Below are 494835 nucleotides of genomic sequence, written 5' to 3'. Positions count from 1 at the left end.
ACCCTAATAAAGCTCGAAGTTCTCCGCCACAGTGGTCCGCTGGCAGGAACTAATGACGTGTCCAGCAAATCGCTTATTGCTGTGGTATGCAGTCTCGCTTGCCCCACTCTCTGCTGAAAAACCTGCTAGCTCAGCAGTGGAAAAATGACCTAATTTTATAAGCGGTAGCCAAAAATTCTTGGGAAACCTCCCACATCAAGATGAGCCAGCAACCCCAGTCTTTCACAGTGAGCTCATCCCTGTATCTGAGAGAGCAGTGGGCAGCCGCACTCTGAGAGCTAATGCAAAACACCCATTCAGACTTTGAGTGGGAACGTTCCTTACTCACTGCGCCTTTCTATTTTAGAGGCATAAAGATCTTGCGGAAAAAGGGGGTTTTGCGCAAAACGGATACATCCACGCTGCTTGTTTTTGCGCAAAAAGCATTGGAAGAGATCATGCACGTGTGTGAGAAAATGCTAACGAGCACTTCATTTGCATTGCCTTGTCTGCAAAAAAATCTAGTGTAGATATAGCCTAAGTGATTAGGTGCTGTACATCTAGATCTGCACCAGTGTTAGAGTTGAATTTGGTTTGCTGACTGTAACTCAGTTAGGTAAGTCTTCAATTAGAAACAGGTAAGCTGGTGAAAAGCAACCTGGATAAACAAAACTAGCTCACAGCCACTTCTTTACCTGCTTCAGAATATAAAACTGTACAGCAAGACTTGATAAGGCTAACTCTATACTGGATACATTCCATTTCCTTGATTTACGCATCTGAAAAATTACGTTCTCCAGACCAAATAACTGGAATCATTCCTTTGAATCTAACAGTTAAACTTCTTTTTAAAAGTATCTTGCATATAGAGCAGTGTTTCCCAATTGTATTTGGCCACGGAACCCTTTTAAACTTGGAAGAATTTCGAGGAACCCCTACAGCTGGGCCTAGGTTACCCAGGAGAAAATTTAAATTTGTCGAGCAAAAGAAAAAAGAGCCACCAGACCTGGGCCTCATGACCCCTTTCTCTTCTCCTCTCTCTCCCCCCCCCCCCCCCCCCCCACAGGAAGACCGTCTGGTCTCTGGTATATGGAGCTGAAAAAGTAGACCACAAATAAGTAAGGATGATAATAATGAACAAATGCTAAATAAGGTCATGAGATCAACATTTAGTTTAATTGCACTTATTTAAAAACAAAAATCACATTTAATGTGTACAAAAAAATAAACCTCAAACTAATATGAATTATATTGGCAGTTTTCAATGTGAAGAGTTTTTTTTTCTTCTTTTCTTGGCAAATCCTTTTTATATTTGGTTTAATACTAAAAAGCTGGATTTGCATATCTGGTGCTGTATTCAGTCGATTTCTGTATTTTGTTTTTGTTGATGCATAATTCGAGAACCCAGTTTCACACAAGTATGTGCTGGTGAAGGGTAACAACCGATGAACTGCGTGTCTTGATAAAGCTGAATATTCTTGACATAAGCTACTCCAAAATGTAATCAGAGAAACTTTTTAAAATTTTTGTATTAATTGGCCATCTGAAGTGATTTCGATTAGGTTTTCATAATCTTGCATAGAAACACTGACTGGCTTTCCTGTTATACTTAATGGATTTCAAATCCAATTATTGTTGTCATTTATGGTTGGAAAATACTTCACAATGTTTGTGTATAAATCACAAAGATGATCTGCAATGTCCTGGCCAGGAGGAAGAGTACAGGAGAAAGCTTGGGGTAGAGTGTCTGGCCAGGAGGGTCTTGGAGCAGGGTGTCTGACCAGGAGGGGACTTGGGGTAGGGTGTCAGAGCAAGCTGGGAATGCGGGCTCTGGGTGGGGAGAGTACCGGTAGAGAGAGGGATATGGGTGCGGGGTCTGGGCATGCGGGGGGGGGATGCTTGGCATCTTGTTCCATGGGTGGGGGGGGAAGCTCAGTATCTTCCCCCCTCCCCCCATATAGCAGGGAACCCAGTGCAGCTGCAGCACCAGGTCAGGCTTCCCATTGACAGGGCTGGGGGGGGGAAGGGGTAGAAACCCTGACCTTCCCTGCCAGATCAAATTCTGCCACTTCCCCAGCAGGCTGTGTTGGGGGGGGTGGGTGCAGGGGAGAGAGAGCAGCAGCACATGGGCGGCAGCACGCCAGAGCACACCCTGAGGGTGGGAAGGGGCAGCAGAGCCCGAGTGCGCAGGGGGGAATGGGTAGAGCAGAGCTGGAGCTGGGTTCCATGCAGGCAACAGTTTTAAAAACAACGAGGTCCGGGAGCGGCTTCTTGGCTCCAGCCACTCCTCTCCCTCCCAGTAGCAGGGGCCACTGTAAAAGCTGCCACCTGCACATGACGAGGAGGAGGCTACAAGGCACGGGGACAGGGCAGTCCTGCTCGTGAGGAGGGGCCGCATCGTGCGTGGAGGTGGGGCAGCCGCAGTGAGTGATGGATTTGCCAAAGCCGCATGCCCCCAGAAGGCCACCCTGCCGGCAAAGCCCCAGTGAGAGCTGCCTACAGGTTCTGCAGGGGGCGGAGGATAGAATTTTATCGCAGAACCCTGAGTTCCACTTCATGGAATCCCAGGGTTCTGCGGAGCACCATTTGGGAAACACGGATAGTCAGAGCACTAGAACTGGAAGGGACCTCAAGAGGTCAGAGTCCAGTCCCCTGTCCTTATGGCAGGACCCAGCACCATCTAGACCATCCTGATAGATGTCTATTTAACCTGCTCTTAAATATCACCAGAGATGGAGATTCCACAACCTCCGGAGGCAACTTATTCCAGTGTTTAACCACCCTGACAGTTGGGAAGTTTTTCCTAATGTCCAACCTAAACCTCCCTTGCTGCAGTTTAAGCCCATTGCTTCTTGGTCTATCCTCAGAGGCCAAGGAGAACAATTTTTCTCCCTCCTCCTTGTAACACTCTTTTAAGTCCTTGAAACAGTTTAGACATTTAGACAGTTGCTTCCCATTCTGTGTGAGAGAAACTGATTGTTCCTTCCTAAGTGGAGCACTTTGCATTTGTCCTTATTAAACGTCATCCTATTTACCTCAGACTATTTCTCCAGTTTGTCCAGATCATTTTAAATTATGACTCTATCCTCCAAAGCACTTGCAACCCCTCCCAGCTTCATTTCATCTGCAGACTTAATAAGTGTACTCCCTATGCCAGTATCGAATTGGTTGATGAAGATATTGAACAGACCTCTGTGGAACCCCACTTCTTATGCCCTTCCAGCAGGATTGTCAACCGTTAATAACTACTCTCTGAGAACCGTTATCCAGCCAGTTATGCACCTGCCTTATAGTAAGTAGCCTCATCTAAGTTGTAGTTGCGTAGTTTATTGGTAAGATCATCAGAGACCTTATTAAATGCCTTACTAAAGTCTAGGTATACCACATCCACTGCTTCTTCCTTATCCACAAGACTCGTTATCCTATCAAAGAAAACTATCAGATTGGTTTGACACGATCTGTTCTTCACGCATCTATGCTTCTGTTACCTATCTCCTTGTTATCTTCCAGGTTTTGCAGATGGATTCCTTAACTACTTGCTCCATTATCTTTCCTGCCTCAGAAGTTGAATTGAGTGGTCTGTAGTTTCCTGGTTTGTTATGATTTCCCCTTTTATAGATGGGCACTATAACATTGATCCTGTCTGTTTCAAGTTCTCTTGGCAAGCTGCATATTACAGCAGAGTCCATATAGATCTTTGTGTGTATTCGTGTGTAATGACAACTGCAGTCAGAGAAAAATTATGTCTTCCTATTACCCATTTCAAAGTAACTAATACATTAGAAGGTCATTACGGGGGAAATTGACTATTCTTGAGAGTTTTTTAAAAAAAATAATTTTATCACCATCCATTTGTGCAGTGTTCTTTAAATGTTCAAAACACCATAGAATCATAGAATAATAGGACTGGAAGGGACCTCGAGAGGTCATCGAGTCCAGCCCCCCGCCCTCAAGGCAGGATCAAGCTCCGTCTACACCATCCCTGACAGATGTCTATCTAACCTGTTCTTAAATATCTCCAGAGAGGGAGATTCCACCACCTCCCTTGGCAATTTATTCCAATATTTGACCACCCTGACAGTTAGGAATTTTTTCCTAATGTCCAATCTAAACCTCCCCTGCTGCACTTTAAGCCCATTACTCCTTGTCCTGTCCTCAGAAACCAAGAGGAACAAATTTTCGCCTTCCTCCTTGTGACACCCTTTTAGATATTTGAAAACCGCTATCATGTCCCCCCTTAATCTTCTTTTTTCCAAACTAAACAAGCCCAGTTCATGAAGCCTGGCTTCATAGGTCATGTTCTCTAAACCTTTAATCATTCTTGTCGCTCTTCTCTGTACCCTTTCCAATTTCTCCACATCTTTCTTGAAATGTGGCGCCCAGAACTGGACACAGTACTCCAGCTGAGGCCTAACTAGTGCAGAATAGAGCGGCAGAATGACTTCACGAGTTTTGCTTACAACACACCTGTTGATACAACCTAGAATCATATTTGCTTTTTTTGCAACAGCATCACACTGTTGACTCATATTCAACTTGTGGTCCACTATGACCCCTAGATCCCTTTCCGCCATGCTCCTTCCTAGACAGTCGCTTCCCATCTTGTATGTATGGAACTGATTGTTCCTTCCTAAGTGGAGCACTCTGCATTTCTCCTTATTAAACCTCATCCTGTTTACCTCTGACCATTTCTCTAACTTGCTAAGGTCATTTTGAATTATGTCCCTATCCTCCAAAGAAGTTGCAACCCCACCCAGTTTGGTAACCCCTTTGAGAGAGCCAACTATTAGTCCCACTTTGCAGATGGGAAATTGAAGCAGATCTTTGCCAGAACCAGGCTTAAAATTCAGAACTTCCTGACTCTCAAATATGTGTTCATTCATCTAGTCTTGGCCATGGAGCCTCCAAATGTACTCAGTGGATTATCTCAATATTTGACCCTTTTTTTCCCTCATACAACTTAAAGTGCACATTTGGGTAGGTGGGCCTAGGGCAATGAACTCCTGGTCTGTGAGAGGGATTAGTAGATACAGCTGCAGTTCTAATAGTTGTCTCATTGTAAGGCCAATAAGCATCAGCTCCAACATCTGCAGAGCTTATCTTGACATGTAATTAGGGCCACTTTCCACTAGGGGCCAATATATTGCTGTGTTTCAGATCCCTGACTCTAGTTTACGTTCAAAAGCTTCAGAGGGGCAGCCGAATTAGTCTGTAACTGGGAAGACTTAAAAAACAATGAATAGTCTAGAAACAACTTAAAGATGAACAAAACATGTAGATGGTATCATGAGCTTTTGTGGGCAAAACCCACTTCAGATGACTGGAGTATTAAAAGTCCAGATCCAAGAATACATAAGGGAAGGGGGGGGGAGACAGTGAATAGATTGTTCAAGTAACCAGAGGCTGATAAGAACAATTGGTACCTCGGTTGGCTGGTTGGTTAAGTCATTAGGATGTGGAAGGTAGTGTGTGAGCCAGCTGATGTGTCTGTTCATTCCATTCTGATAAGAATTGAACTTGTAAATGAAGAATTGAACTTGTAAATGAAGGTAAGTTCCCTGTGTATTTGGCTTGTGGAATTGGCCTGAAACAACACGGTGACTTGGAGATCCATTAATGAGTATCCAGGCAGGTTAAAGTGTCTCCAGCAGGTTTCTGTGTGTTGCCTTTTCGGATATCTGATTTGTGTCCATTAATTCTAGTTTATGTTGTTCTTCTACATAAAGGATACGTGTGAAACACTCTGCTTCTCTATTCTCCACTGGGCTACATATGGCATGTACATATGGCTCAATAACCGTCTTTGCTTTTGCATGCCTTGCTGAACGTATGCCTTTTGTTTGGCCGTGTTGGACTTGGTGCAGAGCTCCGGCCTGCTGTAGACTGAACTGCCAGGCAACAGGAGCCAGTCCGAACAAGCAAACTGATCAGTCAAGAAGTAGTAGTTGTGGAACATGTGTTTGCATGTGTACATACTAACGTGCGTGGCGTTGAATTTTTCTTTTAACTGTGTGACTCCCTGTTACCTGAAACTACTAACTTGTCTGGAAAATCAAATTGTGTGTGGAACTCAGAGAATAATTTGTATTGTGTCATTGCTATCAGCCAGCTTCCGGAAATATTCCTGTGTGTGTGTACATGCACCAGTTTACCAGAATGGTGTAGTAAGGAAAGATCACAGCCAGGCACATAGCCCCAGGCAGTGGATTTAAGCTTGCAATTAAAAGTGCACGGCAACATGTTCAAAACGGGTTGTGCAGTTTTTATCTACACCACGTTTTTTTCAAATCTGTTAGAGTTATGATTGGTTCCTGCTGTGAGAATCTCCGGTGCAGTGTCCTAAAAGGGAATATTTAGACATTCTTGTTCAATACTGATGTTGTAAGAAAATAACCAATGTGGTGGTGGTGGTAACACCAGTGCCTGGTCTGCAGGATAGCTTCCTCTAAGAATATTTCCCTCGCTGGCAGCAGCAGATTTTGCTAACATGTAGCACATTTGGTGCTATCCGCATGTAGGTACAGTAAACTTCCGATAATCCGGCACCTTTAGGACCCAGGGGGTGCCAGATTATCAGATATGCCGGACTATCAGAAGGGGGGGCTATGAGGGTCTGGTCCCAGACCTCTCATAGCCCCCCCTTCCGATAGTCCGGCTCTGCCCCAGGCGTCCCTGATTCAGCCGCTGCTGGTCAGCGGCTGAATCGGGGACGCCTGCAGCAGAGCAGCTGGGTCGCTGCCGGGTTCGTCTGGTAGCGCCGACCCTTGGCGCAGCGAGACCAACCCGGCAGCACCCCAGCTGTTCTGCCCCAGGTGTCCCCAAGTCAGCCGCTGCTGAAACTGATAAGCAGCTGACTCCAGGAAGCCTGAGTCAGAGCTGCTCTGCCCCAGGCTTCCTGTAGTCAGCCGCTGGTCAGTTTCAGCAGCGGCTGAATCGGGGACAGCTGGGGTGCTGCCGGGTTGGTTCCGCAGCCTCGAGGGGCAGCGCTACGGTACCTACCCGGCAGCACTCCAGCTGCTCTGCCCCCGGCAGTTTTAGCAGCGGCTGAATCCGGGAAGCTGGGGGCAGAGCAGCTCCAATGGTCTGGCTGCCCGGAGCACTTCCGGGTTCCTGATGGTGCCGGACCATCAGATGCCGGACCATTGGAGTTTTACTGTATGTGGATGTGATCAGCCAGTTTTGAAAGTAGTTTCCTTGAATATTCTTTTGGTAAAACTATTAACTTTCTCAGTCCGGGTTCACTTGGCATTAGCAGGGTCAGTGCTTCTGTTGCTGTTTGAAAGGGAAAACATCAAAGAATGTCTTCAGTAGAATTGGCTTTTATTACTCACCGTTCATACTGATCATTTGGATCCAACCTCAGTCTGCACAAAACGGTTCCTCTGCCTTTTGCTTAGGATGGCCAGTGTAAGGATCACATTAGAAATTATTGCTTTAGATGTTTTCACAGGCAGAAACAAACTGTACCATTTGGAGGAAGGACTTCCTAGTCTCCTCACGGTACCTGGACTGGGTTAGAACCACCCTCCCACAGGCTGCAGGAAGCTTTGCAAACTCAGACCCCCACAACATTCCCTATGCATCCAGCTCCCCACACTGAACTGCTTGCACCCAGATTACCCTCCACTGAATCCTCTCAGCCCACACATGGATCCTGGTGAGCTAAGCCTGCCCCCATCTGGGGCAGAGTTTTAGGGCAGCTTTTTCCAAACTATGGGCTGCGGCCTGGTATCGGGCCGCAGGGTTGGGGATAGCGGGGCTGTCCCGTGGAGATCAGGGAGGGCAGGCGGCGGAACCAGGGCTGGACAGGAGCCGGGGGAGCTGGCCCGGGGATTTCAGGAGGAGGAGAACGGGAGAACCAGCTGACGGAAGCAGGGCGGGACAGGGGCAGCAGGGCTGACCGGGGGGAGATTGGTGGGGAGCGGGGGGGGGCGGGGAGGGAACTGGCTGCCGGAAGCAGGGCTGTTTGGGGGCAGCAAGGCTGGATGGGAGATTGGGAGGAGACGGGGGAGAGAGCAGGACTGACCCGGGCACATGCAGACCCTGGCAGACGAGTGAGTCCAGCCCCAGGGATTCCATTTTACACCCTCCCACACTCACACTCACACTCACACTCTCACACACCCCTCCCTCGAGTAGTTGCGAACTGCCTGGCAGGTAGACACGCTCAAACAGTGTGAGCACATCTACCAGCCAGACAGTTCGTAGCTAAGGACTGATACACCTAATTATAATAAAACGTACCTAATTAGAAAATACCAGGCATTTTATATGTCAGGTAATTTCTCAATTTGTTTCCTGGACAAAACCCTCAAATACCAGACTGTCCAGTACAAAACCGGACACTTGGCAACCCTCCCCTTCCTTGCACCCTCACTCCTAGCCAGATACCCTACCCCCAATCTGCTCCCGCCTTCTGGAGTGCCCATGCGGCGCCGGGTCCCCCAAGCCCTGGCCCAGGCTGGGCAGAGGGTGCAGCCGGGTGAAACACTGAAAATGTATTCATTTTTCATTCTTTTTTGGATATGTGTTTATATTTTTGGGCTGCAAAAAAAGTACTGAAAAAAAATGGGTTCCAACTAAAGTAAAAAGTTTGAGAAACCCTGGTCTAGCCAGCTTTCTATCCATCTTATAGTCCATTTATCCAATCCATATTCCCTTAACTAGCTGGCAAGAATATTGTGGGTGATTGTATCAAAAGCTTTGCTAACACTGGCACTGTGGTTTGGGAGGACCAGAAACAACTCATTGGAATATTTGTCATTTGCTTAATGAATATGCAAATGAATGTTACTGGTCCTCCAAAAGCTTGTGAATGGATTTACTGGTCCCCGTGTCAAAGTTTGGGAACCTCTGCTCTAGGGTATTTCTGGGGCAGGGCTCAGTCCTTGTGCTTTGCCAGGGTCGGATGCAGCCTCCCCACTGAGTCCATGTCACGGAGGGAGAAGGGGAGCTGCACAGTGACTGGGCCTCTGCTCCCGAAGGCCGTGCAGTTACTTGTGGCGCTGTGCAGAACGTTGACACAGTGTGCCTAGAATGGCTAATGGTTTGGGCACAGAATGGCCTCAGGAGGAAGTGGGTGTCCCTGGGCAAACCCAGCCGTTCACGGAATTATCAGTGCAACAGTCCCCATGGGCCCTCCACCCCCCAGCCCTATGGACTGGGCAGAGCCACCAGCTGCTTGAGGGTGAAATGCTGCTTCTGGGGCCAGACTGTGATTGCAGGCTGGTGAGTCCAAACGTAGGCAAGTGTTCCCCAGCCCTGGGGCCTATGGCTATAGCTGCTGCAGATTTTCTGTATCTCTGTGGTGGGCTGCAGCTGACACTGCAGCATTCGCTCATGTGGGAGGGAGTTCACCGCCTCCTGGAAAAGAATGGTCGTTGCCTTGCAGAAAATGGCTACTCTGGGGGTGCCCCCACATGCCCCAAGAGTACAGTGCCTGCAGAACGGTGGGCTGGCACAGGTCACGGGGAAAGCGATTGGACATGTTGCAAAGGGGGCTTGGGAGTGAAACATTCCAATGTTGAGCTTGGATTGAACAATCCCTTTTGTGCATTGTGTTTTACAGCACAGACCTTGTGGATGCAGGGGCCTTCTCCAGCGTCAGATTGGAATGAGGCCCAAATGCAGCTGGTCTGTCAGTTTGTTTTGCACTCCCAGAGGATAGTGGGGGTGCTGAGAGCTGTTGAACCATACAGAATGGAAACCACTGCCAGCCAGGGTGTGGCGCAGTGCCCCCTTACTCACCCTCATGCCAGCACCACTGGCTCCTTTACTGTTCTCAGCACTTTTCATCCCTTTCTGGTGACGTGAAGACATCTAATGTGTCCAAGTCATTTTTCACTTGTTCTTTTCCCATTGTAGGCTCCAATCCTACCTCATTTTCACTGGCATTCACTATGGTATGCGCCCAATCACCACTAACCTGCCAGGAAATGGAAAATGGAAACACAAGTCCTTAAGTACCTCTATTTTCACACTTTCTGTTCTTGTTTTCCCTCCATTGGGTAACGTTCCTACCAGGTATTTTGTCTTCCTGTTGTTTGTAATGTATTTGTAGAATCTTCTCTTGTTACCCTTCATATCTCTAGCTAGTTTGAGCTCATTTTATGCCTTGGCCTTTTTAAATTTGTTCCTACATACTTGCGTTATTTGCTTATCTTCTTCCTTTGTAATTTGACCTAGTTTCTACTTCTTGTAGGACTCCTTTTTGATTTTTAGATTATGGAAGATCTCCTGGTTAAGCCAGGGTGATCTCTTACCATACTTCCGATCTTCCCGACACAATGGGATAGCTCACACTTGTGCCCTTAATAGCATCTCTTTGAATAACTGACAACCATCTTCAATTGTTTTTCTCTTTACTCTTTTTCCCATGGGATCTCGCCTGCCAAATGCCATTTAATCCACTTCAGAGTCACACCTTTACTTAATGCTGATTAATTTTCCTGGATGGCCATCTGTAGACAAGCCCTAAATTAACAATACACAGTACATACAGTGAAATGGATGGTGAGGAACTAGAGATGGATTGTACAAACCATTGGCCTATATCAGGGGTGAGCAATAATTTTTTGCTGGGGGCCACTTCAAATATTTCTGAAGGCCACATCAGAAGGGGTGGGGCCAGGATACTTCCCGGCTTCTCCATCCACAGACCATGATTGGTCTAGGGATGGGGGAGCACATGAAGTCTTTGCCCCCCTTCCCTCAGAGGCTCCCCCTAGGCAACCATGCCTCTGGTGGTGAGAGGAGATTTCGCATGCTCTCCCTTCTGACCCCAGGACAATCTGGGCTTGAGGGCAGGGAAGTGCGCAAAGTCTCTTCCTGCCCTGCCAGGAGTGCATGGTGCTTCAAAGTGCCGCGTGCTCCTGGCAGGGCGGAGGAAACTTTGTGCGTTGCCCCTTGCCCCCAGGCCCTAATTGGTCTAGGGGCGGGGGAGTGGCAGGGCCTCTGTGGGCCGGATCCACCCACTTGGCGGGCCAGATTTGGCCCACGAGGCCCTTTTGCCCATCCCTGGCCTATGTTATCAGCTGTTTCTATTTTAAGCCATGTCTTCCTCTTGTGGTGTTTCTGTGTGTGTCTTAACTCTGTTTTAAAAATTGTATGTATCAGTCACTTGTGTGGTGGGGGCTTTTATGCATCAGGAAGAATGAATGGCACAATACTCACTACTATCTGCAACTGTTTTATTTAAATATGTCTTTTGGTGTTCTGAGGTTTATTAATCATTTGGATGTGGTCTGGTGAGGTGTTGGGGGAGGCAGTTGCTGTTGAATTGATATTAAAGTACAGTATGAGCCATTAGGGTAAAACCACATTTTTCATGATCTACGTGGTTGAAGCATAGAGCACAGCTGAGGTATCAAGCCGAAGTGCCATATCTAACTACAAGGGCAATATCTCCTGAGTGAGAGGATGCTAGGTAAGAATTTTTAACCACAAGCTAGCTGAGTTTCTGGAGCTGCTTGGTAACCTGGATTTTTTCAATAACCACAGGAAGGAAGTACTTGCCTCTTGGAACAGTGGTTATAGGCCAGAGTAGTGACTCAGCTGCAGGCTTTATTTTGTTAACTAGCATTTGGTGCTGTTGGCCGAAAGCCATATGGAGAGACAACCTGTATGTCTGGAGGAAGAATAGCTGTGGTTTTTTGCTTGAGTCTGATTGAAAAAAGCCCATTTGTTTTTCACTTTATGGTCAAACTATAGCTAAAGAAGACCTTTTCCTTATGCGTAACTCAGAACTCAAAAGGCAGCATGTCTGTAAATAGTCTTCCCAGTGTAAGTGCACCTGTGCGTTTTTAAAAGCATAACTTGGGTGGTGATTAAGTTGATAGTCAGTGTGCATGCCTATTTACGTCAACTGGTAGGGATGTTTTGTTTAGCGTTGGTTTTTTTAGTCTCTGAAGAAAATTGAGCTGGGCCTGTTTAGCTGAGGAAGGAAATGCCACAAAATAAAACTACTTCAATGTATCAAACTTTTCATCTTCTACTGGGATTGCAAAGATGGTGGAACCTCTGTCTCCACAGTTCTCATTCCAGGCGGCAGTGCTGAAACATGTATGCTGGCTTTTTCTAAGCACCAAGAAATAATCTGTGCATATCAGGGTATTGTAAAATAGCTACTGCTCAAGTGCACAGAAACGCTGTTGGGGGGGGGGGGGGGGGAGAGGACGGGGCAGATGTGTCTTGGCCCACTCTTGAATCCAGGACAGCTCTTATAGAAGAAATCCTTTGAGCGGGTATTAGTGATGACTTTTTCCCCAGTTAATTCTGAGAAGATGAAGAGAACAGACTTGGAACACAGCTACAGAGAAGTCCTTCCTATTTGATAAACCAATCGCCTTTAAATGTAGATGAAAATCCTGTCTCCGTGGGTAAGTGGGTGACCAGCAATAAGCATTTTGCAACACCTTCCCCATCCCCAAGGCCATAGAAAGGCAAAAGAGGGAGGACCATCTCCTGAAAACCTTTGCCTGTGCTGAAGCGGAGTTATATGCAGTTAGTGGGGCCTTATGGAAATATGAAAATAAGTGTTGACAGCTACAACTCAGTCTTGTTGGGTAGGGAAAGCACTGATAGCATCTAGAGCGAGTATGTGGAAGCAGAGCTTCTTTGTGAATGAATTCTGCTTCCTGAGGAGAATCCCGACCTTTATTAGGATTAGAAGGTGCCTTGAGTGGAGCCTCTTTCCCGTGAGTGTTTTAGGTGCATCCACTACAGAGCCTGTCTATAGCAAAAACCTCAGTCTCCAGTGAAAGGGATCCCTCAGGGGTTTGAATTGAATGTGTATTTACTGTGTACCATCTCCAAGAGTCCCCTGTCGGAAGCTATTGCTTATCATTTGTAAATTGGGACAGTCTCCCTCCAAAAGAAGTAGGGATTGGCAAAGAAAAGAGAGTGGGTTGCAACACTTACACACTATGGGTATGTCTACACTGCATTCCTCTTTTGAGAGAGGAATGCTGATGCAGACGAACGAAATGGCAAATGAAGCGCGGATTTGAATTTCCTGCGCTTCATTTGCATAATTGCATCTGGCCGCTTTTTCGAAATACCCTATTTCAAACAAAGATATGCTGTCTAGACGTGGTTATTTCGAAAGAAAACCCTTTCGAAATAACCCTTATTCCTTATAAAATGAGGTTTAAGGGTTATTTCGAAAGAAGGGTTTTCTTTTGAAATAACCACGTCTAGACAGCATTTTTTTACAAAATAGGGTATTTGGAAAAAGCGACCAGACGCAATTATGCAAATGAAGCACGGGAAATTCAAATCCGCACTTCATTTGCAATTTCGTTCGTCTGCATCAGCGTTCCTCTCTCGAAAGAGGAATGCAGTGTAGACATACCCTATGTCAAATCTGAAGAGCTAGTCCAGATGAAAACCCTCTTCCACAGAAAGTGAAGAGGAATTTCTCAGATAAAACTGAAGTTCATGGAAGTGTCCTGGGGAGGGCCACTATGGCTCTTATCTACAGGGAAGTGTACTATTCCAGCCAGATGTCTGGATTTGGATTGTACAATTTTTGCTGGTGAGGATCCTGATCCTCAATTTCCCTCTTTATGGGCAAGCTCCCTTTATGCTGTGGATCCTGTTCTGATCCAGCTCTGATTTGCAGATTGCATCTCTGCTGTTTCCAATGGTAAATGTGACAGCGGAAGTCAGAGTGGTCATTCCAAGAAAGATGAGAATCTCTTAGGTAGAATAGGAATTGGAGAGCTGTGAATATCAGCCATGCATCTTTTCTTTGAATCATAGAATAATAAGACTGGAAGGGACCTCAAGAGGTCATCGAGTCCAGCCCCCCGCCCTCAAGGCAGGACCAAGCTCCACCTACACCATCCCTGACAGATGTCTATCTAACCTGTTCTTAAATATCTCCAGAGAGGGAGATTCCACCACCTCCCTTGGCAATTTATTCCAATATTTGACCACCCTGACAGTTAGGAATTTTTTCCTAATGTCCAATCTAAACCTCCCCTGCTGCACTTGTCTCAGGGAGAACTGTCCTTCAGCAGGACTGGGACTGACTCTATCCCCGTAAAAAAGCTGAAAATGAGCATTGAGAACTATGTGCATCCAAATTGCCCATCTCTAGTGTGAACGTTCAGAACCGGTGCTCAAAACAAAAGACAAAGTTGCTTTCTTTTGAATACAAACTGTCCTTCTTCCTGATCTTTACATCCTAAAGACTTGGATCTGGAGCAATCACGTGATCTAACTAAGGAACGCTTTCTGCCTCATTCGATCATCTGTTCCTTGACTGGATCGGGAACACGTGGATCCAGTGACACCCGCCATGTGGATTGGCTCTGGCTACACAGGGCAGCACAATTGAGGCAGAGGTGCTGGAACAGTTTGTGCAGTGGGGCTGCTGAAAGCCATTGAAGCAGATTGCAAACGCTGTAGGATGAATCAATTTCAAGCCGGGGGTGCGGAAGCCCGCCCTGTACTCATAACTCCAGGGCTTATGCATTGAATAGTACTGCCTCTTAGGTAGGCAGTTCGCAAATTTTAGATCCTTCTTTGGAGTCAGTTTTCTTGGCATCATGCCTTGAGTCTTTAAGAATGTTGGATCCATCTGGCTTAGCTCTCAGTACCTCTTTCAGCACTGTGGCTTGTAGCTTGATCTGCCTCTCTTTATGAGCCTATTAAGTAAAAAGTGAACATGTCAAACATCTTGATGGAGAGTTTCCTTTTCCAAAACAAGTCAAGCATCTTGTCTATGCGTTGGATGCTGGGAAAACCAAAGTGGATGAGTCATGTCTCTTAAAATTCTAGCTGCTTTTTCTTTGGATCCACCTTCCTGGGATCAAAGATGATTGTGTCTGTGTCTAAAAACCTAAGCTAAGCTAGTTACACTGAGAACAAAACCATTATCCTAACTCTGCCTGAAATCTTTCCCAGTCTGAAGGGCACTGAAGAAAGGGATCCAGCTGAAGCATAATGGAACCGCTCCCAAACAGTAAACTAGACACCCTTGGCAGGAGTGGAGGCCACTGGAGTACATCACCCTCAGAAATTGGGGAGGAATGGAGGAAGCGCGTTACTCCTCTAAGGATGGAGATTCCACCACCTCCATAGGGAACCCATTCCAGTGCTTCACCACCCTCCTAGTGAAAGAGCTTTTCCTAATATTCAACCTAGACCCCTCTCTCTGTAATTTGAGACCATTGCTCCTTGTTCTGCCACCCATCACTACTGAGAACAGCCTCACTCCAGTCTCTTTGGAACCTCCCTTCAGGAAGTTGAAGGCTGCTATCAAATCCCCCCTCGCTCTTCTCTTCTGCAGACTAAACAAACCCAAATCCCTCAGTGTCTCCTCATAGCTCATGCGCTCCAGACCCCTAATCATTTTGGTCGCCCTATGCTGGACCCTCTGCAATGCGTCCACATCCTTTCTATAGTGGGGGGCCCAGACCTGGACACACTACTCCAGATGTGGCCTCACCAGAGCCAAATAAAGGGGAATAATCACTTCTCTGGATCTGCTGGCAATGCTCCTCCTAATGCACCATAATATGCCATTAGCCTTCTTGGCTACAAGGGCACACTGTTGAGTCATATCCAGCTTCTCATTCACTGTAATCCCCAGGTCCTTTTCTGCAGAACTGCAACTTCGCCATTCAATCCCCAGCCTGTAACAATGCTTGGAATTCTTCTGTCCCAAGGGCAGGACTCTACACTTGTCCTTGTTGAACCTCATCAGATTTCTTTCGGCCCAATCCTCTAATCTGTCCAGGTCACTCTGGACCCTGTCCCTGCCCTCCAGCATATCTACCTCTCCCCCTAGCTTAGTGTCATTTGCGAACTTGCTGAGGGTGCAATCCATCCCCTCATCCAAGTAAATAAAGATGTTGAACAAAACTGGTCCTAGAACAGATCCTTGGGGCACTTCGCTTGAAACCGACAGCCAACCTGACATCGAGCCGTTGATCACGACCCTTTGGGCCCGACAGTCTAGCCAGCTTTCTATCCATCTTACCGTCCATTTACCCAATCCATATTCCCTTAACTTACTGGCAAGAATATTGTGGGAGACCATATCAAAAGCTTTGCTAAAGTCAAGGTATATCACATCCACTGACTTTCCCATATCCACAGAGCCAGTTACCTCATCATAGAAGCTAATCAGTTTGGTCAGGCACAACTTGCCCTTCGTGAATCCATGTTGGCTATTCCTGATCACTTTCCCCTCTTCCAAGTGCTTCAAAATGGATTCCTTGAGGATCCCCTCCATGATTTTTCCGGGGACTGAGGTAAGGCTGACCGGTCTGTAGTTCCCTGGATCGTCGTCCTTCCCTTTTTAAAAGATGGGCACTACATTTGCCTTTTTCCAATCAGACAGGATCTCTCCTGATCGCCACAAGTTTTCAAAGATAATGGCCAAAGGCTCCACAATGACATTTGCCAACTCCCTCAGTACTCTCAGATGCATTAAATCCGGGCCCATGGATTTGTGTACGTCTAGCTTTTCTAAATCTTTCTTAACTTATTTCCCCACCAAGGGCTGTCCACCTCCTTCCCATACTGCGTTGCCTAGTGCATTTGTCTGGGAGCTGACCTTGTCCTTGAAGACAGAGGCAAAGAAAGCATTGAGTACTTCAGCTTTTCTCCCAGCTTTTCTGTCACTAGGTTACCTCCCTCATCCAGTAAGGGCCCCACACCCTCTCTGATCACCCTCTTATTACTAACATGCCTGTAGAAACCTTTCTTGTTATCCTTCATATCCCTTGCTAGCTGTAATTCCAATTGCGCTTTCGCCTTCCTGATAATTCCCCTGCATTCTCAAGCAATATATTTATACTCCTCCCTAGTCATCTGTCCAAGTTTCCACTTCTTGTAAGCTTCCTTTTTGTGTTTAAGCTCACCAAGGACATCCAAGGTAAGCCAATCTGATCGCCTACCAAATTTGTTTTTCTTGCTGCACATTGGGATGGTTTCTTCCTGTGTCTTTAATAAGGCTTCTTTAAAATACTGCCAGCTCTCCTGGACAACTTTCCCTTCATGTAAGCATCCCAGGGAATCTTACCCATCAGTTCTCTGAGGGAATCAAAGTCTGCTCTTCTGAAGTCCAGGGTGTGTATTTTGCTACACTCCTTTCTTCCTTTGATCAGGATCCTGAAATCTACCATCTCATGATCACTGCTTCCTAGGTTGTCACCCACCTCTATTTCCCCTACTAGTTCCTCCCTGTTTGTGAGCTGCGCATGGCCCCTGGTCAGTTTCTTCAGCACTTGTACCAAGAAGTTATCCCCAACATTCTTCAAAAACTTCCGGGATTGTCTGTGTACTGCCATATTGGTCTCCCAACAGATGTCGGGGTGATTAAAATCCCCCATGAGAACCAGGGCCTGCGATCTGGAAGCTTCTCTGAGTTGTCCGAAGAAAGCCTGGGCTACCTCATCCACCTGATCCGGCGGTCTATAGCAGACAGCAAACACAACATCACCCCTGTTGCTTACACCTCTAAACTTAACCCATAGACTCTCAACAGGGTTTTCTCCCTCTAAATATTGGAGCTCCAAGCAGTCATACTGCTCTCTTATATACAATGCAACTCCTCCTCCTTTTCTCCCCTGCGTGTTCTTTCTGAACAGTTTATGCCCTTCCATGACAGTGCTCCAATCATGCAAGTCATCCCACCAAGTCTCTGTTATTTCAAACAAATCATAGTTCTTTGACTGGGTCAGGGCTTCTAACTCTTCCTGTTTGTTTCCTATGCTTCTCGCATTTGTGTACAAACACCTTAGCTAACCAGTTGACCACCCTACCTTCTCTTGTTAAACGGCTACTGTCCAAGCTGTTCCTGGTGGCTATATTCCATAAGGAGGACAAATACAGAGGCCATTCAAGGCATAGAGGTCTCAGTCAAGTGCCAGCTGTATACAGAAGTATTAATGATGAGTATCTCCTATTTTGTGCTAGATTTTCTGGGAGATGGTGTTGGTGATTTCTGCAGTTTGTGGTTTTGCATTTATTGGATCAATGACAGGGAGACAAAGAGCCGAGATGTCTATTTCGTTTTGGTACATGGTTTGCATTCAATAAATCTTACATTGCAGGGGTAGATTTTCTATTTCTGTAACTGAACTACAGTGGATCTCCTGGATCTAATGCAAGTTTATTCTCAGCATTTCCTTTGTCTTTAACCACCACTTGTTTCTCTTATTCTTCCTATTAGCTTTACTTCCTGTGTAAGGGTAGAACTGGGTGCCATCACCCCATCATTTAGAAAAATGTTATGCAGTATTTCTAGGTGGACGAAGTTATTGTTGCTGACTACTGGCTGAAGCAATAAGGCCCTGACCTCTTGTGGGGCACCAAGTGGATGGAGTGCAGAAATCAATAGGGCTCCATTACACTACCAAGTAAGGATGTTAAGGACTAGTCAACTGTCCGCTAAGCATCCAGTAAGTTGACTAGTCGCGCTCCCCTCCCCCCTTCTGCTTCTATCATAGATGCAGCAAAGAGGGGGGAGCGAACAGGGAGTACTTCACAGTGATGTATGGAGCCTGTGGCCTGCTGGGGACTCTCTGACTCCGGGCTCTGTGTGGCATTTCTGTGTAACCTGGAGTCAGCTGGGGAGTCCTCCCTTGACCCCGGCCTCTGCACGGCATTTCAAAGCGATTGCATCGCATCGAGCCTGGGGGTCAGCAGGGGACTGACCTCCGGCTCCATGTGGGTGCTTCTGCTTTAAAATGCACAAGAGCCCCCACTGGGGTTTTTGTACATTTCAGAAAAGGAATATGGAAGTGCCTAGTGACTAGTCCAGTAGTTAATGGAAATTCTATTGACTACTCAACTAGTAAATGAATTGATATTTAATATCCTTAGTACAAGGTCTCAAATGGTAATTTACACCATTTGAAACAAGCATATAAGTGTGCATGGAAAAAGCTGAATAAAACATACCCTTGAATATTATGTTTTGTTCAAAGCAAAACAGGCCCATCAGGTTTTTTTGTTTCGGGGCTGAACCTAGGCTGTAAGTGTCTTTTTGCATGGGGATGATCGGTTTCTTGCATTCTTCCGCTGTGTCCTTGTGTCCTGGATTTCCCCTTTACCTAGGTCGCATTTGATGCGTTTTGTTTTTCTATTGGGCTCCACGCCGCAGTGGCCGGGCAGGCTCAGCGCTGCTGAGAGCAGCGTTACGTGCGCCCCGCGGCACTGGACAAGCTGGTGCGTTTACCACTTCGGAAAGGTGGGTCCGCCCCAGCACGCCCCCGCCAGCTGGCCTGCGGGGAGGGCGGGGTGTGGCGGCTCCCGCACGAGGCGCGGTGCCCTTACCGCGGGGCGGGGCCGTGCTGCACAGTGATCAGTACCCCCCCCCCCCCCCGGGCTCCCTCCCGGGTCTGTCGCCGCGGACCCTGCCCCCCCCCCCCCCCCCCCCCCCCCCCCCCCGGCTCGCTCCCGGGTCTATCGCCGCGGGCCCCGCCCCTCCCGGCTCCCTCCCGGGTCTGTCGCCGCGGCCCCCCCCCCCGGCTCGCTCCCGGGTCTGTCGCCGCGGGCCCTGCCCCCCCCGGCTCGCTCCCGGGTCTATCGCCGCGGGCCCTGCCCCCACAGCTTGTGCACGAGCCAGCCAATGGAAAGCTTGTGGGCGGTGCGGCTTGGCCCCGCCCCACCCGGCCTCGGTTGCGGGCGTCGACCAATCAGCGCCGGGTCCGCCGGGGCAGGCTCGCGCAGGCCGCCGGAGGGGGCCAGAGCGGAGAGCGGGCGCGCGGGCCGGCGCGGACGGTTGGGAGCGGCGGCGCGTGAGGTAAGGCGGGGGCGGCGCGGGGGGCTCCTGCCGGCGGCCGGGGCGGGGTGACAGCCCCCGCGGAACCGGCCCGGCCCCGCTCGCCCCGCAGCCGGCGCCATTGTGCGCCCAGGGCCGGCCCCGCCCGCCCGCCCCAGCCGCAGGCTCGCGCGGGGCCGCGGCGGCGCTTTGCAGACTCGCCAGAGGCTCCGTCAGGGGCCGGGCGGCGGGAGCGAATTGTCGCCATGGCCGGTGCGGCCCGCCTGCCGCGGGGCCCTGCTCGGAGAGAGGGAGGCCGTGGGGCCGGTACTGCTTCGCCTTGCCCCCAGTGCCGGGGCCAGTCCCGCCCGCCTAGTGCCACGAGGGCGGGGCTCGTAGCGCCCCGGTGCCAGGCCCCTCTGCGAGGGAAGGGCGAGCGGGCTCCCCGGGCAGTGGCAGTAAAGCGGGCAGCGCTCCGAATTGCAGACCGCTCAGCCAGACCAGCGCTCCTCACAGACTAACTGCACTGCAGGAGCATAAGCGTGGAGGGCAAAGCCCCTCGTCAGACGCAGGTCCTTGTGTCTGTGTGCTCTTCAGCAAGGCGGCCAAATGCCAAGAAGGGATGTGTACCCTCTGCTGCCTCACTACAGTTAGGGAATCCCATCGAGGCAAAGCCATCCACTACGTCCTGCATGTTTCCCAGAGTCACTGCCCTTCCTAGCAGAAGGGTATAGGTTGCATTGCCTACTTGGATCACAGCAGCCCCCACTGTAGATTTACCTACTTCAAATTGATTCTCAACTGACTGGTAGCTGTCTGGTGTTGCAACCTTCCGCAAGGCTATTTCCACTGGCTTCTGAGCTGTCGGAGCAGATCTCATTCTGGTATTAGTGTGCTTCACAGTGGAGGAAAGCAATCTCTGCTTGTGTCTCAGCACCAGAACTGGCTTTCCACTGTGTCAAGAGGATCAAATGCTGCCCTCATCTGTCAATTGCTTCTCTCAAATGCTTCGCAGAAGTCTCTTCATGGCCTTCTGAGAGTCTTCCTCGTTCCGGCAGTTCCTGGATGGGCTCTGGACATACTGTAACATAAGGTGCAAGATGTTTGCTATGATTGCCATAGAACTTTGCTGCTGAATGGATTCTATGCTGGATTGCATGCTTATCTTGCTGTGGCATCTGCTATCCTACTATGATGTCTGCATGTATAACGAGGGGCAAAAATGTGCACAAAAAGATTGTTTGACGATGTTTTCAGTTGGAGGGGAGGGAGGAGATGAGTGCATTATGGGATGCTGACAACATGTACCCAGAACCACCTACTGCACTGTTTTGATCCCATTTGCACTGAGAGGGTAACCCAGACTGCAAAAGGATGGCAGGAACTGTGAAATGACTACCCACAGTGCATCACTGTCAAAATTGACAGTATCCACCCTACTGGGGACTCACTGCATTGAATTCTTGCACACAATGGGGACATGTATCTTTGACTTTACAAAATTGGGTGCTGAAAAATTGACCTTAATAAATTCAGCCTTATTTCTAAGGGTAGACAAGGCCTAAGGTATGTCTTTGTGACAGGACTGGCAGTCCACAGGATCTCCAGAGATGATGCCAAGTCACCTTTTCCATAAATTGCAGTGGGCATCAAATGACAGATCCTGATGACCTGAACCAGTGTGCAAACAACAAAAGATTTTTTTTTCTTTTTTGATTTGTGTCATCGGTTAATATGTAGCTTTTCTTTTTCTTGCCTTATTATCAAGCAAAATATTAGTGATTAAATTGTAACATTTTGCTTGATGACCTCAGGAGGTCTAGTCCAACCCATTGCTCAAAGCAGGACCAACCCCAATTAAATTATTGCAGCCAGGGCTTGTCAAGCTGAGCCTTAAAAACATTTAAAACAGAGAATCCACTAACTCCCTGGGTAACCCTTCCAGTGCTTCACCATCCTCCTAGTGAGAGAGTTTTGCTTCTATGCTCTCTCTCATGTTACTCGGAATGTTAAATCCCAGTTAATCAGTTAATTGGTTAAACATTAGGTTTACCTAGAGTTTAACCAGTTAATCAACTAAAGCGGGATCCTTGGCTGGGGACCGCTCCCACCCAGTGCTGGGGCTTCTGTCCCCAACCCAGGGCTGGGGCTGGAGCTGGCTCTTCCAGCGCCCAGTTCTTGCTGGAGCTGCCCCTATCTGTGGCAGCCCCCTGGGCTTCCCATGGACAGAGGCTGCTCCACTGGAGCAGCAGTCCCTGCCTACAGGGTGCCCTGGTTTACTCACAGACAGAGGCTCTGCAAGGGCCCCGCGGGGCTGGAATAGCCCTCTACCTGCGGCAGGTGGAGAGCTGCTCCAGTTCCCCGCTCCTTTCCCTGTTACTACTTAACTGGTTAGCATTTGGGGTGATACTTATTGGGTAAGCAGCCTTTCACATCTCTACTTGTTTCCTGTCCATATTTCTGATTGACTATTTGGTATGTTACTACTTGGTTTTATCATCTCTATTTTCATTGTGTTCTTCCCCAGTAATTGGCTTTTTCAACTTCATTTTGGTCAATTTTATTTTTTTTCAATATGGTAATATGATTATTTTGTTAGTTGAATAAAAAAAGTTTGTGAGGACTCATGTATAACTTTTAAAATGTCAAATTGTTTTCTGTTTGTAGAATCTTCATTTTGAAAGAAATGAAATAATTAAATGTTGTTAGATGAAAAATGTTAGTCATGATTCTCTATATTCCGTTTAGGTATTTGGACATTGTCGATGAATAATGGGGGAGATAGAAGGAACATACAGAGTACTGCAGATGCCTGGTTCTCGTTTGGGAGTCCAGAAGAATACTGGAGTGAGTACGCTGGAGCCAGACCAGAACCTTTCTACATCAATAGCAATGACACCTGCCAAAATGCATGAAAGGGATTTATCAATCAAACTAAAGCTGTTGGACAACACTGTGGAAGTACTAAATGTTGAGGTAAGAAAGTTTCAGCCTTATTTCAGATAAGTTTAGTTTAGCCGGAGAAGGGCTGGGACAGGCGCCGCCCCCCCACCCCCCCCACCCGTTGGCCTGGGCTCCACCCTCTCCCCGCCCCATTTCTTCCCCCAGCTGAGGTGGCCTGAGGGCTAGCAGGGTGCCATCTTCTCACCAGCAGTGGCAGGGGGAAGTGGAGCAAGGTGGCTCCACTGCATTGCTCCCCCTGCCAAGGTGGTGGAACCCTCCTATGCCTGTTCCCCTATCCCACGTTGATTTTTGGCCATCCCCTCCAGCCCACAGTGTCTGGGGGCATGTGCCTCCCCTCCCCCGCCCCACCTCCTGAAGTGTTGCCCTAGTGTAGCATTCATTGTATATACTGGTGTCTAAACTGACACAATTTCAAGGGAATTTCTGGGGTGGAGATTAATACAAAACTCATGGCAAGGAAAAAGAAGCCTTTGTTTTCCTTCAAATTACTCATTTGTTAATAGACCTCATTTGCACATCTAAGGCTTGCAAGTGTGGCTCTTATAAGGAACATAGGTGTTACATACATACATAATTCAGATATTAACTTCACTGAACAAATGTCACACTTGTATAATAATTGGTTAATATGCCAGCATGTATAGTAGCTAAGAACGTTTACTGTTTTTTTTGTTGGTTTTTTGCATTGCTGGAGCTTCAGGTATCTGGATGTGAGCATTTTGTTTTATACTTTCGTGTCTTGAAGAATTATTTTTCATTTCCTGGTTTAAAGACTTAGCATGCTCTTGGCTTGGTGGTAGGGGAAGCCTAAAATCTGTTTTAAATTTAATTTTTTGCATCTTTTGTAAATTAATTTGTAATGCCAAACTCTACACAGCTGAGTGATTTGGAGAGTCCTTTCCATAGTGATCCGACGATGCTGTCTGAAAAATTATCCTGGACATCTAGGTCTTTGGTGCTGGGTCATTATTATGGTTGCTGAGTAATAGCAGTCTTTAAAAATTTATACTTAAAATTGTGGGAATGCTGTAAAAACAGCTGAATAGAATCTGTTTCTTACCTTTTCATCTCCTTCTCCCCTAGGTTCTTCTGTCCTTCACCTCCTTCCCTCCCCCCCCATCCCTCTCCCAAAAGTAAAATACAAATTTTTCACAGATAATAGGGTTAGAAAACATTTTTCTATTTCAGTTAAGATATATTCAACGTTCAGGTTAGTCTACATTAGTAAAATCCAGACTTTTAGAGCAAATGTACAAAGCTTTGAATTGCTGTACAGACTTCAGCTGGTTTTACTTATCTTTCAGTTACCTGAGCATTCTTTTTTTGTTGCTTTGTGAATGCACTCTTGACATACTCCTATCCATTCAGAATGATGCTGCACAGATTGTTCTTCTTATCTAGTGCTTTGTCTCTTTGTATCTCTCCACTGACTCCTTTAGTGCATCAAAAATAAGCTACTTAGTTTCAGGGCCCTTTGCAACCTATCTGTGTGTCATCTCTTAACTACTGATACGTTGACTTCTACCTCCAGTTAGTCCATGAGGGCAACCTCCATCAACCCCACTTGTTAATATTTCAAATAAGCACCATGATCCTTTCTCCCATGCTGCCCTTGGTACTTGTGCTGAACTCCCTGTAAACATGTGCAAAACTAACCCATTATCCTCCTCAAAACTTTTCTCTGCTGTGATGCCTACAAAAACTTGACAATGTGTATATATAGGCTGCTAGTGTGTTGAGATTACTGCTTATCATGGTTCTTAATATTGTTGCACTATCCGCCTGTTGTCTCTCATACTTAGATTATAAATTCCTTGGGGTGGGCACTGTCTTTTTGTTCTGTATTTGTACAGCACCCAGCACAATGGAATCCTGGTCTGTGAGTGGGGCTCCTAGGCAGTATGGTAATAAAAATAAGTACAGTAAAACTCCAGTGGTCTGGCATCCAGTGGTCCGGCACTCCTGATGGTCCGGCACCATCTGGAACCTGGAAGTGCTCCGGGCAGCTGGACAATTGGAGCAGCTCTGCCCCCGGCTTCCCCGAGTCAGCCGCTGGTCAGTTTTGGCAGCGGCTGACTTGGGGAAGTCCAGGGCAAAGCAGCTGGGGTGCTGTTGGGTTGGTCCCACAGCACCAAGGAGCACATTTCCCCCCCCCCCTCCACCCCAGACCTCTCATAGCCCCCCCCCCCTTCTGATAGTCCGGCATATCTCATAATCCGGCACCCCCTGGGTCCTAAAGGTGCCGGATTATCGGAAGTTTACTGTAAAAGCAGAGTAGATGGTATTAATAGTATCCCAATGCAGCAGATATCCTGTTAGGTTGCTATATGAGTTTAGGGCCGAGTCCTCCTTTTTCCTTCCTTTCTTTAAAAGTTAATTTACTGAATGCCTGGGGAGAGGAGTAACAGCTGCATACTGCTGATTGTGAGAAGGTATTTCAATTTTTTTTGGAGTAGTGTAGTGTTCTGTACCAATGGCCATTAGCACCAGCCGGCAAGGAAAGCAGAAGTTTGGGGATCACGTAAAGCTGAGCGACTGCTTTTGTAAAACAGCACTCAGAGCAGGGGAAGAGCAGGCCTCTGAGCAGCTGCTCCAGAATCAGATGCTAATAGCATGTGACACTTTGTACATGTGAGGAATTTTCATAGACCTAAACAAGTGGAAATGACGAATGGTTATTGTTTTTCACTAATGGAAAATGACTATTAAAACGATGCCTGTGCCTGTAACTCCTGTACCGTGTGGATGGGAGTGGCTCTGGGTATTGTATTGTGGGGTGAAGGGTTGTAGTGCTGTGCAGATTTGGCCCAGGAGCCCCTCTGTGATGGGTGGAGAGGTAGCTGGGCCCCATTTGAGTGAGTGGCACTGCTACCCTTCAGGCCAGGTTGCAATGCCACAAGCAGCAGGGTTCAGCTCTGTGGAGCAGGAGCTGTGCTGCAGGGTGCGTGAGGGGTGGGATTGCTCTGAGGACCCCACATCCTTTGGGGGCAGGACCTGCCTCTTGGACAGGGAAGAATACAATGAAATTCCCAAAACATTAAACAAAAAATATAAAATTAAAAAAAATTCCTTGGCTCTAGAAATTACTGAGTCTGGGTGTGGAATATTGAATTTGTAGCTAACTGCTGCAGATAAAAAGGCTTCTGCATGACTCATGGCTTGTTAATCCAAAAACTGTTTATGCTATTTGAATCATCTAGGGTCAAGAGCTCTGTTATATAGGATGAAAACTTCTGAGTGGGCATGCACATGAGCTTGTTTTTAACTCCCTAACAGTGGAGAGCGAGCGGGAGAGAGTGAAGGTGAGGGTGAGTGTGTGTTGAGGGCAGTGTATGGGGAAGCTAGTCTGCTCTGATGTATTCTCAGAGGGTGTTTGATATCTGTTACTGATAGATAAACGTGTGCACAAAAAGAGGCCTTAAGTGGACTTGTTATTTGGACTTCTGAATGAAGTGGACTTTTGACTGAATTTCATTTCTTTCAGCTCTTGAAAGAAATGGACAGAGGGAATAAAAGCTTTGTGAGACTAATAAAGTTGAAAAAACTGGTTGTTGATTTTCTGCTAGTCAGTTACATATACAGGAGCTTGTGAGCCTTCTGGAGTTTGACAGAAATCAGTCCACAATTTCTAGGAAAGGCTGCTTATGAGTTTTTAAGTATATGGTTCATATATACTGGAACATACCTGTTCTGTATTAAAGAAGCAGCCATGTTTCTGCTTAAAGCTCAGTGTTTCATCTACAGTCAGGTTGTCCTGAAAGTTGCTTGGTCAAGTCATGGGCTAGGGCGGAATTTCTGGGGGAAACTTGAATTCATTTGAACATGTTTTTTGGGGTGGTGAGGATCCTAACAAATAACCCTTTAAACCTTTTTTTATTTTTTGAGCAGAAAAAGGACTTACCACAAGTTTGTGCAGAGATGGGGGGGGGGGAAGTGGTGGATGGGAGACTCTTGAAACTATTGATAGATTTTTCCTTTCTGAGAATTAGTGTCTGATACCAAAAAGAAGGCCCACAACTTAATATTTGAAGTTAAGCACTTTTGAAACTGAGTACTCTTCATCCGCTAATGGATTGCTGGCATAGTAAGACTAGCTCTTCACTTCCCTTCTCTGAACTGACCAAGTTATTTAGGGGGAAAGGAAGATAATAGCAGTTGTTCTAGATGTTTCAGGAACACAGCTAACAACTTAGCTCTTGCAGTAGGTGCTGAAAATGGTGAACTTCCAAGTTGGAATCCACTTCTTTGACCCGTTTCCCTTGCAACAATCTAGGCTCCCCCAGACTCCCTCCAAACACTTTCTTCTTAAACATCTCTCATTCCAAGACACATGTTTAGTGAACCACTGATGCTCCACTTGGCTGCAAGCTATCAATGGATATTCCACTCCCGCAGACCTTCATCTAACCTTTTCCTGTTTCCTGTTGACACATCAAGATAAAGGAGCATAGAGGAGGCTGTCAAGAGGGCTGAAGTTGAGGGAAAAATGTCATCTTCATGTTTCTTTCTTTTTTAGATTTAAAAGTATTTAAAAGTTGAGTTTTTAAATAATTTTATCTTCTCCATTCCTATCCATTGCTCCCATCCCCATTTGCCATCCAGTTACAACTTTTCCCACATTGCAGCCTGATATGGGTTTGCTGTAAACTCCCTTCCATAGCTAATCCTTCCCTGAAACTTGGTTAGACATTGAGCAGCACAGGCTGAATCGAATGAGGTGGGCAATAAAATGTTGGAGCATTGCTGCCCATTCCAAGTACACATGAATACATGTTGAAGGACTGTAGGAGAGATTAGAGCTCTCAGAACTCTACCAGGGCTTTTAGGGAAGAGGTACAGTTGCCCCAAATAGGAAAATTTCTCAGGGAAAAAATGAAGCCACTTCAGAGCTTCTGCAAAGTACTCCACTTTAGGCAGGAACAATCCGTTCCACACTTACAGAATGGGAAGCGACTGTCTAGGAAGGAGTACTGCAGAAAGGGATCTAGGGGCCATAGTGAACCACAAGCTGAATGTGAGTCAACAGTGTGGTGCTGTTGCCAAAAAAAAATCAAACATGATTCTGGGATGCATGAACAGGAGTGTTGTGAGCAAGACACTAGAAGTCATTCTTCTGCTCTACTCTGCGCTGATTAGGTCTCAGTTGGAGTATTGTGTCCAGTTCTAGGCACTACATTTCAGGAAAGATGTGGAGAAATTGGAGAACCTCCAGAGAAGAGCAACAAAAATGATGAATGGTCTAGAAAACATGAGGTATGAGGGATGACTGAAAGTCTTGGACTTGTTTAGTTGCAATCTCTGCAGTTCTTGGAAGTGGGGCCAGGAGCTGGTGTGCACCGGGGAGCTGGCTTATAAACTGGCTTCTAGTGCACACCCGCTCCCAACTGCTGGCCCTGCATCATAAAGCTTTATACTTCAGAGCACACCACATATGGAACCGCTCGGGTTTTTAGCAGTTACATGGTTACGTTTTTAAATGATTTTCTATATCCCTAGTAGATGTGTAGGCTTGAGTGCTCTTATCCTGAGTTTTACTTTATTCAGTTCTCTCACTTTTTGATTGTACCTGAATTTAAGATTTCAGTTCAGCTGAAGTTAGGCTCTTTTCATAAGCCTGCCTTTATATTCCTGAGGGGTTGCTGCAGAAACTTTCACATTTCTTGGTTTCCAAGGATTTTAATCTGCATCATAATTTGTGATCTTCAGTATGAATGAGGTGGGTAGTGAGGAAGCCATTTAAGATCCAGTAGGTAGGAGCATGTTAAATAAGAGGAAATAATGAAAGTTATTTAAGGTAGTTAAATACGCACAGCACAAAATATAATGGCTGAACTAAAAAGACAAGGCAGTATAATACACAGTAGTATAAACACTGTCTCTTAATATGTTAGTGATGTTTTATGTATTTGTTAGTGTGCTTACGTTAATTGTATGACTTTTATATTTATAAAATATACTTAATCTAAAATTGATGGTGTAGTCCTGCTAACTTAGATATATTGTACTTGATTAATTGGTACTTATTTTTTTTATGATGGTTGTCAGAAGTACATGGCATACATACAAGAATTTGATTTAATCTACCTTTGGCTATATTACAGTAGAAGGACATTTATTTTAATCTGATCCATTCCAAGATTTGTTTGTCCGGTTCAAAAATATCCGTGCTGTATTAAATTAAATGAAGTTAAGACCAGAATATATGGGCTTTCTGAAATACGTGAAGAGCTTCCCAGCTGCGACTTCAGAACTGCAGATAGAGTTGGATGAAAGTATTTTAAGGGGGGGAATGCTAAATTGGAGGCAGTTGAATATAATTGCCAGGGCTCGACATATTATGGAAAACTCTACTCGCCAGACAAAAAAAGGAACTTGCCACCCCCCCCCCCCAGTGTCTTTTAATGGCATAAATTCCTAATAAGAATAAGAGCAGTAATTCCTAATGTTATTAATAAATATCACCCAAGTTATTAATAAATATCTTATAAACTTCTACCTTTTCCCTCTGCTGCCATGTCTCCTCCCCTTGCTCCATCAGCGCCCCGGTGCCTGCTGCTCCCCAACCCCTCACCCTCCTCTGCTGTCCTGACTCCTGCCCTTCTCACTGACCTCAGCCTTCCTGAGACCTGCCCCCCTCCACCAGCCCTTCTCTCCCCCCCCGCGCCCACCCCTCCAGTAGCCCTACTTTGATCATGTGAGCTACCCCTCCTCATCCCCTCTCCTAACACCTCCCTCTACACACCTGCCCTGCCTCTCTCCTCTGGTGCTGGTCCCTCCCCTGCAGGTGTCTGCCCTTCTGCTTCACCCCCAGTATCCCCTGGCACCTGCACCCTCCTGGTGCCTCCCCCTTCTCTCACTGCCCCTGCCCACTTTGCCCTTTTTTTCCCTGATACCCACCCCCTCACCACCCTCTGCCCCGTTCCCCTCATACTCCTGTGCCATCACACATACCTTGCTCCATCCCCGCCTTCCTCATGCCAACCCCTTCTTTCAAGCCTTCTCCCAGCACCTTCTCCTCTAGCCCCCAATGCCCTTACCCTCTCCTCTCCCAGTATCACCCTGTCTCCCTCCCACTGACACCTCTCCTCCTGTCTTTTTCATCATTGTCTGCACTTGGCCCCCTGGCATTTGTCTCTCCTGCACCCCTGTCCCTTGGGGCCTTCCCCTTTCTTCTTCTCCTGACCCCCTTCCCTTCCCTTCCCTTCCCTTCCCTTCCCTTCCCTTCCCACAGCACAAGCCCCACCCCCTCTCCTACCTGGCTTCTGCCTTCCACTTTGCAGGGTTGCCGGAGCCTTTTTTAATCCGGCGGTCACCAGCTGTGACGTCAGGACGCCACGTCACGCCAGTGTCCTGGCATCTGCCGGCGTCCTGCCCTCTGGCTCATGCCTCGCCTCCTCACGCCAGAGCTGCATGCAGGCAGCCCAGCACTGAGAATTGCCACACTTCCCCCTCTCCGGCAGTGCTCCGCTCCTCCACCAGCCGGCGGATCGGATGGGGCTGCGCCGTCCGTAGTGTGGGCTTTGGCCAGCCCGTCACAACGGCCCACCGGGCCAGTCCACCCCTGCACTCGCCAGCTGGTAAAATCTACTCGCTGTGGGCGAGTGTATTTGTTGAGCCCTGATAATTGCCATATGCAGAGGGTCCACTTCAAACTTGTATTAGGGAAAGAGAAAATAATTGGGGATCTCTTACTTGCTTGATCATTGTTTCAATACAAAAAAATGCAGTACTAACTGAAGTAATTTGTACAAACTGTTTGTGTACAGGAGCATGGTTTTGTGGTTAAACCACTGGACTAGGATTTAGGAGTTCTGCCTTCGGTTCCTGGCTCTGCCACAGACTCCTTGGGTGAAGTTAGGGGAGTCACTTAAACTTCACTTCATTTTACCCATCTGAAAAAAGGACTATATTCTTTCCTCTTGTTTGTCTTACCTTTTTAGGTCATAAGCTCTTTAGCAGTGAAATTGTCTTTTATTGCATGGTTGCACAGTGCCTTAGATGTTGGGGTCTTGTCTGTTGGCACTTTAAGAGCTACAGGAGTGCAATTATTTTTAACATTGTAAAAACAGTTTTACAATTTTTTTATGTTACAGGAGCTTGAGAGATTGATTTAGGAGATTAGCATCCCAGAAAATGTAACTTAATTAGGTGAACATTGTGCATGATTTATCTTTCTGAGTAGAATATTACTTCATTTTTCTTAAGTAGCAAATTTGCATCTCTTGGTCTAGGTCTTACACGTTCGAGTTAGGAAAGAGGAAATCTCTTCTCAACTTCAAATACTGTATTCCAGTTCTGGGCTTTGTTACTCCTTCTATTGCGTGCAATGACACTTTCACTATCTGTAATCTCTCTTTATATGTAAAAAAGTTTTTCTTGCTGGACGACAGAATGTTCCTGCCAGGTGACAGAATGACGTCAACAGTGAAGTGAAAGCGGCTGAGGGTTACGCGAGTGTAGTGAGAAGGCACAGCCCCCTAGTCTTATAAAATGTTAAAGTAATGTTTGAGACGTCTTATCAACTCAATAGGAAGTTGTCTTCCATGCTTGAGACTTAATTGTAGCAAAACTTTTAAAAGTATTCAACAAATCCTAGTAGATCTACTAATTCTGTTTTAGGATCAGCCCAAAAATAGTGTGTTGTGCTAGAATCAGCTTTTTTGCTTTGTTCTCCACTCCCTTGTCATGATGCTTCGTCTTCATTAGAGGGAAAGTGTTTTTCAACTAAATAAAGGCATTTCTCTGTGCTAAGTACATATTAACTTCATTAAATTTAATTGTATTTTGAGTGTTTGTTCCATAGACTCTGCAGTTATACATTGGGAAAATCATTTTTTCTGCTTTCTTTTAATTTTTTGGCATTTCAGCCACTCACTTTTTCAAATATTTAACTTAAAGCTTTATGATCTTATGACAGACACTTTATATCTTTTCTAATTATTTTAGTAGTGTAAAGCCAGAGAATATTCACGTCTCCTAAGTTGTTTGATTTGGCTGTGTCCCTTTTGGACGTTACAGGAAAAAGCAGAAATATTACTGTTACCTATACTACAATAGACTAATGTAGCAGAGTTGGAGTCATGTTTTTTTTCATTCTCTTGTGATATATTCACATTTTTTTTATTATGTGAACTTTTTTGGGAGGTGGGGGTTAGGTTGAGTCTTAAAAGTGTATTAATACAGGACTAATACATCCCTTCCCATGTGGAGCAGGGGACAATTATTTGATACACAGTCTGGTGAATTCCTTGAAGCTCCCAGCATACATGAGGGATAACAGAGGGATATTAAAGGATTTACAGAGGGAACAGGGAGCATGATTCTCTAATCAAGGCTGTCTTATGAACCAAGGAGAATTGAAGTTTTTAGGGCAGTGGCACACGAGACAGAACAGCTTGCTCAAGCTGTTGTTGGCTTCCTGCCCACGCCTATGAACCATCTCCAAAGGTGGTAATGTAGAGTGCTAGTTAATGCTGAAAGAGAGGAGGGTGATAATCTGTGCTAAAACTTTCTATGGATTTTCCATAGGTTTGCTCAGGATAATGGCATTTTGGGGGTTGCTCTTGCCTCCAAACCCTGTCCTTAGGGCTAGTATCTCTAGTTCTAAACCCTATGGAGGTTGGGCTCTGCGGAATGAGGAGGAGGAATGATTGTTGTTGGACTCTGCTCCATCCCTTGACCTAACTAGTATATACATGCTTTGCTCCTTTAGTGCAGGGGTGGCAAGTCTGCGGCTCTATGCTTAAAGAATGTGGCTCTTGCTAATTCTGAGCTGTGCGCCCCAGCGCCTGCTGATGGCTGGCCACTCTGCACACGCGTCCCAGCGCCTGGAGGGAGAAGCGTGTGTCAGCAGTGGCAGCTCCGGGACCCAGCCATTGGATTAGAGCCAGGGGGGTTGGGGTCCCTGGCTCTGGGAGAGGGCTGGGGCATTGAATTGGAACCAGGAGGCGCTGGATGCCTGGCTCTGGGGAAGAGGAGAGAGATTGGGTTAGAATGGGAGGAAGAGGTGAGGCATTGGGTTAGAGCTGGGGGTGGTGGTGCTAAAGCACATTAAATTCAAAGTCTTCATGGATGCAGAATAAGGCAGTCAACACAGATGTCATACTTAATTCCAGGGCGCAAAAAAAAAAAAAGAATCTGCATGTACCTCGTTTACACTGTGTTTCTTTAAGGAAAATTCAAAGGCTATTGTTTGCCAGGCTGAAGCAATTATTCTGAGATATGAGTTCCTTATTGTTTTTGAACCTGTCATATTTGCAGCCTGGAACAGACCTGAATTTTTAGAACTATAACAAAGCCATAATTTTCATAATTAAAAAAACAGAAAAAAAAATGAGGATACCATACCAGAGATCAACAAGCTGGAGTGAAACAGGCGCTTCAAATTGTGCTAATTTACTTCTCAGATCAGTTTTCATTTTAAAAAACGCAACTGGACATAATAAGGCAGTAGTGTTACATTTAAAATACATGGTGGGGATGCTTTTTTTTAGTGTGCAAAATATTACTGTATTTTTCAAAGGTTTTTTTTAATAATTTTATGTTTGTTCCCTTGTCAAGTTCTCTGAAGATCTATGGATTAGCTGTGAATTTTTTAAGTGGCTAGACACTTTTTATTGTTTTTGTCCAAAATGTCCTGTACTGTAATGTTGTTTTTATCACTACATTTTGTGTATTATATCTATCTACAGATATATATTTATTTTTATATATGTAATACGTGGCTCTTCACACTTTATCCACAGCTATTTTAATTCTTCGTGTCTAACTAGTTAGCCGCCCCTGCTTTAGTATCTCTTGCAGGGATGATTTGGCATATAGTTAATTTCCATTGAATCATATTTCTTTATTATTCTTGTGTTGTAAGAAAAATTGCATAGATAAAGCTCTAACTGTGCAAGAGCTTCAAACTCCTGAATATGTCAACTGAAGTTAGGTGCAGTCCAAAAAACCATAGAGAAGATGTGAGAGAGTTTGGAAAAAGAGTGGAAATTGACATTTCTGAGACTGCCTTTAATTGTGTTAATAGTTAAGATTTAATTTCATTATCAGAACTGATACTGCATTATTTCCAAGCTTGGTTGAATTCACTGATATCTTTTATTGTTGATAGCTATTCTATTTTAGCTAGCTAGATTAACTATGCTAAGATAAAGTACTTAGTGTTGGCAATGAGAGATGCTCCATACTTGGTTTTTTTGGGGGGAGGGGGGGAGTTTTTGAAGTATTGAACAAAACAGATGGTATCTCTGATTCATATTCACGAAATTTGCTTGACTTGTTTAAAACCATGCATTTTCTCTTTTTTCTTAAAGTTAATTATTCGATAACATCTTATTTTAAATGCTTATTTTAGGCATTTTTATGGTTTTCATGCACCTTTAATTTAAAAGGCATGGCATAAAATTGTGTATACTTAGATGTTCATTATCATTTTAGTTCAGTGGTTTGCTGTCTGACCACACAGTCTTAGATCTTAAAATCAGGAACTGGCTTAGGACCTTTGGGGCTGCTTGCAGCACTGTTCAGGAAGTAATCTGAAAGCTTGTATGCCAATCATTGACTTCCTGAGTTTTTTTTAAAGAATTGTCAGCTTCTAGCCAGTATACAATATTAAAAAATCAGTAACATCATCAGTACATGCTAACAATAGTAGCTGCATCAAAGTTTAATCATCAACAAAAATTCCCATCATTGCGAAGTAAAAGATGTAAATACTAATGCATGCTTATCAAAGAATTAGGGATGCTAAATTTCAATTAATTGAATAGTCGATAGGATTTCCCTTGACTGTTCCAATAGTCGATAAGAACTTCCGCCTTTGAAATGTGCATGAGCCCTAGCAGGGGCTCTTGTGCATTTCAAAGTTGGAACCCGCAGCCAGCAGGGAGTCCTGATGACCCGGGCTCCACACGGGCACTTCCCTTTTAACCGTACAAGAGCCCCTGCTGACTCCAGGCTCCATGAGGGCGCTTCCCCTTTTTTGCTTATTGGATAGTCAATTAGTCGATTTTTTTGCTTACATCCCTACCAGGAATCAAACTTACTGCAATGGGAAATGTATAAAGAGAACCCGAATAAGCTTACTTAGGAATAACTGTTGAGGTGTTTTTAATTTCATATAATGAGTGTAATTTGGGACAATGCCTAGCAAGTCCTCAGAGTTTGAGAGGCCCCTCCTTTTGAAGGAAACTTTTGGTCTTTAGAGCTTTCTCTCTCTGCCACAAACATGAAGCTTTTGTGCTTCCCTGTTCCTCCACCCTCCTCCCCCACACCCAAACCATTCTCTTCCTTCATGTATTTAGGACTTCGTTTCACAGTGGATTTTTCTGTGTGCTCTAGAAGTATTAACAGCTTAAATATGTGGGAAAGTGGGAGGACAGACTGCTTCTGAATCTTATTAAACAATATGCTAAAAGAATCTAAATGCTATATTTGTAAGCTCAATGTTTTTGTTTTATGACCAGGAAGAAATAATCAAAATTCCTGAAAGAATTATAGCCAGATGTTTGTCATTGCTGCTTGACTACCCTAAATATGGCAAATAAGCTGCCTTAGAATTTTTTTGTCTGACCTCAGAAGAAAACGTTAGTAATTCACTATTTGAAATTTTGAAGATATTATAGGGTTTAAAAAGAAAGTAATTCAGGCTTTCCAGTAAAATATGATTCTACTATACTTTTAAAAACCTGTTATTTTGTGTTTTGTGGTTTGACTTTTTGGTTTTTCCCCTCACTGGCACTGTTCAATCTAAGATTCCCAGGACCTAAACATAACTATAGTATGTGGGCCTTTGACATAAACTTATGTGGAATGCTGTACTTCTTGAAGTAGTCAATTCTTTTGTATCAGACCACTGTCTTGAAACTGAGATTTCTTTTGCATCATGCTGAAGATAGTCTTTCTTTTATGTTAAGTTGGGGCTTGTGTGCAATAGCTCAATGTGATAGCTTCTCTTATTTAAGGAAAAATGGGGGTGGGTGGGTGGGTGGGTAGATAGGTAGAGCGAGCAAACAACCATAAACACTAGAGAACCAGACAGGGAAGACAGGATCAGAAAGCCAAGATCAGGCCGAGAAGCACTTGTAGAGTTACCATGGGGGAGAGCTTTTTAGGTTGGGTGCTGTCTGGAAAGAGGCTTAGAATATTGAGCAAGGAAGCTGTTTCCTGTTTGATTCTTTCTGTGTTCAAAGAAACAGGATGATCTGTGCATTCTTTGTATATAAACTGTATCGCATCAAAGAAACACGTGACTCTATCCTCAGTTTTTCCTTCTAATGTACTTGACCTGCAAGACCTCAAACATACAGGCTATGTCTACACTGGCGCAATCTTGCGCCAGAAGTATGCAAATGAGGCTAAGCTTGGAATATCGCCGAGCATCATTTGCATATCTAATGAGCCGCCATTTTTGTGAAAGAGGCTCGTGTGCCAGAAGGAGCTGTCTACACTGCCCCTCCTTGCGCAAGAAAAACCCACTTGCGCAATGCCAGTATTCCTGAAAATAATCAGCGTAACGGCATGGCACAAGAGAGTTTTTCTTACGCAAGAAGGGGCCGTGTAGACAGCTCTTTCTGGCACAAAAGCCTTTTCCGCAAAAAATGGCGGCTCATTAGATATGCAAATGAGGCTCAGCAATATTCCACGCTTAGCCTCATTTGCATACTTCTGGCACAAGATCGCACCAGTGTAGACATAGCCTAACTTATCTGTTGGATAAAGGGGTAATAACATAAAACCTATGTGCATGAAATGCATTATAAGTAACATCTGATTTTTTTGTAAGTTTGAAGAGAAAAATAAGACTTCTGTTTTTTCAGCTTCCGGTTGGCTTAACTGAACCTGTCATTGAACTGAACTAGCTGACTAAATAGAAATGAAGTAAATGCTTTCTCTCAATGCGCAGGATAGGCTACTGCTGTTAGAAGATGGGTTCGTACTTCAGGAAACCCTACATACTTGACCAATTACTTCTAGTTCAGGGGTTTGACTTTCTTTAAAACTTGGTGTGCTATATAATAATGTATTGTATTTAAATAATGTAATACATTTTAAATTGTAATAAATTTTAATAACTTTTGGCCTTAACTTATGTTTCCAAATTTCATTTTAAGATTTATTTAAAAATAAGCCTTCATCTCAGTTAAAAACAATTTAAATTGCAAAAATCTGATTTAAATAAAAATTTGACATTAAAATATATATTAAAAAAATCATTGAATTTTATCCACCCTGTTGGAGAATTTATCTGAAAACTAATTGACCTTATTCTAACACTAATTACAGATGCTAATGTTTGAAGCAGTAACACAGGCCCATATTTTGCATCTGTATCAAAGACAGCAGTGCAGAAGGGGCGGGCAGCTCTCTGGGAGCCAGTGTGCATTAAATCTGCTCCCTGTGCACACTGGCTCCTGCCTGCCCCGCACCCCAACTCTGATACAGAGGCAGCAGTGAGTGGGGGAGAGGGTCTATGTGTAACTGAGAGGATTAACTGATGAGCCCAGGCTCATCTGTTAACCTCAGATCCAGCAGTGAAGTGGTTTTAACACAGTAAGCCTTTAAGTCAATGGTGGGAAATCTTTTCTGCTGGTTTTCATCCATGTAGTTTTTTTTCCTTCTGCATAAGTGACACACTTAAAGCAAAGGCACATGAAGTGAAGTGTGTACTGATTGCACACAATATTGAGAGAGCCGTGCGCTCCCTCTGTATCCAGTTAAAGTGCTGCTATGGTTCAGTCAACACACCTTGCAAATTCTAGATATACAAGTGCAGTTAGCAAAACTGTTTTGGTTATGACAATCTTGTGGCCCTCGTAAATGAAGTAGGGACACTCATTCGACCCGTTCACTAGCCTAGGTTGCCCCTCACTGCTTTATGTGGTCACGTGTATGTTTCATACTAAAACCTCACTAAGATGAATGAGAGATGTAATTTGTTTGTCTGGCTACAAATTAAATAGAATAGCTGATTTGAGGAGTTCATCTTTCTTGTAAAGAAAAGTTTAGACCAGGTCTACACTTAAGAATTAAAAGGAGCTAGCTATATTGTTCTGAGTTATAAAAAATTTTCCTCCCTGAGCACTATAGTTAAGTTGACCTAATTCCTGATATAGATGCTGCTGGGTCGATGGAAGAAATCTTCTGTTGATCTATCAAACAGGCCTTGGAGAGGGGGATTAACTGTGTTAATGTAAGAAATCCCCCCATTGATGTAAGAAACATCTGCAATACCATAGTTGTAGATGTACTCTTAGAACCTCTCATTTTTAAATAAAAAAAAAAATACAGCACCATTTATAGACCTGATTAACAAATATCTGTTGTGCCATTACATGGGTCTTCTAGATTTGAAGAAACTGGAGTTAAAAAACAAACACTGAACATATTACGTTGTAATAGTGACTGTGACGGGGCATCCCTGCCCCGCACGATGCCTCCCACCGAGCAGGCGCTGCTCGTCGCCAAAGGGGGAGCAGTCCGGCGGTGTACGGCATGCTCCGGAGCCGCACCGGGGAGAGCGGAGTCGGCCAACGTGCAGGCGGCAGTCAGGGAGCGCGGGGGCAGCGCGGAAAGGTCCCACCCTCCCCCTGAACGTCCGGCGCACTGAAGGCCAGCGTAAGGACGTCGGCCCCGCCCCCTTCCGACAGGTGACGTGCAAGGGCGGCGGGACATTTTAAAACGCCGCCGCCGTAGTCGGGGGGGGGGGGGAGAGGAGAGGAGGAAGAGAGGAAAGGGGGGGAGTTCAGAGAGAGAGGAGCTCCCCGCAGAGACGGCCGAGCCGGAAGGGCCGTTGCAGGACCAGGGGTATTGCGGCGCGCTATTCTGCTGGCCGGAGGTGAGCCCGCCGGCAGTCTGGCTGCGAAAGGGAAGGTGAGCCTCCCCGTGGTGAGACACCGGGGTGGGGTAAAGGAAGCAGCCCAGGGCAGAACCCTCGCGGGTTGGTGGGCTGATGTGCTACGGCAGGAAGCCCCGTCAGCCGGGACGGGTCTGGTCCGACCCGTACCCTTAGGGCCCTGGGCTGGGGCCCGTGAGCGAGGGCGGGTCCGGACCCCCCTTTTCCCCGCCCCACCGCCTTGACGGGGGAATCCTGGTGTTAGTTGGGTAACTGGTCGTAATCGAACTTTTGCTGCGTCGGAGCGGGGGTCGATATAGCCGCTGGACCGGCATGCGGTTAGGAACTTATAGGACACGGGTGTAGGATGGTGACTTTGAGTGTAGGCGACCGCGATGATGATGGGGCTGTTGTAACCCTGAGGGGGAGACTGCACCGTGACAGAGACATACAATTAAAGACAAATTTTGTTAAAACTAAAATAGTGTAACTCCAACACACATCTGTAATGACATATTGAAAGAGTTGTTAGAATGATTTTGTGTATTAAATATTTGCTAGCTTATTACAACAGGAATTAACTTTAATGTTAACTGAGAATTTTAGAGCCAATAAATCTTTGAGTGTGAGTGTTTTGTTTTTATTTAATCAGTCCATTTTATATTGTGTAAGGAAACAAGTAGTTTTGGGTGGTGAAGTTTTGGGTATTGGCTATTCATTTAAAAAAAAGTTATATCATACTTGAAGATCTATGGATGAAAGGCACTCTAGAAATGCAGAGTTATCTTTTCCATGTGAGATTGTATTAGCTTTGTTTCACAGTTGAATAAACTGAGGCCTGTGGAAAAAAAAGATGCATCACCAAAGTCGCAAATCTGAAAATGAAAATAGAATCCTGTCTTTTAATTTTAATCTTTAATAACTAGTCTGTTTTCCCTCTCTATTTAGAGAGAGTTGAATGTGGTTATGGGAGTGTCCCGGCATACAGCGTGCATACATATTTTATTTTAGCAGGCATATAATTTTATTCTCCATATAACATATACTAATTTAAGCAATTCAGTTATAAATGTTGTTAAAAAGGAATGCTAGGAAGAGATGACTGATGGAAAAACTGATTCTCTTTGCTTTTAAAAAAATACTGAAAGAAAAATTAATCTTTTATTTAGTGCTGGTGAAAGATACCAGATTATAACCGAAGATGCTAAAGAGCACTTTACTTTAGCTATAGAATAGATATATCACTTCTGGAAATGCAGCACTGCTGTACCTCCTTTTTTAAGACTCTTCTACAGACATGTGAGTCACTTATTTAACATTCAGTCATCGGACTTTAGTTTGAAACTTTTAAGGTACTATTTGTCATGTATTTGAGAACATCCATGTACTTCAGGAAATAGACTGAGGTTACCAATTCACTTCAAACAGATCTACTTAAGAGCCATCTAATTATGCTGATTTTTAGTCACTGCTTACCTGGAAAAAACTCTCATGACTAAGATGCTAGAACAGTGGTTTTCAAACTTAGAGTCGTCACCCAGTACTGGGTTGTGGAATGTCAGGCACTGGGTCCCCTTGCTACAGGAGGATCAGGTGACCACTGAGGGTGCTAAGGCAGCAAGCTGCCTCTCCTGGCATCACAGACTGGGCTGCGCCCCAGAAGTGGCAAGCAGCAGGTGACTTAGGTGTGTGTGTGCGGGGGAGAGGGCGTACAGGGCTCTGCGCAGTACCCCTACTCCAAGCAATGACTCGGCACTCCCACTGGACCGGAACCTGCTGCAGGCTGCTTCTGGGGCACAGAATGGTCTGGAATGCCAGGAGAGACAGGAAGCCTGCCTTAGCACCCCCTGCTGCCCCACTGACTGGGAGCTGCTCAAGATAAGCCCTCCCCAGCCCTGCCCCCTCCCCCTCCGCCCAAGCTGGAGCCCCTTCCTTTACACCCTTGAGCTCTTATCCTTAGCCCAACCCTGGATTCAAATTAAATTGGGTTGCAGGCATCATTAATTTTCTTCAACTAGGTTATGAGGGGAAAAAAATGACAACTGCTGAGATAGAAGGTTCTTCAACTTTTAACAGCATCATTCATCTCTTTCCCAGTGATTCTTTTAATTCTTAGCATAACACTTAAAACAAGTCAGTGTTATCAATATAAGTGAAAGTATAGTCCTAGCCACGGTCAGATTAATTCTTCTAGATGTCCAGGACTATTTTTGAGGCTCCCTAGTCTCTGGTGAGGGGCTAAAAATTAGAGGTTTAGAGTGTGGGATGGGGCTGTGGGTTGTGGCAGTGAGTGGAGTTGTAAAAGGAGGGTTCTGGGGGTATGGGAATGAAGGATTTGGGATGCACAAGGGGGCTCCAGGCTGGGATTGAGATGTTTGGAGTGCAGAGGGTGGGCTCGGCAGGAGGTTGGGGTGGGGTCTGGCTGGGAGTTAGGGTTTGGCGGGGGCTCAGGGCTTGAGCAGGGAGTTGGGGTGCAGGGTACTTCACTGGGACAGCTCCCCTTTGGTGGCTTAGGCCCCGGCAAGAGGAGAGGGAAGGTGGCTCATGCCCTAAGGAAAGGAGGGGGCAGGTGGCTCTGCGCTCTGCCCTCTGCTTGTATGCAGGTACTGCCCCTTGTAGCTCCCATTGACCGTGGTTTCCAGCCAATGAGAGCTGCAGGAGTGGAGTTTGTGGTCGAGGGAAGTGCACAGACATAGCTTCCTGGCGCTTGCAGTTACAACTGCAGCTACAGCCGGGGCTGAGGGGTGGCAGTGCGTGGAGTCGTGACTCCAGCCATGCAGGCCCGTATTTACACAGGAGTCTCAGTGGCCCCTGGGGGAAGACTTCACACTGACCTCACCCCCAGCACAATCTCACAGCTCCTATTGGCCTGAAACTGTCCAATGGGTGCTGCCTGGGCTGTGCTTGTAGTGCAGGCAGCACGTGGAGGGCCCCCTTCCAAGAATGAACGACATGCAGAAACACACGTGGCCAGCTGCTTTGAGTGGTGTGCTGGGGCACAACAGGTAGGTAGACTGCCTGAGGGTCCTGCTGAGCTACTGGCCAGCAGCTGCCTAAGTTAAGTGCCTCTGGGCCAGAGCCTGTACCTGACACCCCACTCTCTCTCACATCCCAACTCCCTGTCCCCCGGCTCTCAAACTGTGCTTTTGCACCCCTGTCCCAGGTCACAACCCCCTCCTACACTCCTCCTCCAATTCAGAATAGTTTCCTACATCCATACTCCTTCCTGGACACTGCATCCCTTCCTGGACTCCAATCCTCTGCCCTGGGTTACAATCCCCTCCTTCACTCAGATTCTCTCCTGCACTCGACGCTTCCTCCTGCATCCCTGTCCCCTACACCAAGCTCCCTCCTGGACCCAACTTCTGTCCCAGATTGCTCACCTCTTCCATTGATATCCTAGATTGTGGCCCTTGGCCACTTAGCAAATTCCTGGAGTGGTCCTCCCATCAAAAGCTGTTGCCCATGTCAGGGCTATAGTGTATCGGGTGAGGGGGGAATTTCATTTTAACCTGTGTAACTGATCTGTATTTGTAAACAGTCGCCAAATGTCATTTTATTCAATTATATGATCATATGAGACTATTTGTAAGTAGTAAAAAGGAGTGAAGTTAAGGTTGCCATGTGACCTATAACACTAATATTCTTTAATTTATAATTTCAGCTTTACTGATGCATTAAAAAACCTCAGTACATCTAATTTTGACTCTGAATACCAATAGCTACACAGTCAACAAAAAGGATAAGTGACTGATGGAATTCCCCATAGCGCACTTCTTGTACTATTTGAGATTCTGGTTGTATTAGAGTGCAGGTGGAATAGTAGTGGTGGTGTAACCCATTGGGGTTCTGTGTGTGGCCCACAAGCTATATTGTTTATTGTTGTCTATGTGCAGGGTTGGTTGGTTTTCATCATTGTAGTTTTTTTTCTCCTGGTATTAAGAAAGTGATACATGCTTAAAGCAAGGGCACTTGAGGTGAAGTGCATGCTGATTGCACACAACATTGTGAGAGCGATGTGCTCCCTCTGCATCCAATCACAGCACTGCTACAATTCAGTTGGCACATCCCTCGAATCTAGGTTTGCAAGCAAAGTTAGCAAAAGTATGCTATCCTGGGAGACGATTTTGGTTATGACAATCTTGTGGCCAACTGAGATGGAAGGCCATTCATATGCCCCTCTCACTACTAGCCTAGCTGGCCTATAGGCTGTTCATTTCAGTGGTTGATAGAGGCTAGGGATGTTAATAGTTAACAGGTAGGGGATGGAGCAGCCCCCTGCCCGCCATGGGCAGGGAACTCTGCTCCAGCCCCACTCCAGCCTGGCTAGAGTAACCCTTTTCTGCAGCGAGCCTGCCCCCGCTCCAGCTGCCCCCCCTTAATTGGTTAACCAGTTAAATTAAACATTTAACTGGCTAACCAATTAAATGGGATTTTACATCCCTAATAGATGTATGTGACAATAGGGTCAAATTCCTTTGATCTCATACTAACAACAGATAGCTTATAGCTGGACTGTGTTTGGACCATTGTCCATGAATACAAATGGTACATTACATGTGTGAAGGTGTGTTGCTGAGTGTGATCTCTTAAAATTAATACATCACTTTTATTGTAATATTAAAAAAAAGCTTTCAGCAGTTACAAAGTGATGCATGTTATCGAGATGGTCCCACCAGTATTGGTAAGATCATATATTTAGTAAAAAAATTTGATTTTATAAGGTTTATTATCCTCATGCTGAAAAACTTGGAAGCAGAAGAAGTTAAAAATTCAAATTTAAAGTGCCAAAAAAGCCTACCAATGAATCTTTTGGGGAATATTGCAGATCTGTGAAGTTGGTGAAGTCAGAATTGTAGCAGCATTTTTATCTGGTTTCATCATTTGCAGTGGCTGCCAGTATATCTCTGGTGTCTATATATTAACGGAAGGGGTATCCTTTCCCAAATTCTTGGGCTCTCATAAAGCCTTGCAAGTTAGTTATTTGTATTCAGGTTTTGATTAAGATAGCTAGTTATAAGTGGTATTTGAGTATCAAAAATAGATTACTCATTCTGTTCTGAGGTGTGATCAGATTTACAACAGCACTTTTTAGGCGTCTAACAGACTAGCTTTAATAGAAGATTCCTCATACCATTAAAATAATTTTCTTTTAAAGGATAGCTTCTCCATCCCAGCCATTCCCACAATCCTTTCATGCTGCTGGATTAAGTTTAGAGGTAGAAGCAACAGGGGTGGTGATGTGGTTGCTATCTGCTATAGACCGCTGGATTAGGTGGATGAGGTAGACGAAGCTTTCTTTGGACAACTGAGAGAAGCTTCCAGATCGCAGGCCCTAGTTCTCATGGGCGACTTCAATGACCCTGACATCTATTGGGAGACCAGTACAGCAGCACACAGACAATCCAGGAAGTTTTTGGAGAATATTGGGGATAACTTCTTGGTACAAGTGCTGAAGGAACTGACCAGAGACCATGTGCAGCTTGACCTGCTGCTCACAAACAGGGAGGAACTAGAGGGGAAGTAGAGGTGGGTGACAACCTGGGAAGCAGTGATCGTGAGATTTCAGGATCCTGATCAAAGGAAGAAAGGAGAGTAGCAAAATACACACCCCGGACTTCAGAAGAGCAGACTTTGATGGGCAGGATTCCCTGGGATGCATACATGAAGGGAAAGGAGTCCAGGAGAACTGGCAGTATTTTAAAGAAGCCTTATTAAAGACACAGGAAGAAACCATCCCAATGTGCAAAGCAAGAAAAGCAAATATGGTAGGCGACCAGATTGGCATATGTTGGATGTCCTTGGTGAGCTTAAACACAAAAAGGAAGCTTACAAGAAGTGAAAACTTGGACAGATGACTAGGGAGGAGTATAAATATATTGCTCGAGAATGCAGAGGAGTTATCAGGAAGGCGAAAGAGCAATTGGAATTACAGCTAGCAAGGGATGTGAAGGATAACAAGAAAGGTTTCTACAGGCATGTTAGGGTGATCAGAGAGGGTGTGGGGCCCTTATTGGATGAGGGAGGTAACCTAGTGACAGAAAAGCTGGGAGAAAAGCTGAAGTACTCAATGCTTTCTTTGCCTCTGTCTTCAAGGACAAGGTCAGCTCCCAGACAAATGCACTAGGCAACGCAGTATGGGAAGGAGGTGGACAGCCCTTGGTGGGGAAAGAACAAGTTAGGAACTATTTAGAAAAGCTAAACATACACAAATCCATGAGCCCGGATTTAATGCATCCAAGAGTACTGAGGGAGTTGGCAAATGTCATTGCGGAGCCTTTGGCCATTATCTTTGAAAACTCGTGGAGATCGGGGGAGATCCTGTCTGATTGGAAAAAGGCAAATGTAGTGCCCATCTTTAAAAAAAGGGAAGAAGGATGATCCAAGGAACTACAGACCGGTCAGCCTTAACTCAGTCCCCAGAAAAATCATGGAGGGGATCCGCAAGGAATCCATTTTGAAGCACTTGGAAGAGTGGAAAGTGATCAAGAATAGTCAACATGGATTCACAAAGGACAAGTTGTGCCTGACCAATCTGATTAGCTTCTATGGTGAGGTAACTGGCTCTGTGGATATGGGAAAGTCAGTGGATGTGATATACCTTGACTTTAGCAAAACTTTTGATACGGTCTCCCACAATATTCTTGCCAGCAAGTTAAGGGAATATGGATTGGATAAATGGACGGTAAGATGGATAGAAAGCTGGCTAGACTGTCAGGCCCAACGGATAGTGATCAATGGCTCAATGTCAGGTTGGCCATCGGTTTCTAGCAGAGTGCCCCAAGGATCCGTTCTAGGACCAGTTTTGTTCAACATCTTTAATGATGACCTGGATGAGGGGATGGATTGGATCCTCAGCAAGTTCGTATCTGACACTAAGGAGAGGTAGATATGCTGGAGGGCAGGGATAGGGTCCAGAGTGACCTGGACAGATTAGAGGATTGGGCCGAAAGAAACCTGATGAGGTTCAACAAGGACAAGTGTAGAGTCCTGCACTTGGGACAGAAGAATTCCAAGCATTGTTACAGGCTGGGGATTGAATAGCTAAGTTGCAGTTCTGCAGAAAAGAACCTGGGGATTACAGTGAATGAGAAGCTGGATATGACTCAACAGTGCGCCCTTGTAGCCAAGAAGGCTAATGGCATATTAGGGTGCATTAGGAGGAGCATTACCAGCAGATCTTAGGGTACGTCTAGATTACATGGCTCCATCGACGGAGACATGTAGATTAGTTTACTCGACAAAGGGAAATGAAGCGGCAATTTAAATATCGCTGCTTCATTTAAATCAAAATGGCCACTGCACTGTGCCGATCAGCTGTTTGTCAGCACAGCGCAGCAGTCTAGATGGGGATCTGCAGACCCCAGAATCCTTTGTCAGTAGATCCTTTATGCCTCGGATACAGGATCTGTCAACAAAGGGCTCTGGGGTCCGCAGATCCCCGTCTAGACTGCCGCACTGTGCTGACAAACAGCTGATTGGCACAGTGCAGTGGCCATTTTGATTTAAATGAAGCGGCGATTTTTTAAATCGCCGCTTCATTTCTCTTTGTTGTCCTACCTCATTTGCATGGCTCCGTTGACGGAGCCATGTAGTCTAGACACACCCTAAGTGATTATTCCCCTTTATTCAGCTTGGGTGAGGCCACATCTGGAGTATTGTGTTCAGTTCTGGGCCCTCCACTATAGAAAGGATGTGGATGCATTGGAGAGGGTCCAATGGAGGGCGACCAAATGATTAGGGGGATGGAGCGCATGACCTGTGAGGAGAGACTGAGGGATTTGGGTTTGTTTAGTCTGCAGAAGAGAAGAGTGAGGGGGATTTGATAGCAGCCTTCAACTTCCTGAAGGGAGGTTCCAAAGAGGATGGAGAAGGGCTGTTCACAATAGTGACGGGTGGCAGAACAAGGAGCAGTGGTCTAATGATACAGTGGGAGAGGTCTAGGTTGGATATTAGGAGAACTGTTTCACTCGGAGGGTAGTGAAACACTGGAATGGGTTACCTCGGGAGGTGGTGGAATCTCCATCCCTAGAGGTTTTTAAGTCTCTGCTTGACAAAGCCCTGGCTCGGTTGATTTAAATGGAATTGGTCCTGCCTTGGGTAGGGGGCTGGACTTGCTGACCTCCTGAGGTCTCTTCCAGCTCTATGATTCTTTAGGCTTCTGTCAAGTTGCACAGGCAACAAGTGGTCATCACTAGTGTGATTTGTGAGATTAATCTTTTGGAGGGAGGTTTAAACGTGTTGCTTGTGCTTTGTTTAGGTTCAAAACAGGCATTTTCTTTTTGACTCATCAGGGGACCATGGCCAAAATGCAAGAGACCATGGCTGAAAGAGCGAGGGAGGAGGCTCGGTGGCATACTCGCCTGCTGCAGGACTTCCTCCCAGAGTGGAGGACAATGTGTGCCACCGTCCGGGAGTCCCTGGCTGTGCCAGGTCCTCTCCCCCTGGGGGGGACTCCTGCCCATCCAGCTCCAGCCCCTCTGACCCCCCGTTCTCCCCCTCAGCCCCCTCTGACCCCCCTTCTTCTCCCTCAGCCCCTGCCACCCCTTCCTCTCCCTCAGCCCCTGCCACCCCTCCAGCCCTGCCCCCCCCCCCCCCCCCCCCCGCTAGAGCAGAGTCATTGTCAGCCCCAACTCAAGCCCGAGGACGGCAGGGTCCACGGACAAGGGGTGGCAAAGCCTTGCGGCCCAGGCGGGGCCGCCATTACCCTTAAGTTGTCTGCCCTCCCTCCCTCCCTCCTTCACTCCATGTTGGAAATCCCCTTTCGCTCCCTCCAGGTTGAAATCCCCCCTCCTACCACAGTTATCAACACAAGTTAATAGTTTAAAAAAAAAAGTTTATTTTTCACAGTTGTTAAACAATTCTATTTTTTATAACAGATCTAAGTTTTAACGTTACTTCTTTATTAACATATTTTTCAAGTTTAACATGGTGTGTGCGCCTTAACTGTTCAGAGGCTGATGCAGGGATGGATTGTGGGAGGGAAGGTTTTGGGATGGGGGAAGGCCCACAGACCCCATCGGGGATACCTTGGGGAGTCATAGGGCTCCAGCTGAGAAGCGCTCATGCAGAGCCTCCCGGATGCAAACCCCCGCCTGATTCATTCAGCCATTGGACCCCAACCTGGGAGGAAGGCTTCCCCTTTGCTCTCCACCAGGTTGTGGAGGATGCAACATGCTGCCACCACCTCTGGGATATTGTGTTCCCCCATGTCAAGTCGAGTTAGCAGACACCTAAACCTTCCCTTCAACCAGCCAAATGCGCATTCCACCTGTAAACGGGCGTGTGTCAGGTGTGCATTAAACACTTCCTTGCTCGGGGTCAGATGCCCTGTGTATGGCTTCATAAGCCAGGGCATGAGGGGATACGCCGCATCGGCCACAATGCAGACCGGCATCTCTACGTCCCCGATAGCAGAGGTTCGCTAGGGGAAGAAGGTTCCTGTCTGCAGCCTTTCGTACAGGTGTGAATTGCGGAAGATCCGAGCATCATGTGCCCGGCCCGACCACCCCACACATAGGTCCGTAAATAGTCCACGGTGGTCAACCAGGGCCTGCAGCACAATGGAAAAGTACCCTTTTCTGTTGATATACCGGGCGGCTTGATGGGGTGGTGCACGGATGGGAATGTGTGTTCCATCGAGCGCTCCTCCGCAGTTTGGGAATCCCAGCCCTGCAAAACCAGCCATGATCATGTCTAGGTCTCCGAGGTGGACAATCCGATTCAGCAGCTGTGAGTTGATGGCCCTCACCACCTGCAAAAATAGACACAAACACACACAGATTATGAAGTCAGAGGGGTTGCCCAAGTCCTTTGGCGACCATCCGCTCCCCCAAGAACCCAGAACCCCCTCCCCAAGTGATTGCTCCCAGTAGTATCATGGTGTAAGACACAGGATCCCTCCACCACCTCCCCTCCATTGCTCCCCATCCACCCTTTTTTGGTTACAGTCCCCTTACGGACTGCCCTCCCCCCGTTTCCAAGGGACTTAACTCCATCAACACAGCACCTACAGTCGATCTCCCCACACCAAACTGCTGTCCCACTGACCGGTAGCTATCAGGAGTGGCCAGCTTCCAGAGGGCAATAGCTACCCTCTTCTCCAGCAGGACGGCAGGGCGCAGGTGGGTGTCCTGTCATTGCAGGGTGGGGGCAAGCCAGTTGCAAAGCTCCAGGAAGGTGGACTTCCGCATCCTGAAGTTTTGGAGCCAAGCCTGATCATCCCACTGCTCCATTACGAGCCGGTCCCACCAGTCCGTACTTGTTTCCATCCTCCAACATCGCCTGACCGGGAAAAAGTTTGGAGGCAGGAACAGTGCTGCTGCATCCTGAAGGAGGGGCTCCAGTATGGGCTCAGGTTCCAGACCAGGCATTAACAGCATGATAGTCTCATGCAGTTGCAGCAGCATTTGAAGCACTGTGGAGTGGGGCCAGCGCCTGGCCCAGGGGAAGTTCTCGCTCCATGGTAAACAAAGGTTACGAAAAACCTTAAAAAAAAAAACCAACCCCACACTGCTGTGCTGTGCCAGGAAGCAGGGCACTCCAAACAGGCACTGCAGAACCTTTGCTATCCCTCTAGGCAGCTGTAGCAGCAGAGCAAAGGCTAGTTGGGGGTGTGTGTGCAGGCAGCAGAACAAGGAAGTACATGCTGCCCCTGTGACCTGGCAAAGCAGTTCCGGGTACTTTCTTCTGTCAACAGAGCGCCCTGCAGTCTGGACGCTCTCTGTCGACAAAGCAAATAGTTTTGTCTATGGCTTGATGTAGTCTAGACGCGCTTTGTCGACAGAAGTTTTGTCGACAGAATCTGTCGACAAAACTTCTGTCAACAAAACCCTGTAGTCTAGATGTACCCGTAGACCACCAATTCTCAACCTTTTTTTGTTTTTGGTTTTTCCTGAGTCTTCTCCTGCCCCCTCTCCCCCAACATGCTGTAAAAATTCCATGGCTTTCCCATGCCGCAACCGTGTTTGTACATATAAAAACCAGGAGCCACATTAGGGGCTAGCAAGCAGTACCGCCTAAGTAAGTGCCTCCCAGCCACAACCTGCATCTGGGACTCTGGCCCCAACTCCCCAGCCCTCTGCTTTACTTCCTGCACCTCTGCCCCAGGCCACAACCTAAACCCATTGCATACTCGCTCCTGCACACATACCCCCTCCCAGACTCCACATGCCAATCTCCTGCTCCAGGTCACAACCCAAATCCTGCACTCCAGTCCCCTGCCCCAGGGCACAACCGTTGGTAAAATGGCTCCGTATCAGGCTCAGGGAAGCCACCCCTGTTCCCAGCCAATGTCTTCTTCCTCTCATTTGCCCAGCTTTCTAAGATTTATTATTTTTTCAAGAAAGATCATTGGGCACTGATGACTTTAAAGTCTAATGAGAATTATTTCTAGAAGTCTAACAGTTCTTCAGAAGAATAGATTTGTTAATCTCACAGAGCCACTTTGTGAAACATTGCTACAGCATCACAGCTGAAGTACATAGAGGCCCGTTTTGCCCTCAGTGGCTGTGTCTAGACTGGCCAGTTTTTCCGGAAAATCAGCCGCTTTTCTGGAAAAACTTGCCAGCTGTCTACACTGGCCACTTGAATTTCTGCAAAAGCACTGACGATCTCATGTAAGATTGTCAGTGTTCTTGCGGAAATACTGTGCTGCTCCCGTTCGCAAAACTTTTCATAGAATCATAGGACTGGAAGGGACCTCGAGAGGTCATCGAGTCCAGCCCCCCGCCCTCAAGGCAGGACCAAGCTCCGTCTACACCATCCCTGACAGATGTCTATCTAACCTGTTCTTAAATATCTCCAGAGAGGGAGATTCCACCACCTCCCTTGGCAATTTATTCCAATATTTGACCACCCTGACAGTTAGGAATTTTTTCCTAATGTCCAATCTAAACCTCCCTTGCTGCACTTTAAGCCCATTACTCCTTGTCCTGTCCTCAGAAACCAAGAGGAACAAATTTTCTCCTTCCTCCTTGTGACACCCTTTTAGATATTTGAAAACCGCTATCATGTCCCCCCTTAATCTTCTTTTTTCCAAACTAAACAAGCCCAGTTCATGAAGCCTGGCTTCATAGGTCATGTTCTCTAGACCTTTAATCATTCTTGTCGCTCTTCTCTGTACCCTTTCCAATTTCTCCACATCTTTCTTGAAATGTGGCGCCCAGAACTGGACACAGTACTCCAGCTGAGGCCTAACTAGTGCAGAGTAGAGCGGCAGAATGACTTCACGAGTTTTGCTTACAACACACCTGTTGATACAACCTAGAATCATATTTGCTTTTTTTTTTTTTTTTTTTGCAACAGCATCACACTGTTGACTCATATTCAACTTGTGGTCCACTATGACCCCTAGATCCTTTTCCGCCATGCTCCTTCCTAGACAGTCGCTTCCCATCTTGTATGTATGGAACTGATTGTTCCTTCCTAAGTGGAGCACTTTGCATTTCTCTTTATTAAACTTCATCCTGTTTACCTCTGACCATTTCTCTAACTTGCTAAGGTCATTTTGAATTATGTCCCTATCCTCCAAAGAAGTTGCAACCCCACCCAGTTTGGTATCATCTGCAAACTTAATAAGTGTACTCTCTATCCCAATATCTTCATCATTGATGAAGATATTGAACAGTACGGGTCCCAAAACGGACCCTTGCAGAACTCCACTTGTTATCCCTTTCCAGCAGGATTTAGCACCGTTAACAACAACTCTCTGACTATGGTTATCCAGCCAATTATGCACCCACCTTATCGTGGCCCTATCTAAGTTATATTTGCCTAGTTTATCAATAAGAATATCATGCGAGATCGTATCAAATGCCTTACTAAAGTCTAGGTATATGACATCCACCGCTTCTCCCTTATCTACATGGGTCGTTATCCTATCAAAGAAAGCTATCAGATTAGTTTGGCATGACTTGTTCTTCACAAACGTATGCTGGCTATTCCCTATCGCTTTATTACCTTCCAAGTGTTTGCATATGATTTCCTTAATTACCTGCTCCATTATCTTCCCTGGGACAGACGTTAAACTGACCGGTCTGTAGTTTCCTGGGTTGTTCTTATTCACCTTTTTATAGATGGGCACAATATTTGCCCTTTTCGAGTCTTCTGGAATCTCCCCTGTCTTCCATGATTTTTCAGAGATCATAGCTAAAGGCTCAGATACCTCCTCTATCAGCTCCTTGAGTATCCTGGGATGCATTTCATCAGGACCTGGTGACTTGCTGACATCTAACTCTCCTAAGTGATTTTTAACTTGTTCTTTGTATATCCTATCTTCTAAACTTACCCTCTCTCTGCTTGTATTCACTACGTTAGGCACACCTCCAGACTTCTCGGTGAAGACCAAAACAAAGAAGTCATTGAGCATCTCTGCCATTTCCAAGTTTCCTGTTACTGCTTCTCCCTCCTCACTGAGCAGTGGGCCTACCCTGTCCTTGGTCTTCCTCTTGCTTCTAATGTATTTATAAAAGGTCTTCTTGTTTCCCTTTATGCCTGTAGCTAGTTTGATCTCATTTTGTGCCTTTGCCTTTCTAATCTTGCCCCTGCATTCCCGTGTTGCTTGCCTATATTCATCCTTTGTTATTTGTCCTAGTTTCCATTTTTTATAGGACTCCTTTTTTATTTTGAGATCATGCAAGATCTCCTTGTTAAGCCAAGCTGGTCTTTTGCCATATTTATCTTTCCTACACTGTGGAATTGTTTGCTTTTGGGCCCTTAACAACGTCCCTTTGAAATACTTCCAATTCTCCTCAGTTGTTTTTCCCTTCAGTCTTGCTTCCCATGGGACCTTACCTACAAGTTCTCTGAGCTTATCAAAATCTGCCTTCCTGAAATCCATTACCTCAATTGTGCTGGTCTCCCTTCTACCTTTCCTTAAGATCATGAACTCTATTATTTCATGATCACTGTCCCCCATACTGTCTTCCACTTTCAAGTTCTCAACTAATTCCTCCCTATTTGTTAAAATCAAATCCAGAACAGCTTGTCCTCTGGTAGCTTTTTCAACCTTCTGAAACAGAAAGTTGTCTCCAATGCAGTCCAGAAACTTATTGGATAGCCTGTGCCCCGCTGTGTTAGTTTCCCAACATATGTCTGGATAGTTGAAGTCCCCCATCACCACCAAATCTTGGGCTTTGGATAGTTTTGTTAATTGTTTAAAAAAGGCCTCTTCCACCTGGCTAGGTGGCCTGTAGTAGACTCCTAGCATGACATCACCCTCATTTTTTACCCCTTTTAGCTTAACCCAGAGACTCTCTACACAGCTATCTCCTACGTTCATCTCCACTTCAGTCCAAGTGTGTACATTTTTAATATACAAGGCAACCCCTCCTCCCTTTTTTCCCCTGTCTGTCCTTCCTGAGCAAGCCGTACCCTTCCATACCAACATTCCAATCGTGCGTCCCATCCCACCAGGTTTCTGTAATACCAATGATATCATAGTTGTATTTATTTGTTAGCAATTCCAGTTCTTCCTGCTTATTACTCATACTTCTCACATTTGTATATAGGCATCTAAGATACTGATTTGATCTTGCCTCCCTGTTGTGCCCTGACCCTCCTTTTTCCTTGCCATTGTAGGCCGTAGTCCCCTCCCATTTCCAACCCATCTCCCAGTCCCGCACATTCAGCACTTACCTGTGGGCTTTGCTCACCTGTCCCCGTCGAACCTAGTTTAAAGCCCTCCTCACAAGGTTAGCCAGTCTGTGTCCAAACAAGGCCTTCCCGCTCCTGGAAAGGTGAACTCCATCTCTGCCAAGCAGTCCTTCCTGGAAGAGCACCCCGTGGTCAAGGAAGCCGAAGCCCTCCTGGAGACACCATCCTCGCAGCCAGGCATTCACCTCCAGGATGCACCTCTCTCTGCCCGGGCCCCTACCTTTGACAGGAAGGATCGAAGAGAATACCACCTGCGCCCCAAACTCCCTCACCTGTACTCCCAAAGCCCTGTAGTCACGCTTGATCCGCTCAGTGTCACACCTGGCAGTATCATTTGTGCCCACATGGATGAGTAGCATGGGGTAGTAGTCAGAGGGCCGGATAATCCTCGACAATGCTTCCATAACATCTCGGATACGGGCCCCTTGCAGACAGCATACCTCTCGATATGAACTGTCAGGGCGACAGATGGGCGCCTCCGTTCCCCTCAGAAGAGAGTCTCCAACCACCACTACCCTTTTGCGCAAAAAGGCCAGTGTAGACCGCACAGATTTGTTTTCCGCAAAAAAGCCCCGATCGCGAAAATGGCAATCAGGGTTTTTTGCGGAAAAGCGCATCTAGATTGGCACGGATGCTTTTCCGCAAAAAGTGCTTTTGCGGAAAAGTGTCAGTGCCAATCTAGACGCCCTGTTCCAAAAATGCTTTTAATGGAAAACTTTTCCGTTAAAAGCATTTCCGGAAAATCCTGCCAGTCTAGACGTAGCCAGTGTGTGCATACAATTGCCATGGTACTAGCTTAGGCTTGGCAGAATTTGGCCCATGTAATGCCAAATCCTGAAGGGCTAGGCACCTGTAACTTCCACTGAAGTCAACCCAGGTTTGGGCCTATGATGAGAAATTTGCAGGATTTGGACATTGAATGCCTCTTCCAGTTGTGCGGCAGCACAGATTCACAGGTGATGCTCAGACAGTGAGCTCCTTGCACAGAGACCTGAGCCTCTGACTGGGCGGGGCTGATTAATCACCTGTGAAGCTTTGCTGCCTTCTAAGGATGTGAAGTAGGGAGTAAATGACTAATTTGTATTGAGTACATGATTAGTTGATAAGGGGCTTGCTGTGGCTCTGCAGTTTAAATGTAGAACAAGCTGGGCATGCAGGCAGCCCATCTCCTACTACATTTAAACTGCAGAGCTGCAGTGGGGGTAGATCTGGAACCTGGCATGAGCCAGGACTGAAGCAGTCCTGGCTCACTCTGGGTTCAGACCACAGCAGCTTTACCTTTTAAATGTAGTCATTTAAAAGGCACAGCTACACTGCTGCTGCACCTCTGCCGCCTCACTCCCCCCCCGCATTGCAGAGGCCGTGCTAGGGGGAACCGGCTTTTAAGCTGGTTCCCCCAGGCATTGGCTTCTGCTTCCCCTCCTCCCCCCCACATTGCTGCTTCTGATGTAGAGGTGGCACCGGGTAGGGAAGAAGGGGGAGTAGTGGACTCAAACACCCAATAAGCCTAGGCTAATCAACTACTCTTTTACATCATCTCTTCAAACCTGAGCAAATTTTGCTCTACTTGGATTTCTTTTTGGAATATGAATTTTATTATTAAAAGTAAGTGATTGTGTCTATAGCTGAAGCACTGGTTATGTGCTTTGATCAACCTGCCACTTTATTTTTTTTACAGAGATCTTTTATTAAGTTTTATTATAATTTAGTCATACTAGTTGTAGTAGACTGTTGGCAGAGTACAGGGAATGTGACAATTTCAGAACTGGATGTGTGCAGTAATGAGGAATTCCTTTTGAAATGTTTGTGACCTTTAAAGAATCCAGTATGTATTCATATATTGTTTCCTACACTACAAAATTCTAAGCACATTCTAGAACATGTTTGAGAACTTGCCTAGTGCAGTTCTTACGTAGGCATAACTAAGAGGAAATTGAAAATACAACAATCTAATTTTGAAATTAACAAAATCAGAAAACTTAGGAATCTAATCAAACAGCAGAGTTGTATCTTGGTAGATTAATTGTAAAATGGTTAAATGCAGCAAACATGAGAAAATAAATCAAATTCTCCCATCCAAAATTTTCCCACAGGACATGAAACAAAGAATAATGAAATACTTTGTTAGGCTTTGTAATTCATTTTTAACAACACATTACTTAATACTACTCTTTGTAAATATAACATTTCTACCTGGGTTTCTACTTAGTACTGTTGCTAGTAACTCAAGGACTACTGTAATTGAAAGATGAGAAATATTATTATCCATATTTTTCATCTTTAACAGTTTGATTGTCTACTATATATTTGAGAGAGTCTGTATGTCTTTCTGTTCAAGAACTCCTCCTAAGCAGTAAAAGCTAGGGCCACTACATTTGGTATACAGCTTCCTCCTGTAACTTAAAGCAAGCTGTGAGTTTGGTTGTGCCAGGAAAATAGTCTGTGCTTGGAATGTGATTGCTTCTCATAAAACCAAACAGAAAAGAGAATCACCAGGCAGGTGAAAGGCCCTCCAGGATTACCCCAGCCCTGAGCCTCCTAACCCCAAGGTGCCCTTTAGGGAGAGTGGAAGGGGGCTGAAGCTCCCTCACCCCTCCAATTTGTAAGGGGATATTGCTGACTTTTCTTTGTCAGGGAGTGAGGGGAAAGGGCACAGTTTGCCTCATTCCTCTCACTGGCTGGGGAGTATAGGGGCAGATGAACCTGGACTTTCATGTGCTCCTCCCTGGCTGTGCCTGCTGGAGCCACAGTAGCCATGGAGAGGCACTTCTCACCTGGCCCCAAGCTGCTGTGATGAGAGAGGGCTGGCGTAAGGATGTTACCCTAGTACAGGGGTTTCCAACCTGGGGTATGTGAACCCTCAGGGGGTACGAGAAGCTTGTCAAGGGGGCACGGGGAATATTTGGTAAATAACTAGATTATCCTAACTGAAATATTCCAAAAGTAGTAGTGTTAGTGAAAAAAGTTGTGGATTCTAGAGTCTAGAATTTATTTCCTTTCATATTGAATAGGGGAGGGGGTACAGGAAGGATTACTAAAAGCCACAGAGGTACGGGGACCGAAAAAGGTTGGGAACCCCTGCCCTAGTACTTTATATAATTAGAGCCCTGCAAATCTATGGCTATCTGGGGCTCATTTTGGGGATGTGGATGTAGATATACAGTTTTTATGTCTAGAACCCTGCAGATTTGCAGATACATGCTTTATAGCCACAAGTATCTGCATCCACATTTGTGGATGTGGATATCTGTGAATGATTTTTGCAGGTGCAGATACCAATTTTGTATCCATGCAAGTGGCTTTATAATTTATAAATTGGATTTTTTTCCCCTGTACAGTCAGTTAAGTTGGTCACTTTTCCCCTGTGAATGTCTTTCACACAAGATGCAGAGAAGTATTTTGGAAGTAGAAAAAAAGAAAATAATTTATTTTTTAAAAAGACAAGAGGCCAGGGACAGATTTAGTACCTGAACATTTTCTATATTTTTGTTTGGAAATTTACTAGATTTTAGTATGATTGTGCCCTTCTAAGCTTTGAAGAGAGTCTCCTATACTGGGGCAAACTTGAAAACAAAGATATTAAAACAACATGTTTTAGCAATAATCCTCTGTATTTCTCCTTACTATAATTAGTAACTATATTTGATTTTAGCTTCTTTTAAATAGAATTTAGTTTCTTGTTAGCTATTAAACCTACTGATTAAGAGACACAAGAAACAAGATAATTTAACAATTCTTCAAAGTATGTACTTAATGTGAATTGGTTATATGCAAATGCACTGAGTAAATAAAACTGATTACCATATTAACATACCAGTAAGCACATATTTCAGAAGTTGTTTTCCATTTCAGTAAGGAGTATTAATTAAAATACTCTCTCTTCCATTATGATGGGAAAAATAAAAACATATGAGCGTCCAGGAATTTGACTCATTCAAGTATATGTGAGTTCTTTGAGTAATAGAAGTTCCTTTAGCATACTCAACTTAGACTTGATAGTGAGATTTTCCAGTAAACATACTTTATCAAGGGCATATTGGATATTCTCCTTCATAATGCCAGAATTACCTGCTGAAAGCTAGACTGAAGGAGAAGCTGATCATTATCATTGAGCCTTGAACATAAACAGAAGGGGAGAATTAGAAATGTTTTTGCTAGGAAATTCCTTTTTTATTAGATGGTGGGGGCCGTGGTTTTAGTTTCCATTTCTCTTTTAGTTTGTATTGCAGTGTTTTACAAAGTGATACGACAGCAATGTATGTTCGGAATTTGAACAAAGTGCTGCTTGTGAAATTTTGCTGCTTTCTCCCACTTAACACAAAACTTTTATCCAGGGTTGTTGCATCTCATGTGCAAAACTGGCATAAAGATTGAGTAAGGTTAGGGAGCTGATTCTTTGGGTTGTCACAAATTAACTTTTTACAGAAAGCATATGTGAGAGAGATGAACTCTTTAAACTTTCAACAGCTTTCTGACACAGATGTGGAGCCCAGGTGCCATGTACCTTAAGATCTTATCAACCATGAGTTGTTGGTCCCCCCCCCCCCCCCCCCAGCTGTCCTTGCAAAAAAAAGGCAAGAGAGATTTAAAAAATGAAAGCTGACATTCTGGCTATATTAGTGAGGGACTTCTGAGAGGGTCCTTCAGCTCATTAGTGGACCAGCAACCTGTGAATGTTGTTAAAATATGTATTAGAGGCCATATTTTTGACCTCATTAAGTCCCATTGTATTACTCTGGAAATACAAGAGGGACTTAAAACTTACTCAGATTGCCAGCTTGAGGATTCCCTTGTTAAGGATGAATTCTCATTCAGCATAGGCAACTCTGTGCTACCCCTCTCTTGCCTCCTGTAGCGTATTGGAATAGGAAGGGGCATGAAGTGTGGCAATCTGGTCACTGCGGATGGCTTAAAAGTCTGTAGAGGACTATGCAAACCCAGTAAATTAAAGCAATCCTCAGATGTTATAACTTATGTCCAGGAGCTGAACTGGTCTTCAGCTGCTCTGATTTAAAACTCTCTCTTCTTTCCTCCTTCAGGTGCACTAAATTAGAGGGCTAGAACATTCTAAGCTCTGCACCTTCATCTCCAAGTTACACAGCAAAATTTGTGCTGATTTATTGAAATACCCACTGATGATTTTAACTGAGTTACATTTGTTTATATATAGCTTAATGCTGGTTGGGTCTTTAAAATGCTGTTGTAGTATGAGTGATCAATCATACAAAACATTTTGAAATATTTCTTCTACGTCTTTTAAAAGTTAATATCTTGTTTCTACTTTGCAATAAACTAATTTGAATTAATTACTTAAAATCACTGTACTTTTTATTTTTACTCTTCCAGTCAAAGAGCTATGGCCAGACACTGCTGACAGAGATTTATAAGCATTTGAATTTGGTTGAATCTGACTACTTTGGAATTGAGTTCCAGAACATCCAGTCATACTGGGTAAGTAATGGTTCCTGATCCATATATTATAAAAAGGCTTAGATGAATGCTGCCACTTGACTTTCAGAAGAAGTTTGGAATCCCATAGAAAAGTCTTCCAGTGAATGTGTGTGTACTTGTGACTATAAAGTTGGTTCAATCAATGAATTATGTCAATGTACTGCTTCACAAAATATATAACTTAAAATGATACATAGGAAAAGAATCTGATTAATTTTGCTCCTCCTCTACTCCAAAATAATGAATTATCCACTTATTGATGTTTCTACTATAAAGGTTTTTTATCGTATTATTTAAATCCTGTGGGTTATCATCCCAGATATTGCCAGTTCTTTTTTCTGTACTTCCTTATTCTGCTTGTGTTGTTTGAACTCAGTCCTTTCCTTTCCTAAAATTTACATCGGACAAATAGGAACTGTTTGAATGGCTTCTTTACCAACTTTGGGTTTTATGAAAAGGGAGTGTGACCATACACTGACTTTTTGTTCTCTTTACACAGTATTGTAGCTTCAGTGTATATATTCTGTGAATGTTGAAGGTTTTATATTTCGTGTATGCTGTCCCCATATATTTAGAATTATTTGTTTTTGTCTGAAAATTCATACATGTGATACCCTCCCTCTGTGAAAATTAAGTAGTGCAAAATGTAGAGTTCCCACACGTTACGTAGGTGTAATTTGGTCTGGTTTGATGTCTTTCATTGCTGCTGTTGATGGTTTTTTTCAATGTTTATAATGGTGGTAGTTCTTTGAAAAATAATTCCAAAAATGTTTACAAAAAAGCCCTGTATGGCATAGTCAGTAAAACTGCTGACAGTTGGGGATCATGCTTCCTTTCGCTATAAAAAAAGGAATAATTTAGTGGAAAACTCTGGAGTCACTCTCTTTAGTCAAGCTCTGCATCACCATAGTTAAGTGAGCCAGGTGTAATATAGAAGGGAAAGGAGAGGGCTGGCGCTTAGCCTTCATCATACATGGAAAGCTAAGAATCTGAATATATGATCTGCTCAAATTCCTCACACGTTCATGTTTGTGTGCAATTATGTGGTTTCATTATGGTTCTGTTTCCCATTCCTTTCAGCACTGGTAGCACAGTTTGCTCCTTTTCTGTTGTGATTCCTTCCATAGAGTGACAAAGGAAATGTATCACTATACTTATCACAACGTTTTTGTCAATATATCTTTGTTGTTTATATATACCTGGGGGGGCTACTTTAAGTTTTGTGGCTAAGTGTGTTCGTTTAACTGGTGATAGAAAAAGTTGTTCTGCTATTGCCATGAAATAGGGAGAAAGAAATACATACTCATTTGGTAAGTTTTGCGTACAGTTAAATTTGATTTTGGTGTTTTACAACATATATGCAGCATTTGAATATGGGTATTAATATATTTTCAACTTTTGTCTCACTTCCAGATTTGGCTTGAGCCTATGAAACCTATAATTAAACAAGTACGACGTAAGTACATATTTAATTTTTAAAGAGTTTTCCTTTAATTTTCATGAATTTAATGTGGTTTCTTTTCATAGATGTTACTTGATTTCTTAGTCAGGTTTGCTGGTTTTGTGCTTGCTATTACCACGTATAGTTGGTTCAACATAGATCTACAAACTCAAACATTAAAGATGGTTTCAAGCCCTCTAATAGCATCAACATTTTCTAGAACACATGTCATAACCCTCCCATGCTTTATGAAAATTGCTTATAAATATCAGTGTGCATAACTTGAAGATGCTTTATGTAAAACAGATCATGTCACCCATCATTCAAGAGCCAGTGATCTCCTGAAAGGGTGTCCTCTATATATGTGAATATATCTTTCTTATATGTGAAGTTAGAAATATTGAGAGAACTTGTTTTATTAGCCCAGGCATTCTAGTAAAAGCCATTACTAATACTTTAGGAACTTACTGGCTCAATGGTCAAGTCAATGATCAGTGAATGGTTTTGTTTTTCCTGTAAGCCCAAACAGTGTGATGTGAGAATCAGACATGACCAGACTTTCAGACCAACAGCCTTCCAGGAATTAAAGAACAAGATCTTCTACCGTTAGAATAGACTGATTAAAATTAGGGATGTTAAAATGCATTTAAGTAAATGTATAACTGTTGAAAATTTCAGCGGTTACATGGTCCCATGTCAGGGGGGCGGGGCAGTCTATTCCCCTGCTCCCCATGCATACTGGGAGCCTGCATGTAACCGTGAAGGTTAACTGATGAGCTTCAGCTCATCAGATAACTATGTACATGGTTACATTTTCACATCCCTAATTTGTAATGCCTCCTAGTATGATGTCATTGGCAGATTTTATAAGCACACTTTTCACTCCATTACCCAAATCATTAATAAAAAAGATATTTCACATCTACTGCTTCCTCCCTATCAATAAGCCAATAAACTCGTCAGCGAAGTAAATTAGGTTGGCATGATTTTGCTCTTGTCAGATCCATGCTGGCTATTCCTTATAATCCTATTATCCTCTTAGATGCTTACAGATTGATTGTTTAATATTTTGTTCCAGTATCTTTCCAGATACTATAGTTAGGCTGACAGGTTTTTAATTATGCAGATCCTTTTTTGCCCTTCTCTTTTTTTGGGGGGGGGCCTCACCCATCGTCCCTGAGGTCTCAGCGATAATAGTTAATGGTTCTAAGTTTGCTTCAGTTATATCTGTGGTCAAAATTGTGGCTGCATGTGTATGTTCACAACATCCTCCACAGACTGAACCATAGAGCTGGAAGAGACCTCAGGAGTCATCAAGTCCAGCCCCCTGCCCTAGGCAGGACCAGTCCCAACTAAATCAACCCAGCCAGGGCTTTGCCAAACCGAGACTTAAAAATCTCTAGGGATGGAGACTCCACTACTTCCCTAGGTAACCCATTCGAGTGCTTCACCACCCTCCTAGTGAAATAGTTTTTCCTAATATCCAACCTGGACCTGTCCCACTGCAACTTGCATGAGAAAAAAAGCCTTTCTTTTGTTTGTTTTAAACCTGCTGCCTATTCATTTAATTTGATAATGCCTTGCTTTTGTGTTTTCTGAGGAATAAATAGCATTCCTTATTTACTTTTCCATAACAGTCAAGATTTTTATAGACCTCAGTCATATCTCTCTGTCTCTTTTCCAAGCTGAAAGGTCCTAGTCTTACAAATCTCTCCTCATACGGAAGCCTTTCCATGCCCCTAACAATTTTTATTTCTCTTTTCTGTACTTTTTCCTTTTTTTCAGATAGGGTGACCAGATCGGCACTCTGGATTCAAGTTGTGGGCCTACCAATGATTTATACAGAGGCAATATATTTTCTGTGTTACTATCTATCCCTTTATTAATAACTCCCATTATTCTGTTTGTTTTTTTGGCTTTTGCTGCACATTGAGTGGATGTTTTTAGATAATTATCTGCAACGACTCCAAGATCTTTGAGTAGTGCTAATTTAGACCCCATCATTTTATATGTCTAGTTGGGGTTATATTTTTCAACGTGTGTTACTTTGCATTTATTGGAAGTTATCTGCCATTTTATTGCCCTGTCACCCACTTTTGTGAGATCCCTTTATAGGTCTTCACAGTCTGCTTTGGACTTACAAATTACTCATCAACTGCAAAATTTGCAGTTATCTACAAATTTTGCCATTACTGTTTTCCCCTTTTTCCAGATTTATGCATATGTTGAATAGTACTGGTCCAAGTACAGACCCTGGAGGAACACCAGTATTTTCCACTATCTAGTCTAAAACCTGGCCATTTATTAATTTAACCAGTTACCTATCCACGAGAGAACCTTCCCTCTAGGACAGCATACTTTGCTTAAGAGTCTTTGGTGAGGAACTTCGTCAAAGGCTTTCAGAAAATCCAAGTAAACTATATCTACTAGAACAGTGGTTCCCAACCTTTTTTATACCGCGGACTGGCAAACTTTTGGCAGACCGGCAACATTTTTTGCACATTTTCATAGTCAGTATGCAAATAACAAAAAATGCAAATAAAATGTTACTGGTCTGGCAAAAGCCCTGGTTCCCAGAGCTGTGGCGAACAGCCGGCTTCAGCTCCAGCAGTCAGCATGTGGCAGGCGGCTGAAGCAGCTGAAGCAGGCTCTTGGCAGCTCTTGGGACCAGGGCTGTAGTACACTCTGGCTCTATAAGCCCCCCCAGTGCCAGCCTTACCCCCTCAAGTCCCCACCCCTCCACTATCCCCCAGTGCCAGCCACTGACCCTTGAGTCCTCTGCACTCAATCCCCCCGTGCCAGCCCCCCATCCCAAATGCCTCAGTGTGAGTCCCCCACCATCCATCCCCCTGGTACCAGCCTCCTGTGTCCAGAACCCCATAGCACCCAGCCCCCCACTAAGAGTCCCTCCTAGTGCCAGCCCCCAGTCTCCAATATTAGCCCCACCTCCAGAGTCCCCCAGCACTTGCCCTGCCCCTGGAGCCCTCAATGCCTGCCCCACCCCCTCACTTAGCCCTGCGCTGCCTCCCAGCCTTCAGCTGAGTACTGCTGCTTGGGTCGCAGCTGCTCTAAGGCTGCCACGTCACCCTCCGTGTGGCCCTCCCGCCGTGCAGTGAACCGCTCTTCCACATCGGGGGGGAAGGGGAGCTGCTGGCTGGTGTACCTCAGCTCTGGCCCCCGGAGCCTCTATAGCCTGGCACCAGTCTGCAGACCAGCAGTTGAAAACTGCTGTCCTAGAACACCCGTATCCATATGCTTGTTGAATCCCTCTAAGAGTTCTAGTAGATTGTTGAGTCCTGATTTCGCTTTACAAAATCTTCCCCAAAAAATCATGTTCATCTTTTTATATGACAATTCTGTTCTTTATTATAGTTTCAATACGTTTGCCTGGTACTGAAGTTAAGCTTACCATTAATTGCCGGCATCACCTCTGGAGCATTTTTAAAATATTGGTGTCAGTGTTAGCTGTACTCCAATCATTTGGTACAGAAGCTGGTGTGATAAGTTGAATACAATAGTTAGTAATTGTACAGTTTCACATCTGAGCTCCTGAAGAACCTCTTTTAACTGCCTTCTGTGTCCCTTTCTAGGTAAAAGTTTGTGTGCCTTAGTTTTTCTGATTTTGTCCCTGTGTGCTTGTGTTGTTCTTTTATACTCCACAATTTATATGTTTCCACTATTGTGGGATTCCTTTTTGACTCTCACAATTTCTGTTGAAGCAATATTGGCCTGTTACTGGTCGTCCTATCTTTTTTCCTTTGCATTGGAATCGGTTGTGCATTTATTATTGTTGTCTTGAGAAACTCTCCTCAATGTCTTTGTCCTTCAGATTTTCCTCAGATGAGACCTTATCTACAAGTTCTCTGAGTTTGTTCAAGTCTGGAGTTTTATTTTTAAGTCCATTGTTCTTATTTTGCTGCTCTTGCTGCATCCTTTTGCTAGGATCACTTCAGGATCCCTTTCACCCAAATTGCCTTTCACTTTTAAATTTTCTACCAGTTCCTCTTAATCAAAGTTTCTGTTCCCCTGGTGCCAAACACACAAAGTTATCCTTAGTACATTCCAAGAGCTTACTGTTTCCAGATAAGATTGGTAGCTCACCTGAGCATGCATCATTCTCAACTACTTCCTGCAGCTCAGGAACCAGGGGCTGGCGCATTCCTCCATCCATAAAACATTCTAGAAGTTTTTTCAGAATAAAAGACTAATATTGTAGCTGTTTTGCACATGAGATGTCCATACACTGTCTAAACTTACTTAATGCAAATGTCGTTATAGAGATATTTATGTTTGTATAATTAATTTTGCCATAGGACCAAAGAATACAATGCTTCGTCTAGCTGTAAAGTTTTTTCCTCCTGACCCTGGTCAGCTGCAAGAGGAATATACCAGGTAAAAATTGTTCCAAGTAATTAGTGTTCATTAGTTGTTAAAATATGTAAATAAAAGGAATATAGAAATAAGCTCACCAAAGAGGATATTTTCCCTGTTACAAAAATAAAGGTTAGCTCTTAGGGTAGGTGGGAGAGCATTTTTATTGGATGATGCTTGTAGCTAGAAAAGTAGTCAAGGTTTGCATGAATAGATAATGGTACAGGGCATTTTCTGCCTCCCAAACCTATCAGTGTGTTACCATAGAAAGAGGAAGTTGACCATTTCTTCTATAAATATTGTGAATTTATAAATGTTTCTAGAAGGATTAAGTGATCAATAAATGTTTTAGTAAATGGCTAATTGGAAAATTGTAAGAGTTCAATAGGTTAGTAGAGTTCATCTGTGACCACTTCTATTGTTATGATTATTGCCAGGGCTCAACAAATTAGTCAATCTACTTGCCCCGGGGTGAGTAGATTTTAAGCCATCATGGTGCCGCAGCGTAATCGGTGCATGTGCAGCGTGCCAAACCGCATGGCTAGCAAGCGGGGCTCGCCGCCGCTTGGCAAGCCCTGATTATTGCCATATTTCGTATTTTACTTACCCATTTTTTAAACAATTGGTAAATAATTTATATTGTAAGCATGTTGCTATCTGTAAATGTACCCTGCTGCTGTCCCATCATCATCAACAGGTAGTGTGATTTGAGATCTTCCTGCAACAGATCTTTCCTAGTATCATAGCAATCTTATACATCACTCATGGCTCTCACCACACCTTTCTTCAGCCTCCTAGCAGCTGTCTTCCTCCTCCTCCAACTGGCTCCATCTCTCCTTCCTGATTATTCCCACCTCTTTACAGATCTCACCACCTCTGCCTTCTCCTCTTCCTCTCTTCCCTTTGATTTTTTTCCCTCCTCTCCTTTTGATTTCACATAGTGGGTACTGCACTTTGGGTAGTGGTAAGCTGAGTATTAGCCGTCTGAAAATGGCAACTCCTGGTCTTAAACTGCTCACCTCAGTGGCTAACTACAGTTCTCAGTTTCATCACTTTACTTCAGGTGCAAGTTATAGTCTGATTTAGCCACAGTCATCCTTGGCATAATGGGGGAAAAAGAGAGGAAAAGTTTCTTAATCTCTAGTGGCCTCTCTGGATGTGAAGGCAACAAACTAGATTTCTTAACTCAATCTCTCCTCCTCTAGTAGCAGTGTACTTTCCTTATATTTTGGGACCCAAAGGGGCTGTTCTCCAGGCAAGGCTCTCATTGCCCTTTGGCTCCTCTTGATACTTAACAATGAATTTACTGTTCCTGCTCCCGGACGTGCATCCTCCCCCACTGCTCCTGGTGTGCCCTTTAACTGATTAACCAGTTCCAGCTGGTCCTTGATTAGCTCCAGGTGTCCCAATCAAACCTAAGGGTCTCCACTGCTTCTAGGGAGGTTCTAGATTGCCTCCTGGTGACTTAATTAAATCGCATCACCTGATTCTAACAGGTTGTCGATTGCTTCCAGGTGTCTTATTTAACCCTTGTTTGGTAGCCAAGGAAACAGGAACATTGTTAGCCTGGGGCTACTATACCTGCTTTCTGTTACTTTCTTATTGCCATCTGGCCTGAACCTGTCACATTTTCTAATAAGTATCAGAGGGGTAGCCATGTTAGTCTGAATCTGCAAAAGCGACGAGGAGTCCTGTGGCACCTTATAGACTAACTGAAGTGTAGGAGCATAAGCCTTCGTGGGCAAAGACCACATCTTTGCATCTGACAAAGTGGGTCTTTGCCCACGAAGGCTTATGCTCCTACACTTCAGTTAGTCTATAAGGTGCCACAGGACTCCTCGTCGCATTTTCTAATAAGATATTAACAGCTATGCACCTCCTCCACTGTGTGGGCTGATGAAACCCTCTGAACCATAATCAAGATCTAATCCTGAGGTTGGAAAAAAATTTCTAAAATCTGCTTTGTAGTGAGGCATGCTTTTCAAAGACCTCAGCTTTGCCTGTTCATTTGATTTCCCCATGGCAGTTGACACCATCACACTTAAATTGTATTATCTGGCCAGATTGGTTAGGGATTTGAAGTAGCTAAGTTATCTACTTCTTTTTTAATTTTATGTACCTTTTTGAAAAATATTTTTAGAAGCTGTTTATTGTGTAAGTTATGCTGAGGTGAGGAGTTGTCTGTGGCTCGTCAAACAATTTGTACTCTTCACTCTTCCTTTTTAGGTATCTGTTTGCACTACAAATCAAGAGAGACTTAGCAGAGGAACGACTAACCTGCAGTGACAACACAGCAGCTCTGATCATCTCTCATCTTCTGCAGTGTTAGTATGTTGGCTTATCTCAGCCTCAGCTGATGTCACCACTGCTAAACTTAAACTAGATTATCTGTCAGCACACACAAAGCATTTGTCTGCATGTCAATAATTTAAAAAAAAAAAACCCTAAAACAAGTATTTTTTGTTTCATAAGTAATATTTATTTAAAAAACCTAAATTGGTTAATTTTTAACCTTTGACATACTGGATAATCCCCAACTATTTAACGTCATGGGATTGGAACAGAGGCCACTTTCAAGTGTTTGTACTTAGAAGTTAGATAGTTTTGGCTGCTAGAAGGTGGGGCTGAGTCAAGACTCTGATCTGTTGCAGCTCTCACCTGGCTGTGCCTCCCCCTTCCAGTAACCTTGTTCATTTTCTGGCCTGCTCTTCTTAACTGCCTAAGTTCCTCCCAATGCCAGTTTCCAAATCAACTTAATGCTACAAGGCAGTGTACATATGGAGGGCAGGCAGGAAACGAAGGGAATTAGAGCCTGAGTCTGGCAACATGAGAGCAGACCTGTTAGAACAGCATCCTTCTGGGGAAGACTTAGATAGTAGGAACAACTGGAAAGGCAGGTGGTGGGCTCCTGTTTGGAAGTGAGTATGGAGGTTGAATGGGCTTGGTTTCTGTTCAAGACCCTTGTGATGCTTACCTTGAGGGCTGTAAGGCCAGATTTTCAAAGGCATTTGGGTGTCAAAATAGCATTAAAAATCTATCCCTAAGGATTAAAGGAGAAAAGCAATGGCATATGTATTTATACATTTTAAATATAAGAAAAAAGAGATACGGTCTTCATTTCTGTCTGCTTACCCAAACCGAAAATGCTTAAGAAATACTTCTTCTGACACAGTAATAAAATATGACTCCATTTATTGGGAGGCCAAACCTGTCTTACAAAACGTTGAGTGATTTGTGCTATGAAAACTTGCCAAGGATTTTCTAGCACTACCTTGTGTTTTTGAGAGAATTTCAAATCAACAGGGAACAGCTGAGTACGTATCAATATTTGTGGCCATGTTTCAAGACTGAATGTTAAGATGCTGATAAAGCAAAGGTGATAAAGGAATATAAATATTTGTGCCTTAATTTACAAGGTAATAATGTTTAAAACTTCTTGGTTTTATAGGTCAAATTAATTTTAAGCAAGATATTTTCATGGTATTTTTTCATAACTATTTTTTTAAAAAACTCTGTTTTTTATAAGAGTCCTTTTTGAAGCTTAAACTGAAATATGTTTATCATGATTCTACAAAACTTCTCTGAGCTTGTCTACTCAAATTGCAGTGGTTTAATTTAAATTTGTTTAAAACTAAATTAAAATGTGCAAATCCCTATCTGGATACTCATCAGATTAAACTGGTTTAAATCCCTTTAGTTTGCATCTGTAAATTACAGGTGCAAATTTAACACACCGTTGCATTTGAACTGCTCTGCAACTGTGTGTGTAGATCTTAAGTCCCCACCATGGCTTGCTAACTCACAGTATTGGAAGGAAGTGTAATATAACTTCATATGATATGACTTTCTAGAGATAAAGGTAACTCATTGATTGATAGTTTGTTCCTGTATATTACGGGAAAAACCACAGGTGAAATCTTGTATATGGACCACCAGTAAATGTTGTTATATAAAAATAAATAAGCAAGTTAAAGTACTAGGTAAATAATATTTTTATTAAAGATTAAAATTGAGAATTAACTTTATTTTCTTTGCCAAAGTACTGTTTCTTTAAATTCTGATGATCTGTTACTTTTTATTATAGCTGAAATTGGGGATTTTGATGAATCTGGAGATCGCAGTCACCTTAAAACAAATCAATACTTGCCAAACCAGGAAAGAGTACAAGGAAAGATATTGGAGTTTCACAGAAAGCACTTGTAAGTGCAGCTTCTTGGTGGGCTTTTGGAAATGTTTTAGTATTACAGCATGCTGGTAAAACAATGCAGAGAAATTAGAAAGATATACTTATGTATTTAAAATTTACATACGCTTGCTGCTTCATATAGATGGCATAAGCTAAATGCTGTTCATAGGTGGAAACAAAACCACAATGATGGCCCTTTCTACTAACATCTGCACTCTCACACTGGAATCCTGCCTGCCCCCCTGCTAACATCTGAATCCTCGTGCTGGGGTCCTCTGCTCCCGCCGGGGTAACCCAAAGCAAAACCCAGCACCCTTTCCCCACTGGCGTAGAAGTGCATCAGCTCAGGTGGCTCCCTGGCCAGCGCATCATGGCAGAGGCAATCAGCACAGCTTCCCAGACTAAGCAGTGTCCCTGTGCCCAGGACTATATGCGTGGTAGGGGTCTGGGTGCTGCAAGGAACTGTGTGCATGGATGAGTCCCTTTCTGCTGCCCATCCCTGGCAGGCAGCCGCATAGGCCTGATTAAATAACTTTTTCAAAATACTTTGTGGGCCAGATTGGGGAAGTGCTTGGGCTGCAGTTGGCCCCTGGGCCAAGAGTTTGAGGTGCCTGCTTTAAATCTTGCCAAATATTGTAGGCTATAGCAACATTGTGGTGTAATGGGTTGGACCCCTTGAAATGTTGACAGGTGTGCTGAGATACTACTGAGTCAATCTGTTCTGCCTGCGTGAGTCCCTTTTACCTAGTCTTGCTGGGCCAGGTTCACAAGCCTCTTCCAGCCAAGCACACAGGCAGGACCACACCCAGCTGCAGAACGATAGAGATACTGAGATCAGCTATGGGAAGACTCAGTTTAAGGGACTTGCCATAGCCCAAGTGTTCAATTCCCTTGGAGTGTAATCTCAAAATTATTTGAAATTTGCCTTCTCCCTCAATGTGGAGAACAAGCATGCACAAGTTTTCATACTCCCTAGTTCAAAATTACGTAAACTGTTATATTGTAAACTATAAATAAGTTTATTAATGATAAAAAGATGTATTTTAAATATTTCGAGGCAGCAAACACAACAAAGCAGATTACTTAGAAAATAATACAAAGCATGCAAACAGTGCAAGAATTACTAAAGACATTTGTTATAAATAATGCTTCCTCACCCTATATACTGTTAATGCGTCCCAGAATGAAGTTTGCTTTTTTTGCAACAGTCATATTTACTTTGTAGTCTAATGTGACCCATAAATCCCTTTCTGCAGTATAGGTTGGACCTCCCTGGTTCAGCACCCTCTGGACCTGACCAGTCCTGGATGAGGGATTTTGCTGGATCAGGGGAGGTCATGTCTGGTTTCCCTGCTACTGGTTCCCAGCAGTCCTGGACCAGCTGCTGGCTTCCTGGCCGACTCTCCCTTGCCCCCAGCCTTGCTGCCCTGCCAGCCCCTACACCACCTTCCCTGCTATGCCAGGCAGCCCAGCTCCCTCCGCGCTGTCTCCTGTGGACAGTCCTGCTACAGCACACCAAGCTCCTGACCCTGCCAGGCAGCACTGCTGAAGCCATGGTCCTGCTGGACATTGGATGTTACAGGGCCAGAGAATCTGGGATTATAGAGGTTTTGTAATTCTTCTTAGACTCCTTCCATTCTGTATTGTGAAACTCATTGTTCCTTCCTAAGCAGAGTACTTTGCATTTGTCCTTATTAAACTTCATCCTATTTACCTCAGACCATTTCTCTAGTTTGTCCAGATCATTTTGAATATTGACCCTATCCTCCAAAGCACTTGCTGCAGACCTTCCCAGCTTGGTATCATCTGCAGACTTTATAAGCATACTCTCTATGCCAATATCTAACTCATTGATGAAGATATGGAACAGAATCGGTCCCAAAACGGACACCTGCGGAACCCCACTTGTTTTGCCCTTCCAACGCAACTGTGAATTATTATTTTCTGATAGGTTCATCAAATAAACTTCACCTATTTTCTAGCATAGGAATTAATTTTATCAGAACTAATTTTAATTATGTTTTTATTGGCAATATCTAGGATCTTGAGCAAAGGTGAAAGAATTTAGCAGGACCCATATTCCTTTGGTTGTAGATATGCCTTTCATTGGATTAATGAAATTTGGGCTAACAAAATTTTGATTTGGCCAAATTGTAGGAATTTAATAAAATGTAATACGTGTATTCATGGTGGATTACAGTAAACAATAAAACATACCATTCCCTTAGTTCAGCACTTGCAGTGTACAGTACAAGTTGAAAATTTTACTAACTCAGCACTGTTTCAAGATTTCATTGCATGCATGCGAACAACAAATACATTCATAGGTTTAAGATGATGCAATATAATCTGTTAAGGAGTATGCTGAAGGAGTACTCCCTATTTACCCCCTCTGTGTGATACGGAAAGGTGACTAGAATGAGAAAATGATTTGCATTTTATTGATTGGACATACTGCACAGAGAAAAGCATTCTGCTGTACAGTAAATACATGAATATTAAAGAATGTCTTTACTCTTTTTCTTTTTTAAAATGTAATACATTTTGGTCTCGCCCCCACTTTTAAAACATAAGAAAGAAGGAAGTTACTGACAGGATGAATTGTCTCCAGGTTTCCTGGCTTTCATCTACTTCTACATATTATTTCATTGTCCAGTTTCAAGTCTCCTGCATTTGCGACTTCTGCTCTACTTTGACTGCTTGGCCCTATTCTGATTTCTCTCTTTCTGTGTGCTATATCCAATTTGCAACTTCAGTCTGGCTTTTATATAATTTAATGTACCACTGGGTTTCATTCAGTATGTGGATTGTCTGTGAAAGTCAGCCATGTGTACAGCTACTTGGATAATGCTTAATTTCTTATGGCTGATATTGTCCATTATTAGTGCTTCTAAGTATATAGTAATACAAATAATTAATAAGAACATACGAACAGCCATACTGGGTCAGACCAAAGGTCCATCCAGCCCAGTATCCTGTCTGCTGACAGTGGCCAATTCCAGATGTCCCAGAGGGAGTGAACTGAATAGGTAATGATGAAGCAATCTCTCCTGCCATCCATCTCCACCCTCTGACAGACAGAAGCTAGGGACACCGTTCCTTACCCATACTGGCTAATAGCCATTGATGGACCTCACCGCCATGAATTTATCTAGTTCTCTTTTAAACACTTGTATAGTCCTAGCCTTCACAACCTACTCAGGCAAGGAGTTCCACAGATTGACTGTGTGCTGTGTGAAGAATAACTTCCTTTTATTTGTTTTAAACCTGCTGCCCATTAGTTTCATTTGGTGGCCCCTAGTAGTTCTTATATGGGAACAAGTAAATAACTTTTCCTTATTCACTTTCTCCACACCACTCATGGTTTTATAGACCTCTATCGTATCCCCCCTCTTTTCCAAGCTTTAAAAGTCTCTTTAATCTCTCCTCATATGGGACCCGTTCCAAACCCCTAATCTTTTTAGTTGCCCTTCTCTGAACCTTTTCTAATGCCAGTTTCTTTTTTGAGGTGAGGAGACCACATCTGTACGCAGTATTCAAGATGTGGGCATACCATGGATTTATATAAGGGCAATAAGATATTCTCTGTCTTATTCTCTATCCCTTTTTTAATGATTCCTAACATCCTGTTTGCTTTTTTGACTGCCGCTGCACACTGCATAGACGTCTTCAGAGAACTCTCCACGATGACTCCAAGATCTCTTTCCTGATTAGTTATAGCTAAATTAGCCCCCATCATATTATATGTATAGTTGGGGTTATTTTTTCCAATGTGCATTACTTTACATTTATTCATATTAAATTTCATTTGCCATTTTGTTGCCTAATCACTTAGTTTTGTGAGATCTTTTTGAAGTTCTTTACAGTCTGCTTTGGTCTTAACTACCTTGAGCAGTTTAGTATCATCTGCAAACTTTGACACCTTACTATTTACCCCTTTTTCCAGATCATTTATGAATATGTTGAATAGGATTGGTCCTAGGACTGACCATTGGGGAACACCACTAGTTACCCCTCTCCATTTTGAAAATTTACCATTTATTCCTACCCTTTGTTTCCTGTCTTTTAACCAGTTCTCAGTCCAAGAAAGGATCTTCCCTCTTATCCCATGACATCTTAATTTACGTAAGAGCCTTTGGTGAGAGACCTTGTAAAAGGCTTTCTGGAAATCTAAGTACACTATATCTACTGGATCCCCCTTGTCCACATGTTTATTGACCCCTTCAAGGAACTCTAATAAATTAGTAAGACAAGATTTCCCTTTACAGAAACCATGTTGACTTTTGCCCAACAAATTGTGTTCTTCTATGAATCTGACAATTTTATTATCTACTATTGTTTCAACTAATTTGCCTGGTACTGATGTTAGACTTACCAGTCTATAATTGCCAGGATCGCTTCTAGAGCCCTTTTTAAATATTGGCGTTACATTAGCTATCTTCCAGTCATTGGGTACAGAAGCTGATTTAAAGGATAGGTTACAAACCATAGTTAATAGTTCCGCAATTTCACATTTTAATCACAGCTGATAACACCAGTAGGATAACACAATGCAACATGAAATCGATGCAGTGCGTCCAATCAATAGCTGTTCTGTATCAAAAGGAAAATAAATGTTATCACTGAAAGAGGATTTTAAAGCTGATTTTTGTACATATGACTTACTCATAGACTTTAAGGTCAGAAGGGACCATTATGATCATCTAGTCTGACCCCCTGCACAGTGCAGGCCACAGAATCTCACCCACCCCTCCCAGAATAATCCTCTCAGCTATATCTCAGCTATTGAAGCCTTCAAATACTTTGAAGACCCCAAGATGCAAAGAATCCTCTAGCTGTGATCTGTATCCCATGCTACAGAGGAAGGCGAAAAACCTCCAGGGCCTCTGCCAATCTACCCTGGAGGAAAATTCCTTCCTGACCCCAAATATGGCGATCAGCTAAACCCTGAGCATGTGGGCAAGACTCATCAGCCAGACACACCCAGAAAGTTCTCTATAGTAACTCCTATCATCCCTCCATTGACCTATTCCCACTGATAATGAATGGTCAATTAGTTACCAAGATCATGTTATCTCATCAAACCATCCTGTTCATAAACCCATCTAGTTTAATCTTGAACCCAGATAGATCTTTTGCCCCCACTACTTCCCTTGAAAGGCCGTTCCAGAACCTCACTCCTCTAATGGTTAGAAACCTTCGTCTAATCTCAAGTCTAAACTTCCTACTAGCCAGCTTATATCCATTTGTTCTTGTGTCCACATTGGTATTAAGCTTAAATAATTCCTCTCCCTCCCTGGTATTTATCCCTCTAATATATTTAAAAAGTGCAATCATGTCCCCCCTCAGCCTTCTTTTGGTTAAGGTAAACAAGCCAAGCTCCTTGAGTCTCCTTTCATAAGACAGGTTTTCCATTCCTCGGATCATCCTAGTGGCCCTTCTTTGTACCCGTTCCAGTTTGAATTCATCCTTCTTAAACATGGGAGACCAGAACTGCACACAGTATTCCAAATGGGGTCTCACCAATGCCTTGTATAATGGCACTAACACCTCCTTATCCCTACTGAAAATACCTCGCCTAATACATCCAAGATCGTATTAGCCTTTTTCACGGCCATGTCACAATGGCTGCTCATAGTCATTCTATAATCAACCAGGACTCCGAGGTCCTTCTCCTCCTCTGTTACTTCCAACTGATGTGTCCCCAGCTTATAACTAAAATTCTTGTTATTAATCCCTAAATGCATAACCTTACAATTCTCTACAGTTTTGTATCAAAAGTATGGCTATGTCTACTCTGGCGGCTCCTTGCGCAAGAACATCTTGCACAAAGTTTCTTATGCAAGAAGTCTTGCGCAAGAAAACGTCCACACTGCCACGTGCGAGCTGTGCTTTTCCGCAAGAGCGCCCATGGCAGTATGGACGCTCTCTTGTGCAAGAAAGTTCTGATGACCATTTTAGCCATAGGGCTTTCTTGCACAAGAAAACCCTGCCGAGCGTCCACACTGCCCTCTTGCGCAAGAGCCCCTGCGCAAGAGGGCTAACACCTGTTAAAAAAGAGCATAGCTCTTGCGCAAGAAGCCCTCTCTTACCACGCTGTACTGTAAATCTTCTTCCGCAAGAGAGGGTAGGCAAGAACCCGCCAGTGTAGACATAGCCTATCTGTTTACTAAGTGCCAAAATAGTCTGGTATAGCTCTGTCGTTGTGTAGCTCTGCAAGATCTGAAATTGACTACTTTATATACGAGTGTACCTAAGTACCCCAAATACGGATTCAACTTCTCTTGTACTATGCATTATAGAAACAATAAAAGGACAATTTCTTCCACAAAATGTTTACAGTCTAGGATTTAAACGATACATAGTAAGTGAATATATAATTTTTGTGGATGGAGGGTGGGAAGAGAACAACGTAACAGCAGAAGAGCCACGGTAGTCTTGGTCTTAAGTTGTCATCAGGTTAACTGATATCCTACCCCTTGTAATTCAGTTGTCTTCTGCTAAGCCAGCCTCATGGAGGTATCTTTGGATTTTTGTTGTGAATATAGATTCTTGTGCAGAAATGTAAAATTCTACTTTAATCGCCAATTCAGCCTCTAAACATGCAATGTAATTGGCTCTTCAAGACATAAAATCTAAATTAATTGTAGGTTTTCAAAACGATGTAATAACTTATCAGTATCCAGGTTTGAGTTTGATCTTTCTCATTACTTTATGGGTGTTGTGATGATAAATATTGTCTCATATGGATATAACTGTACGCAAACCTTTCACTGAGACCTTCTGTATTAAAGTCAGTTCTTGTTGGAAAATAGTTTAATTGGTAGGTTGTCATCCATTGACCTGGGAAAGCCTAAGTAGATTTATCTACTTAATGGATGAACAAAATTAGGCCAGGTTGTTTTCAGACCAGCCTGTGCAGATTAGTCTATAGCAAACAACTGAGGATAATTACTTTGAAACTGCTCCTCTTTTGCAAATGTTTTTTGTGCAGTGTGAGCTGCTTCACTTCATTCCTAATTTTCCCCACTTCAGAGAGTTCCTTCTATTGTAGATGCGGGCTGTGGTTTAAAATACTATTCTTTCTGCCAGGCATTCTGCGCTTAGCTTCATTAGATACATTTGAATAATTAAACTGTGGTTGTTTTTGTACATAATACAATAGTACTCAAGTTATTAGCCTGCGTTTATGCCTAGCAGTTTTATTGCCATATATTCCAAATCCTCCACGCACCACGTTGCAATACATGAAGCCCTAGTATTCTCCTTTCGAGATTATAGCATTACATCAGGAATGAGTTTGGCCCATTGTGTTGCATGCGGTATGCTTGAAGTTGGAAAACTAGCAAATTTATGGCCAAAATTTATTTCCAACCTCATCACTTATCTCACAGAGATGCAATTTAGGCCTTACCTCCTCATAGAAGTTATACTGCTGGAATTATACTTTGTGTATGAAGTGTACTTGGCTACAACATATCCAGATTTGATGAAAAACATAACATAAATTACATCTTTGAAGATAATGAACTTCTTTTGAACCCCTGCTGTAATTAGGGACAAAAATGTTTTCAGGCTTTGCCACAAGCTAACAGAATGAAGTAGTAGAAACTCCACTGAATGTTATAACCACATAACTCACCCAGAACCTGCGTGGTACAATGATTTTCAAGTATGTAACTACTTGTAGGAGTTGGCAAATCGTTATTTCTGTATCACGTTTTCATATGTAAAGGATTGCATTTTCAGTGGATTCTACGGTTGTATTGATATTAATTTTAAATACGAGCCACATATGCAGTTAAAAGGGCCCTATTTCCATACATTTGTACTTTAATTTTTTAATTATTTGAACATGCTTAACAGAAAAACATTACTTCATAGAAACAGAACAGAGTCTGGTTTAATGGTTACTGTAAACTGTTAGGAGTAGGCATTTTTTTAAAAAAAACGGCTAGAAGAGGAAGAGAATATTGCAGGAAAATATTCATTTTGTAATGCTTATGTTACACTTGGCACAAGGTAGAACACAAAAATAGATCCTACTATAAATAGCATATAGTCTGTTTTACAGGAATTGAATATCTGTCTATAGGGGGAAATCTGTTCCCTGGAGAAAAAAATATTTAAAGCAAGTTTTAACATGGCATATGTAAATCTAGCCTGTGTGACCTAGTCAGATGTAACAAAAAATTCTGAGTTTTTCTTTTTACAAAGCCCTCATCCTTCCTCCATCATCCAGTTTCTTTCTAGTAAACTGTTGTGTGAAAAAATTCCATTTGTTGCCCTTTTTTTTGTATTCAGTGTACTAATGTAGATAGCAAAGATGTTCTTTTTAAGTTGGATTCATGAAATATCCTTAAGTCCCATTTTCATAAGGGTTGTCACCCTCAGACTCACAAACAGCTTTGACTTACCTCAGTTTGTGTTTTCAAATGTAAGTCTCACAGTTATTAGTTTCAGCAATGGTTACTTTTGAAGATTGTGTTCTTCACTGTTTTCTGGGCAGCCCACATTTATGGGGCTCAAAATTAGTGTTGTCCAGGTGGCCCAGCTCAGTAGCTCCTCACATCAGTTAAAAACAATAAGTCCTATGGCACCTTAGAAACTAACACATTTATGAAATGGGTTTTACCCATGGCAGTTCATGACCCAATATATTTGTTAGTCTCTAAGGCTGTGTCCAGACTCCATGCCTCCGTCGACGGAGGCATGTAGATTAGCCAGCTCGGAAGAGGGAAATGAAGCCGCGATTAAAATAATCGCGGCTTCATTTAAATTTAAATGGCTGCCCCGATCTGCCGATCAGCTGTTTGTCGGCAGATCGGGAGAGTCTGGACGCGATGCCCCGACAAAGAAGCCTTTCTTCATCGACACAGGTAAACCTGGTTTCACGAGGCTTACCTGTGTCGATGAAGAAAGGCTTCTTTGTCGGGGCATCGCGTCCAGACTCTCCCGATCTGCCGACAAACAGCTGATCGGCAGATCGGGGCAGCCATTTAAATTTAAATGAAGCCGCGATTATTTTAATCGCGGCTTCATTTCCCTCTTCCGAGCTGGCTAATCTACATGCCTCCGTCGACGGAGGCATGGAGTCTGGACACAGCCTAAGGTGCCACAGGACTGCTTGTTTTTAGTTACAGACTAACATGGCTCCCATATGATCCTTATCTAGAAGTTATCGTGGAAATGAGGAGCTTGAAGCCAGCTTCAGTAGCTCATCATCTCTGCTCCCTGGGTGTTGAATATTATGTTGTTCTCCCTGGCAAGCTCTGCTGGACCGTGTACGCTTCAGGTTCCACCCACTCCAAGCTAGACTTGATTTGTTTTCCTGATGCACTGCTGCTGTGTTAGTCTAAGGGAGGGTACGCTGTAATGCAGAGGTTCTCAAACTTTTTGGGCTCCGGAACCCTTTACATGCGTGTAAATTTATGCGGAGCCCTAGCAGTCCACTGACTGTATGTGTTGTACCTATCGACGTTTCCAGTTTGTCAACCTCGTGGAGCCTCTGGAGATGGCTCTGCGGAGCACAGTTTGAGAGAAACTGCTGTAATGCAATTTACTCCCCCTGGTGGGGAAAGATGGGAAACGAGAATGTGCAGACACGTTTTGGCAATGCAGAAAGATGGGGGGGAAACGTTTGACTACAGCCAACTGAACAAATTTGATGGCAGAAAATGGTGAATTATGTGACTGAGTCGTCGTCAAGTCTGATGGCAAGTCCCGAGAGCCCTTTGGGCTAGTGACACTTGCTTCTCTGTATGTATTTCCCCTATATTTTGTTAATCATATTACAAAGGCAGCAGTTCTGTTTTCATGGAGTGAAATTGCCAATGTAAATTAGGCACAAAATTATTGCTTAGTTCTAAACATATAGATTAGTTACTTTGTACTCTGTGGAAGTATTATGAAATCATGTTGCGTTGCATTTCATACTGTGTTTTTATGCTTCTGTTCCTTACTGCAGAGGCCAAACTCCTGCTGAGTCAGATTTCCAGGTGCTTGAAATTGCTCGGAAACTGGAAATGTATGGAATTAGATTTCACCTTGCATCTGACCGTGAGGGGTCGAAAATTAACCTTGCTGTTTCACACATGGGTGTATTAGTATTTCAGGTGGGTTGCGAAAATACCAGATACGTATGTCTTCCTTTTGATTATAACTCCCTAAGTAACTGTCAGTTACTTTAATCTACAAATCTCTTCTGACTTTTTTTAATAGCTGATGTTAAATCACAGAATCATAGGGTCAGAATCATCCTATCTGATCCCCTGCCAAGATGCAGGATTTGTTGTTGCTAACCCATCCAACCACCTTGCTTTTGAAAAAGTTCAGTGAAAGAGCAATCTATTTCATTGTCCTAGTATTTTCCCTGAGCTTTAATCTAAATCCACTATGCTATAGTTTGAACCCATTGCCTCTTGTCCTGCCCTTTATGCCAATAGAGAACAACCTTTCTCCATCTTCTGTCTTTTCAAGTATTTGAGGACTGCTATCATGTTCACCCCCACCCCAATCTTCTCTCTTTACAAACTAAACATACCTAGTTCTTTCTGCATTTTGCTCATATGGCCGTATGGGTGATCCACAGTAGGTGTGTTTGCATGCCTGTGGAGATCATCAGAGAACTCTAGTACCAGTGTCTGTTGGGCCACACATGCATTGTTTTTCCTCAGGATGCACAAGGCTAGATAATGTGTGCTGGCTAAACAGAAACTCCGTGACTTTGATAGACTGCCCAAAGTCCAGTCCTTCAAATCCATCCTAGAAGAGGGCTAATTGGTAGCAAAAACATTGCTACAGTTGGCCCTTGATGCCACCGACATGGCATCTAGGTCCATCTTTGCAGTAGTGATGATGCAGCGGGTAGTATAGCTCCATTTACTGGGATTCTTGCAAGAGATGCAGTTCACAAGGGAAGATTTTCCTTTTAAGGTCATGAAACTCTTTGGCAATACGACCAAGGACTTCCACATATCCTGAAGTATTCCAAGGCTGCCCAGAGGTTTCTGGGAGTCTGTATGCTGAGGTAAAAGAGACATTGGCAGTGTTCTGCAGTACCTGGGAATGCATAACATTTGGACTGTGTTTTAGAGTACATTTGCTTTGCTTCGTAAGACTGTTTAAATGTACACCCTACTCCCCCCATAAGTAATCCCAACTATATATACAATATGATGGGGACTAATTTGGCTTCAGCTACTCGAGAGATCTTGGAGTCATTGTGGATAGTTCTCTGAAAACATCCACTCAGTGTGCTGTTGCAGCCAAAAAAACAAATAGAATGTTAGGAGTAATTAAAAAAGGGATAGAGAATAAGACAGAGAATATCTTATTGCCTCTATATAAAATCATGGTACGCCCACATCTTGAATACTGTGTACAGATGTGGTTGCTTCATCTCAAACAAGATATATTGGCTTTGGAAAAGGTTCAGAAAAGGACAACAAAAATGATGAGGGGTTTTGAACGGGTCCTATATGAAGAGAGATTAAAACAACCGGACCTTTCATCTTAGAAAGAGGACACTAAGGCTGGGTGGGGGTGGGGGTGGGGCAATATGATAGAGGTCTATGAAATCATGACTCGTGTGGAAAAAGTGAATAAGGAAAAGTTATTTACTTATTCCCACAATATAAGAAGTAGGGGTCACCAAATGAAATGAATAGGTAGCAGGTTTAAAACAAATAAAAGGACGTTTTTCGTTACTCAGCGCACAGTCAACTCCTTGCCAGAGGATGTGGAGAAGGCTAGGACTTTAAGAGGGTTCAAAAAAGAGCTAGACTGATTCATGGAGGTTAGGTCCATCAATGGCTGTTAGCCAGGGTAGGTAGGAATGGTTCCCTAGCCTCTGTTTGTCTGGAGGTGGGTGACAGGAGGGATCACGGGAGGATTCCTGGTTGTCTTCCCTCCCTCTGGGGTGTCTGGTATTGGCCACTGTCGGCAGACAGGATAATGAGCTAGATGGACCATTGGTCTGACCCAGAATGGCCGTTCTTATTTCCTAGCAGAAATAGTCCAGATTTCACATTTTGTGCATTTCCCAACACATCTCTCCAAAGACAACTCTTTCACATACTTTTTTCTATACTGTGACCCTAAGTTCTTTTTCATTAGTGATGTTGCACCCAACCACTGAAAGATTCCTTAAGGGAATAATTCGCTTCCCACCCTCTCCACTGACCCTGGCACATCCACGCTTCCCCCTCCAGTGTTTCCCACTTAGAGCTGATCCCAGTGGGCAAGAGGAAAAGGAGAAGGAGGCTCTGACCGATGGGGCTGCCCATGGGCAGGGTGTGCTGAGAGTGGTGGTGGGGAGATGTGATCAGGGCTGGAGACATAGAACTGTTGCTCTTTGGCAATGTGCATTGGTAAATTCTGGCTCCTTCTCACCTTTAGATTGGCCACCTCTGTTGTAGGGTTAACATATCTGCCTGCCAGCATCCTCTTGCAGCTATCTGGCTGACTTTGTCATGTTAATATCTAGCTTAGCAGTGTAAATATTTCTTGCTAGCCATAAATAATTTTGTTTTTCATTTAGGGTACCACAAAAATCAACACCTTCAACTGGTCTAAGGTCCGTAAATTAAGTTTCAAGAGAAAAAGGTTTCTGATCAAGCTCCACCCAGAAGTCCATGTAAGTCTAGCTACCCCTATAGTCATGGCACTGTTTAAAAAGTCTTCTAAATGTGAGTAGAAATGCTTTCATCTATAATCTCTAAAGTAAGTAGATTTTTTTAAATGCCCTAAAAGATACTTTTTGGCTTCTTCGTTCAGTTATTGTAGGAAAGGTCTCCCCTACCTCCTCAATGTTCCTATTTTGCTCTTCTTAGGCTTTCCACTCCCTGTAGCTGTCTTGGCCTTCCTTAGACATAAGCATATGTATTTTAAAATATCACATTGTAACAAGAGTTACTAGTAAATTATTCAGTATGTGTATTTTCTTATAATTGCCATGTATTTTCTTTTTATTAGGAGTGTTATTCATAGTACTTGTGCTTCAAATGTAAATTTGCCTACAGCTAAAACTAGCGTTTTAGGGCCATGTGCCCCCTTTGCTGCATGGTGAGGAGAGAAACATTCTCAAAAAGAGGTCTGTTTGGATTGGGTCTAAAGGGTTGAGTTGCCGTTAAGTAGTCCTGCCACCAACCGAAGCAGGGGCCAGTCCTGTTTAGTGATGTGTGTAATCAAATATGCAAGACTGAAAAAGGCATGACCAGCCATAAGGGATCAGAATTGCCGTGCAAACACTCTGTACATCATGAGCTCAGAACTTTTGAGCTCAGTGATGAGGCAGATTGCCACTTGGGAGCTAGTGCTGCTTGTATCAGCTTGCTGCAGTTTTCTTTCTGTGGCTTTAATAACCTCTGAGAGTTATGTAGTATACTGCTGTGGAAGCTGTGTGGGGCTATGTCTACACTATGGGGTTTTTGTATCCCAGAAAACGCCTTTTTTTGCAGAAGAGCAGACACGCTCTTTTGGAAGCCCTGTCTTCCTCCACCCATACAGAAGAAGAGCTCTTCCGAAAGAGGAGGCTTCTCTCCCCAGTGTAGATGGGCCAAATTTCGGAAAAGCCTCTTCCAAAAAAGACTATCGGAAAAAGGTATGCAAATTGCAGAGTGCCTGTTGCTGGAAATAAGGGTATGAGAGGCTCATAAAAGAGCAGGCACTCTTGCAGGACATGTGTGGAGATCTGTAGGGAATGGGGACAGAATTTAGTTCAGATTCCTGTGCTCTTTAAGATGGTTGCCAGATTAGACTGCACCTGCATGCCATTGCTAAGCACATATGCAAGGGGAGAATGTGGCATGTTTACCTCAGTTTTCAGCCCACTAATTTTTTTCAGTAAACGTTTTTCTTTTATCAGTTTTTCATGGAATGAAATGGAACAGAAATATCCAGAAAGTAAGATGGAGATATCTGTTCTAAAAGTAGTATGGCAGAATAATTTTCCAAAAAGTTATTGGAATGTATTAGGGACAACTTTGAAAGTAATTAGGGAAACAGTCATTTGAGTCTTGATTCTAAGCAACGTGGAAGAATTAGTAGTGAATCTCAAAGTGGAATATAATATGGGTGAAAATGATCATGAAATAATGGATCCCATGATCCTAAGAAAAAGAAAGAGCGAGAGCAGCAGAATAAAGACAATGGACTTCAAAAAAGCAGATTTTAACAAATTCAGGGAACTGGCAGACAAGGTTTCATGGGAAACAATCTAATGGATAAAGCAGTTCAGTATAGCTGACAGTTTCTTGAGAAGTCAATATTGAATGCACAACTGCACATTATCCTAATGCAAAGGAAAGAGAGGAAAACTAGTAAGAGGCCTACATGGTTCCATCAGGAGCTCTTTAATTACTTGATTGTTGAAAGGGCAACAGACTTCTAGACTTATAAAAAGTGGAAACATGGACAAATTGCTGAAGAGTACAATACAGTAATATAAGCATTAGGGACAAAGTCAGACTAAGGCACAAAATGACTTATTCTAGGAAGGAACATAAACGGCAACAAGAAGAGATTCTTTAATACATTAGAAGCAAGAGAGAGACTCAGGAAAGTGTAAAAGAGCTAATAACTGACAACAATAATAAGGTTGTTTAATGCCTCTTGCCTCAGTCTTCACTAAAAAGGTTAATGATGATCAGATACTCAAAACCGTACTTATGACAAGGGGGAAGAAGTGCAAGCCAAAATAAGAAAAGGTTAAAGAGCCCAATGAAATTCATCCTAGTTAAGAAACTAGTTAAAGCAGTTTTGTACTTTTAGCAATTAGAGAACTCAGGAGAAACAGGTGTGGTCCCACAGAACTGGAAATGGGTTAACATAGGGGAGCACAGACACCACAGGAAATTACAGGCAGTCCCTGAGTTACGCGGATCCGACTTATGTCGGATCCGTACTTACGAACGGGGCTTTTCTCGCCCCGGAGGACATGGGCGGCGGGAACGCCCAGACGCACCGCGGTCCCGCCGCCCGCGTCCTCTGGGGCGAGAAAAGCTGCTCCGCGTCTCCCTGGTCTGCTGGGGGGGGGGCCAGCAGACCAGGGAGACGCAGTGCACAGCCGTGGAGGACCCAGGCGGGACCGCGGCGCGTCTGGGTGGTCCCGCCGCCCGGGTCCTCCGCGGCTTTGCTCCGCGTCTCCCTGGTCTGCTGGGGGAGGGAGCAAAGCCACGGAGGACCCGGGCAACGGCACCACGGCGCGTCTCGGTCCTGCCACCCGCGTCTCCATGTTCTGCTGGGGGGGGGAGGGCGCAGCTAGTGCGCCCCCCCTCCCCCCCCAGCAGACCAGGCTTTTCTCGCGGATGCCTGTGGTAGAGCAGCTGGGGTGCTGCCGGTTGGTCCTGCAGCGCCGCTCCTCGGCGCTACTGGACCAACCTGGCAGCACCGCAGCTGCTCTGCCCCAGGCGTCCTGATTCAGCCGCAGCTGGTCAGTTTCAGCAGCGGCTGAATCAGAACGCCTGGGGCAGAGCAGCTGGGGTGCTGCTGGGTTGGTCCAGTAGCGCCTAAGAGCGGCGCTACTGGACCAACCCAGCAGCACCCCAGCTGCTCTGCCCCAGGTGTCCCCAAGTCAGCCGCTGCTGAAACTGACCAGCTGCGGCTGAATCAGGACGCCTGGGGCAGAGCAGCTGCGGTGCTGCCAGGTTGGTCCAGTAGCGCTGAGGTGCGGCGCTGCGGGGACCTACCCGGTAGCGCCCCAGCTGCTCTACCCCAGGTGTCCCCAAGTCAGCTGCGGCTGAAAGTGATCAGCGGCTGATTCCAGAAAGCCTGGGGCAGAGAAACTCTGCCTTGGGCTTCCTGTAGTCAGCTGCTGGTCAATTTCAGCAGCGGCTGAATCTGGACGCCAGTTCCGACTTAAGTACAAATTCAACTTAATTACAAACCTACAGTTCCTATCTTGTACGTAAACCCAGGGACTGCCTGTATAGATCTGTCAGCCTACTTTTGATATGCAAAAATAACAAATTACTGAACAATCAGTTTGCAATCACATAGACAATTGCAAGGTTATAGGGAATAGCCAGTATGGATTTGTGAAGAACAAATTATGCCAAGTCAACATAATTTTTTCTTTTCTGGCATAGTGGATAGGAAGGAAACAGTAAATGTGATGTATCTAGATTTTAGTAAAGGTTTAGTAGTCCCACATGAACACTCAGGAAATATGGTCTAGATAAAATTACTGTAAGGTGAGTGCACAACTGGTTGAAAGACCATGGATATCAATGGTTAGCTGTAAAAAAGAGGATTTATTTGATGGGATCCCACAGGGTTAGTTCTCGGTCTGGTATTGTTCAACACTTTCACTGATGACTTGGATAATGGAGCAGACAGTAAAATTACAAAACATACAGATGACTCTATGTTGGGAGAGGATGGGGAGACAGGATTAGAATTCAAAATGACCTTTGAAGTATTGGTTTGAATTCGACAAGGTGAAATTTAATAGGGACAAGTCAAAGAACTGTAATCATGGTATCCAGCAAGTATTTCATTTAAGAAGGAAAAATGAAATGCACAACTACAAAATGGGTACTAAGTAGCTAGGTGGCACTACCACTGAAAAGGATTTGGGGCCATATTGGATCACAGATTGAATATTAGTGAACAATGTAATGCAGTTGTGAAAAAAGCTAATGTTTAGAGTTTGTTAGAACGTACGAATGGCCATACAGGGTTAGACCAAAGGTCCGTCCAGCCCAGTACCCTGTCTGCCAACAGTGGCCAATGCCAGGTGCCCCAAAGAGAGTGAATCGAACAGATAATGATCAAGTGATCTTTCTCCTGCCATCCATCTCCACCCTCTGACAGACAGAAGCTAGGGACACCATTCTTTACCCATACTGGCTATTAGCCATTGATGGACTTGACCTTCATGAATTTATCTAGTTCTCGTTTAAACCCTGTTATAATCCTAGCCTTCACAACCTCCTCAGGCAAGGAGTTCCACAGGTTTACTGTGCACTGTGTGAAGAACTTCCGTTTATTTGTTTTAAACCTGCTGCCCATTAATTTCATTTGGTGGCCCCTAGTTCTTATATTATGGGAACAAGTAAATAACTTTTCCTTATTCACTTTCTCCCCACCACTCATGATTTTATAGACCTCTATTGTATCCCCCCTTAGTCTCCTCTTTTCCAAGCTGAAAAGTCCTAGTCTCTTTAATCTCTCCTCATATGGGACCCATTCCAAATCCCTAATCATTTTAGTTGCCCTTCTCTGGACCTTTTCTAATGCCAGTATATCCTTTTTTGAGATACACCTTCAGTCTGTTACGCCTTCAGTCTTCTGGTCTTGCTCTTCATTCACTGAAAGTCTGCCTGGTAATGACTTAAGTGTCTCATCAGCCCATTCATGGAAACGCTGATGGTTTCAAACCCCATGGCCACAAGGTTCTTGAAAAGGAGTAATTTTACCCATTGGTTAAAAAGCCAGTTCTTCTTTGAGAGCTTAATACTGTCTTAACTGCTCTTTTGGGACCTCCATTCATGTCTCTGGCAACTGTTCTCTCTTCTGTGTCAGAAAAGTGCTTTCCTTGTGGTGATAACTCACCATCCTCCTGGTGGATGTTATAGGCTTTGGTGGTGAAACTCTGTTACTTTATCTTTAGAAAATTGTATGTAACCTTGTGGCCAAATACCCTAAGGCTACATCTAGACTGGCATGATTTTCTGCAAATGCTTTTAAAGGAAAAGTTTTCCGTTAAAAGCATTTGCGGAAAAGAGCATCTAGAGTGGCACGGACGCTTTTGCGCAAAAGCACTTTTTGCGTAAAAGTGTCTGTGCCAGTCTAGACGCGGTTTTGTGCAAGAAAGTGTCCGTGCCAATCTAGATCGCCATTTTCGCCATCGGGGCTTTTTTGCGCAAAACAGTTTTTAGCTGTCTACACTGGCCCTCTTGCGCAAAAGCGTTTGCGCAAGAGGGCTTTTCCCGGAGCGGGAGCAGCATAGTATTTGTGCAAGAACACTGACAATCTTACATTAGATCGTCAGTGTTCTTGCGCAAAAAAGCAAGACAGCTGGCAAGTTTTTCCACAAAAGCAGCTGCTTTTGCGGAAAAACTTGCCAGTCTAGACGCAGCCCAAGTGTTTATCCAAACTTGTTTCCCAGTTTCACCTGAACCAAGCTGAATATTTTCCAGGTTCTTTCCTAAGCAGCATTCACTCCCAGAGGAACAACAGCCTTACATGCAGGACATCAGCCAATGTTTAGCTTTGTCTTCAACAGGAGAAAATAGGAGCAAACATTCTCATTTTTTATCTTGTTCGGTTTTTTTCGTATGCAGACCAAATTAAGGGTTTAGCAGTCTGTTCACAGATTTGCCATGACTATGCAACTTTTTGGAAGGCAATCTTGCAGTCCTTGCTTAAATACACTCCAACCTCTCCTTCTATGAGTACTACTTGTAAGTCACATAAGTAGAAAACATGGCAGAATATACTCACGAAAGAAAAATTGGTTCTTTCTTGTAACTGTTATTTGAGATGTGATGCAGACATATATTCCAAAACCCATTATTTTGTCCTGCCAAATTAGTAATTTAACAATTCACTTTTATTAGCATGATCTATAGTGAACATAATTTTAAAGGTTCTTATCAAGTTTATTTTAAAGCACTTTTGCATTTTTCTAGAGCATGAATACAATTTTTTTAAATTGTTTCAGATTTCATATTTCTAAGCTACGTTCAAAACTTTACCAAATGCCACAGTGGCTTGGTAAAGTAAACATTTTTGTGTAACATCGCTAAGACCTTGTGGAAGTAAAAATTTTGTGACCCCTTGCAGATTAGTAACTTTGCTATCTGTAATAGAGTGTACATGCTGTTTTCTTGTGTACATTCAGTGTTCTTTTATGTGCTACTTGAATGTCTGTTTTGCTCCCAGGGTCCATATCAGGATACACTGGAGTTTCTGTTGGGCAGTAGGGATGAATGTAAAAATTTCTGGAAAATCTGTGTGGAATATCACACTTTCTTCAGACTATTTGATCAGCCAAAACCAAAGGCTAAAACAGTCTTCTTCAGTAGAGGTTCTTCATTCAGATACAGGTATGATATAGCATAATTGAGCATATTTATAAAACATAACTTTTTATACCTAGGAAATGAAATAATGATAAAAACGTGTTCAACTAAACTTAAAAGTTTCAGAATCTGTTCCTGATGCATAAACATTTTCTTCCAAACCTAGATGTTTTTATCTGCTCCTTCTATGATTAATTTTATAATATTTGTACTTTGCATGGCTTCACAGTGGGCGAACACAGAAACAGCTGGTGAATTATGTTAAAGACAGTGGGATGAAGAAAACTCCCTATGAGAGGTAAAACCCATTATTTTTGCAAGGTAACATGAATTTGGGACTCTTGGAGCCCCTATGTTGATATCCTAAATCTCACTTTTAATGAAATTGTTGCTTTGAGACATTTCTTTTTTAAATTATAAAATGCTTGGGAACTGACACAGAGAGAGGCTAAGTGACTTGCCTAAAATCACACAGGAAATCTGTGGCAAAGCAGGGATTTGGCTGTGGGTCTGACAAGTTCCAAATTAGCACCTGATGCACTGCAAAAAACTTCCTCTCTGAAAATGTGATATATATTTTTTTATCTTTTTCTATCTTTCTCATTTGTGTACACACCCTTACTACCAGTAAGAAATGTTTCCAAGACCATGTGGCTTTCACAAAATGTGACTATATTTATGAGATATTAATCGGGGTGTTAATGTGGGAAATTCCATAAAAAAATGATTTTAACTACTTGTATTTCTGATTAGCTTCCTGTCTCAGGTAGGGATTTTCTCATAAAAAATGTAACATGGGGTCAAATCAACAGCGTTTATGATTTATAAAAGGACCTTTTGAATGGAAAATGGATACGGTTTCATTCCATGTATGGTATACAGTTGACTGCCAGTGTACTTAGCATAAGCATTATACATAAATTTACTTGCTCTCCATTTTTACACCATATTAATTTATGGATATTTTTGTGCTTTCATGAGAAGACGAATTAAAAAAAAAAAAAGATACCTTTATGATGCCTCATTCTTCTGTCCTCCCGTGCCTTTGCAGTTGCTTTTGAGTTCTCCTTTGAAGACATGAATGGTCTTCTTCTAGTTTGTCTGCTTTCTATAATTGTCTTGCTCCTGTATTTTGTAGTTATTCACAAATATTTCATGTCCTTGCTTGTACCTTCATTTAGTCATCTCTGAAAAGGGGATAGAGCATCTTTTTACTCGTTTGCATGCACAGGTAGAATGGGGGAAGTTGGGTGGGGAAGGAGAGAGGTTATCTGATTTCATATTTCTCACAGCATATTCTCTCTTGTAGGAGACACAGCAAAGCTAGAGTGTCTGCTCACACTTCGAATGTAGATGTGCCAAAACAGGTTAGTCTTGCATCCTGTAAATACTATGGTAAGTTAGACTGGAAGGGTAGGGAAAGTTGATTACATTGTGGTGTTGATCCAGAATAATTTTTGCTATTGAATCTTCATGCATGTGAATAAGTTTTTTCTCTGTGGTGTTAATTTTAATGTATACTGTAAGTAGGTTGAAAGTGACTCACCTGGCTCATTTTCCACAGTTGACATAGCTGGAATCAAATGTTCATACGTATTTTTTGAGACATTCAGTTCTAGTCGTATGTCTCAGAGTAAATCTCTCTCTCTTTCTCTCTCTCGTACAATCAAAAAGAACAGTGCTGGAGCAAGCCTTTCAGGACGTGACCCTAAATGTTTTGTGAATTCCCTTCAGTCCTCTTGTGGGTATTTCCTTGTTTGCTGTTAGCAGAGGGGTTTAAAATTATTGAAGTAATTTGATATCCAGTCCTCAAAAATTATAAAAGATGAATTTTTTTTATCTTTCTGAAAAATGTGGTCCTTTTTTGTGTAAGTTGTGTATTCAGAAAAGTGATCCCTTTCTGGTACACACTCCTACTGAGTCAGATATCAGTGTTTCTATTTGTGAAAAAACACTTTTTTACCTATTCTGTTTTCTTTCCACTTCAGAGTGTCTCATTTACTGAGGGCTTAGGTGTTCCTGTGTCCCATGCCTCAGTGTCTGCCTCCTTCCATTCGGTTTATGTATCATCCACTACTGACCTGTCCGTCTGTTCAGAGATGAATAATTCCTCCAGGGATCCCAGAGCACTGTATACAAGGAGCCCCACAACAGAAAAGAGTACTGCAACACCAGCTGAAGAAACTGGGAAGAAAGCAACACAGCAGCCTGGATCTCCCATACTCCAGTCATTCCAAGGTGTTGGGTTTTTTAATGTTGCAGGAAACTGCAGCTCTACTTGTCCTGGTATTGACAGTAGTTGTGATTTAGATCTAGAAATAGAGAAGGGAAGCAAGGAAAGGAGGGTTATCTGTAAAAATGACAATGATGAGGATGACTTTACCACAGGTGTTTTCATTGCTGATAAAAAGCATGCGTTTTACAGTGGGGGTGACCCTCTTTTCACATTGACAAACTCTCAGCTGCAGATTTCAGAAGAATTTATTGATGATGATCCAACAGAAATCTCCTTTTTTGCTGGGGGGTCTGAGGCATTTTCCTATGTATACAGGGGGTTAGACCTAGCAGGGTCTGATTTATCTAGGCATGCATCAGATTCAACTAAACTAACTAAAGATGTTCTTCACCAAAGTACAGTGTCTTCTCAGTCAAGCCCTGACAGATATTCCACTGAAGCAGTAGATATGAACGTGGAAGATGAGTTTGAATTTGAAGAAGGGAGTGATTTCAATGGCAATGAGAGACCATCAGATACTTCAGAATTGTTTGAGGTTAAAGCACAAGCAAGCAGAATGCAAAGCCTCTTGAGTCCTTCTGAAACCAGTTCACTCATCAACAACCGTTCTGAAAGCAGTTCCCTCAATAATTTGCCATTGAATGGTACATCCTCTTTTCACACATATAGCTCTGCAAACCATTCCGAAGCTAGTTCTATGGTGAACTTCCCAGCCTACTCAGTTCGCTCTGAATCCAGCTCAGCCTTTCAGTTCAGTGACATCACTGACCAGCTGGAGCAGCTGAGCTATCCACCTACCACTACAGAAGACTCTAGCAGTACAGATACAGATGCCTGGGATTCGGAAAGTGCAGCTGTGCTGGACGCAGACTACTTCTTCAGCAAACCATTTGCTCAAGCAACTGGTGAGAACTTCACTTTTGATTTTCAGAATAATTTAAAGAATCTTGCCCAAGAAGACCCTACAGGAAAAACACACATCAATCATTGAATAACAGTTTGATTTTTCAGGTATCCAGCTATGCTGCTCAGAATTAGATTTCATTGCAGAGATATAATGCAAATCATTTTTGAGCTGGAAAACTCTTTTATTTTGGTGGCTGGATTTTTAATTTACATAATGTAGTTGATATCTGTTTCTCTAATCATCATTATTTTATATTGAAATATCACAGCTTTGTTATTGCATTATATTGAAATATGTGTATCCAGAAAATCTACAACAGGTAAAATACTAAATTTAGCAAACTTCAGAAAATATTAGTATTGTCTGTTGGGCGAACTGGAATTAAGACAAATTACAGGCCTATTATAACTTACTTTCCAGGAAACGTGTTTGTGTGTCAGATTTAGTCTGGTGTGCACTTGCTCTGACATCCGCACAAGATGTTGCTGCTTGCAGGTCAGCTATAGCAGGCCATATCTAATACATAGGTGGTGTGGTACTGCAGTGTAGTAAGAGTCTGTGCTGTTTCTTGAGACAAAAGTGGACAATCTATGAATCAACTGTGAAGATAATTCTAAAAATGTCAAGTTTATGCAACAAAAATCTGGCATTCACCTCAAAGAATCAAACTTCCTTAGAGGGCAGTTTAGAAGAGGAGTATGTGTAGAAGAGCAGGTACACGCTGAGCATCACCTGATCTATCCCCGGAGAAGATTGTTGAACTTGAAGGCACATTGTGATCAACAGCAGTCCAGCAATGAAGAACTTCCCTGCTGTTTTACAGAAGTTTGGAGGAGGACATGTGGATTATAAATGCACTTAATTCCTTATTGAATTTTCTCATCATCGTTGTCTTAATTTAATCCATTTCACTGCAGAAAATGGCTACAACTTAATTTAATGAAGGCATATAAAACTTGTTTGCTCTGGGAGAAATGCTAAAAGATAAATCAGGCACTCGTCTTTAAACTTTACACTGTATTGAGCAGAACACTATTGAAATAAGATGGCTCCTTTCAGGATAATAAAGACTTGGTGTAAAGTTTAAAAAAGTGAATAATACAGTGGTAGATGGTATCTTCACTGCTTTCAGAGGCCTTTTATGGATAGGTGACTTGGTTACATGCTGCCAGCACAGCTGGGAATCCGGCCTCTGCCAGCCCCGCTGCTGCCGGACCATTGATGTTGCCAAACAAGAGAGTCTTGGATTTGAGAGGTTGAACCTGTACTGATTCATTAAATTAGTGTTGGTGGAGATTATCAAATTTACTTGCTCTCAGTCCACTTGATAAATATTTTTGGTAGGGGCTAGAATTTTGAGATGTGAAATTTTGAGGGCCTTGTGCAAGAAACGAGTTTAAAATAGAAAATATCCTTTTAGCAGGTTTGGAGTCAAAAGCATTGCCTCTTGAGGCAATTTGGTTTACATTCCCTGTGGTCCGGATTCTCAACCTGCTTTTCCTAAATGGGAGAACAGTGCAATATCACTTCATTGGATTCCCTCTTAAATAAGCAGGGCACACAACTAATGTATTCATATTGTGTGCTCTCCATTAATGTTCACATGAGGTTTCCTGTGTAAGGGACTGATGTATTGAAAAGGAACCTTCATACTTGGTAAGCCATTTAAATATCTCTTAAGGAATCCTGATTAAATGTTACAAGGAAAGTCCTTTCAATGTGCAATACAACTTAATGGGGTGATTGTCCCTCATTCACTTATTTCCCCTTGTTTGCAGTCTGTTTTAACTATTCTTTCTACCGGCATGATCATTCCTGAAAGCTTTCAGTATGTGCACTCATTTCACTCGTGCTTGAGTGAAGTACCTATTGTTGCACTAGGAAGTGTCAGGAATTTGCATTTGCTGATTGACATTAGAAAATCAAAGCATACCTATAATACCATATGGTAAAGTATTACCTGTGCCAATTTTCAGGTGTTTGTAACTGTTCTGTTTCTTTAAATGGCAGTTGTCTCTCTCTGGGTACATTTACACTGCACAGTTATTTTAGGATACCAGAGGTATCCCGAAATAACTACCCTGCATCTTAACAAGCCTATTATTTTGAAATATTTTTTTTTAAATAACGGGCATGCTATTTTGGCATCCCTGTAATGATGGGCGTTAAGGGATATCTCAAAATAGTGCATTATTTCAAAATGAATCAAAATAAGATATGCAATTGCATAGTGCAAACTGTGTATCTTATTTCAAGTTTCGGGTGCTGTGTAGATGCGCCCTCTCTGTCTCTGTTTGTCTCTCACTTTCTCGTATCTGAAAATTGTTTTGCCTCCTGTTAACTTGTTTTCTGTTTGTGGAAATGGAGGAATAGAATATGGCATCAATAAATAGGAAACTGAAAGAGACAATGTTTTTGTTCTTTGGCTGTCTCACTAAGCAGGTGTTAGTCATCCAGTGTCTATTGTGTAACTTGGAAACTCTGTTTTAGGGGACGGTGTGTGGGAAGCACGTCTTTAGATGGTAACATGGACAAGGACAATTTCTGATGCTTTTAAAAAGCTTCAAGATTTTAAAGGTTAAAAAGTGCCTTCTGCCTATATGTAGGACTTTGTGTCACAAGGGCTTTCCTAAGGATTGACAGTGTCTTGTGTTTAAAAAAAATTCCCACAGAGTTCTACACCAGATTCTTGGAAGAGCTTTGAAAAAGCTCTTTATAACCCTGTATGAAAGCTTACTGATGGTTTTTCCTTGAAATGTAGTTATTTGTCTAATCTCTGGTTCTTTCCCCTTTTCAGACTATACAAACTGGGTTTGGGGAGGGTTGTGTGTCTATTTAATTTTTGTTAATTGTGGGAGGTTTTATATTTTGTTTGGGGGGAGGGCAGGTGGAAGAGAGATGTTAGTGTTGTGGCATCTTGTGATGACAGACTTTGTTGGAGAAAGTTTTGTAGCATTTTCTATAGATGGTTGGACTTCGGATTCTCCTGATCTTGCTGATCTAGTCCTAGTGAGAGAGAGACCCTGGGAAACATTCTCCTGGGTGGTGCTTAGAGAGATGATTGGCTTCAGTGCCTTTCAGCAGTCTGGGTGTCAGTTCTAGCACAAGCCACTGTTGCTAGCTTGCTCTTTTTCCTGGCAGCAGTCACAGCATTCTGCCACATGTACTGTTCTCCCCATAGAGGGTCTCTGGTTGGACCAACCCAAGAAGAAGGTGAGAAGGCATGCTCTTGATTCTGCACTGAGGGTACGTCTAGACTGCAAGCTTCTTTCTCACTTCAAAACCAGATCTGCTTTTTCGAAAGAGAGCGTCCAAACTGCATGGCACCTTGTGCTTTTTTCGATTGCCTCTTCTTCTGAAAAATGTCCGTGTTCTGTATCCACACATGCCTTTTTTTGAAGTTTGAGGTTTACCAATGTCGAAAAAACCCCTGCGTTCTTTTGATTTAATTTCGAAAGAAAACAGTTGCAGGAGGTGAAGTTTTTCGAAAAAACAATGTAATCTAGACATACCCTGAGGCTGTTTTACCTCCTTAGTATAGTTTGTGATGTGGTACAATATGAACGTTAATACCTAAGCATAACATCCTGAACTGCAAATATGCTAGCACATTTCAGGTTTTTTTCAGGTTTTCGCATCCTCACTATTATTGCATAATAGTTGTTGAGGAATATTTTTAGTCTGAGCATAAAAGTTATTTGTTAATACTGTACCAGTATTAACAAACCGACTTTTAAAAGAAGGTGCTGAATACTAACATAGAGAACTGCAGCTTTTGAAGTGGAAGGAGAACCTGAGTTTGAAAAGTAAGTTATGAGTACCCTTTCACACCTGGATGCTGGGGATTTACAGAGGAAACTTACAAGGGAAACTTTAGAAGATGGTTCTTGTGGCATCTCTTATGCAAGTTCCCCTGAAGAGGGAGAATTTTGAAGAATAATGGTGGGAGGCCTGGACACAAGACTCATTGGCTCCCGTTTGGGCAGTGGCAAGCCAAAAGCTAGCAGCCTTTCCATGTTATTTCCTAGCAACATCACTTCTGAGGATGCTTTCTGACTTCATGAAGGGAAGGCATGGAAAGGACTTAATGCTGGTCTACCATCATTAACTGCTGTGTAGGTTTTGCCTCAAGTAGGCCAATGGCCAAGAAGAACATAGCACCCAAACTAGCTTTTCACCTGCACATGCTTCCATATACTATTCTGTCCTACATCCCTTAGCCTCATTAAGTGAAGGAGGAGCATGCTGCTCTCCTTCCTGAGAAATTTGGGGCGTCTCAACCTTCCTGCCTCTGAACTCAAATATTTAATCAGGTATTTTTGTCTTTGTCTTGTGTCTGTGTCTAATATATTGCATTATAGACTAGATAATAAACAGTACTGGTTTAGGTCTATCATGTAGCAATAAGGCATTTGACTACACTTCACAGTGCAATGGAAAGCCATTTAAAAATGCTTTGCAAGTCTTGGAGCTCTGTAGAGTAATCTGTACCTGTGTTTCTCTGAATGTATATTTATACCCACTCACCACTTAAGAATATATTTTTCACCAAATGCAGGCACTTTCACTGGTCATAGACTTTTCTGTGATCAAGCAGCCATCCAGTTAAGCCTCGGTAAAGTTTACTGCATTCGTATTAGTGTGTTGTGGTGTATACTTCGTAATTTTATCAGTCATTAAAATAATATTTTGTCTATTTTCCATACATTATTCATATTTTATTCATGTGTTATAGGAAATGTATTGATTTTCTATCAAGTTTCACTTTAAAGCTCAGTAAGCTCAGAGTTACTGCATACAGGAAGTGTTGAGCTCCTTTACCCAGTGGTAGTAGGTGATGGTGGGTTTTTTGTTTAATTTTTTTTTATTGAAAATCTTGGTAAGATTGTGGGGAAACCGTAAAAAAAAAAATCCAGTTAATTATTTGAATGTTGTTTTGGTGCAAACCTGTCGGTAAGTCATTCCAATTATTGTCATTTTGCAAAGAATGCTTAACCTTAATTATTAGATATTAATGGACTGAAATGGTATGTAGCTCAATTCGAAGTGCAGCCTCATAGTCATTGCTTGCACTGTAGCCATTTTAATATTGAACTCATTATAAATGCTGTGTGTATATGTAGGAGTACACATATATACTAAACACACGACTGTTGTGAAGTTTTTACAGCTCCAAATGTATATCATAAAGTGCATTTAATTCACTTACCTGACTGTGGGTTGTTGTTAGATTAATTCACTGAGTAAAGATTAGCTTAGTGGGTTTTGAATCTGGCGTGCTTCTCAAATAATTTAAACTAAGACGTGTAGCCTATGGAAAAACATTGCTGTAAATTCTATGAAATCACAATCTTCCACTATCGCTTCAATGTCATGCCTCTGATTTCATGCAGTAATACTTTTTGTGGCAGAGTTCTAAACATTGGTAAGAAAGCATAAAGAGCTGTCCCCAGAATGTGCAGGTGTACTGTGAAGTTCAGCTCACAAAACCACTTGTGCCTAAGCCTGAAGTGATCTCCCCCTGTTCAATAGGTACTAATCTTTGCAGAAAAACGTTACATCAGCAGTACAAAGGGGGATGGAATTTCTTATTAACATTAAACTTTTGGAACTTGATTTTTTTTACATACATTAAATGTTTTTGTTGAATTATTTGTTTGGGATGTTTTACATCTTTGTTTTCTGTTGAAATTGCTGATTATAAACCTACAGATTTGTACTTATTCAGATTTTTTAATTGTTTATACAATAAAATGAGAAAATCTGTGATATGAAAGACAAAATGGGCTTTTTAGCTTTTATTTTTTCTTTAAACTTGTTTCAAATAGATTAAAAGGTGGTTCTCCTAGGGTGAGACTCCCAGGAGTTTCATCATCAAACTTTGCAGCTTAGTTTTCTTCATGTGGACATTTTAGAAGGTAGCAATATTAGGCAATATTGCTCAAGTTATTGTTTGGTGTGAACCCCTTTATTTTGGAATACGGCTAAGAAGAAAAGTTCAGATTTTATCCAAAAGCACCATTTATGTCAAACATTTTCCTGTCAATTCTGGTTCAGTCTCTCTCAGGCAGTCTGCTGCATAGGAACTCCTTCTAACCAGTTATGAATGATTGTAAGCAAAAAGCATGGCGACAGGTGAGCCATATACTCACATTTTCTGTGGTACACGTTTTCCAGAACTCCATGCTTAATATATAGCTCAGTCTTGCTTTCCTTCCTTTGGCAAGGTGTAGTCCTTTGAAATCAGTGCATCTAGTTACATAAATAAGTTGATCTGGATTTGGCGCTTTTTTTTAAATGATTGGGTTTTAGAACTTTCTGAAAAATAAAATTGCTTTGTATACTTGAGTTGCTTAGGCATGAAGAAACCTGTTGCATTGTTTTCTTTGTAGACATGGAAAATTCAGACTGATTTCATACCAGAAATGTGTGATCTAACATAAAAAAGGTATTCGTACCGTAGTTCTATTAAGTTCTTACAATATCTGAATTTGAACTGCTGTTTTCATTGAAACGTAGCCATTGTGGAGGTACATAAGTTAGACCCCAATCCTGCAGTTCACTGGGTGCAAACACAGTATTCATTCATAACGGAATTGCATGATGATGGCCTCACCATAAACTAACTCACGTCATGCTGAAGTAAATATATAATAATATTAATATAGTAAAATCGTTTTGTAAAAGTTTTTAATGTAGGCTATTGCTGATACTAAGATATTATGACAGATGCAATATAATCTTTGAAGATGCCTTGGTTATTCAAGTATATTTGAGAAACGTGAAAATCAGAAAGTTCACATTCTGATCATAAACTGTAAAATTAAGACTGAGAATTTTTAAAACAAATTGGGCTCCTCTAGTAAAGTTCTTAAGCATGTGCAAAACTTTTGCATAGTAGTAGTTCCATTAAGTCATAACTGTTTTTAAAGTGCTTTAGTGGGTCACAGCCAGTGTATACAAGCACGAAAAATCTGTGAATTAAAAATTGTAAAGACAAAAGAAATTGCTCAATTATTATGCCCAAATATGTGTTGTTTATTTTAAAGAACAATTTTGCAGAGAATAAATTTAAAATGTGATTTGTTTGTTCATTTTAATTAAAAGCAGTATTTTTAAATAGCCAGGGCAAGGAACACTTTATGCAGTGATATTGTGTAGCATGTATAAAAATGTGCTTTTAGCACAGTGATGCCACTGCTCAAATAATATTTTACTATTTAGGCATTTAGTGATTGATCCACAGCTGTCTGAAGTCAGCGGAAGTCTTTCAGTGTTTCTCAACGACTGGTCCATGGACCAGCATCTGTCCCTGAGATCTCCCTGGCATAGTTTAGGAAGCCATTTCCTGGTAGCAAAAAGGTTGACACACACTGTTTTAGACACAGTGAGGCACTGCCTTTTAATAAAGAACTGAAAGAGTTATTGACTTCCAGAACGTTTCCTCTGCAGCATCTGGTGACCTCATTCACACCCCGGCAATTAAAGAACCTGCATTCACTGCTTTCCCTACATTACTTGAGGTGCTAAGTCATGTCTTTAAGTGTGGAATGGTTTTCAGAATGCAATATACATGTCCCGAATCTACAGATCCCAAATTATTTCTTATATCACGGTGGGCAAAATTTGGCCCACCAAGCCACCAGATCCAGCCCATGACCTAGTGGTTACTTCAGCCAGGTGCCCTGCCCTGCCCTGACACACTGCTCAGTGCAGCCAGCTTACAGGGCCCATGTGCATTTGTGAAGGGTGGGTAGGGAGAGACTTTGTGCACTGCCCCCACCTCAGCACAATCTCACAGCTCCCATTGGCCAATTTCTGGCCCATGGAAGCTGCCTGTTCAAAGAACAGGGAATGCACAAAGTTGTACCCCTCTCTCCCTCCCCTCTGGCTTGTGAAGTTCAGAGCAGCATACCGGCTCTGAGGGGCCTACAGGAGCATGGAAAGCAGGGAGTCTGGCTGAGGAACTGTCTGTGCTATTGGTCAGGAGTTGCCTAGGTAAGTGTCTCCTGGCCACAGCCTGCCTCTGGCACTTAACCCCATCCTTCCCCCAACACTCTGCCCCCCCACATAACCTAGACCCTCTGCACTCATACTCCCTCCCAAACCCTGCACCTCAGTTCTCTGCCCCAGGTCACAACCCAAACTTCTGCACCCTAGTCCTCCGTCACAACTCCTTCTTTTACCCAAACTCCTTCCCAGATCCTGTACCCCAATCCCTTATCCCAAGCTCCATTCCAGACCCTGCACCTCCTCCATTAATATGGAAGAGTGTGGTTCTTGGAGTGGCCTCTCATCACCATTATTGCCGACCCCTGTATTATATCCATGGCAAGTAACGCATTCAAAAATATGGTTTTAAAATGTATGGTTTTGTGATTTTTTTTTAAATGGGATCTTTGAGTGGAGCTACTCTGAATAACAACTAAAATGGCATCATATGTTCTAGCTCCATCGTGTCTCAGTGACTCCAGATCAAATGAGCTCTGCTTGCATGCCCAAAGACTTTTAACAGACCTAGCCTGTCTTTACAGATCTGGCAGCCAAGCTGTGTTCTGTTTGGTTTGTGCATCATTGGTAGGCCAGGTTCTACCTTAAGACCTGGACAACCTCATTCTTTTCAGTGGGGTACTCCTTTGTAACTGAGGCCAGAACTTAATAGAATCGTAGATATTAGGGTTATAATAGGATCCCAGGGTTGGAAGAGACTTCAGGAATCTGTCTAGTCCAACCCCTGCTCAAAGCAGGACCAACCCTAATTCAATCATCCCAGCCAGGGCTTTGTCAAGTCTGGCTATAAAAACCTCTAGGGATGGAGATTTCACCACTTCCCTATGTAACTCTTCCAGTCCTTTACCATCCTCTCAGTAAAATAGATTTCTTAATATCCAACCTAGACCTCCTGCACTGCAACTTGAGCTCATTGCTCCTCATTCTGTCCTCTGCCACCATGGAAAACAGCCTGTCCATCCTCTTTGGAACCCCCTTCAGGTAGTTGTAGGCTGCTATCAAATCCCCCTTCTCACACTCTCTTCTCTCCTGTAGACTAAATAAGCCCAGTTCCTTCATCCTCTCCTCATAAGTCATGTGCTCCAGCCCTCTCATATTTTTCATTGCTCTCCACTGGACTCTCCCCATTGTGTCCATGTCCTTTCTGTAGTGGGGGCCCAAACTTGGACCCACTACTCCTGATGTGGCTTCACCTGTACACCAATAATTTGGCTCTGGTAACTAGAACTCTCTCAGCTCTATTTGGGGGTGGGGGATAAGAACTGAAATTGCCCCCTTAAAGTTGTAGAAGCTCTACAGTGCTTAACAGATGGGGGAAGTATATTTTTATTTATCACTAATGTCAGTAGACATGGCTCTGAATGCACAGTCACTTAAGAACCACACCTTAAACAGCCTTTTGTTTGTTGATTGTGTTTTCGAGTACTTTCTGTTCATTCTTTTTTTCCCCACGCTATTATGTAGGCATCAAAATATATACATAATGTTTTCTTTCCTAACTACTATGAATTTAATTTATTTTGTTTGTCATGGTTGCAACATTCATTTTATATGGCTTAATATGTCTATGAATGCCTGTCAGTTTATTACATCTAAATAAACACAATCCTTGGCTCTAAATTGGGAGGACTTTAAGAGGTTTTTCTAGTTCAAACTATGGCATATGGATAGTAGAGTACAAATAAAACCAGCAATCTAGTTGGTAGCACTGGAGGAAGACAAACTGAAGATTTATAGAAAGCGGATGTCTTGGTACATCATTGTCAGTTTCAAGTTGGCCAGTACGGTAGTGACTTCTTCCTGATATGTCTCTTGCTAGTGTTGCTGAGCCAGAAGCAGTTTTCTGCTGATATAAAAAATATGTGCCTCAGACTTTAAACCATGCCCCTCTATGCATGCCTTCTGTCCCCTTCACTCTTGGCACTGCTGGCTGAATGAACACTGAGTTCTTCATATCATAGAGCAACTTTCCAGATCTTTGCCACCCTTGCTTCTTCCTGCCTCACTCCCAAGTTTCCTAGTAGTTCAGAGAAGTAAAAACTTCTGGTACTCTGAGTACACTAGTTAGTCAAATTGACAAGGACCTCTGTGACAAGGACCTCCACAAACTGGTGTGGAGATTTTAAAGAACAGAGAAGTACTTTAAACACGTTTAAGTGAGGAAAATTTTTTTAAGATAACTACGTTCACCTTTAATTTAGAGGGATATGAAGAAAGTGTCCTCAAACAAAACATTAAAGGTAGATTATAGAAGTTCCAGCAACACACAGTCCTATACTAACCCTTTTGGACAATTTGTACGCATCTTTGTTTGAAACATGTATTACAGGTTTAAGTAGTGGTATGTTTAAAGTTACCAAGTTCTTCATTTAAAGCATAAAGCTAATTGAATCCAATTCTGCCAAGTTTTGATTTCAGATTAATTAAGTTTAGAGTAAGAACAAAATGAGTTTTTTCCATGCTAGTATGTGCAGTCCAGTTTCATAATGCATCGTCCATTCCTGCGTTATATCAAAAGAAAAACTGCAGTAAGTAGTTGTTCAATAGTCTTGTGTTTTCTGGCTTGGTTTAGAAGATTAAAGAAGTTCTGTCAACTAGATTCTAAAGTTTGCCTTTCTTCAAGAAAGTAATTCTCTTGCAATACCCATGGAATACTGATGCCTGCCTTTTAGGGTGAGACTACTTCAGTGGGGCATAGTCTGCCTAGAAGAGAAACCAGACAAACACTTGGATTTTATTGCCACCTACTTATAACTATTTAGCAGGTTGCTACTTTAAACTGCATCTGAAAATGATGGGTGCTTCCTGAACTACTGCTTGGGTCCTTCCATTACCATCTCCCCATCAGAAGGGGCTACAGAGCCACTCCATGACTTGGCAGAGGATTTCCCCATTGCTGCTCTAGCAGAAGTACACAATACGTTTGTAACAGGTTTCTGAGAGAACTGACATTTAAAGCTGCATTTGTAATGTATTTAAGCCCTTTTTGCTGACTGTAACAAGTGTATGTGCATTTGTATTAAACTTTTAAAGTCAGGTTTCAAATAAAAAGGTTCATTAAAAAATTGAAGTGCTGTGTGAGATTTTGCCATCCTTTCTTGAAAAGAGGATTGGGGTCCTAAACAGGTTGATACTGTCCCTTTTAAGAATTTACCAGTAGTCTAATCCTACATATTACAAAACTGCAATTGTTGTAATATCTTCCATGAATAAATCATTACTTGTATCCCAGTCACACAAACATATGATAGCCACTCTTGCCTCACATCCCAGCAGTGCACAAGGACAGAGAGAATGATCCCTGCCTAGAAGAGCTTACAGCCTAAACATAATTGCATTTAGACCTAGTTTATTCCTTTTCTAAAAATGCAACTTGAAACAACACCAAGTGCCTACATTTTTCAACGAATATATTTTCAGACATAATTAGTTGAATGTGCCCCAGATTTTCATAATCTTACATTCATGTCCAGAAAAATATTTGAAATCAGATAAAGAACAACAAATGTCGTCTTAGATGAATTTTCCCAATTTCTGAGCTGATAACATGAGTCAATACTGGAACAACTCATTTGAAACAGGCTGCAGGAAATTATACCCTGTTCTCTTGTCTCTGAATATTATTGCTTCCATCACTTAAGTAGTTGAGGCCTCATTTGCAATAGTTGCAGCTCCTTGGTGCTAATACATAGGGGGTCTGTATCATTCCTATGGTACTTTTACTGCACCTTTTTCATGTTAAAAGTAATTATTTTCCATATCATGTTAACTTCCTTCATTGACATATAACAGCAAATTTCCAGCAAACTTATTTTCCCTGCAGTATTTGCATATGTAAAAAAAATAATGAAACAAATAGGCTTTAAGGTACCACCGGTCTCCTTGTTAGCTATTGGGACTTTCCTGTGTTGTGGATTTGGTAGACTAAAAGCAATCAAAATTAGAAAAAACATAGGCAGAGACAATATGCATTTGATAATGATTTTGCTGAAGAGTGTTAATAGTTAACCTTACAGCCCTGATAATCTTAATCTCCTCCAGGTGATTGAGTGCAATGGTGTTTAGCTTCCTGCATTTGTCAATGTGAAAATACACATTTGCTTCCTCATCATTGTCATGCCGCAGCCACACAATTAAGTGTTTTTGCTTCCTGAGCCAAACACACAGCAACCATTTCTTGCCATAAGTTCATCCAGATGCTTAATACTGCTTCTCCTCTCATCAGTTAATCCTTGCTTCTTTTTATTTTGTGTTCAAAGATATTGGGTGCCTCATTCATAGTTCTTTCTGTTCCTGTCGACTGATGTATTTGATATTTTTTAACTCGTGTTGGGTTTTGTAATGAGTTTAGTAATCTGCTCAAAAGCTAGTGCTGGCTGCAACAGAGGTGACAGTCTGTGCTGAGATTATACAAAGTGGATTTGGGAGTGGGAGTGGCCTTGCGGAGAGGAGCATTAACTGGTGTTAGCCTGGAATCTGTTTTATACTGTCCTGTAACTCTGAAAATACACATTGAAACTTGGGAAGACAGATACTCGATTATCATATAGAGAACATTCTGTAAGTTCAAGTTTCAGAAGAGCAATTAAGCTGTGTCTTGGGTGAACCGGGCACTTGCTGTGTACAGCCCATTTTTCCAGTGGCGTTGTCTAATGGACTGAACACAAGCCTTGGAGAAAGGAACGCCTGAGTTCTGATATTTGTCTCTGATTCATTATGTGGCCTTGGGCAAATTACTTAGCCCCATTTCCTTCTGTAAAACAAATCATCCCTACCTGCCACGATAGGGTGTTGTAGCCTAGGCTAATGTGTATAGAACAGTTTTAAGGTGGAAATGCTGCACGTATGCTTGATTCTGGATGAAATGTCTAGTCCTACAGAGTTTGACGACTTATCAGAGGGAGGGTTTAGAAAACCTAAATGTTTTACCCTGTCTGAAAAATTATGGTCATGATAATTTGAATAACAGGTGTCCCTATTCCCTCCTCCCTCTTACAAAATTTACTAGTGCTGCAAAGTTTTTCTCTAATTACTTGCTCCCTGTACCATCTGTGCCCTTTGAATTACAGAAGAATACTAGAAATTTACTAAGCTAAAAATTCTGTCTGTTGCAGTGTTACGAGATCGGTTTCATTTGGTGAAGCCAGTAAAATATTTTGGCTCAAATATTTAACAAATGTTGTAGGTTTATAGAGCCAAAGAGGGAGTATAGCATGTGGTCCCTGTATATCTAGCAATATATTCCCCACCCCCCACAAACACAGATTCTAAGATGAGATTCCACAAATTCTGAATGTGTGAGAAAATGTCCATTCGTTCCTTCCCTCCCTGCTTTCTATACATGTGAATGTTTTCTGAAGGAATATTACTGCAGTAGCATGTTGTAGCTTCTCTCTGAGGCCAAAGAGAATTCTAATTTTAGAAAAGCAAAATGTAAAACAACCCTTCTATAAAAGTAATCTGTAGTGAGCACTATTTAACACAAATAAGGGGGAACTAAGCCATTTTATTAGTCTCTCTCCAGTTTCTGTTCAGTAGCTCAAACTATATTTAATTCCAGCTAATAGCTCAAATGTATAGATGGATCACTCAGTTATTCCAAGAGATTTCACTCTGCTTTAAAACATTTGTGTGCCGTTTTCTCTTTTGAAGTAATGTAAGACTACAGTTATTGAGCAATAATGTTTACACTGTAGACAAGTGGGCTTTTTTAGATAAACCTTTCTCATAACATATATTTTCTCATTTTCCAATCCATTATCCCTTCCTGCTCCAATTCTAGGCCTCTCAATGATCCACCCTCAGCTTTCTTCCTTCACCCTGAAGAATCCACAGAGCTTGAACCCCACATTTCAGGTAAACTTGAACCCAGCTGACCAGGGTTCATCTCCTCTTCTGAGTCCTGTCCTGAGTGATGCTGGCAGTTCCCGGGTGGAAGAGGAAGAGGAAGTAAAACGCAAGGTAAGGCAATAGCTGTACAGTGAGTGTAGCATGTGTATTGATTTAGTGTGGATTTGGATGCAATTTGCTGTGTATTCTTCATGCTAATACAAACGTAATGTTTGCAGCTCTGTAGCCTACGAGGGCTCTGAGTCGGGTTCCTTCCCCTCTGGGTCAGTGAGCGGCCACTCTGCCCTACTACGAGTTCCTACAATGCAAATTGAGTGGAAGTATGTTGAGCCTTGGGTTCTGGAGTCTCTTACATTAGAACCTCGTGCTAGGATACTGTGGTTATGGGAGTCGTGTGTGTGCGCGTTATTTAACGTGTTAAACACAACATAGTCCTTGTCATGCCAAGTTGTATTTAATATTGTCAACTGATTGGCTAATCCTTGTCTACACTGAGTGCTTACCGTCATGTTAGTTAAAATGTTGTTCTAACCTGATTTAATATCCCAAGGTGGACAGGGCCACAGAGCTACCTGTCAACTTACAGGGCAGGTAGCAAAATCTACTTAGGCGTTATCAGCTGGTGAAGGTAGAGTGGGGAGCTTTCTGTTGTTTTTGAGAGATGGTGAATGGGATGGTTTTTGTACTGTTTTAGATAACAATTACTTTGTTTTATGTCTTTATAAATATTGAGCTGCACTCAAGTTTTGTCAGGCACATCATATATAAAAGGAAAAACATAAAACACAACAAATAGTCTACTAGTCTTAAACACTAACAAAACATGTAGATGGTATCATGAGCTTTCATGGGCACAGTCCGCTGCTTCAGATGACAGGAGTGTTAGATGTCTTCTATAACACTCCTGTTATCTGAAGAAGTGGGCTGTGCCCATGAAAGCTCGTCATACCATCTACGTGTTTTGTTAGTTTTTAAGGTGCTACTAGACTATTTGTTGTGGGGTTTTCTAAGTTTTTCCTGTTACAGACTAACTCAGCTACCCCTCTGAAGCATATATAAAAGAAAACAATGAAAAATTGGGGGGTGGAGGGTGTATGTGTATGCATAATGTAGTGGCATTAGGTCTTTTTCATTTGTGTCACACACACCTCATTTTTCAAAGTACTATCTCAGCAATTTGCATTCCATTTAGTTTGAGACTCATAAAAGGTTTTAAGCCCTGGGGTGAATTTTTGTTACAAATTGATTTTAAGTGTGGTCAACTTCTCAGCTTTCTAAAGCTTTAGTTTCCTCAGCTGGGTCACCAATTAATCATAAGCGGTTAGCATCACCCAGTAAGGGTGATGCTTCCCAATTAACCATTCACATTCCTACTTTGGAGCCAGAAATTAAGCATGCCAGTGGGGGCAGAGTTACCTTTCAAACAAGCACTGGTTTTGCAGGATTGGGATCCAGATAAAAAACTCAGCTAGAAAGTTAGAGAGAGTCTGTCAGTGCTTACGGTATGCAGCACCTGGCATGACCTTAAGCCATCTCATGGCTCCCTTGTTCCTGGCTCACTTGCCTCACTTTGCATAGGGACCTGCTTTTATGGTGTCAGTAAGCACTACTACATCAGTGGTGGTTTGGGGGTATTGAGGTGCTAGGTTGAGTGCATCAGACGCTGGAGCATTCAGTAATGCATGAAATGGTGTATTACTTGCCTTGGTGTCTCCTGGGTTAGATGCTGGGATGTTTCCTTTGGACTGAGACTGCAAAATTTTTTTCCTCAGGGAGACTTTGCATTTTTTTTCTAGGATTAATTGATATTTTGCTATCGCAGAGTCTGAGCAGTGGCAAAGGTGTTTGACAGTTAAACTTCTACACTTTACTTCCCGTATCTCTTTCCAGTGCTTCTGAAGAAGTGATATTTTCTATCAGAAGACGTGTATAGCTGCGTATTATGCTGTCCAACAGGAGCAGTGAGCAATAAGCAGAAAATTGTAAATGCATTGTGCAAGGATTTTCATTTCCTAACTAGAAACAAGCTTCTAAATAAAATTTTTCATGCAAAGTACTGGTAAACCACATACATGGTCAGGACCTCTGAGAAGCTGCTGTTGTCTTTAGATAATCCAGAGAAAAATCAGCTGGGAGAAGGCCTACTAGTGCTCTCAAAGTAACTTGGAAAAGCGTTTTCTGGCTAGCAGAATGGGTCAACTACTGAGACTAATGTGAGACCAAAAAAAGAAAAATTAAGGGCCCTGAATTTCAGCAGGGAATCATTTGGAAGGTCACGGAAATTGTAAGGTGAAAATGAAAGAGATGGTACCATGGAAAGAGAGCGAGAGAGAGAGAGAACACTTGGGAAATGCAAAAGATTTAAAGGTAAATAACTGTTATAGAACTGGAAGAGACCTTGAGAGGTCAGCAAGTCCAGTCCCTTACCCTCACGGCAAGACCAAGAAAAATCTAGATCATCCCTGACAGGTGTGTGTCTCACCTGCTCTTAAATATCTCCAATTGTGGAGATTCCATAACCTCCCTGGGCAGTTTATTCCAGTGTTTAACCACCCTGACTGGTAGGAAGTTTTTCCTAATGTCCAACCTAAACCTCCCTTGCTGCAGTTTAAGCCCATTGCTTCTTGTCCTGTCACTAGAGGCCAAGGAGAACAGTTTTTCTCCCTCCTCCTTGTGATACCCTTTTAGATACTTGAAAACTGCTGTCATGTTCCCTCAGTCTTTTGTTTTCCAAACTAAACAAACCCAGTTCAAGTGCTTGTTCATGTCCATTCCAGTCAGGTGTGTGCATGCGCCAGATTTTCCCCTAGCAGCTAACTGTAATGCTAAGGCAAAGCGGTGCCCTCATGACACTGTATATAAGACCCTGCCAACCCACTCCCTCTTCAAGTCCTTCTTATTGCCAATGACAGTAGCTGGAAATTTCTGTGCTCATCTCTTGCCTTGCATAAGCATATATCTTCAACCCTTGCATATAGCGAGCTGTGTTCGTACTTGGTAATTAGTTACCTGTTAGTTTGGCGCTAGGTAGTTTTACATTCATTAGAGAGGTTCCTCCCTTCCGGTTCTGTTCAGATTGTTCCCCAGGTCGTGACTCGTTGCCCGGGCTTCAAGACCTGCCAGTGGTGCACCAAGTGCATGCCAAAGAGTGCTCCTCTTGTCTCCTGCCTCAAGTGCCTGGGCGAGGGTCATCAAAGGGCTGCTGCAAGATCTATCAGGAATTGTGACCAAGAGCAATCAGAGCGCAGCAGCAGCTTAAAATCCTACTTATGGAGGTAGGCCTTTGGCCGCAATCTGACCCCAGCACCAGAGATGCAGTGCCTACTGCTTCCTCATTGATTAGGAGTGCCCCAGCACTGATATCGAGAGACGGCACTGAAGAGAGACCCGGGCATGGACCGTCTTGGTCTCACTACTTGGTGCAGTTATGCCAGCCCTTGGCACCAATCCCAGTCACCAGCTCAGAGAAGGAAAAGAGATAGGGAAGAATCCCCTCTGGCGAAGTTGGGAGAACAGCTGGTAATGGCACCGCATTTGGGCCACAACACTGGAGCTTGCCCCAAATCTGCATCAACTCCTGCTTAAATGAGTTGAGTTCAAGCCAACCACAATTGCTGGGGTCCTCTGGGCCACTGTCCATGGTGGGGGCTTTCCATATGGTGCAGCACTTGAGGCACCTCACAATACCATTCTTGTCTCCCAACTAGGATGCTACAAACAGCATCACTTGCCCCATAATCTCAGCCGTGCGGAATGCAATGCCATCCACAGCCTCAGAAACAACTTGGACATCATAATCAAAGAGGCTGACAAAGGAGGTGCTGTTATCGTGAAAGTCAGACTTCCAAAAGGAGGCTGCCAGACAACTCTCCAATACCACATTCTACAGGTCACTTTCCTCAGATCCCACTGCGGAATACCCTACGAAACTGCACCGTCTGCTCAAGACACTCCCTACACAAGCACAGGAACAATTCTTCAGACACACCACTAGAGCCCTGACCAGGGTTATTTTATCTACTACCCAAGATCCATAAACCTGGAAATCCTGGACACCCCATCATCTCAGGCATTGGCACTCTCACTGCAGGACTGTCTGGATATGTGGACTCTCTACTCAGACCCTATGCCACCAGCACCCCTAGCTATCTCTGAGACACCACGGACTTCCTGAGAAAACTACAATGCATTGGTGATCTTCCAGAAAACACCATCCTAGCCACCAACATCCCACACAGGTGGAATACAAGCTGTCAGGAACAGTATCCCTGACGATGCCACAGCACAACTGGTGGCTGAGCTCTATGACTTTATCCCCACACAACTATTTCAGATTTGGGGACAATTTATACCTCCAGCCCAGTGGCATCACTATGGACACCCGGCTGGCCCCACAATATGCCAACATAGTTATGGCTGACCTGGAACAGCACTTCCTCAGCTCTCATCCACTAACGCCCCTCTATGTACGCTACATTGATGACACCTTCATCTGGACCCACGGGAAGGAGGCGGCTCTGGAAGAATTTCACCGTGATTTCAACAATTTCCACCCCATCATCAACCTTAGCCTGGACCAGTCTACACAAGAGATCCACTTCCTGGACACTACAGTGCAAATAACTCTAACTCTGGAACAAATCCCTGCAACAAACCTCGGTGCCAACTCTACCCACATATCTACACCATCACAGGACCTAACCAGATCAGCTATACCATCATGGGCTTATTCACCTGCACATCTACCAATGTAATATATGCACCCGTGCCAGCAGTGCCCCTCTGCCATATACATCAGCCAAACTGGCCAGTCCCTATGTAAAAGAATAAATGGACACAAATCAGATCTCAGGAATGGCAATACACAAAAACCTGTAGGGGACACTTCAATCTCCCTGGACACACAGTAGCAGATTTAAAAGTAGCCATCCTGCAACAACAAAAATTCAAGACCAGACTTCAAAGAAAAACTGTAGAGCTACAATTCATCTGCAAGTTTGATATTATCATTTTAGGATTAAACCAAGACTGTGAATGGCTAGCCAACTACAAAAGCAGTTTCTCCTCTCTTGGGGTATGTCTAGACTACATGGCTTCATTGACGGAGCCATGTAAACTAGTTTACCTGGCATAGGCAAAGAAGCTGGGATTTAAATAATCCCCACTTCATTAAAATAAACATGGCCGCCGCGCTGTGCTGACGATGAGCTGATCTGGCACAGCGTGGCAGTCTAGATGCGGATCTGTCGGCTGGGAAAGCCTTTGCCGACCGATCCCTTATGCCTCGTGAAGCTAGATAGCTTCCCCAATTATCACCCCTAATGTCATTACCTCACAGACACTAACCTTCCCCCTGCTCACCCCCACTCTGTTCTAAAATTTGATTTGTCAATTTTATGTGTTCACTTTTTTTTATTGTATCCCTTTGGTATATATGGTCGTGCCAATTTTCTTCCACAAATTGATCTGAAGAAGTGGGTCTGGCCCACGAAAGTTCATCACGTAATAAACCATCTTGTTAGTCTTTAAAGTGCTACATAGTCCTGTCTTTTGTTTTAGCTAGACCAGACTAACACGGCTGCATCTGTATCACTAGTTACTAGAAGACACAACTTAATTTACAGTGCAGACAAAGGAGTACAGCTTAATTTGTAATGCTAATAGGAAGCAAGGCCTTACAGTAACATTATAATAACCCTCCCTCTCCCTCACCCAATCTTCTGTACTAAATCTGATTTGTCAGTTTAATAGTGTGTTCACTTTTTTCATTGTATTCCTTTGGTATATATGGTCATGCCAATTCTCTTCCAGAAAATGATCTGAGGAAGTGGGTCTGGCCCACTAAGCTCATCACCTATTAAACCATCTTGTTAGTCTTTAAAGTGCTACATAGTCTGATCTTGCTAAAACAAAAGGAAAAACGAACATGGCTACTTCTCTGTTGCTATTATCTGATTGTGAGAGACAGAGTGCAATAGAAGCAGACAGAACTTATACGCAAGTCATTATACATCAGATCATTATGCATCGTACTTACAGTCTTATACCCAAAACTAAAATATACAGTTTTACTACAACAGAAGCCACGGGTCCTGCTCTAAGGCACCATCTGTGGTTTTGGTGACCTTCGTTCCTCTGTGCAGAGTCAAGCAGTGTTTCCAGTTGCTAACGTCGGCAACAATGGTGGCACTGGCCCCAACCTCATTGGCGCCAGAGTCATTCGTGGCCAGAGGTATGCCTTCTGCATTGAACAAACCACCGGCTCCAATGTGGGAATAGTGCCACTTCCAGTCCCAGCCCGATCTGTATCTCCTGGCTGGGCTCATGCAGTCCCTCGGGGCAGTAGAGTTGCACAGCTGGGAGGAGCTGCCAGTAGGGAGCGCTGGTTCCTGAGAGTGGCGCACCACACTCCTCTCCTCTGGCCACAGCATCTCCTGGGAGTAGAGCCCTGCGGATACTAGTTTCTGTCTGTGGTAGATATTTGTATCCACGCAGGGCTCTAACGGCAGGAGACAAGACCTCCGAGTCTGTGGTGCACTTGTCATTGCCATATGGTTGGAAGGGCTGTAGCTGTAGCCAGTTAAGTGTTTACTTCTGTTGCACCCACATGGTCTTTTCTGTGCTCCTTGTGCTTGCCTGCAGTACAGCAGGAGAGTAGTGAGGCTACGTGATGTACAGTACAGGGTGGAATTTGTAGGCTTTTCTGGTGCCATGATTTTAGTAACCAAGATTCCCTGAAGATTTAGTGCCCCTTGATACTTTATACCTGTAGCATTAGTTGAAGTGGGGTTGCCTGAAATAATGCAGGTGTTTGTTTTTAAGTAAAAGGAACCTTTCTTCTTTTAGTTGGTACATATGTAAAAAAAGGAGGGGGAGAGGGACTAATTTGTAAAGCTCTAGTACCGTGAAGAGGAACCAAAAGATAAATAGATTCTCAGATGACATAAAGTAGCGTAGTTCCATTCATTTCACTGGAACTGTACTCGTTTACATAGACTGAGGCTCTTGGGCGCACAGGCAGGGTGAGTTAAGGACAAAGTGGTTTCTTAAATTGAAATGTGATCAGACCCCTCAATATTATTTAAGAATTTTTAAATAATATATGTGTTTAAGCCAACTTGTGATTTGTTGCAACCACAGAAATCCATTTTCATCATTTTCTTCCTTCTGCTCTGATGTACATTCCCCTCTCTCTCTTCAAAATAGAGTTTGGGGTTTGGGAGAAGCTGACTCCAAATATAGTGGAAGAAAGGGATTGTTTCAGGGGGGTTTTACACTGGATAAATGGTCCTGATAAAACTGAAGTAAACTCTGCGTAAGTAAGAATTCACTGCCTTTTCCAACTGGTATTACATAGGGCCCAGTTTCCCTTATAAACTCTTGCAACCCCCCCCCCCCCCTCAGCTGTCCCTTGGCACCTCATCTGCTCAGCCTGGGGATACAGTGCATTTTCTTTCCTGATGGTTGGCTTTTTAATTTTAATAACATTTGTTCCAAGAAAGGCTTGGGATCTAGCATCTGCTTCTTAACCCTGTGTCTGCATGTTGATGGAGCGCTGTACTGCCATAGTCAACCCATGGCAACCACAGACAGCTTGCTTGTTGTGAAGAAGTGGGCTGTGCCCACGAAAGCTCTTGATCCCGTCTACATGTTTTGTTAGTCTATAAAGTGCTACCAGGCCATTGGTTGGTTTTTAAGGTTAGATAATTAGTGTTACCTTTGAGTAGATGAAAGCAGAGTGATTCTGAAAGTGCCAAAACACTGATGCTGCTGTATTAGAAATAAGGAAACCATTTTTTGGGGCATATTTTTAGTAAAAGTCAGGGACAGGTCATGGGCAATAAATACAAATTCACCGAAACTGTGACCTGACCTTAATGTTTACTGAACACATCTCTGACAAAGTGGGAGGGGAGGAGAGTGGAGCACCCTGCTCTCTGACCCCCAGCACCTGAGAGCTGTAGGGACCCCATTGCTCAGTGGCTGAGAGTGGCCACCATGCAGGGCTGGAGGTAATGGGGTTGGGGGGGGCCTTTGCCAGCAGCAGAGGCTGGGGTGCTGTCAGGGTCCCTTTGCCACTGCTGGCTGGGATCTGCAAGGGGTCCCACTTCCAGGGGGACTCCTGCCAGCAGTGGCAGCTAGCCTGCTCAGAGGTTGCTGGTGGCCAGTCAATTGAAGGGGTTCACGACACCCGCAGCTACTTGGCAGCTGTAGGAGTGTTCCCTGCCATTCACGGAGGCTGGGCTGCTGTGGGGTGCCCCGCAATCGGCAGCTGCTGGTCAGCAGTGGGGTCCCCAGTGTCACGGAGGTCACTGGAAGTTGCAGGGTCTGTGACCTCTGTGGCCTCCATGACGACATCTTAGCCTTAATTGGAAACACAGGTCCTGCTTAAATTTGTTTCAGAATCCTTTACAGATTGTCAGAGCTGGGATAGTAACTTACCCACTTCTGTGAACTGCTCTGAGATTGTAGAATGAAAAGTGCCATGTAAATAAATGTACGGCAGTTTTGTTACCTAATTTAGTTTAGAGGTTTCTTTTAGACTCAAAATAATTTACAACAAATCCAATGTTTGTGTTTTGCAGCAGGAGGCAACAGTTTAGCCAGAGTAACACTGCTTGAACTCCCCCCATAGTGATACAGGAGCTAGTTGAAAGCGAGTTCGTCATGCAGTGTTTAATTCTAAATGGCAGTTTTCTTTTCTTTCAGCGATATCCAGCAGACAAGGCGTATTTTGTAGCAAAGGAGATTCTTGCTACTGAACGGACGTACGTGAAAGACCTAGAAGTCATTACAGTAGTAAGAGAATTAAACTTTCTTCAATATTCTTCTTCCTTGGACTAGGTTTTTAACCATTAACTTGGGGAAAAGTAGAAATACTTCTTCGAGCTGTGTGTCCTTGTAGTGCTCCATGTCCAGTGTCTGACATCCTGGTGCCATCCATTGGAGAGGTTTGGGAGCAGTGTCTGCCCAGGTCACGTGTGCAGTTGGCATTTCACAGTGCCGTTGGTGCACATAACCTGAAACCTCCAGTTCCTTCTCAGCCGTCCTCCACTGAGCTCAGGGGCAGTGTGTGTCACTCGCCAGACCTTTAAAAATAGCAGTGTGCATAGCTAGTCTTTCTAATAGCTCAATGGGGAATAGTGTTAGTAAAACTAACAGACAGAAATCTCACAGACATCTAACTTTCCCCACCTCTAATATCATCAATTCACAGACACTTACCTTCCTTCCTCCCCCCCCCCCCCCGCATCCCCCTCCTGTTCTGAAATGTGATTTGTCCTTTTCATATGTGTTCATTTTTTTAATTGTATCCTTTGGTATATATGGTTGTGACTATTTTCTTCCATTATTTGATCTGAGGAAGTGGGTCTGGTTTACGTAGCACAAAACAAGTTTAACTACGTGAGAGATTTTAAGTGATAGCAAACCCATCAAAGCAGATTATGTACAAGTAACAAATTTCATCCTAAAGTTAGTATTCTGAGCAGATGTTAAACAAGTGATACAAGCAGGCTGCAGATTCTGTGCTTGCTTTACAGCTTGGAATCCCCTGGTATTTTATGCACAGGCTCGAAATCTCCTTAGTCCAGGTCAAACACTTCCCCCAGTTCATTCTTTGTTCCTCAGGTGTTTCCTCGGGAGTGAGGAATCGTGGATTGCATCAATCCCTGTCTTATAGAGCTTTTGCATAGAGTAGGAACCCTTTGTTTCAAAGCGTGATTCCCACCATATGCAAAAGCGCAGTGGAAAAACACTGACATCCCAAGATGCACATCGGCATTATGGGGCCCGACTGATTGTATGTCTTTATAAAGTCATAGCAGCCCTTACTTAAAAGCAGGGCGTGAGGCCTGGGCAACTCCCCAGTACCCTGCCCCCACTCTACCCCTTCCCTCAAACACTGCCCCAGCTCTGCTTCTGCCCTGTCGTAGCATCCTAGAAGTGGAAGGGACCTTGGTAGATCAAGTCCAGACCTCCGCCCCATCTAAACCATCCCTAACAGGTGTCTGTCTAACCTGCTCTTAAATATCTCAGGTGATGGAGATTCTCTCCCCAGGCTATTGATTCCAGTGTTTGACCACCCTGACAGGCAGGAAGTGTTTCCTAATGTCCAATCTAAACGTCTCTGGCTGCAGTTTAAGCCCATTGCTTCTCGTTCTGTCCTCAGAGGCCAAGGAGAACCATTTTTCTTCTTTGAGTGATTGCTCATGGACATTCCATGTAGATGTGCACACAGCGTACATGCGTCGTCAGAGATTTTTCCCTCAGCAGTACCGGTCGGGCCAGCAGGGAGCCCCCTGGAGTGGCGCTGGCATATTGACCAATATATACCCCTGCTGGCCCCTTCCCCCACTCAGTTCCTTCTTACCGCCGTGATGGTCGTTGGAGCAACCTTCAGCTCTCACTAAGCGATCATTGCCTTTGTTTCCAGTTAATCGCTGGCTAAGAAGCTGCAATTGAAGTTTGACTCTTTTGTTGCTTTTTGTTTGTTCCCTGCTGCGGAGCACCATGTGCACCACAAGCGTTCAAGCCCTGCAAGAAGTGTCACAGGCCCATGCCCTGTGGCGATCTGCAATTGGCTTGCCTAAAGTGCTTGGGGGAGGCTCATCTTGCAGAAGCCTGCAAAATCTGCAAAACTTTCAAAAGCCGCACCAAGCGCGTACCAAGGTCATCCTGATAGAGGTGGCCCTCGGGCCAGCACTGGCGTCGGATGCGGCACCGGCCTCCCAGAGCACACTGGTGTCGGTGCGGGACACGTCAGTGCAGCGCGTCTCCCGGGCACCGCGTAGGCCCTGGCAGCGGTCCCAGTCCCCGGCACCTCAGAAGAGACGGCCTGTCAGGGGCAGGTCCCCACCGAAGCGTGCACCCTCCAGCGCGGCACGTGGCGCCCACGAGTCCGGAGCCTGGGCCATCTCGATCGGGCAGACATTCATCCCAGCACAGGGAACCCAGCCTTCTGGGGGACTTTCCCAAGCCCTCCACCCCGGAGGCCCTTGAGGCAGCGAGGGTCCTCATAGACTCGTCTCCCTCTCCTCCTCCTTCTTCTCCCACTCCAATCCCCTCCAGACGTCATGGGGCGGGTCGGCACCGGCCTCCTTCGAGGACTTGGCACCAGAGGCCAGGGATCACCGCTCGACTCACCCTGCTCCACCGGAACTGTTCGCGGCGCCAGTAACTGTCGCCCCGGCACTGGCGACCTCCAGGGATGCAGCAACAGGCTTGGTGGGGTACCAACGCTCGACTCTGCCCTCGGCTCCAGCCCTGGCGGTACCTACTTCTGCACAGGGCTCCTGCACCGCCATGCCGCCGCCTCCTCCCCGGCACCGTGGTAAACTCGAGTCCATGGCCAGGCACGCAGCAGTATCTTTGGCGCCTGTGTCAGGCCCACCCTGGTCCGCCTCTGAGTACTTGTCTGACTCCGAGGTGGAGTCCGCTTGGTCGTTTAGGGGCTCAAGGTCCCAGCGCCACAGCCGGTCCTGGTGCCAATGTTGCAACAGATTGGACCAGTGGCCATTCTGGACACCCTGGGCATATCACCAGAGCTTGGGTGCAGACCCATCCAGTCTGACCTCGGTCATTTTGGGCCCCAGGTCCCCTCCATCAGCAACCCCCGTGACCCGGTCTCCAAACTTAGGCCAGTCGCCACCACCTGGTCAAACCTCCCCAGGCCCTTTGGGAAGCGTGGCACTTGTGAGCCAGCCTCCCTTGTCCTCAACATCGGGGCCCTTGCAAGACCCAGTGTGGTCAGAGGCCCCTGTAGGGGAGACCCAGAAAGGGTTATCGAGACTCTGCCTTCCATGCTCTCCATGGACGCTAGGGTACACCAGGATCTTCTCCCCCAACTGGCCCAAAGTTTGGGGGTCCAGGCAGAGATGGTGTCTGAAGATTCAGACCCCACGGTAGACATTCTTCAGTCCGACACCCCCCTCCAGAGTGGCCTTACCGGTTAACAAGATGGTGGCAAATTTTTCCAAAGGCTTGTGGCAAACCCCTGCCTCCATTCCTCCCACGAATAAGCGGGATGAGAGGAGGTACTTTGTTCTCCAGGAGGGCAATGAACACCTGTTCTCCCACCCACCTCCAGGCTCTCTGGTGGTACAAGCGATGAACCAGAGGGAGAGGCAATCTGCCGCTACCCCCAAGAATAGGGAGGCTAAGAAGACTGACTTGTTGGGCAGGAAAGGCCGGTGGCATTCAGTACCGGATCGCCAATCAGCAGGTCCTCTTGTCGCGTTACGTTTTCAACACTTGGACCCATGGAAAAGTTCACCGACCTGCTCCCTGCGGACTCTCATTCGGAGTTCAAAGCCCTTCACGAGGAGGACACGGCAATTCTGAGGGCAGCCCTCCAGGCGGCTCTCAACGTGGCCGATGCCGCTGCCCATGTGATGACCACAGGTGTGTTCCTATGCCACAACTCCTGGCTCCAGGGCTCTGGGGTTCCCCTGGAGCTCAAAAATACTTTACAGGACCTCCCTTTCGAGGGTCCCTCTCTTTTTTTGGAGCAAATGGACCAACAGCTCCGCAGTCTCAAGGACACACGTGCCACCCTGAAATCCTTGGGCATGCACACCCCTGTCACCCAGAGGCGCTCGTTTGCAAATAGGAATGTTCCTAGATTGCCCCCGCAAGCTCCATGCCACGATTTCTCTCGCCGTAGAAGCAGGAGCAGTAACAGCAGGAATAATAGGCGCTGGCCCCACCCTGCTCCGGATCAGAACCAGGGGCCTTCCAACAAGCCCTTGGGCCCCCATCAGGGGTTTTGATGGGACGCTTGAGGGTGTCCTACCAGTCTCCCCACTTATCTTCTGGGACCATTTATCCCGCTTCCTTCAAGCCTGGCAGTTTATTACGTCAGACCAATGGGTACTGGAGATAGTGGAAAGAGGTTATGTAATCCCTTTCCACTTGCCCCCACCTCCCAACCTCCTACTCCGTCCCTTTTCAGAGATCCCTCTCATGAGCCTCTACTACAACAAGATGTCTACCACCTCCTTACGCTGGGGGCAGTGGAGCGGGTTCCTTCCGACTTCCTGGGCAGGAGGTTCTATTCCTGCTATTTCCTGGTCCCAAAGGGGGGGTCTGTCCCATCTTGGACCTCAGAGCTCTCAACTCCTTCATTTCGAAAACAAAATTCAAAATGGTAACATTGGCCTCTGTAATTCCTTCGTTAGCCCCCAGAGACTGGTACGCTGCCCTTGATTTAAAAGATGCTGACTTCCACATTTCCATCGCCTCCCACCATCGGAGGTTCCTCCGCTTCACGGTAGGCTCAGACCACTACCAATTCACGACCCTTCCCTTTGGCATTTCAACGTCCCCTCGGGTCTTCACCAAATGCATGGTGGCCGTGGCCGCCACTCTGAGGAAAAGGGGCATTCAAGTGTTTCCCTACCTGGACTGGCTCCTGAGGGGAAACTCCGAGTCAGGTGAGAGCCCACATGGTCTTAGTCTGGAGCTTCTTCGAGGATCTCGGGCTCCTACTGAACTTGGACAAGTCAGCCCTTACCCCAACCCCAATAATATAATTTGTGGGTGCCTCCCTGGACTCTGTCGCCAAGGGCCTTACTGCCCAGGTCCTGGTTCCTCGTAATAGAGGCTGCTGTCAGGGGTCTACAGAACTTTTCAGTGACTACCACCAGGACATGTATGCGGCTCTTGGGCCTCATGGCCGCTTGCACCTATGTCATGCAACATGCCAGACTGCACATGCGCCTACTACAAATGTGGCTAGCAAGAGTCCACAATCCGACTGTCCACTCATGGGACAGGGTGGTGACAATTCCCCAACCCCGTCCTCTTCTCGCTGGACTGGTGGACCTATCAGGCGGAGGTTTGCGCAAGGGTCCCCTTTTCCATACCAGTGCGGTCCACCTGTCTTGTCACGGACGCATTGGACAGCGGCTGGGGAGCCCACCTTGGGGACCTGCACACAGAAGGTATGTGGTCCGCAAACGAACTCTCCCGGCATATCAATATCAGGCAGTCCGACTGACTTGTGTGGTTTTCCTTCCCTTCCTCAGGGCAAGTCCACCCTTATCCTATCAGACAAAATGACAGCGGTGGCGTATATAAATAAGCAGGGCGGGGCACAGTCTCCTCTCCTGTGTCAGGAGGCGATTCACCTCTGGGATCTTTGCATCGGGGCGGATATCCACCCGATGGCCTCGGACCTCCCGGGCTCCCAAAACATCCTAGCGGACAGGCTGAGCGGGACCTTTGCGAAGCATGAATGGTCCCTAAGGCAGGACGTGGCCTGCTCTATTTTCCATGCGTGGGGCTCTCCCCATCTAGACCTGTTCGCCACGGGGCAGAACAAAAAGTGCCCGAGGTTCTGTTCCCTCGGGGGGTAGGGACGGGGTTCTCTGGGAGACGCTCTCCTCCTCCCTGGCCGGAGGGCGTGCTGTACGCCTTCCTGCCATTCCCACTGGTTCACAGGTTCTCCTAAGGGTTCGGGAGTTCAAGGCGTCCCTGCGTGGCCCAGGCAGCACTGGTTCTCAACGCTCCTCAGCCTGTGATGCGAGAGACCTGTGGTCGTCCCACTGTTCCTGGACCTGATTTCTCAGGACTCGGGCAGACTCCACCACCCGGGTGGACGCTCCATGGCTGACGGCAGCAGAGCTTCAGTGCTTGGCCCGAGTTCAGAAAGTCCTATTGGGCAGTAGAAAACCCTCCGCTAGAGCCATGTACCTTGCCAAGTGGAAGTGGTTCTACATCTGGGTCTCCCAAGGGGGGTGTCGCCGAGGGAGGTGCCAGTCCCCCTGATCTTGGACTACTTTGGACCTCAGGCTGCAGGAACTTTATTCGTCTTCCATTAAGGTCCATTTAGCGGCTATTTCAGCCTTCCACCCCAGGGACAGGGGAAGTCCCTGTTTGCAAACCCAATGGTTAATAGGTTCCTAACGGGAATGGACAGGCTTTACTCACATGTCCGCCAGCCTGTTCCCCAGTGGCATCTCAAGCTGGTCCTCTCTAAACTCACGGGGGCCCCGTTTGAGCCACTGGGGACGTGTTCCCACCTGTACCTCTCCTACAAGGTATCCCTTCTGGTAGTGCTCACGTCTGCCAGGCAGGTGTCTGAACTCAGGGCGCTCACCACGGATCCCCCCATACAGTGTTCTTCAAGCATAAGGTCAGGCTCCGTCCCCACCCTGCTTTTTTTACCCAAGGTGGTGTCGTCCTTCCACGCCTCCCAGGACATTTTCTTACCAGTGTTTTACCCCAAGCCTCTCACGTCAGGGAAAGAACAGGCTTTACACACTTTAGATGTTAGAAGGGCCCTGGCTTTTTATTTAGGTAGGACAAAACCATTCCGGAAATCGCCACAACTCTTTGTGGCGCATAAGGGGTCAACCTGTTTCCACACAGAGGATTTCCTCCTGGATTACCACCTTCATTAAGGAGGGCTATGCCCTGGCGGGAGTTCCGGCTCCACCCCTCAGGGCGCACTCCCCGAGGGCTGTGGCTGCCTCCACAGCCTTTGTGGTACAGGTCCCGATCCTGCTCATCTGCAGGGCTGCCACGTGGTCCTCGGTCCATGCTACCACTAATCATTATGCGCTGACGCAACAGGCCAGAGAGGATGCCCCCCTGGGCAGGGCGGTTCTTCATTCCGTGGTAACTTCTGCCTCCGACCCTCCTCCTCAGGTTCTGCTTTGGAGTCACCTACATGGAATGCACATGAGCAATCACTGGAAGAAGAAAGAACGGTTACTCACCTCGTAACTGTTGTTCTTCGAGACGTGTTGCTCACGCCCATTCCAAATCCCCGCCCACCGCCCTTTCTCTGGAGTGTTCCAGTAAGAAGGAGCTGAGGGGCGGAGGGCCAGCAGGGTACTTATTGGTTGATATGCCGGCGCCACTCCAGGGGGCTCCCTGCTAGCCTGACAAGTACTGCCGAGGGAAAAATCTCCGATGCATGTACACTGCGCACGCACATCTACATGGAATGTACATGAGCAACACATCGAAGTATCACGGTTACAAGGTAAGTAACCATTCTTTCTTCCTCCTACTTGTGACACCCTTTTAGATACTTGAAAACTGCTATCCTGTCCTCTCTGTCTTCTCTTTTCCAAACTAAACAAGCCCAATTCCGTCAGTCTTCCCTCCTAGCTCATGTTCTCTAGACCTTTCATCATTTTTGTTGCTCTTCTCTGGACCTTCTCCAATTTCTCCACATCTTTCTTGAAATGCGGTGCCCAGAACTGGACACAGTACTCCAACTGAGGCCTGACCAGCGCAGAGTAGAGCGGAAGAATGACTTCTCGTGTCTTGCTCACAACACACATGTTAATTCATACAGAGCTAATATTCAGAACTTCAGATACAAAAATGATCCTTGCTTATAAATATAATTATATTCAGCAAATCATAACTTTTCCAGTGAGACTTCACATGACTCATCTTGCATCAATATATTGTACGTATGCTGTCGTCATATCCGAATAATATCTCTGGGAAGGCTATGGGGTGCAGCGGGTCAACATCCTCGGCAGATGCAGCTCTGGTCTCAGCTTCCAGTGCAGGGTATTGTTCAGGAGTCACCCACAGGGACATTACCCTTTGTGTAAAGAAGTAATTACTCAAGCTGTGCAGTAGAGATGGTTCTTTGGGGAGGGGGGTCTGCATGGGTGCTCAACAGCCCATGCTCCTCCCCGCTACTTTGGAGTTAAGTGGGGAAGGAACTGAAGGAAGTGCCCATGCATACTAGCTAACCTTGTGATAGGTGAGGCAACAAGTGTGCGCAGAGGAGATGCCTGCTTCTAAAATACTCTGATCAGTGGAGCACCCATAGGGTCACATGACAAAACTGTCATTCCTACACAAGGTGAGTAACTGCCTCTTCTTTCACCTGAGAAATTGTATAAAAAATGACTGAAATACTTGTCACCTCAAAGACATAAGGTGCATTCCTTGCCTCCCTGTGAAAAGTGGGAACTAATGATAATTAAGAAAAATATATAGTACAAAACAACTGTCTCCAACTGCTGAATAACCCAATTTATTGTTACAAGCGTTGCCAAAGATCCATTTCATTGGCGTTGAAATAAAAGCAGTTCTGCAACACTGGTTGTGAGAGTTTCAGAATCACATAATTTGCTGTGGTTAGAGAGCGATCTATGTGCATCTTGCCATGGGAACATGGAATAGCTTATGGCTTGAGCCAAATGACTCGCTTCACATTTTTTAAGCTTGGTGAAGAGAGAAATTGCAACTTTCTTTGCATTGTGCCTCCTAGATGAGCTCTTTCCTAGATATGTCCCTTCCCTCCTGCGTTCTCTCCCCATATCCTCAGGAGTTAAAATTTAGATGGTCTGTTAATAAAACTTGACAAATTAGCATTATTTATACTTTCTCCTGCAGTGGTTCCGCAGTGCAGTCATTAAGGAGAATGCCATGCCTGAAGGCCTGATGACTCTGCTCTTCTCTAACATCGACCCAATCTATGAGTTTCACCGAAGTTTTCTGAAAGAGATGGAGCAGAGGCTAGCACTCTGGTAAGAATAATGAGTTTTGTGCTTGAGCTCTTGGGGATTGTCTGCTCTATTCTCAGGCGAAGACTGAAGATCCCTGCATTTCTGAAAGTGTGGAGAAGGAATAAATGAAGAGGTGTTGACAAATATGGAAGGAGAAAAACTACAGCTGTAACACTCTGAAAACACAACAATTTCATGCGTTATTGTACCCACTGTCCCACAGATTTGTACATGTAAATTATATAATAGTGTACCTCATTACTCTTGTTGTGTATAGTTACAAACTCAGCTTGCACAAATATGAGTTTTTGCATCAGAACCTATTGCTGCCTTTTGCAGAATTTTCCCCCCATTTCCTGGCCCTAGGAAAGAGAAGAAACACAAGGACAAAAGGATAATCGTGTTCTTTTGGGTATTTTATTTTGTCAGATTAAAGTATCTCCAAGTGGAAAACAGATGTTTCTTTAAATAAAGCATGCATAAGCAAAGCTATGAATTTCTCATGGGATAGCTTGTATGATTTCACAGATGGGATTACAGAACCACTGACCTTTGTGATATTTTCTTGTAGCCTGAGCCATAACATCCTGGAATCCAGCTAGCCTACAGAGGTCCATTGTGCTATGTTCTGTTTGTGGGATTTAATTGATTGTGATATTTTTACTAACTCTTTATAGTAGCAAACTACTTTTTCTCTGTGTAGACCCTGGATTTCATGACTTGGCTGTTGTGCCTCCACTTGTGAAGCATTCTGTCATAAGCCAAATAATTGCATAAAATTATGGTAACTGAGTCCTGACAGAGGAAGTGAACAAATACAGTCCACAGCAACTGACAAACGTAACTTAAACTTGCCTGATATCCTGTCACGGATTTTACAGACCAACCTCATGAAGTGAATTTCTGTTCTTTTCCTAATGTAGTTTGGTGGGTGCGCTTGTGTGTGTTCGTTCTTTTTTGTGGTCGCTGTTTCCCGTACCCCAAGATTTCAGCTGAACTAGGAAGCATATGGAGATGGATGGAGAAGCAGAACTGTAGTCTTATCTCCTTTTGTTATCCTGAATCATCTTTAGTACATTCCAAAAAGCATGTATCCATGCAAGGGCCCTCATCTGTGTGTGGTTTCTCATTCCGTTGTTCGTGATTATTTCAGGGAAGGACGATCCAATGCTCATGTGAAAGGAGATTATCAACGGATTGGAGACATCATGCTGAGGAACATGTGTATGCTCAAGGTAGAAGTTCTGCATTACCTAGTTCCAGTTTTAGCAATTTCAGACAGCTCAGAGATGTGTAAATTAATTGACTATAATTTGTAACTCACTTAAAAGCAAAATGTAACAGACTATTTGCAGCAATTAACACTACTGCTATTGTATTTTATGCCATCTACATCAAACACCAGATAGAGCTGGCTTCTTAGAAAAATAAGTGGTTGTGTACATGAGGAAATTAAACAGCTGGCCCCAGGTTCTAGGGAAATGCTGCTCAGAACCCACGGTCAGCTGGGGAATCTCCTGCTGACCCGAGGTTCCACTAAAATGCCACTGCTCCAGCTGACTTGGCTCCGCGTGGCATTTCAAAGCTGGGGACTCTTGTACATTTCAAAGCTGGCACGCCCATGTGCAGCCCAGAGTCAGTGGGACTTCCCGATGGCCCCGGGCTGCACGCGGAGTTCTGCATTTCTCCTTTGAAATGTACAAGCGCCCCAGCGGGGCCCAACAGGGGCTCTTGTACATTTCAGAGGAGGAATGCGGAAGTGCCTATCGACTACTCGACTTGCAAATTAACCACAATTTAACATCCTTAGCCTCTACCATGGTAACTAATTTCTACAGAATTTTTTATTCTTTGTCTCAATGGATATCTGGCTTTTTTTTAATTTTCATGGGGGACAGCTGTCTGTCCTGCTGTCTTTAAATTACCTTAATTTTGGGTTCCAGTCCAGGTTCTGGAAGGGAGTGGACTGTAGTGGGCACAAGTCCTTTTGTCAGCCACTTCCCTACCAGTGGCTCCTTGACCCTATCTCCAGCTCTCTAAGTTCTAAGTCCTTCTTTTGTGGGCTGCAGTCTGTCCCAAAACCACCCAGCTTGAACTGGTTTTCCATTTGCTTGCAAATTGTGCACATATCCACACTGCCAGGACTAGCCTCCCTTCTCTTGGATTCTTAAATGATTTGTGCACTCCTCATAGATCTTAAACTGTCATTAGTACCCAGCAGCTGCAGTGTGACTTTTTTCTTTTTTTCTTTCCAGATACTCAAAAGTTATGAAATGCCTGAATTAAGGCTGTCTCTACAGCCCTAGCATGCACGTTCTCGCTCTCTCATTAATTATCTGGTCGGGTACTGGGTTCCAGCTCAGAGCACAGGATGGACTTGGCTCTCATACTGAACAGTTGTTCAGTACTGTCTTTCAACCTGGTTGTTTAAAATGTGTCCCCACGCCTTATCTTACCTGCTATGCAAGTCTTGCTCTACAAACAGAATTATTAATTTCATAAATTAAATTAAATTTTAAATTAATGGAGATTGCCTATCTCCTAGAACTGGAAGGGACCTTGAAGGTCATCGAGTCCAGCCCCCTGCCTTCACAGCAGGACCAAGTACCATCTCTGACAAACTTTTGCCCCAAATCCCTAAATGGCCCCTCAAGGATTGAACTCACAACCTTGGGTTTAGCAGACCAATGCTCAAACCACTGAGCTATCCCTCCCATCTTTGGGTTTTCTCTAGCACTCATCACTGCAGAGTCTGATTGCTCCCAAACAAATGATTTTTTACAGCACCCTGTGAGATGGAGTGTCATCTGTATTTTAGAAATTGAAAACTGAGGCACAGAGAAGTTAATATGAAATATGTCTCTTAATTTTGGAATGTCCCATTTGAAATATTTTGGACCTGATTTGTCAGCATTATTCGCATCAGATATCACTTTATATGTTCAGAGCACTGCTCCCATGGACTTCAGCTGCTGCTGCTGCTTAACACTTCTCCAGCCAGATCCCAGGGTCTCAAGTCAGGTACCCAGAAAATGCAGAACACACCATTAGTGTTTCACCTGTGAATGGTTTGGTTGAAGAGACTTGCCCAGCATCACATAGGAATTCAGTGTCAGAGTCAGGGATAGAATCCAGTTCTCCCAGGAAGCATTCAGATGTGTTAACCACGAGACCCTCCTTTTTCCTCCTGCAATTCCCTCCTTGTCACTGTTTACCGTGTACATTGTGCAACATATGAGGCTGGAGTCCTGCAAATGACAGCCTCCTTGGCTGTACAGTGCCGATGCATCCCCTGATGCACCAAATGAGGCAGGGCTCCTATGGAAACATGCTAGGTGATGAGATACTTATGGTCTTATCCTAATGTCTACACACAAGTCTGTGCAGTTTGCTGCCCCAAGACTCAGAATCTGGGGTTCTGTTTCAGACTTGGGTGGGGCGTGTTCTCCGTCCCTCCCGGTCTCCCTCGAGCTTGACCCCTTCTGCCCCAACCCCTCCAACCTGGCTCCTCACGTCTGGCTGCTCATCATCGTCCCGGTTGTCTTCCCCACCACGTCTCGCTGTCAGAGTCCCAATCTCACTCCCACCCCAGCTTCTCATCTGCTCTCTTTCCACTCTTCCCCACTCAGCCCCTTCTTTCAGGCATGTCTATGAGCTCCCCTGTTGTCTTGTACCAATCCACTCCTTTCCTTCCCTCTAGTCCAGCTCTTGTCCTCTTTGCATTTGAGGCAGGTGGCTTCCTCCTCCACTCTGCCTGGACGTCAGAAATAGCTACACTAGTTTCACCAACATTTTCCAGGGGAAAAAATTGAGTCTAAGGAAGACACCCCCACGGGAAAAATTTCAGCCCGAACAGTTTTAAAGTTTCGCAAAGTTATAAACAGTTGAAAACAGTGTCTTGTAGTGGGACGTGTCGGGCAACCTTAATAGGCAATACTGCCAGCCCCACCTGTAAAAGCTAAATAATGGCACTGTCCAAAGAGCAAAAGCCCACCAGCCATGTGTGACTAGATAGATATTCAAGGGTTTTAATAGCGCGGTTAGATCTAGGGTATTTCATATGTTTATTTTTACCAACAGTCAGTGCATGTGCAGTTTTTGTTTGTATCATTCATGTTTCAAGTTTGTAAGTAAAACTGAAGATGAGGGACACCAGGATGCTGGTGTTTCTTAATGCCCATTTGTCAAACATAGACTGTGTTCAGAATTTTTCCCATTTCTAGTCATTCCCATCATTCCCATGTCTCGTGATCCAACAGGAGTTTACCGGCTACTTGCAGAAACATGATGAGGTCCTGACAGAACTGGAGAAAGCAACTAAGCGCCTAAAGAAACTGGAAATGGTTTACAGGGAGTTTGAACTGCAGAAGGTTTGCTATCTGCCACTCAACACTTTCCTGCTTAAGCCCATCCAGAGGCTGATGCACTACAAGCTGATCCTGGGGAGACTTTGCAAGCACTACCCAGTAGAACACCGGGACTACTCCGACTGCAGGAGTGAGTGAGCAAGCAGCTGTGGAGATGCTAGTCTGAATTCAGTTCTTTGTCAGTTGGTATCTCTTAGTGAAGCCAGAAATATCGCAGCTCAGAACTAAATGCAAAATTCCTTTCTTTGACTTTGTTGCCACAGCCCGAGCCCCCCGCACAACCCACCCTCTCTTCCTCTGTGTCATGTGGGTGCACAAGCAAGCTTGCCACCTAGAAGCAGTGCTGTTTCTCCTGCAGGCTGAGACGCAGGAGAGTGGTGGTTCTAGTTTTAGGGATGTGATGGTTGCCCACCTAGGCATGGAGATGAGGACTGTATAGGTGCCTAGCTCTCTGAGCTGAGACATGCAAAGTAGTCTGCAGTTTAGACACATCTTCCATTACATTTAATCGCCAAGGTATCTCTGGAAATCTCAGCCCAAAGACGTGTTTTTCTTATGAAGATATGTCTTGTAATCGTTCTGTCTGGGTTTTGCCCTTCAGCTCAGGAGACATTCTTCAGAGCAGTCAGTAGCAAGCAATCCGGCCCATCCTCCCTTGGCAATTGGTCTGCTCTCACTGAAGAGCCCTAGGTCACCCGTCCAGTGTGTGAGTGGGACCAGCACCACCTGGACAGGTTCCTAGCAGTGAGCTCCCTTTGCAGAGACTACCATGAGTTCAGGTGTGTTGGCTGCTTTTGCGCGTTTATTTAGTTTGCCTCTGTGTCAGGGCTGCCATCTCTCTGCATGCTACAGACATGCCACATGGGCACCTTGCGAGCAGCGAGTGGCTCCGTCCAGGGCCGGCTCTAGGCACCAGCAAATCAAGCACGTGGTTGGGGCCACATTTCCAGGTCAGCAGCCGCCCTGACAATGCCCGGCCCCGCCCCACTGATTTTAAAGGGCTGCGGGAGCTCGGCTCTGGCTGCGTGTCCCTGGGAGCTGGCTGCGAAGTGCGGTGTGGCCAGGCTGCGCCCCACCCCACCGGCTTCAGTCCTGCCATGGCCCCAGCCCTCTTTGCCTGCAAGAGACTGCTCCCTGCCAGCCGCCTGGCTTGCTGCATCCACCCCGCCCTGCCTGCTTCAGTCCTGCCGCGGCCCCAGCCCCCTTCACCTGCGAGAGACTGCTCCCTGCCGGCCGCCTGGCTCGCTGCATCCACCCCGCCCTGCCTGCTTCAGTCCTGCCGCGGCCCCAGCCCCCTTCACCGGCAAGAGACTGCTCCCTGCCAGCCGCCTGGCTTGCTGCATCCACCCCGCCCTGCCGGCTCCAGTCCTGCTGCTGCGGCCCCAGCCCCCTTCGCCGGCAAGAGACTGCTCCCTACTGGCCGCCCGACTCGCTGCTCCTGCCCCCGCCCCTTTGGCTCCGTGCTGCCCCGCACCCTGCTCCCCTGCACTCCAGTCCACCTGTTCTCCCTGTTCCCTGCGCCCCTCTGGCTCTGCGCTGCCCGTTCCCTGTGCCCCTCTGACTCTGCGCCCCCTCTGCACTCCACAGCCCCTTTTCCCTGTGCCCCCCATTCCCACACTGCCCTTGGCCTCCGATCCCTCTGCCCCTCCCATTCCCTGCACCCCACACCCTGCTCCCCCTGTGGGTTGGGTGTGAGGGGGGCTTGTCCATAGGGAAGTGCTGGACAGGGCAGGGATAAGGCTGTTGTGAGCCAGCAGCGAGTGAAAGGGGAGGGGGAGTTTACTTGAAGTGCCTTTGCCTTTATGGAAAAAAAAATTAAAATATTTGCTATTTCTAGGGCTAAAATGGCAGGACAAAAGCGAAAACAAACCACCAAAAATACCATTGCAAAGTGCAAATGTGTAAAAGCCAACAAAAAAGGGGGGTGGCCAACAAATTTTTTGCTTGGGGCAGCAAAAACCCTAGAGCCGTCCCTGGCTCTGTCTGCATCAGCTCCTGCTGGTGGAGCTTCGCCTGGAGCCCTGCTAGCATGGCACCCTTCAGAGCGGTTCATTCTTTGACCACCCGCTGCTGGTGTGATTGGAAGCAACCTCCTCCCAGGCCACTGAGGTCATGTTTCCAGGCAGGGCTCCGCTTTTGGCCACTCTCTCGGAGAAGCTCACTGTCCAGCTGGGGGAACCTTTCCAGAGCCCACAGGAAAGTCAGTCGGGGGCCACATACAAGTGAGAAGGAGAAAGACACTCCCCATGTTCCCCTCGCACAGCAGTACCTACGGGGCCGAGGCTAGGAGATGTTGTGTGCTCCAGCCCTGCAGGTGAGTGGCTGGTGCACCAATGCAGGCTCCCCAGTGCTGAGCCTTGGGGGGTCAGATCCAAGCAAGCCAGGGGCTGCATCCAGCCCTCGGGCCCCCACCCCTGCCCTACTTTGCAGCACCATCTTTGTAGTACCTCTGAGTTGCCCATCAGAAGCAGCTGACTGTTGTGTGGCAGCTTAGCAAAAGGGAGCACAAGCAGGGAAAAAAAACTGGTACAAAGAGCATACAACTCCCCCCTCCCTGTGGCCCACTGTTCATCTCCCTACCCAAGTCAATGGTACCAGGGAGAGCAGACCGCTGAATCCTCCCGGCAGCAGCCCTAGGATATAGTTGAGCAGCTACCAGAATTGTAAGAGGATTCACCACCTTTTCTGCATGTGGATTGTCTTCAGTCCTGCCCCCAAATTCCTGAAGGAAAGGAAGCCATCGATCATCTTGTGAAGCTTGTAGACTTTGATTCTGGTTGACGTGATCATCTGAGACCCAGACCTAATACCACTTTGCTGTAGCTTCTTGTCTCAAAGATCAATGCTTCACCACAGGGCAAAGTTTGGGCCTTTATCCGTTTCCTGTCATACTGCAGTACAATCGTCCCTTTGGTAAAGCAATATCATCTTCAAAAGTACCACTCCAGAATAGGAAATTATATTAACACCTGTTAGTAGCCAAAAGAAAAAGATACGTTTTAATTAATACTGTTCAATTTGGATAGAAAAGTCTTTTATTTTCTGCTGTTTCCCAAAGCTTTTTTTTCTTTTCACTTTAGACAGACTTTATTTATTTTTAACCCTAGTTAGAAGCTGAGCCCTTGCTTCCTACTGTGGTAGAAAAGATGTAATACTCATTCAGAGACTCTTGCTAGTTTACATGTATAAATGTAGCAAAAGAGTAGAAGCCATAGAGTGTCATATTTCCTAACTTTCAAACTATAGTATTGGTTATACAGTAATTACTTTTGGATTTACAGATTATAATTAGCTGGTAATCTCCAGAAACATGCAGTTACTATGAAGTTGCATGATAGTCTCCATGCGATTAAAAATAAATTTGAGTCCTTTTAAACGTGTTACAAAATAACTGATGGTAGATTGATGGCTGTGCTCTTTGGCTTTTTCTGCGTAGCCCTGATCTCTGTTTGGGTTGCTTTTTCTGCAGAGGCACTGAAGGAGATTACAGAGCTGACATCGTGGCTCGAAAACAGCCTGATTCGCTTAGAAAATTTCCAGAAGCTGACAGAGCTACAACATGACTTGATTGGCATTGATAACCTTGTAGCACCTGGCAGAGTAGGTAACTTTCTTTGCCTAATTTCTAAGTCTTAATTGTCTTTGACTACTACTTCCCTTACTCCTCACAGAAGCAGGAGTACTGGATGCCCACGGGGGTGCCCTCTGGGTTCAATATAGCAAGTCTTAACTAGACTTGCTAAATTGAACTCCGGAAGATCAATCACGGCAGTGTCTATTTTCTGTTTAGTGAAGACCTGGCCTTACTCCAGTGCTATTTGCAGCAAGGAACAAGTGAGGGGAAAGGGAGACATCAATACTTTGTGCTCTTGGGGAGAAGCAAAGCTTAATGTAATTCTTTCCTTTACCTCCACAGGAATTTATCCGGGAGGGTTGCTTGTACAAACTCACTAAAAAAGGCTTACAGCAGAGGATGTTCTTTCTGGTGAGTGCTTCCTTTGCTGTCTACACATCAAGTCTCCTCAAGACACAGCTACAAACCAAGCTATTTTTCAGGGATTGAATATCCAGTACAGTGATGATAGAGCTCAACACCCTAACCAAAAGTTTCTCATGGTATATGGAGGACAGTGGTAATCCTGTCCATTTTCTGTTTATTTACACCTATTTATTTATTTAAAGTACATTTAGAAACCCATGTTAATACCAAGCTTCATTAGAGAAATAAAACAAACGTTTTTAATGGAAATGGACAAAAAGGTGTAGAGAATGAAACTTTATTTTCATGCTTTTAAAAGATACAATAAGCAATGGTGAACTTAAACCTCTATATGGAAAAGGTACTTGGTAACATATTTTTAAGTCCTCCTTCCTGTGTCAGTTCTCAGATATGTTGCTGTACACAAGCAAAGGAGTTACAGGTACCAATCAGTTCAAAATTCATGGACATCTCCCTCTTCATGGTATGCTGGTAAGTAAGCTTTTTCCCCAAAGTGCACTACAGCATTGGTTAGATAGATAAATAGGCTGGGCATTGAGACCTCTTGGTGCGTTCTCCTCATGCAATTATGCTGAACTAAAAGTCTCACCTACTGGTCAGGAATGACCTGCTTCACTGATGGGGTTGTCAAAGACCATGGAGATATAGGCAGGACTTTTTCGTGCATTAGTCCACGTGTGAATCCAGTGGACAAAGCATTCATTCTGTTCACCTCACTAACAAAGCAATCTGCATACAAACTCCTCCCTTCTGCATGACTGTTTGAGACTGGTCTGGGAATGCTGATCTATGCTGCTGCTTTTCACAGCTAGCCACATCAGCTCCTCTACCCCCTTCTTCTAATGGAGCTATTCTTTCTCTGTTTGAATTACAGCTAATAGTACTGGATCCACCGGTGAGTAATAAGATGTACCTTGGTTGGAGTTGCTCCTTTGCGACCCCACTGGCTGTGGAATTTAGTCTACAGATGTGGCACTAGAACTAGAACACAGATTCCTGCGTAGAACTAAAATAGACTTGGAGTGCTGTTGAACTAGCTGACTTTCATACATGTTGCACCTCTGCAGTCATGGTGTTGAGTTCCTGTCCAGCATGAGTACATACCATTGCACAATGAGTGATGAGAGAAACCTTTTTTCTTCATGTTAGGTGGAAGAGAGTGAGAATGAATGGTCTGTCCCACATTGCTTCACAATCTATTCAGCTCAGAAGACAATCGTAGTGGCAGCATGGTATGTATTTCTTCTTTCCAGCCGCAAGCAGGAAAGAGCTCTTGGATTAAACAATTGGCAACTGATTGCAGGGGCCAGAGGTGTGCTTCCATGTTTGACAATAGATATAAAATATTACTCAGCATTTGAATACCTTTTATTAATGCCATGTTACAGAAAGGACCAGACCATGAGTTCTGCAAGGAACAGCACCAGACGTGACATTGCCAGCGTGTTGTTTCCTATTGAGCTTGCAATAAAAGCCTTTAACCAGTTGATTTAAAGTAGGGAAAGAGAGTAAGATGCAAGTGATGCAATTTGGAGATCAGCAACCTGTTTTAGAGCCAACCTTCCCCCTTCAAATGTAAAAGAATGAAAGTGAGCAGAGTTGAAGGATAGCATGAAACGAAAACAAAGTTCTGTTCAACTCAGCTCTTCCCTCTTTTGGAGAATGGGGTGCTCTTTGAGGAGTCTCTGCGGGTACTCCACTTCTATTGGGAGATTTGTAGTAGCAGTGCCCAAGTTGGCCTTCCTGCCCAGCAGCTGTCTCATGCCAATTTGTGTGGCTACCTAGCATGCGCAGCCAACTGCTACCCAGTCCTTCGTCTGCTGCCTTAGGCTCGAGTCAGAGAGGCAGCAGCACCCTTCAGCCTCAGAGAGAGTTCACATTCCTTTCCCCTTTTTGCTTTTCCCACACTCCCACCGCAGCCCCCCTTGCTTAGGCCCATCACAGGCACTCACCACTGCACAGAAGACAGGAAGGCTCCCAGCACTCACAAGGGGAGCATACCTGGCATAGGGCCCAGGAGGCAGTGTTCAGCGGCAGAATCAGCAAAGCCAACATACAGCCTCCCTCAGCCCAGCAAGCTCTGCTTGCAGAAATGAGGGAGGGCAGTGGCACATAATTCTGTCCCTCCTCCCCCCCCCCCACCTTGCCTCTGCTTGTGGGGGCAGTCCCCCTGCAAGCTGCACCCATGGACACCCCTCCGTCCCCCTTCGCTTTCCATCCCTGCTCTTTCTACAGGGAAGCACAGGAATTCCGAGGGAGGGGTCATTGTCTGCAGGTGTGCAGTCACGCAGAATCTCCTCAGGAGTAATATGTGGGCACTCAACCTTAGAACGTGTTAACATCGTACAGCAGTGGGGTCTGCCAGCTGACTGCCATCTGCTCATTCTCTGGCCTTTGCAGTGCAGACTGTCTAGTGCTTTTAAACTGTTATTTTACACTTTGTCTCTTCAACTGCTTGGTAGTCGTAGATTCTAACTTCTCCTTACGCCAGCCTGTGCCTTACATCTGAAGGGCATGCTGCAATATGTTTACCAGAATTACCTGAAATTACATGTGTGGTGAGCCTTGGATTTGATTTCCTCCATTTAAAAGGCCAGATCCCAATCAGAAGGCTTCAGAAGGAATTGCTTAATAAAGTGGTCACCAACTTCAAAAGTCACCACACATAATTGTCTACAGTTAGTTTTTTCTTATGGTTAGTTACCACCAGTGTCTCCGGTTCTGTGTGACACAGGTTAGAAAATGTTGATTTTTTTTAAAGACTTCTGTTCTAAAAATGTGGACAGATCAGCTCTCTGTGGAGCAGTGTCATGGCTCAGCTCTGGATGGAATTAGGCTCAGGGTAGATCAACGTCACTAAATTCTGATTGCCTGGATGGGCGAATGAGCACTGCAGCCATGCTTGCAACTTTCCTAGCAAGCCTGCGTTGGTGGCAGGAGGAATGGGGAGGAGTGACATTTTCTGTGACTTTACACACATGAAATTGTGACGCTTAAATCCCTGTCAGGACAGTGGCTTCCATTGCTATCTGATAAATTCTTAACGAACATATTTGCATGGGGATTTCCTAAATGAAAAGAGGTGGCTCAAAATGCTGGGCTATCAAGGTGGGTCTTGCTTCAGATATCAAACACTGTGTCCCAATCCAAAATGAGAATACTGTATTTAGCCAGCCGTTCTCTGTATTTTGCAGTACCCGTCTGGAGATGGGGAAGTGGATGGAAGACCTAAATGTGGCGATTGAAATGGCCAAAAAATCTAGCAATAAATCTAAAGTGTTTTTGGAAAGCTCCATGTATAATCGCTCTAACAGTAAGTAACGTTATGTTTTGTGTGTTCCATAAACCCCTTAACTAGCGCTTATTTTGGGGAACATTCCCGTTTAACCATCCCGTGCTTTTTCCAGTCCATAGAAGCTAGTGTGTTTAGACAAGAAGTTATTTTATGTCCTGACATGCTGTTGTCAGTCTCCAAGAAGCTGCTGTTACAGTGGTCTGTGATGACGCATGTGGCATTTCTTTTTCCAAGTCAGAGCCTTCTCTGGCTGCATTATGGTAAAACATGCTCAGTGTTTTTACACAAGCTTCATTTTTGGTTTCTAGAAGTGAGATCAACACAGTTGTATCGTAAAGGCCAGAATGGCCTGTTGAATGTGACTGTCAGGAGTTGTGTAACAGATTAATGTCTGTCAGTATTGGACAGATCCAAGAGAAAGCTGCAGATCTCCTGTGGAATCCCAGTTTCTGCACTGGCTGTGTATCTCAGTTTTCTTAAACTGCTGCTGAATTCTCCTCCCCCAGGATCCTCTGATGAGGTCTCTCTAGAGCAGGAATCCGAAGATGACATACAGTCTTCTCGTAGCTCCCTGGACAGGCAGAGCCATCACCGTGCCAACACTACCATGCACGTGTGCTGGTACCGCAACACCAGTGTCTCCATGACTGACCACAGTGTGGCCGTCGAGGTATCCCATAGGGCACAGCTCTCACTTCTCAATGTCTGTCTCAGCTCATTCACCACCTGGGCTTCCTCCAGCATGTTTCTGTGGCCATTCGAGAGCGAGCGAACAAGCAAGAGGCCAATGTTTGAGTGTGTGTGTGTGTGTGTGTGTGTGTGTGAGAGAGAGAGTGAGAGCGTGAGAGAGAGAAAATACACGTTGCTACCCCCACCACAGTGTTCTTATTCAAAGGAGTGTTTTGAAGGAGGAAAACATAAAAGAAAACTAGGAGACTTCTAGGACAATTGTTTACGAGTTTCTTGAGCTTCTCCGGAGGGAACTGACTGTGTTTCTGCCGACTGTGTTCTAGTTTATGGCCAACTCTGAGCTATCAAACCTGGAATTTGGGTGGTAATTAGTTACTGAACTTCCTGCATTGCCCTTGGACTTAAAAACTGCTTTACTCTCCAAATTCTCATAAAGTGGATTTATTTCTCCTTTGAGGGGGCCTCTACATATTCCTATTTGTGCACTATACCCTCCCCTGAACCCATCCTGCTGAGCTTTGGGAAGCAGGGAGTGCCATTCCCATTCAGCATTTGTCTGAGTGTTTCTAGCAGTTCATTGAGACTTGTACGTCAGCTAGGGAGCTGGTATCTCAGTGTGCTAGAGCTCACTCTGCCCATCTCTTCAGCATAAAAATCTGCAGGGCTGCCCACACCGAGCACTACGAGTTTTGAGGCTTCCTTTCAGAGGCAGTTCTGTATTCGTGGTTTAGACGGCCCTCCCCTTCCTGGAGGATTGTACTGCTAGCCAGACTCTCACAAGTGGGAATATGTAGTTGTTGCCTTGAAGGCGAAAACATGGTTACTTTAGTAACTGTGGTTCTTTAAGAATGTGTTCTGTGCATAGTTCCACTTTCCTGTGTTCCTCAGAGCTCTATTCTCAAAGCACTCACATTTAGTGGAGGGAAAAGAAGCAGGGAATTCATTTGTTCAGGGTTTACCTAGCATATTAATAAGTTCTTTTGGGGGGAAGTTTTATAAACATTTTACGTGGGAGTGGAGACCACGAGTTTGTCATCTTGCCAGCAGGCAAACTGGATCCTGTTTGAAGGAATCTGGTCTTGCTTCCTTTGGCAAATTTATGAATGTCACCAGATGGTTATTACACTGAAGTGCTGTGAGCATCACATCACTGACTGAGGGATTGCAGTACGAGTTCTCTCCGCGCCTGTTTGCTTTGCTCTCTATTTCGGATTCTAAGACAATGACTTTTCACATTTCTTTGCCATTTAACAGATGCTTTTCTTACATCACTTTTCTTCTAAAGCTCTAGTTTCTCTCTCTCTCTCCCTCTCTCTACTCAGTTTTCTGCTCTCTTGCTGTTTCTCCAGAGCTTCCTTCTCGGTATTTGCTGGGCCAGACTCATCGGCCCAACACAATCACCCATGTTTGCTGGTACCGGAACCAAAGCCTATCCCTACCTGATTACCTATGCATGATACAGGTAAAAAACTCCTCTAAAGTTGAATCCTAAGCAAACAAAACAAAACAAATCCTATTTTATCTGTGATCGTATCCTGCACCTTAAACATCGTGCAAGTGTGAGAATGCCTGATCTATGCAGAATAGAAGTTGTGATGTTTGGTGTGGAAGTCCATTGGTATCTTGTCTGGCCTTCAAAAAATAGCCTCGATATCCTTTCAGGTTATCTCATGCCAGACTAAATTCTGGGCTTTTTTTCTTTTTCATTAGATAGAAAACTAATGCACTGTCATTTCTTCCTATAGTTTTAGCCACATCTATTTCTTTTCTCACTGTACCACTGTTCTAGTGCTCATGTTCCAGTATGCCAGTATATTAACTGAATAATGCTCCTTGCAACATGCTGTCCATTCCTGGCTTAGCTTTATGTAACTCTAGCCTACTGCAGAACCCCTGTGTTAATTAAGAATCCTTTTTTGCTTGTTCTTGTGTTTTATTTTGGATCTCACGCAGCATCTCCTGTACTTGCTCTTTCACATAAAGCAAATGCAGTGTCTTGGTGGATGTTGCCTGTTCTTAGCATGTTTCAGGGAGACAAGCTGTGAAGAATGACAATGGTAGGGTCACATTCTACGGAGATGAACATCATGCTCTTCTCAGGGAGGTGATACGGGTACTAAACCTTTGAAATAATACACTTAAACCCATACAGTAATGGAAACCAGTCAAGTCTCAGTCTTAGTGTTAGTCTGTATCTGTAAATGCAAAGAGGAGTCCTGTGACACCTTACAAATTAACAGATTTATTTGGTAAATAATCACATACTCAAGGTCAGCCATTTTCCATGTAGGTGAAAATGCCATGCAGAACCTGTTCTGCATATACAAAAGGAGACCATTTTGTAGAGATGGCAAATTGACCACACAGAAATGTGTTACTGCATTCCATCAGTAACGGGAACATCCTGGAAGCCTCTCAAATCATAGGTACAGGACTATTTGTTAATTGCTCTGCATTATCTAGGAGCAGCCACAATAGGCAACATCCATCAGAATATGGAATAGTGCCAGTGGATGCACTGGTCTTGTTCTTGGAGAGAGTGATCAGAGATCTCAGGGTTTTCTTTTTCTTCATTGCTAGAATCAGCTTTCAGGGTACCTGCTGAGGAAGTTCAAAAACAGCGATGGCTGGCAAAAGCTCTGGGTCGTCTTCACCAACTTCTGCTTGTTCTTCTACAAAACTCACCAGGTAAGCTCCAGTAGAGGCACTGGTTGTCTGGGCCCTGGGGAGGAGACACTGGACAGAAGACACAAGTACAGCTTTGTACGTCCTCTACCCAAAAGTGCCTCTTCTCTCTGTATTGAATTGACTAACCCCAAGGGCATGTAGCAGAGGCAGCAATTAGTGGAGTCAGGCTATGTATGGCTAAGGGCCTTTCTTTCACAGCTTTACTCAGGATATCCTGGTTTGCAAGTGGCACCTTGGAAGTATGAGGGGTGAGAATCTCTTGAAACAGTGGCTAACAGGTGTCCAATGGATTAATGAACCTTTCACCTATGCCTGTCCTTTTCCTTTGCAGTTAGATGCCAGTCCAATCTTCCCCACTCCTTTTAGAGTTGAGCGCAGCTAACCATTTGAAATAGGCCTCATGAATTGCTGTGACAATGGAGTGGTTAGTGGATGTTTCTATAGTGGACATTGGCAGAGTTACCTGCACTTTTGGCCCTCATTCAAGCAATACACCTCTGTCATTTTCAATGGGCTTCTTGCCTTGAGGACACAGTGTTAGAAGAAAATCTTGGAATAGTGCTCTGGATTTGAGTGACGAAGTGGTGAAAATGCAGGAGACAGGAAGAGGCAGGGGAATAGAATCACAGAATCCTAGAGCTGGAAAAGACCTCAGGAGTCACTGAGTACGTCAGCTTTTCCCACATCGTCTCTCACTAGGTTACTCCCCCATTCGGTAAGGGTCCCACCCCCTCTCTGATCACCCTCTTTTTGCTAACATGCCTGGAGAAACCTCTCGTTACCCTTCACACCCCGTGCTTAGCTGGAATTCCAGTTGTGCTTTGGCCTCCCTGATTCCAGCCCTGCATGCTCGAGCAATGTATTTACACTCCTCCCTGGTCATTGGTCCAGGTTTCTACTTGTCAGCTTCCTTTTTGTGTTTAAGCTCGTCAGAGATTTCACTGTTAAGCCAATCTGGTCACCTGCCATATTTGTGTTTCTTACTGTGCATCAGGATGGTTCGTTCCTGCACCTTCAATAAGGCTTCTCTAAAATGCAGCCTGCTCTCCTGGACTCCTTTCCACCTCATGTTAGCGTCCCAAGGGACCCTGCCCATCAGTTCCCTGGGGGAGTCAGTCTGCTCTTCTGAAGTCCAGAGTCTGTATTCTGCTGCTCCCCTTTCTTCCTTTGGTCAGGATCCTGAAATCGACCATCTCATGGTCACTTCTGTCCAGGTTGCCATCCACATCTACTTCCCCTGCTTATTCCTCCCTGTTTGTGAGCAGCAGGTCAAGCTGCACATGGCCCCTGGTCGGTTTCCTCAGCACTTGTACCAGGAATTTGTCCCCAATATTCTCCAAAAACGTCCTGTATTGCTGGGTACTGCTCTATTGGGCTCCCAGCAGATGTCAGGGTGATTGAAGTTGACAATGAGAACCAGGGCTTGTGTCAGTTGTCTGAAGAAAGCCTCGTCCACCTCATCCACCTGATCCGGTCTACAGCAGATACCCACTATGACATTACCTGCCTCTAAACATTACTCAAATACACTCAACAGGCTTTTCTCCTATTTTATACTGAGGCTCTAAGCAATCATACTGCTTTCTTACATACAGTGCAACTCCTCCTCCTCTTCTCCCCCGTCCTTCCTGAATAGTTCAGACCCTTCCATAACAGTGCTCCAGTCATGGGAGTCATCCCACCAATTCTCTGTTATTCCCAATCAAATCATAGTTCTTTGTGCCAGTACTTGCAATTCTTCCTACTTGTTTCCCAGGCTTCTTGTGTTTGTGTACAGACACCTTAGATAACTAGCTGATTGCCCTACCTTCTCAGTATGAATCAGAGGTCCTCATCTGTTGTTCCTTCTTCCTTGTGTTTCTTCCCAGCATCCTGCTTCCCCACTTACCTCCGGGCTTAGGTCACCATTCCCTGACAAACCTTGATTAAAGCCCCCTTCACTAGGTTTGCAAGCCTGCCCGCGAAGATGCTCCTTCCTCTCTTGGTTAGGTGGACCCCATCTCTTCCTAACAATCCTTGTGCCCGGAACAGAGTCCCATGGTCAAAGAAACCAAAGCCCTCTCTGCGACACCACCACGCAACCACACATTTACTTCCTCAATTCGACAATTCCTACCTGGGCCTTTTCCTTCAACAGGGAGGATGGATGAGAACACCACTTGCACTTCAAATTCCTTGATCCTTCTTTCCTGTGCTACATAATCTGCAGTGACCCGCTGGAGGTCATTCTTAGCCGTTTTGTTAGTTCCCACATGGAGAAGTAGGAAGGGGTAGTGAAGGCTTGATCCATCTCAGAAGACTCTGTCACATCCTGAATTCTAGCTCCAGGCAAGCAGCGCACTTCCCAAGTTCCCCCGTCTGGACAGCAGATGGATGACTCTGTTCTCTTTAGGAGGGAGTCCCTGACCACCACCACCCGTCTCCATCTCTTGTGGCTAGTGGTTGTGGAACCCCCATTCCTAGGACTGTGCATCACATGCCATCTGGTCAATGGGATCTTCTTCTGATCCCTGCCCACAGAGGTCTCTTCTAAAGCATCCTCCACCGCAGTGCCTGTGCAGAGATCCTGAAAGCAGTTACTTACCTCTGTCTGGATTGGAGATACCTGAGTTGTCTGCCTTCTCCTAAAGGTTAATGCTGCCAATTTTATTCCTTGTTCTGCACTGCCCTTTCTGAATCTTCAGCATCCTGTGTCTGCAGTATCAAATGCCGACTTCTACTCAAAGTCTTAATTTTCTCTGATAATTGGGCCTCTAGTGCTTTGGCCTTCTCTTCCAGTATGGAGACCAGCTTGTGTTTGATACAGGCAATCTCTTCTACCCTCTGGAGGAAGACATACATGGCACTTGCTGTGCAGGCCACACCACCTGGTCTCTCACTATCCATTCTGTCTTCCTTCTGAGAGACTCCTCAGCTGTTGTATTTACTGCACCCTGAAGCCTGGAGGGGAGGAGAAAAAACAAACAAAAAAAGCCCAACCTCTGTGGAGCTCCCCAAAAGCAAACTCCCTCTGTTCACTGCTCATGCAGTTCGCTCTGGCTGCTTTTTTTGTAAGGCTGCTGGCTCAAAGCATTGCCTCCAAACCAGTCAACCCCCCAGGTCCACCTTGAACAAAGCATGACCATGCCGTGTGTTGTTTTATTATGTTCCGTTATTTTACTAAAATAATTACACAAGCTTCAGGAAAATGTCATCATTTACAATGTAGGGGGTCTCACGATAGATTGGGGTGGGCAGACTTTTCTGCATTGAGCTCCACATCTGGGTACGGAAATTGGAGGACCATGAATGCAGATGCTACTGCGGTAAGGAATGGGGAGGGTGGTTTGGCAGCTGTCGTGTGGGTGGGGCCATTCAGACCAAGAGAGGGACTGGCTGAAGAGCGAGGAGACTGGTGCCCTCGGGACTGGGATTGGTCCTGCTCTGCTGCCCAGGAATTGGGCTCGTCTGGGCATCAAGTAGGAAAGGATGGAGAGGGCTGTGACTCCCCAAACAGCCAGGGGTAGCCTGGCTCCTGCCCATATCCAATTGTCCCCCAGGACCTCTGCCCCTATCCAACATCCCCCACTTCTCACCACTCCCGACCACTCCGAGAACCTCCACCCACATCCATGCCACCCAGAGCGTTGGGGCTGGTGGCATGAGAGCTGTGCTGCCCGGGAGCTGAGGCTGTGGGTGGGGCAAGGCACAAGTGGAAGGTCCAGGGGCTAATCTCCTTGGGCAGCCAGATCACCAGCCACCCCTGTGGTTGCCAGGGTATTAAGCTGCCTCCCCCTGGGAAAACTATCCCAACTCTGCTCCCCAGCAGGAGCTCAGGGGCCGGACTGAAGGGTCCAGTGGGCCAGATGTAGCCTGCAGGCTATAGCCTGCCACCCTCTGCAATAGATGGAAAACCAGCTTCTCGTCTCACCCTCTGCTGAGAGAGAGTCAAGCTGTTCTTGCCTGTGCAGCGGAAAGCTCTCACGCACTCTGGGTGCTGTCTGTGCTGACTGGCTTTTTCACCAACTGCATCCCAGGACGACTATCCCTTGGCCAGTCTCCCACTGCTCGGCTACTCAGTCAGCGCCCCCACGGAGGCAGATGGCGTTCAGAAGGATTATGTCTTCAAGCTGCAGTTCAAGTCCCACGTGTATTTCTTCAGGGCTGAGAGCAAGTACACCTTTGAGAGGTAACGACGCTTCCCGTGCCCCCATCCGCCTGGGTGCATTAGTCCAGAGTTGAGATGTTAGAGCCAGTCCCTGTTGCTGTGCACACTGCAAGTTCCCCCGTGTGGCATCCACTGACTGTCTCACCATCTCTGATGTCCTCAAAACTCCTCTGTGGTCACTGCTTCAGATCTGTACTCACATCTGCAGGGAATAGCTCTGCCTAGTTGGAGCTCTTACCTCTTTCTCTACTGTGACTTACTAGACATCCCAAAAAACCCTGGGTAACATACCTGTGCAGAGGGATGTCAAATATCGGTTAATTGACTAGTCGGTTAACCTCATGAATTCTTATCGGTTAGTCAACTAGTCCACAGTCCCCAGGCAGCCCCTGTCTGGGAGGGAGAGACATAAGCTCCTGGACCTGGCATGAGCCAGAACTGAGCCGGGCTGCCTGCCCGCCTGGCTCCTAATACAATTTAAATGCAGAGCCGCAGTGGGGGTAGGTCTAGGACCCAGTGCAAGCTGGGCCTGAGCTGGGCTGCTAGCCAGCCTGCTAAAAATTTACTGTCGGGGGGAAATGTGTGTGGTCTATAGCATTAACCGATCAGCTTTTGCTCATCGGTTAATCAACTGCACAGTTACATCCCTAGTGTGGAGCTACATTCCCAACTCCTTGCCTAGCATGCCCCGAAGCATAGTCGCCTTGGTGCTGGCAGCCTTTTGACACACAGTTGATTGAGAGAGGTTATCATTAGGGCAGAATCCTTGTCTCTTTAGACAGGCATGGTGTCGAGATTGGAGCCCAGGGCTGGGGGCTGGCAGCTCTGCATTCAGTGGTTGTCTTTGCAGCTATCATGCTCTGACACGTTTTTGAATGCCAGCAGTACTTCACCCTCACAATGGCCATTCCTCCTCGTTCCACAAGGCATACAGATAGTTCGGATTAGGAGGCCTAATCCGAACTAGCTAGTCCGTGCCACGTGTAGCCGCGTGGCACGGGGTCCGAACTAGCCGGCATTTAAAAATGAAGCCCCGGAAATTCAAATCCCAGGCTTCATTTGCAACTTCGTATGACTACATTACCCCCCCTAGTTCGAACTAGGGGGGTAGTGTAGACATACCCATAGTTCCCAGTGGCCAAAGATAACCTCTTTAATGAAGAGAGCTCTCCTAATAGAAATATGGGAGAATCCGGTGAGCCAGAATTCAAAAATACGTGCATGGGGCTAACTTTCCAAACGAGACTGCCTTTGGGCAGCATCACCCACAGGTGGCTCAGTCTTCTCTTCCGGTGAGGTCCAGCCCACTACAAATTACTCCAGGAGGCAGGAGAGATGATAGCTGTCTCATTTCACACTGTTTTTTTCTAATCTCTAGTGGAGATTTTAGGGACTGCCTTGTGGTCACCACTCCAGTGTTGGTTATTTCCAGAGGTATCATCTCAGGTTTCTCTGACCTTGGGTCTAACAAAAGATCCGGTTTCACTTAGTAACTTGTTTATGGAAGATATTGGCTCTTTTCCTGATCCTAAGACACTTAGAATAGACTTTGAAATATTGAAAATATTAGAGCTTTCCCTAACTAACATGAGCCAGTGAGATGTCTCCACTGAAGAAATACAAAGTAGATCAAGGGACTCCTTATGGAAGTCTGAGAGAGAGTATCAAAAGCGCCACGTGTCTGCTGGCTTCTGATGATCCCTCAAATGCAATGCAGTTGACAAGCCAAGTGACACCCGCTTCAAATCCACAACTATGTGATCCCTTCTTTTTTTGTTGTTCATTTTTTCTAGACTGAAATAAGCTAGTTAGCATCCTGTGTGGGACTTTCACTTTCCAAAATAAGATTAAAAACTGTCTATTTGCTCTCAGTTGTTAAAGCAGCGTAACTGATCATGTCTGTGGTAAACTGTATAGGCATAATTGTCACTTTGGCTACACTGATCCTGCCAAAGGGTGTTTAGATTTTGAGCCATTTTAATGTGTTACCCTGTTTGTTCATTAATGCGAGGACGTTACATACAGTGTGCAGTGCTGACGAGGTCACTCCATCTCACTTTGGATCCCACTTTCCCCTCTGCAGGAAAATGGGGTTCACACTGCCTGCCTCATAAGGGTTTGCAAGCCTTAGGCTTGGTCTACACGATGCATCTTTTAGCAGCAAGGCGGTGTGACAGTCCTGTCGCTAGAAGTTGGGCAGTGTCGCTGCTGCTTGTTGGCACTTCTGCTGACAAAATATTTCCACTCCCAGGAGCAGCGTTCGCTTTGTCAGCAGGAGAGCTGTTCACACCAGCACTTTGCATGGCAAAACTTGTGTCTTTTGGGGGCAGTGCCTCAGAACGACAAACACTTGGTTGCTCAATTGCCAGTGGAGGCAAGTCTCCATGTTTTTAGCATGTGTGTATGCACATTAAGTTGGCCAGGGTGGTTCTGAGCTTGAGGAGAGACACCCGTGCTAGCTCTGATTGAGGCACACCACTAAAAACCAAACATAGCCTAGTAGGGAGAGCAGTGGGAAGGGCTAGCTGGCCTGAGTCCGTATCTAGCAACTGTACTAGCGTGGGCAGTGCCTCCCCCTACGCCTGCTGCCAATGGCTGTGTTCCCTATTCAGCATGCTAGCTGAGGCATGCGCTCAGCCTGGAAATCGCTCTCCCAGCTCAAAGCGTTTGACAGTCCTTGGATGAAAGCCGGGTACAGGAGTCAGTGGTGTTGTACGTTGAAACCCTCCATAGATGAGTGGCCAATTCCATGCATTTGACCTCAGCAATCTCTTGTAAGCAAAGGACATGGCCTCGAGTGTTGTAAACGCTTTGTTGTTCCTCTCTTGCCAGGTGGATGGAAGTGATTCAGAGAGCTACAAATTCTCCAGGGAGATCGAGCCCGGCGATTCCCATGGAGGAAAAGGATATTCACACAGACTGAAGGGGGCAGCGCTGGGTCTCAGCTGTCGACATCTGTAGTGGGGTGGGATGGAACAGGATTGACGGGTTGATAAAGCAGTAACATGAGATGCTTGTTTCCACCTACTGTGGAAGTTAGACAAACCAGGGGAGTGAGGAACTGGGGTCACGCCAGGTTAGACTGGACTAGAGTCTGCTACAGTCAAAGCTAACTGGAATGAATGAAACTAGCAATGGCTGCAAAATTCCCACTCTGGGAATCCTATGATTTGCTGTGTGCATGCGTCCTGGAGGGTACCACATTCCAGCTGTGGGTTCTGTACAGGATTCAGGGCATGCCTTGGTGGAGACAGCTGGCCGTGCTTATTGTGATGGGATGGATCAATTGTGCTTTCTAGGTCCCAGGAGTTCCCTTCTGACAGTCAGTGTGGAGAAGCAACCTCTGGACTGCCAGCTGCTGTAGCATCGACCTGCTGGCCCAGACTTCTTGGACAAGCTGGGGATCTGCAGATGTATCCAGCCAGAGGCCTGCACTGGCATGAATTTCAAACTGAACATACAGCTGCTGTGGCATCATGGAGTTCATCAGGAAATTGCCATGGCAACAACTTCACTTGGGGAGGGGGGATGGGGAGAACATGAAGCTTTTAGTTGTAGAGGCATTGCAGGTACAGCTTGGAGTGGGAGGCCTAGATGAGAACACACGAGACTTCCTTCACGCCGAGCCTGCTCTCTTGCATGCTGAAAGGGGCCTACCAGATACGTTTGTTATAGTTCGAGTCTTCTGCATCCCTCATGGGGCGGGCTCCTCTGACAAACCACGTAATCACTCCGCTGGGGAGGCTGGGATGGCCAAAGCACTGAGCACATCCCCAGTGTGGGTTGTTGCTGCCCGTGAGTGGTATTTTCAAAAGGCACAGGAGCATAAGCCCTGTTGAAAGTCACTGATACTTGTGTTCATATGCTACTTGGGGGCTTGAAAATCCCAGCCCTGCACTCTGCGGAGGTGACATCCCCTTCAGTTCTAGCATCACGGGAGAGCATTCGAGCCCGGCACCAGCTCTCTCGGTTGTGCCACCACAGTCAGGATAAAAGTCGTTTCAATCTGCTTCACTGCCTGCAAATTTGCTGTTGCCTTTGGATGCTGCGCAATTCAGCACTTGGGCAAAATATGGATGCCCCAATTTCAGGCCTGGGAAAGCTATAATAAGCTGAAGTAACAGCTGTTGCTGCTGCATAAATGTGGCTTGGAGGGGCTGGTCTGCATTTCAGATGGCGAAGTAGTGATGTATCAGGGAAGGGAGGTGTTTGCGAGTGATAAGGAAGTGCTGTGTGATGTGAGGAGGGCAGAGATCCCTTTGGAGCAGGGGAGATGCGGGTGCTTGCATAGGCAACTGTTTCCCCAGACAGAGACTCTGGGTTGGGTTGGTGCAAAGTCTCACAGGAAGGACAAGGATCCCAGATTGAGGATTCTCGGTACCATGGCACCTTCACCCATAAAGAAGCAGAGACTGGACCAGTGTGTCATAAGGACCGTTGTCCATTGCGAGTTCAATGTACTTTTTAATTTATTAGTGTCTTAAAATAAACATGTAGCGGTGCCAGTGCATGTTCATTCGCCATTTCTGCTGTGACCCAGCTGAGCGTAAGTGGCCTGGTGTTGGCAGCGTGCAGTAGCTGCGTGTAAGGCTCTGGCCGTGTGGCTGTGTTCATGCTAATGCTGTCTTGCTCTTGGGAAGGTACGTGACCTCTGCCTGCAGGCCGGGTAGTTCAGGCCTTTAGGAGTCACTGGTGGGACAGCCCTGGCTCTGGGCAAAACACTTATTCGTGAGATTTATAGCAATCTCAGGACCCAAGAGTAAGAGACCTGTGTGATGGCCTCTTCAAAGAATTACACGTGTGATTTTCTCCCCTTGAGGGTTGAGTTAAACCCTCTTCTCCCTTAGCTCTACAGCGTGGAGCAGTGGCTTTGGACTCCGTGCTGTAACGTGGTTGAACTGCTACTGTAAGGAGAAAAAGGGTTACCTACCAGTAACTAGAGTTTCCTGAATCTGTCTACATGGACTCTCTCCTTAAACCTCCCCTTTATAGCCCTTTGCTCTGACTGAGACAGAGAGGACTTAAAAAGACTGTTAGGAGCAAAGGGCCTTTCACAGCGATGACGGTGTGGTTTGTTACACTCTGATTACCTGCTGTTGCTTTTACTTCTTGAAGTGGTTCCATGGCTTGTGAGTGTGGCACGCAACTCTTACAGTGCAGATGAGCAGAGACAGTCTGTCGGAAACACTCAGACTGGTAAGTCCTTGTGGCATAGAGCATACACCAAACCCACTGGATCCGTTTGTATGGCCCTCCACTGCCTACCTTGAGGTCCATGATCCAGCCGCACCAGGGTCATGAAGAGGGCAGGATGGGACATTCCGCACGAAAGCCCTGCATGTGCAGATACATTTGTCGCATGGTGCTCTGGCGAGACCCATAAGGCCGGAGCAGGGGGTCAGGCATTGCTGCTGCAGAGTGGGCTTGTTCTCTCACTTTCCCTGGTGCCCCCCACGCCTGCCCCACCACACTGTGAGAGAGGGCTCTGTAACCGCCTTCTACCTGAAAGTTGCTCACCTCTGATTTAGTCTCTCCAAAACCATCTAGCCTTAAGCAACCCAGAGCAGCACCATCTACCTTGTATACTAAAAGAGGAAAACCCTTAAGTCTCGTGCATTGACAAGTACAGCGCTAATTGATTTCACCTGATCAAACAGCAGGACTTGTGTGAAAATGCTCTCAAAGAAAAGCAGACTTGGAATCAGTCACTTACCAGCCCTGTACCGGTTGTCAGTTATAAAAAAATGTGTCTATCAGAGACTGGGATGTGGGCAGCAACAGTCATGCCAATATTTTGGAGAGTACAGGGGCAGGCTCTAAGAGGATGTGTTTCTGTGCCAAGAGCTGGTTGTGGAGAAGTTAAGGGGTTCCTGTCCATAACAGAAGAAAAAACAGCGTTCCTCATGGGGTTAGTCCCTGTTTCCTGATGAAACACCTATTTGTGCTGATGAAGGTCTTTTTACTTTCACAAGAGCATCTAAGTTTTCATAGCAATCAAAAAGTGAGGTGAGAACCCTACTTGTAATGGAGATCAAGGTAATGATAGCAAGCCAAATCAGCCACCCAGTTGAGAGCAACATGTAATCTCCTGGCTTTTCATTTAGAGTTCTTTCAGGGAGACTTGTTTTTAAATCTCCCATGTTGCAGGGCACAGAGCTTAAATTCAACAGTAGGTAGCAGCTTTCAGCAGCTCTGGAGAAGTTTATCAATTAAAAACCTGAAGGGGGATTCTGATGAACTTTCTACACAGAAAAACAACACCCTCAAGGATTCTTGGCTACTCATATGGTCCCCACCGCCTCAGTGCCTCGCAATGTCTAATGTATTTACCTGCGCAGCAGAGCTCTTGTTCCTATTTTACAGACAGGGATCGGAGAGCTAGAGGGGTTAAGTGACTTTGGCAAAGTCGCAAAGAGTCTCTGGCAAGGCAGCAACTTGAATGTGCTGCCTGATTTCCAGGGTAGCTGCCTAATCATTGGATCATCCTTGTTATCAGTCGCAAGAGGAATTTTGAAAGTTAACTTGAAGTCTTGATATTTGCTTCCTTCTGCCCTTGCATGCATGTGGTCTGCAGAGGCTCTCGGCTGAGGAAGAGGCACAGCCTTCCCTTGAACTGGATCAGGAAGAGGATGATGTATTCTGCCATCACTGGAGCAAAAAGCAGAAGCCTTTAAAGTGAATGGGGAAAATGATGGTGGAATTTGCTCCTTGGAGGAAGCATAGATTACAAATGTGTATGCACTTACAGGCCAGGGACATGGACCACAAACCAGAGCTTACAGTAATGAGCAAAATGGGGGAGGGGGAGCACAGACCTCTGTAATATTCACAAGTGAAATGTTCTCCAAATTGCTTACTATGAAGGAGGATATGCAAAGGAAGGCAGTAGGCATAAAAACCAATGGAAAAACAGCAGCCTAACTCCTGAGACTGCAGAACATTGCCTTTGACGACAGGAGAACTGGAGACAGCCAGCAGAAAAGAATGTACTCTGGCTACTCCTACACAGGGCAGTGCCGAGAGTGAGAACGGGTGCACTCCGGAGGAGTTCAAGGAGAACTTCCTACCAGGATACTGTCAGGCTCTCACTACTGGCAGACATCCCAGCTGAGATTAACACAAGCGGTACTCCTGTAGATTCTCTTAGAGGTGTGATTCACGTTGACTGGACTGAGTGATAGCTTAGCACAGGGGTCGTCTTGTTCCACTAGAAACAAATGGTCTTCACAGTTCAGACGGCCACAATGACAGTCCTGCTGTTAGTCACTACTGTGAGAGAGAGGAATTATTTCTTTAGCTGCTCTTTGAAAGAAAATGTTAAGGTAAGACTCTCTGCTTCTGTGGCCTCCTTTCACAGAAGGTCATTTTCCTTCAGTCTCCCCCCCAGCACTGTGGGTCATTTCACGTTGGTCGGTGCTGCTGAACTTCCCTCAGCACATGCTGGAGAAAACGGTGACTTAGTTTGGCCGCCTTGCAGGTATTTGTGTTTGACGTCTGTGTGATGCCACCCTAACCTCAGCTCCAGGGGACAACAGCTTGCACTGCTGCATGCAGCTGTGTGAGGAGAAAACACCCAGCATGTTCAGGTTTGACACACGCAAACGCAGAGGGCGGGTCAGTGAACGTGCTGCTCAGGTATAGAAAAACACAGTTTGAGAACCACTGTCCTGGCCCTCCCATCTCACTGCTGAACTTGCAGCAGTTACGGTCCATTGCGGATGGGAGCTAACAGTCCCACCACTGAAATAGCACTGAAGCAAGCTGGCGGGGAGAGCGAGTATTTCCTTCCCTACGAGTGGCAGCTGAGATACCTGTCAGTCTGGCTCAGCAGTGCTGGCAGCCATTCAGGTTCAGAAAGGCCTACAAAGGGTGCTGGGGCACCCAAGGGCTTTGCGGTCTGTGGAATTGAGGCTAAAACGACCACGTCTTTAATTTGTTATTTTATTGAGAGTGGCAGATCCCTTTCAATGCTCTGGTAAAACCTAACACCACTGCTGCGCAGGATGCTGCCGGGACTGTTCCCTTGACACTGCAGCACACGCGAAGGATCACCCCAGGTACCGTATTAACACAATGTGCTACCATCATGAACAGCATCAAGTTCAAAGCAGCAGGAGACTTTCTGTGAGCCGCTCCCTTTTTTCTGGCTGAGGGTGTTAGTCCATAGTGTTATGCACTATGGCTGGACTCAGACGGGTGTTTGCTGTTCACTTTAGCATGGGACCACGGGATGGGGCAACTCCTGGCCCAACAGTCCGAAACCTGCATGGCTGCAGGTAGGAAGCACAACCCACATTTGCCTGTTAGCTAAGTGGTCCAGCTTTCAGAGATGCTGAGTATCTGCAGCTACTTGGGGAGCTCTCTGAAGACACATCACTTATGTGACTAGATTTAGCTGCTTAGCTTTAGGCACCCAGCTTTCAAAATGTCAACTCCTACTCTGGTTTCCTTCCAGACCCTGGCGTGCCAGTGTTCACTGGAGAGCTGATAAATGGAGACCTGAAATTCCTGGCTAAACACGGGAATACCGACTGACCGAAGTGTTCTGCACGCTGGGAAAGCAGTGAGATGCAGTTCCGTCCCTAGCCTGTGCGCCCCTCTCGGAGTGCGTTGGCTTCTAGCGATGTACAGCAGTTTTAAGAACTGGTTCATGAGAGTAGAGCGGAGGAGAAATTGACTTTGGTATCCCAGGCACAGCCGTCAAGGAGCAACACTACCAGCTGTTAAAGTCAAAACTGAATTTTCTTCAATGGGGAATCACTGTCAAGAATTACAGACTAACCCTTTAAGCAGCTTTGCGAGCCAAGGCTCCTTTTTCTAATGCACATCAAGCTTAGTGTTTAGCTTGTCTCGCCTCAGGAGTGGCTGGGTGCTCATGCCCCGGTCAGTGTGCTGGGCCCATGAGAAGCAGCCAGAAGAGGCTCTGAAGGGAACACAAAGCTCCCCTCTCGAGTGGGGTACTTTAAAACCAATGCAGCTGCCTTATTCCTGCTGGTCTATGGAAGTGAGGCTGGCTCCCGCAAAGCAAGTCCTGGGGGAAGATCAGCAAACCCGCCCTGTGCACGTGACAAAACAAGATGGCTACTCGAGTGAAAAGTGGGGGACCCTTCCTTCCACTGCTGCTTGTTCGAGGCTTTGTTCTGCTCGGGCTTGAAGGAAACCAGCCTGGTGGAGCTAGAGTAGTGTCCTGACTCGACAAGTTGCTGTAGCAGATGGAACAAATGCAGCCATCTCTATTCCCTGTGCATCGCTACTCACCTATGCTTCCTTGGGGACAGGAGACGGCCGCACCATCATCCGAGCACAAGAGAACTTCCCTCTTGCGCCACCAGCCAGGGTGTTACTTTTGACAAGCTCTGAATCAAATAAAACTGGATATGTCCACTGGGAGAACAATTAAAAACTCCATTGAGAACAGTGTAAAACCAATTAGACTGCCCTCCGTGGGCTCTGCAAAAGGTCTGAATGGTACTTGCATTGTGAATCCCACCCTCAGTTGTCATGGAAACATGTACAGATGAAGGCTCTGAAATGTCCTGGTGGCCATAGCACAATGTTACATCCAACAGCAGATGGTGGTGGTCTGGATTAGAGTGTAGTTCCTATGAAGTTGGGAAAATCCTCCCGCCCCCCGAAAGAGCAGCAATGACGGTACCGGTCAGCGGGCTGAAGTTAGGTGGTTCCGGCTGTGAGAGAACCTGGGGAGAAGGGGGAAAAGGAGACAGGTGACACTAGCTCCTCTGTTCAAATGCTACACGCCCACTGGTGCCCGTGATAGACAATGACAGAGGCACAAAGCACATCCCCAACTCTCGATGACAAGCCATGGGCAGTTGTCTAGCCAAAAAAAAAAAAACAACCCCAAAACAGCAAAGCTTTGCAAAAGGTGGTGATTGGACAACGTGGGGGGGGGGGGGGGGGGGGAGGGAGATTTTCTGCCATGTGGTTTAAGTGAGCAAGCACCTCAGAACATAACCCTGCTTCAAGCGCCTTACTTGGGGTGGGAGCGGCTAGCCTCTAGACCAGGGGCAGCGACCTTTTCAAACCAAAGAGCCAAACTACATCAAAATTCAAAACCACTGGTAACAAAGCGCGGTACGAGAAGGCCCATTTGCATGACTGAAACGATACAGCAGCATAGTATTGATAAGTGACATGATTAATAATAGCATGAATGAAACGTACTCAGACTTTAATGGGATTGCGGCTGCTGCTGCATCGTTTCACACAGCTCTAATCCAGCTTCATGTGCACGTTCAGGCTGTCTTCTGTTAATCTTCTGGCAGGAGAGGTGGGGATGTAGAAGTCTAGCAGGGACTATGGGGGTGCATGAGGGGCTCGGTTGGGTAGGGGTGTGTGCAGGAGTGTTATGATACTGCTGCCAGATGTGGGCCGGGCCCCAACTGGGGGCTTCTTTTTAAATCAAATAAAATACTACGTCCTGCGCACAAGGTTTCAGTGCTGGCTTGGTTCATGGCGGGGGCAGGGAACCTTTTTTGGGTCAGGGGCCACTGACCGGCAGAAAAATCCTCCATCCCTCACTGATGTGCCTCCTCCAACTGAACCACCACACCCCACTGGTATGGGGAGGGGCAGGGAGGACTAAGGTTCAAGGCCTCAGGCCAGACTTACTCTTCTGGGGCACCAGCGTTAGTGGATCCACCTAGGCTCTGGGGTAGAGCCAAAATGAGGGGTTCAGTTTCTAGGACAGGGCTGCCAGTGACTGGGATGAAGGGGGGCAGGATCTGGGCTGGGAGATGGGGTGCAAGGTAGGGTATAGGAGCAGGCTCGGAGTAGGGCATGTCTAGCCAAGGGGAGGAGGCAGGAGCCAGTTGGGGGCAAGCTGACTGGGGGGGGCTGGGCATCAGCGTTCTGGGGGGGCACTTACGTGCTTTTGTGCACCGTGTAAAGGCCCCCCGCTGCTCCTGGGCACCAGAAGGAAGCCTCCAGGCAGAATTTGCAGGGGAAGCATGCAGGAAGCGCTTCCCAGGGGAAAGAAAACAGCACACGCAGAGCCTGGTTGCCCAGGAATGGGGGAAGGAAAAGGGCTGTACACAGAACCATTTTTTGCTCCCTTTGTTCCCTGCCCATTGCGTCCAGCAGAGAGGCTTAGAGCGTTCGCTCCCCACCCCGCAGGCAGCCAGTGCTGGCGTTCCAGTCTTGCGGGGGGCTGTAAGGGCTGCAGTAGCACCGACACTGGCTCCCTGCTGCGGGGAAACGGGAGGGAGGGCCCAAGTTGGCACTCCAGCCACAGGTTGGCAGTCCCTGCTCTAGACACCCTACATTGGCAAGGTTTTGCGCAAATATTTTTAACGCAAGAGTTTTTACGTTTAAGTATTTGCGCAAAAGAGCGTCTACGCTGGCAGGTGCCTTTGCGCAAAAGCATCCGTGCCAGTGTGGACGCTCTTGCACAAGGAAGCTCTCATGGCCATTTTAGCCATCGGGCTTTCTTGCGCAAGAAATTCCTGGTGCCTGTCTACACTGGCCTCTTGCGCAAAAACAGTTGCACAAGAGGCTTATTCCTGAGCGGGAGCATCAGAGTTCCTGTGCAAGAAGCCCTGATTTCACACATCAGAACGTCCGTGTTCTTGCGCAAGAACTCCCGCCAGTGGAGACAGGCAGCAAGTTTTTGTGCAAAATCATACGAACGTAGACACAGCCCTTCAGTGTCTCCCCTCTCAGAAATAACTGGCGGTGGAGGCCCCCATTGACAAAGCAGGAAGGTACCATGTCTAGCTAGTCAAGGAAATGGCACAAGCCAAAGGCAACTTGCCACATTTAAATCTCCTCCTTAGTTCCTCTCACATTTGTCAACCCCCAAATGTGCCACAGGACACGTGCTGGTTTGTTCTGTCAGCAACGCCCAGTGAGGATGCTGTGCAGAGCGATACAGCTACAGCCAGAGCTATGTTCTTCACACGTGTCCGGCGAGCAACACGGAAGCCTGGCGTGTCTGGCCAGCCTGGGCCTCAGGCAGAGACAAGACAGCACATGTGCATATAAAGTAAACAAAGCCAACAAGCCTGAAAGAGACCAGCCTGGCACCTACATCCTGCCGGGTAAGAGAAACTGCATCTGGGCATTGCCTGGCAAAGAATAATACACTCAAGGGTTACAGGACTAGCCCCTCCGTGTTCTTCCCCTAAAGAGCCAAAGAAACCAAGCCTATGCTGGTCCTGACTGAAGGTCTAGAGCATGGGTTCCCCAACGGGGGCGGGGCGGGCATGAAGAAATTCCGGGGGGGGGAGGCATGAGGCAACCCAGCACCCCCCCCCAGTCAAATTTTGCTGCCCCGGTCAGTTTTGTGTTTTTGCTCCACAAGTTTTGCTGTTTGGGGGGGGGGGGGGGTGTTGTTTCAAAAATCAAAAAGGGGGCGTGATGCCGAAAAGTTTGGGAACCGCTGGTCTAGAGAGGCTCCAGCTGAGAGAGGTGCCTGTGAGCTCGCTGGCGTTGGCAGCCACTTCCAGCCTTACCCCTTCTCTGCGTTTTCACAGACCCTGTCCCCATTTGTGGACAACCCTGTTTTCCTCCTCCCATAAGCTACCGCCGTGCTCTGACTGAACTAGTGCGCGTCAGCCCCAGGTAAGCAAATATGGCACCGGGCACGGTCTGTGGGGGGGCTTAGTGCTGCGGTTACACATCTGAGCAGCTCAGGAATGAGGGTTCGCCGACTGCGCGCAGGGCCCCGCAGCTCAGCGAAGCAGCAACCCCGTGGCTCAGTTCTGGGAACCCTGTCAGGACATCCCATTAAGTTTGGGAAACAAGGCTACGCAGCAGCAGCACAGTAACACACACGCTGCCATTTTAAAGGCTGAGGCGCCCCCTTCGGCAGGGAAGATCCAGAAGCCCAAGCTCTGCCAAGTATTATTTGAAAGCATCCTGGACTATTTTAGCACCATGCGCAGGCCTCGTTTGAAAGCCCTAAAAAGCTGCGTCTTAGGAGAAGGGTTCTGCATGAATGGGGCTTTTGGGAAGATACAGGGTTAGTTTCTTAGCTCAAACTATTCATGGAAAGCAAAAAGCAGCCAGCAGCGGAGCCTCCACCATTATCACAGCTGCCACCTCTTCTGCTTGGGCTCTAGTGGAGCTCTAAGGGACGGGATGGGCAATTATATATTTCTTGAACACAGGGCTCAAAGGATAAAAATACCAGCAATACAACCCAAACTGCAAGGAGCTGAACCCCTTGCAAATACACCAGAACACCCAAGCAGGTCCAGGTCTCCGCTTCCAGGCCCACCCTCCCCCTGGTCTTGCTGCCATGGCTTGTGTAAATCCACGATCAGGCGCATCCCGCCCCCGCCCCCTCATTCCTCTGAAATTGACACAGCTCAGCTCCTGGGGTCCCGGGGACACAGCGGCCCTGCGTCCGCAAGGCCACTGCCCAGTCTGGGCAAGCCGGCTCTGAAAGCCGAGGGAGAGGACGCAGCGACTGCCTGAGGTACAGCGGAAGCTGCGGCACGCGGGCTGCTACCCGCCCAGCTCGTGTGACTAGGATACGGCGCTTGCGACACAGGCAGAGCGCCGGGGACAGCTCAGCACACGCGCTGCCTGGGCCTAGGCTGTTACCACAAGACCCCAGGCACTGAGTGTCCCCCCAACCCCCCCGCACATCAGGGCACTTTTACCTTTGGACCCGCTCCACCATGTGCGCTATCAATTTGTCGGAAATGCCTGGGCAGGACTCCTCAGCCAAGCTGAAGGCGTTCTCCAGCTCCTCCATCGCGCCCACGCTGCCGCCACTCAGCTTGTGCTTGTCTTTGAGCTGCAGGGCAGAAACGCTGTTAACGCCTCGCGGCCCCGGCGCCACACACAACGGCCACGAGGAGCTGCTTTGGTTGGGCCACCCAGACAACTACCAGGTAGGTTCCTCCAGCCCCACACCCCGGGGCGCTCCCCTCGGCACAGGAATAAGGGCAGCCCGAGCAGCGGGAGTGTTCACACTTCTCCACGCGCTGCCTCGCTTCCCACCTCACAGCGCACGACAGTCACAGCCCCGCCCCCAACCACTGTGCTAGGCCCGGCCCCCTCACAGCCAAGGAAACACCCTGCCCCCCCCCCACCCCCAACCACTGTGCTAGGTCCGGCCCCCTCACAGCCAAGGAAACACCCTCCCCCCCCCGCCCCCAACCACTGTGCTAGGCCCGGCCCCCTCACAGCCAAGGAAACACCCTGCCCCCCCCGCCCCCAACCACTGTGCTAGGCCCGGCCCCCTCACAGCCAAGGAAACACCCTGCTCCCCCTCCACCCCCAACCACTGTGCTAGGCCCGGCCCCCTCACAGCCAAGGAAACACCCTGCCCTCCCCGCCCCCAACCACTGTGCTAGGCCCGGCCCCCTCACAGCCAAGGAAACACCCTGCCCCCCCCCCCACTCCCAACCACTGTGCTAGGCCAGGCCCCCTCACAGCCAAGGAAACACCCTGCCCCCACACACACCCAACTACTGTGCTAGGCCCGGCCCCCTCACAGCCAAGGAGACACCCTGCCCCCCCCTCCGGCCACTGTGCTAGACCGACAGCCCTGAGGCCCAACGGCCAGGACCCCCACAGCAGCGCAAGTGCCCAGGTGCCTCGGCGTGGCTCTAGGGTAGGGGACTCACTGGAGAGGTGCTGTGGACTGTGTGGCCTACTGTGGGGGCCGGGCTTGGTGTGAACCAGGGACCTACGGGTTAGGTGAGAGGGGGGAGCTGACAAGTCCCAGAACATGAGCCAGCCAGGCCCCCAACCCAGCCTAATCCACACTCAGAGCGGCGCACGGGCGGGGGCAGTCCTGCAAGGGCTGCTGAAAGAACCACGCGCTCGCGGGTCGGCTGCCTGGCGCCGTCGCTCGCTGAGGGACAGCGCAGAACGTTCAGCGTTAGGACGCTCCAGGCCAAGCGACCGGCTCCAACGAGACGGGCCTGGCCAACCTCCTCGTGCCTTCTCCTGGCACAGACTGGCCAGCCTCTCCCCCCTCAGGGGGCTACCTGTCACCCAGCCCGGCCGGCCGGAGCACCCTGCAGAATCGGCCTGCAGGCAGCGCGAGGGACGTAGCGGTGCAGCCGATTCACCGATAGGCAAAGGCCTATAGGTTAGTGCTGTAGACGACACGCGTTCCACTCCCACCGGTCAATTTGTGAGCAGGCTGGCCAGCAGCCGGGCTCAGTGCTGGTGTGCACCAGGCCCAGGCCCTACCCCGGCTGCGGCGCTGCATTTCAAGTGTATTAGGAGCCAGGCAGGCAGCCCGGCTCAGTTCCAGCTTGTGCCGGGTCTGAGAGCTCAGATCCGCCCCCCAGCCAGGGGCTGCTGCCTCTCTTTAGCAGCGCGGGGCCACAGGCAGCTGCTCCGGGAGGGGGGGCGGGTCTTTAAGCTGGCTCCCCTCCCAGACCAGCTCCGGCCTGGCCTCCCGCACTCCTGCTCTGATGCAGAGGAAGGGGGCAGGAGCGGGCTGGGAGCGCACTGGCTGCTGGTCCCAGCCCCACGGACTAGACTAGTCGAGTGCCCAAGAAGAATTCACACGGTTCATCGACTGCTCCACTAACAGACGTGTCACGTCCCTGCTCAGCGCCGGCAGCGCTGAGAGCGAGGCCCCTCGTGGCGCTGCAACCCACCGGCCGGCTCTGGGAAACCCTTAACCGCCTTCAGCATGACAGACTCTGCTGCTGAAGTGTCTTCGGCTTGTTCTCCTCGTTCCTGCAGGTGCCTTTGGGAGCAGCCTGATTCTGAGTTCATGGGCCCTCGCCCCAAGACACCGTACAGGACCAGGCAAACCCCAACACTCCTCTTGGGCTGCGCAGCTTCCCAGCCCCCGGCTGCAGGGAAAACTCGCGACACTAAGACCCCGTCCGCCGGCCCAAGGCCAGAGCGCCAGTTCCCACTGTTGCAGGCCGTGCTGGGGAGGCAGACGAGTAGCTCAGGGCACGGAAAAGCCAGGCGCAGCTTCCCCGGGCTGCTCTCGGGGGGACTCCACTCCCGCCCTTGTGGCCAGGTGCAAAGGCTCCTGCCCCCTACGCACAGAACGTCAGTCACGGAACAGGCGAAAGGGCACCACCAGGCAGTAGCTAGGAAGAGTTTGTTCAGCTACTTCAGGTCGTCTGCACCTCCCCCAGCCCCAGTCCGCGTGGGGCTAATTCCCAGGCACTCGGCCAGAGAAGCGCCTGGAAAGCTAGAATGCGGGACCGAAGGAGGGAAGACCTGGAACCCACCCAAGGCAAAGTCTAGATCTCGGGTCCTGCTGGAGTGGCAGCCCGGAGCAGGGACCACAGCTGGGGGCTGATGGCGTGGGCAGGGCATTCAGGGAGCACCAAAGACATCAAATCCCCTGCTGTTGGCAAACCCTGATTCCTGCTCTACCCATGTGAGGGGGCTGCTGAGTCGGCATTATCCTACTGCCCCTGGGAAAGCCAGGCAAGCAGAGAGGAGGATACGGAGGGAAGGTGGGGGACCCGTAACCTGGCTCACGGTGGGGGGGGCCGAGGAAGGGGCGGCACCCGTAACCTGGCTCACGGTGGGGGGGGGCCGAGGAAGGGGCGGCACCCGTAACCTGGCTCACGGTGGGGGGGCACCCGTAACCTGGCTCACGGTGGGGGGGGGGCCGAGGAAGGGGCGGCACCCGTAACCTGGCTCACGGTGGGGGGGGCACCCGTAACCTGGCTCCCCAGGCTCCCACAGCAGGGAAGAGCTGACAGAGCAAGGACCAGCCCCGGGCAGCACCGCCCTCCCGCCCAGCTCCGGTTCCCCAGCAGGGTCTCGGGAGCGCTCCGAAGCAGGACGTACAAGTTGTCGCTTCTGAGCCAAGGCAGAGACGTTTCGCTAAGCCCCCGCTCTGCCGGGCATCCCCCCTTCGCCCGCAGCCGTCTCACCTCCCCGAAGACGGGCTGGACCAGCGTGGAGAGACACTGCGATCTCGGCTGCCGCTTGATGGGCTCAGCAGCCTGGAAAGCCGAACATAGAGAGGAGGAACTCATGCAGCAGGCGGACCCCAAGCTGCTCTGCCCGTCCCTTCCCCTGCATCTGAAACACATTTCCTGCCAGGGACCCACCTCAGCCACTCTGCGCTGCAGCCCGAGGAACGGGAGTGGCTGGATCTAACTCCCACCGGCGCCTCCCTCGCCAGGGCATCCAACTGCTCGGAGAGAAACGGGACACGTGCTGCCGCCTTGCACGAGGCACGTGCAAGCACGAGACTCTTCCATATCGAGCAGCTGTTCAGCAGCACCCAGGCCTGAGAACTAGCCTGAGCCATCAGCACCCTGGGGTCATGGAGTGCAGCCCTGATATCGCCTCCACACCATGCTCAGTGAGGCACCGTGACCTGGCTCACCAGCGGGAGGGGCAGAGGGGAGGTGGCCCCACATTAGAACGTGAGGAGCAGAGAACGCTATGCTAGTACAGGGAAAGGCGGCAGCATCCCCCGCCCCCCGCCGCCCCGTCCTCATTCTCCAGGGCCAGGGGAGCAGACTGACCTTCTGGGAGCCATGGAGAGCCATTCCTTTGTGCAGTTTAAGGGAACTGGGGCGAATCGTTGGTGGGAACGTCCAGATTGGACCCTGGTCTCCATCTTCAGCGTCTCCATCCCTAGATAGAGGAGGAGTTAGACCCGCGGCCCGGGGCTCTCGCTCAGAGTGATCCACGCACAGCGCCAGCCCGCACCTCACCTGGCCGGACCCGGCGCCAGCCCGCACCTCACCTGGCCGGACCCGGCGCCAGCCCGCGCCTCACCTGGCCGGACCCGGCGCCAGCCCGCGCCACCCTTGCACACCAGGGCTATCGGCATTTTGCCAGGGGGCCTCTCCACGTGCAGGGGAAAGGGAACCCGTCAGTCTGCGGAATCGGATTTGATCCAAACCAAAACCCTTGCCAGTCTCAGCCACTCTGGTCCATCCAGCTCATCCCCCGGAGCCCGGGCCAGGTGCCACTTCAGTTCTCCTTTCCCAGCTGCCTGCACGTGCCGGAGGCAGACTGCAGAGTAACTCGCAACCAGGTGCAGTGTGAGGCACTAACGGGCTCTGAGTCTCATTAAGCACTAACCGCCCAAACCAGAAACCCCACTAGTCATGCTTAGCATCTTGGCCTCCCCCCTCAGGCTGGCTACGGGCAGACGCCAGGGAAGGTATAGGCCCGCAGGCCTCGGAGACAGACGTGAGACTGCCTGGTGAGGGGCCCAGTGCGGGAGCCCACTGGACTTACCCATTTTGGGAGTGGGAGCCGAGCCCTACGGCCCTGGCTCAACCGTTTCCTGGCTCCTGGCCTACATTGATCCAAACCTGAGCAAAGGCTCCACAGTAGCGCAAGGAGGGGCCAGACACAGCTCTGACTCGGACACCTGCCCTGTGCTTCTCTAAGCAGGGCTCACTCCCCAGGAGAAGGGGGGAGCAGTCTCCCCACGCCGGCTCAGGGCCCCTCTGCTCTGAAGAGGCAGTGAACAGGCATACGCACATGTCCGAATCACCGGAGCTGGAGTCCTCTCCGTGCCCTTCAGACTTCCAGCGCTTGAATCGGTCGATCAGCTCCATGAGAAATGAGGTTTTCTTGGTGTAGCGGGTGATGAACTTGTGCTTTAGCAATTCCTTAGCAGTTGGCCTCTGGCAAATCAGGAGGGAGAGTGAGCTGAGCACAGCAGAGGCCAAGGTCTGCAGGAGCCAGATCTACCAGCCACGTGCTGCCAGTCCTGCTGCAGCGGCTGCTAACCCCCAGGCGCGGAGCCCTAACCGGCCTTTCCGCTGTGGCGGGAGCTCAGGGCCCCGTGCAGCGAGGGGAAGGACACGCTACTTACAAAGCGAGGGTCCTTGTTGAGGCAGGCTTCTACAAACTCTTTGAAGGGCTTGCTGTGCTGGCCCTCCAGAGTCGGCGGGCTGTTCTTGGGGATCAGGAAGAGCACCCTCATAGGGTGCAAGTCTGAATTCGGGGGCTCTCCCTTTGCAAGTTCTATGGCTGTGATCCCAAGAGACCAGATGTCCGCCTGCAAGAGAGCAAGGAGGGCGTCTGCAGGGGCGAGAAGCGCCGCGCTACGCTCTCGGCTGGCAGAAGGGACTGGCCTCACCAGGGTTTGAGGGGGGATTTCGCGCATGCAGTCCCAGGCTTGCCCCACAGACCCCTCTCTCAAGGCCCCCCTTCCAGTTCCCCTGAGCGCTGACACGAGCACAAGCTCTGAGCTGAGTGACACCGCACGAACATGAGGGTCCCTCTGCGGCCCACCCACTCACCTTAAAGTCATAGGCCGACTGCTTGATGACCTCTGGGGCCATCCAGAAAGGAGTCCCCACGAACGTGTTCCTCTTGATCTGGGTGTCCGTCAGCTGCCCAGCCACTCCGAAGTCAGCCAGCTTCACGTCCCCTTGCTCGGAAAGCAGCACGTTGGCAGCTGTTCACACAAACAAGCCAATGGGGAACCCAGCGGTTGGAGAGGACAAGCGGCAACACTCCTGTTCGGGGCAACCCCCTCCGAGCAGGGTCACGCACCCCGGGGGAAGGGGGCCCGGCAGCACAGGGCCTCCTGACCAGTCACCGGAGAACCAGCTGCAGCCCCCTGAAAGGGAGGGTGCTCAGCACTGGCTGAAGATCGGGCCCCAAACATCACCAGCCACTGTGGGCAGCCCTGGCCTGAGTCGGGAAGCGTCACTTTCCAAGAGCCCAGGGGCGAGGATGTGCCAGACGTCCCGGGTACCGGCGCGCGGAGACATGCCCCTCTGGGCGTCTTTGCCATGCTTCCCCGCGTGGAACGTCCTCCCCAGCCAGGCGCTTCCTCCCCCAGCGTGCAGGCAGGTCTCCAAGTCTGACCAGTCACCCTCCCCGGCCCCGCCCACGGGCCCTCAGGCACGAGCAGTGGAGAAAGCAGCCCCGCTAAGCATTTGGGGAGGGGCGGGGCTCCGGGCGACAGCGCTTCTAGCACACGTGCAAGCTGGAGAAAACCATGGCAGCAGCCCTGGTCTGCAGCACTGCTGTGCTGTGGGCATCAGCCCTCCCAGCGGGGCAGCGCCAGCCGCAGACAGACAGAGTTCCCCCCACAGCAGTGCCAGACAACGGGGGCTCTTGTTCGGAAACGCGCCAGGGCTGACTGCCAGCAGGCAGCCGCTCATGTCTGCTCACGCCTCTCCCGTGCTCCATCCTTACCCAAACCCCAGGGGCCTGGCTGGCACCGCTGAGCCTGCAGCCATCCCCGCGCAGGGACAAGAGCGCCCGCTGGCAGAGTGACTCTGGCTGCACCGGGCCTTGGGATGGTCCCCACGCGTGCCAAAGGGGCTGACCTTTGATGTCCCTGTGGATCTTCCTCTCCGAGTGCAAATAGTCCAAGCCCTTGAGGATTTCCCGCAGGATCGTGGCAATGTAGGTCTCCTCCAAGGGGCCCGGCTTCAGCTGCACACGGAGACAAGGGGAGCCAGTGAGATTTAACGAAGGGCAGGGGAAGGAACTGACCTGGCAGGCTCCACACTGGCTGACCTGCGCCAGGCCCCCACCAGGAAAGCCCAGCGTGAAGGGCCGTTTGCGGGCTGGCTTCCAGGCCCTGACCTGACCTGACACTGGGCTCTGCGCACACCCCTGAAGTCAGGGCGCCGGCGCAGGGCATCCACGGCCCACCGGAGAGGCACAGGCGCTGCCCCTTCCGGAGGCTGGCTGCTGCCCACCTGGGCTCCCCCCAGCCCGTGCGGGATGGAACTTTGCATTTGTATTCCAGGTTGAAAAATGTAGTCGTGTAGGACTTAATCTCACCCTGCCGGGCCCCTTCTCTCCTGTGGCCCTCACCGAGCCCTCCTTAAATACACATCTTTGTCTTCACACTCTTTGGCGCAGGGTGAAACACGGCTGTTTGTATCTCTGCGCAAGGCTGTGCGTGTGACTGAGGGACGTAGCATCAGGAAGAGATACGGTGTGAAGGCCCTTGTTAAAGCCAGCTGGGCAAGACCAGGGGGAGAACGTGGGGGTGACGACAGACTCATCGGCATCAGAAAATCATCAGCGCACATCCATGATTAAGGAAGAGGCAGACTGACGGCCCTAAAGGTGGAGGCTGGCACCCCTAAAGACAACTGCTTAACGATCCAGGGCAGGATGACCTCTCGGAGGGGTTCTGGAACGTTAACATCAAACGATAACGTCGACTGAGGACTACCAGACTGACAGCAGAATCCACAGACTGCAACAGGGAAAGAGGGTGATACAAGCAGGCTGCTTTGCCATGGAACTTTGGGCTCCTCTTGCCTCCAACTCCAGGAGCATCAGATCGCAACCGACAGAGCCCGGCTCCCCTGTGCGATCCATCGGGCTGGCCACCAGATTGATTCAGACTCTGGACTGGTCACTATGCCATCAGCTGGCGGCCTGTGCGCATGGTGTGTGTGGGCGACTGAAGGGCGTATGCGAACTGTTGGATTCTCAATAAATGCAGCAGCAGCGTGCTGCCTTCCCCCTAGAAAAGATCTCGGGGTGCTTTGTACGGCATAACCCCTTCTGCAGAGACAGCACGGAGCTGCTAGGACGCTGAGTGGAGGCCACATGCCAAGGCTGCCCCCTGCCAGGCAGGCACCAGGGGCTCTGGGGGGGGCTGTGGGCACCAGGCTGCGAGCGGGACACCCCTCTGGCGTTCCCAGGGGACCAGGAAGGAAACGGCAGCCGAGCCACATGCCCGGAGAGGGGCTCCCAGGCAGAGGGGCACGAGCTTGTCCCCAGCATTCGTCCCCCCCGCCCAGCCAGGGACAGCCCCCAGGACCGTTCGGTGTAACCAGCTGGGCCCTGCGCCAGGCACAGAGCCCACACGCTCACCCCCGCCGCCCAGCTCCACTCCCTCCCCCGCCCCCCGGCTGCTCAGCTCTGTGCTCCGCCCCCTTCCGCCCAGCTCCACTTCCCCTCCCCGCCACCCAGCTCCGCTCCCCCCCGCCACCCAGCTGCTCAGCTCTGTGCTCCCCCCTTTCACTCAGCTCCACTCTCCCCCTCCTCCCAGCTGCCACCCAGCTCTGCTCCCCACTCGTGCTCCCCCCGCCCACCAACCAGCTCCGTGCTCCCTCTCCCCCATCCAGCTCCTCTCCCTCCCTGCCCCCACTGACCAGCTCTGCTCCCCCCTGCCTGCTACCCAGCTCCTCTCCCCCCTCCACTCCTGCCAACAAGCTCTGCTCTCTCCCCACCCCCACTGATCAGCTCTACTCCCCTCCGTCCACACGGACCAGGCAGAGCAGGAGTGGGGGCAGGTCTGTGGGGGAGCAGGAGTTGAGCAACCCGGGGACGCTTGGGAGCCGGCAGCAACATGAATCAGGCCACGTTTCAGGAGCGACCCACACATGCAAGAGCCTGACACCTGCCTGTGCTCCGTGGCGTAGCGGGGGGGTCACTCCCAGGGACAGGCCGCCGCTGGCTGCTCGGAGATGCTGTGGGTCAGTGGCGATGCAGGCGCGGGGGCCAGCAGGCCTGCTCTGACTGGCCAGGCCGGGCCTGAGGGCTCGGCACAGGCTGCGTGGGGCTCACACGTGTCACAAACAAGGGTTCCAGCCAAAGGGGTCGGAGGGGCCCGTGTACGGACAGACTAGGACCGGCCCCGCTACTTACCAAGTCCAGCGCTGAGCCACCGCCCAAGTACTCCATGATTATCCATAGCTTGGTGCTCTGCAAGCGAGGCAGGAAAGCGTGTTGGGGCGAGCACCGGGCCGGGGTCGCAGCACGTCAACCCAAGCCAGGCTGAGCCGGGGCACCGTGCCGCACAGGGAGACGCACAGCCCTTCACCCGCCACTGCCAGCGAGCGGCAAGTCAGCGGCACGGCCGGGCATCCCGCGCGCCAGGTTCCTGCTGCCCAGACACGACGCTGCCGCCCACTGCCCTTCCAACCTTCCCAAGGGAACTGGCCGGTCCGACCAGCGCAGGCAGTGGCCATGCAGCCTTCCCCACGTGCCTCCAGCTGGGCCTTGGAGCAACCCTCGCAGGGAGGGGGAGTTTTCAGTCCATGGCCGAGGGCTGGGCAGCAGCCACGCTTGTTAGCCTAACGCTTCATCGGGATCCCAGGCAGGGGCCGCTCCAGCCTCGTGCAGGGCTGGTCATCAGCCCGGGGTGGGCTGCCAGCTCCTGACCCTGGGAGCTTTGTATCTCGAGTGCCGTTAGCACCTGGAAGGCACCAGGGATGTGAATGGTCAACTGGCAAGACTCGCCCTTAAGGGGTGAGGCTCATGGGTAGAGGCTGGAGCAGCCTCCCCGCCCCCAAACAGGGGCTGCTGCCCATGACAGGCCCCACAGGGCCTGCGTCAGGCGGGCAGCTGCTCCAACACCTACCAGTTAACCATAACCAGTGAGCCTCAGGTAGGGTCCTCTCTGCGGACAGGGCACCCCCTGCTTCCTGCTGATGGGGAATCCCGGCCCGGCCCGCCCCGGGGTGTAGCGCTGGGGCGCAGGGCGACTACCTTCAGGTAGGACCCGTAGTAGCGGGTGATGTAGGGGCTGTCACACTGGCTCAGCACAGTGATCTCCTGCTGGATGTCCTCGATTTCGTCCTCTGCCTCCTCCAAGTCGATGATCTTGATGGCCACCACCTCCTTGGTGCGGTTGTCGATGCCTTTGTACACCTCGCCGAAGGAACCTTTGCCGATGCGCTCCAGCTTGGTGAACAGCTCCTCCGGGTCTACCCTGGAGTGCTAGGCAGGGGGCGGAGATGAGACGGAAGGTCAGAGCCCAAGGCAGCCCCAGGTGCTGTCCTAAGCCCCACAAGGGAGCCCCCTGCGGGCAAGGCATCACCACAGTCCAGGACAGCTCTTGGGATGTCCGATGGCTGCCTGCACACAGACCAGTGCAGGCCTGGGAATCCCCAAACCGTGGGGCAGGACCCCCAGGTGGGCATGGAGAAATGGTCAAAATGCACAGGGAAGCCCCAGGGACAGGGAGGGAGCGATAGCCCCAGCTCTCAGCCCACAGCCAGCTTGGCCCCTAACTGTAGCCCAGCTGCTGTTCTGCCCCCCAGCCTTGGACATACCCCATCTTGGTCTCTGCTCCTAGCCCTCACCCCCTTACTCTGTCTGCATCCCTTCTCCTGCAAGCTGCAGCCTTCCTGGGGGAAGGGGGCACACCGACCCTAGAAGTTTAGGGGCTGCTACCTTAGCCCTCCAGTGCATAGCAAAGGGTCTCTCTTTGGGCGAGGGTCTGCGTATCGCCAGTGCCTCGAACATCGGGCCCTGACCTGACTGGCCTCTAGGCCTGCTAAACAGACATGGCCAGTGACACGAGAGATTATGGAGACCCTGGAGAATCAGACCCAAGCTCCTGTTTCTTCTAGAACAGCCTTTCTAATGAACAGCACGCCCTCAAGGGACAAGCACCTCCAGCCTCACTAAAGCAGCACATTAACTGGGATATTTCTAATGTGATGATTCACAGAGCACCATTAGCATTTAAATTGTCATCAGTAGGCTTCAGAGTTAACACTCCAATATGAATGCCTGATGTCTGCTTCACTTTTTGATGCCATTTCCTTCAGCCCAGGTGCAGACTCAAGCGCTTTGCATTGGCAAAAGAGTCTTGACTCTCTTAAAAACAAGTGGAGGTTCTGGAAAATCCTGTGTGCTCTCTGGAAAACAGCCCGGCACCTCCGCAGTCCGGATTGCCACACCTACAGCTTCTTAGAAATGCAGGCGAGACAGACTCAGCTGCAAACCATGCCAGCGGGGCCGCTCCCCAGATAAACCTCGAATTCAACCGAGATTTTATTTGAGCTCAATGTCCGCAACAGTTTCCAATTTCCTTCCTCTTGCAGCTGGTCCTCGCTGAGTGCCTCAGCTGCTGTTTAATAATTAAACCAACTGGGCATCGCTAGGAACCCTTTGGCCTGGGCACAGCCGATAAACAGCCCTTCCCTCCCGTGGGACGCCTGCACCCAGGGCAAGAGCAGCCAGCACACTCAGCGTGCTGAGCGGGAAGGAGTTGCCGCCGCCTCGCGTTCCGCCCCTGCTCATTGCCTCTGTACCAGAGGCAGCAAGGGGGGGAGCAGGGGCTGGTGCTGTCTCCACAGTACCGCCCGCCCCCCCACTGCCGCCTCTATCCGGGGCGGGTGGAAGGCGAGTAGCTGACTACTCCCATACAGGCAAGGGCCTCTGGCGGCAGCAGTCCCCGAGTGCAAGGGGTCCCAAATCCCCGCAGGGACCCCTGTGCACAGGGCCTGCTGCCGGCTGGGCAGGCTGCCCAGCTCAGTTCCAGCTCGCGCCAGGTGCGGGACAAACCCCGCGGGGCTCTGTGATTTAAAAGGAAGTAGGAGCCGGAAAGTCTGTCCCCATCCCCACTCCTACTGCGGTTTAAATTGCAGAGCCGGAACTGAGCTGCCTATCGACTAATCGATAACAATTCTATCGACTACTCGGTTAGTTAAATACCCGCACTGTAACATCCCTACTTCCAACCTAAGAGACCAAAGAGCCTCATGCATCCCTGGCAACACCCAAGCAGCGCTGCACTCGGCAAACCCAGGCTGGCAATGGGGGGGGGGGGGGGGGGGCAGAGGGGAAAGGACCCAGGCACCAAGGACCGGCGTGGGGAAACGGTCACAGCCGGAGACCTCGGATGCCAGCACGGCATGGCCCAGTCTTGCTGAACAGGACGCTCCCACCTTCCGCAGTGCGGAGGAGCAGGCCACTATGGGCACTGGGCTCAGAATGGGCGGGGCAAGGACGGAGAGAGACACTCCCAGCCCGTCCCAGGACTCTAGAAAGGGAGGGGGAGGGAGATGCAGAGCCAGGACCTGTTCAGCAGCTGTGACGTACAGAGGAGGAAAACCCAAGCAGCTCTCAGAGCCGTGGCTGCCATCACGCCACTGCCTCCCGTGTCTGGCTGTTGGTTTTGCAGGGCAGGGACCATGCACTACGGGGCTCTTGTCTGGCTGGCCCTCACGCATATGGGGCCTTTAGGGACTACCAAGGGATGCTCTGGACTCAGCGATCTGGCTCAGATTAGGGATGTGACGTGTTGTTACCCGAATAGTCGGTTAACCTCGAGCATTCTTATCGGTTAGTCGACCATTCTACAGTCCCCAGGCAGCCCCTCTCTGGGGGGGAGGAGCCTGAGCTCCCGGACCCGGCGTGAGCCAGAACTGAGCCGGGCTGCCTGCCTGGCTGCTAATACACCTGAAATGCAGAGCCCCAGCAGGGGCGAGCTGGGCTGCTGACCAGCCAGCTAAAAACGTCCTGGCAAGGGGGGAGGGATGCGCATCGTCTACAGCATTAACCGATCAGCTGTTCCTCGGCAGTTGATCGCCTGCACGGTAACATCCCTAGCCCAGGCCTCAGGCCGGGCACCAAGAGCACAGACGGCGAGCGTTAGCCATGCCTTTGTCTGGCTCACGAGCCCTGCAGAGCACGCAGGCAGCAGGGGCTAAGCTTCCGTCACACACACAACGCACTGTGGAGTGTTGCTGTATTGGCTGCAGGTGCTGGCTGACTGCACAGGTCCTACAGGCAGGAATCGTGTCCCACACAAGGTAGCACCTGGAACGGGAAGCTCCATCGTTCCCAGCTGTGGAAGGGCGCCCGCTCTTTGCCAGTCTGGGAGTGGCACAACCGGCCTCAGGCCTTCTTAACTTGAGGAGGAGAAGACCCAACGAGACCACAAGGGGCTAATGGAAAGTCTCTCTTGAACAGGTCGGTACAAGTCCCCCAGTTGCAGCAAAGCCGTGCCCAAGGAGTGCAAATTCCAAGGCCCAATCCAGAGTTACTCTGGACTCTCAACTCCTCCTGGAGACCAGAAGAAGCTGAGTGCAAGGAGCAGAGCCTGCAGGCCTTTGTCCTTCCTGTACAGAGCAGAGACAGGAATACCCTGACCTAAGTACAGATCCCCCCTCGCTCGTCTCTTCTGCAGACTAAACAAACCCAAATCCCTCAGCCTCTCCTCATAGCTCATGTGCTCCAGCCCCCTAATCATTTTTGTCACCCTCCATTGGACCCTTTCCAATGCATCCACATCATTTCTATAGTGGGGGGCCCAGAACTAGACACACTATTCCAGATGTGGCCTCACCAGAGCCGAATAAAGGGGAATAATGACATCTCTAGATCTGCTGGCAATTCTCCTCCTAATGCACCTAATACGCCATTAGCCTTCTTGGCTACAAGGGCCCACCATTGACTCATCTTCAGCTTCTCATCCACTGTAATCCCCAGGCCCTTTTCTGCAGAACTTCTGCTTAGCCATTCAGTCCCCAGCCTGTAACAATACTTGGGATTCTTCCGCTCCCAAGTGCAGGACTCTACACTTGTCCTATTGAACCTCATCAGATTTCTAGTGTCCCAATCCTCTATGCTGTCCGGGTCACTCTGGACCCTATCCCGCAAAGTTGCTGAGGGTGCAATCTATCCCTCATGCAGGTCATTAATAAAGATGTTGAACAAAACCAGTCCTAGAACAGATCCTTGGGGCACTCCGCTAGAAACTGATGGCCAACCTGACATCGGGCCGTTGATCACTACCCGTTGGGCCCGACAGTCTAGCCAGCTTTCTATCCATCTTGCAGTCCATTTACCCAATCCATATTCCCTTAACTGGCAAGAATATTGTGGGAGACCATATCCAAAGCTTTGCTAAAGTCAAGGTGTATCTCATCCACTGACTTTCCCATATCCACAGAGCCAACTCATCATAGAAGCTAATCAGATTGGTCAGGCACAACTTGCCCTTCGTGAATCCATGTTGACTATTCTTGATCACTTTCCCTTCTTCCAAGTGCTTCAAAATGGATTCCTTGAGGATCCCCTCCATGATTTTTCCAGGGACTGAGGGTAAGGCTGACCGGTCTGTAGTTCCCTGGATCGTCCTTCTTCCCTTTTTTAAAGATGGGCCCTACATTTGCCTTTTTCCAATCATCCAGTATCTCTCCCAATTGCCACGAGTTTTCAAAGATAATGGCCAAAGTCTCCGCAATGGCATTTGCCAACTCCCTCAGATGCATTAAATCCGGGCTCATGGATTTGTGTACATTTAGCTTTTCTAAATCGTTCCTAACTTGTTCTTTCCCCACCAAGGTCTGTCCACCTCCTTCCCATACTGCGTTGCCTAGTGCATTTGTCTGGGAGTTGACCTTGTCCTTGAAGACAGAGGCAAAGAAAGCATTGAGTACTTCAGCTTTTCTCTCAGTTTTTCTGACACTAGGTTACCCTCATCCAGTAAGGGCCCCACACCCTCTCTGATCACCCTCTTATTACTAACATGCCTGTAGAAACCTTTCTTGTTCCCCTTCACATCTCTTGCTAGCTGTAATTCCAATTGCGCTTTCGCCTTCCTGATAACTCCCCTGCATTCTCGAGCAATATATTTATACTCCTCCCTAGTCATCTGTCCAAGTTTCCACTTCTTGTAAGCTTCCTTTTTGTGTTTAAGCTCACCAAGGATGTCCCTGGTAAGCCAATCTGGTCACCAACATATTTGCTTTTCTTACTGCGCATCAGGATGGTTTCTTCCTGTGCCTTTTAATAAGGCTTCTTTAAAATACTGCCAGCTCTCCTGGTTTCCTTTACCCTTCATGTAAGCATCCCAGGGAATCCTGCCCATCAGTTCTCTGAGGGAATCAAAGTCTGCTCTTCTGAAGTCCGGGGTGTGTATTTTGCTACTCTCCTTTCTTCCTTTGGTCAGGATCCTGAAATCTACCATCTCACGATCACTGCTTCCCAGGCTGTCACTCACCTCTACTTCCCCTACTAGTTCCTCCCTGTTTGTGAGCAGCAGGTAAAGGTGCACATGGCCCCTGGTCAGTTCTCTCAACACTTGTACCAAGAAGTTATCTCCAACATTCTCCAAAAACTTCCTGGATTGTCTGTGTACTGGGCGTATTGGTTTGCCAACACATGTCAGGGTGATTAAAGTCCCCCATGAGAACCAGGGCCTGCGATCTGGAAGCTTCTCTCAGTTGTCCAAAGAAAGCCTCGTCTACCTCATCCATCTGATCCGGCGGTCTATAGCACTCACCAACCACAACATCACCCCTGTTGCTTCCACCTGTAAATTTTAACCTGTAGACTCTCAACAGGCTTTTCTCCCTCTAAATACTGGAGCACCGAGCAATCCTACTGCTCTCTTACATACATGTCTCCTGGGGAACACTGGTCCACGTCTGCCCAATGGATCCTGGCCATGGCCAGCAAAATGCTTCAGTGAGAGAGAAGACCCGTTTGAAATGCCACATGGCAGCTTGTGAGCCTTTGCACAGACGCTGAACTACGCTGGCTGCCAGGCAAGCACCACGCATGTGCTCAGAGTGCGGAAAGGGGATGTGGAGAAAAATCTCCGCAGCACCATATCCAATGCCACCCAGTGGTCTACATGCTGGTCTCAATGTTAAGAAATGAACTGGACCATGCCTCACACAGACAGCAGCACACTCAGGTCAGGCTAGCTAGCTTCGCCATAGGCCATTACAAGGAACCCTTCACCACAAACAACGCAGTCAGGGAGCAGAGACAGCTCAAACGGCAACTCCTTAACCTCCATCAAGGCCTGCAGCTGCCGGGCACTTTGAAATCTGGTTTCCTCTGCTAGCCATGGGCCACTCGGGGCCTGCATGAGGCTCATCAGGGTTCTGTGCGAGACACTGTTACCGTTGCCACATGCAGGATTGCCACGTCTCGCTGGTTTCCACCTGGCTTTTTTCTGAGCACACTACTAAAGGGACACACACGTGGAGGCGGGGCACGCGAAGGGAGGTGTGTGCTGCCTGCACACAACACTGACAGAGAGCCAGGCACCCCCTTGCACCAAAGTGCTTCCACGGTTCAATGGGCACCCCACAAAGCCTCGGTGCAGTGAGCAAGCAGACTCTGCCCAGGAGCCCGTCTCTGCTACGACAATCCTGTGGGCCTGTGAGGCGCAGGGAGGCCACTCCTGCGGCCCACTCCTAGCCTTGGTCACCCCTTTGCTGTAGGGTTGCAAAGCAGAGCTCCAGGCCCCTCTGAAGGGAGCCAGCTGAGCTGCTGACCCCTGCCAAACCAGAAAGCACCTAACGGATGCGATTCCTGGGAGGTGGGAGAGGGCACAAGCTTGGTTAGGATGGAGGGTGACGAGGCTATTTGAGTCCCTTGGGGGAGAGTGGAGAGAAAGACCATTCCACCCTGAGCACATGAACCAGGGTACGGTATTTCTTCCACTTGGCTCTCGGGGGGAGGAGTCTATGACGGCAGCTCATGGGGTGGGAAGGAAGGCCCTGTCGGACAGCTCGGGGGGGCTTCCTAAGCGACATTTTAAACACAGCAAATCACTGCAGCTGTAAGGAACTAAGCAAAGCAGCCTGCTAAGAGCCCACCTGGCAGCAACCCCAAGCCTTTCGCTGGGCTGGCAGCGCCACAGGGCCTGGTTGCTGTGGTGAAACGTTACGGATGTGACCTCTTTACGCTCTGAGCAGGCTAGAGAAGGTCAAGTCTCCACTTTGAACAGGCTCTTACATAGACACAGAAGCCAGCAATTCCCACATGCAACCAAAGGCCCCCCACCAGGCCTAGCCCTGTGCCACAACAACTCAGCTTCCCTATCCGAGTTCTCGGAGCAGTCATCAGAGGGTGGCATGTTGTGGAGGCTCAATCTCGTGAGAATTTCACGAGGTCATCCAGGAAGCCTGCAGCAGAACTGGGCGTAAACTCAGAGCTGAGCGCCAGCCACAAGTTATTACTTGCATTATACCAGGGCCTCGAGCCCCCGAGTGTGTGCTCCATTTCGGTTACAGGATTTTAAAAATGGTAAATTTCACTATTTTATCCGTTTCAAACTCAAATGTCAGTGCTGAAATTGTAGGGGTCCTGACCCAAAAAGGAGTTGGCGGAGGAGGGGTTGCAAGGTTATTGTTACAGCACTGCAACCCCTACTTCTGCGCTGCTGCTGGCATCAGTGCTGCCTGCGGAGCTGGGCAGCTGGAGAGCGGGGCTGCTGGACAGGAGCCCAGCTCTGAAGGCAGAGCCACTGCCAACAGCAGCGCAGAAAGGGGGCATGGTAGGGTATGGCCACCCTTACTTCTGCACTGCTGTAGGCAGGGTACAGCCTCCCAGGCCAACAGCTCTGACAGCAGTGCAGAAGTAAGGGTGGCAGTTCCATCAACCCCGCCCCAACATAACCTTGCAGCCCCCTGCAACTCCCTTTGGGGTCAGGATCCTCAGTCTGAGAAACGCCGGCCTCCCCCCGGAAGTCTGTATAGTGCAGGGTAAAAGCAACCGAAAGACCAGACTTCACAGCCTCACACATTTTTCAGGGCTGTGAATTTGATAGGACCTACTTATATAGAAGCTGTTCCAAGCCCTTACTCATTCTTGCTGCCCTTCTCTGTACCTTTTCCCATTCGATTCTCTCTTTTAAGACAGGATGAGTAGAACCGCACACTATATTCCAGGCGTGGGTGCGCTACAGATTTATACCATGGCAGACCAAGACACTGCTTCCCACAGCTCCCATTAGCCAAGATCACGGCTACCTGCGGCCGTGCAGGGAAATACAGCAGTGGGGGCTGACCAGGAGCTAACCCTGACGGACTGGATCCGGCCTGTGGGCTGGTATTTGCCTGCACCTGATTTAGGGCCAAGCAGACCAGCCTCTCATCCATCTCCAAAATTACTTGGCACAGGATGCTCACTGTGGCTATTACTGATGTACATCCAGTCCATTATACTAGGGGCCGGTCATTCTGTAACTCAGACTTTGCATGTCTGTCCCATTTCTTATCCCACTTCCCCTCAAATGCTGAGAGAGAAAAACACTCCCCACTTCCCTAAGGAGGTCACAGTTATATTTAGGGAGCTACTGTATCCACGCCAGTCTCTTGCTTCCTGCCTCCATGGCAGTGTCAAAGCCTGATTCTTTCAGGGACTAGGACAGCAACCCTTTGGATCAGAAGAGCACAGCTGAGAACATAGGTGGGACATCCCCACCTTGGTAAATAACGACAGAGTTCTTAAAACAAAGACTTTTGTATGAGGATTTGTATCATGTTTCAAAAACTATTCCTTCTCACCTACCTGATTGGCAAAATCCCTCAGATGAGCCATGGCCCGACACCCACTTCCTTGACACCAGGCGGCCGGGGTCCTGTAGCACAGGGATGAGCAGTGCTCTCTCAGCCACCAAACAGCTGTGATGGGCCAGAATACAGCTTCTATACTCAGAGCTCCTAGAGTCTAGCTTGCTCCTCCTCTAGCCACGGCATGGTGAGCCCCCCAACCATTCCCGAGAGCACAACCCCTTCTGGCAACAGCCCAACGACCCTGGGCCTTCCGAGACAGGGGAGACTTGCTTCAGACAGGCAGGAACAGTGTCAGAGCCCTGAACAACCCTACCGCTTCCACCCCTAGGCTGCACAGCCTGCCCAGCCTGGGCTCAGCTCCCTAGGGCCCAGTCTGCCCCCACTCACCCCCTGCCTCCAGCGCCCAGCCTGCTCCGAACCCCTCCCCACTGCTCCGCCTGCCCCCCTTCTCACTCCCCCCGCGTCTCCCTTACCCCACCCCTCGCCGCCCCTCCTCCCCCCGCGTCTCCCTTACCCCACCCCTCGCCGCCCCTCCTCCCCCCGCGTCTCCCTCACCCCACCCCTCCCCCCGCGTCTCCCTCACCCCACCCCTCCCACCCCCCTCCCCCCGCGCCTCAGCCCCCCCCCCCCCCCGCGTCTCCCTCACCCCACCCCCCGCCTCACCCCACCCCCCCGCCCCTCGTCCCCCCGCGTCTCCCTCACCCCACCCCTCCCGCCCCTCCTCCCCCCGCGTCTCCCTCACCCCACCCCTCCCCGCCCCTCCTCCCCCCGCGTCTCCCTCACCCCACCCCTCCCCGCCCCTCCTCCCCCCGCGTCTCCCTCACCCCACCCCTCCCCGCCCCTCCTCCCCCCCGTGTCTCCCTCCCCCACCCCTCCCCGCCCCTCCTCCCCCCGCGTCTCCCTCACCCCACCCCCCGCCGCCCCTCCTCCCCCCGCGTCTCCCTCACCCCACCCCCCGCCAGCCCCTCCCCCCCCGCGTCTCCCTTACCCCACCCCCCGCCGCCCCTCCTCCCCCCGCGTCTCCCTCACCCCACCCCTCCCCGCCCCTCCTCCCCCGCATCTCCCTTACCCCCCCCCCCCGCCCCTCCTCCCCCCGCGTCTCCCTTACCCCACCCCTCGCCGCCCCTCCTCCCCCCGCGTCTCCCTCACCCCACCCCTCCCCGCCCCTCCTCCCCCGCGTCTCCCTCACCCCACCCCTCCCCGCCCCCCTCCCCCCGCGTCTCCCTCACCCCACCCCTCCCCGCCCCTCCTCCCCCCGCGTCTCCCTCACCCCACCCCTCCTCCCCCCGCGTCTCCCTTACCCCACCCCTCCCCCCCCCCCCTCCCCCCCCCCCTCCTCCCCGCCCCCCCCCCCGCGTCTCCCTCACCCCACCCTCCTCCCCCCCCTCACTCCCTCCCCCCCCCGCGTCTCCCTCACCCCACCCCTCCCGCCCCTCCCCCCCCCGCGTCTCCCTCACCCCACCCCTCCCCGCCCCCCTCCCCCCGCGTCTCCCTCACCCCACCCCTCCCCCGCCCCTCCCCCCCCCGCGTCTCCCTCACCCCACCCCTCCCCCGCCCCTCCTCCCCCCGCGTCTCCCTCACCCCACCCCTCCCCGCCTCCCTTATATCCCTCCCCCCATTGCCCCCCCCGCCCCTGCCCGCAGCGCCACCTGGGAGGGGGAGGCCGCGCTCAGCGCCCCCCGCGCCGCGGCTCCATGGTTCGCTCTCGCTGCGCGCGCCGCCGGTTTCTAGGGGGCCGCCCCGGACACCGAACTCGGCAGCGGCGGGGGAGCGAGACGCAACAACAGCGCGCAGAGGCGGGCGGGCCGCGCAGCCTCCTGGGACGGGTAGTTCCCGCTCGGCCGCCCGGCAGGGTGGAGTCAGGCTGCGGACTACAGTACCCGGCAGGCAACGGGCGAGGCGGCTCGGGGCGGGAAGAGCGGAGCCTTCTGGGAAATGTAGTTCGCTCGCCCCGCTGCTCGGCCGGAGCGCAGCGGCCTCGGGGCAAGAGAGGACTACAGCCCCCAGCCGCCTCGCTCCCCCTGGCGTGGTCCTTGGGCAGCGACCCCCCGCCGCGTCCTCGGCCCTGGGGTTCCCCCTAACGTCCTCTAGGGGCCCTCCCTTCGGCCCCTCCCTGGGGACCCCCTCAGCCCCTCCAGGGGCCCCTCCCTGGGACCCCCTCGGCCCCTCCCTGGGGACCCCCTCAGCCCCTCCAGGGGCCCCTCCCTGGGGACCCCCTCAGCCCCTCCAGGGGCCCCTCCCTGGGACCCCCCTCGGCCCCTCCCTGGGAGCCCCCTCGGCCCCTCCCTGGGACCCCCTCAGCCCCTCCAGGGGCCCCTCCCTGGGACCCCCTCGGCCCCTCCCTGGGACCCCCTCAGCCCCTCCCTGGGGACCCCCTCGGCCCCTCCCTGGGAGCCCCCTCGGCCCCTCCCTGGGACCCCCTCGGCCCCTCCAGGGGCCCCTCCCTGGGACCCCCTCAGCCCCTCCAGGGGCCCCTCCCTGGGAACCCCCTCGGCCCCTCCCTGGGACCCCCTCAGCCCCTCCAGGGGCCCCTCCCTGGGGACCCCCTCGGCCCCTCCAGGGGCCCCTCCCTGGGAGCCCCCTCGGCCCCTCCCTGGGGACCCCCTCGGCCCCTCCCTGGGGCCCCTCCCTGGGGACCCCCTCGGCCCCTCCAGGGGCCCCTCCCTGGGAACCCCCTCGGCCCCTCCCTGGGGACCCCCTCAGCCCCTCCAGGGGCCCCTCCCTGGGGACCCCCTCGGCCCCTCCCTGGGGACCCCCTCAGCCCCTCCAGGGGCCCCTCCCTGGGAACCCCCTCGGCCCCTCCCTGGGGACCCCCTCAGCCCCTCCAGGGGCCCCTCCCTGGGGACCCCCTCGGCCCCTCCCTGGGGACCCCCTCGGCCCCTCCAGGGGCCCCTCCCTGGGAGCCCCCTCAGCCCCTCCAGGGGCCCCTCCCTGGGAGCCCCCTCGGCCCCTCCAGGGGCCCCTCCCTGGGGACCCCCTCGGCCCCTCCCTGGGAGCCCCCTCAGCCCCTCCAGGGGCCCCTCCCTGGGGACCCCCCGGCCCCTCCAGGGGCCCCTCCCTGGGAGCCCCCTCGGCCCCTCCCTGGGACCCCCTCAGCCCCTCCAGGGGCCCCTCCCTGGGAGCCCCCTCGGCCCCTCCAGGGGCCCCTCCCTGGAGACCCCCTCGGCCCCTCCCTGGAGACCCCCTCGGCCCCTCCCTGGGGGCCTGGCGGGGAGGAAGGGCGATTCTCCCCCTCCCCCATGCCAAGACCTCTCCCTTACAGAAACTGGGCTGGGCCCCCGGCTTCTCCCCTCTGCAGACGAACCCCCCCCCCCCCCCCCCGCGGCTGTAGAGTCTCTGCTCCTGCCTCGTGCCCCTCTCCTGGCCGGGCCACTGAGAGCAACAATACCATGGGGGGGGGGGGTACGATGAGAGGATCCCCGCAGGGTGAGAGGGAAGCCTGTTGCCCCAAAGCAAGAGAAGGAGAAGAGTGCTGCAGAAGGGAATGTCACCCAACCTGCTGCTCTACCTACTAGCGCCCAGGGCAGTTACTCAGAGCTGGCTGCCCTTTGCCTTCCTGAACTCAAATCTGGCACCTCAAACAATTGCAGATGCCTGTGCTGCTGCTTATCTGCTCACCTTGACCTCTGCTGGGTCCCTGCGTCATTTCACACTCACTCATGGCACTCCCTTTGGGGAGAGAACTTGACTTTTGAAGGTGAGCTTGAGCCTTTTTATTGCTTTGTTGTAATGAACAAGGAAAGCTTAAAATCTTTTCAGGGCTGTAAGTGGGTGGGGTGTTCTTTCCTCAGCTGGCTTGTACATTAGGAGCTCAGGTCTGGTCAAGGGTGAAAGATGATGATGACAGAGCTAGAGTAAATGATGAGAAGAAAGAAAGTTATTTTCCCTGGGGAGGGAAAAAATACTTTTAATCAGACTGTTTTAAAACACTTGGATGCTTCAAAAAGGCAAATAACTGTAATGACTAACTCACATTTTGAATAAAGGAAGCCTTTGTTAAATCTTTAACAATCTCACCAGCCAAGGCAGGTGCTGTTTACTGAGAGTTCTCATTGTTTAGACATCCTCCAACAAAGCCAGGAGATATCATGAATGTAAAATATGGTATTGGTAAGAATAAAGACTCATGATAGTAAAAGATCAGTCCTTTATACATCCTAGGCTGCAAGCCAATTGAAAAAACTGCTTTACAGGTCACTTTTAACACTTGACTTGAAATCTTTCCCAGTTAGCAAGCCGTGGTTCCCTGGCACATGTGCACTCTGCTCACTGTTTCCTACATGCATGGCTTTTTGCACTTGGCTGATCCTCAATTCATTGACTGTACACTGCCCCTCTTACTACAAGTTGTAGCAAAAATGGCGAAGGAATGTAAAAAAAGTCTTGCTGAGCTAGGAAGTGTCAGGTGAGGGTTAGTGTCCCTTGCCCATCCTATCACTTCGCTACTCTTGAGTTAACACCTAAAATATATACTTAATATATATTTATAAATAGACTTTCAGTTTCAAAGACAACTGTTTTCATGTATGTGGCATTGGCAGCAAACACTCAAGTCCAGGGCTACTCAACACATGGCCCATGGGCTGCATGTGGTCCACGGCCTGTTTGTTTGCAGCCCGTGGTGCGGTTTGGGTTTACATGGGGTTCAACACGCGGCTGACGTGGGATCCTGTGAAGGTGGCCTCCACTGGGAACACGCTCCACAATGGCAAGTCAATATAATGGTCTTCTCTTAATATGCATTTTAGTAGTTCAATTCCTGGACAGTCGGTGCTTGTTCAAAGTGCTGTCAGATGGGGGGAACTCGGGTAAATATTGCATTGTATTAATGTCAGCAGAACTGACTTAAATGGGGCCTGTGTGTTGTGTAGCCTTGCCTTAAACGTTGTATTCATGCCCATCAGTGTGAAAGAAGCTATTTGCATATATTTGCATATATGTTTGCACGTATATGCAACCACACTTAAGCTGCAGCCCTTCGCATGTGCTGAGAGTATCATTGTGGCTCCTGAGGCTTCCAAAGTTGAGTAGCCCTGCTCAAGCCCTTGTAGAGAGGCAGATAGATCATCTTTGAATTTAAGTGAATTATCTCTTGTGCAACTAAGAAGCTTCAGACCATGAGCACATCTGTCAGCTCCCCAGATAGCTTGGCCTCCAGTTTCAGTGCAAGTTGGAGTGAACCCTATGGAGCAGCCATATGGCCCCAGGAAACTGATCACTCTATCTCTTGTATTTCCTCCAGCTGGTCTCCTGATCCCAGGGAGTAAGAAGCACACCAGTCAACCAAAGCTTTCTTTAATTAAAACCATAACAATAATAAAATAAGCTTCTGTCCCTTTTCCTTGCGAAGGCAGCCTTGAAAATAAGCTAGTCACTCGGGAGTGAAAGGCAGGTACAGCTGGGCTCCCGTTCTGCAGGAAGCTAGAAGCGATCAAAAGATTCCCTTCTGCACATGCACATGCCTAGGTAACGCCCCTGCTGGGGAGTGTTATCTGTTCCCAGTCCACAGCACCTTTTAGCTCTCCTGTTTGCCGCTGCCATTCTGAGAACAGGTGTGGAAAGATACAGCAGAGTAGCCTGGAAGATTTACATTTTGTTGACAATCTGACTTTTCTAAATGACAGCCAACCAGCATATGAGGATTGTGCAGCATTGCACACAGAGAGGGGTTAATAATTAGTCATCAAAGCAAATCTAAGAAAGAATTCCAGGAACTCCCAAATCAGCAAAGGAAAGCAGAAAGTGTGCCTCTGATACCTAAGGCTAGGTCAGGAGAGCAAGGGAAATATGAGATGCCTTTTCTGCACACACACACACACACACACACACCCATCTTCAGCTTAAAGAGGAACACGGGAAGGAGAATATGGGTGCAACATTACTGCATTTTACCAATTTCCCTGAGATACTCACTTGCATAGTCATAATCACAGATTTTATTAAAAGCTTTGCTCTGAAGTTCCTTGCTTCCCCATGCACTCACACCCAGCTGGACAGAACAGCAAAGTACTGTATGAAGAGACAATAGTCCAGGCCGTCTGCCCCGAAGTAAGTGGAGAGAAAACAGCGTCAAGCCAGTGCGTGCAGGATCCCGGAAATAGAACTGCCCAGCATCTGTTTCTCTTGTCCCAGGGATGGAGGGCACCGGGCCCAGAGCCCACACACACACCCATTTGTGTATTGCACGCAACGGCTTACTCCCCATTCAGAACTGTCCAGGGGCTGCAGGATGTGGAGTGTCTGCGGAACAGGGTGGCTCATGGCATGTTCTGCCAGCCCTGAAGAGTGTCCCCTGCAGAGAGCAGTCCTGCTCAGCATGTGTCTCCTGCCTGGCCCAGGCCGGTTCTGCTGGCTTTGTTCCAACACCTCCTTTTGCAGTCCCTGGGCCTGATCTGGACAAGCCCTTCTGCATCTCCTACCCCAGGTAGTCACTGGCCTCGTTTCTTTTCCTCTGGAGAGTCTGGAACACATGACTGACATCAGCGCCCTGCTGGGTGTGTGCCTCACCTTCCATGCAATGAAACCCCACAATCCTTTTCTGTCCTGGGTGGCATAGTCCTGGCCTTCACAACTTCCTCTGGAGAGGAGTTCCACAGGTTGACGGGGCCTTGTGTGAAGCAATTCTTCCTTTTGTTTGTTTTAAACCTGCTGCCTATTCATTTCATTTGGTGACCCTCTAGGTCTTGTGTTATGGGAACAATAACATTCTCCACACCTGTCGTGGTTTTATAAGCCTGCAGAAACAACAGCCTTTGCAAGAGCCCGGGCCTTCACACCAGCACAGGTCATGCAGTAGACTTAAGAGCTGGGCTGCCTCTGAAAATACAGCTCTTGGCTTCTGGCCTAGGCCAGGCACGCCAGGCCCAGCTAGTGTGCTGCTGGGAGTGTGGGTGTGGAAGGCAGTCAGGAATTTCCATCGACTACTCGATAGGCACTTGGGCATTCCGCCTTTGAAATGTACAAGAGCCCCCACTGGGCCCCGCTGGGCCCCTCTAGGGCGCTTGTCCATTGCAAAGGAGAAATGCGGAACTCCGCGTGCAGCCCGGGGCCAGCAGGAAATCCCGCTGACTCCGGGCTGCACGTGGGGGCCAGCTTTGAAATGTACGAGAGTCTCTCATGGAGCCTGGGGTCAGCGGTGGACTCTGAGTCCAGAGGGTCAGTCCCCAGCTGACCCTGGGCTCCATGCGGCGCTGCTGCTTTGAAACGCCGCCTCAGTGCTTCAAAGCAACAGTGCTGCACAGCTGACCCTGGGCTCCATGCGGCGCTGCTGCTTTGAAGTACCCCTCTCCAGCCCCCGCCCTTGGCTGCCTCTATCTGATAGAGCAGGTCTGCACAACATGCGGCCCACAGGGGCTCACTGTGCAGCCCCATCCGATCAGCCAGCCGGGCGGAGGAGCAGCGCACCGCCCCGCCGGGGAGGGGGAAGTGTGGCGATTCTCGCTGCCGGGCTGCCTGCATGCAGCTCCAGCACGAGGAGGCAGGGTGCGAGTCAGAGGGCAGGATGCCGACAGACTCCAGGACACTGGCATGATGTGGTATCATGACATCACGGCTGGCGACCGCCGCATTCAAAAAGGCTCCGGCAGCCCTGCAACCTGGAAGGCAGAAGCCAGGTAGGGGAGGGGGAAGGGGCTTGTGCTGAGGGGAGGGGGGCAGGTCAGGAGAAAGGGGAAGGCACCAAGGGGCGGGGTGCAGGAGAGACAAATGCCAGGGGACCAAGTGGAGACATGCGTGGTGGGGTTTTTCCAAGTTGTGCAGGCCTGTGATAGAGGCAGCAAGGGGGGGAAATCGACTAGTCGACTCGTCCTTAATACCCTGAGATGGCAGGGCTGGGGCACCCCGACCGGAACAGTGCGAGCTACATGCACTGAGACCGACCTTTGGAGTGCTAGGGCTTGTCCCCGTGGCAGGTGAGCCCCAGCCACGCCTGGGGTTGCCACACATGTAGCTATGGACACGTCCAGAGCCCTGCAGAGCTGATCATGGTTTCTCCATCAGTATGTGAGCAGAGCAGACAACCAAGCAGCAGTGATTGAGAACGGGTTCTGTGCACTGGCTGGCAGTAAACCCCTTGCAGGCTGGGTCAGGATGGACAGGGAGCACGCCGGAGTCCGGGAGAGGCAGAACAGTCGCTGCTGGCGTCCTGCCCCTCAAGCCTTTCAAACTTCCCTTCCCCACCCCTGGCTGGAGCCCGTTCCGAGCTTGCTCTGACGTCCTGCGCAGCTCCACAGTGCCACCGCCAGGCTCAGCGGAACAAAGAGGGAATCGCAACTGCTTGTGCTCTCATCCCACAAAACCTTCCTCTCAGCGCTACAGCAGCTAGTACCCTGCCATCTAGCCACCGAGAGCGTTCAGCCGTGGGGAGCTATTCCTGAGCACAAAGCCCCAACCCAATTCATTTCCAGTTGAAAAGATTTATTTGTACTTCCCTCCCCTCACAAATGGGTCTAAAGTGCAGAGCGGATTTTACTCAGACTGCCTGAACAAATACAAAGCCGGACGATACCCAGACATGAACCACTCCAAGACAGGCCAAGAAGAGAAACCAACAGAATTCCACTTGTCATCACCTACCGCCCCCAACTTCAACCCCTCCAGCGCATTAGCAGCAGGGCTCGCCAGCCGCACTGTCCGGTGATCTGCGCATGCTCAGATCGCCCGAACCCGGCTCTTCCGGGTTGTAATCTACTCGCCCCGGGCAAGTAGATTACATAGATTGTCGAGCCCTGATTATCAGCAATCTACAGCTTAGCCCGGAAAATGACCCCTCGCTCTGAGGCCTTGGGGGACTGGCCAATCCTCGCCTACGGACAACCCCCCTAACCTCAAACAAATTCTGTCCAGTCACCACACAGCAAACCTCCATTGTAATCATCCAGGAACCCACCCCTGCAATCAGCCCCGGTGCCAACTCCGCATACACCTACACCAGCGATTTCACCACTGGACCCAACCACATCAGCCACCACGTCAGTGGCTCATTTAACCGCACATCCACTAACGTGATCTAGGCCATCAAATGCCAGCAATGCCCCTCTACAATGTATACGGGCCAAACGGACAGGCTCTACAGGAAAGAATTAATGGACACAAATCGGATCTCCGAAAAGGCAACACACAGAAACCTGCTGGAGACACTTGAACCTGCCCGGGCCCTTATGGATGGATCTCCAAGTCACCGTGTTGTTTCAGGCCAAATCCACAAGCCACATACACAGGGAAGCCTTGGAACTGCAGGTGCGTGCAGACTCTCAGGTCCCCGAGCGGGTCCCCGCAGGTGCGTGCAGGCTCTCGGGTCCCGGTGCAGGTCCCTGCAGGTGCGTGCAGGCTCTCGGGTCCCGGTGCTGGTCCCCGCAGGTGCGTGCAGGCTCTCGGGTCCCGGTGCTGGTCCCCGCAGGTGCATGCAGGCTCTCAGGTCCCGGTGCGGGTCCCCGCAGGTGCGTGCAGACTCTCGGGTCCCGGTGCGGGTCCCCGCAGGTGCATGCAGGCTCTCAGGTCCCGGTGCGGGTCCCCGCAGGTGCGTGCAGGCTCTCGGGTCCCGGTGCTGGTCCGCGCAGGTGCGTGCAGACTCTCGGGTCCCGGTGCGGGTCCCCGCAGGTGCGTGCAGACTCTCGGGTCCCGGTGCGGGTGCGTGCAGGCTCTCGGGTCCTGGTGCGGGTCCCCGCAGGTGCGTGCAGACTCTCGGGTCCCGGTGCTGGTCCCCGCAGGTGCGTGCAGACTCTCGGGTCCCGGTGCTGGTCCCCGCAGGTGCGTGCAGGCTCTCGGGTCCTGGTGCGGGTGCGTGCAGGCTCTCAGGTCCCGGTGCGGGTCCCCGCAGGTGCATGCAGACTCTCAGGTCCCGGTGCTGGTCCTCGCAGGTGCGTGCAGACTCTCGGGTCCCGGTGCGGGTGCGTGCAGGCTCTCAGGTCCCGGTGCTGGTCCTCGCAGGTGCGTGCAGACTCTCAGGTCCCCGTGCGGGTCTTCGCAGGTGCGTGCAGACTCTCAGGTCTCCGTGCGGGTCTTCGCAGGTGCGTGCAGACTCTCAGGTCCCCGTGCGGGTCCTCGCAGGTGCGTGCAGACTCTCAGGTCCCCGTGCGGGTCTTCGCAGGTGCGTGCAGACTCTCAGGTCCCGGTGCTGGTCTTCGCAGGTGCGTGCAGACTCTCAGGTCCCCGTGCGGGTCTTCGCAGGTGCGTGCAGACTCTCAGGTCCCCGTGCGGGTCCTCGCAGGTGCGTGCAGACTCTCAGGTCCCCGTGCGGGTCTTCGCAGGTGCGTGCAGACTCTCAGGTCCCGGTGCTGGTCTTCGCAGGTGTGTGCAGACTCTCAGGTCCCCGTGCGGGTCTTCGCAGGTGTGTGCAGACTCTCAGGTCCCCGTGCGGGTCTTCGCAGGTGCGTGCAGACTCTCAGGTCCCAGTGCGGGTCCTCACAGGTGCGTGCAGACTCTCAGGTCCCGGTGCTGGTCTTCGCAGGTGTGTGCAGACTCTCAGGTCCCCGTGCGGGTCTTCGCAGGTGCGTGCAGACTCTCAGGTCCCAGTGCGGGTCCTCACAGGTGCGTGCAGACTCTTGGGTCCCTGCTTTTTGTTGGTGCTTTTCTACCCTCACCAGAGCTCTGGTCATTTAAAACACAGAACAAACCAAGCCGTAACAGGAGGGGGGCAGCTCTGAGGTCTGCTAGGGAGCTTGCTGGTCTGATCTACCTGGGAAGGACTTTAAACACTACAGGGATGGGTGCTAAAGCAAACCTGACAATTGCTAGAGGTGCCTGAAGCAGGAACTCGGAGGCCTCTTTCTCAGGGCTCATTGGCATTTTTAGCTGGATCCTACACAGGCTGAGGCACGGGCGTCCCAGGTTACACACTGGGGTAGCCTCCCAAGCTCTGTGTGCACCTAGAGCTACTCACGGCAGAGGTGCCTGCAGGATCGGGGCCCCAAAGCTTACCTTAGAGTTAGGGCTGTTCCAGCTGCTGTCCCTGGCTTTTGCTTGCGTTCATCCTTCTGACGGCGCTGGCAAGACCCAGTCTGGCTTTGGAGCAGCGTTTTGATGGGCCTCCCCACGGCTCTATTCATGATCTGTATTGCCCAGGCGTGTATTACAGTCACAAACAGGGTGTCCACCCAGAGCACCCCACGGGAGGGCATCCAGCTAGCACTGTGCTGCGCCCGTCGAGCCGCGGGCTTCCATCCATTCCTCTCCCTCCCGGCTGCCCCGGGGGGTCAGAGGAGGGTGCAGCAGCAGCTCCCTGACTGTCCGGGGGAGGGGAGAAGAATAGCAGCAGCCTGGCAGGGCTGGGGGGCAGTGCACCCCCCAGTCTCCTAGCTGGACAGTTATGGACGGGCCTGCTGATTAAAGGTAAAACCTGGGGCGAGCCACAAAGGGTTAACAGATCCTGCCTGCTCCACAGCTGCTTCGGTGCGGTTGAAGGGGAAGAGGGGCCAGGGGAAACCTGGCGGAAAGCTGCCCCCCCAGCTTCAGGCTACTTGGAGCAGGGAAATCCTATGGGAATTCCTGAGCACACGGACGCTCCATTGTCTTCCGTCTGTCGCATGTACTCGAGCCAAAACCAGCCCCAAAGAAAGGCCTTAAAGCAGACCGCTGGCGCTGAATGCCCTTCCCTGGCCGGGGACGCTGCTTCCGAGGGAATCCCCTCAGCAGCTGGTTCCAGCTCCGAGACAGGAGGGGCTAGATCCCCTCCAAGGCTCCTGGCTATTTTTAATCCAGTCTAGTGCCTCCAGGAGCTAGCGGGGCCTGTCCTCTCGCTGCGCTCTGGGCGTGCCCGCGGTGGCAGTGAGTTCCACAAGCTGGAGGTGGAACATGCCAGGTGCTTTGGGCTCCCTCTGCATGAACTGTGCTCCGCCAAGAAGAGGGGGGCTTGGATTCCAGGGATCGCGGGTCCCACTCTTACCCCTTGCTGCACTTCCACACGTGGGCTGCCTTGTTCTGGCTCGACTCATTGTCCCGGGCGTGACCCTGTGTGCAGCTCTGGCCCAGTTCTGGGAGGGCCAGGCCACGGCCAGCAGGTAGTGCAGGGCCGGTCAACTGGCTCCTAGCCATGGTGAGAAGCGGGAGTGCTGAGCCACTGGCGAGGGCGCTGGCCTGCGAGGTGGCTGTGGGCCTGGAGCCTGCCGGTAACACTGGCCCGACCTGCGCGGTGCGGGAGGGGGGTACGCATGGTGGGAGTGAAGGGGCACCGGGCTGACAGGCACCATGCCTGTCCCAGAGACAGCAGCCAAAGGGCAGCACTGGAGGGGGAATTCCCTAGGCATGAAAACTCCCCCTCCGCAGTGGTGGGAACTGCGCCCGGAGGCACTTGTCCCCTGCCCCAGCAGCGCGATGGGCCTGCGTCTGAGCACCGTGAAAGGGAAACCAGACCCCCCACTCCCATGGGGGCGTCCAGCACTCCTGGCCCCTGCCCACAGCACCACCCCAGGGCAGGGTCCCCAACGCCACCCGCCTGTCCCTTTCATCATCAAGGGGGCATGTTTCTGCGCCTTCCCACCCAGTGACCGTCAATGCCCTGGGGACCCCTTGATGGGACAGAGAGATCTCAAGTCCACGTGTCCGGTGCCCGGCAGCAGGGGCTCTGTGATGCAACGGGAGGCTGGGGAGAGGCCGTGGTCCGAAGTGACTGCCCCCTGGCTGTAACACAAGGGCAGGAGCACATCAGCTTGTGGCCGACCCGCCTGGGGGCACAGCTGGGGCAGGGCACAAGCGGGTTTCTCTGGGCCCCTGCACAAAGCTGCACTGCTCCTGAGGAGCACACCCATGCCTGGGCCAGGCTGGTGTTTGTTCACGCAGGGAGGACGAGGGCCTGGTAGCCCTTCCTCCAGGCAGCATAGCCGGCTGAGTGTAGGGGCAGGTGGGCACCCCCTGAAGTGTGGGCAGCCCTCCTGTGAGCTGGGGATCAGCAGGGTCTCCCCATCAGCTCATTTGCCCATCTCTGCTCCCAGGTGCGACCAAGCGCTTGGACGGCCGCCTGGGTGCCGGAGCGTCCAGCGCCTGGAAGAAGCCCGGAGCTGGGACATCGCCTTCAGCCCCGCCTGGGATGCCAGCGGGTCACTGCAGATCTGGCGGCAGCTGCTGCCTGGGCCCCTCACTCCCCGTTTGGTGGGGGGGTGGTCACTGTCCTGAGACCTGCTCGCCCTCCCTGAAAGAACAGACGGGCTTGCATCGCGCCTCCCCCCACCCACCCGTCGCAGGGCCTCTCGGGCTGCCACCGACCTCCCAGCATGTGCAGGCTGCCTGCCCCGCCTGGACTGGGACCAGCAGTGGAAGGTCTCTGCTGTCAGCTCTCCAGCCAGGAAGAGCGCCCGCTTCCCCGGGTCTCAGTGCCTGGTCCTGACGCAGCTGTGCGCCGTGCCCTAGGGGGGCGCCTGGCTGGTGCTGTCCCAGCACTCTGGGCTTCAGCCGGCCCGCTAGAAAGCCACAGGGATCTGCGGCAGGGCCCTGCCCAGGGAAACACTTCCCAGAGCAGGGAATCGACGACTCGGGCACGGCTCCACAGCTGTCCGGTCGGAGCCCATCTCAGCTGGGCACGAGTTGTGGAAGCTGGAGGGGGAGACCAGCGAGTCTGAGTCTCCCACCAGCCGGCCTGCTCCCGCCCACAGACTGAGAGCGTCTGAAATCCCCAGCAACGGGGCTCCCGTCACTTCCTGTGGGAGACGGTTTCCTGACAGCCAGCCCGCCTGGCCCGGGCTTTCAGCCTGTCGGTCCCAGTGCACCTCAGTTCCTCCCCATGGGGGTCACGGCACCTCGGATGCGGGTGCTCCCTTCCCCCTTCAAATGTGCCTCCACTGCCCAGAGAACACAATGATGGACTCCTGGGTGCGCCTCGCCAGAGCCCACGGCGTCTCTTGGGTCAGCAGCGGCTGTACGTGGCGCCTGGCTCCATGCAGGGATGCGCTGGGTTCAGGGAGCACTGGTCTGTGCTGGGGGCAGGGGAGAGAGGGTTGCGGGGGGCAATGCAGGGGTGCTAGCACGTGAGTGGGCTGGCCTACTCTGCACTGCATCGGCTCTGCTGCCTGCCCCCGGCGGGCACGCATGAGCAGGGCCCAGCGCCCCTCTGAGGCACGTGGGGGTGGGCAGTAGGGGTGTCGGGGCCAACCCCAGCCACGAATGGAATGGAACGGAAGGTTGTAGGCTGGGGTGTCCCCGTCAGAGCTCAGCAGAGCTGGGAGCTTCCTGCCTGGTAGAGAGCCTGGCCATACAAGCTGTTCTTTACTCCCACGGGCCCCAGCGCGCTCTCTCCTGCAGCACCCAGCCCAGCCGCCCGCCAGAGCCATGCCCATTTCAGTAGCAGTCCTGGCAGGAGCACAAGCTGCCCAGCAGGACTTGGTGTTGCCCAGCTGGGCCGACGTGCACACGGAAGGGATCTCGCCAAGAGATGGGGCTGCCTGGTTAAGTCCTCGCCGTTTGCCAAACTTTCCTGCAGTGGTGCTGACTTTGAGCTTCCTTGTACAGAAACGACTCGACTCCACAGACGTCCTGCTGGCCACACCGGCCCCCGGGGGGAGAACAAGGAGCAAGATGTGTCTGTCAGCCTAGACAGGTACCGTGCGGGAGAGAGGAAGTCGTGTCCCTTCCCCTCAGCTCACTGCTCACATCAGGAAGCTGTCATCCCCCTCCGAGGAGCGAGGTTCCAAGGCCCAAAGTGCCACCTCAGTGCTGGAGGAGCTACGTTACCCCAGGCCCACGGGCGTGGGAGTTCATGGGGCCACCTACTCTCGTGCAGGCGATTCTTGTTGGCACTGGCCGATGGGCGAGTTCTGGGTCCTGAGGAGCAGCATTTCAGCAAGGCTCAAAGAACAAGGCCTGTGGCCAGTAGCCAAGCGAGGCACCGACTAGCAGCGTGCAGATCGGTCGGTAATTCAGTGTTTGACTGGCAGTGCTGCGAGAGCCCCGCTGGCAGCGCCGAGGTCTCAGTCTCAGCCTCTCGGTTCAGAAGCTGGAACTAGGCGGGGAGCCTCCTTGGAAGCAGAGGGCTGGAGACCAGCCCTGAACTCCCCGCATGGCCAGGCAGGGTTCGGGTCCAAGGTGCTTTGCTACGGAGCTTGGGTAAACTGCTAAGTTCTGGGCCAGATTCAAATTTTCCAGCTGCCCACTAAGCACGGCCCGACTCCACTGGGACCAGAGGGATTTGCGGGTGGAATCAAGGATAGGGGTGGGGTGGAAGGTGCAAATACGAGAGGGGGATAGAGCGGTGCTCGAGGGGGGCAGGAACCAGGAGGGATGCAGAAAGGGAGAGGTGCAGGGCCAGGAAGATGGGAAGCACCATTGGAGGCAAAAGGCTGGAGAGGGTTTGAAGAGGGTGGCATGAGCAGAGGGGTGCGAATGAAACCTCTGGCCTGATGCAGGGGGCTTGGGCCAGAAGCAGGAACCCTGCAGTCAAGGGAAGTGAGAACCAGAGGCGGGTTTGGGGGGGGGGCTGGCAGATGGTGAGATCACAGGCACTGCTGAGAAGGGGCGAACCTTGGGGGGGGACGTAAAGGAAGAGACCAGCTTCCCGAACCTGCCTACCCGCCCCCTAACTGCCAGTGGGGCTGGACCCGCGCTGCTCTGTGACATCTGAATGGCCGGCGTTCAGGGGATCCTAGGCCAGGCTGTGGGCTGGCGCCCTCTGCGAGGCGGACTCTGAAGCCCAGAGACAGCTTTTCCTCCTGCAGGACGGGTTTCGTTTCTGCCCAAAGACCTGCTGGGTTTCCCGCCCCGTCGGGACGTGCAGTCGTCACGTCACCTTGAAGGCAGCCTCTGTGGTGTGACTGGCCTGTCTGCGGCCGAGCAATGGGGAAGTGCCCTGAGGAACCACGTCGGAGACACCTAGCCCCGCGCCTGGCCGCTGCTTGAGGTCGCTGCACAGGCGGCACTTTCCCACACAGCCTGTTCCTCTCCTCTGGCTGTGACGCGAGTGCTGCTTTGCCTGGGCTTGCTAGTAACGGAGCTACAGCGGGACTCCCGCCTCTGGCCGGGTGCTGGGTCAGCCCAAGGCAGCCCCCCGCACCTGGCACTGGGGAGCGAGAGCCCTGCTGGCAGCTTCCTTGCTCCCGCGGCTGGTGCCACTGCCAGCTCTCTTGCATCTTTGCCTTGGGCTGCGGCTGCTGAATGGCTGGCAGAACAGCAGGGCCGGGGCCAGGCGGGTGACAGCAGGAGGCTTGGAGGCTGGGGAAATGCAAGAGCTTCCTGTGCTGAGCCGCAGCCTGGAGGGGGGCAGCGCCTGCGGGGATGAGCCCAGGCGAGGATGACTATGCTGGGCACGTGGCGCTCTGCGAGGCACGCCTAGGGCACAGGTGGCCGAGGCAGGCCTGGGGCCGCCATGAGGGGCTGGGGCTGAGGAGGCTTCGATGGGCTGCAGAAGTGGGTGAGTGAGCTCGGCCGTTTGCACCTTGCTTGCGGTGAGCATCTGGTCCTCGCAGGGCTCAGAGGCAGGGTCTCCAGTAAGAGGCAGCTGACCCCTCGCCCCTCCCCAGCGCATAGGGTGAGGCAGCCCCTAGGTCTGGCAGAGGTGGGGACCAGAGCAGCCAGGAGCCGGCTGGGAGCTTGGATCTTGCACCCTATTAGGGCCAAAGGTCCCATGGATCCTAGGGATGGGACTGTGGCCCACAGAATCCCCCCAATTTCCCTGTGGCCGGAAGCAGCTTCTGTCTCTTTGCTCCCACACAGCCCCGGAAAGCAGCTGCTCCCCGCACTCCGAGCTGAACCATGGCCATGGGGGAGGAGGGAACCTGCATTTCCACCCCCCCATGTTGCCTGAGGAAGCCCCTACGACTTGAGCGCGGTGACCGGGACTTGTCTACACGTGGAACTCTTCAGCATAGCCATTCCGGAATCGCTTCGCGTGCGCATGCCACGCCTGCCGACGGGGGGCAACGAGGGGCAGGGGCACTCGCCCCAGGCCTGGCCGTTCAAAGGGCCCGAGGGTTCCCGACCACTCTACTATGGCAGCAGAGGCGGCCTGACCCCCAGGCCTGTTAAATCACACGCTCTGGGTGGTGCTGAGGGCTGGCTGGAGTGTGGAAACAGTCTCCCGTCCCCCCTCCCAGGGCCCGTGCAGGCTGTCAGCTCCCTGGCAGATGCGTATTGCAGAACAAGAGAGCGCCTTCTTCCTTCTCCAAGTGGCGCGACACTGAGCCAGAAAAGACACTTATTCTGGACTAAGCCTCTACACATGGAATTACTTAGGAACGGTTATCCCTGTGTCCCTTGGATGGACGCAGGAACAGACGCATAAACCCCTTCGGTGGACCAACCACAAGACGCCCACACTCCCAGTGTGGGTCAGACTAGCACAGACCAAGCCAATGACTCTTTGTGGAGGGTAACCATTCCAGGAGCCATTTCTTCCATTCCTGGCTCTCCTTTTCTGATGTATCAACTGCTATCCTTTGGAGAGTTTGTGCGTCTGCCAGCCTGCGTGATGCGTAAGAAAGCCCATCATCCGTCTGTCTGAGTCTGTTTGGTCAAGAACTCCCCCTAAACAGTAAGTGCTAGGGCCACCACAAGCGGCAGCTTCCTCGTATTATAACGTAAAGCAAGGGCAGGGTTTGGCTGTGCCAGGCCAATAGGATGTGCCTGGACTCGGATTGTTTCTCAAAGGGAAAGGGAGGACTGTGTTAGCAGGGACAGCTATACTCACACGTGACCACCAGGGGGCAGCAAGCAAGGGGACGCTTATACCTAGAATGACTACAGGGGGCAGAAAGTGCCCCAGCCCCAGGTAGCAGCCGATGGCTGGCAACATGGCCCCTGCCACCCCAGCCTGCCCTGGGGAGTAGCTGCTGGCCAGCTAGCATGGCCCCCGCTAGCCTGGGTTAGCCCCAGGGAGAAGCAGGTGAGCAGGCTGTGTGCCCTGAGGCCACCTCTCTCACACACCTCCCAACCCCCCCACCCTGGCTCCTGCACCCCAACCCCCTGCCCTGAGCTCCTCCTCACCCCCCAACCTGACTCCTTCAGCCCCCTGCTCCACAGCCCCCTGTCCTGAAAGGCCCAAGCAATGCCAGGTAAGTCTTCTCCTTACTATACACATTTTCTTTACACATTCCAAATGGCAAGAGCTGGCCAGTTTCAACTGAACAGGCCACTCCCATATATCATTTATGGAAAGTAACAATATTTGGGTGGGAGGGTACCTCCTCGTCTCTGTTCTCCCTGCCTGGCTTGCAGGGTGTTTGGGACTCTGTCAAATGTGTTTCAAACAAGTTACAGGAAATGCACCACAGCCAGTGTCTCCCCTGCTACGGCACTGTTGCCCTACTGACTGCTGAGCAAAGAATGGGCCTTGCCGAGAAGCCTTTCGTGTGTCTACCTGGGTGTGACTGTGACCCTGGCTAGAGGTCAGTGGTGACACAATGTGGCCAGCCCGCAGGAGATGAGCGAGTGCTCTCAGTCCACGTCCCAGGGAACACCTGTCCACGTTTTCAAACCCGTCTGCCTCCGTGGCAAGCGGGAGGTAAGAATTCAGGATTTCAGCCGGAGAATCATCGAATTGTAGGGCTGGAAGGGACCTCAGGAGTTCAAGGCCGGCCACCTGAGCTGAGGCAGACCATGGAACTTCCTTTGTCCCTGACGGGGGGGTCCAGGCCCGGGGCAATGGATTCTTCCTAAAAGTGGGGTCCCCATGACACACCGCCACTCCATGGCCCTCCCTCCGACCTGCCTCTTTCCCCAAGACCCTGCCCCCCCAGCCAAGATGGAATCATGACAGTGGGGCCCAAGAGCAGCCTCCAGCCTGTGTCCTTGCTCTCCAGATCCCTCCCTAGGGCAGATGGTGGGGTGGCAGCCTCATATTTGGCTGTGTGGATCTTACCTTGACCTGGCTCCAGCTTCTCGCCATGATAAGAGCCACCGGGAGCAATGGGGAGCCGTGGACCCTCCCCCTGCCGTGGATGGGCGATCCAGGGGCGTGTGGAAACATGGGCTGGGGGTGTGTGTCTGTGGCTACCTTACAGCTGCTCAGGCTTCCTGGACTACCGTTACCCATGCCAAGTTCTGTCTGGGACACAGGGCCTGGAGGTGGGTAAGGAAGGGTGGGGCTCCGGCACATGGTAAAAAGTGGGAGGGCAGTGGCCTTTGGGCCCCCTCTGTGCCGACATCCATGGTCCAACCTCCAGTGACAGGGATTTCACAATCTCTCTTGGCTCCCTGTTCCAGAGCATAACCATCCGCACAGAAAGACAGGCTTCCTCTCAAGCACAAGTCTCTCTTGCTGCAGACTAAGCCCGTTCCTGCGTTCCCCACCTTCAGAGGACATGGAGAATACTTGATCCTTGTCCTCTTCATGACCTGAAGACTTATCAGGTCCCCCCCTCAGTTGTCTTCTCTTAACACTAACCCTGACAGAAAGAGCAACAAGAAAGCATCCCTAGACAAACTGGAGGATTGAGACAAATGAAATCTGATGAGGTTCAACAAGGACAAGTGCAGAGTCCTGCACTTGGGACAGAAGAATCCCAAGCATTGGTACAGGCTGGGGACCAAATGGCGAAGTAGCAGTTCAGCAGAAAAGGACCTGGGGATTGCCAAGGATGAGAGAAGCTGGCTATGAGTCAATGGAAAGCTAACAGCATATTGGGGTGCATTAGGAGAAACATTGCCAGCAAATCTAGAGAAGTGATTATTCCCCTTTATTCAGCACTGGTGAGGCCACATCTGAAATATTGTGTCCAGTTCTGGGCCCCCCCACTATCGAAAGGATGTGGACGCATTGGAGAGGGTCCAGCGGAGGGCAACCAAAATGATGAGGGGGCTGGAGCACATGACCTACGAGGACAGGCTGAGGAATCTGGGCTTACTTAGTCTGCAGAAGAAAAAAGTGAGGGGGGAATTGGTAGCAGCTTTCAACTACCTGAAGGGGGGTTCCAGAGAGGCTGTTCTCAGTGGTGGCAGCTGACAGAACGAGGAGCAATGGGTTCAAGTTGCAGTGGGGGAGGTCTAGGTTGAGGTTGGTCCTGCTTTGGGCAGGGGTCTGGACTCGATGATTCCTGAGGTCTCGTCCAGCCCTGGGGTTCTATGCTTCTATGAAAGCATTTTACACTTCTTTGAAAAGCAAGAGAAGGCCCAAGAGCAGGGCAGTCCCGTTACTCAATAAGAAGAAAAAGACACCAACAGAAAACGCACCAGTGGCCAAAGTGTGTTAATGACTCGTTGGTTTCTGTTTTCACCCAAAACTTTAGCAGTGACTAGATAACGAGCACAGCAAACATCAGCATAAAGGGGGCAGCATGTGAGGCCAAAATAGGAAAAGAGCAAGTTAGGAATTTACTTAGACAAGCTGGATGACCTCAAATGGGCAGGGCCAAGTGAACTTCTTAACATGCGCAAGGAACTGGCTGAAGAAATCTGAGTCATTAGCAATTATCTTTGAGAACTGGAGGAGGACGGGAGAGATCTGAGGGGACTGAAAAGGAACAAATATAGTATCCAGCTCTAAAAAGCGGACTAAGGACAACCCAGGGAAATACAGATCAACCAACCTAACTTCTGTGCCTGGAAAGATAATAGAGCAAATAGTCAGCCTGTAAGCACCTTGAAGGAAATACGGTGATAAGTAACAGTAAATATCGGCTTGCCAAGAAAAACTTGTCAAACCCGCCTAGTACCCTCCTTTGGCAGGGTAACACGCATCGTGGAAAGAGGGAAAGCAGTAGATGTGCTATCCCTTGACTTCAGTAAGGCTTCTGGTCCTGCATCATGTGACCCTGTCAAACTAGGGAAAGATTGCCTTGATGAAAGTTGGAAAAGCACACTCAGTGCACAAATGGCTCACAAGCAATCCGGGAGGGCAGAGTCAGTGGGGTTGTGCATGGACCTAGCCTGAGTCCGGTTCAGTATCTTCCCAAATGAGGAGATCATGGCTTTTAGAGAATACACCTCTTTGTGAGGGAATACCAAGATAGGAGGGTCGCAAGGGCTAATCTCAGAATTTAAAATGATCTTGACAGACTAGAGAAGAGTCTGAAATAAGCAGGCAGAAATTCAGTAAGGACAAGTGCAGAGTGCTACGCTTAGGAGGGCATAGTCAGTTGCACACATAGGCTGTGTCTAGATTGGCATGATTTCGCGCAAATACTTTTAACGGAAAAGTTTTTCCATTAAAAGTATTTGCACAAGGGAGCGTCTACACTGGCATGTGCTTTTGCGCAAAAGCATCCGTGCCAGTGTAGACGCTGTCTTGCGCAAGAAAGCGCCGATGGCCATTTTAGCCATTGGGCTTTCTTGTGCAAGAAATTAACGCTGCCTGTCTACACTGGCCTCTTGCGCAAGAATACTTGCTGCCTAGTGACACCTCACTGTTAGGCCTGCGAGAGGGGACGGCTGGACTTGGGGCCTGTGACTTGCCCTGGGCCCATCCCTTCATACCGGGGGCGGGCGTAAACAGTCACCAGTCCCTGTGGCGCATCCCCTGCCAAGTAGCCGAGCGCGCTGCGGTGCACAAGGGGCGGGCTGTGGCTGAGGGGTGTGCGCCAGAGAGAGTGCCCAGCCCTGGCCGCACTGGCACAGCAGGGAGGCTGTGATGGGCAGGACAGTGCTGCCTGCGCGCTGCGCCTGGCTCCTCCCCAGCGCTCCCCGCAAACGCTCCTCGCGCCCTGCTCAAGCCACGGCCCCGGGCCCCCTTAAGGGGCGGGGTTCTCGCGCCCCGCCCCGCTCCGCCCCGCTCCGCTTCCCTACAAGGCTGCGGCCGGCGGCCTCCCCCCACCCTGGCTGCAGCGCGGCAGGCGGCGGCTGGCGGCGCCGGGCAGCGGCGCCTTCTGCGGCCGAGCAGCCCCGGCGCGGCGGGTTCGTGCCCGCGGCTCCTGCCAGGTGAGACCCCGCGCAGGGCGCCCCCGGCACCAGGCTGCGGCTGCGGCGCCCGGAGGCGGGACCTGCCTGCCCGGGCAGCCCGGCACCGCAACGCCCCGGGCTGGAGCCGGGCGGTGGGAAATGGCACCGCGGGTCCGCACGGGCTGGGCTCCAGGGTCTCCCCGTTCCGTGTCTCGGCTGCTGGGTCGCAAAGCGGGGGGCAGAGGGGGCCGTGGCGCCAGCCCACCCCGGGCACTGCAGGGCCTGGCCCCTTCGCCCGGGCGTGGGGTCTGGCGGTGGAGCGGCGCACCCTGGCTCCCCCGGCCCGCGCTCCTGGGTTCTCTCGGGGCAGCTGACCGATTTCCACGTGCACTTCTCCAGCAGGGAAACTGAGGAAGGCGCTGAGCTGGCCCCCTGGCCCCCCAATCGCTGCAGGCTCTGGGGCCCGGGAGCGGGTGAATCCGGCGGCCGGGGATGGAGGTGCTGCGCCGTTCCTCGGTCTTCGCTGCGGAGGTGATGGAGGTGTTTGACCGGTCGCCCACCGACAAGGAGCTGGTGTCCCAGGCCAAGGTGCTCTGCAGAGACTACATCCATTCCCGGCTGCTCCGGGCCAGCCTGGGCTGGAGCAAAGCAGAGCACAACGCACCCACCCCTGGTGGCAGGCTGGCTGAGGTGTCCAGCGTGCTTCTGCAGCTAGGTAAGCAGCAGGGGGCTTCTGAGTAGCTCATGGGCCGGCACAAGGCAGGGAGTGCTGGGTGCCAAGAGGGTGCCCTGAACGGGCATGGCCAAGACCTTATTTGCTTAAGGAATGAGGCGGCATTCTCTGCAGACGGGGTCCCATTTTGCCTCCCGCTGGATCGAGTGTCTGGAGAGCTGTTTCCTGGGCCTCTCTGGGGACACACGAGCTTGTTGCTGCACCAGTTAAAGCTTGACAAGAGTTTTGCCCCTGACTTCAGCGGGGGCAGGATCAAGCCCATTGTCTCTGTTCCCGGCATTCCCGTTTGCATTCAGCAGCTTCGCGACAGGCCAGTGCCAGACTGTGGTCTGATCCCGGTACCTGCCCGTGGGAAATCTGGGCCCTGGGTCAGGGGTGTCCGAGCTGTAGGGAACTTTGCTTGGCCTGTGTGCAGGAGGGAGTCCTGTCCTGGCTGCATTTCAGTAACGAAGTGTGACCGTCAGCCCCCGACTGTCCACCAGCTTTTTCCCCAGTCGCTCCCTCGGGCAGGGAGTGGGCCTTTGCTGTGGGCTTTGTTCCCACCCTACTAAGGTTGAGCCTTTGTTGTCTGAAAGTCACATGGGAGACACACTCCTCGTGACCCCGTGGAAGGCCATAGTCAGAGGGGCAGGTTAGCGGGTCCTTACTAGACCCACTACAGAACCCCAAGAGATCACACTCTGCAGTGTCAATCTCCACTCTCCCAGTAATGTAGGGAAAGCCCTCACATGGGCTGAGGATGTAGACCAGTGTTTCCCAATTGGTGCTCCGGGGAACCCTGGGGATCCGCGAAGCGAAAGCAAGGGTTCCGCGAAGAGCCGGCACTCCCCCACCCCCTGTTAAAGAGACAGAGCCATGGCGAGGGCTTTTTTTTGCCTCTTTTTTTTTTTTTTTTTTAAGGCAACTCTAGGGGTTCCGTGGCCAAATAAAATTGGGAAATACTGATGTAGACCAATATTTCCCCCAGTTTCTCTCTGATGCAAATCCCTCAACTCTCTTCCATCTCTGTGCAATTTGTTGCATTCATGTGCAGAATAATATTGCTATGTGCACTGAGGCATGTGCACCACCAGTAGAAACAAACACCTAAGTGTGGCGCTCTGCTAATCAGCTGGGCAGCATTTGGACCTTGCCTGGGTGGCTGCACAAGCAAACAACTTACAAGGAACGCTGTCTCTCTCCCTCTTCCCTTCCTGTTGACTATTGTCTTTGGTCTTTGTTTTACAGGCGGAGGTTTCCTCTCGGATGAATTTTTTACCCTTTTCTAGTGTTTCATTTATTTTGTATCTCCAAGTTCCTCTCTCCCTGGTGTATGCTTCTCTCCTGTTTTGGCTTTTCCTCTCTTCTGCCGTCAGTCTTGTCTTTCCTTGTCCTTCCATTCCCTTTCACCTTTTTGGTCTTCTCTTCTTCCCCCATCTGCTCGGGTGGGTCGAATGGGCGCTTTGTAGAGTGTTTTGTAGGGCGAGCAGATGGCAGACGGAATTTGAAGGTGTCTCCTTGACGACTGTCCTGTTACTGTGCTTATGTTCAGATGGAAGGGTTTGGCGGATAGTCCTCAGAACTTGGCTTCTCCGCTTGGAATGGAGCCGCAGAGCGAGGATGCCAGGGGAATCCTCCTCCGCGTTAAGCTGTGCATTCGCTTCCTGCTCACTTGTTCAGACACACTGCTGCCCACACGGCCTTTTGCTCACCTTTCCTCTTCCTGCTGTAACTAGCCAACTGCAGCACAAGGGGGTAAACTCCTGGGCTGCGTCTAGACTGGCAGGTTTTTCCGCAAAAGCAGGAAAAACTTGCCAGCTGTCTACACTGGCCTTTTGAATTTCCGCAAGAACAGTGACGATCTCATGTAAGATTGTCAGTGTTCTTGCGGAAATGCTATGCTGCTCCCGTTCGGGCAAAAGCCCTCTTGTGCAAAAGCATTTGCGCAAGAGGGCCAGTGTAGACAACGCGGTATTGTTTTGCGCAAAAAAGCCCAGATGGTGAAAATGGCGATCGGGGCTTTCTTGCGCAAAACCGCGTCTAGATTGGCACGGACGCTTTTCTGCAAAAAGTGCTTTTGGGGAAAAGCGTCCGTGCCAATCTAGATGCTCTTTTCCGCAAATGCTTTTAACGGAAAAACTTTTCCGTTAAAAGCATTTGCGGAAAATCCTGCCAGTCTAGACGTAGCCCTGCTGTCCCCAGGCACGTGGCAGGAGCCTGAGCCCCAACCTGGTCCAGCCAGCCAGGCTAGCTGTGCCCTGCCGGTGGGTGCTGGAGTGAGGGAGCAGAGTGTCCCTAGCGCGGGGAGCCGGCGAGCAAGCACGATGCGCTGCTGAGTAGGCCCGGTGAGCAGGCCCACTGCCGGGGGCGCGTGAAGGGAGTGGTTGCCCTGGGGCGTGGCAATTCAAAGGGGCAAAAAGCTCCTGGCCACCGCTGCTGTCATTGACGCCCAGTGCCCCAGGCCCTTTAAATCCCCACTGGAGTGCTGAGGGTGGGCTGCCCCGGCCCCATCCCTTCCCGGAGCACCGTGCCGCCCCGCTCCTGGCCCAGGGGCCCGCAGGAAGCTGGCAGCCCCCTGCCAGTGAGCTCACGGTGGTCCCCAGGAACCGAAGCGCTGCAGCTGGCAGTGGCTCCTGCTGGCGCTTTCGGTGGCGCGGGCTGAGACGCGGTGCTCGCTAAGGAGCTGCTGCCACCCTCGCCCACGAGCGGCGGGGGGAGGGGGTCTGTGAAAACGGCTCCTTTAAGGAAACTTTGCTTCACGGGGATGACGTCTCCTCTCACGGGTGGTGGCAAGGCTGTGCCAAAGGGGGCTGGACAGCCCAGCAGCTGGTCAGGGGAGCGGCGAACTCGCATCCCCACTCGGTAACTAGAGCGGAGGACTGTGTCCTTTCCCGGCACTGCCCACGGCTCCCTCAGTCAGTCACGGGCCTGCCTAGCTGAGACGGCTGTACTGCCTACCTTGTAGGGCTGTAGCGAGGCTCATCTAGTCCACGCCGTAAAGCGTTTTGAAAATGTCAGAGAAGAGGTGCAACGCAGGAGAGGCTGGGAGGCCACAGGCCACGTGGTAGCAGTTCAGTGCCCGAGGGATCCGTGGCCTCGTTCCATTACGTGGGGCACTAGGCCCCTGTCCCAGACAGTCCAGCACAGGGCAGGCTGCGTGTGTGTTCACTGACAAAGGGGGAGTAGCCGAAGCGCAGGGACCCTCAGCTCTGCGGCTGTGTCGCTACATTGATTGAACCCCGGGTGACAGTGCTGTTCTTACTCTGGCAAGTGACACAAACCACATGCAGCTCAGCTGGTGCGTCCACGCTGTCTGGCACCCGTTTAAAATGGCCCGGTCCCACGCTCGCTAGAGCCAAGGGGCCGGCCAAGTCGCTGCTCTCCGGGGACGAAAAGCTGACAAGTCGCTTTCACTGCTGCGGTCACAAGGCTCCTTACACATAATCCCAGCGGAGTGCGGAGGCAGAAGGCTCCCGCCTGCTCTCAGAAGCAGCTGGCCTAGGGGGTAGGAGCTGGCAGGGCAGTAAGGAGACCAGGGTAACATCCCCAGCTGACGGACCTTGGGGGATCTCTTCCCCTCTGTCCCTTTGTTTTCCTTGTCTGCATATTTAGCGCCTCAGTCTAGTTAGCAGACTGTTGCTGCGTGTGGTGTATAGCACCGGGCACTGCCTGTAGGCCTCCAGGGGACCAGCAGCGCAGAATAACAGCGTTCCCATCTGCCTGCCCCAGGCCACGTTCAGCTGGCCCGGGGGGCTCTGCCTTGGTCCCTCATGTTCGGAGGGGGAGGCCGAGTAACCCCGGGACAGGGAGCAGCTCTCCTGGAACATTCCCTCTTATCAGCCTCAGCCACGCAGTGCGGGGTTTCCTTTGCTAGTCAGCGTGTGGAACAATGGCCCGCCGAGGGCTGGCACTGGGAAGCTGGGGGTTGCCTGCTTCGCTATCTGAGCACTGATGTCAGAGCTTGGGAAATGGGGGGAGGGTTGGCGGCACGGCCGGAGTCCGTCCTTTGGTCAGAGAATCCTGCCTCCTCCCTGCCGCCTATGCTGATCTCCCCCCCCCCCCCCCCACTTGTGCAGGTCCCGGCAGCAGTGAAGACCTGGCAGCCTGGGCAAGCGCCCAGGGGCCTGCTCCACTGGCTACTGAGCCACGCCGAGGCCTGGGCCACCACATCCGCCCTGCTCTCCTCAGCCAGGCTGGCCGGGTTACAGGCCCGGGCAGAGACCTGCATGTTGGGGGGGGGGGGGCTAGCAGGGTCCCGCAGCACAATCCATCGGCACGTCTGCTGGTGGCCTTCGTGGCAGTGCCAGCCCCGGGCGCCGCCCTGGAGAACTCCCTGGAGGCCTGAGTGTGTCAGCCGGGCCGGTGCAAAGCGCACAGGGCTCCCCACGGCCCTCGGTGCCCACCGCCGTGTGCCAGAGCGGAACTCTCTTCGCTCCGCCTGCTGAGCGCCGCCCAGCCCCAGCCCCAGGCGTCAGGAAGGGCAGAAGAGGCTGTGCCGGGGAGCTAAAAGGCGTCTGCGCCTCAGGGCTCCTTTTGCACCTGCTGGGGAGAAGAAACCCCCGTCTGTGGCCAGGCCTGGCAGGGAGCGGAGGGACCAGGGCTGAGCAGAGCCAGACCCATCCAACTCCCCCTGCCGCAGGGCTGCGGTTCTGCCGGGAAGCAGGTGCGTGCTGCTCCCCTGGGCGCCAGCAGCACAGGGGAGCCCCGCCACATGCCGCACTGGGGCCGTGCGTGGGAGGCAGCAGAGGCTCCGGGGGAGGGGGGCTGCCCTGGCTATTCCCCAGCTAGGCCAGGCTCACAGGCACCTGTGCCAATGGCCAAGTGGCCCAGAACCGGGGGTGCTGCTGCCAGCCGCCCCTGCATGGCCCCCGCACTGGAGTGGGGATGGGAGCGTCGCCTGGCGGGTGGGGGCTGGGCTGGCAGGGGAGGGGAGGCAGTGTCCGTGCTGGCCGCGTGCTGACTCTGTGCCGGTTCCAGGGGACGAGCTGGAGTACATCCGCCCCAACGTCTATCGCAACGTCGCCCGCCAGCTGAACATCGCGCTGCACTCCGAGAGCGTGGTGACTGACGCCTTCCTGGCGGTGGCCGCCCAGATCTTCGCAGCAGGTACCGAGCCCGTCTGGGCTGGCTTTGAGCGCGGCGCTGCGGGCCTGCATGGAGCTGGGCTCTGTCTTCGGCATGGCCCTGGCTGGGCCCTTCCCGCTCGCATCCCAGAGGCTCTTCCCCTCCTCCCAGGAGGAGCCCCGTGGCCTCGTACCGGAGTCACTCTGCTTCCCTGCCTGGCGCCACACGACCGGCCCGTGCGCAGGCTGGCCGGGAAAGGAGACGGGTGCTGGACAGAGGGGGCAAATGGCTGAGTCTGGGGGTGGCCCAAGGAGCACCTGCCCGGCCGTGGCAGAGCCCCGTGTGCCCGGCTGTTTGCAGGGTTCACTTGGCTGCAGCAGCGGGTGGTGGCTCGGCAGTCCCGCCCCGGGGCGCTGACCCAGACGAGGCTGACTCTGCCGTGGCAGCTGGGGCTGCGCGCACACGACCGCTGTGCGAAGGGGGGAGGAGAGAACGGTGGGTGCTCCGTCTGCGTAGGGGGAGCAAACGGGGCTCTTGCCCTGGGGTTGGGGGCTCCCGGATGCTGATGCTGCTTCTGTGGCGGCGGCGGAGCCATGAGCCCGTTAATTGCAGCCGGACTCCGGGTGGCTCTCCGGGCTGGGGGCAGCACAGAGGGCAGGCTGCCCTGGCCCCGCCCCCTCTGCCTGAGGCTCCGCCCCTTCCCAGAGTGCAGCGCCAGCCCCTCCCACGCAGGTCCCTGCTCGTGACTCGGTGACGCTGAGCGATCTTAGCACCCCAGCCCGGTGGCCGGGGAGAACCTGGGGTGGCTTTGGAAATGTTTCTAGGAGCTTGAATAGGGGCCCAGCTGAGCCCTGACGGCTCCTAAGGCCAGCGACTGGTAAAAGGAGCCCGGGCGGTTTCTTTGCATGTTCCGCTAAGCCCAGGATTTCCGAACCAGGGGCCTGGCTCTTGGCTCCTGAGACAGGCCTGCCAGGCTGCTCCCCCGGCTTCTGAGACCAAGGCCTGGTCCCAGGGTTCCCTAAGCCTTGCACCTCCCCCACCGTGCGCCCACCACCGCGTTGCTGCTTCCTGTGCCACTGGGGCAGCTGAGGCGCTCCCGGACGCCCCCGCCAAGCACCCATGAGCAGACCGGCAGCGCTAGCCGTGCAGCGAGTGACACTCCTCTCGGCTAGTCACAGGCATTTCTGGCGGGGGGGGGGGATTGTGCAGAATCTCCCATTCCGGGATCCACGCTGCAAACTGCAAGTCTGCCCCAATGCAGCAAAGCACAGGGCTGCGCCTGAGGCGGCCGGACGTGCCGTGGTCTGGAATGCAGGGGGGAGACGACAGATCTGACCCTGTCTGAGTCCTCGGAGCCAACCGCTCTCGGCTCAGTGCTGGGAACAGACTGGTCCAAACTCTGCTACTTAGCATTCAGCTTCTTCCTTAAATCGCCCAGGTCTGGCCGGAGGAGCTGCTTAGCTGCCCCCCCAGACCTGTCTGCTAGGCGGTTTCTCTTGCCCTTTATCCCATCTCCTCTCCTACGCCACTCTTACCCCCCCCAGCGCACCCCGGCTCCCCACCCCTAGGCAAAGCAATGACTTGCCCCATGTCAGTCTCAGCGAGACAAGCCCAGCGCTACCTTTGCTTTCTGGGACCTACTGGCGAGAGACAGGCTTTCGAGCTCATACCGAGAACTTGGGCGCTTGTGTCTGTACGGGGGGGGGGCTCAGGTTTTGCAAAGAGCTGCCGAGTCTGGGCACGAACGGCTGCAGCAGCAGATCCCACGAGCAGCCAGGGTGAAAGGAGAGAGACTTCCTTAGGGTACCCTCCTGTTAGCGTGGCGTGAAGAATTGCAGCCTATGGAGAGCTGGCCCCCTAAAAGCAGCTGGGTGCGGAAGTTCAAGCAAGGAAAAAGGGTGAAAACCTTCATAAACAGGCCTGTGGCCTCGGCAGCCCGCAGGCGTTGAGCATGGCACGTTATCTGAGCTGCGCCCTGGCAAACACACCCCGTGTGCCAGCCAGGCTCTCTGCTCCAGCCCGGCTTCTGTGCTGAACGTGGGGGGCTCAGCTCATCTGGCGCAGCAGGAGACTTGCCCTTGATTTCAGGGCGTTAGCGTCAGGCCCAGGCTCGCTGGAGCCAGCCAAAGAAATCCCCAAAGGAAGGGCTTTTCCATGGGAACCTGAAAGACTCGAGAGTCACTGTGGGGATGGCCCCAGGACACAGGCCTTTTCCTCTCCGAAGGAGTCAGTCTTGCCCTCACTCATTCCCTTGTCCCGCGTGGCTCTGGGGTGGCCCCTGCTGCAGTGGAGCACAGCCACGCCCTTCTCGTGGGCAGGCAGTGCGAAGTGCTTGTCGCTTTGCTGTCTCCTCTTGCAGACCTCAGGAAACCCAGCCGCCAGCCAGCCACCCTTGCGCACTTATGTGCCGCTGTCCCTCTAGGTGAGCAGAGCTCCTCGGAGGGGGCTGTGGTGTGCCGGGGGTGCCCCTCTGGCTGCCGAAACGTGGCTGCTTGTAGAGCGGAATTGCGAGTCCTGCTCTGAGCTTTATTGAAATAGGCCAAGGACGCCTGTGTGGAGTGAGCCCACACTGCCAGACCCGACTGTCAGCTGGCCTCCCTTGCTCTCTCCAGGGAAGATGGCCCCAAGCAACCCTTCCTCCATCCCCCCCCCCCCCCCCCCCCCCCCCCCCCCCCCCCCCCGGGGCCTGGCTAGCCAGTATTTACATACCTCCAGCTCCACGGCTGGCTGCAAGGCTGCTACTTAAAATAAATAAAACCGTCTCATTCCAGGCAGCTTTTCATGTCTTCTGCGGCCTTGGGGAGGGGAGGCCTAGTCCCAGTCCCAGTCCCTAGGGCGGCTGTGCGCAGGGCTGGCTGTGGTTCTAGGCCTCTCCTCTGGCCAGGTTTTCCACTTCCCGCGGTGGGAGGTTCTGGCCTCGCTTTGATAGCACGTGTAGAGGAGCAGGGCGGTTCCGGCGGCGTGGATGGGGCCACGGGCAGTGTGTGAGCTGCGGGGCCAGCGCGTCTGGCTAGAGACAGGCACCGTGTCTGCTGAGCAGGGCCAGACGCTCGCCCAGCTCTCGTGGTCGGGATGGCATGACGGGGCCTGGTGGGGTCACGGTGGCTTTAGCATCGCGAGCCAGGGGAGGGGGCCGGCAGTCTGTGCCCTGCTGTATGGAGCATGGACCCTGTGAAAGTGGGGAACAGGGACTTCTGTGAGCGCTGCCCCGTGCCAGCCTGAAGTAACTGTGCCAGGCTGTGGCATGGGGCTGCCTGGGAGGGTGGAGGGGCAGTTGCTCAGGTGCCCACTGCCGACCCCACACTTGCCGCCTGGCTGCAACATGGTCTGCATGCACCAGCAGCGCTTCTGACCCCAGATGTCATGAATGGGGGGCCCTGAAGAATTCTGACGGGCCTATTAGATGGCTGGGGAGTAGCATCTCCTTCAGGGCACAGACACCTGTGCACCCACTGGCTGTGGCTCTTCTGTTGTGTGGTCTTCGTAGCCCCCCCACTCCCCCGTGGCTCTCTCAGTGATGCATCAGGCAGCTGAGCATGCCACTGGGGTGCGGGGCGCACACCCTGCTGGGGCTCTCCTGGCTACTCTAATAACAAACATGGATCAAATGGCTGCCACTCTGGGACATGATCCTGCCTTCTGCTCCCAGAGAAGCAGGGTTGGTGGGGGGACTTGAACTGCAGCCGGGTTAGTATCACCAGGACTCCCAGCCGAGAGCTCTCTGGAGCTCTCAGGACGAGCCAACAGCCTCTCGTCAGACACATGCAGAGAGGAATTCTGTTTCACATGTTCCAGCAGTGTGAAGAGGGGCCTGTTTTCACGCCCAGGCTTCACGCTCCACAGAACCCCCTGTGGATCTCTTTGGCCACAGGGTAGAATTATCCCGGGACTCCGTTGAAATTCACGCACGGTGCAATGCGGGGAGGACACGCGGAGGCGAGAAGAGGCACGCCAATGTACCAAGCCTGCTGAGTCTGGCCCTAGTGCACCAGCATCTCGGGTTGGTGGCTTTGGAAGGCTCTGAAGGCGGAAACACTGCACCGGCCAGTGCGTGTGTCTGAACTGAGCACATCCAGTTCCTTGTCCTTGGTGCGTCTCCTTTCCACACCTGAAATACGCTGAATAAGATGGTTCCTTGCCCCTTTGGGGGGCTTCTCGGCAAGGTCTGGCACTGCCTGTGGGCTCTGCCTGCTGCATGGAGGGGCTCTGGAGCTGTAAGATGGCGCGCTGCCTGCTCGTTACCCACTGGCCACAACCCCAAAGCAGCGGGGAGGTGTCCCTCCTGCACGCAGGGCTGCACAGCGCCGCTGTGCCGAACCGCATCTCTTGCCGGGACGGGCAACCCTCACCTTCCGGGTCAGGGTTCCCCTCCCGCCCTGCCCGGGCTGTCTGATCTCTGGCTGGGGCTGTCCGGCGGGGGCGGGGGTTGTGCCCAGTGCTGAGCGGATGGCTGCGGGGCGCTTATCAGCCGTGCTGACAGGCCAGGAAGATGAATGTGGCTGGGACGGTTTCCAGGGGCGCTGGCTTCTGGCAGGTCAGACTTGCAGGAAGCTCTGCTGTTGGGGAGATTAGATAACTGACCAGCATCCCCCCTCCCCCCTCGGCTGTGCTGTGCCGTTCACCCTGGGCGCTGCAGGGCTGGATCCCAGCATTTCGTTCTCCGCCTCCCAGTGCTGCCCTCGGCCTGCGTCCTCAGCTCCCTTTCAAGGGAACGCAGGCCCCCAGGCCCCTTTGCTGTGCGCCAGACTTGGCTAAGACGCCTGGCCTGGCGACGTCCCAGCGGAGCTGCAGTGCCAGGCAGGGCCTGGGGCCCCGGGTGCCGTAACACTCGGCACATCACACGCCTGCCCCCGGAGTGCACTGAGCAGGGCTAGCTCCTCGCGGCGCTCCACTGGTGCAGCGCTGGGCCGCAGTAACACCAGCTGTGCCCGGTGCACCGGAGCTGCCACAGGGTAGTCTCCTAACCACTTAACTACCCGACGAGCAAAGCTTATCCGTGAATGCTGAAGACCAGTGGTCCCCAACGCTGCCTGTGTGGGGGCATTTGTGTGCACCCACCAAGTGCTCGGGGCTGGCCCTGCCCCAGGCACGTGGCGCATGCGTGGTGTCAGCCCCAGGCGCGCTGCTCATATGCGGCACCAGGCCCAGGTGTGCGGCAAATTGGCTGCTCGGCGCATGGGGAGCACCAGTCCTGGGCGCGTGGCAAATTGGCCGCCCCGCCCCCAGGTGCACAGCTATGGGGGGGTGCCGGCCCTGGGCGCGCAGCTCTGGAGGGCGCCAGCCCCAGGCTTGCGGTGAATGGGCGGCCCCACCCGTGGCCACGCGGTGCATGGGGTTGCTGGCCCCAGGCACATGGCTCATGGGGGTGTGGCGTATGCGCGGCCCTGCCCCCGGGCTCGCGAGTGTCCCCGCTCTCTGGCACCCGGCAGGTGAACGGCCCTGCCCCCTGGCAGCTCCAAATGGTTGGGGACCCCTGCTGTAGACTACATGCATCCCCCGCCCCGGCCAGGAAATGTGTGAATAGGCTGGCCAGCAGCTGGCTCAGTCCTGGCTTGCGCCGGGTCCTGGACCTACCCCCACTGCAGCTCTGCATTGAAAGGGCATTAGGAGCCAGGCGGGCAGCCCGGCTCAGTTCCGGCTCGCACCAGGTCCGGGAGCCCGCCCCGGGACAGGGGTTGCTGCTGCCTCTGTAGCAGAGGCAGCAGCGCAGGGCGCCAGGCAGCCCATCCACGAGGGAGAGCTGGTTTTAAACTGGCTCCCCTCGTGGACCAGCTCCTGCCTGGCACCCCATCTGCTGCCTCCGTATCAGAGGCAGCAGCGCGGAGGGAAGGGGGGGGCTCTTTGGGAGTGGGGTGGGAGCGCACTAGCTGCTGGCCCCACCCCTGCACACTATAGATAGTCGAGTGACCAATAAGAACTCATGTTCAATTAACCGATCTCTAACATCCCTACCGGTGCACCAGCCAGGGCTTGGCGGGCTGGCCGGCCAGCTCTCTGCACACTGCTGCACTGGGTGTGCTAATCCCCTTGCTTCTGCTCTTGTCAGGGGCCCCACTGCCCCCAGCTCCGCACCTGAGGCTGTTCTCCCTGGCGCGGGAGGATGCCCTGCTGTTGAGCTGAGCTAGGAGGGCAGCACAGCCATCCAGAGAGAACCCCCTCGGTGGCAAGGCTGACACGCTCCCTTCTTCCTGCAGGCATAACCTGGGGCAAGGTGGTGTCCCTCTACGCTGTGGCGGCCGGGCTGGCGGTGGACTGCGTCAGGCAGGCCCAGCCCGCAATGGTGCACATCATCGTGGACTGCCTGGGCGAGTTTGTCCGCAAGTCCTTGGTGACGTGGCTGAAAAGGCGAGGAGGCTGGGTAAGAGGGGTGCATTTCTCGCTTGCTTTGCATTGGGAACGAATGGCGGGGCTGTTCCCGGTGCATGAAACCACGAGGGAGCCTTTAAGCGACCGGTTTCCACAAGCTTCCCTTCCGGCCGGACTGCAGCCGTTCTGTGCGCCCCAGAAGTGGCCTCAGCACTGCCGAGTTCCTGCAGGGCTGGCCCTGTGCGGGGAGCGCTCCGGGAGGGGGGCTCGGGCCCTTCACCTGCCTGGTAATTCTGTCTCTTTCCGTATGGTGTTATGAGGCGCAATCCCACTCCAGGCACATCCCGTTGTCGGGGCACAACCAAACCCTGGCCTTGCGTTTAGTCAGCAGGGGAGCTGCCCCCGAGTTGGGTGGTCCCAGCTCTCACCGGGTCGGGGGAGTGCCTGAACACCGGCTCAGATAGACTCTCTCCAAGGCACAGCAGATTTAGACTGGCTGCTGGTCCCTTAGTTTGAAAACCAGGCGCTGCAACGTGGTGCATCAAACCACTAGACTGCAGCTGCTGTCTGTGCTCCGCCGCCTGCCAAGGAGTAGCTGGCCCTGGCCTAGAGGAAGGAGGCAAGACCGGGTTTCTGCTGAGCAGGGGCCTGCTGCCAGCCCTCGGCCAGGCTGCACTTGCTTCTCAGCATGTTCTTCGCCAGGGCATGTCTGTGGGAGACGTCCCAGCCCTGCTCACAAGCTGGCCAAGACGCAACGGCGGCTCCAGAGGCCCTTTCGGCGGCTGCCTGCCCTGCCTGTCATCTGTCTTGGCTTGGAATCCAAGGTTCTCCTTTGCACCCGCCTCAGCTCACTTGCCCACTCTAGGCAGGGGGCTGCCAGGAGGGGCCCGAACTCCGGGCTGGTGCAGGAAACCCCTGAAGGGACCTCCGAAAGGCAGCCACAGCAGGCTCCCCTCCCCACCATGGGGGAAAGCAGTAAGGAAAAGGTCAGGCCCGGGTGTCAGCCCTCCTGGGAGGAGCTCCCCGCCTGGACAGCCCCGTGGGTAGAGCTAAGTCCAGGGCTACACGCTAGTGCCAGCAGAGGAGAGCCAGTTGCTAAGCAGTGTTTGGAAGGATTTAAAGAACAGCTCTGAAGTGCTCCCCTCTACACTTTCTCAGGTACATGTTGGCTCTTTTAGCATGAGGCTTCAGTGCTGTCAACCCAACAGTGCTGGAAAGAAGCAGGGCACAGCCAGGGCTCGCCGGCCCCAGGGGCCTGTCAGCAGGAGAGCTGCGAGAGGCAGCGTGCCCCTCTCTGGACTGCACAGACCAATGACACAAGAATGCGCTGAGCTGGAGCGCTGTTCTCGGTGAGCCCGGGCAGACACCGGCCTGAGGCGAGACGTGCAGAGGAGGGCGGCTGTAGCCGTGCCCGTCCCAGGATGTTAGTGCGATGCGGTGGGCTGAGGCATTACCTCAGCACCTCACCCTCCTTGTCCCTTCAGTCGCCCCAGTGGCAGAATCAGGCCCACAGTGACCTCAGCCATGCAGATGCCTTGCAACAAACGTGGTGCCTGACTGATGCGTGACAGTCACCTTCTGGAGGAGCGGGAGCTACAGATAGTCGCGTTCTGCAGCATGGCCATGTCTCCATGGGCACACGCCTTTGGTCAAGGACCCTTTCATCTCCCATTCACCATAGTGGGGGGAGGGAGGGTCTGTGAGCATCCCCCTGGGGCCAGGGGCTCTGTACATGCCCCGGCGCCCCTATTCCTGCCTTCCTCCCACTCCGAGGTCCCTTGGTGTTCCTCGCCCCACCCCTGCTATTTGTACTTCTTTTCCTTCTGTCCGAGAGCCGTCACTCAGGGTGTCAATATTTGCAGTGCCGCTGGGAGGCTGGCTGGAGCAGAGGTGGGCGGTACTGCTTTACTGGAAGGTGTGAGAGGCCGCTGAAGCTGTGTTCTGTAATCAGCTGGCAGGAGCTCCCCCGTTTCCCCCTTCAGGTTTTCTAGAGTCACCAAATCAGCGCTGCCTAGACCATTCCGGAAACCCGGCCAGCGAGAAGCGGGTGTGTTCCAAAGCTCTGGCTTCCCGTTCAGACACAGCAATGCCAGCGCGCTGCATGGACGCCCCGTCTCTGCCCGGCCAACGAGCCCATGGCATGGGGAATTCACGATGCTGCGGCTGAGGGCTGTTGGAACCCTGGCTCTGCACCATGGCGTTCATGTGGGGCTTGGTGTAGCACCTCCCGCTGCTAGAGTATTTCCTACACCAGTTCCCGCGGCTGGGCCCAGTGCTGCTCCCAACATCCGTGCCTCCACGTGCAGTGACTTCAGTAGGCGCAAGCCCTAAATCAGAGCGCCCTGTTAGAGAGCTGGGATGCTCTCGGGATGGACCAATCTGCAAGTGGAAGACTGAGGTGATCCCGGCCTGGGGAGAACAGGCTACTAGCGCTAAGTGACTAAGTTGAGTTGCACGGGGGGCTCAAATTCGAAGGTGCTGAGACACGGAAGCCCACCATGACTAAGACTGTAGCACTGGGAGAAACGCCTCTGCTTTGTCATGCATCCCAAAATCCACAGCCACTTCTGGAGCCACATGTTAATTTGCTAAAGGTCGCCAGGAAAGCTATGGCAGAGGCAGAAAGAGAGTCTGGCTCTCCCGACTCAGCACACAACGTCAGCTACCATGCTGGTAGAATCAACATTTGGGGGGTTTTCTGCAAAGATGAACCTTTCTGTGCAGTTTAATCCTGTTCATTCCAGCCCTCTGAGGTTCCCACTTCTCACGTTTTCAGTGTGGCATGCTACCGTGTAGCTTGAATTTGCTGTTAGTTTGGTCCCCCTCCCCGGCCAGCTTACATTCCCCTGACTACTTACAGCTCGTTCTGGGCAGCTGGTTTTGAGATCAGCCCTCGCGTCTAGGAGGCATCCGTGCCAATGCGCGCATGTCACTACACAAAGCTCACGCAGTATTCCCATGCCTTTAAGTCAGGCAGGTGGGTTTGCTGACTTAGCTCCAGAGGACACAGCGAGGCAAGAGGAAAAGTCCAAGCAAGCTGAGCTGAAAGGAGGCTCTTGCTGGGGGGAGTTTCCTTTGCTCAGCGGTTGCTGGGAGACTGTGTGAAGGAAGATGGCGTCGAAGGAGATGACCAATCCTGCAGCGCTGGCTAGTTCCTTCGGGCCGCGTTTCACAGCTTGCAGGGTGTGGCGCCAGAGGCGCTGGGGGGAACGGTGTAGCTGGTTGGGGCAGCAGGGGCCCAGTCCCAGCCTCAGCCAGCAGGAGGCACGGGTGTAAGACGGTCTCGCGGGTCAGTGCGTGCTGGGTACTGTGCGTGCTGATTACCTCAGTTTCCTTCTCACTAGGCAGACATCACAAAGTGCGTGGTGAACACGGATCCCAGCCTTCGCTCCCATTGGCTCGTGGCTGCCATCTGTAGCTTTGGTCACTTCCTTAAGGCCGTCTTCTTTGTGCTGCTGCCAGAGAGATGATTCCAGACACCAAACGTGGCCCCAAGCCCCAGCTCTTCCCCCAGCCAGAAGGAACGGTAACCAGAGACCCATCTGCTGCTGAAGGGGAGAGGCCGGGACCCATGGAACCATTTCTCCCCTCTCCCTTCAGCAGGGAGCAGCTGCCCAGCTGCAAACATCCTTCCCTGTGTGCCCGGAGGCGCTTCTTTCTCTCTCTCAGAAACCCTTTGCAGCCCCTCGTTCTGCTGAGTGACTTGGATGCAGCCAGGTGAGAGCCCATCCCTGGGCAGACGATGGGCTGAGCTCTCGTGCGCTGCATGTGACAGTTCGTACATATATTTATTTTCTGGTCCTAGTACGCTCGCACTTCTGTGTCAGGGAGAGGGGGGACATAGTGGCAGAGGGCAGCGGGGGAAAATGTATCCCTCACTTGATACATGGTTTGTCCCTTTAATTCCCGTAATCCCCTGTCAGGCTCTTCTCCATATGTCAGTGGCTAATGCAATCCGCTCCTTGTACCCACGCTGACCGCTGGGCACTTGTGCCTAGTGCACTGTGGCTGAGACTGGGAAGTGGTGGATTATCGACTGCTGCCCTCGTCAGCTGATGCCCCTGCTGAGGTCACTTACCAAGCAGCTGGGAGTCTGCGAGTGTAGGGGCTCCCAGACCCCAGCACGCTTTCCCCTAGAGTCCTGCTTACAGGGCCAGCAAGAACCAAGATGGGCAGAAATCAGCGTGGCTCACACAGCCGAACAAACTGGCGAGAGCAAAGTGCCACCTCTCCAGCAGCAGCCTTGTGTGAGCACGATAATGAAGCTGGATTTTTCTCGAAGATTCAGAGGGAACAGAAGCCTGTAAGTGGGATGTGGGGCGGGAAATGTGGCGACGTCCCAAGTGAGCAGCGGGCTGCGAATGGGGAACACTGCACCAAAAGTGACAAATGCTTCTCCTTTAGCCTATGATGAAGTCTGACTTGCAATTTCTCTTGTGCTAGACAATAAAAATAGATGGAGGCTGGCTTCTATGGACGAGAAGGGTGTTTCTTCAATAAATACAAGAGTGAGCCGAGACACGCACACTCAGCCTAGGGCACTGCAGGTGAAAAAGGGGATTTAACATGAGAAAACGACAGTTGGCCTTGTCTGCACTGGGATTTGAATCTATTAGCAGGGCACAGTAAGTGCTGAGTTCCCCTCTGATTTACCGGAGCCAGCTCACCTGGTGAAACTACAGCTTACCTGTGTCAGCTCGTTAGTTAACACATCTGACAAAATGGCCCAATGGCACTGCCAATGGAGCGGTGCTGGGCCAAGAGCTTGGCAGCTGCCTTGCTCCTGGGGCCAGAACGACTCACCAAACCAGTGTCTCTGGAGCAGTAACATGCCTCAGTCCTGGACAGGTGGCTGTCTGCCCCCTGCTTAGATGGGCAAAGTGGCATTTTCCCTTCTGAAGGTGTGAAAGCTCTTGGGCGCTAGGCATGTTGAAAGCAAGCAGCTTTCTACTAGCTGCCTCCCCAGAGCCCAAGCACAGCGCCTCCCCACCCCCTTCACTGCAGCTGCATGCAGCTCAAGGCTGGGTTTTCAGGTACCGTTGTTTCAGGGCCGCCGCAAGTCCCCCCACAAGACACGGACACTTGTGCTGGGGTTTCTGCCAGCACAACTGTGTCAGCGAGGGATAGGACTGCCTTTCCACATTCCCGCCAGTCCATTGTGCCAGCAAAACATTCAAACAGAGGCCCAGTCAAGGGTGCCGTTAGCTCATGGGCTGATCTGGTTTTTGTGCTGCTGGAACTGTGGGGTCAGAAGTAGCTGTAGTCAGGGCAGTTCAAAGCCTTTGTGGGAAGACAGTTCTTGGTCCTTTAAGTGTACAGTACCCTGTGGTTTCTAAACAACCAGAGACCAGCTCCACATCACTCCTAATGCCTGGGCTACCCACCGTGCTTGAACTCAGCCAATTTAGCTGCCTTTTTTGTCTTGACTAGCATTTTGAGGTGTGGGCTACAAAGGTGTTGTAAGCAAAGCACTAGCACAGAAAAATGCACTAAATTAAGGCACTTGACAAATGCACCCATTAAGGCAGTATAACAAAAAGATAAGAAAAATCAAACAAGCCAGCATTGCTCAAGAGGAATGTGTGTAGGCGGGGCGGGGGAGGGGAGAGGGATATGTACACAGGCAGCCAGTGATTAAAACAGGAAACCCTGCTGATAGTGAAATGATACAGCGGGGCATTCTACTGAGCTTGGTGTGTGAAGAACCCAAGAAAGGCGATCGCTCGCGCGCTCTTTACGTTACCTGTATCTGACACTTCTGCCTTGGTGTGTATAGTACGGCTTCTAGTCAGGTGCAGGGTGGGGCCCCCACCCCAGGACAATAAGCGGAACTTGCCTCTGCAGTGGGAGGTTTTGGGCAGGAACAGACATAAGAGAAGGGTCCTCACTGAAAACCCATGCACATTCACTCTGGGGAGGAAACTCAGGGCTAGCAGCTAAGGGAATTTGTAAAGGTGGTTCGGTTCCTTGAATGTGAATCTTTGGCAGTAACAATATGATCATGTTCTTCTCCCACCCTTTGGTCCCAGAACCAAATGTAACCCATCCTCCTGAAAGGGCCACTGTTCATTTTTCACCTACCCTTTCAAGCAAGCATGATAGTACTTACAGCCAACTTGGAATCTCCTATCTGGAAAAACCATGCACCATAGGACACGGCAGAGTTATTTGCACTAATAGCTTCCAGGGAATGGCAGAGCATGTTCTACAGCAGACTCTCTCTTCCTTTTTCTTCTCTGGAACAGGAGGTTTTGAGCTTATGCAGCTGCTCCTGAAGCCAGCACTGCAGCTGTGCAATCACACAGTAACGGGAGAACAAGAATCCGTGTTAAGGAAATGCTGTTACATCGGCAGTAGTGCACTTACAGGCAGTGCCCTTGTGCGGCAAAGCACTTACACCCTACACCAGTGTTTCTCAACCTTTTTTTATAAAGTACCCCTTTTTCAAAAAAAAATACCCCCAGTACCTACAGTCTTCAGACACATACACATTTTTTGCTACCATTGCAACACATTTGTTTAAACAACTAATTGTAGCCAGGCAGGCGATTAAATTTTTGGATATAAAAAGTACAAAAATAAGAAAGTGCTGTAAAACTTAAAACAAAAATTCAGTTTTCTCCAAATTTCAATTGTGTTGACGTACCCCCCAGACTTCTCTCGAGTACCCTTAAGGGTGCTCGTACCACTGGCTGAGAAACACAGCCCTACACTGTTCAAAGAACAACATGTAGGTCCAGTAGTATTCTTCCTTATTTCTCCTTCCCTACTGGGGATGGAAAGACAGTTACTCCTCATTTCTAAGTTTAAAATGTGTGTGTTTTTAATAGAACTGTAGCCGTGTTAGTCTGGTGTAGCTGAAGCAAAATGCAGGACTATGTAGCACTTTAACAAGATGGTTTATTAGATGATGAGTTTTCGTGGGCCAGACCCACAGACTGATAAGGGCACCTAGTGTAATTTCTCTAATTTATTTAGCCTCATTAAGAAACAAGGAGTAAGTTGTATGGATTTTTATTATTAATAAGTTGCTTTCCATTAAAAACCTATCCTGATGATTCACCATCCAGCTTATTTGTAAATAACAATGAAATCAAATAAAACTGCACTAATAATAAAAATAAACTTTTACACTGAGCTGTGGCCCTTAGCCAGAAGAGCTTTCTGTTATTTGCGAGCTGGTTGCAAAATGCTTATTTTTCTCCAGCCCACATGAAAAACTGATAAAAATTCAAGTTTTGTTTTGTCAAATCGCTGCACTTTTGATAAAAACCCAAACCCCAATCGTTTTTTGTTTTTTGAAGTCTCCTGATGAAACTCCCAACATTTGGCCAAAGCTGTAAAAGCCGAAGAACCATTTTCAGGCCAGCATCTCTCAACAGCAACATTTTGACCAGCGCTCATTCTGAGATGGACCTCCCGCTTCAGCAGCTGCATACCGCCCCAAGGGTACCAGTTGTAAGTGCCGCACTCCCGGCTCCATCAAAGCCGCTATGTTAGCTAAGCTGACCTTTCTCCTTTTCGACACAGGAGAAAGCTGAGAACTGCATTATGTTCCCCATTGTTAATCATTCAAAAAACCCTAAAAGGTAGTACGGTTGTCAGGCCTGAATCTCTGTTACATGGATGAAGCATTGCACAATGGAACATGGGAGAGTTCAGAGCTTATGTAGAATCTTAACTGCAAACTTCCCTGCTTTCTATTTTCTTTCCTACCCTTCCCCCAAACCAAACATTAAAAATCTCGAACTAGGTCTACTTTTAAAAAAATGAAAATTGTTGCTCAAACCCCCTAGATGGTTTAGAAAAGCTCAGTCTAACAGCATGCTCACACTCTCATCCCAGGGGTTTCTTCACTTGGAATGTCTTTACATTTTTGCTTTTAAATCCAGTATTCATGATCGTCGAGATGTAAACACTTACTGTAGCTAGGGTAGGCTCTTAGAGATGTGGAATGCTATTCAATTAAACACAAGAAAATGTTGTATTCAAATGTGCTTCTGAGATATCGGTAACCATCTTGAACCCAAGTAGCTTGGCAGATAGAGCTTAAAACCTCAAAAAAAAGCGTAACCTCTTTGAATCCGAACATTGTGGCCTCCCAAGGCGTAGGCACCGCTGTACACAAGCCTTTGGTACTTTGGTGAACTTTATACAGTCTTCTGTAACCTGCAAATATAAAATCTGTAAGGAATAAAAAGCTACTCAGGCAAGCAGCCAGCCTTACCAAAATTAGGCACATGCCTTAGAGCTTATCAAGAAGTCGTGAACAAAATCCATTAGGCAAAGTTACAGCTTCCCCTTTCATAAAAAGCGAGCTACAATTTTTCCAGTCCCTTATCTCAGGAACCCTTGTCTGATCCCGCTTCTCCACCGCAAAACCATAGCTGTTTCACTATCTTTCAAACTGCCTCACATGTACTAGGGCTCCAAATGTGTCTCCATCGCACACAGACCTGCTGATATTTCTAGTGTTATAAATCAGCTGTGTCAAAGGGTGAACCAGGAAACCAAGGTCATGGAAAATGCTGCAGAAATTAGTACCTCATTATGTAAAGCTTCTCACACTTTTCTTTATTATGCGCCTGTCAGTGAGAGTTTTATTGTGTTCCCCATTTCAGCTTGAGAGGGTGTGGCTCTTATCTCCAGAGCTCCGGCCAGCCTGTACTGGGAGGAGACTCCTCCTGGGCCTGGTGGAAACCCATTGAGGTCAGTGGAATGGCTCCTAGTGATTCAGATCAGACAGTCAAGCTACTCAGGTCCCTCCACTCTCACTGAAGGGTGGGGGGTATTTGTCAGCACCTTGCAGGTTCAGCCCATGGCTGTTCTCTGTTCTGCCACAGGAGGTGCTCTCTGCATGGCACTGGGCCGAATGGGAGTTGTGTCTGTCACACCCAGGGTTGCCAGGTGTCCGGTTTTGAACCAGACAATCCAGTATTGGAGCTTTCTGTTTGGGAAACAAATTGAGAAAGTATCAGTGAGAAACTCGAACTGTCCGGTATTTTCTAACTCAGCTGGAATGTCGATTGTGATGTCATGTCAAGTGTGTCCGCTATTTCTGTTGAAACCATCTGGCAACCCTAGTCACACCCCGTGCAGCTGCTGCTTTTATCTTCCTATGGCCCTCCACTGAGATCCCAGAAGAGATTAGAAGGCTGAGTCTGCCAGCCTCCTGACTCACTGGGGATGGGCCTGAGGAACCCCTTCTGAAATCATTGAGAGCAGAGGAATTCACAGCCCACGCAGCAAGGTCCAAAGCCACAGCCATAAAAATAAAGGCTTTTTATTTGGTTTTTTACATACACCGTTACAGAAACATCTGCATGACATTCCCAATGGCAGGGGCCTTTCGCTTGCCTCCCTTGCCCCTACTGAGGGTGAATGTGGGTCACCGAGAGGGGAGTGCTTCTGGCCTCAGGCTCCCGCTGCTCCTCCGTGGGAAACCCTGCCCTCCGGTTTTTAAGGTGTCACCTTTTTGTAGGTAATGTGAAGGTGCCGAGTCATTGGCTGCGTAGTGGTTGCCATGGAGACGGTCTGTTCTAGTTTCCCGTCGGAATTGAGCCTAAACGTCCTGGTAATCTGAGAGGGAGATGAACACACACAGCCCTTTACTTTGTTCCGCTTCCCAATTGTTTTAAATGAAGCAAACCAACAGACTAAGCGTGGCTCTTATTTCTTTAGCCCAGCCCCATTCCTGCCTGACAGACTTCCACAGGCAAAATCTTTAGGATGTTGAAATCTTCCCTTCCCTGTGCCCCCAAATCAGCTGGCTTGTTTCAGGAGTTCCTGGAGAAACTGGGATTAATCCTACTCTCCCTGCCAGTCAAACAGAGAGCGTGTCTCTCCCCAAGGCCAAGCAGCGCTGTCAGGGCGACGGTGGCTACTGTCCTGCACAGCTGGGGGCTACACTGAGAACAGTGGGCTCCAAGGGAACACTTGATGTACGACTGACAAGATGCAGCGGTGCAGATGAAATATGAAAGCACGCCTGTCATCAAAAGGAAACAAGCACAACAATAAACAGTGAGAGCCAGCAGCTACTCTGTACACAAGCATCTCCTGCTAGCAGAAAAGTAGCGGTCACTCCGGCTTTGGCCAGTCTTGCCCGTTTCCAACTTGCTAATGAAAACTAGAATTTCAAACTGAAAATACAACGCTCACACGCAGCCACGCCAAATTCCAGCTCTGATGATTCTTAGCAGCAAACCCCATATATTCGGTAAGAAGCTGGACCTAAATTCTGCAGCATGTTTCCTGAATTCTGCAGTAGCCAGCAGTGGCAGACTGGCAATTATGAAGCAGCTTCATTTAAATGAAAACATTAGGCCTGTAATTAACCCAATCAATACAGCAGCCCGAGGTCAGTAGTTTTGACGTGACATTCCCATGCTGGCACCTTTCGGTGGGACTAGTTGTCCTGAGGAAATGGACAGCTGAGCAGCTGAAGGGGGAAGCAGTCTGGCCTGCTCCTCCAAGGTATTTAGAATCTTAAATGAGAAGCCTAACTACCTGGGAGGATCTGGGTCTTTGGGATTAACACATTGTTTTCTGCTGCATGATCAGCGATTGAATAGTTAATACTGACACTGCACTGAAGGGGGGTGCTTTCCGGTAACCGTTCACATCCCTAGGCTAACCGCCCCAGTGCTGACCATCTAGATGGGGACTTGGCATGGCTGTTGCTGCACTGCCACGTGTATCCCTACCACAGACAGGCTTAGACCAGAGATTTAACCCATCGAGCTGAGCAGGGCCGCGTACTCGTCACAGACTTGGGAAGATGCACTGTGTTGGGTTACAGCTTCAGAGTGCTGCAAAGGCTTCCTTCAAGTCTGTGAGCTACCCCAGCACAAAACGCGTAAGAGAGCAGGGCATCAGGCCCATCGTTCTGAAAGCTTTGATCGTGGAGCGCAATTCGGCAGCAAGAGGTGGACTAGATGGAGCTGGACCTGTGGATCATATGGAGCCACACCTATGGGCGCCCAGCACTGCCCTGAGTAATCACTTGCCTGAATGGAGCTCAGCATAAATTCCACACGCTCAGCAGTTTGGCCCTTTCGCTTCTTTCCCTGCGTGTCATCTCCAAGATTTGTTTGTGTTACTCGGTCCCCAATAGGTGAGCACGGTGCCAGAGATGAGCGGGAGTGAAGTCTCGGGGGCTGAGGGAGCCCAGTCTGAGAGCTCTGCCAGTGGTTACAGTGAGTGCGGAGCAGGAGCCTTGTCAGGGTGGAGGCGCTGGTGGGACTCCAGAATTAGGGCTGGGTTGAGATGGGTCGCTAAGGCAGGATTTAATCCTGCTATTTCTTTCCTTAAGGATTTTTAAATGGCTCCCAATTTACTACAATCACTTTGCTAAGGACAGTGGAATTCGCCATCATTTTTAGAGTTAAATATTCAGGCTCTTTAGCAGAGGAAAGGGGTTAAACGATGCCTGTTACAAATCTGCCATTTGGCTCTGCCGGTCTCACCACTTTTTATCTCCGTCTAGCTAAAGAACACAGTCCCTGGAAGCACCAACTCCACCCACATGCAGTTTCAAAATACTTTGGGCATTTGCCACCTTTCAAAGCTACTCTGTAATACATGCAGCTATTGCCCTCACTTAACAAACCCTTACCTAGCTGGGTAAATACTTCAGCTTTGGAAGACGTATATCTCATGATTTCTCAGACAATCTTGCTATTTCATGACTTTTGAATGCTTGCAGCTGGCAAGTTTAATCATCCACAAACATCCTGACCCTGTTATTCCTATCCTAAAATATAAGAAGGGATCTTCTACCGACGGGCAAGAATTGCATGACCTAACCCTTCAGGTCTTTTCCAGCTGATTTCTATGGTTCCACAACTGGACTTCTCATACAATGCAGAAAAGCAAGTCTCTGCATTTGCAGGTATGCTACTTCCTGCTATTAGTGCTGTGTGTGCTAGGAAGCTCTTCTCAGTGAGCTATGCTCTCAGTTACACCTTAAAGGTGCTGGCCTGTGGTGAGCCACACAACTTCGAGTACTGCACTTCTGGGTGCACTAGTCCCCCAGAGTCCCAAGCAGTACGGCGACAGCTGCATACACTCGCCTCTGTCATGGTCCTTTACGGATGGGTAGCAAGAGTAAGCCACTGCAGCTGTGGCTGGCTGCTATGAGAGGCACATGAAGAGAAGCGCTCCTTGAGTGCAGGGCCAGCCACTATCTTGCCCCAAGACATCCTGTGGCAGGAAAGGCTAATTTCAGGAGAGTTAAGATTAGTTTTCAAAGCTTAGGGGAGATGTAGACATTTATGGAATTCCAAACGTCACACTGCAGGGGTCTGTCTGGCTTTGTTCTCCCTCAGGAGATCAAGGTCCTGAGATCAAAGGATTAGACCATGCACAAAGGGAAAAAAGCTGGTCAAAGCAAAATGAAAAGTGACTGCCAATCCTGTATCACACTGGGGGGAAATTAAAGGGCTCTAAGATTTTTCATATGGACAAATGTTCCAGTGAATGTCACAGGACCCAGGGGGGAACAGCTCCCGTGGAATCTGATGGGTTCACTGGCTGTAGATGGGTGATCTGGCTCCACTGGGTGTGCACTGCCACTACCAATGCAAAAGCTAGCGCTTCTATGTATGAGCAAGAGAGTCACACCCCTAGCTCCCTCCGTTGATACAGCCCTAGTTAGCTGTTCTCTGAATGAAACAGTCGGAGGGACCCACTGTTACCATCAGCAGCACACCGATTATGTCCGTCCCTTCCTTGAATGTACTGTTCAGGCTTTCATCACTTGTCACTCATGCTACCTTGTTTCAAAAGGGAGGTAGCTAGCAAAATGCAAATCTTTTCCTTCTGTGCAGAGGGGCGTCTATGATTGTATATATATATATATATATAAACACACACACACACACACACTTTTGCTAACGAGAGCTAGATAAGACTTGTGCTAGTGTGACTGGGTGTGCATACCCTGCACTGGGCTGGAAGGGGTTAATAAACTATGGGTGAAGGAAGTCCCGCCCCTCCAACCATACTGGGCATGCTCTAAGTGCTGGCCTATAAAAGGAAGCCACTCAGCTCAGTCTGGGCTGGATGTTGGCGAGGAAGAACCTGCAGCAGGAGCTGTAGAAGTGGGGCCAGCTACAGATCCTGACAGCAAGATCCGGAGTCTAGATCGAGCCTCCAGAGCTGATGGAGCCTTGGGGAGCGACTTGCGCTGTGGAGCCAGAGGACTCTGAACTGAAGTTCATGGATCGCCTGCTGCCAGAGAGGGTAGGTGGGATTTCCCATGGAGCCAGGGGTGGACAATTCCACCGGGTAGGCCTAGCCCCTCCACTGGGACTGCTGCCTCACCCCCTTTCTTCTAACGACAGTCCCCTGGGGACTGGCCATTTGACTGCACTGCCCTGCAACCTAGGGCTGCTCTATAGACTCTGAATGTTAGGCCATGCTGTCCTGGGGATGACAGACTGACTCAGGTCACTGAGAGATGGGCAGTAGTAACAGCAGTGTCCACACACCCCTGTGATTCTCCCCCTCGAGATAGGATATGCATATACGGGGTGTGCATACACCATCACAAGTGGCTGGTTAATGGTACCCCCAAAATTAGAGGGCGGTGTCACTGTCCAGCAACACAAAACACGGACTCCTTAAAAATCAGAGCTGCCTAAACAGCAGTCCCAGGAGCAAGCACGTGATCCCCGACCGTCCTACCTATGTATGCCTCTTCCTCCCCGACCGTCCTACCTATGTATGCCTCTTCCTCCCCGACCGTCCTACCTATGTATGCCTCTTCCTCCCCGACTGTCCTACCTATGTATGCCTCTTCCTCCTTCCGCACAGCAGTTTGTAGATTCCCCTTTCCCCTGCTCTCCCCAGTGCTTACCCAATCGTCTGTGCTGCACATCTGCTCTGGGGTAGGGATGTTAAGGACGAGTTAACTACCCGATAAGCAAAAGTTGATTTCCCTCTCCCTTTCTGCCTCTATCAAATAGAGGCAGCAAAGGGGGGGAAAGGGTACTTCAAAGCAGCAGTGCCATACAGCTGAAATGGGATCAGCTGTGCGGCCGCTGTTGTGCATGGAGCCTGGGGTCAGCGGGGGACTCCCTAACTGAACTCGGGCTCCAGCGTGGCATTTCCGCGAACCCAGGATCACTGTCCCCCACTGACCCCAGGCTCCATGCTGTGCTGCTGCTTTGAAATGCACAAGAGCCCTCACTGGGGACTCTTGTACATTTCAAAGCTGGCCCCCCATGTGCAGCCCAGAGTCAGCAGGACTTCCTGCTGGCCCCGGGCTGCACACAGAGTTCTGCATTCCTCCTTTGCAATGGACAAGCACCCCCAGCAGGGCCTCTTGTACATTTCAAAGGAGGACTGTGGAAGTACCTATCGACTAGTCGATGGACATTCCATCGACTATTCGATTAGTCGATTAACCACTACTTAACATCCTTACTCTGGGGTGGCTGCTTCTTCTCTCCTCCCTCAAATATTTTCAGGCAGAAGCAGCACAGATCCGGCAAGAGCACAAGGCATATTGCAGCGAGTCAGCTCCATTACAGCTTTAAAATGCTGCTTTTCCTCTTTGTGGTTACAGTGAAACTGCTAGAACTTTTGCCTTTGTTACCAATGGAATGTGTTTGCTCTGCTGAGTCCCTCTAGCTCCAAGGAGAACAAAGGGTTCTCGGATGAAGGAACAATTACCATGAAGGTGGTCAACTCTGCCTCAATCTCAGTTAAAAGAATATAAGAACGGCCGTACTGGGTCAGACCAAAGGTCCATCTAGCCCAGTATCCTGTCTACCGACAGTGGCCAGCACCAGGTGCCCCAGAGAGGGTGGACCGAAGACAATGACCAAGCGATTTGTCTCCTGCCATCCCTCTCCAGCCTCTGACAAACAGAGGCCAAGGACACCATTTTATCCCCTGGCTAATAGCCTTTTATGGACCTAACCTCCATAAAATTATCTAGCTACTCTTTAAACTCTATTATAGTCCTAGCCTTCACAGCCTCCTGTGGCAAGGAGTTCCACAGGTTGACTACACGCTGTGTGAAGAAGAACTTTCTTTTATTAGTTTTAAACCTGCTACCCATTAATTTCATTTGGTGTCCTCTAGTTCTTCTATTTAGGGAACTAATAAATAACTTTTCTTTATCGGCCCTCTCCACCCCACTCATGATTTTATAGACCTCTATCATATCCCCCCTCAGTCTCCTCTTTTCTAAACTGAAAAGTCCCAGTCGCTTTAACCTCTCCTCATATGGGACCCGTTCCAAACCCCTAATCATTTTAGTTGCCCTTTTCTGAACCCTTTCCAAGGCCAAAATATCTTTTTTGAGGTGAGGAGACCACATCTGTGCACAGTATTCAAGATGTGGGCGTACCATAGTTTTATACAGGGGCAGTAAGATGTTCTGGGTCTTATTTTCTATCCCTTTCTTAATAATTCCTAGCATCCTATCTGCCTTTTTGATCGCCGCTGCACACTGAGTGGAAGTTTTCAGAGAACTGTCCACGATAACTCCAAGATCTCTTTCCTGATTTGTCGTAGCCAAATTAGCCCCCATCATACTGTACGTATAGTTGGGGTTATTTTTTCCGATGTGCATTACTTTACACTTATCCACATTAAATTTCATTTGCCATTTTGTTGCCCAATCACTCAGTTTGGTGAGATCTTCTTGGAGTCCCTCACAGTCTGCTTCTGTCTTGACTATCCTAAACAGTTTTGTATCACCTGCAAACTTTACTACCTCACTGCTTACCCCTTTCTCCAGATCATTTATGAATAAGTTGAAAAGGATTGGTCCCAGGACTGACCCTTGGGGAACACCACTAGTTACCCCTCTCCAATCTGAAAATGTACCATTTATTCCTACCCTTTGTTTCCTGTCTTTTAACCAGTTCTCAATCCAAGAAAGGACCTTCCCTCTTATCCCATGGCCATGTAATTTACACAAGAGCCTTTGGTGAGGGACCTTGTCAAAGGCTTTCTGAAAATCCAAGTATACTATATCTACTGGATCCCCCTCGTCCTCATGTTTGTTAACCCCTTCAAAGAACTCTAACAGATTAGTAAGACAGGATTTCCCTTTACAGAAACCATGTTGACTTTTGTCCAATAAATTATGTTGTTCTACATGCTTCACAATTTTATTCTTTACTATTGTTTCGACTAATTTGCCCCGTACTGAAGTTAGACTTACCGGTCTGTAATTGCCAGGATCGCCTCTAGAGCCCTTTTTAAATATTGGTGTCACGTTGGCTACCTTCCAGTCATTAGGTACGGAAGCCGATTTAAAGGATAGGTTACAAACCACAGATAATAGCTCAGCAATTTCCCATTTAAGTTCTTTTAGAACCCTTGGATGAATGCCATCCGGTCCCGGAGATTTGTTAACATTAAGTTTTTCTATTTGTTCCAAAACCTCCTCTAATGACACTTCAATCTGGGACAGTTCCTCAGATTCATCACCCACAAAGGACGGTGCAGATTCAGGAATCTCCCCAATGTCCTCAGCCGTGAAGACTGAAGCAAAGAAATCATTTAGTTTCTCCGCAATGGCTTTATCGTCCTTGATTGCTCTTTTTACAGCTCTGTCATCTAGTGGACCCACAGGTTTTTTACCAGGCTTCCTGCTTCTAATGTACTTAAAAAACATTTTGTTATTTCTTTTTGAGTTTTTGGCTAGCTGTTCCTCAAAATCTTTTTTTGCTTTTCTTATTACATTTTTACACTTGATTTGACAGTGTTTATGTTCCTTTCTATTTATCTCACTAGGATTGGACTTCCACTTCTTAAAAGATACCTTTTTGTCCCTCACTGCTTCTTTTACATGGTGGTTAAGCCACAGTGACTCTTTTTTAGGTCTCTCGCTATGTTTTTTAATTTGGGGTATACATTTAATTTGGGCCTCTCTTATGGTGTCTTTAAAAAGTTTCCATGCAGCTTTCAGGGATTTGGCTCTAGTCACTGTGCCTTTTAATTTCTGTTTAACTAACCTCCTCATTTTTGTGTAATTCCCCTTTTTTAAATTAAATGCCAGGGTGCTGGACTGCTGAGGTGTTCTTCCCACCACAGGAACGTTGAATGTTATTATATTATGGTCACTATTCCCAAGCGGTCCGGTAACGGTTATATCCTGGACCTGATCCTGCACTCCACTCAGGACTAAATCGAGAATTGCCTCTCCCCTTGTGGGTTCCTGCACTAGCTGCTCCAAGAAGCAGTCATTTAAGCCATTGAGAAATTTTATCTCCATTTCTTTTCCTGAGGTGACATGTATCCAGTCAATATGGGGGTAATTAAACTCCCCCATTATTATAGAGTTCTCTATTTTGGTAGCCTCTCTAATCTCCCTCAGCATTTCAATGTCAGTATCGCTGTCCTGGTCAGGTGGTCGGTAATATATCCCTACTGCTAATTTCTTATTATTGGAGCATGGAATTACTATCCATAGCGATTCTATTGAACATGTTGATTGACTTACTATTTTTATTTCATTTGATTCTACATTATCTTTCACATACAGTGCCACTCCGCCACCCACCTGCTCTATCCTTTCTATATATTTTATATCCTGGTATGATTGTGTCCCACAGATTTTCCTCATTCCACCAGGTTTCAGTGATGCCTATTATGTCAATCTCCTCATTTAATACGAGGTACTCTAGTTCACCCATCTTATTAGTCAGACTCCTAGCATTTGTGTACAAGCACTTTAGAAATTTGCCACTGGTTATTTGTCTGCCCTTCCCTGATGCATTGATTCCTTTGTATGAACCCTGGGTCTCAGCCACATTGTTACTGACCCTTCAAGGATGGACTCAGCTGACGGAAGCAAGTTCAGGAGGCAGGGCTGCTTAAAAAGGAGAACATTTCTAGTTTCTCAGCAGCTTTTCTGGCTACATGGTGACACCGGAGAGTGAACAGCTCTGCAGTCTAGTGCGTAAGAGGCTTTACAGAACCACGTTGGCTAGAAAGGACTGTACTGAAAAAAGCAGGCTCTTTCTCCTTCATGATCACAGTGGACCAGGTTGGCCACAGGGCTGGTTTTGTGACTGACTCAGTCTTTCTTTAGATTGACATTAAAGTCAATAAGTCAGCCTTCTAAAAACATCATTACTACGTATGCAAATAAAAATGGGAGGCTCTCTGAGGGGGTGTTAATGCCTCTAGAATGTCCCAGGTCACTGCCCAAGAGAATCTGCCCATGATTTCCGGAAAACACCCCAGCCTATTGATCTGGGAGACATTCAAAGAACTACTGCCCTGGCCAGCCAACACCCTGCAACAGGTCGCTGTTTGATGGACTGAGAATAGGGAACCTCCCCTAAGTGGAGATCAGGGTTGTTATCTTCACAATTGCCTGCTGGCTCTTCCTCCTAATCTCCTTCAATTTGATGTGAGTCATGGGGAAGGCACAATCCGTGACCTGGGAAGAGTGCCTGTGTGGGATCCTGCCAAAACCCACTGGCCCCCACGTCCCACAGTGCATAAGCAAGGCCCGGCTGTGTCATGCTCAAGCTCTGCATGTGCCCTGAGTACAAGCCTCACAATGCAGGGCGCTCACGCAACATGGCTCCCTGAGCGGTGTTGTCAAACTCCAGGGTACTCACCTGCTCCACATGGGGCTTCTTGGCAAAGGAGATCCTGGCTATCGAGTGAGAAGCTATAGACAACTCCTGTCCATTCACCTCCCCTTCCTCCACCTCCACAAGACCTGCCGTTAGAAGGGATATTGTTACCATCACTACAAGCAACAAGACTGTGTTGCAGGACACCTGAAGAGCTGTACACAGTTCTCCTGACTGGCATCTGCCAGCGCAAACACTGGAAACCTAGTGCACCCTGCCTACACGATGCAGTCACCTGCCAGGACATGCCATCCATTACTTGCGGTGGGATCAATAGCCTGAAAGTGCAGCCAGGAGAGCTAGACGAGCGCTCCCAGGGAGACTGCTTGTTTGTTTTAGATGCAATTTGAGAAGCTGGATTTGAAAAGTTTTTCACTTCAAATAACTGGGGTGGGGTTCTACGCCAGCTCTGCCCCCTTTAAGTGCCCTGGGAAGGCCGCTGGAACAGGACTGCGCAGCCCAGGATGAAGAGGATGCACTGGGAGCGTGAAGCCATGCTGGGCTCTGCATTCTGTGATGCGCCCCTCTAGGGTGGGCCCCTGACATGCTGTTAACACAGGTAAGAACTTTTTAAAGAGATGTGGCCTGCCAATGTCTAAGGAGCCACCTGGCAATTAGCCAAATAACAGGACAGCTTTAACAGGAAGATCTGCACCCTCCAAACAGCAAACTGGGACCCGTGGTTTGCGCCTCCTTGCACTCTCAGTGGGATCTACAGGTTCCTGAACACTGGAGTGTCAAGCAGGGCGAGATGGACACCGTCAAGGGAAGGGAAACGTTACCGCTTACACTTGACTTTGCAGGCTGCTTGCCTTCGGCGCTCTTCAAGGCTCCAGACCTGCATTTGTTAGTCATCCCTCTCTAGAAAGTGCATTTGGAAAGTGGAAGGAATTCTCTGAGTTTCAGCCACGTCCAACTTACTGTTCTACTCAGAGACGACCCCCCCCCACAGGACAGGTCCGAGTCCTCCGACACCCTTGCAGAAAGCTGGGGGTCTGGACAGTCACTGACAACTTGTGATACAAAACAGGGTTCCCAGTGCAGGGACCCATTCATGCCAAAGGTGGAAGTACTGCTTCCTGGGGCCAGATTAGCAGCTCACAGAAGAGGGTATGAAAACCACACGCAGATCCACTAATGTTCTGAAGCAGGGATACAGGGGCCTGCTGGCCCTTCTTCCCTCCCCCACAGATCCCAAAGGCGGGGCATCGGGCTGGTACCTGTGTTTTGTGCACTGATGAAGGCCACCTTGTTAGTGTCAGGTTTGAGGCGGATGAATCCACATTCTCTGTGCATTGGCTTCCTGGTGTCTGGATGGAACGCATTAAACCTGTTGGGAAAGCAGGAGGCTAGAGCTACCATGTTTCTGCGAGGTAAGAGGAGCAAAATGCAACATTTTCAGCTCAGTCTCAGCACCGAGAATAACCCTATTCCATGGCGTTGTCACCAGCAGTACTTCTGTTGTAGGCAGAGGAATACAAAGCCATCTTCACGCTTCGGATGTCCCAGTGCTTGGCACAGCAGTAAAGCAGCATTTCAACTCTGGAAGTTCTAAAAGCTGCAAGAGCTATAATGCTACACCTGGCTACCCTTAACAGATGTACTGTTTTATGCTCGTGCTCAGAACTTTCCATAGCTCAGCTGTCACAACACAAGAAGTGGCTGAGAGGGACTCTTGGAAATTCGGTCATTTCATTGATTGGGAGACACCATTTACCCTAAATACTCCTCCTTACTCAGTTAAATATCTGATCTCATACCATCTACCTTCCCCTCTGCAAAGCTGGCTGGCCGCCTCTTCCATAGGTCTGCAAGAGCTAGTAAGACACTGCTCTTCCCCACAAAGCACAAACACACCAACACAAAGACCTAGGCAGTCTCCATCAGCCCGTGCAAGGATGTATTCATATCAGTCCCACCCTGAGTCTTGTGTGTAACAATAACATCACATTCGGGCAGCTGCAACACTGGGTCTACCTGCACTTTTGATTTGTCATTAATTACTGTCTGCTTTGGCCTTATTTTCCATGTCTCTGGATGGCATTTCCAACCCCTTATTTCTATAAATGAAGGGTGGGGGAAACTTCCCCTGAGCCATTGCTAGTTTGGCTCCTAGAAGTCCCTAATCTGGCCTCTTCTGCAGACAAACCTGAGGAGTACTCCTCCCAACACTGACACGTGCATGCCTCTCAAACCGATGGAATCCCCACCTCAGATTGTGCTATGTCGCAGAAGTCCAGCCCCACCCCAAAGTAGTGGCTGGGCCTGAGTGCTCCATTTCGCTAACTGAAATCTAAACATTAAGAGGACAAACCTAAAAAGTACCCAAAAACTCACCAGAGTTACACGCGAGGGACTGCCACAACAACTACTAATCCCAAAAAATACTCAGTGCTAAATATTCCAAGAACACATTTGACTTGTGTAATCTATCTAGATTTTAGAAACATCAGTCTAGGTCTCAGTCTATTTGTTCAAGAAGACTCCTAAAAGGTAAGAGCGAGGACCACCAAATTTGATATCCAGCTTCCTCTTAAAAACATAAGAACGGCCATGCTGGGTCAGACCAAAGGTTCATCTAGCCCAGTATCCTGTCTACTGACAGTGGCCAATGCCAGGTGCCCCAGAAGGCGTGAAAAGAACAGGTAATCATCAAGTGACCTCTCTTCTGTCATCCATTTCCAGCCTTTGACAAACAGGCTAGAGATGCCATTCCTACCCATCCTGGCTAACAGCCATTGATAGACCTAGCCTACATGAATTTATCTAGTTCTTTTTTGAACTCTCTTAAAGTCCTGGTCTTCACAACATCCTTTGGCAAGGAGTTCCACAGATTGACTATGCGCTGTATAAAGAAAAACTTCCTTTTGTTTGTTTTAAACCTGCTGCCCATTAATTTCATTTGGTGACCCCCTAGTTCTTACGTGATGGGAACAAGTAAATAACTTTTCCTTATTCACTCTTTCCATGCCAGTCATGATTTTATAGACCTCTGTCATATCCACTCTTAGTTTCCTCTTTTTTAAGCTGAAAAGTCCCAGTCTTTTTAATCTCTCTTCATATGGGACCCATTCCAAACCTCTAATCATTTTGTTGCCCTTTTCTGAACTTTCTCTGATGCCAATATCTCTTTTTTGAGATGAGGCGACCACATCTGTACACAGTATTCAAGATGTGGGCGTCCCATGGTTTTATATAGAGGCAATAAGATATTCTCTGTCTTATTCTCTATCCCCTTTTTAATGATTCCTAACATTCTATTTGCTTTTTTGCCTGCAGCTGCACACTGAGTGGATGTTTTCAGAAAACCATCCACAATGACTCCAAGATCTCTCTTATCCCAACTTAAAGTGAGGTCAGGCTTTGACTGTGCCAAGAAAACAGGAAGTGCCTGGAGTGGGACTGTTTTCTACAACACAGAAAGGGAGGGGGCAGAGAGAAGATGGACGTGATACTGACTGTGTCATGGGGGGCAGCGAGTGGTGGGGAAAGCTAAATGCAGAGTGACCACTGAGGGCAGCTGCACCACCAACAGAGTGGTCAGTAGGGCTGGAGCTTGCCACCTTGCCTGCCACCAGACTGGGTAAGTAGCCCCTCTACTCCAAGCCCTTTCCCCTCCCAGTGCTTGGCCACAGCGCTGGAGGGGAGAGAGAAAAGGCCATTGGTGGCTGGGGGGAGACAGAAATCCCCTGGCAGCCACAGGAGAGGGATGTGGGGAGACAGAAAGCCCTGCTGGATGGGACCCCCTGCCCTGAGCCCCTCCTCACCCCACAACCCTCACACTCATACCTCCCCATGCTCTCAGCCTCCTGCTCTGCTTCCCCCCTCATTCCCAAGGCCCTGCCCTGATTCCTGCACCCTCCCCCCCCCCCCACATCACCAGCCTCCTGCCGTGAAGGACCTGGGCAACGCAGGGTAAGTCTTCTAGTAAGATACAAGTAAGCATGCAAGAATGTATCATGACAGACATACAGTGCAGAGTGCCCAAGAAACAGACTCTCGGCGTCTGACGCATGGTCTCAGCGTAAGAAATGAGGAACTGTGTGCAGAGCTACGCACACAAACAAGGACAGTTTGGGTGTTTGCAGTTGCACTCTGATCAATAATCTTTGTGTACGAACATGTTACCTCTTGTTAGGCCTTATCCAGACAGGAACGCGATACTGCGTCAGCTAGACCATTCTAGTGAAGAGGTTCGCATCTCAGTGGAACGCAGTTACCCTGGTGGGAATGCGCTTCTGCCAGGACAGCTGTGCCCTGTGTGAAGGGCAATAAAGCTACAGGCATGTGGCATCAGGGCGCAGTGTAACTGCAGCCACGCAAGGGCTAACCCAGTATAATCATGTCAGTAATGCCCAACATATTTATACTAGTATGAACATGGGGGGGGGGCATCTTTTGCATCACGTTAAGCGCTTGTAATTATTTCTCTCCAGCATTCAGAGCAACAGCCTTTGTAATCCACCCCAAAGTGCCAAACTAATTAGCTCTTTACCCTCTTCATTTAACCTCTTCATTTAATCACTCTCCTTTTTTCATTATCTACACTATGGACAGATCTGGAGCCTCTTCATAGCTGCTTGTGAGAGGACACATGGACTGTTGACTGAAGCAGAGCCAGTAACTCCAGGGATAATCTTATTCAAGTGCCTCGCTCAGCATTCACAATATTGCTTGTCTCATGCCTAGGGCCAGTGTAAATTTGGGGCTACACATGTGTGCGCATGCACCAGGTTAAGTGTCTAGAATGTTAAACCCCACCGATATTCCAAATAGAATGAGTCTTTGGACCACTTGGAAAGAAATCCCCCTCATGGAACCATTCTCCTGCCCGGCCTCCCAAGTCCTCTGCTGCTTGGCTCGCAAACTTGCATGTTGTGGAGCATGTGGATGTGCTCTATGGACCACTTGTGGCCTTTTGGCAACAGGTGACTAGCATGGGCACACTTAAAATGACGACTGCCCTCTCGTTGGCACTCCCAGCTAGGGGTGCGGTGCTTTGCAAACACTGAAGTGAACGGAATTGCAGGTGACCGTGGAATCAGGAACAGCAGTTGCCAGACTCAGGTGTGTAACCGAGGCGCACAGTACTGCTTAGCACCTCTACGACTCGGGCCACCCAGTCGGATCCCATCACAGCCTCTCACCTATAGGCAAATCATTTTTACTCTCCCACCTTTTGTATGTGCCACCAGTAAACCTGATGGCTTTCTGCACGCTCCAGCCAAAGCTACTGCCATGACAAACTGAGCTTTAGACTTACGAAAAGTTCAGCATGGGCTGCCCCACGTGAGAGATGTGCACCTCTTCCAGGTACTGAAAAGGCTTCATTGTAGGGTAGTCACCATCTCCTGGTGGGTCTGACAGCCAAGTGCCCAGCATCCAGGATAGAGGCTCAATCACAGGGTTTAGCTGGGGGGTCTCTGTTGAGAGGGAGGAAAGAATCAGGACTCAGATCTGCTTAAGAGTTCTGTCACCTGTGTAGAACGGGGGAGAGTTTGTGACAGAAAAGCATCTCACAGATGTTAGGGTTAGGGTACATTATCACTGCTTCTTGCTAATCAGTGACCCCTCCTCAGTACGAATGAAGCTGGGAACAAAGGAGAACCGTTGTGGAGAACAAATCTGACGTAATCTGCCTTTTGGGCTTGCAGCTAATACAAGATGGGATTGCACCCAGAGCTCATCAGCCTCACGCTGTAAGAACTGGTGTACATTCACGGGAAAACTTACACTTCAGGGCTGTAAGTCAGGCACCAAAACTGTATTTAGACACCTTCATGACATGGCCTGAAGTGCTGAGTATCTGCATCTCCTCATGGCTTACACAGGAGATGTGACTGTTTTCTGAGATGCTGAACAACCTGCCCAACATCAGGTCCACAACTTCAGTCCCCAACTTTCCGAAATTTGGCCTAAGTCTCTAGCCATGGCCAGTAAGGGCCCTTGAGGTGGCTAGCTTAAATGCAGTCAGTGGCAACCATTCCAGGCACAGAATCTGAAACCCCAATGTAGCTATGAACTATAAACAGCGAGGCTGGAAAGGAGAGACTTAACTATGAAAAGAACTGATGACTTTAAAGGGTGATCTTAAAAACACAACGAATAGTCCTGCAGCACCTTAAAGACTAACAAAACATGTTGATGGGATCATGAGTTTTCGTTGGTAAAGACTTACTAGGCCAGTGTGAAATTCACTATGCCTCAACCCCAACCTGTCTGTTTACAGGGAGTGGGACAGAGAGGGGAGAAGGAACCAGAGTTTAGAGGGGCAAACTCAAAGGTAAGTGAATGAGATCTTTCTCTATCAACAGAGGATTTTCATTGTCATCCATGGGGCCTCTCTCTCCTTAAGTGTATGGTATTTAAAATCCATTTAAGAACAGATGCCATGCCACTAATTACATTGCATTCTCCTGAAACACACAGATAGAATAACAAGATATTTGCATCCAATCCCACAGTGGAGAGTGATGGATTTTTACAGAACTATAGCAACAGTTGGCACACTTCCCATTGTCAGCGGTGGGGTTCTCAAGCGGGGCAGAAACATTACATGTTTATAGTTCACATTTTTAGGTACTGCCTTTTTTTATTTAGACAGGGAATAACATCAGCAGGGGCTCCATAGGGTCTGCCATGGAAATAAGCACACACACAATCAATTATTTTGAGCTTAGGTACTATGTTGATGGGTGCTATAGAAAACTCTAAGATACAAGCCCTGCACAGCAGGACAGCTTTCTAAGAAAGGTATTTTCTGTCCGCCTCCTCTCAGTGCAAATTACGGAGCCAGAGAGCCATTCAGCAGGAGAGCAGCGATCTGCCTCCTGCTTGCTGAGCGCGCCCTGCGCTCCCCACCAGTGCTTGCTTTGCAATTTAGAACTTGGAGTTGTCATCTGGTCTGCAGCGCAGGCTTTTGCTCCCCTCTAGTGGAGCAAGTGATACTACTGCAATTCAAAGTCCTCTCTTCTGTGCAGCAGACCAAAGCAGGCCGGGAATTTGGGTTCCAGCCCACGAAAGCTTGTGCCCAAATAAATGTGAAGTTTTTACGGTGCCGCAGGACTCCTCAGTGTTAGCAGCGTAACCCTGGCTATGGGGATCACTTGAAAGAGGAGATGGATATTTCCCAGCTTCAAGCAGGACGGTGCAACCATTCTAGCAGCTGCATTCTCGCAGACTCATGCTGAGGCAGAGACAGAATCCCCATCCTTCTATCTGGTTTCCGTAGCTCTGACTAGTCAACCCCCTCTGCTGTGTCATTTTACAGAACGAAGGCCACGTCTCCACTTGTGGAAAGACTGATGCTGCGGTGTTCCATCTTCCAGCATTTGATTTACAGTGCTAGTAAAGACCCGCTAAATTGAACGCTGAGGGCTGTCGCGAGGAGTAAGGGAAGTCGACAGGAGCATTTCTCCCGTCAACCTCCCGTTGTGGAGATGGCACCAGACTTGGTTTAAGGTACATCGACTCTATGTTATTTACGTAGCTGGAGTTGTGTGGCGTAAGCCGACCTTGTGGGTGTAGTATAGACCTGGCCCAACAAACTCCATCCCATTTTTAAACATTCACGAAACTTGTATTTTGTTATGAATGACAATCACATAACCTGGGGCAGGGTGTGCTAGAGCAAGCAATATCAAAATTCTGCAGGAAGACTTTCTGACCTCCGTGCTGCAAGAGAATTAATACTACAAACAGGCTGCAGAATATGTTAACATTATGTTTCAGAATTCCCTGACGTCCTAAGGAAACTGTGTATTTAAAAGCGATGTGACCGTTCTTTCAGATCTTCCTTAATTAACATTGTAATTGATTTCTAGAACAAGCAGCAGAATTCAGGGGGGTTGCTGCAAGCTTACTTTCCCTCCCCTCCACAGTAGAGCACTATGTTTACTAGAATTCATATTGTATAATGAGCAGCCACAGAACTGCTCGTTACAGACTAGCACAGCTACTCCTCTGAGATTTCATATTACATAATTTATTATGACACAGTGTGAGACCTCACCAAGATAGAGGGGAGAAACAAAACGAAGAGGGACAAAAAAAGGGGGGGATAGAAAAGAGAAGCATCTTTTCTCTTCCTCTCCCCTTCTCTTCTGAATTTGGGGGTGACGGGGGGAAAAGGCCTACTCTTTCTCCCTTCCAGTAGCAGGAGAGAGATTTCCTAGGTGGAATTCTCTGTTCTGGTGGCTAGTACAGCCATTTCCAGGGAAATACTATGCTGATATAGGTACTATTAAAACCAAGACAGTTTAGCTCAGGGAAGGAGAGGGTTATTCAGCTGAAGAAAACTGAGGATTGATACGTCTCTGTGTGTATATTTTAAATATTTTCCAAGCCCTTAACCTATGCACAAAATGAACCCATGTAAGCACATTCTTATAACTAAAAACAACAAGGAGTCTGGTGGCACTTTAAAGACTAACAAACTTATTAGGGTATTTGAGCACAATATTATGCTCTACTACCCTAATAAGTGTGGTGTTTTTCCTGAAACAGACTAACACAGCTAGCTCTCTGAAACCTGATTCTTATCACAGATACCCTTGTGTTCTTTCTCCCATTCCTCTTAATATTTGTCACACTCACTTGTTCTATTTATCTTATATGAATCTTTACACCAGATTAATCAATGTGCTTCCAAATAGGAATAATTGCTCAGAAATAAAAATCACTTTTATTCAAAACTAGTATCCGCATAGGGACTTATTCTAGATTTGCTAATGCGAAATAGATTATTTCACAATAGAGATTTTGGTAATTTTCCCTGTGTAGACAACCCCTGGGGTACTTATATGGTCCCATCACCATATATCTGAGCATCTTTAATGTATTTATCCTCAGGCTCCCTTTACAGGTGGGGAGTACTATTATCCCCATTGTATGGCATGGGAACGGAGGCACAGGAAGACTAAGGCCATGTCTGCATTATGGGTGCTATACCTGAAGAGGTTTCGTACAGCAACAGGATGTGCTTTTCTCCTGCTGTAATTAATGCACGTCCCAGAACAATGGTAGCTAAATCAGTGGAAGAATTTTTCTCTTCATCTAGCTACATCTGTACTGGGAGCGAGGCTGGCTGAGCTATAGGCACTCAGGGGTGCAAAAGCCATCATTCTGCTGACCCAACTTTTGAATGGCGACCAAGCCTGAGTGACTTGCCCAAGGTCACATAGGAAGTCTGTGGCAGGACAGACAACCTAGGCTGTGCATCCCAAAACCCAGGCTAGTACCCTAGGAACTGTAAACACTCTCTGTTCCTTCCCTTACCTTGAGTTAGACTATAAACTCCTTCGGGCTGGGACCTTGCTTCCCTTTTGTCTAGAGAGCATTTAACTTCATACAACGGGGTCCCAATATGAACCGAGACCCTCACTGCTCCAACATGGATTTGTACTGCAGTAGTACCTCAGAGCCCCACGCATGGCTCTATCTGACTGGGGAGTTGTACAAACACAGAGACAGTTCTGGCCCAACGGTCTCATTCAAGGTAATAGTTCAGCTACGGTGAGCACAGTAAGAAACTACATACGAATTTTTTTCAGTCTGCAATTCCAAAATGTGCTTTATATATTTGATTTCAAAGAGTTGGAGAATCATTAGATTGTACCTCAAAACAGACACCTGAAATGCTGCCCTCAGAAAGAGGACAGAAGTGCTGCTACCCCCATAACCCTGACAAATGGAGTCAGAAGCTTATTGAATCATAGAATACTAGGGCTGGAAGGGACCTCGAGAGGTCATCGAGTCCAGTCCCCTGCCCTCATGGCAGGACCAAATACTGCCTAGACCATCCCTATTGACATTTATCTAACCTGCTCTTAAATATCTCCACAGATGGGGATTCCACAACCTCCCTGGGCAATTTATTCCAGTGTTTAACCACCCTGACAGTTAGGAACTTTTTCCTAATGTCCAACCTAAACCTCCCTTGCTGCAGTTTAAGCCCCTTGCTTCTTGTTCTGTCCTCAGAGACCAAGATGAACAAGTTTTCTCCCTCCTCCTTATGACACCCTTTTAGATATCTGAAAACTGCTATCATGTCCCCCCCCAACCTTCTCTTTTCTAAACTAAACAAACCCAGTTCCTTCAGTCGTCCCTCATAGGTCATGTTCTCTAGACCTTTAATCATTCTCGTTGCTCTTCTCTGGACCCTCTCCAATTTCTCCACATCTTTCTTGAAATGCGGTGCCCAGAACGGAACACAATACTCCAATTGAGGCCTAACCAGCACAGAGTAGAGCTGAAGAATGACTTCTTGTGTCTTGCTCACAACACACCTGTTAATGCATCCCAGAATCATGTTTGCTTTCTTTGCAACACCATCACCCTGCTGACTCATATTCAACTTGGGGTCCATTATAACTCCTATATCCCTTTCTGCCGTACTCCTTCCTAGACCGTCACTTCCCATTCTGTATGTATGAAACTGATTGTTCCTTCCTAAGTGGAGCACTTTGCATTTGTCTTTATTAAACTTCATCCTATTTACCTCAGACCGTTTCTCCAATTTGTCCAGGTCATTTTGAATTATGACCCTATCCTCCAGATTAGTCGCAACCCCTCCCAGCTTGGTATCATCTGCAAACTTAATAAGCGTACTTTCTATACCAATATCTAAATCGTTGTTGAAGATATTGAACAGAGCCGGTCCCAAAACAGACCCCTGCGGAACCCCACTTGTAATGCCCTTCCAGCAGGATTGTGAACCATTAATAACAACTCTCTGAGTATGGTTAGCCAGCCAGTTATGCACCCACCTTATAGTAGCCCCATCTAAGTTGTATTTACCTAGTTTATTGATAAGAATATCATGCGAGACCGTATCAAACGCCTTACTAAAGTCTAGGTATACCACATCCACCGCTTCTCCCTTATCCACAAGACTCGTTATCCTATTAAAGAAAGCTATCAGATTGGTTTGACATTTTGGGTCATTACCAAATCAACATTGAGAAAATGGAACAAATTCACTGCCTTAATCCATTTGTCCTCTAACAGGAGAGTTTGGAGAGGGAGTTCTCCAGGTAAAAGAGTAAAAACGGGACCCTTGTGGTAAGTGGCTGTCTGGAGTGTGTGTTTGTGTGTGGGGGATTTATTTGCAGTGTGCTGAGCTTGTGTTTGTCGGTTTGGTCTGTTTGGTTGGTTGGTTTGTTTGAAGGAGCTTCTAAAAGGTTTGAAATCTAGAAGCCTCTGTTAATTGGCTGAGCCTCAGTCAGGGGGAGGGGCTACCAGAGCTATATAAGCCTGTGACTCAGCGACCAGGAACAGCTAACAGGAGAGTTTGGAGAGGGAGTTCTCCAGGTAAAAGAGGAGTAACGACGGGACCCTTGTGGTAAGTGGCTGTCTGGAGTGAGTGTGTGTGTGTGGGGGGGGGGGGGGAGTTATTTGCAGTGTGCTGAGCTTGTGTTTGTCTGTTTGGTCTGTTTGGTTGGTTGGTTTGTTTGAAGGAGCTTCTAAAAGGTTTGAAATCTAGAAGCCTCTGTTAATTGGCTGAGCCTCAGTCAGGGGGAGGGGCTACCAGAGCTATATAAGCCTGTGACTCAGCGACCAGGAACAGCTAACAGGAGAGTTTGGAGAGGGAGTTCTCCAGGTAAAAGAGGAGTAACGACGGGACCCTTGTGGTAAGTGGCTGTCTGGAGTGAGTGTGTGTGTGTGTGGGGGGGGGGGAGTTATTTGCAGTGTGCTGAGCTTGTGTTTGTCTGTTTGGTCTGTTTGGTTGGTTGGTTTGTTTGAAGGAGCTTCTAAAAGGTTTGAAATCTAGAAGCCTCTGTTAATTGGCTGAGCCTCAGTCAGGGGGAGGGGCTACCAGAGCTATATAAGCCTGTGACTCAGCAACCAGGGAGAGCGCGACCAGGAACAGGTAACAGGAGAGTTGGGAGAGGGAGTTCTCCAGGTAAAAGAGGAGTAAAAACGGGACCCTTGTGGTAAGTGGCTGTCTGGAGTGTGTGTTTGTGTGTGGGGGAGTTATTTACAGTGTGCTGAGCTTGTGTTTGGTTGGTTGGTTGGTTGGTTTGTTTGAAGGTGCTTCTAAAAGGTTTGAAATCTAGAAGCCTCTGTTAATTGGCTGAGCCTCAATCAGGGGGAGGGGCTACCAGAGCTATATAAGCCTGTGACTCAGCAACCAGGGAGAGCGCGACCAGGAACAGGTAACAGGAGAGTTTGGAGAGGGAGTTCTCCAGGTAAAAGAGGAGTAAAAACGGACCCTTGTGGTAAGTGGCTGTCTGGAGTGTGTGTTTGTGTGTGGGGGAGTTATTTACAGTGTGCTGAGCTTGTGTTTGTCGGTTTGGTTTGTTTGTTTGGTTTGGTTGTTTTGTTTGAAGGAGCTTCTAAAAGGTTTGAAATCTAGAAGCCTCTGTTAATTGGCTGAGCCTCAGTCAGGGGGAGGGGCTACCAGAGCTATATAAGCCTGTGACTCAGCGACCAGGAACAGGTAACAGGAGAATTTGGAGAGGGAGTTGAGAGGGGGAGTTTAGAGGGCACGAGTGACTTGTGTCCTTCTTTAAAACCTAACTCTTAGAATAATCTATACTCCAGAAGTTTAAAAAGAATCCCAGTTTGTACTTAAACTTATTCATTACAAACATGGAGACAGAAGTCCAGCAGCAGAGTGGGGGCTATCCTGTTTATTGCGTCGAGTGTAACATGTATGATTACCTGCTCTGTGGGCGGGTGGCGTATGTGTGCACCCGTTGCAAGGAGCTCCTGACCCTCAGAGACCGAGTTCGGGCTTTGGAGGACAGGGTGGCTGAACTGGAGGAGCTAAGGGAGCTAGAGAGCTATGTTGATGAGGCTTTCCGGGACACTGTAGTACTGTCCCACCTCCAGTCTGAGAGCCCCAGTGTTCTTAAGGAGGATGAAAATCTCAAGGGAACAGAGCATTTAATGGGAGCAGAGGGAAACCATCCCATAGTTGGGACCCTCCTCCCAGAGGATGTTGCGGTATCCTCTTGCACTGAGGATACCTCTGATAGGGAGGGAATGCCAGCTAGGAAGAGGCAGGTGTTAGTAGTGGGTGATTCGATAATTAGAAACATAGATAGTTGGGTTTGTGATGACCGGGAGAACCGTATGGTCACTTGCCTGCCTGGTGCGAAGGTTGCGGATCTCTCGAGGCATCTAGATAGACTTATGTGTAGTGCTGGGGAGGAGACGGTGGTTGTGGTACATGTAGGTACCAATGATATAGGGAAGGGTAGGAGAGATGTCCTGGAGGCCAAATTTAGGCTGCTAGGAAAGAGACTGAAATCCAGGACCTCTATGGTGGCGTTCTCGGAAATGCTTCCAGTTCCACGCTCAGGGCCAGGTAGGCAGGCAGAGCTTCAGAGTCTCAATGCGTGGATGAGACGATGGTGTAGGGAAGAGGGGTTTAGATTTATTAGGAACTGGGGACACTTTTGGGAGAGGGGGAGCCTATACAGGAAGGATGGGCTCCACCTAAACCAGGGTGGAACCAGACTGCTGGCACTAAACATTAATAAGGCCGTAGAGCAGTTTTTAAACTAAGAGATGGGGGAAAGCCGATTGGTGCGGAGATGCACGTAAATCGGAGAGAGACTTCTCTTAGAGGAGAATCCGATGATAGAGATTCTCTAAGCTGTAGTCAGAAAGAGAGGAGGGGAGAGGGCAAACCATTGGCCAGAGCTGACAAACAACCGCATACAAAGGAATCCAATGCATCAGGGAAGGGCAGACAAATAACCAGTGGCAAATTTTTAAAGTGCTTGTACACAAATGCTAGGAGTCTGACTAATAAAATGGGTGAACTAGAGTACCTCGTATTAAATGAGGAGATAGATATAATAGGCATCACTGAAACCTGGTGGAATGAGGAAAATCTGTGGGACACAATCATACCGGGATATAAAATATATTGGAAAGGATAGAGCAGGCCGGGTGGGTGGTGGAGTGGCACTGTATGTGAAAGATAATGTAGAATCAAATGAAATAAAAATATTAAATGAATCAACATTATTCCATAGAATCGCTATGGATAGAAATTCCATGCTCCAATAATAAGAAATTAGCAGTAGGAATATATTACCGACCACCTGACCAGGACAGCGATACTGACATTGAAATGCTGAGGGAGATTAGAGAGGCTACCAAAATAGAGAACTCTATAATAATGGGGGATTTTAATTACCCCCATATTGACTGGATACATGTCACCTCAGGAAGAGAAGCGGAGATAAAATTTCTCAATGGCTTAAATGACTGCTTCTTGGAGCAGCTAGTGCAGGAACCCACAAGGGGAGAGGCAATTCTCGATTTAGTCCTGAGTGGAGTGCAGGATCAGGTCCAGGATATAACCGTTACAGGACTGCTTGGGAATAGTGACCATAATATAATAACATTCAACATTCCTGTGGTGGGAAGAACACCTCAGCAGTCCAGCACCCTGGCATTTAATTTAAAAAAGGGGAATTACACAAAAATGAGGAGGTTAGTTAAACAGAAATTAAAAGGCACAGTGACTAGAGCCAAATCCCTGAAAGCTGCATGGAAACTTTTTAAAGACACCATAAGAGAGGCCCAACTTAAATGTATACCCCAAATTAAAAAACATAGCACGAGACCTAAAAAAAGAGTCACTGTGGCTTAACCACCATGTAAAAGAAGCAGTGAGGGACAAAAAGGTATCTTTTAAGAAATGGAAGTCCAATCCTAGTGAGATAAATAGAAAGGAACATAAACACTGTCAAATCAAGTGTAAACATGTAATAAGAAAAGCAAAAAAAGATTTTGAGGAACAGCTAGCCAAAAACTCAAAGAAATAACAAAATGTTTTTTAAGTACATTAGAAGCAGGAAGCCTGCTAAAAAGCCTGTGGGTCCCCTAGATAATCGAGCTATAAGGAGCAGTCAAGGATGATAAAGCCATTGCGGAGAAACTAAATGATTTCTTTGCTTCAGTCTTCACGGCTGAGGATGTTGGGGAGATTCCTGAATCTGCACCGTCCTTTGTGGGTGATGAATCTGAGGAACTGTCCCGGATTGAAGTGTCATTAGAGGAGGTTTGGAACAAATAGAAAAACTTAATGTTAACAAATCTCCGGGACCGGATGGCATTCATCCAAAGGTTCTAAAAGAACTTAAATGGGAAATTGCTGAGCTATTATCTGTGGTTTGTAACCTATCCTTTAAATCGGCTTCCGTACCTAATGACTGGAAGGTAGACAACGTGACACCAATATTTTAAAAGGGCTCTATAGGCTCCTGGCAATTACAGACCGGTAAGTCTAACTTCACTACTGGGAAAATTAGTCGAAACAATAGTAAAGAATAAAATTGTGAAGCATGTAGAAGAACATAATTTGTTGGACAAAAGTCAACATGGTTTCTGTAAAGGGAAATCCTGTCTTACTAATCTATTAGAGTTCTTTGAAGGGATTAACAAACATGCGGACAAGAGGGATCCAGTAGATATAGTATACTTGGATTTTCAGAAAGCCTTTGACAAGGTTCCTCACCAAAGGCTCTTGTGTAAATTACATGGCCATGGGATAAGAGGGAAGGTCCTTTCTTGGATTGAGAACTGGTTAAAAGACAGGAAACAAAGGGTAGGAATAAATGGTACATTTTCAGATTGGAGAGGGGTAACTAGTGGTGTTCCCCAAGGGTCAGTCCTGGGACCAATCCTTTTCAACTTATTCATAAATGATCTGGAGAAAGGGGTAAGCAGTGAGGTAGTAAAGTTTGCAGATGATACAAAACTGTTTAGGATAGTCAAGACAGAAGCAGACTGTGAGGGACTCCAAGAAGATCTCACCAAACTGAGTGATTGGGCAACAAAATGGCAAATGAAATTTAATGTGGATAAGTGTAAAGTAATGCACATCGGGAAAAATAACCCCAACTATACGTACAGTATGATGGGGGCTAATTTGGCTACGACAAATCAGGAAAGAGATCTTGGAGTTATCGTGGACAGTTCTCTGAAAACTTCCACACAGTGTGCAGCGGCGGTCAAAAAGGCAAATAGGATGCTAGGAATTATTAGGAAAGGGATAGAAAATAAGACCCAGAACATCTTACTGCCCCTGTATAAAACTATGGTACGCCCACATCTTGAATACTGTGTACAGATGTGGTCTCCTCACCTCAAAAAAGATATTTTGGCCTTGGAAAGGGTTCAGAAAAAGGCAACTAAAATGATCAGGGGTTTGGAACGGGTCCCATATGAGGAGAGGCTAAAGAGACTGGGACTTTTCAGTTTAGAAAAGAGGAGACTGAGGGGGGGATATGATAGAGGTCTATAAAATCATGAGTGGTGTGGAGAGGGCTGATAAAGAAAAGTTATTTATTAGTTCCCATAATAGAAGAACTAGAGGACACCAAATGAAATTAATGGGTAGCAGGTTTAAAACTAATAAAAGGAAGTTCTTCTTCACACAGCGTGTTGTCAACCTGTGGAACTCCTTGCCAGAGGAGGCTGTGAAGGCTAGGACTATAATAGAGTTTAAAGAGAAGCTGGATAAATTCATGGAGGTTAGGTCCATAAAAGGCTATTAGCCAGGGGATAAAATGGTGTCCTTTGCCTCTGTTTGTCAGAGGCTGGAGAGGGATGGCAGGAGACAAATCGCTTGATCATTGTCTTCGGTCAACCCTCTCTGGGGTACCTGGTGCTGGCCACTGTCGGCAGACGGGATACTGGGCTAGATGGACCTTTGGTCTGACCCAGTACGGCCGTTCTTATGTTCTTATGTTCATCAATATTTACTAAACTGTCCCTCTCAGGTACTAGGCTGTCTCAACACCAACACACAGCGTGTGTGATTTTCAAATCTCTTCCTAGCTGCATACGTGTAAAGGCAAGACGAGTGCATTACGATTAGGGAGTCCGTCTGCCGCATTATACAGGCTATTGTATTTCACCCAGGAATTCCTGCATTGAGCTCTCAGCTTCTGGCTGAGCTGGAGGAGATACTGGACAACGAAACGAAGGGGAGGTTTCAGACTGGATATAGTTGCTTGATATCCCTACCACCCAACTGCTAACACACACTCCTACACTAAAGAAACAGGCTCATGAAAAGCAATATCCAGTTTTGCTACCTCCTGACACCATCAGGTTAGAGATACAAACTTAATTTCAGCTGATCTTAGCACTGGCCTGGAGAAGGGATGTTAAATATCGGTTAATTGAATAGCCGAGTAACCTCATGAATTCTTACTAGTTACTCAACTATTCTGTAGTCCCCAGCCCTGACCTGGAGCAACCACTTGAGAGTATTCAGCTTCCAGGATCCTTCAATCCTTACCTCTGACACCATCAAAGGACTGGATTTTGCTTACTGCTTTTGTAATGTTACCCAATCTGGATTGGGAACACCAGCACACTTCCCAGGCCACTGACAAGGTGTCAGATTCAACTACTGCACAAACATGAAAGCCCTACATTTATATCCTTTTGCCAATCTCAAAAGCCATCCAAGTCTCCCAAAACTGTTTTGATTCAAGTGCAAGAATTATGAACACTACCGCATGCATATTAGGCTTAGACTTCTAAACCAAATCTAATTTGTGGGAAGTCTATACTGACTTTTCAAATAATTCAGTTTAGTTTCAGATGTGAATCAATTCTTCACCCTTTTGGTTTTTGTTTTTAATAGCAGAGCCTTCACAAAAGCAGACACTCGATTCAAAAGGAGTGCATGAAGCAAAAGCTTGAGTTTGAACATTAGAATTTTACCTCTTTGGCTAATAAATACAATATTTTAGCTGCATTTAACCATACCTGTGATTGCTGCATGGCTGGCCATGTTCCCCAGGGTTATTTTTATACTGCTCACCTTAGCTCTCTAATCTTTCCTTGGGCACCAGGAAATGTTTTGCACTTAGCTGATAAGATGGTAATATGGAAATGATCTCATGCTGAGGTGAGAATGTTATCCTGGTGTCTGCTGGGAGTTGTAGTTTAATTAAAACAGGCTCTTAGGAAAAGGTATCAAACTGATGCTAATTGTACAACTGCTGTGTATGACACACACAAACAGAAAACCTGGACTCCCCTAGAGACAGTCAAAGGGGACGAGGTATGGCAGGACCTGGTAGCTGTGAGGAGCCTTTGGGACAAGAGGATTTGGCAGTAAATGTCTCTAATATGAGCAGGCTGTTCATACATTCTCCCCCTCCCCTGACCCTCTATTGGCTCTGCAGGGGCATTTCCCCCATGCTTTGGAGCCTTACTTTCTCCCCCTAATAGCTTCACTCTCCCGCAGAAGATGAATTTTGGTCCCAGCTGCCTTTTTCTAGGACTCTGGCACCAGAGCTGAAAGGAAGCGGGTGCATCCTGGTGCGCAGCTCCGGCCAGAGTGGGCTGAGTTGAGGCAAAAGCCAGCAGGGAGCTATTGACAGAGCTGGCAGGGACCCAGGCTGCGAGGGGACCTGTGAGAAATTTAAGTTTCTTTTACCCCTACCTGACACCCATCAAATGATTTACTACCTGCTCTGACATGCAGTAAAACCTTGACCCCTTCAGATCCCAGACTCTTCACATTGGCACCCTCTGGGCTGTGAGGATCCCAGACTCCAACACACGCCAGAATATGTAACAATTCAATAGGGAGACTCTACACTGGGGCCAGCTGCAGATGAGCTTAAGACTCATCTTGGCGCCAGCATTTTTAGTGGGGCGGCAGAGTGCCAGGAAGCAGGGAACTGAGGCAGTCAGCCAGCTGGCTGACTGTACTGGAACCAGAGCATCAAATAATTAACATGATCAACCTGCAAAGCCAGTCTGCCTAGTCACCTTACGTACACCCTCGTAGGCCATATGTTTAGAAAAGAAAGCTGCAAGTTCGGCTGTACATTTTCACAGGAAATACACCACCCTCTGGCTGAGAAGCAAACTGATAAAACGAAAGCAGTAAGGGAGACATGCCTTTCCCAACTCAGAGTTCAGACCAAGCAAAGACTCAGTTTTAACTGCTTGTTTCCCAAGCTGTCATCCATATCCATATAATACTACTAGGAATGTTAAATATGTGTAATTAAGTAACTGTATAACTGCTCCAAGAGCCGCCTTTTAAACCAGCTCTCCATGCATACTGGAAGCCTGCATGTAATCGTGAATGTTAACCATGTACATGGTCACTCTTTCATATCCCTAAATACCACATCACTGTATTTAACCTATCTTTAATAAACAAAACACAACAGGTCTAGCATGTACTCAACAAGACCCCAGTCAGTGTTCTGTCAACTAACCACATGTACCAATAAACAATAATATTGTTTGCAGTGTTATTGTAGCTGGGTTGGTCCCAGGACACATAGATACATGGTGGATGAGTTAATATCTTTTCTTGTACAATTTCTGGGGGGGTGGAAGAGACATGCTTTTCTGATCTACATAGAGCCCTTCTTGAAATCTGCAGAGGTCTTGGGCGCTTCACAGACTTGAAGAATTCTAAGTAGCTCAAAAGCTTTTCTCTTCCTCCCCCAGAAATTGTATAATAAAAGATATTAAAGTCATTCACCTTCTCTCTCACAGTACCAGTAGTATTTAACTGATAAACGATGGAGTCTTCAGTACGTAATTTTCAGAACTCTCAACTTGGCTTTGTGTATCAACGTATCCTTACCATTCGCACCAAATATAAACTGCCCAACTTGACAGTTGGCTGCAGTTTTATTAGTGGTTTTTGAAAACTATATAAAGAAGACGACAGAAGCGTAAGTAAGTGGTACATGCCAGCAGAATGCTAAGATTAAAATAACTGTAAGATTTATGAACAGCAGTTAAAACTTTATCAATGTGAACTTTACCATTTGCATTAAATAATTTAAAATCACATAGAATTTGCTTGATTGTGTACAATACTGCTTTGTCTTGAACAAAAATTTTAGATCTGGAAATTTTCAGAACACCTATTAAAAAGGTCTGATTTTTGTCTTACAATATATAGCCTGGGTATCTCAGAAAATCATTCAGGATGCTTACTAAATTAGAGTAAAGCATCTTTCAAAGGACCAGTTTTATAAGAAGCTCATTTGAAGGAGTTTCAACAAATGTGAACTTATTAAAATACTTTAAGAAAGACATTGTATGTAACCCCAAAAAACCTGTTTGTAGATTATAGCAGTTTAAGGCAATTCTTCTATACTGACACAAAGAGAATATAAAAATATGTACCACAGATATCAATCAAAAAGCTGTTGCAGGGTTTAGTGACATGTGCTGCTCACTATTTGAGCTATGATGTTTTGGTTTATAGTGCTGTTTGAAACCCTCAGTGAAGTTACAAATTCTGAACTGCTTCACTTCAGCTATGTAATCTTACAGGGACCACACACAAAACATCCACCCCGTAACATCTCTTTAGTGAATTTTTTCCCACCTACATTTAAATATGGTATTTTTTCCATGGGAAAAACCTATTAAAATTGGGACCTTTTCATGGAACAATGGTCCATTTACACCAGTATCCTGTCTCTAACATCAGGCCTCTGGGCACTGGCAGGGGTAGCTGGTTCTGTGCTCCCAGAAGGGGCGAGGCCTTGGACGGAAGGGGTGGGGCTGGGACAGCCAGCCCTCAGCACTGCCCGGATAGCCCAGTACCCTCTATCCCCACCAGCCCTCAGAAGATGCCAGAGCGCACAGTGCAGGGCTCTGAAGCGCGCCGCCCAGCAGTTCTAAAGGACCAGCCGCTGCTGCAGTAGGAATAGGAAGGGTAGGAATGGGGTCCCTGGCCTCTGATTGTCAGAAGCTGGGGATGGGCGACAGGGGATGGATCACGTGATGATTCCCTGTTCTGGTCACTCCCTCCAGGGCATCTGGCACTGGCTGCTGTGGGCAGACAGGACGCTGGGCTGGATGGACCTTTGGTCTGACCCCGTCTGGCCGTTCTTATGTTAACTGGTTCCTGACAGAAGCTTGCAACCTGACCCAAACCAACAGGATTCAACTACAAGTGTCAGGTTTGCATTAGGGATGTTAAAATGGGTTTATTTCGATACAGGTGTAACCACTGAAAGTTTCAGCAGCTACACGTTTACACGCAGGGGGAGGGAGAGGAAGCGGCTCCTGTGGAGCTGTGTGCCAGAGGCAGCATCGCGGGGTAGGGGGCTGTGTCTAACTGTGCAAGTTGACCGATGAACCCAGCTACTGCCGCCCCAATGCTGCAGGAAGGAGTCCCACAATGATGCGTCACCCAGCAGTGTCACTCCTGGAGCCTTCTGCAGGGTAAGCAGAGTGTGGGATTGAGCTGAGGGATCCTTTCCGTGCCCCAAGTCCAGCGTAACAGGGATCAGAAACATGGGCTGGGTGGACACAGCACAGAGGCAGATGCTTACAACCCTAACCAGAGCCAATTGGAAGTAGCTGGTACTTGTGACAAATTCACATCATTCTGAAACAACTCAATGAGTGGACTCAGATTTGCTGTGGTCTAGTTGGGCTTTAAAATTAGGCCGTAGAATACTTCTAGCTCCTTAAACATCACAAGTTTTTCCTTATGGCCCTTAAGGTCAATTTCAAGTAGAAACTGGACTAGTTAGGAAAGGGAAAGAGGCTAATTGGAGTATTTTCTATTTAGAAGCAAGCCAGAACACTTTACTGGAGGTAAGAGATGACCATAATGTCTTACTTTAGCTGAAAGTACACCTCTTTTGTAAGAGACTATCTAGTTAAAGAATTAATTCTGCCCCATTAGAAAGGCATGTAGGGTACTGACCACAGTCTTGGGACAGCAGGCTATTCAAGTATGGGAAATTGATCTTTTCTAGTTCATCCAGCTTCTCCTTCAGCTTCTTGACTTGGCTGTCAGAGCGGTTGATTTTCTGCCTCAACAGCTTCAGCTCTCCATTCTTTTTTTCCACCTGCTCCCGTAGGCAGCATACTTCACTTTTGCTTTGCCTAGAGGAGAAACAGTATGAATGGAGGGAGTCAATGAGCTTGCAAGTTCCTGAGGCTGAGATGATGACCTCATTGATTGACATGGGGTTGGCATCTGTGTCTCCCTTCTGACCTACCACAGCCTCTGTTGCTGGCTGAGGAGTAAGGTCTGCAGGGGATGCTGACAAATTTTGGGAAGGTTTCTGAGGGGTTGCAGTAAGTGATGAATTAGGGGAACTTTCTACTAAGCTCTTATTGCTACTGCAGCTTGGTTCCACATCTCTCTTTGGCCTTTTCTTCTCAAGTTGCTCTTTTGGGAAAGATGGCTTCTCTCGGGTGTGCTTAGAGGAAAAGCTGTAAGAATGGAGGGAACCAATAAATTTGCAAGCCCCAGAGACTGGAGGTGTGAAGTCATCAATTGATACACCACTTCTATCTGTTATCCAACTCTCAGCATGGACAGTGCTTTCACAACAGTTGTCCACAGATGGTCGTTCTGGCTTTTTCTGGAGTCCTGTCTTTGTGACTAAATTATCAGCAAACATCCTTCTCAGAGGTTCTTCCACCTGCCCACAGACTTTTTCTCCTTGCTCTGTCACTGACCCAGTTTCAGTTTGAAAAGTCACTTGCTCCATCTCATTAGACCCTTGCATTACCATAAAGTCTTGGTCAGAATATGAGGTTCTCTCAACTACCTCACAGCCTCCTTCCCTTGGTTGATCTCCATCCCTCACAAGTATTTGGCTTGCTATTTCAGTTCTACTTTTGACATAATCCTGGTTCTCGTCTTTCTTCTCTGTGAACGGGAAGATGGTTGGCACAGCTGTTGGCTTGAGTAGCCGATGCTGATCTTCCAGCCGTTTGGAGAAACTCTCTTTGGTGAAATGCTCGCTGCAAAGAAAGGAGTACTTGGTTGGAGTCCAGTTGTCCCTCTGAACTGCTTTTAGCCACTGGATCAGACGCTTTGAGTCCTTTAGAGGGAATCTGAAAATAAGTAACATAAAAAGTGTAAAATAAATGGATATTTCTAAAATCAAAGAGGCTCAGTGTTAGTGGGCCATATGTTTTAAAAACCCAAATTACCTAGAAAGCAGTAGGGTACTGGTTATATCTGGTTGACGACTGATTATTGAAAGTTTCGGTGGAATGTTAAATATTCATTTCCTGGGCTGGCAATTAAATTCCCCAGAGAGGACGTAACCTGTGTACTCCCGTCTATTAAAATCAATTAGCAAGCAACTGACCACTCCACTACGTATTTATACCAGTCAGACACCATGACTCTATTTGTACGATAGGAAAGACAAGATGTGAATACTGAAACCCTCTGCCCTGAACAAGAATCTAATCTGTCTTCAGGGACTGACTTGTGTTTATACCGAGTAATGAAGGGATATTAAAGAAGATATAAAACATCCTGCATTCAATGCCAAGAGATCACAGCATTTACACACACTGCATTTTATAATTGACACAAATGCTTGTTTTAGATTGTAATGGCACTTCAAAAGACAAAGACAAAAACATAGCCAGGGATTTCATCTCCATAGAGGAATTTAGTAGATTTTTCAAAGACACGATTTCAAATGGGCTCGCAAAAGTCCTCAATTTTGAATTTTTGCTTAGCATTACCATTGCTATGGTTACTTTGGGATCTAGGCAGATGGACTCCGTGAACATACACAGAGACCATGCCTGCATGTAGGTAGAGGAGTCTGCCTGCACAGTTCTATTTGCATGTTTGACTTTGGACCACATGACCCGAGTGTCTGAGGAACACATAATGTTACCCAAATCCAGTAGGGTTATTCAGCAACCCTCCAAACCAAAAGTAATCAGAAGACCTTTCTGAACATCAAAAGATGGCAAAAGAAATCACAAAATTCATACAACAAAGCCGATGGATATAAAGATAATTAATAGCTCTGCAGAATAAAAAAGGACAGCTTACTGTATTTACAGATTGTAAGCAAGAGATATACAGAACCAAATCAGCATAGTTTGTCTTCAGTTTCTAAATACAAGGTGAAAGCAATATTTTTATCCTGGGTTTTGTTGTTCTTGTTTTACAGAGCATTTCTTTAATGGAGTTTCTCCTGGACATCACCTGCAGTAACAGAGTATGTCCCAGAAAGGAAGCTGTTTGTATGTAACTCGTGAAACCTCTTTTTCTGCTGTTATTTCTGAGCCAAGCTGTCTTAATGTTCAGCAGAGACATAAAAGAAATGCAAGAATGTGTGCATTTCACATCACCAGAGAAAGGGTACCTGACCACAAAATTATTACCCATACTAACTGAGATATGCAGTAGGGGAAATGTGTATGTGTATGGCTCTTGATGCCAGCCTTGGGCTATAGTTGCAGATTAATTACTCAGAGAAGAGCATGGAGGTAAAGCCAAGTGTGTGTTCCTCATTAATAGCATAAAGAGAGCTACTATGGGCAGGTGTACACTAGAAACTTTTGCTAGAATAGCAATGTGAGAAAGGGAAGGGGGAGAGTTGTATGACATTTTTATACTAACAAAAGTCCTGATGTAGATATAATTATATCGGCAAACAAGTGCTCGTCGGTATAACGTATATCACTTCCCTGAACAAAGTAAGCTAAACCAATAAAAGCATTCATCACAGTACAGGCTGCATCTTAACTAGGAGGGTTTGCTAATAGTTTTTATAATGTAGACTGAATATATGTGTAGGGGAGATCTGCAGGGGAGAAAACAAACTGGACAGCAGAAGGGGAATGCATTTTAGGTCTTGTCTAGATTAGGAAATGCTATTGTGTTTAATCATGATTTTTAACAACACAGTTAGCCAACACAGACTGACCAGGGCTTTGTGGTCAATGCAGACAAGTCATGTTCATGCTATCAGCTAGACTTCATGGTAAATTTTATCATATCAAACCCAACTTGTCCATAGTAATGCTCAGCTAACTGAAGGATTGCAAATGATGAAATGCTTGCTCAAACACCATACTTTCTAATGTAGACAAGGTCAAAGGAGAACATAAGTGGGTAAAGGAAGCATGCATCACTCACTCAACAGCCTAAGAATATAATAGCTGAGATGACTGCTATAGAAAAATCTGCAGGGTGGGGATAACAGGGAACGTGTGTGGGAGGGAGAGAAGTAGATTGCCTGGGGGAGAAGTGGGGAAGGAATATGTGATGTGATGGACAGACAGAGGCATGTTCTGTCCTCCATATCAACAACTTTATGTGTATAGCAGGGCTAAGCAGTTCTACTGGCTGGTGGGAGATGTAGGGGAGAAACGTGTGTCTAGGAATCAAGGAACAGGGCCTGATCATGGCCCTAAGCAAGATTAAACACCTATAGGCTGTTTAGTTGGAGATTTGTTGGGGAGGAGTGTAGAAAACACAGGTACTGGGACAGGTGAGAAGGGGGAGGATAAAATGTGTGTACTGGACAGGAGAGGAAGTTTCTGTAGCTTGACTAAGGGTTCCATTGCTGGGTGGGAAACCTGCAAAGTGGAAGGCAGAGGGAAGTGAGCAGGGGAAGATGAGGTGTGTGTGGGGATGGGGAGAGTTGTGACTCCTTTTTAGGAGGCTGAAGGAGAGATGCAGGCTGTGTATTTCTGTTGGTGGGCTAGGGCAGGGGCTCAATGCATGTCTAGCTGCCTGGGGCCAGAGACACAGGGCATGTGTCCTGTGGAGGTGAAAGGGGTGACTGTGTGTCTGTCTGGGGGGGGTGTCTGTCGGGATGTGTGTGTGTCTGTGAGGGTGCCTGTCGGGGGGTGAGTGTGTCTGTCTGTTGGGGGGGTGAGTGTGAGGGTGCCTGTCGGGGGGTGAGTGTGAGGGTGCCTGTCGGGGGGGTGAGTGTGAGGGTGCCTGTCGGGGGGGTGAGCCTGTCGGGGGGGGGGGTGAGTGTGAGGGTGCCTGTCGGGGGGGGGGGGGGTGAGTGTGAGGGTGCCTGTTGGGGGGGTGAGTGTGTGTGGGGGGGGTGAGTGTGAGGGTGCCTGTCGGGGGGGTGAGTGTGAGGGTGCCTGTTGGGGGGGTGAGTGTGTGTGTCTATGGGGGGTGAGTGTGAGGGTGCCTGTCGGGGGGGTGAGTGTGCCTGTTGGGGGGGTGAGTGTGTGTGTCAGGGGGGTGAGTGTGAGGGTGCCTGTCGGGGGGGGGGTGCCTGTCGGGGGGGTGAGTGTGAGGGTGCCTGTCGGGGGGGGGGGTGCCTGTCGGGGGGGTGAGTGTGAGGGTGCCTGTCGGGGGGGGGGGGGGGGTGCCTGTCGGGGGGGTGAGTGTGAGGGTGCCTGTCGGGGGGGGGTGCCTGTCGGGGGGGTGAGTGTGACGGTGCCTGTCGGGGGGGTGAGTGTGAGGGTGCCTGTCGGGGGGGGGGGGTGCCTGTCGGGGGGGTGAGTGTGAGGGTGCCTGTCGGGGGGGTGCCTGTCGGGGGGGTGAGTGTGAGGGTGCCTGTCGGGGGGGGGGTGCCTGTCGGGGGGGTGAGTGTGAGGGTGCCTGTCGGGGGGGGGTGCCTGTCGGGGGGGTGAGTGTGAGGGTGCCTGTCGGGGGGGGGGTGTGCCTGTCGGGGGGGTGAGTGTGACGGTGCCTGTCGGGGGGGGTGAGTGTGAGGGTGCCTGTCGGGGGGGTGCCTGTCGGGGGGGTGAGTGTGAGGGTGCCTGTCGGGGGGGGGGTGCCTGTCGGGGGGGTGAGTGTGAGGGTGCCTGTCGGGGGGGGGGGCCTGTCGGGGGGGGGGTGCCTGTCGGGGGGGTGAGTGTGAGGGTGCCTGTCGGGGGGGGGGTGCCTGTCGGGGGGGTGAGTGTGAGGGTGCCTGTCGGGGGGGTGAGTGTGAGGGTGCCTGTCGGGGGGGTGCCTGTCGGGGGGGGGGTGCCTGTCGGGGGGGTGTGTGTGGGGGTGTCTGTCGGGGGGGTGAGTGTGAGGGTGCCTGTCGGGGGGGGGGGGGGGGGTGTGCCTGTCGGGGGGGTGAGTGTGAGGGTGCCTGTCGGGGGGGGGGTGTGCCTGTCGGGGGGGGGTGTGCCTGTTGGGGGGGTGAGTGTGAGGGTGCCTGTCGGGGGGGTGCCTGTCGGGGGGGTGAGTGTGAGGGTGCCTGTCGGGGGGTGTCTGTCGGGGGGTCTGTCGGGCGGGGCGGGCCTGGCCCGGGGCTCCCTGGCCGCGTGGCGGGGGGAGCCGGGCGGGGGGCGGGCGCGTGTCGGTCGGTCCGTGCGGGGCTGTCAGTCGGCGGGGGCGGGGCCCCGTTACCTGTGGAAGGAGACGGCCCCGCGGTGCCCCTTCCCCTGCCGGTTGGAGCAGTTCGCCGCCGCGCAGCAGATCACCATCTCCGGCCGGCTGGCCCTGCCCCCGCCTCGCCCCTCCCGCACGGCCCGGGCCAGCCGTACAACAAGATGGCGGAGCCAAGTCACCTCAGCTGCCCCCCTCCCCGGGGAAGGGGTTTCCGTGCGGCGGCGCCGGCAGCGAAGATGGCGACCTCCATGTGGCCGCCGCCATTTTGGTCGAGGCGCCGCCACACGGCCCCGTCCCCCGCGAAGGGGCAGCTCCTAGCACCCCTCGTGGGGGTTCCTGCGAGGCGGGGGCGGGGCTCGTGGGGGCTGGGACACTTGAGGGGTTCAAATGGCGCTGCTCAACCGGTACGGCCATGTCGGAAACGGGGCGGGGCCTTCTTGGTCCGTACAACACGATGGCGGCGCCCACGGCTCGGCCCTGCCTCTGATTGGCCGCGTGGGATCGCTCGTACGGCAACGCAGCGAGAGAGCGGTCCTGGCGTCAGGCTGATGTCACGTGATTGCGCCTCCCCAGAGCCTGTCGGGCCGTACGGGAAAATGGCGGCCCCCATTGGATGAGGAAGCGGCGCATCTGAACTCCGCGAGCTCTCCTCTCCACCTATCCCGACCGGGACGCTCTGCGGGCCGCGCTCTGATTGGGCGCGCTGGGCTTGCCGTCAGCAGCAGGGTAGGCTGCGGCCTGTGTGGGGCTGTGGACGGGGCAGTAGCCGCAGCCTGCCTGGCCCGGGGCGCTCGGGCGGCGGGAGTCGCGGGATGGACGCAGGTGAGGGGCGGGCCGGCGGGGTCCCCCACAGGCAGTGGGGCGGGGGTGTCAGTCTCCCTGGGTGGGGGGACTGTGGAGTGGGGCTGGAGGTCCCCAAGGCGGGGGTATGGGGGCACTGGGGGGTCCCCAAGGCGGGGGGGTCTAGGGGGTCCCCAAGGCGGGGGTATGGGGGCACTGGGGGGTCCCCAAGGCGGGGGTATGGGGGCACTGGGGGGTCCCCAAGGCGGGGGTATGGGGGCACTGGGGGGTCCCCAAGGCGGGGGGGTCTAGGGGGTCCCCAAGGCGGGGGTATGGGGGCACTGGGGGGTCCCCAAGGCGGGGGGGTCTAGGGGGTCCCCAAGGCGGGGGTATGGGGGCACTGGGGGGTCCCCAAGGCGGGGGGGTCTAGGGGGTCCCCAAGGCGGGGGTATGGGGGCACTGGGGGGTCCCCAAGGCGGGGGGGTCTAGGGGGAAGGTGGGGGTATGGGGGAACTGGGGGTCCCCATGGCGGGGGTATGGGGGCATTGGGGGGTCCCCAAGGCGGAAGGGTATGGGGGCATTGGGGGGTCCCCAAGGTGGGGGGCGGGGAGGACTAGGGGGTCCCCAATGCAGGCGGTATGGGGGAAACTGGGGGGTCCCCAAGGTGGAAGGGTATGGGGAACTGGGGGGTCCCCGAGGCGGGGGGTGGAGGGGACTGGGGGTCCCCAGGCAGGGGAACCCCAAGGAAGGGGGGCAGTATTTGGTGGGGGGATCCCCAAGGCAGGGGAGTAGTAGGGGATGTGTAGGTGGGGTCCCAAACTGTGGTACACTGGCCTTGAGGGCTAGTTGGCCCCATGGTGATGCTTTTTCACATCTTTCCCCTGGGGCAGTTGTGCACTGCTGCTTGTGTGCAGCATTCGTGTCCCCGCTGGTTTCTTTACTTCCCCCGCAGGGCAAAAAAAGTCTTTCTGACGGGGGAACCTGCAAGAGCAGTCAAGTGCCCCTGCCTACTAGGGATAGTGCAGCAGCAGTCGAAAAAGCAAATAGAATGTTAGGAATAATTTTAAAACGGGATAGAGAATAAAACAGACACCATCAACAACCATGGGCTCAACGCCCGTTGGTTTCCGAAGCCTCCCTCACTGTTTCCTTCCATCTTTCCCTGTCCAGTGCAGAGTGGCTTCATTTCTGTAGACTAGCTCCGCACCAATCTATTAGATCATCTACCCATTCTCTGTGGGGTCTGCCTCTTATTCGGACTATCCATTATGCCGAATACCAGGGTCTTCACTTTCCATTGTTCGTTCTGCAGATATGTCCAAATAGCGGTAACTTCTGTTGTTTAACCTTTTGCAGTAGGTTCTCTTTCGGCTGTATAGAATTCCTATAGAATTCCTCATTGGTGACCTGCATCCATCCTATTCTCAGGATCCTATTATAACAACTCCTCTCGAAAGCCAATATCCTTCTCTTCAAATCTTTCATTATCACCCATGTCTCACATCCGTACAACATGCTAATAAATACACACATTTTCAAGACACTCAGCTTCGTTCCTAAGCTAATTGCTTTATTTTTCCAGATCTTATCCATCGTTTTCAAACTTGCTGTTGCTTTCACTTTTCTAGTCGCTATTTCCTTCTTACAGTCTAGATCATACGTCATGTTGCTCCCCAAATACGTGAACTTCTCTGTGTTCTGTAGTTCAATCCCATCTACATTGATCTTCTTTCCCATTTCCTTATCTCCAAATACCATTGTCTTCTTTTTATCGATATTCATAATCAGTCCATGCTGCTTCCCTTCCTCATTTAGGACCTGCACCGTTCTTTCTAGCTTCTCTTCATCTTCCACGATGATAACTATATCATCCGCAAACCTCACGTTGTTAATTCTCATCCCGTGCACCGATATCCCTTCTACCTCCTCCTTGATCTTGTCCATCGCTCTCTCTAGGTGTGTGATGAAGATAGTCGGCGATATCAGATCTCCTTATCTCGCACCTCTACTTGCTCTAAACCAACTTCCCAACTCTCCGCATGTTCTCACCACTGCCTCTGCATTATCATTGATATCCTTATTGCCTCTGTATAAATCCATGGTACGCCCTTATCTTGAATACTACGTATAGATGTGGTTGCCTCATCTCAAAAAAGGTATATTGGCACTAGAAAAGATTCAGAAAAGGGCAACACAAATGATGAGGGGTTCGGAGCGAGTCCCATATGAAGAGAGATTAATATGACTGGGACTTTTCAGTTCAGAAAAGAGGAGACTAAGGGTAGTTATGATAGAGGTCTATAAAATCATGACTGGTGTGGAAAAAGTGAACAAGGAAAAGTTATTTACTTGTTCCCATACCATAAGAACTAAGGGGGTCACCAAATAAAATTAATAGGTAGCAGGTTTAAAACAAACAAAAGGAAGTTTCAGCCTGTGGAACTCCTTGCCAGATGATGATGTGAAGACCAGGACTTTAAGAGGGTTTAAAAAAGAACTAGATAAAACTCCATTCAACTGAAGAAGCGGGTTGTGCCCACGAAAGATTGATACCATCTACATTTTTGTTGGTCTCTAAGGTGCTGCAAGACTATTTGTTCTTTAAATTTTTTCTAGATAAATTCAGGGAGGTTAGGTCCATCAATGGCTATTAGCTAGGATGGGTAGGAATGGTGTCCCTAGCCTTTGTCAGAAGCTGGGAATGGGTGACCGGAGGGAGATCACTTGGTGATTCCTTGTTCTGTTCACTCCCTCTGGGGCATCTGGCATTGGCCACTGTCAGATGAGTACTGGGCTAGATGGACCTTTGGTCTGACCCAGTCTGGCCACTGAGTAGTCATTAACTGGTTAACCGATAAGTGATTGCTTATCGATTAACATATCCGTTAACCTAATCAGCACACCCTCTCCCCCCTCTGTGTGCTCTGCATTTAAAACTCAGATCATCAGGCTGGCTCAGTGCCAGCCTATCAGTCCAAGTTTTAAATGAAGGGGAGCAGCCTGCCACCTCGTGCTGCTGCCTCTGTATCAGAGGGATACAGGTCTGCCGTACTGCGGGAGCTGGACTGTTCAGGGAGCTGGTTTAAAAACTGGCTCACCCCTGCTGCCCCACACTGCTTCCTCTGGGTATGTCTACGCTTGCACCCTCTTTCGATAAAGGGATGCAAATGAAGACATTCGAAATTGCAAATGAAGCTGGGATTTAAATATCCCACGCTTCATTTGCATATTCGTATTATGGCCCTATTTTGAAATAACAGACGCTGTTAAGACGTGGTTATTTCAAGAGAAAACCCTTCTCTTGAAATAACCGTTATTCCTCATACAGTGCAATTTCGAATGCCTTCATTTGCATCCCTCTGTCGGAAGAGAGTGCAAGTGTAGACATACCCTCTGTTAGAGGTAGCGGCAGCCCCTGTCTGCAGAGAGCCCAGCCCAGGTCCCATGCAGAATCCTCTCACCCCACACCTGAATCTCCTCACACTGAACCCTCCACACTGGGATCCTGCCTTGATGAGCCTGCTTGCCCCACACCTAGTTTGTCTGGCGCAGAGAGGCAGGGACCCAGGGTGTTTCTGGGCAGGCCCAGCCCTTGCCCCGTGTCAGTCTTTATTAAAATGTGATCCATGTTATGAACAACTTCTACAGAACTTGGCATAGGACGCCCCTCGACCGTGCACACTCCCTGGGCTCCCCCGGTAGCTGGGGAAAGGGCCGTGGCTCACATTGGAAGAACCAAGTCTCTCTCCTAAGGGGATGAGGAAAACGTGTATGTAACTAGGTGAAACGCAGGAGACCGAAGGGATAGCGTGTTATCAGCAGACAGCCAATCAGCAATGGGCACTGTTGCTTTTAAATTTGGCAACTCTTACATCATTTTTATACCCATAAAGTGCCTTGAATTGAAGTGGACACTGTCCATCTTCCTCCCCACCCCGCCTTGTGCATGGCAGTTGGAAAAGGCTGGGTGTATGGGCGGAGTGGGCATAGCCTGCTCTTACAGTGGTTCAGCATTTGAAATTAACTTGGTACCACTCCCTGGAAGCAGCATTTCTTGTTCCACAGGACACCCTGCTTTCTTCTGCAGCATGGTGTGTGCGTGCGGCCTCCTTCACCCCATATGGCCCTTGCTAGTTTACAGACTTCAGAAAAGGTTCCTCTCCAGTTTCTTTTGTAGTGGGGGATGGTAAAGGGCCCCTCACTGCTTCAGTGGGGCTGGCTTGACTGTTCTGGTTATGAAATTACGTGGAGCAAGAGCAGTTGGCAGTACAGTTTTCCTCCGCTCTCCCGATGGCGTTTACTAGCCCTGCTATGGAGCGATCACTGCCAGAAGTTGGTTGTGCTCTGAGTGTTCGTTTCTTGCCTTCTCAGCTCAGAATGCCCACCGGGGGAAAGGCAGGGCCAGTTGCAATAGTGTGTTTTGCTATGGGCAAGTGTCCATTAGGAAGTGGACTGAGACCGACTCTTTGCAAATGAGCATCTGACAGTCGCCATATGATGATCATTTTGATACCTTCTTTCCAGGCCCACATGTAAGTCACTGCCTCAGCAGTGGAAGACTCCATCTCCAACTCTGATTAACACTCTCCTACGCCATTCATCCCCTGCTTATTTCCCTCTTGGACCCATAGCTCCTATGCTCTTGCCTTCATTTTCCTTCCTCAATGCCAGTATTATGCATCCAGAGTTCTACAGCTATGGCTATCCAACTGGGTCTAACCAGGTCGTTGTTACAGATGATAGAACATTATGTGGTTGCTGTTAGCCTAGTGTGTCTATTGACTGGGAACAAGATGATTAATACAGCAAATAAATAGTATGCAGAGCACATCTAGGTGCTCTCTTATCAATGGTGTGATGTATGGTAGATCCTCTGCTGAGCCTTCTTGTACATCCCTAATTTGTATAATCTCATTTAATCAGTTAACCAGTTAAACATTATGTTTAGCTGGTTAACTGCTTACACGTGGGCAGGTGTGGGGGGCTGCTCCAGGGCCAGGCTAGAGCACCTCCCCCCCAATCCAAATGAGGGTTGTTTTCAATTTTTTTCCAACTGTGCGCAGAATAAATGTTGCTGTGTGCATCAAGACGTGTGGATGTGCACCACCAGTAGAAACACATGCTTCCGGCTGTGGGCGCTCTGCTAATCAGCTGGGTGGCACCTCAGTCTCTCCTGGCCAGCTGGTCAAGCGCTCAGCTCACAGGAACACTTCCCGCGGGGTGGGCGGAAGTCCTGCAGCTGCACGTCACTTCCGGGGGTTCTGGAAATGCGCTGGCTGCTTCCTTGCCCCAGGTCTGGGAGCTTACCAGGGGAGTCCCCAGAGGTGCATGCTGGGACGTCCCTTCTCTGCGGGAGCGGGGAGTCAGGCCTGGAGGGAGTGCGCGACGGGGGCTTCTCTGCTCTGTGGGAGGCCTGCGACAGGGCTTCCCTCCTCTCCGAGTGTGTGTGGGGGGAGTCCTGGGAGGAGGCGGGTGCAGGGGACTCTCTGTCCCCACTGGCACCTTGCCCCAGCACCCAGTAGCACCCTTCCCCAGTACCATGTCCCCTGCTCCCACCAGCACCGTTGGGGCCACTTTAGTGAGGCTGGGGGCGGGGGGGGTTGGAGGAGGAGGTGTGGTTTTTTTTTTTTGTTTTGTTTTTTTGCATCTCTCTTGTGTGGCCCCAACTGACTTTACTGTGGGCCAGTGACCCCTGACTCAAAACAGGCTCCTCACCCTGCTCAGAAATAAAGACAATGCAGAAACTTTTTGTGTTTGACATAATATTTTATTTAAAAATGAAGCCTGGCTAACAAATCCCCAATTGAGGTCAAGCCCCCATCTGGCCGCAGCATCATAACACTCCAGCACCCCTCCCCTCCCAATCATACACTGGAACCCTCTGCCCTGAGCCCCTCACATACCCCAAACCAAATTTCTGCACCCTCACATCCACAAGGCTGTGGCTTGCTTAGTACCCCAACCCTCCATCTGACCCCAACACTGCCCGGCCTGGAGCCCCCTCCCCAAGCCAGCGTCCCCTTCTCCACCTCCTCCTGCATCCAGATTTCCTCCCAGAGCTTGCACCTCTCACCCCTTCCCACCCTCAAATCCCTCATTCCCACCCCAGAGCCCACACAGCCTGTCTCAAGCCAGCAAGGTTATGGCTAGACTGCAGGAGTTTTTCAGGATTCCAGAGATATCCCAGAAAAGCTCTTCCGCATCCAAGGATGCGTTTGTTCTTCGGCTTTTTTTAGTGGAAGAGCAAACATGCTCTTTCGTCACCCCTATATTCCTCTTTCCATGAGGAATGAGGGGACTTCCAAAAGAAGGGTTTTTCTGACATTTGGTCAAGTCTAGACAGGCCAAAAGTTGGGAAAATCCTCTTCCTACAAAAGAACTGGAAACAAAATCAGCAGTATAAGGGTTGGGGATAGCAAGTGATGGAGAGGAGGAGAATAGAGAGGGCAGGCTGGGGCTTCAAGGAAGGGGTGGGGTTTTGGGGGAAGGATGGTATCTAAAAGGGTATCATAAGGAGGAGGGAGAAAACTTGTTCATCTTGGCCTCTGAGGATAGACCAAGAAGCAATGGGCTTAAACTGCAGCAAGGGAGATTTAGGTTGGACATTAGGAAAAAGTTCCTAACTGTCAGGGTGGTGAAACACTGGAATAAATTGCCCAGGGAGGTTGTGGAATCCCCATCTCTGGAGATATTTCAGAGTAGGTTAGATAAATGTCTGTCAGGGATGGTCTAGACAGTACTTGGTCCTGCCATGAGGGCAGGGGACTGGACTCGATGACCTCTCGAGGTCCCTTCCAGTCCTAGTATTCTGTGATTCTATGGGACGGTAGATCTTGGCTTGTTCTGTCACTTAAAAAGTGATCTTGGGTGTAAAAAGATTGGAGACCACTGCTGTACAACTTATTCAGATCACCCCGTGAGCATCAGCCATTCCACTGAGTGCGCACAAGGAAAATATCCCTTGCTGCACTCACAGACCATGTTTCTGTTGAGTCATCATCAGAGCTTTGATTTCTTATTAAATCTGTAGGTAGACACAAGGAAATGCATGGAGAAGTATTACAATGTTTTAACCTTTGTTGCACTAAAGTTAACATGGGTAATAAGACTGGCTTACGGCACTGACTGAAAGTCCTTGTGTTTAATAATGTTGTGTGATGGCTGCAATGTGACGTGATATACAAGTCAGAAAATTCTCCACCTGTTTGTGTGCATCTGTGCATCAGTGAGCTAAAACTGAACTAAGAACATTTAATTTTCCAGGTTTAGACTTTAGAAGTACAGAAGATGTCTAAGTTTTCACGCACAATATTAACTTCATCCCTTATGCACTAAAATAGTCTTTGATTATCACACAGGCTACGTCTACACTGGCCAGTCTTGCGCAATGACATATGCAAATGAGGTGTGGTAATGAATATCGCGGTGCCTCATTTGCATACTTAATGAGCCACCATTTTGCGCAAGGGGCTTTTGTGCAAGAAGGAGCAGTCTACACTGCTCCTTCTTGCGCAAAACCCCCCTCTTGCGCGAGAGCTGTTCTGCCTGAAAATAAGCGGCAGAACGGCTCTCGCGCAAGAGGGGGTTTTTGTGCAACAAGGAGCAGTGTAGACTTCTCTTTGCGCAAAAGCCCCTTGTGCAAAAATGGCATCTCATTAAGTATGCAAATGAGGCACCGCAATATTCATTACCACGCCTCATTTGCATAAGTTCTTGCGCAAGACTGGCCAGTGTAGACGTAGCCGTACTGTTTCTCAAATAGTGCAAGGTCATACTGTTGTTTTACACACTTGCCTGCATCCATGTCTAGGATCCCCTACCACTGGAGTGCTCTGCTTATGCCAGATAAACTGATGCTAGCAGTCATTTACGTACAAGATGCAAACTGACAGAAGCACACCATACAAGACTGTAAGTGCTGCCTTGTATTATGAGAGAAAGTAGCTTATATAATTACTGTCTTAAATACCAGTGCGAAAGGAAACGGTTGTAGGTTGTGTTCATCCTTACTCGAGTACTGAACTGTGCAACCCTAACTATTCTCAGTATAATTTTAATGGCTTGTTCTAGGCCAAGTTGAAAGGGAAAAGAAATTCTGTAATCAGTGCTTCTTTGGGGGGATGCTGCTGGAATGGGATGATGTGTCTGGTGCAAGACGTGGCCTTGCTTGGTTCACAGCTCCGTGCCTGGAGTCATGAGGCAGGACAGCCCTGCCTTTGTGAGCGTGCGCTTTGCAGAGCTGCGAGCTTTGGGTCCCCTTGGCTGCTTAGGCAATAAATGTGCACTGAATGAAGATGGACTGCCCTGTCCAATGTGCCCCTCTGATCTGCACGTGCGTATCCATTGCACCGTCTGTCCCGTTCTGAATGCTCAGAGATGCTGGTTAAAATACAGACATTTAAAAGTCAGGGTGCAGAACCTTGTAGCTCTGACAAATCCCAACTGACGTTCCGCTGAACAGCCAAAAGGCTTTGTGCCTGCCTAATTTCCAGCTCTTATTTCCAGCCATTTTGACTCTGAAGCTTTCAAGGAAGCAATTACATCTAGAGTGGAGAAAATACGTTCCCTTGTGTTTTCCCATTCATCTCCTGCTCAGCATTAGCAGAACTGTTTTGTTCAAATGTGTCTAGATATTTGCCTTTGGGTATAAACTAGGGATGTAAAATCCTGGTTAACTAACGTTTAACCTGTTAACTGACTAAGCGGGATCCGGGCTGGGGACCACTCCAGCCTGGCTGCCCATGGGGCTCCCGCCTCCAACCCTGCGCTGTGGTTGGGGCTGCAAGGTGCCCAGCCTGCTCCGGATGCCAGAGCAGCCCTTTGCCCGCAGCTGAGGAGGAGCTGTTCCAGCCCCACCCGTTTCTGGTTATCCTTTCACATCCTTAGTATAAACCAGCTCTGGAGGCTTCCACCCAGTGGGTGGAACTTTTGGAAAGGTGTGATCACCTAGAAATGGGATGTGTAGTGAAAATGCTCTGATAACCCTAACTGTACCTGGAGCACTAGCATGCTGGGATGGGCAACGGGAGAGGGGTCACTTGGTTCCCTATTCTGTTCAGTCCCTGTGGGGCACTCACTCTGACCCAGTGTGGCCGGTCTGAGGTTCTTTGTTTTGCAGAACTTAATAATAAATCCACCTGTGGGTTGCCAATAAGCCAGTGAGTTGCAGGGGGGTTGGGACAGAGAGGAGGAGGTCCAGAGGGGGAAGATTGTTTTTTACTCCAAAATACAGGCTTATGAAAATACCATCTGTCAAAAATAGCACCAGACGCACAGAGACTTTGTGCTATCAATGCTTGTCGGTTGTAGTGAGGAGGAGAAAGAAGATACACCAAAACGTGGCCTGTTGCACGGGTCTGGCTCCAATAATCCTTTTTTCTGCTGCTATTTCATATTAATATTTTCCTATGTAAAGATATGCTCTGCTTGACACAGGGCTGTCTCGGTATGACGTGCAGGCAGGGGCCCTGGGATAGGGGTGACCCTCATGTTCATTCACATGTGATCCATGTAGGGCAGTGGTTCTCAAACTTTTTGGGCTCCAGAGCCCTTTACATGCGTAAAAATGTATGTGGAGCCCCAGCGGTCCACTGATTGTATGTGTTGTACCTATCGACGTTTCCAGTTTGTCAACCTCGCGGAGCCTCTGGAGATGTCTTGTGGAGCCCCTGGGGCTCCATGGAGCACAGTTTGAGAAACACTGCTGTAGGGGAAGAAGACAGAACTTTGGTACAGGGAATCTACTTGCTTGTCTGTCCAGCCAGGTGTTAATTTGGAATTAGTCCCCATTTATGTAGACAGGCTCCCTTCCTTAACGAAAACTACAGTTTAACCCAGTGATGGCAGTTTGCTGCTGCCTTCGTTTTGTCTTTGACACTCAAATCATGATGTTCCAGGTTGGTTAGACCACGGGGCAGGAGAGCTAAGTGAGGCCTGTGGGGTCACATTGACAAAAACATCTTGTTTGCATTGCTTTTCAGAATGTCATATAGATGAACTTCTGCAGCTAGAATGAGTAGAATGAGTGTTCTGTTATCTTAGCACAAACCATAGGGCAGCCATTGACAACACCTGTATGATGCTTAACAAGGCTGAGGGCTTGTCTACACAATTAGCTATTGTGTTTTAAATTCATTACCTCACTTAATCTAAACTAACCTTCCAGTGTAGGCAAGCCCTGAATGCAGTGAACCCCCAGGGAAAACTGACTTTGCATTGTCTCTCCTTAATAGAAGTCTATACTGTGTACACAATCAGCAGCACAAACTCTGAGTGAGAGATGGCCGCTGAGCTAAGAGGTTTGACCACAAGTTACGGAGAGGCAATGGAGTATGCTGTGTGTGTGTGTGGGGGGGGGGGGGGGGCGGTTTCTTGTCAGTTCTATCACTAGGTAATTGATTGGATCTTGTCTTAGCTAAAACAGTTGCTGAGAATATCTTGTCTGAGCAGCAGAGCCGAGTGAAGCTGTGACAGTTTGCTGTGGAGCTTGCCCAAGCTCGTTCAGGAAGAGCACGTTTCAGTTCAGATCACTTTACTCCTCTTCTGACTTCCTTTGGGAGCACTTCCCTTGGCGCTCAGATCAGCCATTCCCAAGCCACCCCCTGGAGTCCTGCTTCTGTTAAAACATCGTCCCAAAGCTCCCAGCGGTAACTCTGACTCCGCTAGTCCTTGCAGACTGGCTTGTTCACGCTGTGGGCAGGACCGCAGCCCTGACCGGGAACGCCTTCGCTAGATTGTTTTGTAATCCAGCGCAGTCAGAGCTGGACACCTAGGCTAGGTCTAGACTGCCGAGAAAAGTCGGAATAAGATACGCAAATTGGGAACTGCAATTTGTGTATCTTTTTCCGCTGTTTTTCCGAAAGAAGCTTTTCTGAAATTTGGCCCATCTACACGGGGCCAAAATTTGGAAACAAGTCTTCTTTGGGAACATCCCGTATTCCTCTCACCGAGAGGAACAGGGATGCCGAAAGAACACATCACTTTTTCAGAAACTGTTCCAAAAAAGCGGACACATTCCTTGGACGCGGTCTAGACATAGCCTTACATTAGCAAAGACAGCCGTCTAAGTACTGATCAAGGCCATGTTTAGAGGGAAACTAGCAGAATGGATAATGTACAAGGCCTGCAGCCTCTAGATTGGGTGCCTCAGCAAAGCTCCCGTTGTTTCACATGACTTACTGCGCGACACGGATAGAGGACATTCTCTCCCCTTCCATGGCTGCAGACTCTGTTTTCCTGAGCAAAGACTTTTGCGTGTTTGATTCTAACGAGGGAGCAATTTTGAGACACCTTGGGGGTCCCTCTTTGAGAGGGATTTTTAGCATCCATGCTGACTTGATCCTAAGCTTCTCACCGCACCACCAGAAAGAAGGGACCCTGGAGAAAGGGACTTGTTTGTTAATAGCACATCTGGGCATTCTGGAAGGAACAGTAAAGCTCTTGCTTCAGGGCTTAAATCAGCCTCAGATTCTTAGAGACCGGCCCGTGTTGGGAAGGGGCAGATTATCCTACATCTGTGCCTATTACAGGGCTCTCGTACCTTCCTCTGCAGCGGCAGGGACTGGCCACTGTCCGAGACGAGGTTCTGAGCTAGATGGGCCTTAGCAGGCTTGGCAGTTCCTGTGTATTGGCTCTATCCTGAGCTTTTCACAGCTTGCTGATTTCATCAGAGCTCTGAGGTCCAGGGGCAGAGCACAGGAGTGCACCGAGACCTGCGCTCTGACCCTGACTGTTAATGGCCCGCTGGGGGACCCTTGGCAGCTTACGGCACCGCTCCGTGCCTCAGTTTCCCCTCTGTAAAATGGGGGTGACAATACCCGGCACCTCGGTAAAGTGCTTTGAGATGGAGGGTGGAACGCATTAGGTAAGAGCGAGGCGGTGTTTGCTGTTAGTGTGATCAGCAGAGCTCTGGCCCATCGACGGGTTCCCAGAGCCTGAGATTGTGAAGCGATCCATCCTTCGTGAATGTGTCCTCCATTATTTTAAAGTGGAAAACCCAAACCCTCCTCCATGTGAGCTCTGTGTTCCCGTTTCTCTCCAGCTACGCTGACCTATGATACGCTCAGGTTTGAGTATGAAGACTTTCCTGAGACCAAGGAGCCGGTCTGGATCCTGGGGAGAACGTACAGCGCGGTCACAGGTACTTCACACACATGCTGGTACTCGCACAGGGCTCGAGGGCTTTACCGACCTCTAACCAGCCCCGTCGTGGCTTGAATGTTTACGTCATGGGGGGGAGCCTTTTTCCAACCGGGGCCACGAACCCCCAGAAACTAGTCGTGGGCCACACAAAAGCCCATGGGGGGGAGGAGGTGGAGGCTGGGGGCTTCCCTAAGGCTCGGGGATTAGGGCTGCTGACGTCCCCCCCGATGCCATTGGTGTGAACACAGTGGTGTCCGATCCATCCCGTTGGGGATGTTGGCAGTCTTGTACTTGGGATGGAGCTAAAAATGAGGGATGTCAGAAGGGGTCCAGGCGGGGGCAGAGGGTTGGGAGGGGGCGAGGGCTACAGCTGGGCTGCAGCTATGGGGTGGGGCTTGGGATGAGGGGGTCGGGGTGCAGGAAGGGGCTGGGGCCAAGGGGTTTCAGGTGTGGAGCAAGCTCAGGGCAGGGGGTTGGGGTGAGGTCTGGGGGGTGGCTCAGGGCTGGGGCAGGGGTTTGGGTGCAGAAGGGGGGTGGGGCACTTAACTCCAGCAGCTCCTGGTTTCCAAAGCAGCCAGCAGGTCACGGTGGCCCCTTGGGGAATGCAGGCAGCTTTCTGGGCTCCCATTGCCCGTGATTCCCGGCCACAGGAGCTGTGGTGATGGCGGCTGCAGGCAGAGCTGCCCAGGTTGCTGCAAGGCAGCGTTCGCAGCTCCCGCCCCGTGGGCAGGCTCCGAGGCTCAGGGATTCTGGCTCGCAGCATGGAGACTTGCCGCGGGCAGGATGAAATTAAGCAGGGGCTGGATCTGTCCCGTGGCCTGGGGGGCCTCAGCCCATCTCCTGTGATCCCAGCTTTTTCTAAAGCGCTTCCTGCCGCAGGGCAGTCCCTGCTTGTTGGCGTGCAGGCCTCCTGCCGTGGTCTCCGTGGCACGCTGCCAGGACTGCCATGCTGCTCCTCAGCCCCGCTGCACGTTGACACAAGATGGTCATGTTTTCGCAGCAGGGGTTGTAGGAACTCCTTCCCGCCCACATTCTGGGCTGGGCAGGCAGCCTCCCATGCTTGTAGGTAGGGCTGGCTGGCACTGGAGAGGGGACACTGAAGTAGTAAAGACTGTTTCTCTTCCCTGGCCTCTCCTGCCCTGCAGGCTGGATTTTTGACTGCCCGTCCTTCACCCACTAGCCCTGCCCCTGTCAAGCTGGGCACTTTCAGCCGTGGAAGTGGCGAGTGGTAGGAGTTAGGGAGGGTCGGTGGCTTTCTCGGGGATGTCACATGTGTGTCTGTTTCTGGAAACCCTCAGAGAAGGAGGCGATCCTGCTGGATGTGACCTCTCGGCTCTGGTTCACGTACCGAAGGAACTTCCCTGCCATTGGTAAGTAGCACTCGCAGGTAAGACACTGACTGCTGTAGAGGAGTCTGCCTTGTTTCTGGGGTCTAACCCGGTGGGAGCCCTCCCATTGACCTCACTAGGCTGTGGACCGGCAATGCGCACAGGGTGAAAGTGTCTGGAGTGGGTAGCAGTTTGCTGGGCGCTGTCGGAGGGCGGAGCTCCTGGCACCTGGGGAACAGCGGCCTAGGGCAGTGCCACGGTGTGAGGAAAGCACTGGTCAAAGCCACCGCCTCTAGCACCTCTGCCTGGCCTCGTGCTGGCACTTGGTCGCCTCCTGGGAGCAGTGGCTGGGGAGGGAGTTACTGCTTTGCCCCAGGAGGGAAGCGGGAAGCCCCATGGTTAGGCGCTAGCTTGGGGCTCAGGAGTCACTGGTTCACTTCCCGGCTCTTCCACAGACTCCCGGGGTGTCCTCGGCCCACTCAGCCTCCATCTCTCAGCTGCCCGCCTGGCGGTGTGACTAGCACTGCCGCGCCTCGTCGTAAAACACGAGACAGGTGCTCAGGTGCAGCGTTCGCAGGGGAGGAGGGGCTGGGGAACCGAACGTGGAGGCTAGCCCTTTTCTCACAGGGAAGGGCGTTCCGAAACCCCCTGCTGCTGTGAAATATACGTGGGGGGGCTTTTCTCTCCCAATAGTCCTTGGTACCTTACAACCCTGCCAGGTGCGCCCTAGCACTCGCAGAGGGCGGATATCTCTGCTGCGCTCTAGGAAATGGTCTGGTAAAACCCCGACTAAATCAGGTAGAGGCCACCCAACATTTGGCCCCAACCAAGTCGCAAGAGACAAGTCCTGGTGTTCCTAGTGTAGTGGGGTACGCCCAGCGTTATCCCCGCTTCGCCCCAAGGCACGCTCCCTGGCAGACCTGGGGAAGGCCTGTGGACCTGAAGTGGTGAGATGGTCGGACGCAGCAGAGGGCCTCGACAGACGTGCAGACTGCGCCCTGCAGTACTCCCATGCTGCTGGCCCCAGATTTCACCAAGGGACTTCTCTTGCAAACCGACCCATCCGAGGGAGGGTTGGGATAGTGCTATCGCAGATGGTGGGCAGGAGGACCATCCAGTGGTCTATCTCGGCAAGAGCCTCCTACTGAAGCAACAGAAATACACAGTGGTTGACTGAGAGCGCCTCGCTGGTCAGTGGGCCGTGGAAACTGCATAGCTACCTGCTGGGGCAGAATGTATCTTCGCGGCCAGCCGTGCCCCTCTTCAGTGGATGCAGCGGAACAAGGGCAGAATGCAAGTGACCAGATTGTTCTTCTCCCGGTAACCGTTCCTCTTTGGTGCGCAGCCCTGAGCTGGGAGCCACCACGGCAGCACCGATGGCTTCCCACGTATGCATTGTCAGGCATCCCAGGTGCCTGCCCCGGAGTGTTGATCGTGGGGAGGACACGTGACGGACTCGGGCCGGTGAGGGGGGGAGGGACACGTGACGGACTCGGGCCGGCGAGGGGGGGGGAGGGACACGTGACGGACTCGGGCCGGCGAGGGGGGGGGAGGGACACGTGACGGACTCGGGCCGGCGAGGGGGGGGGAGGGACACGTGACGGACTCGGGCCGGTGAGGGGGGGAGGGACACGTGACGGACTCGGGCCGGTGAGGGGGGGAGGGACACGTGACGGACTCGGGCCGGTGAGGGGGGAGGGACACGTGACGGACTCGGGCCGGTGAGGGGGGGAGGGACACGTGACGGACTCGGGCCGGTGAGGGGGGGAGGGACACGTGACGGACTCGGGCCGGTGAGGGGGGGAGGGACACGTGACGGACTCGGGCCGGTGAGGGCGGGAGGGAGGGACACGTGACGGACTCGGGCCGGCGGGGGGGGGGGGAGGGACACGTGACGGACTCGGGCCGGTGAGGGGGGAGGGACACGTGACGGACTCGGGCCGGTGAGGGGGGGAGGGACACGTGACGGACTCGGGCCGGTGAGGGGGGGAGGGACACGTGACGGACTCGGGCCGGTGAGGGGGGGAGGGACACGTGACGGACTCGGGCCGGTGAGGGCGGGAGGGAGGGACACGTGACGGACTCGGGCCGGCGAGGGGGGGAGGGAGGGACACGTGACGGACTCGGGCCGGCGAGGGGGGGGGGGAGGGACACGTGACGGACTCGGGCCGGCGAGGGGGGGGGGGAGGGACACGTGACGGACTCGGGCCGGCGAGGGGGGGGGGGGGAGGGACACGTGACGGACTCGGGCCGGCGGGGGGGGGGGAAGGGACACGTGACGGACTCGGGCCGGCGAGGGGGGGGGAGGGACACGTGACGGACTCGGGCCGGCGAGGGGGGGAGGGAGGGACACGTGACGGGCGAGGGGGGGAGGGAGGGACACGTGACGGACTCGGGCCGGCGGGGGGGGGGGAGGGACACGTGACGGACTCGGGCCGGTGGGGGGGGGAGGGACACGTGACGGACTCGGGCCGGTGGGGGGGGGGAGGGACACGTGACGGACTCGGGCCAGTGAGATACAGAAGAGTAGTAGAAGGCAGATACCCTGGCAACAGAATAAGCAAGTCCCTGCTCCCTGGGTAAGCACAACAAAGGCCACGTCGAGGGTGAGAGCTTCTGAGGCAAGCACAACCCACCAGGAAGTGTGGGACCCACTGAGACAAGGCTGGAGCTTTGTCACGGTATGAAATGGGATGGAAAGTCCTGCCTGTTTAAGTGGGATTACAGAGCTGTGCCCTTCCGATGGAGTCATGGGTTATAAACTCAGAAATAAGTTTTCTTAAAACATCTGGAATTTTGAACTAGATACAAGGGTACAAAATGGTCTACTTGTCCATTGTCTAACACCCCTGAGCACCCCCTGGAGGCACAATTTGAATACAGGCCAGTCGGCTGTGCTGAGTCCTGGGGGGTTGCCTGGACTGAGTATCTAGAAGTGAGCGGGGATAGGTAACCTTTGTCTGCACTAGGGGAAAGACTGAGGTTAGATCAGGGTCAGGTAGCACTTGAGCAAGTCTCAGTCTGATCTCAGTGTTCCTCTGTGTAAGGATGTGGCGACACTACACCGCCCCTGGCGACACTACACCGCCCCTGGCGACACTACACCGCCCCTGGCGACACTACACAGCCCCTGGCGACACTACACAGCCGTGTCACTAAAAGTCGGGCAGGCTAAATGCTGTTTGTCGACACTTTTGCCCACCCCTTGCAAACGAGGTTCACATGGTCAACAGGAGAGTGCTCCTGCCAACAATGCGCTTTTTATGGTGCCACTTGCTGCAGCAAAACTTTTAAGGGGGAGGGAGTTAAGCACCTGTGAATGACACAAGGTTTGTCCCTCAGTTGCCAGTGTAGACACGGCCAGAGTTAGATAAATCCCAGGTGAACGTAAAACGTGTTCTCCTGACCATGGTGTGTTGTAGCTGCGCCAGCTCCAGGGTATTAGAGACGCAGTGAGGGGGAGGGGGAGTCTGTCGTTGGACCATTTCTGTTGGGGCAGAGGGAAGAGACAGGCTCTCGAGCCACACTTAGCTCTTCTGTGGTCTGGGAGAGGTACTCGAGGTGTCAAAGCTAATCACGGGATGGGCCAGCTCATCCGGCGCAGACGCGGGGCCATTTTCAAGCAAAGTGGCCCACTAGCACCTCGGCATCATGGGCAGGTTGTTGCTGTTGCTGTTGAGCGCTGTGCACGTTTCCCTGAGGACAGCGATTGATTGCACTGTGAAAAGGGTTCCTCCCCCGGCGACGAGGTGTCTACTCTCGCCACCCTCCTGTGTGCGTTCGGGGCAGCACAGCGATGGTTCCACCCACAGAGTGCTGGCCGAGGTGCGCTGCATGTTGTAGCAGGCATGGTGGGTTCCATGAGTCTTGAAAATGGCTTTGGGGGGAGGTGTTGATTGTGGTAGGTGTGGAACGATGCCTGCAGGTTTTGCATCTGTTCTGGTTGGGGATGGTGCGTTGTGGTCTGCGGAGGGCTTGCTTTGATGATGAGTTTGGAGAGTTTTGGGGGGTGAATGTAAGCAGTGGGGGTTCAGGACGGATGGGATCCCTGTTGAGTACGGGCTGTAGTGTGGTGATACCCCCTGTGGGCTCCAATGTAGGGCAGGAGATGGCATTAGGGGTGTATTTCTGTATTGAAGCAGGTTATCTTGGGGCATTTGGGTGGGCCGTTCCATGATGCAATCTACTCTTCTGGGGGAGTGTTCTTGTTTGGTGAAGGTGGTTTTAAGTATCTCCTGGACTGTCCCCTTCCGGCAGGTTGTGTGGTATCTGAGTGCCCGGCTGTGGAGAACCGGTTTCTTGGAGTGCTAACGGTGGCCATTGGGTCTGTGTGGTTGTCTTGCAGGGTTCCATTGTTGAAGCTGGTTGGGATCCAGGACGTTGACGCTAGTGTGGGAGTGTTCCCGAAAGAGTTTAAAGGCCTTGGTGGCTGTTGAAGTTGGGGTGGAAATCTATAGGAGTGTAAGCTCTCTGTCCAGACGATGAAAATGTCACCGGTTTTCTCTCAGGTATGTCATTGGGTTTGTGCTTTGTTTGGTCAGACGCTTTTCGTCCAGGTGGCCCATGAAGGGCTTGGCATATTGAGGAGCCAGCATGGTACCTGTGGCTGGCAGAAAGTGCCTATTGAATTGCTGTGGGTGAGGATGGAATGAATGCGTTGGGAGCAGACATGTGAGGGCTGTCCACTGTCTTGTACGTACTGGAGGGAGGCAGCTCTGCCGTCATTGTGAGGGATACTGTATGGGGAAGTGGTGGCAAGGATGTTGTTTTGAGGGCAGTTGTGAAGGTTGTGGAGCGAGTCAGCGTGTCCTGGAGGAAGGAGGCTTGTGTGGTGGGTTGTTGTAAGGGTGGTTTCTGTGAGTCCCTGTATTCTTTCAGGAAGAGAGCTGTGGTCCGGTATGGTGGGTCTGTCTGGTTCCCGTCTTCGTGTGTCTTGGAACGAATGTCGACGGTCCCTGGGGCAGGAAGGTATGAAGTTTCTCTTGAAGTGGATTAGGAAGGGTGTGCTAGTACCTGAAGTTCTTGGGGAAGTTGCATGGGGTCGTCCTTTAGTTCTTTATCATAGTTCGTGGCAGAGAGATGTCAATTGGCTTCATCAGCATCATCACAGTTGAGGACTGCACGGCACCCTCGTAGTCTGCTGGCTCGGTTGCGATCTTGTGGTTAGATTTCATGGGCTGTAAGGGTGTCCTCTCAGCGGTGGAGAGAGTATGGTGGCGGTGACGTTGGTTACGGGCTTTGCGGTCACTTCCCCCTGTAGCAACCAACGGCATGATCGTGAGTGCAGTTCCAGCCGCCCTGTGGTGCCGCCAGGTCGCGTGGTTACTGGGGACAAGGTAATGGTGAGCGGCCCTGTCACTGCCACAAAAACTCTGAGGCAGAGATGGCGAAAGGAGGGGACCTGAAGCGGAGCTGTGGGCAGGGCCGGCTCTAGGCACCAGCAAATCCAGCCCGTGCTTGGGGTGGCACATTTCCTGGGGCGGCATTTCCAGGTAAGCAGCTGCCCCCGGCAATGCCCCGCCCTGCCGATTTTAAAGGGCCACAGGAGCTTGGCTCTGGCTGCGTGTTGCCAGGCTCTGCCCCACCCCGCAGGCTCCAGTTCTGCCGCAGCCCCAACCCCCTTCACCGGCGAGAGACCGCTCCCTGCTGGCCGCCCGGCTCGCTGCGTCCGCCCCGCCCTGCCGGCTTCAGTCCTGCCACGGCCCCAGCCCCCTTCACCGGCGAGAGACCGCTCCCTGCCGGCCGCCCGGCTCGCTGCGTCCGCCCCGCCCTGCTGGCTCCCGTCCTGCCACGGCCCCAGCCCCCTTCACCGGCGAGAGACCGCTCCCTGCCGGCCGCCCGGCTCGCTGTGTCCGCCCCGCCCGTTCCCCACGCCGCCCTTGCACCCTGCACCTTGGTCCCCCTGCTCTCCCTGTTCCCTGCGGCTCTCTGGCTCTGCGCCGCCCATTCCCTGCACCACCCCTGCACTCCGGTTCCTGCACCTCTCTGGCTCTGCGCTGTCCTTGCACCCTGCTCCCCCTGTGGGTCAGGAGTGAGGGGGGCTGGTCCATAGGGAAGTGCTGGACAGGGCAGGGATAAGGCTGTTGTGAGCCAGCAGCGAGTGAAAGGGGAGGGGGAGTTTACTTGAAGTGCCTTTGCCTTTATGGAAAAAAAATAATGAAAATGATCCAGTAAAACTCCAATTGTCCGGCATCCAGTGGTCTGGCACCCCCGATGGTCCGGCACTCCCGATCGTCCAGCACCAACTGGAACCCGGAAGTGCTCCGGACAGTTGGAGCGGCTTCCCCAAGTCCACTGCTGCTGCTGCTGAAACTGACCAGTGGCGGACTTGGGGAAGCCGTGGGGCAGAGCAGCTGGGGTGCTGCCAGGTTGGTCCCGCAGCGCTGCCCCTCACCAGCACCCGGTTTGCCCCGCGCCATTCCCCGCCCGTCCGCCCCCCGCCTCACATCTGTCACAGCCCCCCTGCCAGAGTATCTCCTGATACTCCGGCATATCCGATAATCTGACACCCCCTGGGTCCCAAAGGTGCCGGATTATCGGAAGTCTGCTGAATTTGCTATTTATAGGGCTAAAATGCTGGGACAAAAACAAACAAAAAAATGTGCAAAGTGCAAATGTGTAAAAGCCAACAAAAAGGGGGGGGGTTTGCTTGGGGGGGCAAGAAACCTAGAGCTGGCCCTGGCTGTGGGGGGTGAAAAGTGACCTGCCTCCGCACCAGGAGATGGTCCCATTAAAAAAATGACTTCACGCTCCTTGTGTCTCTGTTCCCTGGAATACCAGTTTGCTTGAACTCCTGTTGGCTTACTTGACCACGCTGGCTGTCATCCCAGGGCACAGGTGCAAACTGCCTGTGTTAGGGACACAGCAGGGACCCCCCAAAGGAGCGAAAGTGCCTGTGGCCCAGCGAGTTCGTCACATCTCTGCTTCAGTCGCCCTTTCGCCCTTTCCCATTCCCCCGCTGCGCCTTTCTCCGGGCTGCTTCCATGCGAGCAGCGGCCTTGCAAGGTGCCCGCACTACAGTCGAGTTGCCATGTGTTCTTATTGCTGCTGTGAACCCCTCCGCCCTCTTCTGCCGCCACCCGCTCCGGTGTTGGCTGCCCCCGTCCCCTGGGATGTCTCCACTGTGGTTTCAGCTCTTGGCTTTGGTTGTGCGTGCCAGCCTGTGTGACGGAGAGCTCTGCCGCCCCAGCAGAAACCGATCTCGCGCGGGCAGGAGGCTGGCGCTGAGCTCTGGAGAGCTCCTCTCTTTCATTGCAGGCATTTCCTAGGAGCAGCTGAGTCAGTGCAGCCCGCTCCTCCTTCTGCTCCCGCTTGGCCTGGCCTGGGAGTGGAGCTGGCAGCTTTCTCTGACGCTCAGCCGTGGGATTTGCTTAAAGCCTTTAGCGTCTGCTACTGATCCAAGTGCCTCTGCCTCCTGGCTCATTTCTCTCCTGTCCGCTTGGGAGCCCCGTGTAGCGCCAGGCGCTGCAGAGGCCTCCCCTTGTCCAGGTGCAGGGTCTGGGTGGAGGTTATGGAGAAAATAGTCCAGACAAGGCCTGGTTTTGAACAGTTCACCAGGGTTCTGGTAGCTTTCCAGCTGTTCCCCTCACACCGGTTGGGGGGGCCCTCAGGGCGGCCCGGGGGACCTGGCACTGGCAGCAGGGGTCTGCCCCCACACTTCCTGACGGTGGCGAGCAGCAGAATGCTCCGCTCTGCTGCCCGCCCCACTTCCACTCCGCTCCTTCCCCCAAGCCGCCTCCCCCGAGCTCCCGCCGGGAGCCTAGGTCGCTCCGCTTCCCACTGCCGGGGAGTGCGGGCACAGGCCCCCCGCTAGACCCCTGGGCTGCACTGGGGGTGGGGGACCTGCCCCTGCACTCGCGATGTGGGAAGCGGAGCGACCCGGCCAGGAGCCAGTGAGCAGAGCGGGCTGGGCCTGGGGCACTCCGCTTCCCGCTGCCGCCCTTGGTGCGACCTGATCCCGCTGCCAGCGCTTGTCCCTCGGGCCGCGTTGCTAGGGGGTGGGGTGCAGCTGGGCTGGGTGGAGCGGGGGCGGGGCCTTGGGGAGGCGTGAGGGGGTTGTCCCTGGCTCTCCACCCCTGTAGGGATGGCCCTGGGTGGTGTGGTCTGGAGATCTGTTCACAGACCCATGCCTGGGGGCTGTCGTGATCCCACCTCTCGCTCCCCAGTCTGCGCTGCTTGGCACTCCTCCCCTCTGTTCTGTAAGCGCCTGGCTTTATTTCCCTTAAGGGCGGGCGGGAGGGTGCCTCTTAAATCTGTCTTTATTCCTCGGCGTCGCTGTCTGAGACGAGTCCCTGCCATCGCTGCACCCACCTGGTCCCCTCCCCACTGTATTGCTCTGTGACTAGACAGCTGATCTAACCCTGATGTTTTGCTTGGCTGCAGGAGGAACAGGTCCCACGTCCGATACCGGCTGGGGCTGCATGTTAAGATGTGGTCAGATGATCTTCGCTCAGGCACTGGTCTGCCGGCACTTAGGCAGAGGTAAATCAGCTCGCCCTTCGGCCAGGTGTCCAGAGCCAGCCACAAGCTGGGGTTACCGAGAGAGAGGGCACAGCCTGTAACTGCCGTGGGCGCCATGTCGCATTTCCCAGCTCTTCCCAGCTGAAGAGCTGGAGGATGGAGCAGCCCCCATGGAAACGCCCGGCGAGTTTCACGAGCATCGTCCAAATCCACATGCATAAGTCAGTTAAGTGGACAAAATACTGTCTGGGCAATCGGCCTGGGCTGGCCTGGCCGGGAAGCGTTCTTGTGCGTCCCTCTGCACCAGCTTGGAGACGAGATCACGTCGGGGGGCGGCCTAGGGTTTGGGTTAACTGCTGCGGCAGCCTGCAGACGTTCTGCCCGCTGATAGGCCATGGTTACGTTGGATCCTTTCTAAATGACTGCAGACCCCAGTTAGTCTGAGACCCCCAAAGGGCTCAGCAAGGGAGCCCCAAACTGCGCAGGCTGGTACGTCTGAAATCCTTCCGCTGGCTGACACTGCTGCAAAGCAGGCAGCTGCTACTTTTATTTTTAACTCCCTGCTGAGATGCCTTCAGGCGGCTCTGAATCCCACTATCCTAGAAGTGACACCAGAGGCCAGCTGTGCTGTGACACCTGGTCTCTCTGGCGGCGGTGGCTGCGGTGCTCTGGGCTGGCAGAAGACCCCGGTGCGCAGTCTTCCTGCGCCTCCCAGGCAGTGCCCCACTTCGGTGGTGACTGAGGCGCTTGCTTGCTTGCGGGATTTCGGGGCGAGATTTTTGACACGGGTGTTCTCTCGCCTTGGGAGCCAGTGCATCCCGAGAAGGATCCCTGCACACCCTGGAGATATTTACCACGGCTTCAGTTCCCACCGCCGGGAAGACCCTTGTACTTGTGTTTAGCGGGGTCCTTTTGGGGGGATCTCCTCAGGTTCCTAGCAATAAGGTGTCTGGCACACAGCGGAAGGAAGTCCCAGGCCGGGACGTGAGACGTAGACTGGTAAGTAACCTGCATTTCTCCTCCCGTCTCTCTTAGATTGGAGGTGGGTGAAAGGGGAGATGCAGACAGACGAGTACTTCAGTGTCCTTAATGCCTTCAGTGACAAGAAAGACAGCTACTACTCCATCCACCAGATAGGTGAGACAGGCGTGTGCTGCCCGGGACCCCCGACGGTACAGAGCAGCAGCTTCCTCTTAGTGCCAAAGCCGGGCCAGGGCCTGCCACTGACGGCTATTGCCATGGAAGGGTCGAAGGGTTTGTGCCATGAAAACCACCGAGTGCAGCCCCTCCGGCCTAATGCCAGTACCCCCCCCCCCCCGCCGAGTGCAGCCCTTCCGGCCTAATGCCAGTACCCCCCCCCCCGCCGAGTGCAGCCCTTCCGGCCTAATGCCAGTACCCCCCCCCCCCCCCGCCGAGTGCAGCCCTTCCGGCCTAATGCCAGTACCCCCCCCCCCCCGCCGAGTGCAGCCCTCCCGGCCTAATGCCAGTACCCCCCCCCCCCCCCCCCCGAGTGCAGCCCCTCCGGCCTAATGCCAGTACCCCCCCCCCCCCCCCCCGCCGAGTGCAGCCCTCCCGGCCTAATGCCAGTACCCCCCCCCCCCCCCCCCCGCCGAGTGCAGCCCTCCCGGCCTAATGCCAGTACCCCCCCCCCCCCCCCGCCGAGTGCAGCCCTCCCGGCCTAATGCCAGTACCCCCCCCCCCCCCCGCCGAGTGCAGCCCCTCCGGCCTAATGCCAGTACCCCCCCCCCCCCCGCCGAGTGCAGCCCCTCCGGCCTAATGCCAGTACCCCCCCCCCCCCCCCCCCCCCCCCGCCGAGTGCAGCCCTTCCGGCCTAATGCCAGTACCCCCCCCCCCCCCCGCCGCCGAGTGCAGCCCTCCCGGCCTAATGCCAGTACCCCCCCCCCCCCGCCGAGTGCAGCCCTTCCGGCCTAATGCCAGTACCCCCCCGCCCCCCCACCGCCGAGTGCAGCCCTCCCGGCCTAATGCCAGTCCCCCCCCCCCCCCGCCGAGTGCAGCCCTCCCGGCCTAATGCCAGTACCCCCCCCCCCCCCCGCCGAGTGCAGCCCTCCCGGCCTAATGCCAGTACCCCCCCCCCCCCCCGAGTGCAGCCCTCCCGGCCTAATGCCAGTACCCCCCCCCCCCCCCCGCCGAGTGCAGCCCTTCCGGCCTAATGCCAGTACCCCCCCCCCCCCCCCCGCCGAGTGCAGCCCTTCCGGCCTAATGCCAGTACCCCCCCCCCCCCCCCCCGCCGAGTGCAGCCCTTCCGGCCTAATGCCAGTACCCCCCCCCCCCCCCCCCCCCCCCCCCCCCGCCGAGTGCAGCCCTTCCGGCCTAATGCCAGTACCCCCCCCCCCCCCCGCCGAGTGCAGCCCTTCCGGCCTAATGCCAGTACCCCCCCCCCCCCCCCGAGTGCAGCCCTCCCGGCCTAATGCCAGTACCCCCCCCCCCCCCCGAGTGCAGCCCTCCCGGCCTAATGCCAGTACCCCCCCCCCCCCCCCCCCGCCGAGTGCAGCCCTCCCGGCCTAATGCCAGTACCCCCCCCCCCCCCCCCCCGCGTGCAGCCCTTCCGGCCTAATGCCAGTACCCCCCCCCCCCACTGCCGAGTGCAGCCCTTCCGGCCTAATGCCAGTACCCCCCCCCCCCCGAGTGCAGCCCTCCCGGCCTAATGCCAGTACCCCCCCCCCCCCGAGTGCAGCCCTCCCGGCCTAATGCCAGTACCCCCCCCCCCCCCCCGCCGAGTGCAGCCCCTCCGGCCTAATGCCAGTACCCCCCCCGTCCCCCCGAGTGCAGCCCTCCCGGCCTAATGCCAGTACCCCCCCCCCCTCCCCCCGAGTGCAGCCCTCCCGGCCTAATGCCAGTACCCCCCCCCCCCCGCCGAGTGCAGCCCCTCCGGCCTAATGCCAGTACCCCCCCCCCCCCCGCCGAGTGCAGCCCTCCCGGCCTAATGCCAGTACCCCCCCCCCCCCCCCCCGCCGAGTGCAGCCCTTCCGGCCTAATGCCAGTACCCCCCCCCCCCCCGCCGAGTGCAGCCCTTCCGGCCTAATGCCAGTACCCCCCCCCCCCCCTCCCCCCGCCGAGTGCAGCCCTTCCGGCCTAATGCCAGTACCCCCCCCCCCCCCCGCCGAGTGCAGCCCTCCCGGCCTAATGCCAGTACCCCCCCCCGCCCCCCCACCGCCGAGTGCAGCCCTTCCGGCCTAATGCCAGTACCCCCCCCCCCCCCCCACCGCCGAGTGCAGCCCTTCCGGCCTAATGCCAGTACCCCCCCCCCCCCCGCTGAGTGCAGCCCTCCCGGCCTAATGCCAGTACCCCCCCCCCCCCCCCGCAGAGTGCAGCCCTCCCGGCCTAATGCCAGTACCCCCCCCCCCCCCCCCGCAGAGCCCTGCAGCCCTCCCGGCCTAATGCCAGTACCCCCCCCCCCCCCCCGCCGAGTGCAGCCCTTCCGGCCTAATGCCAGTACCCCCCCCCCCCCCGCCGAGTGCAGCCCTCCCGGCCTAATGCCAGTACCCCCCCCCCCCCCCGCCGAGTGCAGCCCTCCCGGCCTAATGCCAGTACCCCCCCCCCCCCCCCCCCCCGCCGAGTGCAGCCCTCCCGGCCTAATGCCAGTACCCCCCCCCCTCCCCCCCCCCGCCGAGTGCAGCCCTCCCGGCCTAATGCCAGTACCCCCCCCCCCCCCCCCGCCGAGTGCAGCCCTCCCGGCCTAATGCCAGTACCCCCCCCCCCCCCCACTGCCGAGTGCAGCCCTCCCGGCCTAATGCCAGTACCCCCCCCCCCCCCACTGCCGAGTGCAGCCCTTCCGGCCTAATGCCAGTACCCCCCCCCCCCCCGCCGAGTGCAGCCCTCCCGGCCTAATGCCAGTACCCCCCCCCCCCCCGCCGAGTGCAGCCCTTCCGGCCTAATGCCACGATCTCTCCCCCCCCCCCCCCCCACCCGTGCGTGCCGGGAGAGAGACTGTGATGCAGCCGTGCCCCAGCGCTATGGAGAACTAATGCCCACGGCACAGAGATCCTGCCTGGGGTGGTGCTGCCAGGAGTGACGGGAAAGCAGAGCGTGCCTGGGGGGGGGGGCGCTGCCAGGAGTGAGGGAAAGCAGAGCGTGCCTGGGGGGGGCGGCGCTGCCAGGAGTGAGGGAAAGCAGAGCGTGCCTGGGGGGGGCGGCGCTGCCAGGAGTGAGGGGAAAGCAGAGCGTGCCTGGGGGGGGCGGCGCTGCCAGGAGTGAGGGGAAAGCAGAGCGTGCCTGGGGGGGGCGGCGCTGCCAGGAGTGAGGGAAAGCAGAGCGTGCCTGGGGGGGGCGGCGCTGCCAGGAGTGAGGGAAAGCAGAGCGTGCCTGGGGGGGGCGGCGCTGCCAGGAGTGAGGGAAAGCAGAGCGTGCCTGGGGGGGGCGGCGCTGCCAGGAGTGAGGGAAAGCAGAGCGTGCCTGGGGGGGGCGGCGCTGCCAGGAGTGAGGGAAAGCAGAGCGTGCCTGGGGGGGGCGGCGCTGCCAGGAGTGAGGGAAAGCAGAGCGTGCCTGGGGGGGGCGGCGCTGCCAGGAGTGAGGGAAAGCAGAGCGTGCCTGGGGGGGCGGCGCTGCCAGGAGTGAGGGAAAGCAGAGCGTGCCTGGGGGGGGCGGCGCTGCCAGGAGTGAGGGAAAGCAGAGCGTGCCTGGGGGGGGCGGTGCTCCCAGGTGTGACGGGAAAGCAGAGCGTGCCTGGGGGGGGCGGCGCTGCCAGGAGTGAGGGAAAGCAGAGCGTGCCTGGGGGGGCGGCGCTGCCAGGAGTGAGGGAAAGCAGAGCGTGCCTGGGGGGGGCGGCGCTGCCAGGAGTGAGGGAAAGCAGAGCGTGCCTGGGGGGGCGGCGCTGCCAGGAGTGAGGGAAAGCAGAGCGTGCCTGGGGGGGCGGCGCTCCCAGGAGTGAGGGAAAGCAGAGCGTGCCTGGGGGGCGGCGCTGCCAGGAGTGAGGGAAAGCAGAGCGTGCCTGGGGGGGGCAGCGCTGCCAGGAGTGAGGGAAAGCAGAGCGTGCCTGGGGGGGGCGGCGCTGCCAGGAGTGACAGGAAAGCAGAGCGTGCCTGGGGGGGGCGGCGCTGCCAGGAGTGAGGGAAAGCAGAGTGTGCCTGGGGGGGGCGGCGCTGCCAGGAGTGAGGGAAAGCAGAGCGTGCCTGGGGGGGGCGGCGCTGCCAGGAGTGAGGGAAAGCAGAGCGTGCCTGGGGGGGGCGGCGCTGCCAGGAGTGAGGGAAAGCAGAGCGTGCCTGGGGGGGGCGGCGCTGCCAGGAGTGAGGGAAAGCAGAGCGTGCCTGGGGGGGCGGTGCTGCCAGGAGTGACAGGAAAGCAGAGCGTGCCTGGGGGGGCGGCGCTGCCAGGAGTGAGGGAAAGCAGAGCGTGCCTGGGGGGGGCGGCGCTGCCAGGAGTGAGGGAAAGCAGAGCGTGCCTGGGGGGGGCGGCGCTGCCAGGAGTGAGGGAAAGCAGAGCGTGCCTGGGGGGGGCGGCGCTGCCAGGAGTGAGGGAAAGCAGAGCGTGCCTGGGGGGGGCGGCGCTGCCAGGAGTGAGGGAAAGCAGAGCGTGCCTGGGGGGGGCGGCGCTGCCAGGAGTGAGGGAAAGCAGAGCGTGCCTGGGGGGGGCGGCGCTCCCAGGAGTGACGGGAAAGCAGAGCGTGCCTGGGGGGGGCGGCGCTCCCAGGTGTGACGGGAAAGCAGAGCGTGCCTGGGGGGGGCGGCGCTGCCAGGAGTGAGGGAAAGCAGAGCGTGCCTGGGGGGGGGGGCGGAGCTCCGGCCCTCCCGCGCAGGCCGTGGGACGGGGGGACTCAGCACCTCTGAACATCGGGGGGTTCTCGGCAGCGTTTCCCCGGCGGTGGGGCGCTGCCGTGAGACTCTGCTCCCTGGGCCCGGAGGGAAGAGGGCGTCCGGTGAGTCCGTCTGCGCTGGGGCCCGTCCCTCGGGTGCGGGTCTTTCAGGCCCTTAGCTGTGGCCGGGCCCGGGCCCAGCCAGCCCCTCAGCGCAGAGCAGAGCCCAGCTGTGGCCAGTCCCATCCAACCCGACTAGCCCCTCACAGCGCAGGGGAGTGGGGGGCCGCGGACTCATCTGCTGTGTCTGCTCCTGCAGCCCAGATGGGAGTCGGCGAGGGCAAGTCGATTGGCCAGTGGTACGGACCAAACACAGTCGCACAAGTGCTCAAGTAAGTGCCGGGCTTTTCCCTTCGCCCCTCCCACCGCCCGCTGCCCGCTCGCCCCGCTGGCTGCAGTGGGCCCCCCAGCCATTCCCCCCCCAGCCATCCTCCCCCAGCCATCCCAGTGGGGCAACGGGACGGACTTACCCCGTGCCCCAGCCATCCCAGTGGGGCACCAGGACGGACTTACCCCGTGCCCCAGCCATCCCCCCCAGCCATCCCAGTGGGGCAAAGGAACGGACTTACCCCATGCCCCAGCCATCCCCCCCAGCCATCCCAGTGGGGCAACAGGACGGACTTACCCCGTGCCCCAGCCATCCCCCCCCCAGCCATCCCAGTGGGGCAACAGGACGGACTTACCCCGTGCCCCAGCCATCCCCCCCCAGCCATTCCCCCCCAGCCATCCCAGTGGGGCAACAGGACGGACTTACCCCGTGCCCCAGCCATCCCAGTGGGGCACCAGGACGGACTTACCCTGTGCCCCAGCCTGGGGGGCCAGAAAGGCAAGTGAACGCCGAGTGAGAAGCCGGGCCCTGGCATCAGCGTCCCTGAGCCGGCTCGTGTCTGCCCACGGGCTCTGACGGCCTCGGCAGCAGTGGCCTTCCCTCAGGGCCCAGGACAGGCAGGCTCTCCGCCCCACAAGCCGTCCGCGGGACTCAGGCAGTCGCGGGAGGGAGGAGCCTTACCGAGCGAGTGGGGGAGGGCTCAGTGGTTTGAGCACTGGCCTGCTAAGCCCAGGGTTGTGAGTTCAATCCTTGAGGGGCCAGTTAGGGCTCTGGGCCAAGCTGTCAGGGTTGGTGCTTGGTCCTGCTCTGAGGGCAGGGACTGGACTCCATGACCCCTCGAGGTCCCTTCCAGCTCTATCAGAGCGGTGTAGTAGTGTTTGGCTGGGCTCTCTGAGGGGAGCCCAGGGACAGCTGTCTCTGGTAGGAACTAGATGTGGTGAAACTGCGTTGTTGTTCGATTCCCAGGCTAGGCTAGCAGCACGTTCCTCCCTGCTCCGACTGAGCAGCTCTGCATTCTCGCAGTGAGCTGTGCCGAGCCGAGGTAGGAGTGCTCTGCTAAATCCCTGCCTTTGCCAGAGCCTGCTAGTTAGTCCTGTTTGCGTCTCTCTCCTCCCTGCAGAAAACTTGCTGCGTTTGACACCTGGAGCGCCTTGGCAGTGCACATAGCCATGGACAACACGGTAGTGATGGAAGAAATCAGTAAGTGCAACACGCAGAGGCAAGCTGCGTGCACTGGCTGTCGGGCCAAAGGGAGGAACAGGAGAGCAGAGACAGTGTAATATGGCTGCTTTCTTCGGTGGGGTCCCCGTGTGTGCTCCACTTGCGCTTCAACAAAAGCAACATAAGGACCTTCAAAAATCCAAACTGGCATTACCCTTTGATGATGCAATCCTAGAAATTGCCGATGATATATGGATGCAGCTCAGCAAAAATCCAAGACGTCCCAACATAGGAATGCTGCTGCCGATAAAGAATCGAAACACTCAGACCTTCTCGGACGGAAAGTTTGTCCTTCCGCCGCACTTATACTGAGAATGGCGCACTGCACTGCTCATCTGTCTGACCATAGCTGGCAGTTTTAGAGAACTTGCCCGACGAGAAACAGCAGCTCTTAAAATCAGTTACCCAGGAAGGCTATACGGCCTCAACAACGGCCTTGCAAATTTCCCTGGATATTGCCGATGCAGCAGCATGGGCCACGGGCACGTCAGTGGTTATGAGGCAGTCGTGATGGCTACAGATGGCATCCGTACCTAAGGATTTACAATCTAAGGTAGAAGACCTGCCCTTTGACAGAGAGAGTCGCCGTTTCTCGTCGGGCAAGTTCTCTAAAACTGCTGCCAGCTATGGTCAGACAGATGAGCAGTGCAGTGCGCCATTCTCAGTATAAGTGCGGCGGAAGGACAAACTTTCCGTCCGAGAAGGTCTGAGTGTTTCGATTCTTTATCGGCAGCAGCATTCCTATGTTGTGACGTCTTGGATTTTTGCTGAGCTGCATCCACAACTAACGAGTTCGGTTGAGGGCGCGTGAACAGAAATTCCATCCCCTTCGGGGGAACAAAGTATTTCTTGGCTGCCCCCTTACGAGTGGGCTGAGAGGATGCCGGAGTTTGCCATATTATTGCGCCATCGAAGGGTAATGCCAGTTTGGATTTGGGGATTTTTGAAGGTCCTTCAACAGCTTATGTTGCTTTTGTTGAACCTCAAGTGGAGCACACGCAGGGCCATGCACCGCGAAGAAACATCGTTACTGCAGAGGGCGAGTAACTTCCTCACATGGGTGGTAAACGGCCGCTGTACAAATCGTGGCCGGGGAGTTGGAAACAAAGGGCATCCCCACCCAGCAAAGGAAACCCCGGGGCTCACCTGTGCCCGCTGACTCGGGCCTGCAGGCCTTGGGCTGCTGGGCGGACTTCTAGCCTCGGGCTAGTGCCCAGGCGGTAGGGAGTGTCCGCGGGCTCCGGTTGAGGTCTTCACAGCAGTGCAAGAGCCCTGCAGGCCTGACTCTGCGGGCACAGGCGAGCCAGGTTGGCTTTGCTTGGCAGCTACCCCCAGAGTGGAGACTGATGCTGGTAGGAGCAAGCAGCAAAGCCAGATGAGCATTTTGATCACTTTTACTGTAAATTCTGGGTTGACTGGCACAGCGGAGAGCGCACCAGCCCCGGCACTAGGCGGGAGCTGCCTGAAGGTTGGGGTTGGCACGTTCGTGTGGTGGCCGGGGTGGCCGTCCATGTTTCCGAGAGCTGCAGCTTCTTTCACCCAGCAGGAAGGGAGCAAGAACAGATGTGACGGGAGGGGGAGGAATAAGCAACATTGCCTTGCACACCGAGAGGGAGGGGCAAGGGAAGAGAAGAAAGCACTGGCTACAGGCAGAGCTGTTAGAGGTAATGGATCAGCTGTTCCCTTCTGAGATGGCAGAAAACTGGATGGCTCACTGCATCCGCAGTGTTTGATTTGCGCCAGGCTGAGCCCCGGCAGTTCATAGCCCTGCACCTCTGGGCTTGCTGCACCAGTTGTAAATGCGAAACACCTGATTGCGCTCCGGCACCTTTGTCAGTGCCACTCAAGCCCCGATAATCCGCCTCGGAGGTACATGGCTGCAGCTTCTTTGGGCCACCGTTTCAGATTGATTTGCATCTTTAGTCTGCAGCGCTTTACTACCAAGTAACGCCAGTTTTCCAGGGAGTGGTAGACTTGGCAATTGAATTCGTAAGGCCTGGAGAAGGGTAATTGGAATCGGGGTCAGAAATTCCCAGCTAATGGGGAAATCTGGCGCTGAGTTGCTGGGTGGTCTTCAGCAACCTAGTTAGACTCTCAGCCTCAGTTTCCTCTTCTGCAAAATGGGGATGTGCAGTGCTCACAGGTGTGCTGTGAGGATCGGTGTTTGTGCAGTACTCGTGCTGGGTTTCCGTCGCTGATGCAGACGTGTTGTGCTCTGCTTCACGGAGCCTTAGCCCTCATGGACTCTTCATCTGACCAGTCTGAGCGTGGCAAGGCTCCTTGCCAGAAAGCCTGTGCTGCGTGTGGAGACAGGTCCCATGGGGAGGTCCCTGTAGACTCCTTGTGGCTCCCGAGTGCTCCGTGGGGTCTTATTGCAGATGGAGGCCTCCAGTGTTCAGCCAGGGCACTTCCCTTCTCCCTCCCTAGCTCCCCCGGGGTCAGTGTGTGGGGATTGCGCTGTTATTGTCCTGGCACCCCAAGTGAGCCCTGTGGGATGTCTGCACAGCAGTAAAGCCCTGGCAGCTGGCCTGGGCTGTGGGACTGGACCGTTGCAAGGCAGATGTTCGGGATCAGGCTGGGGACGAGGCTCCGGGACCCTCCTCCTCGTGGACTCCCAGAGCCCTGGCTCCAGCCTGAATCTGAATGCCTGCCCGGCAGGCTGCAGGGCCATGCGTCCGAGCCAGCTGACACAAGCCAGCCAGCGGGGAACGCTTGGGGCACATGGAAGGGCTCTGGGTGCAAGGCTGGAGGTACAGTTACCTCCAGAACATGCACGTGGGCGTGGACTTCTGCCCAGCGCACGCGAGGCAGGGAAAGGGCTCTGTGCAGAGGACGTCGCTCTGGACCCCGGCCGGCCGGTCGCTGCGCCGTGAGCGGTGGGAGGCTGGGTGAGTCAGGTCCTCGGCCAGCACGAGAAGCCGCTAGCTGCTTTTCCTGACGCGCGCTCCCTTTTGTAGGAAGGCTATGCAAGGCCAGTGTCTCCTGGGCTGGGGCGGCAGCCTTCCCTGGGGCAGGGCCAGACCTGGTCTACAATGGGTACCCGGATGGAGCGGAGGTTACGGACAGGTCGCTATGGAAACCATTGGTGCTGCTGATCCCTCTTCGCCTCGGGCTCACAGACATCAACGAGGCTTACATTGAAACGTTAAAGGTAGGCGCTGCTGGCGGCCCGCGCACCAGGGCAGTCTGGTTCCAGGGAAGAATGTTCGTGCGTTGCAAGAGACAGTGTCTAGGTGCCTAAGTCTCCTTGGCAGTGGGGGACCTAAGAGCCCAAGTGGTGAAGTCACCTGAAAATGGGATTTAGGCGCTTCTGAGGATTTTGCCTCGGTCTGTTCTCAGCCCCTCCCGGTGTCTGAACCCAGCCCAGGCTGCCAGTCTGCTCGGCTGGGCTGTGCACCGGGGTCAGAGCTGGGTGCCACGATCCAGGCGCAGAGCTCTGGGATTCCAGCAGGGCTCGGCGCGGCCGGGCTGGCAGGCTCAGAGGGCCCATGCTGACGTGCTCTAGCCCTGGTGCTGGCCCCGTGGCTGTGTGAGCGGGATGTCTCTGACTGGTGCCTGGACGCAGCAGGGTGGAGGCTGTTTCCCCATCCCTTGCCCAAGAGCATGGGAACAACGTAGGTCCCTTGGGGGCGGCTGCAGGTCCAGGGCAAACCCAGGCCCTGCTGAGTCGTGGGGAGTGTCAGTGACTCTGGAGAGTTTCACTCCGTTGCTGGAGGAATTTGGGCCCGGACCAGGCAGGGTCCAGTCTCGTCTCTTCTCCCGTTTCTTCCTGGGCTGCGCCTCTGAGCCTTGTTCCGTCGAGGCCCCGTGGCGCAGCGACCCCCTACGCTTGGCTGTGCTGCTTGGGGGCTCACGCTGCAGCCCGGCAGGTGCCCATGACGGTGACCCCTTGCGCGGCTGCCCACGTTCTCTTGCTTTGCAGCACTGCTTCATGATGCCGCAGTCCCTGGGCGTGATTGGCGGGAAGCCCAACAGTGCTCATTACTTCATTGGCTACGTGGGTGAGTGACCAGCCGGCCTCGCTGGTGCCACGTCGGGGAGCAGCCCAGTCCGGCTTGAGACGCCTGGCCACGCCGGGGAGCGGGCGGCTGGGCTAGCTGTCTGATGTGCCCATGCTGTCGCTTTGTGTCTGTAGGCGAGGAGCTAGTTTACCTGGACCCGCACACCACGCAGCCTGCCGTGGACGCCAGTGACAGCGGCTGCATCCCCGACGAGAGCTTCCACTGCCAGCACCCGCCCTGCCGCATGAGCATCGCCGAGCTCGACCCGTCCATCGCAGTGGTGCGTCCCAGGACTCCTCCGGCTGGGCACTCACAGGGCGGGGACCTGGAGAGAGGTTACCTCTCGTGCCCTGACTGTCTGCATGTGTCCGGAGCAGCCTGCTAGCTCTGCGGAGCATTGCCCAGGCTGCTGAAGCTGCCCCCGCCCCACCCCGTTCCTGCACAGCCGTGAAGGCGTGACAGCCTGAGAGTCCAACACTGGACAGACTTGAGGAACCCCTGAACCAGGGGTCTGCCTCTGGGTCGCCCCCGCTTAGCTTTTCTCTGAGTGGGTGGGCTCAGGGGGAGGGGCAAAGGGAGTAATTACCCCAGAGCCTGGAGGTTCAAAAGGGCCGGGGCTCTGGGCAGGTGGGGGAAGGGTTGTGCTGCAGTCTGGCAAGTGCTGAGGATTGGCTGCCCATTCAGAAGTGTGGAGCCAGGCCCACCCCCACCTTGCCGGGGGCCCAGCGAGGCTGCCAGCTCCCCGGGAGCATAGGTTCTGCCGTCTCTGAATTGAAGTCTGGCTTTGCCTCCTGCCTTGGGGTGACGTACATGGCCCAGGCCCTGGCTCCGGGGCGCTCCAGCCCTAGAGCAGCTATGGGGGAAAGTGGGGGGTGGTGAGCCCCCACCCGCAGCTCCTCCCTCCCCCTTCCTGCACACCACCACAGGTCATGCAGGAGGTGCCGGGGAAGGGGGTGCAGTAGGGGCAGGCCTGTGGTAGAGCCGGCCTCCCGCCCCCACACACACGAGAAAGTCGGTGCCTCTGGACCCCAGCACAGCTGTGCCCTGTTTGAAATGTCTGAACTGTGCGCGCAGCTGGGCTGGCTCTGGCCCCCTCTCGCTTCCAGGCGGGCCCCAGTGAGCGCCACAGCTTTGGAGGGGATTGGCCAGAGCAGCCCCTGAAGTAGCTGCTTGTGCTGCAGGCTGACTTGCAATTCGAGCGGGTGGCTAGCAGGACCAAAGCGCCGCCCCGCCGTGCCGCGCCGCGCCCTTGCTACCGGCTGGGCCCACGCGCCGCGTGTCTGTCACAGACCTGCTGGGCGCTGCTCCCGGGCGTGGGGAGGCGCGGCCACACCCTGCTTTGTCTGTACTGGAAGCCAATGAGGACTGTGCCCTGTTTCTTTCCAGGGCTTTTTCTGCAACACGGAGGAGGACTTTAATGACTGGTGCCAGCAAGTCCGAAAGGTTTGTGCTCCGCCACGTCACTGGGAAAGGGCCGCTCCGGCACATGGCAGCCAGGTGTCGAGCACCCCCAGTTCATTCAACCCCAGACGAGCTCAGCCCCCGCTGAAAGCGCCCAGGAGGCTGGCACGTCCGGCTCCCGGCTGGTCTCTAGGCACCGGACAGCCACTTGGGGACGCTGTGGCAGGCTGCTCAGAGAACGAGGCGGGTGGGCCGTGGCCAGGGTGTCGCAGGAAGCCTGCCAGAGGCAGGGAAACCCCCGATCTCCTCTCTCTGTCCTGGGCCCGGCCACCCTCCTGCCTGCCCGGGGGGTGGGACGCAGCAGAGTGTCAAGTTAGAGAAGAGGAAGGTGGCTTGTCAGATCTGTTCACCTCCCAGGCAGACCCGCCCCCCTTGACTGGGGGCACGTTTGTGCTCACAGGCTGCCTCTGTTGGCTCCACAGCTGTCCCTGCTGAGAGGAGCCCTGCCCATGTTTGAACTGGTAGAACATCAGCCCTCGCACTTCTCCAGCCCCGACGTTCTGAATCTCACGCCAGGTAAGGCCAGGAGCCCCCGGTGGGCTTATCCCTTCCGCTTCCTGTTGGATCTGCGCGGTACCCTGGGCTCTCTGCTCCCTGCCAACTGGAACGACGGGGCGCTCCTCTAGACGGGATGGCGACGGCTGGGAGTGATTCCTTGCCTTTGTGCTGACGTGGCTGGGCGGGAGCTGCCACGCAGTCCCTGTCTGGGTTTAGTGATAGGCCTGCTTCGTTGGGCCGTGTCCTCTGAGTGCTCTGCTGCAGGGGTGCATGCGCCCCAGCTCTGCCGGTCGGAGAAATTCAGTACGTCTGTCCCTGCCTGCTGCCAGGAGGCTCCTCAGCAGGACTTCCACTGCCCGAGGCTAGAGACGAGCTCAGAGGCGTCTGATCGTGGATCGTTAACTCCTGAGTTTTGCATGTTTCTTTTTGCTGCTTTGAAGCCTCCTCCTTTTAGTGTTTGTTCTAGTTCTTTCTCAGCCCTTAGCTAGACAGTCGGCCGTAGTGACTGTTTGTCATTTGGCCATTCCCGCACAGCCACAGCCCTGGAAGTTCACTATTGGAACAGACTTGAGGAACCTATGCAATAGGGGGTCTGCCTCTGCCCTTGGTGGGTGGAGTTTTATCCTGGATGTTACAAGCCACCCGAGAACAGCATTCACTGGAAATGTTCTTTCTGCTCGGGTGGGGATGCGTGACGTCTCCCGGGGCCGGCGGCAGGGGCTGGGGTGTGGCCCACATGAAGCTGCAAGAGGGTGCCAGTCCGCTTTCTTTCCAAAGACTGGCTGAACCCAGCCTCTCTTGGAGCAGAACGTGCTGCGTAGCACACACCCATAAATGTAAATGAGGGTCCGTCTGTGTATGGACACGTCTACATGCAGCTGCCAGATGGTGCCCCCAGGGTTGTGCCACACGCAGGCTGAGGCACGCGCAATCCAGTGCCGAGGAGAGATGGGAGCTAATACACTGTGCCACCCATAGTGGAAGTGTCATGTGGATTGGCCACTTAGAGCGTGCGCTGTCGTCTTCCCCCCGCCGAGCCCCGCAGCCAGTCATGCTCACCGCTTCTTTCCATTGGCGTCTGCCGCCCCCAAACTGCCTGGGATGCAGCTTGTGGCTTTGGGGTAAATCTGTGGTAAGCAAGGGGCCCATTCCAGAGGTAACGTGCCCTCTGTACACAGCTTCTTAGAGGGACAAGTGGTGTTCAGCCACCCGAGACTCAGCAATTGCAGAGGTAGGTTTGTCTCTTGTGTCTTTCAGACTCTTCTGATGCAGACAGACTGGAAAGATTCTTTGACTCAGAGGATGAAGACTTTGAAATCTTGTCTCTTTGAAAATAGATAGAAACTGACTCTGCACAGCTGTGGTGTGTGGGGGACGTGGGCGGGGGGAGGAAGTTCCTTCGAGCGCCTCGGCCCCTACTGGTTTTCATAGGTGCTTGCTGACATCCCTGCCTCCCATCCATCCCAGCAATCTGTGCACTGTCTGCATTGGGATCAAGAAACAAGTCACGGTTAAGGCTTCAGTGGCCAGTCAGGATTTCTCAGTGCCACGCCTGGGCAGAAAGTGGATGCAGTGGTGCCCAGAATGTCAAAGGTTGGTTTGTTACAGCAGCAGCTGTGCTGGTCTGACCGGAGTAACAGCAGAACCCCCCAGAGAGCTAGACCCTTAGGACTACACCCAGCGCTATTTAATCGGAGCCACCCTTCTGCCGGGGACGGGGGCAAAGCCTCTAGTTCCTCCCACAGCTTTCCTCCTTCTGGCTGACCTGGGCCATGTAAATGAATCCCAGACATGCCCCACACGAGTGCCCAGCCCAGAACTACGTGAGCTACTTGCCTGGATGGTCGTGTTTTCCATAGTACTAGGCCCCATGCTGCTGCTCATGCTTTACAGAAGTTGCAGTGCTCTCACACACACACGGTGCTGCCTGTTTTCTCACCGCTCCCGGAAGCTGCAGGCTCTGATGAAGGGCAGCCTTCTCGCAGGTGTATGTGATGTGTGGCCAGGAATGACGCAGGCACTTCCTCTACACGGAAAGCCTCATGGTGATCGCCACGGTCTGGAACTGACAGCCAAAAGGGAGGAGAATCCCTGTGCGAGTAAAAGGAGGAAGGAAGGAAAAGGACGTCTGGGAAGGGCTCGAGTCTCACTGGAAGGGTCATCAAGGCTCTGCAAAAAGATGGGTTGATGAACACAGCAGGGAGATGTCTTCACTAGAGCAGCCTTGAGAGGCTGAGATGTTCAAAGCGTGAGCCTGATCTCACTTTCAGTAGAAGTGGTGGAGGCGGGGGGGGGGGGAGCAGATGACGGCTGATTCTCCCATGCCCCTTCTCGTCCCTAACCCTCTTCTGACTCTAGAGGCTGCCTGGTGTTGGTAAGTGACGTTTCACCTGTAAATTACTCCTTAAGCTAACAGCTCTTGGTACCATAAAACCACCACAAAGCATCCTGTGCAGCATAGTCACTAGCTACTGCTCCTGGTGGACTCCCTGCTTTCTAAACGCTGTACAAGGGCCCCTGAAATGTAAGGGGACATAGCATTGATTTCATAGCTGCGTGGTTCCATTTCATCCTGTTTTGCAGCTTTCTCTGCGACCGTCCATGCAGCAAGTGCACACGGCAGAGGCTAGTCCAGAGACATCCATTTTAAATGATCATCCCAAATATCAGGGAAAAATGGCAGCCTCAAAGTTAATTGTTAAGCACCAAACATAATTGCACTGGAGCCCTTGGAGTTCCTTTATCACTGCACAGGGGCTTGCCTGTGGCCTGTAATAGCTGTTCAGTGCAAACAGGGCTCAAAGGAGCCAGACGGATTCATGGAGGACAGGACCATGGATGGCTGACGGGCAGGACGGGCGTCCCGAGCCCCTGGGTGTCAGAGGCTGGGCAGGTGGGACAGAAAACGGTCTGCGAGCCGCCCTGAGGCGGGCCACCCTACAGATACTGAAATCTGCTTTCTGCAAGGCTCCTGCAGCTGGCAGTTCCACGTGTGCAAAGCGTTTCCCTTTAGCGAGCAGCAGCACTTGTGAGCTGATGCCTTTGTGCCCCGAAGGTGGCGACAGCTGGCTGGAAATGATTCCCTCCCTGACCAGACTGACTGGCCCCATCTAGTTATCTGCCCCTAGTCTCTTAGAGCGCCAGGCGGCTTCTGTCACTACGTTACTTGCTGCTTTCTCTCTGCTGCTGTTCCTCCTCATCTCTTGCATTAATGTGAAAGGAGAGGGGAGATGGAGGAAGTGGGGCTGTGCTCCGTTCATCAATGGCTTTCAATTTGTATCTGAATAAACAAACTGAAAATCTTTGGGGGTGTGCTGGTTTCTGCCGCAGAGCCCAAGCTGTCAGGGAAGGGGGGAGGCGTTTTTACCCCTCACTCCTTGTCCAGAGATGCTCATAGTATGGAAACTCTCCTGAAGCAGCTCTACGGCATCTCGTCTTAACCATGCGTTGGGTGGTGAAGGTGGATGGGGCTAACCTGTCAAAAGAATCCAAGTGGTGCAAAGGGTGTCTGCTAGTCCACTCAGGATGCTTGGAAGTGTAGCTGGGCCTGAGCTAAGGAGCCATGCCTCAAACATCGTGGCCTGGCCCAGATGGCTTGAATCCTTGTCAGACTGAAGATAAAGGAACCGTTTCCTGGATTCTTGCTTAGAATATTTTTAGGGTGGGGGAGATGAGACAGTAGCGTGCTCTCCTCAACTTCAGAATTATCTTCCCTTACTGCAATGCCAATGCCTCCCAAAGGCAGTGCAAGCTCCCATAAGAACACAGGGCCTGGACTTGGACTGTTAGTGCTTGCGTGGAAACAAGTTGGTGGCAAATTCACCATCCTCTGCTGAGTGTTAAATGCGGATAGTTTAATAGGGGACAGATGAAAGCATCCAAGGTATAGACAAAATAATGACCCCTCAATGTACCTTTAAACTGCTCTGACATGCACACCTGCCAGGCTGCTAACTTGCAGTACCAGCAGCAAAGCTAGACTACTGCCAGCTACAGTGGGATCCCATGGGTGCATCTATGAAACTGTTCTAACATGTTTTCATTTAGAAAAATTAGGTTGCTAGTCCTCATGCCTACAAAGATAACTTAATAGGAAGTGTCTAAGCTAGTCACGTGTGAAGTGCCCCACCTATCTGGGGGGATATTTGAAGCCTAAAGAGGACTATTTTCTTTCCAATGACAATAGCAGAGCTGCTATTCCCTTTAAAAAGGATACCGGTCAGCATCTGAATCTTTTCATCAGTTGTGACGTGGAATCAGGCCACTAGAAACGAGGGATGGAATTGGCTCTCTCAGCTAGGTTGGTGTAGTGTTTTGACTCCCACCCTTTTGTTTTGGTCCTTTATAGAATAGAGCATTTCTGACAACTGTCCAACCAGAAAAAACTGGCAGAGGCCAGTGCTGCTACTGACATTTTTGCTCTTTGTGAAATCAAAATTTCAACTTGATATTGTTCCTTTAAAAGCCAGCTAAGAGAACCTGCTAGACAAGCGCAGCTGTGGGGTACAACTGTACATCCGCAGTGTCCTCTACTTCCACATGCTGCAACCAGGCCATTTAACAGTCAGCTTCTAAGTGACAACAGACACACCTTCTGTTATATTGAAATACTTACTACCATTAGTGTCAGATGTTTACTGGTCCATATTTGTTAGGAAAAGGACAACAGTGCTATATATGACTGTTGCCATGGGCCCATCACCGCAGTATGAGTCCCTACCCAGCTTTCCATAAACTCATCCTCAGCATAGCCTGGCCAGGCTAAGGAAGTATCACTCCCGGTTTGTAGACAGGGAACAAAAGGCAGAGACCAATAAAGTAACACACTTGAGGTCACATTAAATTTGCAGAAGGGCTGGGAACTTAGGTCTCTGCTTCCCAGTCCTGTACCTCAGCCACAAAGGCCCTCTTCACTCAAGAGTAAGTTACTCCAGCGGTTACTCTCTCAATAATGCCACAAACTAAATTAAATTCTTTTCAGCAGTTCTCTAAAGGAGAAGTCTGCAATAGGCTCATACTTAAAAGAAATAGTTCCAGTACAACAGGATTTTCCCCATTTTCGATAGTGTTGGATCTCATCAGCATAGCCTCATTTAAGCTTTAAAACTTGATGGCCAGATTTGTGTCTGCTGGGCCAAGGAATTCAACCCTCATTGCCAGCTGGCAGACGGGAACTCTTTAGCAGCAGATATAAGGGAGAGCAGCAGTAGTGACCTCTCATGTCAAGCAAGTACACCAGACTAACACGGCTACATTTCTATTACTATGTCAAGCAAGGTGAGCTGTTGAGCACTAATGTGTCAAAGCCAACAGTTAGCTAATAGAAATGCAGCATAAAATATCAGAGCTGACTGGCAGATTTTTTTAAAAGCAACCTACAGATACAAAAACTAAAATCCTGCCAACATTTCAATTTTACATCCAGTCAAGCCTCTTGCTTGATGTAAGAACACAGAAGATGCTATTCTAGAAGTAGCAGCATGGAATCTGGCATTGGCCAACAAGGAGCTGAGAGTCAAGAAAGACAAAACCCTCTCGAAGTGTGGCATGGGGCCGGGGGTATGCTGGGGAACTCAATTCAGTTTAAAGCTTGCTCTGGATTCAGTCTGCAGATCACCTTTCAAATCAGTCCCAGGCTATAGCAATATATCTCCCCGGAGTTTTTAATGGCACCCATCACCTAGGAGGTGGCACTGCCCTCTTTAACCAGCCTATTTAAGTAAATCCTTGGTGCTGTTGCAATAAAAGGCAGTAATTTATTAGCAAGACTTCCATGAATTAAGATTTGAAGTTGGCATGTTAAATAAGTTATGGGACGAGGAGTCTCATGGGCATGATTCTCTAAGATAACAGTTCTCTAAGTAGAAAGAGAAAACCCCTTTTCTTGATTTGCAACCCTACCACCCCCCATCAAGTCCCATTATCATAACTCATCCTGCTAATTAAACAACAGCTCCTTACAATTCCTTGTTTCATACCATTTGTCACTGCTCCAGCACAAGGCTTGTGCCTGGATTACAGGAAGATTTACAAAGAAAGTCTGCATTTATAAAATACATCAGAAGATGGCTTACAAGAGCCAAATGGCAGAGGAGGAGTTAGATACAAGAAAAGATCTTCAGGGTATTTTTGGTCTATAAAAACAATATTCTGCGATCTAAACTGTGCTCTGCAAGGTGAAGTAGTCGGTGTGCAGATCTGAGATGCCAGTTCTTCCAATCAGATCAGGAGCAGAACATGCTGCAGGAAGAGTGTGGAGTCACTGCCAATGCTATTTCCAGAGTTCTCCTATGGGCTTATTCTGAACCTCCTGCATGGCCGCCTCAGTGAAAGACTTAATTTCGTTGTGCAACTCTTCAATGCTCTTCGAAGCATCAACTATCTGTTTCCAAAGTAAAAGAAATTGCATTTAAAATCTCTCAGTGCCCAAGACTTTCATTAGCGAAGATAATAAAACAGCGAAGTGTTTAGAAAGGAGAAGTCACTGACTATCTTGGACTTATTTCCATCTGTTCCCCACTAGAGGGCGCAAAACTGGGACATACCAACCTATCTTAGCCCCTCTTCCATGCACTGCCCTGTTGCAGGAGATTCCCTTAGCGCATGGGTTCCCAAACTGGGGGGCATGAAGAAATTCCTGGGGGGTGCGAGGTGACCCAGCCACACACCACTCCCCCCACCCCGTCAATCCCACCCCAAGTTCTGCTGCTATCTGGGGGGGGCGTGAGGTTTCTCAAAAATCAAAAAGGGGGGCCTGATGCCGAAAAGTTTGGGAATCGCTGCCTTGGAGCGTCTCTTTACAGAAACAAATTAAACAAGCAGGTAGTCAAAGGAACCTTACTGTCAAGCGAAACACCAATCTATGTCGGTTAGAATTCGTATCTATTAAACTGAGATCTTTCAGGCCGTCGCTAAGCCAGGAAACTATGGGGGCTTTGCAGAGTTTGGAGAAAAACAGCTGAGTTTTAAATAAGCTGATGATTTTTCATGCAAGTTGCTGCTCAGTCGTTGCTACAAACCTATGGCAATTGGTAAGGCCAGCATGTTGCCAGGGCTTCGTTTAGACAATGAGCAGAACGAAGTGAACAGCTAAGGAACTGTTCCAAGAGATGCAGCTTTTGTTTCTTTATAAATGACCTAATACAGGACAGGACAACGGTGGAGATGGAAACAGGCAGGTAACGAATTCTCAGGTCACTAAATCCAGGCTTAACAGATGAGTTGAGAGTCAAGCCCAGTGAATAATATGCAATAGCTGATTCAGCCTCATCTTCACCTCATCCACGATTGCAATTTCCTCAGTGTGTTTATCAATTGAGAGTATTCAGCTTGATTGTAAGTCTATGAAATGACTGAACAGGCCTCTGGGAGTGGCTGCCATTATTCTACCCAGTGATCACTGTAATACCTCGATCAGCTTACATATTATAAGACTACTGAGTGGGGCTGTCAGGAGCCATTTGAGGAACACCTGGCACTATGTCCGTCTCTGTTCTGGGCTCAGTTGCTGAGCTGCAAAACCAGACATTTTGCTGACACGTGAGATTGCAACTCTCGCTGAACAGTAGATCCAGACCAAGAAAATGCGGGTCATCCTCCGCATGAATGGGAAGTCAGGGTTTCAAGGCAGTTGTCCATAAAATCTGCATTTTAAAGTATGTGGTTAATTAACAGTGGTTTACTATAGGCTGACACGCTCACTTGCTTTCTTGACCTAATTTTATATCAAGCTTAATAGATCTTTGTTCCAGTCATTCAAATGAGGAGCTGCATTTCCTCCATCCTGATAATAGGAGACCAAGATGGCATCTGCCTGTGACTGCTACACTGCAGCAGTTTTGTCTTCACCGTTTGATTAGAAGGGTTGGAGAACCCCTGACATTCTAGAACAACTCTTCCTCAAAGGGGGCTCCAAAGGACTAAACCTTGAGATGCCTCGTTTTAATTCACTGGCTCATCTAGCGCTCTCTTGGGCAGTTATTCCCTTACCTTCCAGTTTAAAGTCTTGTCCTTCATCAATTGCTGGTAATTCTGTAGAACTTTCTCCTGGAAGGCGCTGCATTCATAGCGTTCGTTTCCAAAGTCCCCTCGCTGTGCTGCCTCCAACACACTCAGTCGAAGAAACACGATCAAATCTGGCTTTGGAAGCCCTACATCAGGCTGTTTGCACCAATCCATGGAAAAATTCTGCCCAAGGAAACAAATAGGAGGCAGAAGAACCAAATCAATGAAAATGAGAAAAGGCAGCTCCAAAAGAGACCAGCAGGGAAAAGGACTTGGGTGTAATGAACAGCTACTGAAGAACGACTGACAGGTGGACCAGAGTCTCCGCTGCTGTAAATCAATGTAGCTCCACTGACTTTGAGGGGCCGTGCCAGCTTTTGCCAACTGAGACTAGCCCACGTACGGGTACTAGAAAAGGCACCCCAAATACTTAACACTGACGGGCAGCCGAGGCTAGTGAGTGGGCCACAAGGCTGTCCTAACTGAGACCGTCTCCCAGGATAGGATGGTTTTGCTAACTGCTACTGCATACCTAGAATCTGTGGGGTGTGCCGACTACAGCATAACCGCGCGTTGAGTGAATGCAGAGGGAGCGCACAGTTCTCCCAACCAGTAGTGTGTGCAGTCAGCACACCGCTCACCTCACGTGCCCTTGCTTTAATGCAGGGCTCCTCAACACATGGGCCGCATGCAGCCCGTGGTGCAGTTTGGGTTTACCCAGGGCTCAACACATAGCCCGCAGGTGGGAGCCAAAACAAAGAAGTCGTCAGTATAATGGTCCTCTGTTGAGATGCGTTTTAGTAGTTAAATTCCTGGACTGTCCTTGCTCATTCAAAGTACTGTCAGATGGGTGGAACTCGGGGAAATATTGCATTTATTCATATCAGCAGAACTGACTGTTACGATGCTCAGAAAATCAAACCATTCATTTGGACGTTGCAGGTGCAGCCTAGTTCTAGATACCTATTTTATAAATATGGGCCAAATGTGCTTTTTCTGCATGTCACTCATTGCGAGGGAAGGGATCCGTCCTGACCTGTAGGCTTAACCGCTCCTGCCTTGATTTCAAGCCATGACTGTTTTTTTCACCCCTCTCACTATTCTGCATGAGCTTCCAGACTTCAAACTGCTCATCTCCATTGGAAGAGTATAACTGTACAAATCAATTTCATCCCCATACACCTAACTGGTACCATTCCCTGGAATGCCCTCCCAATGAGACACAGACTCTGCCTCTCTGTTCATTCACTCACCTCTTTGGCACTTGTGAAGGCCACTCCGGAAAAGGCGTATCTGTCCACCACTAGAGTGATGCCTTGATTTAACTTTTCTTTAATCAAGGGCCTGAACAACAATAAGAAAATACATGTGCCATTGAGCCCAGGCAGAAATACAACACGTTCTGTAAAAAGGACATAGCAGGTGGGCTATTTTCACTTAGTTGATGCACTTCGCTATAGTGATCTCCAGCAACTGTCTGGGTTACAGGAGTTTGACACCTGAGTACGATTTTTGTTTTTAAACTCTGTCACCCACAGTCTCTCCATGCTCTGAGAATCTCCCTCAAGATAATGCTAACATGCTTCAGTACACCTCAGCTCTAACCTAAGGCCGCGCTCCCCGTAAGCAAAGAACGCTGGTCACTTCGCAATGAGATGGCTCTGTGGTACTCAGCGGAGGAGACTTCCAAATGCACTTACTCATAGTAGAGCTTTTCACTCAGATGTCAAGAGATTACAAGGTCACATGTTCACTCACAGTGTGATGAGTCTCTTAAAACCTCATGTAAAAAGGCTTTATTCTGCAACCATATTAGGATAGCAGCAGCCAAAACACAAGCAGAATGTCACATCTTCACATTCTTTTTAAATTCTATCAAAGCAATTTAATAGGCACCTCTCCTAACAGTACCCACCTTACCAGATAAGGAAGCTCTTAAGATGTTTAAAGAAAACTTTGACAGCATTTTATCTGACAAGGAGTCACTTAACAGCTTGGGTGTGAAATTTCTGCTTCATTATTGTTTTGCCTTTAGGATCCCTATTTTTCCATTGGTTATCTGTATGGCTTCTGTGTGTTTACATAATTAATTTTGCTAGGTATAAATCAGCTACTTGGTGGGGTATGATGGTTAAACATGTTTCATAATGGGCTAGGATTGGTTAAGGAAATACTGTTTTGTAAAGTTCTTTAGAATCAACTCCACAGCCCCAAGATCAGAGCTGCCAGACCTGAATACCCTGCTAATTACACTGTGCAGGACCTGGAGTTCCCAGATGACCTGAGTGTGACTGATCATCAGGAAAAGTTTGTCTGCCTGTGTGGGAGTAGTGAGCATTGTATAGCGAGGGCATGCATTCTGGTTTGGGGATTGTTAATAAATAGAGGTTAAGCAGAGGTTAAGGATATTACAGTGAGCGCCCCAGGAACTGGGTACGGGCAGATGCCTTTCACCTAGAAGCTTAGGAACTGGGAAAGGGTTGCGAGACCTAAATCAACCAGGTTACACCTTGAGCCATAGGAGCTGGATAAAGGTGGGTGCCCTAGAGTGTGGACTCAAAGCTGTACACGCTCCATCACAACTCAAACAGAGGTATAGTTACACTTGTTCCCAGCGGTTAGCAGAGAAAAGCAGATGCACTGTGTGGTCCTCCAGATTATTCTTGTTCTCCAAGTAGGAGCTAATTAGCTTCCCAATGTCTGTTGTTCTGTCTGTAAGAGAGAGTGCAAGAACAAATGGGGTGAGTCATGCAGTCTCTTGGTCCAGTTACCATGCAATAGGACTTTAAGATTAACCCCTTACACAAATTCAACTGAACAAATACTTTAAACCCAAGCTAAAACCAGGCATGCTTGGACATATGTGCCACTACTATGACAATCCAACAGTCTGATTTTTGAAAACTGCTATGCAAAGTTGCACTGTAAACAAATTCAAAACCAGGGCGTGCCCTGATGTAGGAAGCAGAATCTCAGCCTGAAGGGCAGAGTAAATATCAGAGACAGAGAGGAGTAAATGGACCAAGAGGGCAGAAGAGCCTCGTGTGGCATCCTGTCCTTCCTAGTGCAGCCACGTTCCCATGCCCGGCCTCACTGTGACCAGCGAGGGACCGTGCAACACGCCCTGGCAATGCAGCTGGGGCACCAGGGCTACACTCCGCAGCGGGTCAGTGCCCCCCCCCCGGTGAAAGGGGAGGGCTCCCGGGGGGGGCAACGCCCTGGGTGTGCACAGACGCGCCTTTCGGATGACCGGCCCCCTAACTGGCAAGTACGCGGGGGGGGGGGCAGCACCCTGGGCTCATCCTCCGGGACCCCCAGCGACCCCCGGCGGGCGCGGCGCGGGGACCCCGTACCCGGGAAGCGCAGGAGCTCGGCGCGCTGCCCGGCGCCCCGCAGCGCCTCCACCAGCCGGCGGGCCTGCGTGCTCTTGCCGCTGCGGTCCGCCCCCTCCAGCACCACCAGCGCCCCGCGCCTGCAGGCCATGGCCACGCGCGCCCCCAGCTCCGCACAGCGCGGGAGCGTCCGCCCCGAGCCCGCCAAGCAGCGCCCGCCCGCGGCTCCGCCTCCCGCCAGCCGCGGGGGCGGGACCAGGCGGAGTGCGCTGGGGGCGCCTGTGTTCCAGGGGCGCCGTGCCAGGGCTGGGAGGGGGGGGGGGGTTCCAGTAGCTGAGTGCCAGGGCTGGGGGGTTCCAGTATCTCTGTGCCAGGGCTGGGGGGGGTTCCAGTAGCTCCAGGACTGGAGGGGGGGCGGGGTTCCAGTAGCTCAGTGGCAGGGCTGGGGGGTTCCAGGCTCTCTGTGTCAGGGCTGGGGGGTTCCAGTATCGCTGTGCCAGGGCTGAGGGGGGCTCCAGTAGCTCAGTGGCAGGGCTGGGGGGGGTTCCAGGCTCTCTGTGTCAGGGCTGGGGGGGGTTCCAGGCTCGCTGTGCCAGGGCTGGGGGGTTCCAGTAGCTCCAGGCCAGGACTGGAGGGGGGCGGGGTTCCAGTAGCTCAGTGGCAGGGCTGGGGGGGGGCTCTAGTAGCTCAGTGGTAGGGTTGGGGGGGTTCCAGGCTCTCTGTGCCAGGGCTGAGGGGGAGGCTCCAGTAGCTCAGTGGCAGGGCTGGGGGGGGGTTCCAGGCTCGCTGTGCCAGGGCTGGGGGGTTCCAGTAGCTCAGTGCCAGGGCTGGGGTGGTTCCAGGCTCGCTGTGCCAGGGCTGGGGGGTTCCAGTAGCTCAGTGTCAGGGCTGAGGGGGGTTCCAGTATCTCTGTGCCAGGGCTGGGGGGGGTTCCAGGCTCTCTGTGCCAGGGCTGAGGGGGAGGCTCCAGTAGCTCAGTGGCAGGGCTGGGGGGGGGTTCCAGGCTCGCTGTGCCAGGGCTGGGGGGTTCCAGTAGCTCAGTGCCAGGGCTGGGGTGGTTCCAGGCTCGCTGTGCCAGGGCTGGGGGGTTCCAGTAGCTCAGTGTCAGGGCTGAGGGGGGTTCCAGTATCTCTGTGCCAGGGCTGGGGGGTTCCAGTAGCTCAGTGGCAGGGCTGGGGGGTTCCAGTATCGCTGTGCCAGGGCTGGGGGGTTCCAGTATCGCAGTGGCAGGGCTGGGGGGTTCCAGTAGCTCAGTGGCAGGGCTGGGGGGTTCCAGTATCGCTGTGCCAGGTCTGGGGGGTTCCAGTAGCTCAGTGCCAGGGCTGGGGGGTGTTCCAGGCTCGCTGTGCCAGGGCTGGGGGGTTCCAGTAGCTCAGTGCCAGGGCTGGGGGGGGTTCCAGGCTCTCTGTGCCAGGGCTGGGGGGTTCCAGGCTCGCTGTGCCAGGGCTGGGGGGGTTCCAGGCTCGCTGTGCCAGGGCTGGGGGGTTCCAGTAGCTCCAGGCCAGGACTGGAGGGGGGGCGGGGTTCCAGTAGCTCAGTGGCAGGGGGGAGGGACGTGACGTGGAAGGGAGGCGTGTCTGAGGGGAGGCGAGCTGCGCGCGCACGTCGGGACCAACTCGCAGTCCCGAGCCGACAGCAGCCCCGCCCCCTCGGCGTCTGCGCCGCTGCCACGCCCCTGGTTGAAAGACAGCTGGCGGCGTCCCGGGCGGCCAATCAGCGGCGCCGGGGCTGCATGCGGAATGAGGCCGGGGCTGCGGCCCTTGTCATGCGGGCCCGAGCGGAGGGCGCGGGGCACAAGATGGCGACAGCCATGTACCTGGAGCACTACCTGGACAGTGAGTGGCGGCCCGCGCGGGGGCGGCGGCGGGAGCGCGGGGGGAGGGGCACCGCCCCGCCGCGGGGGGGCCGTTGGCGCGAGCGCTGTCGCTACTGCAGCTGGCTGCGGGAATTGCAACTGCGTCACTCGCCCCTGGGGGCGTGGCCTCGCCTGCGTCATCGGGCGCGCCATTTACGCGACGGGTGCGCGCCTGCGTCATCGGCGCGTGCCGAAGGCGGGAGCGCGGCGCGATCGCCGCTGGTCGCTTGTGGCCCGGCCCCGCCCCGCCCCCATCAGCTCCCCGCCTCCTGGACGGGCGGGGCCGGTAACGGACACCCCCCCCCTCCCGGGGCTGCTCGCCGCGCTGCGCGTGGGTCCGGAGCGACTGATGCTAATGGGGGGCGCGCGGAGATACCGGTAAGTGGGCTAGGGCGGGGGGTGGGGTGCAGGGGGGGGTTCGGGGCGGGGGACCTGGGCGGGGGGGTGGTTGGGGGGCTGGGGCGGGGCGGGGTGTAGGAGGGGGTTCGGGGGGGGACCGGGGTGCAGGGGTTGGGGTGGGGTGCAGGAGGGGGTTCGGGGGGGGACCGGGGTGCAGGGGTTGGGGTGGAGTGTAGGAGGGGTTCGGGGGGGGACCGGGGTGCAGGGGTTGGGGTGGGGTGCAGGAGGGGGTTCGGGGGGGGACGGGGGTGCAGGGGTTGGGGTGGGGTGTAGGAGGGGGTTCGGGGGGGGACCGGGGTGCAGGGGTTGGGGTGGGGTGCAGGAGGTGGTTGGGGGGGGACGGGGGTGCAGGGGTTGGGGTGGGGTGTAGGAGGGGGTTCGGGGGGGGACCGGGGTGCAGGGGTTGGGGTGGGGTGCAGGAGGGGGTTCGGGGGGGGACGGGGGTGCAGGGGTTGGGGTGGGGTGTAGGAGGGGTTCGGGGGGGGACCGGGGTGCAGGGGTTGGGGTGGGGTGCAGGAGGTGGTTGGGGGGGGACGGGGGTGCAGGGGTTGGGGTGGGGTGTAGGAGGGGGTTCGGGGGGGGACCGGGGTGCAGGGGTTGGGGTGGGGTGCAGGAGGTGGTTGGGGGGCTGGGGCGGGGTGGGGTGCAGGAGGGGGTTCGGGGCGGGGGACCTGGGCGGGGGGGTGGTTGGGGGGCTGGGGTGGGGTGTAGGAGGGGGTTCGGGGCGGGGGACCGGGGTGCAGGGGGTGGGGTGCTGGGGGGGTTCAGGGCGGGGGACTGGGGCGTGGGGTGGGGTTCAGAAGGGGTTTTTGAAGATGTATTGAAAATTAAAAATATGATTCAAGCAATCTGCTTAGCCAGCTCCTTTAAAATTATTATGTACACATTATCCTGATCTCCCCACTGAAAACATGTCCAACTTTAGTACCTCTTGTTTATCGTCTGACCGCAATGCTAGTTTATTGCATATTTCTGCCTTTTCTGCATTATTATTAACATGTTCAAATTATCCCTGTGGTAATGTATTAGTGCCATTGTTAGGATTTCTTTTGTACCTAATACTCTTTAAGCACTGCTTTTTTTTCCTCAACTCTGCTACGAATTTCTCCTTGTGTTCCTTTGTTTCTTTTATAAACTAGAGATATAAAAGGCTAACCAGTTAATGGTAAGCATTAGGCTTACCATTAACCAACCTTAACACTTAACCCAGACAGCCTCATGCTGTCTGGGTTGACCCCAACCAACCTTAACACTTAACCCAGACAGCCTCATGCTGGCTGGAGAGACCCCAACCCCCAGCCACATTAGGCCCACTGGCCAGAGGTGCTCCAGCTGCAGAAGGCCAGCCAGCATGATCTCAGTTAAAAGAGATAATCTTAATCATTTAAGGGGTTATCTTTTTATACCAATATTTACATTGCTATTATAAACCTATAATTAACTACTGATTTACATTCATTATTATTAACTTCACATTACCTCATTTTCTTCCTTTTAGAAAACATGTATATACCTTCACTTCACTGTAAACCAGATCAATTTTTTTTAAACCAATGTAGCCCTTTTCCTTGATTGTGACATTCTGGGTTTCTAGGAAAGTGTTCTTAAATTATTCTCTATTATCATTCACATATTTCTTCCTTCCAGCTGATTTGGCTCTCAGTTCTTTCAGCATATATATTACTGGTCTAGACGTCATTCTGTGTGCACACTATACATTTTGATTTTGTGTGTGAGCTTTTTCTAGAGATTTTTGTGGGTTTCATCATCTTCAGAATTTGGAATTTCAGACAAAAGTAGAACTGTTGTGGATTCAAAGACTGCAGAGCATCAGGAAATGGGAAATTGGTTCTAGGCATGCAGTCATGAGTCTGCAGCCACACATGTGAATTACAATGCTACCTCTAATTATAGACTTACATGATATTCCTCACTTAAATCCCTTCCCCCTGAAGCCAGCCCGCTGCTGTTGGTGGGCCTCCACACCCCCAATCACGGGCCTGACTGGCTGAACTTCCAGCTGCTGGCAACCTCTGTGGCTGGGGCTCCTGGTGCAGCACCATTGGTGGTCTTGCCAGACCATGGCAGTTGCCAGACTAGAGCCCCAGACCACAGAGGTTCAGTCTGTAATAGAAATTAAACCCATTTGAACATTTTCAGAAGTGGCCTATGATTTTGGTTCTTTAGGTGCCTGCATCTGTAGCCACATTCAGAAGTGCTGCAAACGCCCAGTTTCTGCAGCTGAAGTCAATGGGAACTTTGAGTACTCAGCATCTCTTAAAATAGGGCCTAAATTTTCACAATTTGGGTACTCAGAAATTGAGGCACCCTGAATCCTGGCATTCGAATCCTCGATGCATGAGGGAGTGCCCCCTCTTCTTGTGTCTGTCTAATCATAGTGTGATAAGATAAAATAAAATAGGCATTTTAATGGATACAACCACTGCCCCCAACCCTGGGGAGATTTATTTACCTCAGTGCTGGGCAACCTGCCATGTTGCCACATTCCATTGGTTTCTGTCTGCAAAGCTTTTGTCCTACCAGTACTACTAAAGTGACATGCCTGTAAAGCAAGGGCATGTGAAGTGAGGTGAGTGCTCATTATACACAACACTGACTGTGAGAGCCATGCGCTCCTCCCTGCATCCAATCACAGTTCAAATGGCACACCCCATAACTTCTAGGTACACAAGCACAGTTAACAAAACTACCCTCTCCCAGAGGACAGTCTTGGTTACAACAATCTTGCGGCCCACTAAGATGGTGGGCCACTCATGCAGCCCTCTCGCTATCCTAGGTTGCTGACTTACATGCTTAATTTTGTGGACAATGAGTAGCTTTGTTATTTCAGTGGGATTACTGATGGTAGATAAATTTATGCACGTGTGAGTCTTTTCAAGGTCAACGGTTTCTTTGCATTAGGAGGAATAGAATCTTCCTTTTATTTATTTTAACCAAAATGTTTGATTCTTGACAGCACAGCAAGTTCCATAAAAACTTGTGTCTCAATGAACATATATGGTTGCTGCTACAACTGTAGCTAATTATCTTCATAACTGTACATCACTAGCTGGTGGGTGTAACTCTCTTTGGATATACGTGGTAGACATCTGAGGAAGGTTCTGTGGCAGAGATGATGATTCATATGTTGATGCAGCAAAGGATAGATAGCAGTCTCCGTGCTTTTTTGTTTCAGGTATTGAAAATTTGCCTTGTGAACTGCGAAGGAACTTCCAGCTGATGCGTGAACTGGATCAGAAAACAGAAGGTATGTTCAGGTATTCTAGGAGGCAGTTGGGATGAAGACCCTTCCTCTGAAGGGTCATAACAATCCCAGTGGGGTTTGGCATGACAAGAAGGTGTAGCAAAGCTTTGGCTTTGGAGACAAGATACGTGTATGTTGTAAGTGTACAAATGTTAGTCTACTTGCATAGTAAATGGGAACTTGTACTGTCCTTCTTTCAAGCCCTAGTCAATAAATCAAACCAATGATTTTTGACCAGTTATAGCCACATATAATATCAAATTGTTCCAGTAGCGATGCCCACTACATATTGGTGGAGAATGTTTTAGTCTTTATTCTACAACATTTTATTTTGTGGTGGACTCTGGTGGCAATATTTATACTTCTGGAAGTCACATATAAGTAGTTTCTTCTCCTGTCTGTCCATATGTAAACATACTCCATAAAACTGACACAAACACCACACTGATGTTGTCATAACAGAGGAGGGAAAGTATGTGTAACCTGCGAGCAAACTAGTAGAATGTTGCAAACTTGTGAGAGATTCATGTTTAATGTTTGGATCTGAGCTTTCATACAGTGTGTGACTGTTATTGACAAATGATGGCACTGGAAGGAAAAGGAGATGGCAGCACAGAAGTTATAAAATTCTCACACTTAGACTGAAGCTGAAGAAATGTTGAAACCCAGGAACTGGAGTCAGTAGGTCCAGTTCTGATCTCACCCATGTAAATCAAATCATGCCACTGAGGTCGGTGGAACTACACTGGTGACAGCTGCTGAGTGCAGTATCAGATCTGGGCATGGTGAACCCTTTTTGAGATTCCTTAAGGGATTCAAAGATTATGATAACGGGTCATTAAGTACCATAGCTAGCGAGAAAGTATTTCACATATGAAATTAATTCTCATGCAATTGTACTTTCTGTTTGCGTTTCAGATAAGAAAGCAGAAATTGACAGCCTTGCAGCAGAGTACATATCAACCGTGAAGCACTTGTTGCCCGAGCAGCGTGTGGAGTACCTCCAGAAGATTCAGAATGCTTATAGTAAATGTAAAGAGTACAGCGATGACAAAGTGCAGCTAGCCATGCAGACCTATGAGATGGTGAGAATAAGTGCATGCGTGTTGTGTGTGCTTGGTCAGTGAGATTCATGCAAATGTAATCATGAACTAAGAAGGAGCTTTGGGGTTGCTGAAGTATCTGTATGTGGATTAACTCTTACTGACAGAGGGCAGTAGATCCCTTAAGACACATTCTTTTCTGTTTCCCCATTGGCTTACCAAGAAAACGCCAGTTTTCATTTTGTTCTATTATGTTGGTGTCAAACAAGCTTCCATTGTGATTGAACATTGAGTGCTCCACTGCTGCCTGGTTTGTTAGTCGCTGCTGTGAATATCTCCATTTTTTGTGTTTCTGTTTCTCATTGCATTTCTTGACCTCAGAAGTGCTGTTGGGAACGTCCAGGGAAGACGACACACTAGGGAATATGTTATGACTTTATATGACTGAAAGTTATATTCCTGCCAAAGTCCTGCCCTGTCCTAATTATAGCCGGAACACGCCAAACTATTTTGCCTTCACTCTATGGACTAGGGGTAAGGGGAGAGGATCTTCTAGTTCTTGAGAGAACAGCTTTGTACTAGTGCTGTTTTCTTGTTGGGGACCCTGTTAGTACTCACCCCTTTATCTATTTTATGGACTTTTGAGCGGTGCTCATTTTTTTCATATTTTGTCTCTGAGAGCGAGGACTGCCTTTGACTTACACTTGCACACTACTGGAGAGAATGAGCTGGCAGACAGTAAAGCAGTTGGGCAAGTCTGTCTGCAGTTCCAGTGCCCTCTGCTGGAGAAAGACTTATGAGTGAGATGAAGGGCTTGAAAAGATGGTCTGGTAGCCCAAAGACTAAGCATACTAGTTAGAGCAGGGTTTCCCAACCTATGGGTCGGGATCCAAATATGGGTCGCCATTACATTTCAAAAGGGTCGCCAGGTGTCTCCCCAGGTGGCTCTTAAGGAGCCATTCACACATTTTTTTGAATTGCCCTGGGTCACCAAGTCTTCCTGAATTGTCAAAATGGGTCCCCATCTGGAAAAGATTGGAAACTGCTGAGTTAGAGTAACAAAAAATGTGCCACTGCTCCCCTAGCTCCCAAAGCCACAGCATTCAAACTGCACTCTCTCAGGTGTAACACTGCTAAGCAGTTTTGCATTTAGAACATTTTTTTTAAATGCAACACGTACTAAACTGGTCAGTTAGCAGAAAAAATATTTGACTGTATTATTTAAGAATTTAGCTATTTGATGAACATTAGCAAATCTGCCAAATAGTATTTGATAGTTGTAGAATTGGTTAGATAGTGGGGGGAGGAATTGTTAAATAAGTTATTCAACTAGTTACCAATGAAATTTGTTGAAAATATACCTACTTACTTGCTCAACCAGCCCTGCTCGTAAAACCGAGATGTTAGATCTTCTTTCCTTGTCCTGCTTTGCTTCATAGCTACATTGTCTGAGTTGTCTTTAGAGTCTGCTTCTCATCTCTTCCTCTGGGTTTTCTTATTTCTTTCTTCGTTCCTCCCCAACTTTGGGATCTTTACCTTCTTTCCTTTTTTCTTGCCTTTCTTCCTCAACCAGATCTCTCTGTAAATATGCCATACATCTCTCTCCTAATTTATCCTTCCTTCTCTCATGCCCATTGCACTCTGTGGACATGGGAAAGTCAGTGGATGTGATATACCTTGACTTTAGCAAGGCTTTTGATACAGTTTCCCACAATATTCTTGCCAGCATGTTAAGGGAATATGGATTGGATAAATGGACGGTAAGATGGATAGAAAGCTGGCTAGAAGGCCGGGCCCAGCGGATAGTGATCAATGGCTCGAGGTCAGGATGGCAGTCGGTTTCTAGTGGAGTGCCCCAAGGTTCGGTTCTAGGACTGGTTTTGTTCAATATCTTTATTAATGACCTGGATGAGGGGATGGATTGCACCCTCAGCAAGTTTGTAGATGACACTAAGCTAGGGGGAGAGGTAGATACGCTTGAGGGCGGAGATAGGGTCCAGAGTGACTTAGACAAATTGGAGGATTGGGTCACAAGAAATCTGATGAGGTTCAACAAGGACAAGTGCAGAGTCCTGCACTTGGGACTGAAGAATGCCAAGTATTGTTACAGGCTGGGGACCAACCAGCTAAGTAGTAGTTCTGCAGAAAAGGCCCTGGTGATTACAGTGGATGAGAAGCTGGATACGAGTCAACAGCGTACCCTTGTAGGAAGAAGGCTAATAGCATATTAGGTTGCATTAAGAGGAGCATGTCATTACTCTCCTTTATTTGGCTCTGGTGAGGCCACATCTGGAGAATTGTGTCCAGTTCTGGGCCCCACACTACAAAAAGGATGTGGATGCATTGGAGAGGGTCCAGTGGAGGGCAATCAAAATGATTAGGGGGCTGGAGCATATGAGGAGGGGCTGAGGGAATTGGGTCTGTTTAGTCTGCAGAAGCGAAGAGTGAGGGGGGATTTGATAGCAGCCTTCAACTTCCTGAAGGGAGGTTCCAAAGAGGATGGAGAGAGGCTGTTCTCTGTGTGACAGATGGCAGAACAAGGAGCAATGGGCTCAAGTTGTGGTGGGAGAGGTCCAGGTTGGATATTAGGAAAAACTATTTCACTAGGAGGGTGGTGAAGCACTGGAATGGGTTCCCTAGGGAAGTAGTGGAGTCTCCATCCCTAGAGGTGTTTAAATCTCGGCTTGACAAAGTCCTGGCTGGGTTGATGTAGTTGGGATTTGTCCTGCCTAGAGCAGGGGGCTGGACTTGATGACCTTCTGAGGTCTTTTCCAGCTCTGTGATTCCTGTCACGCTTCTGGGGCGCCAGCTGCCAACCTGCACTGCTGGATCTGTATCAGAGCCTGATACAGAGGCAGCAGCATGGGGTGGCAGCCAGCTCCATGGGATGGGGCTGTAGGTGGGAGCTGGCTTTTAAGCTGGTCCTACCCCACTCCCAGGGAGCAAGCTGCCACCCTGCATTGCTGTTTCTGATACAGAGGGTAGCAGCGTGGAGCAGCAGCTGGTAAGCACCAGGTGCATATTGGCTCCTGAGGAGCCACCTAATGCTGCAGGTGTGTGTAACCGCTGACATTTTTAGTGGTTACATGATTACCCAGTTCCCCACTTTTTAACATCGCTAGTCAGAACTTATTTCTGGCTGATTAATAGTAACAACTTCTGGGCCTTGCTGACTTCACTCTGTTTTTACTTAATAAACCAGAATTGAAAGACTGTGTCCCCTGACAAACCCCTGAGTGTGCAGCCCCCAGTATTCTGGTGTAGCAGTCTTGAGGGGTTTCAGTAAGTGCTGCTGGAAGATTCCAGGTTGATGACACTGGAGTTTTCTCTTTATCCAATGCACAGTGATTTTTCTTGTCACTCCAATAGGCTGCCTTGGCCCTGACTTTAGAATGACAATCCCAATGGCAAGCAAGTTGTACACCAGCCCGTCTGACTTTGATTCCTTTTCAGAAATTGCTATTAATGTCTCTTGTGATGAGGACTCTTTGCCCATAGAGACTAGAGTGAGAGCACCTAATTTCACACAGACTGCAAGAGGTGTCAGTACTAACTTTCAAATGCTATGGGCTTTTTATTTAAAGACTATTGTCACTAGGGATGTTAAAATGCGTGTAATTGAGTATCTGTGCAACCACTGAACGTTTCATCAGTACATTTAGGGCAGCAGTTAGCTCCATGGGAGCTGGTGCACCCTAGGAATTGTCTTTTAACCCAGATACCTGCACATACCAGCTCCCTCCTGCTGCCCTGCGCTGCTGCCTCTATCTCCAGAGGTAGCAGTGCAGGATGGCAGCCAGCTTCCCAGGAATGGGGCGGGAGCCTGTGTGTAACTCTGAATGTTCTTCGATAAGCTCAGGTTTATTGGCTAATCGCTTACCGTTAAACTTTCACATCCCTAATTGTCATGCTCTGTATTGATGCTTCATTTATAAATACTTAATACATGATTATTAAATGTTTGTTCTAAAGTGTAGCAGTTCAGTAGCAGGTTAACTAGTGCTTACAGCCATCTGTGATAACACATTCTACTGATATGCTTCAGACCATCTCGAACACATACTACTCATGTCTGCAACATGTTTATAACCGCTATTAATACTTTATTAACCTCTTCTAAATAATTTGTGTACCCTTTATTATAAAGTTGTAATCCTATACCTGTCCAAGCAGTGACATGCTTAGTAAGGGTGAGTCGTCTGAGTCTGCCCTACACTGTTGGATTAGCACCTGCCAGAATAACTGGGGTTTTTTGGTTGGTTAGTTGAATTTTTTTTCAGCCTTCTGGTTTCTCTTCCATACAGGTGGATAAACACATCCGACGGCTGGATGCAGACCTGGCCCGATTTGAAGCCGATCTGAAGGATAAGCTGGAAGGCAGTGACTTTGAAAGCCCTGGCGGCCGAGGCCTGAAAAGTGAGTTATTTGTGATGTGACCAGAAAAGCTTGCTGTAAGATGTGCATTTCCATTGTAGGGCTTTTGAAGCCTTGGCGTATGGGGTTTATTTTACGTTATGCTTTTCATAGAATCCTAGAATACTAGGGCTGGAAGGGACCTCGAGAGGTCATCGAGTCCAGTCCCCTGCCCTCATGGCAGGACCAAATACTGTCTAGACCATCCCTGATAGACATTTATCCAACCTACTCTTAAATATCTCCAGAGATGGAGATTCCACAACCTCCCTGGGCAATTTATTCCAGTGTTTAACCACCCTGACAGTTAGGAACTTTTTCCTAATGTCCAACCTAAACCTCCCTTGCTGCAGTTTAAGCCCATTGCTTCTTGTTCTATCCTCAGAGGCCAAGATGAACAAGTTTTCTCCCTCCTCCTTATGACACCCTTTTAGATACCTGAAAACGGCTATCATGTCCCCCCTCAATCTTCTCTTTTCTAAATTAAAAAAACCCAATTCCTTCAGCCTTCCTTCAAAGGTCATGCTCTCTAGACCTTTAATCATTTTTGTTGCTCTTCTCTGGACCCTCTCCAATTTCTCCACATCTTTCTTGAAATGCGGTGGCCAGAACTGGACACAATACTCCAACTGAGGCCTAACCAGCGCAGAGTAGAGCGGAAGAATGACTTCTCGTGTCTTGTTCACAACACTCCTGTTAATGCATCCCAGAATCATGTTTGCTTTCTTTGCAACACCATCACCCTGCTGACTCATATTCAGCTTGTGGTCCACTAGAACCCCTAGATCCCTTTCTGCCGTACTGCTTCCTAGACAGTCGCTTCCCATTCTGTGTGTGTGAAACTGATTGCTCCTTCCTAAGTGGAGCACTTTGCATTTGTCCATATTAAACTTCATCCTGTTTACCTCTGACCATTTCTCCAATTTGTCCAGATCATTTTGAATTCTGACCCTATCCTCAGAGCAGTCACAACCCCTCCCAGCTTGGTATCATCTGCAAACTTAATAAGCGTACTCCCTGTGCCTATCTACATTGTTTCCAGAGTTGTAGGTAATCTTGTCATTGATGCAACCATTTGGGAGGCAAAAGAAGAAAAAAATCCAGTCTAGAGCCCTCTTAACCATTCTTGCTGGAAATGGTCCTGTCCCTTGGAGAGTCAGCATATCCTTTCTCTAGGACACTTGTTACGAGCACTGCTTCAGAAGAAGCTGAGTTGTGGTGGCAAGAGTTGGCACGAAGTGTGGATCTTAAAATTTTGATGCTAAAGCTGAGCAAACTCTGCCACAGCCATGCCTTGCCTGGAGACGTAAAAGATCTCGTGTTGGGAGAGGATGATTTTTCTCATTAAAAATAAAATCCTAACTTTATTTTAACTTAAGGGTCCAATGTAACCTGATGACAAGAGGAGATTTTAAAGGAAAGAGTTAAAGGACAATGCCTGATACAATTTCTAATCTATATTAAAGTATATGGCAGAAAGTCAAATTAAATAGAGTAAACAATGAGTGGTGTATTATAGAGCTGGAAGAGACCTCAAGTCCTGCCCCCTGCCCAAGGCCGGACCAATCCCAACTAAATCAACCTAGCCAGGGCTTTGTCAAGCAGAGACTTAAACACCTCTAGGGATGGAGGAATCCCCAGGGAACCCATCCCAGTGCTTCACCACCCTCCTAGGGAAATAGTTTATCCTAATATCCGACCAAGACCTCCCCCACTGTAACTTGAGACCATTGCTCCTTGTTCTGCCATCCCTCACTACTGTGAACAGCCTCTCTCCATCCTCTTTGGAACCTCCCTTCAGGAAGTTGAAGGCTGCTATCAAATCCCCCCCCCCACGCTTCTCTTCTGCAGACTAAACAAACCCAAATGCCTTAGTCTCTCCTCATAAGTCATGTGCTCCAGCCCCCTAATCATTTTGGTTGCCCTCCGCTGGACTCTCAAATGCATCCACATCCTTTCTGTAGTGGGGGGCCCAGAACTGGACACACTATTTCAGATGTGGCCTCACCAGAGCCGAATAAAGGGGAATAATCACTTCCCTGGATCTGCTGGCAATGCTCCTCCTAATGCACCCTAGTATGCCATTAGGCTTCTTGGCTACAAGGGCGCCCTGGTGTCTCACGTCCAACTTCTCATTCACTGTCATCCCCAGGTCCTTTTCTGCTGAACTGCTTCTTAGCCATTCAATCCCCAGCCTGTACCAATACTTGGGATTCTTCCCTCCCAAGTGCAGGACTCTACACTTGTCCTTGTTGAACCTCATCAGTTTTCTTTTGGCCCAATCCTCTAGTCTGTCCAGGTCACTCTGGACCCTGTCCCTGCCCCCCAGCGTATCTACCTCTCCCCCTAGCTTAGTGTCATCCGCAAACTTGCTGAGGGTGCAATCCATCCCCTCATCCAGGTCATTAATAAAGATGTTGAACAAAACCAGTCCTAGAACAGATCCTTGGGGCACTCAGCTAGAAACCGATGGCCAACCTGACATCGAGCCGTTGATCACTACCCGCTGGGCCTGACAGTCTAGCCAGCTTTCTATCCACATAGTCCATTTATCCAATCCATACTCCCTTAACTTGCTGGCAAGAATATTGTGGGAGACCGTAGCAAAAGCTTTGCTAAAGTCAAGGTAGATCACATCCACTGACTTTCCCACGTCCACAGAGCCAGTTACCTCATCATAGAAGCTAATCAGATTGGTCAGGCAGGACTTGCCCTTCGTGAATCCATGTTGACTATTCCTGATCACTTTCCCTTCTTCCAAGTGCTTCAAAATGGATTCCTTGAGGATCCCCTCCATGATTTTTCTAGGGACTGAGGTAAGGCTGACCGGTCTGTAGTTCCCTGGATTGTCCTTCTTCCCTTTCTTAAAGATGGGCACTACATTTGCCTTTTTCCAGTCTTCCGGGATCTCTCCTGATCTCCACGAGTTTTCAACGATAATGGCCAAAGGTTCCACAATGACATTTGCCAACTCCCTCAGTACCCTCGGATGCATTAAATCCGGGCCCATGGATTTGTGTATGTTTAGCTTTTCTAAATAGTTCCTAACTTGTTCTTTCCCCATCAAGGGCTGTCCACCTCCTTCCCATGCTGCGTTGCCTAGTGCATTTTTCTGGGAGCTGATCTTGTCCGTGAAGACAGAGGCAAAGAAAGCATTGAGTACTTCAGCTTTTCTGTCACTAGGTTACCTCCCTCATCCAGTAAGGGCCCCACACCCTCTCTGATCACCCTCTTATTGCTAACATGCCTGTAGAAACCTTTCTTGTTACCCTTGACATCTCTTGCTAGCAGCAATTCCAATTGTGCTTTTGCCTTCCCGATAACTCCCCTACATTCCCGAGCAATATATTTATACTCTTCCCTAGTCATCAGTCCATGTTTCCACTTCTTGTAAGCTTCCTTTTTGTGTTTAAGCTCACCAAGGATGTCCCTGGTAAGCCAATCTGGTCGCATCAGAATGGTTTCTTCCTGTGCCTTTTAATAAGGCTTCTTTAAAATACTGCCAGCTCTCCTGGACAACTTTCCCTTCATGCTAACATCCCAGGGAATCTTACCCATCAGTTCTCTGAGGGAATCAAAGTTTGCTCTTCTGAAGTCCAGGGTGTGTATTTTGCTACTCTCCTTTCTTCCTTTGGTCAGGATCCTGAAATCTACCATCTCATGATCACTGCTTCCTAGGTTGTCACCCACCTCTACTTCCCCTACTAGTTCCTCCCTGTTTGTGAGCAGCAGGTCAAGCTGCGCATGGCTCCTGGTCGTTTCCTTCAGCACTTGTACCAAGAAGTTATCCCCAACATTCTCCAAAAACTTCCTGGATTGTCTGTGTGTACTGCTGTACTGGTCTCCCAATAGATGTCAGGGTGATTAAAGTTGTCCATGAGAACCAGGGCCTGCGATCTGGAAGCTTCTCTCAGTTGTCCAAAGAAAGCCTCGTCTACCTCATCCACCTGATCCGGCGGTCTATAGCAGACACCAACCACACATCACCCCTGTTGCTTCCACCTGTAAATTTAACCCATAGACTCTCAACGTTTTAAATTGCTGAGGACATGGTTTTGAGGTTTGTTCGGGGGCCGCTGGTGGTGGTGATGTGTATGTTGCACCCTGACTAATCATGCATAGTCCTGGGAGGGGAAGATGTTGAGTGTATTTTCAAAGCACTTTTTATGGTACAGGCCAAATTCCCCATGCAGCTCTGTCAGCTTCTTTTATGGGGTGGATCAAGATGCAAACCAGAACAGAAGTTGGCACTATGCATGATATAGTAAGTGTAAACCACACATTTTTAATATCAAAAGAGCCTTGTACATACCATAAAGAGCCTACAAAACACAAGTTTAAGTAATAGGAGCACAAATAAAAGCATCCAATGCTTTTTCTCAGGTGCCCTTAATTTGAAATAATTCTGGCTTTCAGAAGGACGAAGTCAGAAAGACAAGAGAGGCTCCCGGGGTCGAGGCAGGCGAACATCTGAAGAAGATACTCCCAAAAAGAAAAAATTAAAAGGAGGGTAAGAGACAAATAGCCAGAGCTTTAGTTGCTTTATGGAAAAGTTGTGTAAATTCATGAACTGCTAAGCCAAACCTTCCTGGCCCTTTTGATAACACTGGACAGTTTGTGTATCCAGAGTGCAGACTCCATTTAAGTATGTTCTTTTTTCATGCTTTCTCCTGGTACCAGTGTCAAGAGATTTTTGCATTATTATATTCTCATATACTGAACAAGGAGTTAATATGCTTAGGAAAATGTCTGTATCCAAGGAGACAGGAATGCAGTCTGTTGCTTCATGCAAACATAAAGAAAGTAGCTTAGCTTTTTTGTGTGTGGCCATACATATTGGTGTACACTGAGTTAGACTGCAGATTATGGTGATCTGCAGGTATTCTGTGCTGTTGCATCACTCTCACCAAAATCCTAGGGCATTCTTAGAATAATTTCCTGGTATTCTACATCCTAAAGCAGGCATCCTAAATAATCTCAAGTCACCTAATCCAGTTCTTCGAAGCAAGCAGGAAAGAATCTCAGCTCTACTTTTCATACACTCTAATACTGTTACTTTGAATATTTTGAAAGTAATGCCAAAAATAATTCCAGTTTCTCATTAAGCATCCTAAATAGCATTGCCTGGTATTCTAAAAACATTTTAAAAAGTTATAAGGCTTGTAGTGCTCCTGTTGATATCTATAATGGTCTTTACAACCAGGAAGAAACTGATTATATGCCAAGTGCTCCCAAATGCCTGAATAAATAAACAAACTGGAAAAATGGAGGAATATTACACTTTTTCAGTTGTTGTAGTCGTGACTTGAAACCAGAGTTCAACATATTCTGATAGAAATATGATTTTTAAACTACTACTGAAACTTCTGTCACGTTGCTGTTTTATTTGTCAACTCAGTTTTGCCAAGCTTATCACTGCTTTCTAAATAGTACTCCCTTTGTTTATATGTATTGTATGCTGCAAGTTATTCTTTCAGTTCTTTACATTAAACCTTTCATAATTTTGTTTTGACCAATGCTCAGAATAATCCAAATCCATTTTTATTTTTAATATATTTCCTGAAATAAATGATGAACGTTTAAGTTCAAGTAGGGATTTAAAGGAGTAGCTGGTTATCTGATAAGCATTGCCTTACTGACATACTTACTGCTTAACCGGTACCCAGTGGGGCCTTTCCAGCCTAGTTGAGCCCACTGCATCAAACCGCAGGCGGGAGGCCGCTCCAGCCCGGCCAGGCCCACTGCACCATGCCACCGGCATGGAGCTGCTCCTGTCTGGCTGGGCCCACTGCACCATGCTGTGGGTGGGAGGCACTCCAGCCAGGGTAGAACAGCCAGGGGGCTACTGCAGCAGTCTCCCACCTGCGGTGCAACGCGCTGGGCAGTTTAACCAATTCAAATGTTAACTGGTTAAATTATATGTTTAAATGGGATTTTGTATCCCTAGGCTCAAGATACATACTTAAAGCTAGATTTTTCAAGTGGACCTAATTATCTATGAAACACAGTTTCAAATGAGCAAAAGTAATTTGCTGTCATGTAAAATTGAGTAGTATCGTTTCCTCCACAGGTCTGAGTTTGCTGATACCATCCTGTCTGTCCATCCCTCGGATGTCCTAGACATGCCAGTGGATCCCAATGAGCCGACTTATTGCTTGTGCCACCAGGTGTCCTATGGAGAAATGATTGGCTGTGACAATCCCGATGTGAGTGCCCGAGAGGTGTTATACCTGGCAAGGGACGTAAAAGGCAATGGGAAGTGGTTCTCTAATTAGGAGCAAGAGAGAGACTAAGGAAAGCATTGGCCCTATTCTCAACATGAAAGGAGAGCTAATATCTACAAAATAACATTAAGCACCTCATTTTCCTTAAAGGTTAATGATGACCAGACTCTCAACACAATTAATATTGACAACCAAGGGGAAGACATGCAGGCCAAAATAGGGACAGAACTGATTCAAGAGTATTTAGATGAGTGGGATATGTTGAGGGCTCCAGGGCCTAATGAAATCCATCCTAGAGTACTTAAGGAACTAGCTGAAGCAGTCGCACAGCTGTTAGCAATTCTTTTTGAGAACTCATGGAGGATGTGAAAAGTCTCAGAAGACTGGAGAAGGGCAGACATGGCACCTGTTATTAAAAAGAACAACAAAGCAGACCTAGAGAATTAAAGACCAGTCAGCCTAACTTCAGTATCTGGAAAGATACTGGAACAAATTAATAAACAGTTTGTAAGCACCTAGTATTTTATAGAGTAATAAGGAATAGTCAGCATGGATTTGTTGAGAACAAAAAAACCATGCCAAACCAACGTAATGTCCTTCTTTGGTAGGGTTGCTGAGCTAGTGGATGAGGGAAGCAGTAGACATAATATGCCTAATTTTAGTAAGGTTTTTAATACAGTGCCACATGACATTCTCATAAGAAAACTAAGGAGATGTGGCTTAAATACAATTCCTGTAAGGTGGGTGCACAACTGGTTTGCAAGACAGTATCCAAATAATAATTAATGGTTTGCTGTTAAATGTGAGGGTGTATCTATTGAGAGCCAACAAGTGTATGCTCAGGTCGGATGCTCCTTTAATAGTTTCATTAACGATTGGATAATGGAGTAGAGAGTATGCTTATAAAATTTGCAGATAACATCAAGCTGGGAGGGATTGTAAGATTTTTTTTTTCAGGAAAGGGTTAAAATTCAAAATGACTTTGACAGATTGGAGAGTGTCTGAATTCAACAAGATGAAACTCAATAAAGATGCATGCAAAATAGTTCGCTTAGGAAAAATCAAGTGCATGACTGAAAAATCGGGAGTAACTAGCTAGGTAGTAGTGCTGCTGAAAAGAACTAGGGGCTTATAGTGGATACTAATTGAGTGAGAGTCAGCAGTGTGGTGAAGTTGTGAGAGTCTAATTCTGGGCTGTATTAACAGTAGTGTGGTATGCAGGGCCTGGGAGATCATTGTGTCTCACTGCTTGGTACTGGTGAGCCTGCACATGGCGCTAACACTTTAGAAAGATGAGGACAAACTGGAGAAAGTCCAGAAGAGAACAGTGAAACTCAGAAAAGGGTTAGAAAACGTGGAGGAAAGGTTAAAAAACCTGGGCATGTTTAGTTCATTAGAAGACTGAGGGAGCACTTGATAAGTCTTCAGATATGATGTGAAGGGCTGCTGTAAAGAGGACGGAGATTAGTTGTTCTCCATCTCCTGAAGGTAGGACAAGTAGCAATGGGCTTAATCTGTAGCCCGGGAGATTAAGGTGAAATATTAGGAAAAAAGTCTTTAACTGCAAAGGTTGTTAAGCTCTGGAATAGGCTTCCAAGGGAGGTCATAGAGTCCCCATCTTTGGAAGCTTTTAAAAAGAAGCTGGGCAGATGCCTGTTAAGGATGCTATAGGTTTACTAAGCCCTGTCATAGCACCGGGGGTTGGACTTAATTTCTTGAGGTTCCTTTCAACCCCATACTTTTCTGAAGATGGCTTATATTTTTTGAAGGTAGACTGGGTATCTGTTCTTACAGTAACCGGAATCTGTGCCCTGCACAACTTCCCAGAACAAATACATCTAATGACTGGCCTACTGAGGCAGGTTCTCTCTTTCGTAGTTTAAAATGTGCTAAATGTCTCCCTTATTTCTTGTTTCCCGATCTGCAGTGTCCAATTGAGTGGTTTCATTTTGCTTGTGTGGATCTCACCACAAAACCAAAAGGGAAATGGTAAGTGGGAGGCACAGGTTCTGTTTGTACTTTTACCCTGTCTATGAGCACTTACAACATTTTTTAGATCTGTTTCCTTCAGGCTATTTTTTCGTGTGCGATGTCGTCTTAAAAAGGAGGATTAATTTATCTGGTTCTGTTTTTTAAGAACATACAAGTTATGGCAAGGAGGGATCTTTCATGTTTAAAAAAAATCAGGTTTTTCTGCTAAGAACTAAAACCAGGTTTATTTTAAAATGGGGCTCAGGATCCCCCACTTCTGCCACGTTCTTCCTCCAGATGCCGCAACTCATTTGCTGGCTGTTCAAGTTCTCTTCTCCGTCTTTGTGCTCTGTAATATTACAGTATCAGCAAAAGAAAATGATGTCCATGTAGCTGATTTGATTCTCTTCTAAAATAGTGAAGTGCTCCCAGGCAAAATATTTATCTGTTGGAACGTAATACAGTGCTTTTCTGTCCTTAGGTTCTGTCCCCGTTGTGTTCAGGAAAGGAAGAAAAAGAAGTAAGAAAGGGGAATGTACACTGAATCCAGAAGAAGAGCTTAATATATTCTTTCTTACATGTTGCAATATTATCTAGTTTTTTACCTACCTTCTTGTTTTGATTGGAGATGTAATTGTCCAACAGCCAGTTGTAATTCTTATTTAAAAGGATGACGACGACTTGGTGTAAGGGAGGGTAGGATTTTTGAGAGAGTTGGCACAGGGCTTTTATGTAAGTTATTCTCACACAGCACTGATAGTTGCTACTATGAAATACTTGGAGCAGTCCACAGCCAAACTGTTTGCTGGTGCATTAGAATCTGTGAAACTGCCTGAAGCATTTCAAAGGAATGAGAGCTACATTTTCAGCATGGTGGATTGCCGCTGCCTAAACACAGTAGGCATGAAGCTGAGCATAATGTGTAGTAAGGGTCTCTGTATAATTGCCACCTGCATGAAGTTCATTCATACATTTAGGAGTGAAGTCATTTTTTGTGTGTCTATAGTCATGTAGCACTGAAGGCAACATGCAGGCCAGTGAACTGTCTCCAGTATCTTATTTCCCCAAAGCCCAGTGTTGTATGTAATTCTGGTGAAGCATGCTCTATGTATCTGAATCTGTACATCTCTTCCTGTTGAGAATTATTTCTATTTAATTTTGCATTGCTGCCTTTGGACTTGATCTGGCTCCCACATCCAGACCCTCTTTTGAATTCCTTTCTCCCCATAAACATTTGTCCATTTTGGAGGAAGAGAGATCTGCCTTGGATGGTGTCATAGTGGTAGCAAGAGAGTGCAGGCCTTCCTGCCAATGTCCCATTTCTCTGGAAATGCCTTAAGTTCTTTACTGTGAAGACAAAAACCTATTGTAGTGTTATGAAGATAGTGGGGTCTGATTTACTCATGAAATAAAATTAAAGCCTGTTTTCATTACTTGTATCTCGATGTTGCACTTTGGTACATAATCAGGAAAACAAGCTTTCAGAGGAGAATAATATTGTAATAAGATATAGGTTCTTTTGATGATGCAACAAACCATAGATGAAGTCTTTGACTTTTACCCTATTGCAGTTGTCTGATTTTAGTCAATATTCATCCGGAACCATTGCTAATAAAACAGAAGTCCACAAAGCAGGCATTTTATAAAAGGGGCATCTTGTTTGCTTGGTGAGAAATCTGCATGCTTTTTATTTGAGTTGCCTTTCAGGTTGACAGATAAAATGTGAATCTTGTTGTCATTAGTCTCATGCCCTATAGTGGAAGGGAGACAGAAATCCAAGAGGAAGAAAAGAAAATATTCTACACAAGTCCCTTATTCCCTGCCCCTTTCTCCCTCCCCCCCCCCCCCCCCCAGTATTGAGCTACACTTGGCATAGAAACTGAGAGGAGAGGCAAATATGGGTTGGTTTGTTTCTGTACTTCCCATATTCTGGGATTCCACCACCTATGGCCACAAGTGATTGTACTGGTGCAGCCCATCTAATAGACCACTGGAGTGTCAGAAAGAGGCTGTACTAGAACAGATTCAGGCCCACGGTGTTACAACAAAACAGAACCATCAGCTCAAGTCTGATTTGTACAGCACAATTTTAATGGAAAAAACAAAGATGGTGTTTGTTACAGGACTGTGCCCTTTGTGAATTTTGTCATGTAGGAATATAAAACACAGTTCCTGCTGAGCTCCCTTCTTGCCTCACACTATTTGCATTTGGCTTTGTAGGAGACAACAGTTAAACAAAAATGTCATAGAAACCCCCTCTTGCGATCAGTGTAGTTATCTGTGAATGTATTTTTCTTGCCACATGAGCTGAGAGAGTCTCCAGGGTTCTGTAGTTTAAAATGTGATGTACATAATCCTGGATGTCGTATCACTGTACATGGTATATATGAAGTGTTCATATTCATGTTTAATGGGACTGGTTTTTGACATTTTAAAATATGTGCACAAAACTTAGCCAGTTGCTAGAGGGAAGTGGGGAGAAAGCTCAATTGCACAAAGCTGGACTTGGGAGGATAGTCAGCTCTTTTTTGTGTCTCATCACAGAGTGTAAGAAATGATTCTGCCTCTGGCTTTTCTCTCCTCCCCCCCCCCCCTTCAAATCAGCATGTAGGTCAGTAGCCAGCAAATGCACCCATACCTCATTATCCTGTCACACTGGATTACAAGTAGGAGTGTCACTGTCTTGAAGATTGTAATATTGATGAAGACTCAGGCTCCATTTCCCCATCCATCCAATGATTCAATATTGTAGGCAATGCTTATATAAGAAAACATTTGTGAAATAATTGCTATAGATGGTAATTGTGTGGTTAAACTGATTCTCAAAAGCCAACACACCTCTTTGGAGGTGTAGATTTGTAATCAAACAGCTACTGATCTATCTGTGCAAAGCTGATTACCATAAACTTAGTTGCCTAGGGCAACAAATTTAGTGATTTTTTTTGCCTGGGTGAATGTAGCCTGGAAGAATGGATGCTTTCTGTTTTACTGAGAAGCAAAAGACCTAGAGCTTAAACTGTTATCAGTCCTAAGAAATAAAGATTCTGTGGGGACCACAAACTTTAGGTAAAATGACAGATGAAACTTGCAGCACGGCCTCTCAAATGTGTCAGATCATCTGAGCTGGAACAGAGTTTAAGCAGTAAAGCTGTCCCATATGGAACAAATCCTAACAAACAGGTTCTAATAGTTATCACAGAAGGTCTGTTTGCCCATTTGTTTCTGGGCTTAAGGTTTTTTGCTCCTCTTTAGACAGGAAGATTGTCAGCCTTGATCTTGGTCACTAAAGAATTTTTAAGTCCTGAATTGTGAATATGCAGTATTAAATTATACATTACCTTTATGGAAAGGAATGGACAGAACTGTGAGAGATTTAAAAGGAATATTCCACTAAAGATTATCTGGGAAAGCGTTTTCAGACACCTGTATATTTTGTGGTGGTCAGCTTTAGCACAGTTCATCCACTTTGGAGATGATGTATCTGAATGTTGTGTTTTATTTTCAAAGAAATTACTTGTGTTCCCTTTGTAAATGGAAGAGACTATTATAAATCTTTTTATTAAAAATGTAAAAATGTATAGCTGTATTTTTGGATTATGTTATAGATAATGGATATATTGTTATAAATAAAGTATTTTTGTGAATAAAAGTATGAAATCACATGGTTTCAGGGTTCAAGGCTAGAGCTTCAAATCTGTGCACGAATATCTTGAGCTCATGTCTTAGTCTCCAGACTAATGACTATTAGCTCCGTTAACTTTTGTATTTAACTCCGGGTTTTATGGCAGAAGTGGAACTTATTTCATATGCTTAAAATCCAGGGGTCAAGTTCTCTAACTCTCAACTGTTGTCTGTATGGTAGTGATAGAGTGAAGGTTATTCTGCTACCCAGTGGCTCCAGCTGCTGTCAATGTGCTGCCAATCCGAGTTTAGCAATAGCTCTGTGGCTGTAGCACTTGCCCCTAGAGCAGGGGTGGGCAATAATTTTTAAAAGGGGGCCACTTCAGAAATGTATGAAGTGGCCCTGGGCTGCACTGGAAGGGGTGGGAAACTTCTTGTGCTCTCCCACCCCCAGACCCTGATTGGCCTGGGGGTGGGGGAGCGCATGAAGTCTTTGCCCCTGCCGGGTAACACCGGCACCTAGAGAGAATTGCCAGCTCTTTTAAAACAGCCGATGGTTCTCTCTAGTGTAGGCTCTGCAGCCGGAGGAGACTTCACCTGCTCCCTCTGGCCCCGGGCCAATCGGGCAGGGGGAGAGAACTGCCGACTGTTTCAAAACAAGCAGCGGTTCCCTCTGGGGCCCTGCACCCCTGATGGGGGAGGAGACTTTGCGCATTCTCCTATCCCCAGGTCTCGACTGGCCTGGGGACAGGGAAGTGGCAGGGAGGCTGCAAGCCAGACCCACCAACTTGGAGGGCCAGCTGTCTTGAGGCTAGTATTGTAAGAATGCCATTGGTCCAGGTTTTCACAGGTTGACCCTTTTTTGAGGTAGCTGTCCTGGGAAACCTTGTGTTCTCCATGCATACTGTCATTTGTCCAGTATTATTAGCTCAGGGTCATCCCAGATGTTCAGGGGGAGATTGTACCTCACAGGGGGCAACACAGTGATTTTGCCAGTGCTCAACAAAATACATCTAATTTGTGCAACAACGTTTGGCTTTCAGGCTCATGTCTCGCTAGCTATTTTATGGCACATATCTGAGAATAGAGCAAGGCCTTGTACTTAAGTAGTTGCCTCCTACTTTGTGACCTTTGTCAAGTCATGGGTACCTTGTGGTTAGTTAAACTTTAGTTGTAAAATTGCACTTTGCAAACTGATTTGTTTGGGGTAAGGTAGGTATAATATGGTACTAAGCCAACAGTAATATTTTGTAGGACAGCAACTAAAAGCGCAAAGCAGAGGAGAATCAGGCCCGTTGTAGCCCCAGTACTATAATGTGTGTGTGGAGGGGGTGGTGGTTGGATGCTGCTTTTTTTTTTAGCAGAAAATCAGGTCAAAATCTGAAGCCGGAGCTCAGGCAGACTCGGTCTGATCTGTGATGCGGTGTGAAGCAGTGTGTGTGGGGAACCGAGCGGGTCCAGGTGCAGGGGTCGGGCAGGGCCCAGGTTTGATTTGGGGTGAAAGGGCAGCAGCGATGGGAAGGGACCGGGCCTGCCTTAACGTGCGCACTGCACAGAGCAGCGCTGGGCCCTGGGCGTGTTCCGGGAGCAGGGAGCAGCGAGTGAGCGGCAGGGCGGGCTAGGAGCCTACAGCGGGGCCCGCAAGGCAGGAAGGGGGCGGGGCGGAGCCCCGACCCCGCCCCCTCCGCGCCCCCCGCTCGCCCTCTCGGCCCCGCCCCGCCCCGCCCACTTTCCACCTCTGCTCCCTGGGCAGTTGTGCGCATGCGCGCTGCGTTGCGTCAGTGCTCCTGGCCCCGCCCCGTGCGAATGGGCGGGACGTTCCAAGCCCTGCCGGCTTCGGGGCGGGGGACGCCAAGCGTGACGTGGCGGGGTCAGAGATCGGGGGTCACGTGGCGCGGCGGCTGCGGCCGGAGTCCCGGGCTCGGTAACGTGAGGAGCGGGGGGGCCCCTCCTCCCCGTGTGCGGTGTCCCCCCCCCCCGCCTCGCCAGCCCCCCCGCCCCAGCGTGCGGTGCGCCCCCCCGCCCCGCCAGCCCCCCCGCCCCAGCGTCCCCTCCCCCCCCGCCCCAGCGTGCGGTGCCCCCCCCGCCTCGCCAGCCCCCCCGCCCCAGCGTGCGGTGTCCCCCCCGCCTCGCCAGCCCCCCCGCCCCAGCGTGCGGTGCCCCCCCCCCCGCCTTTTTTAACCAATTATCAATCCATAAGAGGACCTTCCCTCTTATCTTCTGACAGTTTACTGTGCTGTCCTTACCATAAAGGAGTATTTCTTTGTTTGGCTCACCTATCTGCACTAAAGCTTTAGGGGGTAGCCGAGTTAGTCTGTTACAGGGAAAAACCAACAAATGGTCTAGTAGCACTTTATAGACTCACAAAACATGTAGAAGTATCATGAGCTTTTGTGGGCATTTGAAGAAGCAGCCCACAAAAGCTCATGATACTTCTACATGTTTTGTGAGTCTATAAAGTGCTACCAGACCATTTGTTGTTTTTTATCTGCACTAAGTGTAACTCTCCCACACCCTTTCAGTGGAGTAGTTAATCTTCAACAACAAGAGGCAGATGTTATGTGAATTGTAATGTCTGTGTATGCATACATACCACCTATGTGCTCCCTGTTCCAGACAGGCATTGGTCAGATATTTGTTCTTTGGAGTCTTACAGATTAATAAGTATCCCAGTTTATAGATTCTTGCCGATTTACTCAGTGTCATAAACAGGGAGGAGAGCTGATTCTCAATTGCGAAAATGGCAATCGGGGCTTTTTTGCGCAAAAGCGTGTCTAGATTGGCACGGACGCTTTTCTGCAAAAAGTGCTTTTGTGGAAAAGTGTCCGTGCCAATCTAGACGCTCTTTTCTGCAAATGCTTTTAACGGAAAACTTTTCCGTTAAAAGCAATTGCGGAAAGCCATGCCAGTCTAGACGTAGCCCATGTCTTTAATGGAGAAATGCATGCATCACACATTTCATTGGGAATTTCAGTAATACTAGAAGCTTTGTGTCATCTCCACCCCCACTCCCACCCCCACCCCACCCCACCCTTCTATACAATCTGAATTTCCCTAGATATGAGTTGGGTTGATTGTACAATAATACAGTGACAATACTGAAACTATTCTGTCTGCAAATGTGAATGATCTTTTACTTCCCTATAGTTTTGCCTCCATAATAAACAATAGTAGGTCACATTTCAGAGGGTTATCTGTGGTAGTCTGTACCAGCAAAAACAATGAGGAGTCTGGTGGCAACTTAAAGTCTAACAGATTGATTTAGGCATAAGCTTTCTGGGTGAAGAGTAGCAGGGCAGTGGCTTTTTACGCATATGAGGTCTTGGGAGCAGCAGGAAGAATCCAAATGGGGTGTTAATCCTCTGTTTTCATTGCAGGGCAACCAAGATGGTTTCCTGTTTTGTCTCACTTCGTTTGGGTTGGTGCTGTGGGACCCTCCCAAGATGGCGTACGAATGTCCAGCACAGAACCGTGGCAACATGGACTAGTGCTACCGCTCAGTGGGGGCTTCAGCAGAAGAAACTAGCCGAGCTCTACTGCCCACCGGTGTCCCAGCCACCCCCCCGATGGGGCAGCAGTCTGCTGGGCAAGAGAGCGTTCTCTACGACCTCTGCCAGCCCCCAGGAAGTGATGCTGACGAGCGAGCGGTATGGTGTGCAGCGCCTGCCCTTCTCTCACCTTTCGGATGGTGATTTTGCTTTTTTTGAGAGCCTTTTACCAGGCAGAGTTGTCACCGACCCGGACGAATTGCGGACGTTTAACGTGGACTGGCTGCAGTCCATGCGGGGTAGGTGTTTCAGCATTTTGACACACCCATCCCCTTTCCACCACGATAGCTGTCTGAAAAATCTGCAGGGAGAAACCTCAGCTCCCGTGCTGCTGCTTGTGTCTGCAAATCCCACAGAATGTAGTGTGGTTATTGGAGCCGGCTGAAACCTTTCGTTCAAAAGCCACTTTCCTGTAATGTTTGTGTCAAAACTCTCATTTTTGTCAGAATTTTTCATCGAAACAAAAATATTTCCAAATCTCCTCTTTAGGATGACGGTTAAATTATATTTTTGTTTACTGATGCCCAAAGTTTACTATGCTTGGGAAGTGGTTGATTTTATACTGCAGTGCATCCACTAAGCAGTCCGTTATGCTGTAGGTCTTTTACTTTTTTCTTTAACACATTTTAAAAATAAGGGTGTAGGTCTGAAATCTGCAGATTGTCAAATCTTCCTTTGATTGTCCTCATGCTGGAGCTGTTGGATACCGGGCCTGGAAATTAGTCTGAAATTCAAATGTGGTGGTGGCTATGTGTGCACTCTACAAAGTACTCGCCATGTGTCATTAAACTCACTGACCTAGTGAGTAGCTAGAACAAGTTGTGAAAATACCCCAGTGCAGGGTGTAATTCTTCAGTCTTCAGCACGGTGGAGGGGTGTTGTGGACAGTGAGATTGTTACCGGAGCTTCCTTCTTTCCGCTTATTCTCCTGGTATGGGATATTGTGTATGTTTTCCATGATTGCCAAGGCAGTGAAGTGGGATGCTGGACTGAGCAGAGCTACTCAGGGAATTTAAGATTTGTCCCGTGGACAAGTGTGCTCTGCTTTTTCTAGTGGGCTAGTAGGGAGAGGTGACAATCATTCATTATGACATCTGGTCAGCTGTCCAAGTTCTTTGGCGGGGCAAAATGAGAGCTGGCATTTGCCCAAACTGTTGCCATTTACTCTCTCGTATTTTATGACCATCTCATGCCCTCACCATGGCACGATACTCTGACTAATTGTAAAATGAGAATAATTCTATTTGCCCCTTTAGTAAAGTGCTTGGAGGGCTATAGAGAAAAAGCACTGGGTAAGAGCTGGTTATTATGCCTGTTCTCATAGCTCCCTGCTCCCTTGGCAGCTCATCCGTGCCCCTGGAGCACTACAGGAGGGTGTGTCTTGCATGATTGTCCCCGTGCTGCTAGGCTAGGGAACAAGTCACACCTCATGGTGCAGGGGGCCCTGGTGTGTTCTGTTGTCACTAGTGTCAGGAACACCAGGAGATGTGTGTGCGCAAGGGGGGGGGACCTTTCCGGCCACCAGCTGTGTTTCAGATTGATTTTACCGTGCTTTCCTTGCAGGCTGCAGTAAGATGTTGCTAAGGCCGCAGACAGCAGCAGAGGTCTCTGAGGTTCTCAGGTAATTTACCTCTTTCTTACTGACCCTTGCTACTGAGTGCTTCTGTGTTGCTCTCTGAATTCTCACTGCTCTACTCGAACCGTCTCACATCATTTCGCATTGCTACCAGATTTAATCAAGAAGTGAGTCATGTGCACGAATGAGCAAACTCCAGGCTACCCAGGAATGCTCGACCAAGAGAGCTTTCGAACGGTTTGGGAAAGTTCCTAAGGAGCAGTGTGATCCCTGAGAACCACTCCGACCCATCTGATGAAGTGGGTGTTGCCCATGAAAGCTCATGATTCAATATATTTTGATTAGTCTCTAAGGTGCCAGAGCCACTGGCTGGTTTGGAGGTTAGACTCACACAGCTCCCCATATGAGAGATTTTACAAACGTTGTGAATGCCAAATGGGAGACATCTGGCTCCTCGTTTCACACTCCTGTGGCCCGAAGTAGAAAATCTTACTCAGGTGTGTGTGGGGGCTGGCGGGAGGTGTCATTGAGCCCTAGGACTGGAAGGGACCTCGCGAGGTCATCAGGTCCAACACCCTGCCCTCATGGCAGGTCCCAGCACTGTCTAGAGCAGGGGTTCCCAAACTTTTCAGCATCCCGCCCCATTTTTGATTTTTGAGAAACCTTCAGACCCCCCCCCCCTCAACAGCAGCAAAACTTGTTGAACAAAAAAAAAAAAAAGAGGAACTGACTGGGGCTGAAAAACAAATAGCAGCAAAACTTAGGGGGAGAGGATTGACCAGGGGGGCTGGGTCACCTCGTGCCCCCCAGTTTGGGAACCCATGGTCTAGACCATCCCTGACAGGTGTGTGTCCAACCTGCTCTTAAATATCTCCAGAGATGGGGATTCCACAACCTCCCTGGGCAATTTATTCCAGTGTTTGACCACCCTGACGGAGGAATTTTTCCCTAATGTCCAATCTAAACCTCCCTGGCTGCAGTTTAAGCCCATTGCGTCTTATCCTATCCTCAAAGACCAAGGGGAACAATTTTTCTACCTCCTCCTTGTGACACCCTTTTAGATACCTGAAAACCCATCTCATCACTTCTCTACTCCACCAACCTGATGTATTTGGAAGGAGTGCCGGGACACAAAGGGACTGCCGCCATCAGGAGGTCACAGCAGGGTCATGCTGAAGGAGAGAAATAGCCAAAGGAAAATAAAATGCGAGATGTAAAATAAGCCTGGGGCCAGGTCCCAGGTTCAGTGAGCTTCTCCACATGAAGGACTTGATCCCGTATCTGTTGAAGCCAGCCACAGCCCTGCCATGCGTGTCAGTGTGTGTCGAGTCAAGCCCTAGCTTAGCAGCAGTACCTGGGCTTGCCGCTTGGTGGCACAGACCACTCAAGGGCGAACACAATGGAGTTGCCTGCGAAAGCTCACACTATGTAACATTTGTTGTTAGTCTCTAAGGTGCTACAGGACCACTCGTTTTTACAACGTCCAGCAGTGTGTGCTCCCTGTACTAGGTGTGGTACAGCGAAGCGTCAAGTGACCTAAAGCCTTCTTCCTTCAAGGTCTGCGTTTATGAAATATTGCCTGGCACACTGCAGCTTTGTGCCCTAACACAACTGGAACGTGCAGGAGTCAGGATGTCTCTTGGCTTGGCAAGAAAAGAACAGCACGTTTTCCTGGTTCGAAAAGGTTTTACAGGGGCATTAGTTACAAGAAGAGAAACTCAAAAGTATTCTAGATAACTCGCTAACCCTTCTCCTGAGATGCAGCCCAGCTACACAAGGACTGATTATGGCACTTGACCTTTTTGAAGGCCTCTTGCTAGCAAACAGCCCTTCCCAACACTTCCCTCTCTCAGAGCCTGAGCTGGCCTTCTGGTCTCAGTCCTTCTTATTGCTCCACCCGGTAGGTGTGTGAGGAGTTCACTGAGACTGTGCAGTGTTGGAATTAGATTGTATGCCCTGGGGCTTTTTGCTGGGTCTGTCGGGTGCCCTCGTGCACCCGTGCGTCTCTGTAAATGTCATTGGCCGTAGCACGTAGAAGAGGTGACGGAACCACGTACAGTGTACCACGGGGGGAAGAAAGAAATGCTGAAAGCAAGCAAACACCTATGCGATGAGGTGGAAAGAGCACACAGCAAGGTGATGAAGATGTGCTACCAAAGGCAGCCACATCCACAGGGCTCCTAAAAGGGGTGGCCGATTTGGAGTAAAAATATACATCGTACAACTGAAATTGCATACAAAGGAATGGTCCTAAATGTATAGTCCTTTATCCACAGGCTGTTGGAAAGTTCCTGGTGTTGTGCCACATTCCGCTCTTGGCACCAGCAAGAGCTGTGTGTTCTCACGCTGCGTTTGAAACTGGCCCTTCCTCTCAATTTCAGCTCTTAGGAGCTGTGTTTCCTGGAAGCCGGGCGCTTGTGCGGCTGCTCGGGAGAGACTCCAGTGCTGCCCAGCTGATTAGCAGGCTGCCCACAGCTCGCTTTTGTTTGTACTGGTGGTACACATTTGTATGTGCCTCGAGGCAGATACAAAATTCATTCCACACTCCGATGGAAACAATCCACACGCGATTGGAAAAGATTAGCGGGAACGCGGGTTTGGAGGGTCACGATTTAGCTTTAATGAGGACAGCTAGTTCGTCCAGCTGCTTACAAGAACAAGTCTCCCGGAGGCAAGTGGGCGTGGCGCTGAGCAGCGAGATCATTGGACGCTGTGTCCCCTTGCAGGTATTGTAACCAGAGGAACTTGGCAGTAACCCCCCAGGGAGGGAACACTGGCCTCGTGGGGGGCAGCGTTCCCGTCTTTGATGAGATCATTCTCTCCACAGCTCTGATGAACCAGGTCATCAGCTTTGACAAGGTGTCTGGTAAATATGCTTTGCCTTTCAGCCCCCTGAGCCTTGCCCCTCCCGAGAGTATGGGAAGGGATCCAGACCAGCAGGGGCTTCCCTCGCGTAGGACTCTTCTGACAGGGCTGGGGAGGCAGAGGAGCGCCTGCGCTCGTCCCAGTATCTCTTTAAGAAATGCAGCTGGGATACTATCTGGAGCTTATCGGAAAAGCCAGGACATGCATGACAGCTGTTTTGAAGAAGGGCTCTGCCGGGTGAATGGCCAGTCTGCACTGGCGCTTGTGGAGGAGAGAAATGGGAAGGGCCTTGGGGAATGAGAGGGCCATGGGAAGATTTGAACATTTAAGTTCTTAGAAAGTCGAGTCGAGGGGAAATTAAAGGGAGAGAAATATGTGGTGCCCTGTGTTCCAGATACCCACGCAGGCCTGCTCCGGCTGATGTCCGAGTCAGAGTTCCCACAGACGTTAGCAGGAGGGAGACGGATCCCTGGGAAGAGTTATTCCGAGTTTGAATTGTGCCATCGGGGTCGTCTGGGGGCAGGGGAGGTCCTCATTGCTTACAGCTGTCCGGCCTCTGCAGGAGTCCCGTTCTGTGTGTCATGCTGTAGCTGATTCTTGTGTTTCAGGGATCCTTGTTTGCCAGGCTGGCTGCATCCTAGAGAGCCTGAACCAGTATCTCGCGGAGCTGGACTTTATCATGCCACTTGACCTTGGAGCAAAGGGCAGCTGCCACATCGGTGGGAATGTGGCCACAAATGCAGGAGGCCTGAGGCTGTTGAGGTACGGCTCTCTCCGAGGGACCGTTCTGGGACTGGAAGTGGTAAGATAGCCTGCTGCCACCCCGTTTGTATGTTCCTCTCCTTCGAGACGCGTACATCGTGTCACCGAGCTGGGGGCGGCTGCCGGCCCGTGGGAGGATGGCATTAGCATTCAGAATGGCCTGGACAAAGTGGAGAGCTGGTCAGAGATCAGTGAGAAGAAGTTTAATAAAGACAAGTACAAATCAAATGGACAACTAACAATGGGGCATAACTAGCTAGTACGGCTGACTAGGGGCTGGAGTGGATCGCCAGCTGCATAGGAGCTGACAGCGGGAGGCATTTGTGGAAAAGGCTAATGTAATCCTGGGGTGTATTAACAGGAGGGTGGTACGGAACACATGGGACATAGGTGGCCTGCTCTGTTGGGCGCTGGCAAGGCCTCAGCTGGAGTAGTGTGTCCCCAGTGGTAGGCCCACGCTCGAAGAGGGAGAGTCCAGAAGAGAGCAAAAACCGATGAACAGTTTAGATGGCTGGGACTATGAGGAAGGGTAGAATAACTGGCCGTGTTTGGTCTTGAGAAGAAAAGGCTGAGGGGGGACCTGGCAACAGGCTTTGGGTGCCTTACGGGCTCTTACAAAGGAGACTGTGATCACTGCCCCACGCCCGCTGACGGGAGGGCCTCAAGGGATGGGAGTAACCGCAGGGTCAGGTTAGACACTTGGGAACAATTTCTGACTCTTCTGAGTAGCTCAGCACTGCAGAAGGCCCCCAAGAGAGGTGGTGGCGCCCCGGCGTCGAGGGTTTTAAGAACAGGCTGGACACACCTGCGGGGACGGTCTGGATTTACCTGGGCCTGCCTCAGCAGAGGGGGCTGGACTGGAGGGCTCCTGAGGTGATTTGCCCCTACTTTCCAGGGGTGCTGTTGGGTTCTCCAGCTCGCTTTTGCCACGCTCCTGAAGTGCTGTTAATACAAGACGGTCCGTGCGTCATTGCTGATAGAGGGATATTTCAGAAGTTAACGCTCCGCCCCCTACTTGAACCCTTCTCTTGCGCCGACCCCACAGGCTGCTAGCTGGCCGCGTAGCTAGGAAGTGGAAATTGTGTTGTCGTTCCTCTGCTGACAGAGATCCTGCCAGTAGCTCGCTCCTAGTGCTGCTCACTGTGGAATTGCCAGGCCAGCAGCTCCTCCCTGTCCAGCGTCAGGCATTTTGTGGAACACCCCCCCCTTCTTTGGATTGTATTCCTGACTCTCCCCTGCCATCCTGCCCTCCTCCTGCTGATCCCTGCAGCATGGGAGTGCTGCTTATTCTGGTTCTACACTGCTAGGGCTGCCGCTCGCCTGGGACAGTTATGCTGAAGGATTCTTGTGGCTAGTGGCAGAGCACGAACCAGACCTTATTTGCCAATGCAGTATGGCAGCGCACAGAGATGCCCCTTCTGTTTTATTCTGCATGCTCCCGGGATTCGTGTATCAATAAGGAAGAGAGGAATTTGGTGGCGCAAAATGGGCAGGGCAGGGAAAGCTTTGTGGAAGAAGTGAGAGGGCAAAACTTGTGGGTCAGGACAGCAGTCAGAGAAGGGGAAGAATCTAGCGAGGAAGAGCCCAGGCTGTCCGTGGATCAGATGGGATGGATGTATGCAGGGCTCTGTGGATGGCTTTGCAGCAGCTTGCCATCTTCTTGTCTCTTCGCACCAGCTCATCACCTGCGTGTGGTTGTGTAACTGGAAACGAAGGATTTATCGGTTTGTTTCATTTGTCCTCTGTCAGGTCCTGGCTGATGGCTCCCTTCTGAACTGCTTGGCTTCTCTGCGCAAGGATAACACTGGCTATGATTTGAAGCAGCTTTTCATTGGCTCAGAGGGGACGCTGGGGGTCATTACAGCTGTCTCCATCCTCTGTCCGCGGAAACCCAAGTCTGTGAATCTGGCCTTCCTAGGTAGGTGCCATCCCTCCCCCGCAGTGTCCGCGGCCCAGGAGACTCAGCGGGGTGTGTTGCTGGAGATGAAGCTGCCCACTTGGCTCAGGGGCTGGGATTTAATAACTTGGCTGCTGCAGCCAGTGGCAGGAGTGAGGCACCGCACGCCAGTAGCTGCTGTGAGCCACCCTCTCGGCTTGATTTGTGTCTAATGGCAGCACACTGCAGAGAGCTGCGTGGGGTCTGTTGAAATACTTGTGGTCACTGGGATGTACAAATCTCGCCTCTCTGCGAAAACAAGGGGCAGTCCTGTGGCACCTAGAGACTAACAAATATCTTCGACCCTGAGCTGTCGCGGTTGAAAGCCACCTCCTCGTGATTGTTGGTCTCTAGGGTGCCATGGGGCTGCGCGTTGTTTTTCAAGTTACAGACTCACACGGCTCCCCTCCGAGTCTCTTCTCTGGTATTCCCCAGGGGCCGGTCACCGTGCCGGCTCAGCTCACTCTGCCAGGCAGCACATCAGTCTCAGGTAGAAGAATGGTGGGTGGAAGTGGGAAGGGAAGGGACCAGTGCTTAGCTGGACGGGTTGCATTTTGGCCCCATCCTTCTGGCCCAGACGGGTAAGTGGGGGATAGGAACACGCCCCAGACAGCTTGGTGGGACATAAGGTGTCGTTGGCGTGACAAAGGCCAGTCGGGTGAGAGGTGCTCCTCCACGGGCTGCTCTCACCGTGTAAGCACTGGCAGTGCTCGAGGCAGTCTATTCGTCGGGATTTCCGGGACCCCGGGCACAGCGCTTGGGGCAGGCAGTGCTTTAGCGCGAGCCCTTGTAATTCTCTCCGTGTTGTGTTGTCTGCGGGAAGGCTGCCAGAGTTTCAGTCAGGTCCTTGGAACGTTCACCGCCTGCAAGGGCATGCTGGGAGAGATCCTGTCTGCCTGTGAATTCATGGACGACCTGTGCATGACGCTGGTTGAGAGCCACCTCACGCTGTCCAGACCAGTGACAGGTAGGAGAGTTACCGTGCTGCGCACAGGCGGTTGGTGCTGCGAGCCCAGGCGCTTCGGGGATCTGTGGTGCTGTGTCATGTTCCAGGGATTTCTTTTGGGAGGAGGTGGGGACCAGTGGGCAAAATACTCAGCAGATGGAGAGGAAAGTCCTGCCCAAGGTGAGAAGGGCTCATTAAAGTCTGGACTTCCCCACACTGCTCCTGCCATGGAGCCCTAGCTTTTTGCCCAGGGCCGGAGAAGTATTCAGCCTGTGTGTTACGCTGTTAAGAGATCGCTCCGGAGATTGCACAGACAGCCTTTCTTAGGGACTGCATCTGGTCCCTTGGAGCAGGAAGGAGACAGCAACCTCCTGCAGAGACTGAGTAAAATCCAATAATGCCACAGAACTCATCACTGAGCAAACATCCCTACCCCCTAGCTTAGTCGCCCCGAGACATTCAAACAAACACCAACGAATCAGACTGCTATGCCGGGGGGGGGGGTGTTCGTGGCCCCCCTCTCAGCAGTAGCAATTAAATAGCGATTAAAACAAGGGCAGCGTGTGGTGCATCAAGGCTGTCGAGCAGCAGAGAGGGATTCCTTGGAGGGAACCTCCCTGAAATGCAGCAGGAGAGGGAGGGCGTCTTTCCCAGCCTTGGCCTTGGTCTCCATTGGTGAACTCGCGGGCGCAGAAGGTAAGCGGCATGCCTTGCCGCAGAGGGTGTTTCCCTGCAAATGGAAGGCGTCACTTGCCCTCCAGCACTAAGCAGATACCCTGGCAAGACCCAGAATATTTGCCGAATGTCCAAGCGTGGAGGAAATCGCAGCCATTGTGCTCTGCCGATGCAGCATTGAGTGTGACTGTTCAGGAGGGAGTCTGCCCACATCCCCCGCTCTGGAGGCCTTCCCAGCTGCTTGGGTCCCACCTTGGCCAGCAGAATACCTGTCAAAGAGCTTGGGAAGGCCAGTTATCTCGGCCCTCCCATGTAAAGGGGAGTCCTTGCAGAGAATGTTGCTTTATTTTAACCCAGAGACTTCTCAAGGTGACACCGTTAATCATCTGAATTAAATCCCTTTCGTCTTCTCCTGGCTCTTCTCTTGCTCTGTCCTCCCTCGTTTCCAGGAAGCCCCTTTTACATTTTAATTGAAACCTCAGGCTCCAATTCTGCCCATGATGAAGAAAAACTGAACCACTTCTTGGAACATGTCATGGCCTCGGGATTGGTGACAGACGGGACTGTGGCCACAGAGGATAAGAAAATAAAGGTGAGTCCCCCGCCTATGCAAACAGGCAGGGAATCTTCTCTGGTTGGATTTGTTCTTCACGCTGACGAACGTTCACACTCTTTGTTCTGTGGGTTAGGATTTCCCAAGTCACCTGACATCAGGAGGGAAGCTGTAGCTTTTTTTATGGTGAAACACACACCGACAAAGTGACTTGTGACCACCTGGGCTGTTCTCAGATGTTCCTCATGCCCTTCTCTTACCATACGCATGGGGAGGTGCGGAACCTCTTTCTCTCCTGCAGGTTTGCTTGAGCACAAAGTGTAGAGAAATTCCTTGTTTCTTAGCCAGCAAAACAAAACCACAGAGAGACGCGGACGTAGTGGGGCTAGAATAACCCGGTTCCCCTGTGCAAGTGGGAAGATTTGCAATGCTAGGCGTCTCCTTGACCCTCACTTCCTTGGAATATGTTCAGAGGGGCGCCGAGTTAGTCTGCAACTGGGAAAACTTATAAAACAGCGAGTAGTCCTGCAGCACATAGAGATGAGCAAAACTCGTAGATGGTCTCCTGAGCTTCCGTGGGCACAACCCACTTCTTCCGATGACTGGCGTGTTAGAAGTCCAGGTCTGATTATTTATTCTTGGATCTGGACTTCTAACACGCCAGTCATCGGAAGAAGTGGGTTGTGCCCACGGAAGCTCAGGAGACCATCTACGTGTTTTGTTCATCTCTAAGGCGCTGCAGGACTCTTCGTTGTGTTTTACGTTTTTCCTTGGAATACATTAGTGGGGAGTGTAGGGGAAGCTCTTGTGTTGGACTGGACCACCTGTCTGCCTCAGCAGCACGTTGCTCATGTATGGGAAGCACATGTGGGTACTCCCATGGAGCTGAGATGATTACTTATGGTCCAGGGGCACCCAGGGGCGGTATTAGGCATCAGGGCCCTACCGTGGCGAGCTCTGACCAGCAGATGACCCATGTCGCCGTCCCAAGGAGTTGACAGTTGAAATACAAGATGAGACAACAGAAGCTGCAGCAAACCAGGTGGGGAGCACAAGGAAACAATGCGATGGCCCTAGTCAGCGTGATAAGCCATGCTCACTGCATGCCAGTGCCTGACCCCGGCAGAGTGGTGGCTTATGGGGAGTTGCTTCCATAGTCTTCCCCTTGCCCCACAGCCAGGGCGCTGGCTGGAAGTCTGAGCCGCCGCAGATGGAAAATTAGACATTGTAAAGTGTCCAGGAAAACGAAATTGCGTGCGCTCTCCTTCCTCTGAGGCAGGGAGCAAACACGGAGCTGGAATGGATGTTTCTGAGAGCGGTAAGATACTGCACGTGCAGAGGGTGGCCAGCGGGCCAGAGACTTAGCTAACGTTCCCTGCCCCGCCCCTCCCCCCAAACTCCATGACGAATGAAATCCGACCTCAGTTGGTTCCTTTTGATTTTCTCTCTTCGCTTCGTTCTGTTTGATCTGCCGAGTCACAGGCGCTGTGGTCTCTGAGGGAGCGCATCACCGAGGCCCTAACTCACGACGGCTGCGTGTACAAGTACGACCTCTCCCTGCCTGTGGAGAGACTGTATGACCTCGTGACTGATACCCGGGCGCGACTGGGCGCGGCTGCCAAGAGAGTGGTTGGCTATGGCCATCTAGGTGAGTAGGGATTTCCTGCTGGAGCTTAGCTCCTGCTGAGCATTCGCACACGAGTTAAAGCCGTGGGCTTAGCTGGCTGGGAGCAGTAACTAGGTGGTATTGGCTGATGAGAGCCATAGCGCTGGGGCAAGGTGTGAGATCCTGTGGGAAGCCTGCTCCCTGTGCTAATGGAAGAATGGATTTTGTAACATTAACAACCTGTGCTGCAATACAAGAAGTTAGCCCACGAGATGTTGCCTGGTAGCTCTTTATCTAGCGATTTGGGTCAATTGGTTAATACATTGGATTTTCACAATCAAATAGCAAATGGAGATGGTTGGTAGATAACCACTCTCCTCACAGGAGCGAATTGCAAGATCTATAAACCAATTACAGCCACGCCATTAACCAGTGATTAAAATAATGCAGTTTAGGGGGAAAAGGCCTTGGACTCTGCAAAAGGATATTTTGAAACATACTTAGCGACCCGTGACCTCAGCTGGTCTGGGGCCGCACAAAGGGCTGGCTTAACGAGCTGAGACGTGGAGCCGCGTTAGACACTTTCTCTTTAAAGATGCTTCGGAGCAGGGGTTTAAAGAGGAGGCTGCTTCCCAAAGGTTGACTGTATAACGAACAGGGCGATCTTTCACTGAGCCGCGCTCCTTTTGGGAGCGTTCCTGTTCCAAGAGAGCTTCCGATTTCTCTGATTCCCAGGCAGTCCGTAGGTACTGAGCTGTTACTCCCGCTTGGCTATGCAGAGGCCGTGCAGGAGAAACGCCTCTCTCTGTGGCCCAGCCGCGGTGTGGTGGGCGGCGATTGCGTGGGGTGGCCTTCCAAACGGAGTAAGCCGTTGCGACCCTGGGCCACAAAGAACCGCCTGGCTGCAGTTCTCACAGCGAGTGCCCGGGCAGCACCGGGGCTCTGCCAGGCGCACGTGCGCTGGCGTAGGGGTCAGGGAACTCCCCGGCTCACTCCTGTCTGAACTGCGCGGGGAGCCCCGATGGGCAGCAGCTCTCCCGGCCCCAGCAGGCAGAGCCAGTGGAGAATCTCCATTGCGGGGCGGGGGGATTCGGTTTCTCCACCCGGAGCGCCGGCCCAGCTCCGCTTTGCTTCCTGGCAGGAGATGGGAACCTGCACTTGAACGTCACAGCCGAGTCCGACAGCCGTTCCCTGCGGGATGCCATTGAGCCGTTCGTGTACGAGTGGACCGCCCGGCACCACGGCAGCATCAGTGCGGAGCACGGGCTGGGCTTCAGGAAGAAGCAGCACATTGAGTACAGTAAGCCCCGGGGAGCAGTCCTCCTGATGCAGCAGCTCAAAGCCATGCTGGACACCAAAGGGATTCTGAATCCTTACAAGACCCTGCCGGCTGCTCCCTGAGGGCCGGCGCTTGCGGACTGACCGGCGGCTCCCAGAGCTGCTCGCCCGCTCTCTGACAGTCGCCAGGGCCGCGGCGCCTCCTCCCCCCAGTGCACACACGCTGCTGGAGCCCCAGAGCTTCGGCCCCCACCTGGGGCAGTGGGGTGTGGGCGGGCTCAGGCATCCAAAGGGGGTTGCGGAGCAGGATTGAGACCCCTGCGCCCATCTGAGTGGAGACCTCGTCTCGGTCTTCCAGGGATGTGCTACCGAGTGTTTGGCTTTCTGTGGCTGCACAGAGCCTGGTAAAGCAGCATTCTCCACACCCCGTCGGCACTGTTTTTATTGTGGTTGCCCCAGTCAGGTGGCAGGCCTTGGGTCCTGGGTGTAAGCAGCGGCTGCTGTTACGCTGTGGTCAGCACCTCCGCAGCCTGGTCTGGCCCACCCCCTTTGCAAGGCACAGGGGCTGTAACTCACACGGCTCTAGGCCTCCGAATTCCCCATGCCAGGGGGCACAGGCTGGGGAGCCGCTGTGTTCTGACTGTTCCCTGCTGCTGACGTGGCTCTGTGGGAGCAGGGGCTGCAGGGTGTGGTTTAGAGGAGCTAGCCCTGTGCAGCACAGAGCTAACATGCAGCCTCCTGTGCGTGGGTCCTACGTCACAATCTGAGCCACTGGAGTTAGTCCAGACTTACCCGTCCTGGGAACTGGTCTTATTGCAGCTACGTTTTCGCCCAGATCCCAGCTCTTCCTGCGTAGGAGGTGTCCTTGAACAGACAGACAAACGCGGAAACAGACAGGCAGATGGACGCTGGACAGGCAGACTCTCTTGGATATCTAGTAGATGAATAACCAGTAGCACACCCATCCCCACAATATCTAGGGCAGCACCTCTTTCCCCACCTGCCAGTGAACGGCCGAGAACAAAGGTCCCTGGAACATGTCGCTTTCCCCTTTCTGTTCTGCTTAGAAGAAGCACACGGGATCTTTTTCAGAGGAGAAGGCAATACACTGTGTTTGTTGAGCAAACTGTAGAGAAGCAGTGATAGAAATGTAGCCGTGTTAGTCTGGGGTAGCTGAAGCAAAATGCAGGACAATGTAGCACTTTAAAGACTAACAAGATGGTTTATTAGATGATGAGCTTTCGTGGGCCAGACCCACTTCCTCAGATCAAATAGTGGAAGAAAATAGTCACAACCATATATACCAAAGGATACAATTAAAAAAATGAACACATATGAAAAGGACAAATCACATTTCAGAACAGAGAGAAGCAGTAGAGAAGCAGTTAGCATCTGCTTTGCGTGCGCGCACACACACTCTCTCTCTCTCTCTCTCTCTCTCGATGACCAAAGCCCTGAAACCATCACTGACTATTTCCCGTAGCGTCCCCCAGTGCATGGACAACCCCCCCCCCCCCCCGGAGGGGTAGGGTGGCTGTGTGCTCCCGTGAGTCAGCAACAGCCTTTCCGAGCCCTGATCACGTCAGTTGCACTTGCAGTCTGTGGACACACCCTATGCCACTGCCCATCTCCGCCTGTACAGACCTGATGGGCCACTAGGAGTAGTGACACTGTCGCGAAATGCTGCGGGAACTGCAAGGAGAGGGACAGGTGTTTGCCGGTCCCCACTGCCAGGCAGCATGAGGAGATTAGGCTGCACGGGGAGGTAAGACGGCGGCAAGGGGGAGAGAAGTGGTCGGGAGGTGCGATCAAGACACTGCTCTGTGGGTGTCTGGTTTCTGATGGTTCCTGCGTCTCAGCTCAGCCCTGGCTTGATCCAGGGCCAGGAATTAGTGGCAAGCTGAGTGTTTCTTGCTGGGACCCGGGTGTGGGTGCAAAGCTGCCCTGGCGCCTTGAAGGGTACTTCCAGTTAAGCTATTCACACCGGGCTGGATCTCCAGCTGGCCCAGCCCCTTCGACAGTGGGGAGACCATCGGCAGGTGAGCGGTGTCAGTTTGCACCCCTGGGGGACTGGGTCTTACGCTAGAACGGAACACAGTCGCCCCCAGCATGGGGGACTCCTTGGTGGAGCCCTGGGTGGCTGGCACCTCCAGGCATCCTGTTCCTGCAGAGGAACAAGACATGGGATCTTTGGCACATGCCATCTGCTTGGAGCCTTGGCCTTGGCTCCAGAGCATTGGGAGGTACTTCCCTCACCCCCCACAGTCAGGGCCGGATTAGCCATTAGGCACAATAGGCCTAGGGCCTAAAGAAAATTAATAATTGACTCAAAAATGAGAAAAGGAAACCGCTAAATCAAACTCAATAATTTGCTCTCTGTAGCCAAGAAGCAACGTACAGGTGGGCTGTGTCTAGACTGGCCAGTTTTTCTGGAAAATCAGCCGCTTTTCCAGAAAAACTTGCCAACTGTCTACACTGGCCGCTTGAATTTCCGCAAAAGCACTGACTTCCTACTGTAAGAAATCAGTGCTTCTTGCGGGAATACGATGCTGCTCCCGTTCGGGCAAAAGTCCTGTTTGCGCAAAACGTTTGCGCAAAAGGGCCAGTGTAGACAGCTGAGATTTGTTTTCCACAAAAAAGCCCCGATGGCTAAAATGGCAATTGGGGCTTTTTTGCGGAAAAGCGCGTCTAGATTGGCACGGACGCTTTTCTGCAAAAAGTGCTTTTGTGGGAAAGGCGTCTGTGCCAATCAAGACACTCTTTTCCGAAAATGCTTTTAACGGAAAACTTCCATTAAAAGCATTTCCGGAAAATTATGCCAGTGTAGACGTAGCCCTGGTGTAACAGACTATTCAGTATCTACCGTGCAAATCACAGATTGCATCATCAAATGCCATTTTCCTCCAAAGCTCACTCTCACCTAACAGCAGAGAGAGGGGAGAGAGAGTCGTCTGTGTCCTGTGGGAGATCGAAGCCCGTCTTTTATACGTTTTGACTTTGGAAAAGGGCGCTCCCCTTCACTCAAGGTGCAACCCTGCTGTTTACACACCCACCCTCACCCAATTCCTAGGGCTCAGGGCGCAACTTCCTGTTGGTTTGCAGGATCTTTAGCCACTGAAAGAGCCTCACCCAGTACTCTCCTTACCCTCGATGTATTGACAATCCCCAGGCAAGCAGAAGACACATGCTAAGCATGCAGTGTCTTGCTCACCAGTCCTGATCCAGGCAGGCAGACGTCCCCTGCTGGCCAGGCAAGGGCAGTCTCTCCGGATCCTGGCTGCTGCACATCATGGTCGTGCAGAGGGGTCCTGGCAGCTCTGGTCTTAGGCTGGGTCCTGGAGGTGAGCTCTTCCAGGTCTTCCCCCTTCTTCTTGGTCTTCCTTTCTTTCCTTCTGCTTCCATTACTTTCACTCTTCTTGCTGATCTCCTCCTTGGACCCAGTTTATATAGTGAAACCTGAGTCCTGCTTAGCTAGACCGGAACCAATGATTTTAGTGTAATTTTACCAACCAATCATATCATACTGTAACAGAATTACCGAAGCACTCGTACCCCACCACCGTGGCTGATTACACCTAGCAACATTAATTATCCAGCAGACAGAGACAGTTACAACCCAGACAGGGATCGCACAGACCAACAACAGGCAAGTGAGGACAATAATCACAGAGTGCGGATTCCACAACCACAACTCTGGAGAAGCAGTTTCTGGCCAGCCAGAAGGGTGTTAAGTTTTCTTTACCCATCTTGAGATCTGTGTCTATCCGGTGACTGGGGAGCTAGCAGGGCACAGTTTCTCCTCACAGCCTGGGGTGATGCTATTTTATTGCAATGGAGATGGAATGTGAGGATGTGACTGCAGATGTTACAGCTCCTGGCTGCTGCTCTTCTGTTTGGCTGCGGAGGAAGGCTTGGTTCAGGCCTTCCAACATGGTTACAGAAAAACCATCGTTACACCCTCACGCTCGGTGGGACGGGCCCTGGGGGGCAGAGTACCACCCTCAGAGGCATTACCCCCCTGAAATTTAAGGGCAGCGATGGGGTTATGCAAATGCCCCTTTTGAGGAGGAGCATGGTCTCGTGGAGAAGTCATGTGACTGGGCATCTGCATCCCCACCTCTGCCACTGACCTGCTGAGCAACCCGGGGCTAGTCACTTCTCCTTCCCCCTGATCTTTGTCTGGCCGATCTACTCACACTGCAGCTTCCCTGGCGGGGACGTCTCCAATCGTGTGTTTAGTCAGTGGGACCCCAGCCTCGGCCAATTAAAGAGGAACCTCTTGATCAGTTTGGTAAGCAAACCAGCGGGCAGCCAGCCCTCTCTGGGCTCTCAGCCTGCCACATCCAGCCATTCCCAAGCGCAGGGTGCGGCGAGATTGGGCAGAGGGGTTGCCAAGGAATATGTAGTTAGTTCAGGAAGGGAAAGGGGGGTTTGGTGGATCTGCACTCAGAGTGGAAGGTGTGCCCTGCCGTGCTGAGAAGGAGCCGGGCACGTCCTCAGCCATGTCACTGGCCACAGCGCCAGACCATCCATTGCCCCCTGCTGGGAATCTGCCATGTGACTTCTCGCTCTTTCATTAAAAGTTTCTTTTCTACGCTCAGACTCTGTGTGTGCGAGTGGGGAAGCATGGCCTGCGAGGTGCCCAGGGGCGTGTGCATTCCCAGGCTATGGGGGGGCTCGAGCCGGCTCTGTGTGAGATGGACGAAAAGGCCCCTCTAGGCTGTGGCTACTCTTGCACAAGAACACAGCCACATGGCCATGTGCTTTTGCACAAGAGCATCCATGGCAGTGCGGATGCTTTCCTCCACCAGGAGAGGGGGGCTGCTGCCTCCCGTAGGCTCTGGGCCACCACGTCGTGCCCCAGGCCCCGTGGTGAATGGTTTCATCAGGGACCCCAAGGGTCTACAAGCTACAGCAAAATAAAACCCTGAGCAAACCCGCGGCGCCGGACCCAACGCTCGTCTGCTGGCTGCAGGCGGGTGCCTATGACGTCTACTCCGTGTTCACTGCACGGCTCACCCTCCTGCTCCAGCTAGTACCTAGGTGTTCAGCTTCTCGCTCCACCCCCCTTCTCCACTGCCCCAGGGCGCTTAGGGCGGCATCGACACTCCGGGAACAAGCCGTGGGCGCCTTACGTGGCTGAGCCACAGCAGGGAGCTGCGCCCGCGTTCTTGTCGCATGCGCACAGGTCTCCTGGTAGCCCCGGGACACGTGGGCTTGTTGGCTGCTTGTTTGCGTGACCGACTCTCGGGGCTAATGGCAGAGAAGAAGCAGCCAGGAACGTCCCAAGAGAAACCCTGCGGCAGCTGCAGCTTTGCCAGCCAGTGCAGCCGGAGAACAGCTGCTTGCGGTGCCGTGGGAACAGGCGCCGCTTTGATCTCATGGTCAGCCCCAAGTGGATGGTGCTGAAGTTGCAAGTGAACCCCAGTCCAGCTGTCGCCCGGGGAAGGGGCTTTTGAGATGCTTTTGCAGCGGGCTGGCCACATTCAAACCCACGACTGAGTGCCCAGGCAGGGTCCACTGCTGCCCTACGGGGGGGGGGGGGTTCTCAGTGCTGGGGGGGTGCACGGTTGTCCTTTGGCACAGAGACTGTCCGGTTGGGCCAGGCATGTGGCCGAGGGGCAGAGCTGGCACGTGCTGGCACACGCTGCAGGAGCCCCGAGGGGTGCGGGCCGGTGAGGGGCTCGCCTGGGTAGCTGTGTGGGCAGAGCTGGCACGTGCTGGCACACGCTGCAGGAGCCCCGAGGGGTGCGGGCCGGTGAGGGGCTCGCCTGGGTAGCTGTGTGGGCAGAGCTGGCACCGGGTTTCTTGCAGGGGCCGGTTCCCGGGTGAGTGTGTCTGAGGTGTGAGTTGTGGCTGTGGGAAAGGATTTGCAAATTCTGAGCCAGGAACCTGCCCCTGCACTGATCCCCGTCGCCAGCTCTGCACAAGCGACTCCATCACAGGCCCCGCCTGCCCGCGCTTTCTCGAGTGGCTCCGTGTCACGAGCCCTCGTAGCGCTCCCCCCCACCCCCTGTGGGGCCAGCGCACGTTCTGGCCAAACGCCAATGGCTCCTCAGAGCAACCCGGAGCCAACCCACCCACGTTTGGCCATGGCCTGTTTTCCTCTGCCGCTAATGGAGGAGCTGCCTCTTCCAGCCAGGGGTGCCAGGGGTCCGGTTTTGAGCCAGACAGTCCAGTATTGGAGCTTTCTGTCCGGGAGACAAAGTGCGAAACTAGAACTGTCCGGTATTTTCTAACTCAGCTGGAAAGGAGATTGTGATGTAACATCAGGTGTGTCCGGTATTTTTGTTGAAACCATCTGGCAACCCTACGTCCAATACAGATCCGGGGGAGGGGGAGTGTCAGGAATTTGAACCACCGCTGCTGGCTGGTTTTCCTTTGGCTACTCATCTTCTACCCCGCCAAGTGCAGACACTGGGTCCCTGCCTGTATCCTGGCCCATTTCACCGCTCTCGGCCGCCGAGCGCCATCTGGCTCTACCCCGCGCTCCTGCCGGAGACTCAGAAACACGGGCCCGGCCCTCGTGAAGCAGGAGGCGCACCTGGGGCCCGTGGAGCTGCAGGCCGGCGAAGGCGGCGTGACCGCAGCGTCGGCCCCGCGGCTCCAGGTGTTGCCCGTTGTAGAAGGTAGAGGGAGAGGCTTGGCCTGGGGCCTCTCGCCGGGAGCCCCGGGCGGAGGAAGGGAGGCAGCAGGCAGGCCCCGGAGACGCTCTGCCCTGCCCCGCCCTGCCTTCCCTCAGAAAGAAGCTGCACACAAGTGGCTGGGCCCTGAACACGCTAGTGCGCGGCGCTCCGACAATCAGGCCTTTGTGGGCCTCATGCTGCTGACTCGGGGCTTTTTCCAGCTCACCGGAGCGCTCGGCTGTCGGCCAGCCAGGGGCCAGGCTGGGCGCGGGGTCTAGCGAGAGACCAAACTGAATGAGCTGCACCCTAGAAACGCCAGAGCGCGGAGGACTGGCCGGGGCAGCAGGGACACTGGGTCACAGCCAGCGCGCGGGCGGACGGGGCGAGCCGGGCAGCGAGGACCGGCCCGGTGCGGCTCAGGTGAGGTAGCTCCCCTGCCACTCGCCCGTGAGGGGCCGCGGGCCTGCTCTGACATTCGGCGTCTCCCGGCGCCCGTTGCCCGGCTGGCACCGTGGAAGCTGCGGTCAAAGCCCTGTTTGCGCAGTAGCAGAGTCTCCCAGCAAACGGCTAATTCCCACCCTTGTGCGGCCCGGCCCTTGGGCACACCCGGCTATTTCCTGCCTGCTCCCTCCAAGACCCTGGCAGCCCAGGCTGGCGCTCGGAGCCGCTGGACGCTGGGCCATGGCGCTTTCCCTGGCTGGCGTGTGCGCCGGTAAGGCCACGAGGGGGCCGTGCTTGGCGCAGGAATGGAAGCGGCTCGAAGGGGACCAAGCCGTGAGAAGAGCCAGGCGGCCGGGGAGCATCGAGTGCCCAGGAGCCTGGCTGCAGAGAGGAGCCGTCGGCTCCGGCCCTGCGCGGGTGGCCGAGGCGGCGCAGCGCGGCGAAGCGCTGGGAAGTGGGTTTTACCCAGGAAAGCCAATGCCCGAATCACGCGCTTGTCTCTCCCAGGCCGCCTGGCAGCGCCAGCCCCTCACGGCTCCCTCGCCCACTTTTCTAGCCTCCCAGCCAGTGCCCCCGGCCGCCCTGCAGGGCCCCTCCTGGGGAGGCCACCCCAAGGCAGCGCAGACTCCAGACTTTAACGTGCTGCTTGTGTTCTTGGCTGTCCCCGCGCCCCTTTCCCGGCCCTTGGTCCCAGCCCCGTCGGCCTGCAGCAGGGCCGGATTGGGGGGGGGGAGGCTAGCCAGGCAGCTGCCCGGGGTGCCCCATGGCAGCTGTAAGGTCGCAGCGCCGGGGGCCGTGCATGTGTCGCTCGCCCACTGCCTGAGGCGCAGGAATAGCTGGAGCCGGCCCTGGCCTGCAGCACAGCGCCCAGTCACGTGGGGAGCTGGAGGGACTGACTCGCCAGCGCTCGGCCAGCCCAGGGCCAGGCCCGCAGCATCCGAATGGGCCTTTGGGGGGGGTCTGGGGTCTGTGTGGGGCGCCCTGGGCCCGCGTGGCTGGCTGGGGGACGTGAGTGCACGGGGGGCCCTGAGCGCAGGGTCTGGGGGGGTCCAGGTGAAGATGGGGGGGCTGGGGAGGGCTGTGGGAGGATGGGGCCTGGCAGGGGGCTCTGGGGGGCATGGCGGGAGGAGTCCCGGTGCTGGGGTGTGGGCTTGGAGGGGTGGGGGCCGGTTGAGTCAGTAAGGTGGGGGTCGGGGTGGGGGCTATATGGGATGGTGCAGGAGGGGGCCGGGTGCTGGGGGGTGTTCAAGAGCAGGGGGCTGGGCCAGATGCAAGGGGGGCTGGCTTGGCAGGAGGGGTGGGGTGCGGAGGAGGGGCTGGCTGAACAATGACCCCCCCCGGTGGGAGGAGGGGCCCGGTGTCGGTGCGGCCGGGGTCTGGCCCAGCCCGGGCCTGGGGGAGGCGGACGTCCTGGTTCCTCCGCCACACGCGCCCCTCCCCCTGCCTACTGCCCCCGGGGGGGTGAACTTTCCTGCCGTGTTACCCCAGCGTCAGCCCCCCCGGCCGAGGAAACCCCCTTGTGCAGGGCCGGCCTTCGGGGGGGAGGGGCACTGAGCAGGCTTTGGAGCCCCCCCAGCCGAGGGGGCAGCTGGACAACCAGCCCGCTGAGCCAGGCGCCCCACGTGTGCAGACTCTGCTGGTCCTGCCCCTGGGGCCCCCTGGCGGCTGTGGGGGGTGATGCCCCCCCGCAGAGCTGGGGCGATGGGCCGGGGGCCTCTCTGGGCTCTTGGGGGCTCGACTCTGACACCAGCCTGCAGGCTCCTGGCCCTGAGCCAGCGTGCGGCAATGCAGGCCCGATTGCACCCCTGCCCCGGGACACGGCCCCAGCCACGCGCCCCCCCTCGGGCACCTCTGGCTGCTGGGGGCGAGCAGCAAGGCCAGCTGCTTTGTGCAGCCACGTGGGGCAGGAGGGGAGATGCAGGACAGGGGCAGGAGTGAAGGGGGCACAGGAGGGAGGGGCAGGGGTAGGAGCGAAGGGGGCACGGGAAGGGGAGGAGGATGAGGGGGGCACAGGAGAGGGGGCAGGGGGAGGGGTGAAGGGGTCACAGGAGAGGGGGAGGGGTAGGAGCGAAGGGGGCACGGGAAGGGGAGGGGGAAGAGGGGGGCACAGGAGAGAGGGGCAGACATTGGGGGGGGCGCAGTGCCGGGCTTGGGACACAGGAGGGGGTTGGGGGCAAGGGTGGGAGGGGCACCCATGGGAGACTGGGACTTGGGGGGGCACCACAGCGACAGGTCGGGGCCCCGACATGCAAGTTGCCGCAGGCGCCGTGTCCCCGAAGGCCGGCCCAGCGCGCTGGTGTGGCTGGCGGTCAGCGGGCAGGGCTGGAGGCGCCACGGGCCGTGGCTGCAGAAGACCGGCCGCAGGGCTGTGAGGGGGGCGGGTTCCCGCGCGACGCCAGCCGGGCCTGCTCCCAGCCCGCAGAGAGGCGCCGTGCAGCAGGCCGGGGCTCCCGCAGGCTAGGCCCCCCTAAAACGGCCGCTGGCGGGGCGTGGGCCACGGGTCCCGGCCCAGGGAGCAGGCCCAGCCGTGCAGGGTCGCTGCGCCTGGATTCGCTCAGCCAGTGTCTGTCCCTGGCTGCAGGGCGATGGGCTCGCGCCATTTCCCGGCGCGCACGGTGCTGTTCGAGAGGGAGCCGAGCGGCGTGACGTACCGCGTCCCGGCCCTGCTCCACCTCCCCTGCATGGCGACGCTGCTGGCCTTCGCCGAGGAGCGGCTGAGCGTGGACGACGCCCACGCCAACCTGCTGGTGCTGAGGCGAGGGACCTTATCCAGGGGCTATGTGGAGGTGAGGGGCGAGGCCGCCGCGGGTACCAGCCGTGGGGGCAGCTGCCTGCAACAACCAAGTAGCTAGGGCCAGAGCGGGGGGTCCCTGCAGCCGGCTGTTCTGCCCCCCAGCGAGGGGCCGGCAACCCCCGTGGCCCAGGGAGTAGCCTAGAGCAGCCCCGAGGAGGGATAACGGCGGCGTGACCTCATCGCGCTCCTGCCCACGGACACAGCAGCGTGTCCTGGCTGCCGGGGGGCCGCAGCGCTGCCGTGTCCATAGGGCACCGGCGCTTCCAGCCAGGAGCACACCCGGGGGGGGGGGCAGTGGCTGAGGTGAGCCGTGTGTGAGGGAGCAAAGGCCGCAGGGCGGGGAGCCAGGCAAGGGGAGCCCCTAACCCCGTCCCGCCCTCTCCTGCCAGTGGGAAGCCATGAGAGCGCTGCCGACTGCCGCCTTGAAGCACCATCGCTCCATGAACCCCTGTCCGGTCTACGACGAGTTCACCGGCATCGTCTTCCTCTTCTTCATCGCCGTGCTGGGCGTGACGCCCGAGGCCTACCAGATCGTCACGGGCCGGAACGCGGCCCGCCTGTGCTACGTGGCCAGCGCCGACCAGGGCCTGACCTGGAGCCAGGCGACCGACCTGACGCAGCAGGTGGTTGGCCAGGCCATCGCAGGTAAAGGCCCCAAGCGCCGGGGGGGGGGGCGAGCCGTGGGGGGGTCAGCGAGGCGGACGCAGCCGGGCTTGCCCAGGGCCGTGAACGAGCGGGAGCGAGGGGGCGGGGAGACGAGGAGGCTCCGGCGCTGGGCGTGTTCCCGAGGGCAAGGCCGGGGGAGAAGGGAGGGGCCCTGACGCTGCCTGTTCTGCGCAGACTGGGCCACGTTCGCGCTAGGCCCCGGCCACGGGATTCAGCTCAAGTCCGGCCGCCTGCTGGTCCCGGCCTACGCCTACCACATCGACTGCAAGGAGTGCTTCGGGAAGCTCTGCCAGACCACGCCGCACGCCTTCGCCTTCTACAGCGACGACCACGGGCAGAGCTGGCGCTTCGGCGAGCCCGTCCCCAGCCTGCCCACCGTGGAGTGCCAGCTGGTCTCCGTGGACGAGGAAGACGGTGGCAACATCCTCTACTGCAACGCCAGGAGCCCCTTGGGCTGCCGAGTCCAGGCCCTCAGCGCTGACGACGGAGCCGTTTTCCATCCGGGCCAGCTAGTTCAGCGGCTGGTGGAGCCCCACCACGGCTGCCACGGCAGCATCATTGGCTTCCCAGCCCCTCTCTTCTATGCCCCGAGCAGCCCCCCGGCGCAGCCGAGTGCGCGGTGGGCTCCCAACGGCCCGGACTGCCCCCTGCTGTGTAGACAAACCACTAGGCAGCGTTGTCTCCCCCTCTGCGCTATGGCCCTTGGAAACCCAGCGGCCGTGTCCTTGGGCAGCCCGCAGCGGGGCCGCCAGCAGCCGGCAGACGCTGATGTGCCCTGTCCTTCCAGCAGCCATCACGAGACCCCCGGCTCCAGGGCCGCAGTGGCACCAGGTGGCGGCCAGGGACAGCCAGAACCAGGCGCCGTGGCCAAATCCATGTCCCTCTTCCAGCCCCCCACGTGGGTGCTCTATTCCCACCCAACGAGCGCCAGCGCTCGCGTCAACCTGGGCGTCTATCTCAGCACCTTCCCCAGGGACGCTGACAGCTGGACTGAGCCCTGGGTCATTTACGAAGGCCCCAGCGCCTACTCCGACCTGGCCTGCGTGGAACTGCCCCCGTGGGAGTTCCCTGCCACCGGCATCCCGCCCACGGCCTTTGCCTGCCTGTACGAAAACGGCGCCAGGTCCCCCTACGAGCAGATCTCCTTCAGCATGTTCACGCTGTACGAGGTGCTCCAGAACATCCCCCTGAGAGCCGCAGCGCCAGCCCTGCCACGCCGCGCGGCGACCAGCAAGGGGGGGCGGGGCTGCATCCCCTCCTAGCACTCCAGCCCCACAGGCCTCAGGGGCTGGAAGGGGGACGGGGCGTAGGGCGAAGGAGCCTAATTATGTGTATTCAGACAGAGCCAGCTGGGTCCCCCTGCCTCCGCACAGCCAGGCCCCACCCCCACCAAGGTGCTGACCCCCCACTTCCTCGAGACGGGCACAGCAGCCACCCCCATGGCCCCAGCCACGAACTCCCAGCCCCACGGCTCGTCAGCGGGACAAGGCTGGCTCCAGCCCCGGGCACAGCTGGATGTGCTAGAGCAGGCATGGCAAACTGGCGTTTGGGGGCCGCATGCGGCCCCATTTTTTTTGCAGCTCCCAGAACATTTTTATAAAAGAATAAAAGGCTGGCTCTGGGGGGAGGAAGGGATTTTGTTTTTTATTTATTCATTTCCAAATAAAATCACTAAGGCTACGTCTACACTGGCATGATTTTCCGGAAATGCTTTTAACGGAAAAGTTTTCCGTTAAAAACATTTCAGAAAAGCGCGTCTAGATTGGCAGGATGCTTTTCCGCAAAAGCACGTTTTGCAGAAAAGCGTCCGTGGCCAATCTAGACGCGCTTTTCCGCCAAAAAGCCCCGATTGCCATTTTCGTGATCGGGGCTTTTTTGCGGAAAACAGTCCTGTGCTGTTTACACTGGCCCTCTTGCGCAAATGATTTGCCCAAGAGGGCTTTTGCCCGAATGGGAGCAGCACAGTATTTCTGCAAAAGCACCGATAATCTTACATGAGATCCTCAGTGCTCTTGCGGAAATTCAAGCGGCCAGTGTAGATAGCTGGCAAGTTTTTCTGCAAAAGCAGATGATTTTGTGGAAAAACTTGCCAGTCTAGACACAGCCTAAATGTATATTAATTTTATATTATATGTTTATGCAAAATCTCAAACTTACAGAATATCTGAAATTTTCACAGAAACCTGTTCCATTTGATTAACCATGGTCTATACTTGTTTTTATTTCAACAAAATAAGTTACGTAGCATATACAAAAAGGACCTTACATTTATATTTAAATAAAAAAGATGTAAAATTAATTTAAAAATTATTTATGAGCAAATAATGTGACACAAATAATTGTAATATTAAAAACATACCTCAAACACAATCTACAATAATAAATAACGACAACATCCCGACAAAGTACCTCTTCTCTGGTGGCCCGAGGGGCGCCCGGTGTCCGCCGGTAGCGGTGCCTTCTGCCTGGCACCTAAGATGCTTTTTCTTTTTTGCTCGACAAACCGTCTGGGACCCCGCGGTGGCCCCGAAAGCGATCGGGTTTGGCTTGTGCGGCCCGTGGAGGGAGCTGCCTGCCCGCCAGTGCCGCCGGGCGGGAGCGAGGGAGGTAACGACCCGCCGGAGTGAAGCAGCCAAAGCCCCGCTCTGCCGCCAGCGAACCCGCGTGAGGCAGAAGATGCGGCGCCCGTGGACACCCGGCCCTGGCCGCAGGCGAAGACCCCGGGCCGGGGCCAGCCGCCCGAGCCTGGACGCCTCCCGCAAAGCGGCCGCTCAAGCTGCTTCCCCGCGGGGTCTGTCTGGGCCGGGCCGGGCGTCGGGGGCCTGTGCCTGTGGCCGTCCCCGCCGCACACGAGCTCCCGCGACCCGACGGCACCGCCCCTCGGCTGAAAAGCGCCCCAAGAAACCGGAGCCCGCCCCGGCGCACGGGGGCACAGGCCAGCGGGGCTCCGGGCCGCTCCCCAGCGCCCTGCAGGGGCCCGGCTGGCATCAGGGGGACTGGGCCGGGCCCCACGAGCCTCGCACTCGGCCTCCCCGGGCTTCCCCATCAGAGCACGCGCGGAGCCACCCGAGCGCCCCACGCCGCGGGACAGGGGCCGTCCAGTGCGCTGCCCCGGGAGGGCGCGGCCCCCGGCCCCGAAGCGGCGTCTCTCCCTGGTCGCACCCAGCCGGCAGGCTCCAGCCCGGTGCGCCCCGCAGAGACGGTGCAGCCAAGGGCGGGTGGGCGAATGCCGAGCCAGGGGCCGTGCAAACAGCAGCAGGGGCGGCGGGCGCTTCGGCTCTGTCCTCGGAAAGGCCAGAAGAGGGGCTGGTCCCGGCCCAGGCCCCCGTCCCTCAATCGCCGGCTCGGGGCTCACCTGGGCTCTGCCGCGGCGAACCCGCCGCCCTCCACGTCCAGTCTCACGCCTCGTCGAGAGGCCCGGCCGCCGCCCGGACGGAACCGCAGGGACTCGGGATCCCGTCCTGCCCCGGCGGGTCTCGCTGCGGCGTGTGCAGAGAACCCGGCCGACGGCGCCTGGCTCTCCCGCGCTAGCGCCGCCTCCTCCTGGGCTGCACCTGCAGGGAGCAGAGGGGCGCTCAGTGCGGCCCGTCCAGATCGCTCAGGGCCGGGCAGGGGATGGGACAAGGGCACTTCCCAGCCGCACCCGGCTCTCCCGCTTTTGCGCCTCCTGCCAGGCGTGCCCGGGACGCGCTGGGGCGGCGGAGCAAAGGGGGATTTGCAGCGTGGCCAGGTCACACTCCCAGGTCGCTGCTAGCCATCGGGTTAGTGCGCGCCTGTGTGCGAAGGGTGTGCGTGCACGCAGTGTGGGGCAGGTGTGAGCTCAGCGTGGGTATGCACACGGGTGTATGTGGGGAGTGGGTGTGCGTGCGGGGGTTGTGTGTATGCAGGGGTGGGTGCATGTGGGGGTGTGCACACGGGGAGTGGGTGTGAGTGCAGTGTGGGTATGCATACAGTGGGGTGCATGTGGGGGCTGGTGTGTGTGGGGCGGGTGTGCACACAGTGTGGGTATGCACGTGGGAGTGTATGCAGGGGTGGTGTGCATGCAGTGTGGGTGTGTGTGCGGGGCAGGTGTGCGCACAGTGTGGGTATGCACGTGGGAGTGTATGCAGGGGTGGTGTGCATGCAGTGTGGGTGTGTGTGCGGGGCAGGTGTGTGCACAGTGTGGTATGCACGTGGGGGTGGGTGTGCACAAGAGTGGGTGTGCGTGGGTTGTGTGTATGTGGGGGTGGGTGCACGAGGGGGCGAGTGTGCGCATGGTGAAATCAACTGTTACCAACAGCGACTGAACCCTTCGACGTCTCCCTGCGCATCCACGGCTGCTCGACGCCCAGCCCGTCGCTCCAGGCCAGCCGAAGGGGAACTCGGGGCAGGCAGCCAAGCTCCAGTGTCCTGCACCTCCTGCGCTGAGTGAGCTGGCCGGGGCAGAGGGCCCCTCGGCGCTGGGGCGGTCGCAGGACACGGGGGAGCCGGCGGGAGTTTGTGCCTGGGCCCGTGTGCACAGGGAGCGCAGCAGGGCAGGGGCTCCAAGGGGAGACGTTACCTATTTGCCTTCGCACAGGCCGCAGAGGCAGCCAAAGAAGCTGTTGAGGATCTGAAGAGACGCCAGGACCATCTCGGCGGCGCTGACGAGCAGCAGGGCGGAGAAGAAGGAGACGTTCCAGGCGACGACGTTCGGGGGCTCGATGCAGACCGAGGTCCAGAGCGACGGCTCATACAGGTAGTTCTGCGCACTGATGAGAGACCCAAGGGACAGCGCTGGGACCACGGCGGGGGGGGCGGGAACATCTGCTCCGCTCTTCCTTGGCTTTCCTGAAGGCCCTGGGAGCCCGCAGCTGCCTGTGCTGGGCGCTATCGGGCCAGCAAAGCCTCCCCCTCTTAGACGGGACACACGTAGGGCCCGTCTTCGCCCGCCCCCCGAGCGGCCTGCGCTCGGCAGTGCACGAATTTCAGGCTTTCCAGCCCCCCGAGTCCCAGCTCGGTGGAGCGCTGGGGAGAGCTTCCCCTGGGCGACCGGCTCTACGGCGCCGGTGCCTAGCACCTCCCTCGGGCTCTGCGGAGCCGGTCTCTGGCACCCCCCTCGGGCTCTACGGCGCCGGTGCCTAGAGTCCCCCATGGGCTCTGCGGAGCCGGTCTCTGGCACCCCCCTCGGGCTCTACGGCACCAGTGCCTAGCGCCCCCCTTGGGCTCTGCGGAGCCGGTCTCTGGCACCCCCCTCGGGCTCTACGGCGCCAGTGCCTAGCGCCCCCCTTGGGCTCTGCGGAGCCGGTCTCTAGCGCCCCCTCGGGCTCTGCAGTGCCGGTCTCTAGCACCCCCTCGGGCTCTGCGGGGCCGGTCTCTAGCGCCCCCCTCAGGCTCTGCGGAGCCGGTCTCTGGCACCCCCCTCGGGCTCTGCGGCGCTGGTCTCTAGCGCCCCCCTCGGGCTCTGCAGTGCCGGTCTCTAGCGCCCCCCTCGGGCTCTGCGGAGCCGGTCTCTAGCGCCCCCTCGGGCTCTGCAGTGCCGGTCTCTAGCACCCCCTCGGGCTCTGCGGGGCCGGTCTCTAGCGCCCCCCTCAGGCTCTGCGGAGCCGGTCTCTGGCACCCCCCTCGGGCTCTGCGGCGCTGGTCTCTAGCGCCCCCCTCGGGCTCTGTAGCGCCGGTCTCTAGCGCCCCCCTCGGGCTCTGCGGAGCCGGTCTCTAGCGCCCCCCTCAGGCTCTGCGGGGCCGGTCTCTAGCGCCCCCCTCAGGCTCTGCGGGGCCGGTCTCTGGCGCCCCCTCGGGCTCTGCGGGGCCGGTCTCTAGCGCCCCCTCGGGCTCTGCGGGGCCGGTCTCTAGCGCCCCCCTCAGGCTCTGCGGAGCCGGTCTCTAGCGCCCCCTCGGGCTCTGCGGAGCCGGTCTCTAGCGCCCCCCTCGGGCTCTGCGGAGCCGGTCTCTAGCGCCCCCTCGGGCTCTGCGGAGCCGGTCTCTAGCCCTGCTGCTGCCCGGCCGTGCCGCGCTCGTGCTACCTGTGGGCCTCTATGCTGAGGAAGGGGTAATCCCACTGCAGGTCTCCGGTCTGGTTGTGCAGGCAGAGGGGTCCGTCGGTTAGGCCCAGGCCCGACATGGTAAAGCAGGCGGCGGAGCCCAGCAGCGCCAGCCCCGACAGGACGATGGAAAGGAACATCTGGGGGAAGGCAGAGCACGGAGCTCGTCAGTCCAGCGCACGGCTCTGCCCGCACAGGCCGGCTCCCCTGGGCAGAGCGGGCGCCAGGCCCGCGAGGTCTCCACCGGCCTCGTGCGCAGCGCCAGGGCTGGAAGAAGCAGGCGACCCCGGTGGCAGCCCCTGTAGGAGCAGGACCAGCCAGAGCCGCGTTCCCGCTGCAGCCGGTACCCCGAGACCCCTGCCCTGCGCCTGGCGCCACTGCTGGAGCCCTGCTCTGTGCTGCAGGAGGCCCCGTGCTCTTAGCGCCCCCCACAGGAGCCCCCGGCCCGGGCACAGAAGAGCCTGGGGCCTAGGCCGCCCCGGGCAGCCTGCTTCAGGCTGGATTTGCTTGGAGACGGGAGGGAGCCGCGAGCGGGGACGAAGGCCTCAGCGTTGCACAAGCTCTTGTGAAAATCACATTCAGCTCTGCATCGGAATAAGGGTGGTGGGGCCAAAGCCATCCCGCCTGCTGCAGGCCCCGCCCACCCCCACCTCTGCCCCACCCTTTCCAAGCCACGCCCCCTGCTCCGCCTCCTTGCCCAAAGGCCACTCCTACAAGCAATGAAAGCCCCTCCCCCCCTCATTGGTGGCAGGCGCCAGGGCCAGGAGATGGGCAGTGGGGTGGAGCAGAGCAAGCTGCTGGATCCGTGGGGCGATGCACCAGGCCCCTCCCTCAGGTAAGCCCCCGGGCCACCCTGGGCCCTGCCAATGGGACGGTTGAGGCGACTGCCCTGGGCCCCCAAAGTGTGGGGCGGCCGCCCCCAACCGCCCTAGAGACGGACACGCTGTTTCTACCATTCGAGACCCCGCCCCTCACCCCGCGGGTAACGGGCCGTGCAGCATCACTCCCGGGTCAGCCCCACACTTGAATCGCTGGCATGTGGACCCTCCCCGTGCAAACACCCTGGCTGCACATCTGTAGTGGCGTGCAATGCACGCCCCTGTGCACGAGGGGGCCCAAAAAGCCCTGGGCCCGGCCAGACGCATGCTCACTCCCTGGGCTCCCATCTGCCCCATTCCAGGAGCGGCGGCGCCCCACAAGCTGCACCGAAGTGGACCAAGGGGACTCCCCAAAGTGTCTGTAATTGGGGGTGAGATAGGCGGGGTTGGCGCCCCAGCAAGCAGCTCAACCCAGGTCTCCAGAGTGCCAGGTTGGTGCTCTAACCACTGGACCACCCTTCCTCTGTCCTATGTAACTGCTGCTCATTGGGCCGCCTGCCCCGTTGAAACAGTGGCCGGTTTCTTCCTGTGGGTCTGCAGGACGGCTCGTTCCCGCCGGGGCTACGCGAGCACAGCCCTGTTGGCTCCAGAGCCCGGCCACGCGGAGCCGGGCCGCTCACTCGAGCCGGGGGGCTGGCGCAGCTCGGCCAAGAACATTCCCACAAGTGCAATGAGTCGTGGCCTTACGTTCCGGCACGTTCCGCAGCGGGAGGCCCGGTCGCTGCACCACCCCACAGCCGAGATCTGCGCTGCGGCCAGAAGGACCTGGGAGAGAGGAAATGAGGCCGGGTGAGCAGGGCCGGACCGGGGAATTCTGGCGCCCCCGGCTAGCCCCCCTTAATCCGGCCCTGCGGGTGAGCGGGACGCCCCGGCCGCGGGGAGTCCTCTCCCCTGGTCCGCAGGCAACGTCCACGAGCCACCCCTGCCGCTGGCGTGACGAGGCCGCGTCCTGCGAGGTGCCGGTGGGCAGCCCCCGCGCTATGCCGGGCCCCGCCAAGGCCTTCATTCATTGGCTGGGAGCTGCCCGGGCCCCGCCCCCTGCCCCTCCTGCACCCCAAGCCCCGCCTCTCCAGCCCACCTGAGTCTGCCCTCCCAGCCAGAGCCCCCACACCCAACCTCCTTCCTCAGTCCGGAGGGAGCGAGGGTGGGAAGAGCAAGCATTGGGGGCAGGGGGGGGATGGGGGGAGCGGGGGTGGGGCCTCGGAGGAGGGGCAAGGCGGGGCCAGGGCAAAGGGGGTTGGTTTTGGGGGAGCAGAAGGACGTCCAGCTCCTCGGGGGATTAGGGCAAAGGTGAGAATCCGGGCAACAGGCCGTCCCGCGTCTATCTGTGAACCGCATCCGGTGGCTTGGCTTTGCTTTCAGAGCAAACATTGGCTGCAGGGTGGATACAAATCAATGGGTTCTTAAAAATGGCTTTTAAAATCAAACTTTTTAAAAAATTGTAATTGGATTTTCTTGGTAAAATGCTTTTTGAGGAAAAAAACTATGTAAAGACAGTTTTAATTAAGATACATCATAGCTCAAGGATGGCTCCTCATGGCCTAGAGATTATACAGTCTAGTTCCTGCCATGTGTTTAGGAAAAGTCTTGAGTGAGTTCCAATCAGTCATCGATTAGGGACCCACATTCAGGGGGTTCCAGAGGCTTCAATATGGATGATTTAGGTTAATCTTTTATCTACCCACTTGGACGTGGTGCTCAGAGTAGAAGATACCATCAGAGACGCTTTTGCAGTTCTCAGCCTGTGTATTTGTGTCTCCAGAGATAGCATGCTTGCTTACAGCAGAAATGTTTTTAAATAAATAAATATATAGAGACACAGAGGGAGAATCCTAGAATACTAGGACTGGAAGGGCCCTCGAGAGGTCGAGTCCAGTCCCCTGCCCTCATGGCAGGACTCGGTACCGTCTAGACCATCCCTGACAGGTGTCTGTCTAACCTGCTCTTGAATATCTCCACAGATGGGGATTCCACAACCTCCCCGGGCAATTTATTCCAATGTTTGACCACCCTGACAGGCAGGAAGTTTTTCCTAATGTCCAACCTAAACCTCCCTGGCTGCAGTTTAAGCCCCTTGCTTCTTGTCCTGTCCTCAGAAGCCAAGAAGAACCATTTTTCTCCCTCTTCCTTGTGACACCCTTTTAGATACTTTAGAAATAACAGACTTCAACCCGATTGGCGTTCTGAACATGTGTGGACACAGAGTCAATCCCTAACCTCTCTCTAAAAGTACAAAGGCTCTAAAAGTTCAATAAGCAGAAGCCAATATTTCAAGTCCCTCAGGTGGACCTGGCTCACAATCAATTTAATTTTTGTTTAAAAAATGTTTCATGTAACTATTTTAGTTAAAAACAATTTAAACAAAAACAAACTTGATTTTTAAAAACTTGAAAGTGTAACTACATTCAAAAGTCCATCTGCTTGTTTTGGTAAAATATTATATGTTTGCTGTTAAAGAAAAAATGCAGAAGACATAACGTTGTTTCTTTAGTTAACTAAAACAAGGTAAATGTCTGTCTGGTGATGTTGTCCTTCTAATACGTCATGGAACAAAATGCTCCAAATATTAGTGATTGATCTGTTGAATTGGAGATCGCTCGCCTCCCAGTGGCTTCAGAAATACCTCTGGTAAATGAAATAACCAATCCATCGTTCATTTTCTGATCTAGCAGTAGAGCTAATCTGAAACGTTGCCAAAATAAATCCCTCTTGGAAAATGTCGAGTGTGTAAACCCGTAAAAAGGAACCCGCCATTGATCTTCGAATTGTGACGCTGGCGTACGAAGGTTATGGCAACCGACAAGGCTGCACTTCTATGTGGAAAACCACGATTACATGGAATCTTCCTGACTAGTGATTTAAATCAAATCCAGCCTGGTTTGCTGCCCGTGGAAGTCGGAAACGCCACAAGAGCAGCATGTGAAGCAGTTACTCAGCATCATCTCTGGATTCGGTTTGGCACCGAGCCATGCACCTGGCTCTGGGCTGTAGCTAGGGCTCATAGGAGCCACCGTCCTCCAGGTAACTGGTTCCTGGCCTGGCCAGAGTTTAACTGGTTACCTGTGAGCATCACCCGGTCAGGGGGATACCAGTTACCCACTGGCATCGCTAATTGGAGGGCAATCGTGTCCCTCGGGCCTAGAAGTGTCCCCGTGAACCTGGCGAGGCCTAAAACGGCCTCCCTGGCAGGCAGCGGGAGCTGGTTCGATTGGCGCAGCGAGAGGTTCCTGGGCGACACAGACGGCCCTGATCCCAGCTAAGGGCATGCAGGGGAAGGACCAATCACGTTCGGCTGCTCGTTGTGCCAAGAGGTTTGTACATGAGCGATTTTCTGCCTGCGACACTCTGAGCCAAAGCCCGTTCAAGTGGCTGCGAGTCCTTGGGCTGGCGCCAGGTCGGGCCTGCACACTACGTGGGTGGGAGGAGCACGTTCGCTTCAGCCACCAGTGAGGAGAAGGGGGCGTCCTGGCGTTTGATCGGCAGCAGGGGGTCGCCCTGCCCAGCCCAGCGAATGTCAGCCAGGGGGTACCGCATGGAGCTGGCACGTCCACTGCTTACCAACTTCCCCATTCTACAGGTGGGGAAACCGAGGCACGGGGCCAGTATGGGATTCACCCGGCAGGCCAGGGCTGTGATGCCTATGGCTTGCTCCCATGACTCCCTAGCAGAGCGCTCTGGCCGAGACACGCACATGGCAAGGGGAAGGGATTGGAGTCATGCCACTTACAATTACGCCTCCTCCCCACACGCCTGGCACTTGCATGGCCCGCTTGGAGATGTGGCCCTCCTCCAGGTAGCGCCCCGTCCCGCTGGGGAAGAGCAGCAGCACGCTGGCAGCGATGGACAGCACTCCCAAGGCAACGAGGCAGGGGCCCAGAATCCGAGTGCACTTCCCAACACACATGGTCGGCAAGCCGGGAGCCTGCATGGGGAGGGGAAAGGAAGGATGCCATTTCCCACCTCGGGCGGCACCAGGGAGCTGCAGCTTCTGCTGAGGCCAGGGGGCTGCACGGTGCCACCCTATGCCCCAGGAGCTCCTAGGGTTGCCAGATACTTTCACAAAAAATCCCGGACATTGGGGGGGGGGGGGGAATTGGTTGAGCGAAAAAAAAACCCCTGCGCCTTTAACTTCCCCTGCACCCGCCGCCCCTGCCCAACGCAGCAGGGGGAAAATGTCCCTGCCGGCCTTCCATCTGACAGAAGAACCAGACACCTGGCAACCCTGGGACCTCGCCTCTTCGCCTGCTCGCCCCGTCCCACCTGCCCTCTCACTGGGCCTGGGACATCGCTGTGACATGGCAGAGCAGCGGCGCTAACGGCGCATTTCTGCTGCTGCCAGGCACAAGGGACACGCGTGGCCTCCATAGCCAGGTCTCTGAAGGAAGACGAGCGCCCACAGGGCCCGGCCCAAGTGACCCGCCGTTAGATTCCAGGAGAGGGCACAATCCATCCATCCACCGGCTCTGACCTGCCGCCCCAAACGTGTCTCCCCCTGGACACACGATCCAGAACTCACCTCAGCAACCCGCCCGGCGAGGAGAGGGCGACCACAGGGGCATCTAGTCAACCCCCGGCCGCCTCTGCCCGAGAACAGCCAGAAGCCAGCCCGCCCGGACGGTTACTGACCCGCGCCTTGCTCTCCCCGCCCGGGCACGCGGCCGCCAGAGCGCTCGCAGCAGCCCCGTGTCACCGAGGGGGACGCAGGCGGAGACCGGTGCGGTGGCACCAGGGGCCAGTGGAAGCCAGGAGAAATACCTCGCGCCCCAGGGCCTCAGCTCCTCTTCTCAGCGCTGGGGTGAAGGGGCTTCCATTCCAGCGAGCGAAGGAAGTGGCCCGGCGGCTCTGGGAATGGCTGGAGGCGCTTTCCTGTCGCTCTGGGGGATTCCTGGGCTCCCGTGGCCGGGACGTTGTGCCAGCCACGAGGGCAGCAGAGCAAGTCTGTGTCTCCAGCAGGCGTAACTGCGCAGGCCTCGGCACACCCGTCCACTGCACGCGTGAGGCGACTCCAGTGATGTCCCGGCCACAAAGCCCCGCCAGCCTGGGACCCGCTCATCCCCCGCGAGACTCGGGCCCAGGCGGAGAACAACGAACCGCTGGAGCGAGAAACGCCTCCAAAGGGTCCCAGCGTCTCGCCCGGCTCCCCAGCTCAAGAACAGAGCAGGGGGCGGGGAAAGGAGCCCGCTGTCCATGCCAGGCCTCCGGGCAGGGCCGTCTCGGAGCGCCGACCAGGCTGGGGCACTCCTCTTGCTGGAGAGACTTGGCCTCTGAGCACGGGCCCGGGCCGCTCGCAGGTTCAATTCAAACGCGTGGCGGTGGGGAGGCTCTGCCGTCGAGATGTGAGCGCGTCGCGGTGCTGCGCCACGGGTCCGGGCTGTCACAGGAGAGGCTGAGGCCGTGGCTCGCGGCAGCAGGTCAGACTAGATGATCATGACGGTCCCTTTGGGCCTCACAGTCCACGGGTGAGATCATCGTTCTCTCTGCCTTGGGCCAACCAGCCGCTCTTCTCCCGAGCCATTCCTACCAATGCCCCGCCCCCGCCCCTTGCTTATAACGAGTGGGGTCTCCAGCCACAGGCCAGAAACGAAACCTCCCACTGCATGAGCCAAACGGTGAATTCTGGCCGGACACGCCAAGGAAGTTGTTGGGCGACTGGTCGTAGCAACCGGCTTCAAATCTGCTCAGACAAAATCGAACTAGGAAAAAAATCACAATTTGTTCCTGGTCAATAGGAAAACCAAAGGGGCAGCTAATGCAGCTGTTCTCACTGCCTGTGACCAGCTCCCCTCAACGTCACTGCAGGTGGCTCTTCACACCTCCACCTGGAAAATCATTGGCACAGTAGCAGAGAGCGTGCGGGATCCATCACGGTACTGCCCTGGATCGCGCTTAGACCCGCCGGCAGAGACTTTCCTGAGCGCTTTGGGGGCAGGGCGCAGACTTAGTCTAAGGGACAAGCTCTCACACCAGCACCCGTCTGAACGGAGACTTCGGCCACGTCAAAGGTTTTCCAGCTTCTCTCCTCGGGCCCCGTTCACAGGGTATTTAGCGTCGGGTGCATCGCTTCCCACAACGTCCTCTCCTGGCCTCATCTTCGCCTAATGTGCTCAGGCCAGACTCCACTCTGCCACACCAGGCCCCCTTTGAAACGACCGGTCAGTTCAACAGAGTTCCTCTCCTTGGTCCTGGTAGACCCGCCGACCCCCATAGAAATGGAGCTCTCCTGTCTGTCAGCCATCGTGTGAGGGCAGGTCGGGGTCTCAGCTGAACATCTAGCTTCTCTGGAACGTCTCGGTTAGCAAACGGTGAGGCAGCGTCTAGGAAGAGCAGCGTAGCATCATGGGGCAGCATTGCTGGGTAGTATGGATCTAGATCCACTTTCCTTCGTAGAACAAGGCCGTACGAACAATATGGGGTAATGCAGCACCCCACGTTTTCTGGCTGCTGTCAGAGAAAGTGAACTTTGTGGCAAATCAAGTGGCAGCGTACGTGAGACCTGCAGCGGTTGCCTGTGGCCGGCACTTTTGCATACAACAGCGGCAGCAAGTGAAATGCGGCTAACTCCCGGCAGCACACGCCTGGTTGGGTGCCACCCACTTCCAGCTCGTGCCCGGCCAGTGTCACTGCTGTCCCTGTGCAACTCCTTCCTGCGGCGACCCTGGGTTCTGGGCCATTATTGGGCAATCACAGGCAGGAGTTGGTTTCCAAAAACAGAACTGGGAATGGTGAAGTGAAAGTTGAATCCATTACCCAGCAACCCTTGCACCCCTCTGCCCCCCTGCATCAGAGCAGCACGCAAGGGCGGGAGGGGCTGGCACAATTCGCCCTGCCAGAGCTGCACGTGGCACCCACCACGCTGCCAGGCCCCGAGAGGGCTCTGCCCCGAGCTAGAGCACGTTGCAAGGAAGCGGGAGCTCCGAAGCCCGGGCCGTGCACAATCCAGCCAGCCAGGGCGATGGACCCGCGACTGGGGATGTGAGCTGGTATCCTTACCAGCTAACCGGGACCAGGAGCAGCCCTGCAGGGGCAGGAGCCTCCTGCTGGCGCCCCTGCACTCGTGGGTTTCCACTTAGTCAGCCAAGCAGGTAAACCTCGGCTTCAACATCCCAGCTAGCGAGAAGCTAATCCGCCCGCGGGTAAGCGTCGGCCGTGCCCTGGCATGCTGCGTGCGCCCTTCCTCGCAGTGCCCTGCTAAGGCGCGTTCGCGCCCAGGGTGGGCTTGGAGCGGGCGCTAGCCAGAGCGGGAGGGAGGCTGATCCGCGGCACCCCTCGGGAATTCACGTCCCTCCCAGGGGCCCGTGCGGTCGATGAGGAGCCCTTGGGGGCACCGCACTAGCACAAGTGGGTCTGCGCCCTGCTGGAGCCTCCAGGCCCTCCGGCAGCGCCGCCCCGCGCTGGGCTTTCCGAAGGCACCGCTCCCCCCGGGAGGTGGGCACCCCTGCATCCCACACCGGCAGCGCCACAGCCTCCCCCGCGGGGGAAGGGCACCGGCCCGCTCCTTTCCCAGCGGAGGGTTTCTCGTCCCCCCTGCAAACAGGCTGTGTCAGTGGGTCGCCTTGGCCCCGGCCGGTCCCCGCAGGCGCTGGAGCGGGGGAGAGGCCCTACGCCCGCTGGCCCCCCGACAGGCACTGGTGCCCAAAGGAAACTCTCCTCTCCCTCTCCGATGGGCACAGACGCAGGGGCACTTGGCCCCACCCCGCCCCGCCCCGAGAAGGCCTCGCCCGCCACTCACCTGAGCCGGGAAGCCGGGCGACGCTCGGGCAGGGCAGCCTCGCCGGGAGCTGGCTCCTGATGCGACTTGTTCCCTTCCCGAGGAAAGGGGAAGATCCCTGCCGAGCCGCGGCCCTTTATACCCCCATTGCCTGCGGCGGCCGGCTGGTTATTCCCATAGATGGGCTGGACGTCGGCTCATCCCCCGCCCGGCCGCCACCTCATCTCCTCCGCATGACGGGCAGCGCCGCGGCTGTGGTGACCCCGCCGCACCCCGGGGAAGGAAGCGAGACTCGCTGCTGAGCCAGAGAGCGGCTTCCTGCAGGAGCTGAGCGGGGGCTGGAGGGTGGCAGCTGCCTGGCGCGGTGCGGGCAGCGGGGAGCCGGGCAGCCTGTTCAGGCAAGGCCCTTCCCTCTGAGCCCCGGCCTGTGGATTAACCCAGCTAACGCGCGTCCCTGCTCCTCAGGCCCTGACCCTCCAGCACTGGGGGCCCGGCCCTGCTGAGGCTGCCGGGGACAAGGCAGGACTCTTCCTGCTGGAGCCAGAGACGGTTACATCAGAGACCGCAGCAGACCTGACGTCCTGGCCGTGGCCCTGGGCGGCAGGTTGCTGCTCCCAGTGCCCGCCCTCCTGGTGCTCCAGGGACGGGGCGCCTGGGGCCACCTGCCACCCGCCCTCCCGGTGCTCCAGGGACGGGGCGCCTGGGGCCACCTGCCACCCGCCCTCCCGGTGCTCCAGGGACGGGGCGCCTGGGGCCACCTGCCACCCGCCCTCCCAGTGCTCCAGGGACGGGGAGCCTGGGGCCACCTGCCACCCGCCCTCCCGGTGCTCCAGGGACGGGGCGCCTGGGGCCACCTGCCACCCGCCCTCCCGGTGCTCCAGGGACGGGGCGCCTGGGGCCACCTGCCACCCGCCCTCCCGGTGCTCCAGGGACGGGGCGCCTGGGGCCACCTGCCACCCGCCCTCCCGGTGCTCCAGGGACGGGGCGCCTGGGGCCACCTGCCACCCGCCCTCCCGGTGCTCCAGGGACGGGGCGCCTGGGGCCACCTGCCACCCGCCCTCCCGGTGCTCCAGGGACGGGGCGCCTGGGGCCACCTGCCACCCGCCCTCCCGGTGCTCCAGGGACGGGGCGCCTGGGGCCACCTGCCACCCGCCCTCCCGGTGCTCCAGGGACGGGGCGCCTGGGGCCTCCTGCCACCCGCCCTCCTTGTGCTCCAGGGACGGGGCGCCTGGGGCCACCTGCCACCCGCCCTCCCGGTGCTCCAGGGACGGGGCGCCTGGGGCCTCCTGCCATCCGCCCTCCCGGTGCTCCAGGGACGGGGCGCCTGGGGCCACCTGCCACCCGCCCTCCCGGTGCTCCAAGGCCAGGGCTGCGCACACCCTTCCCTCCCCATGGTGCTGGGGGGCGGGGCTGGGGGCTTGCCTCCATGCTCTCGGCACGGGCTGTGCCCTTAGGCAGGTGTCTAACCCCACTTGCGTGGCAGTGCCACGGCCGGGCAGGGAAGTTCTCGGACGCACACTCACGTGCGCAGTGGGTTTTGCTTTTGCCAACACGCAAGGAAGCCCAGACTCTCCTCCAGAGGCCGGGCACACACGCCTGCGTCTGCCAGCACAGCACGTGCGAGAACGGCAGGTGGGAGGTGCCCTGAGCCCGGCCGGGCCACATGGCGACGTGACGCGGGGAAACACATCGGTCGCTGGACGGTGCAGATTCATGGTGCGCCCAAGTGCTGGGAGGGTGGGGGAGGAGCAGATACACGCAAGGCTCTGGTGCCCCCGTGCAGGAGAGGTGCCTGGGGAGGAGGACAGACGGGGGGAGCCCTGGGATGGTGAGAAATGGGAAGGGAGGGGAGTCTAGGGGTGACTGGCTTCCTGCTCCTCAACTCTCTCCCTGCCTCGGCCAACGGGCCAGGAAAACCCACCTCCCCCAGGGCACAGCACCTGGCCAGCCGCCTGGGGTCCCAGGGCGGCCATTGCAGGGGTCCCCGTGGCAGGGGGGTGGCTGGGCTGCGGCAAGGGGGAGTCAAGGGCAAGCCCCTAACAGACCATTGGGGAGGCCAACAGGGAGGCCTCGTTTCTTTCTCCCCGTGCCCCAGGGCAGCCCACGAGGCCCGAGGAGAAGCCTGTGCCATGGAGCGGCCCCTCGGACACGGAGACACGCTCAGCGCCGGAGAGCGACAGAGGCCGGTTCGCCTGGCTGGACCCTGGGGCGGCCGAACGCCCGCGGCACCCACAGGGCCCCACGCCCAGGCTGGCTCCTGCCGGCCCCACCTCTCGCCTTGCCAGGCCCTGGCTCGTGCAGGTCCCTCGGGCTGAGCGAGGCGCCCGGGGGCCGCTGGCCACGAGGGGTGACAGCACCAGGGCAGGGCTGCTCCGTGCCCACGGTGCCGCACAGCGGAGGGTACAGGAGCCTCTCCTTGGAGCGCCGGGTTTCACAGGCCTGGGCCGGGGGAGGTGTCGGCCGTGGCCTCAAGGGTCCCCTCAGAGACCCGGGACCTGTGCTTCGTGGCGCTGGCCCCGCAGGCTGCCCTGGCTTGGGGGAGGCGCCTAGAGCTCCCAGGGTGCGAGATGGGCCCCGGCCCAGACGCACGAGGGCTGCAGCTCTCCTGGGCTGCTGCTGCTCTGAGCTTCCTGTCCCGTCCGGCCTAGCCCGGGCCCGCAGGGCTGCACCCACACGCAGCCTTTCCAGCAGCCACGGGACTTCGCCAGGCAACCGGCACCTGCTGCTGCCACTGGGCAGAGCCTCCCGGCCACAGGAGCAGCATGTGACGCCTGGGGAACCAGGCTTCTGCCAGGAGCCAAGTGTCCCAGGGAGAAGCAGCCGCCCGCCTAAAACCAGCTGGCCTGACCCCGAACGGCCACTGGGACCCGGCTCACGCGGACAGCGGGCGGGGGCCAGTCCGAGTGGGCCAGCAGGCACCCCCCTGGCAGGGCTCGGGGGTGTGTGTGGGGGGGTCGTGTTTGCCACATTCCCCACCCCGTGTGTTGCCCCCCCCATGCCAGCCCCCAGCCCTGCCTGCTGGCCCTGGGCAGAACCCCGGCAGCAGGGGGCACGTGCTGGGGGGAAGTGGTGCTACAGAGCAGCCTGCTCCCGCGCCAGCCCGCACCGGGCCAAGCGCTCTGCTTCCTGGCGCCAGGCTGGCCCAGAGACGGCAGCAGAGCAGGGGCTACGGTGGCACGATGCTCTTTGGCAGCTCCCTCTGCTGCAGCATGGGGGAACCTGACCCCTGCTGCTGCCCCACGCCAGGCCCCCCAGTAATCCCCACGGCTGCTCTGGGCTGGGTTTGAGCACGTGTAGCCAACCCACGGGGCCCTGTCAACCGGTCAGAAAGGCCGGGATTGAATGAGCTGATGGAGCACGTTTTCCTCGCCCCGGAAGACGAGGCCTTCTGCCGGCATGTGGGGGAGGCGGAGATGCAGGGGCCGCAGTAAAACCGTGTTTTGGAATTGGACCTGCGCCGAGGGAGAAGACGGCTCCCTCGGCTGGGGCCTAACGAACGTGACCTGAGGCAGCAGGCCCTGGACAATGCAGGCACCGGGCAAGCCTAGAATTGGGCGCCACGCCCGGGAACTTTTAAAATGGCTTGGCCTGGTCTACACCAGGCGCCAATCAGCAGGGAGGCGTGCTTGCTAACATGCTTCAAAACGGCACCCCCGGCCCCGGCCATGGAAGTTCCCATTTAGCCTGGTCTGGCGAGACTGAGCTCAAGCTAGTGGTCAGCTTAACCTTGAGGAGGCAAGTGGCAGCAGCAAAGAAACGGCAGCTGAAGAAATTGCTGGTGCTGAAGCTGCTGCCAGAGAGCTACAAGAGGAAGCGTTTTTTCCAGTAGCAAAATGTTGCAACTTCATCTTGTGTCCTTGCTACGTCAAAGCCGCGTGAGCCGCCCGCATTGCTACACTCGTGGTTCAGAGCCACGCAGCATGAAACACCAGGAATAGCTTTTCCGACAAGTCTGCAGCATTCTTAGCCCTCACGTGGGGCCGCGGCAAAGTACTTTTAGAAGTCGACGGGAGGGCAACCTCTTTGTGACTAGGAGGTGACACCTTCCACGCCAATTCCCGTTAGGAAAGCACCAGGGCCATCCCGTGGCATAGGCAGCTCTGTAGCATTTGTGGCACCAGTGGTGCCCTATTTTCCACGAGCCTGGGGCCACCACTGGCCACAGGCAGCACCAGCCTCATCCGCCCCAATCCCCTGCTCCACCTCCCAGCCCCATTGGAGCCAATCTCTTGTCACCTGCCCCGCCTCCTGGCCCCAGGTCCCCCACCCCCTGGTCTTCCTGCCCCCTGCTCCACCTCCCAGCCCCATTCACTCCAGTCCCCCTGCTCCACCTCTCATCCCAGCCCCTGGTCTCCCTGCCCCAAAACTCCACCCCTTCGCCCCCGCTTTTCCTGCATCACTGTGTGCCTCCTCCCCCTCCTCCCCCCCTCACAGCCCCACCCCATGGAGCGTGGCCCTCCCTGCAGGGGACAGAGGGCACCAGAAATCGTAAGGAGGAACTGGAGCAGCCATGTAATCAGGGCTGGTCTCCAGCTCCCTGCCCGTCACTGGGGGCGAGGCCTGGCCCTGCACCAATGACTCACATCTGACAAGATATTTCCATTCATTTTTGCCCCTCGCTGTGACCACAGCTGGAGTGCTGCGCAACAGCTGGCAGTCACGTGACCTAGGAAGCGGGACGCTTTGTGACACGGTGCACCACACCAGCACGCTGACGGAGGCCACGCGCCATGGCCCCCTTTGGTATCAAGACACCTCCGTGTCGCTGTCACAGCCCAGCCTCAAGGCCTTGCGCCCCCAAACCGAACTGACTGACAGCTAGCCCGGGAACTAAGGCAATAGACAGAGGCGCAAGAGAAAGCCAAAGAAAGTCTCACTCCTCTACTTGGTGGGGAAGTAGTAACGCCACGTAATGCCACGGAGGCTGCAACCGTGACGGGTTCATTTGCTTCCGTGTGCACAGAAGAGCTGGGGGCCAGGTCCGAACACAAGCGAGAAGGAACAAGCCAAGGTAGGGACTGAACAGGTTAAAGAATAAGGAGATGGACTCAAGTTACTGTGGCCTGATGGATTTGCCCCAGGATACTCCAGGAACAAGCTGAAGCAATCTTGGAAGCATTAGCAATAGGTAGGGGAGGGAGTCCGGGAGGAACGGGCAAGGGCAAACAGAACCTGCCTTTCCAAAGGGGGACAGGAGACAGGAGAGAGCCTGGAATAAATTCTCCATTGCAATCACTTCGGATATGTCCACACATCAAAGTGAATTCGAAATAACTGCGGGGCGCTGCTTTCGAATTTGGCAAACCTCATTCCACGAGGAATAACGCCAAATTCAAAATAGCTACTTGGAAAGAAGCGCTGCGTAGATGCTTATTTCGAAATAGGGGGCCTCCAGCCCTTCCCAGGGTGCCCTGGCGGCCACTCTGGGCCAAACCGGGAAAACTCCTCTCCCCAGCCCCGGAGCCCTTAAAGGGGTAGACTCTGGCCACACTGCATGTGCCAGCACCAGGCCTCCCAGCAGTCGCTGCCCCAACCCAGTGGTCCAGCAATGAGCCGGGCAGCCAGTGCCAGCCAGCTGTCCACCGCCCAGTCCCCCAGCTCCCAGGAGCCAGCCAGGGGCTGGAGAAAGCAGGTGCCTTCCTGGACCTCACTAAGGTTTGGGGGTAGGCCTCCAACATCCATGATCTCCGCGCTAGACAGAGGAACGCTGCCATCTACGGCCGGATAGCTGCCAGCATGGCCACAAAGGCCACATGCACACCCAGGAGCAGGTACATATGAAAATAAAAGCACTAGGACAGGCGTGCGCCAGGGCCACACAGGGCAGATCCCCAACAGGGGAAGACACCTGCCCTTATCTTGATGCCCTGGACCACATCCTGGGAGGGCGGGATGGTCCGTGCCACCCCAGGGGGCAGCGAGCCAGGAGCAGAGGGCCCTGCCCAAGGCATGGAGGAGGACCACCAGGAGCCGAGATGGAGCATGCCACGCCGCCAGGACCCCCGAGCCATCCAAGCAGCCAAGTCACTAGGGTCATCCGGGGAGGCAACGTGTGAATGCCACCACTGTCCCCTTACTACGGGGGGAGGGGAGATCAGGGACTGCACACATGGGCCTTGCTTACACATGGCCTCCAGCTGGCTGCCACACAGGGGCATTGGCCTGTTCTTTTCACACGTGTGTGGCTACATGACATGCTTGGGGTGGACACAGTAGGACGCCCTCCCTCCACAAGGCCATTCTACACAGAGGCAGGGGACATCTCCCCCCCCACCTCAGCCGCACTATACACAGCACAGGGGCATGGGTGCGGTCTCAGGGCAGCTCCCACTCCTGGGGATAGCCAGACATTCCGACCATGGCCTCTGTGCAAGCACAGCAGCTCTGATGGTGCAGGGCACGGTCATCCTGGCCTTGCCGAGGGGGGCTGGGCTCCACCCACTGTGTCCACAGGGAACACTGACCACTTCTCGTTTCTCTACAGCTGCACGTGCAGGGCGCACCACCCCGCCTGGGACATGCTCCCGCACCACAGGGCGCCACAGGACCACCCAGACAGTACAGTGGTACCCACAACAGCATCTGGGGGCACGGCGAGCCCTGCACCGCACCCTCCAGAACTGGGTGCAAGAAGATTTGGAGATCCGGCAGGTGCAGCTTGCCCAGGGCTCTGCCATGCTATTTGACAACACCTGCAGACCCTGGTGCAGAGCATGCTGCCTCCTGCCGCTCCAGGGCCTGCTGCCTTCCCAGCTACTGCTCCTCCCGCCACACCCTCCTCAACCTCCACACCCTCCTCCCCAGCCCTCTGGAGATGCCAAGGCCCCTGCATCTGCTGTGTGGGGAGACGGTTGGCCCAGCAAGACACCCCCCCCCCCCATTTAGCTTCCACTCCCCTCTTCTTCCCCCTTCCAGCTCCCAGGTTTCCCCTCCCCTCTCCCACCTCCTTTCCCTCGTCTCCCCGGAGTTTCACCACCCCCAGTTTTGTTAAAGAGTTTATATTTATGAAAAACGTGTTTAATTTTACATTAGGAAGGGGGGCTGGGGGGAGGGGTAAGTGGAAGGATGTGAGGGAGGAATGAGGCACAAGCCCCCAGTGAGGCAGGCCAAGGTGGTTCTTAGTGCTCCTCAGGGTGGAAGCTCTCCCGCAGGGCTCCTAGATACTGACAGCCCCCGATGGACCTCCCGGATGGCAGCCTGCAGAAAGTGCAGCCAGGATCGTAGCAACGCATCCAAGAGAAGCACCAGAGTGCCCAGGGGCAGCTCTGGCTCCATGTTGCAGAGCGCTGTGGTGTCCTGAGTGAGGGCAACCAGAGCACGCAGACCAAATGCTTTGCTGTCCCTCAGTGAGCTAGACAGGGAAACCTGAGAAGCCAGTGTGTGTGTGTGCACATGCACCCCTTTAAGCACAAGCCTCAGACAGCAGCCACACAAAGACACTCCTGACCTGACGCCCTGCCTGAGCTGGTTCCAGCCAGACACTGAAATGCATTTCAGTGTCCACTCAGTGGGGACGCGCTATTTCAAAATGCATTGTGTGGAGATGCGTTATTTCGAAATAGCTTATTTCAAACTAACTATTTCGAAATAACGCTGTGGTGTAGGCATATCCTTAGAGGGGAAAGGTTACAAGGAATAGTCAACATGGATGTGGCCAGAACAAATCATGTCCAGCCACTGGATTTCCCTCTGACAGTTACTACCATAGGGGAGGGGTGGAATCCATACACATGGTCAATTGAGATTGTCAGGGCTCGCCAAGCAGCGGTGAGCCCTGCTCGCCAGCCGCGTGGTTCAGCGTGTGTGCATGCGCTTACCGTGCTGCGCAGCTGTGCCGGCTTGTAATCGACTCGCCATGAGTGAGTAGGTTACACTAAGTGTCGAGCTCTGGTGATTGTAATAAGGTTTGACAGTACTACACGACACGAGGAAAACGTGGTCTAGACGGCCTACGTCACCTGACCCAAGCTCCAAGATGTGATGCTACAGATCTTTTATTGCTGGGCACGTGTATTCAATGACAAAATACTGTCAAGTGAAGAAAACACAGGAGCACCAGATATGGCTTCGGGTCATGCCAGTTCCCACAGAATACAAAACCAAAAGGTGAAGTTATTGAAAACAGTTTGTTTTATTTCCAGGGTCAAATATTACAATAGGACATTTACACATATTTATAAAAATGCAGCAGTTGTTTGTATAGATCAGAGAGGTTTCCTTGAGTTTGGTCCCTCCAAGCACAGTGAGCTGAAATCTTTCAAAGACTTCTCCTCCTACACTTAGTTGCATCATAATTAATGAAAAGGACTGCTGTACCAAATGACAGGCAAAAAGCCACAATCTTGCAGTTAAACTATGTTTATCAACTGAAGAGCCAATCCCGTATTGTAGTGGCGTGCACAGTATGCCTTAAGACCCCACACTCCCCGACTTTGCTGAGTTTGACTCAGATTGTCAATTAAAGCTGTTCTATAAAACAGTGCCTCACCCCCACTCCATCTACATGTATGCTGTATCCTCTTAGGACTTGAAAAGTTCCTGCCCCTTTATATAAATAAGATCGAGAATTCCCCTCCTCCATCCTGAACGTGTACTGATGGAAAGGATAACTGACATGACCAAGTCCAGAATTTCTGTAATTACTAGTAATGTATTTTTCCAGAATGGTAGCTGGCAAACTGAAGCAATTTAAGGCATACGACAGTGACACTAAGTGCTGCATTCTCCAATACAAAGCCAGTATGGCCATTTCTGTTAGGAGTGGATGGACACTGTAGAGTTTTCACAGCTAATTAAGAGATCTGAATAAAACTACCCTTTTATGACACAAAGCTGCACCCATTAACCTCACAGGTTCAAGAAGCAAACAGCTCATAACTGACCTGCAATAAAACCGCGCACTTTCCTGGCATACAAGGGAAAATCTTTGTAAGGTCATGACTGTAGCAGTAATGTATCCAGATTTCAACCGCCAGTTGCTGAAATTTGTTCAAATTAATTTGAAGAGAAACTACTTAAAATCTGGAGATTAACGAGAACACCATCTTGGAAAGGTGTCTGGCACATTTATACAGGTCAATGTTACACAATTTTGAGTTATTTAATTAAATAGATGATCCTAGCCTTTACAGAAAAACAGTGGAAGATGATGCTATTTTTTTTTAAAGCGATCAGAAATGTTCACACAGCATGACAAAAGCATGGGGCTGGACGCTGTTAGACTTTATACTTAATATAGTCAAAGCATGTCCACACATCTCCATACCTGGACCCCAACTACTAGCTTGGTAAAAGAAAGGATGTAAAAAAAACTAAGAAATGCCTGCAAACCGATTCAGCCAAACTGCTGAGTTCAGCAAGAAGAGTGGGGGAAACCCAGCTAGTCTCTTGCCCACAAAACCACTACAAAGATAATTGCCAAAACGGACAATGCCTCTAAGACACATCCCGTTTCACCCAGAAACGTCTAGCCAATCCCCAGCTAACCTCGATGCATGAACTGCATTAATCACGTGGCCATTCGTATTCATTCGCACACTTTTGAGAACTCTGGTCTGCATATTCCACATGGCGCCTCATTACGAAGGGACCTGTAGCTCAAATCGTTATGGTCCGGCAGTGCTGGTGGACCCAGCATTCTGCTTGTCAAGAGCCAATGTAACAAACGGACAAACAGACTTTCTATTCCAAAGGTTACAGTCTAATCATCACTGTCAATCAGTCGTGACGGAGGTACTGCACCAAGTGATGCTCAGACACCCCTAGGCTGTACCACATTGCTACAGACACAGTCCTGTTTGAGGCTACAGATTGCCCAGAGCAGAAACGGGGATAGGCAATTACAGTTAGCGATACTGGACTAGCACCCTTTCTCGGCATATTTAATCGGTTTGGTTTGATAAAAATGAATTCTGCATTGAGACGTGAGAGGCCAATAGGTCTACTGAAGGGCAAACTGGATTGCTTTTTATTGCTAGGATTCCAGGTAGTTTGTCAATTATATTCTTAAAAGCAAAACTGTACGCTGAGCAGACAGAGTCCTGCATGCTGTCAGTTGTGTAGCTCATTCAAACTTGTGGCTAATGTTACTCCCCACACAGCATTTCTACAAAGAGAATAAGGAACGCTGAGATGGGCTATTTACATCTATAAATCCCATTTTAACTGCAGTCTGCACAACGGTGGATAAACGTACTGAAAAAAGACAGCGAGGGTTTTGTGACACCTGCTAGCTTTTAAACGTGGGCAGGGCTGAATTTCATTAAAGGTATCTAGCAATCGCATACACCATGAGAGCAGAAGTAGAGGTGTATGTGCATTGTGTCAGATGACAAATGCAGAACTGTATGCAACAGAGTATTTACAGCACCAACACATCACAGGGACCTACATTTCTACACAACTATCTACACTGGTTAGCAATGGATTGCATCCCCACCCCGAGTTTTTCCACTCACCTGTACTAATGGACTAGTAGATTTGGTTCTTTGAAAAGCTGTGATGTAGCACAGCTAAGGAAAGTCTGTGTAAATAGCTCCTGATCAGTCTGACACCCCGTGTCACTGATTTACCAACATTCTAAAAACAAGACTTTAAAAGCCTCTAATTCAAGGCTGTTCCACGTAACTGGAGAGACCAGCCCGTCTGGTTGTTTTCCAGGCAGCGCAATGCGCTTCCAAGAGCAAACCTTCAGCTGTGAGCGGACAAGGAAAATCCCAATTCAAAGCTCCCTGAAAGTCGTGCAGTGGCTTTTGCAAGGCCCTCACCGCCTTTGCTGGCCACCAGAGGAGTTGCAAGGTTGAAGCTTTTGGCCAGCTTCCTTCACTGTGTGGAAATCTAGCACCATGACCTCCAGCTTTACAGGAGCGGGGAGGAGACTACTGTAAGGTGGCCAGGACTCCCAGTATCCTGGGAGTTGCACATCTCAAATTCCTCCTCAGTAGGGACGGCCCAACATCTCCCTCCTTCAACCTCATGGGCTCTCGACGTTTATGAAGCTCCCGAAGGTCAACTCCTAGTCAGGAGTAGCTGCAATGCGTGTGGCTAATTCGGAAGGAATTAATGTCAGAAAGCAAAACAAGACCAATGGAACATGCGAGTCAGACTGCTCCTTCAAGGAGCCACAGCTCAAAGCGCCAGAGTCTGAAACGCGAGTCACTGGAAAGGGTGGAGGTGGAGATGGCTACTCCCTCCCTTACCTGCCATGGATATCCACTCCCATCAGGCTCTTAATACATTTAAAAGGCTGAAGTGCGGGAGGGTGGGGGGGAGACCAAGCGCAAGCCAGGACAGCGGATTCCCAGTTTGCCCCAGGTTCCCCCCCTTCCTCCCCCCCGCCCCCCGAGCTTCTGCTTTTTAAATGTATGGCGGCTCTTAATGCATTTAAAAAGCAGAGGCATGGCGTCTGGGACTGGGCACAAGCTGGGAATCAGCTGATTCCTGGCTCACGCCTGATCCCCCACAACACCTCTTCCTGCCCTGCCTCCCACAGAGATGAGTGGGGGGGGGGAGGGGAAGGAGACTGGCTTAAGCCTCAATCAGAGGCAGCAAAGGCGGGGGGAAGTGACGGGTTGGGTCACTACTCGACTACCCGCTAAGCATCAGCTTATTGGCTAGTCGACTAGCCGCTTCCATCCCTAGGCCCCACTAGAATGTTTAGCCGTGCCACGTAGCTGATGGCTGCAGTGTGGGGCTTACACGGACAGGATAAAGGACCCAACTAGAAGAGGCACTAACTGCTTCTTGGGAAGAGATGCTAGCAGGCCTGGCCCAAAGATCAGGGATTATTCCGTGACCACTCGACCATTCAGCCCCCAACTGGCAGCACCTAATCATCCTGTAAACGCAACAGCCAGCATGCAGGAGAGCGTTTCACACCTTTGAACAGGTGGCTAGCTCACTTTCACAAGAGGAAGCATTCAGAGTGGGTGTGCGCTGGCATAAGTGACCACCGCAGCTACTCCCACTCACAGTGCCATGGGTCCTTCATTTTAAGAGTCCTCAAAAAAGCACCAACCAAACCCCATTAGAAGCCAGTTTCATTGGGCAGTGGCGTATAAACCATCAAATGCTTGGCTACTATTGTTCCCAGCAGCAGAGAGTAGCATGCCAGGCATGTATTTACACGTCTACTTCTTCCTTTCAGGTTCCCTGGAGCTCTGAGATCTGGCAGTCTCAGATCCCCAGCCCAGGAAGTTCAGCTGCCTTCCACCACCAAAGGCTACTTTCAACTTGCTTAAATCATTAAATACATTTGGGAGAGCAAGTGGCAGTTGAGCGATCCCCGAAGGAACAGGAATGTCGATACACTTCCATCACGCCCTGGTTAAAGTACCCTTGGGCAAAGGGATGGAGTAGAAGGAAAGTGCAGTTGACAGATGAAATCCCCCCCTCCTCCCCTCCCTCCCGCCCCGCCAAACTGGGCTTGTTTAAAAATGGTCGATTGCTTAAAAACGCGGGAACTGGGAGCTAGCTGCAGGCTCCCAGAGTACATCACGTTACGGTAACTCTAGTGCGGAGCGCCACGGCCAGACCGGGTAAGAGGCAGATCTCCTCTTTATACCTCGCCCACTGCAAAGCACGCGGGGCTTCTCTTCAAAGCACAACTGTGACTTCTCCGCCAGCCCAGGCTGCTTGAAAGGTGGGCGGGCAGTTTTTAACAACTGAAGGCTGAATTAGAAGATGGCTCAGGACTCAAATTCAGCTTGTTAATGCAGACAGCCTGTGTAAAAGTCCTGCTCCTTGAAACTGAGCAGGGAGAAGAGATAAGGCTTCTGACTGCCTTGCAGCTCGAGTCAAAGTGTAATGAAGACTGGGGCTTGGGAAGAGACAACAGAACTGTTTAGGGAGATTACAGCTGTGCACCAGAGCATGTGATGTCAAAAAGGGCCAGAGAGCCAGTCTGAATATTGCTCTGAACGATCACAGCCCCCAACCAGCAATTTAACACAGGCGCTAGTGGAACTGCCAACGCCCCACTTCCCTGTGCCTCAGGGCTCATCAGGGAGAGCCATGGAAACCTGGAGCCTTGATCAATGTAGTGAACAAGGAAGAGCCCAGGCATATGGGCTACACAGTAAGTCTTGGGGCTCTGAAAAAGCATCTAGAAGTGCATGACACTGGTCACCACCGCGCCTCTGCCGAGCAGCCACGTCGGGAGTGTGTAGTTTGTGGTTCCGGGTAGCCTCCATTCCAGAGTCACCATTTCCCCTTCTCCCACAGCCACCCATGCACTCCCCCCTCTGGACTGTTGCAGCTCTTCTCTGGCCAATTCTGTTGGTAGAGTCCCCTCTGAGAGCAACACAGACAACGATTGGTCATCTTGGAATCCCAAGATCACCTCCGGTGTGACTCGGCTATTGGACAGCGACAAGAGATCAGAGCAGGCTTTTGTATTCTGGAGTAGAACTCAAAGTGGCCTTGACGTGAATGCGTTTAGTCAAATTATCGTTCAGAAAGCCTTATATAAATATGCTTATAAATATGTATACAATTATAGAATTACACATAAGAACTCACAGCCTTACGGACAAGAGGACGGTTAGCTTGCAAAGACCCACAAGGACTAGAGCGGGCAGTCACTGATTTCCCAGGTAACATCCTTTAACATAGGAATGCAACCTGGAGGGAAATTAAAGGCAAAGTATCTGGGAAAGTTTATCCCCCATTCTATTCCTAGCCATCCACGGGGAGAGTTTTTTTGGCTTGGGAAGCGTTATTGCCAGCATTCATTCTTTTCTTTGACACTGATGCCAGGAGACACAATTTTCTGACAAACACAATGGAGTCCACTGGTGGGAGGGAGAGGTGTTAATCTTTCACTCTATAAAAACGGTTTTGTCTGATTCGCAGGTGCACCTACCTGTATTTTATGTCCCTTGTGAAGAAGCTTGTTTTCCGCCACCACTGCAGAATGTGCTAGCACAAACGATCAGTTACAAAAGAACAGCCTGCATCAGTACTAGTGTCTGCAAAAGGACGAGTTAGCCATGAAATGGACTGGCGCACTGCAGGCTACTGTAAGGCCTTGAACACTGACTGTCGAGCGGCTCAGACTTACGTGGACAGAAAGAATACATAGGGCAGAAAGTACCGGGGCCGTCCTGTTCTACATGCTGCGTTCTACGCTTGGTTAACAGATACCTTACCCATAGTGTGTGTGGGGCTTGCGCTTTGGGAGATAGAAAACACGGATCACACAACTCTTACAACTTGTCACTGACACAAATCCCTCTACTTCATTTTCATTCCAACTGGGCAGTGGGACAGCAGGCTCAAATTGCCAGGAGAGTTGAAGTCCCTCAGACCATGTGACCCAGTAAACGTGACCTTTCTTTTACAGTTTATAATAAAGGAAACCCTGGCACTAGAACCTACTGTTCTTATAACCTGCCTGCTTTGTGAATGTCCTATTGCCCTCGGAAAGGGAATTGCCTAGGAAACAGAGAATCAAATTAGTTTTTAAATTGTACAATGGCAAAAGCTTTAAAGCAAATGAGAGATTCTTCCAGTCTCTCACCACCAGTAAAGTCCTGACCACGTTCTGGAGTAAGAATAGCTTCTAGGGAGTGAGTTCTAATGGCAAGAACAGGAGGTTTTAGCTCCAGGCCAAGCATCCAATTCCCACGTGGGGCATGCTAGATATCTGCCAAATTCACTGGCAGGTCAACCCGCACTTAACACAAGAGGTCACCTCATCAGCAGGAAAAAAGGGGAAACATGCAAATGTCGTCTGCCAAGCTGCCCCCGCCTGAACTGCGACACACATGCCACACCTCTCAGCCACTCAGCATTCTGCCGAGGACATGACAAGGACCCTCACAAGGTTAACGGAGACCTTGTGTGTAGAAAACCAAAAAGAGAAAACAACACTGCAAATTACAACTTCTCTCTGCGGGGAAACGACTCAGTGCCTAGCCACTTGGTATTTCTCAAAAATAAAATATATTAACAAAATAGATTTTTGGGGGTAGCAGTGAAACGTGCGTGTGTGTGTGTGTGTGTGCGCGCGCGCGCGCGTTAGTTATGGCCACCCATAACCCCAGCATGTTGTATGCAGACTCCCCTTTTGTTCCAAGAAAGGGATGTGCAGTTGCGAGAGGGCATGTTCCTCTCCAGTTAGAGCATGATTTTCCCAAGGCCAAAGCTGGGAAAGCTCACCTCTCAGAATTTTCATTTGGTCACAAGACAAGGAGGAAGAGGGAGGAGGGGCAAATGTCTGTCTGCCCGATATCAGCTCAGCAATCCCATGAGACCAGCTACATACTTCAGGAGTTGGAGTCACAGGCAAAGAGGAGGTGGGAAGGAGGCTTGGAGAGCTCAGGCCATGGTGCTAATTCCTTTCCTGCACAAAGACGGTCTCTTGCGGACACAAGCCAGCCTCTTGCAATGTGATGTCATAGTCCAGATGAGAAAGCTTCCTTCGAGGGAAGTTGGTGAGAAGTTCAAAACGTTCATTAGGGTAGCCTTTAGACTGGACGTGCTTCACGAGAGCCTACGGGAAAAGGTAAGAAAGGGCTGATTCACATCAGAATCAAGTACAGAGACAACTTTCCCTTTGAAATATTAAAATTTGCCATGGTGGACAAAAGAAATGGAGTGAGAAGTTCGGTAATAAAGGAGTTAGTTGTATTATTGTCTCACCGACACACTTCTATAGCTCCCAGGACTGAAGTGCTGGGCGCCACTAAACTAAGGGGTCCCTAACTAATGAAAACTTTAACCAGAAGAGAAATGGATCTCAGCAAATTAATACAAGCATGGTGGATTTGGGACTACACGTTAAGACAGTAAAATGGCACCTGCAAGGAAGTCCTAAAATATTCAAACAACTCCTTAGTTGTTTATTGGCAGTCACCACTAGAAATAGAGTTAAGTGATTCTCTTTGAAAGACGTGACTTTGCTAGGTTACTTGAACAGGATCATATTGAGTTCATCATATTTTTAAACCTACAATTTAATCTTCTGCTTATTCTCAAAACAAATATTTGTCAGCTGCTCTTCTGAGCTCCTTCACGCCTCTCGCTAGAATGTCAACATTGTGGGGGCTTTGGAGGAGGGGGAGGGAAAAGGAAAAACATTTGTAAGGAAGCCCAAACAGCAGTGGCTGTGTCGGGATGGGTGCCTGCCTGTGTCAGGAGAGGAGGGGAAGGGAACACCACGCGCAGAGCCAAGGAAAAGGAGACTGGAGAGAAAGGAATACAGGAGGTAGTTAAAAGGGGTGCAAGAAGAAAGCAACAACACGGCAAACCAATAGGGCAGGGGAAAGGATAGTAGGAAAACAAAGGTCACTTTTCAACAGGAGAGAAAGAGGGGGCCCGAGCCGGCTCCTTCTGTGGGCACTGCTAAGAGAAGTCTTCTGGCCTGTCGTGCGCGGGGAGCACTCCCACCTGTGTTGAATGGACATAGGCAAGCTCCATGCCTTGCTCCTCTATGAAAAGCACACAGTGCATCAGTGAGGAGATGCCTGGTAACAGCAACCCTCCTCCACCTCTCCCTAGCGCTGAGCAAACTCCACCTGCAGTTGTGTATTGTAGAAAAGGACATGGGAGAATTCCAGAAAGGGCTCTTCTGTCTCCTGAGTTGGCACGCTAACTGCCGGTGATGCCCACTTCACGAGCAAGCCTGGCTGGTAGAAGTACAATGGCTTCGCACAGTCAGCCTTCCTCTGGGATGTTACGTTGCTGGCAGAGGACTGCCTCCCTACAGGCAGTTCTGAGGAGCGGCTCAGACACGCACCAGGAACACGGAAAACACTGAAGCGTGATGGGACGTAATGCTTGCCAAGTGCTTTGAGTTGCTCAGATGGAAGGGACTGCATTGGAAAGGGTTCTTAAGTGAAAGCAGCCAACAGCATTCAGAGCAGGGAAGGCGCTGGGGAGCTTGGGTAGGGAATGGAAAAGGCAGAGGGAAGGAAGAACTAGCAGTGTTCACATGTGGGAAGATAGTTCTATAGCAGGGAAGCAACCACCCAGCTGGTAGCACAAGCCCCTCCACATGCATATCAATCACTTACATATTTGGCCACATTTAATTTTGTCGTTTTATACAAAGAAGTATTCACAAATTTCAGCTGTTCCACTCAATTGGCTTCACTTACCAGAAGTTTAGCTTGTTCAGGTAATGAAATTTGTTCCCTCTTTCCATCTGGATACCTTAGCATCAGCTGTGCTTTTGGTCCTAGTGTAAAACAAGTTGCTACAGGTTAACAGCAGGGCATTGCATGGAGGTCTTGTGCAGATTTAGAGGGTGTACTTCACTATATGGGAAAAGAGGATCGTGAGAGGAAATTAACATAAGCAGTCTTAAAGGGGCGTTGCGAAGCCTGACCCATGAAGAGGAACTTCTGGTAACGTATTTTTAAAAAGGTCATGAAGACAGGAACTTTGATTCAGTTAAAGCCAGTGACTCTTACCCGGCCCTATCTCCAGAGGGAAACCCCAGCCAAGGAACTGAAGATGCAGCCCCCCTGCTGACACCATAGTTATCTGCATGTCAGACTGGGGTGAGTGCCATTCCCCTCTCTACTTGCGCGGAAGCCTGCTGTGCCACTGCCCAGAGCACAGAAAGCCTGGGAAGGAAGGAAACACCTTTTCAGGTCTATCTACACTAAGAAAACCTGCATCAGTGCAACTACTCCAGTGCAGAGATGCTGCATCAGTGCATGGTGCAGCATGCCTCACTAGTGCGAGCCTCACCGAGCACATTTCCCTACCAGAAAGGCCGCAGAGGAGCAGAAACACGGATCACAGTTCAACGATGACCAGGGTCTGGGATCTGAGATGCCATTTCACAGAAAAAGCTGCTGACAGCAGAGGGACGCATCCAAATGGCAAAGTTTAAGGAAGGATTAAGACAGGTGTTCTTTCAATTAGGACTTAACATACTCGTTAGGAAAACAAAAAGCTTTGCCTTTTCCTATTAACTGCACATTACCGGCGGGGGGGGGAGGGGGAGGGGGGGCGGCTCACCGTTCATATCCAATCCCTCCCCTGCACTGCCAGGCTTGGCAGCCGATTCCTCCACTAGCTCAGCTTCGACGCAGGATACCACGCGATGGTTTGATGTTGTTCCAGGCTCAGTCCTCGCGGGGGGCTCAGGCAGAGGCCTCCGGCTCTCCTCTTTCCTGTACCCCACGTCTTTGTGCGGAGACTTCCTAGACTTGGCAGGGTTCTCCGACTCCTCTTCCTCATCAGAGCCACAAACAGAAATAAATTCCTCACTTCCAGAAAAAAGCTCCGATTCAGACTCCTCATCTGATCGGCTGTCCTGTTTGACCTGGGAGGAATCAAAATGTGTCTCCTGCAGGGAGGCCCTGATGGCAGCTTCCATCTGGCTATCCTCACTAGCATCAATGAGGCTCTCCTGTTTGGTGCGACCGTATCAGAGGTGAAAGAAAAACACGTAAGTAAGCCAAGTATTGGAAGAGTGCATATCCAGGGATTACGGGGCTGTAACCAAGGGGTCTCTGGTGGGATAGGGTAGGTGTGTAATGATTAAATGGCACAGCAGCCAACTGTTGGACAATTTTAAAGTCCTTCAGTATTTCTCCTTTGAGAAATAAATAAACCCGCCACAACTGACATTTTGCCCTTCCCCCCCACACCACTGTATTCTCCAAAGCAGTGCTGACTGTCTACTAATTCCCAAACCTCTATGATTTGGTGGATCACCTGCTCTCTTCCAACTGGACAGACTTGATTCCCATGTGGCAGCTACAGTATTTGCCTGCATGGAAAAATACTGAGATCTATAATAAAGAGGCAAGTTCTAATAAGCACCCACATTTTCCACGTCACGTCCACCTTACCCTGCTGCCTTCCATCGCCCAGAAGCCTGAGTCAGGAGCTAAGGTGAGTGTTCCCGGGAGCGGGAGCAGACAGGGTAAGGGGGCAGAGGCTGGAGCTGCAGCCAGTAGCTGATCACCCAGGGGGAGAAGGCCTAGCTGGGTCCCACCGTACCCCCCAATGTTCCTCTCCACCCCACTAAGGGACTGTCCACACAGTTTGGGGACCACTCATTTAATGTGACCTGTGCAGCAGCTGGATTAATCTCTGCCTCTCCCAGGGTACAAGAGTTGACATTTCAAGTCCCAAATATTCTTTAGCTGCCGACCCAGTCCTTCCAGGTCACTCAGTAATTTGGGTCTGTTCTCTGCTCGCAGCTCCTTAAATTTGTTTGTAGCAAATTTGATCCCACATTATCTTATACTGAAGAATCACTGAAAAGACACATAGAAAGCTGTGCACAAGGTACAGCCAGGGGGTTGGGTTTTAGGGTAGCTGCTCACAAAAAGCTCTGGAAACTCTAAGCATCCAGGTCTGGGGTACAATTAGTAGGAAAACGATTGCTTAAAGAGTGACAGAAGCATCATCATCTTGACAGGGGCGATGTTCTATTGAGGATTATAGTGCACCTGTTCTAATCTTTACACCTCATAATTCACATCCAACAAACCTCTCACTTTTACCCAGCCATTCATACAGACAGCTCACATTACTATGGTGTGACAACACACACTACAGATTATACAGCAAAGCAAACGACAGATTAAAAGGAGAGAAAAGTATTTCTCTGCAATTTACTCACTCGCTAGTTCACACAAGTCTATTTATATTTCCCATGCAGTGGGGTAAGAGGTTCTACTGGACCAGACACAAGTGTGCTGAGTTTTCCCTCTTTCCCTCCTGATACCTACAAGGCCTTATACTTACAGAGCGGGAACATTTTTGGGGAGGGCTGGTAGAATGTCCATCCAGTTGCCCATGCTCACCCAGGAAACCAGTCACTTGGTCCAAGAAAGAAGTTACATCCAGTTGGTGCCACTCGACTAATTTCTGGCCTATGGAACGGATAGGAACACGTGACCCTGTTTCACTGAGGGAGACCCTCAAGAGATTTTTGCTAAGCCACTAGGAGCGTAAAACAAATGTAGCTTAAACCACGTAACACCTAGTTTGTAAAAGGCCAGGTCTGGCTCTGCACAACTGATGAGGTGTTGAGGAGGTAAATACAGATTTATGGAGGACCTTATTTTAGAGTGCATCTGTCTGTCTGACTACGGCAAGAGCTAGGCCCACCAAATTTGCCAGGCAGCTTCCTCTTCTTACTGGAAGCAAGGTCAGGGGTTGGTTGTGCCAGGACAGCCGGAAGTCCTGGGAAAGGGACGGTTTTCCATAACATGCACAGGCAGGGGCTGCTGTCTGGAGGGACGTGATAGAGCAGTGGCCACTGGGAGCAACGAGCCTGTTGGGGAGAGCTATTCTGCAGAATTGTCACTGGGGGCAGGGAAACCGTACCACCAAGGGGGCTTCATCCATCTTGCCTGCCAGCACACTGGGGACGGGGGAAGAAAAAAAGGCCTCTGATGGACTGGGGGGTGGGGACAGAAGAGGGGACCCTGGGGAGAGAATACACTCCTGGTGGATTAAACCCTGCACCCCCCCCCTTCCCCTGCACAGGCCCCCACATCCCCAAGGCTCTGCCCTGAGTCCAGCATGCCCCACAAAGCCGAGCCCCCTGTCCTGACGCACCTAGGTAATGCCGAGTAAGTTTGCTAGTTTTTTGTATGCTAAAGATAAGCTGTTTCCTTATTGCCAAAGTCTTCACATCTAGAGAGCTACCTTCAAGGCCCTACCAAGCTACAGATATAAGCCTGTCTCCAGTGAAAGCGCCTTCTCTCCTGTATGCAAGGCTGTGTGCAGGCTACACACAGTGACTGGAATAGCAAAATTCAAGTTGAGAAAACACAGTCCTAGCTACCATTTCTTCAGGCTGCATAATTCAGTCTGCTGCCTGGATGGATCGCTCAACCCCACCAGTTAAGTTTATGGAAATAAGTCTCACACACTACAATGCACGTTTGTTTTATACCTAAAAATAATAAATAAAAAAGGAATAAGAGGGAAGACTACAAAGTGGGAGAAGCAGAAGTAACTAAGGCTTCACTTCATACAACAGCAGGTTAAATGGAACAAGCCTACTATAACTGCAAGGTCTTTCTTAAGCTTGCAATAAAAAGCCCAGCAAAGGAAAGGAAGTAGATTTCAGAACCTGATTTTACTACAGCCACGTACTAAGTGACTGGTACTATACAGAACAGCGAGGTCTGAATTCTCAATGGGCTTAGAGCAAAGACTCTGAAGTGAGTTGCAATTCAATTCTATTGCTTCTTCCAAAAGGGAGAAGATATTGTTGTAACTTAGAAGTAGAAGTCGGAAGGATTACCCCAGCATGAGTGCCAGTAATGCAGACATTCTTAAGAAACCTCAAGCCAGCACTCATTTCCAAAACCAACAATTCAATATGAGGAAGCTGAAGATCAATAATGGTTTTGAGGTAGTGAAGAGAAACAGAAGATTATTTGGAGACCTTGCAAAAACCCAAAACAGTAAGTTTTGTCCAGCATTCCAGAAAAGGTCAAAGCCAGGATCAGTCAATTATACAAAAGCCTGCAGTGATATTTGAAGATTAAGTTGTGACTAACATGCTACTATGACAAACTTTTGATTTTCAGGACTTTAGGCATGTTGGTCTCAGGATGAGACACACACAAGGGGCATAAGAGTATTTTTTAATTGGACCAAATTCTGTTGGTGACATTTGCAAGCTTTTAAGCGACACAGAGTTAATCTGCAAACTGACCTGAAGAAGAAGACACTAAAGCAAAAAACTGACTTTAGATTTGCATTGTTCAAGCAGAGAAATGAAAATAATAGACAAAAAGCACCACTAGGGAGTGAACAAAGACTTATAATTATTTCATCATTAATGGTTTACGGTGTTTTTAATAGTTCAAGTAAAACGTTTTATATCAGTTTCAAATGGCCCTTAAAGGGTACCTCAAAGCCAATTCATGATTTGGCCACAACATGCTATCAATTTTATTTTTCAAATTCACAGAAATTCAGCAAGCTAAACTGAAATCAAGTGTTATTACACAAAATTTGTGCACAACTTGGATTTGTATTCATTTAGTTCTTTTGATCGATTTTTAGGTCATAATCTTGAACAACTTTGGTGATTCTCAGAAAATGCTGCTGTGTGTACACAGACACTTGGAACGTTACAAGGAATTTACATATTTCAACCTATAGGATTGTAGTCTGGAATGTTTAGTTAACGAGTCTGTATGTATTGTCCTTTAGCTTACCTGTTCTTGGGTCCAGAATGGAAACATAAGGAAAATCTGCCAGTTTGTAAAATTGTATGTATCTTTGTCCTTCCTCACTGTCATGGTATACCTACAGAAGATCACATTAGAAAAAAATTGATGCTTCAAACTGAACAAAATGTGGCTTTATTTTACCATATATGCTACACTCTGTATATATAGAGTTCCCATTAATTCTCCAAACATTAGTACATGGAGTTTGTTAGCACAGAAAGGTCATGGATTTAAAAAAAGACTAGCTTTGAACTTAACACGTGGCTTTTTAAATGATATTTTTAATATACACATTTCAGTAATCCAAGGTAAAATCAGCAGTTCAATCTCTCTTGGCATTTCTTGGAAGCACTGAGTTTTGTTTATAAACTACAAAAGGTTTGTTTTGCTTTCCCTGTAATAGCAGCTTACCTCTATTATCCACTCACCTGCCAAAAAATGAAATGCTCACGGATAATGTTCTTCACAGCCTCATTGCTCCAGACATCACGGTTGAGACACTGACATGCGAAGTCCTGCACATTCTGGATGTTAATCATGAGCCATTTATTCTGCATCTGACCACACTCTTTGGCCTGGAAGCAGAAGGGAAAAATATACATTACGTAAACAATAAAAGACGAGACAGAAACAATGCCAGCAATGATAGGTTCTATTGGTACACCAGGCTTCACCAAAACCTCTTCACTGTAGAAAGGAGGAGTAGGACTAGCACTAGGACTCAACTTTAACACCTGACAGACAGAGGGCAGGGCTAAAAGACCTGCTTTAACTGCAATTCAAGTTGGCTAATTTTTTAAATTACATTTGATTAACTGAGTTCAACAAGGCAAGCCCAAAAGGGCAGGGGACTAGAAGCAATTTGAGAGGCAAAAGACTGAAAGTAGAAAAATTCTGAAGTATTTGTGCAGAGAAAACAAGAGTGCAGTGAGTCGCATTTGATAAGGACCTGGTTACTCAAAGGAAAATTTGTGAACCCTATTTTCTGTATCAACAAGGCTCAAGCTACTGACTAGGGACTTAAATTTATACCACAGTCCCCTTTTTCACTGTTCCTTTTTTAGATTTTGTATTAAACTTAATTGTGGTCTGATGGACAAATCCTTTTCTGATGCTCATTCAGACTGCAAGTGTTGGGGAGGGGCCGCTCGGAGGGTTTGAAGTCACAGGAAGAGATCTTACTGGTTTGAGTCACAAAGCTGGCATTGTCTGATTGGCTGTTGCAAGTTAATGGTAGGAGTTTGATCAAGAATGTAATTCTGATCGCTGAATTGTCATACCTGTTGAAAAAAAGAGGGCTTTATCAAAAGTAGGAATGCTCATATCTCCAGGATAAGTTGGAAAGAGGGATGAACTTTCCTCAAAAGGAGATTTACTCACATGAGTTTGCACTAATTGCATTACTCACAAGGAGGGGAAAAAATGATAAATTCAAGGGTTTAGGGTATTTCACCAGATTTTACTGGTTTTGTCAGAACCTAAACTTTAACTTTTAGAATGAAGTTTCCTGTACTCGACCGACTCAGTCCATGAATTTTACATGTAAAGCCTTAGCATTACCATTCCAATGATACTACTCCACATTTAATTGATAATTCAGTTAGGCCCTGTATGTGTTAAAGAAAGCTGGTTCAACTTTACTTACTGTACACAGGACCTCAGATTAAATATCTAGATAATCAGATTTCTGTATGGCCAGGTGACATCAACTGTGGCCTAATTTCCATTCACTTAAAAGGACAGTAGTCAGGAATTAGGTGCCATTAGCATATGCCAGTACTTTTGCATAATCACATAATAAGCACTTCCGCCATTTTAAAAAAAGCTTCTTATTCATTAGTTAATCCTCACAACATTCCTCGGGCAGTTATTTAAACAGAAAGAGAATCTAAGTAAGTGGCTGGATTTTTCAATATGGTCACCAGCTCCGAAAGAGACAAGCTTTTTATTTAAGAACTTAAATAGAGATTTGGATGCCTAATTTTTGGAACAAAGACTTGCCTACTGTGTGGGGGAAATCCATCCTTGAAAATATATATATATATATATATATTGAGACTCAAGAGCTCCAGTTCCTGTCGTGCACTCTGACCCCAACTGTCCTAGGTTCCAAGGACACCAACTAAGTCCATCCTGTCTGTTTCCCTATTTTTCTTGTCACAACGTCTAAATTATTGTAAAAAATTCAGAATGGGAGAGTCATTTTTCTACTTTTATGTGCATGGGGCAATATTTTGTGTAGTCAGTTTCACTCCCCTCCACTCAAATACAGTCACTTTCCCCTTTAAAGTTTGTGAATAAAAAAACAACCATGCAGCATGTGACAGGGTGCAGTCCCAGAAGACACCTTTGGATTGTTCCCCGCTGTGCTGATCATGCTACTGACACCCACCTTCTTGCTCTCTGGGGCACCATGCAACCTTGACCTGCTGGGCCAGATCCTCTGGACTCCCCCAGACCAGGCACAGAGTTGGGATTACCACCCCCGAGGAGCAACGCAAACACTGAACTCCCTCAGCTCAGTCCTAGGGCATAGCAGCCAGGAAACCAACCCCCCAAAGGGGTCAAACCCCCAAACAAATCCATCACACTCTGTGTAACATTTTACATTGGGAAAGCTCATGAGGATGGTCGCCCTTGAAAGAGAGAGCAGCATGCAGATCATTCCCCACAAGTAACAATTATTTACAGTGGGCCTGATAGATTAGACCTAACTCTGCATTTTCGTTTTAATTTAGCAACTTACTTTGAGCTGTCTGTTTTCACTTGCAGCCACTTAAATCCTGCTGTTTGCACTTGATAAAAAAATGTTTTTATTAAGCCCGCAGCACTGCTCCTGAGTAAGAGTTAACCAATACCCGGTGAGTACCAGTTTACCTATTCCCATCCCTAATTCCTAGCTATGCCAGCTTCACATGTGTCCTGAGCAGATACTGCTAATTATGCCTACAATGCTTTGGGGGGTGGTGAAGAGGACAAGCCTAGGACACATAAAAGTGTTTTTGGAAATAGGATAAAACCAAGTGTTTATGAATAATCTTCTCAAGAGCTATCCAGCAAAACTCTATGCTCCTTTAAAGCATGGCTAACCCCATAACCTCTCAATTCTCATCTTCACACTCTCTTCATGCATATTTCCCTCACCCTCAAGTACTCTCCAGCATTGGTTTTCAAAGCTGGATTGTGAGCTGCTGGTGGGCTGTGAAGCGCTTAGATAAACAAAGCGTCAATAGGCACGGAGCCTCACCACTCCCGTTGGCTGAAGTACTGTACTGAGGAGCCCTTCTCCAGAAACACAAGAAGCTGCAGGGAGCCCTTTTCTGCAAACCTTTGGGTGTTTGTGTACAGGAGCTCCCACTACAGCAGTGGTTCTCAGCCTTTCCAGACAACTGTACCCCTTTCAGGAGACTGTACCTTTTTCAGGTCTTGCATGCTCCCAAGTTACTTGATGGTGATCTAAACGATGCTTGGTCCTGCCGTGAGGGCAGGGGACTGGACTCTATGACCTCTTGCGATCCCTTCCAGTTCTAGCATTCTATGATTTTAAGTTAGACCTCACTTAACTACTTGCTTACAAAGCTCAGACAAAAATACAAACATGTCACAGCACACTAATCCTGAAACACTGCTTACCTTCTCGTTTTAACCATATCATTATAAAATAAATCAAATGGAATACAAGTATTGTACTTACATTTCAGTGCATAGTATACACAGCCGTAAAAAACAACTTATGTTTGAAATGTTAGATTGCACTGACTTCGCTAATGCTCTTATGTAGGTTGTTACAAAAATCAAGATGAGTTCATGTGCTTCCTGGAAGACCTCTGCATATCCCCAGAAGGATGCAAAACCTTGGATGAGAACCACTGGTCTATGGGACTAAATTGGGGTTCTTCTGGAATCCTCGCCTTAACCTACATACCCAAGTTAGCCACGTGCAGTTAGCAACAAACCCTATGTGAAGTGTACTGATCAAAGAGCAGGTCACCACTTGATCAAACATGTCAATGCTCGCTGAAGGCCTTTTCCCCATCCCCTCAACAAAAGCTACTTCCTATAGAAAATTTTTTCTAAACTCTTTAGACCAGGGTAGGGGAATGGCTGGTGCAAAAAGTTGAGATTTAATTGTATTTATTTTTTAACAGCTGAAAAAAAATCCCCCCTCTCTCGCTGCATATTTAAAAATGACTAGTTGTGACCAAAAAAACCCTCAAAAAAAAAAAAGCAGTGAGTTAATTTAAGTTTCAGATGAAAACTAGAAAATTTCAGCCCAAAGAGATGAGCTACAAAAACCTGAAGCATTGAAAACATGAGACTGAATATGACCAGAAAGGCACATGCAACCTTCTCTGGAGTAGACACTGTCACTTCTGCTATCATCTGTGTAAAATTCACAGAACTTCTCTATAAAACTAGTTATGGCTTCTCCCATGAAGAATTTAGAAACTAATACAGGACCAAATGATCTAAATATATATTTAAAGAAGAAAATACCAAGATCCAAAGGCACAAGCAGTCAAACATTTGTTCTCAGATACTTCTGGAGGCAAAAACTTTAGCTTATGACCATTATAATAGCCACATTAGCTTTACTAGATTTCATAACTGTATTATCCAGTAAGGTGCATGGAGGGGGTAAGCTAGGTGTGTCTGAGTTGCAGATAACTAGAAGTGACTTTTGAGGAGGGACTGGAAGCTGTGTGGTCACTAGGTACACAAAAGGGTAGAGGCTGTTCCAGGCTGGGAGTGGCATCAAAGAGAGAAGAGGTCAAAGAACATGGAAGCAAAGACAGTGGTTAGCAGATGGACAGGAGAACGTTGGGGAGGGGGAAAGTTGGGTTCCTCTAGGACCCCGGCTATGGATCAGGACTCCCCAGGCTGTGCAAACAGAACAGAAGAGATGGTCCCTGCCCCACTAAGCTTCCCATCTCATCTTTGCCACATTACACGAGAGCTGTTGGGACACCAGGGTGAGATGCCAGATGCAGTCACATTTGTAAAAATGAACAAAGAGGTAGGGGTCATGAGTCAAGGCGCAGACTTAGAAGCAGTTAGAGACCTGTTTTGTGCTACCTCATCCACTCTCAAGGGTTCAGTGCACCCAGGGAGAAGAGCAGAGCGCTGACGACGAAAGTGAGAGGCAGGAGCACCAGCAATTTGAGTGCTCAAGAGGAGGGTGGATATTAATGAAGATGATACTTGACCTCAGCATCACACTTCCACGCAGAAATCCTCTACCCAGCGTGGCTGTACATAAAGCCTTTAGCCACAGCTAAATTTAAGGGACTAGGATATTTCCAGCCTAATCATTTCACTCGTGCACTGAAATCTTTCACCAGCTGCATCTGCTCAACTTCACATTTAAAATGTAACAAGGAAAAGCAAGCAGGCCTGGGAAAAGAACGGGAGAACACACCCACCCTTTTTAGAAACTCAGTCTCTAGTTGCTAAGGAGATCAGTCCCGTACAACTCATTCAATCACCAACATGCAAGGTGCTAGCTGCCAATACTTAGACTATTTGTTTTCTTGTAACTTGGAACTTACCGTTTCAAAGCTGCCTTTGTGCATTAGATCGATGGGAGGCCTGAAGAGGTCTGCGAGAGTAGTGAGTTTCTTATCGATTGCACCTCCATTCCGCAATTCCTGTTCCTGTCGAACTACGCAGCCCAGAGAGGAACAGGCATTGAATTAGACAAAACACTCACAATGGTGCATTCCATCACATCCCCATTCCCTACATACAAATTCACCTGGCTGGCCTCATTTTACAAGGTTATAAAGGCCACAGGCTAAGGTGGGGTGTGTGTTTTTTTTTTTTTTTTTTTTTAAAACACACAGGACCCTAAGGACAAGGTCTTAAATCCATGACATGGCAACTAAGTGCTCAATACTCCACTCTCATTGATTTAAATGTATCTTGGCAGTAAAACGCACATGAGTGCGGTGTGCTATACACTCCGTGCTTCCGGAAAAAAAAAAAAAAAAATCAGGCCACTTATTCTGGTGCCCAGATATGGATTCAGTTGTCTAACTTTAGGCTCCTATTTTTCAAATACTGATCTATATCCAAAAATATTTCTAGTCTGACTTGTTCCCTCAGTTTGACCTTCATAAACAAAGGACCCTTTGGACAGTCAGATATTTCTTCATAGAAACAGAAGTTTCTCTGAAACTCACATTTAATGCTAAATCCTGTCACTGATTAACTTAATTATTGAAACCTCTTATATGTCAGAGGGTCTCAGACTCTGCCTGTGGCACACATCATACTCTGAGTGTGTCTCGTGTAGGGATGTAAAGGACTAGTCGACTATCCAATAAGCAAACGCTTATCTGATAGTCGACTAGTTGCTCCCCCCACCTTGCTGCCTATCAGAGGCAGCAAGGGGAATGGAAAAGAGAGAGGTACTTAAAAGTGGCAGCACTGCACAAAGCCTGGGGTCAGCTGCTCCGTGCGGTGCTGATGCTTGGAATGCCGCGGGGAGCCTGGCATCAGGCTGCATGTGGCATTTCAAAGCAGCAGCACCGCTTGGAGCCCAGGATCAGCTGGAGCGGACCTCGGGCTACATGCGGCTCACCAGCTTTGAAATGTACAAGAGTCCACAGCAGGGGGCTCTCATACATTTCAAAGAGGAAGCGAGGCATGAAGCCCAAGGCCCACAAGGTACTCTGAGACCCCCACTGACCCCAGGCTCCATCTCCTGTTGGGGCTCTTGTGAATTTCAAAGTGGAAGCACACACATGGAGCCCAGAATCAGTGGGACTTCCCGCTGGCCCTGGGCTCCACGCAGTGTTCCAACTTTGAAATACACAAGAGCCCCCGCCGAGGCTCTTGTACATTTCAAAGGTGGAATGCGGAAGTGCCTATCAACTAGTCGATGGAAATTCCATCGACTACTCAACTAGCAAATTAATCGCTACTTAACGTCCCCCATCTTGTGGATACCACCTCTCCCATTCATGACCATGGAGACCACCTTCTGTGCCCATACGTGATAATATGAAATCTGGGGGGTGGGGAGAAATTACAGCAATTGCTTACCTAAAAAAGCAAATGCACAGAGTATTTTATGCAAATTAGCAGCTGGAAGCAGGGAGCTAATACCATGTGGTCAGCCAACTCTCCACTGGACACAAGCAAGTGTGCAGAGGCCCAAAGTATATGAGGTTCCTGTAAATATCAGTATTTTGCAGCCCCTGGAAACATGTCTGCAAATATTTAAGGCCAGATTAGTGTCAATCTTTAACTATTACGTTTCCAGCTTTCACTTAGGTGAAAAAGCTTTTGGAGTATTCACGTATCTATTGAATTTTATGATGTTAGATGAAAGAGGAATGTGTAACTGAATCATATATCCTTGTTCAAGAGCTACTATTGACAGGGTGAAATTTGTCCAGATTCTCAGGCATTTAGTCGAATGCCAGGAAAGAGTAAACACTTCCTGCAATATTAATCACTTTTAGTAACCCACTCCACAGTAACAGAGAAAAGGTCATTTGTTCCTCCTATTTCAGCCATGCTGGTGACCATGGAGCCATAGAGACCACTTTTTATGCACCAACATGAGCCATTGTTCATGTGACCAACAAACATTTTAGAACATCTTCCTTTGGAGAAACAGAACAATGGAATACTAAATGCTATCGTATTTAGTTTAGTCCATCACTTCCCAGCACGTTACTAAATTTCAACACAGATGCCTCAATTTGTATATCTTTTGTCAGAGACTTCAAAGCACACTGAGACCAAGCAAAGTCAAAACATGCGGCTGTACAACAGAGTACTGGTTATTTAAAAGTAGTGTCATTGTGAATAGGATATTACTGAAGTCTGACTGGGACCCTTTGAGTGATGCCAGAAGAAATCCTACCATAAAGGACCACAGATACTTACTGGTTTCTGTTTGAAAATCTCGAAAACCATCGAATATTGACCGAGCAGGTCTGCGTCGTTTAGGAACTGTAAAAAAAGATAGATATTACAGATGTAATTTCAAAGCTAAATTGCCACAGAATTACTCTTGAATGAGGGCATACCACAAGTTTATGATGCAAAAGACTGAAGACCCAAACCATACGTATGCGAAGGAATAACAGATCAAGTACCGCCACATTTTACTTTAGGATATCCCCCAAAGAGCAAGTCTTTCCTCAAAGGAATTCCAGGTTGTTGCTGAAAGCAGGTAAAATGCTAGGCTTGCCACTGCAATAGCTGCACATACGCATGCTGACTGGGCTGCAGGGCAGAAATGCAGTATAGTATTTAATGAAATAATTTTTATCATACTGAACCCAAATGTAAAATAGGGACCCACTCTGGAAAAAAAACTCTCTCAGAGGTAAGAATGGAAAAACTCCTTGGAAGGTAGCTCTTCTCAGAGTTCTCCAATTCAAGTCTGTCAGGCCCCTCCCTCATTGTCCTCCTGGCTGTTGGTGGAGTTGGGCACTGCCTGGATTCAAAATGAGGAATCTTGCAATTAAGTAAGCGCCATGCTGTAGCCTACAGGCACAAAAGGAGGGGCAAAGATACTACTCTAATTCTGTCTGGGCACTTAACTCACACAGACCTCGAATACCAGGATAAACAGCTAGACTGAAGTCACCTGGCATCACTATCTACAGCTGCTTTAAAGTATTCCTGATGGGGCCATGGCAAGACTTCAGAGAGATTCGTTACAAATTTTCCTCTCCCTAAGAATGGTCACTTCAACAAGACAGGAACAAAACGGGTCAGACAATATCTTCAAAGTAAATTCAGATACAGAAGATGTCTGGGTGGCCCGGGTGCAGGGGGAGGGGCTTAGTGGGAGCCGGAAGACAAGAGAGTAGCAGATCCCTGCACAATAACCCCTCTCCCTGTGGCTAAGGAGCAATGGAGTCTGGGGGAGTCCAGAACTCTCTACAGCCTGGGAGGCTCCTGGGGGAGGGTTTGACCCAGATGCTCTGTGGAGGGAAAGAGAAGGTCCCATCATCATCCCCGCCCCACCCCCACCGTGCCAGGACTAGCAGCTAAGACTGGCACAGGGTAGGAGCCACTGGCTGGATCATCTCCTCCACAGTGATTTACCTCTCTGCTGGCTGCTCCGGGTGCCCCAAACGATGTGCCCACACTGCTGGAGAGGGTTGCATGACCGCTCTTGTGGTTTCCCTTTGCTTCCCCGTCATTTTCTGCGGGGAAGCAAAGAAATCTGCGGGGGACATGAATTCTGCACACATGCAGCAGCGCACAATTCCCCCAGAAGTAATTTCTATCACTAATAAATTATGAAAAAAGTGTATTTTTCTGACTCCAAACGCTCTACTTTGTACATTATATAATATCAAAATTGTTCAGACTTGGGGGCTTCTACATGAACTTTGGAATTAAGTACTGAGTACCCATAAACCTCACACAAAGTAATGGCTGCTACAAGTGCTCAGCATTTGTAACAATCACCTGCTTGTAGTTAGGTACTTGTATATGGCTTTAGGAACCTGATATTAGGCATACAAGTCTGAGAAGTGCTGTATTTGTGTTTCTTTGGAATGTAATTAAATAGTCAGCAATGGAATGCTTTTATCTTCTGTTTCAAAGCATTATTTAGATGTCTGGTTGTTTGTTGCATGGAACATTAAAATCCAAATACCCTCACACCTAGACTGAGTTCTCTAGGACACAGACTGTTCTTTCTTACTTGTCTGTAAGACAGCGAGAGTTACTGGAGAGAACAGCGGCAAGAGGCAGTGACAGCATTCAATTTCTCAGGCTTGGTCTATACTTCAGACTTCCGTGGGTATAACTACATTACTCAACGCATTTATACTGACCACTCCTGCAGCAGACAGTGATGCACTGACCTGGGGGAAGTATTGGGGGCAGAAGCCTTCTCCCATCATCACAGCCACCGCCTCTCAGGCAGCTGAGGTACCTACAGTGATGCAGCTGCCTTGTGTAACACGACAATCCCTCAATCAGTTATGATTTTTCTTTTGTCACCCACAAAGGTTGGAAGCAACAAACAAAACAATCTTACCTCCAAACAAGGGTTCTGGCTCTACCAAAATTTCCTGCTTTTGTGGAATTGGTGCTCGTACTTCCTCCCTGCCAGAGGGGGAAAAACAACTTGTTTACTGATGGGTCTGCAGAGCACTGTCTAAACAAAGAACATCAGTTCATGCCCCAAGGAATTTGCCTCTTAAATGATACAGATACCCTAGTACAGCTTCATGGTGCTTAAGCCAAGAAATAAGTATGTACCAATTTTTAATTATTTCATCACTTCGAGTGGCTCAAAGGCTCCACAGAGGAAGTGAATGTTTAAAAGACTTGAACTGGCACAGCTTCTTTGACACAGAAGAGGTTTCATGCTTGGAAGTCATCGCAGATCAGAGGCTACAACCCCTAAACAATGCAGAGTGAAATGCTTTAGTTGTTCTACCAATTCCTTCAGTCTGATCTGAGGAAGTGGGTCTGGCCCACAAAAGCTCATCATCTAATAAACCATCTTGTTAGTCTTTAAAGTGCTACATTGTCCTGCATTTTGCTTCAGTCTTCTAGGCACTGTGAAGTATAGGAGATGGACTGGCTGGCTCTTGAATGGAGCCAAGGTACCAAATTTATTCCAATAAAAACCCTTACAACTTGTATTTTATAGTGGTATAAACATCACTGATCTACAAAGAATCTGCACAGAAACTCGGGATATAAAAAACCGTTTAAAAAGGGAGCCATGTAACTGCTAGAAATCCTAATGGTTACCCACGCTGTGGGCTCTGCAGCATAAAAGTTACACTGCACTGTCCAAAGCACAGCCAGCTACCCAAGAGCTAGGCCGACAGCCCCTGCCAACCCCACTCCCGAGGAGCTGGCATGTAACTGTCATAGAAACCAAGAAGCTGATGCTTATCTGTAGAGCGTTTACACTGTTACATTTTTATACCCCTACTAGAAACAAGGCCTCCATGCTGACGAATACCGACTTTCAGTTTGATCAAAGGTAACTGGCAGAAAGTTACTGAACTGAGCAGCAGTTAGTAGGATGGCACCATTCCAGATGTTTTAACCTCAAACACACCCTTTCCTGGCATTTTCACCTTTATAATTAACCTGAATTTAGACAAAGTTTAGTAAGATTATTTTCACAGTCCAAGTTCTCTATCACAGAACAGGCAGAACAAAGGAAGAAGGCTTTTCTACAATGCCCAAATGCAACTCGCCCATGCCTTTCAGTGACCATACATGAAAGGATGATCTGCTTCTCATTCTCACTGGCCTTTCATGTACAACATGGGCACCAAATGTCAAAGTTTGCTGTAGACTTCAGCCCCCTAGGAACTAGACAGAGACCACCAGCTCATTTCTTGGAGATCAAAAAGTCACAACTAATCCAATGTAGACCAAGTTCAAAGCATGACAGAGGTGAAAAAAATATCATTACTACCACTTACACATCCACATTGCAAGGTCCAGCTTTATGTCCTGGGAAAGCAGTGTTTAGGTAGCATGGCTTATCACCTGTATCCCTGGCTGGTGGGCAAATGTTACCCAAAACTTACAGGTGAAGAAATGGAGTCATAGTATAATTTTCAGGCCAAGGACCATCTCTTTGCTACATGTTTGTACCTCACAGATGAAGTGCTAAAACTCTAGGCACTATTGTAATACCAGTAGTGAGAACAGGTCATTTTCCAAAGTCCAGTGAGAAACAAACTGCGGGTTCCTTAAAACACAGTCCTATGTTTCAGCCACTGGACCATTCTTACTACCAGAAATTTTTTTTACTAGACTGGCCCTATCAGATGGGTGGAAAAGTAGACAAGATCATTGAAGGATTACATAGTAAGGCTACGTCTACACTGGCATGATTTTACACAAGAACTCTTTTGCGGAAGAGTTCTTGTGCAAAAACTCTTCCAGAAGAGAGCGTCTACATTGGCATGTGTGTTTGCGCAAGAGATGTGCTTTTGTGCAAGAGCATCCATGCCAGTGTAGACGCTCTCTTGCGCAAGAAAGCTCTGATGGCCATTTTAACCATAGGGCTTTCTTGCATAAGAAATTCATGTTGCCTGTCTACACTGGCCTCTTGCGCATGAACAGTTGCACAAGAGGGCTCATTCCTGAGCAGGAGCATCATAGTTCTTGCACAAGAAGCACTGATTTCATACATTAGAACGTCAGTGTTCTTGCACAAGAACTTGCAGCCAGTTTGGAAAGGCAGCAAGTTTTTGCGCTAAAGTGGTTGCTTTTGCACAAGATCGCATCAATGTAGACACAGCGTAACAGTAAGTGGTAGCAGGTTAGGAGAGAAATGAACAATGAAGCAGCATAACGCCTTGATGCCATAACTATCGCACCTTTCCATCCTACCACTATTCAACATAGGTTATTCATTCACATGGATACATTCACACAGGCACATACTCAGTGTGCGGTCGAACATTTGATACTGCCGCTGAACTGGTGCTGGGCTCCTCTGCTATGCCTCCACCATCCAGAAACATAGTGACAGCCATTTCTAGATTATTGTTGCATGCTTCAAGCATATGTTGCCCCACACTTTCACTGGCACCTATGGGGGAAAAAAAAACAAAAAAACAAAACAAAAAAGGCCTTAGAAAAGTTTCAAGACCCTGATAAAAGAAGTGCTGGGAACGGCTGACAGGAAAGATTACTCTTTCTGAGAACCAGTAAGAATGCACAACTTATCTGGCTGTCATTTGCTTTGCATTTATATCTCAGGAACCACCAGAAGAAGCCTTAATACAAACATCTAGTCCAGGGAAAAGAGAAAGGACTGAAAGAGAGCCACACCTGACCTTCTTTCTTTAAAAAAACCCCCAAGAAGTTTAGCGGAAGCCATTTAATCATTTTTGTTTTTTTAACAGCTTTCAACCTTTGCCAAACACAAAATTCAAAACACGATCCCAAAAGTTGTTGAGTTATACACAAAATTAAGTACCAACTTCTCAGCACCTTATGGACAACTCCATTTTAAATCAGCAATGAGTATAATGATTTTAGCCAGTGCATGATGAATAGGCCATGCTCCCTATTTTATCTATCACCTGGCCAAGATAAGAGAGTTAGCAAAAGTGAACTAGCAGATGCTCAATCCAGAGAAGATGAACATTACAACTGGCAGAAGGAAGGACTGGGGGAAGGTTTGTTTGCATGTTCATACATGTCCACTTATTAAAATGGCTCAGAGTCTCAGTGTCTTAACATATATGTTATTGGTAATGGATACTTGAGTAACAGACTCCAATACCATCTCCTTCTCTAGATCAAACAAAAATATTTTCCCTCCTGGATGAATGTCCTCTAGTTAAACAGGCCAGAGACACACTCACCTGTGAAATTTATATTCTCCGTCTATCTATTAGAACCCAAGTACAAGTTCTCCATCCTACAAGAAGTTTTGTCCTAGTTGTTTAGGTCCCAGGATATTAGAGCCACAATGTGAATGAGGTAATGAGCTTTTGGACAAAGAGCGAAGCTCTCAAGATTACAAGGAACGCTCCTTCAGGTCACAGCAGATGAAGCCGGTTAGCCACAGAGGTAGAATTCAGCTGACTCCCCCGTGGGGGTGGCTTTTGGACAGGTGATAAGCAGGGATGCAAAATCCCGTTTAGTTGGCGATCTGGGGGACAGGAGTGGAGGGCCCCCAGGGAGGGGCTGCCCCAGCGGAGAGGGCCGAAGAGGGCTCCAGGCCGAACCTCTCCCCGGCGCGGCAGCGCTAGTGCCCCACGCGGAAGTTAACCGGATGGCCACGGGCTCCGGGCGGGGCGACGCTTCCCGCGGCCCCTCCCGGGTGTTTACGGCCCAGCCGCGGCTCGCAGCGCGGTGATGCGGCGCCCACGGGCCCCAGCCGCCCGCCCCGGGCCGGGAGCAGCGGCCGAGAACGCGGACCCCCCGGTCCGGCACAGCCTGCGGCTCGGCGGGGCCCGCCCGTGCTGGGGCGACTGACCGGCGGGGCAGGACCCCGGCGACAGGCCCCCGGCACAGGCCCCCCCTCCTCCCGCAAACCACCCACAGGCCCCCCCGGGCGCCAGGCACAGCCCCCCCACAGGCCCCCCGCACGGGCGCCAGGCACAGCCCCCCCCACAGGCCCCCCCCCCGGGGCCCACCCCCCCCCCCTCCTCCCGCCAACCCCCCACAGGCCCCCCCTCCTCCCGCCAACCCCCCACAGGCCCCCCCCCCGGGCGCCACCCCCCACAGGCCCCCCCCCCCCCCTCCCTCCCGCCAACCCCCCACAGGCCCCCCCGGGCGCCAGGCACAGGCCCCCCCTCCTCCCGCCAACCCCCCACAGGCCCCCCCCCCGGGCGCCAGGCACAGCCCCCGCCCCCCCTCCTCCCGCCAACCCCCCACAGGCCTCCCCCGGGCGCCAGGCCCCCGCCCCCCACAGGCCCGGCCCGGCGCCGCCGCGGGACCCGGCCGCCGCGCGCCTCACCCGTGATGGCGGTGAACTGCTGGATTAACCCCTTCAGCGCCGAGGAGGCCGCGGAGCCCCCGGGCGCCGCCATCTTGCCGCCGCCGCACAACACCACCCCAGCCACCTGCCCGGCCGCTGTGCGCATGCGCCGGGCCGCCCGCGCCCCTCTGCCCCGCTCGTCGCTAGGGAGGCGCTTTCAATTTCAATGTCAAGCTTTATTGGGGCCGGGCCGCGGCCAGGGGGCGGAGCCTCTGGGCGGGCCGCTCCGCCCACTTCCCCGCCCCCTCAGGGGCTGACCGCCGCTGCTCCTCACCCCCCCACGCTGGGCGGGGCTTAGGGCCAGAGGGCGGGGCCAGGGCCAGTGCCTGACAGCCCGTGAGAAGCCAGGCCCCGTGGGCTTTGTGCAGAGCGAGCCCCTCTCCGGGGCACAGGGCCGGCTAGGAGCCGCCCAGGCGCTGGCGGGGCAGGACGCCAGTGCCCCCAGCGCCCGGGCCACGCGAGGCACAGCACCCCCCTGCACAGCTTGAACCGCTCCTGGGGCCAGCAGGATTTCAGAGCCCTGCTGTCCACGGCCAAGTTCCCTCTAGTCCCATAACGCTTGTTTCCAATCTCCCGGCCTGGCTCTTCCTATGCTATAGCTCAGATCCACCCCTCACTGTCTCCTGTGAGCCCAGCAAGCAGTGGAAGTGTTGGTAATGCTGCTACACAATATTGACCTCCTGTTGTTCAGCACAATTCTCTGTTGAGGCACCACTCAGGCCCCAAAGAAACCAGACTAGAGAAGTTCAACTTGTAATTACATTTAATACAGTTGTAGGGGGAAATATAACAAAGGAACCCACAACGGGAGCATTTGTAACTAAAAGGAGAGGACTTACACAGAAATGATGAGGCCAGTTAAATGCAACTTAAAAAGAACAGTTACAAAAATGAAATGCCTGCAAGTTGAAATGAACCTAGGTCATAACAGAGGTTCAAGTTAAACATGCACCCCAATCTATCTATTTTAGAAATGTGCTTCTATTTGTAAGTCCCTTTGTTCAAGAACTCCTAAACAATAAGAGCTTGGACCAACAAATACAATCTGCAGCTTCCTCTTATCCTAATTTAAAGCAAGGTGAGGGCTGGATTGTGCCAGGACAATGAGATGTGCCTGGAATTTGATTGTTTCTCATAAAATGGAAAGGGAGGAATCTGGCAGGAAGGACTTATACAGTGGAATAACCACAGAGGGGCAGCAAGTGCCCCAGCAGAAAGACACTGGCCAGCCGCAGCCAACACCCCGGCCTGCCATGGCAAAGCTGGCAGCCAGGGTGTACACCTTCCCCAGTCAGCTCTGGGAAGAAACTGGCAGCCAGGATACACAGCATCTCTCCCCCCTGCACCGGGTTGATCCGGTAAGAAGTCAGCAGCCTCCTGTCCCAGGCTGGACCCAGGCAATTCTGGGTAAGTAATAATAATAATAAAAAAGAGAACCAAAAAATTGCCACTCTGGTTCAATAGCAGACTAAAAGAGGTAGTTAAAGGCAAACAGGCCTCCTTTAAAAACAAAGTCAAATCCTGCTGAGGCTGAAGTGGGAAGCCTACCAGACAATGGATCCACTAGCTGACCAAGGTACTCAAGGAGCACTTACGGAAGACAAGGCTGTTGCAGACAAGCTAAATTAATTCTTTGCATGAGTCTTCACTGCAGAGCACGAAAGGGAGATTCCCACATGTGAGCCCTTCTGTTTATGTGACAAATCTTAGGGACTGTCATATTTGAGGTGTCAACAGAGGAGGCTTTGTAACTAATAAAGAAAAAGCAGGACCACATAGTATTAATCCAAGAGTTCAGAAGGAACTCAAATAAGAAATTGTGGAACTCCTAACTGTGGACTGTGTCCTATTGCTTACACCAGCCTCTGTGCCGGATGGCTAACAAACACTGACTTTTAAAGAAGGCTCCCAGCAGCCACAGGCCTGTAAGCCTTACTTCAGTGTCAGGCAAACTGGTTGAAACCAGAATAAAATTATCTAACACATAGATGAGCATGATACTATATAAATGAAGGGATGAAAGGGACCTGGGAGGTAATCTTATCCATCTCCCTATGATGAGGAAGGACCAAGTTTAGCTAGACCATCTCTGACAGATGTTAGCCTAACTTGTTCTTAAAAACTTCAAAGGAAAGGGATTCCACAGTTTCCCTAGGTGTATTGGAGAAGAGTCTACAACACTTTTGTAAAAGGGAAATCATCCATCACTAATCCATTAGAATTATTTGACAGGGTTAACAAGCATATGGACAAGGATGATATAAAGTACTTGGACTTCTTCTGAAAGCTTTTGGCAAGGTCCCACAGCAAAGGCTCTTAAGCAAAGTAAGCAGTCATGGGATAAGAGGCCAAGTCATCTCATGAGTCAGAAATTAGTTACAAGATGGGAAAGAAAAAGGTTCCAGTTTCAATATTCTATGATTCGTATGTTGGCTATTCTCAGACCAGTTCATACCTCTGAGAACTGTTGCTCAAGGCTGCCTGCAGACTCTGGCACGTATCATTGCATAAAGGATGTTTGGGTCATGATTTAAAGTAGTTTTTAACCCACCATGAAATCTAGACTCATGTTTTTCTTTAATGCAACTTGAGATTTATCACAGCACTCCAGGAACCCAGGGCTTTAGGCAAGTATCTAACTCTTGGAGGTCCAGGCACAATGAAGCGGAGAGTCCTCAAGCACAGACCTGTCTCACCACATGTCAATGCTGAGAGCTGGGCAGTGTGAGGAGTCTTCAGAACCACCACACCTCAGCAGGCCTACACCTTCTAGTCAGGGCTACGAGGCAGGGGCACTATGAATACAGCGGATACTGTAGGGGCCATAGAATCAGGTGATGCCATGAGTGGCACGGGACTTCGGTAGCAGCTGGTGCTGTGAACACCTTGACTGAAGGTTTTGTATCTTTAGAAGTGACAACTAAACTAGAGAAACAGTAGTGAAATATGTCCTCTCCCCAGAGAACCAAAGGAGGCAGTTCCCTTTGTCATGCAACTTCCCTTCATTACAGGAGCTTTTAAACTTTTCACTAAGGATTATATCTCATTGCAGCAATTCTCTCATGGACACCCCCACCTTTCATGTACAATCTTATGAGAGCCCTATGCCAACTCCTGTAATTGTTTACTTTGAGCAGTAACAATTGGAAAGTACTTGTGTTTTAATTGTCTTTTAACACAATTTGTCAGCAGGCCACTCAGAGTTAGAACTGAACAGCCAGCTTGTTTCCCAGACAGCTCTGAGCACAAATCCTTCAACATTAGTGGAGATGCCTTTTGTATGTAGAATCAGCTCTAGATTAGTCCTGAGACGGAAGGATCTTCATGTTAAATAACCCGTATGTGCACCAGTTCTAGAAACACACATTTAAAACAAGCAAATAGTTTTGTCTTGTGAGTTTTATTTTCATTAGGACATTAATTTAGAGTCACGCTCAGATTAATCTTTTAACCAATGAGGCCTTCAGGGTAAAAGACGCCATAGATAGTGGCATTTGAGTGCTGTCATTTAAGGGTGACTTCTGAAGTGTTTTTAATCAAATGCAGGTGCTATGGCTAGAGATGCATTTATAAGATGGGGGAAAAGCATTCTTGAAAATAGAATAAACACACTTTCACATTTCTATCATAATTCAGCAACAGCTGGGAAGATTTACCAGTTCCCCCCTCCCACTCAGACCCCACACAGAGTAAATAGTGTGGGAAGCATGCAAAATGGTAGAATTTAAAATTAAACTTTTTCCCGCAGCTGACTTCCATTTGCACAAATTGGGGTATTTTTTGCGCAACTGAAAGGTGGGGAATGGGAGGATTTATAACGCATCAGTTCCTACAAGCGTCAACGACTTTGGTGTGGAACGGATGTATACCAGGGCGACTTATAGTGGGGACGCCCTGTAATTCAACCAGAATATTACTCCAGCCTTCCCTACTTCTCCTCCAGTTCCCACGATTGCTCCACCCGCTACCTCTAACTAACCCTGATATTACATGGTCTTCCTCCAACCTTTAGATGAGAGTGGGATTAGAGTGAAAGATCATTTTCACAAAGACAATTTGAATGGGAAGTAGAAGGGAAGAGAGAGTCAAGTAGTAGATTTTTGGTTATTTTGTATATAGAAGAGGTAGCTGAAGCCCCAGGAGCTGAGGAGATTTCATGATCTTGAAACACTTAGCTAAGGAAAAATTTCCATCTGAACTGTGCATAAGTCTCAACTTCACCAATCCCCTGACATTTTGAAGCAGCTACATAAACTTGAACCTCCAGATAAGTTACAATCATTTTTCTGTTGCCATGGCAGCCTTTGGCTTAAGGAAAAGCAAACTGGCCCACGACCCAGGAGATGATGAGTTTTAGACTCACAAGCATTAGTGCTTCCCAATCAACAATCGTTAACATTGAGTAAGGCTTCAGACCTTTACAGAATCGCTGCTGGCGGAAAGCTGCCTCTCAAAGCTGGGTGCTCAGGTACGTTATCTGCAAAATGGGGCCACCTGACACTAACAGATAATATATTTACTTTTGTAGCATAAGCAGTAGAGGTCTGCTACAGCACAGAACTATCCTAGGTTTTGACTCTGCTGATGATCCAAAGCAGTTGTGGGGCAGAAGAGCCAAAAGGTTCTCAGACCTTCACAGAATCGCTGCAGCTGTGCTACGGTAAGGTCACTGGTTACTCTCCTGCCAGCGTAAGTAAACCACTCCCAATGAGTGGTGCAAGAGCGTCTCCTGCAGACAGAGCACAGTGCACCAGCACTTTTGTCACTGAAACCTGTGTCAGTCAGGGATATGGCTTTTTTTCAACCCCACCTGACAAAAGTGCCAGTACAGACATAGCCAAAGTTATCCACCCACAAATGGCAACAGCCAAAAACTCCCTCCTTGCCTCAAGCAGCACTGATAACAGACTATGGCTGCGTCTACACTACAGAGGCTGCTGACATAACCCTTCAGTTTAGACACCCTGACAGAAGTGGCATTTCTGCCGATATAGGCACATCACTTCTCCCAATGCTAGCTCTGCTGACAAAAGCTCTCTTCCATTGGCCGCCCACACTGGGGATTTTATCAGCATAGCTATATCACTAGGAGGTGTGGTTTTTCTGCATCACTCACAACATATTCATGCTGGTATAAATTTGAGTGCAGATCGAGCTTATTTCATCTGCAAAGCTAAAAAGCACCAATGGAGACATAATGCTGTAACCAAAAGAGAACAAGGGAACAATAAACTTGCAGAAATTCCATCAAAATGCGATACAAAATTTGCAGAGGTGGTGACCAGTTAGACAGGGAATTTCTTTTCTGAGCAAAGTCAGAAGGAACTGAAACAAAACACAGCAGAAGGTATTAAAATATGGACTGTTAGCCTTTAAATGGAACTGAACTACCAGTGTCTCCAAGAGGAAAAAAAATCTTTTAGAAGCTAGAGGAATTATGGCTTGTACATATAAGGAAAGCAGGGATCCAGTCAACATTCTGTTTTTAGAGACATTTTAATATAGGAAAGGATTAACAGTTTGGGGCAAATAAGTAAGATTAGTAATAGTGTAAATACATGTTTAATAAGTATAAAAATTGAAAAGAAAAAGTGAGGACTAGACGAGTAGAATGTAAGTTACAGTATGTTATAAAGAAAAATATAGTGAAAGCTTCTGTACAACATGGGCAAAAGAACGGTTTTGTTTTGGAATTGTTTGTTTAAGGTATCTCACCTATTGCCTTTGTTGGACTGGAAAGTTCTTCTAGGAAAGTACCATTTATGCACTTAATAGTATGCTGCAATTATTATTGTTATAAATATCTGAAGACAAAAGTCATGCACATGTTTTTTGATTGTCCCATTCGTATGCTTTCCAGAAATTATTTCAAAATGTTGTTTGCATCCAAAATCTAAACACAAGTATTTTTAATCTTCCCCAGGAAAAGAATGGCAAAATAATTAATTCAAGTGGCATAGTGTTGAAAGCCATTTTAATGGATGGTAAGTCAGAAGAAGAAACAGCAGCCTCATTGTGACTTGGAAACATATCACACTGAAATCAAGAAAACTGCTTGACCATAAAGACTCAGTGTTAAAACATAGTTTTTAGTTTTTGTTTTGGCATTTTTCCATTCCAACTACACCCAAACTAACTGCTGTTCAAATAAATGTATGGCTCAAAATAGGATCCAAACATTATTGTAAAACATTCGCTAAAACTGCGAATATATAGAACACCTTAATAAGCATTACAGTAGATGAATATTGGGGTTTTTATAAGACCGGAAAGTCCAAAGAAAACAAAATAGCTGATTTTTGTTCTTACAATGTAAACAAATAGTAAACTGGAAGTTTCAGAGAAGTAACAAGGAGGAAGCAATGTGAGCAAATGAAAACCCAGTCTATAGCCTATAAGTTCTCACAAACTTGAGGTTTCTCATATTTTAGACAATCAGCAATTCATCAGAATGATAAAACTCTGATATTAATTGCTTATTTGATAAAAACTTTTAATACTAGGAAAAAGGCAAAGGAGGAGGAAAATGGCTACTTACATAAAGGGATAATATTCAATAAAGATGACACAATAAATGAGTAATCTTATAACCAGCCAAAGAAACTAGCTCAAAGCTGGGAATAAACCTAGTCCTTATCCACACTTTTTAATTAATTTATTGTATCTTACTTTATAGTTTGTTATCCAGATCCTTTCTCCCCCTGCGTTCCCTTCCCGGTCCGGTGATTCTGTATGTTATATACTTTTGATGAAATTCAACAAATTGTTGTAGAAAATTAAATAATGCTAAATTAGCCAATATTTTCTATAGGAATCTAATTATAGAACTGCAAGAGGAAAGAAGTGCAACAGACATGGCTAGCTGTCATATCTTCACCAACTAACCCTAATTAGGTATAGAGAATTTCCAGTCCAACCCTTTAATGTACTGTACTGCACAGCAGCCACGCTGAGGGAAGCCTGTAGTGATGTATCCCTGCATTTTATCCTTAATTATTTGCTCAGACTCCTTCTCTATTTTGTTAAGAAATTAATTACAGCTGCTAGGGTCTGGAGTAAAGGAAAGCATTAGAGGCTCCTTGGCTCAACAACACTGTACAATTCTGAGTGCATTTATGGTCCAAAATGATCCTCCCTTAATACAATCAACTTAAAAGTAGCTGCTTACAAGCAGCTTTATCTGATATAGGGAAAGGCACTGCTGTATTTTCTGCTGTGTCTTCATAGCCTTATAGATATTTTACTTTGAAACAGGCCGTTTGAACATCTGAAGGATTGTATTTTGCTTATTCTTGGTCAACAGCGATTGGATATCCTTGGAGTCACAGCTGTTGACACAGTTCAACACCTTTCCTCTGACACTGGGTGATTTCATTTGGAGCTTGCTGGAAGGCTGCCTGTTCTCGTTATGGGAGCTTCTTCGCAGTTTCCTACGACTCATTTCACTCTGGTTCTTGGGAGATGTAGAATCACTTGCCATCTTATGACTGCCTTTCGCAGTGGGAGATTCCTCTGGAGACGGAGATGATTTAGGGCGCAGAAGGTACTCATCTGGAGAACCTTTCTTTCGGTTTAACATCTTTTGCTCCTTGTCTATCTCTCTCTGAAGTTGCAGAGCCAGGAGCCTGTCTTGCTCCTCTTGCTTAAGCCTCTCATAAAGCTGCTTCTCCAAATCTATGTGTACTTGCATATTAAGATCATTTACCTTCTCCTCTTGGTCTTCATAAGTTTCTGGAGAAGTTTTTCTCCTTTTATCCATCAAGCATGAATCAATTGCTGCTTCAGTTGGAGGTTCCTGAGACTTCCTTTTTGGAGCCTCCTTATTGCTCTGTAACACATTTTGTTCCCTTCCTTCAACTGAGCAGTTTGCAGCCACTTCCATGAAATTAGGGGCTGCATCTCTGTTCTCTAATTTGCCAGACACTGCAGAAACAGCTGCTTCCCAAAGAGAAGAGCTCCCTTCTGCACACTTTTCAGAATCTCTGTTTGCTGTACATGTAGAGTTGTCATTGTCCAAGGCACTTCTGGCTACATCTCCACTGGAACAAGGAAGTCCAGGATCAGCCCTTCCCTGCTTTGTGATATTGTGAAGTGCATTTGTAATTTTATCTACCTGATAATTTGATCCTGGAAGACCTTCCCAATTAGTGCGAGGAGACGTCACTGGAGGAGAGGTATTTAAATAAGTCAGACATGATTCTAAAAACGAATCATTCACACTTCTATCTTGAACAGTGCAGGTGGTTTGTGGAGATAGAGTTGGCATTTCCTCGCTATCCTTTTTTTGCCACATTAAGATATCCTCTTCAGTGCTATTATTTTCCTACAGAAAAGATAAGACAAAACTGAAAAAAACTCTATTAAATAAAGCTTCAGGGGGGTAGCCGAGTTAGTCTAACTGGAAAAACAATGAATAGTCCTGCACCTTAGAGACTAACAAAACATGTAGATGGTATCATGAGCTTTCGTGGGTACAGCCCACTTCTTCAGTACCTACGAAAGCTCATGATATATTAAATACAGCATGGTGAAAAGTTAATCTTCCATAAACTTTTATTTCTGTTCAGAAATGTTTGTCTTCTGATAAACTTTTATATAAATAGAAAATGTGATAAAATAAAACACAGGTTTCATTTCTGTTGGCTGCATTAGTTTAGAAAGTTAGAGGGTGTTAAGTTTTATTTTTTTCTGGCCTATGCACCAACAGAATTACTACCCAAGTATCAGTGTACAATACAAGTCAAAAGGAGTATAAGCTTGCCTTCCAGATGCCATGCTGAGTTTGCAGTAAGAATATATATTTTGATCAGAAAAGCAGAAGTTTCACACTTAAGGAGAACTGACTCCTGTTTAGAAGATCTTAACAGTGTCTTTTCTGGCCCCAATATGTGATGTCAGAGAATCAGAATTCATATTCAGATCTTGCAGTTTCACAAAGTAACAAAAAAATATTTTGCCTCATCAGCGATACAGATTGAGCCTGGAAGAAATGCTTTGTAAGGCCATTTCTGAAATTCTCTTCAATACAACTTTACCTTTTTAGATAACAGCATGTTCATTTTTGTGGCTAAATATACATTTCTAGTCTATATAGCCTCAACAAAAAGAAAAGAACTTGCAACTACTACTAGCTTCTGCTATATATAACTTCATGGAGACATTGATTACCATAGAACAGGAGCTATTCCTGTCTTTCTCTGCTTTTTTAGAGAGCGACTGTGGTACCAAGACACGAGATGGCTTTGGAGATAGATACCTTAAAGGAAAAAAAGGCAAATGTTAAAACAAAACAAGCAACAAATTAGAGTCAGAGAGTCCTCCACATTTTTCTTAACCATCAAATCAGTGCAGGGAAGTATCCCACTATTATCTTGCACGTTATCCTGTGGTAAAATACTGAAACATTCAGTAGCTTGCAGTTACCACAGATTGCCAAAAAAATATGTTATTCCAAAAAAGTAAATCAGTTCATTACTAGAATCCAAATGAGAAATAATTTACCTATATTGATGTAATAAATCATTTTCACATTAACAAGAAACAAATGTTTGGCATTATGCTTTCCAAGAAATGGCTCATATTTACTTTAAAAGGCAACACTCATTAGCCAGTGTGGCTCCTAGACACAGCTGGAGGACCATAAAGGGTCAAGTTCTCTGATCCTGACTGAATGATATACAAGTACATAAGGACTGAATAACACTTCTCCAAAAAAGTACACTTAAAGAAAGCGTTAGCAAAGAGTGATCTACCAGGAACAGAACAACAGGAGCCACAGTGATGAAGTTAAAAGATTTTCTCATCACAGAATAAGTTCAGCCTAAATAGGTCAATGAGACAACAACAGGATACGGAGGAAGAATACAATGATCTTAAAGTGAGGTTACAGTCGAAAGTAGGGATGTGAAAGAATAACCAGGCACGTGATTATCTGCTGAGCCTGGGCTCATTGGTTAACCTTCACAGTTACACACAGGCTCCTGGTACACATGGGGAACCAGCTTAAAAGACAGCTTCCTGGAAGCTGCTTGCCCCCTCCCCTTCGCTGCTGCCTCTGTATCAGAGGTAGCAGTGCAGGGGAAGAGGGGGCAGGCAGGAGCTTGCGTGCACGGAGAGCCAGCTTAAAAGCCAGCTCCCCGCAAGCCGCCCGCGAGTAACCGCTGAAATTTTCAGTGGTTATGCAGTTAAACACATTTTAACATTCCTAGTCAAGAGTGAACTATGCAAAGGCGGTGCTTGTTAGTCAATAAATCTACCTATCCATGTGAAATCTTGTCCGTTTACTGACATTTTCTACAGTAGAACAAGACTGATTCTATTCAACCTGTGGAATTCCCCCTCAGGCAGGACTTTAACAGGGTTCAAAAGAGAGTTGATAAATTCATGGAGCTTAAGTCCATCAATAACTATTAGCCAGGGTGGACAGGGATGCTGTCTCTAGCCTCTATTTGTCAGTGTGGGAATGGAAGACAGGGAATGGATCATTTGATGGATCCCTGTTCTGCTCACTCCCTATGGGGCACCTGTCATTCAGCACTGTTGGCAGACAGGACACTGGGCTAGATGGACCTTTGGTCTGACCTAGTGTGACTGTTCTTATGTTAGACATCAACAGAAATATTGAGCTCCAACTGCAGAATCTCTATTGCTATGTCATCACAGAGGAAGGATACACCTTGACTTTCAGATTCTAGGTTGAATTTGCTTTACAGACAATTAGAAAGTCCATCTTTATACCTGTTGTTCGAGCAAGTTCAAATAAGAAAGTAGGTGAGAGAATCAACACCAGTTGCCAGTGAGCTATTTTACAATGGTACTTTTCAAAGTTTATCCACATTTAGTTCTTTGTAAAGTAAAACCCATATTTCAGCTTGTACATGCTGGGTACGTTGTGGAAGCATGCCAACCAATCTTGGACCAAGTCTGGATTACTTACTTCTGGATGTCTCCAGAGTTGCTTGATTTGCTCTTTGTCTTGCATGAATTAATTGGAGATGGGCTAGACGCGTGTCTGTTTGCACGTAAAGGAGTGCTGAACATGTGTTCATCGGTAGACTTGTTCTTTAAGGACAGAAAACATACAGAAGTTATACAAAATTGAAATTAAATGTGCTTCTGAATACTGAATTAGTTGTATGTATGAAATCTTGGGCATTAACAATAAGTACTGGGAGGGAACAGAGCTGAAACTAAGGTTTTACTGAACTGTGCCCCCTGCCTCCATACCCCCCCAAAAAGAGAGAAAGATCTTAATGTTTTGTATTCATGTTATTCATTGCACATATATTGAGACTGCAAGTAGTTGATAGTAAAGATATGAATGAAATAATATTTTAACTTTCTGATTTTTAATTTTGCGCCCCTAAATGCACTGCACCTGGGGCAAGTGCCCCACTGGCCCTACCTTGTTACGGCTCTGGGAGGGAACTGCGCTCAACATGCATTCAATGTATCTAAAGGCAGCCATAGCAGGAGGAGTTTTTCATTAGTGATCAATCCACTGCTTTTCATTCATATTCCCAAAAAATGGAAGGTTACATCAAATATAATGGAGCCATGTACATCCCATCTCCATATATAGTTCAGTACTTATGATCCTTCTAAGTTACTTTCTCAAACATTGCATTTTCCACTCTTGAGCATAGGCACAGACATTAACTTCTCCCAAACCCGCATCTTTCCAATGAAGGGAGAAGAGATGCGCTCCCGGTATTCAAGAAGGTGGTTGCTATGGGGGAGATTTTAAATCAAGCACTGGTAAGTGCTTCAAGTGTATTTGAAACTGGAAAATTTTATTTTCTCCTCTTTTGTTGGATTTTAAAACTTAACACTCATCCATTAAGCCATTTAAGCCCTGAATGTTGGGTTCCAATTTAAAATTTGAAAAATTCAAAACTTTTTTTGGAAATTCTTCCTAAGGATTTTTACATATGTTGTGGAAGCTACAAAGATCACTAGCTTTCAGAAACACACTGCTCTAATGCCCCTACAGCCCAACTCACCAGCCTGAGAGAGAGCTCCCACGCCATCACTTCATCTTGTTTAAGCTGTTCCTCCAACTCTCTTTGCCTTTCTTCTGCAAGCCTGTGTTCTTCTTCCTCTTCTGCTAATAGTCTTTGAATGTACTCCTCACTTACTTTGCTCTCCTCTTGTTCATGTGCCCGCCTCTCTGCCTCCACCTGAAAGATGTTTTTAAAAGATCTGAAATTAAATTTCAGGTGAACCTGCAGACAACACGTTACGTTAGATAGAACCTCTCTAACTAGTACTTCATTAATACTAACATCCCATAATTCACAAAAAAAGCACTCATGGTTCTCAGCAAATATTTAATAGAGTGCTGTGAAACTTCACTATTTACACTTCACTAATTAAAGCTTCGGTAATCAAAAGAATCAAGTACGCTAATGAGTTACCATTTGATTCTTAGAAAATTGCATTTGTAAACTTGCTAATTTATAAGAGGTAGTGATTTGCAAAGGGTCTCCTAGTCAGTGTGAAAAAATTAACTGTTTGCAGAGACAGAATTTTCCAGCTATGTGTGTACTAGCTGGACTTACCTGGCATTGCTCGGGAAACCAGAGGAACAAAATTTAGAAAATTTAGGAAAGGAGGGGACCCTGAGCCAGGTGACCCTCAGAGCCACAGACCCTGGGGGCTGATGGCTCCTAGCCCACACCTCCCCCCAGGACCGAGCAGCCAGCCCCCAGGAGAACAGTACACACTCATGCGGCCAGTAGCAAGGGGACTTCTCTTTGCAAGGTTGGCTCAGGGATCCACCTGCCCTGCCTTGGCAAGCAAAAGCTCAGAGCTCACCTCTAACCCCGATGACTGGAACCAGACACAGAAGAGCCCCACTCACAGTACAAACAGCAGCCGGCTGGCTTCACAACAGTGTACCGCATCGAGGGTTTAACCCAGCCCCTCCGCCCTGCGCTGTAGCAGGCACACGGATTCCTTCTGCTCGGATAAGCCCAGCAAGCTGAGCAGAAAGGCTGGCCGGTTTTGATTTTGGTTTCCGGAGAGGGGGGTGGCAGGTGGGGAGCAAACCCAGATGGAGAGAAGGTTGGCGAAAAGTTAATACTTCCTGCATTGCATAATTACATTCCATATTTATGGAGGGGAAAAAAAGGAAATCAGTTGGGTTCACTATTTTTATCCAATAATACAGTGAAACGTAGAATTGAAGATATGGCAAAAAATACTGAAGAAACTCTTGTACGTCGAATAAAGGCTAGTGAATTTTTTGCATTACAAGTGGGTGAAAGCACTGATATAGCTGGCGCTGCCAATTTGATGTGTTTTGTTAGATATGATTATGAAAGCTCCATTCAAGATCTCTTATTTTATAAACCACTTCCAACAAGAACAATGGCTGCCGAAATTTTTAAGCTAATCGATGATTTTATTATTCAAAGCGATATTGAAAAAATGTGTTGGACTGAGCAGTGATGGAGCTCGAGCAATGGCCCGGTCTCGCACTGGGCTTGTCCTGCAGATTCGAGCTGTAGCGCCAGACTGTGCATGGGTGCACTGTAGTATTCATAGAGAGGCACCAGCTGAGAAAACTATGCCATCACTTTTGAGTTCCACTCTTCAAGAATGTGAAGTTTATAAATTATATAAAATCTCATCCTTTGAATTCCAGAATTTTTATTGCTTTGTGCAATGGATTAGGAAGTGAACATGAGCATCTCTTAGTACACTGTGAGGTTCGATGGCTGTCGAAAGGAAACATTTTGAAACGACTCTTTGAAATGAAGGATGAAGTTTTATTGTTCTTGGAGCCACACCCTCCATTGGCAAAAGATGTTATATTTACATTTAAAGACAGGTTTCATGAATTTGATTGGTTAACAATGGTGGCTTACTTACGTGATATATTTTGTCTTTTAAATGACTTAAGTCTGAATTTACAAGGCACTAAAATTAATATTTTCAAAGTTCACAAAAAAGTTGAGGCAACAATTAAAAAACAAATTAAAGTTTGTGGGCACAGCAAGTTAACAAGAGAAACTTTAAATCTTTTGTACTTTAACTGAATTACAAGAAAAGTATGCTGAAACTAATATCTCAGATGCGATTTCTGCAGCAATCCAACAACATCTTTTGGGGCTAACATCAAGCTTAAATGAATATTTTCCTCCAATTGACACCAGTAAAATGTGGATTAAGAACCCATTTAATGTTGACCCCAAAAATGAAGAAATATTACAACTGAATGCATCAGAAGTGGATTCATTAGTTGAACTTTTCTGTGACTCTGCCTTAAAAAAGAACTTTGATAAACTCTCCTTGACTGATTTTTGGTTGAGCTGTAGAAATGCATATTCACATTTATCTGAGAAAGCAGTCAAATTCTTAATGCCTTTTGTCACGATGTATAAGTGTGAAACTAGTTTCTCGTCTTTGGTTTTCTTCAAAAATAAATATAGAAATAGATTGAATGTCGAACCAGATTTGAGGATAAAACTTTCTTCTTTTGCTCCTGACAAAGTTGCTATGTGATGCAAAACAACATCACCCTTCCCATTAGTTCTCTTTTTAGTTATTTAAAAGCTATTAAGTGCACACATAATAAATGACTTAAATTCAACTCATTAAATTATAAATAAACAAACTTTACAACTGTTAAAATTCTACTGGTTAAATTGTAATTAAGGTAATAACAATAAGTTAAGCAGTATTTTATATCAAGATTTATATTATGTACTATTATTATTGTGAATAAATAATAAACAGTGACCATTTTCATTTTTCTTTTTTTTTTAATATGCATTTATATTTTTGGGCTGCAAAAAATGGTACTGAAAAAAAACGGGTTCCAACTAAAGTAAAAAGTTTGGGAAACTCTGGTCTAGCCAGCTTTCTATCCATCTTATAGTCCATTAATCCAATCCATATTCCCTTAACTTGCTGGCAAGAATATTGTGGGAGACTGTATCAAAAGCTTTGCTAAAGTTGGCACTGGGGGATTTGGGAGGACCAGAAAAATTATTTACATATTCATCATTTGCTTAATGAATATGCAAATAAATGTTACCAGTCCTCCAAAAGCCCATGAATGGATTTACTGGTCCTCAATGTCAAAAAGTTTGGGAACCCCTGATGTAATGGAAATTCCAGAGGCAGGTATAAATATACAGGCATAAGAAAAGAGTTCCAATCAAGAGTAAGGCTAGAGATAACGAGGTTAATTCAGTCAGGGAGGATGAGGCCCAATTCTAGCAGCTGACATGGAGGTGTGAACACCAAGAGAGGAGAAACTGCTTTGGTAGTTAGCTAGCCATTCATAGTCTTTGTTTAATCCTAAGATGATAGTATCAAATTTGCAGATGAATTGTAGTGCTGCAGTTTTTCTTTGAAGTCTGGTCTTGAAGTTTTTTTGGTGCAGGATGGCTACTTTTAAATCTGCTACTGTGTGTCCAGGGAGATTGAAGTGTTCTCCTACAGATTTTTGTGTATTGCCATTCCTGATATCTGATTTGTCTCCGTTTAGTCTTTTACGTAGGGACTGTCCAGTTTGATTTTGTTATGCCCTTGTATGTTAGATTAAAGAGTCCAGTAGTGTCAAAGGCCTTTTCCCTGGGTAGCTTCTTGTACATCATGATCAAGTCAGAGAACTGATGGGAAGGATTCTCTGGGATGCTTACATGAAGGGGAAAGAAGTCCAGGAGAGCTAGCAGTATTTTAAAGAAGCTTTATTAAAGGCACAGGAAGAAACTATCCCAATGCGCAGCAAGAAAAGCCAATATGGTAGGCGACCAGATTGGCTTACCAGGGACATCCTTGGTGAGCTTAAACACAAAAAGGAAGCTTACAAGAAGTGAAAACTTGGATGGATGACTAGGGAGGATTATATATTGCTCGAGAATGTAGGGGAATTTTCAGGAAGGTGAAAGCGCAATTGGAATTGCAGCTAGCAAGGGATGCGAAGGATAACAAGGAAGGTTTCTACAGGCATGTTAGCAATAAGACGGTGATCAGAGAGGGTGTGGGGCCCTTACTGGATGAGGGAGGTAACCTAGTGACAGATGATGTGGGAAAAGCTGAAGTACTCAATGCTTTCTTTGCCTCTGTCTTCATGGACAAAGTCAGCTCCCAGACAAATGCACTAGGCAATGCAGTATGGGAAGGAGGTGGACAGCCCTTGGTGGGGAAAGAACAAGTTAGGAATGATTTAGAAAAGCTAAACATATACAAATCCATGGGCCTGGATTAAATGCATCCGAGGGTACTGAGGGAGTTGGCAAATGTCATTGTGGAACCTTTGGCCATTATCTTTGAAAACTCGTGGAGATCAGGAGATCCCAGATGACTGGAAAAAGGCAAATGTAGTGCCCATCTTTAAAAAAGGGAAAAAGGACAATCCAGGGAACTGCAGACCAGTCAGCCTTACCTCAGTCCCTGGAAAAATCATGGAGGGGATCCTCAAGGAATCCATTTTGAAGCACTTGGAAGAAGGGAAAGTGATGAGGAATAGACAACATGGATTCACGAAGGGCAAGTTGTGCCTGACCAAACTGATTAGCTTCTATGGTGAGGTAATCGGCTCTGTGGACGTGGGAAAGTCAGTGGATCTGATATACCTTGACTTTAGCAAAGCTTTGGATACGGTCTCCCACAATATTCTTGCCAGCAAGTTAAGGGAATATGGATTGGATACATCGACTGTGAGATGGATAGAAAGCTGGCTAGACTGTTGGGCCCAACGGGTAGTGATCAATGGCTCGATGTCAGGTTGGTGGTCAGTTTCCAGCTGAGTGCCCCAAGGATCTGTTCTAGGACTGGTTTTGTTCAACATTGTTATTAATGACCTGGATGAGGGGATGGATTGCACCCTCAGCAAGTTTACAGATGACGCTAAGCTAGGGGGAGAGGTAAATATGCTGGAGGGCAAGGATAGGGTCCAGAGTGACCTGGACAGATTAGAGGACTGGGCCAAAAGAAATCTGATGAGTTTCAACAAGGACAAGTGTAGAGTCCTGCACTTGGGGCGGAAGAATCCCAAGTATTGTTACAGGCTGGGGACTGAATGGCTAAGTAGCAGTTCTGCAGAAAAGAACCTGGGGATTACTGTGGATGAGAAGCCGGATATGAGTCAGTGGTGTTCCCTTGTAGCCAAAAGGGCTAATGGCATATTAGGGTGCATTAGGAGGAGCATTGCCAGCAGATCCAGAGAAGTGATTATTTCCCTTTATTTGGCTTTGGTGAGGCCACATTTGGAGTAGTGTGTCCAGTTCTGGGCCCCTCACTATAGAAAGGATGTGGAGATCTAAGAAAGGATTGGAGAGGGGCCAGTGGAGGGCAACCAAAATGATTAGGGGGCTGGAGCACATGACCTATGAGGAGAGACTGAGGGATTTGGGTTTGTTTAGTTTGCAGAAGCGAAGAGTGAGGGGGGGATTTGAGAGCAGCCTTCAACTTCCTGAAGGGAGGTTCCAAAGAGGATGGAGAGAGGCTGTTCTCAGTAGTGACAGATGGCAGAACAAGGAGCAATGGTCTCAAGTTGTGGTGGGAGAGGTCTAGATTGGATATTAGGAAAAACTCTTTCACTAGGAGGTGCAGAAGCACAGGAATGGGTTACCTAGGGAGGTGGTGGAATCTCCTAGAGGTGTTTAAGTCTTGGCTTGACAAAGCCCTGGCTGGGTTGATTTAGTTGGGATTGGTCCTGCCTTGGGCAGGGGGCTAGACTTGTTGACCTCCTGAGGTCTCTTCCAGCTTTATAATTCTAAGTGATCTCCTAACCTTCTCTTCAGTAAGAAAAGCTGAACTCAAGTCTATCACTGGAAGGTGCATTTTCAAACCTCAAACCATTTTCGTAGGTCTGTCTTCTTTAATTTCCCCCCACAACACTATACTTACCTTCCATTTTAAAAGAAATAAGAGGAAAGTTACTCTAATTAAGATGTCAAATACTGGAGTAATCCTATACATACAAGATTCAAATAGCTCAATACTTAAGGTAGTTACCACTTTAAACAGGATTTTTGAGACTTACCTTGCTAATCTCTGCCTCATATTCCTGTCTCAATTCCCCAGGCTTGCTTAGCTGATGCAGTGGTTGGGATATACAAACTAATCCAGAGAAAAAGAGGAGTAAAAAGAGAAAAAGTAGGAAAAACAAAATAATCACTTTAGATAGCTCAAATTTGCATAGATTCTTTTTATACCATAGCCCATTACAATTTCATATTATCCTAGTTTAACTTAAACCTAAAACATGCAGAACACAGCAATAGCCAATACTGCACCTTAATTCAATTATGTCCATCTCGTGGGAACATGCAGCATGTTCCAATTCACTGAAAAAGCAAATGCACTTCCCTTAATCACTTCCAGTTTCCCTCACCCTTTATGAGGAAAATGGCCAGGTTTCCTTATATTGCAAGATAGTGCAATATGAAATGCTGAGATCTTAAAGTTGACCTTCAAGGGGAAAAAAGAGTCAGTGCCCTCTTTTGTGTGTCATTTTGTTGCTTTAAAGCTGTATACAGGATAAAAGCTCTTGACTGGATAGAAATGTCAAAGCTAAAATACTTCAGGGCTTCACCCCACATATCGACAACAGGAACATTCCCATTCAATACTGCTCAATAGTGCCCTCAGATGTCAGTTTCTTTTTTGAAGGGGGAAAAAAAAACCCTACACACACCACAAGAAAAGTATCAATTGAGGTAAGCCACTCAAGCTCTGATGGCAACGAATCGACAAGTGAGATTCTTGCAAGAATATTATTTTCAAAGCAGCAGAATTAGGCATTTCTTCCTTCTTCAAGAAGGATATGATGCCTTGAATACTTGTTTGAAATTTTGTGAAATTAAGCTCTGAAGGTTCCCACAGTGATTAGAACTATAAAGATGTTAAATTAGAATAATCAACTAATTGAACAGTCGACGTAATTTGTATCAACTATTTGATTAGTCAATAAGGGTGCCTCCACCTTTGAAATGTAGCAAGAACCCTGCTGGGATCAGCTGAGAGGCACGGCGTGCGGTGCGTGGAGCCTGGCATTTCGAAGTGGTAGTGCAGCATGGAGCCTGGGGTCAGCGGGGGAGTGTCAGAAGGAATGCATAGAACAATGGTCTCCACACAGAGGTCAGAAGTGTGGGTCCAAACATGACACTTCTCTCTGGAATTTGTGATTTGAGCACATGGTGCACAGACAGGCCTTACTTAAGAGCTGGGTTCTGCTCTGTGTGGGAGGCTGATATCACATATGGCAGACTTACAGGAGAGACAGCAGGAAGCCCTCTGCCCAGCCTGCAACGCTGATGAATGAACAGACTCACAAGAAGGGGAACTCAGACTTGGGAAGAGTGCCTCTCAGGATTTTTGTTATTTTCAAAGACCTGTAATGCTCAAGAGCTTTAAGACTACAAGTTACTATGAACAACAAAATTATTTGCTAAGCTTGTTTCCTGACATATTGTCTTTGAAGGAATTCAACTGGAAGCCCAGAGTGACCGTATGTATGCAACTAGGAGCACAAGCAGTACTTGATTACATGAGGGCATGGGGGCGTTAAGAGGCTACCACACTTTTGACTTACTCAAAGGCAGCAGGGAAGCTGTGTTTCAGCCCCTTACTGCTCCCTGAGTGGCCTGTGGCAAGGCCAGGAACTGAAGGGAGAGCAGCTGCTGCTCCCTGTGGCAGGAGGAGGACACTGCAAGGGGAGGAGACCATCTGCAGAGAGAAAGCTGCTGGGTGAATGGGCCCCAGCAGCACCTTCTCTCTGCATAGGGGCACAGTGAATGTCCCCTGGTCATAGCAGGTCTCACTTCCCAGGCTCGGTGCTTTGCTGGATGATCCTAAGATCTGATGCATTGCTCCAGAGAAGCCTTTTCATCCTGCAAAGAAGCACGAGGTGCTGCCCAATGTCCTGTTCAGCCATGTGTCAGAGACTGGCTCGAGCCTGGTGAATCCCGTATTGACCCCTATTCATCTGGTTACAAGCCGGGGGAGAGAGATGGGAAAAGGAATTAGGGGCCTGGACGAGCCAAAGGAGAGAGGGGATCAGGAGATCTACAAGAGGGAAACAAGTCAGAGAATGGAAACTGTCACCAGAGGGGGGACAACCCCAGGGAAGGCGGGAGATAGGGAGGTGAAGGGGAGAAGACCCAGCCCATTCCCTTCTACAAGTGCCAAACTGAGGAAAGGATCTGTGAAATGGGAAGGAGTCAGAGAGGAAGCAGGGCCAGAAACAGGGACTGGCAAAGGCAAGCAAATACTTTATGATCTCACTTCATGACATCCAAACTCATTAATACCAATTACTTTGCTATGGCACAAACAGATACAAGACAAATAGTTTACTTACGGTCCTCTTCCAGATCCTGTCCATTAACTCTGCGTTGGCATTCTTCTGGGTAATTCTTTTGAATCCTTTCCCACAGTTCCCAATTGATAAGAGTATTTTTGCGGGCATTATATCGTGCCCAAGAAGAGACCCGCCGGCGGCAAAAGGGGCAGTACAGACTTGCCTTCTCCACTGTTGATTGGAAACAAGAATTACAGAGAGTGTGGTTGCATGGCAGGGTCACTGGCTCCACAAAAATTTCCATGCAGATTTGGCAAAGACAGTCAGTTAAGGAAAGCGGAGCCTCAGCTTTCTTCGACATTTTGAATCTAAGTAAAGGAAGGAAAGATACATCAGCATCTGCAGCTATAATTTTAAAAAACCCCAACACGTTTCTTACTTGGTACTATCAAGAATACAATTTAAAACAGAGTTTAAATGTTCGCTGAAAAATATATTCAAAGTCTTGAGCTATTAAAATGTGTTCTTGATCGGATATTTTTGTTCATCACCACCAAGATTCCAGATTTGCAGAGTAAACTGGAAATCCTTCTCAAAGTCATTTATCAACCCAAAATAACTAAGACTACATAAGCAACCCATGTTACACAATGCTCGGAAATGAACTGCAAAGTTTTGCACAAATGCTGAATGCTCTATTATAGTCTTCCAAAATATGAAAAAAATTCACACAGGGCTTAAGAATGTACATGTATCTACTAGATGGGATGAAAAAAACCTTTCCCATCACATCCTATCCCCTCCTCCCCCCCGTCAATTCCTGCTTCATTTTGGCCACTTTTACAGCCTGGGATGGGATGATGAAATTAGTCAATTTCACTTTTTTTCCCAATGTTTATATCTGACATTTCAGAGTGTTGTAACCATGTGGGTCCCAAACCAAAAGGCCGTCAGGATGGAGGGTTTCAAGGGGACTTGCTGCTGGCAGGGGCATTGCCTTTACAAATGGGCAGCCAGAGAGGAAGACTACTGGCTGGGCACTCATTTCTTAAAGCCACTAGCAGCCCAAATGGGAGGACTGAGAAGTTACCATAGGTCTGGTTCTGGCAGTTTCCCGCACCAGTGGGCAGCTGACAGCTGGAACTGCAGTCTGTCCGCATGGGGGTGACAGCTCAAACTGCAGCTACCTCAGGTGTGGTGTGCATATGACAGCTAACGCTGCAGCCCCCAGGGCAGTTAAGAGGGGTGTGAGAGCTGCAGTGATAGTGCTTCCTGCAGTCAAGGAGATCTCAGAGGTGGGTCTGACCTTCCCTGTGCGAGGCCCTTGTAGGGGAATAGGACGTTTCAGTCACTGGTGGAGATTAGCAGCTGGGATCTTTATTTCATAGGGAAGATCATATTCCACTGTCCATGAAGCTTTTTTCATACCTGTGAATTTCTAGGGGCCACAGCAATAACTAATTCAGATCCTATGGTTTTGTACATAGAGTCGGTATTATGTTTTCCAATGTGGTTTACTTTGCATTTATCAACAATGAATTTCATCTGCTATTTAATGAAGGAAAATCATCATGGTGAAAATCCCAATACCTTCCTTGAGGAGATGGGGAAAGGAAATAAGGAGAATGGGCTTGACTTCTCACATACATGTTAAGCATACTCCTCATCCCACAAGCGGCATTACAATTCGTATCAACTACACAATTAGTCAATAAGGGGAACCGCTCTGCAGAGCTGCAGCAGGGGTAGTTCCCGGAGCTGCCAAGAGGCTCTTACAACATTTAAAATGCAGAGGTGTTGCAGTCCCAGACTGGCACAAGCTGGGACTGCTTGGTCCAGGTGTGCAGCCCTTGTTTGTGGCAGCCCGGGCTGACTGTGTACAGGGCCTGCTGCTGGGGCAGCCCCTGCCGATGGCCAGCCTGGGCTGCCGCAGACATAGGCTGCTTCTTGGAAGCATCTCCTGTCCATGGGGGGGTCCAGATCCCCACTGGGACCCCCATAGGCAGGGGCCACTGCCAGAGCAGCCTCCCCTACCACACCCAACTACCTCTGACAGAGGCAGTGGGAGGGGGCAGGCAGCACTGTGGAGAGTGTGCTGGGGGGAATCGGCTTTTAAGAGGCAGCAAGGGGAAGAGTGAGTAGTCGAGAACTTGACTCGACTACTCACATACATCCCTAATCCTAACGCCATTATATAAACCCATGGTACAGCCACACCTTGGATACTGCATGCATTCTAGTTGCCTCATATAACAAAATATATTTTAGAAATGGAAAAGGTACTGAGTAGTGATGTTAGGATAGAGTCTGCGTTTCTCAAACTGTGGGTCCCGACCCTCCGGGGGTTCGCAAGCAACTTAGAGGGGGGTCACGGCATCCAAAAGTTTGAGAACCCCTGGATTAACCAATAAGCCTGGGTTTACTGGTTAATCCGAGCCCGGATCCACCACGGACAGAGGCTACTCCGCGGGGAGCTCAGGCCCCACCCCAGACAGGGGCTGCTGCCGTAGGGCAGCCTCTGTCTGTGGTGGGCCCAGGCTTGCTGCGGACAGAGGCTGATCTATGGGATGTCAGCACAGTCTCTGTATCAGAGGCAGCAGTGCAGGGCAGCAGGTAGGATGGCTCAGGGACAGCAGCATGCGGTGGTAGGGGGCTCACTGGGAGTGGGGCCAGGAGCACAATGGCTGCCAGCCCACCCCCGGGGACTATCGTATAATTGTGTAACTGATAATAATTGTACAACAGGGGATAGAAATGGTGTCCCTGGCCCCTGTTTGTCAGAGGCTGGAGATGGATGGCAGGGGACAAATCACTTGATCGTTGTCTTTGGTCCACCCCCTCTGTGGCACCTGGTGCTGGCCACTGTCGGCAGACAAGCTACTGAGCTAGATGGACCTTTGGCCTGACCCAGTACGGCCGTTCTTATGTTCTTATGTAATATTTCGTGCGGTTACACAATTATTCAATTACACGGTATCTAACATCCTTACCAGAAATTATAGGCCAGTAAGGTAACTTCAGTACCAGGCAAACTGGCTGAAACTATAGTAAAAATCAGAACGGTCAGACACAGAGTCAACATAATTTTTTATATGAGAAATCATGCCTAACCAATCTACTTGAATTCTTTTTGGGGGTCACGAAGCATTTCGTCCAAGGAGATTAGCGTAGTGGATATATTTACTTGCATTTTCAGAAAACCTTAGCAGGCCAGCTAGTCCAACCCCCTGTTCAAAGCAGAACCAGTCCCAACTAAATCACCCCAGCCAAGGCTTTGTCAAGCCTGGACTTAAAAACCTCTAAGGATGGAGTCTACCGTCTCCCTAGGGAACCCATCCCAGTGCTTCCCCACCCTCCTAGTGAAAGAGTTTTTCCTACCATCCAACCTAGACCTCCCCCCCACTGCAACTTGAGACCATTGCTCCTTGATTAGTCATCTGCCACTACTCTCTGTTGAGCTCGCTCCAATTTGTCCGCACCCTTTCTGTAGTGGGGGGATACTCCAGATGTGGCCTTACTAGTGCTCAATAGAGGGGAATAAACACTTTCCTCAATCTGGTGGCAAGGCTCCTACTACACCATTAGCCAGTAAGTCCCCAGCCTGTAGCAGTGCATGGGATTCTTCTGACCTAACCGTAGGACTGTGCACTTGCTGAAAGGGAGATTTATTTTGGCCCAAATGCTCCAATTTGTTGAAGTCACTCTGGACCCTATCCCTCCTCTGCAGCGTCTCTACCTCTCCCCCCAGTTTAATATCATCCACAAACTTGGTAAGGGTGTAATCCATCCCTCACCCAGATCACTAATGAAGATGTTGAACAAAACCAGACCCAGGACTGACCCCTGGGGCACGCCACTCGATACTGGCTGCTAACCATACATCAAGCCATTAATCGCTATCTATACCCCGATGATCTAGCCAGCTTTCTAGCCACCTCAGTCCATTCAGCCAAACCATACATCTCCAACTTGCTGGCAAGAGGGCTGTGGGAGACAGTACCTACAGCTACACTTTCAAAGCTAGCTGATGCCTTCAGCAAGGACAAGCAGCTATACGGTTCCAGAGTGGGGCCAGAAACGAGAGGTCCAGGGTGTGTGAAGGGGATCTGGGCTGGGGCAGAGCTGGCATGCAGCAAGGCGCTCAGGGCCCAATCAGAGATGTAGGATACCAGTTCTAGGCACTGGGTGCAGAAAGGGGCACAGGAACGGGAGGGCACTGGGATGCAGGAAGAGGTGAGGGGCACTGGGAGGGCGTCGGGGTGCAAGGGGGGCGCAGGGCTGGGGGGGCGGGAAGGGGGCTGAGGGGGGGGGGCTGGGGGGGCAGGGGGGCTGCAGGGCTGGGGGGGCGGGAATTGGGGCGCTGAGGGGGGCGGGGCTGCAGGGCTGGGGGGGCGGGAATTGGGGCGCTGAGGGGGGCGGGGGGGCGGGGAGGGGGGGGGGGGCAGGGGGGGCGGGGGGGGGGGCAGGGCTGAGGGGGGCGGGAATTGAGGGGGGGGCGCTGGGGGGCGGGAGGGCGGGGCGGGGCTGGGGGGCAGGCTGGGGGGGGCGCAGGGCTGAGGGGGGCGGGAATTGGGGCGCTGAGGGGGGCGGGGCGCAGGGCTGGGGGGGCGGGAATTGGGGCGCTAGGGGGGGCGCAGGGCTGGGGGGGCGGGAATTGGGGCGCTGAGGGGGGGGGGCGCAGGGCTGGGGGGGCGGGAATTGGGGCGCTGAGGGGGGCGGGGCGCAGGGCTGGGGGGGCGGGAATTGGGGCGCTGAGGGGGGCGGGGCGCAGGGCTGGGGGGGCGGGAATTGGGGCGCTGAGGGGGGCGGGGCGCAGGGCTGGGGGGCGGGAATTGGGGCGCTGAGGGGGGCGGGGCGCAGGGCTGGGGGGGCGGGAATTGGGGCGCTGAGGGGGGCGGGGCGCAGGGCTGGGGGGGCGGGAATTGGGGCGCTGAGGGGGGCGTGAATTGGGGCGCTGAGGGGGGCGGGGCTCCCCGGGGGGTGACGCGCAGCGCGCGCTCGGAGCCGCACTCGGACACTCACCGCCCACCTCTGCCTGGCCCGGCCGCGCGAGCCCAACGGCCTCGCAGCCGCCCTCCCGCCACGGCGGGATGACGTCACGGTCAGCGCGCGCGGCCGCACTTCCGGGTGTCCCAGCTCCCGCCGCCCCGCCCCCTAGCGGGGGGAGGGGCGCGAAGGCTCGGGGCTGCCCGCGAGGGCTGCGTTCGCTCTTGGCAGACGGGGCGCGCGGCCAGGCTGGGAGCGGCCCCCGCAGTGCAGGGGGGGGGGGTGTCGGGCCGTGGGGGCGGGGACCCTTCGGGGCGCTGCTGCGGGGCAGGTCATAGAGCCCAGGGCTGGCAGGGACCTCAGGGGCACCGAGTCCGGCCCCTGCCCAAGCAGGACCGATCCCACCAACCAACCCGGCCGGGGCCGTGCCAAGCCGGGACTGACACCCCCTAGGGATGGAGACTCCACCCCGCCCTGGGGAACCAGCCCAGCGCGTCCCCACCCGCCTAGGGAAGAGTTTTTCCTAATATCCAACCTGGACCTCCCCCACTGCAACTTGAGCCCATTGCTCCTTGTTCAGCCATTGGCACCACTGAGAACAGCCTCTCGCCAGCCTCTTTGGAACCTCCCTTCAGGAAGTTGCAGGCTGCTATCAAATCCCCCCTCACTCTTCTCTTCTGCAGACTAAACAAACCCAAATCCCTCAGCCTCTCCTCATAGGTCATGTGCTCCAGCCCCCTAATCATTTTGGTTGCCCTCCGCTGGACCCTCTCCTGGTGGGCGCAGGGGGTACGAGCCGGCCGCACAGGGTGTGTGGACGGGGGCTGCTGGGTCAGGTCCTGGTGGGCGCAGGGGGTACGAGCCGGCCGCACAGGGTGTGTGGACGGGGGCTGCTGGGTCAGGTCCTGGTGGGCGCAGGGGGTACGAGCCGGCCGCACAGGGTGTGTGGACGGGGGCTGCTGGGTCAGGTCCTGGTGGGCACAGGGGGTACGAGCCGGCCGCACAGCGTGTGTGGACGGGGGCTGCTGGGTCAGGTCCTGGTGGGCGCAGGGGGTGCGAGCCCACAACACAGGGTGTGTGGACGGGGGCTGCTGCCTGGCCGGGACCCCGCTGCGCTCTGCCAGTCTCCGCCGCCCGCGCAGCGCGCAGCAGGCTCTCCCGGAGCATCGGGTTGTGCACTGCCGAGCCGATCACTGCACTGATATCGCTGGTGCATTGGTGTCTCTGGCCAGCCGGGCTGTGCTGCGCCTCAGGGCAGTGCACGAGGAAAAAGGTGCACAAAGTTAGCACGTCCCCGTCTTGCAGCCCTAGCTGCTCCAGCACTGCTTCCCATACCAGCCGGATTCTCTGGTTCTTGGTTTTGCGCCTCATGACAGAGGCTAAGGTGGGGAGGCCTCCCGCCAGATCGGGCAGCTTCACTCTTACACGGGAATGCAAGTCGCAAAGCGTTTCACTGACAATGCTGTAGAAAAGATTTATCTCCACAGAAGTGAACCTGCCAGGGAGATGGAGACACATAAACCACTTCTCAGACAAAAATACTTCCCAGAGACTTCAGTTCATTCCCATTTAGGCAATAAGTGTTCTGGTGGTCTCTAAAAGCCCTAGCAATCACTGTCAAGCAGTTAAAACATTAATCACACAATTAAAAATTAATCACAATCATGCATTTAATCATGCTGTTAAACAAGAGAACACTATTTACATAATTTTGGGTATTTGCTATGTTTTTAATACATTGATTTCATAATTGACAGAATACAAAATGTACAGTGCTCACTATTTTTATTACAAATACTTAACACTGTATAAACCAAAGAAATTATATTTTTCACTTAATCTAAGTACCATGGTGCAATGTCTTTATCATAATAGTTGAACTTACAGATGTAGGCTTATATACTACAATTAGTTGTATTAAAAAATACACAATATAAAACTTCACAACTTAAAAGTCAACTCAGTCCTACTTCTGCAGCTGCCATTGCTGTCCAGGGGTTTCTTGGTAGTTTTTTTTTTTTTTTTTTTAATAAAAAGCCAGTTATTTAGACATCTAAATATAAGTATGGGAGCCTTAATTTCAAGCACCAAAATATGAATTTTGTCCTTATTCGCCAACAGAACAAAAACCAGGGCATTAATGAGATTCTGATTGTTACTGCTTACAGGGGGACACAGTTATCTGAGAAGTTTTGAAAGAGCATATGGTGTCTCTGATATTCTTAGAAATGGTATGGGTTTTTTAAGATACAATATTATGTGCATATTTGAAGTGTTTTTAGAAGTCTTTGCACTTGGAATGGAATTTGTCTTGCCAATATCAACAAACTAGTCTCTTGCATTAACAGGCAATTCAAAGCCACATCTTGGATATACAAAGAGTTATGTTCATTTTACTCAGTCTATGTCTACATTGCATCCCTGTTGCGCAAAAGCCTATGCAAATGAAGTGCAGATTAGTATACTGCTGTGCTTCATTTGCATAATTAATTAGGGGCCGTTTTTGCACAAAACCCCCCTCCTGTGCAAGAGCTTTCTTTCAGGAAGAATGGCTCTTGCACAAGAGGGGGGTTTTGCGCAAAAAGGAGCAGTGTAGATGATACCTTTTTGTGCAAAAGCCTCCTGTTCAAAAACGGCACCTAATTAATTATGCAAATGAAGCACAGCAATATGCTAATCTGTGCTTCATTTGCATAGGCTTTTGCACAAGAGAGATGCAATGTAGACGTGTAATATAGATTCTATTCACCGTCACTGGCATGTGTAGAATGTTACAGATTTCTCAATTCTCTAGTCTCCCAAGTCCCAACTGATGCATAGTGAAAACTAAGCTGGTTCTTTTTCTTTTGTGGCATACCTGTCCTCCAGCAAGGATGTCCACATCTCATCCTGATCCACCTGCTTCTCCAGGGTTTCACGCTGAAACTGCAGCTTTTGGGTCAGTTTCTCCATGGAGGAGTTCAGCTCTTTGAACTGAGACTCCAAGGTCTGCAGCCTGTTTTCCACCCTGTGGAATATAAGAACCACTCATATTATTAGAATCAACATATCTCAACTTCTGCACAGAAAGAAGACTCCACATCTGCTGCATTATGACTAACTTGAGATCCAATTTAAGATTTCTCCATTTTACTTAGAAGTCCTCCTGACTCCTTTTGCAATTATTTGCCAGTTGAGCTTCAGTTGCTTGATGTAGTCTGGGTGCCTTTAGAAGCCATCGCATAGTCTTCTTCACAGGCTGTCAAGGCTATCTGAATTAATGCATCAGACACCCTAATTCTTACTAGGAGAGCTTCTGTACCTGCTATTCGTGACCTATCAAGTACAGTCTAATCTTGGGGGTTTCATTTGAGGACCCAAATTAATCCTACATGACACGTAAGTCAGCGCTGTATAAAATCCACCACTACTTAATATTTAAATCTACTTTATATTGAGTTGGCCTATATGTGTGTGTGCCTGTCTGTTCAAGAACTCCTAAATGGCAGGAGTTAGGCCCACCACGTTCGGCAGGCAGCTTCCTCTTATCGTAACTTAAAGCAAGGGCAGGGGTTGGTTGTGCCAGGACAATGGGATGTGCCTGGACTGGGATTGCTTCTCCTAAACCCCTTCAGAGGAGAGACAATCACCAGGCAGGTGAAAGGGGTTGACTGTGGGATGCCCCTTTGCCTGGGACTGCACCAGCCCTGAGTCTTCCACCCCTCATGCACCCTTTAAAGAGGGTGGGAAGGCTGAATCTCCCACCCCATTTGTATAGGAACATTACAGGGAGCCAAGGGAAAGTGCCCAGGTTGCTGCATTCCTCACTCTGGCTGGGGAGCTCAGGGGCAGATGAACCTGGACCTGCCCCAGCCAGGGGACATGCACCCTCCTCCCGCTCTGCCTGCTGGAGCTACAGCAGCCGTGAAGGGGCGTTTCTCACCTGGCCTCAAGCTGCTGCAGTGAGAATAGGCGAAGGTCAGCCTCTCTTCCTGGGACAGCCAGCACCCTGAACCCCTCCTCCCTAGCCCAATGATTTCAATGAAGCATGGACATTTTCATTTTATTTTCTGCCACACAAAAATTGAGTTAAGAGTCCCAGCAATGCAAAGCAAATCTTCTAGTGGTACTACAATACTTAAACCCAGCCTCTTCCTTTCCTCCTCAGCCTGGTGACTTCCCAGTCCCTACAAACTCCCCTCTAGGTGCTAATGCTCGGGCTGCACTACCTCTACACACCCTGGTTTCACGTGGGTACTATCATATGCAGGGTTTGCAGCGTCATTCAATGGCTCTCAACGCTCCTGCCACCTTAGTGCAAGTCTAGAGGTGGTTCTTTAAACATGGCAGAACCAAGCAGCTGCAGCACAAAAAGGCTATTTTAGAATTGCTCTCTCTCTTCCAGCCAGTGAGTACATCCCAGCAGCAGTAGTATATTTGCTTTACAGCAGCCACTTTTACTACAACATTTATTTGAGCAGACACCAACTTTAAACATATTCAAGCCTCTCCTGTTAGATAATGTTTGCACAATTGTCAGACCTGGAACTCCCATATATGTGCTTTTCAGGAAAAGGGGCTATGTATTCTCCATCTTGAGTAACTAGAGCAGCATTTTCAACCATGTTTTTCCTTCCCTTCTAATTGCAATATGAACTATTTCAATGACACCGTCTGCACATTAAATAAGATGATTGTGTGAGACCCGGCAACATGAAGTTAAGTTTCTTCCGTGGGCTCCCTCACTCCCGTCCTTCTCTTTTACATTCACTGGGTTCTGAGCTCACCAGTCCTGGGCTCACCTAAAAACACTTGCTCAGAACTGGACCATATCACAACACGAACATGTTCAACATGGATAGATTAGAATTCCCAGCTGGCCCATTCTCAAACTTTTAAAAAAGAGTTAGTTTACGACTGGGGATCAAGCAGCTGCATTCAGGCTGATGGCGAAGCACTCATGCATCTGGTAACAGGGGTAAATGGCTGCGAACCGGGCAAACGGTTGTTCACAAAACAGGTGGTTGGTTGTTTTGAGAGAAAGGAGAAACACAGAGACTCCTTGTGATCTGAGACCCGTCACCCCCTACATTCATTTTGATCCCCTCTCTATTTCCCATAAAGAATTAACAAGTACAGACTCATCTATCATGCAGACCCACCACTCCAGTAGCTGTTCATCTCTTCCCTCACCCCATCTTCCTATAGCCCCTTCCCAGCACAAAGGAGCCTTGCCCTGTTCCTCCTTGTAGTACTAACACACACAACCCTTTGTGACCTGTTTAATGTCTCGTTCAGGGAGTGCAGAGATATAGTTTCTTTGGTCATCTTCATGGGGAACAAGAAGAGAAGAATTGCAAATTCAACAGGCTTGAATCCTGGCTCGATCTTCTCTCTTGTGGGCAATCGGCAGCAGCGTGGACAGAAGATCTGACTCTGGGTAAAGGTCATATTGCACAGAGGTCTTTTTATAGCTAGTACATCCAAATATAGTTTGGAAACACACAAACACGTCTATAAACATGTTACTTAATTATGAATCTGGCGCAGCTCCTCCAACACAACAAACATCCCAGTTGTCTTTTACACAAATGACATAAAGATGACTTGCCCTGTTCAGCTTGTACTTGATGTATTAGTTGTATTCCTATAGGATTTATGGACAAGGAGTACACTGTGCTAGCTGATGTACAAACACAGAACAAACATACCCAGCTTTTATAGAGACACAAGATGGATGAGGTAGCTCTTTTATTGAACCAGCTTTTGTTGGCAAAAGACAGGCTTGTCTCTTTTGCTAACCAAAATGGATCCAAAAATATTACCTCACCCACTTGTCTTAATATCCTGGGATCAACATGGCTACAACACTGCAAATAGCTTTTATATGGTGCTTTTCATCGTTAGCTTTAAGCGCTTTGGGGAAACAGGCACAGAGCAATGTCCCTCAAGGTCGCCTAGCAGGCCAGTAGCACTGCCAGAAATAGTGCTCAGGCTCCCTGGGTCCCAGTCTAGGGCTGTATCCACTAGACTACACTGCCCCCCAAAAATCTATGAGTCAGACAATAGGTGGTGTCTCAGCACCTACTGCTGTCACATTTTCTGTAGGCTCCTGTAACAAAGGGAAGTCTGACACAAACGTAGAGGAGAGAGAGCTTTGTGGATGTTTGTTGGGGGAGGCGTAGTAGAGGAGAAAGCCTGAAGGAGCTTGTTTAGAAAAATCCAAATGTGCAACAGAAGCTGGCATCACTGGCCAGCTGGGGATGGGTGTATAATGTTGGCATCAAATGTATTCACAAACTAAGTGGCTTTACATAAAAAAAATGCATGTACTTTCCATGCTGGAAAATCCATGACTGGATAGCTACTGAAATTTGACATCAGAAGAATCAAAGCTTTGTTGCTACACACATTTGAGCTGATAGCCGACATGTTTATTTATGCTACTCTGGATACAACACGTGTGCGCCAACAGACTAGCATTGCTTGAACTGAAAAATTAGACAAATGTGGCTTGCTATCATTTATTAATCACCGACTCCCCTTTTCATTCTCAAATCAGAGGCTGGGCCCTACCATGCCTGCCCCTCTTGGATCTCTTCAAACCTCTCTCAGCCTCACCCTATTCCCATAGCTTCCTGCATTGCTGTGAGGGACTTGGACTCTAAAGTGGTGAGAGAGATGCCCTCATTGTTAAAGTTAATTCTAGAAGTGTGTTTACTGGCCTTTTGTTCAGGATATGAGGATCACCAAGATAAGAGCAGCACACAGATTCCCACTGCCATAGCGTGGATGCCTCTAGACCCTGATACATTCTGACAGTGGGCATTTCTTTGTCATCCTCAAAACGTCCGAGTGTTACATATTCAAAAGCAGAGGGTAAGAAAACAAGATCAAGCATACACAACTGTAAGGAATCTTTTAATCTTTAGTGAAGCACAAGATGCACAGTGGGTTACTCAGGGAGGCAAAGGGGAACGATAAGTATTGTAATTATAGGTTTGTTCTTTTCTTCCAATAGAACATTCCATTATCCCATTATCTCACCACTTGTTTCCACGCCCCCCCCCCCAAAAAAAAAGCTTCTGACAAACATTAATTAACCTTATTTTAGTGATATCAGAAAGTTCAAAGTTCAGGGCAGAGATCACTCCTTTGCATGTATAATCAAGGAGACAAAAATAATGGAATTGGCCCTACTGGTTCCCAGACTAAAGTACTGCACTTTCAACACACGAGTGGTTTAGGACATCCTGGGGAAATAAGCTCTCTGAATTATGTGCACATCCCATAAGAGCGTGAAGTTTATGAAATAACTTCAGAGGCACGGGATTCACATTTGGTCACATCGCCCTACACGAGGAAGCTAACAGTCCATTTAGGGTGGAAGCCTGCTTGTCATACTCATGCAAGGAGCCCTTGACATCAATCAGACTTTTTTGTAAGAAAGAGAGCAGCACCTGGCCCTCTATTTTTATTACACTCTGCACTGAAGTTCGAAAATGCTCAACTTCACACTTTTGCATGCAGGGTTCAATAGGGTAACCATACAAGAGCTAACAGGAGTGCAGGGAGGGAGAAAGGTTTTGCCGAGATGGATTTAAAAAGATATTTTTGCCTCTGAGACACATGAAATCAAAGGACAAACCAAATAAATAAATGTCCCACCATTTTGTTTGTCTGAAAATCCCACTTTGATGAGCTTTAAATCTATTTAACTCACTTCAGTAATCTTCATTATATTAAATTAGAAATAGTTCAAACATGCTTGCACCCCACGTTTTCAGGTGCTGCATCTTAGAGAACAGATTATGTCCCATTTAGGCCTAAACTACCAGAAAGTTTGAAATGGGGAAAGCAAAGCATTAGAGAGGTAACGAAGCAAAGCAGGAAAATAAATTATGTTGTTCTAGTGCAGGGAGTTTGGAGGACTCCTGTCAATTGTGCCTTCAGCAAAGCTTACCATGCCCACTGATTTATTTTCTTCCCGACTGAATACCATCTCTCTCACAATGTTTGCAGACTGAAACATAAAATGTTACAACCTGTAGCATGAGGCTGCCTCAGTGTCTGCAAGTCCTCTCGGTCCATTTCCAACCAAGTCACACCTATATTCAAAATGCACCTTCTTCCAATCCCACAAGGAGATAAGGAAGTGAAGAAGCTCCCCTACTGAAATAGGGAGTGATGTTATTTATGTGCATAACGTGCCACAGCAAATTCCAGGCCACTTCTAAACGTGCAGAAGAGCTGGGGATTATTTAAGCAACAGGAAGATTACTCTCCATGGGAACCAAGAGGAGAGTGTTCTGTAAGGAACCACAGAGGCCAGCTCGCAAAAATTAAAAAAAACCACTAGCTGCTTGCCAAGACTTCCTTAAACAGTGTGTGTCTAGGTCGCATTCAGAGGGTATACAGATATACAGCTGCTCTGGTCCGCAACTAATACCCTCCTCAAGCCTTTGATCGCTGTGCATGAAATCCAGTTCACCTTCTCTCCATGTTCTATGCTTAGCTTTGGTAAAACTCGGGCATGTTCATTTGTAACCATGGTGTTGGGCTCTCCACCTCTCTTGGGGGAAGCTGATGTTCTGGCCTTCCTCCGGTGGATGGATTTCACAGGACTCTTCAATTGCTTCCCGGCTTCACTGCCGACATCCCACAGTAACACCCTTCCATCATTTCCTCCAGAAAGCAGCCAATATACATCTGGCAAAAAGAGGACCTGAGACACGCCCAGCGTGTGAGCCTTAAACCCCAGCTCCTGTTCAAACTTGACCCCTGTTACTCGGAAGATCCTGATTTTACCATCTTCAGCTCCACAACTAAAGACATTACCGCATGCTGCAACAGACAGAGAATGGGCGAGGGGAGGGTTAAAGAACTGGCCAGCTGATTGTTGTCCCACTTCCTCTGCTTCGGTCTCCTGCAGGGTCGTGGTCCACAGTGGGCGAGCTTTCTGCAGGTTCCACAACATAACCTTCAAATCAAACCAAACAAATCATTAGAACTACATCTGCGGAAACAGCCCTCCTTAGAATAGCTAAGGCTTAACCCTGGAGGTGAAGAGACCACCCTGAATGTTTGGAGGCATCAGGGAGAGGGAGCCATGACAAACTGACAATTGTAGCTATGTAACTGAAAACACACCGATGTAACTGGGAATGAGAACAGTGCTGAGAATCAGATACTTTCTCTGCAGGGACCCATTTCATTTCCCGATCTATAAAATGGGAAGAACACCTACTTCATGGGGTGGGAGGGTAGGTTGATGACTTCATAGGAGATAATGCTGAACACATTTAAATACTATGTAATTATGAACCAATTTCAGGATAACATACTAACAGTTCAGGAGAATCCAAACCTCTGGCTACTATGCTAGGGCCACATTAGGAGTGTTGGAGAGCCATGTTAACAATCCCAGAATGGAGGAGCAGCACAGCAAATATCATCTAACAACTCATATCGAGTAGACATTTAAGTTTTCTAGCCATAATCCACCTTCTACTATAAAAATCACCTTCATGTCCAGTCCACAAGACACAAGGCTTTGAGGGCGCTGAGGCCGAAAGGCAACAGAGGAGCAGATGTTTGAATGCCTCCTCAAGGACCGGCTGACTTTCTTATTTTCCAAGTCCACAATTTTTATCGCCCCAGAGTCATCTGCAGCAGCCAGGACACTGTCAGTCTCATTCACTGAGAGGCAATTGATCTCTTCCTCATTCAGATGGAAGCATTCAGCTGGCCCTTTAAGGAATCTGACATCCAGCACGCTAATGGTTTCGCCGTGGGAGGTGTACAGCCTGCTGGGGCAGGTGGGAGAGAACACAACACAGGTGACATCATCTGCCCTTGGGAGCTGTATCTGTTCTAAATGAATCCCTTCCTCGTTCCACATTGAGAGTTCTCCTCTCTCTGCTCCAGAAGCCACCAGACCGTCTTTGTTTACATTCAAGCACAGTACAGAAGAGGAATGTCCATCCCGCCACTTGACTGCCATGATTCTTCGGGGAGTCTGTGAATGAAAACAAATTGATGCATGAAGAATGCACATGTGCTCGGCTGACTCAGTAACGTGTCCTGTATGAGATGTTAGTGTCCCTACGGTAAAACAGACACCTGTAAAGGTAAACTCGTGAACTGGAACGTGGGCTCAAACAGTACTGACATTTTGTATCATCCCTCTTTGCTGCTTCACCATGAGAAGTGCTGCGCCTGGTTCCTGAACTATACTAAAGCACTGTCTGCTAATCTTGAGTAGCTGTCCAGATGGAAGGTACTTCAGCCATGACCCCTGCAGAGCACTCAGTACAATGGGGTTCCACTCTCTGACTGGTGTCTCTATGTGCCATCACAACACGCAAGTTAAAAGTTTCTAATGCACTTACTGAAAAGAGCAGCAGGAAAGGAAGTCTTGGGACTTGTCTACACGGAGTAAGAAAACTGTATAAGACAAAGTTCTAGTCTTCCTAAACAATAAGCTTATTTTGATGCTTATGGTAGAGTTTGCATGAAGTCACATCACAGTACACTGAAGGAAATAGTTTAGCTATACACAGCAGAACCCACACATCAGAAAGGAAACAACATCCAAAGATGGTATACGGAAAAAATGAAAAGTCACCAAGGACTATCTGTGAAGACAGAATGATGTAAATTGGTGGAGTTCAGAGAAGAGCTGAACAAGGGTTAAATATGAGCTCGAGAAGTAATCTGTGGTGCACAGGAACTGAAGGAGAAAAGACTGAGGTGGCTGCTCCAGCCCAGCTAACCTGCTGCACTGCAAGCGGTGGGGCTGCCCCCACACAAACATAGTGTTGAACCAGTTAACTTTTTAAATGACACTTTACATTGTTAATTGGTGGCTGGTTCAGACTTCTCAGAGCCTGAACTTCAGCTAACTTGAAATGTGCTTGATGATCATGTTTATCCTTATTAGTTGGGAGTCATCAGCAAGCACGTCTATAGCTCTGCTCCTGCAAATGGATCCACCTAGAAACACCCCGCCACTTGCATAAGTCACATTGTAGGCTGGAGCTGAAAAGTGCGTTGTAAGCAGATTGACATGCCATGGCTGAAACACAAAGACATTCAGCGCTTCAGCAGTTTGGCATTCCAGCCCCATGACGTAAGAAGCACAGTCTCTACTGGAAGCCAAGCGTGAATTGCTCGGATTTTGCGGGGAGCACGTTTGCCGGCGCTGCATGGACACGGGATTTGCATTCACACCCGTATCGGCACAGGCCCCGCCCACACCCAGGAAGCCCGGCGGGGAGATGAGCGCGAGCAACGAGCGGCGATGGGGCCCCGGGCTGAGCGGAGCGCGGAGGACACTGTGGGAGGAGGGGTGGGCGGGAGGGATGTACTGGGAGGCTGAAGGGACGGCCCGGGGGGGGGGCGGGAGGAAAGGCCCGGGGGGGGGGCGGGACGGACGCAGGCCGCGTTACCTCCAACCGCACCAAGCACTCCGCGTCCCTCCCGCCGCCTGTTCCGGCGCGGCACGATGACGTCATCCCAGCGCGCCGCTCGGTTCCCCCCCCCCCGCGGCTGCGCATGCGCTCCCATGGACCCGGGCGGGCTCTGCCCTTCACCAAGATGGCGCCGCTTCCGGCGGCCGCCTGCCCGCGCGGAGCGGCCGCCACAGCCGCTGCGGGGGGCGCGGGCCGGCCGCGGGGGGCGAGGCGCGGGGGGGTTGGGCGGCGGCGCCCGGCGCGGCCCGCTCGGCCCCTGCCGCCCGCGCGCCGCGCTCGCTTCCGCCCGCTCGTGTCGCCCGGCGGGGGCGGGCGCAGGGCTCGCGCCGCCCCCTGCGCCGCCGCTTCGCGCGAGGCTGGCGCGCGCCGCCTCAGGGCTCTGTCGGCGCGGGGCCGGCCGGCCGGGCGATGGCGGCGGGCGGGGCGGGCTGGCGGCTGCCCGGGCGCGTGCTCGAGCTGGTCTTCTCCTACCTGGAGCTGCGCGAGCTGCGGAGCTGCGCCCTCGTGTGCCGCCTGTGGCACCGCGTCCTGCACGGCGACGAGAACAGCGAGGTGTGGCGCAGCCTGGCCGCGCGCAGCCTGGCCGAGGAGGCGCTGCGCACCGACCTCCTCTGCAACGTGCCCAGCTACAAGGGCAAGGTGCGCCCGCCGCTCGGGCCGCGCTGCTGCCTGCCCTCCTCCGCGGGGCGCTCCTCTGCCGCCCTGCACCCTGCCCGCCTCCCCGGGGCGCTCCTCTGCCCCCCTGCGCCCGCCCTGCAGCCTGCTCTCCTCCCCGGGGCGCTCCTCTGCCGCGCTGCACCCTGCCCGCCTCCGCGGGGCGCTCCTCTGCCGCCCTGCACCCGCCCGCCTCCCCGGGGCGCTCCTCTGCCGCCCTGCGACCCGCCCGCCTCCCCGGGGCGCTCCTTTGCCGCCCTGCGACCCGCCCGCCTCCCCGGGGCGCTCCTTTGCCGCCCTGCGACCCGCCCGCCTCCCCGGGGCGCTCCTCTGCCGCCCTGCGACCCGCCCGCCTCCCCGGGGCGCTCCTCTGCCGCCCTGCGACCCGCCCGCCTCCCCGGGGCGCTCCTCTGCCGCCCTGCGACCCGCCCGCCTCCCCGGGGCGCTGCTCTGCCGCCCTGCAACCTGCTCTCCTCCCCGGGACGCTCCTCTGCCGCCCTGCAACCTGCCCGCCTCCCCGGGGCGCTGCTCTGCCGCCCTGCAACCTGCCCGCCTCCCCGGGGCGCTCCTCTGCCGCCCTGCAACCTGCCCGCCTCCCCGGGGCGCTCCTCTGCCGCCCTGCAACCTGCCCGCCTCCCCGGGGCGCTCCTCTGCCGCCCTGCAACCTGCCCGCCTCCCCGGGGCGCTCCTCTGCCGCCCTGCAACCTGCCCGCCTCCCCGGGGCGCTCCTCTGCCGCCCTGCAACCTGCCCGCCTCCCCGGGGCGCTCCTCTGCCGCCCTGCAACCTGCCCGCCTCCCCGGGGCGCTCCTCTGCCGCCCTGCAACCTGCCCGCCTCCCCGGGGCGCTCCTCTGCCGCCCTGCAACCTGCCCGCCTCCCCGGGGCGCTCCTCTGCCGCCCTGCAACCTGCCCGCCTCCCCGGGGCGCTCCTCTGCCGCCCTGCAACCTGCCCGCCTCCCCGGGGCGCTCCTCTGCCGCCCTGCAACCTGCCCGCCTCCCCGGGGCGCTCCTCTGCCGCCCTGCAACCTGCCCGCCTCCCCGGGGCGCTCCTCTGCCGCCCTGCAACCTGCCCGCCTCCCCGGGGCGCTGCTCTGCCGCCCTGCAGCCTGCCCGCCTCCCCGGGGCGCTGCTCTGCCGCCCTGCAGCCTGCCCGCCTCCCCGGGGCGCTGCTCTGCCGCCCTGCAGCCTGCCCGCCTCCCCGGGGCGCTGCTCTGCCGCCCTGCAGCCTGCCCGCCTCCCCGGGGCGCTGCTCTGCCGCCCTGCGACCCGCTCGCCTCCCCGGGACGCTCCTCTGCCGCCCTGCAACCCGCTCTCCTCCCCGGGGCGCTCCTCTGCCAGCCCCTGCAACCCGCTCTCCTCCCCGGGGCGCTCCTCTGCCAGCCCCTGCAACCCGCTCTCCTCCCCGGGGTGCTCCTCTGCCGCTCCTGCAACCCGCTCGCCTCCCCGGGGCGCTCCTCTGCCGCCCTGCAACCCGCTCTCCTCCCCGGGGTCCTCCTCTGCCGCCCTGCAACCCGCTCTCCTCCCCGGGGTCCTCCTCTGCCGCCCTGCAACCTGCTCTCCTCCCCGGGGCGCTCCTCTCCCGCCCGCCCGGGGAGTCTGGAGCCTGCTGGCCTCCCTGCCTTTGCCGCTCCTCCTACACCGGGCTTGTAAAAGCCTTTGAAATGTGGTGGGAACGAGCTGTAAGAGGTTAATGCATTAATTCGTTTCATGATTATTCCCTTCTCCCTTTCTGTGGTTTTAGGTACGGGCCTTTCAACATGCCTTCAGCACCAATGACTGCTCCAGGAATGTGTACATCAAGAAGAATGGATTCACGTTGCACCGGAACCCTATTGCTCAGAGCACAGATGGGGCAAGGACGAAGATTGGTTTCAGCGAGGGTCGTCATGCCTGGGAAGTTTGGTGGGAGGGCCCTCTTGGCACGGTCGCTGTAATTGGAATTGCCACAAAACGGGCTCCCATGCAGTGCCAAGGCTATGTAGCGCTTCTGGGCAGCGATGACCAGAGTTGGGGATGGAATCTGGTGGACAATAATTTGCTACATAATGGAGAAGTAAATGGGAGCTTCCCACAGTGCAATAATGCACCAAAATATCAGGTAAGTGAGATGAAGCACCAGCTAGAGGTTCTGCTGCATCTGTGGCAACTGTCCTGCAAGAATTGTGGGACCAGGACAAAACTTCATTGCCCAATAAGCCTTAACACTGTTCTTTAATATGGCCCTTTTCTGTTGTAAGCATGTCTGTCTCCTAAACCTGGCTCACGTAGCTATGTATGCAATGCTTACCTGTTGAGGGGCAAAATTTACCTTCTTCTCTTTTTTCTGATTTACTAATTTTTTAGATTACGTTCCTGTTTGGTGTACAGATTCAGGTTCCAGCATTGTCTCCTCCAGTTAGAATAAAAATAATCGTGTACCATTCTTATAATTTCAAATCTTATGTGAAATTATCCTACATTCATGCAGCTACCTCTTTTTAAAAAAATAATAAGTACCAGAGCATTCTGTATGCTTTAAACAAGGATTTGTCCCTCAATATCAGGGCTGTTTGATAAGCATTATGTCATTTGTAAGTGTGTTGTACATCGTATTGTAAGTGTGTTGGGTCTAGTTGATAATCGGGTAGGAATTCTCCAAGGAAATTCTGAGTGATGCTGACGCGATGTTTATTCAATAACTGGTATTCTTAGAGGTGACATCTTTTGGATTAAACATAACATTAAAGTTCAGATAAGGTGCCTTAATTAAAGGGTGCATGGCTTTTTTCCCCCTCCAAATCAGTGGTTTCGCTTTGGCCAATTCCACTTTTGGACAACTATATTCTGCCTACTAGATTTTTTGACAGCACAGCTTCAATTGAATACACTAATACTTCCTGACTTACACTGTTATGTAGAGTTTTTGTGTGATCCACTTCAGATGTGGCTGCATTTCAGTGGGTGAACATTGTTTAATGCAGGGGTGAAGAACCTAAAACCCAGGGACCAGATGCGGTCCCTGGCTTGCCTGGATCCGGCCCCTGAGGCTCACGGGCCCCCCCAGCACTGGGGAGCCTGCACTGGTGCTCCAGCCTCCCTACCCTCCCATGAGGCTTGAGCACATAAAATCTAAAAGCCTGGGCTCCCCTAAGCTTGGTGTGCGAGGGGAATGTAGGGGAGTGTCTTTCTCCCTCTCAGTTAGGAGCCACATAAGGGAGGGTTTGGGTTTTTTGTGGTTTTGCTTCTCACTTGTGTGCAGCTCCCAACTGATCTTTCTGTGGATCAATGGCCCCGACTCAAAAAAGTTTCCTCATTCCTGGTTTAATGTATATGATACAGCCGGTCCCCGAGTTACGAACGCATCGACTTACGACCGTTTGTATTTACAGCCAACCTCCTATACAGCCGGTCCCCGAGTTACAAACGAAATCCGCACTTACAAACCGCACGGCTGTACGTCAGTGAATATAATCCTACTTACGAACAGATCGAGTTACGACCTTGTGTTTGGTACGTAACTTGTTTATAAGTTGGGGACCGGCTGTATTCCTAAATCCCCACTCTAAAGTTCGCTGTCCAGGTGGTATAGCAAACACTATCTGTGTAATGGTACTTACTTTTCAAAAATTGCACTTTTCTCTGAAACATTAACCTATGATTTTTATGAGCAGACATGAGATTATTGGAATTTAGAGATCAGAGAGACTGTCTTCCTATAGCTGAGTTTGTACATTTGACAGCATTGTGTGTAGTCACTCTACTGATTGATTTTTTTTTTTGTGATCCATTCCCCTTGTTTGGATCTTTCAAACTCTAATGGGAAAGGAGGGTGGGAAGAACTTGAAACCGCAGAACTGTCATGGAGACTCAAAGATATGGTGTAGACAAAACTGCTTTGACATTAACTTTTAAACTGACTTGATTTCAAGTTGATGTCTCTTTAAAGAACGCTCGGATTGAGTAAAGCATGTAACTTGATCTTTTCTTTTATAAAATAAAGACTAAAAAGAATAAATTCTTAAGTGCCATTTTTGAGGTTCAGGGTGACTCCATTTGAGGGTGGATTGATGCTTCCACAATATAGAAGCTTGTGCAGTGCCATGGTACTCCTTGCTCTTAGGAGCTGTGACTTATCTAAATTTCAAATCATGCTCTAGGTAAATGAGCTGGCATGCAATACAATGTTTATTTGCTGATCTGTGATTCTCTCAGCGCATTCAGTGTTCACTGCTCTAGAAATGTCTTTTCGAGAGGTGGGGGGGAGGGCAAATGGGAAAAGCATACACATAGTTTTGAACTTTCCTGCTCTACTGGTAAATTGAATCATAGAATCATAGAATACTAGGACTGGAGGGGACCTCGAGAGATCGAGTCCAGTCCCCTGCCCTCATGGCAGGACTCAGTACTGTCTGGACCATCCCTGACAGACATTTATCTAACCTACTCGTAAATATCTCCACAGATGGAAATTCCACAACCTCCCTGGGCAATTTATCCCAGTGTTTGACCACTCTGACCGTTAGGAACTTTTTCCTAATGTCCAACCTAAACCTCCCTTGCTGCAGTTTAAGCCCATTGCTTCTTGTTCTATAATAAATAAATAAAAGTGTAATGCTGATGCTCAGAGTGCACACTTGGCCAAAAAAGTTTTTTAGTGCACCTGGCATACAGCCCTTGCTTCTTAAAACCAGTTCTGTGGCTTTAAAATCTCTGTATAAAGGCTTTGCATATTTATCATAATAAAAGCTATCTTCAGAGTCATGGGAAATACAGGGTGGAGATGATTGCAAAAATTGCCACATGCTGCAGAACACTGAAGTAGATGCAATGCAGTGTAATAATTGTTATTAGCAGAACAGTCACATGTGAAGGGCCCATGCATGGTGCATGTAGCATTGTGATGGTTACAGGAAAACACTGTTAATCTGATATTTTCTGTGTAGCTATAGAGAAACTTACTGTGCATCAGTGAAACTGACACTCCCCCAGAAAAATTAGTTCATTTATATTGAGAAACAGAAAAATGCCCTTCTTGTAGGGTCTCCTCTTCTATTCTCTGTGCTATTTTTGTTTTCTTTCCTTTTAATTGTTCTCCCTTTGAGTATTTCCTGACTCTTTCTTCTTCCTATCTCTGTTTGCAGATAGGTGAGAGAATTCGAGTCATCTTGGACATGGAAGACAAGACATTAGCATTTGAGCGGGGTTATGAGTTCTTGGGAGTTGCTTTCAGAGGATTGCCAAAGGCCTGCCTATATCCAGCAGTGTCTGCTGTGTATGGCAACACAGAGGTGACTTTGGTCTATTTGGGAAAACCTCTGGATGGATGACATTGTTTCATTGGGACATCAAGATGTGGAAGATCTGGAGAAGCAATCTGCATGTTAACTAGAGGGAAACATGAACTTGAAATGAAGTGTGCGTGTGTATTCATGAAACATCCTGGAAAACAAAGAATTGTGATTTGGAGAACCAGCCATACTGCAGAAATTGTTACATTTCCTTTTTCTATCAAGCCAGAAATATCCTCAGGGTTGGAGTTGGTTGAGTGGGCAGTTCACACATGCATGTTGCAACAGTTTTCATTGCTGAAATGGCTGTATGAGATTTCAGTTACTAAGGAAAGGTTTTATAGACGTGCTTGAGGAAATTAACCTGAAATTTGTTGGTAGCGTTTTTTGTGAAAGACTCCCATTTTAAAACTGTGTTCCTTCCTGCCTGCCTGTCTTCCTTCCTGGTTGGCCAGTGTGGCTACCGGAGGAGAAGGATTGGCTGAGTTTTATTTATATTTTTTAACATACTGAGAAGCATGGTCTGCCTGGACTGCACTTCTCATATACAATGAGATATAAAATGTGTGCAGCTATTTTTAAATGTATTTTAAAGCTTGTATATATAGAACATGTAAAAAACATCCTGTTAAATAAGGTTGAATTTGTTCTAAACTGGGATATAATTTCTTAAAGGAGAAACCACTACGTGGAATTAGAACATCCTCTGTTGGGAGATAGCATACTTGCAAGTGTTGTAAAGTGTCTTGAGGTGCTTTTGTGGAAGAAGATGGGTTCATAGGTTCATTTGGATGTGATACAAAGTTTCCCTGGTTAGAGCAATTGTTTTTCTGTGATAAAAAGAAGCCCCCCCATGAGTTATATTTTGCCATAAATTCTGATTCCATATTGACAAAGGAATGCAAACCCATTTGCATCTTCTTGACACAGAAAAACCAATTAATCTCTAACAAATCATAAAATGTATAATATTGTAAAATGAGTCTTTCAAAGTCATATGAAAAACAGGGTTGAAAGTCATGGCTCTAGATTTTATTTTTCCGTTAAAATGTTTTAAGGATTTAAGGTTTCCTTTGGCTTGGCTTGGGTTTGGGTTTGTTTTGTTTTTTAATAATGGCCCAGATATCCAGATGCATGATCTGTCCACCTACAGCCAAGAATAGTACAATTCTCACCTGCCTCTGACAGGAATTCTGGATCAGGTCTAGTGTGCGGGGTTTTCACCCTTTTCATTTTTCTAAAAACTACTATTCACAAACTTGTCAGAATTACAGTACTCATGGAATCTGAGAAGGCTGTGAGACCAATTACTTGTGTCCCATGAAGAACATGTCGGTGTTGTGCCAGCAGCTTTCCACGAAGGCTGAAAGCTAAGCAATGATCTAAAAAACTGCCAGCCTATATGATGAAAAATGCCAAGTTAGTCTTCAACCTGGCAGTAATGTCTTAATCTCTAAGCCTTGAGGCCCTCCTTTGGTGCTGAAATTTTATTTCTTATTTTTTTGTTTCTCCAAGGTACACAGAGCTATCCTAACAGTTTCAGGACTGCTGGCAAAATGCTTCAATGGAGAGAGAAGGGAAACATTTGTACAGACCCTTCATTTGTCTCCTAAAGAATCTGAATAATTTAATCTCAGACATATTTTTGAGTTCTCTGTGTTTGGGCTTGAGAGGAAATTCTTAACTTATTGATTTAACTTTTTCCTGTATTCTGATAAAGCCAGGGGAAATGGTACAGGTAGCTGTCTGGAACAATTAGAGTGCTCCTTAGAACTAAGTTTGGAAAACTTTTTACATAACAGAGTTCTGCCCTGAAACAGACTCTTTATGTTGTTGCCACTTGAAGGGTTTTAAAATATTTATTTGTTTTATGTATAGTATGTTACTTAAAGGGAATATATGTTGAGGTTTGCTTATCCTATTTGCAAAAAAAAAATGCACATTATGAAATGAAACAGCTCTTAAAACATGGCGCTCAAACATGGAACAGTTGAATGAAGTGAGATGGGTGGATTTGAGTAGCTTTTAGGAAAACCTAATTGTTACAAACATTTACTGTTTGTACGAGACTGTGCACAGGATAGCAATACAGCAGAGCATTTAAAAAGCCGCTTTAAAATGAAAGAAAAACTGCAGTTAGATTAGTGTGTTCTTTAAATTAATCTTGGCCTCTGCATGTATTGATGGAATCCAAGTAGACCGAGCTAATCCCAAAATCTGTTCCAGAAAATGTTGTCCATGAATTAGGTTTCCCTTTTGATTTTCAGGTAATGTCATGCCCTCTTTCCCTATACATTAGAAATGGTGGAAGCTAAACATTTCTTTCGTGGGGGTGAGGGTGGGGAGCATCTTGCTTGTGTAAACTTATAACTTATTACAGTACTGGAGACCAATGCTCGTTGTACAAGATATTAAAATAAACTCTGCTACAACATAAAAACAATGTTTGCGTATTATAATCACATGGGGGGGGGCTGGTGGGAGGAGCTGAAGTAGCAGCTTTGAGAGTGTTGAATTGGAGACATTTCATTGAGTTCAACTGGCCGAAAAGGTGAGGGCTCTTGTGACTGATTTCTGCTGTTGGATTTGCAGTGTGGTCATTTTCAAGAGAGAGAGAGAGAACTGATGATTGTGAAGAGTTTGTAACTCCACACGTATGTGCTTGTGCACTTTTTGAAACACAGGGGATCTCATGGGTGACTTTGACTCAGTTGGGAACACTGTCCCTAAGAGCCAGCAAGATATTGGTTCAAGTTTCATACAGGAACTGAGTTGATATTCATTGCTAAAACTGCATTGCGGTGCTGCACAGAGGGTTCTTTCTGCCACTCTGTGGCTCTTGGTGTGAAACATTTTGGGTATCTTTAGGGAAGCTGAATAATGCTTCCCTTCTTCATAAGGTGACTCAGAGCAGGGACCCTCAAACTTTTTTGCTGTGGTTCCTTTTGAAAGTATTTCAGGCTGTGATACTCCCCCAGAGTTACCATCTTTCAAATTCCCAAATAGAGGATACTGCCAGGGTACAGGATGAGCTGGGGGATAAAGCAGCTATAGGTCTCCAGCCACCCAATAGGCAGCACTGTTGCCAGCAGCAACAGACTTAAGGGTAGCAATACCATGTCATGCCACCCTTACTTCTGCGCTGCTGTTGGTGGTGGCTCGGCCTTAAGAACTGGCAGGGGCAGCAGCCACTGCTCTCTGGCCCCTGTTGTCAAGGCAGTGCAGTTGTTCATATTTCAAAATCTATCTCGATGGCGATCAGAGGGCCAGAAAAGAGGGCAACCTGGACGCCTGGTCATTCTACTTTGAGATGACCAGTAAAAGGACAAAAGAGGAGGTCTATGGGCCCTTAGAATAGCCTCTTGGCCGTCTTGTGGGTTGGGAGCTGCAGTCTGAGAAGTGCTGCTGTTGAGTGAATGGTGCTTTTGTTGTTAGTATTACAACAGCTGAACCAAGAGTTTTTGAGGCAATTTTGCCACCTTTAGCTCATCGCTCAAAGTTAAGAAAACCAGTTCCCTTTTCTGCTGAGTAGTGTGATTATGTAGCAAGAATTTGTGCCTTATTTTGTGCCAGAGGAGCAATCATCAAGGGGGCGTTTGCGACAGACATTTATCACCCTTCTTATGTTCTCATTTCCTTTCCAATCTTCTTCTGGACGATGGATTTAATTGCAAGTGCGTTAATTAGAAATGGGTTTTACGCTTATTACAGTTAAAATGCAGTGGCAGCAGAAATAAAAGTCCTAACTTTTTTTTAAATACAATTTCTGTTGTGTGGGGGGAAATGCAATGCTGGCAGCAGGGATGAACTAGAACAATTTTGTCTCAAAACTGCTCCTAAAACTTTCTTCTTTTCTATTCCTGATTCATCTGACTTAACCTTGGATGTGATCCCCAAATCCATGTGTTTTAATTCCAATGGGTTATCTCAAATCAAATCTTATTTCTTTCTCCTCTTTTACTTTCTTGGATGTATGAATTCTAATAAGCTTTTCATAAACATGGAACACGTTATCTCAGATGACGTTAAAAACACTAGCTCACAATAATTACAACTGAAGCAAAATGCAGGACAATGTAGCACTTTAAAGACTAACAAGATGGTTTATTAGATGATGAGCTTTCGTGGGCCAGACCCACTTCCTCAGATCAAATAGTGGAAGAAAATAGTCACAACCATATATACCAAAGGATACAATTAAAAAAATGAACACACATGAAAAGGACAAATCACATTTCAGAACAGGAGGAGGATGCGGGGGGGGGGGGGGGGGGGAGGAAGGAAGGTAAGTGTCTGTGAATTGACGATATTAGAGGTGGGGAGAGTGGGATGTTTGTGAGTTAATGGTACAGTTTCTTGCCATTTTAACCAGAAAGGACACTCTCTCAATGACTTAACCACCTGCATTCTGCTACAAAGACCTTTTACATCTGCACTTGAAAGGGAATCCTCTGAACTGTCATTCATGTTAAAATTCGACACTCTCCGGGAAGGAATGAACAAACACTCAAACTATCTTACCCATTACCAAGATAGCTTCCCCAATTATCACCTCTAATACCATTAGCTCACAGACATCCCACTCTCCCCACCTCTAATATCATCAATTCACAGACACTTACCTTCCTTCCTCCTCCCCCCCCCGCATCCCCCTCCTGTTCTGAAATGTGATTTGTCCTTTTCATATGTGTTCATTTTTTAATTGTGTCCTTTGGTATATATGGTTGTGACTATTTTCTTCCACTATTTGATCTGAGGAAGTGGGTCTGGCCCACGAAAGCTCATCACCTAATAAACCATCTTGTTAGTCTTTAAAGTGCTACATTGTCCTGCATTTTGCTTCAGCTACCCCAGACTAACATGGCTACATTTCTATCAATTATTACAACTGTTCTTTTTTACTTTCTATCCTAGAGTAAATAATTTCTTTCCAAATATTGTTGGACAAGGATTTATCATTTTCTTTTGCAACAGTTTTGGGAAATCCTCTGAGATCATTTGAACTGAAATGTGAGCTTTTCTAAATACTAGGGTTGTTAATACAGTCCGTCTGTTAAACACTAGTGCTTAACTGGTTAACTGTTTTAACCCAGGTTCCTCCATGGCTGTGGGGTCCTGTCGTCCGGTGGCCCCTCCATGGCTGGGGCTACTCTGGCTTGGTGTGGTTGACCACTGCTGAAGTTCACCAGCAAGGCGTTAACTGGTTAACATCCCTACTAATTACTGCCTGAGTGTTGGAAAGCTTTTGTCGAGCTGGAAGTAGGGGGCAGGTTAAGTGATCTTGGGACTGAGTGCTGTTTCCATGCTCTTGGAGTCAGAGGGGTAGAAGGCATTGCAAGGGTCATCTAGTTTAACTCTGTGCCCAGATGCAAGATGTGTTGTGGCAAAACAACCCAAGACAGGCGACTCTCCAAACTCCTTTTGAAAACCTGCTGAAAGAAGCCATTCTTATCTGGTTAAAATAGTCTAACCTCTGGAGCGTTGTGCTCCAGGGATACCCAGCGTTATGCGGTGCCTCCCCACCACTTGCCCTTGTCATGAAGAAGGCTTCTCTGTGCATCTGCGGATCAGCTTCCTGACACTACCAGCCTTTGGGAATACAAGCACCGCTCTCCAGGCCTCTGTCTCTGTACGGGTTAGTGAAAGGCACACGCCAGCTCCAAGTCCTTGCAATGTTATCCATGCAACACTGCTGGAATTACCAGGCCAGCTGTTCCCAAAGGAACTGTACACAAGCTTGTACGTCTAGCGCAGGATCATCTCTTTGCTTAACACCACAGCACTTAAACTACTTCTTCTTTTCACTATAAATATCTCTGTCATCAAAGAACAGACTCAGGCGATGGTAAGGTGTGACGTAGTGGGGGTACTTGCTGGGCTGTGGTGACCCCTGCTGTCTGGAGCAAGACCCAGCAGGGAAAACCTCACTAGGCAGAGGTAATGCCAAACTTGTTGAACCAGTGGCCAGACACCCCCCATGGAGAGGAACAAAGGAAGGTGGAATGCTGCCCTGACTGGGGGCAGGGCTGGAAGGGAATTTGGTTAGTTCTGTCGGAGAGCATGGAGGAGAGCCTAGGGGAAGGGGCTGGAGTTTAGGGGCCCAGTCTCCCCCATCTCAAGGGGGCCTGAGGCATCCTAGCCCAGCTCTGTGACCAGATTCCATCTGTGCTGTGCTGTATCCTGGAGAGGCAATAAACTTCCTCTATTCCACCGGCTGGTGCAGTCTGTTTGTGCCATTTCGGGGTGCAGGAGACGGGGGACCCCCAACGCGCCGTCACATAAGGAAACAGAAAACAAGTGATAACACAAAGCACAGTTGTAACTTGCTTTGTAGAGACTGAATGGCAAATCCTACTCCTGTGGAAAGGAAATGCTCGCTCTTCTTCCATGAAGTAAACTCACTGACCTTTTACTCCCCAGATGGAGGATGCCAGTGTATCTTTGCCCCCCCCCCCGCCCCACACACATGTGCCTGAGCCAGCCTTTGATGTGGCCTCATCTTCTCGCTCACTTTTCCTGTTAGATTCACAGAGAAAAAAAGTTTCCTAATTCTTCATTTAGCATTCAGTTCAGACGGATGAGAGGAGACATGCAATACTACATTTTCTTCTAAAATAGCCATCTAAATACACATTTGTTTGCCACAAAACCTGCCTTTTCACCTTTGCTGGTGACAAATCCCTTACCATCATTCCAAGTGCGGCATGTAACTCCTTCTGCAACCTCCTTTTGCCAAGGTACTGGTGACCAGCGCGACTCCATTGGACATTTTTGGCAAACTCAAATCTATGGACCAGACTCAGGCGATTCCTATAACCCCTATGCAGCCCCTCTGTGGCCATTGCCAGGTGGCACTGAGAAGTTACAGTAGCTTACTGGTCCCAAAATTCACTGAGTAGGCTTATTTACACAAAATAGCACTGCTGGTACAATGGGGAGCAAGGATGTATTTGGGGCCTGAATGGGAGAGCACGTATTTCACTGCCCCAAAACCCCTTGGGCATCTTGAGAGCACAGCTGTGTGTGTGCTGCGCGTGGTGGTAAAGTGAGTGGCATCAGGATTTACACCACAGAGTAAGTGTATTTGGTGTATTCTGTCTGGTACCCATTTGGTCATGTCACGGCTTGCAGGTCTGCTGGGACACACCCAAATGGACTGAAGTATTAGGGAGTTTGTAGAGCTGCATTTTCAGAGACGGATGAAGAAAATTTCCTGCCTAACTGAAGCAAATGGCATATGGCTACTTGTGAAACCAAAGCTTAAAATCTCCCCCTTCAAAAATGAATGTATTTGATTCTTTATTAAAAAAAAAAGCTCTACGTACATATGCATCTGCCCACATGAATAGTGACTAGGAGGTGTTTTTTTATTGGGGGTGGAATGCTGTTCTCCTCAAACCCATTTGAGTTCAGTTCGAACAGCAGAGGGCAGCAAGTTACTAAACATCAGAGAATGCTAAGAAGCCAGATCTGGGGGAAGGGTGGAAGAAACCATGAAGCATTCACCAAAACCAACCTCAAAGCAAAACCAGTGTAATGTGGCATGTACCGCTACACTTGTTCCTTCTCCACAATGACTTTTTTTTCTTCCTTTTACACTCTGGGTCGCAGAGAATGCTAACTTGACAATATGGTAAGTTACATACTTTTAGATGAATGTAGCATGAGAGTGGAGGTTAGAGCTAAATTATGGGGCTTTGTAGCCTGCTAAGTTATAGCTTTCTTTTGGTGGAGGAGTAGTGATAGAAATGTAGCCGTGTTAGTCTGGGGTAGTTGAAGCAAAATGCAGGACAATGTAGCACTTTAAAGACTAACAAGATGGTTTATTAGATGATGAGTTTTCGTGGGCCAGACCCACTTCCTCAGATCAAATAGTGGAAGAAAGTAGTCACAACCATATATACCAAAGGATACAATTAAAAAAAATGAACACATATGAAAAGGACAAATCACATTGCAGAACAGAAGGGGGATGCGGGGGGGGGGGTGGGAAGGGGGAGGAAGGAAGGTAAGTGTCTGTGAATTGCTGATATTAAAGGTAGGGAGAGTGGGATGTTTGTGAGTTAATGGTATTACAGGTGATAATTGGGGAAACTGTCTTGGTAATGGGTGAGAAAGTTCAAAGTCTTTTGGTGGAGGGTTTAATTTTGTTTTACACCAGGAAAAATTAATACAAGTCACAATTCCCAATGCAGTGGCAGATGAAATATTAACTCAAGAGAATCAGGGTACTATGAAATCTGAAGTGGGGGAGTGGGTTGCCTGTTAAATGTAAAGCTATTCTGCATCCTGGCTCTTGCTTTACCTTCACTTCTAAACATGTGTTCCTGGGAGGTGAGGTCTATTGACTGACAGATGAGGCTGCTGCAGTTCTAATGGTGTGCTACACAGCAGATCACATCATTTCTTTTTTGGGGGGGGGGGGGGGTGTTTGTCTGAGCGCTCTCTCCTTCCTCTCTGTCCATGCATGTGTTAATTATTCATTACTCTGGCACTAAGTGACAGCAGCAAACCAAGTAACTGCTTTGTTTTGAGCTTCTTTCCAGCAGGAGGCCGGTGGCTGGCTCTCCCAGGCACTACAGGGGCCAGGCCGGGCTGCTTTAAAAACAGAAGAGGGGAGAGCTGCCAGTGCCTGCAGGGGAGCTGGTATTCCTGGCCGGCTTTGTTGGGATACAGAATGGACCATGTCAACACATCTCCTTTTCAAATACAAGAGATTGGCTTCTCTTGCCTTTGTGGCAGTGGGTTTCAAAGCAGCGCGTGAGAGGTGGAGTGCTGTCTGCCATCTGCCAAAGGGGGAAGGGCGAGCGTTAGAGCGTGCGTCCATCTAACTTACTTTCCCAACTTATTCTATTACCTTGATTTTTAATCCACCGTAAAATCCTGCTTGTCTGACCCAGTGTAGCACAGGGTTAGCCATTTTGGCCAGTGTGGAAAGGTTGCTTGGGATGGATGTTGGTCTGTGGGAGGACTCGGTATAATACTTTCACTTCCCTTAACATTCATGACTCTTCTTCTAACGGAAGTGAGAGCAAAGGGCTGGTGTATGTGGGGAAGATGACCAGAACAAGCTATTCCGCTTCATGAATTAAGCCAAGCTGGAAAGGGCACTCTTATTTTGGAATAAGTGTCTCCACACGGCGAGCAATGCTGCAAGAACAAGTCTGGTCAGTTCCCCAGGTAGACAAGCTGTAGGTTCAGGCAAGAGGTGCAAGCGACTCTGCAGAAGGGAGTTGGTGGTTTGCCACACGCATGTTGCTGACGGGTGTCAGGAACAGTGACTTAGCAAGGCTCAAAGTGTGACGACGTTTTACTATCTAGAGCCTTGCAAGTTTTTCATCAGAAATGATAAGCGTGTGCGCTAGCATAAACAGGGCTCCGGCATTTTCACCACTGCTGTGAACTCCTGGGCAACGTGGTTTTAGAGGACAGCCGTAAGAGCCTGAACTCTGCCTGTTAGCACTTTCACCACTGCTGGAAAAATGCTACCCATTTTTCGAGTGTAGCTGCAACCAGAGACCAACATATAGGATGCAGCAGTTTTCCTCAGAAGTTTCCCTCAGCTCTGGGTAGGCCAGGTATTCTTTTCTATCATGTATCTTTAAAAACGTATGTATCCGCATCAAAGGAATTAACAGCAGAAGATGAAAACTTTCAGTAAACTTGAAGCTGGTTCACAGGTTGTAAGGAAGTGCAAATACTTGGCTTTCAGTTAATGCAGGAATGTAAGGTACTGTCCGTGCGCTCAGTGTTTGAAGTTCTGGGCTGTTACATGTACTGGTCTAACACATGGAGCGGGAAATGCAGCTCCCCAGTGTGTCACTTCCATATGTTCAGGGAGTGGGGTTTGCCATTCTTAGAAAAGTGGAAGTTTCATCCAGCAGAACCAGAGGATTCCTTGCATCTCTGAGCTGATTGCAGACCCCGACTCTTCCTCCTCCAGCCTTCGGCTGCCTTGCTGGGATAGGGGCTGTCCTGCTGACCGCTGGCCCCAAAGCTCCCTTGCCAACAGTGTGGTGAGGAAATGGTGGGTAGGTGAACATTAGAGGCAGCTGTATCTGCCTTGCAGAAGTTTCACATGGGTGGGGTGTTTTCACGGGGAGGGAAATGATGTCACTTCTGTGGCTATCCCCTCCCTGACCCACTTCCTCCTCATTTTACATTTCAAAGTGTGTTCTTGGGAAAAGGAAGGAAAGGTCCCACTAAAGTAGCACGCCCCTCGTCTGGGGCTTCCAGGCAGGGAGGGATCCACAGAGAGGCTGGGCCCCGCAAAGTGGCACACCTAGCCTTTTCACATCAGTTGCTAAAGCAGATGTGGCTAAGCCCCTGACCAGCACACACCCCAGTGCAGCTGTGCTCCTAGAAGCTTGGTTTTGCTTTCCACTAAAGCCTAAATCTGACCTTCATCTGACCACCTCGTGGGACTCTGCTGCTTTTGTATGGTAAGGCTGATGGGGTAAAGGGTGAATCTAGTCTGAAAAGTGACTGCAAGCTGGTGGTGTGGGGCTCTGGGAGATCGTTTGCTCATTTCCAACCATGTTTTTCCCCACTGCAAACCCTGCTAACTCTCCTTGGATTTGGTGCTGCTTGTACGCTGTCAGTCAGTTTTAAACAGTTGTGTAGGTAAAATGCCATCAGTGACTGCCCATGCGTTCCCAGTGCCTGTGGCAGGTTACTGTGGAAAGGGAGTAAATTGCTCTAACAATGCACAAGAGGAGAGAGAGCTTGTTTTGTGCTCTGGGGTGCTGGGTTTGCCAGGCTGAGGAGAGTGAAAAGCAGCACATTGTTATTCAATGATTTACAGGTGATCACTCATTTGGTTAGGGGTGCCACAAGTGTAATCCAGAGGCACTCAGACCACTGAGTAAGGGGGAGAAAAGTCTGCGCTACAGCCTCAGCTAAGGGGCAGGTGGCTCTTAGCCCACACAGGGGAGGACCCCTAAGCCCTAGATTCAGTGCCACCTGTCTGTGTTACAGCTAAAACACTTTTCAGAAAAGAAATGCACTTTAAATTGGGAAGTAAAGAATGAATGACTTCTTCAAAGCACGGCCTCCAGCTCCTTTGGGCTGTAGCTTTTCCCAATAGCAAACAGCTCAGAAGACAGTAAGACAGATGACACTAAGCTGGGGGAGGTAGATACGATGGAGGGCAGGAATAGGGTCCAGAGTGACCTGGACAGATTAGAGGATTGGGCCACAAGAAATCTGATGAGGTTCAATAGGACAAGTGCAGAGTGCTGCCCTTGGGCCGGAAGAATCCCAAGTATTGTTACAGGCTGGGGACCAACCAGTTAAGTAGTAGTTCAGAAGAAAAGGACCTGGGAGTTACAGTGGATGAGAAGCTGGATATGTGTCTCTGGTGTGCCCTTATAGCCAAGAAGGCTAATGGCATATTAGGTTGCATTAAGAGGAGCATTGCCAGCAGATCCAGAGATGTCATTATTCCCCTTTATTCAGCTCTGGTGAGGCCACATCTGGAGTATTGTGTCCAGTTCTGGGCCCCCCACTTCAAAAAGGATGTGCATGCATTGGAGAGGGTCCAGCGGAGGGCAACCAAAATGATGAGGGGGCTGGAGCACATGACCTATGAGGAGAGACTGAGGGATTTGGGTCTGTTTAGTCTGCAGAAGCGAAGAGCGAGGGGGGATTTGATAGCAGCCTTCAACTTCCTGAAGGGAGGTTCCAAAGAGGCTGGAGAGGCTGTTCTCAGTACTGACAGATGGCAGAACAAGGAGCAATGGTCTCAAGTTGCGGTGGGAGAGGTCCAGGTTGGATATTAGGAAAAACTATTTCACTAGGAGGGTGGTGAAGCACTGGAATGGGTTACCTAGGGAAGTAGTGGAGTCTCCATCCCTAGAGGTGTTTAAGTCTCGGCTTGACAAAGCCCTGGCTGGGTTGATTTTAGTTGGGATTGGTCCTGCCTAGAGCAGGGGGCTGGACTTGACGGCCTTCTGAGGTCTCTTCCAGCTCTATGGTTCTATGATTCTGACAGAACTATTGATCCATGAATTGTTGGAAACTCCAGAAGCAAAGCTGGACCCTGGAGCATTCTCTCCTGTCAACACCAAGATTTATTGTGTGAAAGAGGGAAAAACAGGGACACTAAGGAAGGTCACATGGGGTCAGTCTAGCCACATGTGAACAGAAATGCAGTCGCAGTACAAGATGGCCCCTGCTAGAGGTCCTCCATTAGGCTGTACTGGTGAAGCAGGTCCTTAAAACTGGTCATAGATGTAAATTGCTGGAGCTGTCAGCCCAGATTTAGGGCACTTTGAATATTGGGGATCTGTGGAAGTTCTAGAACTGGAGCTGTCGGTAGCACAGAGCTCCACTCTAGGTAGGCGTTGGAATATTAGTGCAAGGAGGTTTGGCGCAAGGAGGAAGCACTATTGGATCTATGTTCACAGTGAGAAATCTGGCTGCAGCCAAGGGAAAAAAGATACTGGGAAGTTGCTGGCACACTGACTATATCAATAAATAAGTTTTCTTGCAGAGGGAATTAAGGTACCGTGATCCTGTTCTTTATTAAGCTCCAGGTAAAGTGACATGCCCCTGCTCTTGCAAAGACTTACACACTTGCCCAACTGAACACACAGAACCCTCTTCAGGGTCAGGGACTTAACTCTTTAATTTTGGAGACTTGGGCTCCCATTTACCCGACAAGACAAACTGACAAGATTAAAAAAGAACAGGGTTGCAAATAAGGATCCTGAGACATTGAGTTGGAAGAGAGAACAGCACCAGAACTCGAGCTTAAAAGCAAACCGTTAGTGAGGTCCAGTTTGAAGTGTTTTCTCTTACCTAGCTAATGAACAACTTCTGGTTACATTTGTTTGTAGGGGAATATGATTTAGAGAATGGGTATTTAAACACATTTGAAAATTAATCATGGATCTGGCACCTGTGATGAAGTATTTCCAGCTTTGGGAAAATGGTGGAATGTTCGCTTCTTTTAAATAAAGATACATCTCTTCATAGTATTGCTGATATATGACCCATAAAACAGGGGTGTTGTTTTATCATGAGTAGAAGAGTATTAGATAAGTAATCTCCTTTGCTTATTGGTAAGGGCAGCAATTTTGCACCCCAAGAGAAGCTTACTGGTGAAATGTAAAGTGATGAGTTACTCTGCATAGTAAGAACAGTTATGCTATTTTTCCTCTGATAGTCAGCTCAAGACAGAAAAAGTTAAATACATAGCTTAATTACAGTAACATTTATTTGCATACATTGCCTGTACAGCATACGTCAGTCGGCCGTAAATAAAAATGTGATGTAGATAAGTTAGTTGGAGACTAACTTTTGATTTCCTTTTTCATTTGGATGTTTCAAAACATGCAAATACTGGTGAATATATATCATATAGAGTGGATGTTTTTGGACAGGAAAATACTGGTGAATATATATCATATAGAGTGGATGTTTTTGGACAGGAAAAGCTCTCCCTCTACAATAACTCAAAATTGCCAACTTTTGGTTGGATTTATTTTGGATCAGAATTAAGACTGGAAAGAATTGGTGATGGTAGTTTCCCAAGCTCTGTCTACGTCACAGACTTGCCTTCTCATGATGCTGAGATAAGATGATACGGTAAATGTGCGGATCTTCATAATAATTGTTCCTCTTTCTTGCAGGCTTGGCTTTCAGCAGTAAGTTAGTTAGTAATTCTGATATTAGCATGATCCATGTTGGGTCTCTGAGTGAGCGTCCGACTGAGGTAAATGAAGGTGTCAGATTTTCAGAGAAATTGCTAGAGGCTGTTGACAGACTCCAGCAGCTCTCACTCATCAAGTAACAGGTGGATCAGATACTGATGGTTTTCTTTATAAACATAAGGACTAGAAACATGCTATTTTAAAATGAAAGCTGGAACTCTAGGCCACAACATAGGTGGCCCCAATGCGAAATATTGGGTGGGCCAACTAGATCCAACCTGAGATCGGTCTTTGAGCTGGGATCAAATATGAAAGCAGGGGCCTACAACAGGTACTGCATGTCCAGTAACTCTCTCAAGCCTAATGAGCTTTCTCTGTGGCTCTGAACTGCTCCAGGATCTCCAGTCATATGGAGCTGTCAGTTCTTACACCTTCAGCTCTGTTCTGCCAATGGACTCTAGTCACAGCCCGTGGATAGCTGGTGAAGTACCAGTTGCTCACTCCACCCAAAAGCTTGCCCGTAATGCTTTGCCCCACCCTGTTCTGTTGGACTTCTCATGGATCACACGCTGCTGAACTCCGCATGCGAGTCCATGTGGCTTCCGTTGATCAGCGTTTCTGGGCATTTGGGTCTGTCTTGTATGGCTGATGCTCATCTGCATTTTTGTAGCAGTTGCATGAACTATGGGTGACCCTGACTCCAAGAGGTTCCACTTTAGAAGAAATCATGAAAGAAAATAACACACTGAGCCTTGCTAATCATCAGACAAGGGGCTGCTTCCCAGCCAGCCGCTTTCTATTGCAGTTTTACCAGCCTATCTGCTTCCTACTCAGTGGTCTGGAGGGGTACCTCACCCCAGTGTGATCACAGGGATGTATGCCAGGAAATTCAAATGCCATTCTCTCTCAGGGTTGTGGTTTCCTGATCTGTTTCAAGCTAGAATTCTTGTTGCTCAGAAGATGTGAAAGCCTTAAAGAACCTGAGTGGGGAACACATCAAAAGCAAACTGTAACTAGCTTGTGTAGTGCAGAGCAGCCCCGGGGCTTTGTCCAACATGAAGACCTCTGTCGCAGCCTCTGGAGCTTAGATAACAGATGTGTGCCTCTCTCTCTTCTTGGTTTCTGGTCCTAAACTTTCTTGAAAATGAAGGAAACGAAACCACAGAACATTGTGCTAAAGTGATAGAAGGGGCCTTATATAAAAAAAGAAAAAAAATTCTGAGTGAAGGCAATCAAACAAGCCCTCTTCCCCAAATTAGACTCATGCTCTGACTTAAGCCCTTTGGCAGGAGTTGTGACAGATCCAGGATACAATCCGGGCCAGCTGTGACCCCAGCCCTACAACCTTGGTTGCCTTACCATGCTCCTACCTGGGCTGCTCACAAACAGCCTGGTGGCATTCAAGCCACACCTGGAGTGTCTCTGTGTAACTGCAGCCTGCCAGCTACAGCCTGGGTTACACTGCAGTGTGACCCCCAACGCACCCCCAGACACATGTCCTATATCGCCCAGCCCTCTCCTGGGCACAGTGGGTTATATTAGGCCTGTAACTTCTTTAAAAGGAATGATATGCCAATTGATTATTTCAAATGGTTATTTAAATACTATTGGATTAGGTAAAACAGGCCAATGAGTTCATTAATTACAAAGAGCTTTTCGGTGAGTACAAATAATAAGGCATCCGAATCACAAATGATTACAAGAGAAATAAAATTAAAACGATGACTTAGGGTCTAACTTAACACATGGCGTGATACGCAAAGCAAAGTTTTCTCCTCGTGTACTTTCAGCTGTCCCACTGACCAATCTTAGGCCAGGACCCCTTCTCAGAGTCTGATGGGTGCTACCTTTGTCACTTCAAGTACGGTGAACTCAATGGGCAAAGAGAGGGGGTCTTTGAGTGTTTGCCCCTTCTTAGTCCTGCCCCACTTCGCTCCCCGCCAGAGCTGCTTCTCAATGCGACAGGCAGCGTGGGAGGAAGAGAAAGAAATCTCCCTGCTGTTTCTTTCTGAAGATGTAGATCTGTTTGCCCCGCCTCCTTTCCTGCCAGAGAATGGCAGCTTAGCTGCTAATGGGCCGTCAGTCTTGAGGATGCTTGGTTGAGGCCTCGGCTTGCCTTTGGCCTCTGAGGAACTGGTTTGGCAATGCACAAGGCTTCTCTGGAAAGAGCTATTTTAGGCCATGTCCAGCACTTAAAACTTCTGTTGATCGGGGCGTGAAAAAATCGCCCCTCTGGCCAACGTGTCATCGACAAAGCGCCAGTGTGGACAGCACTCTATCAGCAAGAGAGGGTTTCCTGCCAACCCAGCTACTGCTGCTTGTTGGGAGTTGGCCAGTTGTGCCAATGGCAGAGCTCTCCTCCTGGCATAGAGTGGCAACGTGGGAGACCTTTCCAGCAGGAAAGTGGTGCCACTGTATGGCCTTTAGTGTCGACAGAGCCGTAGCCGGGATTTCGGCTTGTTTATAACTTGGCCTCTAACTAACATTGCTACGTGCATTTTGCCAGGATACTACTGATCAGCAAGTTACGAGTTTTTAAATGATATTTTGTAAAACATGCCTGATGCACACATGATTACAATGGTGTTGGGGCGTGAATCCCGCAGGATAGTCTGTCTCGGTACCTGGGATGGAAGAGGAGAGTAAGACGAAAGGGAGCAGTAAAGTTTGTTTTCTTTCTCGGCTTTATGTCCTGAGTGGCTAGAGATTTGCTTTGTGCTCTTTGCAGTATAGAGCAGGATGAACCATGCATGGCAGAGAATGTAGTCAATACGACTTCCATTTGTGCTCTGTGAGAACCATGCTGGAGTGCCTTCACCATTATTCCTCTGTAGGTATTTGTAACAAGGGCCCATATGTTCCATGACAACACACAGTACACTCCGGCTCCAGAATTCTGCTCCAGAATCTCCTTTTTAACTTTTAAACAAATTGTTTCGAACCCTAATGGTTGCAGAGAGCCTTGAAAACCTGAGCCAGCTGGACCCACTGCAGTACTGGCCTCCAGATTCTGCAGCCATCCTGAAGCTAACAGTGAGGGTGTTCACTTTCCCGATGCCCCGCTGGAGTGTTGGCTCTGAAACCTCATGATGCCCAGAGAACCGTGAGCATGGCAACTTTTTTCTGTGCTGATTCTTTGGCAGAAAGCACACTGCTTGTGTGCACGTCTCACAATCCCAAATGGCCGCCACTGACCAAAGCCCCAGTTTTCCTTTACGCTGCAGCCCAATCCCCCGTCTCTGCCCAACAACGGTCTCTCACTTTCTGCCATGCAATAACACCAAGCTCTGCAGAACATGGGAAATGGAAAATGCGAAGGTGGCTTAAAACACGGAAGAAAGTGACATGCTGAACCGATGGAATTAGCAGGTTTGTCCTGAAATCTGTAAAAATCTCTTCTTACAAATTGTCAGTGAAGCTGCCACAGCATTTCCAGCTGCCACGCTCAGCGCTATGGAAACCTGGGTCCTTGGAGTCCCGCGCACTACAGAGCACGTGGGATTCCTAGTAGTTGCGTTTAGATCTCTCTCAGGCCCTGAGCCGGCCGGGGTGACCCTGCAGGAGACGCAGATTGGATTCCAGGTCCCTGGTCTCTTGCTCCTGGAAGGCTGGGACTGTTGTAGGCCTGGTTCGGAGCCTGTTGGAACGAACGGAAAAAGACCTTTGGGTTCCAGTGAAGGTTGGAGCGGGTCCCGCAGGGACGGTTCCCCATAGCTGGAGTTAGCCTGCCTGAGGAACGCTACGCATCGGCTCTGCGGAGAATATTCCTGGCCAAAACGAGGGTCAGCTCAATGCTCGAGAAAAGTTCCGTGGGAATCAGGTGGGGGGTTCCCTCAGAGCACTGCCCAGTCTGGGAGGGCTGGTGTAACTCTGGATACAGCCGCTGGGTTTTGTACTGGAAGAGCTTTAAAAGGGGCCCGTTTGTCTGATCAGATGGGAATGGTGATGCCCTGGCTCCCTTGGCCAAAGAGGAGTGCCGATACAAAGGCAGAGCAGACCCCTCGGCCAGTCTGTCCCCAGGCAAGTCCCAGAGCAAGCGACTGGTTTCACAACCTAGACCTGGGCTGGTTCCTCCCCTCCCCCTTGCTCCATGTTCCTTCTTTTGAGTTGCCTTGCATGTGCCTGACCCTGGGGTAAGCGCTGCTCTCAGTGAGCAGGGTGGCTCGCTCTGCAATCCATGTGACTGCAGTTTCCGTTAGTTCCTTCCGCAAGCTCTAAATTAACCTGCTACTCAGCAAGAGGAAGAAACGAGAGGCTGCTGCTAACGCTGCCTTCTGTGAAGCAGCTGCGAGCGCGGGCGGGCGGCTCTGTGCAGCATGAGTGCCCGCGCCCCGGGCACGCTGCCCCGTGCAGTGAGTAACCCCTCTCCGGGGCTCGGCGGTGGCCTGAGGCTGGCTGCAGGGCAGGGCAATGGTGGGGTCGGGACAGCCATGGTGCGGTGGCTTCCCCCTGGGGGGGGTCTGGGCTTGCGGCGCGTGGGACAGGGGTGCGGAAAACGCCCTTCTGAGCGCAGCTCCTTCCCCCGCTCTGTGGGGAGCAGCGGCAACGCCCGCACGTTCAGGCTCTCGTGGCCTCCCCCCGCAGCAGGGAGAGCCTGGGGAGAGAGGGAAGGAAGGAAGGAGGCTGCTGCTGGAGGGAAGGCAGCAGAGCTTGGGAGAGAGATCCTGCTGCCCAGGGAAAGGGCTGGCGCTTCAAATGCAGCGACATGTTCACTGAGACGGGCGAGTGCGGACGGAGCAGCCAGTGCGATGGAGACAAGGGCACTGGAAAAGGCTGGAACAAAGATGCAGTGAGGGCCGTTGGGCTTCAGTTTGTCCCCGTCGCTGTTCTGGCCGCGTCTCTGCCCCGCTGCAGCTACGGGGGCCAGACCCTCCCTGCCTCGGTGGAGCTAGGCCAGTTCTGACTCTGTCCCGGAGGAAACGTGGACCGGACGGGGGGCCCCAGGGAGACGCAGTGGGCGAGCGCTGTGAGAAGGCCCCGGCTTGATGCTGTTTGAGTCTGTGATTTAATGGTGGTTTGGCTGGTGGTAAAAACAAAAATAAAAAATCTGCCCCTGCGGGGAAGATTCTAGAGTGAGCCTCTTGGGCTGCCGGAGACGCTTCCCTTTCCTGAGTCCCCGGAGCGGAGAGCTCTGCTCGTGGCGTGCAGCCGGGAGGCGAGGGGCCTGTTTGCCCCGGGGTGCTGCTCGCTCTTCGGAGTGCAAAGGCTGGGGCGGCCAATGGCGCTTTGCTGATTTTGCTCTTGGAAAGCGGTTTGTTCCCCGTGGTCTCCGTCGCGGGGCCCCAACCAGGACTGGAGCCAGGGCAGGTCAGGGCCTGGCTTCTGCTGGAGGTGCGGGCGCTCGGGCCCCCACAGGGTGTGGAATTCTGCAGCTTGTTGTCTAGTGGGAGACAGGTCCGTCGATGGAGGGGGGCAAACAGCTGCCCACGTGCCTTTAAAATGTAGCCCAGCTCCACACACACCGTCACGCCGCTGCTCGGCACCGGGCCGGGCCACGAGAAACGCTCCCTGCCCCAAAGACAGCACCTCGAAGGCCTTTGGGCTCCTGACCTCAGCTGAGGTCAGTGGGAGCTAGGAGCCAAAATACCATTGAGGATACACAGGGGAGGGGAAAGGACACAGGCACAGAGCAGTCCAGTGACTTGCCCTGGTCACAGGCCCTGCGGCCCACGAGAGTTCCCTAGGCGCTGTCTCCCCGGGTAGATGGGCGGGAGCATTAGAGCGCCTCGCGAGTGGCGCGGAGCGGAGGTCAGAACCGCAACGGTAACCTGCCCTGTTCTCACCCCAGGGCCGGAGCTGTGCGACGACCATCTTATTGCAATAACCTCAGGGTGATTAACAAAGGAGGGGCCATTTCCGTGTACAGGACTCAAACGCCAGCGGAGGGCAACAGAAATGATGAGGGGACTTATGAGGAGCAGCTGAGGGATTTGGGCTTGTTTAGTCCGCAGCAGAGAGCAGTGAGGGGGGATTTGGGAGCAGCAGGGGGTTCCAGAGGGGCTGGAGAGAGGCTGTTCTCAGGGTGGCGGATGACAGAACAAGGAGCAATGGGCTCAAGCTGCAGTGGGGGAGGTCTAGATTGGAGATTAGGAAAAACTCTTTCCTTGGGAGGGTGGGGGAGCGCTGGGCTGGGTTCCCTGGGAGGGGTGGAATCTCCGTCCCAACAAGCCCTGGTTGGGATGATTGAGTTGGGTTGGTCCCGCCCTGGGCAGGGGGCTGGACTCGATGCCTCCTGAGGTCTCTGCCCGCCCTCATCTGACACCACAATATGAGGCAAGTGCTGCCAAGCAAGCGGCTGGAGCCTCGGGGAGAGGGCTCCCGTCCTGGTTCTGTGGAAGCCGGTTTGAGAGGCAGAGACGGTCTCACCTCACGCCTCTGAGGTCCGAGAGCAGCCAGGAGTGAGGGGAGCGGCGCGGCGCTTCCCGACGTCTCACCTCTGCCTTGTGTCTTCGCAGGACCCCGGCTGCTGAGATGGAGTCAGTGTCTCTCGGGCTCTCCCTGAGTCTCGTCTTTCTCGTAGCAGGATGGGGACCCACTGGAATGGCCCTGGCAACGCACCATGGGCCCTGCAAACAAGTGAGTGTCTCTGCCAGTCTGTGCCCTTGGCGACTGCTCACGTGGGGCAGCGCGGCGCCGGCAGAGAGCGGGGTCTGCTCTGAGCACGCCCCCCGGCACTGGCAGGGCCTGCTCAGGCGAGGCCCTGGGGGCGTTTCCATCCCGGCCCCCGGTTCTCCTCCCAGCCTGTCAGTCCCCTCAGGCTGCAGCTCTCCAGGCGTGACCCTGCCCAGAGCCGCTGCTGTGTGGCCAGTCTGGAGGCGGCAGGGCGCGCGGGGTGCAGGGACGAGGCAGGGGTCCCCGGGAGCGTGGGCGGTGTCCAGATCCATATTGCCACGGGAACGGCGCGCTTCGCCGTGTCTTAGAAATGAAGAGCAATGTGGAAGTGAGGCGGGGGAGGGGCTGGGCAGGCTAGAGGTTATGTTCACGAGCAGGGGGTGGGGGAGTTCGTGTGCGCTCTCTCCAGAGTGGCCCCACAGCTGCCTCAGTCTGTGGGTAACATCTGGCACCTTGGGCCTGATTTTCAGAGGTGCTGAGCCACGGGCTCTGGGGGTCAGAGTGGACCCCAAGCTACACATGGGTCAGTGAGAGGCTGTTGCAGAAGCAGCAACCTGATTGTGTGTGGCGGCAAGGCACGAGACGGCGTTCCTCCGCTCCACTCTGTGCTGGGCAGGCTCAGCTGGAGTGCTGTGTCCGGGTCTGGGCACCACATTTCAGGAAAGATGTGGAGAAATTGGAGAGGGTCCAGAGAAGAGCAACGAGAATGCGGAAAGAAGCCACGGCCTGTGAGGGAAGACTGGACGCTGGGCTCGTGGAGTCTGGAAAAGAGAAGGCCGAGAGCGGACACAGTAGCAGCTTTCAAGTATCTAAAAGCAGAGCCGTCCTTAGCCATACACAGCTGGGGGGGAGGGGGGCGGAAATGTGGTGCCTCAAATGTTTGGGTGCGCCTACGTAGCCGCGTGTGCTTGTGAGCCAAGGGATGGCTCTGAGCACCCACCGCTGGCTCCTCTCTGGCCCACACCCTCCCCGACCCCGGCTGCTCTCTGGGCCACCAGCAGCAAGGCTGCGTTCGCCCTGCCCCCACCTCCCTCCCGCCCGCGAGCTGGATCAGCTTGCCAGCTACTGCGCTGAGGGCTCCTTCCGACCACACTGGGGGCAGAGAGAAGCCCCGGTCTCTGAAGCCACACCCAGGAGGGAGCCCTGGGGGTCATAAGGGAAGCTCCAAGCCCTGGTAGATGGTGGGGGGGGGGGGGCAGGCAGCCTCAAGAAACTTCACATAAGGCCCCATAAATTGTAAGGACGGGCCCTGTCTCAAAGGGTGTCACAAGGAGGAGGGAGACAAATTGTTCTCCTTGGCCTCTGAGGATAGAACAAGAAGCAATGGGCTTAAACTGCAGCCAGGGAGGTTTAGGTTGGACAGTAGGAAAAACGTCCTGCCTGTCAGGGTGGTTAAGCACTGGAATCAATTGCCTGGGGGGCTGTGGAATCCCCAACTCTGGAGATAATCAAGAGCAGGTTAGAGGGACATCTATCAGGGATGATCTAGACGGTGCTCGGTCCTGCCGTGAGGGCAGGGGACTGGACTGATGACTCACGGGCTCTTCCAGTTCTGGGGTTCTAGGATCCTGAGACTCACTGCAGCTCCCTGTCTGGAAATGCGGCTTGTTTGCAGATCAGGCTCTATGGGAAGCTGAGGAAGGTGCCCCAGGAGCTAAGGGAGAGATCTCAAGTGCCCAGACGACACCTGCAGATGGGGCCAGATGTGCACTGGAGCCCTGTGGCATCCAACGTACTGGCCAGTGTCTGGCCACTTAGGTAGAGACACCTGAGCCTGGAACTCCGGCCCCTCCTGTAGGTGCTCTGCCCTTGGGAGCTCTGGCCTGGCATGCAAAGCTTCCCCTGCCTTCTTTTTGCCCTGGCGTAGCCTTCTCCTTTGGGCCATGCGAGGTGATTTCAGCCCTTCCCTGCTGCTGTAGGCAGCTTCCGCCCGATGGAGGCACTGATTAGAAATGGGGGTGGTGGTTCTCCAGTTCCTCTTTTGTTCTTTCCTCCTCTCGCCCTGTTTGTTCCTCGCTTTGCTGCACTGCGTGACGGGACCCGGCAGGGACCCTGGGTGCTGGAAGTGGTGCTAAGGGACACCCCTTCCCCAAGTTTTCAGAGTCTCCGGAGAGAAGCCAGGAGAGGAAGTGCTGCTGATCATGGATACAGACGAGGGGCTGAGGCACCGGGACATTGTGTCTTACCCAAGCTCTCTCAGACTCTGGGGAGCTGCACCCAGAATTTGAGTCCCAGGCCAGTGTCTTAACCACAAGATCAACCTTGCTCTCCTTTGTGCTTGGCACCCTCAATTTCCCCATCTCCTCCTGTATCCCCGAGCCCCTTCCCTGCAGCATTTCAAATCCCCCTTTCTTCTCGACTGGCTATTCTCGGCTCCTCGGGGGAAGGATCCCCTGGCTTTCCTCTTGGGTCCCTGGCTTGCTGTGTCCTTGGCGATCCTTTCTCATCTGCTCAATGCTACCGCCCCTCCCCCCCGCAAGTTCTCAATCCTCCTCCACAGTGGGAGCTGGTCCATGGAACCGTGCAGGGCGCTAGTGAGCGACGCAGCCTCCCAGAGCCGGATGGCTGGTGCTAGTCCAGCAGGGCTGGCAGCGAGCCAGGGCGTGCCCATCCGAATCCTGGAGCAGGGTGGTGTCCTGCCCTGGCTTACTCCCATAGAAGGACTCTGCTTTCCAGCGCGTCTCGGCAGAGCGCCGAAGGTGGCCGGGGACCCCGCTGTAACGTCAGAGTCAGCTGGTCTGATCTCGTCTGTCTTTGGGCTCTGCCCACGAAAGCTCATGATACAGTATGTGGTTTTTCAGTCTCTAAGACGCTACAGGACCATGTGGGTTTCTAAGGTGTTTTTTTGGAGGGCAGTTACCCTCTTCCCCCAGCGGCCCACTGAATGCGAAGCCCTCGCCCCCCGTTTTGCTGTTTGTCTATTCCACGGATCTGTGTCTGTCTGTCTTGCTGCAGGTGCACAGGGCTGTGGATTGCACGGGGAGATGGCAAGGCACCGTCCCAGCAGACCTACCAGCTGACACACAGGCGCTCTCCCTGGATCACAACACTATCCGGACCCTTACCAACGCCTCGCTGCTGCAGTACCCCCACCTGGAGACGCTGAGCCTGCGTGAAAACAGGCTGGAGCTCATTGAGCCTGGGGCCTTCCTTAGCAGCAGAGACCTCCGAAATCTCTCCTTGGCAGACAACGCCCTCGGTACAAACTACTCTGTGACGGCGGCTGCTCTTGGCTCCTTACCAGCCTTGAGGAAGCTGGACCTGTCTGGGAACCATCTGACTGAGGACATGGTGGCTGCCATGCTCCGCAACCTGTCCTCTTTGGAGTCCTTGTCGGTGGCCAGGAACCTCATAATGCGCTTGGACTCCTCTGTCTTCGAACACCTGGGCCAGCTGCAGGAGCTGAACCTGGAGAAAAACTATATCTATGATATCGAGGGAGGCACCTTTGAAGGCTTGCTGGGCCTGCAGAGGCTGAACCTGGCCTACAATTACATCCCCTGCATCGTGGAGTTTGGCCTGACCCAGCTGAAGACGCTGAACGCCAGCAACAATGTCCTGGAGTGGTTCCTGTCTGCAGAGGGCGAGGCTGTCTTCGAGCTGGAGACGCTGGATCTCTCCCACAACAAGCTCCTCTTCTTCCCGCTGCTGCCCCGGCAGAGCAAGCTGCACACCTTGCTGCTGAGGGACAATGAGGTGAGCTTCTACCGCCACCTGCCCAATGCTACGGCCCTCCTGGACGTCACGGTGCAGTTTCTCGTCACTGAGGGCAACACCACGAACATCACAACCCTCAGTCTCTGGGAGGAAGTCAGCTCGAGCAATCTCTCCTCCTTGAGCTTCCTGGATATGAGCCAGAACCAGCTGTGGTACCTCCCCGCTGGCTTCCTGGGCAGGATGACTTCCCTCTCCCACCTGAAGCTTAACCAGAACTGCTTAGAGACCCTTCACATCCAGGACAGAGAGCCCCTGGGCGAGCTCATGGACCTCGATCTCAGCCACAATCGGCTGGGGGACCTGCAGCTGGGTCTAGGCACCCTGCCGAGCCTGCGCGCGTTAAATCTGAGTGCCAACAGGCTGCAGAGCGTGCCGCCCCACACTTTCGCCCACACGTGGATCACTACAGTTGACCTCAGTCACAACCCCCTACAGCTCTGTCCCCAGCAAGCTAGTGCGGATGGGGCCGAGGATCCTGTCTGCATGGACTTGCGCAACATAGCATCCCTCCGGAGACTTGACTTGGCTGGGTGTGGCCTGGAAGTGGTGCCCAGCAGGGCTTTCCGTGGGACCCCACTAACGCACCTGGATCTGTCCAACAACCAGGGAGCACTGGCCAGGGGCCTGCAGCCTCTCCGAGCCATTGCACTAATGCTGCAGGTTTTATCTCTCAGGAACACCGGCCTGCCTCCCAGTGGGGAAGACATCGACTTCTCTGGCTTTCAGAATTTGCTGAGTTTGGACCTGTCGGACAACTCCCTGACCAGCTTCCCGGAGTCCTTGAGTGGTCTGAGCCTGCAGACCCTGGACCTGCGGGGAAACCGCCTTCCCTCTCTTCCGCTGCACGCATTGCAGAAGCAGCTTGGGCGGTGTCTGAGCGTGCTCTACCTCAGCCAGAACCCCTTTGACTGCTGCACGCTGGAGTGGTGGGATTTCCTTCACCAGCTCCGGACCGTGCGCGTGGTGGACAGGGGGCAGGTCACCTGCAACTCCTCCTCCACCCTTATTGGTGCCGAGCGACTGCCCGCCTCTGTCCTCCAGAGGTGCAGGTGGAAGACCGTGAACATTGCCCTGTTGTACCTGGTGCTCACTCTGCCGGCCTGCCTGACCCTGCTAGTTGCCCTGGCTGTCATCTTCCTCACCTTCAAGCACAAGCTGCTTCAACTGGTGAAAAGCCAGTACAGAGTGTCGAGCCCTTACTGATCTGCACGGGGGCAGGAGCAGGCCACTGGCACACGGAAGCAGGCAGAGCAGTAACCCTGCGAAGGGTGAGGGCCAAGGGAGTGCCGGGGTCCTGGCTCTCTCGTGGTCTCATTGCTACATTTTGGGGGCGTGTTCACCTGCTGCTCTGGGCAGGGCCTTCTGCCAGGCAGCACCATGGAGCAGATGGCGTTTAGCTCAGGGAGCAGAGGGCTCTGCGCAGTCCGAAGGCGAGATCCTAGAGAACTAGCGATTGGCGGAACGAAAAGGGAAAATGAGTAAATGGGAGAGGAACTCAGAGGGGACAGGAGAGGCTCACGCTGAGAACGTGCTGAGCGAGAAATGAGGAAGGGCAAATATTGAGAGACCCCAGCGAGGTAGCTGCGGAGAGGACTCCTCGGACGCCAGGCAGTGAGAGCTGCTTGCTAGAGGACACTTCCCTGGCGGCTGAGGCAGGGAGTTCGGGGTAGGCCAGTCCTGTGAAACGGAAAGCAAGCGTGCAGATGTAGAGAGTACACTAGGAGCATAGACCAGTGAAGCTGCAGTTCTGAGGTAAGGCCTCCAGGGATCTATTTTCTCCAGATTGGAAACATCAATTCCCATTTATGTCAGTTACTTGAACTTACAATGAAATTGAACAGTCGTGGCCTATCAGAGTCCGAGGATGTACAGTTGTTTTCCCTGCCCACTGTCACACTCTGACATGCTACATGTCGTCATCACAGGTTTGCTTTGCTGCTTTACACCTGAATGCTGATTGGCAGAAGGGGGGTTGGCTTGCGTATGGATTAATTAATTCTCAGAGGAGCAAATGAGAATATCACGTGTGTCATGTGCGAAATAGAATATGCACATGGAGTGTGACAGTGAAAATCCTCATATTATTGCAATGTGGCTGTTGCTCAACCAGTTTTTCAGAGTTAAATAAGAAGCCCGGTTAAAGTCATTTACAAAGACGACCAAAATGATCACAGTTGAAGTGCACGGATGGTTCCCTTGCTAAACTTTTTTTAATCAACTCATTTTGAGCTGTATAATGTAAAATAGTGCCCATCACCTTAATGATTAAACTCTGGCGTCCATGCTTTTAATTCATGTTTTTTTGAGGGGGAGGCTTTATTTAAAGAATCATACCCAGAAACGTTTGTCCCTGGAATGTGACATAATATGTCAAATTTCAGTCTGTGATTGCTGCAAATTTTCACAGTGACAAACCACTTAAAAAAAAAAAGGTGAAAAGAGACTTGAAACTGGAACCCATATCCACAGCAACAATACCAACTGTGAGACAACTCCTCTGTGATATTTACATACCAGGCTCTAGAAGAAGCACGTGACAACTTCTTGGAATTGGCAGCTGTTCTTGACTTGTAATCATCAGTTGTGTGTGTGTGTGTTTGATAAGATGTGTAGAACAATACAAGTGAACATTTCTAGGCTATCCAGTGTGGTGGTGGTAATTATGTTTACGTAACTATCCCAATGAAAGAAAAGGTGATTTAAAAGAACAGGTGGGGAATAATGTAAAATATTGTATGCAAGATACAAGAATAAATTATATTCACTTTATTTTTATTAAGATTTTTCTTCTGTACATTTTTATTTGGCAACTTCTGTATTAAAACGCTAGATAAAAAGGTGACCAAATAAATTAAGTGGGCTCTGAATCCCTCTCCCTTACCATGTTTATGGGAAGTTGTGAAAAAGCCACGCTGATGCCGGCACAGAGCGTGGTAGATGCTAGCGTGCTGTCTGCAGGCTCCTGCATCTGGTCTGATTGCCAGAGTGGTTACATAACACACGCAGGGTTTAGCTAAAGCCTCATTTACCCAGAGAGCTGATGTGGGTGGGCGCAAGGAGCCCCGGGTGCCTCGTGGGAATGAACTCTCCAGCCTGGGGTGGGGCTCTCCCAGGGTTTGCTAGTGACAAGCAGCAAGCCCCTCTGGGCACTGTCATCACTCCGCACAAGAGCAGGGGTCTCCGCAGCACCCCAGGCTGCACGAATGCTCCCAGAGCCACTCAGGAGTCAGAGAAGCACCAGCCAGGTCCTCCCAGTGCCCCAGCCTTGTGCCCCCGAGTGGTCCTGTCTCGTCCCAGAAGCCTGACCAGAGGAACGTATTACCTCGTCTGCCCCTCCGCCAGTGCCCCAGCCTTTGCAAGCCGAGCTGGGATTTGCTCGTCGGCGAAAGCCAGCGTTGGGTAAAGCAGGAAACAGATTTGTTAACTTCGGGAAGAGCGATGGCGAGTGATTCGAAGTGGCAGGTGTAAGAGGAGAGCTCGGTTTCAGTCTTACCTCGTATTACCCTCAATAGTATTTGGATCTCACCCCGCTGGATGCCAACACCCAGGCTTCTTGCAAGCCCAGGACCAGTGTCTGCTGTTGAAATCTTTGTACTTCCTGCACCCTGGTTGCTTCCAGCCCCGGTGGGAAGGAGAAAGGCCAAAGCAGGATGCCCCTGTCCCTTCTGTTAGAGCCTCAGTCCATGGGTCTGGGAGACTCTAGACCAGGGTGAGCAGTCCCCCCGATGTGTCGTGTGCAACTGTCACTGGCCTGACGCCTTGTTTGCTCTTCCCGGGCTAGTCAGTGGCTGGCGATGTTTGTTCAATGCCTGCCCGGGTGTGGGTCACCCCCTTGGTCGCTGTCCCTGGAGAAGGGGCATTAGAGACTCTGATGTGCAACATATTTTGGGACTAGCTCCCTGCACACTAAGGGTATCCTCGTGTGGACAGAACACGGGCTCAGCAGGTCCGGATGGCCAGGGTTGCCTGGGACTCCACGGGTGGTGTTGAGGTATGGAATGCACCGGGGAGAAACAGTCCTGTTTCTCTAGTCACGTAGTGTGACTGCTAGCTAGTCATGGCTCATGGCCAGTGTCTGAACACCCACCAGTTCCCTGAGGCCGTGTTTCCTGGTCAGGGAGCTGCACGAAGCCTGGCCTGGTGGTCGTCCCCTGCACTGGGGTGTCCTCAGCACCTGAAGCTGCTTAGCTGTGTGGAGCCCTAAAGGGACCAGAGAGGGAGCAGGATGCGGCGTGAGCATTCCTGGCCAGGAGAGCTGTCTGAGAAAGGAAGTTCCTGAGATCAGACTCCTCCAGGGCTTCATCACGTTCCCTGATCTCCCCGCTCCACTGACTCGCCGAAATATTTGGCTCTTAGTGTGGCCTCAGTCAAACGTCGGCCAGGTCAGCTCCACGGACGCTGTTGCCGATGGCCCAATTTAGTGCTGGCCTGCCTGGTTCTGGGGGTAGAAAAGAACCCAGCTGGCCCCCACCTTGTTCCCAGCCCTCCCGCCTCAGCCGTGCTGAGAGGGGATCGCCCGTAGCTGTGGGCTAGTTCTCATGGACTTGGCCTTGATTTTGACCCTTGCATTGTACCAAAAGCTGCCGAATGGAGAAGCGATCGCTGACGGTGCTGGGATGTGACCCGCACATGGCTTTGATCCTAGCTAACCTTCAAGTCCTGGCCCTGGGACCACATGGAGGGACCCAGGCCGATGGCAGGCGCGATCAGGTGGCTGCCCTGTGAGGCAGGGGAGAGTCGTGCTCTGCATGTGCCGGAGGCTGTGCAGGGAGAAGCTGCTGGGAATGGCACTACCCACCGAGCTGGCCCTAGTCGTGCCGGTTGCGATGCAAGGTGCAGGTGTCCACTGAAGCACGGCATGAAAAACCCGGAGAAGCAAATGGGAGGGTGGATAAACACCTTGCTGGGTCGTCTGGTTGGTCCCTAACGAGGCCTGGTGCCGCTCCAGCAAAGCGCCTTGGCTTGTGACCAGTCTTACCAAGGCCAATGGGACTGCTCTTTTCTGACCTGCGCTCCTGGAGTGGCCTCCCTCGGGGGAAGGGCCAGTCTGTGCTGCTCTGGCAGAGGGAGCAGGGAGCCAGGACGGGTTCTGTGCCCGCCCTCGACACTGAGACACGGACACTGGAAGAGTCACGTACCCACTCGTGCCTCGATTCACCCCTCGGCACAAGGGGATGCTGCCCCTTGGCTCTGCTGGGGGCTGAATTCCACAGCCGGGAGACTCTGGACTCCCCCATTGAAAGGTGCAATTGACGTACACGGTAACGGTAAAGGGGTTTGGGTGTGCCTCCTGCTAGCTCTGGGCCTGGGCCTGTGAGGTGCTCAGCTTTTGCAGCTCCTGTTGGCTCAGACCTTTGTGGGTCCGGCCCTGTGGAGGGAAGCCCAGAAGTGCTGAGGAGCCACATAGCCGGGTGGTACCTTGGGACAAGGTATCACTTCAGTTGCTTGGCTCTGGTTAACTCTTCCGCTGGTGCACCTCTGTGCTCTGCTCTCAGCATGGGAGCCTGGGCCGCGCGCCAGGTAGAGAACGAACAGCTCCATTTCCATGTGCGTCGGATTGCGCCACAGCCAGGAGACACTCTCCCTGCAGGGGGAACAAGGACCTGGAGAAAAGCTTGTGGCTACTTATAGTTTAGACAGAAATAACTGTGAGCAAGGTAAGCCCTGGGCTGGGGAAACCCTAGAGCAATTTCAGTTATTCTTCTGCCTGTGAACAGTTCTCTAATGACACAAACCCAGAGCGCCAGGATAGACGCGAGATGGCGTTAGGCTATAAATAGATGCACACTGCCGCCACTGTGTTGCTACCCAAGCACTGGTCGCTGGTGCTAGCTGGCCCCGGTTTCTTTGGGAGCCCTGTATTTTCCCCATCCCTTTATTCCTGGGTCGTCGGGATGGGAATAGCAGCCGCGCAGGGGCGATGTCTGTGTGCAGCTGCTGAGCCGTGGGCCTGTGATGGGTGCAGCGCTCATGGGGAAGGAACAATGGACAGCTGAACTGAGAAGATCTAAGAGCCACTCGGGAGATCTCCAAAGAGGTTCCGGTGCCTGGGGCAGGCTGCCACTGCTCCATGCTTACAATGGGCTGGCTGGCAGAGGGTGGGGTCAGGGCCTGGCTGCAGGCCTGCCGAGGGGACCAGAATTCTGTCCCTTAGCCTCTGCCCAGGGTTACAGGGTTATTGGCAGCTGAGTGCCACTGGGAATCATCACTTTCGATTTCACCCAGGAGGGGCTGAATCCTAAATCCGCGGAGTCGGGCCAAGCTCCTGGCGGCTCGCGAGGTGCAGGCTCAGGCCCTGTGAGCAGTGCTACCTGCACAGAATCTGGGAGCTTGTTGGCCCCTGGCCAGGCCGTGAGCCTGGAGTGACACTGCACTTTGCTCGCTGCTTGAGGCCTCCCTGTGGTGGAGGTTTACAGGCAGGAAACCGCACGCTGAGGCTGGGCTCCGCTCTCGGGTGTGCGCACCACTCCTCTCCCCGGCCTCTCAGCCTCCTGCTGGCACTGACCCCGTGGCCAGGCTGCTGACTCTGAATGGCCCCGTGCGGGGCCGGCGGGGGGAGGGGTTGCAGCACGCAGGGCCCCGGGGCGTTGGTGCTGGAGATGTAGGAGTAGTTTGGTTGGATGGCGCCCGGCCCCGGCGAGGCAATGGCTCTCGCAGCCCTGCCCATGGGAGTTGTGTGGCTGTGGGGAGCTGGACAGGAGGTGGGTGAGTGGTGGCTCCGCCGGTGGTTTGAGGAATGGAAAAATGCAAGGGGCAAGCAGCTCCCACCTGTGAGCCACATGAGCTGGGCTCTCAGCTGCTGTCTGCAGGACTCTGCCAGCAGGTCCCAGGGATGACGCCTCAGTGAGACGGGGCCTCTTGCCCTAGGGCTTGGCAGCACCGTCGTGAGGACTGAGGCGCTTTGCCCATGCGAAGCTGGGTCTCTGGCCGGTTACGGCAATGCAGCGCCTTGGATTCCAGGGGATCGACACGGCAGGGCAATCTCCAGGCCTGGGCGAGCCGGCTGGCAGTCTCCCTATTTCACCGAGCTCAGGCCCAGAAGCTCTTGGGCCAATGTTCCCACCCTTGGCGCGTGAGCGACCCGCCTAATGTGGAGGCAGCTGCCCCCAGAAAGGGAGCGGTGTGGAGGCTCACAAGCCTCCCTTTCTTCGGGGGTCCCCAGCTGGACTGAGGTGACTAACGTGAATCTCCGCAAGGGTCGTAGCCAGCGCCACGCCGGCTCCGTTAGCTCCCAGGTACCATCAGGGCTGGGGGAACAATCCCCCGGGGCAGGAGCAGCCTGGGGCTGACATCAGTGGCACTGTGCTGCCCCCACTCACAGGCCCCAGCATCAGAGGGCATGGGGGGAAGGCTGGTCAAACTGTGTTCCCCTAGGGTTGAGTGCTGCAGGGATTCTTGGTTGCTGTGCAGCCTTTTGTGGCAGGGGAGACTGCGGGGGGCTGCTCTAACTTAGACCAGAAGATGGATTTAGGTCCCCACTGGAGCCCAGAATCCAGAGGGTGCAAAGGTGATGGTAAAGCCCCTTTTACCTCTCCTGTCAGCTGTGCCATTGCCTGAACGGCTCCAGCCTGCCCAGCCTGCTATGCTAGGGCCCACACACGGGGGCTGACCAGTGCCTGCTCTCGTGGCCCTTCGGCTGCCCCCCTGGAGATCTGGTTTTGCCTCTAGTGCTCTTGTGAGAAATGAGTGTGCAGATTCCACCTCCCAGGGCGGATGTGTTCGCTTCCTCCACCGTGCTCAGCAGTGGTGAAGCTGACGTTGCTTCTCCTTTCTGGCAGGGTGGGGGGAGGCAGCCTCAGCTCTGTGGGAGAGCAGGAGGGTGAGCGCCTGGCAGTGCCCAGCAGGGAGTGGGACTGAGATGGGACCTCAGGGACTGAGACTAGTGCAGCGAGAAACGCACAGGAGTTAAGAGACCGAGGAGTGAAGGCAACTAGGTGCAAGTTCTGTGTCCAGCTGGAGCTCCCAGCGTGACTCTCCCAACAGTCACCCCGGTGGAACTGCCGTGTGGGCCTAGCACGGGGCGGAGCTGGGGTGGGTGCCCTGGGGCCGGGTGGGATTCTGCTGGTCCAAGAGGTGTTTCCTTGGTTGGGTGGCTGGCAGGCGGAAGGGGTAGGAGCTGGGTAGATAAGGAAGGGACTTTCCACATCTAGAGGGGGGTCAGGACTTGGGCTGGTACATGACGAGGCTCTTAAGAGGAAGTGGTTGGTTGCTGCAGTGGGTGAGGAGGGTTGTTCGTTAGGAAGGAACTGAGTGGCCCCCCCATCGGGAATGGCTGGGGTGACTGGGTCAGCACTGTTACATGGGACTGGGTTGGTATCTTTAGTGGGAGGAGAGGGGAAGCAGCCTGTGTGGTTTGGGGGGCTGCGTGATGGGCAGCTGGCACAGCACTGACCTAGATGGCTGGGGAACGCTCACTGTGCCACGCTGCCCCAGGCACCATCAGCACAGGCATTTGGCTTACAGGATTTATGGGAGGGCTGGATTCAACCTTCCTCCCCTTCTGCCTCTGACCGGGTTAGAGCTTCAGCAACCTACGCTGCCCTGCTAACCGCAGAAGCCTTCAGCGTAGGGGTGTTTCCGGCTGCACTGAAGCTTTGGCAGAATTGAAACCAGAGGCTTTCAACCTTTGCTTGTGTTAGCGCGCGTGTAGGCAGGCGCAGAAGCGGCTTGTACCTCAAAGCCGAGCTCCTGAAACGTGGCTGCACTTTCTGGCTCTTGTTTCACCTCAGATATCCATGGCTCTAGCCAGAGCAGTTCCCTGAAGAATGGGGTGACCCTTTGCTCAGGTCTTCGGGAGCACCTCTTGAATGAGCGGAGCTTGTTGTATCTGGCTAACCTCAGGGGGCTGGCGCTGACTGCCTGTTCCCTCAAAGGTGCTTTGTGCTCGCGCTCAGTGGTTTTTCCTTTCTGCCTCGTTCTAGTGCTGCATTTTCTTTTCACCACAGGATTGTAGCTTTTTAGTGCGGTCGCATTTCTATTTTCTTCAGGGGACCACTGTGAGGGTTGAGAGGTTACACGGCTAGGCAAGCGCCTGCCCCAGAGAGGTTTATTTTTAAAAATGAAAGCTGAATACCTGGTTTTAAGAAATAAAATAGCATGCTGGTGGCTGGAACCCTGCGTGGGAAAAGCAGCAGCGTGTTTCCCTTTGGTCACAGTACCAATGCCATGACCCTCCAGGAGTTGTGTGAACTGGGCCATGATGGCAACTTGGGTTGTATCTAAACGCTTCTCCCCACTCTAACTCCAGGGGGTGGGGAAGCTTGAGACTTGCCTGGGCAATACAAAGCATTAGAGCTACGGGTCCTGATTCGCAGTCTGTCAGAGGCATTCCACTGACCAGATCTCTGCATTTCAGCTCCCATGCCCGAGTGTGCAAATGTACAGAAAAACCCTAAATTCTTCCTGTGCACGGCTCGTCTCTAACCTAAAATATAATGCATTTACTGGGCACGTACCCCTTGCACGTCCATCCTAGAAGAGTGTTTGCTTCCAGCGGAGGCTCACTAGATGTTTATGGAGCACATACCTATGAAAGCACAGATGCTAGTCACACAGATATGGGAGCATGTGCCAGACCTGAGAAACCTCTGGTGAGCAATAAGACTGTAGAAACGTAAGGGGGAAAACACAGTAAAGCTGGCGGTCAGGAAAGATTTTTCACGGGAGTACAATTAGCTCTGACCGCTGCACAGTGCAAGAGCTAGAAAAAAGGTTCTGCAGAGGCAGTAGCACCATAATGCTGGGAGGTGACTGCACAGGAATTTCCATGTTTGCACTCATAGCTCCACTGCAATGACCCCGCTTGCAGAAAGTCTTTGGAGATACCATATAAAGGCAGTCCCCTTTGGAACACTAATTCGTTACTGACCAACTGGCCTAGCTAATTGAAATTCACCATTATGTCCTGCATTGGGAAGATTTATATGTGACTATTTCATAAGCCGCTTAACAAAAGATGTGGGTGATATAGGCAGGCAGGCTCGTATTCAAATACGATGAAGGAAACTCACCAAATAATGCCTAGAGGGGCAAGTCACAGCCGCACAAAGGGCTAGCCCAAGTCTCTTTTGTCCCAGAATAAGAGCTAAGTGCTGTGCAGACCTTGTGCAATGGCCCTCTGCCTGGGGGTCAACCTCAGCCAGAATGAAGAGGATGCCATGTTGGAGCTGTCGTGTGTCACCCGTGACGTCACCCGTGTGTTGAAGTGAACGTAACTTAATACAGAAATGTACCCAAGAGACCCCCACTCTCCATCTACTGTTGGATCCTCCGCCATTTGTGTCTGGCCTCCTCGTGAACTGTTACTGTGATCTTTATAGCCACTTAATGTAAGCTAGGAAACTGCACTTCCAAGTGATTGGAAGGGGAAGGCGCCATCGGCAGACATGATGTGAGCACAGACGATGCCCGGTAATGGATCCCCTGACTACTCTCTCTGAACGGCAAAGGCCAGGAAGTCACAAGAATTGCAGCTGCAAAGTCTGAAAAACGTCTCAGATTTACAGAGAAATAACTTTGGACAAAGACTAGCAGGCTTAGCCGTAAGCAGCAGTCTCAGGGGTCGACTCACCGCCACGGTGCCACCAGCTGGCTGTCCTGGGAGTTAGCTCTTCTGGCCCTGCTGGATGCCTTTCTCCAGGCAGTGTCGCCCCATGTTTCTCCTTGGGGCACAGCATCCTCTTCCAGACACTGCCCTCCAGCAGTGCCCACCCCAGTGTCCGAGCCCCCCCTTACAGGGGTAGTTGTTGTCCACTCTGCTCACGCCCCAGAGTCCTCTCTTTCACAGAGCACCCTGGTCTCCTCTTTAGGAGCTAAAGCCTGGGAGCTTGTCTGGCCAGAGCTCGCCTCGCCCAGCCTTGCCAGCACTGCTCTAGCTCCAGGGAGCCTCCTGCTTCTCTAGCAGCCAGGCCCTCACTGCTCTCTGTCAAGCAGCTGTCAGTTCCCCTTATATAGCTCCCAGCTGGGCCCTCATCAGCTAGAACTGCCTCGGCTGGGGCTTTGCTCCTAGCCCCTGCTCCCTGGTGGGGTTTTTCCCCCAGTGCCAGTGCAGGGCAAGCACCCTGTCACAAGCAGGAAGACGATTTGAAGACCTTTTACTGCTCAGATACAAATAGAACTTGATAAGCAACTCGAGTTTAATCATACACCATTGGTACAGGCTGGGGACCAGCTGGCTAAGTAGCAGTTCTGTAGAAAAGGCCCTGGGGATTACAGTGGATGAGAAGCTGGATATGAGTCAACAGGGGGCCCTTGTAGCCAAAAAGGCTAATGGCATTTTAGGGTGCATTAGGAGGAGCATTGCCATCAGATCCGGAGAAGTGATTATTCCCCTTTATTCGGCGCTGGTGAGGCCACATCTGGAGTATTGTGTCCAGTTCTGGGCCCCCCATTACTGAAAGGATGGGGATGCATTGGAGAGGGTCCAGCGGAGGGCAACCAAAATGATTAGGGGGCTGGAGTGCATGACCTGTGAGGAGAGACTGAGGGATTTGGGTTTGTTTAGTCTGCAGAAGAGAAGAGCGAGGGGGGATTTGATAGCAGCCTTCAACTTCCTGAAGGGAGGTTCCAAAGAGGATGGAGAGAGGCTGTTCTCAGTGGGGACAGATGGCAGAACAAGGAGCAATGGTCTCAAGTTGCAGTGGGGGAGGTTTAGGTTGGATATTAGGAAAAACTATTTCCCTAGGCGGGTGGTGAAGCACTGGGAGGGGTTCCCTAGGGAGGGGTGGAATCTCCATCCATAGAGGTGTTTAAGTCTCGGCTTGACAAAGCCCTGGCTGAGTTGATTTAGTTGGGATCGGTCCTGCCTAGAGCAGGGGGCTGGACTTGATGACTCCTGAGGTCCCTTCCAGCTCTGTGGTGATTCTAAATGGGAGAGAGAGGATTGAACGCCTTTGCTTCAGCTTCTCTTTGGCGCTCTAGCTGCTCTGGCTTCGCAGGAAAGGCTGTAAGGCTTTGGCTGCCCCCGTAGGGGCTGTATGCTTGTGAGCAATGCTTTCTAGCCTGGGGAGGGAAGGAGGTTACCAGGGCGACCGAACGGCAGGCTGTGACCTACAGGCCGGCATACCTGCTTTAGGAAAATAGCCCCTTTATAAGCTGGTGGGGGACTCTCAGACACTGCAGGGGTGAGGAGGCAGGTCTGTGTCCCAGGAAGGGATGTGACTCACTTCGTCCCACGCTCCCTGGGGCTAGGGCGGGGCTGCCGAGGGGCCAGCTGAATCACTGTTGTCAGAGAAGCTGCTGTAGGGGGCACTTCCCTCAGCAGCTGAGTGTGAAGCTCTGTGGCCTTCTCAGCCCCCCAGGCATGGACTTTGCCTTTGTGCTGGCTGGGTGGCTAGGGACCTGGGTTGCCTGCTGACTGAAGCCGTGTCAGGAGATTTCTCCCCAGTGTGGCGTTATTCTCCTTTAGGGGCAGTGGGGACTCTCGTGCCTGTGACATGGCTAATGCTAATCCAAGATGCAAATCAGGCTCGGTAAGAGATTCCTCGTTCACTTCCTATGGGAGTGTGATGTTACTGGATTGTAATAGGAACATACAAATCATTGCTGCAGCCGCTGTTATATGTTTGCACCGAAGCTTGTACAAAGTGGGCCCAGTGAGATGTCTCTAGAAAGGGGACAAGTTACTGATTCGTGTTACTGCTTGAGTACAGGTATCACTTTGTATGCCAAGTTAGGAGTACTGGCTCTCTACTTGTACTTCAAGTGCTTGCTCTGGGCCCTATCACCAGGAGGCCTGGGCGGCCTATTGCAAGAAGACAGGTGGCCAAGTGACTAGCAGCACTTTGCTGACAATGTATCGTAGGTGGTGCCAGTCCCCATCAGATGAGCTTTTCTGTGACGGTTCAGACCAGCACGGGAGCAATGGCTGCTACCTAAAAGGACTGAGTCATGCATGGACAGTGACAAACTCCATCTTGGGACATACGTTTACACAGCAAGAACAATGGGAGTTGTGTGTGCACGTTTACATCCCTACTGCTGATATAATCGGTCGCTGCGGGGAAAATCCAGGGAGCTGTAACAGGTCAAGTAGGAGAGCTGCAATAGTACAGAGGCCAGGCAACAAGTGCAAGGAGTGGGCACAGAATGGCTAGTGTGGGTGCTGTGGACCACTGCGACTTGCACTGCTCCGCTGTTGTCTTGGAGTGCAGATGAGGCTCTTGGGAAAACAGTGCCGTCGGTGTCCGTCCCCAGAACCGCAAGGGGCTGCGTGTCCTAGCTTCTGGCCCTCACCCTGAAGTCAGGCTTCACCCTTAGGTTTGGCTTAGTGCTTGAGGTCATCTAACAAATGGTTGCATGGACAACATGTGACAACTGGTTTGAGCCTTTCCTCCCTTAGGAGTTCTGTTTTGGTTTTGTTTGTTCTTCTTCTGTAATTTGCAGGTCCCCAGTGCTGCCGGCCTGACCAAACAGAAGACTGGTCTATGCTTCCTTCCGTCCACGTACATAAGAGGTGGACTGACGGCTCACTAGGGCAGTGATCGCTGAGCTGTAGGTCGGGAAATCTGGGCTTTGAGCTGAGCTCTTCTTTTGGAAGGTTCACCTGGAAAATCTTTCTCTTTTGGGACAGAAGGTTGGTTAAGGAAGTCTGAACATGGGAGGAGCAAGGCAGGGACAGGAGGAGGGGATATGCTCTGTGTGCATTTAAACTTGAGGGAGCAATGGACACATCTCCACAGTGACTTTAGCTCCTCTGCTGGCTTCCAGGACTAGATCTGGATGGCAATTGGTTTTCTCATCCCCGAAGGAGGGGGGGGGGGGAGTAAAAATTTAGAACATTTTCACAAACAAAATTCAAAATAATTGTTGCTTAGACCAATCTAAATATTTTGTTTTAATTTCAACCATGCTTGTTTATTTTACTTAGTTTTCTAAACCAAAAATCGATTTGAACCAGAGACCCAGAACTTTCTGTTTAGAAAGTGCAGGAACAAAACATTACAACAAATTCTGAGTAGAAAAAACAAATCATGCACATCAGCCCTTTCCCACAATTGTCCCAGTTGCAACACATCTGCATTTTCTGATTAAAAATGCAAAGTTGGAAATTTCCCAACCAGTGCTACACAGGACACCCTGCCCCGCAGCAGGAGCAGCCGTGAGCAGGGACAGGGATGCTGCCCAGCAGCCAGGAGATCCTACATCCCTGGCAGACCCAGTGCTGGGCCAGAGTTCTCCTTGGCAGGACGCCGGGCTCTGGCTGCCGCTGTCTGGCATCTCCTGGCATTGCAGCAGCCTGCCGAGGTTGGACGCGGCGCTGGTGACCCCTGCAGGAAGGAGAGCTAACGAGTCGAGATGCAGTTGCTCCTCTCTGTGGAGTGGAATGGCTCTGGGGCCTCCATTCATACAGGAGCTGTGCACGGGGCAGGCCACTGGACTAGGCCAGCAAACTTCCTTCTGACTTTATCTTCTCCGTGGCACGACGAGCTGGCTCCCCCTTGAAACGCTGGTGCTGGGGTGAACGTCTGTTGTGAGCAGCGTCTTGCTGTGTCTGTGTCTGTCCTAAGGGATTGTGAGTCTCATCCTTCTTTAAAGCACGTGGAGACCCAGGGATGAGAAGTGCTGCACACGAGCTAGCGCAGCGGCGCTTTGAATTATTCTTAGTCGTCATGATTACTGCCTGTCTCCTTTTCCTTCTGTTTCCACTGCCTTTGGCGCAGCCATTCCCACGCCGGTGGGGCTCTCGTGGCTCTGGCCTGTGCTGGGGTCTCCTTCGACTCCAATTCCTCCTCCAGCATTTCCCCCTTAGCGACTCTCCATCTCTCCTGCTCCTCCTCCGGGTCCTCCGGGCTCTGTCCTTGGTCCCTTCATTGTGTCCCTCTGGTGGATTTCATCCTACAAACTCCAGGCAGAGATGTCTGCGGCACCCGTCAGACACCTGCAAGCCAAACCAGTAATCTGTGAGGGACCTGTGGAAGGAGCCAGCTCTGCCGAGATCATCGCTCACCTGGCACTCGGACGGCACTCGCTAAATACTAACAGCGCAGGGCGACGTGACAGCCTTCTCTGTCACGGCACGGGGGCCAGCTGTCTGCAGCTGCGACCAGTGGAAGGCTTGGTAAACCTTCATAACCACATCCCAAAGTACTACATGGGCAGCAGAGTGCACGTGTATCTAGGGCTTGTCGCTAGCGGCGCTTGGACTGCGATCAACACAACAGTCACATGTGAGCGTGGCTCCAGGGATTGTCACTAGACGCACTAGCCTTTACAAATGACACACTAGGAGACGGTTCAACGGATGGACAAGGCAGCAGTCTTTTCTCTTCTGCCCGGAGGCCGATGAGCACTGTGGCTCTTACCGCTAAGGGTTAACCAAGGTGTCTGACACCAGACGTGGGCGCACAGCAGAGGGGCCCCGTTACAAGATGTTATCGGGGATGTACAAATGGTACAGTAAAGACAGAATTAGTTCAAAAAGGGCTTAAGGAGGTATCACCCATTTTATCCATTCCACGCCCTTGCAGTCAGCAGTGTGGAATCTGCAAAGCTCTCCTGTTATAGCAGCTTGAGATGAACAGCCATCCAGTAGCTGTGCAGCATCCTCAACACAACGGGTGGTTTGGAGTCACCAGGTGTGACTGTTTCCCGCACCCCTCCTCTCCTCCCTCTGGAATGGCTGCATTTGCACCACAGGCAGGGTTAGGGTTCATTTTTCCTGTGTGGGCAGCAGATGGATAACTCGATCCCCTGTAGAAGGGCGTCTCTGACCACCACCAGTTTTCTCCTCCTTTTGAGCCAATGGGAGCTGCAACGATTGGCCTGGGAGCAGGGGCAGCATCTGAAGTCTCCCCAACCCTGCTAGGGGCATGTGGCACATGGAGGGAGTCTCCAGCTGTTTTGAGCAGCCTGGGGCAGCGGCAAACAGAGAACCTGCCTCAGGGTCCCTATTGGGCTGCTGGCCAGGAGCCACCTAAGGTAAATATCTCTGGGCCACAGCCTGCCTTTGGCACCCCACCCCCTGCTGCTCCCCAACTTCCTGCCTTAAGTCACCACCCAAACCCTCTGTACCCCGCCGTTCCAGGTCACAACTTCCTCCCAGACCCTGCATCCCTTCCTACGCCCCTCCCCAGGCCAGAATCCTCTCCTGTACTCTCATCCCCTCCGCAACCCTACACCCCAATCGCCTGCCACAGGTCACCACCCAAACCCTTTGAACCCCTCCACTCCCAGGTCAAAATCTACTCCTGCACCCTTGCTCCCTCCCAGGCCTTGCACCCCAATCTCTTGCCCCAAGTCACAACCCCCTTCTTCATCCAAATTTCCTCTCAGATCCCACACCCTAGTGCTCTACCCCGAGCTCCTTTCTGCACCCATCCTCCATCCCAGACCCTTCACAGAAAAGTGCAGCCCTTGAGCACTTACCAAAATCTTAGAGTGGCCCCCTCCCATCAAAAATTATTGCTCACCACAGTCTACAGACTATAGATTAAAACACTTATAACAACCTAATAACAAAATACTGCATACTTGAATGCTTCCTTCTCCTGAGTTAGACGTAAAGATGTGCAACTTTAACACTATTTTAAAGACTAAAATAAAATTGAATAGAAACAAAAACAACCTGTCTAGTTTCCTTGCCAAAAATCAATGTAAACAACAAATGCTGAAAGACAGAGATTTAAAATGATTTCAGTTAAAAAAAACAGCTACAAATCTAAGCATTGAAAAATAATGTTCAATATCCTCATGTCACTTTTATCAAGCTTCACGTAAGACTTTTAAAAATAGTTTGTCTACACTCCAAACTGGAAAAACCCCCATAGGTACCGACCTCTTATTTACCAATGTACAATGCATCCATTGTATGGCTTCTAAACAGTGTCAGTCAAGCTCTGCAGATGCAACTGTGCTCTCTATGGAATGAAAATATGGGCTCTCTCTCCATACCGATTGTCTAGGAAGTGTCATCTGTTATCAGAACTCATTGTCCGACTCGGCATCCCAGCCACAGGATTCCAGCTGCTCATCTCGTGGAAACTCAACCTCAACATTGTAGGTGAAGTCTGGGTCGTCCTTCTTCTTCCTGTTCTTCTCAAACAGCTCATCCATAATACTCTTCCTTTTTGCCAGCTCCTTGTCGTCTAGTTTGTTCAGGTCCTCCTCTGGGTCAATGGTTTCTTCCTGCTGACTCTGCTTCAGGCTCTGAGCCAAGCTCTGTCCTTGTAAGTGGCCCTTCAGCAAACTGTATAATTTCTGCAGTTGCTGCAGTGAGACTCCTTTTAGGTAAGCCTTGTGCCGAGGGTTATTCTTCAGCTGTTCTGCAGCCCTGCTACAGTCTGGAAAAAAGAGCCCCCAAATTACAGCCTCAAGCACACAATTCTCAAATAAATACTCTTTCCCCAAAGGTTCTTTGGGGTAAGTTGCTGCCCTAGGTGGGCCACTACTCAATTTTAAACTAGAGCAGGGTTTCCCAACCTATGGGTCGGGACCCAAATATGGGTTGCTATTACATTTCAAAAGGGTCGCCAGGTGTCTCCCCAGGTGGCTCTGCCTCTCCTCCTCCCCCCATTTTTGAGTCACCTTGGGTCACCTAGTCTTCCTGAGTTATCAAAATGGGTCCCCATCTGGAAAAGGCTGGGAACCGCTAAACTAGACAGATCAGATTTGGGAGCTTCCTGGCTTGACTTCCAAGGCTGACGAGCTCTAGGTATCCCACCTCCAGAGAGGAGTCCTATGATTCAACCTCCCATGCAGAGCTTGTGAGAAGAAACCTACCAGTCCATGCAGAGGTGCTCAGTTGCTATCTCTCACACTCCTGCCCCATTGCAGTTTTGCAGAGGAGGCTGTGGGATGCCAAAATTGAACAGACTGTACCTGAGAACTTGGAGAAGTTTCGGACAGGCATGATGCGCTGGCGTGCGCTATTCTTGTTTTCATCTTCGTAGATCAGGACAATGGATGGAGGCTGAAAGCGAATGCCACACTTCTTTGCAACATACGTCATCCCAGATCATGCTACTGGCTGAACAACATGAAACCATTCAGAGTTGTGCTAGGTGGACGCTTCAATGTTCACTGCAAAAGAGAAGAGAAAACATGAATGAAACTGATGCTGCCCTTTATTTTAGAAATAGTTTCTGATCAGAAGTGCACTTAACTCTCTCGGTAAGTCTCAATGACTTCAATGGGACTTGAATTTCTGCTTAAATCTTTTGCTGAATCAATGTCTTTGGGAGGTATAATGACACTCAACTTCATTTCAGGATTTGTTAGATCTACTTCTGAGGTTGGGTTGTTGGGCTGAGGTATACATTTTACAGTTTTTATGCTACAGGCGGCATAAGAGTACCACAGCCAAATGGAGACCCAAGCATTCTTTAACTTAAACAATGGAATACATCATACAATGTATCTGTGTTAGATTGTTTCATACACAATATTCTGCCACAAATTACAACCACTGATCTGTAAAAGCTCATAGTTATTTAACGATTTAAAAACTTTTTTTCACCAACTATTTTAATTTCTTACTATTTGTGACCAAGGCACAAGGTTTAAATTAAGGGAAAGAGACAACTTATCTGCTTTGAGACTAAAACATAATGTTGGTGTATGTTTATTTGTATGGATTTGAAATAAATCTTCGGTAAATAAATGTAGAACAGTCAGAAAACTGAAAGTACAGTGAAACTCTTTCTGAGAAATAAAAGCATGACCACGTATCTGTAAAATCAAACAATCACAAAGGAGGAATTTTATGGTATATATTTTATTGTGGGAAAAAAATAAAATTGATAGCCACAGTTCAGACTGTCCTAGTTCTTCAATAAATTCTTTTGTCTTCCTTTCTGTCCCAAAACCAGGGACATCATCAGTGTTCTCTATTCCACATATTTAACAAGAGTTTTGAACACAAAACTCCAACACCCATGAAACTGAGTTCCCAGGATTTTTTTATTTTGTATTTCCAGAATAGATTAGATTCTCCTCTTAAAAAACCTGCCAACATTTTGAGGGTCATAGCTACATAGCAGATTATAAATAATTCATGGAGGAGAGGAAAACTCAGAGATGGGGAACAAAAATTCAACAGAGGCAGCAGAAGACTTCTATATGAGAAGAGACTGAAAAGACTGGGACTGTTTAGCGCAGGGGTGGGGAACCTCGAGTCCGTGGGCCGGATCCAGCCCCTGAGACTCAGGGCTTTCCCCCAGCATTGGGAAGTTTGTGCTGGCACTATAGGGCCCCTCCCCGCAGGACTACACTACACTAAATCTACCAGCCTGATCTCCCCTAGGCTCTGGTGTACTAAGGAAATGTCTTTCTACTTCTCAGTCAGGGGCCACGCAAGTGAAGGAGGGTTTTTGTTTGTTTCTCACTTGTGCACGGCCGCTGACCCAAAGAAGGTTCCCCACCCTTGGTTTAGAGAGAAGGCACTAACTCCATTGGTTCTCCAGAGCTGGAGCACCTACGGAAAAAAATTAGCAGCAAACAAGCTCTCCTCCTCCCCACAGCACCTCCCATCCACTCGTGGCCCTGCTGATCAACTCCTCTCCTTCCCTCCCAGCACTTCCTGCACACCAACTGAAGTATAAAAATAATCAATGCTAGATGGAGCAAATGTATTGGGCCCACTTATTTACCTTTTCTCATAATACAAAAACAAAGAAACTCCATTAAATTGAATGGTGGAAAATCTTAAAGTGGAAAATTAAAATGTTTCTTTTACACTTGCAGAATTTATTGCTACAAGATATTCAAAGAGGTTAAGAACTTAGTAGGTCTTAAAATGAGTAGATGTGTATATGAAAAACAAGAACAGCCACATTTACATTGGATGACATATTTATTAATTCAGAAGGGATATAAACATTCGGCTTGGGTGAGGCCACAACTGGAGTATTGTGTCCAGTTCTGGGCCCGCCACTACAAAAAGAATGTGGACGCATTGGAGAGGGTCCAGCGGAGGGCAACCAAAATGATTAGGGGGCTGGAGCATATGACTTATGAGGAAAGGCTGAGGGAGTTGGGTCTGTTTAGTCTGCAGAAGCGAAGAGTGAGAGGGGATTTGATAGCAGCCTTCAACTTCCTGAAGGGTGGTTCCAAAGAGGATGGAGAGAGGCTGTTCTCAGTAGTGACAGATGGCAGAACAAGGAGCAATGGTCTCAAGTTGTGGTGGGAGAGGTCCAGGTTGGATATTAGGAAAAACTATATCACTAGGAGGGTGGTGAAGCACTGGAATGGGTTCCCTAGGGAAGTAGTGGAGTCTCCATCCCTAGAGGTGTTTAAGTCTCGGCTTGACAAAGCTCTGGCCGGGTTGATTTAGTGGGATTGGTCCTGCCTAGAGCAGGGGGCTGGACTTGACCTTCTGAGGTCTCTTCCAGCTCTATGATAAACCCTCATGCATCTGGGCATAAGACAGCCACTACCTGAGTGAAGTTGGGAAGGAACATCTCTTATAAGAGGTTATTCCATAATTACCCACGACATCATTTATTTTTAAGTCACTTTGCCTCACGGTTCCTGTTTCCCCATTTGTAAAATGGAGATAGTGAAACTGACCTTGGTTGTAAAGTGCTTCAAAATACACACCATTCCTTGTTTTTCCTTTGACGCATTTGCGATTGGCTTTTGTCAAATACAGGCTACCAGACTACATGGTTTGTCAGTCAGATTTGGCAGTTCCTCTGTCCGTAAGCTGCCCTACTGGCTGATGGTGAACTCTTCCAAATGCTTTCCCATGCATGAGTATCCAACTACAGTCACAGTTCCCATTTCCATTGAGTAGAATACTAATGAGGACTCAAAGATCAAACAAATCTCTGGTGCAGATCACACTCCTATCATAGAATACAACCTAACAGATGCAGATTCTACTTCCCTTTTAGTTTAAAAACTGTGAAAAGATGCTAAGCCCCTGGCCCATCTCCTTTCCCAGCCATCCCTATAGATTACAAAAGCTCAACACAAGAAAGGTGGAAAACCAAGCTGGAGTCAAAAAAACCAATACAGTAAGAAAGAAAACACCAGGCCACTCTGGCATTTACATTCTACTGTGGAGAAGGCTGAATTTAAAGGTGAATCATCATTCCTCATGAAAATTACATGGGAAGATTTCTAATTTAAGTAATATTTTCAAAATTTGCCACAAGAATTACTTACCATACTTTTTTATAATTATTCTGTTCTGGATAGAAAAGTTCAAGTTAGCATATTTGTTATTTCACCATTTGTTGCTCAAAAGTGAACTATTTTTTCTAAGTATGAATGACTACTATAAGCTTTTTAAGAACTGAAATCACCAATAGAACACATGGCTGTCTTTAAGATGGCAAAAAAACCAAAACAAAACCAAAGTTTTGTAAGAAATCCATGGTCATTCAGATCTTCATGGTGACACCAGGGATACAACTCACATATTGTAAGAGTTCTCTGCTACTAGAGCTAATAGTGAAGTACTGTCCACTGTTAAAAAGGACACTGCAAATGTGAAATCAAGTCTAAATTAATAATTGCAGTCTTAGGTACTACACCTGTCTCTGAATCCTCCTTTCATTTTGTGGTTTTACAAACATTTTCCAATTTAATTTGTTTTCCTTACTGGATCCACAATACCAGTGGGGAAAACTGATTAAGGATCTGATTCTGTAAACACTTCTGCATAGCTGTGTCTACATTGGCTGCGAGTACTTGCGCAAGAACACTGACATTCTAATGTATAAAATCAGTGCTTCTTGCGCAAATACTTTGACGCTCCCGCTCAAGGATAAGCCCTCTTGTGCAACTGTTCTTGCGCAAGAGGCCAGTGTAGACAGGCAACGTTAATTTCTTGCACAAGAAAGCCCAATGGCTAAAATGGCCATCGGAGCTTTCTTGCGCAAGAAAGCGTCTACACTGGCATAGATGCTTTTGCGCAAAAGCACATCTCTTGCGCAAAGGCACATGCCAGTTTAGACGCTCTCTTGCGCAAATACTTTAATGCAAAAACTCTTGCGTTAAAAGTATTTGCGCAAAATCATGCCAGTGTAGACGTAGCCCATCTGTTAGATTTAAACATAGGAGTAGGTCCAACTGAGAGAACAGGACTACTCAAATGGTCTCTAGAGTCCTAATCTTACAATCAGATTTGCCCAGGAGCATCCTTCTGCAGAATCATGGCCTAAGTAGGGAAACAATGAAATTGATCCCTCAACTAGATTCTAATAAAACTCCCATCATCTGAAGAAGTGGGCTGTGCCCATGTAAGATTATACCACCATCCACGTTTTGTTAGTCTATAAAGTGATACCAGACCATTTGTTGTTGGATTCTAAGGGTATGTCTGCACATCAAAGTTATTTCAGCTACCCCACGTCTTTTGAATATGCTGGCTATTCCGAAATATAGTGGATGCGCTATTTCACCATTCCTTTAAACCTCATTGTAGGAGGAGTACGGGATGGCTAGAAATAGCACTTGATTTTATTTCTAAATAGACTTTAAATAAGTTACACAATTTGTGTAGTGCAAATTGTGTATCTTATTTTGAGTTTATGGCATTGTATAGATGCACGGTAAAAGGTAAAAAAGTTGAAAAATAGACAAAAACCTTTTTTTCCTCTATTTTCTTTCAGTTATAATAATTTTAAGTTTACTTGTAATGTAGCTATAGAAGAATACGCAAGAAGATTTCAAGATATAAATATTTTTAAGTTGAGGGTATTTCTTTAACAACATAAAATTATATTTAACCCTGCATTATTGTCATGGTTATTCCATGATGTATGAAATTAGTTGAATTACACAGAATGTAAATAAAAGATTAAAAATTACTCTACCAGGTTTTTTAAGCAAATAAAAAGCCTAAGAGACAGAGCAGTGCGCAGGAAGTAGGGGAAGAGGCTAGGAAGGTGAGGAGGCGGGCTGCAGGGGAGCTCTAGTCCCAGGGCAGGGCGGTGAGCAGCCCCAGGGAGGAGGAAGCAGGCAGGTTAGGGGAAGAGAGGGGAGCTATACCCCTGGGGGCAGGGGAAGGAGACAGGCAGGGGAAGCTGTAGCACTAGGAGTGTAAGGGGGCAAGCGGGTGGGAGCTATTGCGGGGGTGTGTGAGGGGCCAAGCCGGGGGGGGGGCGGGGGGGGGCAGAGGAGGGTGAGGGGGCAGGCGGAGGGGCAGCCGGGGGGGGTGAAGGGGCAGGCAAGGGGGAGCTATAGCCCCAGAGGGGGCAGGCAGGGGGGAGCTATGGCCCCGGGGGGGGGTGAGGGGCAGGCGGGGGGGGGGAGCTATGGCCCCGGGGGGATGAGGAGGGAGCCCCGCCCCCAGGCAGGCGGGGCCGCGGCCCGTGCTCGCGCACACTGACCTGGCGCCGCAGCCCGGTTGCCATGGCAGCCGCAGCGGAAGCGCGCGGGGCCGGGGGCTGCCGGGAGCGGAGGGAGGAGCCGCGCGCGGGGGGCGGGGCCAGGCCGGTGCGGGGCGCGCGCGGCGGGGCCGAGGCGGAAGTGCCGGGCCCGGATCCCCGCCCCCGTGCGCTGGATGGCGCCTGGGCCCGCCCGTGCGTGTGAGCCCGCAGCGCCCCGCGTGCCGCGACCGGAGCCTGGGGCGGGGCCCGGCTCACAGCGGGGCTGGCAGGGCGGCGGCCGCCTCGTCCGGCCTGTGTGGGTGTCAGTCAGACAGACACCCGTGTGTGTGTGTGTGTGTGTGTGTGTGTCAGACACCCGTGTGTGTGTGTGTGTGTGTCAGACACCCGTGTGTGTGTGTGTGTGTGTGTGTCAGACACCCGTGTGTGTGTGTGTGTGTGTGTGTGTCAGACACCCGTGTGTGTGTGTGTGTGTGTGTGTGTGTCAGACACCCGTGTGTGTGTGTGTGTGTGTGTGTGTGTCAGACACCCGTGTGTGTGTGTGTGTGTGTGTGTGTGTGTCAGACACCCGTGTGTGTGTGTGTGTGTGTGTGTGTGTGTGTGTGTCAGACACCCGTGTGTGTGTGTGTGTGTGTGTGTGTGTGTGTGTGTCAGACACCCGTGTGTGTGTGTGTGTGTGTGTGTGTGTGTGTGTCAGACACCCGTGTGTGTGTGTGTGTGTGTGTGTGTGTGTGTGTGTGTCAGACACCCGTGTGTGTGTGTGTGTGTGTGAGTCAGACACCCGTGTGTGTGTGTGTGTGTGTGAGTCAGACACCCGTGTGTGTGTGTGTGTGTGTGTCAGTCAGACACCCGTGTGTGTGTGTGTGTGAGAGTCAGACACCCGTGTGTGTGTGTGTGTGTGTGTGTGTGAGTCAGTCAGACACCCGTGTGTGTGTGTGTGTGTCAGTCAGACACGTGTGTGTGTGTGTGTCAGACACGTGTGTGTGTGTGTGTCAGACACCCGTGTGTGTGTGTGTGTGTGTCAGTCAGACACCCGTGTGTGTGTGTGTGTGTGTCAGTCAGACACCCGTGTGTGTGTGTGTGTGTGTGTCAGTCAGACACCCGTGTGTGTGTGTGTGTCAGTCAGACACCCGTGTGTGTGTGTGTGTGTGTGTGTGTGTCAGACACCCGTGTGTGTGTGTGTGTGTGTGTGTGTGTCAGTCAGACACCCGTGTGTGTGTGTGTGTGTCAGTCAGACACCCGTGTGTGTGTGTGTCAGTCAGTCAGACACCCGTGTGTGTGTGTGTCAGTCAGACACCCGTGTGTGTGTGTGTGTGTGTCAGTCAGACACCCGTGTGTGTGTGTGTGTGTGTCAGACACCCGTGTGTGTGTGTGTGAGAGAGAGAGAGAGAGAGAGATACCCGTGGATGTGTCAGTCAGTCAGACACCCGTGTGTGTGTGTGTGTGTGTGTGTCAGACACCTGTGTGTGTGTGTGTGTGTGAGAGAGAGAGAGATACCTGTGGGTGTGTCAGTCAGATATCTGTGTATGTGTGTCAGTCAGATACCAGTGTGTGTGTGTGTGTGGCCACTCCTATCCATGTGTCATAGCCTATTTGTCAGTGGACTTGACAGGGACACAGCTACACTGCAGCTGCAAGGTGTTACTTCCAAGCTGGCTAGACAGTCCTGGGCTAGTTGTGGTTGTGCTAACACACTAGAAATAGCAGAGTGGGCAGGCTGTATGGCTTTGCTCAGCCACTCTCATACAGTCTGAAATACTAAACACATACTTAGGTGGCTAGCCAGCCAGGCTGCTAACTTTACAGTTGCATTCAGAGCTAATATGTGCGTGTCTACTTCAGCCCTGAATGCCTCCCAGCTGCAGTGCAGATGTGCCCACACACAGGTCTTGATGCTAACATAGATACCAACACACAGACATTGCTGTCAGCCCACATAGACAGCTAGGGACAAAGGACACTGACAAGCTTTGTGGCATGGGATGTTTTGTTGGTGGGCATAATTACTCACTGATACAGAGCGGGTTTGAACTTCTGATTTGTATTGAGAATCTGCTGATGAAATATCCCATGTTTATAGGAGCTGTGATTTTTTTTTTTTTTTTTTTTGCAGTTGGATTTGGAAATGCAGAGGCAGTGGATGGAGAGATTGTTTCCTTGGCAAGGTATTCTGACCTTCAGAGTAGCCTTGCTTGTTTGCACAGCAAGAAGCTTGTGTAAGTTAAACAAATTAAAATATTTAAACTTTCACTTAGCAATCTGCCAAATAATCTTTCTGAGCAACTGATAACTGAAACTGCTCAGAGATAATCTGTGAGTTCCTTGCATACTATAAAATGAGAAGGGATGGGAAATAATAAGAGTAGGAAACATTACTGAATTTTCCATTGTAGAAATTATTAGTTTCAGGTAATATCATGCAAACAAACATTTCAAGGAAAAATGAACATACATGAGATGGGACCACAATAATTATTGATGTAAACAGCTGCAATTTCCTTATGGGTTTCAGAGGGGTAGCTGTGTTAGTCTGTTTCAGCAAAAACAACAAGGTGCCTGGTAGCACCTTAAAGACTAACAAATTTGTTACAGTTATTGAAGTTGCTCCTGCTTACATTAGCAGTGAATTTGATCTGTGATTAAACAATGTGCAAATAGAGAGTTTTTTGTGGTTGTACAGTACTATTAATCCTAGAATGCTGTTTATGTATTAGGCAATATTAAAGGGTAAAATTTATAAGATTATAGTTGTTAAAGATGTCACAACTCAAAAGGGAACACACAAAACAAATCTACGTATTTACAGTTTTTAAAATTTTATATTAGAAAAAGATAAATCACCTGAACAAGAACCAATAGTTTTCTGTTTTGTAAATATTGATTTGTTTCCTGGTGTTTTCAACATTTCCTTACCTTCCTCACTGAAAAGATTTGTAGATGTTATAAACATCAGTCATCATAGATTGTTGTTAGGAATGTATGAAATGTTAGTATAACCAAAAGCAGTGTGTCCTATAGGCATGTAGAATAGTGATAGAAATGTAGCCGTGTTAGTCTGGGGTAGCTGAAGCAAAATGCAGGACAATGTAGCACTTTAAAGACTAACAAGATGGTTTATTAGATGATGAGCTTTCGTGGGCCAGACCCACTTCCTCAGATCAAATAGTGGAAGAAAATAGTCACAACCATATATACCAAAGGATACAATTAAAAAAAATGAACACATATGAAAAGGACAAATCACATTTCAGAACAGGAAGGGGATGCGGGGGGAGGGGGCGGAGGAAGGAAGGTAAGTGTCTGTGAATTGATGATATTAGAGGTGGGGAGAGTGGGATGTCTGTGAGCTAATGGTATTAGAGGTGATAATTGGGGAAGCTATCTTGGTAATGGGTAAGATAGTTTGAGTATTTGTTCATTCCTTCCCGGAGAGTGTTGAATTTTAACATGAATGACAGTTCAGAGGATTCCCTTTCAAGTGCAGATGTAAAAGGTCTTTGTAGCAGAATGCAGGTGGTTAAGTCATTGAGAGAGTGTCCTTTCTGGTTAAAATGGCAAGAAACTATAGGCATGGTTCCTTGAATCTTTTTTATGCTCATTACTGCAAGTGATTACAAAAATCAAGATGACGTTAAATCAAGTGAACTTTTTTGAGGTGCAGAAAAGTAATATTACCTTGTGCAGTGAGCAAATGTATTTTTTTTCAATTAAAAACTGACTCAGTGTGGGACTAGGTATTAATAGTCATTAGATGACTGGAATTAACTGGATTTGTGTACACAGAAATATTGTAATTGATCAGGTCTTTTTTGTTTTTATTGCTTACTAGTGTGTTCAGCTGATCTTGCCATAATTGCTTAGTCTAGGCTCCAAACATCTGGAGACCCTCTGTGTTGACATTAAATAATATAATCTGTGGTCACTTGCAGTCCTGCAAACACTTACACACATGCTTAACTTTAAGCTTGTATTTATTTATAGGTCTGGGATTTAAATCTGACAGTCGGAGGGCCAAAGTGGATGACATGGTTATGTTTCTAGTGATTTAAAATTCCTTTTGTACTGATCATATCTGAGACCTATCTCTTCTTAACCATGATTGCGTCTAGAGTCATTTCTTCCAGACAAGAAGTCAAGTCAGGATTTGCTGTAGCTGGTTAAAGTAGCCACTCATCAGTGTTAATACTGACAATGTAGACAATATTATAAATACTGTAAAAGTTTATTTTGTGGTATTTTCAGCTGCCCAGGCCACTTGTCCTGATATCATTGTGACTCAGCAGCTTCTGAAAGAAGGATTTCACAGGTGGGTTGATGACAGCCATATACTTGGGCAATGCATCAGTTCCTCGTGTGCCTCTCTGAGCCCAGTTCTGCAAACATGCAACTTCTTAAATATATGTGTGTGAGTAGCTCCATTGAATTCATACATAATTACCAAACATACAGTATGATATTCAATGGAATTATTGAGTAAATTTAAGCGTATATGTAGATGCTGGCAGAATCATTACTTAAATATTATAGCTGACTGCTGGCCACTAATCATGGCACGAACATGAAGTAAACATGCAAATGTATTTCTGAGTATTTTTAGTAATATTTGTTCATAAGTGGAGAATTAACAAAAAAGA

The 494835-nt window shown here is 50.4% G+C and overlaps 18 protein-coding genes across 57 annotated transcripts in view; 9 read left to right on the top strand and 9 right to left on the bottom strand.

The window, feature by feature from the left end:
• Window positions 1-19041: 19041 nt before the first annotated feature.
• Window positions 19042-145808, top strand: FARP2 (FERM, ARH/RhoGEF and pleckstrin domain protein 2). 8 transcript variants are annotated; one of them, XM_089780955.1, is made up of 29 exons: window positions 19042-19186; window positions 20634-20792; window positions 22448-22675; window positions 58500-58604; window positions 60018-60060; window positions 64359-64437; window positions 66643-66740; window positions 68501-68615; window positions 78570-78717; window positions 81144-81239; window positions 87491-87654; window positions 87860-87928; window positions 88940-88997; window positions 89619-90771; window positions 104566-104744; window positions 113343-113432; window positions 122004-122137; window positions 123270-123351; window positions 126376-126613; window positions 129953-130083; window positions 130400-130468; window positions 130865-130954; window positions 131358-131378; window positions 131633-131715; window positions 133678-133796; window positions 134285-134448; window positions 137049-137156; window positions 141173-141324; window positions 144136-145808. In XM_089780955.1, exons 3-29 carry the CDS (start codon window positions 22472-22474, stop codon window positions 144224-144226), a joined length of 4083 nt encoding a protein of 1360 aa, XP_089637081.1. In that variant the 5' UTR covers window positions 19042-19186; window positions 20634-20792; window positions 22448-22471; the 3' UTR covers window positions 144227-145808. The 8 variants fall into 8 exon arrangements, with proteins under 8 accessions (XP_089637081.1, XP_006110685.3, XP_075793277.2 ...); XM_006110623.5 differs by having other exon boundaries at window positions 19049-19186; window positions 89619-89868; XM_075937162.2 differs by lacking the exons at window positions 19042-19186; window positions 134285-134448 and adding exons at window positions 19599-19741; window positions 135818-135930 and having other exon boundaries at window positions 89619-89868.
• A 3422-nt stretch (window positions 145809-149230) lies between these two features.
• Window positions 149231-175034, bottom strand: STK25 (serine/threonine kinase 25). 4 transcript variants are annotated; one of them, XR_012906157.2, is made up of 12 exons: window positions 174875-175034; window positions 173221-173333; window positions 164662-164892; window positions 163819-163875; window positions 161529-161637; window positions 160488-160645; window positions 160058-160243; window positions 159721-159866; window positions 158748-158859; window positions 158059-158216; window positions 154932-155068; window positions 149231-151001 (listed from the first exon to the last, which is right to left on the bottom strand). XR_012906157.2 is itself a non-coding variant. In XM_075937170.2 (12 exons), the coding sequence occupies exons 2-12, from the start codon at window positions 173248-173250 to the stop codon at window positions 150962-150964; spliced, it is 1278 nt and encodes a 425-aa protein (XP_075793285.1). In that variant the 5' UTR covers window positions 173251-173333; window positions 174875-175033; the 3' UTR covers window positions 149231-150961. The 4 variants fall into 4 exon arrangements, 3 of the variants coding, with proteins under 3 accessions (XP_075793285.1, XP_075793286.1, XP_089637082.1); XM_075937170.2 differs by having other exon boundaries at window positions 158145-158216; window positions 174875-175033; XM_075937171.2 differs by having other exon boundaries at window positions 158145-158216; window positions 173221-173290; window positions 174875-175014.
• Window positions 175035-176915: 1881 nt separating this feature from the next.
• On the bottom strand, window positions 176916-253011 carry THAP4 (THAP domain containing 4). Of its 5 annotated transcripts, none has more exons than XR_016350386.1 (7): window positions 252712-253011; window positions 247336-248480; window positions 230914-231073; window positions 226871-226980; window positions 225633-225736; window positions 213146-215220; window positions 176916-177074 (listed from the first exon to the last, which is right to left on the bottom strand). XR_016350386.1 is itself a non-coding variant. In XM_075937168.2 (6 exons), exons 1-6 carry the CDS (start codon window positions 252786-252788, stop codon window positions 215086-215088), a joined length of 1716 nt encoding a protein of 571 aa, XP_075793283.2. In that variant the 5' UTR covers window positions 252789-253011; the 3' UTR covers window positions 214267-215085. The 5 variants fall into 5 exon arrangements, 3 of the variants coding, with proteins under 3 accessions (XP_075793283.2, XP_075793284.1, XP_075793280.1); XR_012906156.2 differs by lacking the exon at window positions 176916-177074 and having other exon boundaries at window positions 213194-213325; window positions 214960-215220; XM_075937168.2 differs by lacking the exon at window positions 176916-177074 and having other exon boundaries at window positions 214267-215205.
• Window positions 194842-211509, top strand: BOK (BCL2 family apoptosis regulator BOK). Of its 5 annotated transcripts, none has more exons than XM_075937177.2 (5): window positions 194842-194993; window positions 195354-195669; window positions 200644-200772; window positions 206925-207088; window positions 208899-209425. In XM_075937177.2, the coding sequence occupies exons 2-5, from the start codon at window positions 195447-195449 to the stop codon at window positions 209025-209027; spliced, it is 645 nt and encodes a 214-aa protein (XP_075793292.2). In that variant the 5' UTR covers window positions 194842-194993; window positions 195354-195446; the 3' UTR covers window positions 209028-209425. The 5 variants fall into 5 exon arrangements, with proteins under 5 accessions (XP_075793292.2, XP_075793291.2, XP_075793294.1 ...); XM_075937176.2 differs by lacking the exon at window positions 208899-209425 and adding an exon at window positions 208195-208555; XM_075937179.2 differs by lacking the exon at window positions 208899-209425 and adding an exon at window positions 210385-211509 and having other exon boundaries at window positions 194843-194993.
• A 345-nt stretch (window positions 253012-253356) lies between the features above and the next one.
• ATG4B (autophagy related 4B cysteine peptidase) lies at window positions 253357-292024 on the top strand. 4 transcript variants are annotated; one of them, XM_075937172.2, is made up of 16 exons: window positions 253391-253515; window positions 261284-261384; window positions 265514-265612; window positions 266913-266984; window positions 271288-271450; window positions 271821-271910; window positions 275325-275423; window positions 276438-276539; window positions 281471-281543; window positions 282660-282739; window positions 285718-285911; window positions 286683-286761; window positions 286896-287041; window positions 288148-288204; window positions 288645-288738; window positions 289978-292024. In XM_075937172.2, the coding sequence occupies exons 6-16, from the start codon at window positions 271841-271843 to the stop codon at window positions 290049-290051; spliced, it is 1068 nt and encodes a 355-aa protein (XP_075793287.2). In that variant the 5' UTR covers window positions 253391-253515; window positions 261284-261384; window positions 265514-265612; window positions 266913-266984; window positions 271288-271450; window positions 271821-271840; the 3' UTR covers window positions 290052-292024. The 4 variants fall into 4 exon arrangements, with proteins under 4 accessions (XP_075793290.2, XP_075793289.2, XP_075793287.2 ...); XM_075937174.2 differs by lacking the exon at window positions 271821-271910 and having other exon boundaries at window positions 253390-253515; XM_075937173.2 differs by lacking the exon at window positions 261284-261384 and having other exon boundaries at window positions 253402-253419.
• Window positions 292025-294454: 2430 nt separating this feature from the next.
• Window positions 294455-300281, bottom strand: DTYMK (deoxythymidylate kinase). Its single transcript, XM_075937184.2, has 5 exons — window positions 300078-300281; window positions 299328-299436; window positions 297978-298068; window positions 296710-296907; window positions 294455-295102 (listed from the first exon to the last, which is right to left on the bottom strand). Exons 1-5 carry the CDS (start codon window positions 300205-300207, stop codon window positions 294992-294994), a joined length of 639 nt encoding a protein of 212 aa, XP_075793299.1. The 5' UTR covers window positions 300208-300281; the 3' UTR covers window positions 294455-294991.
• Window positions 300282-301635: 1354 nt separating this feature from the next.
• On the top strand, window positions 301636-322891 carry ING5 (inhibitor of growth family member 5). Of its 2 annotated transcripts, none has more exons than XM_075937180.2 (8): window positions 301636-301891; window positions 305507-305578; window positions 306494-306660; window positions 310923-311034; window positions 315448-315541; window positions 317102-317237; window positions 319183-319244; window positions 319708-322891. In XM_075937180.2, exons 1-8 carry the CDS (start codon window positions 301789-301791, stop codon window positions 319748-319750), a joined length of 789 nt encoding a protein of 262 aa, XP_075793295.1. In that variant the 5' UTR covers window positions 301636-301788; the 3' UTR covers window positions 319751-322891. The 2 variants fall into 2 exon arrangements, with proteins under 2 accessions (XP_075793295.1, XP_089637079.1); XM_089780953.1 differs by lacking the exon at window positions 301636-301891 and adding an exon at window positions 302036-302289.
• Window positions 322892-324643: 1752 nt separating this feature from the next.
• Window positions 324644-343192, top strand: D2HGDH (D-2-hydroxyglutarate dehydrogenase). 2 transcript variants are annotated; one of them, XM_089780952.1, is made up of 10 exons: window positions 324644-324771; window positions 326225-326634; window positions 327959-328016; window positions 330698-330837; window positions 331445-331638; window positions 333348-333516; window positions 334358-334501; window positions 335638-335747; window positions 337191-337356; window positions 338456-343192. In XM_089780952.1, exons 2-10 carry the CDS (start codon window positions 326235-326237, stop codon window positions 338713-338715), a joined length of 1641 nt encoding a protein of 546 aa, XP_089637078.1. In that variant the 5' UTR covers window positions 324644-324771; window positions 326225-326234; the 3' UTR covers window positions 338716-343192. The 2 variants fall into 2 exon arrangements, with proteins under 2 accessions (XP_089637078.1, XP_089637077.1); XM_089780951.1 differs by having other exon boundaries at window positions 335605-335747.
• A 997-nt stretch (window positions 343193-344189) lies between these two features.
• On the top strand, window positions 344190-350592 carry NEU4 (neuraminidase 4). The gene is made up of 4 exons (XM_089780950.1): window positions 344190-345638; window positions 348241-348445; window positions 348843-349098; window positions 349294-350592. The coding sequence occupies exons 2-4, from the start codon at window positions 348245-348247 to the stop codon at window positions 350379-350381; spliced, it is 1545 nt and encodes a 514-aa protein (XP_089637076.1). The 5' UTR covers window positions 344190-345638; window positions 348241-348244; the 3' UTR covers window positions 350382-350592.
• Window positions 350593-350992: 400 nt separating this feature from the next.
• On the bottom strand, window positions 350993-364163 carry TM4SF19 (transmembrane 4 L six family member 19). Of its 2 annotated transcripts, XM_075937190.2 has the most exons (6): window positions 363726-364162; window positions 359724-359918; window positions 356684-356761; window positions 355101-355258; window positions 353660-353849; window positions 350993-352673 (listed from the first exon to the last, which is right to left on the bottom strand). In XM_075937190.2, exons 2-5 carry the CDS (start codon window positions 359898-359900, stop codon window positions 353660-353662), a joined length of 603 nt encoding a protein of 200 aa, XP_075793305.2. In that variant the 5' UTR covers window positions 359901-359918; window positions 363726-364162; the 3' UTR covers window positions 350993-352673. The 2 variants fall into 2 exon arrangements, with proteins under 2 accessions (XP_075793305.2, XP_075793304.2); XM_075937189.2 differs by having other exon boundaries at window positions 359724-364163.
• A 7648-nt stretch (window positions 364164-371811) lies between these two features.
• Window positions 371812-400460, bottom strand: UBXN7 (UBX domain protein 7). 3 transcript variants are annotated; one of them, XM_075937195.2, is made up of 11 exons: window positions 400305-400460; window positions 398276-398423; window positions 395889-395956; window positions 393770-393835; window positions 391420-391532; window positions 386299-386445; window positions 385856-385946; window positions 383418-383545; window positions 381675-382068; window positions 380804-380883; window positions 371812-379197 (listed from the first exon to the last, which is right to left on the bottom strand). In XM_075937195.2, the coding sequence occupies exons 1-11, from the start codon at window positions 400429-400431 to the stop codon at window positions 379036-379038; spliced, it is 1524 nt and encodes a 507-aa protein (XP_075793310.1). In that variant the 5' UTR covers window positions 400432-400460; the 3' UTR covers window positions 371812-379035. The 3 variants fall into 3 exon arrangements, with proteins under 3 accessions (XP_075793310.1, XP_075793312.1, XP_075793313.1); XM_075937197.2 differs by having other exon boundaries at window positions 381675-381981; XM_075937198.2 differs by lacking the exon at window positions 400305-400460 and adding an exon at window positions 399205-399855.
• A 5822-nt stretch (window positions 400461-406282) lies between these two features.
• Window positions 406283-427034, bottom strand: RNF168 (ring finger protein 168). 3 transcript variants are annotated; one of them, XM_075937193.2, is made up of 8 exons: window positions 425608-425689; window positions 423576-423627; window positions 420646-420953; window positions 418327-418403; window positions 412328-412504; window positions 411262-411386; window positions 409494-409581; window positions 406283-408648 (listed from the first exon to the last, which is right to left on the bottom strand). In XM_075937193.2, exons 3-8 carry the CDS (start codon window positions 420944-420946, stop codon window positions 407566-407568), a joined length of 1851 nt encoding a protein of 616 aa, XP_075793308.2. In that variant the 5' UTR covers window positions 420947-420953; window positions 423576-423627; window positions 425608-425689; the 3' UTR covers window positions 406283-407565. The 3 variants fall into 3 exon arrangements, with proteins under 3 accessions (XP_075793308.2, XP_075793309.2, XP_075793307.2); XM_075937194.2 differs by lacking the exons at window positions 423576-423627; window positions 425608-425689 and adding an exon at window positions 426907-427034; XM_075937192.2 differs by lacking the exon at window positions 423576-423627 and having other exon boundaries at window positions 425608-425737.
• SMCO1 (single-pass membrane protein with coiled-coil domains 1) lies at window positions 426296-432301 on the bottom strand. Of its 2 annotated transcripts, none has more exons than XM_025185535.3 (3): window positions 430829-432301; window positions 428429-428578; window positions 426296-427066 (listed from the first exon to the last, which is right to left on the bottom strand). In XM_025185535.3, exons 1-3 carry the CDS (start codon window positions 430999-431001, stop codon window positions 426310-426312), a joined length of 1080 nt encoding a protein of 359 aa, XP_025041320.3. In that variant the 5' UTR covers window positions 431002-432301; the 3' UTR covers window positions 426296-426309. The 2 variants fall into 2 exon arrangements, 1 of the variants encoding a protein (XP_025041320.3); XR_016350385.1 differs by lacking the exon at window positions 426296-427066 and adding an exon at window positions 428673-428822 and having other exon boundaries at window positions 428141-428578; window positions 429494-430972.
• Window positions 432302-432454: 153 nt separating this feature from the next.
• On the bottom strand, window positions 432455-437631 carry WDR53 (WD repeat domain 53). 3 transcript variants are annotated; one of them, XM_075937200.2, is made up of 3 exons: window positions 437496-437631; window positions 435074-435568; window positions 432455-434530 (listed from the first exon to the last, which is right to left on the bottom strand). In XM_075937200.2, exons 2-3 carry the CDS (start codon window positions 435551-435553, stop codon window positions 433943-433945), a joined length of 1068 nt encoding a protein of 355 aa, XP_075793315.1. In that variant the 5' UTR covers window positions 435554-435568; window positions 437496-437631; the 3' UTR covers window positions 432455-433942. The 3 variants fall into 3 exon arrangements, with proteins under 3 accessions (XP_075793315.1, XP_075793314.2, XP_089637075.1); XM_075937199.2 differs by lacking the exon at window positions 437496-437631 and adding an exon at window positions 437001-437157; XM_089780949.1 differs by lacking the exon at window positions 437496-437631 and adding an exon at window positions 437013-437095.
• FBXO45 (F-box protein 45) lies at window positions 437352-445387 on the top strand. Its single transcript, XM_075937201.2, has 3 exons — window positions 437352-437663; window positions 439419-439775; window positions 442798-445387. Exons 1-3 carry the CDS (start codon window positions 437433-437435, stop codon window positions 442981-442983), a joined length of 774 nt encoding a protein of 257 aa, XP_075793316.1. The 5' UTR covers window positions 437352-437432; the 3' UTR covers window positions 442984-445387.
• Window positions 445388-450477: 5090 nt separating this feature from the next.
• On the top strand, window positions 450478-469703 carry NRROS (negative regulator of reactive oxygen species). Of its 3 annotated transcripts, none has more exons than XM_014574476.4 (3): window positions 450478-450577; window positions 463055-463175; window positions 466167-469703. In XM_014574476.4, the coding sequence occupies exons 2-3, from the start codon at window positions 463071-463073 to the stop codon at window positions 468129-468131; spliced, it is 2070 nt and encodes a 689-aa protein (XP_014429962.3). In that variant the 5' UTR covers window positions 450478-450577; window positions 463055-463070; the 3' UTR covers window positions 468132-469703. The 3 variants fall into 3 exon arrangements, with proteins under 3 accessions (XP_014429962.3, XP_075793318.2, XP_006124899.3); XM_075937203.2 differs by lacking the exon at window positions 450478-450577 and adding an exon at window positions 453107-453386; XM_006124837.5 differs by lacking the exon at window positions 450478-450577 and adding an exon at window positions 460234-460951.
• An 11044-nt stretch (window positions 469704-480747) lies between these two features.
• Window positions 480748-490341, bottom strand: CEP19 (centrosomal protein 19). Of its 4 annotated transcripts, none has more exons than XR_012906161.2 (4): window positions 490205-490341; window positions 484746-484946; window positions 483703-484207; window positions 480748-481806 (listed from the first exon to the last, which is right to left on the bottom strand). XR_012906161.2 is itself a non-coding variant. In XM_075937212.2 (4 exons), exons 2-3 carry the CDS (start codon window positions 484873-484875, stop codon window positions 483846-483848), a joined length of 492 nt encoding a protein of 163 aa, XP_075793327.1. In that variant the 5' UTR covers window positions 484876-484946; window positions 490205-490341; the 3' UTR covers window positions 480748-481806; window positions 483819-483845. The 4 variants fall into 4 exon arrangements, 3 of the variants coding, with proteins under 3 accessions (XP_075793327.1, XP_075793326.1, XP_014429965.2); XM_075937212.2 differs by having other exon boundaries at window positions 483819-484207; XM_075937211.2 differs by having other exon boundaries at window positions 480748-484207.
• Window positions 490266-494835, top strand: part of PIGX (phosphatidylinositol glycan anchor biosynthesis class X) — a 13169-nt gene continuing 8599 nt past the window's right edge. The window contains exons 1-3 of one of the 4 annotated variants that reach the window (XM_075937206.2): window positions 490266-490402; window positions 492315-492417; window positions 494444-494606. In XM_075937206.2, coding sequence (XP_075793321.2) covers window positions 492327-492417; window positions 494444-494606 — 254 coding nt within the window. In that variant the 5' untranslated portion in view covers window positions 490266-490402; window positions 492315-492326. Of the gene's footprint in view, window positions 490403-490477; window positions 490498-492314; window positions 492418-494443; window positions 494607-494835 lie in introns of those variants that run through there. The other 3 variants (XM_075937207.2, XM_075937208.2, XM_075937209.2) reach the window with 3 other exon arrangements.

Source organism: Pelodiscus sinensis, chromosome 10, assembly GCF_052426305.1.
Source record: "Pelodiscus sinensis isolate ZL-2025 chromosome 10, ASM5242630v1, whole genome shotgun sequence".
NCBI lineage: Eukaryota > Metazoa > Chordata > Testudines > Trionychidae > Pelodiscus > Pelodiscus sinensis.
The sequence above is the reverse complement of the archived record's forward strand: the minus strand, read 5'-3'. Positions and strand labels throughout refer to the sequence as shown.

What these genes read in the sequence shown, in the direction of transcription:
- FARP2 (XM_089780955.1), top strand. Translation starts at nt 22,472, where the DNA reads ATGGGGGAGATAGAAGGAACATACAGAGTACTGCAGATGCCTGGTTCT. An exon ending in TATAATTAAACAAGTACGAC is followed by an intron (nt 60,061 to 64,358) that starts GTAAGTACATAT and finishes ATTTTGCCATAG; the next exon opens with GACCAAAGAATACAATGCTT. An exon ending in ACCACAGTGTGGCCGTCGAG is followed by an intron (nt 134,449 to 137,048) that starts GTATCCCATAGG and finishes CTTCATTGCTAG; the next exon opens with AATCAGCTTTCAGGGTACCT.
- STK25 (XM_075937170.2), bottom strand. Translation starts at nt 173,250, where the DNA reads ATGGCTCATCTGAGGGATTTTGCCAATCAG. An exon ending in TGAGGGATTTTGCCAATCAG is followed by an intron (nt 164,893 to 173,220) that starts GTAGGTGAGAAG and finishes CCCCCTGCCTAG; the next exon opens with CACTCCAGGGTAGACCCGGA. An exon ending in ATGGTGGAGCGGGTCCAAAG is followed by an intron (nt 151,002 to 154,931) that starts GTAAAAGTGCCC and finishes CCTTCTCCCCAG; the next exon opens with GTTCTCTCACAGCCGGAACC.
- BOK (XM_075937176.2), top strand. Translation starts at nt 195,447, where the DNA reads ATGGAGGTGCTGCGCCGTTCCTCGGTCTTCGCTGCGGAGGTGATGGAG. An exon ending in CAGCGTGCTTCTGCAGCTAG is followed by an intron (nt 195,670 to 200,643) that starts GTAAGCAGCAGG and finishes TGCCGGTTCCAG; the next exon opens with GGGACGAGCTGGAGTACATC. An exon ending in CGCCCAGATCTTCGCAGCAG is followed by an intron (nt 200,773 to 206,924) that starts GTACCGAGCCCG and finishes TTCTTCCTGCAG; the next exon opens with GCATAACCTGGGGCAAGGTG.
- THAP4 (XM_075937168.2), bottom strand. Translation starts at nt 252,788, where the DNA reads ATGGTGATCTGCTGCGCGGCGGCGAACTGCTCCAACCGGCAGGGGAAG. An exon ending in GGGGCCGTCTCCTTCCACAG is followed by an intron (nt 248,481 to 252,711) that starts GTAACGGGGCCC and finishes ACTTATTTTCAG; the next exon opens with ATTCCCTCTAAAGGACTCAA. An exon ending in CCTGCTGTCCCAAGACTGTG is followed by an intron (nt 231,074 to 247,335) that starts GTCAGTACCCTA and finishes CCCTCTCAACAG; the next exon opens with AGACCCCCCAGCTAAACCCT.
- ATG4B (XM_075937175.2), top strand. An exon ending in GGTAGTGATGGAAGAAATCA is followed by an intron (nt 282,740 to 285,717) that starts GTAAGTGCAACA and finishes TCCCTTTTGTAG; the next exon opens with GAAGGCTATGCAAGGCCAGT. An exon ending in GGTGCCAGCAAGTCCGAAAG is followed by an intron (nt 288,205 to 288,644) that starts GTTTGTGCTCCG and finishes TTGGCTCCACAG; the next exon opens with CTGTCCCTGCTGAGAGGAGC.
- DTYMK (XM_075937184.2), bottom strand. Translation starts at nt 300,207, where the DNA reads ATGGCCTGCAGGCGCGGGGCGCTGGTGGTGCTGGAGGGGGCGGACCGC. An exon ending in GCTAACCGCTGGGAACAAGT is followed by an intron (nt 298,069 to 299,327) that starts GTAACTATACCT and finishes ATTGTTGTTCAG; the next exon opens with GCCCTTGATTAAAGAAAAGT. An exon ending in ACAAGACTTTAAACTGGAAG is followed by an intron (nt 295,103 to 296,709) that starts GTAAGGGAATAA and finishes CTTTGGAAACAG; the next exon opens with ATAGTTGATGCTTCGAAGAG.
- ING5 (XM_075937180.2), top strand. Translation starts at nt 301,789, where the DNA reads ATGCGGAATGAGGCCGGGGCTGCGGCCCTTGTCATGCGGGCCCGAGCG. An exon ending in CCTGGAGCACTACCTGGACA is followed by an intron (nt 301,892 to 305,506) that starts GTGAGTGGCGGC and finishes TTTTTGTTTCAG; the next exon opens with GTATTGAAAATTTGCCTTGT. An exon ending in ACAAAACCAAAAGGGAAATG is followed by an intron (nt 319,245 to 319,707) that starts GTAAGTGGGAGG and finishes TTCTGTCCTTAG; the next exon opens with GTTCTGTCCCCGTTGTGTTC.
- D2HGDH (XM_089780951.1), top strand. Translation starts at nt 326,235, where the DNA reads ATGGTTTCCTGTTTTGTCTCACTTCGTTTGGGTTGGTGCTGTGGGACC. An exon ending in CAGCTTTGACAAGGTGTCTG is followed by an intron (nt 330,838 to 331,444) that starts GTAAATATGCTT and finishes CTTGTGTTTCAG; the next exon opens with GGATCCTTGTTTGCCAGGCT. An exon ending in GGTTGGCTATGGCCATCTAG is followed by an intron (nt 337,357 to 338,455) that starts GTGAGTAGGGAT and finishes GCTTCCTGGCAG; the next exon opens with GAGATGGGAACCTGCACTTG.
- NEU4 (XM_089780950.1), top strand. Translation starts at nt 348,245, where the DNA reads ATGGGCTCGCGCCATTTCCCGGCGCGCACGGTGCTGTTCGAGAGGGAG. An exon ending in TATCCAGGGGCTATGTGGAG is followed by an intron (nt 348,446 to 348,842) that starts GTGAGGGGCGAG and finishes CTCTCCTGCCAG; the next exon opens with TGGGAAGCCATGAGAGCGCT. An exon ending in GGTTGGCCAGGCCATCGCAG is followed by an intron (nt 349,099 to 349,293) that starts GTAAAGGCCCCA and finishes TGTTCTGCGCAG; the next exon opens with ACTGGGCCACGTTCGCGCTA.
- TM4SF19 (XM_075937189.2), bottom strand. Translation starts at nt 360,293, where the DNA reads ATGTCACAGCGATGTCCCAGGCCCAGTGAGAGGGCAGGTGGGACGGGG. An exon ending in TGTGGGGAGGAGGCGTAATT is followed by an intron (nt 356,762 to 359,723) that starts GTAAGTGGCATG and finishes CCTCTCTCCCAG; the next exon opens with GTCCTTCTGGCCGCAGCGCA. An exon ending in GCTGCGGAACGTGCCGGAAC is followed by an intron (nt 355,259 to 356,683) that starts GTAAGGCCACGA and finishes GCCTTCCCCCAG; the next exon opens with ATGTTCCTTTCCATCGTCCT.
- UBXN7 (XM_075937195.2), bottom strand. Translation starts at nt 400,431, where the DNA reads ATGCGCACAGCGGCCGGGCAGGTGGCTGGGGTGGTGTTGTGCGGCGGC. An exon ending in ACAAAGGCAGCTTTGAAACG is followed by an intron (nt 386,446 to 391,419) that starts GTAAGTTCCAAG and finishes TTCTGCTTCCAG; the next exon opens with GCCAAAGAGTGTGGTCAGAT. An exon ending in CATTCTGGACCCAAGAACAG is followed by an intron (nt 383,546 to 385,855) that starts GTAAGCTAAAGG and finishes TCCGTTCCATAG; the next exon opens with GCCAGAAATTAGTCGAGTGG.
- RNF168 (XM_075937194.2), bottom strand. Translation starts at nt 420,946, where the DNA reads ATGTCGAAGAAAGCTGAGGCTCCGCTTTCCTTAACTGACTGTCTTTGC. An exon ending in ATGAGGCAGAGATTAGCAAG is followed by an intron (nt 412,505 to 418,326) that starts GTAAGTCTCAAA and finishes AACATCTTTCAG; the next exon opens with GTGGAGGCAGAGAGGCGGGC. An exon ending in AACTCTGGAGACATCCAGAA is followed by an intron (nt 409,582 to 411,261) that starts GTAAGTAATCCA and finishes TTTTCCTTTAAG; the next exon opens with GTATCTATCTCCAAAGCCAT.
- SMCO1 (XM_025185535.3), bottom strand. Translation starts at nt 431,001, where the DNA reads ATGACCTTTACCCAGAGTCAGATCTTCTGTCCACGCTGCTGCCGATTG. An exon ending in CTGAACGAGACATTAAACAG is followed by an intron (nt 428,579 to 430,828) that starts GTCACAAAGGGT and finishes TATATTCCACAG; the next exon opens with GGTGGAAAACAGGCTGCAGA. An exon ending in ACATCCTTGCTGGAGGACAG is followed by an intron (nt 427,067 to 428,428) that starts GTATGCCACAAA and finishes TCTCCCTGGCAG; the next exon opens with GTTCACTTCTGTGGAGATAA.
- WDR53 (XM_075937199.2), bottom strand. Translation starts at nt 437,108, where the DNA reads ATGCGCAGCCGCGGGGGGGGGGGAACCGAGCGGCGCGCTGGGATGACG. An exon ending in AGTGCTTGGTGCGGTTGGAG is followed by an intron (nt 435,569 to 437,000) that starts GTAACGCGGCCT and finishes TTTCATTCACAG; the next exon opens with ACTCCCCGAAGAATCATGGC. An exon ending in CTTGTGGACTGGACATGAAG is followed by an intron (nt 434,531 to 435,073) that starts GTGATTTTTATA and finishes TTTGATTTGAAG; the next exon opens with GTTATGTTGTGGAACCTGCA.
- FBXO45 (XM_075937201.2), top strand. Translation starts at nt 437,433, where the DNA reads ATGGCGGCGGGCGGGGCGGGCTGGCGGCTGCCCGGGCGCGTGCTCGAG. An exon ending in TGCCCAGCTACAAGGGCAAG is followed by an intron (nt 437,664 to 439,418) that starts GTGCGCCCGCCG and finishes CTGTGGTTTTAG; the next exon opens with GTACGGGCCTTTCAACATGC. An exon ending in ATAATGCACCAAAATATCAG is followed by an intron (nt 439,776 to 442,797) that starts GTAAGTGAGATG and finishes CTCTGTTTGCAG; the next exon opens with ATAGGTGAGAGAATTCGAGT.
- NRROS (XM_014574476.4), top strand. Translation starts at nt 463,071, where the DNA reads ATGGAGTCAGTGTCTCTCGGGCTCTCCCTGAGTCTCGTCTTTCTCGTA. An exon ending in ACCATGGGCCCTGCAAACAA is followed by an intron (nt 463,176 to 466,166) that starts GTGAGTGTCTCT and finishes GTCTTGCTGCAG; the next exon opens with GTGCACAGGGCTGTGGATTG.
- CEP19 (XM_075937211.2), bottom strand. Translation starts at nt 484,875, where the DNA reads ATGACGTATGTTGCAAAGAAGTGTGGCATTCGCTTTCAGCCTCCATCC. An exon ending in AAACTTCTCCAAGTTCTCAG is followed by an intron (nt 484,208 to 484,745) that starts GTACAGTCTGTT and finishes TCTTTTTTCCAG; the next exon opens with ACTGTAGCAGGGCTGCAGAA.